This window comes from Schistocerca nitens, chromosome 2 (assembly GCF_023898315.1).
Source record: "Schistocerca nitens isolate TAMUIC-IGC-003100 chromosome 2, iqSchNite1.1, whole genome shotgun sequence".
NCBI classification, from domain to species: Eukaryota; Metazoa; Arthropoda; class Insecta; order Orthoptera; family Acrididae; genus Schistocerca; species Schistocerca nitens.
This window is the reverse complement of record NC_064615.1, coordinates 127810713-128387428: the sequence shown is the minus strand read 5'-3', so window position 1 is coordinate 128387428 and position 576716 is coordinate 127810713. Positions and strand designations below refer to the sequence as shown.

At 42.6% G+C, this 576716-nt stretch overlaps 1 protein-coding gene, 1 non-coding gene and 1 pseudogene across 3 annotated transcripts; 2 read left to right on the top strand and 1 right to left on the bottom strand.

Annotated features, from left to right (window-relative positions):
* Positions 1-66139: 66139 nt before the first annotated feature.
* On the top strand, positions 66140-66257 carry LOC126238521 (5S ribosomal RNA; annotated as a pseudogene).
* Positions 66258-69549: 3292 nt separating this feature from the next.
* On the top strand, positions 69550-69666 carry LOC126238295 (5S ribosomal RNA). The gene has a single exon (XR_007545312.1). It is a non-coding gene; the product is annotated as a 5S ribosomal RNA (ribosomal RNA).
* Positions 69667-186180: 116514 nt separating this feature from the next.
* LOC126235821 (anoctamin-10) lies at positions 186181-496999 on the bottom strand. Of its 2 annotated transcripts, XM_049944670.1 has the most exons (15): positions 496841-496999; positions 443465-443504; positions 417388-417474; positions 370190-370440; positions 342071-342347; positions 341837-341953; positions 320991-321166; positions 299991-300149; positions 261346-261568; positions 255863-255993; positions 255662-255751; positions 250854-251033; positions 235808-235999; positions 212485-212733; positions 186181-186471 (listed from the first exon to the last, which is right to left on the bottom strand). In XM_049944670.1, exons 3-15 carry the CDS (start codon positions 417446-417448, stop codon positions 186394-186396), a joined length of 2184 nt encoding a protein of 727 aa, XP_049800627.1. In that variant the 5' UTR covers positions 417449-417474; positions 443465-443504; positions 496841-496999; the 3' UTR covers positions 186181-186393. The 2 variants fall into 2 exon arrangements, with proteins under 2 accessions (XP_049800627.1, XP_049800628.1); XM_049944671.1 differs by lacking the exon at positions 443465-443504.
* Positions 497000-576716: the final 79717 nt, after the last annotated feature.

Below are 576716 nucleotides of genomic sequence, written 5' to 3'. Positions count from 1 at the left end.
GAGGAACTTGTTTGTACACAGGTTCAAATGGCTCGAAGCACTATGGGACTTAACATTTGAGGTCATCAGTCCCCTAGACTTAGAACTACTTAAACCTAACTAACCTAAGGACAACACACACATCCATGCCTAAGGCAGGATTTGAAACTGTGACCGTAGCAGCAGCGCAGTTCCAGATTGAAGCACCTAGAACCGCTGGGCCACAGCGGCTGGCTTGTACACAGGTACATGATACAAACGGATAGAACAGAAAACTATCACTGAAGTGTAGGAAGGCCAGACACACTACCACAACTCATGGAGAATGCTTCACTACTCTAATTACACATCAAAATTGTCATGAAAGAAAACACCAGTCATGAACAATGGGTCATAATGCAACACATGCACTTGGAAGTGAGAAAAATCATTGTAAAAACACAGCTGCCACAAAAACTGATCCCAAAAGATCTCACCAGGAGAGAGTGGTGGCAGCTGCATGTGAGTTCACCTTGATGTGTGGATACATACTAACCAGCGTAGAAGCAGTTCTCCTCCTACTTCCCATCCTCCCTCCCCCCCCCCCCCCCCCCCGTCTTCCTCCTGTAGGTAGGGATACTGGTTTTCCAGTCAAGCCTATCGCTGACTGTACACAAAGAAATACATCTGCTGGCAGTGATATACTGTTTCTGCTCTGCAGAAATCAGTCTCAGATGGATAAAGGACTCTAGAACAGGACGCTTCCTGCAAGCTGTAAACTGTATTTCGCAGCAAGACTGACACTCCTAGAACAATAGCAAAGTACCTGACAATGCATCACGGATGAAGAACTGAATGGTCAACAGTGGTGTGCTTTCAAACATTATGTATGTACCAGCAATATGTGAAAGTCGGGCTCATGTAAGTAAAATCAGGCTCATGTAGGAAAAACATTGAAATAATATGTCCCACATAAATGAGATACATACAGCTCTATATACTAGTCGACTCACTGTGCACTGATCTGCACCAACAGGTAGAGAGCATTGCCTGCTGTAGGTAGCTTCTGCCACTGCACGCAGTTATAACCTTTCATTGCTCGTGTTTATCCTACTTCTTCAGATAAGCTGTCCAAAGCCTGTACAGTAGGGGTTTCAGATGCTACACTGTACCAAGTAACAGCACTGTATGTGTGTGTGTGTGTGTGTGTGTGTGTGTGTGTGTTCTCGTATACTGTGTAAGATGGGATTCATGCTGTACAGACAGTGGAGGAATTGATTGTGCAGGAGTTTTACGTAGCTCACTTGCTTCTCAGTGAGTAACACATTGCATGTCAGCCTATTGTGTTGGCATTACAGTATTCATTTTAAAAGTATAAGATTACACTCTTTATACAAGGTGAGGTGAGGTCTGTCAATACAATATTCGTAGTAACAGGCATAGGAATCACACCTGGAGAGGAAGTTTATGTTTATTTACCTGGAGATTTCATTGATTTTTGGTACAAAACTCCACTATTTGCACTATCACAGTATTCGTTTTTAAAAGTGTCAGACTACACCCATTACACAAATGAGGTGAGGTCTGTTGGTACAGTACTTCATGCATAAAATGGGTGTTCATGTTTATTCAGTGACTTTTTTAAATAAATGATCTGACATTGCTGCAGTTGAGCTGCTAGGAATAGCAACACTTTACAACAACACACAGTATGTTACTCCACAAGGAGCATGTGAGCTGTGTAAAATTCCTCCACCATTTATTCCCCCGCCGTCTTACAGCATGAATCTCATCCTTCCACAGCATACAAAACACACACAAACACAAACCTGTTATTTGGTACAGTGGAGCATCTGAAACCTTAGGGCAGAAGTGGTATGTGCGGTGTGATGGAGTATGGAGGCAGCTGTAGGACAATCCAGTTGTATGATAACACGCACAAAAATAAATAAAGTAAATAAATAAAGACACTGCCAACAGCCCTGCCACAGAGGTAACACCAGTTCCCATCAGATCACTGAAGTTAAGTGCTGTTGGGCTGGGTGACCATCCAGTCTGCCGAGCACTGTTGGCAAGTGGGGTGCACAAAGCCCTTGTGAAGCAAACTCAGGAGCTACTTGATTGAGAAGTAGCGGCTCCAGTCTCGTAAACAGACATACCGGCAGGAGAGCTGTGTGCTGAACACATGCCGCTTCATATCTGCATCCAGTGACGCCTGTGGGGCAAGGATGACACAGCAGTTGGTCGGTGCCGTTGGGCCTTCGTGGACTGTTTGGACAGAGTTTTAGTTTTCAAATAAAGACATTACAATATGTCCTTCCTCTTCATCAGGTCAGCACAGACTGAGTGTTTTCCTGCCAATTTTCAAACGGGGGAGGGGAGGGGGAAGTGGAAGAGGGGAGGCGAGGGCTGGAGAATTTCCCAGAAGGGGGAAAAGAGGTCTCAGAACTGAAATGGGGAGGGGTGACAAAAAGAAAGTATACATTTTTTCCAGAGGGGTGGCGGAGGACAAGGGGGTGGAGGAGGAAGCAGAGTGGTGAGGAGTTTCTCAGAAGGACAATTACCCCATGGAGTCATAAATCAATCCCTTGGGATCATAAATCAATTAATATAACAATTGGTTAAGGGAAAGAGGAGGGGGATAATTTTCTCCCAGAATGTACACTTACCCCTGAATGTATGCAACCTGCACAAACATAATTCACCAGGATCAGTTTATTCCACTACTACCATTCAACATCCAACTAAAGTATGGACCACATCACTAACATGTTTTCTGAAAACAGATTTGCCAGTAGAGGCCTACGGCTCCCAAGGTCCCTGGACTTGACATTGTACAATTTTTATTTATGGGCACACTGAAAAACAGAGTGTATGCTGACAGTTGATTGTTACTTGAATCTTGGGCGTGAAGCATACAGGTTTCCTGCATTACATAGTACTGAAAACATGCTTAACCAAAATAAATGATTTTAAGTTTTTAATAGGTACAGAAGAATATTATCGAAAAACTAACTCCAGGAGTTAATGCAGCTTTGTTTCATTAACATACAGTATTGTTTACAGCAAGAAAATCGGGGAACTCATTTTTCTCTTGTAGCAGTTATTTGCTGCCACTTCGCGTTACATCACTCGTCTACTCGACCGGTCGCATGCTGCGTTTGCATCAGACAGCTCGCGTGGATGAGGAGTTACTGTACATTTAAATTCCAGTCATTGCCCAGGTTGGATTCGCTTTACAGGGCAGTGACGGAAGTAAAATGGAGACAGGAAAAGTGTCCCTCTGTCACGCGAATTATCTGTAGAACGTGAATCTGCAAATGCGTATAAAAATAGGCAGGGCATAATATATCTCTGAAGTCTAAACCATGTGGGCTAAAAATGAATATTATTTCTAGGCCGATGATTTTTAGGAGCTGCACACCCAGTTTTTTGCTGTTTTGAATAGTTGTAAATCACTTAACATCAGAAAAAATTGTGAAATAAACACTTCTAACTAGGATTCGGTAACAACTTGCCACACTTTATTTTTGGCACCTGGTTTCAGAGTCAGCGTCTTTTTCAACGTATTTTTCTCTTTTTACCCCTCTTAATTTTTCATTACAAATCTCGTTTGTCCTATTATTTAGACCGGATGCTACATGTTTGTGTGCTGAACTGAAAGAGTTTCTTCTGGAAGACATGCATTTAACAGTTTTCCCTGCATTTTGGGTTTTGAAAAAAGTAAGAGAGACCGAACCTGAATTGAACTGTTATCAGGAAAAGTAACTCCGAAATTTTGCGTTATCTGATCGAAAATAAATGTTTCTAGCCATTTCTAATAAACTGTAGATATCAAGGATATATCACTGACAGTCTTTCAAGATTACCTTACTCAATTTTGGTAAATATTTTAAAGCGCCCACAGTGACACAGTAAATTCAAGAGATTATCATATAATGTAATGTTTCTTACTCTTCTTTCTCAATTTATTAAACAGTTTACTTGTAGCGTTTCAGTGCACCTGCCATTGTTTTATGAAAGTAATAATCTATGCCACCTGTTGGTGGTTTATGAAACTATTTAAATTTTTGCATTGTCGCTGTCAAATTGCAATCTTTTATTGCTTTTCAGTGATACATTATAGATTATTTTGTTAATGTTTTAAAAGATCTGAAAATAGTAGAGCTTGTAGTGCAAAAGACAATATTCATTTATAAACGTTTTTGTTAAAATTTGATAGAGAGAACTTTGCGGCTGCAGTATGTACATCAAATATATCGTCTTTTTTTATTCAAAAATGACGAACAGTCAGTGATGGTTAGCTAGTGAATTGCAGTGGGCATGTACGTCAGAGTATGTCAACTGCGATGAACGGTTGTAACTCCGTTACGAGAAGAGCCAGTATTTATGGTGTCATGGATAACGTTACGAGAGACTTGTTTATCAGAACTCAAGCACAAATATCATGAACGACATCTACAATGCACTGAACTGCTCTACAGCTAAATAGCTAAAATTTTGTAAAGTCAATTCCGTCTCGAAAATTCATTTTGCCTAGAAATGAATAAATTACAACTATTGCCCCAAAATTCATTTTCAGTGAGGTACTGTTCCCATATTACCGCAGTGCTTTCTGGTACTACATTGATTGCAAAATTATCTTCTTTATTGTATTGTTTATGGACTTACCATTTTAATATCTTTCGTGCATGTTTTTAATGTGGTTTCGTAATACTGCCATGTTTTGCTACGCAGTATATTACGCAAATAATGTTTTGTGAGCCTTGTTTAAATCGTTGATAGCACCTCCGTCAACTTCGTATCGTATTCGCTAATTTGAAACATTACTTTCAAAACACGCGTTAAAATAGAGAGCTATGGCTACGTGTCATTACATTTATGGTATGTTGGTTGTAACAGGACAGTTCACGTTCCTAGTGGCACAGGTGATTCATATTATAATACTCGCTTATACCCCGAGTTGTTTTCCAGTTAAGCACCTTTCTCGTTAATTATACCCATAAAGTGATCTCATTCTTCAAGGTACTTGCAATAACTCCTCATGCCATTGAGATTAGAATCACTTCTTAGCATTGTACGGGACAGACCATGGATCTTTCGGCTCATTGGACATCCTTTTCGCCCTAGCAAGTCTAAAAGCTCACCTGCTGTCTCCTCATCGTCCTACTCCACTTCTGAGTTATGTTCGCTTCCGGGAAGAGAGCATAAATATTTGGGAATATTCTTAACTTTCAATTACAAATTTCCGTTGGAAAATTTACAGTTTATGAATTGTTGATCCAAAACAAGTAGAAACGTTAACGCAATATTTTATGCCGGAAGCTATAGACGTTTGGCTTACAGCGAAGAAAGAAACGTAGTCTGCTAATGTAAGGCATTGCTGTCACTTTACCATGATTAAAAAACCAGAATATAAAAATGTTATGCAAGATAAAATTGACATACACTGATAAAAATCAATTTATAGAAATGCAGCATGAAAGTATGCCATATTTGTCATTTACGAGAGTAAATTTATTGAAAGGTAGACTACTAGAGTATGTTTTACAAGAATGGTTACTGTTCTGACCATTTGGTCTGACCTGTCTACGAACAGAAGCAGTTTGGGGTTCAGTACATTATACACAATATCGAATGTAGCTCACACAGTAGCTTATACAACTTGCAGTGGTCTTCTGAATGTTTAAATTTTTCTCCCTTTTCTACATCCTCGGTGCTGAAATCCTGAATAAAGGCGGGCAGTATATATGACGTTGTTAACAGGGTACTAGTGGCGGTATTCGGGATGATGAATCTGTTGCAAGATGCAGCATTTGTAACGTCTCCATCGAAACTGATGGAAATCACCAGTGAAGTCGTTTTCAGCAACTCCTGGAAACCACAAATCACGCCTAGAATACGAGAGACGTTCTATAGGTAATACAACACTTTGCTTTTATTCAGAATTTCAATACACCATATTACGAGTATTCCCCACACTTTTGACTACAAAACCCTGTTTTTCAACATAATCTCTATGCAATGCGACGGCTTAAATGAAACAACCCCTTGTTTTACATTCCTTTTTCGATACTCTAATAAAATACTGTCCAAAGAGGCAATTTATTGAAAGTTTCATAATTTCAGTTGTATCTCGTATAAACTTAAACTAAACTGCGACCTAACAGGTCTTGGAAGGCCCAACGATACCGACCGGCCGCCGTGTCATCTCCAGCGTCACTGGATGCAGATATGGTGGGGCATGTGGTCAGCACATCGCTCTCCCGGCCGTACGAGGTGCATTCAAGTTCTAAGACCTCCGATTTTTTTTCTCCGGACTGGAAAGAGATAGAAACATGCGCATTGTTTTAAAATGAGGCCGCGTTCATTGTCAATACGTCCCAGAGATGGCAGCACCATACGGCAGATGAAATTTTACCGCCAGCGGTGAGAATGAGAACTGTTTTAAATACTTAAAATGGCGACGCTTTCCTTCCTTGAACAGCATGCAATCATTCGTTTTCTGAATTTGCTTGGTGTGAAACCAATTGAAATTCATCGACAGTTGAAGGAGACATGTGGTGATGGAGTTATGGATGGGTCGAAAGTGCGTTCGTGGGTGCGATAGTTTAATGAAGGCAGAACATCGTGTGACAACAAACCGAAACAACCTTAGGCTCGTACAAGCCGGTCTGACGACATGATCGAGAAAGTGGAGAGAATTGTTTTGGGGGATCACCTAATGACTGTTAAACAAATCGCCTCCAGAGTTGGCATTTCTGTGGGTTCTGTGCACACAATCCTGCATGACGACCTGAAAATGCGAAAAGTGTCATCCAGGTGGGTGCACGAATGCTGACGGACGACCACATGGCTGCCCGTGTGGCATGTTTCCGAGCAATGTTGATGCGCAACGACAGCATGAATGGGACTTCCTTTTCGTCGGTTGTGACAATGAATGAGACGGGGATGCCATTTTTCAGTCCAGAAACAAAGCCCCAGCCAGCTCAATGGAAGCACACAGATTCACCGCCACCAAAAACATTTCGGGTAACCGACAGTGCAGTGCTGAAAAAATGATGGTGTCCATGTTCTGGGACAGCGAGGGCGTAATCCTTACCCATTGCGTTCCAGAGAGCACTACGGTAACAGGTGCATCCTACGAAAATGTTTTGAAGAACAAATTCCTTCCTGCACTGCAACAGAAACGTCCGGGAAGGGCTGCGCGTGTGCTGTTTCACCAAGACAATGCACCCGCACATCGAGCTAACGTTACGCAACAGTTTCTCCGTGGTAACAACTTTGAAGTGATTCCTCATGCTCCCTACTCACCTGACCTGGCTCCTAGTGACTTCTGGCTTTTTCCAACAATGAAAGACACTCTCCGTGGCCGCACATTCACCAGCCGTGCTGCTATTGCCTCAGCGATTTTCCAGTGGTCAAAACAGACTCCTAAAGAAGCCTACGCCGCTGCCATGGAATCATGGCGTCACCGTTGTGAAAAATGTGTACGTCTGCAGGGCGATTACGTCGAGAAGTAACGCCAGTTTCATCGATGTCGGATGAGTAGTTAATTAGAAATAAAATCGGAGGCCTTAGAACTTGAATGCACCTCGTATTTCAGTTTATGAGAATGGGGCCGCTACTTCTCAATAAAGTAGCTCCTCACTTCGCTTCATAAGGCTAAGTGCACCCCGGTTGCCAACAGCACTCGGCAGACCATCCATGTGCTGGCCCATCCTGACGGCCCGTAACTTCGGCGATCTGACGGGAACCGGTGTTACCACTGTGGCAAGGCCGTTGGCAATTGTATCTAGTATACCTGCACAAAATAAGTGAGTTTGTATAATATATTAAATTTAATAAAATTTATTATTTCATTAGTTCAATTGTATGTCATGTTTATCCAATAAATGCTAGCATTATTCTGCATTCACTAATTAAGCCATAATTAAGAAAAATTTGGTTGTCATTGTTGTTTTTTACTATTTTGTATAATGTGATCTATATCTTATGCAAAAATATTTTATATTGTATTCACCAGATTGGGCATAAAATACGAAAGGTTTTGTGTATAGTAATTCATAATAACTTTGAACTTTTAATTGTTAATTTTTTAAATTTGCACCATAGTTTTGTTAACTTCAGTGTTAAGAACATATAGATAAAGGGGGGCAGAAGGCTCAGAGGAGGCTCAATTGGAGACAGTTCACAGACGCGACCACTGTGTAATAAAATAAAATGATAATTAAATGAACACCCTAGCTGCAAGCAGGCGTTGATACACTTCATTGGGAACATGTTGAAAATATGTGCCCCGACCGGGACTTGAACCCGGGATCTCCTGCTTACATCGCAGACGCTCTATCCCTCTGAGCCACCGCGGGCACAGAGGATAGTGCGTCTGCAGGGAGTTATCCCTTGCACGCTCCCCGTGAGATCCACATTCCCAACATGTCCACAACACTACATTCGTAGTGCGCCTAATAGATGTTTGCCCATCTACATCTACATTCATACTCCGCAAGCCACCCAACGGTGTGTGGCGGAGGGCACTTTACGTGCCACTGTCATTACCTCCCTCTCCTGTTCCAGTCGCGTATGGTTCGCGGGAAGAACGACTGTCTGAAAGCCTCCGTGCGCGCTCTAATCTCTCTAATTTTACATTCGTGATCTCCTCGGGAGGTATAAGTAGGGGGAAGCAATATACTCGATACCTCATCCAGAAACGCACCCTCTCGAAACCTGACGAGCAAGCTACACCGCGATGCAGAGCGCCTCTCTTGCAGAGTCTGCCACTTGAGTTTATTAAACATCTCCGTAACGCTATCACGCTTACCAAATAACCCTGTGACGAAACGCGCCGCTCTTCTTTGGATCTTCTCTATCTCCTCCGTCAACCCGATCTGGTACGGATCCCACACTGATGAGCAATACTCAAGTATAGGTCGAACGAGTGTTTTGTAAGCCACCTCCTTTGTTGCTGGACTACATTTTCTAAGCACTCTCCCAATGAATCTCAACCTGGTACTCGCCTTACCAACAATTAATTTTATATGATCATTCCACTTCAAATCGTTCCGCACGCATACTCCCAGATATTTTACAGAAGTAACTGCTACCAGTGTTTGTTCCGCTATCATATAATCATACAATAAAGGATCCTTCTTTCTATGTATTCGCAATACATTACATTTGTCTATGTTAAGGGACAGTTGCCACTCCCTGCACCAAGTGCCTATCCGCTGCAGATCTTCCTGCATTTCGCTACAATTTTCTAATGCTGCAACTTCTCTGTATACTACAGCATCATCCGCGAAAAGCCGCATGGAACTTCCGACACTATCTACTAGGTCATTTATATATATTGTGAAAAGCAATGGTCCCATAACACTCCCCTGTGGCACGCCAGAGGTTACTTTAACGTCTGTAGACGTCTCTCCATTGATAACAACATGCTGTGTTCTGTTTGCTAAAAAATCTTCAATCCAGCCACACAGCTGGTCTGATATTCCGTAGGCTCTTACTTTGTTTATCAGGCGACAGTGCGGAACTGTATCGAACGCCTTCCGGAAGTCAAGAAAAATAGCATCTACCTGGGAGCCTGTATCTAATATTTTCTGGGTCTCATGAACAAATAACGCGAGTTGGGTCTCACACGATCGCTGTTTCCGGAATCCATGTTGATTCCTACATAGTAGATTCTGGGTTTCCAAAAACGACATGATACTCGAGCAAAAAACATGTTCTAAAATTCTACAACAGATCGACGTCAGAGATATAGGTCTAGTTTTGCGCATCTGCTCGACGACCCTTCTTGAAGACTGGGACTACCTGTGCTCTTTTCCAATCATTTGGAACCCTCCGTTCCTCTAGAGACTTGCGGTACACGGCTGTTAGAAGGGGGGCAAGTTCTTTCGCGTACTCTGTGTAGAATCGAATTGGTATCCCGTCAGGTCCAGTGGACTTTCCTCTGTTGAGTGATTCCAGTTGCTTTTCTATTCCTTGGACACTTATTTCGATGTCAGCCATTTTTTCGTTTGTGCGAGGATTTAGAGAAGGAACTGCAGTGCGGTCTTCCTCTGTGAAACAGCTTTGGAAAAAGGTGTTTAGTATTTCAGCTTTACGCGTGTCATCCTCTGTTTCAATGCCATACTCATTACTCGTGGCAGATTAATCTACCAAGTCCCGTACGAGTTCGGGCATAGCGTGTGCGTTCGCACAAGAAGGTCAAAGGCCGGGAACCCATATTTTTAACTATATATGACGGTAGTATCTGTTCCCGAAAGAACAGTTACCGTGGATGACCATGCAGCTTTGCTAGAAATGAAATGATATTTAAATGAACACCCTAGCTGCAAGCAGGCGTTGATACACTTCATTGGTCATCCACGGTAACTGTTCTTTCGGGAACAGATACTACCGTCATATATAGTTAAAAATATGGGTTCCCGGCCTTTGACCTTCTTGTGCGAACGCACACGCTATGCCCGAACTCGTGCGGGACTTGGTACATTAATCTGCCACGAGCAATGAGTATGATGGGCAAACATCTATTAGGCGCACTACGAATGTAGTGTTGTGGACATGTTGGGAATGTGGATCTCACGGGGAGCGTGCAAGGGATAAGTCCTTGCAGACGCACTATCCTTTGTGCCCGCCGTGGCTCAGATGGATAGAGCGTCTGCCATGTAAGCAGGAAATCCCGGGTTCGAGTCCCGGTCGGGGCACACATTTTCAACATGTCCCCAATGAAGTGTATCAACGCCTGCTTTCAGCTAGGGTGTTCATTTAATTATCATTTCATTTCTAGCAAAGCTGCATGGTCGTCCACGGTAACTGTTCTTTCGGGAACAGATACTACCGTCATATATAGTTGTAATAAAATAACTGTTGTACTACAATGGTTTTGTGACTAGGTAGCCTGTTATGTGGAGTGGGCTCCCATCAAGAAGACATTGTGCAGATTGTCATTAATAAACCTCTACAAAACGACTTGGTACCGGGATTATTTCATGGAATCCAAGTTACTAGCTCCACTTTGCAGATGAAATGGATCGGGGCGACGACTTCAGCAGCAGGAAGCAGATTACTCTGAGTTACACCGAAGTAAGATATGTGTAAGCAACGAAATAAGCTTTATATGTCACTGGAGAACTAATTATTCAAATTTAATCTTCGGAGCTATTTTAGCAGTAAACATATGTATTTGTCTCAAAGATACCTTTGAGTAGTGGAGGCCATAGTGATCAGTAACAAAGACACCCCCAAGACCACACGTTCTTGATGCCATTGGAACAGAAACACAACAACAAACTTTTCAAATTCTCTGTTTAATCAAATAATCGTTCAATGATTGTTTTTGTTGTATTTTCGCCACAATGCCAGTCTGCCCCGCCAATTCGTTACACAGCCTTATACCGCTTTACTGAGAGAGCCTATATGCCCACATAGTACCATTCTAATGGTCGATGTCAGACCCAACGTCTTGCAGCATCAATAATCTCCCCATCGTTCACGTACTGGTTCCCAAGGAGTATATCCTTCACTGAGCCAAACAGATGGAGCTGTAGGGTGGATGACGAAGAATAGTCCAATGAGGTTTTGTGGGCTCCTCGCAGGTGTGGAGATTTGTGTAGAATTTTGCGTTGTGCAGCGAGGTATTTGATTATAATTCGTCGATCACCTCGAATGAGAGTGTCTGTATGTTCAAACACTGCAAGAGCCAGAGCTGTGTGCAGCCGGTCAGCACGCAGGAGATCGGACAGGTCTGCGCGACCTTCTCGCGTTGTTGACAGAAGTCCCACCCAACGATTCACTGTGCTTTTGCTCACTGCCAGGTCTCCGTACACATTCTGCAAGCGCCTATGAAAATCTGCGATGCCCTGGTTTTGTGCCAAAGAAAACTCAATGACAACTATCTACTTGAAATGCACCTCCATTATAGACGCCATTTTGAAGGGTACGTATAGCGCCGCCACCTATCCGAACTTCATGAAATTATGAGGGCTGAAACGGGTATACTCCATGATGTCCCACAACGAATTTCTCATTTTTTCAGTCGAAAGGGGCACAGAAAAAATAGTGTGAAACGGGTATACTCCATGATGTCCCACAACGAATTTCTCATTTTTTCAGTCGAAAGGGGCACAGAAAAAATAGTGTTGAATTTGTATTGAATGCAACTAGTTTTTTTGGAACAAAACACACACACACACACACACATATATATATATATATATATATATATATATATATATATATATATATATATATATATATATATATATATATATACTGCACACTGATGTACAAAACAAAACATCGGGATGAAAGTAACATCTCCATGATGTATCATTGCCAAGTAACACAGCTCGATGAAACTTGATCCATACATAGAAAAAACTGCTACAGTGTAGTACACAAGATGACTGAATGAAATATGGAGTGAGACAAACAGAAATGTCATTTTCAATCAAAGCAATAATTATTACACTGAAGTCGCCACAATGCATGATGGTCCCCTGGACGCACATGGGGAAGGAGTACAGTGTCACAACAACTGTGACCATGAGTGTGATATGTTCAAAGAATTGGAGTTCAGTACACCCATGCAGCATTATGCCTCCACACACCATAACAGCTGGACCACCAAAACGATCATGTTTGGCGGTGCTGGATGTACCCTTATGTGGCAAAAGGTCTGAACACGTAATACATGCAGGGACATTGTGGAACATAATCGTTTTGGTCGTCGAGGTTGTATGGTGTGGGGAGGCATAACGTCACATGGATGTAGTGACCTCCACTCTTTGAACCCGGTACACTCACTGGTCAACGTTATTGTGACATGGTACTCGTTACTCATGTACGTCTTTTCAGTGGAGCATTTGGTACTTACCTCACTTCTATGGATGACAATGTGCAACTACCTCGAACAGTACAGATGGAGACACTTTTGGAACGAGAGGAGATTCGGCGAATGGCCTACCCTACCAGGTCCCTCGAATTAGATCCCATCTAATATGTGTGGTAAGCGATGGGAGATGTATTGCAGCAAGTTCAGATGTGTCAACGACTATCTAACAGTTGTCAAAATGCTGGTGGTGGAATGGAACGGTCTGCAATAGGATCTCTTCATCAACCTTGTGACCAGCATGGGAGCATGTTGCAGAGTATGCTGTGACATCTGTTGTGATCACACACCCTATTAAGAACAATGTCCCACAATTTGTAACGTTCAGGGGACCAACATGAATTGCATTGGCTTCATTGTAACTATTGTCTTTTAATAAAAGTGCCATTTCTGTTTGTCTCATTGCGCATTTGTTTCAGTTACCTTATGTACTCACTGTAGCAGTACTTTCTAGGTATGATCCACATTCCAGCGAGCTCCGTTGCTTGGCAGTGACACACATGCACAATTTACATTCGTCCTTAAGTTTTGCACACCTTATATATATATATTTGTGGTATGATAGGTATGAGTGCAGATATTTTTGTATGTGGTACCTTAATGTGTGTGTGGAACTATACTCCATAAACACATTGCAAACTTTATGACCTAATGTTTTCTTCACAGTTGTAACTGCAGCACTACATGGACAATGCCTGTTAGCACAGGCCAATCATTCTGCATCCACACTTCAGCACCTGTCCTGCTGGCCAGGGTAAAATAATCATTAATGACTTGCTCTTGCTATATGTACTTTGAGATACTATCCAACCTAAAAACATATGACTTGTAATACCTATAGTTATTAGCTTCACAGGATGTAAATACTGATGTAATGTTGTTCAGTAAACCGTCCTCAGTCACCAATAAAATATCTACACTTATGTCCTTAACACCCAGTGCATACATTTAGTTTAACAACACTATTAAACACCCACCCACATCAGAAGCCTCACAACCACAGCGTAAACTTAAAAATTATGTGTAGAGTCTGGCTGTGAAGGTGCTTATGCAGATGTGTCTTTAATAGTGGTGTCGAAGTTAGTGACGTATGTCTCTCTTAATGGTTGTATTAAAATGGACGTTTATTTTATGATCTAACAAAGAAATTACTTAGGTAATATATAATAACGTCTGTGAACAATGGAAACAAACAGACGCAGAATTCCGCTGACGTGGTGTACAAACTGCTGGTGTATGGATGGACTCATTGGGTTTTGTGTTTCGGACTGGACAATGGCTTATTTAGAAATGTTAATGGAACACACAAATAATTTATTAAATGATTACTTGTGTTGACAGATGACAGTAGGTTGTGCGCGCATGTGTGTGTGTGTGTGTGTGTGTGTGTGTGTTTGACAATTTAGTTTTCTGTTAGAAACAGAGCAGATACTATTGTAAATATTGTCACTTTTGGCTGTTTTCGTTGTTATTTTTGTATTTATTATCTTTCAGGGCTGTCTGTTTATAGAATGTCAATGCTTTCGTTATTAACAAGGTGTTTCATTCAATGCAGATGAGAGGCTACTGTTGAGGTGCGGTTTTTTTTTTTTTTTTTTTTTTTGTCTCTTAGTCCAAAAGAACTGAGACAGGGTCATCATCAGTTTAATAAAACAAAATGTCAAAAACATCAGCCTGCCATAAAATTAACAAACTTATAGATGAGGGTATAGTCAAACGTTTCCTTGCCCACTGAGAAACTTTAGACTACTTCCAGTCAACAAAACAATAGTGATTCCAAAAGGAGTTGACATATATTTCGGATAACATGAACTTCCTATTCAACATTCAAGAAACTAGAAACATTATTGCAGTTAGGCCACAAGCAGCCTCCCTCATATCATAACCAAAAATTGACTAAAATAGAATACCTGTAGGAGATATAGTTAGTTGTAGCACCTGCTGAGCACTCAAACTAAACAAATTCAGAAGCAAGCAGAGTGTATACATTCCAGATGCAAGAATATTTGCCTCATTTGTCATTCAGGAACTATACTTTTTTGTATCAACAGATATCACACTGCAGATTGTAAATGACAGTCTACGTAAACACAAAAAAGATATCGTCACTACACATTACAGAATTGATCTACCTGCTAGATGTCACAGTCTATATATATAGTGATAAAATAAGATAAATATGAGCCCATACGGGAAGATGTTAGAGAGTGAAACATTAAAGAAATAGTCTGAAGATGGTGTGAAGTGTGAATTGTAGAGTAGTCACGAAAATGTAGACGTAGATTATCTTGATATGACAGGAAAAGCAGCCTGTGGCCACTGAAAGGTATTTCTCTTTATAGTACTGTTTAGTTAAGCGATCAAAACATCAACATAACTTTGAGTTATGTACTAAAACAGTTTCTTTGTCTTCTGCTTTGGGACAGTGTCACACATTACCCAGAAGACATATGCCAATTTAATTGACATTTATGCGGCTGATGAGGCGCTATAAATGCTGTTCAGTGGTGTGTCTCACTAGATTATTCAGTGTTGGTGTGAACTCTTTTGGAAGTTTTGTGATTTAATTCCATGTATGCATTCCATAATAAATTTTTCTACTTGAAATCGCCAATTTTTTAACCACGTTTTTTCGCCTACGAACTCGAAATTTCCCTGCACTTTTTTCGTAACATTTTCAGTACAAAATCCCAGGGCTACTTACGTCTTTCGCCTACAGTTCGTTGGTAACTGAATCAGCGTTAATTATGGTTAGTTACTGTCGTAATTTTCGTCCATGTAACATAGCCGCTTTTGTTAGGAATATTTATGTTTTATATTAGAAGTTTATTTTGACTGATACTGATGGATCATAATTCAGCTAATTGTGTATAGTTCGAAAAATTCAACAAAATCGTCGGATTAGGATTCTGTTGTTAAAGGCCCTGAAAATGAACCTTATTATCTTGCATTCCGTGTAAAATTCATCAGCGATCTTTGCTAAACGTTCTTTGCCGTTTATGAGTAAGCTGCCTGTATTTCAGCTGATCTACAAAAACTTGCTGCCGTCTCCCGACGTTTTCCGCAAATATTTCTAAATAGCAGTCCACTGGAAGCCGGCAGGGGATTTCCCGGTAGGCTACGAACTCACTGCCCTCGTTGCTTTTTACTTGCGGTTGCCATTCTCGACAAACAGCGGTCACAGACAACAAGAGATGACAACAAGAGCACGATATTTCACACCTGCGGCTGTGTACTTTTCCCATTCGGCTCCTAGTTAAACGCCGTCTCTTTCATAGAAAGGAATTCGCCCGACGACTAAGCTTCAGTTCTGGGAATATCCTACAAGAAATGCTTTGAGTATTGACATCATACGGATATAGCAAGCGGCAAGGAAACCGCAAACGAGTATTCTTTTTTTGTGCTTGGAGGTTTGATTTAAATTATATTAAGCAATCTTGGTAAGTACTCATGTCATGACACAAGGTCATTCAGGAAGGAAGATTAGGTTTTATCGTCCCGTCGAAAGAGAATTAGTTCGGGTTTTGGAAGGACGTTGGGGGTGGGAGAATGGGGATGGAAATCGACCTTGCTCTTTTCAATTAAACCATCCCACGTTTTAGATATGCGGCTTAGGTAAATCAGAGACCCCCAACGCTGTACATGGCGGACTTCGACGTATGCGCGACCTCTATCATTATCATTTACGGTCGATTAAACACTTTCGTGAAAGAGATCAAGGTAGACGATTGAAAGCACGGCGTCGGCTAGTTGCGAAACGCCGAAAAATTCCATCAGCTAATACTGTTTCCTGATAAAGCCACTTTCATTAGTGATGGTATCAGTAACATTCGCAACTCCCATCGGTGGTCCGACGAAAACCCACACGCTATTGATGAGTCGCTTTTATTAGAACGCTTCACGCTAAATGTCTGGTGACAATTATTTGACTGATCCTGTTGTGATACCACATCGTCTTACAGGGGGCTGGTATCTAGATTTTTTTTTAAACAAAGTTGTAGCATTATGGGAAGAGGTTTCTTTGACTACAAGGATGGGTATGTTCTTCTAGTCTCAAGGGGGGTACCTGCACATTCTGGTCGTCAGCGGACACATCATCAAAATCTAACATTCCCTGGAAGATGGAATTGTTTTCCCACAAGACAAATGAGCTACACGTGATGTTATGGAGATAACTCGAAAATACACTGAAGTGGGCGTGTGAATGTCAACTCTGAACTCAGTCATTTGCCTTTGCTTAACACCATCCGGAAGTATTTGTTTGTGTTACTTCTTACCAAGTTTACCTCTGTAACCAAAACATATTGGTCATGTACTATAGAAATGTTTTATTCGAATATTAATCTATGCTATCACCTGCTGAATCATTTAGTATTCCTCCTGAGACGCCTTGTATTTCTCTGTATGTAAGACGCTTCAACAAGCGCACGAACCTCGCAACATAGTCTGCAGACAAAGCAAAATACGCCATGATGTTCCAGTATTGCACATTGTTTCTCGATGTCACTACACCCACTGATTATCTAGTACTGTACGATCACCCAGTAATACCATGCTGACCCGCAGTGCACTTTCAGTTCCCTCTGTGCTGTCATTTGACGGGCTTACTTATCCCTCTCGTTTTGTACTTTTCATGTCCATTATTGATTAACAGACTCAATATGAACATTAAAATGTGTTACATCAATGTACTCCTCTTCTCATAAGGTATCAAATGTAGTTAAAAACACGTTGTATGTTTAAAAAATCATTGTTCTGAAATTCTGGTACGTAAAAATGAGAAACACCGTACATCAAAACGTCACCTTTGGGAGTCTTTACTGACCGGTAGCTTGTATCTGTTCTTGAACTGCTTATGAAATGTCAGAGTCTCTGTATTACGTGTAGCACCCTGTGCAGAAAAGTGAAGCGACGAAAAGTCTACGATGACGTAACAGACCTTCCCGTTAGGGCTGTCTGTTCTTGCTGAGATGAGCAGTGACATTTTAGCTTCTTGTCCCGACCGTCACACAGGAATCAGTTTCCTCTTGTACATGCAAGCCTCTCGCTTAATCACTGTGACTGCGATCAGGCTACTAACAGAAGTTACGAAATGTAGGGAGATTACAGACCTTTATAAATATCAGTCGCAAACAGTTTCAAATAAACAGGTATATTAAATAAGGTCCACATAAACGGATACAAGAAGTTCACTTAACTAATTTATATCAATGAGATGGTTGGCAAAAGTGTTTCAACTTTTCAACATTTACAAGTTATTTGATAGACAGTCACTGTTCGACCAACAGGAGAAAATCACACACAATAATAATTCCAATATTTAAGAAAATCAAGGTGAGTGAGTGGGAGATTCTGTCAAATGATGCCACGATGGCAGAAGAATCTTTAGCACTACCTGAATGGCAGCGTGGGTAACTCCAAGGTTCAACTGCAGTCGCACTTTCGAACTGTCACCCTAATATTTACTAGCCAAACGGTCATAACGAGCCAATAACAGCAAGCTTATTTGGTTTGGACATCGAAAACCAGTAGCCTTTCCAGAACATCCCAGGCTTCAGAACTCTGGAAAACTAGTACAAAAATTGCGCCTAAGCTGTAGGTCTGTGTTATTTGGAGACTATATTAATCGCAGGACGCTTGTTGACTTCTTCCTGTCAGTCCAAAAAAATAAGAGCCACTGCCATGGATGCTGTTTAATACCTTGGCTCCCAAAGGAGACAGTCGACAGACGAAAGTGGCATTACTTTTTCTGGCATTTAACTGCATATTTTGCAGCTCTTCTAGTGGGACCACTCTGGGAAATTAAGCTGCCAGGCGCTGCCATCTTCCTCTATCCAATCTATCTTGAAAGTGGTGTGCCTGCAAGTGAACGTTTTCAATTTCACACAGAGACCTGGTTTGAGTGGAAATTGTCATTTTGGCGACACTTAGTAACTTTATATTCGAACTGGGTAAGAACACACAAAAATCAGGAAAAAATACCTCTATACCTTCGACTCATCATTATCATCATTTCTTGCCCATCCTTGCATGGCACATAAAACTTATATGCAGATTTGGGCTCATTAGGTACCAAAACTTCTTAATTAGTTTTTAGCCTTATATGCACCATATTCTAAAATCTAAGCAATGATGTAGTTCCCTTTCCATTACTTGAAGGCTTGTCACCACAATATGATTCGCCTGTCGAGTTACTTTTATTTGTAACGCCTCCTCCACACTGAATGACTACCTGGTCATACCAGTAAAGTCGATAAGATCGATAACAGGCTAATCTGTGGTCTAGAACATTATGAAGACGTCATTATGCCCTTCCATTAACTAAGTCGATTCCAACAATGCAGTATGGATCTGGAAGAAAAATTTCAGCCACGAAATACAGAAGAATTATTCACAGACAAGCAACAGTTTTCATGTTATAATAAAAATAAAATGTTGCAGGAAAAGTCTGGGTGAATAACCTTCCTATTCATAACACTGAAATTAGGAAACTGTACATGTTCTGGAACGCAACACAGGTTTTCTCCTGTTCTATGAAGCCATATAGTGTTCATTTTATCAGGTAAAGCGTTTTTGAAAGAAGAACTTCCGAGTATCTCGTCGCATGAAAGTGTCCAAGTGACACCGGTTTCTTTTATCTTATCTTTGCCGTCATTACGCGGCTGTAGGATCGTTCTGATGTCTATGTTCGTCAATAGTTACATGCATATGTGTGGTGTCCGTTCTTTCAGAGATCTCCGAAAGAACAGATAACATTCTTGATCCCATTGCTGTATATATAGATGCTGGAATGAAATAAATTCAGACATCGACCGCAATTGGACATTGAAATGAATTCAGTGCCGACAAGTGAAAATTTAATCTTTGTTGACCCATTATGGACTTTGGGACAACGGCTGGCATGTATTTCTTGATGCAGTAATTTACCAACAGCCGTATGTATTGTAGAAATTTGTTTTATGAACTTCTTATGTGCTACCAGTTTCGGCATTACATTGATGCCATCTTCAGGCCCCACACGTCATAGTTGTAAAATCGCTATACACGGAAGGAGCCATATAACGGATCCGTGAATCAAATGGCTATGCAACAGCTCTTGCATACCATAGCGATTTGATTCACAGATCCAGTTATGTCGCTCCTTCCGTGTATAGCGATTTTACGACTATGACGTGTGGGGCCTGAAGATGGCATCAATGTAATGCCGAAACTGGTAGCACATAAGAAGGCCATAAAATAAATTTCTACAATACATACGGCTGTTGTAAATTATTGCACCACGAAAAGTGAAAATTTGTGCCAGACTGGGACTCGAACCCGGATTTCCCACTTTACGCGAGGGCTCGCCTTAGCGGCTTCGGCTATCTCAGCACTTTCCGGCAAACACAAATGCACATCTAGTTGCACACTGCTTACGCAGCGCCCCTATCCACCTTACTCTTCGCGCGCTGCACCACGCTGGATTTCTGCAAGAGTTCAGCAGAGAGAGAGTGGATCCGCACTGAAATGATGTTATGCCAGTCATGCCGCAAATACACCGACGGAAAAAGAATTACAACACCAAGGAGGCGTTACGCGACATAAAGGAAAGTTGACAGGCGTGTTTCTACAACTGAAAGAAGACGTCTTTTCAAATTTCGCGCCAGTCGCATAAGAGTGGCGCCAGTAGTGCGTCTATGAGGATGCAAATCCGATTTCCTTTAAATACGTAGCAACGGTCGTGAGTTTTAATTACTTTTGACATAATTTCGTTCATCATATTTTGGAAAAGCCTGCAAGTGCGTCATTCATTATTTAAATAATGAAAACTGCACGAATTACTTATTTTTTTCTGCTTAGCACAACATATTCATGTAAACAAATGCACAAATGCACTTGAAAATGAGAATAAATTCTCGAAACACATCACCAAACATATTCCCGTAAACGAATGCACTTGAAAATGAAAATAAATTCTCTAAACGCGTTGCGCTAAGCGGCAAAAAATAAGTAACTGGTGCAGTTTTCATTATTTAAATCGTAAATTACCTTTGAGATTGGACATGGTGAGTTGGTGTTTATCAAGAATGCGTTTAAGGCACTATTAACACCTCACTGAGTTGGAACGAGGTCGTGTAATAAGGCTATGAGAAGCTGGAAGTTCCTTCTCCTTATATTGCAGAAAGACTTGACAGGAATGTAGCCACTGTAAATGATTGTGGCAGCTGTGGTCACGAGGACGCATGGTCACAAAAAGACCGGACTCTGTACAGCCACGTGGTACTACCGAGAAGGAAGACTACTGTGTGCGGTGTATGGTTGTATCGCATCGTACTGCATCTTCACCAGCAATTTAAGCAGCAGCTGGCACTACAGTGACGCAATGAACTGTTACAAATCGGTTACTTGAAGGACAGCTCCGACCCAGACGCCCTGTAGTGAGCATTCCACCGACCCCGAACCACCGCCATTTGCGGCTTCAGTTGTTCCAAGCGAGAGTTAATAATTGGATGGCAAGGTGGAGGTATATTGTGTTTTCTGATGAAAACTGGGTCTGCCACAGTGCCAGGGATGGCAGTGTTTTGCTTAAGAGGAGGCCAGTTGATGGCGTGCAGCCAAAATGTTTCCGTGCTAGATACACTGGATCTACATCTGTAATTATGATCTGGGGTCCAATTTCGTATGAGAGAAAGAGGACTGTCGTGGTTACCCCACGCACCCTCACTCCAACTTTGTACGAGGTGTGGCTAGAAAAAAACCGGACTAGTACTGGTGAAACAATAAAACGAATGCAATAAGGCTGAAAGTCGCGTGGCCTGTCACGTGACTCTCGCTCCGCCTACTGCTCGAGTTTCATCTGCCTCCTGCACTCAGTCTGCCCGTGGCGTCTGTTTTAAGTAGTTGACGTTTTGTCTGTGCGTCGGAAAATGTTGAGTGTACAGAAAGAACAGCGTGTTAACATCAAATTTTGTTTCAAACTAGGAAAATCTGCAAGTGAAACGTTTGTAATGTTACAACAAGTGTACGGCGATGATTGTTTATCGCGAACACAAGTGTTTGAGTGGTTTAAACGATATAAAGATGGCCGCGAAGACACCAGTGATGACACTCGCACTGGCAGACCATTGTCAGCAAAAACTGATGCAAACATTGAAAAAATCGGTAAACTTGTTCGACAAGATCGCCGTTTAACAATCAGAGCAGTGTCTGAGTTAACAGGAGTTGACAAGGAAAGTGTTAGGCAGATTCTTCATGAAAGTTTCAACATGAACAAAGTGTGTTCAAAAATGGTTCCAAAGTGTCTCACAATAGAACAGAAGGAACGCCGAAGAATGATTTGTTCTGACATCCTGGAAAATATTGAAAGTGATCCCACCTTCTTACAAAATGTTATTACTTGCGATGAATCGTGGTTTTTTACTTACGATCCCGAAACTAAACTCCAATCGATGCATTGGAAAACTCCTGGTTCTCCAAGACAAAAAAAAGCACGAATGTCAAAATCGAAATTCAAGGCAATGATGATTGTTTTTTTTGACATCAAAGGGATTGTGCACATTGTTTGGGTACCAGAGGGACAAAGAGTGAATCAGCATTAATTACTACATTAGCGTCCTGGCTACCCTACGTGAGCGAGTACGGAGAAAACGGAACGATTTGTGGAGAAAAAAGTCATGGATCCTTCACCAAGACAATGCCCCAGCTCACAGTGCGTTGTCAGTGAAGACGTTTTTGGCAAAACACAACATTCCCATCTTAGATCATCCACCCTACTCACCTGATTTGGCCCCCTGTGACTTTTTTCTTTTCCCTAAAGTCAAGTCAGCTTTGAAAGGAACTAGATTTGAGACTGTTGAAGCAGTAAAAGAAAAAGCGACGGAAGTAATGTATGGACTTACCGAAAATGATCTGCAGCATTGCTATGAACAGTGGAAAATTCGTATGGAGCGGTGTAGAGACCGAGGAGGAGAGTACATTGAAGGAGATAACATGAAATTGTAAATAATTGTAAATAAATGTTTTTTCCAGCATCAGTCCGGTTTTTTTCTAGCCGCACCTCGTACATCAGTCTGGTGAATCGACCTGTTGTGCTGCCATTCAAGAGCAACATTCCAGAGGATATGTTCCAACAGGTTAACGCTCGACCACATAGCGCTGTTGGAACCCAACATTCTCTACAGAGTATCGACATGTTGTCTTGGCCTGCTCAATTATCAGATGTGTCTCCAATTGAGCAGATGTGAGATGTCATTGGACGAAAACTCTAGCATCATCCACAAACAGCATTAACCATTCCTCTATTGAAAGACCAAGTGCAACAGGCATGGTAATCCATCCCACAAACTGACATCTGGCACTTGTATAATACAATGCATGCACGTTTGCATGCTTGCAAAAAATTGCTCTGAGCACTATGGGTCTTAACATCTGTGGTCATCAGTCCCCTAAAACTTACAACTACTTAAACCTAACTAACCTAAGGACATCACACACATCCATGTCCAAGGCAGGATTCGAACCTGCGACCGTAGCGGTCACGCGGTTCCAGACTGAAGCGCCTAGAACAGCACGGCCACACCGGCCGACCAGCATGGTTGCATTCAACCTTTTTGGTGGCTACCCCGGCTATTAATGTACCAGAATTTCACATTTGCAATGGCTTATCTCACGCTTACATTTGATCTTGCAATGTTAATCACTTAAACATTTTACCCAGACAAATGTAATCCTGACATTTAATTACTCTACATTAATTACTTTTCTCTATTGCAATTTTTTACCGTTATTCTGTAGATAGCATAATGGCCACAAGATCATTTCAATATGGGTGCACTCTCTCTCTCTCCCTCTCTCTCTCTCTCCCCCTCTCTCTCTCTCTCTCTCTCTCTCTCTCTCTCTCTATGTCTATCTCTCCTGAACTCTTGTGGAAATCCAGTGTGATGTGGCGAGCAAGGAGCTTGGTGAACAGGGTGGGTACGTGAGTAGTGTGCGACAGGATGGGAATTTGGGGGGGACGGAACGCGTGTTCAGGTAGCCGAACTTGTTAAGGTGACCGCTTGCGTAAAGCGGAAAATCTGGGTTCAAGTGCCGATCCGATAAAAACTGTCACTTTTCGCCACTGAATTCATTTCAGTGTCCTGATGCGTCCTATGTCGGTAGTGCTTCGTAAAAACAACGCTTTCTATCCTCTAGGGATACGCATTTGAGCTCATGGAGCATTTCCGTAACACGTTCTGATCGAACCTACAAATTTAGCCAAGTTGGTGTACCCTTTCTTCAACCGGGGGTTCTCTTTGAATTGCCTCACGGCTAGTCCGTATGATAGGCATTGTGGGAGTCAAACGTGTGAGTATGTTGAGTTTGGGACCGGAGTGTGGGCGTGAAGCACTCGGTAGCGTTAAGAGACATGAAAGCGGATATAACACAGTTCATAAACAGGGAGAGACGAAATGGTATCGTGAGTTATTTTCACAGAAGTTATCGTACGTTGACTGTTACAGATAAGAGGAAGAATTAACACTGGTAATCAGAATTTAAAACAGCTTTGGAGGACTTACGGTCAAATAAGGCAGAAGGGATAGATAACATTCCATCAGAATTTCTAAAATCATAGGGGGAAGTGGCAACAAAACGACTATTCACGTTGGTGTGTAGAATATATGAGTCTGCCGATATACCATCTGACTTTCGGAAAAGCATCATCCACACAATTCCGAAGACGGCAAGAGATGACAAGTGCGAGAATTATCGCACAATCAGCTTAATAGCTCATGCATCGAAGCTGCTTACAAGAATAATGTACAGAAGAATGGAAAAGAAAATTGAGAATGCGCTAGGTGACGATCAGTTTGGCTTTAGGAAAAGTAAAGGGACGAGAGAGGCAATTCTGACGTTACGTCGATTAATGGAAGCACGGCTAAAGAAAAATCAAGACACTTTCATAGCATTTGTCGACCTGGAAAAAGCGTTCGACAATTTAAAACGGTGCAAGCTGTTCGAGATTCTGAAAAAAGTAGGGGTAAGCTATAGGGAGAGACGAGTCATATACAATATGTACAACAACCAAGAGGGAATAATAAGAGTGGACGATCAAGAACGAAGTGCCCGTATTAAGAAGGGTGTAAGACAAGGCTGTAGCCTTTCGCCCCTACTCTTCAATCTGTACATCGAGGAAGCAATGATTGAAATAAAAGAAAGGTTCAGGAGTGGAATTAAAATACAAGGTGAAAGGATATCAATGATACGATTCGCTGATGACATTGCTATCCTGAGCGAAAATGAAGAAGAATTAAATGATCTGCTGAACGGAATGAACAGTCTAATGAGTACACAGTATGGTTTGAGAGTAAATCGGAGAAAGACGAAGGTAATGAGAAGTAGTAGAAATCAGAACAGCGAGAAACTTAACATCAGGATTGATGGTCACGAAGTCAATGAAGTTAAGGAATTCTGCTACCTAGGCAGTAAAATAACCAATGACGGACGGAGCAAGGAGGACATCAAAAGCAGACTCGCTATGGCAAAAAAGGCATTTCTGGCCAAGAGAAGTCTACTAATATCAAATACCGGCCTTAATTTGAGGAAGAAATTTCTGAGGATGTACGTCTGGAGTACAGCATTGTATGGTAGTGAAACATGGACTGTGGGAAAACCGGAACAGAAGAGAATCGAAGCATTTGAGATGTGGTGCTATAGACGAATGTTGAAAATTAGGTGGACTGATAAGGTAAGGAATGAGGAGGTTCTACGCAGAATCGGAGAGCAAAGGAATATGTGGAAAACACTGATAAGGAGAAGGGACAGGATGATAGGACATCTGCTAAGACATGAGGGAATGACTTCCATGGTACTGTAGAGGGAGCTGTAGAGGGCAAAAACTGTAGAGGAAGACAGAGATTGGAATACGTCAAGCAAATAATTGAGGACGTAGGTTGCAACAAGTGCTACTCTTAGATGAAGAGGTACGCGTAAGAGCTAGAAATTATAGCTACTGTTATGAAACTTGACTTGAACTGTTACTGTTATTACTTTAACCGTGGTTGTATTGGTGAAGGGCACAAAGTCATTGTCAGAAGCGAGTACAACCAACGGACTTGAGTTCCGCTACTAACTATACAGTCCGATTACCGAAAATTAATTAGATTGTAGCATAAATTAACTATTGGAGAGCTTACAACTCCCGATATATTTTGTGGTGTCACTGCCAGACACCACACTTGCTAGGTGGTAGCTTAAATCGGCCGCGGTCCATTAGTACATGTCGGACCCGCGTGTCGCCACTGTGTGATCGCAGACCGAGCGCCACCACACGGCAGGTCTCGAGAGACGTACGAGAACTCGCCCAGTTGTACGACGACGTTGCTAGCGACTACACTGACGAAGCCTTTGCTCTCATTTGCCGAGAGACAGTTAGAATAGCCTTCAGCTAAGTTAATGGCTACGACTTAGCAAGGCGCCAATTGTATCAGTGCATGTATCTTATGAGTCTCATTTGTATAGTCAAGAGAGATGTACCAAAGGAAGCATTAAAAGTTAAGTATATTCCAAAGATACGTATTTTCTTTATAGTATTCAATACGTATCCTGTTCCAGACTTGACGCCAGTCGGCGTGTGTGTACACGTGCCTTTCGGCTTCCTCCTCAGTGTGGCGTGACTAGCTTGTTACGCCACAACAGATTGGCGACGAGGATTACAGGATCGTGTTCTTTCTACTTGCTTTGCTCTGATTTATTTGTGTCATGGCTTCGCCACATTCTCCAGATGTACTGTCCGAATTTTATCGCTTGCAGAATCAGCAGACGCAGGCGTTATTGGATGCCCTTGGACAGCTCGTCCAGGGTCAACGTGCGCTGCAACACGATGCGGCCGCCGCCGCTTCATCGCTACCGCAGCCACAACACGCCGTTGCACCATCCTTCCGTAATTTTGATTCAACGCAAGAAACGTGGCCAGAATGGTCACGCCAGTTTGGCTTCCATCTGGCCGCCTACAGAATTCAAGGTAATGAGCGGCAGCCGTTTTTGCTTTCTTGTGTCGGTGTGTCCACCTACCATGTGATAGTGAAATTGTTTCCCCGACGCGACATAGCAACTCTGTCCTACGAAGAAATTTTGTCTGCTTTAGATGCCTATTTCAAAGAAACAGTCAATGTCGTTGCAAAAAGGTATACGTTCTTTCGTACCAAACGTACGGCCGGTCAGACTAATAGGGAGTGGGTTGCAACATTGCAAGGACTTACTAGGGATTGTGATTTTGCATGTGAATGTGGACTTCCGTATTCAGATACTATGGTGCGTGATGCAATTGCACAGAACGTTTCTGATGTTCGCATACGGGAACAGATTTTGAAACTAGTAAATCCCTCCCTTCAACAAGTGATAGACATTTTAGATAGGCAAGACACACTTGACTTTGCTCAGGAATCATTTGAAACTTCGCCAGCAGTGTGTCGCATTGACCGGCCCGCCGGGCGCGCAGCACGGGACGCTAAACGGCCCTCGCGCACGTTCGCGCAGCTGCAGCCTAGCTCGCAAACACGTGTGCCGCGTAAGCATGCCAATGCAGTTCTCAAATCATGCCCGCGGTGTGCTACTAGACATTCGCGTGACAATTGCCCGTCACGCCAAGCTATTTGCTTTTACTGTCATAAGAAAGGACATGTTCAAAGTGTTTGCCAGAAAAAGCTAAGATCAGACAATCAAAACCATTCCAGGCCCTTTGCTTCGCGCCGGAATCGAACCAGGGACAATCAGGCTCGTGGACCTTCGCCCATGGACATTCATGTCGTTAATTCCACCCCGTCCAGTGCCGCTTTATCTAACAGTGACTGTGTTAGTCCCACAAAAAGAGTGCGTCGACGTCGCCGGAAATCCCGTAAAGTCGCACGTGCTTCTGTACCTGTATCAGTTCAAATTGCACGTGAAAGTCGCTCTTGTCGTCAGCAGGACAATAAACTTTTTGTAGACTTAGACTTTGGAGGCAAAGTGATACCATTCCAGCTCGATACCGGAGCTGCAGTTTCATTGCTCAATTAAGTAACGTACAAACAACTGGGCAAACCTCCGTTGCATGCCGCAAATGTTCAGCTCAATAGTTATTTAGGACAGCAGATACCTGTGATAGGACAGTGCAGCCTTCTTGCCACATACAAGGGACAAACAAAACTTGTGTCATTTTACGTTCTTCGTTGTCCTTCTGCAGTGAACTTGTTTGGTTTAGATTTATTTCAGTTGTTTCACTTGTCAATCGTAAATCAGGTCCTATTGATGAACCAGACTGTGCCTTCCGCCAGTGTTTCTAGTCTTTGTGAAGAATTTGCAGACATTTTTGCACCGGGCCTTGGTTGCGCTAAGAACTATGAAGCACATTTGGACCTGAAAGTGAACGCGCAACCGAAATTTTTCAGAGCGCGCAATGTTCCCCACGCATTGCGTGATGAGGTCGCACGAACGTTACACGATTTAGAATCTCAAGGTGTAATTGAACGTGTGCAGGCTTCTCTCTGGGCCTCACCCTTAGTAATTTTGCCAAAACCTTCCGGAAAATTGAGACTTTGTGTGGACTTCAAGGCAACTGTGAATCCACAACTTGTGACTGCTACTTTTCCTTTGCCCCGCCCGGAAGATCTTTTTGATAAACTGTGCCTGGGTAAATACTTTTCGAAATTGGACCTAGCAGATGCGTACTTGCAAATACCAGTGGACGAAGAATCGCAGCGCGTCTTGGTGGTTAACACGCATCTTGGATTGTACCGATTCAAAAGACTGCCATTCGGGTGTGCATCCGCCCCTGCATTGTTTCAGCAATATTTACAAACTGTTTGTGCGTCGGTCCCCACTGCTGCGAACTATCTGGACGATATTGTGATCTCCGGAAAGACGGAAGACGAACATTTAGCCAACCTACGAACGTTATTTCAGGTCTTGCGACAACATGGTCTTCGCTTGCGGAAGGACAAATGTGTGTTTTTTGCTCGTGACTTACCATATCTGGGCCATGTCATAAATGCACAAGGCATACATCCGAGTCCAGAGCACCTCCGTGCCATACAGGAGTTGCCTTCACCACAGAACTTGAAACAGCTACAGAGTGTGTTGGGAAAAATTAATTACTACCATAAATATGTTCCCCATGCCTCTTCCATTTCAGCTCCGCTTCATCGCTTACGCCGTAAAGGTGTTCCGTTCGTCTGGACGACGGAATGCGAACGCGCCTTTCGCCAGTTGAAATCGGCGTTGCTTTCCAATACTTGCCTTACGCCATTCGATCCCCAGAAACCCCTTTTGTTGATGGTCGATGCATTGGATTTCGGGATCGGTGCTGTGCTTGCACACAAAGATGGATCGCATGATCGTCCTATTGCCTTTGCTTCAAAATTGCTCTCGTCTGCGCAACGCAATTATTCCCAGATAGAGAAAGAAGCTTTAGCTCTCGTGTTTGGTGTTACTAAGTTCCATGATTTCTTGTATGGTCGTCACTTTACCATCATCACAGACCACAAACCTTTGACATCGCTTTTTCATCCGAACAAGCCTGTACCTCCACGTACAGTGCAGAAATTCATTCGCTGGTCTCTTTTCCTCTCGCAGTACCGCTACGATATCTTGTATCGGACCACTGCTAAGCACGGAAACGCTGATGCGTTGTCCCGTTTGCCTGTTGCTGAGGATAAAGCATTCGATTCTTCCGAACTTGCTTGCATGTTCATTGATTCGGAAACCGATGACGTGGTCGAATCGTTTCCGATTGATTTTCGTCGTGTCGCTACAGCCACAGCTGCTGACCCTGTCCTTGCTATTGTTTTGCGTTTTGTTGCTACGCAATGGCCCTTGTCAAAGTCATGGATCGAGGATCCGTTGGTTCGCCGATTTTTTGCTCACAAGGAGAGACTTTTTGTGCGACGTGGTGTTTTGTTGTTGCGTTCAGATAATGATCAATCCAGAGTCGTGGTCCCACGTTCGTTACAGTCCTCTGTCTTACGGCTTCTTCACCAAGGACATTGGGGTATAGTGCGTACGAAACAACTTGCTCGTCAGCACTGTACTTGGTTCGGAATCGATGCTGCGATTGCGAATATGTGCTCTTCTTGCGTGGCGTGTGCCGAACAACAATCCGCCCCGCCGCGGAAATTCTTTGCATGGCCGACAGCCGCTTCCCCTTGGCAACGCTTGTACATCGATTTTGCTGGTCCATTCTGGAATGCTCGATGGTTGGTTGTGGTGGATTCCTTCAGTAATTTTCCTTTTGTTGTCCGGATGTCTTCCACGACGTCATCTGCCACCATCCAAGCGTTGTCCGCTATTTTTTGCATTGAAGGTCTTCCCCAGACTATTGTTTCCGACAATGGCCCACAATTCGTGTCCGCAGAATTTCAGTCATTCTGCAAGGCCAATGGTATTCAACATTTGACATCCGCGCCGTTTTCGCCTCAGTCGAACGGTGCCGCTGAACAGTTGGTCCGGACTTTCAAGTCACAGATGTTGAAGTTGAAAGAGTCTCAGCCCCGCGATGGTCGATCGCCGGCTGAGTTGCTCCATGGTCGTCCTCATCGAACCTTGATGTCTTTGCTGCATCCGCCGCATCAGGTTCCAGTGCAGCGGCAGACTACTGCTTTTGCTCCTGGCGACGTTGCTTTTCTATCGCAACTATCGCGGTTCACGGCGTTGGCTCGCAGAGCGCATTCTTCGCTGCCTCGGCCGCGCTATGTATTTGGTTTTGGGGGCCTCTGGTGAGGTGCGTCGGCATCTCAATCAGCTGCGCCTCTGTCGTCGCCTGGGTTCTGCCGCTCCCCGTCTGCTTTCAGCGACGGTGCCGTCCAGTCAGCGCCCTGGGGACCCATCTACTGGCTCGCCTCATCCCCAGGTGTTACTGACGCTGCCTTCCATTTTGCCTCATGGCGACGCGCCGCCGCCGCCGCCTCTTCTCCCGCCGGCGCCGCCCGCGGTGGACGCGTCGCTGCAACCGCCTGGCGCCTCCCTGGGTCACGCGCCGCAGCTCGCTTCCCGTGACCGGCTGTCCTCCACCATGGAACTCTTGCCCGCTCCGGACCAGATGTCGTCTTCGCCCGTCGGGTGCCCCGACCACATGGAGGTCGACCCTTCGGCCCCTCCTGTCTCTCTACGGGCGCATACACCGCATGTTGACGTGCACCCTGGACTAGGTTTCCAGGCGTTTCCTAGCTCCCCTCGGACCGAATGGCCGGGTGCGGGTGGCACAGCCTCGCCTGTTGTTAGGCTCCCCACCTCATCGCATACGTCAACATGGGGTCCTCCCCACGGCGGGCGGAAGCCTTATAACACGACCGTTCGCCGATTTGCGGGGGAGGAATGTGGTGTCACTGCCAGACACCACACTTGCTAGGTGGTAGCTTAAATCGGCCGCGGTCCATTAGTACATGTCGGACCCGCGTGTCGCCACTGTGTGATCGCAGACCGAGCGCCACCACACGGCAGGTCTCGAGAGACGTACGAGAACTCGCCCAGTTGTACGACGACGTTGCTAGCGACTACACTGACGAAGCCTTTGCTCTCATTTGCCGAGAGACAGTTAGAATAGCCTTCAGCTAAGTTAATGGCTACGACTTAGCAAGGCGCCAATTGTATCAGTGCATGTATCTTACGAGTCTCATTTGTATAGTCAAGAGAGATGTACCAAAGGAAGCATTAAAAGTTAAGTATATTCCAAAGATACGTATTTTCTTTATAGTATTCAATACGTATCCTGTTCCAGACTTGACGCCAGTCGGCGTGTGTGTACGCGTGCCTTTCGGCTTCCTCCTCAGTGTGGCGTGACTAGCTTGTTACGCCACAACATATTTTCTTTCTCCACTCGAGGAGCTCGAAGAGGAAAGAAGTTCTGTTCAGTGTGCCAGCAATCCCTCGTGGGTGTACAGTCTGGAAACGCGCGATCGCTACGGTTGCAGGTTCGAATCCTGCCTCGGGCATAGATGTGTGTGATGTCCTTAAGTTAGTTAGGGTTATGTAGTTCTAAGCTCTAGGGGCTGATGACCTGAGAAGTTAAGTCCCATAGTGCTCAGAGCCATTTGAACCACTTGAACCTCGTGGGTGTTTCATTCGAGCCCCACGCTCTCGTGGATATCTTGGACAATGTAGTATCAAAAATGGCTCTGAGCACTATGGGACTTAACTGCTGTGATCATCAGTCCCCTAGAACTTAGAACTATTTAAATCTAACTAACCTAAGGACATCACACACATCCATCCCCGAGGCAGGATTCGAACCAGCGACCGTAGCGGTCGCGCGGTTCCAGACTGTAGCGCCAAGAACCACTCGGCCATCCTGGCCGGCCCGTATAGTATCCCACTCATAAATCTTTTTCCCAAGAGGAAAGGACGACGAATATTTAATGCCCCACCAAAGATGAAATGAAATGATCGTATGGTATAATTGAGCAGGAGATCCCGTTTGCGGTTATTTGACCGCATAGCGCAAGTCTTTCTATCTTATGCCACTTGGGTGGCTCGCACATCTTAATAATGGAGAAGAAATGACAGGAATCGAACCCAGGACTACGCTATCAAGAAGCAGCTACGCTAAACACTAGACCATGAGCTGTGAACTCAGCCAAACATAAGATCGTTAGAGACTTCATGATCCAATAGCTGTAGAGTCCCATTGTGGAGAATAAGACAGAACTATACGGCAGCTATACGGCAGCTATACGACGTTACCTTCAACAAAGGATGGCTCCATTGGCATACCTAGCCTAACACCTGAATACATACCACAGATTTCAACTAACTGGCGACGGAGAAACTGGTCACGAACGACGAACATTCTATTTACCAGCTCACAGTTTCCGAACTTATGCGGACAACGACTCGATGAGCACGCTAACTTTCACGCCACTGGGCACCGAAATTAGCGTATGCTTAGCATCACCGTCATTTGGCGATGGAACGATTGATTAAAAATGCATAGACTGATAATTCGCGTTGGTATAAGCCAATGTCAGTGCATGAATACATCTAAAACGGCATGATGCATCATGTTTACCAACATGACACTGTTGAGACACAGGTTAAGGTATTCTCGTGTGGATGCTACTTACACGGGATGAAATTGCACCATGGAACGTCTAGCGTCGTATCTCACTGGTTAAGGACACAGAAAGCTACTGTCTGATCGCGTGGCTCTATCGTTCGGCTACAGCAGGTCCCTGGTTACTTCTCCAAATGAAAACAATGCGCCATCCGTTCGACACGTAATTATCTCAGAATGATTTAGAAACTGCCCGTAGACATTTGGATGCTTGTGTGTCGTCTCCATCTACCCTTCCTCCAAGGCACCGACCTCATTTCTACTGAGCACATCTGAGATGTCTCTGAGCGAGGTGAGATGTGATCGTCTTAGACTCCTCTACGAAAAATCTCTGTCAGTACGGGCGGCAGTTTATCTATCACGGATCAGAACAGCTCGCCAACTATTACAGTGTCTCGTGTCGTGACGCACACCATCATCAACAATGTGAAAGGGCCTGCCTCACACTTCGAAGTAGGTGTTTTATTCAATCGATCATGTCGAAACAACAAGTATACTATGCAAAGAATGTAACAGATACATGAAAATCAATGAAATAACATGGATAACAGTTAGCAATGATGGCAGTGATGTTTAAGCCTGTACACCAATGAAAATACTTCGGTTCATAACTTCAAAAATACATTTATATGTGATTCGGGGCCATCAGTCTTTTGACTGATTTGATGCGGCCACCACAAATTCCTCTGCTTTTCGTCTCAGAGTGGTTAGAAACCAATGTCCTTGATACCTTCCTCAGCCCTTACGCACCATGTATGCTACAATCAATTTCTATTTTGTCTAGCTCAGGGAATCAACTAAACTTGCTATGCCTACTTGTAGTTATACTTTACCCCGAGTTCTTTCTGTGCACCACATATTTTCATTTCTACAAGCTTCCAGTAGGTGGCAACAGCTACTTTAGGAACGTTGTTTATAGGATGGCTTCGGGAAATAGAGGTATGTACTGTTTTTTCATAATTTTGAACCACAATGTTTTTATAATATGCTTTAATGTGCTAATAACCCTACCCTACCGAAGAAGTGATTATTTAATCACAAAAATATGACAATACATTTTTTCTGTTGTACCACCGTGTCTCCTTTCGGCAACGAGCTATAGTTTCAATTCATAAGAAGGAATACAAGAGGAAGAAGAGAGTGAACAAGAAGAGGAGAAATGTGACAACAAAGATGATATAGCTCCCATGAGGAAGCGCCCAAGAACATCAAACGTACGCCATCGCTAACAGAAAGGAAGTTGCATCCCTTGCATGTACCTGAGATGACGAACAAAACTCAGAAAAATCGTTCCAGACGAAGGTTACATGTATGTAAGAGTTTTACATTTGCGAGGTGCGCTACGCGCAAAATAAATATGTGTTTCACAGAAAAGAGCACCGTTTTTGGCACTTCCATGTAAACAACAGAATTATAAAAAATTTGCTGATTGTTTATTTTCATGAAATAATAAAACAATATTTTATGGTGCTTGCAGAAATATATTAGCCAGTTTCTAAATAAAATCCAAGAAAGCAGTCCTGAAAACATTTTATTACTAGGATAGCAAGTGTCCTATATGCCTTAATATTTTGATGATTCACACCAACTTCTTTAAATTTAGTATTTTAGTTGTACATTGTTCCACAACAACGTGTTGACTATCAACATAGATTTTTCATAAAATCTAAGCTCGGGACCGAATACATCATTTGATGTATATACCGCCCGTGTGTTCCCCTAAACTTTGTTCCTGTACGGCTCCCTCTAGTACCATGGAATTTATTCCCTGATGTCTTAACACATGTTATGTCATCCCGTATCTTCGCATAGTCCCTATTTTCCTGTGGAGAACCTCCTTACTTATCTCTCTTCTACTTAATTGTCAGCTTCGATGATTTTCTTTTCCGGTTTTCCCACAGTCCATGACTCGCTTCCATACAATACTCTGCTCGAGTCCTGCTGTATCTTATCAGAAAATCCTTTCATAATTCGAGCACTACATTTGACAGTAACACACTTATTTAGCGATAAATACTGTCCTTGGCTGGGCCTGTCCGCTTTGTTCGCCATACATTATTTGGCTTCCTACGTTGCGGAAGTCCTTCACTTTTTCTGTTCATGTCAGTTTTGATGGTTATCACATTTGCGCAACTCTTCAATACTTCCGTTTTTCTTATTCCATATTCTGAGTTCTCTAGATTGTCCATTCTATTCAACAGACCCTGTAATACTTCACCGGCTTCAGACTTGACGATCTGTCTGTTTTTTATTCGCATCTACAGACTCACTTTACAAATTTCATTCGCGTTATTAAGAGACAATTTTCCGTAACATATGTAGCAACCTAAAACGTAGGTTACCATGTAACATAGTTCCCGGTTATATCGTTTACTTCAACGGCAGTTTAACCTGTCTGTTAAACCGCTCAAATTACACCGTTTCTTAAATAACCGTTTTTCGTTTGTTTTTTTTTATTCTCATTATTTGCTGTGATAAACGCAGAAATTTAACACAGACGGAAACATTTTGACTCCATCATTTTCGAGATACATAGAATCAGAATATTAGATTACATAGACAAATAAAAGAAAACTTAGTCCGTCCACCGTTCCCTGCTTTTCGTGAAAAATGGTAAGTGGCTGAATACTACAAAAAATCAGTATTCTCCTATGTCGTAATCGAGGATTATTGGGCTTTACGAATATTCAGTGCTACAGGATTAAAACTGAGGCTTGAAAACTCTGTTTTTAATGTTAATTTCCCGTTTTCAAGGGCTACAAACCGATAAACGGATGTTATTGTAGACAAGGGACACAGATCAGCTACTTTCTATTCTTATCGTAAAGTATGAATGAACATAAAACTTTAAGGGGCTCCGGAAAGGCTCAAAATCATGAAAAGTTCAATTGTTACTTTTTTGCGTTTTCTGAATCTGCAGACTATTACCTTTTAATAGATACATAATTTATTCAATTCCGAAGACTACAACTATTTTTAAGTTTTTTTTGAAATGTGTTCTACATGGGCGTGACCCACTGTGGCGCTGTTAAACTGCTGTCAAATGGTGTTATTATTAACGTCCGCGTTCAACAGGTACATTTTAGTGATGTGAGATAAAGTATGTGTTGTGGCTAACCTGTGATGGTTCAATATATATCTCTGGTGTGATTGTCGATTGTTTCATGTTTATTTACTCTGTCGTTATCTCGAAAATATTCGTAATTAATTCTGTTTCTTGAGTCTCTGTTTTGTTGAAGTGTAATAATGAGTAAAAGTAAAGTTATTAGAAATCCTCTGAAGGCTTTTAAGAAAAGGAGAAATGTTGGAAACCCAAAGGTATGTATTATTACTGTAAACAATAAAGACGATGAAAATCCCCAACATAGCTTGTGTCCCAAAGAAGAAGACAGTTGGTGTAAATACAACAAAGGATTGCTAACTGGTGAAGTGTACACTCATAAGCATAGTCTGCCTCATGCAATAATGGAGGTGATAAAACCTATTTTCAGAGACTTAGCAGCACCTGAACTGTTGAAAAAGTGTATTCACGGAAAAACTCAAAACCCCAATGAAAGTGTAAATAGTGTTATATGGTCGAGAATCCCCAAGCCTGTATTTGTTGGAATAGAAACACTTCACTTTGGTGTGTATGATGTTGTTGTGACTTTCAATGATGGCAACATTGTAAGGTGCAAGGTATTTAGAAATATGGGAATGAAGATAGGTTCTAACATGGTACGAGCGATGCTTGCTTTAGACAAGGAACGCCTTCGGGCTGCAGACAGTCTAGAAATACAAGCAAGAGTAAACAGGAGGAGGAACAAGAGGAAGCTGGAGGAGGAGTTTGCAGAGGATGAAGATAATCCATCCTATGGACCTGGAATGCACTAAAAAGTTAATCCAATCTTTGTCGCTCGATTCCCAAAACTTTTGTTTTCTCATACTAATTACATGTTTTCTAAGGATCTTCCAAACATATTTGTTTCAAACTTTCAGTAAATGTTACACAGTACCTTCTGCATAATTTAACACAGCCTTTTTCCAAAAAACTGTATATTTTTGAATATATAAATAAAAAATTGCAAAAAAAGTTGTGAATTTTCATTACAATTGAAAAAAATCATCTTTAATAACTGAACTAAAATTTTGTAAAATCCCTGTGTTAAGTTGTAGCCCATATTCCAATAAATACTCTGTAAAAAGTTCAACTTCCTACCTCAAATACTTTGTGAGGAAAGATGTAATTTATAAGCGTTATTTTAACATTGCAAGCATAGGGCGTTCCGGAGCCCCTTAAAGTTTCCTCCTCAAATGACGTCTCAGATTTGTTGTGACTCCTCCCGTTTTCAGTCTTTTAAAGCAAATGGTGTACTGTGCTTCTCTGATACGGCACTTTGTAAAATACACTATGTGATCAAAAGTATCCGGACACCTGGCTAAAATGACAAGTTCGTGGCGCTTTTCCCATTTTCTATTACGCTGAAGCCCAAAAAAACTGGTATAGGCATGCGTATTCAAACAGAGAGATATGTAAACAAGCAGAATATGGCGCTGCGCTAGGGAACGCCTATATAACACAACTAGTGTGTGGCGCAGTTATTAAATCGGTTACTGCTGCTACAATGGCAGGTTATGAAGATTTAAGTGAGTCTGAACGTGGTGTTACAGTCGGCGCACGAGAGATGGGACACAGCATCTCCGAGGTAGCGATGGAGTGGGGATTTTCCCGTACGACCATTCCACGAGTGTACCGTGAATATCAGGAATCCGGTGAAACATCAAATCTCCGACATCTCTGCGGTCGGAGAAAGATCCTGGAAGAACGGAACCAACGACGACTGAAGAGAAATGTTCAGCGTGACAGAAGTGCAATCCGTCCGCAAACTGCTGCAGATTTCAACGCTGGGCCATCAGCAAGTGTCAGCCTGCGAAACATTCAACGGAACATCATCGACATGGGCTTTCGGAGCCGAATGCCCACTCGCGTACCCTTGATGACTGCACGGCGCAAAGCTGGGCCCTTCAATACCGACATTGGACTGTTGTTGACTGGAAAAATGTTGCCTGGTGGGACGTGTCTCAAAAATGGCTCTGAACACTTAATTTCTGACGTCATCAGTCCCCTAGAACTTAGAACTACTTAAACCTAACTAACCTAAGGACATCACACACTTCCATGCCCGAAGCAGGATTCGAACCTGCGACCGCAGCGGTCCGCGGTTCCAGACTGTAGCGCCTAGAACCGCTAGCAGATGGACGTGTACAGGTGTGGAGACAACCCCATAAATCCATAGACCCTGCATGTCAGCAGGGAACTGATCAAGCTGGTGGAGCCTATATCATGGTGAGGGGCGTGTGCAGCTGGAGTGATATGAGACCCGTGACACGTCTAGATACGACTCTGACAGGTCACACATACGTAAGCATCCCTTTCATCATCTGCATCCATTCATGTCCATTGTGCATTCCGACGGAATTGGGCAAATTCCAGCAGGACAATGCGACACCCTACACGTCCAGAATTGCTTACTGGCTCCGGGAACACTCTTCTGAGTTTAAACACTTCCGCTGGCCACCAAACGTCCTAGGCATGAACATTATTGATAATATTTGAGCCGGCCGCGGTGGTCTAGCGGTTCTGGCGCTGCAGTCCGGAACCGCGGGACTGCTACGGTCGCAGGTTCGAATCCTGCCTCGGGCATGGGTGTGTGTGATGTCCTTAGGTTAGTTAGGTTTAAGTAGTTCTAAGTTCTAGGGGACTTCTGACCTAAGATGTTGAGTCCCATAGTGCTCAGAGCCATTTGAACCATTTGATAATATTTGAGACAGCTTGCAACGTGCTGTTCAGAAGATATCTGCACCCCCTCGTACTCTTACGGACTGATGGAGAGCCCTGCAGGATTCATAATGTCATTTCCTTCCAACACTATTTCAGACTTTAGGGGAGTCCATTCCACGTCGTTTGCGGCACTTCTGCGAGCTGCGGGGGCCCTACCCGATATTACGTAGGTGTACCAGTTTCTTTGTCCCTTCAGTGTATGTAGACACGGGAAACAGATCAGCTACGTTCTATTTTTATCGTAAAGTATGAATGAATTGTCAAGTTTTAAGTTTTTTCCTCATACTATGTCTCAAATCTGTAATGGCTCCTTCCATTTTTAATCTTTTAAAGCAAATGGAGCGCTGTACTTCACTGATGCCGCACTTTGTAAAATACCTACAGACTATAGATGGTGCCATTCTGTAGTGCAACAGCCGGCCGAAGTGGCCGTGCGGTTAAAGGCGCTGCAGTCTGGAACCGCAAGACCGCTACGGTCGCAGGTTCGAATCCTGCCTCGGGCATGGATGTTTGTGATGTCCTTAGGTTAGTTAGGTTTAACTAGTTCTAAGTTCTAGGGGACTAATGACCTCAGCAGTTGAGTCCCATAGTGCTCAGAGCCATTTGAACCATTTTTTGTAGTGCAACTGATTTCCTACGGCGACAGTGAGAAACTACCACATAGACCAGATGGGGTATGTCTAGCACAGTGTATGTACACGTGTACCATCTAGTAGGCCATGCCACATAGTAACAGGTACATTATTTATCTAAGCAATGTTGTACTATTTCTTATACCATGAGTTTGTTGTTCGTTTCTGTCGGCATTGCCGTTAAAATAACACTGATCGATTTTCCCATTTTCTATTATAACGCAATATTTGAAAGTTTCACGAATAAAAATTACTCGTTTTTTATTTTTAAAAAAAGGTTTATTTAAAGAGCAAAAATTTTAGCACTGCTGCTGTGGCTAATTGATATTTCGTTTTTATATCCGATTACTCGTAAAACATAAAAAAACACTTATTATAACAGAGGCAAGCAAACACCAAAAAATACCGGTTATTCATTAGTAAAATGCTGGTATCGGTTTAAAATGGTGGTTTTTCCCATCGTCAGACGAAGCTACTGTTCGAACTTCGACACAATTATACCCCATACGTGGTCCCAGAAGTGTGTTTCTCATTTTTAAGTCTATATTGGAATACTATAATGTCATTATAGTGAAATCTAGACCTTTAGCTGCTTACATACGTTGATAAATAACAACGGGGACACCCAATACAGGGTCTCAGGAGTGTGTTTCTCTTTTTTAGCGCCATATTGTAATTTTATAATGTCATTATAATGAAATCTAGACTTTTAACTGCTTACAGGCGTTGATAAATATCAACGGGGACAGTTGAAAAAATGTGTCCCTGTTGAGCCGGCCGCTGTGGCTGAGCGGTTCTAGGCGCTTCAGTCTGGAACCGCGCGACCACTACGGTCGCAGATTCGAATCCTGCCTCGGGCATGGATGTGTGTGATGTCCTTAGGTTAGTTAGGTTTAAGTAGTTCTAAGTCTAGGGGACTGATGACTTCAGATGTTAAGTCTCATAGTGCTCAGAGCCATTTGAACCATTTTGTCCCTGTTGATATTTATCAACGTCTGTAAGCGGTTGAAAAATGAGTCCCTGTTGCTATTTATCCTCGCCCGTAAGCAGCTAAAGGTCTATATTTCATTATAATTTCATTCTTCAAGAGATGCAAGATCACCAGTGATATTTGTACAGATAGCAGCTTCAATATGTCTGTCAGTGCAGCTCAAAATAATGCCAAAACACAGGCACCGCATGTACAGCTGACCGTTGTGCAATCTTCCCGTGAGACACCGTGAAGAGCACTGCAACTGAGCGCAGAACACCGACGCCAAATCTGTTGAGCGGAAGAGAACACGAGCCACGCCTCCTTTTTTGGTCAGATGTTGGTGCTGACCTCTCTCATTTCCGGGACTGGACGGTGTTACTTGGCGGTCTCCGCCCACAGGCGGATATGTTCTAACATACGGTAATCCGATTTCGCGAAACTTCGTCTCGCAGAAGAGCGCGGAAGAGCGCCTGGAGGTGTGTGCCGCCCACGCAACCGCAACGCGGGCGCTGAGTCAGCCCGGGTCTCCGCATCGCGCCGGAACCGGAAGGCAGCGTCTGCGGCTGGCGGCGGCGGCGGCGGCGGTGGAGCGCGCGTGACCCGCCTACACGACGGCCGCCGGCGTGCCACCGAGGTGTTCGTAGCACACAGCTGGCCCGACTAGGTGAGCCGTGGGAGCAGGTTCTCACCGCACGACAAATGCCCACCCCAGCATACCAAAAAGCGGCATTCGTACAACGTGATATTACACTACTGGCCATTAAAATTGCTACACCACGAAGATGACGGGCTACAGACGCGAAATTTAACCGACAGGAAGAAGATGCTGTGATAAGCAAATGATTAGCTTTTCAGAGCATTCACACAAGGTTGGTGCCGGTGGCGACACCTACAACTTGCTGACATGATGAAAGTTTCCAACCGGTTTCTCATACACAAACAGCAGTTGACCGGCGTTGCCTGGTGAAACGTTGTTGAGATGCCTCGTGTAAGGAGGAGAAATGCGTACCATCACGTTTCCGCTTTTGATAAAGGTCGGATTATAGCCTATCGCGATTGCGGTTTATCGTATCGCGACGTTGCTGCTCGCGTTGGTCGAGATCCAATGACTGTTAGCAGAATATGGAATCGATGGGTTCAGGAGGGTAATACGGAACGCCGTGCTGGATCCCAACGGCCTCGTGTCACTAGCAGTCGAGATGACTGACAGGCATCTTATACGCATGTCTGTAACAGATCGTGCAGCCACGTCTCGATCCCTGAGTCAACAGATGCGGACGTTCACAAGACAACCACCATCTGCACGAACAGTTCGACGACGTTTGCAGCAGCATGGACTATGAGCTCGGAGGCCATGGCTGCGGTTACCTCTGACGCTGCATCACAGACAGCAGCGCCTGCGATGGTGTACTCAACGACGAACCTGGGTGCACGAATGGCAAAACGTCATTTTTTCGGATGAATCCAGGTTCTGTTTATAGCTTCATGATGGTCGCATCCGTGTTTGGTGACATCGCAGTGAACGCACATTGGAAGCGTGTATTCCTCATCGCCATACTGGTGTACCACCCGGCGTGATGGTACGGGGTGCCATTGGTTACACGTCTCGGGCACCTCTTGTTCGCATTGATGGCACTTTGAACACTGGACGTAACATTTCAGATGTGTTACGACCCGTGGCTCTACCCTTCATTCGATCGCTGCGAAACCCTACACTTCAGCAGGATAATGCACGACCGCGTGTTGCAGGTCCTGTACGGGCTTTTCTGAATACAGAAAATGTTCGACTGCTGCCCTGGCCAGCACATTCTCCAGATCTCGCACCAACTGAAAACGTCTGGTCAATGGTGGCCGAGCAACTGGCTCGTCACAATACGCCAGTCACTACTCTTGATGAACTGTGGTATCGTGTTGAAGCTGCATGAGCAGCTGTACCTGTACACACCATCCTAGCTCTGTTTGACTCAATGCCCAGGCGTATCAAGGCCGTTATTACGGCCAGAGGTGGTTGTTCTGGATACTGATTTCTCAGGATCTATGCACCCAAATTGTGTGGAAAAGTAATCACATGTCAATTGTAGTATAATATATTTGTCCAATGAATACCCGTTTATCATCTGCATTTCTTCTTGGTGTAGCAATTTTAATGGCCAGCAGTGTACATTTACATTCGTGATATACAGTCAGGTGGCAAAAGCCATGGGATATGCACAAATACAGATGGTGGTAGTATCGCGTACACAACAGGACAGTGCATTGGAGAAGCAGTCATTTGTACTCTGGTGATTCATGAGAAAAGGCGGAACGATAGGAATTCACAGGTTTTGAACGCAGAATGGTAGTTGGAGCTAGACCTGTGGGGCATTTCATTTCGTAAATCGTTAGGGAATTCAGCATTCCGAGATCCACGGTGTCAAGAGTGTGCCGAGGATACCAAATTTCAGGTATTATCTCCCACCACGGACAACGCAGTGGCCGATGGCCTTCGCTTTACTACCGAGAGCACCGGCGTTGTCAGTGCTAACTGAAAAGCAACAATGTGTCAAATAACTGGAGAAATCAATGTTGGATGTACGACGAACCTAACCGTTAGGACAGTGGGGCGGAATTTGGCGTTAATGGGCTACGGCAGCAGACGACCGACGCGAGTGTCTTTGCTAATAGCATAACATGGCCTGAAACGCCTCACCTGGGCTCTAGACCATACTGGTTGGACACTTGACGACTCGAAAATTTTGGCCTGGACAGATGAGTCCCGATTTCCGTTGATAAGAGCTGTTGGTATGGTTCGCGGAGCAGACCCCACGAAGCCATGGGCAAACGTTGTAAAAAAGTTACTATGAAAGCTGATGGTGGCTCCATAATGGTGTGTGCTGTGTTTACATAGAACGGACTAGGGCCTCTGGTCGAAATGAACCGATCGTTGATTGGAAATGGTTATGTTCGGTTACTTGGAGACCTTTTGCAGCCATTCGTGGCTGCAGCCGTTCACGGTTCCCAAACAGCTATGGAATTTTTATGGATGACAATGCCCCATGTCACCACGCCGCAGTTGTTCGCGGTTGGCTTAAAGGACATTCTGGACAACTGGAGCGAATGAGTTAGCCACCGAGATCGCCCGACATGAATCCCGTAGAATAGTTGTGGGACATAATCGAGTGGTCAGTTTGCGCATAAAATCCTGCACGGGCAACAGTTTCGCAATTAGGGAAGGCTATAGAGGCATCATGTCTCGATATTTACACAGGGGGCATCCAACGGTTTGTTGAGCCCGTGCCACGTCGAACTGATGCACTACTTCGTCCAAAAGGAGATCCGACACGATATTAGGAGGTGTCCCACGACTTTTCACACTTCGGTGCACACTGCCTGGCAAAAAAAGAAAAAAAAGTTAAGTACTCACAAGGGAACCTCCCCATCGCATTCCCCTCAGATTTAGTTATAAGTTGGCACAGTGGATAGGCCTTGAAAAACTGAACACAGTTCAATGGAGAAAGCAGGACAAAGTTGTGTGGAACTATGAAAAAAAGTAGTAAAATATACAAACTGAGTAGTCCATGCGAAGATATGCAACATCAGGGACACTCGGAGTCGAGGAGCGCCGTGGTCCCGTGGTTAGCGAGAGCAGCTACGGAACGAGAGGTCCTAGGTTCAAGTCTTCCCTCGAGTGGAAACTTTAATCTTTTATTTTCCGTTTATGTGACAAACTTCTATGTTTTCATCACTTTTTTGGGAGTGATTATCACAACCACAAGAAAACCTAAATTGGGCAAGGTATAAGAATCTTTTTACCCATTCGCTAAGTGTACAAGTTAGGTGGGTCGACAACATATTCCTGTCATGTGACGCACATGCCATCACCAGTGTAGTATAGAATATACCAGACGTGTTTTCCCGTGGAGGAATCGGTTGACCTATGACCTTGCGATCAAATGTTTTCGGTTCCCATTGGAGAGGCACGCCCTACTAATCGCACGGTTTTGCGGTGCGGTCGCAAAACACAGACACTAAACTTATTGCAGTGAACAGAGACGTCAGTCAACGAACGGACAGATCATAACTTTGGGAAAATAAACAAAGTAAAATTTTCAGTGGAGGGAAGACTTGAACCAAGGACCTGTCGTTCTGCAGCTACTAACGCTAACCACGGGACCACTGCGCTCCTTTTTTTTCAACTTTCTGTTTTTTTTATTATTTTTTTGCATTTTTTTTAGGAGGTGGGGGAGGGCGGGGAGGGCAGAGCGATCAGGGGTCGTAACCCGAGGCCTGGTCGCAGTGTCCCCCTCGTCCGTCAAGGAATCAGGGATGGGAAGGGGAAATCTTTTGTGGGAATGATTATTTATTTATTTATTTTTATTTACTGTTTTAATACATTCTTAATGTGGTTTTACTTTATACCACAACAAAAATAAATGTATCTAACACCGCATCGTGCTCTGAGAAAAAGAAAACAATATCTCGGCACGTTCCTACCCGAGATAATGTATATGGGGAAAACGAAAAAAAAAAAGTGCTTCATACAGGATGCAGAAGGGTGTGTCGCTACTCTCCTTACGCTTCATCATCCAGGTACGTCTTCACGTATATCATGTTGTTCCACCGAGAATCGAACTTAGTCATGTCAGCTCACTCAATGGGTATCTTCTCATACCTGGTGATGATCCAGCTGCGTGGAGGGTCGCGTAGGGCACTCCCTAAGTAATTAGAAAAATACTGTCTGTATTTTGGGTTCCGTACGATCTTGCAATGACGTTCTTGTAGGTAGTTCCAAAAGTCTAATACATCTTTAGGTCCATCGTGAAATAAGTAGTGTACCGCATGCGCACGGATCCACGTGACAGCGTTGGTCTTGGCGCGCGGGAAATATGCTCCTGAGCTCTAACTCTCCTCCATGTTGCCTATCTTACGCATGGACTACTCAGTTTTTATATTTTACTAATTTTTTTTCACGGTTCCACACAACTTCTTCCTATTTTCTAGATTGATCTGTGTTCAGTTTTTCAAGGCCTATCCACTGTGCCAACTTATAACTAAATCTGAGGGGGGTGCGATGGGGAGGTTCCCTTGTCAGAAACGGAGGAGGAAATGAAATGAAACTTCACTGGTTGAGTGCATATGAGATATTATTTGAGTAACTACAAAATAAACTCAAATTTACAGAGAACTTGACAGTGTGAGCGTAGTAATCAGTATAACGTTGCATCCCCTCAGGCTTGGATGTATGCACTGATTCTGATAGGTGTCATGTATAATTTTGGTATGTGAGGTTTTGGTATCTGAATCGATTGCAAGCGAGCAGCGATGTGGTAAGCTGTATTGCACAAGTTAATCTAACATCTGTTTAGCTCTGGTAGCGAGTGGAGTCGAAGTACAACTGTGTTAGAGTTAAGATAGTAATTTTAAGCGGTGTTAGTGAGGAATCTATGGAAATATTATGATTCAAATTAAAATTTCGTTCAATCGACACGATTACGAAACTGGTTTGTGAATGAAGAAATCTAACGGAATGTGAGGTAAATACAATAATGCTGTAAATTTTTTTCACTGTTGTTGCGCCATCGAAGGAAGTTAGTTTTCGTACTGAAATTTGTTAGATTTGAGACGTAGGAAAATGTATTGTTTGGATGTTGAGAAGCTCATTAAATTTAAAATCTGCCTTGAGCACTTTTCCTCAACATACATTTAAAAAAGGCAGAGTGTTGTCATTTATGCGTATATTTCATTTTCTCACCAATCTTTCTCTTACAATTCTTTTTAATGGATGATCCATCCAAGTATGTTTGATTTGCAACTAACAGAGAACTGAAACTTCCTGGCAGATTAAAACTGTGTGCCGGACCGAGACTCGAACTCGGGATCTTTGCCTTTCGCGGGCTCTTGGTAGAGCACTTGCCCGCGAAAGGCAAAGGTCCCGAGTTCGAGTCTCGGTCCGGTACACAGTATTAATCTGCCAGGAAGTTTCATATCAGCGCACACTCCGCTGCAGAGTGAAAATTTAATTCTAGTAACAGAGAACTCGTTGCACCTCTCGAGCGTCTGTGCAGATACAGTAATTTGCAGCTGTAGCATAGCGGCGCGCAAGACAGAGCAGTACTGCAGCGTGTTATCCAGATGGGAGCAGATTTGAGTGTTTTATTTATGCAATCAGGACCAACTTATGTTATTCAGAGACAGTTTTTTGTGATCAAGTTTTGAAAAGCCAATGAATCTAGGTTTCACGTCCAAGTTAATTATTCAAGCAGTTTATACTGTTCAGATTGCTAACTTCCACAACACGAAACACTTTTCGTTTAGTTATGACAATTAGTTATTATTACAGTGCAGCTTGTCTTTCACATTACGACAGTTCATTTATTATCAAAGCACTGGCTTACAATCATAAACAAAGTACTTTCACTATATTCTTATTATTTAAAGATGACTTTCAATTCCATTGGGAAGAATGTCATAAAGTCGTTGTATCTTCTTCTGAGGCAAGCTGGTCCACACTCTTGCAACTGGTACCTGATATCCTGGATACTGTCATTAGAACGAAGCTGAAGTACGAGCTGGTCCAACATGTTTTCTTGCGGACAGATCCTGGGATGTTTCTGGCGGCCAGGAGTACTTCAACATCACACAGATTTCATAGACACGTAGTTTTCTGGGCGAGCACTGTACTGTTGAAAAAACGGCAGCACAATACTGTTGCTTGAACGGTGACACATGACAGCGCAGGATGTCCGTGGTACCCTGTTGTGTCATCAGAGCTCCCTCAGTCACCACCATACCTGAAGCCTGCCTAGGTCGTCATCATGCTCGCCGACAATAGTTACTCGGAATAGTGCTGGACAAATGGCTCAAATGGCTCTGAGCACTATGGGACTCAACTGCTGTGGTTATCAGTCCCCTAGAACTTAGAACTACTTAAACCTAACATCACACACATCCATGCCCGAGGCAGGATTCGAACCTGCGACCGTAGCAGTCGCACGGTTCCGGACTGCGCGCCTAGAACCGCGAGACCACCGCGGCCGGCCGTCAACTAGAGCTGAGCAGCCGGCCGCCTGGAAGTGAGTGCTGAACACAATGCGCCGCCATTCATCATGCTTCCCGGTCATGGCACGATTCCAAATGCAGCCGTTTGTGTTGTAGTATTAACGGCAGCCTACGTCTAGGACGTTAATTCCATAGTCCAGGGGTTGATGCTCTTCGATCAGTGGTGCACGATGACACAGAATGTTGCGGGCAGTGCATTACCTGTTCTAGGATGGAAGGCGCAGATGTGAAGGCGTTAAAGTGTGCTTGGCGCACAGTACTGCGATCCTCCCTTAGGTTTGCAAGACATGATGACCAGCAATCTTGACGACGATTATTACTGCCCTCACGTTCTCCTGCAATCCAAACTTGGCTCACTGTCACACTCGAATGACCCACAAATCTGGATATTACACGTTTCGACTGGTTGGCCAAATGGCGACCCACAATGTAACCGCTTTCAAATTGTGTCAGGTACTAATAATGCTGTCTCAGACGAGAGCATGGCATTTCCGTCTCCTTAACATTGATCAGTCAACATCCGACGCTGTGTACACCGCTCCTATACCCTACACGGCCTCGTAACAGCACTAAACATGAACAATACTAATGCACTCTGGTAGCCGTTATATCTGTCACTGAGGATTGCAACTCAAATGTTTGATATGCCTGCCGATGGTGTGCATGAAGTTACATTGACATCCAACAATGTATTCCGGCTGCTCACGTTTTTTTGTCAGACTGTTTACATAAATGCTGTAAATGACGCGCGCAACACAATAACGTCTGTAACTCTCTCAGGCTCTTTTTGGGCAACACTATTTTGCACCGGGAGATCATGTTCTTAGAACATTGTTACGAAATACAGGATAACTTGCAGGTGATGCGCTTATGTAGTGAACACCGGCAGTTTTATATCTACGTCCGTGCCGGCCGCGGTGGTCTCGTGGTTCTAGGCGCGCAGTCCGGAACCGTGCGACTGCTACGGTCGCAGGTTCGAATCCTGCCTCGGGCATGGATGTGTGTGATGTCCTTAGGTTAGTTAGGTTTAAGTAGTTCTAAGTTCTAGGGGACTTATGACCACAGCAGTTGAGTCCCATAGTGCTCAGAGCCATATCTACGTCCAGATAGAATATCTGAAAACCACTGTGAAGTGTATGATATAGAGTGCTTAGCATCGTACCACATGTTAGTATTTCCTCCCGTTCCAGTCGCATATGGATCGCGGGAAGAATGACTGTTGAAATCCCCCAATGCACTCGTTATTCAGCCTCATCGTATCACTGCGGACGCTTCGAGAGCGATAAGAAAGGAAGCTGCAGCAAATTTCGAGATTCCTCACTTAATACTGGTTCTTGAAACTTAACACTTGCGGTCGTGCCTGTTACATATCCGCAAGTCTTAGACCGAGTGCTCCTCGGCCATTGTCAGTCTTCACTGTCTACCCTAAGGCTAGAGCGGACTGGTCGAGGAATGACTTACTGAAGAGCCAGTGACCTTCCAGCCGAATAGCAGCTGAGCTGTAGTGGAGCAGAGGAGTCCAATTCTGGTATTTGTCGTACAGCCAAGTGGCACCTCCTGAAAACGATTTTTTGTTTCATTTGTCCCAGACAAAAAGATGAAGTTTAATGAATGTGAATGTGAGTTTTTTAGTGTGTATTCAAATTTAGTGACTGTGAATGTGAGTTTTTTAGTGTGTATTCAGAATAAACTCGGTGACTTGCGCAACATGCGCAGTGTTAGTAGCACGTCATCTACAGTGTTCCGTAGTGTGATTGCTGCCACAGCTGCTGCTGTTGCTGCTGCTGCCACCTATATATGGCCGCGCTACCGCCGACGACGTCGCTGGTGCCCAGTGCAGCGTCATATAAGGTAATGTTTTCGTTGCGCCTCCACCTCACTCGCTTCAACTTTCCGATGCACGGATCCGCAGCTGTGCATAGTTGCAAACGCCGTCTTTACAGGGGTTGTTATCAAAAATTAATATCTCGATAACTTCTTTCGTAACAGTATCCCAGATACCGCATTTCCGTTCAATAATAGATGTATCATCGAATGCATTTCGATGTCCGTTTTCCACAGTATTTTCCGCTACCGCTGATTTCTCGGGATACTGTAGACGCAAACACTTCTCGTGTTCAGTACAGTGCTATTCTATAGTGCGCACAGACTGTCCGACACGAAACTGTCAATACCCACACGATATTCTGTATATCCCAGGTGTCCACATCATCATCATCATCATCATCTTACAAAGGCCCTCTGAGTTTTAGAAGTTTTCCTGGAGACAAGGAGAGTGTATGAATTGTGTGTCCCTTTAGGAGCCGGCTAATCACTTATGTCGCTGAGTCACAGAACGCCAAAAACGCAAGCTTCCTCATGTCCTCATTGAGAACCTTCTGCTCACATGCCTTCGGTGGAAAGGTTTGCAAATTTTGCAGTTGTTGTAGCTGTTTTCCTTAAAAGCTTTTCGAAAGTGACTCTGCTTTTGGGATGGGTATTCAATGTGTAAAACAGTTTCCACTCTTCAGAACAGAACATTTCTGTGCTGGGTGGTGGTAGCTGGTAGGATGCCAGCGGCCTCCATCTCACAACTTTATTTGGTCATGGATGTTGTTCATGTGGTTCAAGAATTCTCTCAGTTCTTTATGTACTTGAGACCAGACAACAAATCTATCGTCGACATATTGATAAAGGCAACTATGTAGGAGCTTTGTAGGAGCCATGTCAAGAATGATGATCACAAATATTCCAAAAATAGTTTGGCTGTAACTGGAACCAAAGGGGTTTTCATCGCGACTTAACCACTCAGTTAATTTTATTCATTTCTGGCCTTTTGTCTTTTTCTTTTTTTTTACATTTCTGTTGCTTAGTTTCCAGTCCACTCGAAGAGCAAAAAAAGTGAGAAGAGCTAATAGGACGGTGTAATGGTAATTTGATTATAAAATAGAAATCTTAGAGATAAAACTGCCACTTTTAGCGCACAAAACGAAAAGTAGTGACTGGTACCATACAAAGTTGTCGTGTCTGGTAAAAAATTTGACCTGATTGACTGTACAGTATGGTTTAAACTTATATTTAGGATGCTCACAATAGTAAATTGCACATTGTTCCACACAATATAATGCACAAAAAAATTTTTGTAGTAGGCAAATATCGAATCTACGACCTTTCCATTAGTAACCAATAACATTACCAGGAGACTATTATTACTGTTGCAACGTGGCCGCTATTGTACATTGTATTAATATGAATACAGCCTACTTTTGATCGTAGGCCTAGATTTATTCGAACACACTTTAAAAATATTGTATTCTCTTGTACTTTCGTATTCATTCTGATAATGTCATAGAACAATTTGCACACAAAATTTTATGGAAAAGATTTGACAAAAATGTAAAGCATGCGTAATCACATAGGCACGTTTATCAAATCTATATACTAAGGTACCGCGCATATAATTTAAATCCAATGCTTTATTTCGTATAACAAAAGAGACATTGCGGGAATTTTAGTAGTATCGATATACAGCTTGAAATTAACGATGGATTTTTCCTTGCACTTACGAACTACACATATCAAAAGTAGTTTTTGCGGTTCCCAGAACTCCTGAAGATAGACTTCGAGTGTGGGTATTGTACAACAAACACAGTCCCTTTGACTGTTCAGAGATGTCACTAAACCCGCCCAAGGATGTAAACAACCATGCATGAGCAGCGCCTATTAGACGGAAGGGGTCCGACAGCCGATCAGTTCTAGTCATTCCACCAGGAAGGAAGTACACGGCTCGTGTTGCCTGTAGTTCAACCTTGCCTAGACGGTCAATATCAAGTTTCGATCGCGTTCGCATTGTTACTTTGTACCAGGAAGGGCTCTCAATAAGGAAAGTGTCCAAGCGTCTCGGAATGAACCAAAGCGACATTGTTCCGACATGGAGGTGGTACAGAGAGACAGGAGCTGTCGATTACATACCTCGCCCAGGCCGCCCAAGGGCTACTACTGCAATGGATGACTGCTACATACGGATCATGGCTCGGAGCAACCCTGACAGCAACGCTACCATGTTTAATAATGATTTTCGTGCAGCCACAGGACGTCGGGTTACGACTCAAACTGTGCACAATAGGCTGCACGATGCACATCTTCACTCCCGACGTCCATGGCGAGGTCCATCTTTGCAACCACGGCATCATGCAGCGCGGTACAGATGCCCCCAACAACATGCCAAATGGACCGCTCAGGATTGGCACCACGTTCTCTTCAGCGATGAGTGTCGCATATGCCTTCAACCAGACAATCGTCGGAGACGTGTTTGGAAGTAACCCGGTCAGGCTGAACGCCTTAGACACACTGTCAAGTGAGTGCAGCAAGGTGGAGGTTTCCTGCTGTTTTGGGTGGCATTATGTGGGGCCGACGTACGCCACTTGTAGTCATGGAAAGCGCTGTAACGGCTGTACTATACGTGAATGCCATCCTCCGACTGACAGTGCAACCATATCGGCAGCACATTGGCAAGGCACTCGTCTTCATGAACGACAATTCGCACCCCATCGTGCATATCTTATGAATGACTTCCTTCAGGATAACGACATCGCTCGACTAGAGTGACCAGCACGTTCTCCAGACATGAACTCTATCGCAGATGCCTGGGATAGATTGAATAGGGCTGTTTATGGACGACGTGACCCACCAACCGCTCTAAGGGATCTACGCCGAATCGTCGTTGAGGAATGGGACATTCTGGACCAACAGTTCCTTGATGAACTTGTCACTCAGTTTTAACCCGTCAGAAGCGCTTCTTCCATTAGTTATTTTGCTTGTAACACTAAAAGAAAATACATAAAACAGAGGAGCAACCTCGGGATGAAATACACAACTGTAAATGTGGTATTCATCCTGTTGCTATACGTTATTCCCTGTGCTGGTAGTACTGTCTAGTACCTGCGTAGAATGACCGGAAATGAGTGCAAGGAGAGCAACGAGAGAAGCAGTCAATGACTTTGAAAGTAAAACTTTGTCAAGCGATTACAGTGAAAACCCTAAGAGGTTTTGGTCTTAGGTAAAACCAGTAAGCGGTACGAAATCATCTATTCATTCACACAGAGACCGCACTGGTGCCGAAACGGAAGGTAACAGAGAAAAGGCCGAAATATTGAATTCGGTCTTCCGAAATTCTTTCACCGCAGAAGATCCTAACAAACGTCGACATGGCAGATATTGAAATAATCGATCGCGGGATAGAGAAGCAACTACCAATCGCTTAGTAGTGAAAAGGCATCAGGACAAGATGAGATTCCTATAAGATTTTACTAAAATTATGCGAAAGAACTTGGTTCCCTTCTAGCGGTAGTTTATCGTAGATCGTTGGAGCAACGAAGTGTACCCAGTGACTGGAAAAAAGAGTAGGCCATTCCCGTTTTCAAAAAAGGCCTTACGACAGATGCACACAATTATAGACCTACACTCAGGTGATAGAAATCACGGGATAGCTCCTAATATCTTGTCATACCCGGTTTTTCCCGATGTAGAGCAGTAGCTCAACGTGGAATGGACTCAACAAGTCGTTGGAAGTCTCCTGAAAAAATATTGAGCCATGCTGCCAATATAAGTGTCCATAGTCACGAAAGTGTTGCCCATACAGGATTTTGTCTCTCGGTTATGTCCCATAAATGTTCGATGGGATTCATGTCGCCAATCCGGGCGGTCAAATAATTCGCTCAAATTGTCCAATATGTTCTTCAAACCAATCGCGAACAACTGTGACCCGGTGACATGACGCATTGTCATCCATAAAAATTCCGTCGTTGTTTGGGTACGTGAAGCCCACGAATGGCAGCAAATGGTCTCCAAGTAGACGAACATAACCATTTCCAGTCAACGATCGATTTAGTTGGACGAGAGGACCCAGTTCTTTCCATGTAAACATAGCCCATACCATTAGGGATCCACCATCACCTTGCACATTGCCTTGTTGACAACTTGGATTCATTGTTTCGTGGGGTCTGCGCTACACTCGAACCCTACCATCAGCTCTTACCAACCGAAGTCGGGGCTCATCTATCTAGGCCACGGTTTTCCAATTGCCTATGGTTCAACCGATATGGTCACGTGCCCAAGAGAGGCGATGCAGGCATTCGAGACCGTAGTCTACTGTCATAGGCCATTAACGCCAAATTTCCCGGCACTGTCCTGACAATACGTCCATCGCTCGTCCCACATTGATTGTGGCAGTGTTGCTTATCTTTTAGCACTGATAACTCTACGCATACGCCGGGGTTCTCGGGCGTTAAGTGAAAGCCGTCGGCCACTACAGCGTTGTCCATGGTGAGAGGTAATGCGTGAAATTTGGTATTCTCTGCACACTCTTGACACCGTGGATCTCGGAATAAGAAATTCTCTAATGATTTACGAAATGGAATGTCCTAAGCGTCTAGCTCCAACTACCAATCAGCGTTCAAAGTCTGTAGATTGCCGTCGTGCGGCCGTAATCACCACGGAAACCTTTTGACATGAGTCAGCTGATTACAAATCACAGCTCCGCCAAATTACTGCTGTTTTATACCTTATGTATGCGATACTACTGCCATCTGTATATGGGTACATCGCTACCCGAGACTTTTGTCAGTGTATATAGTTGACGTCAGCTTGTTGTACAGTTATGGAACATATTTTATGCTCAATAATTATGACTTTTTGGAGAAAGAAAATCTCCTCTATAAAAGTTAACATCTTGCAAAACTCAGGTCGCTCTGTTCCTCCATGAAATCCAGTGCTGTAGACAATGGCGATTAGGTTGATACCGTGTTCTTTCACCTCAGACAGGCATTTGAACACGTCCCGCACTACCGTTTAGTGAAAAAAGAAATAGGAGCTTACCGAGAATCGGACCAGATTTGTGACTTGCTTCAGAACGTTCTTGTAGACGGAACTCAACACGTCGCTCTTAACGGAACACAATCGACAGATATTTTAGGTAATTTCCGGAGTACCTCAAGGAAGTGTGATACGAACGTTGTTGTTTTACAGTGTATATAAATGATCTAATAGAAAGTGTCCGATTTCTTTAAAACTGTTCGTAGATGGTGCGGTGGCGTATAACGAAGTAACAATGTCAGAAGACAGCATCGGTTTGCAGAATGGCCTGTAGAGGATTGATGAATGGTGCAGGCTGTGGCAGCTGACCCCGAACGTAAATAAATGTAACATATTTCACATAAACAGGAAAAAGAAAGCCACTACTGTACAACGACACTACTGATGAGAAACTGCTGGAAACAGTCTCTACCGTAAAACATCTAGGAGTAATCATCCAGAACGACCGTAATTAGAATGAAACAAATAACAAGATGAGCAGATGACAGAGTCAGATTCATAGGAAGAATCACAAGGAAATGGGACACATCCACGATGGAAGTGGCTTATAAGGCTCTTGTGCTACCTATTCTTGAATATTGTTCACCAACATGGGATTCTTGCCAGATAGGACTGATGGAAGAGATAGAGAAGATCCAACGAAGAGCGGCACGTTTCGCTACGGGATCATTTAGTCGCCACGAGAGCGTTACAGAGCCGCTCAACAAACTCCCCTGCAGACGTTGCAGAGAGGCGTTGTGTATCACGGAGCGGTTTACTATTGAAATTTCGGGAGAGTACTTTCCGGAAAGAGTCGGACAACATATTAATTCCTCCCACATACATCTCTCATAATGAGTACGACGAGAAAATTCCAGAAATCAGAGCCACTACAGAGGCTTACTAACAATCCCCCGCGCCGTTCGCGAGTTCAAATGGTTCAAATGGCTCTAAGCAGTATGGGACTTAACACCTGAGGTCATCAGTCCCCTAGACCTAGAACTACGTAAACCTAACTAATCTAATGACATCACACACATCCATGCCCGAGGCAGGATTCGAACCTGCGACCGTAGCAGCAGGATGGTTCCGGACTGAAGGGCCTAGAACAGCTCGGCCACAGCGGCCGGCGTTCGCGAGTGGAACACTGTTGCAGTGAGCACTGAGCAGTATCAGACGTACCCTCCGCCACACACCATGATGTAGTTTGCGGAGTATGATGTGGCCATGTGGCCAAATATGAAGAATTCTCAGATACATTGCGAAAATTATACCGACGAGGTCTTAAAGAAAAATTCCCCGCTGTGCTGTAGAGTCTCTTTTGTTCTGCGCCGTTGTTAGACATATTTTACTCTTTCGTAGCGTGCAGTTTTCGTGGCACTTCTTGCAAGCTCTGGAGCTATAAGAACCGGTCAGAGAGCCTCTGTTCTGGAAATACCCACCGCAGATACGATCAACCAGAAGAGGCCCGAGGCGGCCATCAAACTATTTACGTGCAAACACTAGCTGCAAAGAGCACACATACCAAAACGGACGAGAGCTGTTAGAGCTCTATATTGCTTCGCTTATCGTGATATCGCCTTCGTAAAAAGACCAGTTCGAACTTCAGTTCCTTTTTTCTTATTTTTCACTGCGTACAGTGGACCCAGACGCATAAGAGTTTCTTAAGTATCATCGTTAACAGGACGTGCATAGCACTTTTTCCTTGCTTCGGTACCTTCGGTAACGAGTGAGCCGGCGTACTAATACAATGCCAAACTTACACTTTCGTAGTCAGTTGCTGTTAACTAACGAAAAAACTCTGAGATGCAATGTAAAATTACAGCTATGTACTTGATCGAATCGGTCGCTGAAATTAGGTTATTAGAGAAACAATAAATTGTTGCAAAATTTCTGACACAATAATCCGAACTAATTGTGTTAATGCACACGAAAGATGCATGCGGAATCGAGTTACTGCTATAGCTGGCAACCAACGACTCACTTTTTCCTCTACATCGGTGCGTCATCATACATGAGGCGTTCCAGGTTAAATATGTATTCGTTAACCGTTGAGTATGTCGATCATTCTTAAATGAGAGCATCACGCGAGAATAGAAAATCGAAAGGCACGTAAGTAGCTCGTCAGTTTACATCTGCATGAATCCCTTCCGCAGGACGTCCTGCTGAATAACACAGAAATAAATTTCAGTTCTTCAGAGATCTTGGTCGAATCCTGAATGAGCACTTACATTGGGCCGTACCGGGAATGTATATACGCGTCAGTGCATATTTCACAGAAACACAAAAAACTTTTTTCCACAGACATCAAAATGAAAATGGCTTGGGTTATAGTTCGGCCATATTCTATGACAATGTCCTACAAGAAAAAATGGTTCAAATGGCTCTAAGCACTGGGGGACTTAACATCCCAGGTCATCAGTCCCCTAGACTTAGAACTACGTAAACTTAACTAGCCTAAGGACATCTCACATATCCATGCCCGAGGCAGGACTCGAACCTGCGACCGTAGCAGCCGCGTGGTTTCAGACTGAATCGCCTAGAACCGCTCGGCCATAGCGGCCGGCTGTCCTGCAAGAAGTTCCTCAATATTCCCTCGCCACAGAAACGTCTCCGCTCTCCACGAAACCGTATGCCATTTGAGGAGCACTTATGTATTTTGTAAGTCTCACCTAAGATGGTTGTAATCATACACAGTCCAGTCATAGTAATGTAACCACAGCCTATGTTCGACGTCAGTGTGCAATAACCACTCGCAGGCGGCAGGTGCAGTACTAGCAGTAGAGTGTATACAGGGCGTTTAAAAAAAAGCGTCCGATCTTTGAAGAGTGGCAGTACTCATGGAAAGAAGAAAACTAAGTGCAATAGACATGGATCGGGACACGCATACTTACCGAGATCAACACGTGTTTATAAGAAGGGTTGTGCGACGCTTGGTTGTTTATATTAGTGCAATCGTTACACTGGAACTCCGTCAAATGTGTCGGCAGGGTATTATGATGTCTTACTCACAATACTCTACCTACCATTAGGTGGTCTGCAGTCAGTTGTGTGGTTCGAGTCGTGTTGAAGGCTACGTTAGTTTTCGTCGTGTTTGTGTATCTTATTGTACAGTACAGCCAACCCTGGGTTCGTACCATGGCGTTTTACCTTCTTCCAAACGCGGATTCGCTTGTGTGTTTACTGTTACTGCTCTGTTTGTGGGCGCAGCCCCGAATCCTCCCGCGGTCAGGAAAATGGTACCCAATCCTCCCAAGACCGCAAGGATCTGCAAAGCGATGGGACTGAATCCTCCCGTTTGAAGCAGGTAGCATTTCTAAACGTTATGAATACTCCAAGCAGGCAAAGGAAAGCATATGAAGTTACAGGAGAATATGTAAAAAATTTTCGCGTGTATTGTATGTTTAAAAGTTTTATCTCTAATCTTATTGAGATAAAGTCCAGCCTGCACAGGGCCAGCGACTAAGTCCCGTTCAAGGTCACGCGCAAAGCGTGCGTAAGGGAATCAATATTTTTTGTTTAAAACATGGGAGGGGTAGGGGATGGAGATAAGGAACATGGCAGAGACAATTATATTATTGTCTATAACAGAACATACAGTGTGTCAGTTTGGGAGGATTCGGTCCTGTTACCTGCTAACATACCTGGTTTCAAGACAATTCGGGGCTGCGCCCCTGTTTGTACGTACAGATGGTGTAGTACATTTACATTTTCCCTCTTCCACCAGTTGTCAGCAATGGAAGCCTATTACTCGACAAGTGAATGGGGGGCGCACATGATATTCTGCTATGGTTTAGCACAGGGCTTAACAACTGGCCGGTTTTGAGCGCGAGTACTCACGTCTGCTCAGGCACGTGCTCGCGAGCAGGTGCAAGGTCGCGGAGTAGGGAGGGAGGGGAAGGAGGGGAAATGCGCGCGCACGTTTGAATAGGGCCGCAGCTTGCCTATTGAAATAGCGCTGACTGTGTAACGTTTAAAGTACTACGATCAGCTCTAACAGTCACTTCGCTGGTTAAGAATCATGTCAAGTCGCCGTTGTGTAACCCCAACCATGCTTTCGCTGTTGGGAGGAATTGTATCTGTTTACAGAAAAAGATGGTGTTGCAAAATGTTTAGTATGTCACAAAACGCTGAATTCTTTTAGGAAATTTAATTTGCAGCGACATTATATGTCGTACCACGCGAAAGACTACGGAAGTGGAAAATGTGATGGACCAGATCGGGCACAGGAAGTTATTAAACTTAAAAGAAAGCTATCTGAAGAAGATCTGGACGACGAAGGAAAATCAACTGAGGCAGCTCTAAGAGTGAGTTACAAAATTGCTTTGCTTTTAGCAAAATCCCTGCGCCCCTTCACTGATGGCGATTTAATAAAAGAATGTTTGGTAGTTGCAGTGGAACATTTGTGTCCATCTCAAGTTGAACAGTTTCGGATTGTGCCATTATCTAACATGACCATTATGCGTCGCATACAGGACATGGCAGACGACGTCCAGAGCCAGCTTGCAAATATCTGTATAGATTTTATGGCTTGATTCGTCCTGAGCTGCAACTAGAAATTCTTGACCTGCAGTGTGACAGAGAATACAGAGACAAATTTCAGAACAAGAAAAACATTTTGGAATTCTACAGACACTTCCCTCAGGATAGATTTCCCCGTTTGCACAAACTGGCGGCTACAATAATATAAATGTTCGTTTCCAGGTATCTTTGTGAACAACTGTTCTCTGCAATGAAATGTAAGAAGACGCGCCTGAGAAACGCATTGTCTGACCGAAATTTAAACTGTACGCTGCGCCTACGATGCACAAGAACAATTACTCCGAACATAGACGCAATTGTAAAGGGCAAAAAGTACAAGATAATCGAGAATCCCACACTTCAGTGACACCTTTTATTGTGTAATAGTTCACAAATTAATACGAATGTAGAGGCATACACTAAGCTAATAAAATTATGTGGCACGTGTACATTCTCCTTTATTTGTTTCATTTGTCGCAGTAATAATTCGTGAGTGATATCCCCGCAGGTGGCCGCGGATTTACATTGACTGGCGGCAGCTGTTGTGTGCCCCACGTGACTCTCCCCACTCTCCGCTCTGGTCCGGTAGTGGGGGTAGCGTGCTCGCGCTGCTCCGTGCTCGCGCCTTGCGGCTCACAGCTTGCTCCGCGAGCACGTATGTTGTGAAGCCCTGGTTTAGCAGATGGACGTAGCCTGCGAGCCCGTGCCCTCTACGCTGATAAATATCCACAGCACAGAGTGCCCTCTGGTAGGCTGTTCGGCAGACTTTTCCAGCGTCTGAGGGACACAGTTACCCTTGCACCTCGGAAGAATGACAGTGGAGGCCCGCGTAGTCTGCAAGCCTGACATGGAGGAACGTGTGCTACTTTCAGTGGAAGAAAACCCCTGGGACCAGTCAGAGACGATTAGCAGCAGCATAGCAGAAGGCGTGTCTCAGTCTCTTATCTGGCGGAGGGGGGGGGGGGGGGGCGAGGGAGGGAGGGGTACGTCTTGAACAACTGCTGTACCCACATCACCTACTCCGCTTCAGGCCCTAAGGCCACAGGATCATCATGCTAGACGGCGGTTCTGTCAACGGTTGTTGCTGAAATATGCCGCAGATCCATTGTTGACATCTAAGATTTTACTATCGATGAGGCGGCATTCACAACAGATGTTGTGAATTTCTATAACCAGCATGTGTGGGTAGATGTAAATCCCCAAGCAGTTCAGGAAACAGGGCGTCAACACCGTTTGCCGATCCTTGTGGACGAGCGGTTCTAGGCGCTTCAGTCTGGAACCGCGCGACTGCTACGGTCGCAGGTTCGAATCCTGCCTCGGGCATGGATGTGTGTGCTGTCCTTACTCCTTAGGTTAGTTTGGTTTAAGTAGTTCTAAGTTCTAGGGAACTGATGACCTCAGATGTTAAGTCCCATAGTGCTCTGAGCCATTTGAACCAACACCGTTTCTCAGTCAACGTATGGGCAGGCGCACTTGGCGATACATTAATAATACCATACGTGCTATCACAAAGATTAACTGGGGCGCATTATCTGGACTTCCTCATTAATGTATTGTTTACCGTGCTGGAGGTTGCGCCATTGCAGCAAAAGATCTGTGTGAATTACTGAAGGACCAAACCGCTAAGGTCATCGGTCCCTAGACTTACACACTACTTAAACTAACTTACGCTAAGAACAACACACACACACATACATCCATGCCCGAGGGAGGGCTCGAACCCCCGACGGGAGAGGACGCACAATCCATGACATGGCGCCTCAAACCGCGTGGCCACACCGCCCGGCCATTGCAGCAACGAATACAAATGTGTTTCATGTATGATGGCGCACCAATGCACTTTAGTCACAATGTACGCAAACATCTGACACAGACATTTCAGGATCGCTGGATTGGTTGGGGGGGGGGGGGAGGAAGGACCCCACACCTTGGCCTGCTTGTTTGTTCCACAGACCTCGATCCTCTAGGCTTTTGGTTATGAGAACACTTGAAAGAATTGGTCTACACCACGCCAATCAACGATGTGCGGACACTACAGGGCCGCATCATCAATGCGTATCAGCACCAACCGGGCATACTTCAGCGTGTGTGTGTGTGTGTGTGTGTGTGTGTGTGTGTGTGTGTGTGTGTGTGTGTGTGTGTGTGTATGTGTGTGAATTCCTAAGGGACCAAACTGCTTAGATCATCGGTCCCTAGACTTACACACTACTTAAACTAACTTATACTAAGAACAACACAGAACCCATGCCCGATGTTGGGGGTTGGGGTTGTTTGGTGGAAGAGACCAAACTGCGAGGTCATCGGTCTCATCGGATTAGGGAAGGACGGGGAAGGAAGTCGGCCGTGCCCTTTCAAAGGAACCATCCCGGCATTTGCCTGGAGCGATTTAGAGAAATCACGGAAAATCTAAATCAGGATGGCCGGAAGCGGGATTGAACCGTCGTCCTCCCGAATGCTATTCCAGGACGCAATCCGTGACCCATGCCCGAGGGAACACTCGAATCTCAATAGGGAAGGGCGACGCAATCCGTGACATGAGGGCACACTTCAAAGGGTGCGTCATTCCTTACGCCGGATGGCAGAGGGGTGCATTGTCATGAATGGACGACACGTGGAACGCCTCCTGTGAACACGTGTTTATCGCAGAAAGTATGTATTTCCGGAACCATGTTTATTGGACTTATCTTTCTTGTTTCGATGAGTACTACCACGTCTCAAAGTATTGGAGACTTTTCTCAACACCCTGTGTGAAGCGTATTGGAGGAACGTGGTAAATAGTGCAGTCGTTTTCGTAATTCGGAAACGGATCGATTTATCTGACGTCCAAAAGAGCATGAACACGAGCTTTTAGGCCAAGGGTGGAAGAATTTCCGAAACGACTAAGTTTGTAAAGTTTTCGCGTACCGCCGTGGGTAAAGTATACCGTGCATGGGAAAATAGCGCTATCCAAAACCGGCGCAGGTAGCCATTTCAGATGAATGACGTTTCATGCTCCATCGGACTCATGGTCGTTGGCATGTACTACGTGTAACGCCACAAAGCAAACACCGTGCAACAGTTATGTTCTGGGAAATGTTTGCCTGGCGTTCCCTGGGTGATATAGTGACACTAGAAGGCACAGTGGATCAACACAAGGATGTATCTATCCTTGGGGACCATATTCACCCCTACATGCTGTTTGATTTGCCTCGGCACGATGACATCTGCCAACACGTCAATGTAACGTGTCACACAGCTCGCAGTGTACGTGGGTGGTTCGAAGAGCAACAGGATGATTTTTGATTTTGCCGCACTCCCCTGGCCGCCAAGCGCCCCCCCCCCCCCCCCCCCCCAGCTTTTCGCACCATGGGTCCTTAACCGAGTGACCTAGCGCAGCTGGCCATGGCAGTGGATTTGGCACGGCTCCACATTCCTTTCAAAATGGCTCTAAGCACTATGTGACTCAACATCTGAGTTCATCAGTCCCCTAGACTTAGAACTACTTAAACCTAACTAACCTAAGGATATCACACACACCCATGCCCGAGGCAGGATTCGAACCTGCGACCGTCGCAGCAGTGTCGTTCCGGACTGAGGCACCTAGAACAGCTCGGTCGCAGTGGACGGCCTCATTCCTTTCCGTGCTTCCTACAACCTCACTGAGTCTCTTCCTGCACGACTCGTAGCGGTCGTCTCAGCTAAAGGTGGCTATTCAGCCTTTTGATAGGTAGTCACACTGTTAGTAGGCTGTTTGGGTTTTCTTATTGGTAACGCCACGTAGCGCTCTGTATGAAAATCACTGGCTGTGCTGTGTGCAGTCTGTGGCTGGGTGGCATTGTTGGAATATTCGCTATTGTAGTGTTGGGAAGCTGGATGTGAACAGCGCGTAGCGTTGCGCAGTTGGAGGTGAGCCGCCAGCAGTGGTGGATGTAGGGAGAGAGATGGCAGAGTTGTGAGAGCGGATGATCTGGACAGTGACAGTAACTTTGTAAGACTGGATGTCATGAACTGATATATATATAATATGACTTTTGAACAATATTAAGGTAAATACATTGTTTTTTCTCTATCAAAATCTTTCATTTGCTAACTATGCCTATCAGTAGTTAGTGCCTTCAGTAGTTTGAATCTTTTATTTAGCTGGCAGTAGTGGCGCTCGCTGTATTGCAGTAGCTTGAGTAACGAAGATGTTTGTGAGGTAAGTGATTTGTGAAAGGTATAGGTTAATGTTAGTCAGGGTCATTCTTTTGTAGGGATTATTGAAAGTCAGATTGCGTTGGGCTAAAAATATTGTGTGTCAGTTTAAGCACAGTCATGTATAGTTGTTCAAAGGGGACGTTTCATCACTAATGTGACAGGACAGTGTATAACAGAGCAAACGTGATGAACTAATTCTGAATATCAATCAAGAAGTGAAAAAAACAATGCAGTTGGCCAACATGTACAATTTATTTAGAAATGGGACCACTTAGGAATAATATTCAACGAGTATGTGGGTAGACTAGCCACAAACACATATAATTTCGAACTGTCGCGAACTGAAACCAACAATATGTCTAAGAAACGAGCCTTTCAAAAATGGGTAAGCAGTTGTTCTCAGTCTGTAATTAAACAGCCAATGTTACACAAATGCCTTGGTTTACGAAGTTTAAATGATACAACATACAAATAACGTCACTAATAAGGACAATATTCACGCATGGTTCATGTTCTACTCATTGTAATCTAATCGAGGCTATTGAGTCCCCGTGTTATGAGTGTGATGCAACTCCAGTTGGAGACTTCCACCACATTTTTTTTTTTGTTTATTTAATTTTACTCACAATTCGACATTCACCAACAAAAGATTTACTGGATCTTTCAGCAAAGCACAGCCATCTGAACACACTGCTATCGACTATCTACTGTCTAAGAACGATGTCAGAATGTGTAAAATGTTAGCTAATTTTTGCATTTCTAATATATTTATTTAAGCAAAACTGTAGTACAGGCAGGAAAAGCAAATATTGTAACATATTTGTGTTAATAAGTCAGTAATACGTTGATGGCTGTATGGTCAATATGACTAAATGTCAACGTAAATAAGCAAATACAACAACGTATCAATGATGACAATTCCAATCGTAAGTGAAATAAAGCTAAACTGCTCTGGAACACGCAGGGAGCTAACCTGGTTATGACAGTCCGACGATGCGATTACCACATGATTTGTTTTTTATACCAGCTCCTTCACAATCACAACCGAAAATATATCCTAAAAAATAGCATTCCAGCAGCTACAATATACACCCGGAGACAGATCCTATTTTTCTACATTGCTTTCTGTCCCTCCCCACGCGTGTTTACGCCAAGTCATTTTGTGATGCATGTACTCGAGTAACGAACAGCCTATCCAACAACATCAGAAAAATTACGGACTTTCTCGTTTCAAAATTAAACTAATGAATTATCTTCTGAAGTTTTATTTCTCCCTGAGTTCATAACACCATAATGTGAAAGTTCATTATTTTTACTCATCTTTTAGGCACTTGATTCCTTTCCTCCTTTTTCTCTATCAAATTTTATTCTGTTCTCTTTTATTTTCTCACTTCGTAAGTTTTGATTGTGTAAGACACTCAAAGACAAAAAAAAAAATGCGAACCATTAAAGAATTTTCCGAATGGGACGGAAGTCGAGAAATGTGAGATACGTGTACAGACAAACAAATGATTTCAATTTCAGAAAAATTGGATGATTTATTCATGCGGACGAGCTTCACAAATTGAGGAAGTCAATAATGCGTTGGACCACCGCTGGCCCTTATGCAAGCAATTATTCGGCTTGGCGTCGATTGGTAAGAGTTGTTGGAAGTCCTCCGGAGAGATCGTCAGAATCCAGCGCCGGTTGAATGGCCCTGCCCATACTGGTACAAACGTTCTCAATTGGGGAGAGATCTGGAGATCTTGCTGACCAAGGTAGGGTTTGTCAAGCGCGAGGACAAGTAGCAGAAACTCTTGCCGTCTGCGGACGGGCATTATCTTGCTCAAATGTAAGCTCAGGACGGTTTGCCTTGAAGCGCAACAGAAAGGGGCGCAGAATATCATCCACGTGCCGCTGTGCTGCAGGGGTTCTGCGGATGTCAACCAGTCATCTGGGCTCAGTTCAAAGCAGGACTCACATGACTGAAGACAGTTATACTCTAGTCAGTGAGATTCGAGACCACGACGATCAGGTAAGAGGTGTCTAAAGACGCCCCGGAATGCAGTGGGATATCAACCTGAGTGTCCCCCGCCATACGTCGCGACAACCAGGAGCAATGGTCTGGGTTGTCATTTCATTTCATAACACGACCCCTTTGGTTTGTCATCCGCGGCACTCTTAAAGAAAAGCGGTATGTCGACGATATTCTATAACCCGTTTTGTTGCTCTTCATCCGAGCCACCCTGGGCTTAGATTTCAGCAAGATAATGCCTGCTCGCACACGGCAAGAGATTCTACTGCTTGTCTTCGTGTTCACCGAACCCCAATTTGGCCAGCAGAGTAGCCGGATTTTTCCCTAACTGACAACGTTTGGAGCATTATGGGCACTGCCCTCCAACCATCTCGGGATTCTAACAATCTAATGGTCCAATTGGATAGAATTTTGCCGGCCGCGGTGGTCTCGCGGTTCTAGGCGCGCAGTCCGGAACCGTGGGACTGCTACGGTCGCAGGTTCGAATCCTGCCTCGGGCATGGATGTGTGTGATGTCCTTAGGTTAGTTAGGTTTAAGTAGTTCTAAGTTCTCGGGGACTGATAACCACAGCAGTTGAGTCCCATAGTGCTCAGAGCCATTTGAACCTCTTTTTTTTTTTTTTTTTTTTTTATAGAATTTTGCATGATATCCCTCAGCGGGACATGCTACAACTCTGTCAGTCAATGCGAAGCCGAATAAGTGCTTGCGTAAGTGCCAGAGGTGGACAACACGTTATTACCTTGCTCAGTTTGTGAAGCTCTTTCTCTTGAATAAATCATCCAATTTTTTCTGAAATTTTAATCGTTTGTTTGTCTGTACGTGGTCATTACATGTTAAAACGTTTGATTATTTTTTGCCCTAAAACTTTATTCTCATAATCGATAACGTAGTTATAAAAGGAACTATGATTTTGATGTCTGTTCAAAGGCAGTATTTAACGTAACGAGATTTCCAAAATTGTAAAAGTGAATTTAATGCCACTGACTAAAAAAGGAAAGAGTGATGTTCTTTTATCTTCTTGGTGTACTATTACTTCTTTGTCATTGGACCTCGAGCTGGGCAGATGTAAGTGTATAACTTATTTGCGTGATAAAGGTAATTCATATTTTTTTGAAGGTTCGTTCCTAATCAGTTATTGAACAATAGTGAATTGCTGAATCTCTTGCCTCAGAATGTAAATTGGTTCTGGTCCGATTGGTGCCAGGAACATTTTAACAAAATAATACAAACATTATTCCAACGGCCTTGCCGCAGTGGTAACACCGGTTCCCGTCAGATCACCGAAGTTAAGCGCTGTCGGGTTGGGCTAGTACTTGGATGGGTGACCATCCGGTCTGTCGAGCGCTGTTGGCAAGCGGGGTACTCACAGCCCTTGTGAGCCGGCCTTACGTGGCCGAGCGGTTCTAGGCACTTCAGTCTGGAACCGCGCGACCGCTACAGTCGTAGGTTCGAATCCTGCCTCGGGCATGAATGTGTGTGATGTCCTTAGGATAGTTAGGTTTAAGCAGTTCTAAGTTCTAGGGGACTGATGACCTCAGAAGTTAAGTCTCATAGTGCTCAGAGCCATTTGAACCATTTTTTTCAGCCCTTGTGAGGCAAACTGAGGAGCAACTTGATTGAGAAGTAGCGGCTCCGGTCTCGGAAACTGAGATACGGCCGGGAGAGCGGCGTGCTAACCACATGCCCCTCCATATCCACATCCAGTGACGCCTGTGGTCTGAGGATGACACGGCGGCTGGTCGGTACCGTTGGGCCTTCGTTGCCTGTTCGGGAGGAGTTTTTACAAACTTTAGTCACCTCAAAAATTTTATACCATCCTAACATGCAAAAGGACTTCTGCCTAGCCTCTGGAGCCTCTTCCTCCAGATTGGGAGCATGTCTACTACAGGTAATAGCCAAGCATGCCAAACCTGATACAAGAGTAATCAGCTAGCCGAGTTAGTTCTCACTGAATGCGAAAGATCGTATTCTCCAACTGAATTACAGGCCTTGGCCGTGGTTTGGTCGTTTAAGAAATTCAATTTCTATATACTTGGTAAACACATCAAAGTTTATTCGGAGCATCAAGAAAGGCGATTCCTTCTCACATGTAAACTGCTCCACCCGAGACTGCTCCATGGTCACTCTTCTTACAGGAATATGATTATGAAATTGTTCATATCTAAGGTAAAGACAACATAATCGCGCATGCTCTGTGAAGACTTCCGTAAGGATTACCTGAGCATTCCGATCTGATTGGACAAATGTCTGATTTTGAAGTTCCGGGTGTATCAAAAAGTATCATCTGATTTGACACGTCTATATTTCTGAAATTAACAAATACATACAATGAATTTTGTTTTTTGATGAACGGGAAACGCAAAAAGTTTTTTTTTTTCATTCCTTTTCATAGGTGTTCAATATGCCACCCTTCAGATGCACAGCGTATATCAATACGGTATTTAAATTGTTCTCACACTGCAGAGAGCATGTCTTGAGTTACAGCGTCCACAGCTGCTGTTATGCGATGTCCCAGTTCATTCATTGTTGTTGGTAACGGAGGCACATAAAAAGAGTCTTTTACAAACCCCCACAAGAAATAATCGCATCCAGTCAGGTTCGGTGACCCTGGAGGCCAGTAATGTAAGGCTGAATCATTTGGCCCAGAGCGACCAATCCATCGCTCAGTAATCCTTTGATTTCAAAATCCCGCACTTCCAGATGACAGTGTGGCAGTGTCCTATCCTGTTGGTAAATGAAGTTTTTCGAATCAGTCTCCAACTGTGGGAAAAGAAAGTTCTCAAGCATATCGAGATATGTAACAGTGTTCTCGGCAAAGAAAAGTGAACCTTACACCTTTTCCCCTGAAACTGCACAAAACTCATTAAATTTTGGAGAGTCCCTCTCACGTTGTAAAACCTCATGTGGTTGTGCTGTACCCCATTTTCTCACATTATGACGGTTCACCTTTCCATTTAAATGGAATGTTGTCTTGTCACTAAACGCTAACCGTGGAAGAAAATTGTCATCCTCCGTCTTGCCAAGAACGAAATTACAGAATCCACATGTTGTCGTTTGTCACCTTCACGAAGAGCTTGCAGCAGCTGAATTTTGTATGATTTCATGTGTAAACGTCGACGTAACGCAATCCAGACGGACATCGGGGACGTGTTAAGCTGTCGAGCTGCACGGCTTAAGGATTTCTGCGGACTCCTTGTGAAGCTACGGCAGATGGGTTCGACGTCTGTGTCAAACACTCGGGGACGGCCCGGCGATTTGCCTTTATACAAACAACCTGTTTCTCGGAATTGTCCATGCCATCGTATAATGCTCTGTGCTGTAGGAGGATCCACACCATACCTAGTACGAAAGTCACGCTGAACAGTTATTACTAACCCGCACTGCGCAAAACGTGGAACACAAAATGCTTTCTGTTGTGCCGACACCATTGTTACTAGAACTGAAGTGGACGCACACTGCTACTACCTAGCGGGAACGATGTAAAATTCGACACTTTGCTCTTTCCAACAGTACGTTGTTCACGCACATATCTCAAAGAACATAATAGCTAAGATTTTTTTAAAAATCGGATGATTCTTTTTGATACACCCTGTATTATTAATGAAAGATCCATTACATCGACAGTGTTCATTAGGGACGTGCTGGGATACGGAAGTTTCACAAGACGCTAATCCCCATTGGAGCTAAATTAAACAATTAATAGCCCAAAACCCACGACACAGAGTCACCCAATATTACAAGATACATGACAATGTTCTATTCCATAGACAAAAATCCAATTCAAACACCTGGTGTGTATGTATTCCTTTTGCGTACCACGACCATCTTACAGGTATACACTTTCGGCATGATATAAAAGGAAGATCGCTCTGCATTGTTACATTCCCAATCTGCATCATCGGGTACACCTGCTCTTATGCACTTGAGGTGTCTGTCAGAAGAAAAAGCCATGAACACATCCAGTAAGATACCATTGCATCCTATTTTGACTTCTAAACCTGGGGAAATTGTGTCCCTTGACATCACTGGACCATTACCTCTGGCTTGTGGGTATGCGAAATACCTTGTAGCCATATATGATTTGGTTTCTAAATACCTTAGACTCTATGTCACAAAACTACTACTGCAGCCCCAATTGTGAAAAGAGGAGGCAAGACTACATCCTGCGGTCTGGCAATGGAAATGCTTTCTTCAAGAGCAACAGATTAGGCAAATTTTAATTTCGAAACTTTCTTCTGAATCCAGTTCCACTAAAGAGTTTTTCAGGAGGTCAGCCGATTCATTAGGACACACATTCCCCACCAACAGACCAGATGGGTCGAGTCCGTAACCCCTTTTGGGCAAATAGTGAATAACTTGCCCTTGCATCCACATTCCACACACCGGCTGAAGTCAAGTTAGAAGGTACAGAGAAGAATGAATGGGTAAAACATTTCCCACACATGCCAGGGTGTGGCATTTCGAGAGAAGGAAAATTAAACCATGCCCTCATTTCCTTGACAGCCTCTACACGTGTTAGGAAGTCCAAATATGATTTAAAAAATCAGGAAAAATTCAGAAGTTTAGAGTTGTTGAGAAAATACTGTTGAGAACTCACCCCAAGCTCTCACTCCTAGAAAAGTAAGACAAGAAATGGCAGTTGCTCGCCAACGGCCATACCATGTTGAATACACCGGTTCTCGTCCGATCACCGAAGTTAAGCAACATCGGGCCCGGTTAGTACTTGGATGGGTGACCGCCTGGGAACACCGGGTGCTTGGCTGGCTGCCCGCCTGGCAACACGTGTACCGCTCGCTATTGAGCGTCCCAGGTAGCCGAGGATTACCGGCCGCCGAGCCGTCGCCGCCCGACATTCTACCGCGCCGCGCCCGCCGCCTGCCGGCCCCCGCGCCGCGCCAGCCGTAGCTGTTTCGTCGCCTTAACGTGAGCTTCAACGATTTGGTGAGTCAAAATGACTACTTACAACCGATCTAATACGACGCTGCAGTTGCAATTTGACCGGGAATTCGTTAGGCCAACGTCCTTTGAAATTGAGGCTTGGATGTTTAGTGAACTGAGGATAGAGGAGGATGAACTTGAGGGACTGATGCTGGACTTCACAGTATACAGTCTTTTCATTAAATTAAAAACGCTCGTACGATGTGAAACCTTGGTGACCACCCACGGTGGTATACGGAAATTCACGCACAGGGACGGTGCCGTGAGTGACGTAAAGATCTCGTACGCTGGCTACGGTGTGAGGCACTTGAAGGTCTACAATCTGCCTTTCGAAGCGCCGGACGAGGAAGTTGCACGATGTATCAGGCTGTACGGAGAATTTCTGTCGGTGAACCGCGAGTTCTGGGGAACGGGACACAGATACAAGGTCGACTCGGGCGTCAGGGCTGTGATGATGGTATTAAAGAAACACGTGCCATCTTTCGTGATGATTGGAGGGCACAGGGGAGTGGTGCAGTACAATGGCCAGCCCCAGACGTGCTCCATATGCAATTCCACAGAGCATATGCGCGCAAACTGTCCAAGAAACAAACGACCGGCGCAACTGCCACGGCAACCGAATACGAATGCCGAGCAACAGAACATTACCGGCAGCTACGCCGGAGCTGTAGCTGGAGAAGCGCCACGTTTAAACGAAGAGCCGGTGGTAGCCGTAGCAGCCACAGAAGCGACAGCGGAAGCGGCAGCCCCGTTAGCCGCCGCCACGGAAAGCCCAGTGGCTCCCCCACCCCCTGCCGCCGCCCCGGCCCCGGGCAGCGCAGGTAGCGCGGGAGAGAAACGCCAGCTCAGCTCCGACTCGGAGGGCGAAGGCACAATGGAGTGCGAGGTGGCCGCAGCCCCCGTCCGGCGGCAGAAGGTAGCGGAGGTCGACGCCCCCGTCCAGGAAGCAGCTGTGGCCAGCCAGACGGCCGGACCCAGCAGCAACACGCCACAAACGTTTAGTGAGATGCGCGAGGCCAGCATCAAGAAATCTGTTAACAAAATTGCGCGCATACTCAAAGAGTAAAATGTGGCAATGGCAAGGAAATCGTTTCTGAAGAAGAGAAATTTGTTAACATCGAGTATAGATTTACGTGTCAGGAAGTCGTTTCTGAAAGTATTTGTATGGAGTGTAGCCATGTATGGAAGTGAAACATGGACGATAACCAGTTTGGACAAGAAGAGAATAGAAGCTTTCGAAATGTGGTGCTACAGAAGAATGCTGAAGATAAGGTGGGTAGATCACGTAACTAATGAGGAGGTATTGAATAGGATTGGGGAGAAGAGAAGTTTGTGGCACAACTTGACTAGAAGAAGGGATCGGTTGGTAGGACATGTTTTGAGGCATCAAGGGATCACAAATTTAGCATTGGAGGGCAGCGGAGGGTAAAAATCGTAGAGGGAGACCAAGAGATCAATACACTAAGCAGATTCAGAAGGATGTAGGTTGCAGTAGGTACTGGGAGATGAAGAAGCTTGCACAGGATAGAGTAGCATGGAGAGCTGCATCAAACCAGTCTCAGGACTGAAGACCACAACAACAACAACTCAAAGAGTCGGACGACGAGAGGAAGGACACCAACACAGAACGGCAAAAGCCGACAAAACCGAAAAGGAAAGGCGCCAGGCGGAGCCACGATAACGCAGAACGGATGGAGACATCTGATGGAGAATCATCAGACGCACCACCCGCAAAAACCGTAACGCACACCAGCGAACCCGAGGACGTCGTCCTACGGCCTGACCGGCCACAGCACACACCCGACCCGCCCCAGCAAAGCGCCCGACGACCCTCGTTCTAAATGCACAGTAAAACAACGCACACGATCATCTCATGCAATGTCAATAGAATGAGCTCTTCAGTTAAATTAGACGCCCTATCAGAATTCTTGCAGCATAGAACCGCAGACGTAGTTCTCCTGCAGGAGGTGGTAACGACACAAATAGAAGAGGTACCCGGATGCAAAGTTATCAGTAACATAGACCCCGAAACCCGACGAGGGACAGCGATTATGATAAGAGAAGAAATAGAGACAGGGGAGCCAAACCTGATGGCAGATGGAAGCGGGATCGCAGTAGAAATATCAGGAACGGTGTTTATAAACATATACGCACCGTCGGGCTCAGAAAAGAAGAGGGCGAGAGGACAATATTTCAACGAACGCATTTGCGAACTCCTCCCGCACAATGACACCAACATTGTGCTAGGAGGAGATTTTAACTGCGTAGCTGCACCAGAAGATCAGATCCCGGTACCGAATCTATGCATGGAGCTGCAAGAGCTCATAAGGCGTCTAAAACTTGACGACTCGTGGCGTCTGCTCAACAAAGAGAACACAGAGTTCACTTTTCATTACAACAGGGGAAAAGCAGATTAGACAGGGTGTACGTGAGCAGAGAGTTGGCCGCCTCTGTATCGCACGTAGAGGTCTGCCCAGTGATTTTCTCTGATCACTGCGCATACGAAACCAAAATCCACCTGCCGAGAAGAAAGACCGCTGGACAAAAGGCGAGATGGAAACTAAACGTCAAGCACCTCAAAGACGAGAAACTACGGTCGGAAATCTCCGACACAGTAGGGAAATGCTCAGGAAGACGTCACGCATACAACTCCACTATAGAGTGGTGGACAGAACTTGCCAAGCCAGCGATCAGAAGAGCACTGATCAGATACAGCGCGGAAAAAGCATACTGGAAGAAAAGCACAGCAGACTTCTACGCACTCTGTCTTAAGGACGCACTTAACGCCCCTGCTGACGACCCACAGTACCTGACGCGCGTGAGAAGATTAAAAGCACGTCTGCTCAACATGAAACGGCAGCGAATGGAAGGCGTCATCGCTCGCAGTCAAACGCACGGCGTCATCGAGGATGAGCCTGCCACACTGCACGACTTAGTCAGGGAAAGGCAAAGGGCAAACAGCAAGGTTATCTCCGAACTCCTCGATAAGGACGGAAACAAGCTGTCCACAAAGCGGGAAATTGTGGACCACGTGGAAAACCACTTCGAAAAGCTCTTCAGAAGCGAAGAGACGGACGATGCCGAAACGGCAGACATCCTGCTGGAGACACGTCGGCTCTTGACCAATCAAGATCAGGCGCTACTGACCGAAAACGTGACGGAGGATGAGGTGAGAGCCATCCTCAAAGACAGCGCAAACGGCAGAGCACCAGGAGCCGACGGCATCTCCAAGGAATTCTACAGCCAGCTGTGGGACCAAGTAGGAAGACATCTGGCAGAAATGGTGAACGAAATCCTAAATGGGACAGCAGTACCGGCCTCCTTTCTGGAAGGGACGGTAATCCTTCTCCCAAAAACACAGGCAGCGAAACACATCGAAGAGTTCAGGCCCATAACTTTGCCGAATGCAGATTACAAGATTGCCGCGAAATGCCTCGCAAATAACATCAAGACTGCGTTAATGAAGGCGATCATCCCGTGGCAAACGTGTGCAGTGCTCGGCAGGAGCATATTCGACGCCGCCTGCGCATACAGAGACGTGATTGTGCACGTCGCCACCAGCAGAACGACCGCAGCAATAATTTCTGTTGACTTCCACAAGGCTTTCGACAGGATCAGCCACCGATATCTCCTGCAAACGTTAACCAAACTCGGATTCGGACAAAAATTCACCGACATTATAAGAAACTTTCTAAAGAACGCCACATCGATAATAACTGTAAATGGATGGACAACAAAACGGTTAAAACTAGGCAAGTCAGTAAGGCAAGGCTGCCCGTTGTCCAAGGCCCTCTTCGCGGCAGCGCTTGATCCACTGCTACGTAAACTGGCTGCAAGCCTGCACGGTTACCAAATCGGGCAGCAGAAGGTCACATGCATGGCCTACGCCGACGATGTGGGAATCTTTGTCAACAACGAGCAGGAGATAGACGAAATAGAACCGATAATCAAAACATTTCAAAACTCATCGGGAGCAAGGGTCAATCCCAGAAAAACCGTGCTGCTCCCAATTGGCAACGGAAGTCTGACCATCAACAGGGAGTGGTATCGAGTAACCGAGACCCACAAAACACTAGGGATACTCATCCAAAAATGCCCACTAAAGATGGCGACACAGAACTGGCGAACAACCCTACATACAATACGAGGGCTCGCCAGGACTCACTCGAGTAGACATCTAACATTAGGACAAAAAGCAGAATTGATCAACACAACGATCCTGTCGAAAGCCTGGTACGTGGCACAGGTATTGAGTGCACCAACAGAAATCGCTCGAGCGATACAAGGAGCCGTCTACTACCTGCTGTGGAGGCGGGAAATATTCAAAGTATCGCAGGCGACGTGCTCACTGAAGAAGGAGGAAGGAGGGCTGGGGCTGGTGGACGTCAGGACAAAGTGTGCTGCGCTGCTGCTCCACAGAGCAATCCAAATGGAGGGCAAAAACAAAGACAGCATCACGGCCTGCCTAATAAACATCTACAGGCCACGATCAGAAGAAGCGCCGGTAGACACCAGTCACATACCGTTTAAGATGCGACACATCAGGCAACTGATCCTCGATAAAAGTTACGCACTGCCCACCGTAACAAACCCGCAGCTAAGGACGGCGAAAAACATCTACGGCGCACTAAGAGGGCAAACACACAGAACAAGAATCGAGACAAAATCTCCAGACCACGGCCGGCCGAGGTGGCCGTGCGGTTAAAGGCGCTGCAGTCTGGAACCGCAAGACCGCTACGGTCGCAGGTTCGAATCCTGCCTCGGGCATGGATGTTTGTGATGTCCTTAGGTTAGTTAGGTTTAACTAGTTCTAAGTTCTAGGGGACTAATGACCTCAGCAGTTGAGTCCCATAGTGCTCAGAGCCAACTCTCCAGACCACGACTGGCCAGTCGTCTGGAGAAATATCTCAGAAAAAGCAATACCGGAGCACGCCAGATCTACGTGGTACAAAGTAGTGCACAACACCGTACCGACCAACGAGAGACTGGCGCGAATCCGGATACAAGAATCGCCCAATTGTGAAACGTGCAACGAAAAGGACACTGTAGAGCACCGTTTCCTATGCAGGGCAACCAGCAACATATGGGAGACAAGCAAGAAGATAATAGCCCACATGAACAGAAGCGACCCAAGAAACATCCAAGTCATGGCTCTCACCGTCCCTGACGCGAAACCGTTCCCTAGGCCAAAACGAACGGCCACGATGTGGATACTCGCCATGACTGCACACGCAGTCATTGCCAAAAAGCAGTCAGACATCGCGCAGTTCCTCACGGACTTGTGGGAAGAGCACAAGAGGGCAAAACAACGCGCTACATATCGTCAGACTTTCCACAACTTCCTGGAGATCCCGCTGACCGCCGCCTTCAGGGACGCCCTGTCTGCCGCCACGTGACGTGTCCGCCACCGCCACCGCCGTTGCCGTTGCCGTCGCCGCCGCCGCCGCCGCTGCCGCTGCCATCGCCGCTGCCCACCGCCACAAACCCCCCCACGCCCTTGTCGCAGTCGCAGATGTCCTCCCACATCCCAAAAACACCAACAGTGATACGTGTGTTAAAGTGCTAAAGTGTTTCTTTTTTTTTTTTAATGTGACAGTGAAAAGTGATTGAACACGTAAAAGTTTCCAATAGTCAATATAACCATAGCTCCGAGTGACCCTTTGTCTTTTGTGTCTTTGTGTTTGTTTTTTTTTCTACCTTCCATCGTGTGCAATCGAGAGGTGTGCGTAACTGTGAGTACCACAAAACTATTACAGGTCTATCAGTACAACAAACTAGTGACTCACATGCCTATAGATGTCTGTCTTTCCACCACGAATAGTTTCCACCTTTCAGTCTTCCTTACTCTCACGCATCACCTATAATAAACGAGCTCTAAAATTGCACTATATAATGCTTCCTAGTGTATTGCTCTTTGCTCAATCGAAAACAATAGGTTTAATAATTCGCTAAAATAGTAATGTCCTTTTTCTTTTGTCATGGATTGTTTAATATGTTAAGATAGTTTTTCATGAGTGTTTCCCCCTTGGGATACCACTTAACTCATCAAACAAGAGCTGACAACTGATACACTCGTTAATATTTCTATCAAACTGACTTCATGCCTAGTGCATGTCCCACTAAGGTCTCGTTTTTCAAGACCCAACGTAAAATGCCTGCCCCTTGTTTTCTAACACAAGATTTAATAAGAAGATAGTAATTACTCAACATTATTTTAAAATGAATAGAGCACATCCACAACTCAAAATATCTACAAAATAATACCATAACTAGTAATAAGTAAAATTCCATAGAATAACTTTTCTTTTTTTTTCTTATATACTAATTATTCTCTGTAAATAACTAGATCGTACAATTAATGCCTACTCCAAATTCACTCTGCCATACGTACAAATGTAGCGTACAAAGACTCATAAAAGCTAAATTGCTAAACTACAACAATAAACGGTGCAAGAAACAACTAAAAAACTCTGACAGACTCTCGAAAAAAAATATTAAAAAAAACACCAAATGAAATAATTACCTGGACAGTACAGTAACAGAAAAATAAAAGCAAGGAATGGATTGTCTCGTCTTTACAAGTAAAATTTAAACTGTATTTGTAAAACGAAATTGTTATTTTGTAAATAAAAGTCTTTGGTGTGACGTCATAAGCGCGTGACTGCGTGTGAGATCGCTCTCTAAGTTTTCATCTATTTTTAGGTTTCAGATATATATTTTAACTGTTTTTGTGATAATATTTACTATATAAGTGACTTATTAGTGGTTTCTTCATTCACCTCTGCATTTCGTGTGTTGTGGCCTGATATTTGTGAGTGTTTCGTATCGAGCAACTTAACCTCTTACCCGTGTTTACATTCCGCGCTGACCAGTTGCAGCTGTAGCGGCGCATCGAAAGCTAAGTACTAATTAATTGTTTGTGTATAGTAGTTTATTTAGGAACTTTAGTAGTTTTCAACCGGTGTTCTTGGTGTTTTCCGGTGAAATAACTTCAGAAGAAATTTTTGCGAACTGCTTTCAGTTTCGTTACTGTCATTAGACGTTTGATTTTCTTTCTGTGTTAGTATTTTGTTATATTCTCATTTGTTGTTGATTAATACTGTCAATAATAGTAGTTACTTCCCTTGTAGAGCAAGTTTGTGATTATTGTAGTCAGTTTTTAACATCTTCTTATTGTAGTAGCGGAACTTAGATAAAGTTGTTTTCTTGTTTCAATAATTGTAAAATTTTACCATGAGTGAGAAGTGTGGGCTTTGCCGTAGGTTCGTGAGTAGTGGATTGCGGTGTGAGACTTGTTCGAAGTATTTTCACTGGGGGGAATGCAGTGGGGAAGCCAGTGGGCATTCTGGTGAGATCCTCTCCTGGAACTGCAGGTTATGTAGCAAGAGTAAGTTGATAGAGGAGCAGGAGCGTAAGATCTGTGCCCTTCAGGTGCAGTTGAAAAACGCACAGGAGGAGCTAGATAGGATGAGGAGGGAGAAGGGGGTTGGGGAATGGGAGCTGGCTGTTGGCAAGAGATCTGCTAGGAGAAGGAGATTTTCAGATAGTTTTACTATTGGTGTTTGTAATAGATATGACCAACTGTCAGAGTCTAGTGGAGAGGAATCTCTAGTAGCTGTAGATGTAGGAAGTATGCAGCAGACCTCAGCAGTTACGGTGGCTAGGACAGTTGCAAAGTCTAAGAGAAAGAAGAAGGTTCTGCTGTTAGGTAGTTCTCATGGTAGAGGTGTAGGCCAGCAGTTGCAGGAAGTTTTGGGGAGTGAGTACCAGGTCACCAGCATTGTGAAGCCTAATGCAGGATTGGCTCAGGTGACTTTTAACATAGGGGGGTTATGTAGGGATTTTACTAAAGAGGATCAGGCAGTGATTGTGGGTGGGGCTGGTAATAGTATTGATAGGGATGGGGAGTATGACATAGATGGTGACCTGGAAAAGATAGCCACTCAGACTGGCAACACGAATGTGCATTTCGTGGAACTGTTTCAGCGTCACGATCGGCCTCATCTTAATACAGCCGTCAGGCGTAATAACACGAGACTTGGGGGTGCGCTGATGACAGAAGGCATGAGTCACATTTCAGTGGTGTCGGTGGAGTCTATCAGCAGGACGGGTTTCACTAGACATGGCCTGCACCTCAACAGGTATGGGAAGGGGAGGTTGGCAAAACTTATAGGTGACAGCATAGGTGGGGGTGGTGGGATCACTCATGGGAAAATTCCGGTAGTTGTGGGTGTTAGAGCTGTATCTTTTTTAGATGGAAGTCAGCTGATAGGTATTCCTGCTTAAGGGAAGTCTCTCTAACAAAGAAACCACTTTCTACAAAGTTTGGGTATCCGATTAATGAGGGAATTAGTATATTTCATCAAAATATACAAGGTATTAGAGATAAAGTTAGTGAACTGCTTATAGATGTTGACTCTGAAATTATTGGTATATCTGAACACTTCTTAAATAAGGAGATAATTCAGAGGCTTCCTTTACCAGGATACAGGTTGGCTGGCAGCTTTTCTAGGAGCTCTTTGCGGTGTGGGGGAGTAGCCATGTATGTGAAAAACGGTATCCCATTTGAGTCAGTTGATGTTTCAAAGTACTGCACTGAAAAGGTGTTTGAATGTTGTGCAGGTGTGGTTAAATTTAGTGGAGCTAAGCTTCTTACTGTTGTTATTTATAGATCCCCAGACTCCGATTTCGCTACATTTTTGCTAAAGCTAGAGGAGGTTCCTGGTTCACTTTATAGGAAATACAAAAAGTTAGTTATATGTGGTGACTTCAATATTAATTGTATAAGTGATTGTGCAAGGAAAAGGATGCTGGTAGACCTCCTTAATTCATATAATCTTATGCAAACCGTATTCTTTCCAACGAGAGTGCAAGGGAACAGTAGAACAACCATAGACAATATTTTTGTTCATTCGTCATTACTAGAAGGGCATTCTGTTAGCAAAAAGGTGAATGGCCTTTCAGATCATGATGCACAAATTATAAGTCTAAAAGATTTTTGTGCTGCAACACATGTTAAATATAGTTACCAACTTTTTAGGAAAGCTGATCCAGTTGCTGTACAGACTTTTGTAAACCTTATCAAGGAACAAGAGTGGCAAGATGTTTATATTGCTGATACAGTAGACGATAAATATAATGCTTTCCTCAAGACTTTTCTCGTGCTCTTTGAAAGTTGCTTTCCGTTAGAACGTTCAAAACAGGGTACTAGCACAAACAGGCAGCCTGGGTGGCTGACTAAAGGGATAAGAATATCTTGTAGAACAAAGTGGCAATTATATCAAAACGTTAGAAACGGTCAAAATCTAAATGCAGCAGCCCATTACAAACAGTATTGTAAGGTGCTTAAAAAAGTTATTAGGAAGGCAAAAAGTATGTGGTATGCAGATAGAATAGCTAAGTCTCAGGATAAAATTAAAACCATATGGTCAGTTGTAAAGGAAGTGGCTGGTCTGCAGAGACAGGTCGAGAATATAGAATCAGTGCGTAGTGGGGATGTCCGTGTTACTGATAAGTCGCTTATATGTACAGTACTTAATAATCACTTTCTGAATATAGCAGGTGAACTAAATAGAAACCTAGTCCCAACAGGGAATCATATAGCGCTCTTAGAAAAAAGTGTTCCGAGACTGTTACCTGAAATGCTCCTCCATGATACTGACAAGAGAGAGATTGAGTTAATAATTAAATCACTAAAGACCAAGAACTCTCATGGATATGACGGGGTATCTAGCAGAATACTGAAGTATTGTTCCACGTATGTTAGCTCAGTACTTAGCTTTATCTGTAACTTTTCCTTTAGGAGTGGTCGGTTTCCTGACCGATTAAAGTACTCGGTAGTGAAGCCACTTTATAAAAAGGGAGACAGGGATAATGTTGACAATTATAGACCTATTTCTATGCCATCGGTGTTTGCCAAAGTTATCGAGAGGGTTGTATATACAAGGTTACTGCAGCATTTAAATTCACATAATTTGCTGTCAAATGTACAGTTTGGTTTTAGAAATGGCTTAACAACTGAAAATGCTATACTCTCTTTTCTCTGTGAGGTTTTGGACGGATTAAATAAAAGGTTGCGAACGTTAGGTGTTTTCTTTGATTTAACGAAGGCTTTTGACTGTGTTGACCACAAAATATTACTGCAGAAGTTGGAACATTATGGAGTAAGGGGAGTAGCTTACAATTGGTTCGCCTCCTACTTTAAGAGCAGAAAGCAGAAGGTAATCCTCCGCAATATTGAGAGTGGTAATGACGTTCAGTCCCAATGGGGCACTGTTAAATGGGGCGTTCCCCAAGGTTCGGTGCTGGGGCCACTGCTGTTTCTTATTTATATAAATGATATGCCTTCTAGTATTACAGGTGATTCAAAAATATTTCTGTTTGCTGATGACACCACCTTGGTAGTGAAGGATCTTGTGTGTAATATTGAAACATTATCAAATAATGTAGTTCATGATATAAGTTCGTGGCTTGTGGAAAATAATTTGATGCTAAATCACAGTAAGACTCAGTTTTTACAGTTTCTAACTCACAATTCAACAAGAACTGACATTTTAATCAGACAGAATGGGCATGTTATAAGCGAGACGGAACAGTTCAAGTTCCTAGGCGTACGGATAGATAGTAAGCTGTTGTGGAAAGCCCATGTTCAGGATCTTGTTCAGAAACTGAATGCCACTTTATTTACCATTAGAACAGTATCTGAAATAAGTGACCTTTCAACACGAAAAGTAGTATACTTCGCATATTTTCATACGCTTATGTCGTATGGTATTATTTTTTGGGGTAATTCTTCTGATTCAAAAAGGGTATTTTTGGCTCAAAAACGGGCTGTTCGAGCTATGTATGGTGTAAGTTCGAAAACCTCTTGTCGACCCCTATTCAATAGTCTGGGAATTTTGACATTGCCCTCACAGTATGTATTTTCTTTAATGTCGTTTGTTGTTAGCAATATTAGCTTATTCCCAAGAGTTAGCAGCTTTCACTCAGTTAATACTAGGCAGAAATCAAATCTGCATGTGGAATGCACTTCCTTGACTCTTGTGCAGAAAGGAGTGCAGTATTCTGCTGCATCCATTTTCAATAAGCTACCACAAGAACTCAAAAATCTTAGCAGTAGCCCAAACACTTTTAAGTCTAAACTGAAGAGTTTCCTCATGGCTCACTCCTTCTATTCTGTCGAGGAGCTCCTGGAAGAGCTAAAAAATTAAGCTAATTCCAGTGTTACATTCTTTATTTTCTTTATTTAAACTAACGACTTGTCGCCTGAATATGTTTCTTATATTTCATTTTATCTGTTTCTACAATCGTGTTATAATTTCATGTATTGACTCGTTCCATGACCATGGAGACTTCTCCTAAATGTGGTCCCACGGAACAATAAATAAATAAATAAATAAATATACGTTAAAAAAAAGGTGCTGTTGGCTCCCTCTCATTTTGCCGGCACTGTAGCTCAGCGTGCTCGGTCAGAGGGTTAGCAGCCCTCTGTAATAAAAAAAAAAAAACTGAGTTAATCTATCAACAACGAACTTAGACGGATGTCTTACGACGTCCGCCCCGAGCAGATGCAACGAACAAAAGCGAACAAAAAGAGATTAAAAAAAAACGGACCAGATGGGTCGAGTCCGTAACCCCTTTTGGGCAAATAGTGAATAACTTGCCCTTGCATCCACATTCCACACACCGGCTGAAGTCATGTTAGAAGGTACAGAGATGAATGAATGGGTAAAACATTTCCCACACATGCCAGGGTGTGGCATATCGAGAGAAGGAAAAATAAACCATGCCCTCATTTCCTTGACAGCCTCTACACGTGTTAGGAAGTCCAAATACGATTTAAAAAATCAGGAAAAATTCAGAAGTTTAGAGTTGTTGAGAAAATACTGTTGAGAACTCACCCCAAGCCCTCACTCTTAGAAAAGTAAGACAAGAAATGGCAGTTGCTATATGCTGAACCTTGTAAGATTATAAGAATACCACATGAAGGAGCATATCTCTAAGCCTATAAGGATTCCAACAATATTCAAGAATTACATCACCAGAGAGATTTAAGAAAATATGTGCAAATGAGATTTTGTACATAGTACATAGTGTCTATTTGTAAATATTTTGCTTGTGTTTATTTATTGTATTTAGATATCTTATACTCTGTGTGTATTTCGTACTATAAGTCGTTGAATACTGTTGATCATGACAAATACGGCTCACTGCAAATGAGTAAACAACGGTTGGTCACGGTATTCCTCCTTAGCGCACATACTAGTCAGTATTACTAGGAGATTTGGAATCACTTATGACTGACTAGCCAAAATCCTAATGGATTTTGTACCTTCAAAGTTATGGACATTTGCTTAAAGGATGGGCAGTCTGTTCAACTGGAAAGCTTATTTGTAAATGCTTATATAAGTGCTAAATGAGAAGAGACATTTATTTCTAAGGTCTTGTAGAAAACTGTTTTCGTGCGAGAGTGACGTAAGGGACACCTGGAAATGCCAATATGGTATTCTGTGGTGTTGTGGTTAGAAACGAATACGTTAGAGGAAAGACACTGTCCTAGTGGCACCCCATGAGGTTATACATAGATGTATATACACTACAGGTTATGTATTTTCTATACATGTTTGAAAGTGGGACTAAAACAATACATAAAAATCTACTGGTCCATACACCGTGTAATATAGGAGAAATGAGAAATGAAAACAATAGTTTTCGGCCTAGTTGTTGTATTTATAAGGAATAGTTTAACGCATTGTTAAGTATGCAGTAACGTATACCATATAACCTTTTACTTAGAGGATAAGAGAATCAAATTAATACCACTTGTATAACTAAGTTTTCAGTTTCATGGTATATTGGTAGCACAATGTCATAGTACTCAATGTAATGCGAGTACAAATTGCTGAATGAATGTTTCAGCCTAATTTCTAGTTCTTGAACTCTTTCACGATCGCAGATCCTTTCTTTGGTTTTGTCTGTTTGTCATTCCCATCTGCGCTCGCGTAAGTGACGATTTATGGAGTGTGAGCATAAAACAGTGGTATCCCAAGTGTTGCGATCAATACCTGTATTTCTCCACGTACAAAAGTAAAGACAAAACTGGAACTGCTTATATCAGGGCACTGAGTTCCACAAGGGAATTACGGCCGACGCTGCATTCTGTGTCGTTTTTCCCATGCGCAGTTTCAGAGTAGAACGGTAAAGAAATAACTTGAAGGTGGTTCGATGAACCCTATCCCAGGCACTTAATTGGATGAACTGCAGGTAAATCATGTAGATGGAGATGTAGATGTACATGTATGTAGGTGACGTTTGTCTTGAAGTGTCTGTCATTCAGGTTTTTCAGTATATCCTCGACGCTTTCCCGCTGATCACAAACCTATTTGTGCTGCTATCCTTTCTATAGTTTCAATATTCCCTGTTGGTCCTTTTTAGTATGGCTCCCACACACATGACCAATATCGTAGAATGAGTCACGCAAATGTTCTGTAAGCAATCTTCTTCGTGGACTAATTCAGTTTTCCCAGTAACCCACAAGCGAACAGAAGTCATTTGCTTTACTTACGACCGAGTCTATGTGATCATTCCATCTCATATCCCTACAAATTATGATACTGAAGTAGTTGTATGAGTTGACTAATTTTATTTGTGTGTCATTCATATTGCAGTCATAGAATACTGAGTTCTTTCGTTTCTGTAAAGTGCACAATTTTTCATTTATGAACATTTAAAGCAATCTGCCGATCTTTGCACCACTTTAAAATACCATCATGATCTGAATATTTGTGCTGTCTTTTTTTAGACACGACGTGATTATAGATAAATTATAACGTTATGTGTCAGGTCATTATTACAAAACATGAACACAAGTATCCTGGCACATTTCTATAGAGCATTAGTTTTGGCGGAGTTGTTTAAAATCCAAAGTCTATTGGCAGGAAGTTCAAGCACGGTAAGTAATACAGACTATGAGTTTAAAACATCATGTACGGTTTAAGTTGCAAACCAACCCCTTGCGCTCATAAACTCTGGGAGTCACGCTGGCAGTTATACATAAACATAAGAGATGTACATTGTGAATAGCCACGCAGAATGGTTTTGTAAAATATGAAGATATGATAACAAACTATGCAAATCACATAGTATGAAAATGTAAGCAATACGGATTAGTCCACAAATTTATAAACATATGACAACACGTTGGTTTTAGCTTAAGCACTTGAAAATGGTATACCGCCGAAATAAATAGATAGTGTGGAAATAAGTGACTGTGAGGGTAACAAGACCAAGTTGGAAAATGGAATTGTCTTTTACTACACTGCTCTGTAAACTTACGGACGAGACATGTAAAGCAAAATAACATTAATTAATCGATGGAAAAGAATGAAAGTGTAGGAGCATGTTGGCAGAAGTCTCTCAGTCGTGCGCTGCAAGTTGGACGTCACATAGCGTGGTGTCAGTGTGACGATAGCCCCAAATGGTTCTAGCCCGCCACACGGCGGTTGAAGGAACGGGGAAACAGAGTACGTCAATCAGCGGCCAGTTACGGTACATTGTGGTGATGTTCTTCATTACAGCATATCCCTCATCAGGAAACTGACCGAATGGCGAAGTGCGATGAGTGTATCCGAGGATTGGTATTGCCCATAGCGTTGTATCATGTGCACTTGGAGTGTTCCGTGCCACAGGCACTGCTGCCCGAGGCAGATGACCGCTACACTGTGTAACAGACAAGAAGAGACCCACACAAAACAGTGGATGCAATTGCAACCACACTTAAGGGGACACTGTATGTCCTATGCCGCCAATGTTAAACTATCGAATTTTGTGACCCATTATCTTGGAAACATTTTAAGACACCAACTTACAATGTTCCATAATTATTGAATGCACCTTTCTAGATACACTCGGCTAGAACTATCACTAAAATTGTTTTGCGGGGCATGTTATCATTTTTTTTTCAAACACTCAATTTTTTGATAGAATTTTGTAAGTAAATGAATATAAAGCCAAAACAACTCAGGATATTTTAATTATTGTAGTTGTAATGTTGTTGCTTAATTTGTTCTGCTAGCGGTGCTGCTATTCAAGACCATAAAAGTGGGTTAAAAGCTGTGAGCTGTCTGGGGAAGTTAACCTTGCATTACTGCGCAACTGTTTCACCGGGTATCCAGTCTAGCTTACCAAATTCCCAACCAGACTAACATTAATTATAATCTTTTAATAGTCATACGACAAACGGTGATATATATAAATAAAAATAAATAAATCAGTTTATATTTGGAAATTTATTTTAACATTGATCATTGAAAATTCAGCATATTAAACTTGATTCATAACTAAACTGGTGCCTTATTTAGGACTGTGAAAATGTGAGTTTGTGATCTTACGGAACACATCAAATATGGAGCCAGGATTGGGAGACTGCATACAACACTGCATTCATAAAATAACGCACAAAGAACGTTGAAACATATGCAAGAGGAAATTAACCACAACCAACCGATTCAATTTTCACCCAAAGAAGTTACGTTTGTATTGCAAGCCTGTCCGTCATGAAATTACCACACACTGTTATACTAAATTCATACTAACTCTCTGTGAAATCTTCCCGAAAAGAATAGCTGAGGGCTACTTTGATGATTACACCACATGCTTCACGTGGTCAACTTGGTTTACACAAAGAGTGTAACTCCACTTTATTTTTGATAATTAAAATAAATTAGATCGAAAAGTAATTTACAAAAGAAAAACCTCGAACTGGTTACTATCGTCTTACTATTAACCTGATGGGTCAAACAATTGTATAAGAACGTGGTACTGGTCTCACAAAGTACACCCCACGTGGGTTGAACATAAAGAAAAGTTGCTATATTGAAAATTATTGTCAAGACGAGACGTTATAATCTCACGCACATTCGCATTGAAGATTGATGATGCTATTTAGAGTTACTGATCAACACGTGGTTCCACTTTACTCACAAAGTAGTGACAAAGCAACTACCGGAATATATTCTGAACTTCACACTCGAATTACACTGCGTTGCAATTTAAGATAACATTAGATATTTTAGAGCTAAACCTGAAATAAAGGTGATTAAATTTTCAGTTAGACTGAACTTAAGAAATCCATTGTCCTATGGACTTAGCAGACACGCGCTTAGCCGGAGATCTTACCACTTCAGACGCTCGCCACGGACAGACTGCCGTGGTCCCTTCCTGAGGGTGGCTCACAAATACAAACGGAAGTGGCCAGAGGGGCAGCTTCCTATACCAACATGACAAGGGACGAACAGGACCATACTAAGAATAAAAGCCTCTCTGCTTTTAGAAAGCGTAGCTACCTGTTCCGACGTTGATCCTACTGTTCTCTAGCAGACAGGCTTGTCTGCTACCCTCAAGCATGCAACTAGAAATACATTTGCTCATTCATCCTCTCACACAGAAGGGAAGGGAGATGACAGTATCTTATCATATACAGTATATAAAAGAAAGCGGATGTAGGTTCCGTATGAGACTGTGTGACATGAATTACATATAAACTGTGTTTTAAAGTGTAGTAGTGTGACAAATCGTTCTTGTTTCTGTGTAAAAGTAACACGTTCCACTACTCAGTCTCCTCCCAGATAGTCAGAAACGCCACAGTAAATTTAGAAGAGGAATTTATGCCGTAAATGACAACAGATTTAAGAAATTAACATGAAAGGAATCCAACAGAGACCTTTCATAGTTCCATGTATGTTGAATCTCACACTTGGCATGCTGTGAAAATTTCATGTCTCTACCATCAGTACTTTTTTAGAAAACAGGTCGTTTATTGCAAAAAACTGTAGTTCAGAGATATTGAGGTTTAAAACTTTTTTATTGGAAATTCTTATACAGACTTACATTTTTGAGTCTTTTATGCACTACAATTTCCCTGACCCATAGTCTGTGTCTTCTTCAGTGTTGCCGGCCTCTGTGACCGAGCGGTTCTATGCGCTTCAGTTTGGAACCGCGTGACCGCTATGGTCGCAGGTTTGAATCCTGCCTCGGGAATGGATGTGTGTGATGTCCTTAGGTTAGTTAGGTTTAAGTAGCTCTGAGTTCTAGGGGACTGATGACCTCCGATGTTAAGTCCCATAGTGCTCAGAGACATTTCTTCACTGTTACAACAGCCCAGTGCTTGCCTGCTCCTTTTCTTTGTTGCTTCTTTCGTCGTTTGCTGAGCAGCTAACTCTGCTTCACGTACACGAAGCTCATCCAGTTCCTGCAGCCCTTTAGTTGTCTTCTGTCCAAATCTTGCCCCTGACTTTTCCAAAACCTTACGTCTTTCATAGTTCCCACCATTAAAAATTATTACAGCATCAGACACTGCCAACTAGAGTCATAAGGCCAACAAATACATTTTTAGGCACACGAAACCACACAACATTATTGAAGGACTAATTCACATTCTGGGTCTTCCCACATAAACAGTTCTTTGGTAGCTCAGGATTTGCCAGGTCTCTGTTAATAGGTTTGATTTCCTCCATTACTGCCAAAGGAAGAGAATTTATGTGTAAATTCATAAGGGGTGCCAGAAAATTCAGCTTGCATATATTTACACCAAGTATTTGGTGGAGGTGAAACAAAGCATGACATGGCTTTTCATCGGTTGATATTCGATGAAAGAAAGTACCTCAGAAGAAAATCCAGGTCTCACATGTCTGTTACTCGCAAATTTGCGTCTCTTGAAGTTACTTTTAAGCTTAGTCATTTTATTTACGTATAAAAAGCAATAGAAATTAGATTACTACAAAAATAGCCAATAATCACACTACTTTCAACGAAAACTAGTATCAGAAACAAAGGACTGATCTGTTTATTCGTAATGCCAACTTGTGAGACGTAGCAGTAGGCACCAAACAAAGCAATTCACAGCCTTCTAGACTGTGTAGTTCCCACGATATGACTGCTCAACTGTGGCAGTATATGCGTAGCCGCGAAATTTGACAGTCACACGTCAATTTTCAAAATAGTGTTTGAAGGTCTCACAATTGTCTGATTTTAATGTACTGTATACCAAAATGTTCAGGAAAGTCCAAAGTGCATTATGGAGTAGAAAACAGAAAATGTCAAATTTCAACGAATTTCACGTACAATGTCCCCTTAACAGGCCCACAGCAACGAGGCGACGGCATACGGTTGGTCTCTTTGTCCGACGACCTGTACGTTGTTTCTGTTGACACCCACACGTCGGCAGCACCGTTTGCGATAGTGCCAAGAGCGTAGAGACTGGACCAACTGAGAGGGGGGTCGCATGTTCTTCTCCAATGAGAGCAGATCCAATCTGAGTAGTGATTCTGCAGGTACCTTCCTATGATGAGATCCGTTGACCTTGATTCGGACTTAGAAATTTTCTCCGTCTGGTATTATTACTTATCCTGTGTTGCTGGAAAACTCACTTCCGGCAATGTTATTCTTATGGAGATTAGACTGCTGATACGCAATAATTACAGAAAACTCATTTCCGGTGTTTAATGAGCGTTGATAAGGACTTCCGCCTCTCTGACGGTGCAACGCAATACGGGGCCTAGTATTACTAGGCCCGTGTTTGCTTGAAAATTCTCCTCTTCCTTATTCTTAGGTTAAGAATTTATTTCCTCAATAGAATAATTTAATTTATTACTAAAGAAGACTACACATTGATCTTGTCAAAACCCGAGAAGCGATTCTTCTTAGTGTTTTAGCTCTCTGGGGCACTCTGGGATGCTCTCTGGGTTCCCCAGTGTGTTCTCTGTGAGTTAAAGGTGTGCTTGTAGATAGTTTATTATGTGGTGGAGGCTGTCCTGTAATGGGGTTGGTGGGTGGGGTCTTATTCATCCGTTGACCTTGATTCGGACATAGAAATTTTCTCCGTCTGGTATTATTACTTATCCTGGGTTGCTGGAAAACTCACTTCCGGCAATGTTATTCTTATGGAGATTAGACTGCTGATACGCAATAATCACAGAAAACTCATTTCCGGTGTTTAATGAGTGTTGATAAGGACTTCCGCCTCTCTGACGGTGCAACCTAGGAACACTGTCGAACATGGTGGTTTTCGTGGTCCATGTGTTACAATTGTAAGACGTGTATATTTCTATTGTCTATTGTCAAACCACAATTTATGAATAGGATTAAGTTGGAATAATTAATATTTGTCATGCTGGAAATAATTGTGGTAGCAGGGAATGTCTGCACCAAAGTATTGTTGGCAAGAGAGACCGCACATTGATATAATTTTAAAAAGGGCGGGAGAGACAGCGTATGGATACATTTTAAGAAAGAGCGGGAAAGACCGCGCGCTGATACATTTTGTAATGGTAGCAGGGATTGTCTGCACCAGAAAGCATTGTTGGCCGGAGAGACCACACTTTAGCTTTCGTAGGAAGTCAGTAACAAGCGAGATGTGGAGCTAGTCGGTAGCAGGTCTGAAGCGAGAGGTTGAGAGGAGCGGTGTGCCTGCCAGCCACTAGCTATGATTTACAAGAGATTATAAACGGATGTACAGAGACATCAGCTAACTATTATCATAAGAGGAACTAATATTATTGAATTAATTTTTTGAGAAACTCAAAACTACTGAAGGTATGTTTGCGCATTGCTAGTTGTAACATCATTGTAAAAAGTAAGTCCCATTTGAACGTTTGTAAAATCATTTCATTCAGAACATAATTAATTTTTGCCAGCAATATTGCATTACTGATTATAATCCATCTCAAAAACCATCAACGTAAAACTTTGCAAAATTTTATTGTTGTCAAGAAAAAGTTTAACTGTGAATTACGTAACATCAGTCAAATTAATTAAAGAATAACGTCCGCTTTGCTATTAAAGAATAACAAAGAATAACGTCAGCTTTGGTAATAAATACAGCCACTTATTATGAAAGCCCACGAGCAGCTAATAGAGTATAGTAAAACAGAGTAAGTATATTCATGTCGCAGTTCGATGTAGCAGTCAGATGGCGATCCAGTAACAATAAAAAAGGTAAGGAACAGTTTTGGGTTATTGCAGGTAACGACTGAGGGCCACAACGATGACACATTCTATGTTCCGTCGAAATAATCAGAAAATAACTTTTAATAAGCAGCATTTAAATTTGTATGCGAAGATTGAGAAAGTTAATTAATTTCAAAAGGAAGATTTCATTTGTTATTACTAAGCAAGAGGTAGAAATCCTAAGGGAAGTTTTCATAGGTTATTGTAAAAGGGAAGGTTGCGTAACAAAGGAGATATAGAGGAGACGGAAAGGTTTCACAGTGTGGAGAGGCATTACGTTGCATCAGCGCACAGACCTCCAGATTTTTGAACATGTTACACTCACCAGCCAGCGTTATTGTGACACTGTACTCCTCCCCTAAGTGCGTCTTTCCAGTGATGTGACTCCATTTTTATGGATGACAACACGCGACCGCATCGAGACTTACAGCCACACGTCTACATGCACCAACAACCATGCAGGAGTTGTCAACCGCACTTGTGGAGGAATGGAATGCCCCGCAACAAGAGCTACTTACCAATCCTGCGGCCACCATGGAACCAGACCATGCATTGCTGTCTGTGGTTACCATACATCATATTAAGTACCATGCCCCTCCTTTTGTTACCTCCAGGGGACCATCCTAAAACGCGGTGACTTCAGTCCTTAAGTTCTGAACTACTGTATAAATTTGTGGCTGTGCCACCTGATACGAAAAAAAAGAAAAACAAATCTTATGATTCGAATTAGCCACAGGATGACCAATGCAGGTTTTCGTGCCCCACCGAAATAGGTCACATACTGGAGTTGTTGAGCATAGTGTGCATTGCTTCCAGAGGGATTTTTCCTTCGCGTTCCTTATTAGCAGCAGCAGTAACAGATCTACCAACTGCGTCAGATACTTGTTGTCTCGTATAGGCGTTGCCGAGCTCAGCGCCGTATTCTGCCTGTTTACCTATCTCTGTATTTGAATATGCATGCCTATACCAGTTTCTTTCGCGCTTCATTGTATTTGGGCCTCTTATTGTGCTGTTCAAACAAATTTCGACCTTGTAGCCAGTCGTCGTTCAATACTTCGCACGATATTTCAACTGGGCACCTGTGAGTCATCTTCAGGTGAGCCGTCGCAGACTGGCGAAAACGTCCTCCGTTCCGAAATACACTGCTGGCCACCGTAAATGCAACACCCTGAAGGAAGCATCCGAATCATGTGAAAATTACGCCATGAGTTTGCAGCGATGAGATATGCAACTGATTAGAATTTCAGCACAGACGCACATCACGCGCGCCTGTGGCGCCACCTCATAGTGCCATTTAAGGCCTGGCGATTTCGACGAGTGTACGTTCGACACGTGTGTTTACCTTGTGGTTGTTTCACAAGACGATCAGTTATGCCTCGTAGACAACAGCGAACATCTTTTGATCAAGTATCCGAGTTTGACAGAGGAAGGATAGTGGCTTACCGAGATTGTGGATTATCATACAGAGAAATCGCTAGTCGTGTTGGACGAAACCAAACAACTGTAATGCGGATATGTGACAGTTGGATGCAGGAGGGTACGACGGACCGACGTGGTCGATCGCATTCACCTCGGTGCACCACTGCACGTGCTGATAGGCAAATTGTGGGCATGGCAGTGACGGATCGCTCAGTGACATCCCGAACTATAGCACAGCACATTGCATCTGTAACACATCATTCAGTGTCTGCGCGTACCATTCGACGCCGTTAACAGCAGAGTGGTCTGTCCGCAAGACGTCCATTGCTTCGTCTACCATTGACGCAGATCCACAGACGTCTCCGTCGCCAATGGTGTGATGACAGACGGATGTGGACGGCGAATGGAATGACATTGTCTTTACTGACGAGGCACGCTTCTGTCTGCAGCACCACGATGGTCGGATTCGAATGTGGAGACACCGTGGAGAGAGGATGCTGGACAGCTGCATTATGCACCGCCATACTGGTCTTGCACCGGGTATTATGGTATGGGACGGTATTGGATATTACTCTCGCACGCCTCTAGTACGCATTGCCGGTACTTTAAATAGCCGGCGCTACATATCCGAGGTGCTGGAGCCAGTTGTCCTTCTTTACCTTCAGGGCTCGGCCACAGCCATATTTCAACAGGATAATGCGCGACCACATGTGGCACGCATTGTCCAAAGGTTCTTCGTCAATAACCAGATTGAATTGCTTCCCTGGCCGGCTCGCTCTCCGGATCTTTTGCCGTTAGAAAACATGTGGTCCATGGTTGCTCAACGAGTGACCCAGATTACATCCCCAGCTGCCACACCAGATGATCTTTGGCAACGTGTGGAAGCTGCTTGGGCTGCTGTACCCCAGGAACACATCCAACGTCTCTTTGACTCAATGCCGAGACGTGTGGCAGCGGTGATCTCCAACAATGGCGGCTACTCTGGCTACTGATTCTGGCAGGAACCACATGTCACAGACGTCTGTAAGCGTAATCATTTGATACTTGGTCAACATGTTATCTACAAAATAAATTTTGTTGTGCTACCTCTTGTCTTTCTTGGTGTTGCATTTACGGTGGCCAGCAGTGTACATAGCGTACTGTAACTATTCTGCGCATCCGTCGAAAACTTGATAGATGAATCACACTGCCCGCCGGCAGCGCCCTCGCTGGTGGAATAGCGGTACTCAGTCGCCCTCGACGTTGCTGTTTGCCACGGCCGTCGACGCACTCTGTCGTCTTCGATTTGAGCAAATCGTGGAGATGATGGGATTCCATGCACTGTCCAGCTGGTAGCCGCTGTCACGGTTTAACAGATTTTCCGCCAGTCGTATTTTTACGGATTCTTTAATAATGGAGTCCCAGAAAGACGTTGCTGTGGACAAAATCGATGTTTTCTCATACTCCATTGAAAGTCCAATAGATATACAACGTTCAGCAATAGCGGACTTACTTAGCTGCAAATTGGCGGGTGTAACGTTCATGTTCAGTGCAGCGTTCTTTCACGGTGCGTGTGGTTTGACTTATGTAAGCCATACCACATTGGCACAGTATCTTGTAAATTCCGGCCTTTCGTAGTAACAGATTGTCCTTAACTGATCCCACAAGGTCCGCAATCTTCGATGGTGGGCGGAAAACCACTTTTACCTGAAATTTTCGGGGGATTCTTGCTACTTTAAACGAAGTGTTGCCAACGAAAGGAAGAAAGATTGTTCCGGCATGTTCTCCTCTTTATTCACTTCCTGCTTCTTATTGTGCTGCTTCACCCGAGACAACGCTATTATTGAATATTTGGCGCTCTGAATTTGAGGCAGTCCTAAATAACATTTTTAAAAGTTTAGTCCTCATTTTGAGAAAGGTAGCTGCCACAAGTTAATGTTCCACATAGAGAAAAGCTGCGCAGTGGATAGACTGGACGCAAAAGCGAATCTAATAAGTCCTATAACTATCCTACAATCCCCTTTGCTCTCGCTGAAAAGGGTTTTTTTGCCAAAAGAGGGACCAAATATCAGCTTTCCTCGCAGAAACCGAACAGCGAGCGTTTCTATGGTTGTGCAGCAACTGCAACCGCAGAGCGGGCAGTTCTGAGAAGGTGGTGGGACGTGACCGGACTGCCCGGCGCCCACACCTCGCCACCCCACACCGCCTCTCGCCTTCTAAGGCTTCGCTGTGCCGGCGCCGCGGTAAGTGCTGCTCCTGCGGAACCGACAAAAGCTCTTCCCCCGTCGTACAGTGCAGTGTGCTGTCAGACCCGTCCAAAGCCTTCGTGGTATTGTACCTGAGGCACCGCTCAAGACTGCTCGAAGGGCACTGAAGTGTAACCGCCGCTAGGATTCCGTTCACTATTATTGCGCTTGTTATCACGAGCAATTCACTGATAACGTGTACGTGAAATCTATTTGTGTCCATAACGAAACATGTGGTTACAAGGACTTCGGCTCTTTAATATGAAATAAAAATTAAAACACCTGCAGCCTTCTCTTGTATTGAATTTATTTACGGAGCCAGTTTCGGTGTGCCATTACACCATCTTGAGGCCTCTGTATAGAAAACAACAACGATAAAATACTCAGGTGAACAAACTGACTAGTAACTGTATGGTATAAAAATTGAGGGATCAATAACATCCAAGTGAATTTACAGTAAATATTTGCCAACAGACAGAATGTACAAGACGTTGCATCAATGTTTGTGAAGTATTCAAAACAAAAAGGAGAACAGTCACTAAATTTTATGAATTTCATCTACATATCGCAGGCTCATCCGTAACGGTTTTATGTTTATTACATGATATATCGATACATTCACGTTTTCATTTTGGCTAACATATCTGGATATTGTCTTTTGGCGTATTATTTATGTACAGGGTGTTACAAAAAGGTACGGCCAAACGTTCAGGAAACCTTCCTCAGCCGGCCGAAGTGGCCGTGCGGTTAAAGGCGCTGCAGTCTGGAACCGCGAGACCGCTACGGTCGCAGGTTCGAATCCTGCCTCGGGCATGGATGTTTGTGATGTCCTTAGGTTAGTTAGGTTTAACTAGTTCTAAGTTCTAGGGGACTAATGACCTCAGCAGTTGAGTCCCATAGTGCTCAGAGCCATTTGAACCATTTTTGAACCTTCCTCACACACAAAGAAAGAAAATATGTTATGTGGACATGTGTCCGGAAACGCTTACTTTCCATGTTAGAGCTCATTTTATTACTTCTCTTCAAATCACATTAATCATGGAATGGAAACACACAGCAACAGACCGAGCGAGGTGGCGCAGTGGTAGCACACTGGACTCGCATTCGGGAGGACGACGGTTCAATCCCGTCTCCAGCCTTCCTGATTTAGGTTTTCCGTGATTTCCCTAAATCGTTTCAGGCAAATGCCGGGATGGTTCCTTTGAAAGGGCACGGCCGATTTCCTTCCCAATCGTTCCCTAACCCGAGCTTGCGCTCCGTCTCTAATGACCTCGTTGTCGACGGGACGTTAAACACTAACCTAACCTAACCTAACACAGCAACAGAACGTACCAGCATGACTTCAAACACTTTGTTACAGGAAATGTTCAAAATGTCCTCCGTTAGCGAGGATACATGCATCCACCCTCCATCGCATGGAATCCCTGATGCGCTGATGCAGCCCTAGAGAATGGCGTATTGTATCACAGCCGTCCACAATACGAGCACGAAGAGTCTCTTCTCTACATTTGGAACCGGGGTTGCGTAGACAAGAGCTTTCAAATGCCCCCATAAATGAAAGTCAAGAGGGTTGAGGTCAGGAGAGCGTGGAGGCCATGGAATTGGTCAGCCTCTACCAATCCATCGCTCACCGAATTTGTTGTTGAGAAGGGTACGAACACTTCGACTGAAATGTGCAGGAGCTCCATCGTGCATGAGCCACATGTTGTGTCGTACTTGAAAAGGCACATGTTCTAGCAGCACAGGTAGAGTATCCCGTATGAAATCATGATAACGTGCTCCATTGAGCGTAGATGGAAGAACATGCTGCCAAATCAAGACATCACCAACAATGTATGCCTAAACGTTCACATAAAATATGTATTGATGACGTGATTGCACAATTGCGTGCGGATTCTCGTCAGCCCACACATGTTGATTGTGAAAACTTACAATCCGATCACGTTGGAATGAAACCTTATCCGTAAAGAGAACATTTGCACTGAAATGAGGATTGACACATTGTTGGATGAACCATTAGCAGAAGTGTACCCGTGGAGGCCAATCAGCTGCTGATAGTGCCTGCACACGCTGTACATGGTACGGAAACAACTGGTTCTCCCGTAGCACTCTCCATACAGTGACGTGGTCAACGTTACCTTGTAGAGCAGCAACTTCTCTGACGCTATCGTCAACTGCACGAAGAATTGCCTCGTCCATTGCAGGTGTCCTCGTCGTTCTAGGTCTTCCCCAGTCGCGAGTCATAGGCTGGAATGTTCCGTGCTCCCTAAGACGCCGATCAATTCCTTCGAACGCCTTCCTGTCGGGACACCTTCGTTCTGGAAAATTTGTCTCGATACAAACGTACCGCGCCACGGCTATTGCCCCGTGCTAATCCCTACATCAAATGGGCATATGCCAACTCCGCATTTGTAAACATTGCACTGACTGCAAAACCACGTTCGTGATGAACACTAACCTGTTGATGCTACGTACTGATGTGCTTGATGCTAGTACTGTAGAGCAATGAGTCGCATGTCAACACAAGCACCGAAGTCAAAATTACCTTCCTTCAATTGGGGCAACTGGCGGTGAATCGAGGAAGTACGGTACATACTGACGAAACTAAAATGAGCTCTAACATGGAAATTAAGCGTTTCCGGACACATGTCCACATAACATCTTTTCTTTATTTGTGTGTGAGGAATGTTTCCTGAAAGTTTGGCCATACCTTTTTGTAACACCCTGTATAAGGGGCCTTCAAAAAGAAATGAGGCCGAGCGGTCTAAGGCGATGCAGTCATGGCCTGTGCGGGTGGTCCCGACGGAGGTTCGAGTCCTCCTTTGGGCATGGGTGTGTGTGTTTGTCCTTAGGATAATTTAGGTTAAGCAGTGTGTCAGCATAGGGACTGATGGCCTTAGCAGTTAAGTCCCATAAGATTTCACACACATTAAAGAACTGAGACGGAGGCATAATTACAGAAACGAGTACATCTACATCTACATCCACCTGACGGTGTGTGGCGGAGGGTACCTTGAGTACCTCTATCGGTTCTCCCTTCTATTCCAGTCTCGTATTGTTCGTGGAAAGAAGGATTGTCGGTATGCCTCTGTGTGGGCTCTAATCTCTCTGATTTTATCCTCATGGTCTCTTCGCGAGATATACGTAGGAGGGAGCAATATACTGCTTGACTCCTCGGTGAAGGTATGTTCTCGAAACTTCAAAAAAAGCCCGTACCGAGCTGCTGAGCGTCTCTCGTGCAGAGTCTTCCACTGGAGTTTATCTATCATCTCCGTACCGCTTTCGCGATTACTAAATCATCCTGCAACGAAGCGCGTTGCTCTCCGTTGGATCTTCTCTATCTCTTCTATCAACCCTATATGGTACGGATCCCACACTGGTGAGCAGTATTCAGGCAGTAGGCGAACAAGCGTACTGCAACCTACTTCCTTTGTTTTCGGATTGCATTTCCTTAGGATTCTTCCAATGAATCTCAGTCTGGCATCTGCTTTACCGACGATCAACTTTATATGATCATTCCATTTTAAATCACTCCTAATGCCTACTCCCTGATAATTTATGGAATTAATTGCTTCCAGTTGCTGACCTGCTATACTGTAGCTAAATGATAAGGGATCTTTCTTTCTATGTATTTGCAGCACATTACACTTGTCTACATTGAAATTCAATTGCCATTCCCTGCACCATGCGTCAATTCGCTGCAGATCCTCCTGTATTTCAGTACAATTTTCCATTGTTAGAACCTCTCGATATACCACAGCATCATCCGCCAAAAGCCTCAGTGAACTTCCGATGTCATCCACAAGGTCATTTATGTATATTGTGAATAGCAACGGTCCTACGACACGCCCCTGCGGCACACCTGAAATCACTCTTATTTCGGAAGACTTCTCTCCATTGAGAATGACATGCTGCGTTCTGTTATCTACGAACTCTTCAATCCAATCACACAATTGGTCTGATAGTCCATATGCTCTTACTTTGTTCATTAAGCAACTGTGGGGAACTGTATCGAACGCCTTGCGGAAGTCAAGAAACACGGCATCTACCTGGGAACCCGTGTCTGTGGCCCTCTGAGTCTCGTGGACGAATAGCGCGAGCTGGGTTTCACACGATCGTCTTTTTAGAAACCCATGCTGATTCCTACAGAGTAGATTTCTAGTCTTCAGAAAAGTCATTACACTCGAACATAATACACGTTCCAAAATTTTACAACTGATCGACGTTAGACATATAGGTCTATAGTTCTGCACATCTGTTCGACGTCCCTTCTTGAAAACGGGGATGACCTGTGCCCTTTTCCAATCCTTTGGAACGCTACGCTCTTCTAGAGACCTACGGTACACCACTGCAAGAAGGGGGGCATGTTCCTTCACGTACTCTGTGTAAAATCGAACTGGTATCCCATCAGGTCCAGCGGCCTTTCCTCTTTTGAGCGATTTTAATTGTTTCTCTATCCCTCCGTCGTCTATTTCGATATTTGCCATTTTCTCATCTGTGTGGCAATCTAGAGAAGGAACTACAGTGCAGTCTTCCTCAGTGAAATAGCTTTGGAAAAAGACGGTTAATATTTCGGCCTTTAGTCTGTCATCCTGTTTCAGTGCCATTTTGGTCACAAAGTGTCTGGACATGTATGTTATAAGTATTGACCCTGTCTGTTGAGACACTTATCCCACTGTGACTCAAGGCAATGAATGGCTGTCTCATAAAATTCCCGGGGCTGCGATGTTAGCCAGTTCCGCACGAATAGCTGGGCGTCACCGTCCACGCGAGTGCAGGAAAGGTTATGCTGACGTTCTTCTTTAACCAAGATGGTCCCCTTCTGATTCCCTTCCTGCAGCACGGGACAACAGTGAATGCCCAGCGTTACTTGCAAATCTTGACACCCTTCGCCAAGCGATCAAATCAAAACGACCAGGAAATCTCACCCGTGGGGTCATTCTGCTCCACGACAATGCAAAGCATCATACGGCCAACACAGTCGCGGCACTCCTGCAGAAATGCAAATGGGAGGTTCTCGGCCATCCTCCATAAAGTCCGGACCTCTCTCCCTATGATTACGCGATTTTTGGTCCCCTTCAAAAGGCTCTGAGGGGCAAACGATTCACCTCGGACGACGACGTACAGGTGCACATGCGGAACTGGTTAACATTGCAGCCCTGGGAATTTTATGAGACAGACACAGTGGGAAAAGCGTCTCAACAGCCAGGGTCAATACTTCTAAAATACAGGTACTGGTTTGTGTAATTATGACGGACTTAGCTATATATATTTACTTGTCCCTTGTTTCACAAAAATCAAACTTACGCAACTTCCGGCAGTGTTATTCTTATGGAGATAAGAGCTCTGATAAGGAAGTCGGTCAGAAAATCAAAGAAAATCAAACTTGTCTTCTGGTTTGTCTACTGGTTTGTGTAATTTTGATAGCCCTTTATATTCCTGGATACAATACGACATACGTACCACATAGCCTTTTGCTGTCCGTACAGTCTTGATGTTTCCTACATCAACATTTGAATTTAGTATGCGGCATACATATTTACATTTTCGGTTACACCACATTGCCTATATCGGATTCTTTGATGACAGTTGACACGATCCTATGATGTGTCCCTCCCAAGTACTAATTGTCATATACTTACAAATTTCTCTGGTTTTCTTGCTTTCTGATTTCATTCAATACAGCTTTTCAAATAGCTACCATACTCTACAAATATTCCCGTACACTTTTGTAGGTTTACTGCAGGAAGCTGCAGTCTATTGTGGTATCTATTTACCCACCCAGTTACCCCACATTATCCACTTATTCGTCTTATTTTGGTTGTACCTGTCTCTCATATCATGTTATAATACTGTCTGCATGGTGGTAATTCGTTACGGTCTGTCATACAATGAGAGAAAAAATCGTAAAACCAAAAAAAGTCAATATAGAGTAATGAAATTTCGGGAATCATTTCTCTAAGTAACATATTTAAGTGATCAACATTTCAAGATCACAGGTTAATGTACGTGTGAGATTAGCCACTGTAAATATGAAACGCTGGTACCTTTACAACCGGCATAATCACCAGACTGTTGAATGAAAGCATGCAAACGTGCTTTCGTTGCGTTGTACGTGTGCCGAATGCCACTTTGTGGGATGCAGTTCCATACCTACTGCACTTGTTTTGTCAATATAAGCACGTTTCATGCTGTTTGTGGATGACATTGGAGTTGTCGTTCGACTATGTCACGTGTGTACTCGACTGCAGACAGCTCTGGTGATCGAGCAGGCCAAGACAACATGTTGACTCACTGTAAAGCACGTTGAGTGCTAATAGCGTCACTATCAGGATGTGAATATGGTTTCCTTCAAATACAAGTGTAACGGTCGTGAGCTTCAGTTACCTTTGAGATTGGACGTGGTGAGTTTATGTTAGTCAAGAATGGCATTAAGGCGACAAAGACACAATTATCAACACCTTTGTGTTTTACTGATGCGTTTTATTGATTTGATGAACCACTTCGTACAATGATGGTTCAAAAAATGGTTCAAATGGCTCTGAGTACTACGGGACTCAACTGCTGTGGTCATCAGTCCCCTAGAACTGAGAACTACCTAAACCTAACTAACCTAAGGACATCACACACATCCATGCCCGAGGCAGGATTCGAATCTGCGACCGTAGCAGTCGCACGGTTCCGGACTGCGCGCCTAGAACCGCGAGACCACCGCGGCCGGCCGAACAATGATGAACGCCACTTGCAATAGTGATCAAAACGCTGGTTCCTTTTATTACAAAAGGACAGAAATTACATTCCAGATGAAGTTTAGGAAAACAAGAAAGAGAAGTGTTCTGTAAACCTTTGCTTAAACAGTTATGGAAAAGGATACATAACTGTTGCATGTAAAATTCAGCCTTATCCACCTCACAATCAGTCCTGTTCTTAGATAATCTTATATAGTTTACATTGGTATTCAGTGCATTGCTCTGAAACAAAATAAGGCTAATATAGTAAATTTAAGAAACTGGAGTGATTCACCAACATTTTAAGACATGAAACTTCCTGGCAGATTAAAACTGTGTGCCCGACCGAGACTCGAACTCGGGACCTTTGCCTTTCGCGGGCAAGTGCTCCACCAACTCAGCTACCGAAGCACGACTCACGCCCGGTACTCACAGCTTTACTTCTGCCAGTACCTCGTCTCCTACCTTCCAAACTTTACAGAAGCTCTCCTGCGAACCATGCAGAACTAGCACTCCTGAAAGAAAGGATATTGCGGGGACATGGCTTAGCCACAGCCTGGGGGATGATTCCAGAATGAGATTTTCACTCAGCAGCGGAGTGTGCGCTGATATGAAACTTCCTGACAGATTAAAACTGTGTGCCCGACCGAGACTCGAACTCGGGACCTTTGCCTTTCGCGGGCAAGTGCTCCACCAACTGAGCTACCGAAGCACGACTCACGCCCGGTACTCACAGCTTTACTTCTGCCAGTACCTCGTCTCCTACCTTCCAAACATTACAGAAGCTCTCCTGCGAACCATGCAGAACTAGCACTCCTGAAAGAAAGGATATTGCGGAGACATGGCTTAGCCACAGCCTGGGGGATGATTCCAGAATGAGATTTTCACTCTGCAGCGGAGTGTGCGCTGATATGAAACTTCCTGACAGATTAAAACTGTGTGCCCGACCGAGACTCGAACTCGGGACCTTTGCCTTTCGCGGGCAAGTGCTCCACCAACTGAGCTACCGAAGCACGACTCACGCCCGGTACTCACAGCTTTACTTCTGCCAGTACCTCGTCTCCTACCTTCCAAACTTTACAGAAGCTCTTCTGCGAACCATGCAGAACGAGCACTCCTGAAAGAAAGGATATTGCGGAGACATGGCTTAGCCACAGCCTGGGGGATGATTCCAGAATGAGATTTTCACTCTGCAGCGGAGTGTGCGCTGATATGAAACTTCCTGGCAGATTAAAACTGTGTGCCTGACCGAGACTCGAACTCGGGACCTTTGCCTTTCGCGGGCAAGTGCTCCACCAACTGAGCTACCGAAGCACGACTCACGCTCGGTACTCACAGCTTTACTTCTGCCAGTACCTCGTCTCCTACCTTCCAAACTTTACAGAAGCTCTTCTGCGAACCATGCAGAACTAGCACTCCTGAAAGAAAGGATACTGCGGAGACACGGCTTAGCCACAGACTGGGGGATGTTTCCAGAATGAGATTTTCACTCTGCAGCGGAGTGTGCGCTGATATGAAACTTCCTGGCAGATTAAAACTGTGTGCCCGACCGAGACTCGAACTCGGGACCTTTGCCTTTCGCGGGCAAGTGCTCCACCAGCTGAGCTACCGAAGCACGACTCACGCTCGGTACTCACAGCTTTACTTCTGCCAGTACCTCGTCTCCTACCTTCCAAACATTACAGAAGCTCTCCTGCGAACCATGCAGAACTAGCACTCCTGAAAGAAAGGATATTGCGGAGACATGGCTTAGCCACAGCCTAGGGGATGTTTCCAGAATGAGATTTTCACTCTGCAGCGGAGTGTGCGCTGATATGAAACTTCCTCCGCAATATCCGTTGGGAAGGGAGTGAGACAGGTTTGTAGCCTCTCCCCGATGTTATTCAATCTGTATATTGAGCAAGCAGTGAAGGAAACAAAAGAAAAATTTGGAGTAGGTTTTAAAATACATGGAGAAGAAATAAAATCTTTGAGGTTTGCCGATGACATTGTAATTCTGTCAGAGACAGCAAAGGACTTGGAAGAACAGTTGAATGGAATGGATACCGTCTTGAAAGGAGGATATAAGATGAACATCAACAAAAGCAAAACGAGGATAATGGAATGTAGTCGAATTAAGTCGGGTGATGCTGAGGAAATTAGATTAGGAAATGAGACACTTAAAGTAGTAAAAGATTTTTGCTATTTGTGGAGCAAAATAACTGATGATGGTCGAAGTAGAGAGGATATAAAATGTAGACTGGCAATGGCAAGGAAATCGTTTCTGAAGAAGAGAAATTTGTTAACATCGAGTATAGATTTAAGTGTCAGGAAGTCGTTTCTGAAAGTATTTGTATGGAGTGTAGCCATGTATGGAAGTGAAACATGGACGATAAATAGATTGGACAAGAAGAGAATAGAAGCTTTCGAAATATGGTGCTACAGAAGAATGCTGAAGATTAAATGGGTAGATCACATAACTAATGAGGAGGTATTGAATAGGATTGGGGAGAAGAGAAATTTGTGGCATAACTTGACTAGAAGAAGGGGTCGGTTGGTAGGACATGTTCTGAGACATCAAGGGATCACCAATTTAGTATTGGAGGGCAGCGTGGAGGGTAAAAATCGTAGAGGGAGACCAAGAGATGAATACACCAAGCAGATTCAGAAGGATGTAGGTTGCAGTAGGTACTGGGAGATGAAGAAGCTTGCACAGGATAGAGTAGCATGGAGAGCTGCATCAAACCAGTCTCAGGACTGAAGACCACAACAACAACAACAACTTTGTCGAAACATACTGAAGAGGATAGACGGAAAAAAGGAAGTAGGGAAGCTTAGCATTTAACGTTCCCTCGACAACGAAGTGATTAGTGACAGAGCACAACCTCCTTTATTTTTCAATCCCGTCTCCGGCCATCCTGATTTAGGTTTTCCGTGATTTCCCTAAATCGTTTCAGGCAAATGCCGGGATGGTTCCTTTGAAAGGGCACGGCCGATTTCCTTCCCAATTCTTCCTTAACCCGAGCTTACGCTCCGTCTCTAATGACCTCGTTGTCGACGGGACGTTAAACACTAACCACCACCATCCTTTATTTTTATTTTTTATTTTTTAGGATGGGGATAAAATCAGCCTTGCCTTTTGCAAGAAGCCATCCCGGCACTTTCCTGGAGCGATGTACGAGAAACATGGAAAATCTACTTCTGGATGGCCAAATGTGAGTCCATTTTGCCAGCCACTACGCCAACTCACTCGGTAAGACAGATGCAGTGCAGCGTTACGCCGATGTTCTGGTATAAGTTCCAGATTACTGTGCAGTCGATCATAGAATGAGCGCTAAAAACACTGTTGATGATGACCTACCATCGAATGGGATTGTTGAGATTGGCGTCCCTCTTCGAACCATTCCGAAAATAGACGTCTGTTAACTACCAGAAACTGCCTGCAAATAAACAAATTAATACACACACTCATACATACAAACATCTGAGGGTAATTTCTTAGGAACTGTAGGTTGGTGAATATTGTATTAGTCCGGGTTTGAATTCTTTGCCGCAATAGCTGAATACGAAACCTAAAAGCCAGTAGTACTAACAATGCTGACAATGGTCACTGGTAGGAATTATCAGGCACTTAGACGGACTATCCATGTTAGTCAGACTTAACGCTGTTAATTTTGACTTTCCCTCAGATAATACAGTCGGAGGACGGAAACAGTTGTTGACGTTCAGGCTTGAATTGTTAGCTACAGGCAAGATAACAGTTACTTCAGTACTGTTTCGTAAGACTACAAATAATTCGTCAGGAACATGTTTTGTGAAGCCGGCCGAAGTGGCCGTGCGGTTAAAGGCGCTGCAGTCTGGAACCGCAAGACCGCTGCGGTCGCAGGTTCGAATCCTGCCTCGGGCATGGATGTTTGTGATGTCCTTAGGTTAGTTAGGTTTAACTAGTTCTAAGTTCTAGGGGACTAATGACCTCAGCAGTTGAGTCCCATAATGCTCAGAGCCATTTGAACCATGTTTTGTGAAAATGCTTAACACAATGTTAACAAGACTGATATTACATTAATATCGTGTCGTCCTTACTATAACTGCTTTCGTTAGTAATACAACGACACTGAGGACATGGAGTAGCAATATACACATACACAGACGGCCGGTTTTCGCCTACGCAACGTATAAAAGGGCAATGCACTGGGGGAGCTGTCATTTGTACTGAGGTGATATGTCTTAAAAGGTTTCCGACGTGATTATTGCCGTGCGACGTTATTTAACAGACTTTGAACATGGAATGGTAGTTGGAGTTATAAGCGTACGATATTCCATTTCAGAAATCGTCGGGGAATTCAATATTTTTAGATCCACAGTGTCAAGAGTGCGCCAAGAATATCGAAATTAAGGCATTATTTCTCACCACGAACAACGCAGTAGCCGACGGTCTGCACTTAACGACTGAGAACAGCTGCATTCGTGCAGAATTGTCAGTGGTAACAGACAAGCAACACTGCGTTAAATAACAGAAGAAATAAATGTGGGACGCACGACAAACGTATCCGTTAGGACAGTACGGTGATATCTGACGTTAATGGGCTATGGCAGCAGACGACCGACGCGAGTGCCTTTGCTAACAGCACGACGTGGCCTGCAGCGCCTCTCCTGGGTTCGTGATCGTATCGGTTACACCGTAGACGACTGGACAACCGTCGCCTGCTCACAAGGGAACCTCCCCATCGCACCCCCCGCAGATTTAGTTATAAGTTGGCACAGTGTATAGGCCTTGAAAAATCAATCGAGAAAACAGGAAGAAGTTGTGTGGAACTATGAAAAAATAAGTAAAATATACAAATTAAGTAGTCCATACGCAAGATAAGCAACATCAAGGATGGTGCGACCTCCGGAGGGCCGTGGTCCCGTGGTTAGCGTGAGCAACTGCGGAACGGGAGGTCCTTGGTTCAAGTCCTTCCTCCAGCGAAAAGTTTAATTTTTTATTTTCAGTTTATGTGACAAACTCTTATGTTTCCATCACTTTTTTGGGAGTAATTATCACATCCACAAGAAAACCTAAATCGTGCAAGGTAGAAGAATCTTTTTACCCATTCGCCAAGTGTACAAGTTAGGTGGGTCGACAACGTATTCCTGTCATGTGACGCACATGCCGTCACCAGTGTCGTATAAAATATATCAGACGTGTTTTCCTGTGGAGGAATCGGTTGACCTATGACCTTGCGATCAAATGTTTTCGGTTCCCATTGGAGAGGCACGTCCTTTCGTCTACTAATCGCACGGTTTTGCGGTGCGGTCGAAAAACACAGACACTAAACTTATTACAGTGAACAGAGACGTCAATGAACGAACGGACAGATCATAACTTTGCGAAAATAAGAAACTAAACTTTTAACTCGAGGGCAGACTTGAACCAAGGACCTCCCGTTCCGCAGTTGCTCACGCTAACCACAGGACCACGACGCTCTTAGCCTCACACCATCCTTGATGTTGCCTATCTTTCGCATGGACTACACAGTTTGTATATTTTGCTTATTTTTTCATAGTTCCACATAACTTCTTCCTGTTTTCTCGATTGATCTGTGTTCAGTTTTTCAAGGCCTATCTACTGTGCCAACCTATAACTAAATCTGAGGGGGGTGCGATGGGGAGGTTGCCTTGTCAGATGAACCGCGCTTTCAGTTGGTAAGAGCTGATGTTAGGGATCGAGTGTGGCGCAGATTCCACGAAGCCGTGGTCCCAAGTTGTCAACAAGGCACTGTGCAAGCTGGTGGTGGCTCCACAATGCTGTGTTCACATGGAATGGACTGGCTCCTCTGGTTCAACTGAACATATCATTGACTGTAAACTGTTATGTTCGGCTGCTTGGAGACCATTTGCAGCCATTCATGGACAAATTTTTTCTAAACAACGATGGAGTTTTTATCTATTACAATGCCCCGTGTCATCGCGCCACGGTTGTTCGCGCTTGATTCTGGACGTTTCGAGCGAATGATTTGGACATCCAGATCGCCCAACATGAATCCCATGGAACATTTATGGTCGGTTCGTGCAAAACATCCTGCTCTGTGTAAAAATTCCTTCTGTGTGTCTTGCGTTTACTAACGGGGATCGAAAAATTGTTGACTCATTAGTGAGAGAAAGATGATAATAGTTTTTAAAATCAGATACGCTCTCAATTTGAGGATAATTCTTGCTGGAATTGTTCGTCGCAGCCCAAAAATGGGATTTACACTAGCGAGAGTGGTATGATGGTTTATTTTCTAGTGTCATATTTCATTATTATGGTTAGTTTAACGATCTAGAAAAAAACACCTGTTCCGTTTTAGATCGGTATGCAGTAGGCAGGGCTTCCCTTATGAGGTGACCTGGAAAAAACTATTGTTTGTTTTATGTTTTGACCGTGAAATCGGAAAGTTAAAGACTGTAAGTTCTTGAAAAGGGTGAGAACTGTAATGACTTTATTTTTACGTTCCCCGCAAGCGGCCATTTTGAGACAGTCCGAGCCAGACAGGAATTAATCCGTTTTCACTTACATCCTTTTACAGCCTCGAAGAACAGCTAAACTCCTTCGTTCTTCTCTACAGTAAAGGGTGCCACAAGACAATATTAGTTATGCACAGAGATTTCTTCACTTGAATGGTTATTATTAATTAATGAACGGACATACGCCCATTTGCCCAGGCTTTGTTCAACGCTAAAAGGTTAAGTTACCAGAATGCGACAAAACAGGATCGACCTTAACATATCTACTGTTTTTTTACGGAGATAACAATATATCATCTGGCACCGAAATCATTCGTTATAACTCTTCATTGCCGCCCCCTTGCTCGCAGTCTGTGCAGTTCACACTCACGCAGCTGAGCCCAATGACTCACTTCACAAATTGTTTGTTACATACTGTCTTTCCCTTGTACCATAGTGTTCTCAGGAATTTTGAAATTTTAGTATTCATTAATGTCCCTGTTGTTTGGGATTCCGTGACCTCGTACGTGGTACTTGCACATATCAGTTCTTGTAGTAATATGAAGTGGTCTTTCTCTCCACTCTTTCACCTATAGTAACACAGGCAGTATTGTCTTTACACATAGAAAAATCATTCTAACTTATCTAATTACATCGCATAACTTAGCTCTTATCACATTAGCTTCATAGTAGGTGATTTCTCTCTTTGTACAATGGCTCAAATGGCTCTGAGCACCATGGGACTTAATTTCTGAGGTCATCAGTTCCCTAGAACTTAGAACTACTTAAACCTAACTAACCTAAAGACATCACACGCATCCATGCCCGAGGCAGGATTCGAACCTGCGACCGTAGCGGTCGCGCGGTTCCATACTTTAACGCCTAGAACCGCTCGGCCACTCCGGCCGGCCTCTCTTTGTACATATTTTGTACATTCATATTTAAATAATACAACAAAACAAGTATTTTTCAGTAAAGTAGCCAGTTCCTCGCACATGAAACAGAAATAAGGAAAAAGTGCAAGATTCATAAGTAGGTAAATGTTCTCTTCAGGTGACTTATTGGATGTTAAATTTGTAGGATGAATCAGGAATCGGTTGGGTAATTGAACTGCCCTTTATCAAATTTGTAGGATGAATCGGGAATCGGTTGGGTAATTGAACTGCCCTTTATTCCATCCGTAAAAAGGCCTTCAGAAATTAGATAACATCTTATACTACACACATATACACAGATACATTAAAATACTACATATACCTTTATTACATCATCATTCCAGTCTCGATAATCTTAGGTCTAGGGTGTCTCGAGATTTCTCCTTTTGTCTTAACTCGTGAGCATTTAGTGAGGATACATTTATTCCTCTCTCTACAAATTCCCTCAGTACGCACTTTAACACCCGAGCGGGGGCGCCTGTGTATAAAGTGCGTCGACCACAGACAGCATTGTCGTGCATAGTTCCATTGTTGTTTTACAATCGCAAGCCCCTACCTATTCCCGCATTATTATTTCAGCTATCACAGTGAGAAGTTCTGTTTTCATAGGATCACGTGATCTACAGTGTGTCATCTTAGTGTACAAAGTAAGCAACGAGCCCAGCCATGTAAGTAATTTTCCCTTTACTTTTATTTCGTTCCTTTTTAATCAACGAGGATCCAGAATTCAATTCTATACCAGACAACGTAAACGATGGTGACTCTGAAGAAGAAGAGGAATTCATTGCACGAAGTGACCATGATTCAGATTCTGATCAAGTCCACGATCCAAATGATGATTGTGAAGAGCCACTCTCCACTGGTGGTATTTTTATTGGGAGAGACAAAACGTGTAAATGGAATAAAATATGTCCTAATGTGACTTCGAAAACAAAAGACAGAATATTGTGAAAAAATTCCCCAGGCCTACACGTGTTGCCAAAGGCAGTACTTAGCTTGGGAATGATTGCTGAATTGTAAAATACACGTACATATACTTCAAATCTAAGAAAAAAAGTGTACAGTATTCCAGAGAAAGGGCGCCAAGGAAATTACAAGGTGTGAAATAATGGTATTGTTCGGATTGGGACTAAGAAAACAAACCAGATGAATGTCATTGAACAGTGAACAGCAGATGGTACTGGTATGAAGATTACGAGAGCTGCGATGAGCTACAGAAGATTTCTGTTCCTTTTACGAAATATACGTTTTGACAACAAGAGGACAAGGCAAGAAAGGCAAATATTGGATGCCTTTGTGGTGAACTGGTAGAACGTTTATAGTGTAGGACAATTCGTGACAGCAGACGAAAAGTTGCAAGCTTTCCGGGATCGCTGTTCTTTTGTTCAGTATATCCCGAGTGTACAGGATAAAAATTTTTGAGATTTCTGTTTTAGCAGATGCTAAAACATTATTCACTAGTAATACTGAAGTTTATTGTGGAAAACAACCTAAAGGACCATACGATGTTTCTATTTCTCCCTGTGATATTGTAGGAAGGCTAGTTACTCACACTGAAAGCTCAGCACGAAACTTTACAACGGATAATTGGTACATTAGATACTCCTTAGCCAACTCCCTTTTGAAAAAGCGACTAACATGCATCGGCACGTTGATAAAAAACAAACGCGAGATCCCACAAGAATTTTTACCTGGTAATTGTAAGGCTATCCACTCCCCTAAATTTGGCTTTCAAAATTGTATGATGCTAATTTGGTACGTGCCGAAACAAAACAAGGCAGTTATTTTACTGTAAACTATGCACGCTTTTGGAACTGCTCACGATGTTACAGGTAAACCAGCGATAGTGTTGGATTACAATATAAGAAAGGAAGGAGTAAACACAGTCGATCAACTGGTAGGTACGTATTCCGTCGCACAGGTGACACGAAGATGGCCACTGGTTGTATTCCATGCTCTAATGGATATAGCAGGAATTAATGCTCAAAGAATTTTTCATGCAAATGACGAAAATCCAAAAAAGAAGAGAATAATATTCTTGAAAGATTTAGCGCTGTCTCTTATGAAGCCTAAACTAATGAAAAGAGCTAATATTCCTTAACTTCCTGCCAACATTGCAACTTTCCTCATGAAATACAAAGATCAACGTGTTGAAAGAACTAAGAAGCCTACCACCAAGAAAAGAGTTCGGTGTGTGACATGAGTAGGATGATTTGGTATGTTCTGGCTCACTAGCTCAATTTTGTGAAAAATAAAAAATTACTCATTAACACTCGCTTTTTTTATTTTTCACAAAATTAATCTAATTATCCAGAACATACAAAATCATCCTACTATCCCCTTTACCTAATAATAGTATAATATAATAATAGCTATAATAAAAAATCATTTATTGTACATACATTTCCCATAAGTGAATGTAATAAATATGTAATAAATTAAATATAAAAAATTATATACTTTCTGCTTTAGCAGCTATTAGATAATTATGAGTTGTTTTTAAATGTTTTTGAAGGACGATTTATTTACAGTCCTACCACATTTACAAGTAACTTTAGTTTTACTACATTCCTTACAGCATTCTTTATGTACATATTTATGTCCACCTGTTCAATATTTATCTTTATAAAAAACCTCAATACTTTTTTTTAATCATACATTCACAACACTGTCTTAATTGTGGCTTAGTGTTGTCCATTTAAATAAAATAAAGTTAATGAGAAAAATAATTTTACATTGTGAACGTAAGCAAATGTACTAACATCATTGTGCTTTTTGATTAGAGTCTCCGTTTGTATAGAAAAATTTTTATTAGTTTCATATATAATAATTTTTTATTAGTATTTCAGTAATGAGTAATGACCACATGGTAATGTATCTATTTTATTTTCCAATACATATCTAATATTATCATGACTTAGTGCTTTTATGTTTACTCAAATTGTACATATTTCATGTTTTTCACTTTTAATTAAATTAAATTTTCTATATTGTTCTATAGTGTTAAACAAACAATCTTTATAATCTTCTCCACTTATTTTGTTTTTAACAACACACTTTTTAATTCCTTTCGATTTCTTTTCTATTTTGGTGCCAACTTTATAAGCATACATCTTTGCTCTTAAACCACAAAATTCTTCCATCATTTTTCCATTACATTAATCTTTCAATTTACCAACAACTTTTTTGTTTACTTGTTGAATACTGTATGTATTATCTGTTGGGTAATCACTTTTATCAGAGAGGTATGAAAAACAATTCAGTTTACTTTCAACAACCAAGTATAAAAAACTTTTTCAAAACAATTAAATTTTATATCTTTTGTTAACATTTTTACGTTTTAACTTCTAACTACTTTTTTGCAACACTAATGTTTTTTTATATCTCTAAATAGAAGTTGAAATTAAAATGTCTACTACAAACAAAAATAAATATTCTGTAATGGAATTTTTGGGAAATAAAGTAAAACCAACTAACAAAAGATTTGGTTTATGGTTACTTAAAGAAAATTTTAATAATAATAATCTTGTTACAAATATTGGAGATACAATATACACAAATGAAGAACAAAAATTAGAACAATTTGAACCAATTACAGAACCATTTTGCGATAATATAATGGTAATTAAAATAACAGATTTTATAGATTGTAAAAAAGCCAGCATGAGATAATTTTAATAGTTTTTAAGATCTAGATTTTCTACATTTAATTTAGCAAGACATGGAGCTACAGCAAAAATTCCATATTTATTAAATTCCAATACACAAATAATTAAAGGTACTGAACAAATTATTAATAAAGATATAAAATTATAGAACAAAAGCATAAAAATCCGGTTGTTATTCCTTACAAAGTAGAATTAGCAGATGTTAAACTTAATACACTTTTAAGAGAATTACCAGAAATTTTAGAAGAAGTTAAAAAGGGACATTACTATTTATTAGATGTAGAGATAACACAGGATTTTGCAGGAATTTTTAATAAAGAAGAAATGTGTAAATATGTAACAAATAATTTTAATTTTAGAATGCAAGGAGAACATAAAGAAAATTATAATGTAATAGTTAACAACAATCATTCTGTTTGGAAAAACTGTTTAACATAGATTAATTCTAATTCTAGAGTTAAAATCTACAGTAAATTTATTTGCCAATTAACAGATATTGGAGTTAATAAACAACTTGGTAACCATCTTATAGATTTTTTAAATTGTCCAGATAAACGATTAAAGGAAGGATTTGGTTCTACATTAGCTAAAGAAAATGGAATTACAAGATTAGAAACAACAATTTATAATTACATTAATCTAGATTTCCAAAAAGAACAAGAAAGTGAACCATTAACAGATTGTTTGCAACTAATAACAGCAAATATTTCGAAAAAGCTCCATTTTATTCAGTTCCACTAGCTAAAATGTGATTAAAATTAACAGATTCGTTAAAAAATAGTTGTTGTATTATTTTTAATGATCTTTTACAATATGTATATTGGGGTAACAGAAATACTAACAAATTAACAGGAATACAAATAAAAATTAAAACAGAAAATAAATAAGAAAGAGAAAAATTAGTTACATTTGTTTTATCTGCATTTAGTTATAACTTGTTGCCTATTAACTGCATACAAATTTTCGAAGAGACAGAGAATGTAATTTCTGTAAAACTAACATGCTTTATAAAATCTGAAGAAACATATTTTTCGAAATCTAATACTCTGTTTTCTACCACATGCTGGCTTTTCTACAAGAAATTTTCCATTTATCATTTCTCCTGCACAATCCCCAAAATCTGTTATTTTAATTATCATTATACTATCGTAAAATGGTTCTGTAATTGGTTTAAATTCTTCTAATTTTTGTTCTTCATTTGTGTATATTATATCTCTAATATCTGTAACAAGACTGTTATTATTTAAATTTTCTGTGAGTAACCATAAACCAAATCTTTAGTTAGTTGGTTTAACTTTATTTCTGAAAAGATCCATTACAGAATATTTATTTTTGTTTGTAGTAGATATTTTAATTTCAACTTCCATTTAGAGATATAAAAAAACATTAGACTTGCAAAAAAGTAGTCAGAAGTAAAGATGTAAAATTGTTAATAAAAGATATAAAACTTAATGTTTTTGAAACAGTAGTTGAAACTTGGTTGTTGAAAGTAAACTAAATTGTTTTTCGTACCTATCTGATACAAGTGATTATCCAACAGGTAACATATATGGTATTCCACAAGTAAACAAAAAAGTTGTTGGTAAAATGAAAGATGAATGTAATGGAAAAATAATGGAAGAATTTAATTGTTTAAGATCAAAGATGTATGCTTATAAACATGGCAACAAAATAGAAAAGAAATCTAAGGGAATTAAAAAATGTGTTGTTAAAAACAAAATAAGTTTAGAAGTTTATAAAGATTGTTTGTTTAACACTATAGAACAATATAGAAAATTTAATTTAATTTAAAGTGAAAAACATGAAATATGTACAATTTGAGTAAACATAAAAGCACTAAGTCATGATAATATTAGATATGTATTGGAAAATAAAATAGATACATTACCATGTGGTCATTACTCATTATTGAAAAACTAATAAAAAAATACTTATATATAAAACTAATAAAAATTTTTCTATATAAATGGAGACTCTAAACAAAAAGTGTCTCGAAAGTGATTAAAAACATAATTGAACTAGAGATAAATATTTTATATAATGTTACTGACTGTGAATATTTAAATACTAGATATGGAGAAAAATTTGTATGGAGCTTAATAATGATTTTAAAGTTATTTTACCAAATAGATATTACAAATTAATTGATCCTTGGGAACTTGAAATAATTAAAAAAGGAGAAATGAAACTTAAATATAAAGGAATGAAGAAAGTTATAAATACAAATAATGAATTTCATGATATAGAGTTTACAATGTAAAAAATTTACTTCTGTTAACTAATACATTTACTTACGTTCACAATCTTAAATTATGTTTCTCATTAATTTTATTTTATTTAAATGGACAACACTAAGCCACAATTAAGACAGTGTTGTGAATGTATGATTAAAAAAAAGTATTGAGGAATTTTATAAAGATAAATATCGAACAGGTGGACATAAATATGTATGTAAAGAATGCTGTAAGGAATGTAATAAAATTAAAGTTACTTTTAAATGTGGTAAGACTGTAAATAAATCTTCCTTCAAAAAAACTTTTACAAACAACAACTCATAATAATATAATAGCTGCTAAAGCAGAAAGTAAATAATTTTTTATATTTAATTTATTATATATTTATTACATTTGCCTATGGGAAATGTATGTAAAATAAATGATCGTTTATTATCTCTATTATTATATTATATTATATTATTATTAGGTAAAAGGGATAGTAGGATGATTTTGTATGTTCTGGATAATTAGATAAATTTTGTGAAAAACAAATAATGTGAGTGTTCATGAGCAATTTTTTATTTTTCACAAAATTGAGCTAGTGAGCCAGAACATACAAAATCATCCTACTGACATGTGGACGAGCAAGAAACACATCTGCTACCATAAGGTGTAAATCATGCCACAGCTTTGAGTGCAAAGGACTTGTAAGAACAATGCGTACATATGAGAAGTTTAAAACATTTCCCGAAATTGCACAAGACAATTAACTGTGTAGCTGGAAGGAACATTATGATAACTCATAGTTCTTCAATATAGAAAGCTTTTGTCCTTTTATACTGCAGTGAAAGAGTGTTTTTGTTCAGTATATGCTTAAAAAAAGTGTTGGAATAGGTTGTTATGTCAGTTGCGGCAATAGAATGATATGAAAGATTCTTATTTGTTTAATCAAATAGTAAATTAGCGATGTAATATATGTTTCTTGTATTGTTTAAATAAACTAAAATTAAACTGTGACAGCTCATACATGTTTCCCTTGGTAGCATAAGGACAGCTTCTGACTACATGTGAACAAAGTGCGCCGCGCGTCCGCTCGTGGTACGAAAATCGCCGAGCCTGCTCGAGGATTAATAATTGTCTTTGTGAAGTTCGCCTCCTATTTTTAAATTCAAATTGTCCCTATGTCCGATGGGCGGCAAGAATGCTGGCGCGTCATGAGTGAACACGCAACAATGAGTACGGTACCACAGCGCGGCAAGTGGTCTTCTTATCCACCACTGTTGAGCGGTGTGGCGTCCTCAATAACGGCACGTGTATTAAGAGCGTGGGTTGCCGAGTGCTTTCTTTCATCGTGGTTTTATGTGCACGGGGCTCCACAGCACCTGGAGAAGAGTAGCAAGGTTCTTGAAGAAGTCGTGAGTCCTTTCTTTGCTACTTGATCCCGGTAAGTAACACAGCTCAATGTTTATTTGCATGCTCTGTGCTGCCTTTAGTTTAGTGTCCGCCGTTCCGGTCCGGAACAACGTTTCCTCTACATCAGGAACATAACTTCCTTGAACCACTTTTCATTCAGTATTTTTTTTAATTTAACTTTATAAAAATCTTCCTTCATACCCCCTCACTCATGAACACAGTCCTTATTTGTTCGAGAACATCAGCAGTCTGCATACGCATTTATTTCCAATTTATTATTTACAAGATAATTATTTGAAGTATTACTCCCTCACACGATTATTCAGGGTGTAAGCAAAGACGAATTACATGAGACTGCCTTGTGCTTCCAGCATAGCGAAACGCGAATTGTGTGTATAACGCATGTCGTCTGGAAAGAACGCCATGTATAGTTTCGGCACTAATTTGCTCATCGTAAATGCGATTTGCTGAATTGTTTGGTAACTTTCGCACCTAAATCTCGCAGCATCGTCAAGTGCTCGGAACCGTCTCAGATTTGAAATACGAATTACTAGTCTTACCACAAGTTTACAGGGGAGCGCGCGTGGGGTGGGGGGGTGCAGGGGGAGGGGTGAGTATTTAGACAACAGACAAATCGAGAACAGAGAAGATTACTTAACCAGAGCGCAACTTCGTGGTAACTAGCAATTGATAGTTTCATCTCTTAATACAAACAACAACAACGATAATAATAATAAATATATGCAACAGACAAATCTAGAATAGAGAAGATTATTTAACTATTATTTCCTTATTTCATTTTAGTTAGCGATATCTTCCGTGTCTAAGTGTGTACCGTTCGTTTTCTCGTACTAGGTTCACTGTATCCACTGATCTGGTTGTGTCAGTTATGTTTATGCCTTATGTTCATTTCATTGTGTCTTTTACGTACCTTTATGATGACTCCCTTTCCGCGGCTTGCTGCGTAGATAATAACTACTAAACAAAAGTAGTGTGTGCTAAGCTCTTGTCGTGCTGCAACATATATTTATGTCTCTTCATTCGTTTCTATGCTTCTGTCAGAGCACCAGTGTATGCTAAAAACTTAAAAAGTATGGATCCTACCCCTCACTATAAAACGAATTTCTTTGTTGATTCTTCTCAAATGGTTAGAAGTGGTTTTTTCCTTCCAGTTCCAAAATTTAACCTGACCACTCAAGTAACTGTCTTAAAAAATAAAGGTAATATTTAAACTACTGTGCTTAATGGTATTCATACTTTTCTATATGTTCCGAACAGTTAGTCCTTATTGGCGTCAAGAGTAATACTGGCACTGAAAGTCGCATGGATTACGTATATTTATGCAGAGACAAAGAAAAATCTACTTGCATTCCTTTCTCTATTCCATTCTTTTAAGGTGGTCAATTTTTGTCCCATCCTTTGCCTACTCATCTTGATCAACCTGTAGTACAATACTCTGCGAGGTCTGTGCGCACAGATTCGGGTTCCTCTATTGCTTAACCTAATCTACAGTGTTCAATATGTTATCTTGCCTGAACATTACATTTCCTCGCTTCACATTTGCTAGTCACAAATGCATCCTAGCCCACTTTTCTTTTCATAATGCAGCGTCATTTGCCACATAGTGCACTATTTTTTTATTTTTATTTTTTGTGTTTTACGCAGGTGCAGTGTAAAAGATAGAAAAGAACCAGTATGTTTGTGAAGTTGTGGTTGTGATTGTGTTCTTTATTCTTGTGCTCTAATCTATAGCCTTCCTTTATTCTTACTATTTTTTGGTCTTTGTGTTACGTATACAGCCATTGTCCCTGCTGTCAGTTTTCTACTGGAAGTACTTCTTCAGGTCGCGATGTGCGTACAAATCTTTTTCTTCCTGCCCCATGGGAATTCGAGTAAATAGCTTCTATCGCGCGGTATTCAAGGAGAGGAGAGGTATTCATCAGTTGCCATTTCTTATTTTTCATTTGTAACAATGATGGTTTACAGTGGGTCTTTAGCATTACCCTTTCCCTGACAGAGTTCATTAAGCGTACGCAGCTGTTTGTTATAACGAGTCTTTCGCACCTTGGCACTTTCTATTAAAGATATTAATGCTTGCATTACCTTTTCTTGAAGGGATACTTCCCCCCTAAGGCAAACGCAGAATCGATGTCACACACTCATTGTTTTCCTTGTTTATTGTGTATTACATTTGGAAATGTACATGATGTATTATACACTGGAGAGCCAAAGAAACTTGTATAGACATACGTATTCGAAGACAGATATATGTAAACAGGCAGAATACGTCGCTGAGGTCAGCAACGCCTTTATAATACAACAGGTGTCTGGCGCAGTTGTTAGATCGGTAAAAGCTGCTACAATGCCAGGTTATCAAGATTTAAGTGAGTCTGAACGTGGTGTGATAGTCAGCACACGAGCGATGGGTCACAGCATTTCCGAAGTAGCGATGAAGCAGGGTTTTTCCGGTACGACCATTTCACGAGTGTACCGTGAATATCAGGAATCCGACAAAACATTAAGTCTCCGACACCGCTGCGCCCAGAAAAAGATCCTGGAAGAACGGGACCAACGACGACTAAAGAGAATCGATCAACGTGTCAGAAGTGCAACCCTTCCGCTAATTTCTGCAGATTTCAATGATGGATCATCAATAAGTGTCAGCATGCGAACCGTTCAACGAAACATCATTGATATGGGCTTTCGCAGTCGATGTACCACTCGCGTATTGTTGATAACAGCACGACACAAAGCTTTATGCCGCGCCTGGGCCCGTCAACACCAATATTGGACTGTTGATGACTGGAAACATGTTGCCTGGTCGGACGAGTCTCGTTTCGAATTGTTTCGAGCGGATGGATGCGTACAGGTATAGAGACAACCTCGTCAATCCATAGAACATGCATGTCAGCAGGGGACTGTTCAAGCTGGTGGAGGATCTGTAATGGTGTGGGGCGTGTACAATTGGAGTTATATGGGACGCCTGGTACGTCTAGATACGACTCTGGCGGGTGACACGTACTTAAGCATCCTGTCTGATCAACTGCATCCATTCATGTCCATTGTGCATTCCTACGGACTTGAGCAATTCCAGCAGGACAATACGACACCTCACACGCCCAGATTTGCTGACGAGTGGCTCTTCTGAGGTTAAACACTTCCGCTGGCCACCAAACTTCTCAGGCATGAACATTATTGAGCATATCTGAGATGTCTTGCAAAGCGCTGTTCAGTAGACATCTTCATCCCATCGAACTCTTACGGATCTATGGACAGCCCTGCAGGATTCATAGTGTCAGTTTCTTCCAGCACTACTTCAGACAGTAGTCGAGTCCATGAAACGTTGTGTGTGGCACTTCTGCATGCACATGGGGGCCCTACACGATATTAGGCAGGTGTACCAGTTTCTTTGACTCTTCAGTGTAAAATGGAATGTTGTTAACAGTTAGCTCAAATACGCCAAGAAACTCTATCCACTTAGCCTCTTTAGTGGCTGCGTACTAGTGATGCAACAGACCTCTGCTTTCGCTTCCACTAATGAGTAAGTTCCGCATTTTTATATCGGAAGTTTATTGGAACTTTCAACAATGGCGACATTGCCGATGCGGGCGCATATTGGCTCCATACTCGGACACGTGCCCGTAGCGATTGTTGCGTTTATTGGCTTATTACACCGTGATCTCTGTCCATCGCTGCGATGGTATAGCGTTTTCTCGTTCGTCAGTCTACTTAGTGTTACTGTATAATATTACTACTGTTCATTGTTTTTAGTCAACAGTTTTGTGGTGTAGCGACAGTTAAGAGTGCAATAATAAAATCAAAAGCAAGTCTTCTTTGGAACTATTTCGTTGAGATGAATGATTTGAGTGCCAAATGCAAAATCTGTGACAAAGTATATTTGGGAAAAGAGCGCACGACCACTGCACTGAAGAGTCATCCTAAATAATGACATGTCGAGAAATTTGTAGAGTTTGTGAAGTTAGATGGAACTATCAAGCGTTCAGTGGAAGTGAAGAAACAAAATGTTTGTCAGTATTTATTTAATAATGTTGTCGCTACCAACAATATAGTTTGATTATTATAGGGTGAGCTCTGCCCACTGCTTATGCAAAGCTGTATTATCCGAATGATACACAATTCCAGAACATTTTAAAGCGCTCACCCCACCCTTAGTTCTGGTCAGGTCGTGTTGGTACAACCACCCTTAGTTCTGGTCAGGTCGTGTTGGTACAACCACCCTTAGTTCTGGTCAGGTCGTGTTGGTACAACCACCCTTAGTTCTGGTCAGATCGTGTTGGTACAAATCAATAGATAATGTGCCTTTCTCGTTGCTGCTAACACTTAACCACTTAACGATATAAGCATATAACAGCCTATGGCACAGAATAAATACATCATTGTAGTATGTGAGCTGCACAAGAGTGTATGTTGGCAGCATTGCACGAAATTTAAACTGGTTTTCCGTCCCTGCCCCTCATCCAGTCTGAAATGAGCACTTTAAAAAGTTATTGCACTTTAAATAAAATCGTTTCTGAGGATTTTATCTTCCACTTATCTATAGAAGAGTGATGGTACTGTTTATAATTTGAACCAGTACCAATCACATTGCATTTACTCAGTAGAATTTTATTCTCCATATTTAAAATAAAGTTACCGGAACCTAGCATGCGATATGAAGAATAAAATCCAATATTTGTAAGTTGATACCCTACTGAGAAGCTGCAACATGATTTATAAACTGGTTCAGAAACGTTTCTTTTACCATTGTCGCTGTAGCTGGGCACGCTGCGAATTATTGATGTGCTCTACTTAACAACTGTGTATTTTATTTTTGTATTACTTTTTACATATTTAATTTCTTGTAATATTTTACTATTTTTATTGTGTCGTTTTATAGGTTCCTTCTACTCCAGCCAAAGATACTAAATAACAAATTACATTGCAACAAAGTTTGCAAGATTATTGGGATTCCTAACACCTAAAATCTCGACAAATGATCTTGTGATTGATGAAATGATTGCCCCAGAACTCATTGTTTAATTTGATCGGGAGTACCAGCATTCACAGATTAATGAATGCTGCTCTTACAAAGTATAAGTTGAAAGGTTGTGACTTTTTTACTTCCTATTTGTTCGGTAACTTGCAGAGGCGAAGATGGTAGTATAGGCTACCACTTTATTTTTAAAGCATATATTCTAAAATTTTTACTGAAACCTCAAAAATAATCTTTATGATGTTATAAAAAAGCCAACCACATATTTTTTAGTTTAACTCAATATGCAACTTTAATATGAAAACATATTTACAAAATTACCATAATGTGAAAAAATGAAAACGTGGTAGTAACATGGGCTACCCTATAAAAACAAAAAAAGTCAATATTATTTCTGTAAATTTTTATACAATAATTACAAAATAGCAAACCTTGTATATTAGGGCATGTTTAACATAAGCTGTTCATTTAGGGTCGGCAGAAATTACAAACATAATGTTCTGTTTCACAGCCAGCATACTCGTTGTGCGCCCACATCTCGCACATTAGTCACTGGGTCCGTAGCTCTCCTTTAGTGTGTTTGGAATGTAACACCTCACAAAAAAGGCAGGTAGCATCTTCATCTCCAGGCTTTTCAACACCAGTACATGGTTCTAGAACTGACTCCTCAGAGTCTGTCGATCCCTCCTCTGAGCTCTCGGATGATGATTGTAGATCGATGACCAATTTTCGCCTCACTGATGACGTTTTGCTTTTTATTCCTTGTTTCTTTCTTTTGTCAACATCTGGCTCACATTTCATGTTCTTCCTAGCGTCAGTTTCGATCTTCCTTTTTCTGTCCAGTTCTTTTTCCTCCTTTATTTTCATTTTCCTTTTTTTATGAGCTTCCTTCTCTTCGTGCTTTTTTGAGCATCTTCCAAATGTATTTTGTAGGGTAATGCTGTAATCACAGCTGACTTTCTTGGCTTAGGCCCTTTGTTTGTTGTTTTTTTCTTAATTTTTGGAACAGGCAAAATGTCCTTGGGAGATAACTTAATGTTTCCTACTGGAAAGTGGGATTCAATGCTAGCGCCAGCTTGTGCTAGGTCTGTGGTCTGTGGTCGCTGGTGTGAGCCTTGTGAGGACCAGTAGGGACCTGGCATGTGTTCTGGGGCGAGCCTTCTGTGTTATCAGGCTGGTTTTCTTGAGGCAGCAAGGTTGGTTTTGCTTTAGAATTCTTCCTTCCTTTACGTGTCCCACCAGCACTCATGCAACAGACAATTGTAACCAGGGATCCCCTTTAGACAGCACTCAAAGCACCAACCTGCCACTTACCTTTGAGACCCACGACTTTAGACATTTTACTCTGGACTATGAATAGATCTGTCTCATCCACGTTGAAAATGTAGTCAGGAGCATACTTCTCTTTTTGGTATTCAACTACAAGAATATCAAAAAATTCGTCTACTACATCTTTATTGAAACACTTAGCTCTGGAGTATGATGTAGCTGTGGGGTTTAGAACTGACAACAAATCTTTATGATAATTTGTAAAATGATCAAACCATGCTCTCTCAGTGACTGCACCACCAGTGAAAGGATGATCTACTCCATTTATGTCGCACAATTGATAAGCCAAACCTCTAACATCGCTTTCTTGTCAGGCCATAAAACTTTTGTTCCATTATCAGCAAATAGTGTACAAGTTCAGTTTCCATTTCGCTAGACATAATTGGTTTTCTCCCCAACTTCCTAGACACAGCTTCTTCAGCTGTTGTGCCAAGATGAACTAGCCCTTGTAAAGCCATTTGTGGTACAGAAAACTGTTTTGGAGCTTTCAGAAACGCCATTCTCTTTTCTGAAACTGCTTTAATCGCAGGTAGCATGTCATTCCGATCCCAGCGTTTATTTTCCTTTCGCGGATTCTGCACTTTGCGAGGCATCTAAAACAGAAAACCACACAGTATTTGTAGGCGTTCAATATGGGCTAGTTCAGTTGGTAACCCATATAACCACTACAGCGATTGCCCATATTACCAGCCTCGCCATCTTGAAAGTGAAGCATGACAAACCATTATAAATAACCTTTAATTTACCAACTTCAAGAGCATTAGAGAGCTAAATACTTATGTAATAGGTAGTTAATAAGTTAACAGCTAACTGTACATCTAATATAACTGTAAATTCTTACCTTTCAAAGTTTGGAAATGAGAAAAATCACAAAGCTGCTCACCACTAAAGTTCAACATAAGTGACTGCGGCAGTGCAGTCTGTGGCGCTTGCCCGAACTAGCTACTAATATTTATCGAGGTTGCAGCTAGAATGCGCGGGCTTGTTAGATATTAAGGCACTCATATTGCAACCACTAGCCCACAATACCATCTTACCTCTACAATAAGCTGGCAGAAAAAAAAATTACGTGAAGACTTTGAAAAAATATCTTTCACAACTGACATATGATCTGCTCTGCACTCTGTAACTTCATCACTTAGTTTGAATTTTCATGGTATTTCATAGGATTTTCAAAAGATATCTATAATTTTGAAACGTGAAGTCATGGCTGGGTGTCATACAGGTAACGTAATCTCGACAAAATTTGAAACGATACTTCAAGAATGGTGCATAAATCACCAAGCAGTCGATTATATTATTCGTGATCGTGAATCTAACACGTTTAAAGCATTGCAAAATGGCTCTGAGCACTATGGGACTCAACATCTTAGGTCGTAAGTCCCCTAGAACTTAGAACTAATTAAACCTAACTAACCTAAGGACATCACACACACCCATGCCCGAGGCAGGATTCGAACCTGCGACCGTAGCAGTCCCGCGGTTCCGGACTGCAGCGCCAGAACCGCTAGACCACCGCGGCCGGCAAAGCATTGCAGTTGGCTGAGTTTGATGATATGAAATTTTCGATGCATCAGATACTTTGTATTCGAGCTGCTGTGGAGTTGCCCCTACAACAGCTAAACTGAAAAAAATTACTACCGATTTCAGTCGCACAAACCGAGCTGGCAAAAATTCAAAGGGAATGCGTTTATCAACCTGCCTTTATCTGTCATTCATGATTGCCCAAAACGGTAAATATTGCTAAATATATAGAAATGAATTTTAATTTTATGGTATATCTTTAGTGTAAGTATTGTGCGTTTTGTTTTTATGAAAATCCTATCTGTTAATTTAATTTCTTCCATACCCAGCTGGAATACCACGTTGTATATGATGGAATGATTTTCAGAACTCAAGGATTCGCTAATTTTGTACTTAAGTTCCGATCCAATCACGATGATCTCCACTGAAGACTGGATAAATGTTCAAAAATCTGTAGAAGTACATAAATGATTTGAATAAATTACTAGAAACTTAAGTAGTTCTTAGGCGAGCATTTCATCAGTCATGCCGCTAAGTCGAGTTCATGTGACCACTTTACACCAGAAGAAACAAAAACTGATACTTCAGAACAATTTCAAAATTTTACAAGAAAATTACCAGATGAATTTAATTCAAGCACGAGATTTGGAAAACTGACAAAAAACGGTAAGTACACAATTGCAGCGTATGTAGATCCACGATACGACTCAAAATTATTGAATGGCATCGTCGTAGAGCAAGTTGAGCCCCAAAGACTTAATTTGATGACGATGAAAGACCGAGATCCAAACTCATCTCAAGATCACTGCATACCTACTAGCTCTAAAAGATGCCTATTTGCAGCCGAAAATCAGCCTTCAACAAATTGTGACTTAATCACAGATTCGCCATTAGGAACGTCGTTGCAAAAGTTACAGTTTATGTTAAATATGAACGAAGATCAGCAAGACCCGACCATGACAAACGAAAACGACAATCTGCTTGTGATGCTATAATCAAACCTGCTGGGGTACAAAAAGCGAAAAAGACTTCCTCTAAGAGATGACCTGCTAATGTAATGGAAATGGCTCTGAGCACTATGGGACTCAACTGCTGTGGTTATCAGTCCCCTAGAACTTAGAACTACTTAAACCTACCTAACCTAAGAACATCACACACATCCATGCCCGAGGCAGGATTCGAACCTGCGACCGTAGCAGTCGCACGGTTCCGGACTGCGCGCCTAGAACCGCGAGACCACCGCGACCGGCTAATGTAATGGAAATCAAATAAACACAAGTACCATAATCTATTTCCAGTAGCTCGCAATTATTTGTCAGGTCTTTCTAGTAGCGTAGCCAGTGAACAATTATTCAGTGGACCTGGCCCCATATCGAAGAATATCGAAATAGATTGCAGGGTGAAAAAGCGACAAAATTACTTTTTGCTAAATATAATCTACCATTGATAAATTTCGAGTATTAACATAATAAAAAATAGTGTTTGATAAAGAACCGTTACTTCTTTCTTAATATATGCACTTCCATTTCCGCTAAAATTGGCTTTGACATCTATTTATGCCTCTGCTTCTGTTATCACACTTCCGTCGTTTCACAACTGCGTACATTCTCATGAATCGTTTGTTAACTCTTCTCCAATATCGACGTCATACATTAACAGGTTACTTTTCACATGTGGAGGGCCCCTACTCCCTTCCATGGTCAGCATCGGAGGGCGTAATGTGAGCAGTTCTAGTTTGACGTACTCGTACCCACCGAATGTGTATTATCGTAACCTCTATTATATTCACCGTTGGATTTGGATTTCCCCATTGCGATTCCCGATTCGGATTCGAGGCGGGATTCGCTTGCTGGTAAATGTTTCTCCCTTGATTAAATTGTGGCTGGTCCAACCGGTGGTACTGTCACTGTGGATTCTGAAAATTCCTATTCGTACCGTTCTGTGGGTGACCATTTAGCGGTTGTCCTCACTGACATCTATTGTTCTGATCACTCTTGTTGCCGTCACTGTGAATCGAGTAACCAGGGTGTTACTTGTCATTATTCCTACAAAGAACGAAACAAACATCTATCCGGTGGCTTTTGCATTTTTACCGAACAAAAGAAGCAATGTTGTGGATAATGTACCATAATGGAAACCCAATAATGTCACCGTTGAATTCGATTCAGCTGCGAATTCTGCGCTAAAAGTTGTGATCCTGTCTGTTCAAGTGCATGGCTGCCATTTCCGTATGAAGAAATCTCTCTGGAAGAAAGTGCGAGACTTGAGATTTACTTGCGAATACAGAGAAAACGAAGAAGTAAGGCTGCAAATTCGCATGTGTGCTGCTCTGGCGTTCCTTCGACCTGAAGATGTCTGCGATGGCTGGCTCGTGATACATTCACAAGCATCGGTTACAGCCAAGCTTTCTCAGTTTTTCGACTATTTTGTAGATAGGTGGTTGGAAAGTGACGAAACCGCGATCAGCCTTTGGAACTGCTACAGACGGCGCCATCGTACCACCATCGCTGTAGAAGGTTAGCACAACAAAATTAATAATCTTCTCGGAAAACCGAATTCTAAAATTAAAAAATGGCTCTGAGCACTATGGGACTCAACTGCTGAGGTCATAAGTCCCCTAGAACTTAGAACTACTTAAACCTAACTAACCTAAGGACAACACACACATCCATGGCCGAGACAGGATTCTAACCTGCGACCGTAGCGGTCGCGCGGTTCCAGACTGTAGCGCCAGAACCGCTCGGCCACCAGCGGCCGGCTCTAAAATTAAGATCGAGTGTATGAAGACAAAAGCAGACAACTCGGCATGTGCATTAAAGAGGTCAGAATTAAGTATGGAAGGAAAACGAAAGAAAACAACTTATACGAAACTTGATGAAAGGCTAGAAAAAATAGTAGAAAAGTATGAAGATGATGGTTACATCAAGGCTTGTTTGAAAGCAATCTCTTTATGTCCAAAAATTTGAAAGAAGTGTTGGAATAAATATACGAAAAGGATGTACAAAATGTAAATACTCATAGTAACTTACAAATTTAAAAATAAAATAAAAAATTTAAAAAATTAAATACAAAAAATAAAAAATGGCAAAAAACTGATTTTAAACACGCCTAAATTACAGTTTTCTCTTGCCATACAGCCAGTCCAAAGCCTGGATAAAGTGTGATGGGAGTCTGTTTAATACGAAAAATCAATGGACACACCATTATCACTTCCTATAAGAAGCGACGTTTCATGTATGGAGTACCATGATTGACTGTTTGATATTTTTTTTATTTTCTCTCTGACGCAATCACAAAATTTTCACATATATCACATGCATCGGCCAACGCCGTCCATCTCCAGAAACAATGTAAAACATATATATAAAAATTAAAAACATATAATTTAAAAATCGTGTTTCTTCTACTTGTCAAAAGCATACTTTAAAATAAACATAAAAACTTTAAAATAAACGTAAAATTAAGTATGCCTCATAACTACGGATGATATGTATATGTAATGAGTAGTACATAATATGCGTTGTAGCATAATGTGCGAAGATGAAGGCGCCCTGTATGTAGCGCTAGGTGTGGCGTGAAAAGCCGTGTACAGCTAATTTCACCTATATTCGTGCCTAACCCTGGACTTTTAGTTAGTATGACAACGCACCTTAGATACATTACATGTACCATATGTTGATCCACGGCTTGTACCATATTTTACTTTATGCTTAAAGTATTCTTTGTGAAGTAGAAGTGGTTATATCTTTAAATTCTGTGCTTGTAAATTGTTTTTTCTGTTTCAGACTGTACTCTCTGAAGATATAGCACTAAGTAAAAATCATCTAACAGAAAAAATTATCACTTCTCATAATAAGTAATCTGGCATTACGAATCTTACTCGATCATCACTGGTCCCCTTCACCTGTAAACCACGTAAAAGTACTATATACGGACTGTAAAAATTGGCTATTGCTGACAGTATAGGCCGGCAGTGTTGTCTAGCAGTATCACGGCCACACGAATTACAGCCAAATGTACGGCAATATTGCCGATCACTGTTGGCCGGTAATGACTGCGACAAAACATTTCCGGACCAAATGTGTTTACATGAGCCGCGCTATAGCCACGTAATGAACAAAAGCAAGATAGTTGATGTGAGTGGAGCACTCCTACATTTGCATTCTACAAGGAAAAAAATTAGCACGAACAAAAGAAATAGGGCATCATGGATACGTTCTTTTTCAAAGCAGGTGAACTGCTTCCGAAACTTTATCTTGTTAACTGATACTGAGAACATACCTTTTCCAGAATGCTGAAATCCTATTTCGAATATATCGTTTAAAAGTGATAATATCACTATTATCTACCATATACGAGATGCTGCCGTTCAGTTTTCGGCTAGTGGGGGTTGATACAGAGGTCTGATATTACTCTTTCAAGAGCTGAAAAAAAACATATTTTTAAAAGTTTACACCAGAGTTGCTAGTTATTTAGTGTTGGCTGTCAAGTTTCGGGCTTTGCCTGTTTTCAGATGCCACTTGTTCCGGAGAATAAAATTTTAATGAGTCGATGCGTCGAATGTGGATAATAAATGTAGTCTATCAGTAATAGTATGGTTCTGTGGTAACTACTTACGTATTTTGTATTTAGGATGCGTTTGGTGTGGACAGTTCTATTTATGTCATAACACTTACATATATCTCAGATCTGCGTTAAGATGTGACAATTGTAGTTATATCTTACTGCATTGTGTTAACAATCTGCATAATATATTCTTTCCTTAATTTGTGTGCCTTCATTACCCAGCATGATGTAATTCGCATGACAACGATATTTTATATACAATGGAGAAGTTCCTCACTAAACTACACCGTGCGTCACTCTGGCTTATTTATCGTAAATAATATCACCATCTTGACAGATTTTGATGCAACGAATTTTAATATGTCTTATATAATCTTTGATGTATTCCATGTACTTCGCGATTGTATCAAGATCAATGACTATATCCAGTGTAAGATAGTGTTCCATCACGTCCCAGTTGTACAATAAATATTTCATTTCTCTTCAGAATATTTGAAGGATACATATTGTTTAATTTGTATTCCAATGAAATCTACATACAATAGTATTCTGCTGTTATAAATCTCAATGTATAGATTGCGATTCATATGCTGATTAAGGTACTCTTGAAGGTTTCTAGGAATTGTTTGTAGTCGCGTATTTATTGATTAATGCATGGTGGAGTGCCTTTCATTTGCTGATTAATGTGCTGTGGAAATTTTTTATGATTTTTCTGCTGCGCGATTCTGTTTGTTGATTCAATATTTGTTCTGGGAGCTTAGTCATGTGAATGTAGATTTGCATAGGTATTTCTGTTTGCATGTTCATCAATTGGCCTGTGAAGACATCTGTAAAGTAGTGGAATTCCTCTCGTTATTTTCAATGGAGTGTGTATTTTTCTCTGAGGTGCGTGCTGAAAATTGAAAGGTTATTTTCGCTTCTGTTTATGTATCCTGTATACTCGTTTTAAGGGGACCTGGAGTTCAACGGGCTGCATATCTACGCCTTGCTTTCATCGCGTGTTACTCTTGATATAGAATGCGAAGAAAGTTGTGGTTTTGTACCAACACTGAATGACATTCACTAAATCTGTCCAAGTGAAGCTATTTAATTGTCTGTTATACGAGGGCGGTTCAGAAAGTAACCTCCGATTGGTCACAGTGCGGGTTGTGGGGGGAGTAGCGACGCCATCTATGCGTTCACGCACTCAACAGGTCAGTCGGCATCAAGCCGTGGTCGAGTTAACGTCCTACCTGCGCTAGTTTAGTTTTTGTGGCAGTTTGAAATGTGTGCTGCAATAGAAAACCCCACCAAATGTGAAGTGCGTGCTGTCATAAGGTTTTTTACAGCCAAAGGATATTCTGCAGCAGCTATTCATCGTGAGCTTTGTGCCGTGTACGGACCAAGAGTTATGAGTGAAGGAGTTGTCCGTGAATGGGTACGTTTATTTAAAAGTGGACGAGAAAACATTCATGATGAAGAGAGGAGTGGTAGATCATCATTGGTGACTGACGAACTCGTTCAGACAGTTGATGCAAAAGTTCGTGAAAATCGACGTTTCTCAATGTCAAAGTTGTCTACTGGTTTTCCATAGATTTCTAAGACTCTCTTGTACGAGATAGTGACAGCAAGATGCGGTCACAGGCTGGCTCCAGGCACAAGCGGGTGATTTTTATGCAGAAGGAATTTCAAAGCTTGTGAAGAGATACGATAAGTGCCTCAATCGCTATGGAGACTATGTAGAAAAATAGTGCAAAGATGTAGTTGTAAGATGTATATATTAAAATATTTTTATTTAACTTGGTGTATTTTTTTAAATCAACCAGAGGTTACTTTCTGAACAGCCCTCGTAGTTTAAGAAATACGACATTCTGTATAATAGACGGTTCACTTTGGAGAAATTTTGTGAACATAGCTCAAATCACTGAAGAATATATGTAACTGATGTCCTGAAAATGTAGTTTCGAGAAAATGATAAAAGATTGTTCTCTGTGTTTTTTTATTCAGAACATTCCAGCAGCATTATTCTTCCTGGTCAGCTGCTTCTTCATCCTTTGTTGACTTTTTCAGGAATCTTTTCCTTATTCTGGACCGTTAGTGCTGACTTGCGCAACTTTTTCGTCTTCAACTTCTTGTTGACAATCTTTGGCATTCAACACAGCTATCATATTATTTCCTGACTGGATGCCTAATTTGTCCATTAGTTTTGTCTTGCTAATTACACCATCACTGAAACAGATGACAGCATCTTACTCTTTACCACACCCTGCTGTTGAAACTCTCATTAGGGTTTGGTGTATGGCCATGTAGACATCTGCTAAGTAATTTCATATCCGCAGGGTCCCTGTATATTGGCTTTATTGTTTTCATGACTGTGACAGGCAAGAAATATTCATGGTGATATTCCTTGCCTGTCCCAGGAGCGTGTCTGGTTCGCAGATATTTGTTCAAAGAGCGTCTGAGACCAAATAAACAATTGAAAAGTAGATACAAAAACACATTTTTTTTTAAACGGGAGAAATTTGTCTTTCAGATGGTGACAAAAATATGTTTTGAAAATTTCAGTCATTTAGCGTCCAGATCACCTTTACGTCCGTCTGTCCAACGCAGGTTTTATTACATTCGTTTCATTCGTTTCATTCGTTTTTCTAACTGCCACAATAGTTATATCGTCATGTTTTGGCTACTTCGTAAATGATGTTGATGTCGAGTGTGTTACTGTCGAAACTGCGATAATGTCTGCAATTAATAAACCAGCGTAATCCAATGAGAACAAATTCTCCACTGTATATAAAATATCGTTGTCACGTGGATCACATTATGCTAGGTAATGAAGGTACAACAATCAAACATATATATATTGCACATCAATGAACATAATACGATACAGTAAAGTGTAAACACAATTGTGACATCTTCGAACGTAGAGCTGAGATACTCTATGTGATCAGAAGTATCCAGACTTCCAAAAACATACGTTTTCATATTAGGTGCACTGTGCTGCCACCTATCGCCAGGTAATCCATATCAGCGACCACAGTAGTCATTAGGCGTCGTGAGAGAGCAGAATGGGGCGCTCCGCGGAACTCATGAACTTCGAACGTAGTCAGGTGATTGGGTGTCACTTGTGTCATGCGTCTGTAAGTGAAATTTCCACACTCCTGAACATCCCTAGGTCCACTGTTTCCGATGTGATAGTGAAGTGGAAACGCGAAAGGACACGTACAGCACAAAAGCGTACAGGCTGACCTAGTCTGTTGACCGACAGAGACCGCCTACAATTGAAGAGGGTCGTAATGTGTAATAGGCAGACACCTATCCAGACCATCCACAGGAATTCCAAAGTGCATCAGGATCCACTGCAAGCACTATGACAGTTAGGTGGGAGGTGAGCAAAACTTGGATTTCATGGTCGAGCGGCTGGTCATATACCACAGATCAAGCTGGTAAATGCCAAACGACGCCTTGATTGGTGTAAAGAGCGTAACCATTGGACGATTGAACAGTGGAAAAACGTTGTGTGGAGTGACGAATCGTGGTACACAATGTGGCGATCCGATGGCAGGGTGTGGGTATGGCGAATGTCCGGTGAACACGCTATCTGCCAACGTGTGTAGTGCCAACAGTAAAATTCGGAGGCGGTGTTGTTATAGTGTGGTCGTGGTTTTCATGGAGGGGCTTGCACCCCTTGTTGTTTTGCGTGGCACTATCACAGCACAGGCCTACATTGATGTTTTAAGCACCTTCTTGCTTCCCACTGTTGAAGAGCAATTCGGGGATGGCGATTGCATCTTTCAACACGATCGAGCACCTGTTCATAATGCACGGTCTGTGGCGGATTGGTTACACGACAATAACATCCCTGTAACAGACTGGCCTGCACACAGTCTTGACCTGAATCCTAAAGAACACCTTTGGGATGTTTTGGAGCGCCAGGCCTCACCGACCGACATCGATACCTCTCAACAGTGCAGCACTCCGTGAAGAATGGGCTACCATTCCCCAAGAAACCTTCCAGCACCTGACTGAACGTATGCCTACGAGAGTGGAAGCTGTCATCACGGTTAAGGGTGGGCCAACACCATACTGAATTCCTGCATTACCGATGGAGGGCGCCACGAACTTTAAGTCATTTTCAGCCAAATGTCCGAATACTTTTGCTCACATAGTGTACATTAAAGTGTGGTGACATAAATAGAACTGTCCATGCCAAACACATTCTATATTGTAACCTCCCCACAGAAATTTTAAAGTCAATGATTATAAAAGTGTGTGCCAAATGTTGTCTTCCCACAAAAGTGAATAATAAAAATGAGCCAAGCGTAACCTCCTTGCAAAATTAAAGAATAATAATTTATCATTAAACCCAAAATAATGTTAATTAAATAATCATCTAGGAACTGAATGTAACATCTCAACAGCAATGATTAAACCTGATAAATTTTATAAGGGCAGCAACGCTGACCTTCGGCCCTGTGAAATAATTAAACCTGATAAATTCTTACCTCAGTAAAACTGCATCTATATCTACTCTTATTTTACGGCACAGCTCCGTGCAATGTTGGCCTACATTTAATTTTAATTCTTGGAGGGAACGCATAGGAAATATTCTTTAAATTGAAATGAATCTTATTCTTCAAAGGAGTGGAAAAATTCTTTAAATTGAAATGGTTACTTTTCTTTAAAAGATTTACTTTATAAAAATTATTATTGGGGCATTTCTTGAACAAATTAATTACAATTACCATACATTATTAGCTGAGCGCATTGCTGCTTCATTACCTTCTACAATAATATACATATCGTCCACCACATTCCTGACCAGACTCGTGGGCAGAGCACACCGCGGACGCATGCCGACTCGCCACACACAACTATCCGACTTCTACTACAGAGTGCAACTCGCAACTGAACTCTCGCGCGATCAAGCGCAGACTAGCAACGATAAATAACTCTCTGGTCAGAGATTCTGTCATGCCTCGCCATCGCTGGTAACGAATACATATGAAACGTACGCGTTTCAATATACAAAAATACGTAAATAGTTATCATATTGCATGGGGGCTTAATTAAATGTAATTAAAATAATTTTATTTTTTTTTGCTTTAGTAGCTGTCTGTTCGATTACGAAGTCTCGTAAACGGTTGGCCCTGACTAGTATTATTACGCAATCTGACTGCATAGAACAACAACAAAAAATGCAATGGAAATTTTCATTAACACAATTAATTAATTAAGTCCCCAGCAACTATAAAACCTACGAAACCAAAGCACAAGTGTAACTGTTCTGTGTGTGGGAGTATGACTCAACGTACGCATCTGGCACGGTTCTTCTTCAACAACACAAGAATTTTTAAATATCATTTATACTGAATTTATTAAAGAAAATAAAAATACCATAATTACTCAAGAAAACCAGAATTATACTCTAATCCCAGAACACAAGCCAGATGCTTTGTTGACTGAACCTATAATGAAGCATTATTTACGACATTAAATAATGAAAAATAAATCAAGTTTCGTTACCTTCATATATTGACCAAAATCACTCTAATCATTACAACATATCTCCACACCGACTCGCTATTACCACATCTCAACAAGAACTTTTCAGTATCACATCTCAGCAAGCACTCCCTACTAGCACATCTCAACAAACACTCTCTGCTACGAGTTCTTAACAAGCACTGACTACTAAGAGCTCTCCCCAAGCACTGCCCACTACGACATCTCAATAATCACTGCCAGTGGAGGCGGCGGAACAATGCTCTCTAGCGCGATCTCTGGCGCTGTGGCTCAGTGTAGCCACCTTTCATATGCCCATCCTCCACGGCTAGAATTTGATGGTATTTTTGCCAGCATTGGTGGTGAAAATACCACCAAATTCGTCAAAAAAATACAGACAAAAATAAAAGATAATATTAATACGTAAATATCATATAACTAGATAAAATTTTGGCTTTGCACTGACCTTTCAATAACCTAATATATAAAATACAGTAAGCAATACAAATTCTTTCATACATGTGACTTTACATAACAGTTTACACAAGTATTATGTGGTTAAACAGTTCAATCAATAGCGTCAGCAATGACGAATATGTGCAGGTAAGAGTCTCATATCTTTTCACAAACAGTAATACACAAAAAATCAGTTTATACAAATATTCACATAAACGCTTTCCATAGCCCAAGAAACAAGTAGTTGACAGTTCCAGCAGTAGCACCCAGCAATGGTCAACAGGTGCAAATACCAACAAGTGACATTTTTTCAGTAGAAACAGTCCATCAGTGGCATCCAGTAATGTTGAGTAGGTGCAGACACCAACAAGTAACACCATTTCAGTATAAGCAGTTCCATTAGTGGCACCAGCAATGTTGAGCAGGTGCACACAGCAACAAGTGACATCATTTCGGTAGAAGCAGTCCATCAGTGGCACCCAGCAATGTTGAGCAGGTGCAGACACCAACAGGTGACATCTTTTCAGTAGAAGCAGTCCATCAGTGGCACCCAGCAATGTTGAGCAGGTGCAGACACCAACAAGTAACACCATTTCAGTAGAAGCAGTCCATCAGTGGCACCCAGCAATGTTGAGCAGGTGCAGACATCAACAGGTGACATCTTTTCAGTAGAAGCAGTCCATCAGTGGCACCCAGCAATGTTGAGCAGGTGCAGACATCAACAAGTAACACCATTTCAGTATAAGCAGTTCCATTAGTGACACCAGCAATGTTGAGCAGGTGCACACAGCAACAAGTGACATCATTTCAGTAGAAGCAGTCCATCAGTGGCACCCAGCAACGTTGAGCAGGTGCAGACAGCAGTCCATAATATTCACTTTCACTAATCACACTGTTCATCAGCAGAAATTAAACATGACTAAATGTCACACATCATGTTGAAAAGTGCAGCACCATCACTAATCAGACAGTTCAGGCATGAACAATAGTTTGAATACACATACAATGCTTTTACACAAAACATACAAATCATAATAAACACACAAATGATATCAGATAATTGTCATATTAAATATTACAAATACACAAATATCAGTAAACCTATAATTTTTATGGGTGTCAGTGCAAGCCACAACAACAAGTAAAATAATATTTAGGAGATAGGTTGGTACCAATTTGGGATAGGGAAAGGAAAACACACAAAAAACACTCACTCATCTCTTCATCCACATTAGTGCTACTGTGTAATTGAATAGTGTTAACCGTGTAAATGCAATTCTGTCAAAATTTTATGTTCATCATGTGTATCAAGTAGTAGTGGCAGCAATGTATAACAGTCAATAATAGTTAGTCAGCGTCATAGTCATCATGTCAAGACCAATGTTTGCCAAGCCAGATCAAATTGTACGGTTGCTGAACAACTGTCAGTGAGCCAAGATATGCAATTACTTCCTCTCTCCAAAAAAAAGTATATACTGCTTAGTGATTTGACAAAGTGTGTGTGTAGACAATCTTCCTGCTACTTTAGTGTTCTAGTCTGCCATCTTTATCCTCCTTGTTCCATATAGACCAACGAAAAAAAAAAAAATGCTGCTCACTTACTTCACCTCTTATCCACCAAAACTCCAATAATCATCAGCATCACATAATCTCAATACTTCAATCATACCTCTTCAATACGTCGATATATATAAACCTCAGCACCAATATCATTTCACTTCCATAACAACTCTTTCCTCTAGTCAGTCTCCTCGAACAAGTACAGACAAAATCCTAGTGCAAACTTCAATTCATCATCTCATACAATCCGAAGACACAATGTCAACACACAACCTCTCGTGTAATCCATCTGATCCAAATCTGCTACTCATTATAAATTATAAGATACATTTTGGTTCCTTGTCCATCATTAAATAAAAGAAATGCATACATGACCTCTAACAGACTTAGTTCGAATAACTCTCAGTAATTAAGTACGATTACGAAGTGTTAATGATCGTGATATTTCAGTGTGTACACCACTTCAAAAATTATGGCAAACAGAAGCAAACATGTGGAGTATTTCTTGTGTCAAGTGTCACTTCCTATTTCAATTGCTAACGAAAAATGCAGTGTAATAACTGTCAATGGTCTAAACCTAGTGTTGGTATGTCACGTCGTTAGCTTCCTTCCTATTAGCATAAATTTATACAGCTTCCATAAAACCTCCAGCTCATGTGACTTCTATGCAGTTTCTTGTACCAATGTCGTTCGTAGAATTATAGCAGTTCATTTTCTTACCTTAAAAATATAAGGCACTAAGCGTAAGCAATACATGCAATATCGCGACAATATACCAGTAGCGAACAGAATGTCAACAAGTGGATGCAGCACAATCCCTACAACGAGGCTCTGCCAAGCAAACAATCTATAATTAATACCATAGTGTGACCTAAACTCTATGTTCATACACAGTATATCAGCATTTCTATATACCAAATTAAAGAGTAGTTATGACAACAAAAGGAAATGTGTTAATATACAATCCATACGCAAAGCAGCAAATATGTATCTTACATAATAAACAGGCCATTATCATCATATCAGCATAAGCAAATAAATGTTCATACGTAATCTTAATAAGTAAACATGAAGGCGCAAGCAGATAAATCACAAAGTATAACTTACATACGTAACCATATCAGCACAATTAATCAGGTGACAATTAAAATGTAAATAAATAAGCACAGCAGGCACATAATAAAAAAATATGACATCAGTGAAAAAGCATAGCAGCCAAGCGATGCATAATATACATAAGTAATAACACTGTTCATTAATCAATAATTGTCAAAATCAGCAAATGTACACAAGCACGCCGCTTCACAAGTAAATTCATAGAACATGAAATTTAGCACAAAGTATGAATCACGTAATAGCGAGCAGCAAATTACATCTAAAATACGTACCTAAGTGGAATTATGTTACCAAAAAATAAACTCAATTAATAGTTACCCTTTTTAGTTTATTACTTTTTTCTTCGAAATTACATTCTTCCTGAAATTTTCTCCATAGTAAGTCGTTTTAACGTCGGACATACACAGAATTTACCTGAAGGTCTTAAATATTTTATACAACCGTATCCTGAAAAATACTGAACGTTAATAACATAATTTATAAAGTCACCATAGCTTTATACTGAATTTAGTCGGAGAAATTAGACTGTGTATTCGTTTACGTCTGTCAGTGCATTCGCACTGAGCGCTCGATCAGCTGTAGACGCGTGACGTAGAAGGTGATTGTTTGCGGTAAACGACTGCCTTGTGCGGCGCGCAGACTTCACTGTTGCTTTGAGTATCTGCCGCCGCCGGAACACGGCGCGGTATCCTTGTATTCTCTGCATGTTTACATGTAGCTGTTAGTTTCTCAAAAGTATGTCATTCCACAAAAATTTTAACGTTAGATATGTGATGTATTCCCTTAGAGCGCCGAGATTTAAGAGTTTCTACTTCAACAGTGTTATCATGAATAATTTTGCGAATTCTATATGGACCGTTATAAAGCAGAAAAAATTTGCGGCATAAGCCTTTTCCTTTATGAGACAAACGGTGAGACTTAATTAACACCTTTTGACCAACTGACAAAATTTTTAAACGACCAGGACGTTTAGCTGATTTCTCTCTTCTAGCAGCCGCAGACGCAATATTTCGTAGAGCCAGGTTGACAACTTCAGAATGCCGCAGTTTCCGTGAAGGCGGAAAAGGAACTATTTCAGAAATGCGATTTAACGGTGCTTTGTTTTTTAATATCAATAGAGGCGGTAAAGAAGTTGAGTCATTAGGAAGTTCATTCAGAATGTTTTGAAAAATATGAAGATACTGATCCCACGTTCTGTGATTCTGATGACAATAAAGACGACACAATTTATTGATTTCCTTCATCCATCTTTCTGAAGCGTTAGATTGAGGGTGAAAAAGTGAAATGAAGATTGGTTTAATTTTACGACGCCGTAGAGTACGAAGCCAAATTTTAGAGCGAAACTGTGATCCATTATCTGATATAACCTTATCAACATGACCAACTTCTTTAAGAAAATGTTTGATGAAAGCATTAGATACTGAACGAGCTGTTGCTTTGCGTAAAGGTGTAAAACACACATATTTTGATGTCAATTCCACTGCTACGAAAATGTACGCAAAACCATTAGTAGAACGAACCACTGGACCGAACAAATCGACTGCAGCCATCTCCTTTAATTTCGCTGGAATGATAGGAAACAACGGTGCTCTGTGAGAAACAGTTGGCGGCTTAGCCTTTTGACATAATTTGCATTTGGCAAGAACAGATCGAATACGTTTTTCCATATTACTGAAGTAGCAATTTTCTCGTAATTTATGAAAACATTTTCTGGGACCAAAGTATGCATAACTGAAATGTGTAAATGAGGTGTGGCCAAATCTAACAAAGCGTCTAAGAAAATTACAGACACCAAGGAAACTACAAACATCACGTTTTGTGGTAGGAACAGCATAATTACGAATAGCGTCTAGTTTCTCTGGATCAGGAAGAATACCTTCTGTAGAAATAATATGACCGAGAAATTTCACCTGAGAACGACCAAATTCAGATTTTTTCAAGTTCACTGTAATGCCAACTCTTGCAAAAATACGTAATAATGAATCCAAAATTTTGTTGTGCTCACTCCAAGAACGTTTAGCAATAAGAATATCGTCAACATATGAAGTAATATTGTCACGAAAATAAACAGGTAAAATTTCATTTAAATTACGAATGAATGCTGCAGAAAATATAGTAAGTCCAAATGGTAATTTCCGAAGTCACTTTCTGGTAAAACAGTCAAATTCGGTTATTGTTTACCTACTGTCTAGATAGATTGATAGTAGAAGAGTTGTTTTTTATTTTTTTTTTAGATGCAAAGTATAGTGAAAGAGTAGGCAGCGGTGCAGAAAACTAAAAGGGAAATAGCACCACTACAGCTCGGGGCCCTGTGAACGCTACGGCACATATTCACTTAGTATAGTGAATCCCCTGAGGACATTAATAGCTGCACATAATTTCCAGTTTGTGACTTTGTGCCCAATTCGGTGGAAGTGCGTACATAAATTGATCTAACCATGAACATGGATGTATGTCATTCTTAGAATTGCGAAAGATCTTAAATTTCCGAACAGTCAAAAAGTGTTTATAGTCAAAGTTTCCGCCTCGTAGCGACAAAGACCTATCGCGTCTGTCCCAGTCCCAATGTCGATTATTGTCAAGTTCGCGCGTCTGGCGCTCTCTTGTTGCATCTCGTAAATGAAACAAATTACTTTCTTCAAACCCCTCTGCTATCTGTGATTCTAAATTTCTTCTACTGTCCTTTCCTACAATTTCGCCTTCGATTTGTTTGACTTGCTTTCGTAATGCCTCAAATTCCCTTTTCACGCGTTCATTAAATTTTCCCGGATTTTCAACATGCTTATTTATGTTCTGGTACTCTTCGGTTTCTGAAAATGGCAATAGAGATATATCATCTGAATCTCTGTCCCCATTTAAACTAAGACTTGTCAGTTTATTTGAAATCTCCTCAACTCTTTCCGATGAGTCACCTAATTGTTCTTTCTGATTATTTACGTCTTCCGTAAGTGTCGCGACTCGGGTTTCCGTATTGTCACATTTAGTAGTTAACTGTTCATATTGTTGTGTTAGGTTATTTAATCTGTCATTTGGTACGGATTCCTCAATTCTCTCAAATATTTCCTCCTTATCGTGTGCACGTTGTAAATTTAACTCTGAAAATTTTTGTACTATCACGCGATCTTTTTCTTCCTGTTCCCTGTCCTGTTCCTCTTGTCTAATTTCTGTTGAAATTAAGCTATTATTGTGAGCCTTCAAAATCGGTTGTACTTCTTCTCTAATTTCTTTCTTTGATTCGTCTTTCATGTTTTTGAAACATGTCCCTATTTGTGAGCCTAACTGTATTGTCAAAGTTTCTATCTTCATGTTAATTCTTCCTATTCCTGTTTTAATTTCAGATCGCAAAGTTAATATTGCACTCATCAACTGCTCCATCTCTTCTGTCGTTAATTTCGTATTCCGAAAATTTTTCGATTGTGAAAAATTTTGAACTGGTTCCGGACTATTTTCCCGACTTATTAAATTGTTTTCCACTTCATTATTCATATCACTGTTCTTCTGTGTTGGCGAGTTCGCCATGTTAACAATTTCGTTATCCTGACTATACATCATTTTTACCTTTTTCATCGATCGTGTAATCATTTACAAATACAAAACTCGTCACTGTACGAATTACACACAATGACTCCTCATCTCCAACAATACCATTCACACGAAATGTTTCCCTCAAACACGATTAACGAACAATTGAAATAATTGCACTAAATTGTCAAACCCGTAGACAAGACAACAAAAAAAAATAAATTTTGCAAAATACCATTAGAAGAATGTCAATTACCAAATCTACACATGCAATATAGACTACAATTACTAAACTACAAATTACTACAACAATCCTACTGTCTACTATTTCTACAATCAGAAGAATTCCAAGGGACGATCCGAAGCAGCGGTCGCCACGTGCATGGGGGCTTAATTAAATGTAATTAAAATAATTTTATTTTTTTGCTTTAGTAGCTGTCTGTTCGATTACGAAGTCCCGTAAATGGTTGGCCCTGACTATTATTACGCAATCTGACTGCATAGAACAACAACAAAAAATGCAATGGAAATTTTCATTAACACAATTAATTAATTAAGTCCCCAGCAACTATAAAACCTACGAAACCAAAGCACAAGTGTAACTGTTCTGTGTTTGGGAGTATGACTCAACGTACGCATCTGGCACGGTTCTTCTTCAACAACACAAGAATTTTTAAATATCATTTATACTGAATTTATTAAAGAAAATAAAAATACCATAATTACTCAAGAAAACCAGAATTATACTCTAATCCCAGAACACAAGCCAGATGCTTTGTTGACTGAACCTATAATGAAGCATTATTTACGACATTAAATAATGAAAAATAAATCAAGTTTCGTTACCTTCATATATTGACCAAAATCACTCTAATCATTACAACATATCTCCACACCGACTCGCTATTACCACATCTCAACAAGAACTTTTCAGTATCACATCTCAGCAAGCACTCCCTACTAGCACATCTCAACAAACACTCTCTGCTACGAGTTCTTAACAAGCACTGACTACTACGAGCTCTCCCCAAGCACTGCCCACTACGACATCTCAATAATCACTGCCAGTGGAGGCGGCGGAACAATGCTCTCTAGCGCGATCTCTGGCGCTGTGGCTCAGTGTAGCCACCTTTCAATATGAACCATATTATTATCTACAATTAACGCATCCACTCGTAACCGATTTTGTTCTCTGTAAGAAGTGGCTTTTGAAAATTGGCAAAGTTCAAAACTAGTCAACCAACAATAAATAATTAATTAGGAACTTCGTTGTAAATGATTAAAAATGTCTTTTCTTCCACATTTTTGGGCTGTCAAACGCGTCGCACTGAAAAATTTTGTATCTTTAATGTTCATTTCTCATCCATATGCTTCTTGGTACAAGGTATTTGCAGTGCTTTGATGGAAGGGCTCAAAGAACTTATTAAAGTAGTAGACCAGAGTTATAGGGCGTGCAAAATAATGTATACAACCATCGCAATAAAATAATACCAGTACGCAAATTGATGCCCATTTATAACGCGTGATGAAGCTTCAAAAACGTTCAGGCGTCTTAGTAACCGATATAGAATAAAATTTCTGTTCAGTCCTGCAGATCTTCTAAAACGACAGCAGTGAGAACGTACTTTTTCAAAATTCGCTTCTTGTATACATTACTTTCTATTTCTTTCGCTAGAGTTGTAAATGTATTTTCATGTTCATGGATTTCTCGTTGGTTGTTTCGTTTGCCCAATTTTACATACCTGTAACTGCTTCTGTTATCTTGGAGTAGTGGTTCGTGAGATTCATTAGACGAACCTAATCTCCAAGAGCGAAATAATGCTCCTTCACGTGACTTGACACAGCAGCACTGTCGGCTGAGGAAGAAGATCGAGGCTGAGAGTGAAAGGTAAACACATACAGACAAGAACTGAGACGCATATGGTCTGGGCATTGACGCGTTGCAGCAATGTTACTGGCAACACTATTGCGGCCATACACTGCCGTAAAATAAGGCCCTCGGGTCTCCTACCTATTCTATCTGCCGGGCGGAGATCGGTTGGAGAGATTAGAGGACCTTGCCTCGACCTTTCGTGGGTGCGAATTTCATGACACCGCCGCTGCGTATCACTTCAACGACGTGATTCGCAAGATCTGTTTTCAAAGTGTTCTGCATTTAAGATTACGAAAATCTTTACTCAAAGCCTCTAACTTTACTGAAGTGTTGTCCTGCCTTTGACTGTTTTCGTCAAATCATATTTCTGATGGAGTATAGCTTCTATTATACGATATAATTGTACAAAAGGTTCAGATTAGGGTCTGCTACTTCGTAACTAGTATTGCTTTCCGGCTGCGACGTTGCGTGACTTGGTGGCGCGACAACATCTCTGCCGTTACCCTGAACATTTTCAACATTACTGTCGGCTATAGTAACCTTTTTCCTATTCATCTTACGCTGGTGACCAAAATTAAAGCAACAAACGGAAATATTGCAAGGTTGCGTTTATTTTGCCACGGTATAAACACGTAATAGTAAAGTAAGAGGGCAGTTCAATAAGTAATGAAACACATTTTTTTTTCTGAAACAGGGGTTGTTTTATTCAGTATTAAAATACACCAGGTTATTCCCCAATCTTTTAGCTACACAACACTATTTTTCAACGTAATCTCCATTCAATGCTACGGCCTTACGCCACCTTGAAATGAGGGCCTGTATGCCTGCACGGTACCATTCCACTGGTCGATGTCGGAGCCAACGTCGTACTGCATCAATAACTTCATCATCCGCGTAGTGCGTCCCACGGATTGCGTCCTTCATTGGGCCAAACATATGGAAATCCGACGGTGCGAGATCGGGGCTGTAGGGTGCATGAGGAAGAACAGTCCACTGATGTTTTGTGAGCTCCTCTCGGGTGCGAAGACTTGTGTGAGGTCTTGCGTTGTCATGAAGAAGGAGAAGTTCGTTCTGATTTTTGTGCCTACGAACACGCTGAAGTCGTTTCTTCAATTTCTGATGAGTAGCACAATACACTTCAGAGTTTATCGTTTGACCATGGGGAAGGACATCGAACAGAATAACCCCTTCAGCGTCCCAGAAGACTGTAACCATGACTTTACTGGCTGAGGGTATGGCTTTAAACTTTTTCTTGGTAGGGGAGTGGGTGTGGCGCCACTCCATTGATCGCCGTTTTGTTTCAGGTTCGAAGTGATGAACCCATGTTTCATCGCCTGTAACAATCTTTGACAAGAAATTGTCACCCTCAGCCACATGACGAGCAAGCAATTCCGCACAGATGGTTCTCCTTTGCTCTTTATGGTGTTCGGTTAGACAACGAGGGACCCAGCGGGAACAAACCTTTGAATATCCCAACTGGTGAACAATTGTGACAGCACTACCAACAGAGATGTCAAGTTGAGCACTGAGTTGTTTGATGGTGATCCGTCGATCATCTCGAACGAGTGTGTTCGCACGCTCCGCCATTGCAGGAGTCACAGCTGTGCACGGCCGGCCCGCACGCGGGAGATCAGACAGTCTTGCTTGACCTTGCGGCGATGATGACACACGCTTTGCCCAACGACTCACCGTGCTTTTGTCCACTGCCAGATCACCGTAGACATTCTGCAAGCGCCTATGAATATCTGAGATGCCCTGGTTTTCCGCCAAAAGAAACTCGATCACTGCCCGTTGTTTGCAACGCACATCCGTTACAGACGCCATTTTAACAGCTCCGTACATCGCTGCCACCTGTCGGAAATCAATGAAACTATACGAGACGAAGCGGGAATGTTTGAAAATATTCCACAAGAAATTTCCGGTTTTTTCAACCAAAATTGGCCGAGAAAAAAAATGTGTTGCATTACTTATTGAACTGCCCTCGTAGAAACAACGAAAAGACTACATAACATAAACCAGTGCAACATGCATAATGGAAGACAAAAATGTTCTTCGTTTTTTTCCAACTTAACGGATTTGTACACACATTCTGACAACTGGTTAAAGTGCCCAGTAGGGGTTTGACCTCTTCTGGCACCAATATATGCCTGACAAAGACGGGACGACCTCTGAATGATGTCATCAATCTCATGTTGAGACAATAACGCCCATTCTTCCTGCAGAGTTGCTCACAATTCTTGGAGAGTGGTTGATGGATGCTGACGTGATGCATGCCGTCTCCCTAGCGCATCCCAGAAATGCTCTATGGGATTCAAATGGGGAGAGCGAGCATTCCGCGGCAAGCGTGCAATATCTTCCGTTTCCAAAAAACTATCAGCCACCCTTGCTTTATGATGTGGAGCATTATCGTCCATCAATACGATGTCTGGGCCCCCAGCACCTCGCAACAACCGCGCATGAGATCCCAAGACCTCCTCATGGTACCTGATAGCAGTTAAATCTTCCTGATTCACCCGTACAATTTCATGAAGAGGTGTAGGTGGTCAACATAATCCCTGTCCGCACCATTAGGAATCCTCCTCGATATCGGTCTCTTTCCAATGTTTGGGTCCCGAAATCGTGTTCCACGTGCCCTCCAGATGCGAAACCGTCGAGAATCACTCTCCAGACCAAATCGAGACTCATTTGTGAAATATATACTTATATGGATATGGTGTCTGTACTTTCGGACATGTCCGAAAGATCAGACACCATCCTCTGTGCTCTCGGTGGCTCAGATGGATAGAGCGTCTGCCATGTAAGCAGGAGATCCCGGGTTCGAGTCCCAGTCGGGGCACACATTTTTACCTGTTCCCGTTGATATATATCAACGCCCGTCAGCAGCTGAAGGTGTTAATATATAATTCTAATTTCATCTGTGAAAATAACATTGGCCCACCATTTGACTGTCCAGGTGGCATGTTGGCGGCTCCACTGTAGAAGTTGCCTTCTGTGAAGACACTCCAGAGGTAAACAGACAGCAGGTATCCAACAATAAAGGTCACTTTGCTGAAGCCTTCTGTACACCCTTTGCCCCGATACAACACGTCCAGGGGATGCTGCGAGGTCAGATGCCAGGTGCAGTGCATTACTAAGGCGGTACCGTCTTGCCCTTACAGCCAAATAACGGTCCACTCTTTCTGATGTCACACGCGGCGGTCCTGTCCTGGTTTCCTGAGTACAGTTTCGGTTTCTATAAACTGACGCCTCGTCCCAGAAACAACAGAACAATTCACATTAGGCCATCGGGCTACATCAGTTTGCGACTCTCCTGCTTCCATTCTCCCTATGGCCCTCCACAGCAGAAAGTCTGCAGGCGTTTTCTCTGTGCCATACTGCACCCACCGTCTCTGACAGTGTACATACCGACTGTGGATGAGGGACTACCCGGCAAACACTACCCCCCTTGATTGGGTGCCCTGACGTCATCGTTGACGTGCTTGTCCGTTGATCGGAATGCTCTTTTCCGTGCAGAGCACGATTGTACGGACATCTGTTGACAGTTTGTATGACTACATGGTTAATTAGATACAGGACGGCGAAAGAGCAGTTTGTTGCTTTAATTTTGGACACCAGCGTATGTTCAATACGCAAATAGTCCACAGATGACGCTTAACTGTAACTTACCTCTGCTACTGAAAAATATTTTTTTTGCAGAACTATTGCGTCATGCTAAGCGTGTTTGCTCTCTGTCGCAAGTATTTTGCCGCCATCTTGTAAAGCGCTCAGGTAATGAAAATTACTACAAAAATAATACATTTTTAAACTTCTAGAAAAGAAATCAAATTCTATACGTAACACACAGTGGGTCTCGCAAAAAAAAAAATTTAACTTTAACAAGCGTTACGAATGAATACAGGTGTTGTTTACCTGAAGTGAAGTTTTGCTGCCCCCGGGAAAATATTTCAGAATAGGCTTTTTTTTTACAGATTTTTCTGTTCAGGTTTTACTGTCTCATAATTTTTGAAAGTGTTTCCGTATTACTGTAACTTGCTCGACGTCATGCACTCAGTTGCATATAGCACGAAACAAACAATAGTATTGCTACTTTGAACATACGCATATAATAAACATTATAAATATGTACATTATAAATATGTATCTCCTTCTGTGTGGCTGTTTCGTGAGAGGAAAATGATTTAATACTTTTGAACATCAGATACGCCCGCAATTTGAGGATGATTCTCGATGGAATCGTTAGTCGCAGCACACACAAGGGATTTACATTAGCGAGAGAGGTATGAACGGGTTATTTCCTAGTCCCATATTTCATTATTGTGGTTAGTTTTACGATCTAGAAAAAAAATATATACACTCCTGGAAATGGAAAAAAGAACACATTGACACCGGTGTGTCAGACCCACCATACTTGCTCCGGGCACTGCGAGAGGGCTGTACAAGCAATGATCACACGCACGGCACAGCGGACACACCAGGAACCGCGGTGTTGGCCGTCGAATGGCGCTAGCTGCGCAGCATTTGTGCACCGCCGCCGTCAGTGTCAGCCAGTTTGCCGTGGCATACGGAGCTCCATCGCAGTCTTCAACACTGGTAGCATGCCGCGACAGCGTGGACGTGAACCGTATGTGCAGTTGACGGACTTTGAGCGAGGGCGTATAGTGGGCATGCGGGAGGCCGGGTGGACGTACCGCCGAATTGCTCAACACGTGGGGCGTGAGGTCTCCACAGTACATCGATGTTGTCGCCAGTGGTCGGCGGAAGGTGCACGTGCCCGTCGACCTGGGACCGGACCGCAGCGACGCACGGATGCACGCCAAGACCGTAGGATCCTACGCAGTGCCGTAGGGGACCGCACCGCCACTTCCCAGCAAATTAGGGACACTGTTGCTCCTGGGGTATCGGCGAGGACCATTCGCAACCGTCTCCATGAAGCTGGGCTACGGTCCCGCACACCGTTAGGCCGTCTTCCGCTCACGCCCCAACATCGTGCAGCCCGCCTCCAGTGGTGTCGCGACAGGCGTGAATGGAGGGACGAATGGAGACGTGTCGTCTTCAGCGATGAGAGTCGCTTCTGCCTTGGTGCCAATGATGGTCGTATGCGTGTTTGGCGCCGTGCAGGTGAGCGCCACAATCAGGACTGCATACGACCGAGGCACACAGGGCCAACACCCGGCATCATGGTGTGGGGAGCGATCTCCTACACTGGCCGTACACCACTGGTGATCGTCGAGGGGACACTGAATAGTGCACGGTACATCCAAACCGTCATCGAACCCATCGTTCTACCATTCCTAGACCGGCAAGGGAACTTGCTGTTCCAACAGGACAATGCACGTCCGCATGTATCCCGTGCCACCCAACGTGCTCTAGAAGGTGTAAGTCAACTACCCTGGCCAGCAAGATCTCCGGATCTGTCCCCCATTGAGCATGTTTGGGACTGGATGCAGCGTCGTCTCACGCGGTCTGCACGTCCAGCACGAACGCTGGTCCAACTGAGGCGCCAGGTGGAAATGGCATGGCAAGCCGTTCCACAGGACTACATCCAGCATCTCTACGATCGTCTCCATGGGAGAATAGCAGCCTGCATTGCTGCGAAAGGTGGATATACACTGTACTAGTGCCGACATTGTGCATGCTCTGTTGCCTGTGTCTATGTGCCTGTGGTTCTGTCAGTGTGATCATGTGATGTATCTGACCCCAGGAATGTGTCAATAAAGTTTCCCCTTCCTGGGACAATGAATTCACGGTGTTCTTATTTCAATTTCCAGGAGTGTATATATATACCTGTCTCGCTTTAGATCGGTATCCAGGAGGCAGAGCCTCTCTTATGAACTGATCTGGAGAAAACCATTGTTTCCTTTATGTTTTGACCGTGAAGTAGGAGAGTTAAAGACTGCAAGCTCTTGAGAAGGGTGAGAATTATACTCGCTTAATTTTTACGTACCGAACAAATGGCCATTTTGACACAGTCAGAGTCAGTCAGTAATTAATCCGTTTTCACTTACCTCCTTTTATAGCCTCCTCTACAGTAAAAGGTGCCACAGAACAATAATAATTGTGTACACCAATTTCTTCACTTGCATGGTTATTATTAATTAATGAACGGACATACTCCCATCTGCCCGAGCTGTCTTCAGCGCTAAAAAGGTAAAGTCACCAGAATGTGACAAAACAAGATCAACCTAAACATATCTACTGTTTTCCTAAAGAGATCATAATATTTATTTATTTATTTATTTAAGTCTTCAACCGGCAACACTTTTGCAAACATGGTTGGCTGTAGAGGCAGCATAGCTCAGTAGTTCTGCAGGGGACTTTCAACGACTCACTGAGTCCATCCCACTTCCAATTGCTTCATTGTTGTTGTTGTTGTTGCTGTTGTTGTTGTTGTTGTCTTCAGTCCAGAGACTGGTTTGATGCAGCTCTCCATGCTACTCTATCCTGTGCAAGCTTCTTCATCTCCCAGTACCTACTGCAACCTACATCGTTCTGAATCTGCTTAGTGTGTTCATCTCTTGGGCTCCCTCTACATTTTTTACCCTCCATGCTGCCCTCCAATGCTAAATTTGTGATCCCTTGATGCCTGAGAACATGTCCTACCAACTGATCCCTTCTTCTAGTCAAGTTGTGCCACAAATTCCTCCTCTCTCCAATTCTATTTAGTACCTCCTCATTAGTTACATGATCTATCCAACTAATCTTCAGCATTCTTCTGTAGCACCACATTTCGAAAGCTTCTATTCTCTTCTTGTCCAAACTAGTAATCGTCCATGTTTCACTTCCATACATGGCTACAATCCATACAAATGCTTTCAGAAATGACTTTCTGACACTTAAATCTATACTCAATGTTAACAAATTTCTCTTCTTCAGAAACGCTTTCCTTGCCCTTGCTAATCTACATTTTACGTCCTCTCTACTTCGACCATCAGTGATTTTGCTCTCCAAATAGCCGAACTCATCTACTACCTTAAGTGTCTCATTTCCTAATCTAATTCCCTTAGCATCACCCGACTTAATTCGACTACATTCCATTATCCTCGTTTTGCTTTTGTTGATGTTCATCTTATATCCCCCTTTCAAGACACTGTCAATTCCGTTCAACTGCACTTCCAGGTTCTTGCTGTATCTGACAGAATTACTATGTCATCGGGAAACCGCAAAGTTTTTATTTCTTCTCCCTGGATTTTAATTCCTACTCCAAATTTTTCTTTTGTTTCCTTTACTGCTTGCGCAATATACAGATTGCAAAGGGAGGTCCGACCCTATATTAGGAGGTATCCCATGATTTTTGTCACGCCTGTGTATAAGTAATTATGACTACTGGGATGGCTTGTGGTCGAAATTCGACCAACTGCGTCAGTGGACCTGATCTGTGATAGCAAATGTCATTTATCTTAAAATGTCTGAAATTTTAGCCACTGAACTGATCTGTGGCAACTGTTCCATTGCAACTACGTGTATTCTTGAAATAATTCTTTGATTTCTCTTTAATTGTTCGGTCATTTGAGGGGAGACTTTAATACACGGCGTTGAAAAATAAATTTTGTGTTAATGGCGGGAAATTAACTTTACCCTTATGACTACACAATGTGAATGGCGTTATGTCACGTAAAGTCACCTCAGACGTGAAATGATTTTCATTACAAAATCTGCACTGTAAATTCATCAAAACGCAATTACAGTTCACAAAATTATTTGGAATTGTGTTCAGTGCACATTTAAATGTACTTTGTAAAACGACAGTAGATTTATCGTTATCAACATCTGCATTTTCCTATTATCCTCTCTATGCAAAAATTGTGTCCCTCTAGTTCGTCGTCTTTCAGCCCGATCCGTTACTGTTCTTCTTAGAGGCATAGCGTAAAACAAATTTAGTTTCCTTATAATACTAGACTTCGTAGCTACTCAAAATGAAGATACTGAAAATTATGAACACACTAAATTTTGTGGTGACGGCGGCAAACGAACACAGAGTTAGTTCCGTTTACTCTTAGACCAAAGTAAGTGAAAAAAGTATGCTAATAAACAACGTTTGTTGTCCCCGACGACTTCGTCACTAACTTTCGTTTTCCACTGTTAAAAACATCAACGTCGTAGCGGTAACGGCATTGTAGCTGTCCGGTAAGTGTGTGTTACTGCAAATGAACTACCTGCAACATTTAAACATGAACGTCCCTAGAATTCAACTTCACGAAACGCTGTTACTTTGTGTCGTTTCTTCCATAGCACCTGACCGTTACACGTGGTAGAAGTTGGTAGCAATGTCAAAGACAAAGGAAAACTTTTCGTATGTGTGTTCAAAATGGTTCAAATGGCTCTGAGCACTATGGGACTCAACTTTTGAGGTCATTAGTCCCCTAGAACTTAGAATTAGTTAAACCTAACTAACCTAAGGACATCACAAACATCCATGCCCGAGGCAGGATTCGAACCTGCGACCGTAGCGGTTTTGCGGTTCCAGACTGCAGCGCCTTTAACCGCACGGTCACTTCGGCCGGCTCATATGTGTGTGGCTGCTTTCTTTTACCTCTCGTAATGGCCATGTACACACATGATTTTTTTTTCTTTTCTGCACATCTACGGCAAAGTTCCTTTCGAATTATATGAGTTTCATTGGTCTCCTTGTATGATTAATTTTAAAAATCGGTACTTCACTTTCCGATGCTGACGTATTAATATTATGGTCGTTAAATAAAACAGATGCACTATGATTATGAATGTCCACGTTGCTATTACTATCTCTATGCAAAAACTGTGTCTGTCTCGGCCTCTTTCACTCTGACCCATTAGCATTCTGCTTCTAGGCATACCCTAAAACAAATACAGCTTCTGCATAAAACGGGTAGTCGGAAGTCGTAGTTATTCAAAATGAAGAAATTAAAAATTAGGAACTTACTTCAAATTTTCTGGTAGTGGCAGCACATGACCACGAAGTTACGTTTACAGAAAAGTAAGCGAAACAACGACGCCAATATACAACTTTATTTACAGACTTCGTTACTACGGTATGTTGATTTTCACTGCTGACATCATTGACCTAGCAGTTGTCGCATTGTAGCTGCCTGGTATGCATGATTTACAGCAAATGAACCATGTAAACATGAAAGCCCCTAGAGTGCGATACCACATAATGTTGTTACTTTCGTGTGTCATTTGTACCACAGCACTTGATCGGTGCGCAGGCAGAGACTGGTAGCTCTTCGATTTTCGATGCTCAGGTATTCGAGATTTTAACGCGTGATAAAGAATGAAACCTCATGGTTACGATGTGAAAGCTTCTACTTCATCTTACCGCTCTTACCAGCAACACACGTTATTTTTTCTTTCTGCACATCTATGGCAAAGTATCTTTCGAATAATATAAAAATCACTGGCCTCCTTGAGCAATTAATATTAAAATCATTACTTCAATTTTCGTATTCACGTTTTACTATCATAACGCACACGATACCTTTCAAGTACAGTTGTAGTTAATAGGGTTGCCCAGAAAGTAATGCACCGCATTTTGTTTTCTCCGCCTAAAACAATGCTACGAATGCGAAACGTTACATATGTTTTATTTTAAGTCTCCTGAGCGAGCGCACCAATTTTCCGTCACAGGTAGTGTAGCTGCAGGACAGTTTCAAAATGGCGTCTGTAGGTGATGTAGTTAAAAGCAGCGTGCCGTCATTGAATGTCTCACTCCAGAGAAAGAAACTGTGGGGAACATTCACAAACTCTTATGCAAAGTCTATGGAGCATCTGCCGTCGACAGAAGTACAGTTAGTCGCTAGGCACGGAGGGTGGGGTCATCAGAAGGCGGTTCGGCGTGGCTTCACAATTTGCAGCGGTCGGGGAGACCAGCCATGGCTGCCACACCTGACCTAGCCCTCTCGGACTCCCACTTGTGTGGACCAATAAAGGATGCCACTCGTGGAAGACATTTTGAGGACGATGAGGTAGTGATTCACACCGTGAAGCACTGGTTCCGTCACCGGGACAAGGGTTGGTACAGGACATTCACCCCTTTGTTCCGCGCTGGAGGAAGGCCATAGAAATGGATGAAGATTGCGTGGAAAAAAATGGTGTGTAGATAAAGCAACATTCTTTCGTGTGTGTAATTCTCATTGTGTTCAATAAAGAATTGTGCAACCCTCGTATAATCATAGTTCCATTTTGTGAGAGCATAAATAATTCCACTGGGTCATTTTGTTATCTGGGAAAAAGTAACACAATGTTAATAATATTGCAATTACTATAATACCATATAACTACTATTCTACATCTACATCCAAACTCCGCAAGCCACCTGACGGTGTGTGGCGGAGGGTACCTTGAGTACCTATATCGGTTCTCACTTCTATTCCAGTCTCGTATTGTTCGTGGAAAGAAGGATTGTCGGTATGCCTCGGTGTGGGCTCCAATCTCTCTGATTTCATCCTCATGGTCTCTTCGCGAGATATACGTAGGAGGGAACAATACACTGTTTCCCTCCTCGGTGAAGGTATGCTCTCGAAACTTTAACAAAGGCCCGTACCGAGCTACTGAGCGTCTCTCCTGCAGAGTCTTCCACTGGAGTTTATCTATCATCTCCGTAACGTTTTCACGATTACTATTGTTATAATAATAAGTATGGACAGCTCACGTACTGTACAAATTGCAGTGTTAATCACGTAAGGATGTAAACTTACATGAAAGAGAGAGGACTAAATGCTCTAATCTTGTCAGGGGAGATATATGCATAAATAAACAAGTAAATAAATATATGAGATGGTAGTATGTCCTAACCCAGGTCTCAGAGATGTTCAAGGAAACAAATCACTGACTGTATCAGTCACACATTGTGTGAAATGGGCAGCAAAGTATCTACATCTACATCTAAATCTGAATCTACATTTATACTGAGCAGACTATCTTGAGGTGCATGGCAGAGTGTACGTCCCATTGTACCAGTTATTAGGGTTTCTTCCTGTTCCGTTCACGTATGGAGCGCTGGAAGAACGATTGTCAGAGTGGCTCTCTGCGTGCAATAATTATTCTAATCTTAGCCTCACAATGCCTGTGTTAGCGATACGTAGGGGGTTTGTAGTACATCCGTAGAATAGTCATTTAAAGCCGGTTCTTGGGTCTTTGTTAATAGACTTTCTCGGGACAGTTTACGTATGTCTTTAAGAGTCTGCCAGTTCGGTTCCTTCAGTCTCTCTGTGACACTCTGCCACGGGTTAAACAAATATCTGTGACCATTCGTGGTGCGCTTGTCTGCATACGTTCAATATCGCCTGTTAGTCCTATCTGGTACGGGTCCGACACACTTGAGCAATATTCTAGGATGGATCGCACTAACGATTTGGAACCAATCTCTATTGTGGACTGATGGCACTTCCCCAGTAATCTACCCATAAAGCGAAGTCTACCACCTGCTTTACCCACGACTGAACCTATGCGACCATTCCATTTCATATCCCTACAAAGTGTCACCACACAGTTATTTGTATGAGATGGCCGATTCCAACAGTGACTCACTGACATTAAGGTCATAGGATACTACATTTTTTCGTTTTGTGACATGCAAAAGTTTACATTTCTGAACATTTAGAGCAAGCTGGAAATCTGAATCACGCTGAAATCTTATCAAGATCTTACAACGGAAAACTTGTGCAGCTTCTCTTTGATAGTGCTTCATTATACGTAGAAAACTGCATCATGTGCAAAAAGCCTTATTTTACTATTAGTAGTGTCTGCAAGGTCATTAATATACAACGTGAACTGCAACGGTTTCAAAACACTTCCCAGGCGCACACTCGAAGTTACTTCGACATCTGACGATGATTCTCCATCGAAGACAACATGCCGTGTCCTCCCTACCAAAAAGTCCTCAATGCAGTCACAAATATCACTTGATACCCCATTTGATCGTACTTTTTTCAATAAGCGTAGGTGCAGTACTGAGTCAAATGCTTTCCGTAAATTAGGAAACACTGCATTTACCTGGTTGCCTTGATCCAAAGCTTTCAATATGTCGTGTGGGATGATCAATCTTTCGAAAGCCATGGTGGTTGGCATTGAGGAGGTCATTCTGTTCAATATACCTAATTACGTTTGAGCTCAGAATAAGTTCTAAGATTCTGAAACAGATCGATATGAGGGATACTGGACGGTAGTTTTGTGGATCACTTGTACTACCCTTCTTGTAGGCGGGTGTGACCTGTGCCTTTTACCAAGAACGAGCATCAAAACCGATTCAGGGGTTAGTGAACACAGGGTTGTCGTAGGGAGACTGAATATTGTAATCCCCAAATCCTCGAAAAATAAGCGAAAAATATACCTATTCAAAAAAGCAGATAAAAATTCACTTGACACCTTCCTGACAGACAATCTCCACTCATTCCAAATTAATAATATAAGTGTAGACCAGATGTGGCTTAAATTCAAAGTTATACTATCGGTTGCAATTGAGAAATTTATACCAAATAAATCAACAAACGACGGAGCTGATACTTCTTGGCACTACGATAGATTATAGCTAGAAGACGGGCTAACTCAGCCGCAAATTCAAAAATCTGACACTGAACCAATCGGGTTCAGGAGCTTTGTTCTATTATAATGACTTCAGCGGATTCTCAACACCACTGACACTAATACTTATTTTTTTCATATTTTCGCAATACGAGGATGACATTGGAGCAACTCTCCTGGTTTTACTTTGTAACGGAATGTCTGAAAACGAAGCATTTCAGCTTTTGCTTTGCTACCCTTAGTTTCAGTTCCTGTCTCATTCGCTAGGGACTGGACACTAACAGCTGTACGTACGACCAGAATTTCTTTGTAGTTTGCAAAATGTCATTTGACAGTATTCTGCTACGGTAGTCATTGAAGGCACCACGCATTGCTCTGTTGATAGCCAAACGCGTTTCATTCAGCATCTGTCTATTTACAGCGCTACGCTTCGTTTTACACCTATTATGGAATAATCTCCATTTCTTTAGAAGTTTCTTACAGTGGTAGTATATACTGAGTTAGTAGTGGCTCAGGAGATCCCAGTTAACTTAAAAGAAAGGAGCAACATCTTCCACCATGGCACAATTTTTGAAGTTGCTGTCCGCTATCCTCGGCCTGTTTAAAGCAGGAGAAATACGCGGCATTGGTTTTCCATCGTGCCGGCCATAGCGGGGAAAACTTGGTAATACTCTTTGTACCGGCAGCTGGCGAGGGCCGGCCGGTTCCCACCGGATCTCGCGCAGCCCGAGGCGGGCTACCGGCTCCAAGATAAACGGCTTCGAAAACTCCGCTCGCAAACTCACATTACAGTGCAATGCAGCACGCACTTGTTTTCTTACTGACTTGGTAGTAACAGTATCATTACTGAAATAATAATCAACTACTCGAACTTAGGTATTTATGTTTCTATTAATTCCATTCCCTTTTTATTCAGAGTCGCTGCAGAAAAATGCGACATTAACAAAAATTTTTTTTGAGATCTGGAAAATAGGAACAGTTACAAACGAATTAAAAATAAAGTTAATCGACCTACGGTATGAAAAAAAAAAGAGATTGACGAAATGTCAACAACTGAACTGGCGTTCCGCTTTTGCCAATGGAATGCAAAATTTTATCAGGTACTCTTAAGGTAGACCAATACGGTATTAAGAAGTTGTTCATAATCTTTTGGCTGATCGGTGCAAGTAAGAGGGATGATTTACAAATTAGTCTAGATGGGATTATTTGCAGTATCTGCAGTTATATGTGGTGAGTAAGGAAACCGTGTCTGAGCATTCGGCACCACATTTGGGCAAATAACCGTCAGTTTATTAATTTCCATTAGAAGATGGTTCATATTCCTCTTTTTGGATGTCGTGTAGGACATCACTTTGCACTTTACAACTGTTGTCTTCAGTCAGAAGGTGGTGTGCAAAGGTACAGTCTCCTTTGGCGAACGTCCAACTTCTATGATGTTACAATGAATTGAATACCCTTAGCTGCATACAGGCGTTAATATTAGTCAACGGGGACAGTGAAAATGTGTGCCCCGACCGGGACTCGAACCCGGTATCTCCTGCTTACATGGCAGACGCTCTATCCATCTGAGGACACAGAGGATAGTGCGACTGCAGGGAATTGTCCCTGGCACGCCTCCCTTGAGACCCACATTCGCAGCATATTGTCTCGCACTATATTTGTAGTGCCCCCGCCCATCATACTCTTCAGACGCGGCTTTACTGCCGATTCCCGTAAGAGTTCGGGCACTGTTTGTGGTTCAAATGGCTCTGAGCACTATGGGACTTGACATCTGAGGTCATCAGTCCTCTAGAACTTAAAACTACTTAAACCTAACTAACCTAAGGACATCACACACATCCATGCCCGAGGCAGGATTCGAACCTGCGAACGTAGCGGTCGCGCGGTTCCAGACACAAGCGCCTAAAACCGCTCCGCCACACCGGCCGGCCACTGTTTGTGCATCTGCACAGAAGAAGATGGCCAAATGGCCGGTGAACCTTAAGTACGTATATACAGGGTGGTCCATTGATCGTGACAGGGCCAAATATCTCACGAAATAAGTGTCAAACGAAAAAACTACAAAGAACGAAACTTGTCTAGCTTGAAGGGGGAAACCAGATGGCGCTATGGTTGGCCCGCTAGATGGCGCTGCCATTGGTCAAACGGATATCAACTGCGTTTTTTTCAAATAGGAACCCCCATTTTTTATTACATATTCGTGTAGTACTTAAAGAAATATGAACTTTTTAGTTGGACCACTTTTATCGCTTTGTGATAGATGGCGCTGTAATAGTCACAAACATATGGTTCACAATTTTAAACGAACAGTTGGTAACAGGTAGGATTTTTAAATTAAAATACAGAACGTAGGTACGTTGGAACATTTTACTTCGGTTGTTCCAATGTGATACATGTACCTTTGTGAACTTACGATTTCTGAGAACGCATGCTGTTATAGCGTGATTACCTGTAAATACCACATTAATGTAATAGATGCTCAAAATGATGTCCGTCAACCTGAATGCGTTTGGCAATACGTGTAACGACATTCCTCTCAACAGAGTAGTTCACCTTCCGTAATGTTCGCACATGCATGTTGTCAGGCGTTGTCGGTGGATCACGATAGCAAATATCCTTCAACTTTCCCCACAGAAAGAAATCCGGTGACGTCGGATCCGGCGAACGTGCGGGCCATGGTATGGTGCTTCGACGACCAACCCATCTGTCATGAAATATGCTATTCAATACCGCTTCAACCGCACGCGAGCTATGTGCCGGACATCCATCACGTTGGAAGTGCATCGCCATTCTTTCATACAGTGAAACATCTTGTAGTAACATCGGTAGAACATTAAGTAGGAAATCAGCATACATTGCACCATTTAGATTGTCATCGATAAAATGGGGGCCAATTATCTTTCCTCCCATAATGGCGCACCATACATTAACCCGCCAAGGTCGCTGATGTTCCACTTGCCGCAGCCATTGTGGATTTTCCGTTGCCCAATAGTGCATATTATGCCGGTTTACGTTACCGCTGTTGGTGAACGACGCTTCGTCGCTAAATAGAACGCGTGCAAAAAATCTGTCATCGTCCCGTAATTTCTCTTGTGCCCAGTGGAAGAACTGTACACGACATTCGAAGTCGTCGCCATGCAATTCCTGGTGCATAGATATATGGTACGGGTGCAATCGATGTTGAGCATGTTTTTGAGATTACCGATTCTCGTGCAATTTGTCTGCTACTGATGTGCAGATCAGCTGCGACAGCAGTTAAAACACCTACTTGGGCAGGTCGTGGTTGACGTTTCGCAGCCGCGCGGGATTAGCCGAGCGGTCTAGGGCGCTGCAGTCAATGGAACACCCTGTATATATGAAGAGGGTATCTGGTTCAAAATGGTTCAAATGGCTCTGAGCACTATGGGACTTAACTGCTGTGGTCATCAGTCCCCTAGAACTTAGAACTAGTTAAACCTAACTAACCTAAGGACATCACACACATCCATGCCCGAGGCAGGATTCGAACCTGCGACCGTAGCGGTCACGCGGTTCCAGACTGTAGCGCCTGTAACCGCACGGCCACTCCGGCCGGCGAGGGTATCTGTTCCTTAGGACATGTCCGAAAGAACAGATACCATCTTCATGCATTTTTTATTATTCATCCAAGCGTATAGACGTTGGCCTGCCAGACTGGCCACAGTTACAAGTTAATGTGTGTATTCCCCTCTTTTCAAACCTGATGCTGCATGCTTACCATTGGGCAAAATGTGTCCAATAGTGCTGTAGACGTACAATAAAGGTCCCCGATTTAGAAACTGTTTTGTCTTTTAGTTCATTGACTCAACTATTTTATCTCAAATAAATAGTTAACACTTCATATTTTTTACGAAGTAATAATTCTCGCTTTAGTCTTATATCGAACGATAGTAATTGACGCCTTTGAGAGTCCATTCAGAGACTCTTTGGAGCACTGTGTTCAAGATCTTTGATCCCTCAAAGTTTGCAGCAAAAATATTTTGTATATGGTGATTATCTAACAGATGAAAACCGGTTAGTTAACTAATCAATATTGTAGAATGTTACACGAATATTGTGTGTTTTACATTCATAATGCATAAAATATTCTCCCACGAACTAACAGGACAGTCAATCAAAGCAAGATTCTAACATCCCTAAGGTACACTCATATCTGTTATCCAAATCCATGTCTAGAGAACGGTCGTAAATCAGCTTTATTCTCAGTGTTTCCGATGTTTTCTGGAGTATCAACAGCGACGAGCTGTTGTTTCCATCGAAGTGGAAGGACGTGCTACAAGCAGCTGCTCAGGTGTGAAACACTGAATTGCTTGCAAGTGTAAACTCACGAGCATCTTTTTGAAACATACAAGTAGAAGCGTGTAACACTCCACTTCGCCGTGAAGATGGGGGCTAGGCGGCGTGGCATGGGCTACATTAGACACCGAAGGCGTTGGGGAGTCGTCCTGATCAATGACCACACAGCGGCCGTCAGCAAGTCAAAATGATTGACCTTAACTGGTTCCAAGGACCCAAACTCTCGCTCGATGAGGCCCACTACGAGCACATGTTGACTGTGGTCATCTGATGTGGGGGTCACACATGCACGTTGTTATGTGGCTGAAGGTTAGATCGACAGATTATGTAAGTAATACAGTGGTATTGTATCGAATTAGGGACAAAACTAATTTATGTTATAACTTTACTAAAGGAAGTGTAGTGACTAAAAATTATAGAGGGATGCAAAGTATTAACTACAAAGACAGTTTCAATTGTATGTAGGTTGTAGTAGTTACCCACAAATGGATAAAGCTTGCACAGAATAGACTTGCGTGGAGGACTGCATTAGGCCAGTATTCATTTGTATCTACTTCTATATTCCGCAATCCACCGTACGGGTGTGCTGGAGGGTACATCGTGTACCACTGTGAGTTCCCACTTCTCCTGTTTGAGGCTCGTACAGCTCGTAGAAAGTTGTTGGTAAGTCTCCGTGTGGGCTCGAATCTCTCTGACTTTATCTTCATGCTCTTTTCGCGAGATATACCAAGGAGGAAGCAATATGTTGGTTGGCTCTTCTAGGAACGTACACTCACAGAAATTTAAAATAAACCACAACATGGTGCAGAACGCCTCTCTTGCAGTGTCTGCCATTGGAGTTGGTTGAGCATCTCAGTGAAGCTTTCGCGCTAGCTATATGAATCTGTAACAAAACGTACTGCCCTTCGTTGGATCTTCTCGATTTTCTCTGTAAGTCCTATCTGGTATGGATCTCATACTGACGAGCAGTATTAAAGTATTAGTCGAACGAGTGTTCTGTAAGCTACTTGCTTTGTTGATGGACTACATATCCTGAAGATTCTTCCAATGAATCTCAGTCTGGCATCTCCCATACTCGCGCTTAGTTTTATGTGATCGTTCCACTTCAGATGGCTCCGTAGGCATACTCCTAGATATTTTATGGAAGTAACTGCTTCCAATGATTCTTCTGTAATGTTTTAGTCATACAATGAAGGGTCTTTTGTCTATGAATTCGCAATACGCTACATTTGTTTACATTGACAATACGTTATATTTGTTTATGTTGAGGGTCAACTTCCACTCCATACGCCAAACGTCGACCCTCTGCAGTCTTTCTGCACTTCGCTACAATTTTTTACCGCCGTGACTGCTCCGTATGCAACAGCATCATCCGCGAAAGCCGGCCGGAGTGGCCGTGCTGTTCTAGGCTCTACAGTCTGGAGCCGAGCGACCGCTACGGTCGCAGGTTCGAATCCTCCCTCGGGCATGGATGTGTGTGATGTCCTTAGGTTAGTTAGGTTTAATTAGTTTTAAGTTCTAGGCGACTGATGACCCCAGAAGTTAAGTCGCATAGTGCTCAGAGCCATTTGAGCCATCCGCGAAAATCCTCGTGGAACTTCGGACGTTATCTGTTACATCACTCGGGCAGGAGACCACAAGAATTGATAAATTCTGCATTTTCTTACGATTTTTCAAAGACGATACTTTTTACGAAACTGTTGAGGTTTTTGTGGTCACTTGTCGACGTGTTATCTGTTAGCTTTTGTCTCAGGATCTTCGGCCGCCGTTTATTTAATCGTTTTCTGGCGTCTTGCCATTGTCGAAAATTCACGCTGGTGCAAATTGAGGCTAAATCTTTGACAAAGCCAGCCGCTCGTGCTGGCGAGACGTGAGATAATCATTAGGCGAACGTCGGCCGAAGATCCCGGGACAAAACCTAACAGACCATACATCGACGGTTTGTGTCCACAGCAGCATCATCAGATAATGATCTGACAGTGCTGCTAATACTGACACTTCCTCTACATATACCGGGTGATAAAAAAGTCAGTATAAATTTGAAAACTGAATAAATCACGGAATAATGTAGACAGAGAGGTACAAATTGACACACGTGCTTGGAATGACATGGGGTTTTATTAGAACCAAAAAAATTCAAATGTTCAAAAAATGTCCGACAGATGGCGCTTAATCTGATCAGAACAGCAATAATTAGCATAACAAAGTAAGACAAAGCAAAGATGATGTTCTTTACAGGAAATGCTCAATATGTCCACCATCATTCCTCAACAATAGCTGCAGTCGAGGAATAATGTTGTGAACAGCACTGTAAACCATGTCCCGACTTATGGTGAGGCATTGGCGTCGGATGTCTTTCAGCATCCTTAGAGATGTCGGTCGATCACGATACACTTGCGACTTCAGGTAACCCCAAAGCCAATAATCGCACGGACTGAGGTCTGGGGACCTGGGAGGCCAAGCATGACGAAAGTGGCGGCTGAGCACACGATCATTACCAAACGACGCGCGCAAGAGATCTTTCACGCGTCTAGCAATATGGAGTGGAGCGCTATCCTGCATAAACATCGTACGTTCCAGCAGGTGTTTATCAGCCAGGCTGCGGATGATGCGATTCTGTAAAATATCGGCGTACCTCTCACCCGTCACGGTAGCAGTTACAAAACCAGAATGACGCATTTTATCGAAGAAAAAAGGCCCGATAACGGTAGATGTGGTAAATCCAACCCATACCGTGACTTCCTCGTCGTGCAATGGAGTTTCCACGACAGTTCTAGGATTTTTGGTAACCTAAATTCTGCAGTTGTGGGCGTTGACAGACCGTCGGAGCGTGAAATGAGCTTCGTCGGTCCACAATACGTTACTCAACCAATCGTCATCTTCCGCCATCTTTTGAAACGCCCACACCGCAAATGCCCTCCGCTTCACTAAATCGCCAGGTAACAGTTCATGATGCCGATGGATTTTGTACGGATAGCATCGGAGGGTGCGCCTCAGTGCCAACCAAACAGTAGTGTATGAAATGCCGGTGCGACTACACGAGCGCTGACTTCCCCGTGCATAGACGAACCCGCTACAGTCTCCATTTCTTCCTGAACTGTCTCAGCAGCATTACGCCTTGTGCTCGGTCGGCCACTACGGGGTCTATCGTCTAGATAGCCCGTGGCTTCGAACTTCGAAATCATTCTCGTCACAGCTGTATTTGTCAACGGACCTTTACCCGTTCGAATCCCCTTCCTATAGCGATAGGATCGTATCGCTGAACTAATACATTCCCCATTCTGATAATACAGCTACACTAAAAGCGCCTTTTCAAGTAACGTTAACATCCTGCTACTGCTGGCGCATCTGATTCTCTCTCTCATTACAGCTCCTTTTATACACGATTGTCATGCGCAGTCACTGACGTTTTGCTGTCCAGCGCCATCTGTCGGACATTTTGTTAACTTTGTCTTTTTGTTCTAATAAAACCCCATGTCATTCCAAGCATGTGTGTCAATTTTTACCTCTCTATCTACATTATTCCGTGGTTTATTAAGTTTTCAAATTTATACTGACTTTTTGATCACCTGGTACATTAGAGGATCTATAAGGCTGCCTTACCGCACGCCGGATGATGCTTCTCGTTTCTGTAAAGCATTAGCTGTCCAGTGTGACGCCCTGCGTTTAATTAGTGAAACATTGACACAGCTATTACGTATCTGCGAATAGCACGAACGGATCTTCTTCAGCAGTGGACGATGAAGTAAAGTGTCCAACGCAAGGCTTCCCTACCTTTTCAGCTGACGGACGCCTTCTTCAGTAGAAAATCCATAGCGGACCCCTAGTCAGTCAAGAGCACAGTAATTTTAAGTTTCAGAGAGAAACCCATGGGAACTGAAATCTTCTTAATGCAAATGCCATGTTCGCAATGACCCCCCTCCCCCCTCCCCCGAAGTATGAATAGTCATTGGTTTAGAGATGAATGAAAACAACTTGAAGGTCAAAAATCGACTTATGAAATAGTTAGTCCACTGACAAAGCAAGTTTAACATTTAGTGATGCCTGGGTCCGCATACCTGCCAGCGAGCGCTGCGATTGGTCGACAAAGCTCGCTCCGCTCACGCGTAAAATGTTTCAGCGCATGTAGCGCCGTGACCCGGCGCACAAACGACCCCCCGTATTGTTGCGAAACAGTCGGTCAGAGAAGCCGCATTCTCCGGCACTAAACCGTGTATGCGTTCTCACTTAGGAACCGCAAAGGCTGCTTGAGGATACGACCTGAAGTAAAAAAAAGTACACATGTTTTTCACACGAAAAAGTGATGAATTTGATTTTCACATTTTTATTTAATAATTTTACTCATTATTCTACACGATTTGGTGAAACGTGGCCGCAGACCCCTAGAAAGAGCCGGCGGATCCCTAAGGGGTCCGAGGATCACACGTTGGGAAGCCCTGGTCTAACTCATTTCGAAAATCTTGGCGAACGTCATTAACCAGTTCACTTGCGCGTGCTGTTTGCAGGCTGTCGTGTACAAATAAAATGAACCAGTCTCGCGAACGCCGAAATACGAGGTGCATTCAAGTTGTAAGGCCTCCGATATTTTTTCTCCGGACTGGAAAGAGATAGAAACATGCGCATTATTTTAAAACGAGGCTGCGTTCATTGTCAATACGTCCCAGAGAGATGGCAGCACCGTACGGCAGATGCAATTTTACCGCCAGCGGCGAGAATGACAACTGTTTTAAATATTTAAATGGCGACGTTTTCCTTACTTGAACAGCGTGCAATCATTCATTTTCTGAATTTGCGTGGTGTGAAACCAATTGAAATTCATCGACAGTTGAAGGAGACATGTGGTGATGGAGTTATGGATGTGTCGAAAGTGCGTTCGTGGGTGCGACAGTTTAATGAAGGCAGAACATCGTGTGACAACAAACCGAAACAACCTCGGGCTCGCACAAGCCGGTCTGACGACATGATCGAGAAAGTGGAGAGAATTGTTTTGGGGGATCGCCGAATGACTGTTGAACAGATCGCCTCCAAAGTTGGCATTTCTGTGGGTTCTATGCACACAATCCTGCATGACGACCTGAAAATGCGAAAAGTGTCATCCAGGTGGGTGCCACGAATGCTGACGGACGACCACAGGGCTGCCCGTGTGGCATGTTGCCAAGCAATGTTGACGCGCAACGACAGCATGAATGGGACTTTCTTTTCGTCGGTTGTGACAATGGACGAGACGTGGATGCTATTTTTCAATCCAGAAACAAAGCGCCAGTCAGCTCAATGGAAGCACACAGATTCACCGCCACCAAATAATTTCGGATAACCGCCAGTGCTGAAAAAATGATGGTGTCCATGTTCTGGGACAGCGAGGGCGTAATCATTACCCATTGCGTTCCAAAGGGCACTACGGTAACAGGTGCATCCTACGAAAATGTTTTGAACAACAAATTCCTTCCTGCACTGCAACAGAAACGTCCGGGAAGGGCTGCACGTGTGCTGTTTCACCAAGACAACACACCCGCACATCGAGCTAACGTTACGCAACAGTTTCTTAGTGATAACAACTTTGAAGTGATTCCTCATGCTCCCTACTCACCTGACCTGGCTCCTAGTGACTTTTTCCAACAATGAAAGACACTCTCCGTGGCCGCACATTCACCAGCCGTGTTGCTATTGCCTCAGCGATTTTCCAGTGGTCAAAACAGACTCCTAAAGAAGCCATCGCCGGTGCCATGGAATCATGGCGTCAGCGTTGTGAAAAATGTGTACGTCTGCAGGGCGATTACGTCGAGAAGTAACGCCAGTTTCATCGATTTCGGGTGAGTAGTTAATTAGAAAAAAAATCGGAGGCCTTAGAACTTGAATGCACCTCGTATTAGATTTGTTGTGGGGGCATTAGTACTGTATATCCGACAAAGCAGCTTCCTCCAATCCGGTAGCTAATTGGTGTATATTGATGACCTGTCTTGTGGCGGTACCTCGCCGTACGCCGGGCTCTACCTTTGTTTGTCCGACCCATGTTTGCAGGACTGGTCCACGTGTGGCCAGCAGCAGGGCGCGAGATACGGTACGTACAGGCGGCGTCTGGCAGCGTCCGCCCGGCCATTATGTCTGCAGTGGGGGGGCGGCGAGCCATTTACGCGTGACGTGGCGGTAATTGGCGTTAATTGCGACCAGCGCGCTCCCGCAGGATGTTTACACGCGGGCAGCCGTCAGCGGCACTGGCAGCCGTCATGATGGCCCCCTCCCCTTCCCCCTCCCTTCTCCCCCCTCCACCACCGCCATGCACCACTCACAACGGCGACACGGTACGGCTTTGCGGTGCTACGGCTGACGTTCCCTTTGGGGGCGACACGTGCCGAGCAGTTGTGCAGCATGTGAATAGTTTCAGCTTCTACTGGGTACGGAGCACAGCCTCGGAAGCGAAACGGATTCACAGGATAACTGATTGTGCGCTCCGTTCAAACAATTGCCAGACCTCTCTACGAAAAAATTCTAGAACTGTCGTAGTGATGTAGGGGCTGGTAAGCATCTAATATATCCTGTAATACAATATACAGGGCGCTTATAAATGAATATCGGGGTTTTAACGCTTTATAATATTTATTATATTAAACTTAGAGTTATAAATGATATGTCAAATGAAAGAGCATCTCAGACAGTTGTACCAAGAACCTTATAAATGTTCAATGCGAGCACCGTTTGTCACACGGCACACATCAAGTCTATAGCGGAGTTCTTCCCAAACGTTAATGTGTGACTCTTCAATGATTGTAGCAACAGCTGCTTCAATCCGGTTTCTTAATTCAGGACGGTCTGCTGGTACATCTACATATACATTTATACTCCGCAAGCCATCCAACGGTGTGTGGCGGAGGGCACTTTACGTGCCACTGTCATTACCTCCCTTTCCTGTTCCAGTCGCGTATGGTTCGCGGGAAGAACGACTGCCGGAAAGCCTCCGTGCGCGCTCGAATCTCTCTAATTTTACATTCGTGATCTCTTCGGGTGGTATAAATAGGGGGAAGCAATATATTCGATACCCCATCCAGAAACGCACCCTCTCGAAACCTGGACAGCAAGCTACACCGCGATGCAGAGCGCCTCTCTTGCAGAGTCTGCCACTTGAGTTTATTAAACATCTCCGTAACGCTATCACGGTTACCAAATAACCCTGTGATGAAACGCGCCGCTCTTCTTTGGATCTTCTCTATCTCCTCCGTCAACCCGATCTGGTACGGATCGCACACTGATGAGCAATACTCAAGTATAGGTCGAACGAGTGTTTTGTAAGCCACCTCCTGTGTTGATGGACTACATTTTCTAAGCACTCTCCCAATGAATCTCAACCTGGTACCCGCCTTACCAACAATTAATTTTATATGATCATTCCACTTCAAATCGTTCCGCACGCATACTCCCAGATATTTTACAAAAGTAACTGCTACCAGTGTTTGTTCCGCTATCATATAATCATACAATAAAGGATCCTTCTTTCTATGCATTCGCAATACATTACATTTGTCTATGTTAAGGGTCAGTTGCCACTCCCTGCACCAAGTGCCTATCCGCTGCAGATCTTTCTGCATTTCGCTACAATTTTCTAATGCTGCAACTTCTCTGTATACTACAGCATCATCCGCGAAAAGCCGCATGGAACTTCCGACACTATCTACTAGGTCATTTATACATATTGTGAAAAGCAATGGTTCCATAACACTCCCCTGTGGCACGCCAGAGGTTACTTTAACGTGTGTAGACGTCTCTCCATTGAGAACAACATACAGTGTTCTGTTTGCTAAAAACTCTTCAATCCAGCCACACAGCTGGTCTGATATTCCGTAGGCTCTTACTTTATCAGGCGATAGTGCGGAACTGTATCGGACGCCTTCCGGAGGCACGTACACACGATCCTTGATGAAGCTCCAAAGGAAAAAATTGCATGGCGTTAGGTAGGCTGAACGTGGAGGCCACGCAAAGCAAGCCCTGTCATTGGGCTCCTTGAGGCCTATCCAGCGCTTGGGTACAGCGAAGTTCAACGAATCGCGTGCTTCGCTATGCCAGTGAGTTTGCGCGCCGTCCTGTTGGAAAATGAAGTTCTCTGGCTCATATTCTTCCAACTGAGGGAAGAGCCACTGCTCTAGTGTATCAAGGTAAGAAGTGCCAGTTACAGTAGGTTCATCAAAAAAGAAAGGCCCATAAACTTTCCGCCGGGATACGGCACAAAAATAGTCTCTTTAGGGGAATCTCGTTGCATTTGTACAGCCTCGTGAGGATTTTCTGAGCTCCAGATGCGCACATTGTGAGTTTTAACATGTCCACTAAGGCGAAAGGTCGATTAATCACTGAAGACAACATGATCCAGAAAATCTTCGTCGTCATGAAACAACATTTCGTTTGCGAAATTGGCACGAAATCCATGGTCTGCCGGCTTTAGAGCCCGTAAAACTGGTGCCAAACACAACTGTTTGAGTTTCTCTTTCATTTGACATACCATTTATAACTGTACGTTTAATGTAATAAATAGTATAAAGCGTTAAAACCCCGATATTCATTTATAAACACACTCTACTTCTGTGTAGCACAATACCAAGTTCTTCAAAATGATTTACCGAAGTTTAGAAGACTATATCTTTTATATGAGTCCATAGTTGTTATAAAAATGTATGTATGTACCTGACCACCTCAAACAACTGGATCGATTTCAGGAGAACTTACTATAGACGTTACATACTGCCTCGAAAAGAGCGCTATGCAGTTAAGAACCTCCTGCATATCAAAGGGATGGGTGTGAAAAGAATGTAGCCCTCGATGTATAATTACCCAGACTTTATTTATCATTTGAGAATAAGAGCACTTAAAGTCTCGCAACAAACTTTATACCTTATTTCAAAACTTGTCCACCGCGATAGCTGAGTGGTCAGCGTGACAGATTGCCGTCCTGCTGGCCCGGGTTACATTACCGGCTGGGTCAGGGATTCTCTCCGCTCAGGGACTGGGTGCTGTGTTGTCTACATCATCATTTCATCCCCATCCGGCGCTCAGGTCGCCCAATGTGGCGTCGAATGTAATAAGACCTGCACCAAGGCGGCCGGACCTGCCCCGCAAGGGGCCTCCCGGCCAATGACGCCAAACGCTCATTTCCATTTCAAAACTTTCGAAACTTTTTCTTCCTGACACTTGCCGAAAATGATGCAGGGAAAAAGTTTACCGGTTACTAAGTTTCCACTGTTCATGCACTAAAACTGCCACATCGGGCATGAGGTTTTAACTAATAACTTCCTTACTACTAACTCTATGCGCAATAGATGTCGCAGACAGTATCCACATATACCGTTGAATGTACCTTCAAAATCATATCGCTGTACGATTCATAGTTCTGTATATAAGGTGTTATAAATACTGATGATGTGTGAAACATGTTAAATAGGTAAGAAATATATTGACATGTGTGTACACGGGTGAAGACGCAGGTAAAACGTTCCTCCCAAAACCACGGAATTTAACTAAACTTGGTAATATACTACGTAATATCCGGAAATAACTATTGTGGGGGTAAGAATCACCGATCTCATATTGGGGTGGGGTTGAGGACAGAGAAAGGTGGGGGATGTAATATTTTAGGATTTCAGCTACTTTGCATGTGAGATATTTGTCATCAAAGAAAAGGACAGCCAATGAGCTGTAGTTCGTAAAAATGCTAAGCATCACAGGGCGAGAGTAAAGAGACGAAATATTTTTTTAAATGTAGGCCTATACCAAGATGCGCGTCCAGCATTTAAATACTCTAAATAAACACTTTGACGCGCTGGGCGCAGATATTTAAAATCGTTGCCGCAGCGGTTGATAGCAAGAAGCTGCGAAACAGAAGAAAGAACAACCTATCTTTTGTTAAAAAATATTCTAGAGACTTCATTATCCCTTGTACTTTTGGTCGCCGACATGTTAAGGGGAGCCGGAGGTTGTCAAATCCAAAAAATTACGATTTTTTTTTTTTTTTTTTGCTACCGAAGATTAATTGGAACATTCCTCTTTAATGTAAACTTTGAATTATTGTTCTACTCGCCCTGGAAGTGGAGTTATTACCATTTTCCCCCACGCCTGCAGAGGAAATGGGCGGCCGCTGAATGCATCTAACACCCTCTCGTGACTTCCTGGCGAACTGCTTGAGATTTTCTCGGCCTGTTACGCATACAGCGCCTTATGTTACGCATACAGCGAGTGTGCAAGGGTTGGCTACATTGTTTTCTGTGACAAATATTACCCGTATTTCCTTACAGCTTGCCCCTATTTTCCTCAGAATTTCGAACATCTTGCTCCATTTAATATTGTCGTACACTTTTGTTCTGGTTACGATGCCACGTTTTAGTAACCGTGTATGTAAGAAGAGGAAGAACGTAGGGAAAAGAAAATTAACACTAATACCAAGTTGCGATACTACAATGAATAAAAGCGCGGAACATCGTCTCTTCGCCCCCCCCCCCCCCGCCCCTTCTGAGACCCTGCACCCCATACTTGCCTCTCTCCTTCCCACATCCCTCCCTACCTGGCCCTCTTCCGCGCGCCCCCCGCTCACCTCCCCCATCTCTTCCCCTCCCTCCCTTCTTCAGGTCTCCCTCATCTCCTGGCGCCTGGCAGATCCTCTGTATTGCTCTTCATCAGTGTGCCACATCAGTGTTGTTTAGTGCTGTTTCTCGTGTGCGTCAAGAGGTGTGCTTTTAATTGTGTCCTGCCTTGAGGTTCGCCGTCAGTGTTACGTTATGTGCTATGCCATCCGTCGCTACCTTTATGCTCCAGTCATACTGTGCCTTGTGTTCTTTTAACCGTCGCAGAGTGTGGCCTTTTGTGTGTGCTACTTTTAAACAGTTTTTTTATCTCCTTTTTACAGTCAATCCGTTTTTTGTCTATTGCCTTCCATGATGTTCCCCTTTTTTATATCTATGTTCACCTTATTCTCTCCTTTGCTGTTTTTAAATGTCTTCTATTGTTTTGTTCTATGTCTTTCGGCTGTGGAGCAGCGCCTATGCTGCTGCCAGCCCGCCCCGATGGGGAATTGAAATACAATAAAGGAAAAAAAAATCTCTCTGCTGTTTACCGTTTCGAATTAGTTCAGTGTTGCGCCTGTTGTTGGTAGTATTATACTTCTTGTGTAAAGCGGGTAATATGTAGTATGCACAAGAATCAGGAGGGAACAATAAAACCAATTTTTCATGACTTAGCACAGCCAGAACTGTTACACAAATGTCTACATGGAAAGACGCAGAATCCTAATGAGAGCGTAAACAATTTTATTTGAAAAGTGATTCCTAAAAGGGTGTTTGTAAGCATATAAACACTGCACTTTGGCATTTATGATGCTATAGCAACCTACAACCAAGGGAACAGTGTGAAGTGTCAAGTTCTGAAGGCGTTAGGATTTACAGCTGGGGTGAACACTGTACGAGCACTAAGAAATATTGACAGAGAAAGGCTAAGAGGAGCACAAAGAAGAGAAAGGCATATGAAGTATGATGGAACAACAGGCCAGAAAAGAAGACAGAAGAGGAAGCTTTTGGAGGATGAAGAAGAAGGCCCTGATAATCCATCCTATAGTGCAGGAATATTGAGAAACTTTGATAGCCATTTCCCATAAATTAGAATTTTTCGAATATAAGGAACATTTTCTCAAAATCCATTCAAGCTAGAGAGATAAAATTTTTATACAGCACTCCTAGTGGTCAAACTTACATTGTAACACAGCCATTTGGCAATATGTTCAGTAGTTTCACTTCAGTTTAATTATAAAGCAATTATTTGTAAAAAAAATTGGGTCATTAACAAAAAAAATAATTGGAAGGAAACTAGAAAAGATACTCCAAAATCCCTCTGTCATAACTGCAATACTAAACCACTCTATATGTAAAAAAAATCAAATTTTTCTATTTGGTAGTTTATTCATAAATGTTCCTCAAACTTAGTGATTTTAACATGGGCAGCATAGGCACCTCCGGCTCCCCTTAAGACGTACTACATAGCATTGATACAAGTTGTATTTTTATTTTGCATAAAAACTATGTGAAACGACGATCAAACATTTCGGTAACTCGGGTGTGGATACAATGTACTTACGCACACGCAACGACATTTAATTTTAAGAAGGAACGGACTGACAAAGCAGCGATTATTGGACTGCGCCATTTACAAAAGAAATATCACATGTAAGTCATGCATTTATTGTGTATTTGTCAATGTGTAGAAGTTTAAAGCCAATTTGTTCAAAATATATTAATATTTTACGATGCAATAATTTTCTTCTTATTCTTTTCTTTCACTAACCAAAAATGATGTTGAAATTGTATGTGAGTTTTGTTACAGGTTCGCTCTTTACCGCGGTGTCTCGATTGTATTTGGGAGACCACTAATGTGTTCAACTTCCGATTTGTTAATCTTTCTCTTACGAAATTCCACTACTTTGCTTTCATTTCCATTTTTATATTCAAATAGGTCCCTTAGGTATTTTCAATTATGACCACAATCTATTGGTTATGACCTGTAGATTAAAAATGAAGAAACTGCAAAAAGGTGGGAATTTAAGGAGATGGGACCTGGATAAACTGAAAGAACCAGAGGTTGTACAGAGTTTCAGGGAGAGCATAAGGGAACAATTGACAGGAATGAGGGAAAGAAATACAGTAGAAGAAGAATGGGTAGCTTTGAGGGATGAAGTAGTGAAGGCAGCAGAGGATCAAGTAGGTAAAAAGACGAGGGCTAGTAGAAATCCTTGGGTAAATACTGAATTTAATTGATGAAAGGAGAAAATATAAAAATGCAGCAAATGAAGCAGGCAAAAAGGAATACAAACGTCTCAAAAATGAGATCGACAGGAAGTGCAAAATGGCTAAGCAGGCATGGCTAGAGGACAAATGTAAGGATGTAGAGGCTTATCTCACTAGGGGTAAGATAGATACAGCCTACAGGAAAATTAAAGAGACCTTTGGAGAAAAGACAACCACTTGTATGAATATACAAAAGCTCAGATGGAAACCCAGTTCTAAGCAAAGAAGGGAAAGCAGAAAGGTGGAAGGAGTATATAGAGGGTCTATACAAGGGCGATGTACTTGAGGACAATATTATGGAAATGGAAGAGGATTTAGATGAAGATGAAATGGGAGATATAATACTGCGTGAAGAGTTTGACAGAGCACTGAAAGACCTGAGTCGAAACAAGGCCCCGAGAGTAGACAACATTCCATTAGAACTACTGATGGCCTTGGGAGAGCGGCTCCTGACAAAACTCTACCATCTGGTGAGCAAGATGTATTAGACAGGCGAAATACCCTCAGACTTCAAGAAGAATATAATAATTCCAATCCCAAAGAAAGCAGGTGTTGACAAATGTGAAAATTACCGAACTATCAGTTTAATAAGTCACGGCTGCAAAATACTAACGCGGATTCTTTACAGACGAGTGGAAAAACTAGTAGAAGCCGACCTCGGGGAAGATCAGTTTGGATTCCGTAGAAATGTTGGAACACGTGAGGCAATACTGACCCTACGACTTATCTTAGAAGCTAGATTAAGAAAAGGCAAACATACCTTTCTAGCATTTGTAGACTTGGAGAAAGCTTTTGACAATGTCGACTGGAATACTCTCTCTCAAATTCTGAAGGGGCAGGGGTAAAATACAGGGAGCGAAAGGCTATTTACAATTTGTACTGAAATCAGATGGCAGTTATAAGAATCGAGGGGCATGAAAGGGAAGCAGTGGTTGGGAAGGGAGTGAGACAGGGTTGTAGTCTCTCACCGATGTTATTCAATCTGTATATTGAGCAAGCAGTAAAGGAAACATTGGAAAAATTCGGAGTAGGTATTAAAATCCATGGAGAAGAAATAAAAACTTTGAGGTTCGCCGATGACAATGTAATTCTGTCAGAGACAGCAAAGGACTTGGAAGAGCAGTTAAATGGAATGGACAGTGTCATGAAAGGAGGATATAAGATGAACATCAACAAACGCAAAACGAGGGTAATGGAATGTAGTCGAATTAAGTCGGGTGATGCTGAGGGAATTAGATTAGGAAATGAGACACTTAAAGTAATAAAGGAGTTTTGTTATTTGAGGAGCAAAATAACTGATGATGGTCGAAGTAGAGAGGATATAAAATGTAGACTGGCAATGGCAAGGAAAGCATTTCTGAAGAAGAGAAATTTGTTAACATCGAGTATAGATTTAAGCGTCAGGAAGTCGTTTCTGAAAGTATTTGTATGGAGTGTAGGCATGTATGGAAGTGAAACGTGGACGATAAATAGTTTAGACAAGAAGAGAATAGAAGCTTTCGAAATGTGGTGCTACAGAAGAATGCTGAAGATTAGATGGGTAGATCACATAACTAATGAGGAGGAATGAATAGAATTGGGAGAAGAGGAGTTTGTGGCACAACTTGACTAGAGGAAGGGATCGGTTGGTAGGGCATATTCTGAGGCATCATGGGATCACCAATTTAGTAAAAAATGTTCAAATGTATGTGAAATCTTATGGGACTTAACTACTAAGGTCATCAGTCCCTAAGCTTACATACTACTTAACCTAAATTATCCTAAGGACAAACACACACACCCATGCCCGAGGGAGGACTCGAACCTCCGCCGGGAACAGCCGCACAGTCCATGACTGCAGCGCCTGAGACTGCTCGGCTAATCCCGCGCGGCCCAATTTAGTATTGGAGGGCAGCGTGGAGGGTAAAAATCGTAGAGGGAGACCAAGAGATGAATACTCTAAACAGATTCAGAAGGATGTCGGTTGCAGTAGGTACTGCGAGATGATGGATCTTGCACAGGATAGAGCAGCATGGAGAGCTGCATCAAACCAGTCTCTGGACTGAAGACGGCAACAACAACAACAACCACTACAACTTATCCCCCCCATCAGTTTCTTTCCTGTGCTCAGCGTTTCATATGGGAGCAGCACTTGCACTCAGCGTCTTCAGTTATCTGTCGTGCATATTCCAGTCTCCGTATTCCCCGACAGTTTTTACGCTCTACAGCTCACTGACGTACCATAGAAGTTATCCCATGATGTTGTAACATATGTTCTGTCACACTTTCCCTTCTTCATATCAATGTTTTCCACATGCTCCTCTCCTCGCCTGTTCAGTGCAGAATCTCTCTTCTTATCAGTATGTTTGATGATAGTAGATTTCTTTTGGCCTGTCATAGTCTGATTTTTTTGTCCTTGCTTCGCCCATCATATGTTACTTTGCTTCCAATGTAGCAGAATTCATTTTATCTGCTTCTTGATCTTAAATTTTGATGCTAAACATATATTATATAATCAACCAGGACAGTGACGACAACCTGTAATTTTAACACAGACATGACATTCATATAGATGGCTTTTTATCAGTTGAAGCCTGAGAACTTTGCCTGGTCACGCCAACAGTTAGTCTGCGGCATTCTGTAACTACTCCTAATACCATATGTTGTAGCATTTATGTACACCAAAAGATGCAACCTAAAAGTTGCGAAACAAGTTGTGTGGGTCTATAACTGACTTGAATAAATACATCTACAGCGGACTACTGCACTTTTCATCCTGTTTTATATTTAATAATTTAATACCTGCATTAAAAAATTGTTTACTGTAGGAATTGTCAAGCAATAATGTATTTAATGCTATGTTTATCAATAACCTCGTTTCTGCTTCTCGTCATTAGTTTCATCTTTCCTCGGCTTTCTCTCGAACCATATTCTGTGCTCATTCCAGTCAACAGATCCTGCAGTTCCTCCTCACTTTCCTGAGGACGGCAGTGGTTGGCACGTGACCCACGAGAATTCCGGGCCGAGAAACGAACTTGTGACGTCACACTAGTCGCCTTGACTGACAAACATCGTGAACCCTCGTCTCTGTGTAGGGCCCATGGGCTATGCAAATATCAGTAAAAAGGTACGCACTAAAGAGGTCTTCACTTTGTCGTGTTGTATCGAGCTTCCATATACAAAACCCATTCAGGACGAAATACAACATATTCTACACTCCTGGAAATGAAAAAAAGAACACAATGACACCGGTGTGTCAGACCCACCATACTTGCTCCCGACACTGCGAGAGGGCTGTACAAGCAATGATCACACGCACGGCACAGCGGACACACCAGGAACCGCGGTGTTGGCCGTCGAATGGCGCTAGCTGCGCAGCATTTGTGCACCGCCGCCGTCAGTGTCAGCCAGTTTGCCGTGGCATACGGAGCTCCATCGCAGTCTTTAACACTGGTAGCATGCCGCGACAGCGTGGACGTGAACCGTATGTGCAGTTGACGGACTTTGAGCGAGGGCGTATAGTGGGCATGCGGGAGGCCGGGTGGACGTACCGCCGAATTGCTCAACACGTGGGGCGTGAGGTCTCCACAGTACATCGATGTTGTCGCCAGTGGTCGGCGGAAGGTGCACGTGCCCGTCGACCTGGGACCGGACCGCAGCGACGCACGGATGCACGCCAAGACCGTAGGATCCTACGCAGTGCCGTAGGGGACCGCACCGCCACGTCCCAGCAAATTAGGGACACTGTTGCTCCTGGGGTATCGGCGAGGACCATTCGCAACCGTCTCCATGAAGCTGGGCTACGGTCCCGCACACCGTTAGGCCGTCTTCCGCTCACGCCCCAACATCGTGCAGCCCGCCTCGAGTGGTGTCGCGACAGGCGTGAATGGAGGGACGAATGGAGACGTGTCGTCTTCAGCGATGAGAGTCGCTTCTGCCTTGGTGCCAATGATGGTCGTATGCGTGTTTGGCGCCGTGCAGGTGAGCGCCACAATCAGGACTGCATACGACCGAGGCACACAGGGCCAACACCCGGCATCATGGTGTGGGGAGCGATCTCCTACACTGGCCGTACACCACTGGTGATCGTCGAGGGGACACTGAATAGTGCACGGTACATCCAAACCGTCATCGAACCCATCGTTCTACCATTCATAGACCGGCAAGGGAACTTGCTGTTCCAACAGGACAATGCACGTCTGCATGTATCCCGTGCCACCCAACGTGCTCTAGAAGGTGTAAGTCAACTACCCTGGCCAGCAAGATCTCCGGATCTGTCCCCCATTGAGCATGTTTGGGACTGGATGAAGCGTCGTCTCACGCGGTCTGCACGTCCAGCACGAACGCTGGTCCAACTGAGGCGCCAGGTGGAAATGGCATGGCAAGCCGTTCCACAGGACTACATCCAGCATCTCTACGATCGTCTCCATGGGAGAATAGCAGCCTGCATTGCTGCGAAAGGTGGATATACACTGTACTAGTGCCGACATTGTGCATGCTCTGTTGCCTGTGTCTATGTGCCTGTGGTTCTGTCAGTGTGATCATGTGATGTATCTGACCCCAGGAATGTGTCAATAAAGTTTCCCCTTCCTGGGACAATGAATTCACGGTGTTCTTATTTCAATTTCCAGGAGTGTATTTCTCGGCCACTTTAGTATCGAAAAATGCGGGTTTTGATGTGGAACATCGAGGAATGTTTCCATGTCAGCCTCTATAAAGTCATGAAATTCAGATGAGTGGCGGCGCTATATGTAGCCTTCAAAATGGCAGCTGTAGTGGAGATGTGTTCCAAGCAGAGAGTTATAAATGACTTTCTTTTGGCGGAAAATTAGAGCATCGCACATATTCATAGGCGCTTGCAGAATGTCTACAGAGACCTGGGAACTACCAAAAGCACAGTCAGACGTTTTGGGAGGTGTCTGTCATTACCATAACAAGATCATGTGAACCTGTTCCATCTTCTGAGCGCCCACTGGCCGTGCACAGCTGCGAGTCCTGCAATATTGGAATGTGTGTACTTAACATATGAGGTGATTGATGGATCACAATCGAACACCTCACTGCACGACATCTATTTTGCTAGTGCTGACACATACATCCACCAGGGGGTACTGAAAGTTGTGTGCCTGCAAGGATCCTCACCGCCTAATAGAAGACCATAAAGAGCAACAAAGAACCATCTGTGTGGAATTTTTTGTGGGTTACGAGGCTGATAGTGACAATTTTTTGTCGAACTTCATCACAAATGCTGAAACATGGGTTCATCACTGCAAACAGAAACAAAATAGAAATTCGTGGAGTTGGGCGATACCATCTCTCCTTCGAAGACAAAGTTCAAAGACGAAACCTCTGCCTGTACACTCATGTCGGCTGTCTTCTGAGACTTTGAACGGGTTATTCTGTTCGATGTCCTCCCTTATGGTGCAATGATCAATTCTGAAGTGTGTTGTGCTATCCCCAGGAAGTGGAAGAAAATACTTCAGTGTGTTTGTCATCACAAAAAGGCAAACGAACTTCTCCTTCTCCTTGACAATGCAGGGCCTCAGACAAGTCTGCGTAACTGTGGTTAGCTCACAAAACTTCATTGGACTCATCTAACTCATCCACCCTACAATCTGGATCTCGCACCACCCAAGATCCATCTGTTTAGCCCAATGAAGGATGCATTCCGCATGAAGCAGTACGTGGATGATTGGGAGGTTATTGAAGCAGAAAGACGTTGGCTCTGACATCGACCTGTAGTGTGGTACCATATGAGCATACAGACTCTCAAAGTTAAGTGGAGTAAGGGCGTCGCTTTGAATGGAGAGTATGTTGAAAATAGGGTTTTGCAGCCAAAATAGTGGGGGAAATAACATGCGCCCCTCGTACTGAAACGTGCAGTCAAGAGTTATTAAACTCGTCTGAAATAATAATTCGCTCCCCATCGTAGACAGTCGCTGCCACTCTTAAGATCTGCAGTGTCACGTGCTGTGATGTCTGCCGCAGGTACTATATACCTCATTGGCCCCAGGGTGGCAGTTGGAACAATGGACCCAAATCAGTGATATCATCTGGAGGATGGCGCCACTGTTTAAGCGACTGACAATTCTGGGGTCCATTGCCTGGAGGGGGGGGGGAGGAGGGGTGTTGAATTACTGAAGTCGTTTGCAATTGGTGTTCTGGCCTAGGATGAGGATGAGCCAGATCAGGTGGGGAGCAGATGCGCCCAGATCTAGTCGAGCCAGTGACAGAGGCCCCTGTGGGCAGTGAAGAAAATGCCCCGAATTCAGCGCCGGGCAAGGATAGCGCATCAGCCATTCTTGATTTGGTTATCGGCGTTCCTGGTCAAGGGTTGGTCGCGATTACCCACTGTGTGTGCTGCAGTTCAGGGCAGTGCATTGATGGCCACCAATGAAAGCAGAGCCTGGGGAAGTGGAGTGCCACTGAGATGAGATCAGCATGGGGCAGCAGCAGTAGACTGCAATGGTCAGCATAGGTTGTGGCCAGCTGTAACACGAGCGTCATCGAACTATGATAGCAGATGCTGTCTTTCTTCCCCCATCCAGAAGAAGACAGCAACCCATAGACAGGGAGGAAGGGCGCTGGGGAGTTCTAATTACAGCGATACAGACCAGAGTTTGAAGTGATATATGCTCTTTGTGGGCCGTAATTTCAATTGGCGGGCACTGAAAGTGTATGCCGGGATTGGTGAAGTAGACCTGGTTTCTTTATGCATTTTCCTTACATATTCTGTAGTAGGTTGTATGTCTGTGTAGACTCTGTTGCCCACTCTTATCTGTCTGGTATATGGTGGAGATGTTGGTAGTAGTGACAGTGGATCGTTCCAGTGAGCCATTCCGCTTGCTGCTATTTCATTTTAGTGTCCTCTTGTACAGTAATTTGCCTGCAGAAACAATACTATTTTCTTTTTATAAAACAATAAGAATAGAACAAGCTTTTACTGCACGTTGGTGATCAGATTTTTTGCTACTGTGGGGCTAATCTGCTGTATTGTAAATTATTGTTCAGTAAAAAGTCCACACTTGCAGAACCGCCAGTCAAACCCTACACCATCTCCCACTTCTTCCCACACAGAAACGTCCGTAGGACTCTCTTACATTGCAGTCTACCCATGATCATTATGAATCCTGATCTGAAAGTATCTTCTCTTGAAAACAACGGAATCTCTGTCTGATCCAGATGGAATGTTCTTGTGGCTCCATGATATTTCCACCTCCTCTTGTATTTCGGAACTGTGTATTCCCTATTAATGCCTGAAACTTGTTGAAGTATGAAGCACTCAATTAGTCCTTCTCCTTTCTCAATCCTAGTAATGTGCCCTATTTTCTGGTAACACTGTCTCCTTTCACCTACTACAGCGTTCCAGGCTCCCATGATTATTACATTTTCATCCTCCTTGATACGCTAAATTACCTTTTCATCTTCTGCTTGTGACGTTGGTATGTATATATGAACTATTGTTACTGGCGTTGGTTTTGTTGCGGAACTCTGTGTGTGTGTGTGTGTGTGTGTGTGTGTGTGTGTGTGTGTGTGTGTGTCAGTGAATTTAACTGAATCAGAGCTAATTGAGATACAGACGCACCCTTGAGACCCCCAAGTCTGTAATAAATATACGCAACGGTTTAATAACTCTATGAAAGATTGTAGCCCTATCAGTAAAGTCTGAAGGTGGGTAATTTGCATGTTATCATTGGAAAATATTATATGTGACAATGAAGACAAGATTTAAATAAACTCTTTGATTTATAGCAAAAAGCATTAGAATGGGCAAGCATCTAAGTCAATAATGAAATGACTAAAGTTATGAACATAGAATTAACGAAGAGAATTAGAAAATGGAACTATCGGTTGGCAATGTTATTCAGTGGGTTTGGAATCCATACACATTACGAAAGTATATGTATGTACGATTGTGTCTACGTATCTACCATATCTCCTAAACCACAGCACCATACTGTGAGGCGACAATCGCTGTGTGTCTACGTATCTACCATATCTCTTAAACCACAGCACCATACTGTGAGGCGACAATCGCTGTTTAGGTAAGAACCACCTAGTTATCGTAATTCAGAACATTTAATGCCATAAACAATGAGATGCGTGGAAAACTCCGAATCATGCATGAAGTTTTAATACATTTATTCTTTATTACTACAGACGAGTCAACTTAAGGAAATCCCTGACACCTGGCAGCACTTTTGATAGCTTACAACTGCGAAGCGCAAACAGCTGTAGCCAAAGACAATAGCCATCTGTAGAGCTATGAAGAGGCTTTGGCAAAGAGACGTTTACAAAATCGCGTTGCACACACGCGAATCAGCTGTACGTCTACATTTGTACAACATGCATAATTCTTTGTAAACTGCTTCATAATTTCAAAGATGTTTTCACTAATACACTGAAATTAATGTTTTTCATATTGCGCCACAAACAAAATTCGTTTCTGTCCGTTTCTGACAGAGAATTGGCAAAATGAACACCCGGGCAATGCCGGGTTTGTTAGGTGTCGCTTGATACTCAAGCATCTGTCTTTGTGAAATTTATCTCAACCTGCATTACACATCAATTTCAGGGACTGAGTAGAGAACGAAAGAAGCCCATGTATCTGAGAATGCGCACACAAACGTGGGACAGCGAATCCTATCATGAACCTGAATTCGCGGTTGTCCTAACACACAGGAACTGTTAGCTATGCTCACCATAATCTTCAGTGCGATACAAACACAGTTGTGACACTGTTCTTGGTTGCCATGAAGTACGACGTGGGAGTCGCTCTGCAGAGGACTCAACACTGGACGCCAGTCGGCTGTTCCAGTTGAGAACGTGTAACGCCGGAAATGCATATCCTCCTATTTCCATCTATTGTACCATAATTTTTTCCTTATTTTGTTACTTGAAGATATAACATTTCTGTGTCTTTATATATTGTAATTGTTTTAAAATATATATATGTCGATGTATAATTGGTTTGTTTTGTAAATATTATTTGTATTTTACGCTGGGTCTTGCCTAGGGAAAACTATGCTATCGAACGAATACATCGATAGGTCGTGTGAAGAACGAAAGTGTGTAGGATCTTTGGTTGTGTTAACTCTGCCGCGTGGAGCGCGGGCAGCGAGAGGGAGTCTGGCGGGGGTAGTGCAGTGAAGCAGGTGTGTTGTGTGAAGCTCCCGCGAGTTGCCGCGCTTTCGGGGTTTGGCAGCATGTAATTGCGCTCGGCTTGCTATGATAGTTTCTGACATGGTGTCGCGGACGGGAAGCATTAGCTGGCACACATCAAGAGCCCGTTTCGCCTGACGACCGTGTCGAGAAGAAGGCGCGCCAGCATCCAGCTTCTGCAACAGCGACGGCCGACAATGAGTGACTGTCGCCACCTCCTCGATCGACGGCTTCAAACCTTCAATCAACCAACAAGGAAGACTAAAAGCACGTAAAGTTTCAGAACTGTATGGCAGACCTCAGCTTTTAAAATTGTTGCAACACTAAATTACAGCAACGTAGCATGAACGTTTGTTGCTCATTGTCCCAATTGCATTACCAAGCAGGGTCCCTTCCTTTTCCGGAATGAACCCGAGTGTCGTTGAAATTCATACGCCAGCATTAAATTAATATTCCATTTCACTGCTTTAAGTTCAAAGTTCAGTTAAAGTATTCATAGCTGGCTACAATATTTAGATTACACGAGCACAAATTAGGAGTGCGAGTTTTGTTAGCATGTTTTAGCTTACCTGTGACTGCAGCTCAGCTTGGTACGTACTAAATTTTACTATTGTTAATTGTTCAGAATCATTTAATTCAAGTTCGAAGTCAAATCTCTTACTTCTAAATTGCGTAGATTCAAGTAGCTTTTTAAATGATTGTTGAGGTAGCCCAAGACTAACTGTATTTTACTGAATTTCGATATGCTTCAGAAACAAAGTTCACTATTAATCTCAGTCACTAAATTGACTTTCAATTTTCCGGTTTTATTAATTCTTTTGCTAAATTAAGTCAGAGTGTAGCGAAATTTATTACTTCTGACAAACTTTCAGTTTTTCACACTACACGTGTCAACCTTCAGTTGCCACGCTTCTAGTGCTAATTATATGTGTAATAACCTTTCTTTTTCAGTTACTATATTAATTGTCCTTAGGACTGGCGACCGTAATTTCCCCCAAATCTCAAATATCTAATTACCGCTAGTTAATTGTTAACGTAACGGCCGCACATTTACTTTCTTTATTAACTTTACCCCTTTTCAAAATTAATTTCCACCAGTTTCATTTGCATTTTTCCTTTCATTTAGATGTAACCCTTTCCTCCCTCTTTACCGACAGATTAACTTCGGTGACGATTGCTTTCCCAAATTTCCATTAGGTACACGCGGTTTAATTTTTCACTGTCATTAAGGTCGATAAGTGTGGGGGAGGTTACAAACGCAGCCAGCGGAGTACCGATGTCATCAGCGCCAAGACGGACCCTAAGTTCCTCTTTCCAGTCAGTAAAGAACTGACCACTCCGTTCTCTCACATCCCAAGGGCAACTGGGTGACCCGAACCTCTGCCCACTGCTCCGTGCTTACTGATAAGACCAATGGCAGATCGAGGGCGACTCCGTAGGTCGGCGGCACACTACTGCAGTCAGTCACGGCCACAGCCAGAGCTGAGGCTGGCCACACAACAAAATAACGTTGTGTGCATTCTTCTATTCAAAAGATAGATATACGTTGCATAAATATTATTTAATTTACGTGACATATCTATTGTAATAGATGTAGTCACGTATTTCTTATTCCGTAGAAATGTTGGAACATGTGAGGCATTACTGACCCTACGACTTGTATTAGAAAATAGATTAAGGAAAGCCAAACCTACGTTTCTAGCATTTGTAGACTTAGAGAAAGCTTTTGACAATATTGACTGGAATACTCTCAAATTCTGAAGGTGGCAGGGGTAAAATACAGGGAGCGAAAGGCTATTTACAATTTGTGCAGAAACCAGATGGCAGTTATAAGAGTCGAGGGACATGAAAGGGAAGCAGTGGTTGGGAAGGGAGTAAGACAGGGCTGTAGCCTCTCCCCGATGTTATTCAATCTGTATATTGAGCAAGCAGTAAAGGAAACAAAAGAAAAATTCGGAGGAGGAATTAAAATCCACGGAGAAGAAATAAAAACTTTGAGGTTTGCCGACGACATTGTAATTCTGTCAGAGACAGCAAAGGACCTGGAGGAGCAGCTGAACGGAATGGAGATGGTCTTGAGAGGAGGATATAAGATGAACAACAACAAAAGCAAAACGAGAATAATGGAATGTAGTCGAATTAAATCGGGAGATGCTGCGGGAATTAGATTAGGAAATCAGATGCTTAAAGTAATAAATGGGTATTGCTATTTGGGGAGCAAAGTAACTGATGATGGTCGAGGTAGAGAGGATATAAAATGTAGACTGGCAATGGCAAGGAAAGCGTTGCTGAAGAAGAGAAATTTGTTAACATCGAATAGAGATTTAAGTGTCAGGAAGTCGTTTCTGAAAGTATTTGTATGGAGTGTAGCCATGTATGGAAGTGAAACATGGACGATAAATAGTTTAGACAAGAAGAGAATAGAAGCTTTCGAAATGTGGTGCTACAGAAGAATGCTGAAGATTAGATGGGTAGAACATATAACTAATGAGGAGGTATTAAATAGAATTGGAGAGAAGAGAAATTTGTGGCACAACTTGACTAGAAGAAGGGATCGGTTGGTAGGGCATACTGTGAGGCATCAAGGGATCACCAATTTAGTACTGGAGGGCAGCGTGGAGGGTAAAAATCGCAGAGGGAGACCAAGAGATGAATACACTAAACAGATTCAGAAGAATGTAGGTTGCAGTAGGTACTGGGAGATGAAGAACCTTGCACAGGATGGAGTAGCATGGAGAGCTGCATCAAACTAGTCTCTGGACTGAAGACCACCACCACCACCACCACCACCACCACCACCACCACCACCACCACCACAACAACAACAACAACAACAACAGGTATTTCTTATTTTGTTTCTTTTATGACGTGTGTGGAAGAGTTGTTTTTCCAAAATGTGTGTATCATGCTTGTTGTTGTTGCTTTTGTTGCTCATTACTAAATTTTTCTGTTGCACTAATTACACTGTACTTTGTTTTTCGATACTGTGAAGATACCACTGGGTAATGGCATTGAGATCAGAAACCGGAAGCGCTTTTTAAAATTAAAAGTGCGTATTCAAATATTATGAAAATATGCAACATCATCTCGTTTGGTCTGACGAGGATCGGTGTCCCACATTCTTACCCTTCCCACAGGATAATAAAAACCTCTGAGATGGCGACCATGGATTCCATCACTTTGTGAATCAGCAGCTAGCAATGCCAACCACTATACTACAAAAGAAACTAAGAAAAGTAGTAAGCCAAGAACAATTCTCCACATTGGACGTGAAAGTACGAGGACTGATGCTGAGAATTAATTCTTGTGGTAACTTACTGTAAATGGATGTAGCAGGATACTGCACGCCTTTCTGCACGAAAGACAAGGAGAACGATCTAAATGCAGCTTGTATTTCTGCCTCCTATTATTCAGTGAAAGCTGGTTATTCTTGGGAATAAGCTCGTAGTGTTCACAACAAACGACGTTAATGAAAAGGTACATACTGAGAGATCAGTGTCAGAATTTCCAGACTCATAAACAGTGGTCGACAAGAGATTCGCGAACTTACGCGACACACTGCTTGAACTACCCGTTTCTGAGGAAAAAAAAAATGCCCATTTTGAGTCAAAAGAGTTACCCAGAATTTAATGCGCACATCTTAAGTGAACGAAAATGAGTAAAGTAGATTAATTTTCGTATTGGTCTATAACCTATTACAGTTATTGTTCTAAGAGTACACGAGTACTAAAAGAAATCCGCTAAATTTCGATTACGCGATAAGTCACGCAGATCTGAAGGCTGTAAATTCAACTAAATACACTCCTGGAAATGGAAAAAAGAACACATTGACACCGGTGTGTCAGACCCACCATACTTGCTCCGGACACTGCGAGAGGGCTGTACAAGCAATGATCACACGCACGGCACAGCGGACACACCAGGAACCGCGGTGTTGGCCGTCGAATGGCGCTAGCTGCGCAGCATTTGTGCACCGCCGCCGTCAGTGTCAGCCAGTTTGCCGTGGCATACGGAGCTCCATCGCAGTCTTTAACACTGGTAGCATGCCGCGACAGCGTGGACGTGAACCGTATGTGCAGTTGACGGACTTTGAGCGAGGGCGTATAGTGGGCATGCGGGAGGCCGGGTGGACGTACCGCCGAATTGCTCAACACGTGGGGCGTGAGGTCTCCACAGTACATCGATATTGTCGCCAGTGGTCGGCGGAAGGTGCACGTGCCCGTCGACCTGGGACCGGACCGCAGCGACGCACGGATGCACGCCAAGACCGTATGATCCTACGCAGTGCCGTAGGGGACCGCACCGCCACTTCCCAGCAAATTAGGGACACTGTTGCTCCTGGGGTATCGGCGAGGACCATTCGCAACCGTCTCCATGAAGCTGAGCTACGGTCCCGCACACCGTTAGGCCGTCTTCCGCTCACGCCCCAACATCGTGCAGCCCGCCTCCAGTGGTGTCGCGACAGGCGTGAATGGAGGGACGAATGGAGACGTGTCGTCTTCAGCGACAAGAGTCGCTTCTGCCTTGGTGCCAATGATGGTCGTATGCGTGTTTGGCGCCGTGCAGGTGAGCGCCACAATCAGGACTGCATACGACCGAGGCACACAGGGCCAACACCCGGCATCATGGTGTGGGGAGCGATCTCCTACGCTGGCCGTACACCACTGGTGATCGTCGAGGGGACACTGAATAGTGCACGGTACATCCAAACCGTCATCCGTGGTCTCGAAAGTGCTACTGTGTGAGAAAGGCAGATGTGGTCGTGCAGTGAGACGATGAATGACCTGGAAATTACTGCTAAATGCAAAAAGGCATGCAGACGTCAATTGGTGAGGGACTGGCGGTCGATCTCCATGTACATATATTTAAGGTGTTACTAATTAATATGCTGAAGACCCATAATTATTAGGTTACACGACTGGAGATCAATCAGAGCAAATAGCCACAATCATAGAAAGAACTGTGTCTGGAGTGCCCTGAAGTCGAACAACCACACAACACCAGTTGCAGAAAATGTAGGGCCAGAGTATGATGCAGCGGAACACTCATGAAGTACTTAACGAAACCTTTGTTTGGCCTATTCTTGTTTCCATCATTGATGGTTACAATGTGTTTATACAGTGTGTGTGTGTGTGTGTGTGTGTGTGTGTGTGTGTGTGTGTGTGTGTGTGTTTCTTCACATTAGAATGTCCTTCAGACGTACATACATGTCTGAAGAATTGAACATTGTTACGACGTGGTAAATATTACGAAATCGGTTCGCAGTTTGTGAATCTGAATTGACGTTAGCTATTTGTGACAGATGAAAATCTGTGCCGGACCTGCTTCGAGTCCTAGTCTAGCACAGATTTTCATCTGTTACAAGCAAATGACGCCAGTTCGGATTAGGGTGATACTGTTCTTGTTTATTGTTTGTCAGTCTGTCACTCTCACCAAATAGGTTTAAAAAGAGGATGTACACAAGGTGTTGTGCCTCACGAAGAGGTAAATTGCGAAAATTCTGATAACGTACATTCCAAGAAGATTGGGGCTTCATATTACTTTCTCACACATACATCACTAGAAGTGCCCAAGCCTGGAAATTACAAAATTTGAGCTCATGCGGAGATTTGTGGACAGTCGTCATTCGTGCGCACCATTCTGATTGGAACACGAAAGGGAGTAGTGACAGTTGTACCAGAAGTACCCTCCTTCACACAGAAAGATGAATTGTGGAATATGAATTTAGATCAAGGTTTCGGAAGACTTCTATCAGGAGATAGACAATCCCTTTGAAATGGTCAACTGTCACATAATCGTGCTCTTGGCACGGATGGGGCCATGTACAGGTATGTAAATTTTGACTCAGCTGGAAATCCGAACTCGATTTAACGAAGTGTCACACATTTTTGCCACCGTCATTAGCCGAAGTTCAACTTAATATCAACTGCTCAAGGTAACGTTAATGATCGTGCACTAGTTCGCTACATCAACTGAGCAATGAGAATGCCTAATCATACATTCAGGCATTTTCCACAGCTGGTTCAAGAACAACGCCGTAAGTCGCAACATTGTTCACGAGATCAAGCTGACGACTAGGAAGGATGGGTAGCAGTAGAAATGAGTACAAACATAAATATTTATTTTTCAACCAGAGAAGAACAATATCATCAAACGTGTTCATATAAATTAAGTAACAATTTAAAAATGTCAACAAGAGTACAAAAATGAGCACGACTAAGGCATGACAGGTGGCGACTGCGGTGACGTCTGAGAGAACGCGGTCGCGGCTGGCGCCTGCAGAATGTAGACTGCTGTAGATTGTAGATCCAGGCTCGCTACTGGTTGCGGTTGTGCGGACCGTGGATGGTGCGGTACTTCCTTGTGAGCGCGTGCCGCCGCGTCTTCAGCATCCGCTGCAACACACGCAGACATGCCGAGTTAGTGCTGTCAACACTGGCTTATGTACTGTAACAGATGCTGCTGCTGCTTACTTCTCTAGCTGCTTGTAAATTCATACATCTACACCTCTACATCTACATACAAGATCCGCCATTAAAATTGCTACATCAAGAAGAAATGCAGATGATAAACGGGTATTCATTGGACAAATATATTATACCAGAACTGGCATGTGATTACATTTTCACGCAATTTGGGTGCATAGATCCTGAGAAATCAGAACCCAGAACAACCACCTCTGGCCGTAGTAACAACGGCCTTGATACGCCTGGACATTGAGTCAAACAGAGCTTGGATGGCTGTACAGGTACAGCTGCCCATGCAGCTTCAACACGATACCACTGTTCATCAAGAGTAGTGACGAGCCAGTTGCTCGGACACCATTGACCAGACGTTTTCAATTGGTGAGAGATCTGGAGAATGTGCTGGCCAGGGCAGCAGTCGAACATTTTCTGTATCCAGAAAGGCCCGTACAGGACCTGCAACATGCAGTCGTGCATTATGCCGCTGAAATGTATGGTTTCCCAGGTATCGAATGAAGGGTAGAGCCACGGGTCGTAACGCATCTGAAATGTAACGTCCACTGTTCAAAGTGCCGTCAATGCGAACAAGAGGTGACCGAGACATGTAACCAATGGCACCCCATACCATCACGCCGGGTGATACGCCAGTATGGCGACGATGAATACACGCTTCCAATGTGCGTTCAACGCGATGTCACCAAACACGGATGCGACCATCATGATGCTGTAAACAGAACCTGGATTCATCCGAAAAGATTACGTTTTGCCATTCGTGCACCCAGGTTCGTCGTTGAGTACACCATCGCAGGCACTCCTGCCTGTGATGCAGCGTCAAGGGTAACCGCAGCCGTGGCCTCCGAGCTGATACTCCATGCTGCTGCAAACGTCGTCGAACTGTTCGTGCAGATGGTTGATGTCTTGCGAACGTCCCCATCTGTTGACTCAGGGATCGAGACGTGGCTGCACGATCTGTTACAGCCATGCGGATAAGATGCCTGTCAGTCATCTCGACTGCTAGTGACACGAGGCCGTTGGGATCCAGCACGGCGTTCCGTATTACCCTCCTGAATCCACCTATTCCATATTCTGCTAACAGTCATTGGATCTCGACCAACGCGAGCAGCAACGTCGCGATACGATAAACCGCAATCGCGATGGGCTACAATCCGACCTTTATCAAAAGCGGAAACGTGATGCTACGCATTTCTCCTCATTACACGAGGCATCACAACAACGTTTCACCAGGCAACGCCGGTCAACTGCTGTTTGTGTATGAGAAACCGGTTGGAAACTTTCATCATGTAAGCAAGTTGTAGGTGTCGCCACCGGCGCCAGCCTTATGTGAATGCTCTGAAAAGCTAATCATTTGCGTATACAGCATCTTCTTCCTGTCGGTTAAATTTCGCGTCTGTAGCACGTCATCTTCGTGGTGTAGCAATTTTAATGGCCACTAGTGTATTATACAGTACATGGTGGCGGCTACCCTGTACCACTAGCAGTCATTCCCTTTACTGGTCCACTCGCAAATGGAGCGAACGAAAACTGCTGTCTGACTTCGCGGTCCTAATGAGTAACGTATGTTTGCGGCAGTAGAATCGTTCAGAATCCAGCCGCAAAAGTCATTTCCCTAAATTATCTCAATACTACTTCGCAGAAACGTCGTTTTCCCACCCCCTTCAGGGATTCCCATTTGAGTTCACGAAGTATCTCGGTAATAGTTGGACCTGCTGTAACAAATCTAACAGCATGCCTCTGAACTCCTTCAATGCCTTCCTGTAATCCAACCCAGCGCGGGTTCTAAACACTCTAGCACTAATCAAGAATGGGTCGCGGTCTCCCTTTGTAGGAGTTACCCTTTCCTGGAAGTCTTCCAATAAACTGAAGTCTACCATTTGCCTTCCCTCCTACCGATCTTAACCCTGGGTTCGGTTTGGGGCGGCGGTGGGGTGAGTGGACTGCTGTAGCCTGTTGTGGAGTTTTCTATCACTGAGGGCTACGGCGGGGACGAAGCCTCTCAGTCGTTTCTACGTCCCCAGTTCCATACAATAAAATACTCGTCCGTAATTTTGCGGGTCTGTTGTTTCATCCTTCTTATATAGAAGAGTCACCTGCGTTTCTTTCTTGGGATTTCGCGATGGGAGAGACGTTCACGCTCAATGCAAGCTGAGAGAGGCCAATTTCTAAGAGTAGTCTCTGTAAAACCGAACCGGTATTCTATACGGACCTATTCGAGTTATTTATTTCCAACCCCTTCAATTGCTTCTCACCGCAAACGGTGCCTATTTTATGTCCTCAGTGCAGACTTCTGTGCGAGTCAAACGACAGTATCTTTGTACGATCCACCTGCGTGAATTATTTTTTAAAACGCGAAATTTAAATTTTCAGCTTTCTTTTGATATCTTATATTGCTATATAGCTGAATGGTCAGAGTAGAAGGCTGCCATGCAGACGCCCCGGATTCGATTCCTGATACAGCCGAGGATTTTTTCTTGGTGCGATAACTGGTACAGGGTGCAGCTTCGTGATGCCAAATGAGGAGCTACATGACCGAGTAGTAGCTGCTCCACAGTCTGGAAAGCCTGCAAACGGCCGGGAGAGCCGCGCTAACCGCATGCCCCGCAGTACCTCATCTGCCTATCGCCTTAAAGTGGAGGATGACATGGCGGTCGGCAGACATCACTTGTGCCTCGAAGGCCTGGACGGAAGCTTGTCAACTGCCACACCAGGCTGGTCGGTGTGTCACTGGAGTCGCTTAGTGATTTTAGTAGGACTGGAATTTTCTCGGGTTCTCGGCAAGATTTCTCTTCAAGGTATGACGGGCGTAGTAGTTGAATACACGTTTAGATCTGTTTATCGACGCATAAATTTCGTCTGAAGTGTAGAAATCTCGCGTATAGACGTACGCCATGTAATCAAAAGTATCCGGACACCCCAAAAACATACGTTTTTCATATTAGGTGCATTGTGCTGCCACCTACTGCCAGGTACTCCATATCAGCGACCTCAGTAGTTATTAGACAACGTGAAAGAGCAGAGTAGGGCTCTCCGCGGAACTCAAGGACTTCGAATGTGGTCTGGTGGCTGGATGTCACTTGGGTCATACGTCTGTACGCGAGATTTTCACACTCCTAAACATCAGTAGGCCCACTGTTTCCGTTGTGGAAGTGAAGTGGAAACGTGAGGGTCACTTACAGCACAAAAGTACACAGGCCGACCTCGTCTGTTAACTGACAGACCGCCGACAGCTGAAGAGGGTCGTAATGTGTAATAGGCAGACATCTATCCAGACCACCAAGCAGGAATTCCAAACTGCATCGGGATCCTCTGCAAGTACTGTGACTGTTAGGCGGGAAGTGAGAGGACTTCGATTTCATGGCCGAGCGGCTGCTCATAAGCCACATATCACGCCGCTCAGTGCCAAACGACGCCTCGCTTGGTGTAAGAAGCGTAAACATTGCACTACTGAACTGTAGAAAAACGTTGTGTGGAGTGACTAATCACGGTACACAATGTGGCGATCCGATGGCAGGATGTGGATATGGCGAATGGCCTGTGAACGTCATCTGCCAACGTGTGTAGTGCCAGCAGTAAAATTCGGAGGCGGTGGTGTTATGGTGTGGTCGTGTTTTTCATGGAAAGGGCTTGCACCACCCCTGTTTTGCGTGGCTCTATCACAGCCCAGGCCTACATTAATGTTTTAAGCACATTCTTACTTCTCACCGTTGAAGAGCAATTCGGGAATGGCAATTGCATCTTCCAACACGATCGAGCACCTGTTCATAATGCACGGCCTGTGGCGGATTGGTTACACGACAGTAACATCCCTGTAATGGACTGGCCTGGCCTGCACAGAGTCCTGACCCGAATCCTAAATAACACCTTTGGGATGTTTTGGAACGCCAAATTCGTGCCAGGCCTCACCGACCGACATCGGTACCTCTCCTCAGTATAGCACTCTGTGAAAAATGGGCTGCCATTCCCCAAGAAACGTTCCAGCACCTGACTGAACTTATGCCTGCGAGAGTGGAAGCTGTCATCAAGGCTAAGGGTGGGTCAACACCATACTGAATTCCATCACTACCGATGGAGGGCGCCACTAACTTAACTCATTTTCAGCCAGGTGTCCGGATACTTTTGATCACATAGTGTAGGAATGCCGTCATTACTTCCTCAACAACGGGGGAATTTATAAGCAAGTTACACAAAAATGTTGTGACTGATGCGGTGAAACCGTGCGTGCAGGACAACAAATTTTTCGCGTTAAGTGACTCCTGGAAAGACAAATCTACAAATACACGGCGACAATTTTCAAGGTCAAAAAGGACTGCCATCGTGCAACATTACAGTGTCTCTCTCTCTCTCTCTCTCTCTCTCTCTCTCTCTCTCTCCCGTCTCCGAAAAATGTTAATGCAGACCTATGATGTCCGCTTTTAACATCAGGTAAAGAATTTGGATAGAAACTGCAGAACTACTCTTGTCTCTGAGAGACGAAAAAAATCACTTCCCGAGAAGACAGCATGAAAATATATTCCAGTTATCCTCGCCGGTGTTTGGCAGCATGTTGCGTTACACGTGAGAGAACCTTTCTGAATGTAAGCCAATTAAGTTTTTCAACACAAACTTTAAAACAAACGTGCAATTGTAAAAATTAGGCGTATACAAGTTGCCGGGAAAATTTTTGCTTCCTCTATTTGTACGATAAATATCACCCCCAGTACACGTAAATCATTACCTCTAAAATAATGAAAATATCTAATTTTATACATGAAATTCTCGCTTATGGCTTACAATCCCTTCCTAGAAAATTATTTGCAATCCCCAATTCTGCTTTATCTCTCGATTTCATGCCTTCCACGCCTTTTACGAAAATATTAATATAAGTACAAATATATTTAACATTATTTCGGTTTATTTTTGGGTAAGTAACGTAAAAACTGAAAATAAAAGATAAAACATTTTCCGCATACTTCGGATTGCCGTTCTGCACTTTTTCCGCTGCTCCAACAGGCCCTACTTACTAAATTCCAAAAAATATGGTTCCTGTAGAATGTATGAGAATTCTTGGTTGTAAATTCAACTAAATACCTAGGAACTACAATTACGAACTACTTAAACTGGAAAGAACACATAGAAAATGTTGTGGGGAAGGCTAACAAAATACTGCGTTTTATTGGCAGGACACTTAGAAAATGTAACAGACTTACTAAGGAGACTGCTTACACTACGCTTGTCCATCCTCTTTAAGACTACTGCTGCGCGGTGTGGGATCCTTACCATAGGACTGACAGAGTACATCGAAAAAGTTCAAAGTAAGGCAGCACGTTTTGTATTATCGTCAAATATGGGAGAGAGTGTCACAGAAATGATACAGGATTTGGGCTGGAAATCATTAAAAGAAAGGCATTTTTCGTTGTGACGGAATCTTCTCACCAAATTCCAATCACCAGCTTTCTCCTCCGAATGCGAAAATGTTTTGTTGACGCTGACCTACACAGGGAGAAACGATCAGCATGATAAAATAAGGGAAATCAGAGCTCGTACGGAAAATATAGGTGTTCATTCTTTCCGCGCGCTATACGAGATTGGAATAGTAGAGAATTGTGAAGATGGTTCGATGAACCCTCTGCCAGGCAATAGAATGTGATTTGCAGAGTATCCATGTAGATGTAGATGCAGAAGATCACTAGCAGCTAGCTGATTTGGGGAGGGGACCAAAAAGCGAGGTGGTCGTTCCCAACGTGTTAAGGAATAATGAGGATGGATGTCGGCCGTGCCCTTTCAAAGTAAGCGTCCCGGAAATTGCCTGAAGCGATTTAGGGAAATCAAGGAAAACCTAAAACAGGATGGCCGGATTCTATCGTCGTCCTCCCGAATGCGAGTCCAGTGTGCTAACCACTCGCTCGGTCACCAGCAGCACAGAGGTGTGTAAGCACTCTGTCCATTCGGTAATGGAGCGGTCAGAATCTTTAACAGACGGTATAGAACCTAGTTTTCTGCTTCGCCACCCACACTACTATAACAATTTGTAGCCCTACTGACAGTAATTCCACTGTAGCTCTTTGTTACAACTGTAATGCCTACATTGAGTTTCACGTACAAAGCAAGCGCATGCCCGCATACTTGCTTGCTGGGAAACTGCTGCCTAGTGGCCCGGCGCAAAAACTAAAAAGGATACAGCACCTAATTGTCTTCACATATTTCGCCCAAATTTAAGGTATAAGCAGGGCTTGGCCAGAAGTGTTTAATTTATAAACAGGTTTAATAGGAACCGCTATCAGTCACCTTGCACTAGTTGTAGGTATTAGCAGGAACTGTGACCGAATAAACAATTGAGAAGAATTCCTTATAGTTACGTGATTTATTTTGGTCCGCGAGTGAGTCAGTTTGGAGTCACTGCAGTTAGCTGCTGTTTTATCGAGAAAGGTACGTGTATAGAAATGTTTTCGTAACAACTTCGTAGGAACCGATGTTTAACGCTTGAATATTTTACTAAGCCATTAATTCAGATTGCTGTTGCCTGTTGTGTGTGTGTGCGGACTCCTGCTGAAGTACAAGGGAAGACACAACAGACCTGAAGTCTTTGTACTTCCACGGTAAGTGTCTATTATTTGAATAAAGCCCTCTTGTGTTATCGGGCGCGTCATTTTTGTAGCACCAGAAACAACAGTAAAAGAAAATCGACATTCCATCCTACTTTGTACCGGGTCCCGTTAGGAGGATAATAAATAATAATGGCGTGTGACGAGAGCCTCCCGTCGGGTAGACCCCTCGCCTGGTGCAAGTCTTTCGATTTGACGCCACTTCGGCGACTTGCGCGTCGATGGGGATGAAATGATGATTAGGACAACACAACACCCAGTCCCTGAGCGGAGAAAATCTCCGACCCAGCCGGGAATCGAACCCGGGCCCTTAAGCCGTCGGCACACGGACCGTGCTGTCCAACGGCAACGTCGAGCGAGCCAAGTTCAACGTGTTGCTGAACGCTCAGGAACGATGCTACTCGTGCACACGGTACGTGGGCCCCAACGTGGTATACGCGATAGCAACGCACTCCAGCGGCAGTTGAGGAATGTTTCTAGTTCGTAAATCACACTGTTTACTCAACGGGTAAGCGTAAAATTCCCACGTTAGCTCTATTAAAACGCACATTTCCTCCATCGTCCACGAAAAGGAAAATACCATGTCCAGTCAATAAGGACACAGGCTTATAAAAGTGCCATTAGAAATAGTGCGGTACAAATTTGGAATACTTCTCCGCATAAGATACACATTATTTCGTCATTCGTACATTTTAGTAAAACGCCAAGGGCAGTCTTACTTGATCACTGTTCCTACCCAGTAACAGAATCTTTGCAACATCTGAATTACGAAGCGTAAAAGAAAAAGGAGCAAAATATCTTTATGGAAGTAGCGCAAGCTGTCCTGTAGATTAAGCCAACCGAACAAAGTCACCCCTCAAAAAAAGGCTAACTTATATTTACATAACATCAAACATCATAGTATATACTTACATTAAACTAATAATAAAGTATCAGAACCTAATAAAAACGCTAATGTTAATAAATAAAACACAACAGTGTTAAGACCCGAACCACCGCCCCAATTATCAACAAAATACGAGACAGTTACGCTACTCATTACGCTAATCTAACAACACACGGACACATCTCGCAATTAATCCAAGTATCTTACCCGTTGCAGGAAACCTTATCGTAGATACGTTACTAATTGAAATTTAATTATGACAAATTGTACAAGAACAATGCATTTTGGGTGGATCATCCTGGTGTCACTGCCTTCAAATAGCCTACTCTCATAATACGCAAGTTACAATAATTCTTTTGCCATGAATATGATGTTTCTCGTTATTTTACTGGAACGAATCACACAGTTAACAACGGGTTTTCCAATGATTCTGAATTTGCTGATGCTCAGAAACGGCATATATACAATTAAGCTTAAAATGAATGCCAATATGGCGCCTCACAACTCTGTACTGAAGGGAGACGGCGTGCTTGAGACGTAGGTGGCGTTGTGCCATCTCATTGGTCAACGCTCAGACGCACGCTCAGAATATCTGACATGCCAGATATTGCTCTGCACGTTCGGAACGACTCCCGAACGTGCCATTCCACGCTATGACGTCAGAAACTCGGCACGCTCAACGTTTCGGATGCACGGTCCGTGTGCCGACGGCTTTAGGATTGACAGTCTGTAGCGCTGACCACTTTTTTTTTTAATCTCATTTTCTTCGTTTTCATTCGTTGTATCTGCTCGGGGCGGATGTCGCAAGATATCCGTTTCAGTCCGTTGTTGATCGATTAACTCAGTTTTTTTATTACAGAGGGCAACTAACCCTGTGACCGAACACGCTGAGTTACCGTGCCGGCACTACGCAGCTACCGGGGGCGGACTGTTAGGAGGATAAAACTGTAGGATTCGGGTAATGGGCTTTCCTATTCACCGAATATATGGGGGGGGGGGTAAATCCTCTTCAGTTCTCAGAAATCCCATGTACAGAGTTTATCATAATTAACAGCGAAAGCGGACGCGGGTGAAATTACGCGTTGATACAAACAGAAACGTACGAGTTAACGTGGCTCCGTTCGCAGCTCGTGGTCGTGCGGTGTCGTTCTCGCTTCCCGCGCCCGGGTTCCCGGGTTCGATTCCCGGCGGGGTCAGGGATTTTCTCTGCCTCGTGATGACTGGGTGTTGTGTGATGTCCTTAGGTTAGTTAGGTTTAGGTAGATCTAAGTTCTAGGGGACTGATGACCACAGATGTTGAGTCCCATAGTGCTCAGAACCATTTGAACCAATATGCTACGTGGATCTTTTCCTCCCAAGGAACAAGCCCGGTGCGAAAACAGGGACATCTGTTTGTGTTTTCACTTTGTGATAATAAATTTCCTTTGTAAACAACGCCGTTATCCAGCTTTGAATTATAATTTGCAGTGGATATCATTCTCCTGCATAATCGGACCAGTTCGAAACCTGGGTCGTAATTTTGTGTTTTTCTTTTTCTAAGAAACAAACTTATCTTTTACCATTTTTCTGTTGTGAATATTGCACTAATGTTAACCTGGCACTGTTTTAACTATTGCTAGCTTTCCGGATTTCGTCTTTTAGTGTTTTTATTTTACATTAAGAACTTCTGTTTGTATATCGTTTATATATTGTTCTACTGCGGACATCGCAGTTATGTTAATATGCCACTTCTGTAACTACTGGAGCCCAAAGCTAAAAAATTACCTTTTGCGTGCAATACCGAACTCGTCTACGCAGTGACGCAAGAATTACGAATATATCAGACAGTCGCGGATCATCCGGTAAAGCTTGACAAGACACACACTGCAATTCCAGTTCAAACGTATCAACGATAGCGATAGTCTTTTGAGATAATTCCAGAAATAAAAACCCAGAGCAGCCGATGTACAGTCTCATATCAGCAGCAAACTGTGCCGGTGCTACCTCATGCATCTATCACAGTCCTCATCCACGGGCCATGGGTGAAATGGTTCAAATGGCTCTGAGCACTATGCGACTCAACTTCTGAGGTCATTAGTCGCCTAGAACTTAGAACTAATTAAACCTAACTAACCTAAGGACATCACACACATCCATGCCCGAGGCAGGATTCGAACCTGCGACGTAGCGGTCGCTCGGTTCCAGACTGTAGCGCCCAGAACGGCACGGCCACTCCGGCCGGCGGCCATGGGTGACATTTGAGCCCAATTAGGTGAGGACTTGATGGGAAAGTTTACCTTACGCACATTCGTCCATTGCGCTAACTAGGAGAACTTGCGTAATGAAGTCACTGCCGACTTTTAACGACATATTCACAGTTATCTCGCAACCGTCTCATTTGCGGAGCCGTGTTTACTGGAACGTTTTTATGCTCGTATCACATACTTTCAGTTGACGCTGTTAATTATGATATACCCGCCACTAGTGGCCTGAAGATGGAGTGCAGCTTCTTCTTCTTCTTCTTCTTCTTCTTCTACACCATATACCAGCGGAAAAATGCTCCTATCGGGGCACAAAAAATGCGAGGATGTTCGTGTCTGTTGAAAATACAGACTGAAAAGTGGGATGCCAGCTGCCTCATTTTACCTACCTCTGAACCTTCAAAAATGTTCCCAAAAATTTTGACACGCGAATATATTCGCGCTTTTTTTTAAAACAAGCAATTCAGCTCAAACTCCCATAAGGTCCCCTAACTGTAACTCACTCACGCCCCATAATTGTAAGTCGCTCATACCCTTCCACTTCCAGTTTCCCTTTCTCACCACTCATTCAACTCAACTCACTGTCATGATGGCTTTGTGTCTGTCATTGTCTCCGATGTCGCATCCACAGTCCCCTTGCAAATGCCAATGTCGTGTGACTAGGGCCTCCCGTCGGGTAGACCGTTCGCCGGGTGCAAGTCTTTTGATTCGACGCCACTTCGGCGACTTGCGCGTCGATGGCGATGAAATAATGATGATTAGGACAACACGACACCCAGTCCCTGAGCGGGGAAAATCTCCGACCCAGTCGGGAATCGAACCCGGGCCCTTAGAATTGACATTCTGTCACGCTGACCACTCAGCTACCGGGGGCGGATACAGTTCCCTTCATTCTGTCCTACTACTACAGTCTCCCGTCACTATCACTGCCTACCTCTTGCTCCCTCTTACTACGACTATCTCATTCCTTTCATACTATTTCAGCTCTCTGTTCTCATGTTCTCACTGTCTCTTCCTCGTTGTCATTATCATAGATTGTCTCTCTCCCAGTTCTACTTTCTCTTTTTATTTATTCCCCCCCCCCCCCCCTTGACAATGTCTCATTCGCTATTTTCCTAGCACTGTTCTGTCACTGCCAACGATGTTCGTTTGAGACTGTGTCCCTGTCTTTCACATTGCCATTGTGTCATTCCCTCTATGACCTAACCACTGACTACTATCTTCCAGTAATTATTACTTTTCAGTCTCTTTGCCACGGCCACTGTCTTCTCTCCTAGCATGAAAAAGCTGAAATACGTTCACATGCCAAAATTTTTGGAAAAATTTTAAAGATGTTGGAGAAAGTAGAATGAGGCAGTTGGTACCCCACATTTCAGTCAGTCTTTCAGTCAGCATTCTCTTTTTTGTGCTCTAATAGCAGCATTTTTCCGCTGGTTCCGTTCTTTCACTGCTACAGCAGGGCATGTAACTCACATGAAAAGAAATGTATTGGTGAGAAAATTTAGGTAGTTTACTTACGTGAAACCGAAATAACGCGAAACTAATTTTACAACTCAGACCAGATTTTACGTGCAAAAAAATTTCGCATTTGCTTCCGTACAACATGGTGTTTCCAGATGATAAAGGGGGTACTTAACAGCGTATTTCTCCGTGCTACGTCACTTTGCAAACTATGTTTTCGCCTCACATTGTATGTTACGTGCGTATTCTACGTGTACAAGTGGGGTGCCTTTGAACCTCTGTACCTCGGTAACGGGTAAAGATATGAAGAAAATTTTCGAGCTTGTTCGAGATCTTAGGAAAACATCGTAAAAATTAGAGCCATTCCTTGTGCACAAACATACTAGGTATGCATGCTGTCGAATGCGTATTGATAGGGGACGTGATCAGAACGCTTCAGTTTTGTCGTGTTGAGGAAGACTATTAGAAAAGTCGGTCGGAACTTCGATTTTGCTTGAAAACTGTTTTGGTGGCGCAGAACGACACAGCCTAATACTCAAAAGAATTTTTTTCCAACATCAGACGTTGTACAAGAAAATTTGCCTCCAGCTCTGATCTTTGTGGGCCCTGACTTGTTTTGCACTGTATGCTGCCTTCGTCAAGAGAGAATTCAGAAGCATTGTTTCAACAGACAAACGTAATCTCAAAGCATTCTCCGTCTTCAAAATTTTACTTTACAGAAAAAAGGCATCGACTCCAGCGCGCGGCAGTCCAGGTCTGGTGCTGCCAGCGAACCATCCCGCCATCTCTCGGCGGACACAGGAACCACTTGCTGCGGCATGTGGCTGCGCTGCTGGCAGCGCCCACTGGACGCGGTGTCAGCACTCTACATACTATGCGAGGCAGGATCGCCGTGTTGCGTCACAAGACACGTACGGGCATGACGTCAGCTCTCTACTGCCCACACCACCTCGATCCTACTCTGCCGTCATAAACGCTACGTGCCGATTCGTGGCTGATGTAAACGGCTATCATTTAGCATTTCTGGTCGTACTGAATGTACTTCGACAGCAGGATTTGTTAAGCGTGTTAAGCGTAATAAACTTCAGGCACAAGAAATACATTGATAGCTTCACAAATCTGTCCAAGTCGTAATTTTAGCGCGCCGAAAGTAGCCATATTTTCCGAGTACAAAACACGCAGAAATTACGTTACTTATGATACCAAGCAGAAATTAATCCAGAATGGGGGAGGGAAGACACTAAAACTGCCGTTTTTAATGTAAAAAAAGTACGTCAATTTCGAGGATTCTCATTCCAAAAGGACTAAATTTTACAGGCGACACAAAAATGTATTACGTCCACTCAATATTTGTTATAGGTAGATTTGTAAATGATAACTTTATACTCCAGATTTCGGTTGGTAGGGGGGGGGGGGGGGGTTCGTTAAGTGCCCCCTCTCCCTCTTGCGGATGCCTGTGCCGTTCATTATTTACCAACTACTGTACAGGTATTGCGAAAGGTAAACTAAAAAGAGAACTGAAGAGACCAAAATTTCGCAAATTGTGAAGTAATGGTTAACCCTTAGCTATTTGGATAACATATTGGTATGACGACGAATACTTTCATCATTCAGTATAATTTTATTATCTCAGTCTTGTGACAGAATTCGCGGCCCCGCCTGCAGCGCTAATGGAAATAAAATCACTTGCTTTGGTTCCTCATGCGCTACTAGGCATATCCTTGCGATCAAATACGTCACTGCAAAAGTAAACTAATTGAAATCATCGCATAGCGTAAACTCTGCACGACTTCAGCCAAATGTATGACTTCTGCAGAAATGAAATCTCTACGAGATCAACGAATATACAGTACGTATTATAACTGCTGTCCAGTTTACCAAATTTTTCATTAGAAAACTGTTTTTCCACAGTATTTACAACTTTTATAGTTTCGCACATTCATCACGGCACAGTTTTGTTTTCGATGTCCATGATGGTAAGCTCCCGGCAGTCCTTGTTTTTTATGGAGCTTTAATCTATGCGTTTTCATTATTCTTCCGTAAACATAAGTTTTAAAATTTGTTTTGCGACGTCCTTTTCTCTGTTGCTCAAAGAAGGTAACTGTATTTACGATATATTTGTACTCCTTTATCCTTTATTTCATGAAATTATAGTATAATGTTCCAATATCGCAACCAACAGCTTCGGACTAAGTAAATTTCAAACTTCGTAGTTTATTAATTTTCTTTATATACTCGACACTTGGTAACCGTAAAGACTTTTTGGAGCTACTAATAGCGTTTCACCTTGAATGCTAAATTCCAATATTTTTTTTAATGAGATTGCACCCGATTGTGCTGGTAATTTTCAAATTTTCTACAGGCGGTTCATTAGCAAGTAACACATTATATGGTCACCGCACTTCGTGGGTTGGCAAAAGCAATTTTTCAGTGTCTGTAGTAATTAAGCATCAAGTAACGAAGTAATGTAACACGAATTTGTATTGGACGTTCTACTAGACAGCTGACTGTTGGCTGACTCTGATGGATCACAGAAATTAAAACTGCTAACCGATTTGAGTCTCCGATTATGATCTTTGCCTTTTCCGGGCAACGAAATTCATAACTAGATATTGGGTTTTTAATTTTAGCACCTTAAGCTATTTAATGGTTCTGAATAACTAATCAAACACAGAAGATTGTTAAGGCCTTCGTGGCCACTTGTTAACGAATTGCCTGACAGCTTCTGTGCCGAGTTCTTTGGCCGACGTTTGGTGAATTTGCCGATCTGAGATATTCTTTGATCGCAGATATTTGTCTCAGATCGGCAAAGGAGAAAAAGGATCTATTTGCAATGTCGGGAATATTCCGTATACCGCATACATGTGGAAACGTCTACGCTGAAGTGACTAGACGATCAAGCTACACCAGGATCACGAAACATTAGCGGTATTCAGAATGAGATTTTCACTCTGCAGCGGAGTGTGCGCTGATATAAAACTTTCTGGCAGATTAAAACTGTGTGCCGGACCGAGACTCGAACTCGGGATCTTTGCCTTTCGCGGGCAAGGTCCCGAGTTCGAGTCTCGGTTCGGCACACAGTTTTAATGTGCCAGAAAGTTCCATATCAGAGCACACTCCGCTGCAGAGTGAAAATCTCATTCTGGAAACATCCCCCAGGCCGTTGGCTAAGCCATGTCTCCGCAGCATCTTTTCTTTCAGGTGTGCTAGTTCTGCAAGGTTCGCAGGAGAGCTTCTGTAAAGTTTGGAAGGTAGGAGACGAGCTACTGGCGGAAGTAAAGCTGTGAGGACGGGGCGTGAGTCGTGCTTGGGTAGCTCAGTTGGTAGAGCACTTGCCCGCGAAAGCAAAGGTCCCGAGTTCGAGTCGCGGTTCGGCACACAGTTTTAATCTGCCAGAAAGTTTCATAAACGGTATTGCAGGTTGGAGCAGGTGGAGAAATCGGCCGTGGCGGAGCACGCGCTGTAAGAGACCGACCACGTAGTAAGATTCGCCGATATGGCTGCAGAGAAGAGCCGTTACACCTACTTGTTCAGAGTAGCTATATAAATACACAAACATGACAACAGTTTCAACAAGAAAGAAGAAGCCTCAGGGTGAACGGATCGTGGATTCCCCTGCTGCAGCGAACGACCATTGTAAGTAGCAAGGGGAGAGCCGCAATGTGTATGACCACGGAAAAGCCCTTAGACGTTGGCGCGTCAGGTGCACACAATCTGCGGTCGCGAGCTCGACTTCAGTCCACCACCATCAATGGAGGGTGAAGCTTTGACAGTGCCAACCACTCGCGCTGGCTAAGCGTCAGAGAAATTATCAAACTAACGTCGGCCCACGAACCCGAGGCAGAAGTCAACGGGCAAGTTATCAAAGAAAAAAGAAATAAACACTCCCAAATGTGACTTTGTTTCAATCTTTTTACGTTTTTTTTTCAGCGCCAACCCCTTTTGTAGAATTTTCTCTTCGTTTGCACTTTTAACTCTTTCAGGACAGATTTATCTTAATATATTTTTCAAACTCGCTGCTGAATATTTGGGTAATTGCTACATGGGCTTTTTCGTGGAACACATGTATTCAAATGCTGACTCAGAATTTCGGTTTTGTGAGAAATATCAAGAGTCTTATGTCACACTGGACACGAAGTAAGCTGTTCTGAGAAATATTTATTCTGAAAATTTGCCTCATTTAAAGGAAAAGAAATTTTTAATTATCGCTGATGAACTGTAACATCAACGAGACATCTGATAGACTATCATGCTTCGTTTGCGCTTCATTTAGTAGAATACTGAAAAGTGCCTACTTATGGCCCAAGTCGTTTCGCAGTTTAGTATCGCTGGCCGGTGTGGCCGAGCGGTTCTAGGCACTCCAGTCTGGAACCGCGCGACCACTACGGTCGCAGGTTCGAATCCTGCCTCGGGCATGGATGTGTGTCATGTCCTTAGGTTACTTAGGTTTAAGTAGTTCTAAGTTCTAGGGGTCTGATGTCCTCAGATATTAAGTTCCATAGTGCTCAGAGCCATTTGAACCATTTTTAAGTTGAGTATCTGTCTTCTCGAACACAATCTCAAACTGACATCATGGTTCCAGACACACTGAATAACTTGTCTAACCGTTGATGTTGGGCCTATGTTGTACCTTCTTCGTGTCAAACGCTCATACACCCCTGTCAAGGGTGTGCAGCCTCATTATATGGTTCAAATGGCTCTGAGCGCTGTGGGACTTAGCATCTGAGGTCATCCGTCTCCTATAACTTAGAACTACTTAAACCTAACTAACCTAAGGACATCACACACATCCAAGCCCGAGGCAGGATTGGAACCTGCGACCGTCGAGGTCGCGCGGTTCAAGACTGTAGCGCCTAGAAACGCTCGGCCACACTGGCCGGCCCTCATTATATCCCCTGTTTGGCAATTATAAGCGTTAACACATTCATCTGATGTCTCCTTGTCACTCTCCTTCTCCTCCTCTTCAAACTGGTATTCACCGACAGATAAAGAGGAAAAATATTCTGGTATATTCTTACAAGCAGTTTGTTTTTGTCTGTTTATCCAACGAAGGGAAAACTATTTTGGCACTTCGGGCATAACGAAGAGATAAACGTAATTTGGCAATGCAAGTCTCCGTTGTAACATCGCTGTGAATCGGAAATCAAAAATGAAGTCAGATATTCAAGAAAAAAAAATTATATGCTAATAAAATCCATTAAAAAGTCAGTTTTTACTAGCATTTCATGAATTTTATCTTGCATACCTTGTTTCTTATTCATTTTGCTTTCATAAGGACGTTGATTCATGAGCTATAAGAAACGATAGCAATTGTAAGATGAAATTTATACTGAACACTGATGCCTCTTCCTGAAAACAGCCCCTCGAAATCTGTAGGAGAACTTGTTTGAGAAGATGCACAGAGGATCATTATGACAACCGACAAGCATGAGCTCGAGCAAAGATTTGCCAAAATCCCTGATGTACATAACGTGGCGACAAAAAGGTCACTGATTACCATTTAAAAACAAAATACAGTTTTCTTTTTAATTTATTGGCTTTCGGAACTTCCCCATTTAGCCAGATAATCACAGGAAACGTCATATTACAATTCATTTTGATAATTCACGGGATAGACCTTATTTAAGTCGTCGTCCTGGTACGGTATAACAAAAATACACAGTTCTCGTCCCTGTTTATGTAAAATGTTTGTTTTCTATTTACAAAACTTTGGCTGAAACATCGCAGATGTGCATTCTCACTAAAAATAAATAAATATCGAAGTTTCCTAAATGAGTGACTCGAGTGCGTCATTTTTCAGTCGAATTTGCCGTAGGCACCTATTTTACCATCTTTTTCGCCTAAAATGCAGTACGATCATGACACTTTTGAACTTGACAAGTCTTATAGCTTTCAAGGGGCTGTTTTCAGGAAGGGGCGTCAGTGTTCGGTATAAACTTCATCTCACAATTGCTATCCTTTCTTACAGCTCGCGAATCAAAGTCGTTATGGAAGAAAAATGAAAAAGAAACAAGTTATGCAAGGAAAAAAATCATGAAAGACTAGTAAAAACTGGTTTTTTTTATTGGTTTATTCTGTCCTTATCAGCATATCCTAATTTTTTCCTTGAATATGTTACTTTCTATTTGATGCATAACCATGTTACAATAGACCGAGGTTGTACATTGTAGTATCCCTTATAACTTCGTTCTGATAGTTCTCCGTGTATGCCTCCAACAAATCGTTTACAGACGGCTCTTACCAGTAACTTCAGTCAGATATCTGACATACGGAACATTGTGTCGCAGCAACTGACAAGCAGTTTAACTGTCATGGATATGGTTGGTGTTGAGACGGCTAACTGACCTCTCGGACTCAAAGTGTATTGCAATTCGCTGCAAACCCGAAATGAGACAGTAAAAAGAACAACCAAATACGGGAAATTATACGAAAGCTTTAAATGGTAAGTGGAGATACGTGTATATATACGCGACAGCTGTTTATAATTCTCCTGTTTTTGTTGCAGTACTTTGTACCATTTATCTTTATAATGATTACAGGCTTCGTTCAAATTTAGAGCATCTTTAGAGACACTGTGGGTATTGAACAACCAGTCAGTTTTATATGCTGCGCGCAGCCTCCTTAAGTCACTAATATGTTTCCTGAGGAAGAGTGAGCAGAGAATTAGCGCACTGTAATCTGCCATTAAGGTAAATAACATGCTGCGATCCAACCAGGGATCTGAAATACCCCTTTGTTTCGAAACTTTCAGGCGAGCAGTAAGCTGATGGTAATGAGTGCGTACCAACTATGGTTTAAATTCTCCCCACGTCGGACGAGCATAAATAGTAACGATTTCTGCAAAGGTGTTGATACTTCCTGGCTAATCAGCGTGCCAGATCGAGATTAACTTGGGACATTTGCCTTCCGCGGGCAATTGCTTTGTCAGTTGAGCTATCCAAGCACGACCCATGACACGTCCTCACAGCTTTACTTCGGCCAATGACATCTCCTAGCTCCAAACTTCACATAAGTTCTCCCGCGAAACTTGTGGGATTAGCACTCCTGGAAGACAGGATACTATGTAGATGACAGATAGCCATATCTCCACAATATCCTTTCTTCTGGGAGTGCTAGTCCCACACGTTTCGCGAGAGAACCTGTGAAGTTTGGAAAGTAGGAGATGAGGTACTGGCGATATTAAGGGTGTGGAAAACCGGCCGGTTAAAACAGATACCGGTATTTCGCTCTGAATAACCGGTATTTTTCAGTATTTGTTTGGTCTCGGTCATAAGAGGTGCCCTTATTTTTCACCAGTAACGGGGTAAAAAATCGAAATATCAGTTACCCATAGCAATAGTGCTAAAATTTTTCGTTTTTAAATAAACCTTTTTTTTAAAAACGAGTAATTTTTACTATCAAACTTTGCATTCTTTTGAAATATTGCATTGTTACAGAAAATGGGAAAAGCTATCAGTGCTATTTTAATAAGAAGGCCGACTGAAACGACCATCAGACACAGGGCGTAAGAACTGGTACAGCATTGCTGAGACAATAATGTTCCTTTTACCAAGTGGCGTGGCCTTCACGCAGTGTTCAAAACTCGCCCCCATCTCGTCTGTAAGGTAGCTTCTCACTGTCATCGTCGAACTTAAGATGTATTACAGAATGGCATTATCGCTAGTGTGGTAGTATGTTCGAAGTGCGGTACCAATGGAGTAAGATACACCATTTGCTTTAAAAGATTAAAAGTGGGGCGAGCCACAACAACTTGTGGCATAATACAACGAGAAAATGTGAAACCGTTCATTCATAGTTTACAGTAAAACTAGAAAGCAGCTGATCTGCTACTGTGTGTACAGAACAGGCCTTTATCTCCTTATAGCCCTTGAAAACGGACAAGTTAGAAAAAAATAGTTTTTTTTAACTATGTTTTCATCCTTTAGCACTGAATATTCGTATTGTCCAAGTAGTGGTATGATTCCTGATTACTGCGTGATTTTTGAGCAGAGTTTCAAAAACTTAGAGTCAACAGGGGAATACTGGTGGTTGATTGTAGTACTCAACGACTTATCACTTTTCGAGAAAAGCAGCGGATGGATTAAGTTTTCTTTTATTTGCCTATTTAATTTAATATTTTGAGTCTATGTATCTTGATACTGAGGGAGTCCAAATTTTTCATCCTTTGTTCTATTTCTGCTTTTATAATGGGACTTTCACCTTCAGCCTGAAATTCTTCTTTAACACACTGCTGGTTGAACACCTCATTTGGTCGTCGTGCGTCCGACACCTCACATCGTTTTAGAAAAGAGAAGACGCAGTTCGTTGGACCACACTAAACGCCTCCAGTGAATTCCCGTCTAGTTTCTATGGTGTTTTGCCTGCCGTCGTGCTGAACCTTTATGTATCACTATGAACAACCATCTGGTGAGCAAGATGTATGAGGCAGGCGAAATACCCTCAGACTTCAAGAAGAATATAATAATTCCAATCCCAAAGAAAGCAGGTGCTGATAACGCGAATTCTTTACAGACGAATGGAAAAAAAACTGGTAGATGCCGACCTCGGGGAAGATCAGTTTGGATTCCGTAGAAATATTGGAACACGTGAGGCAATACTGACCCTACGACTAATCTTAGAAGCTAGATTAAGAAAAGGCAAACATACGTTTCTAGCATTTGTAGACTTAAAGAAAGCTTTTGACGATGTTGATTGTAATACTCTCTTTCAAATTCTGAAGGTGGAAGGGGTAAAATACAAGGAGAGAAAGGCTATTTACAATTTGTGCAGAAACCAGATGGCAGTTATAAGAGTCGAGGGACATGAAAGGGAAGCAGTGGTTGGGAACGGAGTGAGACAGGATTCTAGCCTATCCCCGATGTTATTCAATCTGTATAGTGAGCAAGCAATGAAGGAAACAAAAGAAAAGTACGGGGTAGGTATTAAAATCCATGGAGAAGAAGTAAAAACTTTGAGTTTCGCCGATGACATTGTAATTCTGTCAGAGACAGCAAAGGACTTGGAAGAGCAGTTGAACGGAATGGATAGTGTCTTGAAAGGAGGATGTAAGATGAACATCAACAAAAGCAAAACGAGGATAATGGAATGTAGTCGAATTAAATCGGGTGATGCTGAGAGAATTATTTTAGGAAATGAGACACTTAAAGTAGTAAAGGAGTTTTGTTATTTGAGGAGCAAAATAACTGATGTTGGTCGAAGTAGAGAGGATATAAAATGTAGACTGGCAATGGCAAGGAAAGCGTTGCTGAAGAAGAGAAATTTGTTAACATCGAGTACAGATTTAAGTGTCAGGAAGTCGTTTCTGAAAGTATTTGTATGGAGTGTAGCCATGTATGGAAGTGAAACATGGACGATAACTAGTTTGGACAAGAAGAGAATAGAAGCTTTCGAACTGTGGTGCGACAGAAGAATGCTGAAGATTAGATGGGTATATCACATAACTAATGAGGAGGTATTGAATAGAATTGGGGAGAAGAGAAGTTTGTGGCACAACTTGACTAGAAGAAGGGATCGGTTGGTAGGACATGTTCTGAGGCATCAAGGGATCACCAATTTAGTACTGGAGGGCAGTGTGGAGGGTAAAAATCGTAGAGGGAGACCAAGAGATGAATACACTAAACAGATTCAGAAGGATGTAGGTTGCAGTAGGTACTGGGAGATGAAGCTTGCACAGGATAGAGTAGCATGGAGAGCTGCATCAAACCAGTCTCAGGACTGAAGACCACAACAACAATGAACAACGTCCTTTTGCGACGTACACGATCCTAATGTCGACTGCAATCAGTTCTCATGGTAATAAATTTCTTGTAACACTATAGCAAAAAAATGGCTCTGAGCACCATGGGACTTAACATCTGAGGTCATCAGTCCCCTAGAGCTTAGAACTAATTAAACCTAACTAACCTAAGGACATCACACACATCCACGCCCGAGGCAGGATTCGAACCTGCGACCATAGTGGTCGCGCGGTTTCAGACGGAAGCGCCTAGAACCGCTCGGCCACTCCGGCCGGCTAACACTTTAGCAGCAGCTGCATATAAATTGCTGTAGCTCATAAGAAAAACGCCTTTACATGCTGCACATTAATTTTTTTTTTATTTAACTTGTGCACTCAGACACGTTTCGCTTTAGTTATGAGGCATCTTCAGTGTGTCCTTTAATATTGTATACCGTTTGCACATACAGGTTATCGTATACACAGGCAGGTCATAGATTTAAAACAATTCACTGAAATTTTACAACAAAATCGAAAAGTACTTTCAGATCAATGTCTAATTCATTACAAGTTAGCCAACAGCTTTCTCTCTTGGGACAAACCGGCTGAACTTTTGCAGTTTTCCTTGAGATCACAGTGTTCAAAATGTAGCACTGTAATTGCCGTTTTCTGTGTCTCAAGTGTCATTCGTTTCTGTAAGCGTTGCCAGCTTTCTTAGGTTTTGCTTCCAGTTGTTTCTTCTTTGACTGTGTGTGCTAATTTAACTCCTGTGCGCGCGCGCGTGCGCGTACGTGCGCGCGCGTACGCGTACGTGCGCGTTTGTGTTTGTGTACCTCGTTCTTTTTCACATTACTTATATATATTTTACTGTTATTTTCTCTTTTTCACTTATATACCTGGGAGAGAAATGATAGTAGTGAACATCTATTGGCATTATATGATCAGTGGAAACAGTAAGTGGTTGTTCATATCCATTATGTCATTTACTGTAACTTCTTTTCAGCCTTTCTTTTGTATAAATGGTAATTTTTTTGTAAGGTTTGGAGGTGTCTCATTATTTAATCTCTCTCTCTCTCTCTCTCTCTCTCTCACACACACACACACACACACACACACACACACACACACACACACACACACACACACACACACACACACACCTTACATCAGAACACCTAACTGAACACCCAGTCATCACGAGGCAGAGAAAATCCCTGACCCCGCCGGGAATCGAACCCGGGAACCCGGGCGCGGGAAGCAAGAACGCTACCGCGCAACCACGAGCTGCGGACTACACCTAATTGTAGCCGAAGGAAAAACAATTGAAAGGAAAACCTGGGAAAGTTGGCCACAGGTACTGAAAATGGTAGCTGAAGTGCTGTATTTCGAAGACTGACCACAAGGCAAACTGCAAACGTTCAACCAGTTTGTCACATGAAAGTTGTCTGGCTTACATATAATGAATTATGTACTGATAAGTACTTTACAGTTTTATTACAAAAACTTCAATTAACTGTTTTATTTCTCTGCCTCGTGATGACTGGGTGTTGTGTGATGTCCTTAGGTTAGTTAGGTTTAACTAGTTCTAAGTTCTAGGGGACTGATGACCATAGATGTTAAGTCGCATAGTGCTCAGAGCCATTTGAACCATTTTTTTTACTGTTTGAAATCTTTAACTTGTTTGTGTGAACGATAACTTTAATGTGCAAACGAAAAAATCGTGTAATATTTCAGACACTCAGTGATAATGCCTTGTAACTAAGGCGACACGCGTCTGGGTGCACAAGTTAAATAAAAAACGAAAACTTAATGTCCAGCACGCAAGAGGTGTGTTTCTTTTGCACTAGTGCAATGTACTTCTATACTAATGCTCGCTCACAAACTGTTTGAGTTGGGGCTATATTTACCGACAGCAGCGTTTCCTGTCTGGTTTGAAGCCGATGGCCACCGACAAGCATGACACTCCTTTCCAGTCCCTGTCAATCAGGATCTTTTTACGACCGCTGCTCAAAATGCCACGTTACACGAGTGTGAGTGGCACACCATTGCTTGTAGACATGTGGTCAGTCCGCACCATACCAACAAAGGTCTAAAGGTGTAGTCAAGGCCACATGGAAACACGTAAACTCGTCTCTGGTATTGTTTCACGTCTCCCAGGTGACCCATGTGACTGCGGTGATTCCATACAGTCGACTGACACACGCACCAATTCACCGCCATGACATGCGTCAGCTGTGGAGGTTCACGTGACCGTCCGCTAGGAGTTCCACACCATCTACAGCGCTCCTGCGGAATCACTGTGCTCTTTAACTGCGTGACGAACATTTTGTACAGTGAGCTAATTTGTGCTAAGCTGTATCCAAGGTGAATATGGTAAAGATTTGCATATTTTATTCGTTGATTTTAAGAAGGCCTACGATTGCACACATCGCAAGAGCCTGCTCAACTGTTTAAGGGAGTTTGGCATAGCAGAGAAACTCATCAATCTGATAAACTGTCTGAACGAAACACGTGCAAAGGTGAAGATGGTAAAATCGCGTAACTGAGGAGTTTGAAATTGTGACAGGAGTCAGGCAAGGAGATGAGTTGTCCCCTATCCTGTTCAACTTTGCCCTCGAGAAGATCGTACGCGAGACCTTCCAAGAGAATGAAGGGATTGAAATCGAAGGAAAGAGACTGGCATACTTAACCTATGCAGACAACATCTGTTTACTCTCTAGGTCGGAAGAGGAGTTGGAGCAAATGACCAAAACACTAAAGGAGGCTGCCAGCAAATTTGGGCTAAACATAAATGAAGCCAAGACAGAGTACCTCGTTATGACTGGTGGTCATTGTCAGACTGCTGATCATCTACAATCACTGCAGGTTGGGGACCATTCCTACAAGAGAGTGCAAGAATTCAAATACCTAGGGGCACTTTTCACTGAGAACTCGTCATGTGAAGCAGAGATTAATGCCAGAATGCAAGCAGGAAACCTATCTTACCACAACCTTGCACAACTGCTTCGGTCCAAATATCTCTCCAGACAGTTCAAGATTCGACTGTACAAAACCTGATCCAGCCTGTTGTTCTATATGGCTGTGAGACATGGAGTATCCGGAAACAGGACCTCCATACGCTCCTTGTTTTTGAGAGAAAAGTGCTTCGGAAGATCTTCGGTCCGGTTCTGGATGCAGATACAGGGGAATGGAGGATCAGATACAACCAAGAGCTTGAGGAATTATACCAGCAGCCCAACATAGCAGGAACTGTCAAAGCCAAACGAATGCAGTGGGCCGGCCATGTGGCCCGGATGGAGGATCACAGATGGCCTCGGAAGCTCCTGGATTTCACACCTACAGGAAAAGAGACCGCCAGGGAGACCCAAGAAGCGTTGGGGGGATGGACTCCATGAAGATTTAAACCGAGTGTCAATAGATGTGGACGGATGGCGGATAGCAGCAATGGACAGAATACAGTGGAGGAGGCTGGACTCCCGAGAACCTTGGATACACTACTACTACTACTACTACTACTTCTACGTGATCAGGCCTAGGTATTTAATTGATTGGACAATTTTTTAATTACTGTAAGTCCATCTTAACACAGGATGGTTGTTAGACCTTGGCTGTTCAGTATAAGATGTCAAATCAAAAACACCTTCAGCCGTCTACATTTCCAGTTTTATTTTATTTTTGCTACCAGTTTCAGCGTCAAATTACGCCATCTTGAAACCCCATTACTGACATATAGGGAGAATCCCACCACTTTTACAGTTGAAATAGGGGCCAGCACACAGTCACTGGTAACCCCCCACCCCCCCCCCCTAGATCTCGTTCTAAGAATCCCTCTGATCATTACTTTTATTTTTTAACATGTGTGGCTCATGTATGTGATCTCACACTGTTTAACGTTCAGGGTCAGTTGTCGCTTTTGGCCGGTCGAGTGGCCGAGCGGTTCTAGGCGCTTCAGTCTGGAACCGCGCGACCGCTACGGTCGCAGGTTCGAATCCTGCCTCGGGCATGGATGTGTGTGATATCCTTAGGTTATTTAGGTTTAAGTAGTTCTAAGTTCTAGGGGACTGATGACCTAGGATGTTAAGTCCCATAGTGCTCAGAGCCATTTGAACCATTTGTCGCTTTTCCACCATGAAGATATCATGTGTAAATCATCTGGAGTGCCCCATGGAAGTGTGGTAGGTCCGCTGTTGTTTTCTGTCTACATGATCTTTTGGATAGGGTGGATAGCAATGTGCGGCTGTTTGCTGATGACACTGTGGTGTACGGGAAGGTGTCGTCGTTGAGTGACTGTAGGAGGATACAAGATGACTTGTACAGGATTTGTGATTGGTGTAAAGAATGGCAGGTAACTCTAAATAAATATAAATGTAAATTAATGCAGATGAATAGGAAAAAGAATCCCGTAATGTTTGAATACTCCATTAGTAGTGTAGCGCTTGACACAGTCACGTCGATTAAATGTTTGGGCGTAACATTGCAGAGCGATATGAAGTGGGACAAGCATGTAATGGCAGTTGTGGGGAAGGCGGATAGTCGTCTTCGGTTCATTGGTAGTATTTTGGGAAGATGTGGTTCATCTGTAAAGGAGACCGCTTATAAAACACTGACACGACCTATTCTTGAGTACTGCTCGAGCGTTTGGGATCCCTATCAGGTCGGATTGAGGGAGGACATAGAAGCAATTCAGAGGCGGGCTGCTAGATTTGTTACTGGTAGGTTTGATCATCATGCGAGTGTTACGGAAATGCTTCAGGAACTCGGGTGGGAGTCTCTGGAAGAAAGGAGGTGTTCTTTTCGTGAATCGCTACTGAGGAAGTTCCACGATATTTCGGCGAATAACCGTTCCGCCACCATCAGGTGGTGCTGATGATGGCGGAACGGTTATACGCCGAAATATCGTGGAACTTCGACGATCACGTCCGGCTGGACACCCGAGAACCTTGGATACAGCACATTCGCCGGGAAAGCCTCGGATCACATATTGTGCTAAGCTGTTGGCAGTGCGGCTGATCAAAATGAAGTGTAATGAGAGGGGGCACGTACCTCGTGCTTGAGCGCCTGCTTGGACAGGTAGTTGAGGCGTGCGAGCGCGACGCGCACCGACATGGGCCGCTCCGGGATGACCTGGTGCAGCACGTAGCGCACGGCGAGCAGGCCGTGCTCCAGCATCACGAACAGCAGCAGCCACTCCACAGACGACAGCTCGGGCGCCAGGCCGCGCAGCTGCGGCGACAGCGACAGCAGGCCGCAGTTCGTCATCACCGACATCGCGCCCACCGCCTCAAACGCGCGCTGCAGCACCGGCCGACAACACGGCGGGTCACCTCAGTCATCCAGCACAGTTCACCATGTTAGAGTCTAAGGCTGTGTTATTAATGTACACACAAGAAACAAAAATGGTCCAAGAATACTTCCTTGTCGTACTTCACAGTTGATTACATTGTTCGTAGATTTTACAAAAAAATGGCTCTGAGCACTATGGGACTCAACTGCTGTGGTCATAAGTCCCCTAGAACTTAGAACTACTTAAACCTAACCAACCTAAGGACAGCACACAACACCCAGCCATCACGAGGCAGAGAAAATCCCTGACCCCGCCGGGAATCGAACCCGGGAACCCGGGCGTGGGAAGCGAGAACGCTACCGCACGACCACGAGATGCGGGCGTAGATTTTACAATTAGGGTATCTCCCATGAATATCCAAACTTAGTTTAACGCACTGTCTTAGGAGGTAATAACGTAAAGATATCTAATGCCACACCTCTCACATCTCTAGTTTCTAATTTGAATATATCTATTGACAAATATCGACGTTCCTGATCTGAAAACCCTCGTCAGTTGTGCCAAGAGTCTCTGCGTGATGTGGAAACAGAAGTGTGGTGTGCAGCCATAACGTCTGATAGGTTGGTGAACAATGCACGCTTTTTTCGGAGCATTAACAAGTAACGAAGGAGTCTATGGTTATATGGGCGAGACAATACAAGACCATGGCAGTATTACGTGGTGAATGTTTCATCCATAAAAAGAGTGCTACTGTTGATACGTAGAAACAAAACAATTTTCAATACGAGTCATTTACTTTGTCACTACGCGTTTCGATGGTTCACACTATCACCTCGTAATTTACAATTTCATTGCATAGAAATTTATTTAACCAATCCCATTCATTACATAGTAACTTCAGCCTACAATATACACGAATGATCTGTTGTAATCTTTCTTATATATAAGAATTTAATATAACGTCTGAATTGAGGACATGTCCATACCACGTTGCAGCCCATTCTTATTTTTTAAAACACAAGAAAAATATACGTCGTTATATAGCCATTCAATACAATAATTCAAGTATGATGTAAACTAATGAATAACCAAGCTCAAACTATTACATTTTTCAGTTACCTTTGTATACAATGTAAGGAAGCACATATGTAATATAATATTAATATAACTTCTTTGAAGTAACTGCAAACATAATATTCAGTGGATAGGACATAAACCAAGTAGCAGTATGCAGACCTTTTACGACTCTAGTGCCCCTGTAGGTACAATTTATAAATTCACGTATTTTTAACTTTAAAAATTTCATTTCTTAAATCAATTTTTATCGTCATTAAAAGACGCAACGTAACCCACACTGTCCTTGGACTGCTTCTGTAGACAGGCGTCCGTGCTGTTCACTAACACCGAACTACGTAATAAACAATTCTCCACCTGAAGCTGGCCGGTGTGGCCGAACGGTTCTAGGCGCTTCATTCTGGCACCACGCAACCGCCACGGTCGCAGGTTCGAATCCTGCCTCGGGCATGGATGTGTGTGATGTCCTTAGGTTAGTTAGGTTTAACTAGTTCTAACTTCTAGGGGACTGATGACCTGAGATGTTAAGTCCCATAGTGCTCAGAGCCATTTGAACCATTTCAGACTCTTCTGGACACTGATGGACGCCCTATTGAGCCCCTTTTGTAATAGTAATGGTACCAGTCTGTAATGGTGCGACATACCGTAGCAGCACATCGAAAGTGTTTCAACTGAAATGAGTCTGCATTATTTCTCTTCCCCAAAGTCCTTAACACTAATGTTACCAAGTTTGGTAGTCGTACGGTAGTTAGTTTCCGTATTACAACGTGGCACATAGGGAAAATTTACTTTTAACTACCCGGTATTATATATATGTATCTCCGGGAATCGGAAATCCCCTCAAGGGATTCCCTGCTGGAATTCCTTCTGCCCCACTCCGAACCCATTGGGATATTTCAGTGAAAAGGGAGATTTGCTACAAGAGTCCGTCCGGCAGTCACGAGTTGGGAACGTAGGGATGTTTTTTTTTTTTTAATTTTTGTCTGGGACATTGCACAGGTGAACATGGTAGAGACTTGTGAGACGACATTTCAAATAAGCAGAATAGTACTTTCCAGAATAGACAGAGCAAGTAATGAGATAAGGTGAGATAAATAGTGAAAGAGCAGCCCATTCGAGAGGTAGTGTAGTCATGCTAAAGGAATGAGAGTTGGCAGGATAAGGAGATGGACCTATGAAACTACAATAGGAGGTAACATTCTTACATAAAAACCAAGAGATAGATGGATTGTTGAAGTGAAAGAGTGAAGGAGAGAGAGGACAAGACTGGGACAGAGTGGAGAGTGCAATGTGGTGGAAGGACAGGGAAATATGGAGAGCCTGTTGTCCTAAGCAGACCCAGCCAGGGGCTGGGAACTGAAGAAGAAGATGATGATGACAGTGAACAGTACTGTCCCAGAAATATACCTATTAAAAATTGTTTTAGTCCCCCAGCTCCGATAAAAGTTTTCGGAGATTTTCTCTCGGTCATCAGGCGAATTTTGCGACGTGAAATCCCTTCCCAAATATTTCCAGTTGGGGCAACCTCTGCCCCATTCACACCCACCTGAGATATATGGCCTTAAATAACAATCTCGTTTCATACAAATTCCCTCATAACCCTAAAGAGCTGGGAATGAGAGCTGTATTGAATAAAAGTTCCCACGCAGCACTAAAGACACCACTCGCATCGTATGTGGAACACGCTGTATTAATGTCGGTAGCAGCAAGGGAAGAGGAAATACTGACTTTGGATGAGTCAGGTGGAAGGCCTTGGAACGGTTTTGCATATCTGTGAACGTGAGTCCATGCACTTACGTCATTTCTACCGAGACGCGGGCTCCGCAACGAACTTGTGACGTCACACTAGATATCACGTGCGCCCTACCTCGCGAACGTTTGGTCCCGTGCACGGCCCGCGGGAAATCAATATGTTAGTGAAAAGGCACCCATTAAAAGTCTTAATTTTTTAGTGTGCAGGTTCCTTCTTCTCAGCTATTGCATTTAAAAGCGCAATTAAGAATTATCAAACCCGTCTGAAATAATCAAAATATCCACGGGTGTACTGCCGGTCTACAGTGTCCAACGGGCACAATATTTCGGCGATCATACATGTCGCCATCATCAGGTGTACTGACGGACTGAGCTCCTTTGAACGTGCCGGCACGGAGATCCGTACGCTATGGCTGCTCATAGGGAACTGGGTTCGGTCGCGGCGGCGGCCGATTTAAATACCCTCCGCCCGCGGCGCGCTCCCTCCGCTGTCCGCGCCCCGCGCCACGTTCGCGCGGTGGAACAGATTGCGACGGGGTCTGAGATGACGTCGGAGTGATGGCTCTGTCCGCCGTGGTCGTCACAACTATACGTTTGCTCGATGTACTCTTGCTTAACCCAATCGCTGGTTATAGCCACAGTCACGGTTTATGAGGTCGTCGTTGATGCGAATTTCGATGGACACTCTAACAACGCTGTCCCAGTATCTCGACGTCTGTACCAAAATCCTCGTGCGTTCATACTCCATAGCGTGATTTTCCGACAAACAATGTTCAGTGACCGCCGACTTGCTCGGATACATCAGTCGAGTGTGCCTCTGGTGTTCACGGCATCGATCCTCGACGGTACGCATCGTCTGACAAATATACGACTTGTCACATTGACACGGAATCTGGTACACGCCGGCCTTCCTCAAACCGAGGTCGTCTTTGGCGCTCCCCACCAGTGTACGAGTTTTATTTGGAGAACAAAACACAGTTCCGATCCGGTGTTTCTTCAAAATGCGGGCGATTTTCCCCGAGAGTGCGCCTGTATATGGAATAAACGCAGTGCCTACCTCCTCCCTCGTGATTTCATCCATCTCCACCGGTTGTGCTGTAGTGGTTGGGCGGAGAGCACGTTGAATATGCCATTCTGAGTACCCATTTTTTCGAAATACAGTTCTCAGATGTTCCAATTCCTGGGGTAGACTCTCTGCGTCAGAGATAGTGCGCGCCCTATGTACTAGAGTTTTAAGTACCCCATTCCTCTGTGAAGGGTGGTGGCAGCTGTCTGCGTGAAAATACAGATCAGTGTGCGTTGTCTTCCGATACACCCCATGACTTAGGTTGCCGTCAGCCCTTCTCTTGACCAAGACGTCAAGGAAAGGTAATTTACCCTCCGTTTCAGTCTCCATAGTGAATTTGATGTTGGGGTGTATGGAGTTTAGAAGTGTAAGGAAGTCAAGGAATGTATCCATACCATGTGGCCAGATGACGAACGTGTCGTCCACGTAACGGAAAAAGCAAGTAGGTTTCCATTCGGATGACGACAGGGCTTCCTCCTCGAAGTTCTCCACGTACAAATTCGCTACCACTGGTGAGAGTGCGCTACCCATGGCGACTCCCTCCGTTTGTTCGTGGTTGCTCCATTAAAAAGAAAATACGTGGAAGTCAAGACATGCCTAAAAAGTTCAGTGGTCTCGTCAAACTTCTGACTAATCAATTCTAGTGACTCTCGCAGGGGTACCCTCGTAAACAAGGAAACTACGTCAAAGCTCACCATGATATCCGATTCATCCAACCTGAAGCTATCAAGGCGTTTAACAAAATCCTCGGAATTACGGATGTGATGAGGGCATTTACCCACATAAGGACTTAATATTCCCGTCAGGTATTTGGCCAACAAATATATAGGTGCCCTGATGTTGCTGACAATGGGGCGTAATGGTACCCCCTCTTTGTGAACCTTCGGGAGTCCATATAGTCTAGGCGGTACTGGACCTTGGGGTAACAATTTCTTAGAGTCACCCTCCGGTAAATCTGCGTGCTTGAGAAATAGTTACTCGCTCCCCGCCAGATACGGCTGTTGGGACTCGTAAAGAGCTGCAGTGTCACGTGCTCACGTGCTGTGACGTACGCACCGCTGCCCGTCTTTCTCTTGGGCCTCGTGTCGAGCCGAAGCTGGCAGTGGGCGCGTGCGGTTCCAAGCACGTGATGTGGCAGCGGCAGGCGGCGGCGCGTGACTCGTCGGGTGCGTACCAGCTGAGTAATGCGGCCGAACAATGCGAGGCCGGGCGTTGTTGGTGGGGCACCTCTTGCGCAACTCGCCTACACACAACACAGCGTGTGATCGAGCGCCGCTGTGCCAGATGGACAAATAGGCAACAGCAGCTGACGGGCCTTATCTCCTTGTAGGACCGTGGTGCGCACTCTGAAAGAGCAGTTGGTCACGTGTCAGGCGCCGGTTCGCATACGATTCCTTGTCCCGCACAGAACACATTCCGGACGATTCCTCATGGGGCACACACAGCTACCTCATCCGGGAACAAGGCGACGCTCGCCCTTGCTTGTTATCGTTTCCGTTGTTGTGATCGTCAGTCCAATGACTGGTTTGACGCAGCTCTCCATTTTTGTCTATCTGAGGCGTAGCGCCATATAACGATCCTGCCTTGGAGGCGCTTAAGTGGGAGATGTGTCTCACAAGGGAACCTCCCCATCGCACCCCCCTCAGATTTAGTTATAAGTTGGCACAGGCCATGAAAAACTGAACACAGATCAATCGAGAAAACAGGAAGAAGTTGTATGGAACTATGAAAAAAAATAAGCAAAATATGCAAACAGTAGTCCGTGTGCATGATAAGCCACATCAAGGTACGTGTACACTGAGGAGCACCGTGGTCCCGTGGTTACCGTAAGCAGCTACGGAACTGAAGGTCCCTGGTTCAATCCTCCTTCGAGTGGAAAGTTTTAATTTTTTATTTTCACACAATTATCAAAGTTCATGCACTCAGACATGATCAACTTCGCTCTCCAAAATTCCAGGACATGTTCAGATTTGCTTGGACACATGCAGGATTTGACGGTCTACACACGGAAAAACTTGAAAACGTTAAAAACGTATGTTTTGACAGAGCACAGGAAAAACTGTGCGACTGTGAAACTGTTGCATTCATTTGTTGCCGTTTATGTGACAAAATCTTATGTTTTCATCACTTTTTTGGGAGTGATTATCACATCCACAAGAAAACCTAAATCGGGCGAGGTAGAAGAATCTTTTTACCCATTCGCCAAGTGCGCAAGTTAGGTGGGTCGACAACATATTCCTGTAATGTGACGCACATGCCGTCACCAGTGTCGTATAGAATATTTCAGACGTGTTTTCCTGTGGAGGAATCGGTTGACCTATGAATTTGCGATCAAATGTTTTCGGTTCCTATTGGAGAGGCACGTCATTTCGTCTACTAATCGCACGGTTTTGCGGTGCGGTCGCAAAACACAGACACTAAACTTATTACAGTGAACAGAGACGTCAATGAATGAACGGTCAGATCGTAACTTTGCGAAAACAAAAGTAAAATTTTTACTCGAGGGAGGACTCGAACCAAGGACCTCTCGTTCCGCAGTTACTTTTTTTTTCTTTTTCTTTTTTCTTTTTTTTTTTTTCGTTATTGATCGTTGTGATTGGTCGTTGCGGACGTCGTAAAACATCCGTTGAAGTTCGTTGTTGATCGATTAGCTCAGTTTTATTACAGAGGGCTGTTAACCCTCTGACCGATCACGCTGAGCTACCGTGCCGGCTTTTACTCACTCTAACCACATGACCACGGCGATCCTCAACTTATATATATCTTGATGTTGCATATCTTACACTTGGACTATTCAGTTTGTATATTTTGCTTATTTTTTTTTATAGTTCCACACAACTTCTTCCTGTTTTCTCGATTGATCTGTGTTCAGTTTTTCAAGGCCTATCCACTGTGTCAATTTATAACTAAATCTGAGGGGGGTGCGATGGGGAGGTTCCCTTGTCAGAGCTGGATAGTGACAGATGGTGACGCGAGACTGGACGCGCACGTAGTTTATGTATCAGCCGATAGAGGACAATATTGGATACGGGGACTGATTTTAGTTTCGATTGTGCCCACTAGAGTGCACTAAAGTAATAGAATGTTTTTCATAAACTGTTCTAGTATTTTCATAAAGCGTTAGTATGTCTTTTTGCGTAGGTAAAATATTGTAAATGTGTTTTAGCAGTATGAATGATGCGTGAGAGTGGTTTAAAGTTAATACGAAGATAATTGTTAAACGAGTTATGTAGTAGGATTTAGTGTGGGAACATTTCGAAGAAGTATGGATATGGATAAAGGGGATTTTTTGTAGAATAAATCTGTAAAGTAAGTTTATGGTAAAGGGAAAGTTAATTCAGGTATAAATAACAATAGCAAATAACATTATGCATAAGCAAAACTTCAGCATATTAGATAATTATCGGTAAAAAGTGCAGTCGTTAGGTTTACTATTTTGCGATTGGTTATTGATGAAAAGCGCGGATTGACGCGGGAGAAGGTTGTTTCGCTATTGGCTGTTGAGTAAACTGACCAATGGTAAAGTAATATTCTTCGGGCGCCCTTCTCTGCTGGTAGAGAAGACAGAGTATTCTAGAGAAGAGTGGGAGCCTAGCCATGAAACAGTTCGGACGTGTGTAGTAGTAGTTCAAATGGAAACGATAAGTTGCCCGATCTAGCAGTGTTTTATACATCAAAACTCTTGGAAAGTGACGGCATAATTATTCCGATGTGTGTGTAGAAATTTCGGAATTTTTAAGTGAATTTTGTGACGAGAAAGACATATTCCGTGTGGCGTACTGAGCAGGTCGGTGGCTAAAAACTGTGACTGCATTTGGTACCGACAGACTTAATATTTGGCGAGCATTCTCAATAAAAAACAATCAGTATTTTTGTAGCTATTACGCTTTCGGGAAACGCAACACCATAAACATGCTAACGTGAGTGAAAGGGATGGTGAGTGACTGTGTTAAGACTAGCACGGGCTTGGCAGTGATACTTGTTCACCTAAGTTTCAGAATATATTAATTGAGGACAAAATTTCCAACCTTTCATTTCTTGTGAAAACTTTCTCCGGAAACGTAGATTAGTGACTTTAATTGCAGCCTGGTTCACGTCGAAGTACAGTAGGTTTTGCTCGGCTTCCCTACTGATGAAATGCTGAGACAATGTTCACAGGTAGGTGCAGGTTCGTCGTAAAGGGCCGGAAAGAACTGCGCCGCCTCATATCCTGTGCAGGTTCCTTCATCTCAGCTACTGCAGCCTAAATTCTCTGGAAACTTTACTATAGTGAAACCTCTGTCTCCCCTACAGTTCTTATCTCCCACGGTTCCATTAGTCAGCAAATTCTTATTTGATTACTTGATGCTACACGGTGTATCCTATCAACACATCCCTTCCTTTAGTCGGGTTCTGCAAATATTGCTTTTATTACCAATTCATTTCAGTACCTCGTCATTAGTTATCCGATCTACCCATCTAATCTTCAGCATTTTTTTGTAGAACATTTCGAAAGCTTCTACTCTGTGGTGACTGAACTCTATTGTACACGTGTGATTTCTGTAGAAGGCTACACTCTATGTAAATGCTTAGTAAAAGACTTCAACGTTTAAATTTACGCAACTTTTTTACTTAATAAAACCGTTGCCGGACCAAAACTCGAACCTGGGACCTCTGAATTTCGCAGCCAAGTGCTCTACCGAAGGTTTCGTTTCCCCCTCCATCGACACCACCTAGCCCGTCCTTGCGCCTGCTCTTTTTGGCTTTACTGGCCTGGTTTCTTCGCCATTCATAATATTCTGTTCAGAAAAAATATATGACCGAATATGTTCTGCACATCTGTTGTAGTTTCCTTGTCAATAGGAAAACTGATGTTCGTCTGCCGCAGAAAAAATCAAATATAAATCTTTTTTAAACTGGGTGCTGGCCAGGGACACGGTAGATCACCGTGTTCGGTCAGGTGTGTGTGCAACCTCTGTAACAAAAATAAATAAATAAAAACTGAGAAATGTTCAACACTGTAATTCGCTAGATGTTATGCGACATCCACATCGAAGTGCTGAAGAAAAACAACGGAGAAACAGATTAAAAGAAAGAAGAACAAGAAAGAAGGAGGCAGCGAAACTGCCCGCGAAAGGCGGAGTTTCTAGGTTCGAATGCCGGCAGGAGACAGTTTTAATCTATCAGGAAGTTTCAAATCAGCTCACACTCCCCTGAAGAGTGAAAATTTCAATTCAGAGTAACATCTGTATTCGATATTAACATATTTCAACTTCTTGAATTAATTTTCTTGATTGTCTGCCTTTTTAGTCCCATTTGCTTTAGCCATCGTCGCTTAGTTTGCTGCCCAAATAAATATTCCTCTACTACTTTTATTGTTTCATTTCCTAATTTAACTTCCTCTGCACTGCCTCGCATAATTCGACTACACTGTATTACTCTTGCTTTACTTTCGTCGGTGTTCATCTTATAACCTCTTTCCAAGACGCTTGCTATCCCGGTCAACTAATATATCTGCTAGTTTGTCGTCTTTGCCGTTTCCTTTACTACTTCCTTCCCGCACTCGCTAAATAATACGGGAGACAGCGCTTTAGCCTGTCTCACTCCCTATCATTTAGTGGCTCCCTCTTATGTTCAAGTCCTAGAAGTGTAGTCGGGATTCTGTACCAATTTTAGATAACCTTTCACTCCAAAAATTTCATCCTTTCTATTCATATAGCTCGAGAAAAAACTGTCTGCCTCTGCGACACACACCACTCCAACAACTCGGGCAGTTACGAAGAGAAGGCTGATGCATAACGAGTGTAGCAGTCGTTTCGCAGTCTGGGAACACGCGGTCGTTTTACCGAGATAGCGCTAAAAAACAGAAAAATAAACGGAACAGCTACTTTCACGTTTAGAGGTATGTATGTTTTTTGCCTCTTTAGACATCACCTAAGTTTATAACGACAATTCTTCTTCCATGCAGGGCTATCGCAAAATGCCTATTCTTGCATCTCGCGATATTCCGCTAATTAGTCGCACCGCCATTTCCACAGGTGTCCATTAGCTCTCTTCCCAGCAAGTTGGTATCATAGCATTTTTTGGGGGCTCTCAGATCCTTCATTTTGTCAATGGGACGTTTGCAGTTCTATCTTTTGTGGGCTTCTCATTGATGGAAATAAAACTAATTCCCACCGGATGTCTTCGCTTCCGACATGATCCAGTCTCGAAATAACTGAACTATTTCTCATGAATTTAATCTCGCATCATTAGATCTTTAATTTACCTATTGCCACAGAGTGTACGTGAAGTGAGAACCGGAGTTTAGCGTACGGCCTATCGCTGCGGTGTAAAATGTAGATCTGGCTTTTCGGGTGTTATGTTTTTTTCCAAATTTCAATGGATTAAGCCAGGTATTTGCTTTGACTGATAAAGTTTGTGATTCAGTTTATGACTTAAGTCCTCTTCGTGTTGGTAGCTGATCGCACATCCAAAATATTTGAACTGTAATTCTTATTCGAGAAACTGGCCATTTACTACAGCTTGACATCTGATAGGTTCTTGTATCACAAAAAGTCATCACTTTTTTGGTCGATACGGTATGACTGTATTTCTTACATAAATCGTTTAAAATAAAGACTGACTTCTGCAGTTTATTTTCATCATTCTGCATGGCCATCATGCTTACAGCAAAGAGCAAACAGTTAATGCGACATCATCAGTTCAGAGTGATCCCTGGAGGATCATAGTTTTTCTGTCCTCATGATTAATTTCGATAGTAATAATAATAATAATAATAATAAAGGCCGACTAAAGAGTTCCCGTTCGAAGTGCGTACAGTCCAGAATCGATATGCCAATCAGGCAGAATCGCCGTGAGCAGTGCGGCACTCACCCCACCGACACAACACGTTGAAAATACCGTTTTGGTAAAATAATGGTGTTCTGCTGCGTGGGTGAAGTCCGATACTGCCTGCTGCACATCCCCGTCCGACAGAAATCCTCGACCACACAAGGCCTTTTCTGAGGGACCGGGTGAGTGATAATCACATGGGCAGAGATCAGAACTATAGTGAGAGTGCTCTAGAGTCTCCAGATTGAGTTGACCTAACTTCTACTTTACGACATTTACGATTTGGGGACGTTCGTTATGAAGCAGCAGCACGGAACTTGGCGCTGTTTTCCCGGACGTTTCGCCTTAATTGCTTGCCGTAATCCCTCCAGCGTTGCACTGTGCCGTTCCCCAGCGATGTAGACAATAGGTTCCTTTAAATCAATAAGGAATGGGCAACGGGCTCCGGTAATCAAAGAACAGGGCGAGCATCACCTCTCCAGTAGCTGGCTGGCTCCGTAACTTCTTGGGAAGAGGGACGATGGATGACACCACTGCATCCTCGATGTTTTCGAGTCCGGTTCCCAGTGGTGGCAGCAGCTTTCGTCGCCTGCAAGAATGTGCTCTAGGAACGTGTTGCCTTTAGCACTGAAGCGCTGTAAGGTGTCCACATTTTCGGGCCTCGCATAAGCTGCATAACGACGATACCAAATAAAATCCCCAGCAAATAACGATATTATTGACAACAGGAAATAATTAGAGCCACCTCATGTACGGAATAACAAACGATTTACCCTTTTAACGACAGGGGCACGAGTAATATAACAAAGTGAACGCAGCTTGGAGACGGACAGGGCAAGTGGCTAATGACGCTGGAACGACTCAATTAGCTTTAATAAGAGAAAGCCCAGGTGCACTGCAAAAAGAAATAAGGGAAAATCAATATAATACCTATCAGAATAAACACGGCCGAGACGCAGGTAAGTGGCCAGAGTACATTAACGAGTGGTGACCCGGACAAGAAAAATAAGAATTTACCTTCAACGTGGGAGCGGTCGGCTGAAGCCAGACGTGTGACGTAGTAGAATCAAGGTGGGGATGATAACGTCATATAAAACCACTTTGAGAACTCAATGAAGACACAGAGAGAAAGGGCGCTCACGTCTAGCGGCGGTAAAGGTGCGCCTCTGACTAATTTACGTTTGCGAAGTGAGGGCCAATACGCTTCACGTATCGTGGCGACAAACGTAAAGCGATAGTTAAATATTCCTGCGGCAATCTTTTCTGGCTGAATTTTGCGCAAGTCGCTTCAACCCACAGCGACTGTACAATTGCCATTAATTTCGACTAGGGAAATTTGTACGTTCCGCTCAACGCATACCGTTTGCGACTGATTACTTTCAGTCAAGACCAGAGTAGGGAATTAGCGATTTCAGATCCAGCACAGAGACAATGCCGCCGCAGCACTTTGTCCAATTTTGCGAGAGTTGCATACTCCAACACGCGTACGCTTTGAATAGAGAAATTCAAGAGCTAATCACTAACCTACCGCAGCTCGTGGTCGTGCGGTAGCGTTCTCGCTTCCCGCGCCCGGGTTCCCGGGTTCGATTCCCGGCGGGGTCAGGGATTTTCTCTGCCTCGTGATGACTGGGTATTGTGTGATGTCCTTAGGTTAGTTAGGTTGAAGTAGTTCTAAGTTCTATGGGACTGATGAACATAGATGTTAAGTCCCGTAGTGCTCAGAGCCATTTGAACCATTTGAACTAACCTACCCTCTAATGAGAACATGAGAATAGATTCGATAAAGTCATCCTCCCCCCACTTTGTTCATTGTACAGCTATGACGTAGGTGTAATTTTCATTGCTAAAGATTTACTTGTTCCAATTGATAACATTTTCACATATAGAGATATAGTTTGATTAATTACATGTTCAGTGTTTAAATATTAATTGATTTATTGAGAGAAGAAGTAATTAAACTTGCTTATTGATTATAATTTGATTCTTGAGAGCTTTGGTAAATTAAATGTAATATGGAAAAGGGAGAGATTGTGTTATCATTTTAGGTTAAATCCCAAACTTGTCATTAATATCAATTTATGTATTCTTGGAATGTCAGTAGCACTATTGATTACTTTGAGATAGGGCCAGTATTAATAGCTATGTGGAATGCCTGTTTACCACCGTGGGCTCGAGAAGACAGTCAGAACATTGTCGTTTTCCCGCATTCAAAATTAACAAATCCAGCGACACATTACAACGCATCAGATGCTTCAGGCAAACAGCTGCCCGGTTTGCTTCTTGTTCAGCATTCAGTGCTCGGGGTATCCACTGGCTGCAGACCTTATGGCAGCCAAACTCTTGTCGGATAATATGTTGCAGGCTACGGAAGCTGATGCTGAGATCCTTTGCTAGCGCATGAATTGTTACGGGCCGGTCCTCCCTAATCGCATCAACCGCCTACTTGCTACCGTCCGTAATGAATGAGGCTGGTCTCCCAGATCGAGTGGCACCCTGTCCCGAACTGCGACCAGCACCGACCTTGGCGTACCATTTGGCAACGGTGATTTTCGACAGACATGCTGCTCAATACACATTTTTCATTTTCCGATGGACGTCTACCAGTGTTTGACCTTTGGCACCTAAGAAAAGAACTACAGCATATGGAGCCTGTTTGAACGCGTTTGGTAATAACGTCACCAGAGTTAATTTTTTGTCATTTAACACATGCACGTAGGAAAGACACGAACGCCACATTACACCCTTGGCTACATATCGATGCTTATGTGCCCGCTTCCCAGTCGCGCTACGTTGCATACACGCTGAAGCAACGCCATGAAACGGAAACTTTTTAATCTCCCCTTGTAACAATCATAATTTGGAAAATCACATTGAATGGCGGGAATACCGTCAAAGTAGTCCATATCTATGTCATCTCCATCGTCATATACAATTCAGGCATCGTAAACTGGACATAAGTAGAGCTGGATAATCGGGACAGTAAAACAAGAAAACTCACGGCAATTCACCATTCATTTCACCTCCGCAGTAACGTCGACAATGCTGTATTCGCCCAGAAAACCAACCGGTAGAAGACTCTTACAGTGTAGGCAGTGGAAGAAAAGGAACACACATTGGCACACTATGGTAAAGACTGCGAAGAATTGGCTCTGATTGAAGTCAACAACGGAGAGCTTCCCATAATACATCAAAACCAAGAATCAAATTTCGTGGCAGCTCGCGTAGTTTTTGGAGGATAGCAAAGGGTAAATAGGAAAACAAAAAGAAAGGCCTGGTCTTGGTTGACCAACGGAACCCTAAAGAAGGAAACAGAAGGACTCTTCCTTGCTGCGAAGGGATAAGCCACGAGAACCAAACGTCTTCTAAGCCAAAATCGAGAAATCAGCAGTAGAACCGAAGTGCATTCTCTGCAAAGGAACTGAGGAGAGAGTCGATCACATTTGAGCTGTTGCAAAAGGATCCCTCTGACTGTTTACAACCACAGGCTCGATGCTGTGGCACAGACGATCCTCTGGAACTTACGCCAAAATTTGCGTTTCCGGTAACAAATAACTGTTAGGACCACGAACCAGAAACAGCTGTCGGAAACGAACACGCCAAAGTGATGGGGGGATTTTTACACACGAAATCGCAATTGCGGAGAAAATTGAAGTTTGGAACATTGACACTACCGTTCTAGGTGATATTAAAATAGACGAAAAACAGCAGGAAAAACTTACTAGATACCAAGACTTGAATATCGAACTACAGCGGCTCCGTCGCAATCCAGTGAAAGTGGTCTCATTAGTTCTAGGTACACTGGAAGCAGTGCCAAAAGATATTAGTGGGTACTTTAAGGGGCTCCGGAACGCCCTATACTTGCAATGTTAAAATAACGCTTATAAATTACATCTTTCCTCACAAAGTATTTGAGGTAGGAAGTTGAACTTTTTACAGATTATTTATTGGAATATGGGCAACAACTTAACACAGGGATTTTACAGAATTTTAGTTCAGTTATTAAAGATGATTTTTTTTTAAATTGTAATGAAAATTCACAACATTTTTTGCAATTTTTTATTTATATATTCAAAAATATACAGTTTTTTGGAAAAAGGCTGTGTTAAATTATGCAGAAGGTACTGTGTAACATTTACTGAAAGTTTGAAACAAATATGTTTGGAAGATCCTTAGAAAACATGTAATTAGTATGAGAAAATAAAAGTTTTGGGAATCGAGCGACAAAGATTGGATTAACTTTTTAGTGCATTCCAGGTCTATAGGATGGATTATCTTCATCCTCTGCAAACTCCTCCTCCAGCTTCCTCTTGTTCCTCCTCCTGTTTACTCTTGCTTGTATTTCTAGACTCTTTCCAGCCCTGTCTGCAGCCCGAAGGCGTTCCTTGTCTAAAGCAAGCATCGCTCGTACCATGTTAGAACCTATCTTCATTCCCATATTTCTAAATACCTTGCACCTTACAATGTTGCCATCATTGAAAGTCGCAACAGCATCATACACACCAAAGTGAAGTGTTTCTATTCTAACAAATACAGTCTTGGAGATTCTCGACCATATAACACTATTTACACTTTCATTGGGGTTTTGAGTTTTTCCGTGAATACACTTTTTCAACAGTTCAGGTGCTGCTAAGTCTCTGAAAATAGGTTTTATCACCTCCATTATTGCATGAGGCAGACTATGCTTATGAATGTACACTTCACCAGTTAGCAATCCTTTGTTATATTTACACCAACTGTCTTCTTCTTTGGGACACAAGCTATGTTGGGGATTTTCATCGGTTGAAGAAGTATGAAAAAAAAAAAGAGCCCAAACTGACTTCTACATTTTGTCGACACTTTGTGTATTTTGCCTAATAGCCATTCCATAATAGTTCTATATTTTGTCAATTACACTGTCAGTTAACCTTCCCTTCCCATCCAACCCTTTACCATCACTGAGTTTTTGTTTTTTGTACGAAGCTTTCAGTCGCCGAAGTCTTGTTCCCATTCGCTTCTGTACGTGTCCAATACACTCAAATTTCTGCACTACAACATCATCACCATAGGGCTTCAGTCCTTGAACATGTTTGAAACTTTTATAATCACCGTCACCAAGGTAATTAACATATCGCACTTTATCACACGCCTCAGAACGCTGGAATATACTGGCAACACCAGCCACTTCCATTCCTCCACTACTGCCACTATAGTTAGCTTTGCAATTATTTTCATGTGTACCTTTATATTTTTGTGGACATCTACAATACTTTGATATTACTGCTACATCTAAAACTTTCCCTGTATACATACTGGTGGCAGATACTACACCATGAAGAGATGTGTGTCCCCGTTTATGCCAGGTACCATCGAACGCTGCAGTCAAATCTCTGTTACCATTATTTTCCATTACTGCCTCTTCCACAGCGTTCTTCATAGATTCTATACAGACATCTTCTACTTTAGACCCTATTAATTTATTATAGGTCGTAAACTTGGTTGGGGGATTTGGAAGATTCATGATGCCACAGAAAATTGCACCTGCAGTAGCACCCTTACCAACTGAACGCAAGGAATAAACAAATCTAATGTTGTGTTCGTAGATTTTGCTACCATTTTCTTCAGTTGCAGTTACTGCAACACTGTTCCAAAAGGTGGTCATGTATGAACACTTATCACATTTCAGTTCTATTTCACTAGCAAGTCCTACGTGCTTTATTATGGAGAGTTCCAGACCAACTTCACTACAATGAATACATCTTACACAGTTTGAAAAAATTCCTTTGAGAACCGACATATCACATATTTCATTCACATCCGATTCGCCCATAAAATATTCATAGTTTTCACTCATTGATCCAAGCTTCTTCTGTGAAGTATTTTCTTTCCCACTTTGACTGCTATGGGCAGGTGTACTTGAGAGGTTAAGTTCACTCACTTGGTTATCGTCGTTATTGTTTACAGTAATAACACATACCTTTGGCTTTCCAACATTTCTCCTTTTCTTAAAAGCCTTCAGAGGATTTCTAATAACTTTACTTTTACTCATTATTATACTTCAACAAAACAGAGACTCAAGAAACAGAAGTAATTACGAATATTTTCGAGATAACGACAGAGTAAATAAACATGAAACAATCGACAATCACACCAGCGATATATATTGAACCATCACAGGTTAGCCACAACACATACTTATCTCACATCACTAAAATGTACCTGATGAACACGGACGTTAATAATAACACCATTTGACAGCAGTTTAACAGCGCCACAGTGGGTCACGCCCATGTAGAACACATTTCAAAAAAAATTTAAAAATAGTTGTCTTCGGAATTGAATAAATTATATATCTATTAAAAGGTAATAGTCTGCAGATTCAGAAAACGCAAAAAAGTAAAAATTGAACTTTTCATGATTTTGAGCCTTTCCAGAGCCCCCTTAAAACCGTTGGCACTGATAAAATATCCATCTGACAATCACAAAAAAGGTCACTTTGCTGGGAGCGGTACGAATTATTCGCTGATACATAACACAGTACTTGACAATTGGGAAGTGTCCGACTAGTGATAAAATGCGAAATCTCATATGCTGAATTTAGTTTTATAATAATAATAAATATAATTATTTTTTCCTTTCTCAGACGTTATGTCTGGTTAAACATGGAAAGTGACGCGGACCTTGAGCAAGCGTGACTTCCTTTAAACTGTACAGTATATGTTAAATTGCATTTAGGAACTTTCGGGTAATTGAACATGTATCAATAATTACAGATTTCTGTAGTTGTATGTTTGGATGTAGCTGTATTGCGTTGATGTACTGGTGGATATTGTGTCGTATGACTCCTGTAGTTGATAGTATCATTGGTATAATGTCAACTTTATCCTGATGCCACATGTCGTTGACTTCCTCAGCCAGTTGGATGTATTTTTCAACTTTTTATCGTGTTTTCTTCTGTATATTTGTTGTATTGGGTATGGATATTTCGATTAGTTCTCTTAATTTCTTCTTTTTATTGGTGAGTATGATGTCAGGTTTGTTATGTGGTGGTGTTTTATCTGTTATAATGGTTCTGTTTCAGTATAATTTGTATTCATCATTCTCCAGTACATTTTGTGGTGCATACTTTTATGTGGGAACGTGTTGTTTTATTAGTTTATATTGTATGGCAAGTTGTTGATGTATTATTTTTGCTACATTGTTATGTCTTCTGGGGTATTCTGTATTTGCTAGTATTGTACATCCGCTTGTGATGTGATCTACTGTTTCTATTTTTTGTTTGAAAAGTCTGAATTTATCTGTTGTGGTATTGGGATCTTTAATAATATGCTTGCTGTAATATCTGGTGTTTATTGTTTGATCCTGTATTGCAATCATGAATCATTCCGTCTCACTGTATATATTGCCTTTTCTTAGCCATGTGTTGGATGCATGTTGATCGATGTGTGGCTGTGTTATATGATACGGATGCTTGCCATGTACTGTTTTCTTTTTCCAATTTACTTTCTTCGTATCTGTTGATGTTATGTGATCTAAAGGGTTGTAGAGGTGGTTATGAAATTATAGTGGTGTAGCCGATGTATTTATATGAGTGATTGCTTTGTGTATTTTGCTAGTTTCTGCTCGTTCTATAAAGAATTTTCTTAAATTGTCTACCTGTCCATAATGTAGGTTTTTTATATCGATAAATCCCCTTCCTCCTTCCTTTCTGCTTAATGTGAATCTTTCTGTTGCTGAATGTATGTGATGTATTCTATATTTGTGGCATTGTGATCGTGTAAGTGTATTGAGTGCTTCTAGGTCTGTGTTACTCCATTTCACTACTCCAAATGAGTAGGTCAATATTGGTATAGCATAAGTATTTATAGCTTTCGTCTTGTTTCTTGCTATCAATTCTGTTTTCAGTATTTTTGTTAGTCTTTGTCTATATTTTTCTTTTAGTTCTTCTTTAATATATGTATTATCTATTCCTATTTTTTGTCTGTATCCTAGATATTTATAGGCATCTGTTTTTTCCATCGCTTGTATGCAGTCGCTGTGGTTATCCAATACGTAATTGTCTTATTTAGTGTGTTTTCCCTTGACTATGCTATTTTTCTTACATTTGTCTGTTCCAAAAGCCATATTTATATCATTGCTGAATACTTCTGTTATCTTTAGTAATTGGTTGAGTTGTTGATTTGTTGCTGCCAGTAGTTTTAGATCATCCATGTATAGCGAATGTGTGATTTTGTGTTGGTATGTTCCAGTAATATTGTATCCATAATTTGTATTATTTAGCGTGTTGGATAGTGGGTTCAGAGCAAGGCAGAACCAGAAAGGACTTAATGAGTCTCCTTGGTATATTCCACACTCAATTTTTATTGGCTGTGATGTGATATTATTTGAATTTGTTTGTATATTAAGTGTGGTTTTCCAATTTTTCATTACTATGTTTAGGAACTGTATCAATCTAGGATCTACTTCGTATATTTCCAATATTTGTAGTAACCATGAGTGGGGTACACTATCAAAAGCTTTTTGGTAATCAATGTATGCGTAGTGTAGCGACCTTTGTTTAGTTTTAGCTTGATATGTCACTTCTGCATCTCTTATCAGTTGCTCTTTACATGCTCGTGCTCCTTTGCAACAGGCTTTTTGTTCTTCATTTATAATTTTGTTCTGTGTTGTATTTGTCATTAATTTTTGTGTAATGACTAAAGTTAATATTTTGTATTTTTGCTGTGTGTGCTTGATCTTTAGGTTTCAGGTAAGTTATACCATGTGTAAGTGTATCAGGAAATGTGTATGGGTCAGCAATGGAACTGTTAAATAATTTAGTTAGATGTGAATGTGTTGAGGTGAACTTCTTTAGCCAGAAATTTGAGTTTTATCTTTTCCAGGGGCTTTCCAATTGTGAGTAGAATTAATTGCTTGGGTGACTTCATGTTGCAAAATTATCACTTCAGGCATTTGTGGTATGATCTTGTATGTGTCTGTTTCTGCTTGTATCCACCATGCATGCCTGTTGTGTTGTACCAGGTTGGACCATATGTTGCTCCAGAAGTGTTCCATGTCTGTTATGTTTGGTGGATTGTCTATTTTAATGTGTGTGTGATCTATTGTCTGGTAAAATTTCTTTTGGTTTGTTTTGAATGTTTGGTTTTGTTTCCTTCTATTTTCACTTTTTTTTGTATCTTCTAAGTCGTTTGGCCAATGCTTGTAACTTCTGCTTCTTTTCATCTAATTGGTCTATCGCTTCTTGTTGTGAAATTTTACCTAACCTTTTCCGTTTTTGTCTGATATTTCATTTCTTATAAATTGTGTTAGCTGTCCGATGTCTTTTCTCAGTTTTTCTATCCTGATCTGTAGCCTGTGTTGCCATGCTGGTTTTGTGGGTTTCTTCTATGTGTTGGTTGGTTCTGATCTCTGCCTAGTGTGTATATTTAGTGTAGTGAGTGCTCCTATATAAACTAGTAGTTGTAACTCTTCCATAGTTGTACTTTCATTTATTTTGTTGTGTATGATTGTGTTGATAGTAGTAGTTGTTGTTTCGACTTGTGGGTTATTTGGTGGTGTATGCAAGAATGGTCTAATGTCTGTATTTGTGTCTTTGTATTCTATATGTGTAAGCTGAAATTTTTCTTCTATATGTAACATGTGTGTCACTTCGTGTTCTATTTGTGCTTGTTCTGGTGGCTGTCTTAAGATTTCGTTTTCCTCTGATTGTTTAATTGATGCGTGTTGTTCTTTGTTTGATCTGGGATATTTAAGTCCATTACTGTATTTTCTTCTTCTTCTGTTTGCACATTATTTTGTTCCAGTATTTGTTGTACTTGTTGTTTGATGTTTTCTAATTCTGACTGGGGTATCCTGTTATTTTTTATTATTACACGGATCTGATCAGCTAGTCGTTCTATTAAAAATTTTAATTCTGGGTATCTGTTAATAAATGTTGTGTGTACTTGTGATCTGTATCCAGTTGTGTTGGTTCCTAAGTTTGTTGCTTGGTAATAACAGAACATGAGGTGTCGGTTAACTTCATCTGACCATCTCATCCTCTGTCTTTGTTTTCCTTCTAGAGTGGTTGCAGGAAGCATATCCTGCAAAACACCTCTATTTGGATTTAAATCATTTTCCGTGTGGCTAGCAGTGTCGTTACCGTTGTGTACGGGCATAGGGTTCAAGCGTTGTCCCCGACCATGACAGCGCTTGTACGAGGCTTCGTTAGTTCTGTCCTGGACCAATTAATCACACTAAAAGGGGTGTTAGCCCTATTAGTGGTTTGTTCTTTTCGTCGCCTTTTACGACTGGCAGAACATACCGGAGGCCTATTCGTTTCCCGGGCCTCCATGGGTTTTATTATTATTATATTATCATCATCATCACCATCACCATCACCATCACCATCACCATCACCATCACCATCACCATCACCATCACCATCACCATCACCATCACCATTATTATTATTGTAACTACTTCGGTACATTTACATCTGAAGTAAAAGAATAATACGTAATTGAAGCTCACACTGTGATCAACGCGGCACTGCACGGACGTTTGATTCTGCCACTGGCTGACTACAGCATATTGCATCAAGTTGGGTAATGAATGAAGGGCGGTGTTTGACTCTGGCAACCGGTCGCAGAGCCTTAAAATCCAATAACCGAGCGATACATCAATAAAGGTGCAGTAATAAATAAACCTCAAGTAATACACGGAAGAAGCGCGGCTCCCGTGCTCTTCCCGGTTACTCTGCTCTAGCTTTCAGTAGTTTCCTTTAGTTACTTCAAGCGAATGTAATGAATTTTCCTTACACGCTTTATACGATAGCTTTCTCTATCCTTCTCCCATTTGTACTCCGTTTCTAAGTACGGGGTGTTCAAAAAGTCTCCGAGTGCCGATGATTGTTCGCCTGCCTGGGTTGCCTCCCTTCAAGTGGGCTCTCCCAACATTCCACTGTTCCGTGTATCTGAGCCAGCGTCAGTAGTATCGGTGTGTGTCGTTACGTGTTGACGTGAACGTTTAAGTTTAGTTCCTTTGTTCGTTTGTTTCGTTTTTGTCACTGTTAAAATGCTAACCATTGAAGAACGTGTGGTTTTAGTCGAACGAATGTTCAAAGCTGGCGGTAAATACAGTTTCAGTTCGTCAAACATTTAATTCAGTTTTCCCGGCGACAACACTCCCACATCGCGATACTGTGCGAGATTTGATTAACAAATTTCGAAGTACGGGTTCAGTTACAGATGCACCGAGAAGTGGTCGTCCTAGCGTTTTGTCTGAGGGTAAACTACTCGATATTTCCAATAAAATGTCAGTGAGTCCGAACAAGTCAGTAAGAAAACTCGCCCAGGAAATCGATGTTAGTGTCGGAAAGGCCCACACAGCTGTAAGGAAAAAATTAGAACTTTTCCCATACAAAGTGACAGTCGTGCAAGAACTGAAAAATACTGATCATGGCAAGAGAATGCATTATTGTCAATGTTTCAAACATTTCGTTCAACAAAATGGAAGGGATATTCTTAATCAAACGTTTTTCACTGATGAGGCGTGGTTTCATTTATCCAGGTACATGAACTCGCGAAGTTCTCGTATGTGGAGTAGTGCAAATCCATTGTCTATTCATGAGGAACCACTTCATTCTGTGAAAATAGGAGTTTGGATTGCAATTTCTAGACGTCGGATTGTGGGTCCCATATTTATCAACGAAACAATAAACGCACAACGATACTGCAATGATATTCTGTACCCATTCATAGGAGAACTTGTATAAAGTGAAATTCTGAACTTATTTTCAACAAGATGGTGTAACCGCGCAAACCTCGCGTTTCAATGTCGCTGCTTGCTGATGTTTTAGGTGATCGCATAATTTCACAGGGGCTTTGGCCTCACGATCGCCTGACCTAACACCACCTGACTTTTTCTCCTGGGGAGCACCGAAACCAACTGTCTGTAAAAAAACGTCCAAAATCCATCGATGAATTGGGAAGTGCAATATCCACTTTCACTGCTTCTGTTACAGAAGAAATGTTACATTTAATGTGAAAATTTGTAAGTAAATTTTGAATATTCAATAAATTAATAACTTTTATTTCACTGAGTTTCATTTCGGTATATTCACTGCGGCATACGGCAGGCGCAGCTAACAATCATAAGGCACTGCGGAGAGACTTTTTTGAACACCCCATATATCACTGTCTACTGGACGTTAAAATTCTAAGCTTCCCTTTCGTCTGATCTAACGCCTCACACTTCGTTCCTCAATTTTCTCTCACTAAATGTTCTCTAGGACCGTAGTTACCTGAACTACTCCTCACACTTTCCAACCACCCACAACTTGTTTGAAAATCTCTTCCACTGTTATCGCATTCTGGAACCATCCGTGTGGATGACGCGCTGTGCGGGATTGTTGACTGTACCTGCCAGGCGCCGATGTCCTTGACTCTGCGGGCCATCGGCCTCTGGTAGACGCGACACAGCTTGAAGGCGTCGGCGCGGATCTCGATGACGTTGTTGAAGACGGCCCAGAAGGCGGCGATGGGGTACGCCGACGAAAACAGGAACACGTAGCCGAACTGCACGAACATCTCCAGGTAGTCGTCGTACGTGCCCTGCACACAGGGCAAGAGTGTTTCACGTAAATATCCTCAATACATGTGTCAACGATAAATCTGAACAGCGTAATCCCATAAGTGTGTTTTCGCGCTTTCCCAGCGATGCAACTAATCGATGAATAGCTGGGAATTCAATTGGATCTGAATTTGGCTATCAGCTGCTATAGTGGTGCTGTAAAAGACGAAAATAGGAAGATCCAGGTCATCATAAGGTCTTACAGTATTGTCCGTTAGCGGTAATTTCAAATGTTAGTAACAATTACGCAAAAATGTCCTAGATTTTTTAGTTTTAGTCAAACATGATGCAGTACTTTCCAAAAGAAACTTACTACCTACTGTTACGAAAAAAATAAAAACTGACGTTACAGGAAATTTTCAGGAAAATACACTGACGGGAAAAAAACCGGAACACCAAGGAGGAGTTGTACGATATATACTAAAGTTGGTAGGCGTGTTTCTACATCTGAAAGATGATGTCTATTCAAATTTAGGGTCAGTCGAATAATAGTAACCGTTGTAACGGTCGTGTCGCTTTGGATCGGAGCAGATTCTGTCTGGTTTCGGGCGGCTAGCGGAAATGGTAAGGACTCCCAGTCTTTCTTCCGAGATTAAGGCGGAGCTCACCATCTGCAGCATCGTCGATAGAACCGACTGCAGTCCTTTGGTGCAGAGCCGAGTGGAGGGTTTGAATCAGAGGCTCTGGCGGTTCTGTGACCGTGTAGGCTGCAGATTCCTTGATTTGTGCCATCGGGTGGTGGGTTTCCGGGTTCCGCTTAACAGGTCAGGAGTCCACTACACACAAGAGGCGGCTACACGGGTAGCGGGGGCTGTGTGGAAGGGACTGGACGGTTTTTTAAGTTAGAGGGCCTCAGGGAACCACAGAAGAAACGTCCGTCTAAAAGTGGGCAGGTAAAACACAGTAAGGTAGTTGTAGAAACGATTGGTATTGTAGTTGTAAATTGTCGTAGCTGTGCTGGGAAAGAACCAGAGCTCCAAGCCCTAATAGAAAGCACTGAAGCTCAAATAGTTGAAGGTAAAGAGAGCTGGCTAAAGCCGGAAATAAGTTCAGCCGAAATTTTTTCGAACGATCTAACAGTGTTCAGAAACGATAGATTAAATACAGTTGGTGGTGTAGTGTTTATTGCTGTCAGAAGTAGTCTGCCTTGTAGCGAAATTGAAGTAGATAGTTCGTGTGAAATAGGACGGGTAGAGGTTATACCTGACAATCGGACTAAACTACTCATTGGATCGTTTTACCGAACCCCAGACTCAGAAGATATAGTTGCTGAACAGTTCAAAGAAAACTTGAGTCTCATTTCAAATAAGTACCCCGCTCATACAATTATAGTCTGTGGTGACATATCCTCGATATGCTGGAAAAATTATACGTTTAAAGCCCGCGGCAGGCATAAAAAATCATCCGAATTTGTACTGAATGCTTCCTCAGAAAATTATTTTGAACAATTAGTTCATGAGCTCACTCGAAGCGTAAATGTTTGCGAAAGCATACTTGACCCTTTAGCAACAAATAATCCTGGACAAATAGTGAGTATTGTGACGAATACAGGGATTAGCGACCACAAGGCAGTTGCTGCTAGGCTGAATACCGTAACACCTACAACCATCAAAAAGAAACGCGAAGTATATATTTAAAAAATCTGATAAAAATTGCTCTTAACGCCTTTTTAAGAGACAGTCTTCATTCCTTCCGATCTGATCATGTAAGTGTAGAAAAGTTGTGGAATGTTTTCAAAGAGATAGTATCGACAGCAATTGAGAGATATATACCACATAAATTAATAAGTGATGGTACTGATCCCCTCATGGTACACAAAACGGGTCAGATCGCTGTTGCAGAAGCAGCGAGAAAAGTATGCCAAATTTAAAAGAACACAAAATCCCAAGACTGGCAAACTTTTACAGAAGTTCGAAATATGGCGCGTACTTCAATGCGAGATGCTTTTAATAATTTCCACAACGAAATGCTGTCTCGAAATCTGGCAGAAAACCCAAAGAGATTCTGGTCATACATAAAGCACACCAGTGGCAAGACGCAATCAATACCTTCACTGCCCGATAACAACGGTGAAGTCACAGATGACAGTGCCCCTAAAGCAGAGTTATTAAACACGGTTATCCGAAACTCCTTCACCAAAGAAGACGAAGTAAATATTCCTGAATTCCAATCAAAAACAACTGCCAAGATGGGAAACATAGAAGTAGATATCCTCGGAGTAACGAAGTAGCTTAAATCACTTAATAAAGGAAAGGCCTCTGGTCCAGATTGTATACCAGTCAGGTTCCTCTCAGAGTATGCTTGTAAAATAGCTCCATATTTAGCAGTTATATACGATCACACGCTCACAGAAAGATTCGTACCTAAAGACTGGAAAATTGCTCAAGTCACACCAATACCCAAAAAGAGAAGTAGGAGTAATCCGCTGAATTACAAAATGGCTCTGAGCACTATGGGACTCAACATCTTAGGTCATAAGTCCCCTAGAACTTAGAACTACTTAAACCTAACTAACCTAAGGACATCACACACACCCATGCCCGAGGCAGGATTCGAACCTGCGACCGTAGCAGTCCCGCGGTTCCGGACTGCAGCGCCAGAACCGCACGGCCACCGCGGCCGCCCGCTGAATTACAGGCCTATATCACTGACGTCGATTTTCAGTAGGGTTTTGGCACATATACTGTATTCGAACTTTATGAAGTACCTCGAACAAAACGATTTATTGACACACACTCAGAACGGATTCAGAAAATGTCGTTCTTGTGAAACAACAATCTCTAAACACTCAGGAAGTAATAAGTGCTATCGACAGGGGATGTCAAATTGATTCCATATTTTTAGATTTCCAGAAGGCTTTCGACACCGTTCCTCACAAGCGTCTTCTAACCAAACTGCGTGCCTACGGAGTATCGCGTCAGGTGTGCGACTGAATTCGTGATTTCCTGTCAGAAAGGTCGCAGTTCGTACTAATAGAAGGAAAGTCATCGAGTAAAACAGAATTAATATCCGGCGTTGCGCAAGGAAATGTTATAGGCCCTCTATTTCTCCTGATCTATATTAAGGACATAGGAGACAATCTGAGTAGCCGTCTTAGATTGTTTGCAGATGATGCTGTCATTCACAGTCTTGTGAAGTCATCAGATGATGAAAACGACTTGCAAAATGATTTAGATAAGATACCTGTGTGGTGCGAAAAGTGGCAATTGACCCTGAATAAGGAAAAGTGTGAAGTTATTCACGTGAGTACTAAAAGAAATCAGCTAAATTTCGATTACGCGATAAGTCACACAAATCTGAAGGCTGTAAATTCAACTAAATGCTTAGAGATTACAATTACAAATAACGTAAATTGGAATGATCACATAGTGTTGTGGGTAGAGCAAACCAAAGACTGCGATTCATTGGCAGAACACTTAGAAGGTGCAACAGGTCTACTAAAGAGACTGCTTACACCACGGTTGTACGCCCTATTCTGGAGTACTGTTGTGCGGCGTGGGATCCGCATCAGGTGGGACTGAAGGATGACATCGAAAATGTACAAAGAAGGGCAGCTCGATTTGCACTATCGCGAAATAGGGGAGATAGTGCCACAGACATGGTACATGAACTGGAGTGGCAATCATTAGAACAAAGGCATTTTTTGTTGCAACGGGATCTTCTCATGAAATTTCAATCACCAGTTTTCTCCTCCGATTGCGAAAACATTCTGTTCGTACCCACCTACATAGGGAGAAATTATCATCACGATAAAATAAGAGAAATCAGGGCTCGCAGAGAAAAATTTAAGTGCTCGTTTTTCCCGCGTGCCGTTCGAGAGTGGGACGGTAGAGAGACAGCTTGATGGTGGTTCATTGAACCCTCTGCCAGGCACTTTATTGTGAATAGCAGAGTAATCACGTAGATGTAGTCACTTCTGAGATTGGACGTGGGGAACTGATGTCACTCAAGGATGCCTTTGAGGCGACTATGACGCCACTGTCAACTCCTCGGTTTGAACGAGGTCATATAATAGGGCTAAGAGAAGGTGGATGTTCCTTTTGTAATAGTACGGAAAGACTTGGCAAGCATGTAGGCACTGTACACGATTGCTGGCGCGGTTGTCACGAGCCATAGGGTCGCAAGACGACCAGGCTCCGGACGGCCACGTGGCACTACCAAAGGGGAAGACCACTGAGCAGCTGTTGGCATCAGAGTGACACAACGGCCTGGTACAAATCGGTTACATCAAGAACAGATCCGAGCCACACGCCCTATAGCGTGCCTTCCAGTGACCCCAAACCACCTCCATTTGCGACTTCAGCGAGAGCCCATCGCAGGGCTGAGTGGAAGTTTGCTGTGTTTCCTGATGAAAGCTTGTTCTGCCTCGGTGCCGCTGACGGCCGTGTGTTTGTTGGAAGGATGGAGGCCAGTTGTCGAGCGACAAGTAATTTTAAATTTAATATTGAAATTTTCCTTTTATTGTTTTGGACACATCTGTGTGCATGTTTTACTTTTTTCATGCATTCGTTGGCGCTCCATAGATGCAGTAATATTGTAGAGGGCCTTGGAATCGACAGGCGGCGCGCATGCTACGGTAACTTGCGCATGCGCGCCTGCGGCACTTTTAAGTATAAATAGAGCGACTTGCACTAGCAATCTCCAGTGTCAAACACTCGCCTGAAGACAGCTGTAAGGTTGGCAGCCGAAATATCGTGGAAAGAAGTCGATGAGATCCGGCTGCAATCCCGAAATCTTATGGAATATTCGATACGCCGGGAAAATTTCAAGAGTCACAACATTCTGGCTGTTACATCGGTTATTAATGTACCAGCGTTTCACATTTGCACTGGCTTATCTCGCGCTTACTTATCTTCCAATGTTAATCACTAAACGATGTCAAAAAATGTTCAAATGTGTGTGAAATCTTATGGGACTTAACTGCTAATGTCATCAGTCCCTAAGCTTACACACTACTTAACCTAAAGTATCCTAAGGACGCTAAGGTCATCAGTCCCTAAGCTTACACACTACTTAACCAAATTATCCTAAGGACAAACACGAACACCCATGCCCGAGGGAGGACTCGAACCTCCGCCGGGACCAGCCGCACAGTCTATGACTGCAGCGCCCATAGACCGCTCGGCTGATCCCGCGCGGCAAACGATGTCACCTGAATAAATGTATTCCCGAAATTTGATTACTCGACGTTAATTATTTTTTGGCTTCGCGATTTTTTCCCGTCAGTGTATTTTTTTACTTCAGCTGTTGAAACAGCCAGGAAACTAACACATTTGGAGTGAAAAAATGTATGAAGATTGTTTAATCTTATAAATGCATGTGATAAACATTTCGTTATGAAAACAGAGTTACTTCGCACAAAAAAATAAAATAAAATACCGTAAGAAGTGTGTAATTATTTCATCTGCGCAGCGAAAAATGTCGTCGATGATGAATTTGCTTACTGTTGAACGTCGTCGAAACATCGTTACTGTTTCGTGGCGCCTATGAACGAAATTTACTCCAAGCGCGGCAGCGATCGAAAACTTGCACGGTACCACCAGGATTTCGTTCGAGAATATTTCCTATCGCCCTAACGGATTATGTCTGCAGCTCTTCAAAACGCTTCGTCACTACACCCAACATCTGAAACACCGATATTCGCTATAAAAATACTTCTGCAGACATTTTCGTGCCACCATTTTTCACGGGGCCGTGTAATACATACTTGTTCGAATGATTTTGCTAAACTCAAGTTTTTTCCAGGTGAATCACAGGACTATTGTCCTCCGTATGCAGTAAATGCATAGCCCGCAAAAATTTGACTCTGGAGGTGGACATAGCCTCTCATTCCAAAAGAAATTTGCGCCCTTGTGGATTATTAAAGAGTTCTGCCCTATGTGTATTTGTAGAATACAGCTGAGTGTAATGGATTCGCGTATAGTGCTGTGTAATGATTGTGTTGTATGATGTTGACGACGACGACGGCGACGGGAGAAGGGAGAAGGGAGAAAGCCTACTCCTCTCGAAGAGCACCACGAGAGCCGGCGAGCTTAAATTCCCCATTCGACGAATGGATGATCATCATCAACAAAACCACTCACACACTCACACACACACACACACACACACACACACACACACACACACACACACACACACACAAAAGCGCGCTCGCTTGTATTTGGTCAGAACGTCCCCATACATACAAATGAATATGTAATATAAATATAAAAAGACTCGTACCACATCATTACAACTAAAATCGAACAAATGATTTATGGCCTATGAAACTAAAAAACAAGTGCAGACATTCTTGCTTTATTAAATTTCGACCAAAAAGTATATATGCGATTCGCATGGGAAGTACCGTCTGGAAAATTCTAGAGGATAGTTATTTTCACTCGTCTCATATTATTCTTTATCAGACATTAAACGAGGGTTACTTCCAGACAATAATTACTTTTCGTAATGAACAAATTGACCTCATGACTGCCATATTGTGGACTGACGAAGCAACTTTCACATCTAATGTCACGGCAGATATGCACAGTGATCACTATTGGTCACAAGATAACCGACATTGATTACGTAAGTAAGACCATGAATACCAGGTGCGGACTCATCTATGATGAAATTATCAGGCGTTATAAATTTTGATAAACAATGCGGTATTCGAATTTCTGAAACATGGGCTGACAGAGTTGACAGATAATGTTCCACAAGCAAGACGGTTGTCCCGCATATGATTACTTGCTAGCCGGGAGTAACTTACAGCAAATTTTTCCTGGTGAACGGATTGGTAGAGACGAGCCAGTAACTTTGCCACCATTGTCACCACGTTTGAGTCCCTTGATTATATCTCTTGTGAGACACATCACGGATATTGTGTATCAGCAGTGACCTACAATGCACGATGACATAACTAATGAAGCAAGCTGTACTGCTGTACGCTCACACATGCATAGATTGTTCAGAGTATTCAAACTGCACAAAGACAGACAAGGCTAAGAGCAAGGTGCAATGCGTTCTTAACGCCTGTCACCACACAGAAAAACAATGATTTTCTAATAATTTGTTATGTTTAGAAATGGCAAATAAAGCTTTTTGGAGTTAAAAGCGTGAGACAAAGTTCTTCCATCATCGCGACGTTAAAAAGTACGGAAGTTATCATACAAAATTTCTTTTTCTTTCTTTCAGTGTTTTTCAGTCAGCTCTAGGAAGAGATTTTGTTATCGCCAAAATATCACAAAATGCAAAAATAACTTTTTAGACAAAAATGGTCTTTTTGAATTTTTTTTCAAAATGTACTAAGTTTTTCCATGTGCCCATTTGATATTCCAAAGCTGAACGATTTCAATTTCCAGCATATTCCAGACAACGTAATTCCTCCAATCACTTAACCCTTTTCGATTTGCCTGAAACCTTACGAGAAGAAATGTCTGAATGGTAGGTTTGAAACATCTTGTACAAAAATAATTAAAGGAAATAATGTGATAACTGACTTGGAAACAACAATTTGCACTTAATTACTTGTTACAATGACTGGAAGAATCTGTAATAGACGCACTGAGTTTTACATAAAGAATAGTGAAAGAAGAAGCATGTATTGTTGCTCCACGAATACTGTTGAGGCACTTGTTGACTACTACTGCCCTTGCATCCATTTAAGCCTAAGTGTCACTCCACACTACACTAAAATACTTCTGGCCCTAGAATTCAGCAGTTTTCAGCATGACGTTCCTAGATATTAAAGATGAGGATAAACATGAAGAGATTTGCGACGTGTCGACTATCGTTTACTTGCATAAATGGTCCTATAATTTTCCGATAGTGAGAATACATGTTACATATTACACCATACCACATACATATCATTCTGTCAGCAAAGATCCGATACACACAATGGCCTCACTGCTATACGCCGGAACGCCACATTACAAGCCATGTAACCAAGAAAAAGGCATTGTTACAATATTATTAACGATACCATTTTTTATGCTGACTAAGACGAACAGACAGTAACTGTAGGTTAGACCTGAAACTCGACTGAGGTGAGGGTGGAATTTTATTTTCTTAGCATTGCACTGTTCTGCAGCGCAAGATCTGAATACAAATTCACTCCGGAAGTGTGCAACTGTATACGGGGGCGCTGAAAAGTAATGACCAAGTACACATGCCAAGCAATTCATTATTTACACTAATAGATAAAGTAATCGAATAACGTTCGCAAAAAGTATTAATATAATAATACTGTCCAATGTAATAATAATACAACGCAACATCTTTACACTCACTCAGCCATGAATCCCGCCACAGAATATTAAAACGAAAAGTCAAAATAGCTCTCACCAAAGTTTTCAGCCACTCGATAACAGCTAGTACACCCCCCCCCATCCCTCCCCCCTATCTCACTCATACAAACAAACACACACACACACACACACACACACACACACACACACACACGGTATAAACATCATAAATATAAGATAGTATCGAACATATACTTCGTTAGGTTCGCAATATTTACGCTGTGAAAAGCAGTGTACGACGAAATAGTTGTATCGAGTGACAAAAGAACAATAGTCCTCCACAAGAAATAGTGAGAAACATGGTAAACAGTGCGTGGAAGGCGAGAACACAAGATGTGATTATATGGCAGTGATAAAAGTGGTAGTGCGACCTCCCAGACCAGATGTGAGGAAACACAGATCAGCAAATCGTAGGTAATTACTTTATTTACAAAAATCGCGTATGAACTGTTTGATAATCTATAACTAACTAATCTTTATAGATCCCACTGATGATGCCTTAGAACAGGAGAAGGCGAAACGCGTATGGGATAAATAAAGTAACCAGTAGCAGGAAAAGGCAGTTTTATTTAGAAAACAAATATTTATATGCTTGCTGCGGAGGATGGCCACACAAACAAACCTGTTCGTCTGAAGTTGTTTATGATATCTAAATGTAGACAAATCAAGACGATAGTACGAACACTACAACAGTTCTACACGTCCCCTCAGGGATTGAGAGGGGGGATGGGGGAGAGGGGAAGGGGGAGGGAGGAGGGGGGCAGAGAGAGAAGGGACGGGGGGGGGGGGGAGCACGGATGGAGACTATGACGTCGGTGTAATGTTGATGCACAAGCAGGAAGCAGCTGGGAAGATGTTGAAGGAGATGATGGTAGAAAGTGATCGGCTGCAGGTCACCGCTTGATGAGCGCGGTCTAAAGGGCCGGTCAGGTGAACACAGGTAAGCCAACGGCCGCCTATTTATAGCACAGCAGACAACGCCTCAATGGCAGGCGCTATGAAATTGATTATCAGCTGACCGAGTTACGCGCGCCGCACGTGTTATCCGCGAATAGCGTGGGGTAAACATCATCGGAAGGTGGCCACTCTCAAACGCACGGCGGCTGCTTGCCTTTTTCTGACTTTTGCCATAAAATAATTCAAGCCCGTGACAACTCTAACGTATTACCCTGTATAGGGTTTGTAGCAGTTTTAATATTCCACTTTCCAGAACCAAGCCCAGTTTTAAGTCACTAGTTATTTTCGTCAGTCATTGTCATTAATTCATCTCTAAACTTGGTACGTCTGTATAACTAAAGTGATTATTGCCCCGCGAAAGCAGACGGTGTCGGCAGTTTCATTCATAACACCGATTCAGCGAAACATGGTCATTTGAAACTAAAGGTTTAGTAAGTTGTCAGATGATGTTTTCGTAATTAGTAACAGTATGACACAGCGATAATGATAAACAACTACAAATCAAATGTTTTTTATTCCAGTCGTTAATCACAATATCAATTCTTTAGGCGATGACCGGTTTCAGTCCGTAATGACCATCCTCAGATCTACAATATACAAACATATACCCCTAGTGAGCAGTGTCTCTTAACATAATATAGCAATACGTATCACAATATGCTATCATGCATCCAGGGAAATGTACAGGTAAAATACGGTAAAAAATGGTTCAAATGGCTCTGAGCACTATGGGACTTAACTGCTGTGGTCATCAGTCCCCTAGAACTTAGAACTACTTAAACCTAACTAACCTAAGGACATCACACACATCCATGCCCGAGGCAGGATTCGAACCTGCGACCGTAGCGGTCACGCGGCTCCAGACTGTAGCGCCTAGAGCCGCACGGACACTCCGGCCGGCAAAATACGGTAAAAAGTACCTTTTTTACACCATGCCCTAAAGTGATAAGGCCATAATAGCATCGTCAAAACATATAAATATAATCAGCGCAGCATTGTCATATGGATCTAAAATAAGGTGTAGAATAGCCACATCGTCCACACAGTTGCAGCTGGTAACTGAAGTACAGTAGCTACCAGAAATCTGTTTGCCTACGTCCTCCTTAGATCACTGTGTGGGCGATGTGGCCTATTCTACACCTTATTTTAGATCCATATGACGATGCTGCGCTGATTATATGTTTTGACGATGCCATTATGGCCTTATCAGTTTAGGACACGGTGTAAAGAAGGTACGTTTTGCCGTATTTTATCTGTACATTTCCCTGGTTGTACGATAGTTTATTGTGATACGTATTGCTATATTATGTTGAAAGACACACTGCTCACTAGGAATATATATTTTTATATTGTAGATCTGAGGATGGTCATTACGGACTGAAACTGGTCATCGTCTACAGAACTGATATTCTGATCAGAGACTGGAATAAGAAACATTTGACAGTATTGGATCACTGTTTGTATACGCGACTATGTCGCACTTGGTGATAAACGAATACAATACATAAATATGATATAGTTACAATGCAGAACACGCCTAAGCATCTGTTGTCAATCCGTCTTCAAACTCTTGAGTGCATTCAAGCATGTGACATACACCATCTGATCAAAGGTATTTGAACAAATTACGAGTGGACATTAGTTTGGGATGTCTCCACCCTCCTCTTTCATGGCGGCTTGAACTCCGCTTGGGGACACTTTAAACACAATGTCTGATTATCTGTAGAGGAATGCCAGTCCTTTCTTCCTGGAGAGCCGAAACCAGCGAAGATGATGATGATGATGTTGGGAGCTGGCATCTGGAGCGAAGTCGACGCTCAACTCATTCCAAATTCGCTCCATTGGGATCAAGCAGGGACTGTGGGCTGGTCAATCTATTTCAGGAATGTTGTCCATAAACCATTGACTCACAGATGCTGCTGTATGACAGGATATGTACTGATGCTGATACAGTCAAAATGGTTCAAATGGCTCTGAGCACTATGGGATTCAACATATGAGGTCATCAGTCCCCTAGAACTTAGAACTACTTAAACCTAAGTAACCGAAGGACATCACACACATCCATTCCCGAGGAAGGATTCGAACCTGCGACCGTGGCGGTCGCGCGGTCCCAGACTGAAGCGCCTAGAACCGCTCGACCACACCAGCCGGCCTGATACAGTCATGGCCTACGAAATGTTCCTCTAGTGTACACAGTACACAATGCTCTAAAATGTGTTCACGATCTTTCTGGATGTAGCGTTTTCTTAAACACAATAAGGTGCCCACATCCTAACCACGAAAAACACTTCCATACTGTAATACTACGTCTTCCGTTCGTCGCTATTGGCAATACACACAATGGCAGGTAGCGTTCTCCAGGCAGTCGTCAAATCCAAACTTTGCCATCGGATTGGCAAACGGTACAGCGTGATTCATCACTCCAAATAGCTCGTCGTTTCCAGCAGTCCACCATTCGGTGCCGTCGCTCTTTACACCACCTCGAGCGTCGCTTCGCATTCACTACAGAAATGTGTGGGAAATGAGGAGCTGCCCGACCGGGACACCCTACTCATTTTAATACCCTTCACACAGTCTTAGGTGGACTGCAGGTAGCACTTAGGAAATCATGTGTGATTTCTTCCGCTGATTTAGTCTATTTGTTATAACTATTCTCTTCAATGCGTGACGATCCCCGTCCGTCAGCACACGAGGTCTGCGTGGTCTTGGTTCAACTGTGGTAGTTCGTTCGCGTTTCCCCTTCCCAGTCAAATCGCGAACAGTCGGCTTGGGCAGCGATAGAAGAATTTAAATGTATGTGACAGATTTGCTACACAGGTGACATACAATGAGTACACATTTGAAGTCACTGAACTCTTGGCTGTATAATTTTACTGATAACTCTTGTCTATTGATAACCCAATACTCCCCACCCGCTTTTATACAGGGGCTTATAATGAAACTTTCCCTATTTAACACGTTATGACGGGGAAACTAAATACCGTACGAGTAGCAAACTTGGTAGCATCAATGTCAAGGACATGGGGAAGAAAAATAATGCAGAATCAATTCAGCTGAAACACTTTTAATGTGCTGCTACGGTACATCATACCATTACCTATCGGTACCATTACTGCTATAAAATGGGCTCAATATGGCGCCCATCAGCGTTCAGAAGACTCTGGAAAGCGGCATTTTGCACAGCAGAACGAAGCATGTCCGTAGTTACCACGCCATAGAGTGACACGTTCACCATACAGAGGAACTTCATGCGCAGTGACTGGAGGTGAAGATCCCCACACTCGGCAGTTCTGTGTGCTCACCACAGCCGTCAGCGGAAAATGAGCTTCGCCTGTCCATAGGATGGTCCAGGGCCAACCCTCGTGAACTTCAGTCCTTGCCAGAAAGTGGAGAGCGAAGTCAACATGTAATTGTGCGTCCTGTGGTGCACGCTGCTGTACGATATGGATCTTGTACGGATACCATTTGGTTCTAACAAGGGAACCTCCCCATCGCACCCCCCTCAGATTTAGTTATAAGTTGGCACAGTGGATAGGCCTTGAAAAACTGAACACAGATCAATCGAGAAAACAGGAAGAAGTTGTGTGGAACTACGAAAAAAACATGGGGAGGTTCCCTTGTAAGCACCTTCCGTACAGTGGACCACGGGATGTTCAACTATCGTGACACAGCACGCGCACTGCCTGACCATCGGGAACTGCACGCAGACTTATCTGCCGTACCAACAGCGATTTCATCAACCACCTGTGGTGCAACCAGTCATCGGCCTCTTCTCGGAGTTGATTCGCTACTACATCATGCTCCGCACAGCAGGTGGAGAAATAGGACCCTTCCTTAATCCTTTCGGCCGGCGATATCCTCTAAGTGCAGCTGCAAAAACTGAAAAGAGTAGTAGCTACCTAGGCATGGAAGGTTCAAATGGCTCTTATCACTATGGGACTTAACATCTGAGGTCATCAGTCCCCTAGAACTTAGAACTACTTAAACGTAAGTAACCTAAGGACATCACACACATCCATGCCAGAGGCAGGATTCGAACCTGCGACCGTAGCAGCAGCGTGGTTCCGGACTGAAGCGCCTGAAACGGCTCGGCCATAGCGCCTTCTACGTATGATCCGAGTTTCTTCGAGATGTATTACTTGGCAATGACACACAATGCGAAAGGTACTTTCGTTTAATGCGAAAGGTACTATCGTTCTTACGTTTCGCACACCAATGTATTCGTCAATGTGCATGGTCAATATCGAAACTTACCTGACGTCAACTAAAACTTTACGATCTTCTGTGCCTAATGATGTTTCAAATAGGCATTAAAGCAACAAAAAACAATAATAATAATAAAATAATAAAATTACAGTGAATTGTAGAGAGCGGAAGAAATAAGAAACGGGAAACAACAAGGAAAAAAGAAGGCAACGTAGAGAGAAGATGAAACGGTAGTGGAAAAATAAACATTGAAGAAGGATAAGGAACTGAAGCTGTTACGTGATATGAGGTGGTCAGTGCGAAGATGAAGAGAGTCACAATAATGTGAAAACAGAGAGCGGTTTGTGAAGCAATCCGCAAGGCAACGGAGTACAGAGCCCCGAAGGGAACTATTCTCTGTAGAAAAGGTTGGGTAGTGGAAGAAATGCTAAGGCAATGGACGAAAAAATCACGTGGCGGAGGTAAAAAATGTATCGAATATTGAAGGGTGCTGGATATAACATTGCTGTTGTTGTGGTCTTCAGTCCTGAGACTGGTTTCATCCAGCTCTCCATGCTACTCTATCCTGTGAAAGCTTCTTCATCTCCCAGTACCTACTGCAACCTACATCCTTCTGAATCTGCTTAGTGTATTCATCTCTTGGTTTCTCTCTACGATTTTTACCCTCCACGCTGCCCTCCAATACTAAATTGGTGATCCCTTGATGCCTAAGAACATGTCCTAGTAACCAATCCCTTCTTCTAGTCAAGTTGTGCCACAAACTCCTCTTCTCCCCAATTCTATTCAATACCTCCTCATTAGTTATGTGATCTACCCATCTAATCTTCAGCATTCTTCTGTAGCAACACATTTCGAAAGCTTCTATTCTCTCCTTGTCCAAACTATTTGTCGTCCGTGTTTCACTTTCATACATGGCTACACTCCATACAAATACTTTCAGAAACGACTTCCTGACACTTAAATCTATACTCGATGTTAACAAATTTCTCTTCTTCAGAAACGCTATCCTTGCCACTGCCAGTCTACATTTGATATCCTCTCTACTTCGACCATCAACAGTTATTTTGCTCCTCAAATAACAAAACTCCTTTACTACTTTACGTGTCTCATTTCCTAATCTAATTCCCTCACCATCACCCGACTTAATTCGAATACATTCCATTATCCTCGTTTTGCTTTTGTTGATGTTCATCTTATATCCTCCTTTCAAGACACTGTCCATTCCATATAACATATGGGAACGAATATATTCGGTTACCGCCACATGAATGACGGAAACGGCGTGATATCAGTGGAAAGACGGGCGGCAGTAAAAACAAGAGCAAGTTTCTTGTGCAGAGCCTCGGCAAGGCAGCCAGAGCTGGGAGAGGCGCACCTCGTAGGGCTCCATGAGGCCCTCCTCTCGTGCCTGCTGGACTCGCGGGTCGTCGGGGTCCAGCTCTGGCACGTCGTGCAGCATCTCACACACCGCCGCGAACTCCGACGTCGTCGCCGGCGCCACCTTCTTCATCGACTCCTTGGTCGCCAGCTCGTCGCCGTACAGCAAGCTCGATATCTGTAGAACAGCAACAGCCAGCTTCAGTGTCAGATGCAATGTGACAGTCACAGTGAAGGACACGGCGACGCGCCGTTTAAAACTTGTAGAACAGAACTGCGTTTTATAGAGGTATAAAATTAAAAGGCACATTATATTCTACAAGTTTTACTGTTACACCCGTCTTGTGCCACTAGAACTTTTGTAAGTAGGCTGTTTAGGTTTTTATGTTGGTAACGCCATGTAGCGCTCTATATGAAAATCACTGACTGTGCTGTGTGCAGTCTGTGGCCGGATTGCATTGTTGGAATTTGCTATTGTAGTGTTCGGCAGTTGGCTGTTAACAGCGCATAGCGTTGCGCAGTTGGAGGTGAGCCGCCAGCAGTGGTGGATGTGGGGAGAGAGATGGCGGAGTTTTGAGAGCGGATGATCTGGACGTGTGTCCATCAGAGACAGTAAATTTGTAAGACTGCATGTCATGAACTGAGATTATATAATGACTTTTGAACACTATTAAGGTAAATACATTGTTTGTTCTCTATCAAAATCTTTCATTTGCTAACTATGCCTATCAGTAGTTAGTGCCTTCAGTAGTTAGAATCTTTTATTTAGCTGGCAGTAGGAGCGTTCGCTGTATTGTAGTAGTTCGAGTAACGAAGATTTTTGTGAGGTAAGTGATTCATGAAAGGTATAGGTTATTGGTAATCAGAGCCACTCTCTTGTAGGGATTTTTGAAAGATTGCGTTGCGCTAAAAAATATTGTGTGTCAGTGTAGTGTTGACCAGAATAAGTAAAGACCGAAATGTCTGAGTACGTTCAGTTCTGCTCAGCTGTTTGAAGATCAAATAACGTAAGGGGTTTACCAGCACAGTAATCCAATAATTTTTCTAAGGGGACGTTTCACATTGTCAACTACTTCTAGATGTCGTTAGGGACATTTTCTCTGAGGTTTCGACATATATCTGCAACTTCCTTTCAGCAACGTGTAGCTGGAGTGACTACAAATAGATACCGCTCATCACGTCTTCCACACAAGGCAGACAGAAAGCGCCAGTTTGTTTCCCTGAACACACAAAATTAGTTTTGAAGAGGAATTTTACGTGCCCATTACAAAGAGGGGTCTTAAATTATCTTACTGCGACATTTGTTTTATAGATACGAGGGTCACTCCAAAAGAAATGCACACTTTTTTTAAAACCCATCTTTTATTCTACATGTTTGAACAGTGTGTAGATACATCCTTTAGGGACAATATTTTCATTTCTCCACATAATTTCCATCCCTCTCTACTCCCTTTGGCAGCGTGCACAAGGGAGTCATCATCTTCAAACGTTGTTCCACGACGAGAGTCTTTGAGTTTCGCAAAGACATAATAGTCACATGGAGCCAGGTCAGGCCTGTAAGGCGAGTGTTTCAGTGTTGTCCATCCGAGTTTTGTGATCGCTTCCATGGTTTTTTGACTGACATGTGGCCGTGCATTGTCGTGCAACAGCAAAACATCCTGCTTTTGCCGATGTGGTCGAACACGACTCAGTCGAGCTTGAAGTTTCTTCAGTGTCGTCACATATGCATCAGAATTTATGGTGGTTCCACTTGGTACGATGTCGACAGGCAAGAGTCCTTCAGAATCGAAAAACACCGTAGCCATAACTTTTCCAGCAAAAGGTGTGGTTTTGAATTTTTTTTTAGGTGAATTTTCATGATGTCATTCCACTGATTGCCTCTTCGTCTCTGGTGAAAAATGATGGAGCCATGTTTCATCACCTGTTATTATTGTTCCAAGAAATTCATATCCACCATTCTCGTACTGTTCCAAAGGTTTCTTTGTGAGCCACTCTTAGCATCCTGGGAACCCACCTGGCACAAACCTTTTTTTACGCCAACACTTTCAGTATTCTGCGAACACTTCCTTCCCCTATCCCAACGTAGGGTGACAATTCGTTCCCTGTGATGCGTCTGTCAGCAGTCACCAATTCGTTAACTCTCTGCACATTGTCTGGAGTGTGTGCAGTACGAGGCCTGCCGCTGCGAGGACAATTCTCAATATTGTCGTGCCCGCTTTCGTCACGTAACCTGCTTGCCCACCGACCAACTGTACTGCGATCGACAGCAACATCTCCATACACCTTTTTCAAGATCTTGTGGATGTTTCCCACTGTCTCGTTTTCACAGCATAGGAATTCTATGACAAGTGTAGCAGCCATCTTGAAGACATGCAGTGACGGCGCCACTCACGGGAACAGGTTGAACTAAGTTTGAAAACACGTGGGAAGGATGCACCTACACACTGTAAAACTTTCACACATCCAGAATGAAAACTGTATTTTTATAAAAATAGTGTGCATTTCTTTTGGAGTGACCCTCGTGTGTATTAACAGGAAAAGAAAAAAGACGAATAGTGTGTACTTTAGCAGCGAGTGAGCAGCGCTTCTGCATGGCGGTAGGAGTCCGTGCGGGTCTGGTCGGTGCTATGGCTGGAGGAGTACTGATTACTCCTCGTGCTTTCCTGCCCATCTTGATACATACAGATAAAACCAATATCGCACTAGACTAATTCCGGATCTCTCTACCAAATGTGCATGTGAAATGCCGCTTTGAAAATAATTTTGCTTGTAACGGATAACAAACCGACGCTTTCCGTTGACACTGGGCACCACATCCAAGGGTCGATGAGCAGTGTATATTTGGATTGCCTCTAGCTACACATTTCAGAAAGGTAATTGCAAATATCTGCCGAAAAACCAGAGAAAATGTCCCTGACGACTTTTGGGAGGGACGCCCTGCATATTCTGCACCATAATTATCTACATGTTAGAGGTACGTTCACTAGGCAATATATTAGTCTCCCCCCTCCCCCCCTTCCCGCTTTGGAGAGCTGTAAATGAAGTACTACGAGGTTATGAGACCATCCAGCTGCTGACATAAAGGGGCTGGAAAAAAAAAAAAACGTGAACAACGCGGGAAACGTATGCTTGAACACAAATACAGATTCTAGCATTGCCTGCAGGTTGCACTGTTTTTGACCACAAAAAGCATCTGCAGCACAAAAAACAACATATTAGCATGCCTAATGCTGTCCAGGAAAACCTACGGTATTCAAATAGCTTCCAGGTTCTGTTTACACGCCGTACTGGCGTATCACCCGGCGTGATGGTATGGGGTGCCGTTGGTTACACGTCTCGGTCAGCTCTTGTTCGCATTGACGGCACATTGAACAGTGTACGTTACATTTCATATGTGTTACGACGCGTGGCTCCACCCTTCACTCGATCCCCGCGAAACCCTACATTTCAGCAGGATAATGCACGACCTCATGTTGCAGGTCCTGTACGGGCATTTCTGGATACAGAAAATGTTCGACTGCTGCCCTGGCCAGCACATTCTCCAGATCTCTCACCAACTGAAAACGTCTGGTCAATGGTGGCCGAGCAACTGGCTCGTCACAGTAAGCCAGTCACTACTCTTGATGAACTGTGGTATTGTGTTGAAGTTGCATAGGCAGCTGTACCTGTACACGCCATCCAAGCTCTGTTTGACTCAATGCCCAGGCGTATCAAGGCTGTTATTACGGCCAGAGGTGGTTGTTCTGGGTACCGATTTCTCAGGATCTATGCACCCAAATTGCGTGAAAATGTAATCACATGTCAGTTCTAGTATAATATATCTGTCCAATGAATACCCGTTCATCATCTGCATTTCCACTTGGTGTAGCAATTTTAATGGCCAGTAGTGTATTTTAAGAAAAACTTGTCTAATGTTTGCTAATTTAAATTATTTTTTGTGTCCCTATATCGATTTTCCGCAAATTGCATCTGGCAAGACTAGCGTGTAGTGTGACCCAACAAGTCCAGATTCTGGATGCTTTCAATTATGCTTCGCATCAACAACCTAATTTAATTTTTAATTTTTAATTTGAGTGTGTGTATATGAGACTCGAAAAGGTCTCTGAAACCATATAATTTCGTTTGATTGAAGAACCTGCACCTTGTTTCAGACAGGATCCCCCATTCCGCCCGATGCTGAGGTGCTATTCCGTACAGTTGGAGAGCCTCTGCAATGCTGTTAAGAGTTTAGGCGGAATACCAAGTAGTCTGAGACGTGGATGGGGATTTGGATTGAGGAGGGAGGCATGCCGCTTTATCAGGACCTCTGTTTGAGCATTCTCCGTGACCAAATGTTTCTCTTTCTTTCACATCTTCGTACTGAGTACACTGCCTTCCACGATAACAACAGTCACACGTTTCTGATTTGATGAACGCTACCACAGTTCGAATGACCTGCTAAATAAGTGTGTTTTAAGCCTATAGAAAATGTCTGGGACCATCTGGAACAGTGGGTGAAACTTAACAATCAATATCCTCGCAATTGGCAAGTGTACGGGATCTAATCATCAACGAGCGATTTCAGCTCGTCGAAGTGAGGCGACTGACGGTGCTGTCTTCTGGCGCGATTGACTTTTGCCCTGTGTGCTTATGAATACACTAACAGTCCACATTCTAGGCAGTTTTGAATATCTGAAGTAGGTCCGAGATATTACTGAATGTGTTACAACCCCTCCGTATCTTAAACATGTTTATGTCCAGCAGTAGGAGGGATACGTGAAAATCTCTTACTGGGCAAATTATAATTCTGAAACATAGGCACCTTACCTTGCTACCCCCGTACTTCATGATAAGCGGCAGGAAACACTCCTGGAAGTGGTTTATTGTCTGCAGGATGATCAACATCACAGCGACTTGCTGCAAGAGACAGGAAAGTTCGTCAACTGTCGCGTTGTTTAGTAAGAAGATTATTCAATATTTTAGTAGTGAACCGAAGTATGTGGACGCGTACCACAATTCGTTACTTACGTATTTGAGTAAATCCATATCTTGAATGTAGTAGGCGATATAGAAGAGAGACATGAAGTTGTTAACAAACTCGAAAAGCACTAATTTAGTAACTCGATGCCTCTCAAATTGGGACTGCGTGCGGTGGTTTTCTGAAAGAAAGGAAAAAAATACAAGACGTGAGCATCTGATTAGTGCCATCAAATTAAAGTTTCGTGTTGAATAATTACGTATTTTAGAACGATTAGCATTTCTGTAGAGGCAGCGCTGCTAGTAGTGTCACTCCGACACAGAGTATCGGTAAAAGAAGACAACGCATTTAATACAGTAACTGTCAATTTTTTGTATTTATGTGGCTTTCGACCGTTTTTTTTTGGATGTTATGACCAAATTACTAAAATATACACCAGTTGCGAGCCTGCGAGCTCGCAACAGAAATAGGATACGGTAACTTATTTGCTACCTGCTTCTAAGGAGAAAGACAACAAATTAACCCATAACCACTTTCTCGCCCACGTCAATACTAATCTCGTTCTCATTAAATGCAAGCAGGTATTGTCAACCATAGAAACATAGAAAACACTTTCCCTACTGTAGTACTTGGTATATACCAAGTATAATTTACGCCCTGACAAAACAGAAGACCACGCGGGGTAGCCGTGCGATCTAAGGGCGCCTTGCCACGGTTCTCGCGGCTCTCCCCCCGTCGGAGGTTCGAGTCCTCCCTCGGGCATGTGTGTGTGTGTGTGTGTGTGTGTGTGTGTGTGTTATTCTTGTGTTGGAGAAGCTATTTTCTGCTTAGTGTTCTACAATTTGTCGTGACCACAGCGCAGCACAACACACACACACACACACACACACACACACACACACACACCTTTCCAGCATAATGTGCTTGTTTCTGGAAATAAACACATATGGAAAAATGAAAATTCCTTTTTTCACTTACATACAGTTGTTCAGCGCGTAGTACACGTACATTGGTGGTGTTATACTCTTGGAAGTAGGTACTACTTACATATTAAATATCTTATAACTAAGTCACGGTAAATGAAATTTTAAAATATTTTGATATATCAACAGCCATAAATGTTTTTTTTTTTTTAGTCACGCTTTAGCTAAATAATTGATTTTAAAAATCGTGTACAGCTGCAGTCGATGTACTGTTGTGCTCTGACTGTCGCACTGTTAATACGCAGTGCGGAAACAGTGGACGTTGCTTCCTGCTCAGTAGTGAAACACATGCGTGGATCACCGTTAAAAAGCGACAGAAACTAATTGTTTTTAATGTTTCTCATAAGTTTACAGAAATAATCGGCTTTTAAGTTTTCCGCGGAACTGCATTTACTACAGTTAAATTTCAAAGTAGTGCAAAGACCGAAAACTTATTTTTAAATGTTCTAATATGTAAAACTGAGCATTTCACAAAACACAGAAAGGTAGATACTTTATAACTTCTATTAGTCAGATTAGTCGATTCTCTGTAGTATCTGGGATTTGGAAGGGAATGATCACAAAGGCTGAGCCGTACGTAAAGTAGGTGGCTGATTTCCGCTCAGAGAGGAAAAAACTGTGTAAAGAAAAGAGAATTTTTTTCAAATTACTTGGGTGACCCATTCTAGAATACCGATGAAATGTGTGGCGCCGATACCAAACACCATGCAACGACAGCGGTACTCAGCGGAAAAAAAGATGGACAGGACGAATAGTCACTACGACTGAGTTACAGAAAAGATGAAAACCCGGAACCAGCAGGTGCTTGAGGAAGTCAACTAAATCGCGAAAACCTACTTACATCGCGTCAAGATCCAATATTAACTGAAGAATCCAATAACATTGTCCCGCCGGCCGCAGTGGCCGAGCGGTTCTAGGCGCTGCACTCTGGAACCGCGCAACCGCTACGGTCGCAGGTTTGAATCCTGCCTCGGGCATGGATGTGTGTGTTGTCCTTAGGTTAGTTAGGTTTAAGTAGTTCTAAGTTCTAGGGGACTGATGAAATCAGAAGTTAAGTCCCATAGCGCTCAGAGCCATTTGAACCATTTTTGAACATTGTCACGTCGAAACAATTAATCCCAAATCCTAAGACAGGGTCGGCAATGAAGAACAACACTTAGCACTGAAAGTAATGTTATGACTGACAACGTACGGACAGTACAGAACTGAACTCCTGAGCGGAGAGCGCTGTCATTCAAACAAATGTCGAATACTCCAGAATATATGAACATACAGGGTGACCATCAATAACACCGACAAACTGCAGCGACTGATTCCTGACTGGAAATGGACGAAAGAAAGGTTCTGTGAACATGTGGAGGAAAATGCATCTTTGCCACGGTAGACGGCGCTGACGAACGGAGGGTCACCTGACCACGTGATCTGTGTTCCTTGTGTGTTGCAGGCTGTGTGATTGACGCAGCGTACTGTAAACAGCAGAACGGTTCGTTATTCATGTCGGCAAAAAGCCGAGATGGTGTGATGTAAACGGTCGAGAGGTAGCACGGCTGTACCAGAAGTACCCTCACAGACACCAACAACATTACACAACATTTCAAGCCCTTTTTGGGCATTTGAGTGATCACAGGTCCTCTCAGGCTGACGAACGCACAGTGTGGCGGCGGATTGTACCTACATCAGATTTGGAGGACCGGGTTCTGTAGGATACCGAGACGAACTCCAGCACAAGTTCCAGCCAAGTGGCCCGCCAACAAAGTGTAAGCCAATGTACTATTATGTGTATCCTGCATGAGAACCGCTACTATCCCATCATCTGATTTCCTCTAGAGGCCGCTTACATCATCTGTTGTGTCGTGGATGTGATGCAGCTTTTTACTGTGTCCTGGTACGGTTTTTTGTTGTTGCGCATACACGATTCATTTCCAGTCATGTTAATTGGACTTTTTTCCTCCATTTTTTGTCAGAAATCCGTTCCTCCAGTCAGTTGGTTTCATTAATGTTCGCCCTGTATATGTAGCACCACAACTTGCAGGAATATACGATTGCAGCAGCTTCCTATGTGGCATACTGGTAGGAAACAGTAATGCAAGACTAGATTAATTACAGTGCGCACAGATACAAGGAAGTCATTGTTCCCGCTCTATACATGTGGATGGAACGAAAAGAAGCCCTAATTTGTAATATACTGGTGAGTGCACTCTGCCGAGTATTTCACAGGGATTTCCAGGTGTGGATGTAGTTTGCTGACAACTGGTTGAGCGAAAAAGAAGTAAGATCAAGAATTACAATAGCAAACCAAGCTTTTCAGAAAAAGAAAAGCCAATTACGAAGCAAATTGGGTTTGGAGTTACGAAAGGTAAGTACAGTGTTTCGTGTGGAGTGTTTCTATGTACAACTGTCAAAACTGGACACCGAATGAGACAGTAAGAGACAAAATTAAAGCATTGGAGATGTAAGTTTGGAGAAGAACGAGAAAATAAAATGGGTGCATAAATTGTAGAACTGTGTACAATAGAAAGAGTAGAAACACACAGAAATCTCGTAAATCTGTTAAGAAACGGAAAGCAGGCTGGGCGGAACACATACTGTGAGTAAAACGAATTGTGACAACAGCTATCAAAGGTATTGTGGGGCGGCGAGTTTGGAGAAAATTATGATTGCTGTATAAATGTTTGAATGTTGAATCAGTTTCTGGCTTTTAGAATGTTGTTAAGGCTGTCTTTCGCCGTTCTCAACACTGGCTCTCTATTTACTTTTTAGCACCCAGAAAGTGATTTAACAAAACGTGAAGCCTGTAATTAGAGTTCCTAGTGCCCACTTCATCTGAGAATGCAATTATAGCTGCAGCTTATAGCTCTGAGGAATTAGGAGATTGTCCGGGATTTCTAATCAAAAACGATTTTTCAAAATAGTTGAGTATATTCTCAAAGTCACAGATAAAAAAAAAAAAAACACAAGTATCTCTACAACCTATCAGGGCAGTTCAGAGTCCAATGCGCTGATGCAACTATAAATGTCCGAATTAAATGTTGAAATGAATGCTCGCCATAATTTGATGATTAGTTCCATCAAACGCCACGCTAAATAATTGGTAGAATGTCTGTCCCGCGACGGCACGTGAAAATACGACAATACGCAAACTGAAGCTAGATAATGAAAGTCAACCCAGAATTAACACTTCACTCGAAATGATTTCATGGTTATGCGTATCTCTATTAACTTAATACGGCATCCGAGGCTGTTTGTAGCAGTGATACCGGCGCGACGCGACTCCCGACACAGATGGCGTGTTATTCAGCGTCTGGAGAGAACTGGGGCCTTGTTTCCTCGCGCAGCGTTCTTATATATAAAGCCGCGGTGCGGACGGCTAAGGGAACGCCTTATCAAATCGGCTCTCCCGACTAGCTGCTGGGCTAGTAACGCACCACTTCAAGTTACATAATAAATTATAGCTTCTTTTGCTGATGGCCGATGAAGCTCTTAATTTAAATGTGCATTCAGCATGCAGGTAAGTATTGATAATAAATTTTTGACGTGGCTAAGTTAAATATTTTGGGCGAGAGAATTAATTAAATTACACTGCACGCAGTAGATGAGCTCTGAACTGGCCCTTTTGAGATCCGCTATCGCTATAATTTTATAGGTGTTCAAAAGAAACTTTTCACATGTTCATAGTCATAGCGGACCTCCAACCTATTTAAATCTAAACATCCTAGCCTTATTTATTAGCCTACTTAATCTATCTTGCTTCCTTCAGTTTTGAGACGAAAACCACAAAATCATGAATTTCCACTAAAATCTTAATTTGTGAAATCCAAAGTACTGTTTTTATTAAATCATTATGAAAGATGAATCTAAATATAAATTTTGAAGTCTCTAGCTCTTTTCTGTTGCGCCAATGATTTTTACAGAAAAACGTCCAAATTTCGAAAATGGCTGAAGACATCGAACTGATACTTAACACATATTAATTTAGTATTACTTCTGACATGCTAGAAAAGTTTTACGTTATTTGCATGATTTTTAAAATATTGCTCAACATTCATGACGTCAGAGCTAGTTACAGCAGACTGGCTGGCACACAATGGAAAGACTGATGTGAATTTATTACGGCGTGAGTAGGCTGCTTCCCTACAGTATACAGAGGAAGGACAGAATAAAAAAGCAAGGAGAAGAATAAAAATGCTGGATGAAGTGAAACTGCGACGCTGTTGACCTGGAGCAGGATCAGAGGGAAACAGGAATGGTATCAGGAACTTGCCAACAGGCAGAAATGATGATAAATAATGACAACGAACACAATGACAATGTTGGCAAGAGTGACGGCGACAAAGGAGATACCTCTGACGACGGTATCAGTGATGATGTGTAGCTCTAAATTTCAGTTGAGTTTTCCCACTAAAAGAAATTGGATAATAGTGGAGGTATAAAATATCACAGAGGTTCAATGAAATGTACTCGTAAAATCATTTGTTAAGCTCGAAGATGAAAATAAGCTGTAAAAAGCAGCGACAGAGGTCAGTTTTGAGAACGAGGACTGAATGACTGACCCCACTCGGTGAGGTAGGTGGCGAGTCGTCGGTAGTAGGCGTTCATGACGAAGACGAGCGCCGTGTAGACGACGGACGGCAGTAGGATGAAGATCTCGGCGTGCGGCAGACCTCTCTCGCGGTGCAGGTTCATCACCCAGTCTTCTGCCCAGAAGGAGCACAACATCACCACGAATGCGCCCGCCATGCACAGCGCCACGATGGGTAGTGACACGCAGTACATCTGCAACACGGAGGAAAACACGTGACGTCACTATCTGCCTGATCGAGGCCTAAGAGGAAGACAGGCCGCGGCGCGTACGTCGTGAAGCCTGCGCTCGCTCATATCAGCAGACAAACTACGTTTCTACACCTGTTAACTCGTAACCACGCGTATCTGTACAAAGGAAAACTGAATCTTCTACTGGAATCCGCTATTATGGAATCTTAATGTTATTAGTCCTATAATGATGGGAAGTCCGTGGGCCTACTTATAATTTGTTACGGCTGTACTGGCGTACAATAAAATAAAATCATGCTAAAATTATTATCAATTGCATAAGGCAACACTTTCAGAATGTAATGAGTACTGTTAAGCAGAAGAGACTAAATGCTACAAACAAGTCGTTATACAATTTATATCGAGTATTGATCTTAAATTAAATTTTGCTGTAGTACTGTTAATCAGTAACACTTCATAATAGCAGATTCCATTGGAACATGCAATTCTCATTAGTACTTACACGCCCAGCTGCGAGTTAACAGGTTTAGAAATGCATTTTGTGTGCTGAGCTGAGGAAGCGAGTGAGTTCAGGACTACCTTCGTGAAGTACGCGCCGCGGCCTGTCTTTCTCGTGGGCCTCGCTGCCTGATGGTGTAGGAAACAGTGGTGACAGGCTGTGGCTATTACAGAGTTATTCGTAAGTATCTCCGAGGTTTCCGAAGACAGTTCTGTGAAAATTACAAGATGTACAGAAAATTATTATTTTCATTGAAGTCCTCGTTGCTGCTGCCCGGGAAGGCGGAACGGCAGCAGAGCACTTTGGAAATCTGCTCACTGGGTTGCCTACCTGTAGGCTCAAACTAATTCATGCGGATGCTTTGTCCACACGCTCTGACACGCCTGCCCCCTCGTGATACGCTCTGCAACTACACCACGGCGCGTATTACGAAATGGTTCAAATGGCTCTGAGCACTATGGGACTTAACATCTTAAGTCATCAGTCCCCTAGAAGTTACAACTACTTAAACCTAACTAACCTAAGGACATCACAACATCCATACCCGAGGCAGGATTCGAACCTGCGACCGTAGCGGTCGCGCGGTTCCAGACTGAAGTGGCGCGTATTACGAATAAGCTCTATTCATTGATTTGCGACGTTGTTCTCTGTGTGTTTTAGTTTTCACACTATTGTCTTCTGAAACTCTGGACGTACTTACAAACAACATTGTACTGCTCCACTTAACTGTGGCACGTCATACGCCTAAGTTTTCTGTAACAACAAAAACCTCTTTAGAAAATGAATACATTCAATCATTTGGTGAATGAATGGGCCTTGCCTTGTTTACAAGACAATCTTTCCAACATATCCCAAGCTGCTTTCAAATATTAGTCCTTATCTTCAACAGTAATTGGAAGCAAACCTCCAGAAATTATTAACTGAATTATCTTCCAGAGACGTGGTGTTCGGAACTATTCGGTGTCCTTCAGAGTATTATGGAATATCAGATTTACTATTTTCCATAGATTACTATGCCAGATAACATCACGAGAAAATACAAAAAATGGAAAAACTGTGTACCTGCCAGGAAAAGACTGCCTCTCCGCTGTTAATGTTAACATAGATGCATTTTAAATCAATTATACATAATAGCTTCAGCTCAGAATTACGAACAAAGATCTAGCTTGATGGCTGGAGAAAGTAATAATCCAGTTTCTCTGTGTTATGCGCGTTTATTGTTCACGTTTGTCACATGGTATGAAATTACCTTTTGGTTTTTTATTTAATCTGAGTATACTAGTCGATTTAGTACAACACAATCAGAAATTACAGTGTCACCTTCGAATGAACTGCAGAGAAAGTTTTGATGCATATTGTATACAGGATGTTCGGAAATTCTCATTACAAACTTTCAGGACTTGTAGAGGGTAGTGAGTACATAATATTTTGAATAAGGACTCGTGTCCGCAAACGTATCGTTGCCCTTCAACGGCTGTTTCAATTCAGATGTTTAACTCATCCACTTCGGCTTGAGGAATTTAATTAGGCGTGACGCAGTGCAGTTATTACGTAACAATTCGAAGGAGGCATAACGAAACATCCATTTACCACTTAAGCACATTTGTTTGTCTTAACACACAAATTTACTTGTTGTCGTTCTTGTGGGCTTCCGTCTAGAGACTGGTTTGATGCAGCTCTCCATGCTACTCTAGCCTGTGCAAGCTTCTTCATCTCCCAGTACCTACTGCAACCTACATCTTTTCGAATCTGCTTCGTGTATCCATCTCTTGGTCTCATTTACGATTTTTACCCTCCACGCTGCCCTCAAATACTATTTTTGCTGATCTCTTGATGCCTCAGAACACGTCCTACCAACCGATCCCTTCTTCTAGTCAAGTTGCACTACAAAATTCTCCTCAGTTATATTCAGTACCTCAAGAGTTATGTGATCTACCCATCTAATTTACTTCATTTACATTAATCCAAAATAAAAAAGAACCCATTATACTGTACGTACAGAACAGTATCAATGAACTACAATAGCGGCTTGATGTAGTGACCGCCAACGTTATTACAGACATTGTACCTACGAAACATGTTCTGGTTCACACTCTCCATCCCACCTGGTCTCTCTTCAGTTTCTGGTGCAGCGGCCTGAACTCGTGCCAGCAGATCTTCCCCATTTCTACAGGAGTTTCGTAAATTAAAGTTTGCATAGGACCCCACAAGAGGTAGTCCATAGGAGTTTAATCCGGCGATCGCGGCGGCCATGCGGTTGGACCACCTCTGCGTATCCATCTTTCACCATAACGTCCGTTGAGATGTCTCCGAATTGCAAGTGGGGAGAGAGGTGGTGGACCATCATGCTGAAACCACATTTCCTGACGGCCATTCTCTGGCACAGATTCCAAGAACGATTCCAATACGTTTTGTTGAAGTATCAGGTATGCAGTAAGATCAGTTAGCTTGACTGGACGGAAGTGTGATCCAATCATATCACCGTCCAGAATACCTGTCGACACGTTTATACCAAACTGGTAGTGACATGCCTGCACTTGCGTGGCACGAGGTTTTTCGTCTACCCAGACATGGGGCTCTTTCGCGAATTCAGAACGAAGTACCAAGTGAACTTTCTTGATCTGAACAGAACTCTACAGCAGCGGTTCAGGAACCACGTGCAGTAGGCAACACGTTGTGGAAAATCGGCTGGACCCACAGCGTGTGCCCTTTGTAAGTGGCACGGATTTAATTGTTACTCAAGCAGATCGTCCCAGGCGGTACTGTACGTAACGGCCGTTGCACGCGCTGTTGCACTCGTTGACGGGTTCTCTTCAACGCGATGCAGTACATCATCTCAAATTCGGGCGTGCGCTGTTGCCGTGGAGCACCACGGTCCTGCCTCCTCACGGTGGAAGTACCTGTTTCTCGGAGCCGCTGCACAACTTGGGCAAGAAGTTTGTGCGATGGCGTGCTGGAGAATGTTCGCGATACAGCCGTTACCTTGAGCTTCGCCATACACAAGGAACATGACTATGTATTCCGAAAACGTGTACCGAACCATCGGTGACGCACAGGCGTTGAACAGGTCAGGTCCCGTTACAAGGAAGACGTTAAGCGACATCAGGTGACCGTCCGACGTAGTACACGACATCCTGTCTATCCAACTGCATACCAGGACAAGCAGCTCAGGGACTTTTCTCTTTCCCTCAGCGGACATGGACGTGTCACACGTATAAAGAGAAACTACGGTAGAACGGAAACTGCACATTTTCAGACGTGGGCTCGTGTTCAAAACATTATGTACCCACTCCCCACTAGAAGTTTGTAACGGGAATTTCCGAACACCATGAATGTTACTGCACATTTAATACTGATTTTGTTTATTGATTTTGATTGAAGAACATGCGTTGACGATTATGTAAACACGAAAAAGAGAATAGAAATGAAAAATAAAAATAAAAGCAGAATGAAAAATCTAGCTCTTTTAGTATAAAACTGCGATCTTGAATTGATGAGAAAAACTGATTAAAATCAATATTACATAACAGTTTTTGGCAGTAATTTAACATAATCTCATCTGTAGCTCTTCCTTTACTCCCTCATAAATTCCTAGCGAGCTATACCTAACATTCTTTTACAAGAGAGAACATTTTCTTTACACAACAATCTCTCTTCTAATAAAGGTTCCTACGAAAGGTGTGTGTATGGCGTGCGGTTAGTGTGGGAAAAAGTATTCCAAAGCACAGTTACTTCGGCGACTGCAAAGCATATATGAAAGGATACGCATTGCCGCTCTATAATCTCACTTTATTCCCCGTTCTTCTACTTCATCCTTTGCATTTTAACACACTATAACGCACTCCAACGTTCCACAATGTGAACTAGCCACATTTTTACCCTTTTATAGTCAGTCTGTCATGGTGATGTCTCCTGGTGTAGTAATAACTATTTCCTTCCCTTTTCAGGCGGCCCACAGTTATTCTAATCGGTGTGGCTTTACTTTCGTCAGCCCCTTATTTTGGCTGCAGTTATGCCTCGTGGTTGTAACAATGGTCTCACATCTTGCCCATAGCCACACCCTGATAATGAAAATACTTCGTATTACACTTTAATTTTTCTGGATATTACACTTTAATTTTTCTGGACATAATTTCACTATCTCCTTCCTCCGCTACTGTACTATCTGGAGTCTACAAAGGCCACATTCAATGCGCCTCAGTCCCAATTGCACTATTCAGAACACAACGATTGTCTGTAGTGTTATCTTGAATTCTGTTGAAATTTCTTCAGAAGCTACCTCAATTCGCCAGCTGGAATCAGAGTGCTTGTACGATTATCTAGTAATAAACGCTCTAAACTCGGTCACTACTGACTTCAACTCCATTTGTATTTGGGATGCAGTTTACATTCTTTCTAAATGCAAATGCTATATCAATGCACGACGTTCGTCTTAACTCATTTAAATGAAATATCAGTTCATTTACACTTAAGCTGACTGACATCAAACAACTGCAGACTGCATCTCCGCGACAGGTTTATTCGAGTCAAAGTAACCATCCTGCTTGTCAACAGTCATGCCACTTAAAATAATTCACTGTTTCCTATAGGTTTCATATACTCCAACTTTCGTTTGAACGACACGTGTAGAAACGAAGCGGGTACTCATTCTACTGGAAGAAGACAAGTGAATATCTTTAGGCCACAATTTGAGGCACCATCGTGGCGGAAAGTCTAACAGCCCGCATTTGATTTTTCCCAGGTTATGTAACGCCGGGAGAACAAGATTTACTGCAGTTTGTTCTCGTTTGCTTTTGTTAAATAACCTATTATCGCAGATAAAGTAATTTCGATAATGGGTTTATTTTCATTATACTCTTAAATACTTTCTCACGTGACCTACTTCGTACATATGAAGATTTTTCAAAAATGAAAGAATACTGGCGCTATCAGAATTCGTATTTCAGAAATAGAATAAAAATTAGACGAACGTGATGATACGTATCTGTCACGTACCATATACCTATAAAACCTGTTCAAATTTATTCAGCAATAACATGCTCTCTACAGAGGGATGTAAGTATCTGTCTGGCAACATTCGATTCTATTAGCAACGAAGGTATTTCTTCGAAATGTTATATTGTGCCAATATGTTACAAATGCTATAACTTGTAACAGTGCAATTCTTGCATGTAATGAACTTACAATAACTACATATGATGTGAGAAACACATTCATAGGTTCTAAAAGCACTGCTCCCTGTCTAGTTTGTTAGTATTTGATCACACAAAATACTAACTACGGTACGTCAACTTACTATTCTGTTTGATCAAAACACACACATCGTACATGGTGAATATTTTTCCAGTCCCAGTGGTAATCACCTTAGGTATTTACGAACATAACACTTAGACTACGTGAAAAACTTGACATTAAGGGATCTAATTTGTCTTTGAGCTATGACACTATTAAATAAGTTACTTGTTAATTTCGAAATGAACATATACTTCTTGATAGATGGAAAATCTGGATTAGTAAGACAGAAATACTGAAAAACTATAACGTTTGGGTCTAGGTGAATCAACAGACCTCCATTCCTTAGAAAAATTTGTCTCATCAATTCCCCTTTTCCGGCATAAACCTCTTCAATGGAGATTCGAGCAAAGGGGATTGAAAAATGAATATTACGAAGAACAGAACTACTGAACTACTTAAAGTCACTAGTTCACAATGTAATTTCAAAGTATTTCCTCTTTTAAAAGATCAGACCTTTACCTTACTGACGTAGCACTTTCTTTGTGGTAGCGAATAACATAACGTCAACAACTTCACTGCAGTACTCGGTGACCAAGACTGATGAGAGGAAGTATAGTGAACACGAGAAATTTACATTAATTTATTCGAAGCCATGTAGCACAGGCTTCGGAGTTTATAATAATTGTTGGAATTGCGATTATTAACATGTTTCCTACACGCTCCTTTTTACCCGCTAAGTAACTGAACATGTTTCTCTACTTTCTCGCTGTTACCATATGGTTGGACCTGAATTACGGAACACTCATTTTGGACATCAATAAGCAAACAAATTAGTTAGGGACAGTTTCTAAACCAGTTACTGAGTAACTGTTCTAAACTAAACAGATGCTAAATGGACCTTCAACATGAAAACATGCATTGCACGAACCGTCCAATGAAAACACCACAAACCTATGTCTCGCAACACCCACAATTATAGTATCGTAATTTACTTAACTTTAAAATAGTCAAGTAGCCAGTCTGACCGAAATTGGACGTGTAAGAGAAGCACATCATGACAGTACAGACTGTCCAGCTGTAACGAAGAAAAACATTCTGCTTAAATACATCATAATTTTCAATGAAAATTTCGAAAAAGAATTGCATTAGACAACCTCAGTACAGGTAACTCAAACACAAATCCAAGTGAATGGCAGCGGCGCCATACCTCCTGCAAAATAAGACTCCCAGGAGGTACCGCTACACGTGCAGAGGAATGAACGCAATGTTATAGAAGCGGTCAGGTCTAGTGTGGCGCATGTGTTGACGGGGTATGGCTACTGTCACCAATACAATGCACAAAAATAATTGCTTACTGCCGCAAGGTTCGATTAAGGACGCCTTCCACCCCGTTTGACCAGTCAATAGCTTTTCACAGCGTCTGAAATTATCTCTAAGTACATTACTGGAAACAATTAGGAAATCGGACGAGATATTACACATTAGATAAAATATGGATAAAATTTCCTATACGACATAATATACATAATACGCCCTAAAGAAGAAGTTGGTAGGATTAACGTGAAAATGTGTAATCTGTTTGTTCATTCACTTATGTAGCGATGATATCGGAGTTGTCGTCATAATATAATGAAAGATAGATCTCTCTCTCTCTCTCTCTCTCTCTCTCTCTCTCTCTCTCTCTCTCTCTCTCTCTCTCTCATTTAGGATAAGTGCAGAAAACCTAAATAAGGATGACCAGATACAGTAATCTCCAGCCTCCCGTACATGATGTGGGGCGGCGGGTGGAATTATGTTAATTTTATATATGTTTGTAGAATGTAGAAACACTGCATTCCTTGCCGTTTTAACATATGTGCGGCGGCGGGTGGAATTAATGTTGTTAAAAATGTTCCTATTATTTAGAATGTTATTTATGCTGTCTTTCGCCGTTCTCAACACTGGCTCTCTAACTACAATATTGGCAACCAGAAAGTGATTAGCAAAACGTGAAGGCTGTAATTAGAATCCCTAGTGCCCACTTCATTTGAGAATACACTTATAGTTACAGCTTATAGCTCTGAGGAATTAGGAGATTGTCCGGGATTTATAATCAAAAACGGTCGTGAAAAAAAAAAAAAAAAAAAAAACGTTCTGTATTCTGAAAGTCACAGATGAAAACAAAATAATCCACACAATCTAACAGAGCAGTTCAGAGTCTAATGCGCTGATGCCACTATAACTGTCCAAGTTAAATATTTAAATGAATGCTCGCCATAATTTGATGATAAGGTTCATCAAACGCCACGCTAAATAATGGTAGAATGTTTGTCCCGCGGCGGCACGTGAAAATACGACAATACGCAAACTGAAGATCGATAATTAAAGTCAACCCAGAATATTAACACTTCACTCGAAAATGATTTCATGGTTACGCGTATTCCGAGTAACTTAATACGGCATCCGAGGCTGTTTGTAGCAATGATACCGACGCGACGCGACTCCCGACACAGATGACGCGCTATTCAACGTCTGGAGAGAACTGGGGCCTTTCTTCCTCCCGCAGCGTTCTTATATATAAAGCCGCGGTGAGGACGCCTAAGGGAACGCCTGATCAGATCGGCTCTCCCGACTAGCCGCTGGACTAGTAATGCACCACTTTAAGTTACCGAATAAATCATAGCTTCTTTTGCTGATGGCCGATGAAGCTCTTAATTTAAATGTGCATACAACACACAGGTAAGTAATCATAATAAAAGTTTGATGTGGCGAAGTTAAATATTTTGGGCGAGAGAATTAATTTAATTACACTGCACGCAGTAGACGAGCTCTGAACTGGCCTTTTGGAGATACGCTATCGCTATAGTTTTATAGGTATTCAAATGAAACTTCTCACATCCTTATGGTGATAGCGGATCTCCATTCTACTTAAATATAAACATCCTAGCCTTATTTATTAGCCTACTTAATCTATCTTGCTTCCTTAATTTTAAAGACGAAAACCAGAAAATCATGAATTTCCACTAAAATTTTAATTTGTGAAATCCAAAGTACTGTTTTTATTAAATAATTATGAAAAATGAATCTAATTATAAATTTTGAACACTCTAGCTCTTTTCTGTTGCGCCAGTGATTTTTACAGAAAAACGTCCAAATTTCGAAAATGGCTAAAGTTATCGAACTGATATTCAACACACATTAATTTAGTATTACTCCTGAAATGCTAGAAATGTTTTAGGTTATTTGTTTGATTTTTAAAGTATTGCGCAACATTTGTGACGTCAGAGCTAGTTACAGCAGACTGGCTGGCACACAATGGAAAGACTGATGTGAATTTACTACAGCGTGAGTAGGCTGCTTCCCTACAATGAGGTCAGTCCATTCACAACTGCACTGCCTCATTCTGTTGGTTCTTGTTCTAAATGGTCCTCTTCCTTATACGCAATTTGCGAGAGATAACTGACCATATGAAAAACGGTTTTGCACCGCATCACTGCACACACTAAGAACATCCGCTGGTTACTTCAGGTCCATAAATTTGCTAGTACATTCCACGCACGTCTCCATGTCCTCTCTTCACTCTGTCTCGAAAACTGAATCAGTGTGATGGAGAGATCTTGAATTCAGGAGAATGACAACGTTTCCAGGGAAACTTCGTAGGTAAATGCGTCTGTTTTCTGACTTGGCACTGCTCAATGGCAACCAGAGAATAATTCACAAGTCCAAAGAATATTTCCCGTCTCAATGTTCGTCCGACCTATCACCCCAGGGGCAGCACGGTGTTGCATCGTTAATAGTGTACACATCCCTTTGATGCACAGAGGCCACAACCACAGAAATGACGCAAAAGGTTGATACCGCCGCTTACTTTAAACTGCCCGTATTGTTTGATTTCTTGCGGCGAATCAGTCCTCACATATCTTCCTTTCTTTGCAGTAACGCAGGAGAGACCTAGGGCATCCACAATGGAAACATAACAGCGTGATGACCTCCATTTTCCAAATGTCTATATTTTTGCACGGGATTCGAGATGGCGAGGGAACAGGCTGTATCTGTGTCGCCGAGAAACATGCTGTCCGACGACTGCAGCATTCCGTTCCTCAGAGCTGGTTCGTCTTCTAGAAAACGGTGTCAAAGATCGACGAACTTTCTCTTGAATTAGTGGTAATGCTGCCTCGTCCTGGTTGGGTTCGTAACATATCGCTGTTAATTCCGACCGCCTGGGTTCGGCTTCAACTGTCATAAGCTCTTGCATCTCTTGTCTTACCGTTCGCCATATTAGCGATGCGATGGTGGTTCTTCACGGTTGTCATCGACTCAACATTGACGTCTGTCGTACGTCTTTCAGGGTTCTCGTTTCTGGTGGACTGCCCATATGTACTAGAGCGCCATTTGATAATCTCTGGTCTGCTGACAGACTTCAAAAGACGTGCTTGATATCATCTGCCACGCATTTCATTTCCTGAAAAACTTTACGGCCTTCAATCATGTTCCGGTTCACTGTTGATACAGCGTCAAAATATAAAACTGTGTCTTCGCCCTCCTGGCGTTGGGCCCCGTTCTTCAGTTCTTCAGCTATGCGGACTCCCTGGTGACTATTACTAAATATCCTGGTAATTTTCACCAGAAACTTTTCCCTCTCATGAGTGCTGAGTTGTATTGTTCAGTTAGTAGTAGACGTTGACAAGGCATGTCACATCATGTCATGTCATACTACCTGTTATATTCAGCGACATAGCTGAATCCCTTTAGCCATTTACCAGATCCTAGTCGTCACGATCTGGAAACACGTGCATCCTACTTACCGGTGCCTTTGTATCCACTGGTACTTCGACAGTTCAAACCACACGAAAAATTTTGATGTTGTCTGCATTCAGGTTACTGTCCGTGAAGGCGACGGCTTTCGCGTAACCTTATTGGAGCCATTTCAGTGTCTGTGTTCACTATATCCTGCGTCTTTGGCATATCTCAGAACCCCGAATCAATACGACAGCAAGGCAGTAAACAGAACTAACACTTCACATAGAAAGTGCGTTTAATGAGCACTAACGACACTCCAGACAGAGCTGAACATCCTGCCTCAGCGAAGTGTTCTCTTATCTATACATTGATGTATACGTACATAGTATTCCATAAATAAGCCAAGTCCCAGAACGTTTCAGTAATTACAAATTTTAAATAAGGGCAGGTGGTGGGATTCGAATCGGCGACCCAAGCGTCACCACCCAGTGACTGTAACCGCAATACCATGGCGGGTAACAAAGCAAGTCGCAGTATTCTACTTACTGTTGCTGTATTCAGAGCTCGCTGCGATTGTGTTTCAATAGATTTACTATTAGGATGGTCACAAACAAGTGGTTAACGGTTGTCGCATGCTGTAATTAACAGTGCATAAGCTTTTTTTAACTTTCTTCGCATATCTGATAGCGTCTAAACGTATCTTCAGAACCCAAAATGCACTTTGCAGCACTGCAGTGGTCTATTGTGCTTCAAGAAAATAAACTAGTGGCTACGACATGATTCACAATAGGAATTCCCATCCGATAATCAAATTTAAAGTTGTCTGGTTTCTTAAAATGGCTTCAGATCAGTATAGCGATTGGTATTATTGAACTGGACATGATCGAATTCCTCCCTCGTCTGAATGAGCAAGCTGTCTTACGCCGCTTAGTGCCGACGGGACGTTAAGCTGTAATTTTCCAGCCACCACTCCATCACACTAATGGCTCAAACTGCTGCAGGTTCCAATATATCAAACTGTTGACACATCCATCTCAGACAGGATATTAGTACAAATCGGAAACTACTGCACTTCTGATACTTCAACTACCCCTTCTACTATTTGCGTGCCTAATTCAAATATTTATGTGCTAGCCTTATACCTGTGGCATCGACCGCATTCACGTGCATTACATGCACTGCACACATCTCCCCTTCCCTCCTCTCTGTCCCTCTCATCTGCTCCTCCCCCCTCTCCTTGTCCATCTCCTCTCCTCCTCCCCCTTCACTCTGTACATTTCATCTCCTTCTCGACCCCCTCGGCTCAGTCGTGCCCATCCACACATATACCCCACTGGAATGCATTCCATATTACCCACACAACATACTAGTCATGCAGGGCAGCCTAGAAGTCAGGCATTACAAGCCCTCATTTCACACCCAGATTATAGCAGCTAGTTAATACACTCCTGGAAATTGAAATAAGAACACCGTGAATTCATTGTCCCAGGAAGGAGAAACTTTATTGACACATTCCTGGGGTCAGATACATCACATGATCACACTGACAGAACCACAGGCACATAGACACAGGCTACAGAGCATGCACAATGTCGGCACTAGTACAGTGTATATCCACCTTTCGCAGCAATGCAGGCTGCTATTCTCCCATGGAGACGATCGTAGAGATGCTGGATGTAGTCCTGTGGAACGGCTTGCCATGCCATTTCCACCTGGCGCCTCAGTTGGACCAGCGTTCGTGCTGGACGTGCAGACCGCGTGAGACGACGCTTCATCCAGTCCCAAACATGCTCAATGGGGGACAGATCCGGAGATCTTGCTGGCCAGGGTAGTTGACTTACACCTTCTAGAGCACGTTCGGTGGCACGGGATACATGCGGACGTGCATTGTCCTGTTGGAACAGCAAGTTCCCTTGCCGGTCTAGGAATGGTAGAACGATGGGTTCGATGACGGTTTGGATGTACCGTGCACTATTCAGTGTCCCCTCGACGATCACCAGTGGTGTACGGCCAGTGTAGGAGATCGCTCCCCACACCATGATGCCGGGTGTTGGCCCTGTGTGCCTCGGTCGTATGCAGTCCTGATTGTGGCGCTCACCTGCACGGCGCCAAACACGCATACGACCATCATTGGCACCAAGGCAGAAGCGACTCTCATCGCTGAAGACGACACGTCTCCATTCGTCCCTCCATTCACGCCTGTCGCGACACCACTGGTGGCGGGCTGCACGATGTTGGGGCGTGAGCGGAAGACGGCCTAACGGTGTGCGGGACCGTAGCCCAGCTTCATGGAGACGGTTGCGAATGGTCCTCGCCGATACCCCAGGAGCAACAGTGTCCCTAATTTGCTGGGAAGTGGCGGTGCGGTCCCCTACGGCACTGCGTAGGATCCTACGGTCTTGGCGTGCATCCGTGCGTCGCTGCGGTCCGGTCCCAAGTCGACGGGCACGTGCACCTTCCGCCGACCACTGGCGGCAACATCGATGTACTGTGGAGACCTCACGCCCCACGTGTTGAGCAATTCGGCGGTACGTCCACCCGGCCTCCCGCATGCCCACTATACGCCCTCGCTCAAAGTCCGTCAACTGCACATACGATTCACGTCCACGCTGTCGCGGCATGCTACCAGTGTTAAAGACTGCGATGGAGCTCCGTATGCCACGGCAAACTGGCTGACACTGACGGCGGCGGTGCACAAATGCTGCGCAGCTAGCGCCATTCGACGGCCAACACCGCGGTTCCTGGTGTGTCCGCTGTGCCGTGCGTGTGATCATTGCTTGTACAGCCCTCTCGCAGTGTCCGGAGCAAGTATGGTGGGTCTGACACACCGGTGTCAATGTGTTCTTTTTTCCATTTCCAGGAGTGTACTTACTCCGTAGTATCTCCTTGAAACAATAGTTTGTGTATAACATATGTTGTTGAAATCGATCAAGTTGTTTATGAGGAAATGTGGAAATATGTATGCACGATGTGGGGTGGGATATGTCTGGGTTCATTGGAATTTATGAATGATTGTACAACGAAACGTTACAGTTCATCTGTCCCACTTGCCTATAACTCTGAACCAATAAACAGGAAAGTTATTTCCAACAAGACTGGAAGTTTTCTCTGTATCTTATTGTACCTCAAAACAGTTTGGGAATCAGTTAAATTGTCCTGTGGGGTAGAATGGGTCTTGATTCCATTGGTACACTATGTGATCAAAACCATCCGGACACCTGGCTGAAAATGACTTACAAGTCCGTAGTGCCCTCCATCGGTAATGCTGGAATTCAATATGGTGTTGGTCACCCTTAGCCTTGATGACAGCTTCCACTCTCGCAGGCATACGTTCATTCAGGTGCTGGAAGGTTTCTTGGGGAATGGCAGCCCATTCTTCACGGAGTGCTGCACTGAGGAGAGGTATCGATGTTGGTCGGTGAGGTCTGACACGAAGTCGGCGTTCCAAAACATCTCAAAGGTGTTCTATAGGATTCAGATCTGGACTCTGTACAGGGATGTTATTGTAGAGTAACCACTCCGCCACAGGCCGTGCATTATCAACAGGTGTTCGATCGTGTTGAAAGATGCAATTGCCATCCCTGAATTGATCGTCAACAATGGGAAGCAAGAAGGTGCTTAAAACATCAGTGTAAGCCAGTGCTGTTGTAGTGCCACGCAAAACAACAAGGGATGCAAGGCCCCTCCATGAAAAAACACGACCACACCATAACACCACCGCCTCCGAGTTTTATTGTTGGCACTACACACGCTGGCAGATTATGTGTTTACCGGGCATTCGCCATACCCACATTCTGCCATCGGATCGCCACATTGTGTACCGTGATTTGTCACCCCACACAACGTTTTTCCACTGGTCAATCGTCCAATGTTGGGTTTGGCATTTACCAGCGTGATGTGAGGCTTATAAGCAGCCACTCGGCCATGGAATCCAAGTTTTCTCACCTTCTGCCTGTCATAGTACTTGCAGTGGATTTTGATGCAGTTTGAAATTCCTGTGTGATGGTTTGGACAGATGTCTGCCTATTACACATTACGCGCCCCTTAAACTGTCGGCTGACTGTCAGTCAACAGACGAGGTCGGCCTGTACGCTTTTGTGCTGTACGTGTCCCTTCACGTTTCCACTTCACTATCACATTGGAAATAATGGATCTAGGGATGTTTAGCGGTGTGGAAATCTCGCATACAGACGTATGACAAGTGACACCCAGTCATCTGATCACGTTCGGAGTCCGTGAGTTCCGCGTAACGCCCCATTCTGCTATCTCACGATGTCTAATGACTACTGAGGTCGCTGATATGGAGTACGTGGCAGCACAAGGCACCTAACATGAAAAACGTATGTTTTTGGGGGCGTCCGGATACTTTTGATCACATAGTGTATATATTCCAGCTACACATCCTGCCCCACATTTTGAATGATTCTGAAACTGTTTCGAGGTATAATGAGATATAGCGGGAACTTCCAGTCTTTACCATCATTTACTTTACTTCGGTTTATGGGAAGAGTTCAAATGGCTCTGAGCACTATGGGACTTAACTTCTGAGGTCATCAGTCCCCTAGAACTTAAAACTACTTAAACATAACTAACCTAAGGACATCACACACATCCATGCCCGAGGCAGGATTCGAACCTACGACCGTAGCGGTCGCGCGGTTCCAGACTGTAGCGGCTAGAACCGCTCTGCCACCTCGGCCGGCTGTATAGGAAGAGTAAAAAAGCTGAACGCATTAGTTATCATCTTCCTGAATAAAACGATGTTATGCGTGTGTTGAGACAAGGCCGAAACTGAAAACTGGGTGAGATCCACAGCCCAGCTCTCACTAAGATTTCAAAGCGGAATGCTGAGATTAGGATACACATCTTATGAACGGGTCGGCAACAGCACCGTATGAGCTGCCGCATCGCAACCTGGAATTTTATGAAGAGAATGAACGTACAACTTTGTGGTCAGGAATTGCGCAACTCGCATCTGTTCTTCCGCCTACATGGAGATAAATATTTTCTGGAACGCCCACATTCAAAACAGCTACCTCCGCGCTAGGGGGTGTAGGCGACTTCTCCTGTTCAAGAGCCGATTTGCATATGGTAATAAGATGTGCCACAAATGCGACGTGGCCCGATAGTGACAACCGCTTGCACATCGATTGGATGCAGATGAGCTTCCAGATTATACAATGAAAGCCCTCTTTAATCGCAAGACAATTATGAAGTCGTTTCGGTAGCATACCGTCGATTTAAGCTACCGTTCCTTTTTAAACTGTAGTGAAGCAATGAATGCTGTAACAAGTTGGATACAAGATGTAATTGATGATTTACGTGGCGTATGAAGGTCAACAAAAATTAAATTTTAGAATGGGACTATATGAAGATGACCGAGACAAGAACAACACTGCAGAAACACATTCCTCATATTATTCTTTCTACCATGCTAGTGGCACATACAGTTTTCTGCTACTCGTCGTAGGTAAAATTAACCTTTCCTTCAGCTGTGTTTATTGATGTAAAATAAATTAAAGTAAACATTATTTTTGCCTAACATTCACTAAATTTCTCAGTCTGAAGTTCAGCGCCTGCGACCGTATTGGTAAAGGCCAGGGTTTAACCATGAAAGTGATGAGAAGCACCTTGAAGTTTTTTGAACCTAATTGTGATTTAACTGGCGCTTCACTGACAGCTGAGTAAAAAGAATTAGAAGATATAATATCGCCCAGCCGCATTTCCTTTCTCACATATACTTGTCTACAGAGAAGACACCTTAGAAAAAGGTCTTAACAACGACGGCTACGTTTTATTACAGTACAGCCCTGTCGACAATGCTGGTTTCTTCATCTTTCGTCTCCCAATTGTGAAAGACAAAAGCACTTAAGACCTGCGAAGTCTTTATATTAGCTGAGAAAGCCTGTCGTAATGAATGTGATTGTCTTGACTAGTAAAAGCTGCTCACGGTTAGCCATTAACGTACAAAGCTTCTCTATGCAACATAGCATCTCACGTCCTAATACACGAGGATCGCAGCAGATGTACCTTTTAATATGCCATCACTGGAAGAAAGACTGTGCGAAATTGTGATATATCGTAGTTGTCTCCGAAACGCCAAAATCAGCGTTAGTGTCGAAAGATACCGCAAAACGACCTCAAGCAGGGAAATAAATAAAATGTTATTGCTGCGGCTTAGCAACACATGATTTGTTCATGCGGACGCGCCTCTGTCGGCACATGCTAAGCCGTTAAGATGTGTTTCGACTGCCTTGGCGTGCAACAATGTTCAAGGCTGGACGTCCGTTCTTTCATGTCATTACATATTAACTTCCTGTTATGTGTGCTACAATTCATAGTGATTATCTTAAAATGGGTAGCTTTCTGTTGTACAGCTATAAACAACATATTTATTATTTGTTTTACCGTCCAAGAGAAAGCCCGTGAGACCCTGTCTTACATTTAGTCAGGCTTCCTTTACAAACAGCGTTAAAATGAAATGTGATTATCGATATAGTTTCGCAAAATTGTTAAACGTAACAAGGAGACGTAAGTTTCCTTTGCATCATAGTGTACAATAGTGTGAAACTCGGTAACAAGAACTACTATACGGCTGATCGGAATCTTAACTGGTACCCTTGATAATTTTGTTAAACACTGAGCGACGAAAGCAAGATTGGCGACCAACTAAAAACTTCAGTGTACCCAATTCGTGCATGGATAGCCCAGTCGCGTCGGTACGAACATTGTCCGCGAAAGGCAAAGTTGTAAGACCGAGATCGAGTTCAACATAATTTTGACTTTTGTATCCCGCCTGGATAGGCGGCGCGTGGATCTGCACCTGTGAACTGCTCCTGCAAAATAGGCCGAGAATGAAGGACGCTAGTAGGAGCAGGAAAAAGGTGAAGAACTTCGGTACTGCGTATAGGTTAAAGCTCTTTTACTGCTGTATGAACATATACAAATAATAGTATTACTTAACTTTGCGTACAGATGAGCGCGTAGGAATGAAGCCGTTCGTCTATCAAAGCTAACCGTTACTAGTAGTTGTACAAACTATCATTGAAATAATAAAGGCGAAGTCTGTTATGGCCAGCCCCCTATGAAGTAAAAGCTAAGTTGCTTGGTCGTCTGCTCTTGACCAACTGGGCGGAACCTAGAGCGGCGCTCGTAGACCTAGGAACTAAGAAGAACCTAAGAACTTGTACCTACACTGTGGCATCGTAGCTATCGATACCACATTCACGACACAGGTTAATTATTACAATGAAGTATAAAAAAACAGCAACCATCCTTTGTTATAATGCCACTTATTAGCAATAAATAGCATCGTTCCCGGTTTGGAACCAACAGGTTCGGTTCCATATGGCTGTCAAACGTTTGTGCGACTTCACCAAGGCTTGTGAGAGACAGGCTCATTTGAGAAGATACACTGCTGGTCATTAAAACTGCTACACCACGAAGATGACGTGCGACGGACGCGAAATTTAACCGACAGGAAGAAGATGATGTGATACGCAAATGATTAGCTTTTCAGAGCATTCACACAAGGTTGGCACCGGTGGCGACACCTACAACGTGCTGACATGAGGAAAGTTTCCAACCGATTTCTCATACACAAACAGCACTTGACCGGCGTTGCCTGGTGAAACGTCGTTGTGATGCCTCGTGTAAGGAGGAGAAATGCGTACCATCACGTTTCCGACTTTGATAAAGGTCGGATTCTAGCCTATCGCGACTGCGGTTATCGTATCGCGACATTGCTGCTCGCGTTGGTCGAGATCCAATGACTGTTAGCAGAATATGGAATCGGTGGGTTCATGAGGGTAATAGGGAACGCCGTGCTGGATCCCAACGGCCTCGTATCACTAGCAGTCGAGATGACAGACATCCGCATGGCTGTAACGGATCGGGCAGCCACGTCTCGACCCCTGAGGCAACAGATGGGGACGTTTGCAAGACAACGACCATCTGCACGAACAGTTCGACGACGTTTGCAGCAGCAGCAGCAGCATGGACTATCAGCTCGGAGACCATGGCTGCGGTTACCCTTGACGCTGCATCACAGACAGGAGTGCCTGCGATGGTGTCCTCAACGACGAACCTGGGTGCACGAATGGCAAAACGTCACTTTTTCGGATGAATCCAGGTTCTGTTTACAGCATCATGATGGTCGCATCCGTGTTTGGCGACATCGCGGTGAACGCACATTGGAAGCGCGTATTCGTCATCCCCATACTGGGGTATCACCCGGCGTGATGGTATGGGGTACCATGCCATTGGTTACACGTTTCTGTCACCTTTTGTTCGCATTGACGACACTCTGAACAGTGGACGTTACATTTCAGATGTGTTACGACCCGTGGCTCTACCCTTCATTCGATCCCTGCGAAACCCTGCATTTCTGCAGGTTAATGCACAACCGCATGTTGCAGGTCCTGTACGGGCCTTTCTGGATACAGAAAATGTTCGGCTGCTGCCCTGTCCAGCACATTCTCCAGATCTCTCACCAATTGAAAACGTCTGGTCAATGGTGGCCGAGCAACTGCCTCGTCACAATACACCAGTCACTACTCTTGATGAACTGTGGTATCGTATTGAAGCTGATGGGCAGCTGTACCTGTGCACGCCATCCAAGCTCTGTTTGAATCAACGCCCAATCGTATCAAGGCCGTTATTACGGTCAGAGGTGGTTGTTTTGGGAACTGATTTCTCAGGATCTATGCACCCAAACTGCGTGAAACTGTAATCACATGTCAGTTCTAGTATAACATATTTGTCCAATTAATACCCGTTAATCATGTGCATTTCTTCTTGGTGTAGGAATTTTAATGTCTAGTAGTGTAGTTGCAGGTAGGAGACCATATAATGTACTAACTGCCGAGCTTGAGCGCGTACTGCGGATGAAACTTCACTAACTAGTTCAAAGAAATTTGCGAGAATGGAAGAAGTTAATCACATACCGATCTCAAACATTCGACATGAAAATCTTCTTTACCAATATAACCTTCAATGGGTGCCACGATTAAATGACTCAGACTTTCAGCCAAGGATTACTGTCTGTCAATGTATACTAGGGCAGTGTGTTGTGTTTCTTCAGATCCTATCATGGACATTATTCACTGACTAGCTGATAAATCCAGCGTTGTCCGGGTATTTATTTATAGCTGTTTCCAGGACTTCGCAAGAGTCGAAATTATTTTTTACTTGTAAAGCTTCTCTGTGTACAACGATTTAAGTAGTGTTATTGGGAACATCAACGACTAGCTTCTTTACTTAACGAACACGGGAGAGCGCCATGCAGAGCTAGCCACACTCAAAGCAAGTGGCACTAAGGTCAACGCCCGCAACGCGCAGCGTCTGACCTTGTGCTGTGTTTATAGTCCTGGCGTAACATTAGCTCACCGGGAATTGTACACTTTTAAAGCGGAATGGTAAGCTATTACGAGTAAGCAGACTTCAAGGTATAAAAACTCGCTCGCCTGCACCACTTCCCGTCAAAATTTCTGCTTTTATGATGCTACAGTGGAGAGAAGTTTGTTTTGCGTTATTTACAACATGCCCTGTTATATTTTTTGTAATACTACACGTATGTAGTGTGTGTGTGTGTGTGTGTGTGTGTGTGTGTGTGTGTGTGTGTGTTAGTAGTAGTAGTAGTAGTAGTAGTAGTGTAATGTTTGTGTTGTTGGATGATGATGATCATGACGACGACCAAACGGAAAGGGTGAAACCCTGTGCCGGCACACAGTCTACTGCTCGCGAGTAGCACCAAAGAGGCACCAAGATTAACGTCCCCATCTGAAGGACAGATGACCATCAGCAGTGTCCCACACCCTCACTTCATCAAACATTATAGAGAGATCTGGTATTTAACTTAGGCCATTCTACATCTATATCGGTACTCTGCAAATCACATTCAAGTGCCTGGCAGAGGGTTCATCGAACCACCTTCACAAGCCTCTATTATTCCAATCTCGTATAGCGCGCGGAAAGAACGAACACCATAATCTTTCCGTACGAGCTCTGATTTCCCTTATTTTATCGTGGTGATCGTTTCTCTCTATGTAGGTCGGTGTCAACAAAATATTTTCGCATTCGGAGGAGAAATTTGGTGATTGGAATTTCTTGAGAAGATTCCGTCGCAACTAAAAACGCCTTTCTTTTAATTATGTCCAGTCCAAACCCTGTATCATTTCTGTGACACACTCCCCCATATTTCGCGATAATACAAAATGTGCTCCATTTCTTTGGACTTTTTCGATGTACTCTGTCAGTCCAATCTGCTAACGATCCCACACCGCGCAGCAGTATTCTAGAAGAGGACGGACGAGCGTAGTGTAGGCAGTCTCCTTAGTAGGTCTGTTACATTTTCTAAGTGTCCTGCCAATAAAACGCAGTCTTTAGTTAGCCTTCCTTACATTTTCTATGTGTTCCTTCCAATTTAAGTTGTTCGTAATTGTAATTCCTAGGTATTTAGTTGAATTTGGGAACTTTATATGACTGATTTATCGTGTTACACAAGTTTAATATATTCCTTTCAGCACCCATGTGCATGACCTCACACTTTTCGTTAGTTAGGGTCAACTGTCAATTTTCTCGCCATTCAGATATCTTTTCTAGATCGTGTTGCAGTTTGTTTTTATCTTCTGACGACTTTATTAGTAGATAAACGACAGCGTCATCTGCAAACAACCGAGACGGCTGCTCAGATTGTCTCCAAAATCGTTTATATAGATAAGGAACAGCAAAGGGCTTATAACACTACCTTGGGGAACGCCAGAAATCACTTCTGTTTTACTCGATGACTTTCCGTCAATTACTGCGAACTGTGACCCTCTGATAGGAAGTCACAAATCCAGTCACATAACTGAGACGATATTCCATAGGCACGCAATTTCACTACGAGCCGCTTGTGTGGTGTAGTGTCAAAAGCCTTCCGGAAATTCAGAAATACGGAATCGATCTGAAATCCCTGGTCAGTAGCACCGAACACTTCATGCGAATAAAGAGCTAGTTGTGTTTCACAAGAACGATGTTTTCTAAACCAATGTTGACTGTGTGTCAATAGACCGTTTTCTTCGAGGTAATTCATAATGTTCGAACACAATATACACTCCTGGAAATTGAAATAAGAACACCGTGAATTCATTGTCCCAGGAAGGAGAAACTTTATTGACACATTCCTGGGCTCAGATACATCACATGATCACACTGACAGAACCACAGGCACATAGACACAGGCAACAGAGCATGCTCAATGTCGGCACTAGTACAGTGTATATCCACCTTTCGCAGCAATGCAGGCTCCTATTCTCCCATGGAGACGATCGTAGAGATGCTGGATGTAGTCCTGTGGAACGGCTTGCCATGCCATTTCCACCTGGCGCCTCAGTTGGACCAGCGTTCGTGCTGGACGTGCAGACCGCGTGAGACGACGCTTCATCCAGTCCAAAACATGCTCAATGGGGGACAGATCCGGAGATCTTGCTGGCCAGAGTAGTTGACGTACACCTTCTAGAGCACGTTGGGTGGCACGGGATACATGCGGACGTGCATTGTCCTGTTGAAACAGCAAGTTCCCTTGCCGGTCTAGGAATGATAGAACGATGGGTTCGATGACGGTTTGGATGTACCGTGCACTATTCAGTGTCCCCTCGACGATCACCAGTGGTGTACGGCCAGTGTAGGAGATCGCTCCACACACCATGATGCCGGGTGTTGGCCCTGTGTGCCTCGGTCGTATGCAGTCCTGATTGTGGCGCTCACCTGCACGGCGCCAAACACGCATACGACCATCATTAGCACCAAGGCAGAAGCGACTCTCATCGCTGAAGACGACACGTCTCCATTCGTCCCTCCATTCACGCCTGTCGCGACACCACTGGAGGCGGGCTGCACGATGTTGGGGCGTGAGCGGAAGACGGCCAAACAGTGTGCGGGACCGTAGCCCAGCTTCATGGAGACGGTTGCGAATGGTCCTCGCCGATACCCCAGGAGCAACAGTGTCCCTAATTTGCTGGGAAGTGGCGGTGCGGTCCCCTACGGCACTGCGTAGGATCCTACGGTCTTGGCGTGCATCCGTGCGTCGCTGCGGTCCGGTCCCAGGTCGACGGGCACGTGCACCTTCCGCCGACCACTGGCGACAACATCGATGTACTGTGGAGACCTCACGCCCCACGTGTTGAGCAATTCGGCGGTACGTCCACCCGGCCTCCCGCATGCCCACTATACGCCCTCGCTCAAAGTCCGTCAACTGCACATACGGTTCACGTCCACGCTGTCGCGGCATGCTACCAGTGTTAAAGACTGCGATGGAGCTCCGTATGCCACGGCAAACTGGCTGACACTGACGGCGGCGGTGCACAAATGCTGCGCAGCTAGCGCCATTCGACGGCCAACACCGCGGTTCCTGGTGCGTCCGCTGTGCCGTGCGTGTGATCATTGCTTGTACAGCCCTCTCGCAGTGTCCGGAGCAAGTATGGTGGGTCTGACACACCGGTGTCAATGTGTTCTTTTTTCCATTTCCAGGAGTGTATATTCCAGAATCCTGCTGCTTATCGATGTTAATCATATGGGCCTGTAATTAAGCGGATTACTCCTACTACCTTGCTTGAATTTTGGTGTGACCTGTGTGACTTTCCAGTCTTTGGGTACGGATCTTTCGTCGAGCGGAAGTCTGGTGATCAGGAACTTCAGGCCACCACCTCTTCTCCCCTCGTTGGCCTAATACTGGCAGTGAAAATTTTTCACACCAAGACTCGAACCAGATTACTCCTGACTCGAGCCCCACGGTACAAGTACGGGTCAGTGACCTCGGCCCTAGAGGCGGTTAAGTTGGGAAGAAGTAACTTTCAGCCTCTGTGGGTGAAAGGTTCCGAGGAGCGAGATAATGCATGACACACTCATAGTTCTGTTGCATCTCGCTTTCTGAAGGTGTTTCCGAAGAGCGACTTAAGCCTGATGTTCTTGTGCTACAGCAAGTCTCGCCTAACGATAATCTAGGACTCTTGAAACCGTATAGCTCTCAGTCTTTCAGATGCTCTGGAGTATTCAGGAAGACTTTACCATTTTCTAGGCACTTTTATTGATAAGCAAAACGAAATCAAAATGTAATGAGTACATACCCAAATTACAAATCAAACTCGATAAATTCGTTTTTCCTAGCAAGGAATATTAATAGAAAGAGTCGTAAGTTCGTGTATAGGTGAGATTGCGGCACTTTTTCAGTGATGTGAACTTCCAAAAATACATCTGTCAGTTGGGGAAAAAAACACTAACGACGATTTAATACCCCAAATCCTAAGCTGAACTGCTGATTTTAGTTAAAACTTTACATTACGATATCTTTTTTTCGTGATTAGATTTTGATGAAATAAAGCCTATACTCTGCCACAAGTTACGCTCAATGTACCTGCGAAAATCCCATGAAAATTCGTCCAGCAGTTTTGGAGATTAACATGTTCGAACAGGTAGTTTTCTTGTTAGTATACATGAGGGGGCTTTTCACATCATGTAATCTTCAGTTACTATAAAAAGCACGACATGTCTTATGAAAACCCTCCTGAGCTGCGACAAGACACAGAAGCTGAAGTTCATCATCACCACCATCCTCCTTACTGACCCCTTCTCCCTTCTCATTCGCCTTACAAGGCAACTATATCTACAATCTCTCTAACACGTGCTGCTTTACTGACCCAATGATATACCTTTACATTTCATCCAGTGAATGTGGTTTTTTTGCACAATGGTGCTCTATCTCACTTCACACTGTTAGTTCGCCATTATCTCGATAAACAGTTTCCGAATAGATGGATTGGTTGATGGGGATAAACTGTGCAGTTTGCCCAATCGCCTGATTTGAAACCAATGAATTTATTCCTTTGAAGCCATATAAAATTATTTGTTTCTTCAAATTGTGCACGCAGTGTAGGTACTTTGAAAGAGCGTATCCAAAATGGATTTGGCCAAATATGGAATATACCAGGAGTTTCCCACAACATATAGCAAAATATGGAACACATTGTCAGAAAATGTATGGAGGCAGGCAGCGGTTACTTTGAGCTATTTTTGTAATTTGTAAATGTGTTTGGTAAATTTATCATTTTTGTGCCATGAATGAAATAGAATACTGAAATAGCACCTCAGCATTGAACAGGACGGGAGATGCTGCCTGAAACCCAGGCATACGTGCTTTAATCAAATGAAACTATATTTCTCCAGATACCTTTCCAAGTCTCAAACATATACGATATACATATTCAGACTAAAGCAGCGAATGAAAATTTGTACCAAGGCCAGGATTCGCACCCGGGACTCCTGCTCACTAGACAGAAGCACTAACCACTGCTCCTCGAGTTTATGGGAAATACCAAGTGGGCTGAGAAGTGAATGGGAATTTGGAAGGAGGAGGGAGGCGTACTAGAGGAGATCGTGTAGTTGTGCGAACTTACTGTTTCCGGGTGACAGTGGTTAGCGCATCGGCCCACTACCCAGCAGGAGCCCCGGGTGCGACCGAATCCTGTCCGTTTTACAAATTTTCATTCATTGCTTCAGTCTGTATATGTACATCATGTAAGATTGAGACCTGAAAAGGTCTATGGAACGATATAGTTTTACTAGCCATGAATGATGCATCTTTTCACACCTCCCTGAAGGAAGATTTTCAGACTTACGTTCACATCAGTTATTTCTAATATTTTAATATCAAGAATAAATCCTTATACACTACTGGTCATTAAAATTGCTACACCAAGAAGAAATGCAGGTGATAAACGGGTATTCATTGGGTAAATATACTAGAAATGGCAGGTGATTACATTTTCACGCAATTTGGGTGCATAGATCCTGAGAAATCGGTACCCAGAACAACCACCTCTGGCCGTAATAAAGGCCTTGATACGCCTGGGTATTGAGTCAAACAAAGCTTGGATGGCGTGTACAGGTACAGCTGCCCATGCAGCTTCGACACGATACCACAGTTCATCAAGAGTAGTGACTGGCGTATTGTGACGAGCCAGTTGCTCGGCCATTATTGACCAGATGTTATCAGTTCGTGACAGATCTGGAGAAAGTGCTGGCTAGGGCAGCAGTCGAACATTTTCTGTATGCAGAAAGGCCCGTACAGGACCTGCAACATGCGGTCGTGCATTATCCTGCTGCAATGTAGGGTTTCGCAGGGATCGAATGAAGGGTAGAGCCACGCGTCGTAACACATTTGAAATGTAACGTCCACTGTTCAAAGTGCCGTCAATGCGAACAAGAGGTGACCGAGACGTGTAACCAATGGTACCCCATACCATCACGCCGGGCGATACGCCAGTATGGCGATGACGAATACACGCTTCCGATGTGCGTTCACCGCGATGTCGCCAAACACGGATGCGACCGTCAGGACGCTGTAAACAGAAGCTGGATTCATCCGAAAAAATTACGTTTTGCCATTCGTGCACCCAGGTTCGTCGTTGAGTACACCGTCGCAGGCGCTCCTGGCTGTGATTCAGCGTCAAGGGTAACCGCAGCCACGGTCTCCGAGCTGATAGTCCATGTAGCTGCAAACGTCGTCGAAATGTTCGTGCAGATGGTCGTTGTCTTGCAAACGTCCCCATCTGTTGACTCAGGAATCGAGACGTGGCTGCACGATCCGTTACAGCCATGCGGATGTCTGTCATCTCGACTGCTAGTGATACGAGGCCGTTGGGATCCAGCACGGCGTTCCGTATTACCCTCCTGAACCCACTGATTCCATATTCTGCTAACAGTCATTGGATCTCGACCAACGCGAGCAGCAGTGTCGCGATACGATAAACCGCAATCGCGATAGGCTACAATCCGACCTTAATCAAGTCGGAAACGTGATGGTACTCATTTGTCCTCCTTGCACGAGGCATCACAACAACGTTTCACCAGGCAACGCCGGTCAAGTGCTGTTTGTGTATGAGAAATCGGTTGGAAACTTTCCTCACGTCAACACGTTGTAGGTGTTGCCACCGGCGCCAACTTTGTGTGAATGCTCTGAAAACCCAATCATTTGCATATAACAGTATCTTCTTCCTGTCGGTTAAATTTCGCGTCTGTAGCACGTCATCTTCGTGGTGTTGCAATTTTAATGGCCACTAGTGTAGGTTCTGACATGTTTTTATATTCCCCGTATTTGCTTGTTCTTGTTGTATTTATTGCAATGTGCCTTAGCTTGTCCTACATATTACAGCTCTTTATCATCGTCTAGGAAAGTTAGTTAATATTGGTTAAGTACGGAAATAAAATTATCTCTAGCTACACTGCGATCCACGTTATGCAATGAAAACTTAACAGCAATGAGGGCAACGATAGTAACAACGCCTCGGCCCTCACCGAAGGCTTTGGAGGCAGCTGTGGTATTAAACGAGACTCGGCCCATGTGCACCCCGCCAGACCCAGAGGCTTGCAGTAACATTAGCGTCAGCGCCGCGCGCTGCCAGAACAATGTGCGATGCGCCAGCTGCAGCGAGGCTGGCTGTCTGTCGCGTCCCACTGCGCAGGCAGGCAGGCAGGCAGGCAGGCGGCGCTCGGCTCACCCCATTGTACAGGGGACGGGACTTGGCCGCGCCGCGCCGGAACGCGACGCCCGCCAGCGACAATTAGCGCCGCCCCGTCAGCCCGCTGATGGCCCGGCTCCCTAATTGGCAACGGCCCTCCCTCGCCCGAACGGCAACGTGACGCTAATTCGAATCCGCCCTGAGAGAGCCATACAAACTGCCACTTCCCGACGATCTGATTACGTAATAACAAAAAAAAAAGAAGACGACTTTCTTTTTACGCCATTACTCTGCAGGACTTGTCGATACCAATTACCCTTCCGCGCGGATAATCTATTTAAATGGCTTCTCTCTCAGAATATAATTCGACTTTCAGAATTGATATTTCCCATCCAGCGAAAGTAGCGCAGCACATGAGTGCTATTCCCGAAATGACACAGTAAGGTTAAGTTGATGCGGACGCAGGGGGCCCGGGTTCGATCCCCGGCAGGGGAGTGGGTGTTGTATGTCTTATCAGTAACTGCCGGCACGGTATCTCAGCGTGTTCGGACAGAGGGTTAGCTGCCCTCTGCAATAAAAAAAAAACTGAGTTAATGGATCAGCGACGAACCGAAAAGGGTGTTTTGCGATGTCCGCTCCGAGCAGATACAACGAACGAAAACAAACAAAATGAGATTACACAAAAAAGGGGTCAGCGAGAGAGAATGGCAATCTTAAGCGCCCGGGTTCGATTCCTGGCTGGGTCGCAGATTTTCTCCGCTCAGGGAGTGAGTGTTGTGTTGTCCTAATCATCTTCATTTCATCCCCATCGACGCGCAAGGCGCCGAAGTGGCGTCAAATCGAAAGATTTGCACCCGGCGAACGATCAACCCGACGGGCGGCCCTAGCCACACGACATTTTTAGATGATGCGGATGTATCATTTGACTTCGTGCTGTGTGTCACGCTGTATTTGATACTTTCACTGCTTTCCTCATGGCGTCGCCCTGTTATCGACCGACGCTCGTGGTATTTATGACTGTATTTTTACGTACGTTTTGCAACTGCTGGGAACTATTTTATCGAAAACTGGCATTTTGAGGCACTGGACATGAACAAACTACAGCTTCATGCTTGCAAAGAAGGAAAAAGCAACCAGACATTATTGATCTGTTCATTTGTACAAATAACGCCCTTACCGGTTTCGAACTGATAGGTTCATCTTCAGGCGGCTGTTCAAGTCTAGATGTACATTTATTGATGCTTTACGTTCGTTTTCTGCGCTCTATTCCCTCTTGTGGTGAAAGGTACTTGTGTTGGTGATGCCATACAGTAAATAACGATGTTAGAAACAAGGTATTTAAAGGTGACTCCCCAACAGCGATTAAGCACAATGTAAACAAATCTTTCAAGTTGGGCTGTTTTAGTTATAGTTACATAACTATTTTAGGGTTAGTTAAGCTTAAATAAGCAGTGTTTACATCTCTTTTACTGTAGGGCATAACCACCCCAAAGATCTTTCACCCCAAGAGGGAACAGAGAGAAGAAAAATAATGTAAAACGTCAATAAATGTGCGTCTAGACGTGAATAGCTGTCTGAAGATGAACCTGTCGCTTCGAAACCCTTAACGGCTTTAACTGTGTAAATACATAGCATTATCAATAGGCTAGTTGCTGTTTTCTTCTTTGTTAGAATCAATCTGTAAATTGCTGGGACGATGTAATCTTTCACAGAGTGTTCATGAATTGAGAACGAAAATTAATTGTATGGTATAGCTGCATGGAATAATTTAGAGTGTTGTTAGAATAAATGGAACAGCAGCTGAAATCCGTGAAAAACTTTCGAAGAAGTGTGACTTGCGACAAGCCTTTTCGGTTTACTTGAGAGAGGTACAGAAATAAACTCTCAACAAAATACTTTCGGGTGTCAGGCCACTTCGCTATGAAACACTAAAACAAAGATTAAGCAGAGATTTCGGCCGTCTTTGCAGTGGTCCTCTTCAGGGGGACGAAACTGCTGGGTTCCGCGTCTGGCCTTCACTAACACAGCGTTATTTCGGTTATCTGGCGCCAGCATACGCCACATTTCGGTTTGTCACTAGACAGTATGAAGCGAAGATGCCTATTGAGAGGTACCTGTGTGGTAGCCTACTGCTCGTGCTTCTCTAACAGCTGATTGGCAGACAGTAGCGAATCGGCTGATTGCACCCAGGGGCAACGTTTCCCTGCAGTAACACGACGATGATCGATGCACCACGGCAGTTCTCTTGTTTATGTTGGTCAACCCGAGTTTTTTTTGGAGTTTCTGGCTGACGAACACACGCGGCCTGTTAGAATGGGATCTCTAGTAGCCAGCCCACAGGCAACATGTAGCCATCGTGCCTGCTGGGACGTTTAGTTAAGACAACAGGCGCCCTCACTCAACTGCTGCATTTGTAAATGTCCAGCAAGCACCGGATTTCCTAAAAACTTGTACATATCGGTCGAATTCCATGTCGTTCGGTCTACCAATCATTCCATTAGCGATATCGAAAGACGCATAACGTGCAACTGCACAGGAACCAAGAGAGAACAATAAGAACAGAAGACCAAGAGATATTTGCCCGCCCGGTTGGCCGTGCGGTCTAACGCACGGCTTTCCGGGCGGGGAGAAGCGCCTGGTCAACGGCACGAATCCGCCCGGCGGATTTGTGTCGATGTCCAGTGAACCGGCCAGTCTGTGTATGGTTTTTAGGCGGCGTTCCATCTGCCTCGGCGAATGCGGGCTGGTTCCCCTTATTCCGCCTCAGTTACACTGTGTCGGCGATTGCTGCGCAAACAAGTTCTCCATGTACGCGTACACCACCATTACTCTACCACGCAAACATAGGGGTTACTCTCGTCTGGTGTGAGACGTTTCCTGGGGAGTCCAGCGGGGGCCGAACCGCACAATAACCCTGGGTTCGGTGTGGGGCGGCGGAGGGGTGAAGTGGACTGCGGTAGTCGTCGTGGGGTCGTGGACCACTGCGGCTGCGGCGGGGACGGAGCCTCTCCGTCGCTTCTACGTCCCCAGTTAACATACTGTACAATACATACAAAGAGATATTTGCCCGTATTCTAAAGGGCGTGCGGCGGGGATGCAATCTTTCTGCTTTATTTTTTGACCTGTAAATCAAAGAATCAATGACAGAAATAAACGAAAGGTTTAGCTGTGAAAGGATATCAATGATACGATTTGATGGCATTGCTATCCCCCTTGAAAACAAGGAAAAATCACGGGATCTGCTCAATGAAATGACTAATAACTACTAGATATGACATGAGAGTAAACAAAAGCGAGAGGAAAATAATGGTATCACAGGCAAAGATGCTAAAAGGAGTTTATTAGTATCGAACATTGGCCTCAAAGGGATTTCTGAGAATGTACGTCTGCAGAACACCATTGTATGAAAGTGAATCATGGAGTGTGGGGAAAACCGGAAAAGAAGAGACGAACGATGAGGCAAAACGGAAGAAATGGCGAAACCCGTTTCACTGCTTACTTTAAGCGTCTCTAACAACAGGGAAGGGGACGCCAAGCTTACCGTTGTTTGTTGTTGTTGTGGTCTTCAGTCCTGAGACTGGTTTGATGCAGCTCTCCATGCTACTCCATCCTGTGCAAGCTTCTTCATCTCCCAGTACCTACTGCAACCTACATCCTTCTGAATCTGCTTAGTGTATTCATCTCTTGGTCTCCCTCTACGATTTTTACCCTCCACGCTGCCCTCCAATACTAAACTGGTGATCCCTTGATGCCTCAGAATATGTCCTACCACCCGATCCCTTCTTCTAGTCAAGTTGTGCCACAAACTTCTCTCTTCCCCAATCCTATTCAGTATCTCCTCATTAGTTATGTGATCTACCCATCTAACCTTCAGCATTCTTCTGTAGCACCACATTTCGAAAGCTTCTATTCTCTTCTTGTCCACACTAGTTATCGTCCATGTTTCACTTCCATACATGGCTACACTCCATACAAATACTTTCAGAAACGACTTGCTGACACTTAAATCTATACTCGATATTAACAAATTTCTCTTCCTCAGAAACGATTTCCTTGCCATTGCCAGTCTACATTTTATATTCTCTCTACTTCGACCATCATCAGTTATTTTGCTCCCCAAATAGCAAAACTCCTTTACTACTTTAAGTGTCTCATTTCCTAATCTAATACCCTCAACATCACCCGACTTAATTCGACTACATTCTATTATCCTCGTTTTGCTTTTGTTGATGTTTATCTTATACCCTCCTTTCAAGACACTGTCCAGTCCATTCAACTGCTCCTCCAAGTCCTTTGCTGTCTCTGACAGAATTACAATGTCATCGGCGAACCTCAAAGTTTTATTTCTTCTCCATGGATTTTAATACCTACTCCGAACTTTTCTTTTGTTTCCTTTATTGCTTGCTCAATATACAGATTGAATAACATCCGGGATAGGCTACAACCCTGTCTCACTCCCTTCCCAACCACTGCTTCCCTTTCATACCCCTCGACTTTTGTAACTGCCATCTGGTTTCTGTACAAACTGTAAACAGCTTTTCGCTCCCTGTATTTTACCCCTGCCACCTTCAGAATTTGAAAGAGTATTCCATTGAACATTGTCAAAAGCTTTCTCTAAGTCTACAAATGCTAGGTACTGTCCATTAGCGACATCGAAAGGAGGATAATGTGCTAAGCTTAGCGTTATTACTCGAGAAATAGGTCACTACCAGCCGCGTCAGACGCTGCCACTGCCTGATACCAAGGTGCAGCTTAGTATTACATCCAAAGCATTGATGCACAGCCTGGTGACTGGTTCCTGTGTGCCGCATCACCATTTATCGCAAGAAGTGCTGAACATATCTTTCCCCACAGGCATCTGTATGTCCGACTTTTCCCTTCCCCCCTTCCTCCCCACTCTTCCCCACACGTGTGTGTTGTTATGGTGGAAATACAGGGAGACTAGTATACACCGGAACAGCGTTCACCTGCTCCTGAGAAGAATAGTAAGAATGTTGCCGGGCGTAATGTCCGAATCTGATGAACAAATAACCGTAAACAATTTCTCGCGACCTTCTCACAGAGAGGCTGCGGCGAGGTTTGGGGGTTTACACTCCGGACATTGGCACGCAGTCTATTGATCAGAAGATTTAAGACACCACTTCTCCATTTTCCGGTCGAATAGCAAGGATAATTTTTTTTCTCCACTAGGGTGCGTTAGCAAATTAGTCTACAGAGGCATTAATGACACTGAGCTGAGAATTGCCGATGACACTAATTCCGTCGGGGGCGGAAAAAGGACATCAATTGAACGGATTCGATAGTCTTGAAAAGAGGATTACCTTGCCGTTGGTGGGGAGGCTTGCGTGCCTCAGCGATACAGATAGCCGTACCGTAGGTACAACCACAACGGAGGGGTATCTGTTGAGAGCCAAGACAAACGTGTGGTTCCTGAAGAGGGGCAGCAGCCTTTTCAGTAGTTGCAAGGGCAACAGTCTGGATGATTGACTGATGTGGCCTTGTAACAATAACCAAAACGGCCTTGCTGTGCTAGTACTGCGAACGGCTGAAAGCAAGGGGAAACTACGGCCGTAATTTTTCCCGAGGGCATGCAGCTTTACTGTATGATTAAATGATGATGGCGTTCTCTTGGGTAAAATATTCCGGAGGTAAAATAGTCCCCCATTCGGATCTCCGGGCGGGGACTACTCAAGAGGATGTCGTTATCAGGAGAAAGAAAACTGGCGTTCTACGGATCGGAGCGTGGAATGTCAGGTCCCTTAATCGGGCAGGTAGGTTAGAAAATTTGAAAAGGGAAATGGATAGGTTAAAGTTAGATATAGTGGGAATTAGTGAAGTTCGGTGGCAGGAGGAACAAGACTTCTGGTCAGGTGACTACAGGGTTATAAACACAAAGTCAAATAGGGGTAATGCAGGAGTAGGTTTAATAATGAATAGGAAAATAGGAACGCGGGTAAGCTACTACAAACAGCTTAGTGAACGCATTATTGTGGCCAAGATAGATACGAAGCCCACACCTACTACAGTAGTACAAGTTTATATGCCAACTAGCTCTGCAGATGACGAAGAAATTGAAGAAATGTATGATGAAATAAAAGAAATTATTCAGATTGTGAAGGGAGAGGAAAATTTAATAGTTATGGGTGACTGGAATTCGAGTGTAGGAAAAGGGAGAGAAGGAAACGTAGTAGGTGAATATGGATTGGGGCTAAGAAATGAAAGAGGAAGCCGCCTGGTAGAATTTTGCACAGAGCACAATTTAATCATAGCTAACACTTGGTTTAAGAATCATGATAGAAGGTTGTATACATGGAAGAACCCTGGAGATACTAAAAGGTATCAGATTGATTATATAATGGTAAGACAGAGATTTAGGAACCAGGTTTTAAATTGTAAGACATTTCCAGGGGCAGATGTGGATTCTGACCACAATCTATTGGTTATGAACTGCAGATTGAAACTGAAGAAACTGCAAAAAGGTGGGAATTTAAGGAGATGGGACCTGGATAAACTGAAAGAACCAGAGGTTGTACCGAGTTTCAGGGAGAGCATAAGGGAACAATTGACAGGAATGGGGGAAAGAAATACAGTAGAAGAAGAATGGGTAGCTTTGAGGGATGAAGTAGTGAATGCAGCAGAGGATCAAGTAGGTAAAAAGATGAGGGCTAGTAGAAATCCTTGGGTAACAGAAGAAATATTGAATTTAATTGATGAAAGGAGAAAATATAAAAATGCAGTAAATGAAGCAGGCAAAAAGGAATACAAACGTCTCAAAAATGAGACCGACAGGAAGTGCAAAATGGCTAAGCAGGGATGGCTAGAGGACAAATGTAAGGATGTAGAGGCTTATCTTACTAGGGGTAAGATAGATACTGCCTACAGGAAAATTAAAGAGACCTTTGGAGATAAGAGAACCACTTGTATGAACATCAAGAGCTCAGATGGAAACCCAGTTCTAAGCAAAGAAGAGAAAGCAGAAAGGTGGAAGGAGTATATAGAGGGTCTATACAAGGGCGATGTACTTGAGGACAATATTATGGAAATGGAAGAGGATGTAGATGAAGATGAAATGGGAGATACGATACTGCGTGAAGAGTTTGACAGAGCACTGAAAGACCTGAGTCGAAACAAGGCCCCCGGAGTAGACAACATTCCATCGGAACTACTGACGGCCTTGGGAGAGCCACTCCTGAAAAAACTCTACTATCTGGTGAGCAAGATGTATGAAACAGGCGAAATACCCTCAGACTTCAAGAAGAATATAATAATTCCAATCCCAAAGAAAGCAGGTGTTGACAGATGTGAGAATTACCGAACAATCAGTTTAATAAGTCACAGCTGCAAAATACTAACACGAATTCTTTAAAGACGAATGGAAAAACTAGTAGAAGCCGACCTCGGGGAAGATCAGTTAGGATTCCGTAGAAATGTTGGAACACGTGAGGCAATACTAACCTTACGACTTATCTTAGAAGAAAGATTAAGAAAAGGCAAACCTACGTTTCTAGCATTTGTAGACTTAGAGAAAGCTTTTTACAACGTTAACTGGAATACTCTCTTTCAAATTCTGAAGGTGATAGGGGTAAAATACAGGGAGCGAAAGGCTATTTACAATTTGTACAGAAACCAGATGGCAGTTATAAGAGTCGAGGGGCATGAAAGGGAAGCAGTGGTTGGGAAAGGAGTGAGACAGGATTGTAGCCTCTCCCCGATGTTATTCAATCTGTATATTGAGCAAGCAGTAAAGGAAACAAAAGAAAAATTCGGAGTAGGTATTAAAATCCATGGAGAAGAAATAAAAACTTTGAGGTTCGCCGATGACATTGTAATTCTGTCAGAGACAGCAAAGGACTTGGAAGAGCAGTTGAATGGAATGGATGGTGTCTTGAAGGGAGGATATAAGATGAACATCAACAAAAGCAAAACGAGGATAATGGAATGTAGTCGAATTAAGTCGGGTGATGCTGAGGGAATTAGATTAGGAAATGAGACACTTAAAGTAGTAAAGGAGTTTTGCTATTTGGGGAGCAAAATAACTGATGATGGTCGAAGTAGAGAGGATATAAAATGTAGACTGGCAATGGCAAGGAAAGCGTTTCTGAAGAAGAGAAATTTGTTAACATCGAGTATAGATTTAAGTGTCAGGAATTCTTTTCTGAAAGTATTTGTATGGAGTGTAGCCATGTATGGAAGTGAAACATGGACGATAAATAGTTTGGACAAGAAGAGAATAGAAGCTTTCGAAATGTGGTGCTACAGAAGAATGCTGAAGATTAGATGGGTAGATCACATAACTAATGAGGAGGTATTGAACAGGATTGGGGAGAAGAGGAGTTCGTGGCACAACTTGACCAGAAGAAGGGATCGGTTGGTAGGACATGTTCTGAGGCATCAAGGGATCACCAATTTAGTATTGGAGGGCAGCGTGGAGGGTAAAAATCGTAGGGGGAGACCAAGAGATGCATACACTAAGCAGATTCAGAAGGATGTAGGTTGCAGTAGGTACTGGGAGATGAAGCTTGCACAGGATAGAGTAGCATGGAGAGCTGCATCAAACCAGTCTCAGGACTGAAGACCACAACAACAACACGAAAAGAGGATATAAGATAAATAATGAATGTAAAGCAGGGTAATGGAATCCAGGTGGATTCAGTCAGGTGATGTTAAGGAAATTATTTTCGGAAACTAAACACAAAGTAGTAGATGAGTATCTCGCAAGCAAAATAAACGTGCGATATCCGTAGTAAAGAGAATATAAAATGTAGACTGGACATAACAAAAATGGTTCAAATGGCTGTGAGCACTATGGGACTTCACAGATGTGGTCATCAGTCCCCTAGAACTTAGAACTACTTACACCTAACTAACCTAAGCACATCACACACATCCATGCCCGAGGCAGGATTCGAACCTGCGACCGGAGCGGTCGCGCGGTTCCAGACTATAGTGCTTAGAACCGCTCGGCCACACCGGCCGGCCTGGACATAACAAGAAACGCCGTGAACTATATAAATTTAAACGTTAGGAAATGTTTTCTGATGGTATTTGACGAAAGTAAAACCCGGCCACTGTTTCTGACGGGTTCTAGGCGCGTCAGTCCAGAACGGCGCTGGTTCGAATCCAGCCTCGGGCATGGATGTGTCTGATGTGCTTAGGTTAGTTAGGTTTAAGTAGTTCTAAGTCTAGGGGACTGATGACCATAGATGTTAAGTCCCATAGTGCCCAGAGCCATTTGAACCATTTTTGAACCCGTCACTCCATTTGTGACTGTAACAGGACGGAAAATGAGAAGCAATTCCGCCATGTACAGTAACGTCGCTGGCGGAATAGATACCTACAACGACTTGCTAAAAAGTAATGCCCCGAATTTTTTTATGTGAAAACACTTAAAAGATTTTTTTAAATAAAGCAAACTTTATTAACATTCTACATCTTTATTCTTCATACGTAGATTTATTTTCATTTCTGAACATCGTGACCCTGGCAACCGCCACATTTCTCCCAAGGAGAAACCAGTTTGTTGACACCATCACTGTAAAAAGTTTGACATTGTTGACGGATTCATGCACCGTTTCATAACTATCATATCAAAGTGAAGTTTTCGAAGGTGTTCTTTAAGTTCTGGAAATACTCCAAGCTCCGACGAACACGTTGAGTTTACCACCACCGTTCCCTTCATTACAAGCACGAACATTTCTTATGTCGATCCAATTATCGCAGAACAAAGCTTCCATTCGTCTACGGAGGCACGATTTACACGGTTAGAAATTCAGTTACAGTACGCGGTTCCTCACGTACCGACATAGTTATGTTCCACGCCGCCATGTTACACCCTGCAATTCGGAGCCCTCTAGCGGCAGATGGTTCCAGCTTGCGTTAGTGAAGCGGGAAATTCAACCAAGTAATATACATTACTGACCATTAAAATTGCTACACCAGGAAGATGACGTGCTACAGACGCGCAATTTAACCAACAGGAAGAAGATGCTGTGATATGCAAATGATTAGCTTTTCAGAACATTCGCACAAGGTTGGCGCCGGTGGCGACACCTGCAACGTGCTGACATGACGAAAGTTTCCACCCGATTTCTCATACACAAACAGCAGTTGACCGGCGTTGCCTGGTGAAACGTCGCTGTGATGCCTCGTGGAAGGAGGACAAATGCGTACCATCACGTTTCCGACTTTGATAAAGGTCGGATTCTAGCCTATCGCGATTGCGGTTTATCGTATCGCGACATTGCTGGTCGCGTAGGTCGAGATCCAATGACTGTTAGCAGAATATGGAATCGGTGGGTTCAGGAGAGTAATACGGAACGCCGTGGTGGATCCCAACGGCCTCGTGTCACTAGCAATCGAAATAACAGGCATCTTATCCGCATGGCTGTAACGGATCGTGCAGCGACGTCTCGATCCCTGAGTCAACAGATGGGGACGTTTGCAAGACAACAACCATCTGCACGAACAACTAGACGACGTTTGCAGCAGCATGGACTATCAGCTCGGAGACCATGGCTGCGGTTACCCTAGACGCTGCATCACAGACAGGAGCGCCTGCTATGGTGTACTCAACGACGAACCTGGGTGCACAAATGGCAAAACGTCCTTTTTTTTCGGATTAATCCTGGTTCTGTTTAGAGCATCATGATGGCCGCATCCGTGTTTGGAGACATCACGGTAAACGCACATTGGAAGCGTGTATTCGTCATCGCCATGCTGGCGTATCACCCGGCGTGATGGTATGGGGTGCCACTGCTTACACGTCTCGGTCACCACTTGATCGCATTGATGGCACTTTGAACAGTGGACGTTACATTTAAGATGTGTTACGACCCGTGGCTCTATCCTTCATTCGATCGCTGTGAAACCCTACATTTCAGCAGGATAATGCACGACGGCATGTTGCAGGCCCTCTCTGGATACAGAAAATGTTCGACTGCTGCCCTGGCCAGCATTCTCCAGATCTCTCACCAATTGAAAACGTCTGGTCAATAGTGGCCGAGCAACTGGCTCGTCACAATACGCTAGTCACTACTCTTGATGAACTGTGGTATCGTGTTGAAGCTGCATGGGCAGCTGTACCTGTACACGCCATCCAAGCTCTGTTTGACTCAATGCCGAGGCGTATCAAGGCCGTTATTACGGCCAGAGGTGGTTGTTCTGGGTACTGATTTCTCAGGACCTATGCATCCAAAAGGCGTGAACATGTAATCACATGTCAGTTCTAGTATAATATATTTGTCCAATGAATACCCGTTTATCATCTGCATTTCTTCTTGGTGTAGCAATTTCAATGGCCAGTAGTGTACATGACATGTAATAATACACCAACCGATACTGAGAACAGAATAAAAAACTGGGACGAATTACTTTACAGTATGCCCTCGTAGATGCAGATATACATCACTGACTATAAAAGTAGTTATTTTAAGTGTATCATTAGCGCATAGAGCAAGCCAGGTTGGGGCGCACTCACCCTGAGGTTGGTCTGCCAGCGGGGGAACTGTGGCTGCATGCGGCCCGTGATGGGGTCGAGCGCCATCTGGCCGCGGAAGTTGGCGCGCGGCTCGTCCAGGCTAGTCATGTCGATGGTCCCCCAGGAGAAGGCCAGCTCGCTGCACCGCCGCTTCCACATCTGCCGACAAACACCACCCGTCACTCTCCCCTCATCCCCTCTGTCCAGCTTCGGGAAAACTCTCAGCATCTGCGAGAACATCCTTCTGGAACGAAGGGTTATTGGGTTTAACGTCCTGTCAAGATCGAGGTCATTGGAGACTGAGCACAGTCTGGGATTGTGTCAATGATGGGGAAGGAAATCGGCCTTGGGCTTTCAAAGGAACCATCGAGGCACTTGCCTGGAGCGATAAGGGAAATCACGGAAAACATAAATCAGGATGGCCTGACGCGGGTATGAACTGTTGTCCTCCCGAATGCGTGTCCAGTATGCTAACCACTGCGCGACGTCGATCAGTAACATACTTCAGGGCTAAGAGAGTCTTTGATGATACTATTATAGAAGAAGAGTAGCAGGTCTCAGTATTCAGTATCTGTACTGACATTCGCAACGTCAAAAGAAAGTACAATTTATTTATGTGTATTTGATGGATTTGTGATTACCAAATGTGTTGCTTTAAGAGAGTATCTATTTCATGTAACGCCATTACGACTAATCAGGATTTCAGTCATGTGGTATCATACAAGGATCGTGTTGTCACTTCAGAGTTGGAAATACGTGTCGATACCACAGACATCAGCAAGGGTTCACTGCAATCCGCAGCAGTGTACGGCAGGCGCTCCTGAAGACCAGCTCTACAGCGCCCTGAAGTTGAGGTCAATTTAATGTCTAGCATGCCGGAGCTAGCCCCAGTACGAGACCTCAGTTACGGCAGTCAGCATTATAGCATAGGACCAACAAGTTGCCAAGATTTCAGATGAACTTTTACTGTCCTTGAAGTTAAACATTGTACCTCAAGTGAAGAGATTGTTAATTAGTGCATCAAATGATGGTCTGCTAGTCTATAACAGTTTTAAATTACCCAATACTCCTGTGGTAAAGAAGAGTGTCCAAGTATATATTTTTTCTGTTATGTAATAAAATGAACTAAAATTTCCTGTGTTCTAGCTCTATGAACCTTCTCCCAGAGCAATCTAAGAACCCACAGTTCTGGCCGGATGGCAGTAGTTTCGCCTGGTCCCAACAAGCCACCTAAACGCGTTGAAGTAAATCAGTGGTAGAGGTTGAAAATTCTTCTGTCGGATTTCTAGATGATGAGTCGCCATCGAATTGGGGGGGGGGGGGGTGGTAAGGGGGCGGGGCGAAGGAGTAGAGACTCCTGTTATTCATTCCACATCCAGAAAAAGCAAGAGATTCTCCAGTCTCAACAACGAAAGGAAGTGATTCGAATGTTGTTCCTTTGGCGTAATGTAGGTGCACCATGCGGTGCTCTTCTTCCCTCTCTTCTTCCCATTGCTTTTCTTGGTTGACCTATATGTCAAGGCTCTGTCGGCACACATGGCAGATATGTCGTCGTCGTCGTCGTCGTCGTCGTCTCCAGTCCAGAGATTGGTTTGATGCAACTCTCCATGCTACTCTACCCTGTCCAAACTGCTTCATATCCAATAAACTACTGCACACTACATCCTTCTGAATCTGCTTAGTGTACTCGTCTCTTGGGCTGCCTCTACGATTTTTACCCTCCACGCTGCCCTCCAATACTAAAATGGTGATCCCTTGATGCCTCGGAACATGTCCTACCAACCGATCCCTTCTTCTAGTAAAGCCTTGCCACAAATTCCTGTTCACGCTAATTTTATTCAGTACATCCTCATCAGTTACATGATCTACCCATCTAATCTACAGCATTCTTCTGAAGCACAACACTTCGAAAGCTTCTATTCTCTTCTTTTTACTCTATTTATCGTCCATGTTTCACACCCGTACATGGCTACACTCCATACAAATACTTTCAGAAACGACTTCCTGACGCTTAAATCTATACTCGATGTTAACAAATTTCTCTTCTTCAGAAATGCTTTCCATGCCATTGCCAGATTACATTTTATACCCTCTCTACTTCGACCATCATCAGTTATTTTGCTCCCCAAATAGCAAAACTCCTTTACTACTTTAAGTGTCTCATTTCCTAATCTAATGCCCTCAGCAACACCCGACTTAATTCGACTACATTCCATTATCCTCGTTTTGCTTTTGTTGATGTTCATCTTATACCCTCCTTTAAAGAGACTGTCCACTCCGTTCAACTGCTCTTCCAAGTCCTTTGCTGTCTCTGACAGAATTACAATGTCATCGGCGAACCTCAAAGTTTTTATTTCTTCTCGATGTCTTTTAATACCTACTCCGAATTTTTCTTTTGTTTCCTTTACTGCTTGCTCAACATACAGCATCGGGGAGAGGTTACAACCCTGTCGCACTCCCTTCCCAACCACTGCTTCCCTTTCATGCCCCTCAATTCTTATAACTGCCATTTGGTTTCCATACAGATTGTAAATAGCCTTTCGCTCCCTGTATTTTACCCCTGCCACCTTCAGAATTTGAAAGAGAGTATTCCAGTCAACATTGTCGAAAGCTTTCTCTAAGTCTACAAATGCTAGAAACGTAGGTTTGCCTTTCCTTAATCTTTCTTCTAAGATAAATCGTAGGGTCAGTATTGCCTCACGTGTTCCAACATTTCTACGGAATCCAAACTGATCTTGACCGAGGCCAGCTTCTACCAGTTTTTCCATTCGTCTGTAAAGCATTCGTGTTAGTATTTTGCAGCTACGACTTATTAAACTGATAGTTCGGTAATTTTCACATCTGTCAACACCTGCTTTCTTTGGGATTGGAATTACTGCATTCTTCTTGAAGTCTGAGGGAATTCCGCCTGTCTCATACATCTTACTCACCAGATGGTAGAGTTTTGTTAGGCCTGGCTCTCCCAAGGCTGTCAGTAGTTCTAATGGAATGTTGTCTACTTCCGGGGCATTGTTTCGACTTAGGTCTTTCAGTGCTCTGTCAAACTCTTCATGCAGTATCGTATCTCCCATTTCATCTTCATCTACCTCCTCTTCCATTTCCATAATATTGTCCTCAAGAACATCGCCCCTGTATAGACCCTCTATATACTCCTTCCACCTTTCTGCTTTTCCTTCTTTGCTTAGAACTGGGTTTCCATCTGAATTCTTGATATTCATGCAAGTGGTTCTCTTTTCCCCAAAGGTCTCTTTAATTTTCCTGTAAGCAGTATCTATCTTACCCATCATGAGATAAGCCTCTACATCCTTACATTTGTCCTCTAGCCATCCCCGCTTAGCCGTTTCGCACTTCCTGTCGATCTCATTTTTGAGATGTTTGTATTCCTTTTTGCCTGCTTCACTTGCTGCATTTTTGTATTTTCTCCTTTCATCAGTTAAATTCAGTATCTCTTCTGTTACCGAAGGATTTCTACTAGCCCTCGTCTTTTTACCTACTTGATCCTCTGCTGCCTTCACTACTTCATCCCTCAAAGCTATCCATTCTCCTTCTACTGTATTTCTTTCCCCAATTCCTTTCAATTGTTCCCTTATGCTCTCCCTGAAACTCTGTACAACCTCTCGTTCTTTCAGTTTATCCAGGTCCCATCTCCTTAAATTCCCACCTTTTTGCTGTTTCTTCAGTTTTAATCTACAGTTCATAACCAATAGATTGTGGTCAGAGTCCACATCTGCCCCTGGAAATGTCTTACAATTTAAAATCTGGTTCCTAAATCTCTGTCTTATCATTATATAATCTATCTGAAACCTCCTAGTATCTCCAGGGTTCTTCCATATATACAACCTTATTTCATGATTCTTGAACCAAGTGTTAGCTATGAATAAGTTATGCTCTGTGCAAAATTCTAGCAGGCGGCTTCCTCTTTCATTTCTTGGCCCCAATGCATATTCACCTACTACGTCTCTATCTCTTCCTTTTCCTACCATCCAATTCCAGTCACCCATGAGCATTAAATTTTCGTCTCCCTTCACTACCTGAATAATTTCTTTTATCTCACCATACATTTCATCAATTTCTTCGTCATCTGCAGAGCTAGTTGGCATATAAACTTGTACTACTGTAGTAGGTGTGGGCTTCGTATCTATCTTGGCCACAATTATGCGTTCACTAAGCTGTTTGTAGTAGCTTACCCGCGTTCCTATTTTCCTATTCATTATTAAACCTACTCCTGCATTACCCCTATTTGACTTTGTGTTTATAACCCTGTATTCACCTGACCAGAAGTCTTGTTCCTCCTGCCACCGAACTTCACTAATTCCCACTATATCTAACTTTCACCTATCCATTTCCCTTTTCAAATTTTCTAACCTACCTGCCCGATTAAGAGACCTGACATTCCACGCTCCGATCCGTAGAACGCCAGTTTTCTTTCTCCTGATAACGACGTCCTCTTGAGTAGTACCCGCCCGGAGATCCGAATGGGGGACTATTTTACCTCCGGAATATTTTACCCAAGAGGACGCCATCAGCATTTAATCATACAGTAACGCTGCATGCCCTCGGGAAAAATTACGCCTGTAGTTTCCCCTTGCTTTCAGCCGTTCGCAGTACCACAACAGCAAGGCCGTTTTGGTTAGTGTTACAAGGCCAGATCAGTCAATCATCCAGACTGTTGCCCCTGCAACTACTGAAAAGGCTGCTGCCCCTCTTCAGGAACCACATGTTTGTCTGGCCTCTGAACGGATACCCCTCCGTTGTGGTTGCACCTACGATACGGCTATCTGTATCGTTGAGGCACGCAAGCCTCCCCACCAACAGCAAGGTCCATGGTTCATGGGGGGGACTAACTGGCTACACGACAAAATATAATAAAATTTCTTACATCATTTGTAAAGGGGATTGTATTATGACTAAATACCGACAAGGTCGAATATTTTAATACTCTACAACTAAAATTGGACGTAAAATTTCCTAGATGTGTTGTATTTAGAATCATTTCCAGGAACAGTGTTTTTCTCCATGAGAATAATACTGTCACTGAAACGCGTAAAGCCTCTTTGTTTTCCTTACTTTCACTCTATAACCTGTGATATCACATTATGGGTTAGTTCTATACATTCTCAAAGGATATTTTCAAGCTGAAATAAAGTCGCTCATCAGCATTTTCCGAACTTCGTGCAAGTCGCTGTTCTAGCGTTTAGAAAATCTTTCATCGCCATCTCAGTACCTGCACTCCCCCATTACAGCAGTCTCTCAGGACAAAACTCGAGTCATAGGCACACAATTTGCACTTTGTAAACACTTTCTTATATACCGTTCACTAATGTGAGTGCTGTTCCTACGTTCTGTTTTCAATGCCTTGCAATTGAAATGAAGAATTGAGGGCAATAAACCACAGAGATGATGCTGAAAGACTCTTCTGTGACACACATATACACTCCTGGAAATTGAAATAAGAACACCGTGAATTCATTGTCCCAGGAAGGGGAAACTTTATTGACACATTCCTGGGGTCAGATACATCACATGATCACACTGACAGAACCACAGGCACATAGACACAGGCAACAGAGCATGCTCAATGTCGGCACTAGTACAGTGTATATCCACCTTTCGCAGCAATGCAGGCTCCTATTCTCCCATGGAGACGATCGTAGAGATGCTGGATGTAGTCCTGTGGAACGGCTTGCCATGCCATTTCCACCTGGCGCCTCAGTTGGACCAGCATTCGTGCTGGACGTGCAGACCGCGTGAGACGACGCTTCATCCAGTCCCAAACATTCTCAATGGGGGACAGATCCGGAGATCTTGCTGGCCAGGGTAGTTGACTTACACCTTCTAGAGCACGTTGGGTGGCACGGGATACATGCGGACGTGCATTGTCCTGTTGGAACAGCAAGTTCCCTTGCCGGTCTAGGAATGGTAGAACGATGGGTTCGATGACGGTTTGGATGTACCGTGCACTATTCAGTGTCCCCTCGACGATCACCAGTGGTGTACGGCCAGTGTAGGAGATCGCTCCCCACACCATGATGCCGGGTGTTGGCCCTGTGTGCCTCGGTCGTATGCAGTCCTGATTGTGGCGCTCACCTGTATGGTGCCAAACACGCATACGACCATCATTGGCACCAAGGCAGAAGCGACTCTCATCGCTGAAGACGACACGTCTCCATTCGTCCCTCCATTCACGCCTGTCGCGACACCACTGGAGGCGGGCTGCACGATGTTGGGGCGTGAGCGGAAGACGGCCTAACGGTGTGCGGGACCGTAGCCCAGCTTCATGGAGACGGTTGCGAATGGTCCTCGCCGATACCCCAGGAGCAACAGTGTCCCTAATTTGCTGGGAAGTGGCGGTGCGGTCCCCTACGGCACTGCGTAGGATCCTACGGTCTTGGCGTGCATCCGTGCGTCGCTGCGGTCCGGTCCCAGGTCGACGGGCACGTGCACCTTCCGCCGACCACTGGCGACAACATCGATGTACTGTGGAGACCTCACGCGCCACGTGTTGATCATCTCGGCGGTACGTCCACCCGGCCTCCCGCATGCCCACTATACGCCCTCGCTCAAAGTCCGTCAACTGCACATACGGTTCACGTCCACGCTGTCGCGGCATGCTACCAGTGTTAAAGACTGCGATGGAGCTCCGTATGCCACGGCAAACTGGCTGACACTGACGGCGGCGGTGCACAAATGCTGCGCAGCTAGCGCCATTCGACGGCCAACACCGCGGTTCCTGGTGTGTCCGCTGTGCCATGCGTGTGATCATTGCTTGTACAGCCCTCTCGCAGTGTCCGGAGCAAGTATGGTGGGTCTGACACACCGGTGTCAATGTGTTCTTTTTTCCATTTCCAGGAGTGTATTTGTGTTCAAGATTGCCTTCCAGTAGTTTATAGAGACGCTCTATTATGTAGCTCTCCTGTATATGCACTTTCGCAAACAGGTTTCTCGTTTTTTAGTCATCACATAAAGCATATATGTATACTCGACCCGTGATGCTTAACTTGGCTTATGTGAGTTACGGAGCCTGAGAAAATATGTAAATAAAAGTGATGTGAAATGGAGAGAGAAAGTTACTCGCTGTGCCTTTTGACATGGTAACTATTGTATCCTAACGGCTTAGCGGTAAGTAACGAACTTCATATTCAAACATCTCTAGTTCGAATGTAATTCGCTTCTATACTTTTTCTATCGCTTATCTCTCATTTATTAATGCTAAAAATGTCAAAACTGGGCCGTCTTTCGGATTCCTCAAACTGGATATCCTACAACTGGCTGGGAAAGTCTGTTCAGAGGCAAGGACACACCACTTACCACAACTATTCGGACCAACTTTAGAATTGAGAACAGACACACAATTTTATTCACGATTTTGGAGACGCTGATTTTACATTAGCGCGAAAACATTTGAAATGGAGAGTTTATAGCACGTAAGAAAAAATCCGTACCATTAAATTCGGTGTTTTGCTCCTTCTTTTCAGTCTCGGAACTATGTCGCGCGAAACCATGTAGAAATTTTATTGCCTGTATCTAGAACTATTATGGGAGTTAAAAGGCTGACGCAGTGGACGTAAGGTAATAAGTTATAACAGCAACGATAAGTGGGCGCGGTGGGGAATGGCATATTTGCTTCAGCTATCTGTTATATTTTATGCAACACTGTAATAACTTCGTCCTTAAGCGTCCTGATGTGTAAGTATTTCGCTTTTTACATTTCTCATTTGTTTCCGTTGTCGCTTCAATTTGTCTTTGGTCTGCCTCTTGATCTTATACCAATATGACGCTAATTCGTCATTACTTCCGGTATTCTACCGCCTGCATTCTTGTGGCATGCTATGTGGAACAGTTTCCTTAAGCTGCCCTTTATTTTCTGATTCCTGTGTTCCTTTACGCCACTCGATATTTTGCAGAGAACATTCCTCAATTGGGATTCACATTTATTTATTTCACTTGCTGCCCCGATGTCACTGATTAATATCTTAGATTTTATTTCCAGTTTTTTAGAATTTTTTCCCCCGCAAAGCTATTGAGAGGTTCGTAGATACACAGTAGCCTTATGTTTTTGTTTTATCTGATCTCTTTTTCTTTATTGTTAGACAAGCGTTTTCTTAAAACTATCCGATTACTCTCTAAACCTGATTTTGGCATACTAATATAATCCACATCGCAAAGCGGAGATCTAGGATTTTTTGTAAATGCAGAGTGCGAGCGTTATGTCTTATCCCAGCATGGCAAGTGTATTCTGTGAATGTGTGTTGAGACATTAACTGCCATCCCATTTTCAAACCTGTTCACATTAACAACTTGCTATGCATAGAACAATCGTTGACAGGAATCTCTAAGAATACTAATCCCACTGATTCTTTATTTCTAATCAAAGCAGTGATCATGATAACCTACCTACGAAAATACTCGAGAATTCACTTATGTACGGGTTCAGCCCTTCACTCCTTACCGAATCCAGGTTTTTGGCAGTGTTTTAGCTGTCGATTTCAAGGGACTTGACTACATATACAATGTATTTGTGTGTATTTTATTTTTTACAAACAGTGTTGGAGTGAAAGAGAGACGATGGCCTGTAACAATCTCTGTGGAAACCAGCAAAGAGGGCGGAAAATCAAGTATTTCAAGTTAAACGGATTTCCGAAAAGAAAACGCTGGTAATTGTTGTTGTTGTGGTCTTCAGTCCTGAGACTGGTTTGATGCAGCTCTCCATGCTACTCTATCCTGTGCAAGCTTCTTCATCTCCCAGTACCTACTGCAACCTACATCCTTCTGAATCTGCTTAGTGTATGCATCTCTTGGTCTCCCCCTACGATTTTTACCCTCCACGCTGCCCTCCAATACTAAATTGGTGATCCCTTGATGCCTCAGAACATGTCCTACCAACCGATCCCTTCTTCTGGTCAAGTTGTGCCACAAACTCCTCTTCTCCCCAATCCTGTTCAGTACCTCCTCATTAGTTATGTGATCTACCCATCTAATCTTCAGCATTCTTCTGTAGCACCACATTTCGAAAGCTTCTATTCTCTTCTTGTCCAAACTATTTATCGTCCATGTTTCACTTCCATACATGGCTACACTCCATACAAATACTTTCAGAAAAGACTTCCTGACACTTAAATCTATACTCGATGTTAACAAATTTCTCTTCTTCAGAAACGCTTTCCTTGCCATTGCCAGTCTACATTTTATATCCTCTCTACTTCGACCATCATCAGTTATTTTGCTCCCCAAATAGCAAAACTCCTTTACTACTTTAAGTGTCTCATTTCCTAATCTAATACCCTCAACATCACCCGACTTAATTCGACTACATTCCATTATCCTCGTTTTGCTTTTGTTGATGTCCATCTTATATCCTCCCTTCAAGACACCATCCATTCCATTCAACTGCTCTTCCAAGTCCTTTGCTGTCTCTGACAGAATTACAATGTCATCGGCGAACCTCAAAGTTTTTATTTCTTCTCCATGGATTTTAATACCTACTCCGAATTTTTCTTTTGTTTCCTTTACTGCTTGCTCAATATACAGATTGAATAACATCGGGGAGAGGCTACAACCCTGTCTTACTCCCTTCCCAACCACTGCTTCCCTTTCATGTCCCTCGACTCTTATAACTGCCATCTGGTTTCTGTACAAATTGTAAATAGCCTTTCGCTCCCTGTATTTTACCCCTGCCACCTTTAGAATTTGAAAGAGAGCATTCCAGTCAACATTGTCAAAAGCTTTCTCTAAGTCTACAAATGCTAGAAACGTAGGTTTGCCTTTCCTTAATCTTTCTTCTAAGATAAGTCGTAAGGTCAGTATTGCCTCACGTGTCCCAGTATTTCTACGGAATCCAAACTGATCTTCCCCGAGGTCAGCTTCTACTAGTTTTTCCATTCGTCTGTAAAGAATTCGTGTTAGTATTTTGCAGCTGTGGCTTATTAAACTGATTGTTCGGTAATTTTCACATCTGTCAACACCTGCTTTCTTTGGGATTGGAATTATTATATTCTTCTTGAAGTCTGAGGGTATTTCGCCTGTTTCATACATCTTGCTCACCAGATGGTAGAGTTTTGTCAGGACTGGCTCTCCCAAGGCCGTCAGTAGTTCCAATGGAATGTTGTCTACTCCGGGGGCCTTGTTTCGACTCAGGTCTTTCAGTGCTCTGTCAAACTCTTCACGCAGTATCGTATCTCCCATTTCATCTTCATCTACATCCTCTTCCATTTCCATAATATTGTCCTCAAGTACATCGCCCTTGTATAGACCCTCTATATACTCCTTCCACCTTTCTGCTTTCCCTTCTTTGCTTAGAACTGGGTTTCCATCTGAGCTCTCGATGTTCATACAAGTGGTTCTCTTATCTCCAAAGGTCTCTTTAATTTTCCTGTAGGCAGTATCTATCTTACCCCTAGTAAGATAAGCCTCTACATCCTTACATTTGTCCTCTAGCCATCCCTGCTTAGCCATTTTGCACTTCCTGTCGATCTCATTTTTGAGACGTTTGTATTCCTTTTTGCCTGCTTCATTTACTGCATTTTTATATTTTCTCCTTTCATCAATTAAATTCAATATTTCTTCTGTTACCCAAGGATTTCTACTAGCCCTCGTCTTTTTACCTACTTGATACTCTGCTGCCTTCACTACTTCATCCCTCAAAGCTACCCATTCTTCTTCTACTGTATTTCTTTCCCCCATTCCTGTCAATTGTTCCCTTATGCTCTCCCTGAAACTCTGTACAACCTCTGGTTCTTTCAGTTTATCCAGGTCCCATCTCCTTAAATTCCCACCTTTTTGCAGTTTCTTCAGTTTTAATCTGCAGTTCATAACCAATAGATTGTGGTCAGAGTCCACATCTGCCCCTGGAAATGTCTTACAATTTAAAACCTGGTTCCTAAATCTCTGTCTTACCATTATATAATCAATCTGATACCTTTTAGTATCTCCAGGGTTCTTCCATGTATACAGCCTTCTATCATGATTCTTAAACCAAGTGTTAGCTATGATTAAATTGTGCTCTGTGCAAAATTCTACCAGGCGGCTTCCTCTTTCATTTCTTAGCCCCAATCCATATTCACCTACTATGTTTCCTTCTCTCCCTTTTCCTACACTGGAATTCCAGTCACCCATAACTATTAAATTTTCGTCTCCCTTCACAATCTGAATAATTTCTTTTATTTCATCATACATTTCTTCAATTTCTTCGTCATCTGCAGAGCTAGTTGGCATATAAACTTGTACTACTGTAGTAGGTGTGGGCTTCGTATCTATCTTGGCCACAATAATGCGTTCACTAAGCTGTTTGTAGTAGCTTACCCGCGTTCCTATTTTCCTATTCATTATTAAACCTACTGCTGCATTACCCCTATTTGACTTTGTGTTTATAACCCTGTAGTCACCTGACCAGAAGTCTTGTTCCTCCTGCCACCGAACTTCACTAATTCCCACTATATCTAACTTTAACCTATCCATTTCCCTTTTCAAATTTTCTAACCTACCTGCCCGATTAAGGGACCTGACATTCCACGCTCCGATCCGTAGAACGCCAGTTTTCTTTCTCCTGATAACGACATCCTCTTGAGTAGTCCCCGCCCGGAGATCCGAATGGGGGACTATTTTACCTCCGGAATATTTTACCCAAGAGGACGCCATCATCATTTAATCATACAGTAAAGCTGCATGCCCTCGGGAAAAATTACGGCCGTAGTTTCCCCTTGCTTTCAGCCGTTCGCAGTACCAGCACAGCAAGGCCATTTTGGTTATTGTTACAAGGCCAGATCAGTCAATCATCCAGACTGTTGCCCTTGCAGCTACTGAAAAGGCTGCTGCCCCTCTTCAGGAACCACACGTTTGTCTGGCCTCTCAACAGATACCCCTCCGTTGTGGTTGTACCTACGGTACGGCTATCTGTATCGATGAGGCACGCAAGCCTCCCCACCAACGGCAAGGTCCATGGTTCATGGGGGGGGAACGCTGGTAATACGCTGGTAATATCAGAGTTAAAATACAACGTCAGTCACTTTTCACAATGAGAAAAGACTAAAATCGACGCTTTTCAAAGGAGGAAGCCTTAACCGTCAGAATTATTCTACAATACTAATGAATGTGACAAAGATAAAAATGTAAGTAAAAGTATTAAAAACTCATTACCACCTCCTTAAGTAATCGGGTCTTCCTAAAATTCTGTAGATATTCAGCTAGTGAAGAGATTAGAACTCCCGTACATCTCTGCAGGACTGTGCATTATCTTTGATTTCTTGATTATGCACACTAAGTGCCGAGTCGCGCTACGTATGTGTTTCTATCTGGGTGTGTCTTCCCTGGTGGTATAAGTACTAGCTATTGCAGTGACACTGCATACGCAGGTTCATTTTAGTTTATTTTATCGACAGGTCGTAATTTTAGGAAGACACGGTTACAACGGAAGTGAACAAGGGATTCTTAATGTTTTTGTTGATGCTTATATTTTTATCTTGATATTGCTTTTATAACATTCTTGTTGGATAATTCTGATAAGGAAGGCTTGCTCCTTAGAAAAACGTCAGTTTTAGCTTTTGTATTATGAACCTACATTTTATCTCTGACCTTAACAACCACGGTTTCGTAAACGTGAATAAAATCAAACTGGTAAACTAAATGCAGTAACTGGTTTTGCATGTTAATGAAAGAATCCTAACCACGAAATATGTGTAAACTATATTCTAGAGAATTAAGGAAAAGGTTGTAGTACACCTACTCAAACCGGAACAGCAATACAACTTGAATGTGTATCTGATACGGGATTTAAGGGTACGGAAACAAGTGGAAGTTGTAATAGTGGTTAACAGATTAGGTTGTTAATATGGTCTCTGCATCGCATATTGGGATTTAGTCCACGTGCAGCTGGCTCCCATTTTTTCCATATTTAATGTTATTAGTAATTATCACTGATTTGATAAATACGACTAAAATACGTTATGTGAACGACGCCAAATAAATGCATATTCAGATCGCACACGCAAAATAAATTTCAGCAAATTAAATTACACGGTAGGCTGCGATCACAAATTGAAGTTTCCACTCCCCTGAATGATTGAGCTAATCAGACATGTTCCAGTTCGAAAATTCTGGAACAAAATGCTTTGACGAGCACACTGACGCACAGTGATATGATGTTCGAAAAATTTCAGTGTGAAAATACACTGTTACGTGGTGAAATCTCGAAGAAGAGTAAATTTATTGCAACAACTCGTTGGAGGATTATGCCAACTTCATCGAATCTCTTATTTCATGGTTGAATAGTTTATTTATTCTATCTGGTCACGAGATGTCTCCGTGCTTTACCCCTGTACGCTTTATACTTGGAAGTTAAGTTGCAAACTTTTCATGCAACACTTCGTGTAATGTTTGAAGTCTATCCTCCACATAACTCAATTTTAACGAAGTGTGACCAACCCAAGTTCCGGCTGTAGCTCAAGTATGTTAGTTTGACAGGGTACACCAAACAACTGAAAATGTGCAGTAGTGAAAACGACAAAATAAAACTATATTCTAACCCAAGTTAGAACAGCTAGTGCGGCTATTGTTATTGAATACACCAGGCTGATTGAGCGTGAACTTTCACGTCCATCCGCTTTTGCTCTCTTGGGACGCGCAATCAGTATATTATTCCCGAACTCCTTAGGTTTGAATAAAGGTCGATAATTCAACATGCAAAGCTTACGATATGAGTCTGAGCACGGGCCAGAGTACGCTTAGCATCTGTCGGGCTCCTTGCTTCTGTACTCCAATTCACTACGATTCAGTTAATTAATCGTTTCCACCATCATCGTCTGTTGTAATTTAAGGAGATAGAAACGAATACGACTGCTTCAAACTATCCGAGTTTCCAAATAACTATTTTCATATCAATTTTGCCTTATTTTATCTAATTTTACGCTTCTGTGTTACCTCCGTCACAACTTCTTTTCAGTCAATCTATTAGTCCCTAAGACGACTCACATTTAATAGGAAGCTATCTACAGTATTTTCTAATGGCTAAATGTGAATAAAAGTATCTTTTTGAGAGTAATTTTATGTCTACCTTAGTGAGACACTACTATCAATGCCTTGATACTGTTACTGGCAATTAACTCTGGACAAGGAGCCCTCAGGAAGAAAAAAATTCTCTTGTGAGAACGAAACTGAGATGAGAGATAGGATACTGCGAGAAGAATTTGACAGAGCACTGAGAGACCTAAGTCGAAACAATGCCCCTGGAATAGACGGCATTCCCTCGGAATCATTCAGATTTTTGGGAGAGCTAGCCACGACAAAATGATTCCACGTAGTGTGAAACATATGGCACAGTCGAACACCCGCAAACTTCAACACAGACATAGTAATTCCTATTCCAAAAAGGCGAGCGCTGACAAGTGAGAACGTTAATGTACTATCACTTTACTTTTAATAAGTCATGGTTACGAAATACTGACATGAATTACAGATGAATGCAAAAACTGGTAGAAGCCGATCTCTGGCTAGATCATTTTGGGTTTCGGAGAAATGTAGCAATACGCGAGGCAGTACTAACCGCACGGCACATCTTAGAAGACAAGTCAAAGAAAGGCAGACCTATGTCTATAGCATCTGTAGATCAGAGGAAACCTTTCACATTTCTGACTGCAATATACTGTTTGAAATGCTGAGGAGCTGAAGTACGGGGAACGAAACGTTATTTAAAAACTTGTACAGAAACCAGGCTGCTGTAATAAAAATCGAACAACATGAAAGGGACGCAGTGGTTGAGAAGCGAATGCGACCTCTCAATATTATTCAATCTGTAGAATACGCAAGAAGAAAGTGAAAAGAAGGAGAAATTTGGCGAGGGAACTGAAGTGCATCAGACGGCAATGTACTTCGAACATCTGAAAATATGGGTAGCGTTTTGAAAATAATTTCAAGATTACCATCAACAGAAGTAAAACAAGGTTAATCGTATGAAGTCGAATTAAATCTGAAGATGCTCGGGCATTTGTGTTAGGAAATGAAACACTAAATACAGTGGATAAGTTTGCTATGGACGCAGCAAAACAGCTGATGATGGCCGACGTAGAACGTATTTGTCTTGAGTGTAGGCTTGTACTGAAGTGAAACGCAGACAGTCATATTTCAGACAAGAACAGAATAAAAGCTTTTAGAATATGGTGCTACAAATACAGGAGGGTTACTATTAAACTTTCACTACTTTAAAGGGCCCTCTTGTAAAATGAGTAACCGTACGGCAAAGAAACTTTGGGGAAACATGTTTAAGGATATGCGAAAGAGAAGTAACGAATAAAACATTAAAAACCTTGTAATTTCTCCATGAGAGCATTCAAATCTGGTGATCTTGGTGGTCACGCACTTTAGAACGATCCGCCAGTGATTCTATTTGTTCCTGGGAGAGGTCAATTGCGCCACAAATTGGTGAAGAAGTTCCTGTTGCCAGGCCCGAGAATGTTCGACGCAGCGATCTTCATGCGGTGCACGAGTAGTGTCAGGACACCTGAGCATTCCATAATACATTGTTCGAAAAGTGTTGTGAAAAAGTATGAAATGGTATTCATACAAACTTCACATTACTCTCGAATTTTTGCTACGTGACGTAGACATTCGAGTGTACTTCTCTCTCATGTTTTTTGCAAGGTCTGAAACTGACGACGTATGGCCTTTTAACATTTTGTAGAGTGACAGAGCACACTTTGCGCTCATTGAGGAAGTGGACATTGACAGTTGTAGCATTTGGGGATCGTATCGCCAACGAACGTTCATGAAGTTCCCCTGCATAGTGAAAGCGGCACCGTGTGGTGTGGCTTCGTGGCACAGCTTATGACTAATCCATTTTTCTTTGAGGAAATGGGACCCCAAGTATCAAGGATATGCAGCGTGAACACGCACGTTACTGTGATTTTCTTCGCCAACATGCGATCCCTACTCCCCGGGAGAGAGGTGCTTTGTAGTAATTTATTTGGTCCACGATGGAGTTCCACCTCACACTGATCGTAAGGTAACTCTATTACTTCGTAACACTTTTGGAGAAAACCGAAACATTTACCGATCGTTCCAATCTGACTGACCACCAAGATCACCAGATTTGAACCCTCTCATGTGGAAATTATTATGTTTTTCTTTAAATGGTTTATAGTTTCATTGCCCTGCAGTCACTCGTTTTTCATGGGGGCCCTCTCAAGCAGAGAACGTTTAACTGTAACCATCCCGTAGTGCTGAAAGTTAGATGCATAAATCTAACTAACGAGGAGGTACTGAAACAAACTGGGGAAAAAGAAATTTATCCCGATGAATCGAGAAATTGTCGGTTTGGTGATGGAAGGAAGTGTTGGGGGGGGGGGGGGGGGGAGGCGGGATGGAAATCTTAGAGGAAGAGCAAGGCTTGAGTAGCGTAAGCAGGCGCAAATGGTTGAAGGTTACGGTAGTTACGTAGAGATGAAGATGCTTTTATAGGATAGACTCGCATGGAGAGTTGCACCAAACACGTCCTCGGATTGAAGGCCACAACAACTACAGGATAATGTTATACGAAGACTGGAGTAGGCCAAATGTACTGATTGGACAACAAATAATAAACCAGGGTGAACTTCGAATTCGTATGAGCTGTAAGCAGGAATATTAATCAGAGCTTCACGTGAATTTATTCCCCGGTGAAAACTGTTGTGAAGATTATGCTTACACTTGACGACAGTAATAAAATTAACAACTGCAATAGGTGAAAACAAAATGAACCGCAATTCCCACTAATGACTCATTTTCATCTATAAAGCAGTGAAGCTACAATGATCATAAGAAATTGTGTGTGACAACCAGCAATCTCTCGTGACGTTTCCACACATGTAAGCCGCCGTGTTGTCTCAAAGTCCTGACTTTCCCTGGTCTCAGCAATGCAGGCTGACTTGTGAGGAGAGCGTTCTCGCTCTTTAAATTATCAGGCTCTTCGACACCATACAATGTTCCAATATATTCCCGCATTATCTCTCTATGTGAAAGGAAATGTTCTAACTGGCTGACCCACCATCACCACCATCCAGTCCAAGCCGCTAACAGTAAAAACTTTAACTTCGAAGATTTTTCGATATTCGACCCCTCAGGGCCTGAAATGGAGACGAGAGGTTTTTTGAAAATATGCCGATTTTAAGGTAATTTCGCAGCTATAACTACGAAAATCGGTATTTGGCTTCTCAGTCAGAAATAAAAAAATACTTGCTTCAGCATTTTTGAGAATTATACGACTAACGGGTGTAATAATGGCTGAAACTTTTTCTTAAATAAATCATTACTGAAGTGCTAATGAAACATTTTTAAAGCAATATCTATTTGACTTCTCGGTGGGACGTAAAAAATTATTTCAGAGTTTTTGAAAATTCAACCCCTAAGGAGATAAAATAGGGGATGAAAGAACTGGATTGTATTAAAACATTTTTAAAGTGAAATCTATGAAAATTAGTGATTGACATCTAAAGAAATATGTGTTAGGGAATTAAAGTTTCTATGGAAATATCAGAAGTAGTACTCGAAAGATGGGATTAACAAACACCTCCAGCTACCAGAATCGCTTTTTGATTAGAAGTAAATTCGGAAAAGACCATATTTCTATGGCCTTATTAGCATGAAAAGTTTAGAATATGGTGAAATTGTGAACAACATAAAATGCTATTAAAGAAAAACAGAAATCTGTGCAGACCATATAGACTACACTAGCAGTGGTGGTCTTGCCTAGCTCATGATCCTCTCACTCCATTTTTCTTCCAAAGTTACCACTACCTCTAATATTTTTGGCTCTGTAATATCTTCCTTGTTCCCTCGACACAAGAATCCGAATTCAACCGAGCACACGTTTCAGCTGTAGTGAGACTGATCCCCATCAAGATGTTCAGCACTCCATTTAAGTCTGACCCAGCATTAAGGGGAGCCTTTGAAAAGGACCGTATGAGCAGCCTAGAAAATAATAAGGCATTGTACAGTCGTCATGAAATCGATCTGGGGAGAACTGGAATACCAATTTGGATGGGAATAATAGCAGACCAGTCCCCTATTTATTATTGTGCTCCACTTTTACAGATGCCAGGAGCTTCATGAAGCACAGTCACAGCCTTTTTCTGGTAACAGCAGCTTTCTTGGGACGTGAAGTAATATCCATTGTCACTCTCACAGCAGTGGACTACTAACGGCGACGATTCAGTGACCTATATCATGTCGATCAACCGCTTTTCTGCGAGCGTAACAACTGAGTGGACGTCATTGTGGAACACAAGTACTCACTGTATGCACCACCACCACAGTAAAATGTATGATTATGAAAACACACAAAATCTGTTAATTTAATGACTGCAATGCCCCAAACTTTGCAGTTATTCTTACGATATTAGCAGATAGACAAAACATTTTGCAGCTCCTGTGTATGATTTTTCCAGTTGAAACTTTCAAAAAAGTATGTCCAGAAACTTAAGCCTTTCTGTCTTCTTCAGTACAGTTTCGTTTTGTTGATACTGTTCTTAGGCTGACAAGTGGTTTCATGCAATTCTCTTTGCTAGTCTGTTTGCACAGGTGTCTTCACTTCTACATAGCTAGTGCAGGTTACATTCCACTATCTTGCTTAGTACAGTCATTTTTGGCTTCAACTCTACAATTTATTACCTCTTAAACTTCCTACCATTACAAATGTAGTAGTTCCTGATGCCTCAGGATGTGCCATATCAACCATTCTGTTCTAGTTATGTTTGCCACAAATGATGTGTCCTCTCCCTTCCCCAATCCCCCGGTGATTCTATTCAGTAGCTCCTCACTGGTAATGATAGGTAATCACTTAGTACTCAGCACTGTTCTCTAACACTGCATTTAAAAACTTCTACACTCTTGTCTGCCGTGTTTATCGTCCATGTTTCTCCTTGTCGTAAGCCGAAACACTAGATAATTACTTTCAGAGAAGAATTTATACTTTATCGAAGCTTAACGCTTGTGGTGTCAGCAACGAACATCACAGCAGAGCTCTGAAGTTGCGTAACACATAGGGGACGATTTTCTGGAAGACAGACGGCGATGACCCGACCGTCAACCGTGAGGCAATTCTAGCACCACTAGAGGCGCAGGCCGCATAAATCTACTCTCTCCTGCAAGACACGTGATCGAAAATAGGCCGGCTGTATCCTAGCGCCAAATAATATTTAGGGCAGCGCTCGGACCAGACCAGTTCGCTAGGAGTAGGTTTGCTGCGTCAGACGCCGATTCCGGAAGGATTCCATCAATCAGGATTCTCACTCAAGAGCCGCCTCCACATCATCGTTGCTATTCACATCCGACTTCATGACCCCCCGAGCTACCAGCTGTGGACTAAGAGTGTTCGAGGCCGCCTCACTGAAGAAGACAGGGTGACTTGACATGGCAGACTTGTGAACTTCGGAATTTTTGTCCTGTTTAACTTTCAAATGGGTAGACACTGGACTTAGACAACTTTGCTCCCTATGGGACATAGGCTTTGTTCATTTAGTTTGTACATTAATTCTGAGCGTCCTATTGGACTGAGTTTTATGAAGTGTTTGATTAATGAACTTAAGACTCAAGTGACAGTCTCACTGGCCTTCGGCTGCCTGAAATGTTGTTGCTCTATTTCGAGGAGTGACTTATGTTTTGTTTGAATCCACATTTGAGTAGATGTGCTATTAAAAACCCGTCCGAACAGGCCATGAAGGCCAATCGGGACCGGTCGGCCTCCGTGTCATCCTCAGCCCAAAGGCGTCACTGGATGCGGATATGGAGGGCCACGTGGTCAGCACTCCGCTCTCCCGGTGGTACGTCAGTTTACGAGACCGGAGCCGCTACTTCTCGCTCAAGTAGCTCCTCAGTCAAGTTGCTGCTCCTTGCCAACAGCGCTCGGTAGACCGGATCGTCACCCATCCAAGTGCTGGCCCAGCCCGACAGCGGCAATCTGACGGGAACCGGTGTTACCACTGCGGCAAAGCCGTTGGCAGATGTGCTATTCATCTTTCATAAATAAACTTGTTCAATCATAGCTACCTGGATATTTTTGTGCTGTTGTCAGTGGACGTATCACAAATGCTTCAGCTCGTATTCGATGTCAACATATTTGTTTTTCAGAAAAATATTTCCTTACAGGAACATCGCACTTCTGGAGCCGTTTTATTTTTTGAAAAAAACTGGATAAGGCGTAGCTTCCAAAAATCCAGCCGAAGACAGTTTGTAAAAATACCAGTTTATAGCTGTGAGGACGGGGCGTGAGTCGTGCTTGGGTAGCTCAGATGGTAGAGCACTTGCCCGCGAAAGGCAAAGGTCCCGAGTTGGAGTCTCGGTCCGGCACACAGTTTTAATCTGCCAGGAAGTTTCATTTCAGCGCGCATTCCGCTGCAGAGTGAAAATCTCATTCAGGGAACTCACTGGTAATCAGTCTCTTACCACACTCATTGCAACAAATCGGGCGTAGCTTGTGCAATGGCAGCGCAGATTCGATTTTTCCGGTCGGCTAAATTGTTTCGTAGGGAAGGAACTTACACAGGATCTTTAATGAAAGCAAAAAAAGAAAAAAAAATTACGGTGGTGTCAAGTGCTCGGAGCGAGATGGCAATGCGACTTGCCCTTGTAACCCCCCCCCCCTCTCCCCCTAGATAAATAATATTTATAATAACCTCCCAACAGTAAAAAATATAATTATAACATTGACATTTAGCATATATATATATATATATATATATATATATATATATATATATATAGTGTGTGTGTGTGTTACATAAACCTTTTCGTATCTCTTGTACAATAGTATAATTATACCTTTCGCGTCAAATAAAATTATAAGTTATTCACATAAGGCGGAAGTAATGGTGAGGTCATTGCGGTGAGAACTTTATTATTTCTTCTTATTAGCATGAAGTATAGATCTACAGGAAGTTATCTGACCTACACAGTATATTACTTTCTTAAAGAAGGAACTAAACAAGTCACAAACCGGGGTGAGCAGCACATAAAGCTAGCTGCGGCAGGCAGAGTGCTGACCTCTAGGAAGACGGTGACCCAGATGACGTTGAAGAGGCAGAAGAAGGCGAGCGTCTCGTAGGACAGGAAGAGCTGCAGGAAGCCCAGCGCCATGGGCGCCAGCAGCGCCGTCGTGTAGAAGCTCACGAAGTTGAAGTAGAGCGCCACCGAGTCGCCGAAGTACAGCCGGATGTCCTCTGCACAACACGAGAGCGCCGAGCGCAGCGTTAGTGCTCGATTGGTTTAAAACAGGGAGGAAAGGGACCAAACTACGAGGTCATCAGTCCCTTGTTCCTAATAAAACAATGCCATAGGTGTGAGAATGAAACAGACGAGACACATAACACAAAACGGACAGAAAGGAAAAACCAGAACAACGAAGGAAAGGCAACGAACACTTACAGAACAAAAAGAGGACAATAAAATAACAGAGATGCAAGAAACAGAAGAGAATAAAACAAGGAAGCAGATTACAGTGGCTGGCCGACCACGAAAATAAAAAGGAAATGCCAGCCACCCTGAAACACATTAAAACCTCCACCGTAAAAGCACTAGGATGGAGGACACAGACGGGCAAAGGACATGCGCTAAAACTCAGATCGAATGATAAAACCCACCCTCGCGGATGAAACGTAAAACCAAATCGGCCGATGAGGCGTTGTCTGCTAAAATCAATGATGACGAGTCCAGCAACCAGAGATGAAGTCGCAGGGCAGCCAAAGAAGGACAGAGCAGAAGAATATGGGCCACTGTCAACCGGGCGCCGCACCGACACGTAGGTGGGTCTTCACGGCGCAGGAGGTAGCCGTTGGTCGCCCAGGCATGGCCAATGCGGAGCCGGCAGAGAACCACGGAGTCCCTGCGAGAGGCCCTCATCGAGGGCTTCCACACATTCGTGGTCCCCCTAGTGGCTAGCAGTTTGTTGTGCGTACTGAGAGTTTGCCATTCCGTCTCCCAAAGCTGAAAAACCTTGCGGCGTAATAAGGAACACAGGTCAGTTGCAGGGATGCCCATCTCCAGAAGTGGTTTCCGCGTAGCCTGTTTGGCCAGCCTGTCAGCAAGTTCATTTCCGGGAATTCCGACGTGACCAGGGATCCAGACGAACACCACTGAACGACTGGACCGTTCCAGGGCATAGATGGACTCCTGGATGGACGCTACCAAAGGATGACGAGGATAGCACTCGTCGTCGATAGTTTTCAGGCTGCTCAAGGTGTCAGTACATAAAAGGAAAGACTCTCAGGGCATGAACAGAGATATTGAAGTGCACGAGAAATGGCCACCAGCTCTGCAGTGAATACAATGCAGCCATCGGGTAAGGAATGCTGTTCAATGTGGTCGCCGTGGACGTAGGCAAAGCCAACTCGACCGTCAGCCATAGAGCCGTCGGTGTAAACCACTTCAGAGCCCCGGAACACGTCAAGAAAAAAATGTTCAAATGTGTGTGAAATCTTATGGGACGTAACTACTAATGTCATCAGTCCCTAAGCTTACACACAACTTAACCTAAATTATCCTATGGCTCTGAGCACTATGGGACTTAACATCTATGGTCATCAGTCCCCTAGAACTTAGAACTACTTAAACCTAACTAACCTAAGGACATCACACAACACCCAGTCATCACGAGGCAGAGAAAATCCCTGACCCCGCCGGGAATCGAACCCGGGAACCCGGGCGTGGGAAGCGAGAACGCTACCGCACGACCACGAGCTGCGGACCTTAAATTATCCTAAGAACAAACACACACACACACACACACACACACACACACACACACACACACACACACGCACATGCACGAGGGAGGTCTCGAACCTCCGCCGGGACCAGCCGCACAGTCCATGACTGCAGCGCCCCAGACCGCTCGGCTAATCCCGCGCGGCACACGTCAAGAATCTAGAGAAAGTGACAGCGGAGAGCCGCAGGGTTAACGGAGTCCTTAGGGCCACGTGAAATGTCCAGACGAAGCTGCGGCCGAGGCGTACACCATGGAGGCGAAAGTGAACGGACCTCAAGTAGAGGTGGTAAAGGGAAGGACTCCAGTTCAGAGAGAAGGGACCGCACGCCAACCGCAGTCGTTAGCCCCGACTTGGGGGCGGGAGATGGACAGCGTTAATGGACAAGGATGGAGATGAGAGCGAAAAAAAAAAAGAAAAAAATCCTCCATTTCCTTTATCTCAACATAGAGGTCAGGGATTCCGATGACATGTCAGTACTAAGCAAATAAGGGAATAATTACAACAGCTATATAAGAGAAATGAATTTGGAAACAAAATTATAGGAAGTGGAAGAAGTAGATGATGATGAGATGGGGGATAGAATATAGCGAGAAGAATTTGACAGAGCCCTGGGAAACCTAATTCGAAACAACGCCCCAGGACTAGACGTCGTTCCCTCATATTTACTTTGACCATTGGGAGCGCTAGCCATGATAAAACTATTGCACCTAATATGTAAGGTATACAAGAGGTTCTCAATACCCTCACACGTCAAGATCGGTTAAAGAAAGGCGAATGTGCGTTTAGATTTAGAGAAAGCTTTAGGCAATGTTGACTTTAATGCATTCGCTACCAGAACTGTTACCATATTTTCATCTCCAGCACTGACAATGTTGACCATCAAACGAAAAAGTTCACGAGTATTGTGCAATAGCCTTTAGACAAGTGCGTGCCAAGCAAAGTTACGTGGGATGAGTAAGTCCCGCCGTGGTGCGACAGTTTCGAAAGCGAAGAGAGCTTCACTGTCAATGAATTTGAAAGTAAAATTGTATCCACCGACTTCACAGAACACTGTAAGAAGTTTTGGTCGTACCTTAAATCAGTAAACGGATCGAAGCCGTTTGTCCAGACACTGTGACTATAATGGCATCGAAACGTTGACACACCGAAGGCCGAAGTACGAAATGTCTTTTTCCAAAACGGTTTCAGAGAGCAAGATAATACTGTAGTTCCTCCTCTAAGTGGTCGCACTAACATCAAAATAACGTACCAAACAAATGACCATGGGATAGAAAAACAAGTGAAACCGCTCTACAGAGGTAAGGCCGCTGGACCTGACGAAATACTTATACGATTCCACAGAATACGCGAAAGAATTTGCCTCTCTTCTAGCAGATGCGTACAGTATGTCGTTGGAGGAGCGAAGCGTTTCTAATGATTGAGAAACAGCGCACATCATTCCCGTTCTCAATAAGAGTCGTAGAACAGACGCATAAAACTACAGTCCTATATCTCTGACGTCGGTGTGTTGTAGAATATGTGGAACATGTTTTATACTCGCATATTACGACATTTCTCAGAATCTCCCTTGACGAAATCATCAAGGGTTCCGAAAACAACGATCTTGTGAAATCCAACGCGCTCTGTTCGTCTACGAAACCCAGAGAGTAGCAAATACCGCCGCCCAAGTTGATGCGTTTATTCGTGACGTCTGGAGGCCGCAGAGGTCTTCGCATGTAAAAATAACTTCGGGCATACCCTAAAGGAGTGTTTCAGGACCATTACTTTTCACAATATGCATATAAATGACGTAACGGATAATGTAGGAAGCACCATGAGGTTTTCTGCTGATGATGCTGTTGTGTACAGGGAATTCGTGACGCCATAAAATTGTAGCGAAATGCAGGAAGGCCTGCAGGAATTCCCAAATGACCTTCAATATAACAAATGTAGTGCATCGCTCATACGTAGACAGAAAGACCCATTATTGTACGGTACAAGATTGCAAAACTGTCACTGGAGGCAGTCGCATGCATATAATATCTATGAATATGCGTACGGAGCGATTTGAAGTGGAACGTCCACGTAGAACTAATCGCAGGCAAGGCAGATGCCGTCAGAGATTCATTGGAAGAACCCTCAGCAAATTTAGTCCATCAACAAAGGAAGTAGCTTGCAAAATACTCGTTCGACCAATACTTTAGTATTGCTCGGCAGTATGGGATCTGTATCAGACAGGATTTACAGAGATGATCCAAAGAAGAGCAGCGCCTTTTGTTACAGGTTCATTTAGTAAGCGCGAAAGCGTCGCGGAGATGATCAACAAACTCCAGTGACAGATGTTGCCTTCGATATCTCTGTGTGGTTTACTGTTAGAATTTCGAGAACGTACGTGTTTAGAAGAGTCGCCCATTATAATACTTCCTCCTACGCATATCTCCCGAAAAGACCATGAAGGAAAAATTAGCGAGATTCGGGCCACACACCGTAAAGGTGGGTTGCGGAGTATAGATCTATATGGAGTTTAAAATGCTGAAGGTGGCAGGGATAAAGTACAGAGAGCGAAAGCTTATTTACAACTTATACCGAAAGCGGATTGAAATTACAATAGTCTAAAGGCATGAAAGGAAAGCAGTGATTGAGAAGGGAGTGAGACACGGCTGCAGCCTATCCCCGCTGTTAATCAGTCTGTACACGGAGAAAACAGTAAAGGAAACGAGGGAAATCTGGAGAGACAATTAACCGTCAAGGAAAAGAAATAAAAACTGAGATTTGTCGACAATATTTTAATTCTGTCACGCACTATAGGACTTTGAAGAGCAGTTGAATAGAATGGATAGTGCCTTGCAAAGAAGTTATAAGATGAACATAAAGACAATTAAAACAAGACTATAGGAATGGAGTCTAATTAAATTAGATGATAGGGAAATTAGATTAATTTTGCTATTTCGACTGCTAAACAGCTCATAATGGCTGAAGTAGAGAGGATGTAAAACGCATGCTGGCTATAGGAAGAGGAAATTGTTAACGTGAAACATAAATTTAAGTATTAGAAAGTCGTTTCTGGAGGTATTTGCTTGGAGTGTAGCCTAAGGAATAGAAGGTTGTAATGGAATGAACTGTGTGTGTGTGTGTGTGTGTGTGTGTGTGTGTGTGTGTGTGTGTGTGTGTGAAATCGTGAAGAGAGAGAGAGAGGAAGGCTTGAATATAGGAAGCAGGATGAACTATGTAGAGGTTAAGAGGCTTACTGAGGAGGATCGAATCGACTAGCATCTGCATCAAACAAGACTTCGGACTGAAGCCAAGCGATTTTCCTTCTTTTCTGATGACACAAGGCACCGAGCAAACCGACGGCTCGAATAAGCCGTGTGTGGAGGGTTTAGTTCAGACCACAGGTATTTTCTGAGTGTTTTGCGGATCTTTCTCGTACCATGAATTTGACACATCCATTCAGGTTACTGTCAGCGTGAACCAGAATGTATATTTCAACATCCTTTATGACCAAAGTGTGCCGGCCGGAGTGGCCGTGCGGTTCTAGGCGCTACAGTCTGGAACCGAGCGACCGCTACGGTCGCAGATTCGAATCCTGCCTCTGGCATGGATGTGTGTGATGTCCTTGGGTTAGTTAGGTTTAATTAGTTCTAAGTTCTAGGCGACTGATGACCTCAGAAGTTAAGTCGCATAGTGCTCAGAGCCATTTCAACCATTTTTGATGACCAAAGTGTTACCCTTTTTCTACATCTTCATGAAGGATGTGTACGGTCAGTCTTGTTCCCAGGATGCCGACCTCTGCGTTTGCAACGCTGCATGGATTCGTAGCTGGGTTGTCAAACACTTTGAACATTATTGCGATAAGGCCCGCCTTATTTCCTATTTTATTCTTGTAGAAAATGTCAGCAGGTGCTACTCAGAACAGTGGGTGAAATGAGGCAGTCAAAATTTACATAGTTTGGTAGGTATACTGAATCTAATAATCATTGAGTAGTTTTATGGCATGTCTGAAAAACTTTTGGAGTCTCTTCCTTGCAGAACTGAGACATCATTACGTATAGTAACGTTATTTCGCCAGAGTTGACAATTTTGTCCAGAATGGTTATACACTGGACTCGCATTCGGGAGGACGACGGTTCAGTCCCGCGTCCGGCCATCCTGATTTAGGTTTTCCGTGATTTCCCTCAATCACTCCACGCAAATGCCGGGATGGTTCCTCTGAAAGGGCATGTCAGAATTCCTTCCCCATCCTTCCCTAATCCGAAGAGACCGATGACCTTGCTCTCTGGTCTCCTTCCCCGAACAACCCAATCCAGTATGGTTACGTTTATGGGTTCAGTGTGGTGGAGTGCTGGCACACTGTACATGAGACGTTAGAAAGCAGTTCTCCGCCCCTTCCTCTATCCATCTCAATCTGTCCCCAGCCCTGCTGTTCATCGCATTTAGTCCCTGCAAAGCAGATAAATAAAGCAGACCGATACTACTTATCATGCATGGCAGGCCTACAAATCAGGCATCCACAAATCCCTTCATACCCCTGACATGCAGGCAATCCTGAAAAGCTGATTGATTTGCAGGCAAATACACATAAAATGCTTGTCATGCAAGGCAGATTACCTCCCAGGGGCTGGAAAAACGTTATTTGACATTATCACTGCTTCCAACATTTGCCTGATTACTCCATATTTCTCCTCCTTCCTGAAAAAATTGAATGCCACAAGTTTTGGTAGTAGGTCGTCATCCTTTCCTTCAAACTGACTTTTGAATTTTTGTACTGCATTGCTGCAGTTTATTGGTTGAACATATGCAGGCGAATCACCTAGAGCTTGCACTGCATAAACTGTGGAAATGGAAAGTACTATTGATGTGCAGTTTTCACGAAATGGATTGGTAGTCAGGGACTCGTATTGTCAGCTAATAAAGAGATCGTAAGAACAGTTACAATGTGTATTTTTTGTACAAATGTACACTTTTTAAATGGAATAATGCCTGTTTACATTAACAAACCAAAAGTAGTGTGAAATTGGAACATCAGTGGCGTCTGTTGCAGGATTCTAGTGCAAGTCGTTTATGAAGTATCCTATTTTGAAAATTTCCCACACCCACACTTTTAGAACACCGGTGGTAGCACACACTACAACAGAACAAGTGTGTACACAAGTTATGTGGATTCTGACCAGTAATGAGACAACTGTCGATCATAGGTTGTGTTCAAAATGGCCACTGGCAGTGGCAATACACGCTTCCAGTCTGGTATTACGGAACGACTGATGCATACATGCTAAAATTTCAGCATAGATGTCCGAGCAGGCTCCAGTAATATGTCATTGCATATCAAAGGGTATGGTTGGTATGTCTTTGTAGACAGCACCTTTCAGTTTTCTCCACAGAAAAAATTCTACATGCCAAATCTGGGGAAAGGGTCTGCCAAGGTACAGGTCTTCTGCTTCCAATCCAACGATTTGGAAACAATTTCGGAAGACATGTTGTTGTACTTCATGCACTATGGGCTGGACAGCCATCATGTTGGTACCACAAGTTCCTCACAGTCTGCAGAGGAACGTCTTCAAGCATTCGTGAAAGATAGTCTGTTAGGAGGTTGTGATGCTTGTGTGTTCCATCTATGAAAAATTGCCCTATGAGCTGATATTCTTTATCCCTAACCATATGTTGACACCCCATGGCCGCTGACATTCCACCTGACAAAACGAATGGGGATTGTCAGCAGACTAATAGTGAATGTTTCAGTGGTTTACATGGCCATGATTAGTAAATGTGGCTTCATCACTAAACAAGATACATGACCCATCTGGAGTATTCTCTCTTAATGTCCATGTATAGAAGTTAACAGGATTGTCATAATCGTTTCCATGCAGCTCTTGACGGGGAGAGATGTAGTAGGGATGGAACCTGTATAGATAGAAAATGCATAGAACACTTGGCTGATTCATGCCACCTGGTCATGCGATTGTGTGGAAGCTAACATGCAGATCAACTGCAACAGCAACAAGATACGAGCAATTAATTTGTCCCTCTTCTCTCGTCACGTGTTTCCTTTTGTTACGCTGTCTAGGTGAAACACTACCACTTTCGCGTAACTGGTTGAAGAGACCGATAAATAAATGCCGAGGTGGTTGACGTTTGCTGGGATATCTTGTCACATACACCATATGAGAATGAACTGCACTCTTCCTACACTTTACACACACCATGAGCATCTCGAGTTTTTCTACATTAGCAAATCCCATCGTCCAGTCACGATCTACTGCTTGGACTGTTACACACCAGTTGACAAGCTAGGCGCGATGCACACAAGGAACGCACAAGCACACTGTAAGCAAACGTAACGACATCGTGCCTAGCAACTATGCCGGTCGAATGGGGGCAAAGAAGTGTCGGTGTCGAAACTTTTCAAAATAATATCTCGTAAACGGTTCACACTACAATCCTACAACAAACACCACTGACGTGTGTCTACTTTTACTTTGTTAATGTCAATAGAAACTGGTCCCTTTAAGAAAGCATATTTGAACAAAACACACACTTTCTAACAATTATTACAATCTGTTCACTAGTTAAAAATACGAGGCCCTGGCTTCCAATCCATTCCGTGAAAACTGCACATCAGTAGCACTTTCCACTGCCGCAATACTTGCAGAGCCAGTTTTAGATGACACAACCGATATTTCCAGTTCTCTTGGTATGCCTGTATTCCTGCATCGGTCGTTTGCAGTTTTCAACTTCCATCAAGAGCTTCATTTCATCTGCCTGGTTATATGATACCTCCTAATGGAAAAGAGCGCATTATATGCAGCTGTACAGTATCTTGTGTCACCGCAATCTTATTGATTCTGTAGAATTTAAATTTCGTAGAAGTATCGAAGAATAGAAATTTATAGCTACCACGATACGGCACAGTGGCACCGACAACAGGGTATTCTGCCGACGACCGGCTTCGGCCGGAGATGGCCAATCTCTTCAAATCATTGCGCCACTACGTGTAAGGTCTCAGTGCAACCGATCTAAAAGCCCGAATTTACAGACGTCCGACGACGGTCGGCCGAATTCATATCATTTTCTTTTTTCTTCAGTTGAATGTGGTGAAGTTCGGACTCTAAGAATGTAAACTGTGAGAAACTTTTAAGTTTAGTGGAAGAAAGGAGTTTATGGCATCCTGAGGATGAGAAATTTCGTAACAGGGATACATATGTCTCTGAATCTATGGTCTGAAATCTCTGCTTTATCGCCAACTTCCAAGTTTCGAACAACTTTCAGTTCCAGAAAGAAATTTTCAGTCAGCAGTGAAGTGTGTGCCGCTTTGACACTTCCTGTCAAATTAAAATTGCGTGCCGCGCCGAGCCTCGAACTCTGGTCCTTTGCCTTTCATGGCCAAGTACTCAAGTTGAGCACTTGCAGCCAAAGGCGAAGGTCCCAAGTTAAAGTCTCCGCTCAGCACACAGTTTTTATCTGCCAGGAATTTTCAATTCCCACATTTAATACTTTATTTGTGGCGGTCTAGCTATTTCAGCCTCATATATATTCTTAATGCAGAAAATGATCTGCAACTCGAGCAAAACCTGTGTCAGAAATTTTAGGCCTATATTATAACCTCAAAAAATTATACGTTCAAGTGAGAAAGATACGAATGCCAATTCTGATGCTTGAAGTGAACGTAGTGGATCTTTTATTGGGTTGTAGTACATGGGCATATCTATCTGCAAATTGTTTCTTGCTGCTTACTGTTATTTTTATGCCATTATTGTGATGATCCTGTTGTATGACAGTTTACAAATGTGGTGTATGTGTTTCCACTTTTTAGTGTTTTCGGTGTTGAGGATATCTTACGCGAAAATTTGTTTGTCACGTAAGTTGACTGTCAGTCGATGGACGTTATCTGACATGTGTGTGTTTAACTGAATTTATTTGAAGCTATACACAGTGTTTTTACATTGCTTTACAATGTCACCACGAATCATCTCCAGTATGTAATAGAACACCTATTTTCCTCTCATTCATAAAATATGTCTGGTTATTCCAAACCTGAGGAAGGCGTGTATGATATTCTCCATGTTGTTCTCGAGGCATATATAGTTCATCCATAGGCGTTCGGTGTTGTTTTAGTAGCAAAAGTAGCACTCTACCACTCGTCTCTAATCACAGAAGCGTCGTGGCGTCCATCCCACCAAAAACCGATGGAAATTGGAATCACTGTGACCATGCAGTCGACCTATGTTGTCGGGCGAACCCTGTGGAAGGCGTCTGCGAACTGCCGTTGTCAGTGCCACTACGAACGCAGCCTATGAATTGACCACGCCTCGCAAGAGAAGCCAGAGCGCATCCAACATGATAGAGGAGCTGCCTCTTCAGGCGCATTGGTGCAAGCGTCCCTAGGGTAATAAATCCCAGACAAGAAATCCTGCTGACTCAAAGGCAGCAAGCTGGGACCCGGCCACCGTGGTTACCCAGCACAGCGCCCGTAACGCAGCCAGAGGACATTTCAGTCACTGACAGTCTTCACACGAAATAGACGCATTATAAGCTGTAAACACGAGGATGGTTTTGTAAGTGAAGCAAAAGGAGCTCTCACTGAAGTACAAATACCCCAAAGGAATTCTATTCCACGTTTAGAGAAAGCTTTCAAAAGCAGCCGGAGCTGTAGTTTCAAGATTGAATGATATGGAAACAGATGACAGAGGGATAGAAAAACAATTAAAATCGCTCAAGAGAGGAAAGACCGCTGGACCTGAAGGGATACCAGTTCGATTTTACACAGAGTACGCGAAGAAACTTGCCCCCCTTCTTGCAGCGATGTACGGTAGGTCTCTATAAGAGCATAGCGTGCCGAAAGATTGGAAAAGGGCACAGGTCATCCCCGTTTTCAAGAACGGACGTCTAACAGATGTGCAGAACTATAGACCTATATCCCTAACGTCGATCAGTTGTAGAATTTTGGAACACGTATTATGTTCGGGTATAATGACTTTTCTGGAGACTAGAAATCTACTCTGTAGGAATCAGCATGGGTTTCGAAAAAGACGATCGTGTGAAACCCATTTCGCGCTTTAACAGAGGCCTATAGACACGGGTTCCCAGGTAGATGCCGTGTTTCTTGACTTCCGCAAGGCGTGCGATACATTTCCCCACAGTCGTTTAATGAACAAAGTAAGAGAATATGGACTATCACACCAATTGTGTGATTGGATTGAAGAGTTCCTAGATAACAGAACGCAGCATGTCATTCTCAATGGAGAGAAGTCTTCCGAAGTAAGAGCGATTTCAGGTGTGCCGCAGAGGAGTGTCGTAGGACCGTTGCTATTCACAATATATATACGTGATCTTGTGGATAACATCGGAAGTTCACTGAGAACGGAAAATCGTAGTGAAACGCAGGAGGATCTGCAACGAATTGACGCATGGTACCGGGAATGGCAATCTCAATGTAAACAAGTGTAATGTGCTGCGAATACACAGAAAGAAAGATCCAGTATCATTTAGCTACAATATAGCAGGTCAGCAACTGGAAGCAGTTAACTCCATGCATGATCTGGGAATAGGCATTAGGAGTAAATTAAAATGGAATGATCATATAAAGTTGATCGTCGGTAAAGCAGATGCCGAACTGAGATTCATTGGAAGAATTCTAAGGAAATGCAGTCCGAAAACAAAGCAAGTAGGTTACAGTACACTTGTTCGCCCACTGCTTGAATACTGCTCACCAGTGTGGGATCCGTACCAGATAGGGTTGATAGAAGAGAGAGAGAGAATATTCAACGGAGAGCAGCGCGCTTCGTTACAGGATCATTTAGTAATCGCGAAAGCGTTACGGAGATGATAGATAAACTCCAGTGGAAGACTCTGCAAGAGAGACTCTCGGTAGCTCGGTACAGGCTTTTGTTGAAGTTTCGAGAACATACCTTCACCGAGGAGTGAAGCAGTATATTGGTCCCTCCTACGTATATCTCGCGAAGAGACCATGAGGATAAAATCAGAGAGATTAGAGCCCACACTGAGGCATACCGACAATCTTCCTTTCCACGAACAATACGAGACTGGAATAGAAGAGAGAACCGATAGAGGTACTCAAGGTACCCTCCGCCACACACCGTCAAGTGGCTTGCGGAGTATGGATGTAGATGTATATATAGACTAACTAACCTAAGGACATCACACACATCCATGCCCGAGGCAGGATTCGAACCTGCGACCGTAGCAGCTGCGCGGTTCCGGACTGCGCGCCTAGAACCGCTAGACCACCGCGGCCTGCTACGATTCTGGGTCAAGATTATTTTTTTATTTGCCAATTTCATTCTGCCACATAATACTGTAGCATATAACGTTTCTTAATCCGACACTTACATAGTACATTTTTGGAAATAATTTGCAAAAGACGTTTCTAGCCCCACTGGTGACGTAACGCCACAACGAAATGTAATGGACCTGAACGTGGCAAGAATAATAATTGGTACTAATCGATGGGTCTATTGGGGGAGGGTAGACAGGAAAGAGGTTTGGAATTTAGTACATGCTACGGTGAGAAACAATTCACGTCCACGACGTGGAGAAGGCTTCTTTAAATGCTGACCAGTGAAGATGATTGTACTTCCATTTCTGTGTTTGTAGTATATAAACGACCCACTGTAACCGCTGTATGACTAGTAAGACATCAGGTACCGTATCACGCGGATTACATTTAGCAAATTAAAACAAATACGCCTCGCCCCAGAGTCGAATCCTTGACCTCCTGCATGCTAACCAAAACGCTATCCACTTCACAGTACTACTACAGTCTGTTGACAGAGGTAGTAACTGTACATGTCATTACAGTGTTGCCAGATTGCCAGTCTTTAACGTTCATTTACTGTCGGAAATATTCGCAGGACGAAATGTTGTGACAGACATTTTTGTATTGCTGGTATGTGAGGAATCATACTGCGAAAACCGAATGTGTGAATTTTTCTTCCTCCTGTGTAGTACTACACATTGAAGCAGCGTGAATGCGTATCTGGTTACAGAAACAAGCAGATGTTGATGAAATAGTACGTGAGAGACGTTGTAATGGTCAGCACGTCCCATGACAAAATATTACAAGAAGTATACACGAAGAATGGCATCGTGTGAAAGCCGAGTGTTGTTACGGATTACAAGAATATGCATAGGAGCGATTCACAGTTGCAAAGTGTTGTGTACATAGTTCCGCGTAGTCAGCGCGTACACAACTTTCCCACTAGAGCGCGCCCCGCTAAGCACAACAGCGCAGGCGCAGCGCTCGTCCGTCTCCGCACTACGAGATGGCGCTGCCATAGAGACGGAACAAATTCTGCTTCCGCCGATCCGCGTATTAATATGTAACGCAGCAATGAGATTGCTGCTAACGTAGAACCATTTCTCCTCGCGGATCACACTCGCGCAGTGATACCTGAACGCGCGAGGTATTATAACGAGTGTACAGACCTCCGATTAGTCAGTCTGCATTAGTCTGTAGCCAAGTTTCAGTCTGCGCCTAATAAGATTATCATATTCCTGTACATAGCCATGAAGATAAACGAATAGACACTTTGTCAAGTATCAGAGATATGTGAGAACAAGATTAACGTACCAAGACCAAAGGAACTTCAGATTATTAATTGTAAACAGCATCCAGAATCAAGTTACATAATATATATGCTTTTTATTATTTTAATAAATGTGTGTGAAAGTTAATCAAGTTCTGTTTACAGTTCGTCACCGTCAATCTGCTACTCTAAGCGTGCAAGTGGCATTTCTATCGTCTGACCTAACGGCAGAAGATAAACACGCCACGATAAGACCACGAGACATATTGCTGACACTCGCCTACTTCGTTAGAGCGACAAGTCAAATAATCTGATGGTGTGTGTACCGGGGGTCTTACAGTACGCACACCACACGAAGCTACCAAACAGAAAATCTTTCGCGTTTCATAGCATGTTCTGTGTTTCAATGCACATTCTATGTAAATAATACAGCGACGAAAAAAGCAGACTTGAGTTGATGATTAGTCTCGGGGAAGAGGCGACCGTACCCTCTCCGCACCAACGATCATCAACTGGAGGACAACCTCTAACACCAATTTCGACTCGTCTTGAAGGCAGACATTTTCCAGTACTTTTGCGAAGCACAACGAAGAAATGCCCTCTCGGCGTATATCTGACTTGTAAAATTCTCAGGTATCCACCTGGGTAACTTGCTAAGATGCCCATGATATTTCGGCAAACTTACTCGTTGCCATCTTCAGGTGGCTTCTCATGACCGCTGTTCTGCTCGGCTCGGTTCTGCGTCCTACTTACATTGGCCGTTACCTCATCTGTCACACCGCTCGTGTAACTGTCCACGCAGGCGGTGGCGGGCACTGCGAGTCCCGTACAGTACAATGACGCACCCGGCGGCGATAGCGGGGAGACTGGCAGTCGCCACCCCTACAACCTACCGCGGCGGCTGCACAGGATCTGAGTGAGAGGGTAGCGGGCAACGTGTACAGGGCGCCGACCTGAGTACGTCAGTAGCCATCACGAACTACTTGAAGATGGCAACGAGTCTGTCAGCCGAAATATCGAAGAGAACTTAGGATGTGACGCGGCCGGACGCCAGCAAATTCTGGGTAATTGGACGCGTCAGACACGCTGGACTGCAGAAGCTACTCGGCTACACGCTACGCTCTCTCGGTGCCAGCTTTCGGCGGGATATAGTGCCGCTAATATTACCGGCGGAATCTGGTAGACTGCCAGGACAGTTGTCTGGGTAGTGGCAGTGACACGGAGAAGCTGGAGCGCGTCGCTGCCGCTGGATGCGTCCTCACGATTTGCGACAGAGGCGAACAACGTCTCTGCCTCACCGCTCATTAGCATGAACAAACACTGCGCTTATGGAAGGTGTTGTGTCTAGCTCCTACAGTCTAGACACAATGAGGTAGCTAGGTGCACGCTAAACTAACGCAGACGGGCTTGAAGTTCTGGAACATGAGACTTATTAATGAATAAGAAGAAAAGTACGTAGATATAGGTTACTTAACTTTTATTCTCTTGTTGGAATACATCTCTCTTGAATATTAGGAAGCTATAAGCACTGATACAAATGGCGCCTTGCTAGGTAGTAGCTAGGGACTAAGCTGAAGGCTATTCGATCTGTCTCTCGGCAATTGAGAGGAAAGCTTCGTACGTCTGGTCGCAAGCTATGTCGTCCGTACAACTGGGGCGAGGTCATGTCCGTGTCTTGTGACCTGCCATGTGGTGGCGCTAGGATTGCGATTACACAGTGGCGACACGCGGGTCCGACATGTACTACAGGACCGCGGCCGATTTAAGTTACCACCTAGCAAGTGTGGTGTCTGGCGGTGACACCACAGAAGGCGCAACATCTACGAGAATTGTTCAGAACTGAAGTTTTCCGATTTTTTAAAGTAAATGTGTTTAGCCGGAAATATAGCGCCTGCGCGGCATAGCTGTGACGTAATGATCGTGTGGCGGCCGGACAAGTTTCTAGCGTTCCCAGTAGCGCTGCAACAGGGGGCAGAAATTGGCGGCTCTTACTCCTTCTCCCGTCGACTGCGATATTCGTTCTGTGATAAAGTTTCATAATGCATAAAATGTCCAAGATGCTACTCCAGGCTGGTGTAAAATGAATGCACGCAACGGAAAATAATAAACGCTAAAATGATGATTTGACGCTGTCTTACTACCCCCTGAAGCAGATCTTAGGATCTCTTAATTCTATAAATTACAATCTAAACATAAAAGAATAATAAAGGGAACTAATCCTACTAAATGATAAACGTTGTTCCTGCTTATATAGTTATTGTAGATTAAAAAAATTAGATTACAAAGTTTACATTTACTAACAAGGGAACCTCCCCATCGCACCCCCCTCAGATTTAGTTATAAGTTGGCACAGGGATAGGCCATGAAAAACTGAACACAGATCAATCGAGAAAACAGGAAGAAGTTGTATGGAACTATGAAAAAAATAAGCAAAATATACAAACTGAGTAGTCCGTGTCCAAGATAAGCCACATCAAGGTACGTGTACACTGATGAGCACCGTGGTCCCGTGGTTATCGCGAGCAGCTACGGAACGGAAGGTCCCTGGTTCAATCCTCCCTCGAGTGAAAAGTTTTAATTTTTTATTTTCAGACAATTATCAAAGTTAATGCACTCAGACATGATCAACTTCGCTCTCCAAAATTCCAGGACATGTTCAGATTTGCTTGGACACATGCAGGATTTGACGGTCTACACACGGAAAAACTTGAAAACGTTAAAAACATATGTTTTGACAGAGCACAGGGAAAACTGTGCGACTGTGAAACTTGCATTCATTTGTTGCCGTTTATGTGACAAACTTATGTTTTCATCACTTTTTTGGGAGTGATTATCACATCCACAAGAAAACCTAAATCGGGCAAGGTAGAAGAAACTTTTTACCCATTCGCCAAGTGTGCAAGTTAGGTGGGTCGACAACATTTTCCTGTAATGTGAAGCACATGCCGTCACCAGTGTCTTATAGAATATTTCGGACCTGTTTTCCTGTGGAGGAAACGGTTGACCTATGAATTTGCGATCAAATGTTTTCGGTTCCTATTGGAGAGGCACGTCCTTTCGTCTACTAATCGCACGGTTTTGCGGTGCGGTCGCAAAACACAGACACTAAACTTATTACAGTGAACAGAGACGTCAATGAATGAACGGTCAGATCGTAACTTTGCGAAAATAAAGTAAGTAAAATTTTTACTCGAGGGAGGAATCGAACCAAGGACCTCTCGTTCCGCAGTTACTCACTCTAACCACGGGACCACGGCGCTCATCAGCTTACACAGTCCTTGATGTTGCATATCTTACACTTGGACTACTCACAGTTTGTATAATTTGCTTATTTTTTCATAGTTCCACACAACTTCTCCCTGTTTTCTCGATTGATCTGTGTTCAGTTTTTCAAGGCCTATCCACTGTGTCAATTTATAACTAAATCTGAGGGGGGTGCGATGGGGAGGTTCCCTTGTAAGTAAAATTACTAATCAATTGCTCAACTCTGTCGTTTATTATGACTGTACGGTCTAATATCAATAACGCGATATCATTGACATCTACATACCAAACACTACGAGACACTACTTTCAAAGATGATCTACGGTGGTGTGGAACCTCAGTGGAAATAAACTAACGTGATCTCACTGTTTTATCTTCTATAGCCCTAATAAGCCGAAGCAATTTGCGATATCACCGTATGTACTGCGTCCGGTGCGTCGAAGTGATGGTTCTCGTCCTCGTCTGCGACGATGGAAGAACATCTCTGTAGATGGAGAAACTCCAGCCACAAATAAACTCTTTCAAACACTAGGACGGCAGAAGGCGGTCCTCTGACTAATATACTCTAATACTGTCGTCTCCTCTCTGTGTTCTACAGACGAGAAACGCGAACTCTCAGCAACAAGGACAGAGTTCAGGTAACGTCTCAGCGTAAGTATAGGCAGAGGACGTGCTCTCAATTACTGAACGCTGCGTGCTCAACGACGACTTCCAACCCGGAGGTGAAGTCCAGAATCGTATAGCTTCGCAACAGTACAATGCCTAACCGTTCTAACTATAAACTCTCCTAATAGCAACGACAGCAAGTCCGTCCCTAGCAACAAAGCTGATATCGAGCAACCGCAACACACAGGTGCTCAAAACGGAAGACCACGTCTCTCTACCGCTGGCTTCCTAGCAAGGCTCAGCTCCCCACCATCGTAATCCCGAAAACGAATCATATTCCCGAAACCACGGAAAAGTCTCCCTATCTACAGATTCTTCCGAACGCCGACCAACCATATTTTAGTCTTTTGTCGTCCAGCGCAGAAAGTTTGCGAGGAAAAACCTACACTCTTACAATGGTACGCTTCGGAGTAAAAATCCTTGGAATTAACCCAGCCCACGTGGTTTCTGAGGTGCCGCTTCTTTGTTCCTCTCACCTGCGTCCAAGGTTTGCAAAGTTCGGAAATATTATCCGGTTATCCTTCCAGTCGTGCTATAATAGCGGCTGGCCGTCGCTATTGTGCTCCAGAGTTCAGGTGCCACGACGTCCGTCTAGCTACTTCCTGTGTTTAAGCAGGACCAACACACCTGTGCGGGCCTTCCAGCCAGAGCTTGAGTTCTGCCTGCCGTTTCATCTCCACCAGCGTTCCAACCTCTACTAGCGTAGGTAATCAATCATTACGCCGTTTTTATAATAAAGATACTCCGTCACCTTTCATGCAATAAGCGTTGACGGTTATTCACAAGGCGTATGTGAGAATGTCAGTCTCCTTTATATATTCACATATACGATGTACAACCTATCAGATGATATCTAATTGTGTTTGTAGATCACGGCAAAGTATGTGGATGGGTGCTTGTAAGGTGCGAAATTATAGCCACCTTACAAACGTAGCACCGACCGAAGTTCGTCAGCTGCGTCAGGTGCACGGCCCGAAAGTCATGAGCAAACATAAGGTGCGTCGCTGGTGTAGAGCATTTTCCCAAGGCCGTCCAAGTGTCCATATTGAAGTAGGCCAAGAACGACCACCCGTCATCGATAAAGACTTCGTGAAACTGTGGTGCAGCACCGCATTATGGATCTCATCAGATATTACGAACTATGTTGCATGAAATATCACTGAGCGCCTGCTGTCGAAGAAAGTGTATGCCAGATGGGTGCCGAAAAATCTGACAACCGAACTCAAACTGAATAGCTTAGAAGCAATATCGACACTTCTACAGCAGTAACATTATGACTGCAACGAGTTCTTCGGCTGTATTGTCAAAGGCGATGAATGGAGGGTTCTTCACGGTAACCAAGCCTCAGTCGATGCACTGGCGTCGCAGCGTATATACACATAGGACCAAACTCATACAGATACTATCGGCTAAGAAAGTGATGTGCACAGCTTTGGGACACGAAAAGAATTTTGCTCATTGGCCTCCTGTCCAGGGGTGAAACAGTGAACGCCGGCTGTTACTGCGAAACACTACAGAAATTACATAGGACCTTTGAAAAGAAGAGGCGTCAAAATCTCAATGCAGGTATTGTGCTGGTCTATGACAATGCCAGCCCATGTATGGCTCGGGGCATACGGCTGTTCTGAAGCACTTCGAATGTACAGTCCTGATCTTCCTCCCAGTAATATCCAACTTTCCTTACGCTTTGAAATTCGTATCTTCCAGTCAGCATTTTCATAATGTCGAAGAGCTGAAGACGACTATCACACGCTCGTTTAATTCCCCGGCGGTAGACTTCCATATAGGAACATAAAACTTGATCCCTCATATGATGATTACGCTAGTGGTATTATGTCGGAATGTAACAATGTTGATCTGCTGCCAGTAAAGATTTTCACGTAACTATTTTTTTTAAATAGAAACAGGGTAAACATTGCTGGACGACACTGATACATATATTCCCCGCAATCCCCTTATGGAGTGTGGCGGAGGATACTTTCTCTACCGCTATCACTTTCCCCATTTCCTGTTCCTGCCCCGAATGGTGCGCGGTGATGACTGTTGCTAAGCCTCTAATATCGATAATTGTACCTTGGGAGCCCTTCTGAGAGATATACGCAGGAGGAAGTTGTATACTGACTGACACTTCTGGGAACCCACACTCTCGGAATCTGAACAGTAAATCACACCGTGGTTCGCATCGGCTTTCTCATAGTGTCTGCTACCACCTCTGCCATGCATTCGTGCTTAATAAATGAACGTGTCACAAAACCCACTGTTGTTCTGGTATGCTAGTCACCACGAGTGTGGCCTTTATGCAGATTTACACGTTCGTTCAGGTAAATGCTTGGCTGGCTCTCAATCTCCTCCTCAGCAAACGCGACTGCAAACGGTTAGAATACGATTACACACAGAACTACGAGGGTGAGTCAAATGAAAACCTTAAATATTTTTTAAATAATATTTATTGTGCAGAAGTGGTACAAAGCTGTATCACTTTTCAACATAATCTCCCCCACGCTCAACGCAAGTCCTCCAGCGCTTACAACGTGCATAAATTCCTTCAGAAAAAAATTATTTTGGCAGTCCGCGCAACCACTCATGCACCGCGTGGCGTACCTCTTCATCAGAACGAAACTTCTTTCCCCCATTGCGGCTTTGAGTGGCCCAAACATGTGAAAATCACTTTTTGATTAGGAATGACGCCATTCCTTGCTCGCTCTCTTCGTTTCCGGTTCGTGTAAGTGAACCCAGGTTTCGTCCCCAGTAACGACTCTTGCAAGGAAGCCATCACCTTCTCGTTCAAAGCGCCGAAGTAGTTCTTCACAAGCATGAACAAGTCGTTCTCTCATTTCAGGAGTCAGCTCCCGTGGCACCCATCTTGCAGACACTTTGTGAAACTGGAGCACATCATGCACAGTGTAGTGTGCTGACCCATGACTAATCTGTAAACATGCTGCAATGTCATTCAGTGTCACTCGGCCGTTTTCCTTCACTATGGCTTCAACTGCTGCAATGTTCTGTGGAGTAACAACTCGTTGTGCCTGACCTGGACGAGGAGCACCTTCCACTGAAGTCACACCATTTGCGAACTTCCTACTCCATTCGCAGACTTGCTGCTGTGACAAACATGCATCACCGTACTGAACCTTCATTCTTCGATGAATTTCAATAGGTTTCACACCTTCACTACGCAAAAACCGAGCAACAGAACGCTGTTCTTCCCTGGTGCAAGTCGCAAGAGGGGCGGCCATCTTTATACTGATACTGCGACGGTATGTGTGCATCTGCACTATGCTGCCACCTACAGGCCATTCTCCACGCTGTTTGTAGCAGGCTTACCAACATACAGGATAACGGCGCGAAATTTCGATTTGGTATTACGAATTGAAGGTTTTCATTTGACTCACCCTCTTAAGTTTGTACTATCCACAGACAAAAGGAGCATGTGACTTCTATCCCTTGGACTGAATACCGTTCCTATCACTAGAGTCGTCAGTTAACGCAAGTTAAAATATAAATAAATTTGCTGAATCATGAAAAACAGAGGATCCCATCGGACTTAGGACAGGAGAAACCCGTGAGAAAGTGAGAGAGAATGAATTTATTTTCAAATGCAACTGAACGCTTCTGCTTGAAGTATACTGCCTTTTCAAAGGATCTGAACATTAGGTAGGTGGCGAGCACTCACCAAACGGCTGTTGTTGGAAGATGGAGCGGTACCACTGCTTGCCCAGCCTGTCCAGCTCCTCGTGGTCGTGCAGTGGGTATAGCCTCTCCAGGATCCCCCAGTGCAGGCACACCTGGACTGAACGCAGAGCACACGGCCGTCACTCACGTGGCAAGCACCAGGATGTTGGCCAACAGACAAGGAATCGCCACGCCCTTGACAGTGGTTTCCGGAATATGGATGTGATGTACTAACCTATGGACTGCCCCTCGTAGAGGCGATGCTGCGGGTAGCCGGGCACACAGGAGTCGCCGGGCAGGGCGCGGATGTTCTCGAGTTCGTGGCGCACGATGGCCTGCCGGTCGGCCGTGGTGAGCAGGTCGTCGACGTGCATGCCGTCCACCAGGAAGTCCTCCAGCTGGCTCACCAGGAACTCGCGCATCAGGCCCGCCGAGTCGCGCTTCCGCAGCTCCAGCTCCTCCGCCACTTCCAGGAACTTGATCTTGGATGCTGAGATGTGCAGCGTCACGCCCTGGAGGCAATTGTCCAACCCATAACATCCCGTCAGGTTCACTTGGCAATACGTCCGCCAACCAACTCCATCCACTCTTTAACATGATGTCTGTTCTACACTGCTGGCCATTAAAGTTGCTATAACACGAACGAAAGCAAACAGCGAAACTTAACTTACTGCGTGTGTACAATATAGTTGTCCAAATTTACGATTTTGAGATACACTGGGTGCAAAATGAGCTTCCACATCCAGCAGGAAAATGCTTCTAATGCAGCTTGGCATCGATTCGAACTGATCTTGGATGATAGATACGGTTATGTCATTCCATGTTGCTTATACTCAGTGCCAGAGTTCATCAGCTGTAGTGGTAGGTGAATAGTGTCATGCCAGTCTTTCGGTGACGCATGACTAGATGTCAGTGATCGAGAGCTCGAGAACATGCTGACCAAGCCAACAGTCGAGTATCGAGATATACCAGAACAGCATGGACAACATACTGTCGTGCCACGCTTGACGGAACGGAAAATCAAAACATTCCACACTACATTTCAAATCTCGGCATTCACACAGGCCGCCAACGGCACACAACGGAATGGAACGGGATTTCACCAGTCTTAACACATACAGTCACGACACTCCTACTAGTTTATGTTATACTTTGTGACAGCAGTGCTTGAAGCGGCCAGTAAGCTATACTTCCGAACACGATATCGGATGCGTGCCAATAGTATTATTTATAATGATTTGTGTCAGTTTTTACGATGAGGAGCGTTTGTAGTGCCGTAATTCGACAATAACCAAAAGGTGACACCACATTTGTCTTTCTTTAATTTCCTAAGGACCCTGGGAGGTATTAAACGGTACATTACAGAACAGAACTTGTAAGCTACAGATATTTAATGAAGAATGTCGCTTTCTCTTAAGAATAAAAAAAATGTCTGGAAACAACTAAGCACCTGACCTATTGCAGAAAGAAGTAGTATGTACCTACTCGACATAGTGAAGTGAATTATCAAAATCTGAACTGTGAAGTCATCCAAAATTCTAGTTGGAAAACCACACTCTTTGTTATAATTCTCAAATGGTCACGATCCCACTTTGTTTATGAACTGAAACTCTAATATTCACGAAAAACTGCTCTGAAATTAACCTGAACCGACAAAATTGTGTGTATACTCTCTGAAACTTCAAAGACATCTAAGACAATATCTGAAAGGAATTAGAAAGTGACAAAATTTCGCGAATCACACACAATACTGTTAACAATGGCATGAACACTGGGGGCTTTCACCATACATCTTCCCACTTTTGAGTATAACCAGTGTCTCTTAATACTACGACTCGTAGCAATACAATATCAAAAACTTTTATTACTGGGTAAACAGTCCCTACGTGATTTGACAGCGGATATTTATAATTCCCGCTCACGTCAGGAATTGCACCAATACGGTAACAGCAGCTTTTACGTTATTGGTCAGAACACAAGCAATTATGGCGGTCGCCGTAATTTTTGCGCGAAGCCATATTTCGCGACAAAATACTCTTATTAGTCACTGTCATACATCCAGTCTCATAACAATACATAAAACTACATAAAATAACTACAATAATTTTGACATGCAAGGAGAATTAGGCCTAATGAGAGGAAGAAGTTTATATTTACTGGTGTTTCAACAATGACTACCAGGCAACTTTTAATTCACTGATTGTAATTTTATTTTCGTTAGCAGAAAGCAAACAAACTATACAAAGAATTTAATTAAACAGTCTGTAATTCTTATACTTTTAATAGAGAAAGAAAGTTTCTAGGTCAGGGGATAGCGTTCAGCGAAGTCCCTTAACTTTTTGTTGCATACGAAGCGTTGCGTTGGGCAGCACGATGTCGGCGGGTTACGATGATGAGAGCAGGATACAGGCAGTTCCGCTAGTTAATCTTCTCCGGCGAAACGCAAATAAAGTTCCGGCACAGCTGTATCATTAACCCCGTGGTGATTAACAAACCACAAGACGCCAGTATACGAACGTTGTTGACATGTCCTCTCTTTCAAAGTACATGACGTAGACATCGCTCGTTTTTACACTTTATGGCCTGTCCGTGACGCTATCGTCCATAATTACACGGTTCGTCACATTCATGTAGTCTTGGCCACAAATACACAGTTCATAGAATTGTTCTTGTGTGTGAAGCACACCGTAAACAATGTCCACTCTGTTCTCCCATTTCAAACTTCGACAACGTCACTGAAAGCCATTTATATTGCACAGTTAATTAAAGTCTTCACTTTCACGGCTTGATAGAATGTGATAGACAACAGTTCCACCACCCAAAACCAATACCAGCCAAGTTCATTCGCATGAAAGCACTGTTCGTGTCGGGCACAACAAAGTAATGTTAGCGGCACTTTCACAGTCCGGTTAATTTGCTCTTGAAGTTCGCTGGCGATGGCATTACATACAGCAGTGGTAAAGAGAATTAACAATCTGATAGTTCGGTATCACTGTCCATACAATTATGTATGCTTTTCATAAAACGCAGTACTATTTTTCCCGCGCATGCTTCACAGACACACCATCCACCATCCCCTCTACTACACAACAACCTTCCAACTCTCGATATCACTATCGCTGTCCCCTGTCTATAGATGTTATATCGTTATCGTAAATTACATAAACCTTTATAAATGTTATTGACTGCATTTTTCACAGTTAATATTCCAAAAGAGAACTTTACAAACTTTACCACAGGTACAAAGCAAGAAACATATTTATCCATTGGTAAACGAAATAAGCACAATTACATCTTTACATTTAAAAACCACAGTAGAATGTTACATAATCACAATTAGAAATCCCCATACGAAGAAAAAGAATAGAAATCTAAAGAAAATCACGAAAAAATTTTATATGCGCAATTAGCAATGCCTTCACATGCTGTTTATTATATTTCCAAACAAATCAGTGAATGTGCAACGTAGGAAACTTGGATGGAATGCAGAACCAGCATTATTAAAAATACCGAAGAAGCTACCATAAATGTAGCTGCAGGGAAAACTACACAGACATGATAAACCATCAAAAGCAAGCAAACTGATCCCACATAGAAGAACCAATTCCAGTATCTTTGATAAGTCAGTGTCGAAAACGGCAATAATCCTCAACTCATTTGATTTTGAAATAAAAGTAATTAAAAAAAATATTCGTGTACTGCAAAGTCGAGAGAAATGTAAGGAAGTGCGAATCATTAAGACTCCACACAAAACTGTTGCGTATCGATGGAAGCGCCTACCACAATAGGAACAGAAAACAACAGAAGTACATGCTTTTCAAGGATGAAAAATGTGATTCTATTCTGTTGATTTCAGTGGTTTAAGCTGCAATTCTAAACATATTCGAAAGTATTTCTTCACGAATAAGTTGCAGCTTATCGCAATGAGTCAGGAGGTTTCGGCTGTTTTTAGATGTATTTCACGATCACTCGTGTCACTCAATAATTTACAAACGCTTGGGGCGCAAAAAAATATGGTAAATATTTCTGTAATTAATTAGAGAAACAACTGAAAACAGGCGGTAATGTTACAGCTGCTTTCTAGAGCTAGGGGCGCTAATGTCGTTCCATCTGTCAGATGGTAACAATTTTCACAGCAGTGTGTGTCGCGCCTGTTGATATGAGTTTGTGACTTTACCACCGTTCTCGGGGAGAACGTTGTGACGTTGACGGAAGTGGGGAACTATGTCGTGGTCTCGTACCACTGAAAGTTGGCGTTTTTCGCTGTGTTCACTCTTGGTCTAATAGTGGATTTCGTGCTTCTGCGTCTTCTAAGCCATTATTTTGTTTTGCTTTGTTTTCGTGTAACATCGCTAATGCTCCATGACTCCTTGGATTTTATTTTACACAGCGTGCACTTCCACAAGAAAGTCCAGATATCTGAAAGCGAAATATAACTTATTTACAACTGAACAGTGCTGACACCTACACTGTGTATAAGTAAGAACATTCTTATTTTCTTTAAATAACCTTTTATTAAGTGAAAAAGTAACCTCTGCTGAAGGAGGAAAGTACAATTGTTTATAACATTTGCAACGCAGGGCCGGCCGGAGCGGCCTTGCGGCTCTAGGCGCTACAGTCTGGAGCCGAGAGACCGCTACGGTCGCAGTTTCGAATCTTGCCTCGGGCATGGATGTTTGTGATGTCCTTAGGTTAGTTAGGTTTAATTAGTTCTAAGTTCTAGGCGACTGGTGACCTCAGAAGTTAAGTCGCATAGTGCTCAGAGCCATTTGAACCATTTTTTGCTACGCAGGGAAAGAAACAATGGATAAGGTAAACAGGCGCTTTGTATTCCCCTATAAACATCGATTGCTGTGTTTGTATATCTATAATTACTTTCGTTAGCAAATAAACGCCAACGTTTTTAAATATTGTTTCAGTTCTTAGCAACTCATCATACATAACTGATCAAGAACATCCGTTACGAAGTTTGGACTGGCCATTAACTAACATTGATATTGTTAGTTCCTTAATTCCGGCTGTATACCTCAACTTTTTGTATCACGGACGGTGTCACAGAACTTCACATTCACCGTTCGATACTGGGCTAAGCCAACTGACGTCGTGTCGACTTTCCGTCGGGCGTGAAGCCTGTACCATTTGACAGTGACGCACTAAATAAGCAGTTTAAGTTGTCTTAATTATTTAGTGGATGGCGCTTTTATAAAATCATGTTTAGGAATTTTCATCTAGTTTAACGCGAGACAGGTAACTGATTGGTTGGTTGATTGGGGTTGAAGGGACCAAACAGCAAGGTCATCAGTCCCTTGCTTTAAAAATGGCCATTCGGACGGATTTACATGTCACAAGAGTCATAACAATAAAAGGTAAAAGGCTAAAAAACGTAAAAGTGCAGTCGTGTTGTCAATGGTGAAAACAAAAGGAGGGAAGTGAGCAGGTCGACAGGTAACGTTAACAAAGCTCCCATCTAACGAAAAGACTCGGGAGCAGTCCAAGCTTAGTCACGTGCCACTGTTTGTTTGCGGAAGCAGTAAGGCTCTAGCACAAAACAGCATTAATGCTCATTCTCTTTCAATCTGCACTACGTCGTGTGGCACCTAAAGAACACTTGCGTCAGACTGAGAAACTCAGCTCTCGCGCTTATCTTACTGTAAATACGGTATGTCATCGCAATCCTTGCTAATGTTCTTGTGTACTGCGTCTACTCTGCAACACAATAGTGGACTCAGGAGAGGAGTAACTGGTGACAGAGCGCTGTCAGAGTGTAACAGCGGAACGAGATACGTTTGGATCGAATGCGTTTGCTGAGTTTGAGTTTTCACTGTCCGGTCTGTGTAAGATATTAGAATGTTTTCCACAATCACTTAAGTAACTACCGATCTAGTTACCAGATTCCGTTCACTTGATCAACATAAGACAAGAACATCCAGAGAAGAAACATGATTCACGACCGTAATTTCTCCCCTCAACACAAGTTCACGAAGGGAGGCTATAGTTCATCTCTGATCGACGGCGAGTACCGAAGTCACAAGGAAAAAGTGCCATCTCACATGTACAAGAAGATATGGGGCTTTCTTGAGACAAGAATCTCTAATTTAGTCTGTGCAGTTTAGGTAAAGATATTGAAATGCCACGTAACTGGAAGACAATCTCCTGGTGATAGGAAGATCATCCATGTACCTATTCCATTTATACATTATGTATAATCGCATACAAATTATTATTATTATTATTATTATTATTATTATTATTATTATTATTATTATTATTATTATTATTATTTCTTTACTTTCTCAGACGTTAAGTCTGGTTAAGAATGGAAAGTGACGCGGACCTTGATCAAGCGTCACTTCCTATTAACCGTACGGTATGTGTTATATTGCATTTAGGAACTTTCGGGTAATTGAACATGTATCAATAATTACGGATTTCTGTAGTTGTGTATATATATGTTTGGATGTAGCTGTATTGCATTGATGTACTGGTGGATATTGTGTGGTCTGACTCCTGTAGTTGATAGTATAATTGGTATGATGTCAACTTTATCCTGATGCCACATGTCTTTGACTTCCTCAGCCAGTTCGATGTATTTTTCAATCTTTTCTCCTGTTTTCTTTTGTATATTTGTTGTATTGGGTATGGATATTTCGATTAGTTGTGTTAATTTCTTCTTTTTATTGGTGAGGATGATGTCAGGTTTGTTATGTGGCGTTATTTTATCTGTTATAATGATTCTGTTCCAGTATAATTTGTATTCATCATTCTCCAGTACATTTTGTGGTGCATACTTGTATGTAGCAACTTGTTGTTTCAAAAGTTTATGTTGTAAGGCAAGCTGTTGATGTATTATTTTTGCGACATTGTCATGTCTTCTGGGGTATTCTGTATTTGCTAGTATTGTACATCCGCTTGTGATGTGATCTACTGTTTCTATTTGTTGTTTACAAAGTCTGCATTTATCTGTTGTGGTATTGGGATCTTTAATAATATGCTTGCTGTAATACCTGGTGTTTATTGTTTGATCCTGTATTGCAATCATGAATCCTTTGTCTCACTGTATATATTGCCTTTTCTTAGCCATGTGTTGGATGCATCTTGATCGATGTGTGGCTGTGTTAGATGATACGGGTGCTTGCCATGAAGTGTTTTCTTTTTCCAATTTACTTTCTTCGTATCTGTTGATGTTATGTGATCTAAAGGGTTGTAGAAGTGGTTATGAAATTGCAGTGGTGTAGCCGATGTGTTTATATGAGTGATTGCCTTGTGTATTTTGCTAGTTTCTGCTCGTTCTATAAAGAATTTTCTTAAATTGTCTACCTGTCCATAATGTAGGTTTTTTATGTCGATAAATACCCTTCCTCCTTCCTTTCTGCTTAATGTGAATCTTTCTCTTGCTGAATGTATGTGATGTATTCTATATTTGTGGCATTGTGAACGTGTAAGTGTATTTAGTGCTTCTTGGTCTGTGTTACTCCATTTCACTACTCCAAATGAGTAGGTCAATATTGGTATAGCATAAGTATTTATAGCTTTTGTCTTGTTTCTTGCTGTCAATTCTGTTTTCAGTATTTTTGTTAGTCTTTGTCTATATTTTTCTTTTAGTTCTTCTTTAATATTTGTATTATCTATTCCTATTTTTTGTCTGTATCCTAGGTATTTATAGGCATCTGTTTTTTCCATCGCTTCTATGCAGTCACTGTGGTTATTCAATATGTAATCTTTTTGTTTAGTGTGTTTTCCCTTGACTATGCTATTTTTCTTACATTTGTCTGTTCCAAAAGCCATATTTATATCATTGCTGAATACTTCTGTTATCTTTAGTAATTGGTTGAGTTGTTGATTGGTTGCTGCCAGTAGTTTTAGATCATCCATGTAAAGCTAATGTGTGATTTTGTGTGGGTATGTTCCAGTAATATTATATCCATAATTTGTATTATTTAGCATGTTGGATAGTGGGTTCAGAGCAAGACAGAGCCAGAAAGGACTTAATGAGTCTCCTTGGTATATTCCACACTTAATCTGTATTGGCTGTGATGTGATATTATCTGAATTTGTTTGGATATTAAGCGTGGTTTTCCTGTTTTTCATTACTATGTTTAGAAACTGTATCAATTTAGGATCTACTTTGTATATTTCCAATATCTGTAGTAACGACGAGTGGGGTACACTATCAAAAGCTTTTTGGTAATCAATGTATGCGTAGTGTAGCGACCTTTGTTTAGTTTTAGCTTGGTATGTCACCTCTGCATCTATTATCAGTTGCTCTTTACATCCTCGTGCTCCTTTGCAGCAGCCTTTATGTTCTTCATTTATAATTTTGTTCTGTGTTGTATGTGTCATTAATTTCTGTGTAATGACTGAAGTTAATATTTTGTAGATTATTGGTAGGCATGTTATGGGGCGATATTTAACTGGGTTTGCTGTGTCTGCTTGATCTTTAGGTTTCAGATAAGTTATTCCATGTGTAAGTGTATCAGGGAATATGTATGGGTCTGCAATGTAACTGTTAAATAATTTAGTTTGATGTGAATGTGTTGAGGTGAACTTCTTTAGCCAGAAATTTGCTATTTTATCATTTCCAGGGGCTTTCCAATTGTGCGTAGAATTAATTGCTCGGGTGACTTCATGTTGCAAAATTATCACTTCAGGCATTTGTGGTATCATCTTGTATGAGTGTTTCTGCTTGTATCCACCGTGCATGCCTGTTATGTTGTACCGGGTTTGACCATATGTTGCTCCAGAAGTGTTCCATGTCTGTTATGTTTGGTGGATTGTCTATTTTAATGTGTGTGTTATCTATTGTTTGGTAAAATTTTTTTTGGTTTGTGTTGAATGTTTGGTTTTGTTACCTTCTATTTTCACTTTTTTTGTATCTTCTAAGTCATTTGGACAATGCTTGTAATTTCTGCTTCTTTTCATCTAATTGCTCTATTGCTTCTTCTTGTGAGAATTTACCTAACCTTTTTCGTTTTTTGCCTGATATTTCATTTCTTATAAATTGTGTTAGCTGTCCGATGTCTTTTCTCAGTTTTTCTATTCTGATCTGTAGCCTGTGTTGCCATGCTGGTTTTGTGGGTTTCTTCTGTGTGTTGGTTGGTTCTGATCTCTGCCTAGTGTGTATATTTAGTGTAGTTAGTGCTCCTACATAAACCAGTAGTTGTAACTCTTCCATAGTTGTGTATTCATTTATTTTGTTGTGTATGATTGTGTTGATAGTTTTTATTGTTGCTTCGACTTGTGGGCTATTTGGTGGTCTATGCACGAATGGTCTAATGTCTGTATTTGTGTCTTTGTATTCTATATATGTCAACTGAAATTTTTCTTCTATATCTAACATGAGTGTCACTTCATGTTCTATTTGTGCTTGTGCTGGTGGCTGTCTTAAGATTTCGTTTTCCTCTGATTGTTTAATTGATGCGTGTTGTTCTTTGTTTGTTTGCTCTGGGATGTTTGAGTCCATTACTGTATTTTCCTCTTATCATCACCATCACCATCACCATCACCATCACCATCATTATCACCATCATTATCACCATCATTATCACCATCATTATCACCATCATTATCACCATCATTATCACCATCATTATCACCATCATTATCACCATCATTATCACCATCATTATCACCATCATTATCACCATCATTATCACCATCATTATCACCATCATTATCACCATCATTATCACCATCATTATCATCATCATTATCATCATCATTATCATCATTATCATTACTATTACTATTACCAATAAGGATATAAAGGCGCATAATTTACAGGTATCAGAAGCAAACAGAACGAACACATGAAAGGGAAGTAAGACGCACACAGAGTTCCACGTCCGTAACAAAAGGAATTTTAAAGCTGCAATTTTCCGTTTAGTATCAATAAAACAATGACAAAAAACTAAAGAATTTAAGGAACTATTGCCAGATAATGTTACTTAGGTAGTAATTCTATTTCATTATCAAGAAAAAATTGCGAAGGAAGATTGAAAAGTATAAGCAGCTCATAATTAAGGATTCTCTATTTTTTTGTATTGTACTTTCACATAGGTTACTAATTATAATATCTTAATTTCATTGCAACCAATCTGGAAGACTCAGGTTATGGAATCCACACGTATGGTTTCACGAAACGTGTTCCAGGTTGTTGCAGTTTCCGTGTATGACAGACACACAGATACGAGTGTCACTCCAAAAGAAATTTATTCTATATGTTTGAAAGTTGTTACAGTGTGTAGATACATCCTTCAGGAACAATATTTTCATTTCTCCACATAATTTCCACCCCTCTTAACTGCCTTACGCCATCTTGGAACCAGCGCCTGTATACTCGCACGGTAAAACCTGTTGGAGCCACTGTTTGGCAGCGTGCACAAGGGAGTGATCATCTTCAGACCTTGTTCCACGAAGAGAGTCTTTCAGTTTCCCAAAGAGATGAAAGTCACATGGAGCCAGGTCAGGACTGTAAGGCGGGTGTTTCAGTGTTGTCCATCCGAGTTTTGTGATCGCTTCCATGGTTTTTTGACTGACATGTGAACGTGCATTGTCGTGCAACAGCACGTCATCCTGCATTTGCCGATGTGGTGGAACACGACTCAGTCGAACTTGAAGTTTCTTCAGTGTCGTCACATATGCATCAGAATTTATGGTGGTTCCACTTGGCACGATGTCCACAACCAAGAGTCATTCGGAATCGAAAAACACCGTAGCCATAACGTTTGCAGCACAAGGTGTGGTTTTGAATTTGTTTTTTCTTGAGTGAATCTGCATGATGCCATCCCATTGATTGCCTCTTCGTCTCTGGTGAAAAATGATGGAGCCATGTTTCATCACCTGTTATTATTGTTCCAAGAAATTTATCTCCACCATTCTCGTACTGTTCCAAATGTTTCTTTGTGAGCCACTGTTAGCATCCTGGGAACCCACCTGGCACAAACCTTTTTTAACGCCAACACTTACAGTATTCTGCAAACACTTCCCTCCCGTATCCCGACGTAGCGTGACAATTCGTTCACTGTGATGCGTCTGTCAGCAGTCACCAATTCGTCAACTCTCTGCACATTGTCTGTAGTGTGTGCAGTACGAGGCCTGCCGCTGCGAGGACAATCCTCAATATTGCCGTGCCCGCTTTCATCACGCAACCTGCTTGCCCACTGACTAACTGTACTGCGATCGACAGCAGCATCTCCATACACCTTTTTCAACCCCTTGTGGATATTTCCCACCGTCTCGTTTTCACAGCACAGGAATTCTATGACGGCAGGTTGCTTCTAACGAACGCCAAGTGTAGCAGCCGTCTTGAAGACATGCTGTGACGGCGCCACTCACGGGAACAGGTTGAACTAAGTTTGAAAACAAGCGGGAAGGATGTATCTACACTGTAGAACTTTTACACATGCAGAATGAAAACTGTATTTTTTACAAAAATAGTGTGCATTTCTTTTGGAGTGACCCTCGTATGTCCCAAAGTTTTGTCAATGATGTGCGTACTACTGGAAAACATGGATACACACGAGAGACAATTCACGTCCAAGTGTTTTTAGTAATTCGCTATGGTTGTTGTGACCGTAAATTCAACTAAGGACTGTGGCGCTGGCTTGGCGTGATAAGGGCGCCACAGTGTTGACACTCGCAACACCACCCCCCCCCCCTCCCGCCGAGGCACGGACTGTTTCTTGAAAGTCCCATTGTCAGGGAGAGAGAGACAGTAATTTATGCACGCGGTGCCAAGAACAATAAACAGTGTAAATCAGCTCGCTGACAGGCGCGCACGCCGGCTGAGACCCGCTGATGCACTGTCTGAGCAGCACACTCCGCTAGAGATCTGCCGAGGGGTCCCCATCGCTCTTTACCTTCGTTTAAGCCGGGTTCACACAAGCAACAAGCGTCGCCACAGCTAGTAGCATACTTCAGTTGCATGTGTGAAATCCCAGTTTTTAGTGTGAGTACTTAAGAGACGCAACTATTGTTAAGCAACAAAAAGTTCAGTTTCTGTCGGATTTATCGTGGACTAATTGCTGTTGTGCTCCATTAGACTTCAGTGTGCTTTCATTTTATTACTGAAAAAATTGTAAACAGCGGTCAACAGGGGTACAGTTTCGTAGCTTATGGAACTAAAGAACAACAACTGATGTCTGGTTTTCAGCAGCAACGCGCACAAACTTAATATACGTAAACAAAACTGTTAGGTGAATAACTTCGTGATTTGAAAGACCATTCTATTATATCTATCTATCTATCGCTTGCGCCTCTGTCCCGCATTGTGCGGGGGGTTGACGTGGTGAAATCGGATTTGGCATGTTAATTTGAAGGGGTGGCCGGATGCCCTTCCTACCGCCACCCCGTACCCCCCAGGACGGAATCAGAGTGTACCCCATCTGTCTGCGTCTAGCGGAAATCATGGAAAAGTGTGGATGTGTTTCAACTGTCTGTGAATCGTGAAACTGAGGCGGGACGTGGGGACCAGCCCGGTATTCACCAAGAGGGATGTGGAAAACCGCCTAAAAACCGCATTCAGGCTGGCCGGCACACCGGCCCTCGTCGTTAATCCGGCGGGCGGATTCGATCCGGGGCCGGCGCGCCTACCAGAGTCAAGGAAGCAGCGCATTAGCGCTCTCGGCTAATCTGGCGGGTGTGATTTGAAAGACCATGCATTGTATAAATTGTGGATTGTATGCAGAAAATAGGTCCCAAGTGTGATGCCTATCTCGACGAACACAATAAGATCCTAAAATCTTCGAAGAATGGCTTGATGATATTTACATACCAGTTATTGGTTAGTTTGCCACTGCAGATGGCATTTTCGTCTTCGAGTATTATTTCTTTCATAAATATGTTCGTGGCCCCTGATTTACCCCTGTGCGAAATTTTTTCGGATCAAATATTTGGTATTGTATTTAATTTTGTCACAGTGCTATTGCCATAACCTGCGCCATCTAATTCACACCCGGCCATTTGATTTCAACTGACGCCATATTGATAGGTGTGAAACAATGTAGAATTTGTGGCTTCGTGTGTAAATGGTAGTTCCCGATGCCATTTCTGGAATCCACAAGCTGTGGGGCCTCAGTAGTTGCGTGTGTGAACCCGACTTTACGCATACAAATGCTCAGCGGAATGGCGCCATCGTAAAACATTTTGTAAGAACTTTCGTGTGTGAAGCGACAGTGGCCGCTGGGGATCGGGTGAGTTGTATCTAAATTACAATTAAAACAACACGGTTACAGTACCGTACATATTAAGTAAATTATAGGTTCCACGACAGACACAAAAATTTTAGTGGGGTATGATTCACCAACAGAGAAGCGCGTTTTCTTCACTCACTCCGCTTTTGGATAGCAATGACAAAACTATCCGGTTTTATTGCTCTGCTCTTCTTCTTAGTGTTAAAATTTCAGTGAGCAATATAAATAAAATTTTAAACGTTCGTTCAAAATCGTGTATCTTCGAATTTTCTTCACCGATTGCTTTGAAATTTTGGCACCACGAAGCATTAGAATATGCGCTTGTTTTTATATACCACTTTTTTTAAAGAAAAATATGGATAATATATAAAGAAATAATTTATAAAGGTGAAAGGTATTACCAGAAATCTTTCAAAGTTTATGACCGAGTAACTCAAATTTTTACACAATACTCTAATGAACAATCGTACGGACATAAGATAATAGAAGGCGAGTCGCGTAAGACTTAACACCCCTTTCGTTTCGTGAACGGTTGCACATATCGAAACGCACTTTTCAGCAGATGTTAGTGTCGAGGGCACGTGTCTTTTTGTTAACGTTTTTAGCGCTGGAATCAACTGAGATACTGAAGTAAGTTTTTTTGAATTGAACCGTATACGTTTTATAACTGCATTCGATAGCTCTTGAAAAGACAATTACAGTGATATACCGTTTGTCAATACTGACGTTAAAACCTGTCTTTAAAAAATCTAGGAATGTCCTAGAATGTCAGAACACAGTGGTTGGGGACGGCATTTGCGGGTCAAACACTGCCAAGCAGGCGTCACCGACCAGGCTGCGTTGTTGTATGCTGTAAGGTAAGCCTGCGCCTTATTTCCCCTTGAACCAACTTACGACGTAGATGCAGGTTCACCTACGGATGTTGTATACTGAAATACAACATAGGTTAGAATCTGGCCTATCTTAAAGGGCTTAGGGAAACTATTTCACATTTGTGTATCCTCCCAGATTTACGTGAGATAGACAGAGAAACCAACTGTTCATTCTTCAAAAATAAAGAGACCTTCTATTTTGCAAAAAGCAACTACTGTATTAAATATCTAAATGTCAGAAGGAAGATTTGACCTTTTTTTTTCCTGTATGTGGCTATGTGCTTCTGAGAGGCAAAATACGTGATGTCTGACAACTATCTCTACCTACACTGCTCAAAATCGTAACACATCGGATACATTCGTTGAACTAAACATTTTAATAAAAATACTTCGGTGACCATCTGTGCATCGCGAAACAAATATTCTTGTTAACGGAACGTCGTTTCATGCTGAACGTGAGCACGTAATGGCAGTGTTACCAGCTATGTGTAACACATACTGTCGACTTATTTGACTCCGCGGTGAAATTTCGCACACACGTAAATGAAATAAAAAAATTACTAACAATGATGTAGTAACAATCCAAATCACATAATATGAATTTTGTCTTCCAAAAAATTAACTTTATCCTATATTTAAGCATATGTTCGAACTGTTGACCATGGACTTCAAGGCGCGTTTGCAATCCCCGTTCGTAGGAAGATGACCAGATGTAATTACAGTGGATGACATAGTAGAGCATACACTGGCCATTCCACGACACATATCGTCCGGCATAGTTTGAGCTTCGTCATAGACTGCATCTTTGAGTAATCCCCGAAGAAAGAAAGAAATGCAGAGTCAAATAGGAGGGCCTCTGAGGCCATTTGACAACAAATTTCGTCCTATTCAACGTTCAGATAAGTTTTCATTTAGTATTTGCGTTGCAACACGGGACGAGGCAGCTGTCCAACAGTCGTTTTGCAGGTACATTCACTGTCGAATGTCCAGTGGCACCACCTCTAGAGGAAACAGCAGAATTTTCGCCAGGAAGTGTCCGTATGAATGTCCATTTAGAACGCCTGAGATGAAGTAAGGTCTCACAGGTAATTTCCTATGCCCCACACCATACATGTACGCTCCATGGCCGTTGAAATTGCACCTACCAGGCGTAAAAGTAAGAAACCTTAATTTCCCTGTAAATGGTGCTAGCAGTCAGTGTGAGGCCCGTGAGATCGCGTCTGCAGTGTCATCTGCTTTTTGTAACGGCTAATCACGAATGTCAACACACAGTAACCCAAGTTCCATACATCGATATCTGTTTGAAACCATTAAAGATGTCGAGTTTTGTGCCTACGAACTACGATTTGCGGACCGCATTGGTTTTCTGTTAGTTGAAGGAAACTGCTGCAGAATCGCATCGAATGCTTGTCGAAGCTTTCGGCGAATATGCTCTACGCAAAACACAATGTTTGAGTGGTTCAAAAAATTCGAAGGTGGTGATTTTGGCATGAGAAACGACGAGTGCGGGAAACCACCGAATTGCAGACCTTACTGGATGAAGATGATACTCAAACTCAACGGGAACTCGCGGAACCATTGAATATGGTGCAGAAAGCCGTTTCTCTTCTGCTGAAAGCAATGGGAAAGGTGCAGAAAGTGGGAAAATGGGTTCCGCATGAACTGAATGAAACACAGCAAGCAAATCTAAAGGCTCACCAGATACGAAAGAAAGTCGTTTCTCCATCGAATAGTGACAGGTGATGAAAAATGGATATATCTTGAGAGTCCTAAGCGTCGTAAATCATGGGTGAATCCAAGCAAACCACCGATATCCACTAAAAGACCAAATAGCATTGGAAAGAAGACAATGCTCTTTGTTTGGTGGGATCTACACTCCTGGAAATGGAAAAAAGAACACATTGACACCGGTGTGTCAGACCCACCATACTTGCTCCGGACACTGCGAGAGGGCTGTACAAGCAATGATCACACGCACGGCACAGCGGACACACCAGGAACCGCGGTGTTGGCCGTCGAATGGCGCTAGCTGCGCAGCATTTGTGCACCGCCGCCGTCAGTGTCAGCCAGTTTGCCGTGGCATACGGAGCTCCATCGCAGTCTTTAACACTGGTAGCATGCCGCGACAGAGTGGACGTGAACCGTATGTGCAGTTGACGGACTTTGAGCGAGGGCGTATAGTGGGCATGCGGGAGGCCGGGTGGACGTACCGCCGAATTGCTCAACACGTGGGGCGTGAGGTCTCCACAGTACATCGATGTTGTCGCCAGTGGTCGGCGGAAGGTGCACGTGCCCGTCGACCTGGGACCGGACCGCAGCGACGCACGGATGCACGCCAAGACCGTAGGATCCTACGCAGTGCCGTAGGGGACCGCACCGCCACTTCCCAGCAAATTAGGGACACTGTTGCTCCTGGGGTATCGGCGAGGACCATTCGCAACCGTCTCCATGAAGCTGGGCTACGGTCCCGCACACCGTTAGGCCGTCTTCCGCTCACGCCCCAACATCGTGCAGCCCGCCTCCAGTGGTGTCGCGACAGGCGTGAATGGAGGGACGAATGGAGACGTGTCGTCTTCAGCGATGAGAGTCGCTTCTGCCTTGGTGCCAATGATGGTCGTATGCGTGTTTGGCGCCGTGCAGGTGAGCGCCACAATCAGGACTGCATACGACCGAGGCACACAGGGCCAACACCCGGCATCATGGTGTGGGGAGCGATCTCCTACACTGGCCGTACACCACTGGTGATCGTCGAGGGGACACTGAATGGTGCACGGTACATCCAAACCGTCATCGAACCCATCGTTCTACCATTCCTAACCGGCAAGGGAACTTGCTGTTCCAACAGGACAATGCACGTCCGCATGTATCTCGTGCCACCCAACGTGCTCTAGAAGGTGTAAGTCAACTACCCTGGCCAGCAAGATCTCCGGATATGTCCCCCATTGAGCATGTTTGGGACTGGATGAAGCGTCGTCTCACGCGGTCTGCACGTCCAGCACGAACGCTGGTCCAACTGAGGCGCCAGGTGGAAATGGCATGGCAAGCCGTTCCACAGGACTACATCCAGCATCTCTACGATCGTCTCCATGGGAGAATAGCAGCCTGCATTGCTGCGAAAGGTGGATATACACTGTACTAGTGCCGACATTGTGCATGCTCTGTTGCCTGTGTCTATGTGCCTGTGGTTCTGTCAGTGTGATCATGTGATGTATCTGACCCCAGGAATGTGTCAATAAAGTTTCCCCTTCCTGGGACAATGAATTCACGGTGTTCTTATTTCAATTTCCAGGAGTGTATTTTCCTCAAGAACATCGCCCCTCTATAGACCCTCTATATACTCCTTCCACCTTTCTGCTTTCTCTTCTTTGCATAGAACTAGGTTTCCATCTGAGCTCTTGATATTCATGCAAGTGGTTCTCTTTTCTCCAAAGGTCTCTTTAATATTCCTGTAGGCAGTATCTATCTTACCCCTAGCCTCTACATCCTTACATTTGTCCTCCAGCCATCCCTGCTTAGCCATTTTGCATTGCCTGTCGATCTCATTTTTGACACGTTTGTATTCCTTTTTGCCTGCTTCATTTACTTCATTTTTGTATTTTCTCCTTTCATCAGTTAAATTCAGTATCTCTTCTGTTACCCAAAGATTTCTACTAGCCCTCTTCTTTTTACCTACTTGATCCTCTGCTGCCTTCACTACTTCATTCCTCAAAGCTACCCATTCTTCTTCTACTGTATTTCTTTCCCCCATTCCTGTCAATTTTTCCCTTATGCTCTCCCTGAAACTCTCTACAACCTCTGGTTTAGTCATTTTATCCAGGTCCCATCTCCTTGAATTCCCACCTTTTTGCAGTTTCTTCAGTTTTAATCTACAGTTCATAACCAATAGAGTGTGGTCAGAGTCCACATCCGCCCCTGGAAATGTCTTACAATTTAAATCCTGGTTCCTAAATCTCTGTCTTACCATTATATAATCTATCTGAAACCTTTTAGTATCTCCAGGGTTCTTCCAGGTATACAACCTTCTTTCATGATTCTTGAACAAAGTGTTAGCTATGATTAAGTTGTGCTCTGTGCAAAATTCTACCAGGCGGCTTCCTCTTTCATTTCTTAGTACTAATCCATATTCACCTACTACATTTCATTCTCTTCCTTTTTCTACTGTTGAATTCCAGTCACCCATGACTATTAAATTTTCGTCTCCCTTCACTACCTGAATAATTTCTTTTATTTCACCATACATTTCATCAATTTCTTCATCATCTGCAGAGCTAGTTGGCATATAAACTTGTACTACTGTAGTAGGCATGGGCTTCGTGTCAATCTTGGCCACAATAATGCGTTCACTATGCTGTTTGTAATAGCTTAACCGCACTCCTATTTTTTTTATTCATTATTAAACCTACTCCTGCATTTCCCCTATTTGATTTTGTATTTATAACCCTGTATTCACCTGACCAAAAGTCTTGTTCCTCCTGCCACCGAACTTCAGTAATTCCCACTATATCTAACCTTAACCTGTCCATTTCCCTTTTTAAATTTTCTAACCTACCTGCCCGATTAAGGGCTCTGACATTCCACGCTCCGATCCGTACAACGCCAGTTTTCGTTCTCCTGATAACGACGTCCTCTTGAGTAGTCCCCGCCTGGAGATCCGAATGGGGGACTATTTTACCTCCGGAATATTTTACTGAAGAGGACGCCATCATCATTTAATCATACAGTAAAGCTGCATGCCCTCGGGAAAAATTACGGCCGTAGTTTCCCCTTGCTTTCAGCCGTTCGCAGTACCACAACAGCAAGGCCGTTTTGGTTAGCGTTACAAGGCCAGATCAGTCAATCATCCAGACTGTTGCCCCTGCAACTACTGAAAAGGCTGCTGCCCCTATTCAGGAACCACACGTTTGTCTGGCCTCTCAACAGATACCCCTCAGTTGTGGTTGCACCTACGGTACGGTTATCTGTATCGTTGAGGCACGCAAGCCTCCCCACCAACGGCAAGGTCCATGATTCATGGTTATACACTAAGCTAATACCGTATAATATCGTCTTTATCCTTGATAATGGACTCAATTCTACCAGGAGGCCAGCCCACAAGCTACCTCAGGTATGTCAAATCCAGCTTAAGCTGCTCTTATGATCAGATTACCACATTTTGGTAATGTTAATTTATGCACTCCTCCCGCGGTTATAAATCATCCCTAACATTTCCATTATGGTTAAGCTCGGATGATATAGAGGGCCAGTTGAGGTACTTTAGGGTGATTAAGGGCTCGTCAAGGCAGAAACGTATGCATGTAACCCTGTGAACACAGCTGTTGTCTGAAGATGGAAGTACACAACATACTCATCCTCAAGATGAGACGTATTGGTCAGCAAGAATGTTGGAGTAAAAATCCTGGTTTACCTTCGCAGTATCTGAATGGTTGTTCCCGACATCTTACTACAAAATGTATCTTCAGAAATATCACAGAACCACGTACGGCCTGAAATGCACCCGCCCAATTGTGCGTAAAGCACCTCATTCCGTAAACAATGCACTAGTCGTCTTGGATCACGTGGAAAGAGTAAAATCGGCACACTGAAGGCGCGTAGTCGTATTGTAGATTGTGGGCAATGGCCTTTTGCTAGTCACCGAATCTAGAGGTCCATTGCATGCAGTTCTTTTCTCAACGTTTGCTCGGAAACTATTCGAGTTGGGTTCCTTGAGGTTTTAAAACTGCCATGGAGGAGGTGTGACAATCTCCTCATTTCCCCGCCAGTTGCGATACTTTTACTATTACTGTTTCTACGTCCGCCCCTGGTAGCTGAGTGGTCAGCGCGACGGAATGTCAAACCTAGCGGCCCGGGTTCGATTCCCGGCTGGGTCGGAGATTTTCTCCGCTTGAAGTGGCGTCAGCTCGAAAGACCTGCACCAGGCGAACGGTCTACCTGATGGGAGGCCCTAGCCACACGGCATTTCCATTACCGTTTCTACACCACTGCGAGTGGTACATGATTCCTTGGAGACACATTGGGGAATTTACGTAGATTCAGCAACAAATCAGACAATTACATTCATTGTGTTGCCATACGAACGTTCAGATAGTGTAGCTCCATCTTGCCACTGTGTCCGATCTCCATGTACACCCCTCTTATTGCGTTGATTCCAAATATCCGCCTGGAACATGCACCCCACTTCACTTCAATGCCAGGATTTATGTGAGAGCTGTGAGTTCAGCATGACTGCATACTACACTGCGCGACAGAATTAAGGGATCACTTTTTCGAAACCCCTTAGTTGGCTCTCATTGAAAAACTAAAGTTTGCAATTTGGCTCTGAGGTGGTTACAACCTTCTTCTGTAGTAGTGCAAAGGCGTGGCGCCCTGCGTTGCTACTATCCGGCTCGACGACTCTTCAAAATAGCAAGGTGTCGACTCATGTGGAAAAAGAGGTCGGAGGTCATAGGTTCATGTGACGTGTGAAATGGGTTAATGATATCCCATTGGCAATAAAATTTCACCCTATTCTGCCTAACGCCACGGTAAACGTGTCACATGCCTGAAAAGTCGACATACAGTACATTCTCTTACCCACATTTCATCCCTTCTTTTGACGCCTCTACGATGGAGGTTAGAACCACGACGCCCAGCGTTGAAATAACGCCGTTTGTTATGAGTCACCGTAGAAAACATTTCTGATAGACTTCCGCTCACAATCGACATGGAATGGCGTCAGGAGGTGTCAAAGGGCGTCAATTAACCCACCCCTTTCATCGGAACGTTGATTCCCACACATTTCCCGGTCGAAAGGAACAGGTTGCAATGCGATGAGCAACGTAAAGACGTTCTTGACACATCTCCTGGTCAAACACAACAGGTTGCAATGTGATGATCAACAGAAAGACAGTCTTGGCAATTTTTGATACTGCTGAGAGCTGCCTGGCGCTTGAACCCTTCTCTAAGGACATCGTGAAACGGCAACCCCCCATTGGATATGATCTCGCCCTTTGGAGTGCAGTGTGACCGCAATTTTCACTCTGATGTAAAGGGTGGAATCACTAGCCTCAGAGAACCCTTTACATTTTTTTTCACGGATCTGTCAATATCGCACCCCACCATCAACACGCCACAGGAGGCCGTGAAACAGGATCACTGAAAAAGTGATAGACCCTGTGCTGTTTCGGATCACGTTCGAATTTCGTCCAATTGTTTTGAACACACTATAGGAATCCTGTATACCAGAGCAAAAATTGCGGTCGCACTGCACTCCAAAGCGGCGAGATCACATCCAGTGGGGTTGCCGTCTCACTATGTCCTTAGAGAAGGGTGAGCCGTGCGCGGCTTGTGTTAATGCCGTTTCTTACTCGACAGCTTGTCTTTACGGAACTGTCGCCTCGTTTCTTATTCGAATTACTGGCGTCACTAAGTTGCTGACTTCCCTGCCAGTGAGTGGCAGCAGCAGCGCTTATCGATACGTGCACTGTCTTACTCTCTCTAGAGCGACCGTTAGTATTTCCGGGTCGTCGTCTGTCGGGAGTTCAGTCGAGGACGGAGCGCCCGTTAGGTCCGGACAACCAGTACTCGCCGACCACTGGCGACACACATGCACTGTCCGACGGAAGGAGACTGGAACGGGAACGACCGTTGGCTGGTCGTTCGGTCGGTCGTTTTATCGGGCGACGTGTATTTGGTCTTCAAATGGTTCCAATGGCTCTGAGCACTATAGGACTTAACTTCTAACGTCATCAGTACCCTACAACTTAAACCTAACTAACCTAAGGACATCCCACACACCCATGCCCGAGGCAGGATTCGAACCTGCGACCGTAGCGCTCGCGCGGTTCCAGACTGTAGCGCCTAGAACCGGTTGTCTGTATTTGGTCTTTTGACCGTTTCTGGGCCTCGTCAGTTGGTCATCTTGCCGGACGTGGGTCGGTTCCTTCCTTGTGCAGAGATGTCGGGTGGCGAGTGGCCAAGTGATCCCTCTGCATGGTTGGGTCCGAGCCAGTGTGCCCGGGTCGTCGTGTCTCCGAGTTCCGAACGGACATCGAGTTGAGTCGGGTTGGAGCTGCAATGAGCTCCGGACAGCCAAGACTTGCCCGACCGTTGCCGACACACATAACTTGAGTGAGAACGACGTTAGTTGGTCGTACGGTCGGTCGTCTCATCAGATGATGTGTATTTGGTCACCGATCGCTTATGGAAACTGTGTATGTCGACTTGTGGTTTCTCCTTGTTGTTCCACAGTGACTGGTTTTAGTATTGTCGCAGTTCTTGGTGCAAGTGTTTACGTGGAACTGTGTGTAGCTTGTGTGATTTCCACTGAGCAGTTATCAGTGATGTCTGCGTACTGGAGTATGCAGTCGGTCGGTTGGGACAGAGCAGTGAGTGTATGTTTCCTCGCCATGTTGATGCTGTCCGGCACGGCGTGCCGTTCGACAGCCCTTTGTGTTTGTTCATATTTTTGAGTGGTTATTGTGCCTTGGCTGTATTTAGACGCCAACATTTGAAGACATAGCGTTGCTGCGATCTTCGTCGTCGCTGATATTTTCGGCTGTCGTGCCGTTGAAAGGGTTAAAGGGAACTGATTAGGTTGTTCGTTGGTTCATCAGCCGTCCGATTATTTAGTGTTACACGTGGCTGCCTGTCTCACCTGAACTGTTGTTAGGGTTTCCTCCCCAGGCTGACCCTTGGAAAATTTCTGAGCACCACTGTTCTGTTGTTTGGGATTGTGATTTTCTTTAGTACTGTGCGAGGCCTTCATCCGTGTATTAATTTAGTTTGTTTTAGTGTTCAGTATGTGGCCTTCAGCTGAACCTTATGTGAAATATTTTAAGATACGACCTTCAGCCGTCTGAAGTTAAGAAAAAAATCATTTGAAAATTTTCTCTTCTATCTTAATTTTGCTACCCAGGCCTTAAGCCTTGAGTTGTTCTATGTTCAGTGTGTGGCCTCCAGCCGAATTTATGTGAAATGTTCTTAGATAAGGCATTGAGCCTACTTAAATTAAAATTTGAAAGGCCTTTATTTGAAATATTTTTAAAAATATTCTTACTGGAGTTCCTGTTATCCAGGCCTTAAGCCCTCAGTTCTCTTATCTTGTAACTAAGGCCTTCCGCCGTGTGTATTTCTTAACGCAATTTTAATAACTTGTGTTCTGGCTTTCAACCGTATTGTTTCTGAATTACTTTAATGGCATGTGTGATTAAGTGTTTTTAGCAAATAAAGTTTTTATGTTTGTGCAACTAGCAGCAACTGATTTGGGCCTCTTTGCACAACCTGATCCGGCCTGTCCTGTGAATCCAGATTTCAAAGGGTTTGAGCGTCAGGGAGCTGTCAGCAGTATTAAAGATTTTGAAGAACGTCTTTCTGCTGCTCATCGCATTGCAACCTGTTGTTTTTGATGGGGAAATGTGTTCCGAACTAAGGGGTGGGTTCATTAATGCCCTTTATGCACCCCCTCCGGGGCTCATAAGAAACGGCGTCGCGATTCCAACCTCCATCGCATAGGCGTCACAAGAAGAGGTGAAATATGGATAAAAGGGGGTGTGACGACCTTCTGGTCTGCGACACGTTTGCGGTGGCTTTAAGTAGAACTGTAGTGAAATTTGGTGCCAGTGGGACATCATTGACCCACTTCTTCCATCCTTTCTACCTTAGGTCCCCGGATATCTTATCCTTCCACCTCATCTTCGGCCTTCCTCTCCTTCTCGCTCCTTCAATCTTCATATCTTCAACTTTGTTTCCGATATACTCTTCCCCTTTTCTCTGTAAGTGTCCATACCACCTTAGTCTGCTCTCTTTTATCTTTTTCCCCATGGGTCCCACTTTCACAGCTCCTCTAACAGATTTATTTGTAATTCTGTCCTTCCTTGTTACCCCACACATCCACCTCAGCATCCTCATTTCCGCCACTTCCATCTTCCTTTCCCGGGCCCCGTATATCATAGCAGGCCTTACCACCGACTTGTACACTTTCCCTTTCAACCCAATGCTGACCTTCTTGTCACACAACACTGCACTCATTTTCCTCCAGTTGTTCCAACCGCAATTTATTCGATGTTGTATCACTGACCCACTTTATATGCCACATGAACTTCTGACCTGCGGCCTTTTTTTTGCATGCGTCGACACCTTGCTGTTTAAAGCGTCGTCGAGCAGAGGGTAGCATGGTAGCATGAGAGACTTCGCGTCATTACAGACGAAGGTTATAGGCGTCTTGGAGCCAAATTTCAAACTTTTACGTTTCGGTGGGAGACAACTACGGGGTCTCGATAAAGTTATCCTTTAATTATGTTGCGCAGCGTATTTCTACTCTAGAGCTCTCATAAGCAAGCAGTGCTCTCTTTTAAGAGACGTGGTGAATATTTAACTCAAAACTTACATGTTAAGTACGGTATAGCCACCATTGTTGTGCCCCTCTCATCTCTTCCTTTCTCCTCTCCATCATAGCTTCGAATTTTACCATTCTATTTCTATTCCTCTAACCTAGCTACCTATTCTAGATCTCTTTCACCCCATTCTGTCGTCTTATGTATCTGCTCGATGAGAATAACTCACAAGCTGCAAGAACATAACGAGAAAATTCCCAACTAGCAATAGGACTGACATTCACAAACGAAAAATATGTTTACTTTCATATACATAGTCATGACTACTACTACTACTACTACTACTACTACTACTATTGTTATTATTTCTTTCCTTTCTCAGACGTTAAGTCTGGTTAAAAATGGAAAGTGACGCGGACCTTGATCAAGTGTCACTTCCTTTTAACTGTACGGTATGTGTTATATTGCATTTAGGAACTTTCGGGTAATTGAACATGTATCAATAATTACAGATTTCTGTAGTTGTATATATAAGTTTGGATGTAGCTGTTTTGCATTGATGTACTGGTGGATATTGTGTGGTATGATTCCTGTAGTTGATAGTATAATTGGTATAATGTCAACTTTATCCTGATGCCACATGTCCTTGACTTCCTCAGCCAGTTGGATGTATTTTTCAATTTTTTCTCCTGTTTTCTTTTGTATATTCGTTGTGTTCGGTATGGATATTTCGATTAGTTGTGTTAATTTCTTCTTTTTATTGGTGAGTATGATGTCAGGTTTGTTATGTGGTGTTGTTTTATCTGTTATAATTGTTCTGTTCCATTATAATTTGTATTCATCATTCTCCAGTACATTTTGTGGTGCATACTTGTATGTGGGAACGTGTTGTTTTATAAGTTTATGTTGTAAGGCAAGCTGTTGATGTATTATTTTTGCTACATTGTCATGTCTTCTGGGGTATTCTGTATTTGCGAGTATTGTACATCCGCTTGTGATGTGATCTACTGTTTCTATTTATTGTTTGCAAAGTCTGCATTTATCTGTTGTGGTATTGGGATATTTAATAATATGCTTGCTGTAATATCTGGTGTTTATTGTTTGATCCTGTATTGCAATCATGAATCCTTCCGTCTCACTGTATATATTGCCTTTTCTTAGCCATGTGTTGGATGCGTCTTGATCGATGTGTGGCTGTGTTAGATGATACGGGTGCTTGCCATGTAGTGTTTTCTTTTTCCAATTTACTTTCTTCGTATCTGTGATGTATTCTATATTTGTGGCATTGTGATCGTGTAAGTGTATTGAGTGCTTCTAGGTCTGTGTTACTCCATTTCACTACTCCAAATGAGTAGGTCAATATTGGTATAGCATAGGTATTTATAGCTTTTGTCTTGTTTCTTGCTGTCAATTCTGTTTTCAGTATTTTTGTTAGTCTTTGTCTATATTTTTCTTTTAGTTCTTCTTTAATATTTGTATTATCTATTCCTATTTTTTGTCTGTATCCTAGATATTTATAGACATTCGTTTTTTCCATCGCTTCTATGCAGTCGCTGTGGTTATCCAATATGTAATCTTCTTGTTTAGTGTGTTTTCCCTTGACTATGCTATTTTTCTTACATTTGTCCGTTCCAAAAGTCATATTTATATCACTGCTGAATACCTCTGTTATCTTTAGTAATTGGTTGAGTTGTTGATTTGTTGCTGCCAGTAGTTTCAGATCATCCATGTATAGCAAATGTGTGATTTTGTGTGGGTATGTTCCAGTAATATTGTATCCATAATTTGTATTATTTAGCATGTTGGGTAGTGGGTTCAGAGCAAGGCAGAACTTGAAAGGACTTTTAATGAGTCTCCTTGGTATATTCCACGCTTAATCTGTATTGGCTGTGATGTGATATTATTTGAATTTGTTTGGATATTAAGTGTGGTTTTCCAATTTTTCATTACTATTTTTAGGAACTGTATCAATTTAGGATCTACTTGGTATATTTCCAATATTTGTAGTAACCATGAGTGGGGTACGCTATCAAAAGCTTTTTGGTAATCAATGTATGCGTAGTGTAGCGACCTTTGTTTAGTTTTAGCTTGATATGTCACTTCTGCATCTATTATCAGTTGCTCTTTACATGCTCGTGCTCCTTTGCAACAGGCTTTTTGTTCTTCATTTATAATTTTGTTCTGTGTTGTATGTGTCATTAATTTCTGTGTAATGACTGAAGTTAATATTTTGTAGATTGTTGGTAGGCATGTTATGGGGCGATATTTAGCTGGGTTTGCTGTGTCTGCTTGATCTTTAGGTTTCAGATAAGTTATTCAATGTGTAAGTGTATCAGGGAATATGTATGGGTCTGCAATGTAACTCTTAAATAATTTAGTTGGATGTGAATGTGTTGAGGTGAACTTCTTTAGCCAAAAATTTGCTATTTTATCTTTTCCAGGGGCTTTCCAATTGTGAGTAGAATTAATTGCTTGGGTGACTTCATGTTGCAAAATTATCACTTCAGGCATTTGTGGTATCATCTTGTATGTGTCTGTTTCTGCTTGTATCCACCGTGCATGCCTGTTATGTTGTACTGGGTTGGACCATATGTTGCTCCAGAAGTGTTCCATGTCTGATATGTTTGGTGGATTGTCTATTTTAATGTGTCTTTTCTCAGTTTTTCTATTCTGATCTGTAGCCTGTGTTGCCATGCTGGTTTTGTGGGTTTCTTCTGTGTGTTGGTTGGTTCTGATCTCTGCCTAGTGTGTATATTTAGTGTAGTGAGTGCTCCTATATAAACCAGTAGTTGTAACTCTTCCATAGTTGTGTTATCATTTATTTTGTTGTGTATGATTGTGTTGATAGTTTTTATTGTTGTTTCGACTTGTGGGTTATTTGGCGGTCTATGCAAGAATGGTCTAATGTCTGTATTTGTGTCTTTGTATTCTATATATGTCAGCTGAAATTTTTCTTCTATATCTAACATGTGTCACTTCGTGTTCTATTTGTGCTTGTTCTGGGGGCTGTCTTAAGATTTCGTTTTCCTCTGATTGTTTAATTGATGCGTGTTGTTCTTTGTTTGTTTGCTCTGGGATGTTTGAGTCCATTACTGTATTTTCTTCTTCTTCTGATTGCACATTATTTTGTTCCAGTATTTGTTGTACTTGTTGTTTGATGTTTTCTAATTCTGACTGGGGTATCCTGTTATTTTATATTATTACACGGAACTGATCAGCTAGTCGTTGTTCTGTTAAAAATTTTAATTCTGGGTATCTGGTAATAAATTTTGTGTATACTTGTGATTTGTATCCAGTTGTCTTGGTTCCTAGGTTTGTTGCTTGGTAATAACAGAACATGAGGTGTCGATTAACTTCATCTGACCATCTCATCCTCTGTCTTTGTTTTCCTTCTAGGGTGGTTGCAGGAAGCATATCCTGCAAAACACCTCTATTTGGGTTTAAATCATTTTCCAGTTGACTAGCAGTGTCGTTACGATTGTGGGCGGGCATAGGGTTCAAGCGTCGTCCCCGACCATGACGGCGCTTGTCCGAGGCTTCTTTAGTTCTGTCCTGAACCAACTAATCACACTAAAATGGGGGTTAGCCCTATTAGTGGTTTGTTCTTTTCGTCGCCTTTTACGACTTGCAGAACATACCGGAGGCCTATTCTTATTCTTATTATTATTATTATTTTTGATTGTTATAATTATAGTTGTACTATTGTTATAATCTCTATTTTTTTCTTTAACATTAATACTGTATAACACGTGATATGTCCATAATGTTCTGTACAAATCGAAATTTGTTCAATTTGAGTATGCCTGGTTAGGTGTGAGAGAGGGCCTGAAGGCCCTAATCTTGCCAGGTAAAATAAATGCATAAATAAATATAAATAAATAAATAAATAAATATTTCGTCTGGTGAGAAATATCTGGCTGTACACCAGCAAGTTGCACAGACAGGAATGAGGAAGAAGTGGCCGAAGCGAAGCAGCTGTTACCTCTCCGTGCCTGAGCGGCTGTCTGCGCACGAACAGCTCGGCGCCGCCGTCCCGCCGCTTGCCGCGGATCTTGTCGACGAGCCAGCGCAGCGCCTCTGGCCGGACGTGTCGCGCGAACGACAGCACCAGGTAGGTGGGCGGGAAGACGACCCCCTCTCCGGGGTCACCCGTCGAGCCGGTTCCCACACTGCTCGAGCTGTTGTCGCTGTCCAGGTCCGCCAGCACGTCCGAGCCGCCCGTCGACCTACGAGCTGCCGGCATAAACGCACCCACGTAATCATACAATAACCCTGACGCTGATGCCGAGGTTATAGATTCTCAGCTACAAGGGCTAAAAAATTGAAGTTCGTACTTCCTAGCTAATTAAAGACATTAGCTGTAAACAATGGTAAGGGACACAATGAGGTGCAATAAGATACAGATAAAACTTCTATTCTTGTTGGAAATAACCTTCTTGTTTATTGGTTCAGAGTTACAGGCAAGTGGAAGAGAACTGTAAAATTTCGTTTTATGACAATTCATCAATTCCAATGAACCCAGACATACAGGGTGTTCCAAAAGGTACTGCCAAACTTTCAGGAAACATTCCTCACACACAAAGAAAGAAAATATGTTATGTGGACATGTGTCCGGAAACGCTTTCTTTTCATGTTAGAGCTCATTTTATTACTTCTCTTCAAATCACATAAATCGTGGAATGGAAACACACAGCAACAGGACGTACCAGCGTGACTTCAAACACTTTGTTACGGGAAGTGTTCAAAATGTCCTCCGTTAGCGAAAATACATGCAGCCACCCTCCATCGCATGGAATCCCTGATGCGCTGATGCAGCTCTGGAGAATGGCGTATTGTATCACAGCCGTCCACAATACGAGCACGAAGAGTCTCTACATTTGGTACCGGGGTTACGTAGACAAGAGCTTTCAAATGGCCCCATAAATGAAAGTCGAGAGGGTTGAGGTCAGGAGAGCGTGGAGGCCATGGAATTGGTCCGCCTCTACCAATCCATCGGTCACCGAATCTGTTGTTGAGAAGCGTACGAACACTTCGACTGAAATGTGCAGGAGCTCCATCGTGCATGAACCACATGTTGTGTCGTACTTGTAAAGGCACATGTTCTAGCAGCACAGGTAGAGCATCCCGTATGAAATCATGATAACGTGCGCCATTGAGCGTAGGTGGAAGAACATGGGGCCCAATCAAGACATCAACAATGCCTGCCCAAACGTTCACAGAAAATCTGTGTTGATGACGTGATTGCACAATTGCGTGCGGATTCTCGTCAGCCCACACATGGGGCGGTGAATCGAGGAAGTACAGTACATACTGACGAAACTAAAATGAGCTCTAATATGGAAATTAAGCGTTTCCGGACACATGACCACATAACATCTTTTCTTTATTTGTGTGTGCGGAATGTTTCCTCAAAGTTTGGCCGTACCTTTTTGTAACACCCTGCATATTCTTACATAACTAGTGGAATGGTTGGGTACGGGAGTATTGCTAGTTAGTGTAAGAAAAACATTAAATGAACGAAAAATATTATTTATTACAAAAAAAATTCTGAGAGATCACGTGAGACTTTTCTTATAAAATGATAATAAATTTCTGGGTTCTTTTCTGAACAGTAGATTGCCTCTTATTTATAGGAATGCTATTATTCTACAAACTATGGGAAGGTTATGTTCTCCCTTTTCTTTCAGAATGTTATTTACTCGGCAGCATGATAGCCGTGCCTACGCAACTTTGATAACTTTTCTAGGAACGGTCAAGGCTGTCGCGTGAGAAATGTAGTGGAGTGTACTGTTAGGGAGGACAGGTGGGGCTCGCATACGCTGTAGCGCACAATACCGTGAGCTGCGATGGCTGTTGCCTGTGTCGCTCGCTGCTGACAAATAAAACAATTCTTTCTTTCTATCTGGATTGACCTTCGCCAATCAAACTCTCCCTACGCCTTGATGAACTCAAGGACTCCCATCCGCGCCGGCCGCTGGTGGCCGAGCGGTTCTGGCGCTACAGTCTGGAACCGCGCGACCGCTACGGTCGCAGGTTCGAATCCTGCCTCGGGCATGGATGTGTGTGTTGTCCTTAGGTTAGTTAGGTTTAAGTAGTTCTAAGTTCTAGGGGACTTATGACCTCAGCAGTTGAGTCCCATAGTGCTCAGAGCCATTTGAACCATTTTGTTTTACTCCCATCCGCCCCTAGTCTAACTACTGGCGTGGTACACCGGTCAAATAACCAGTCCACCGCGATGCCAGTGAATACTCGTTCGCAGGCGTTTAACTAGTACTCTGTGTTCACATTGCACAATAAGTGTGGCGGCCAACACAGTGAACAACGCTCGACTCAATATAGAGTGTCACTCCAATTCGCTAACGACAGAGGTACTCTCCCAGTGAAATACTGAAGAGCGACTTCGTTCCTCGCTCTTTTCCGCACACGTACGAGCGCACTCGCTCTCGTTACGTGTTCCTGCTCCAAGAGCGACAACGGAACGGTCCCTTTTTTCTGGAAAAGTTGCAAGGGTATATCATTCACTGCCTTCCCTCACTCCTCTGACTCTTTGCGTCAGAAATATTCCGCCAATCAGCGTTGCTCTTTTAAACGGGAGAATGACGTTTCGTTTAAGTCGACCAATGCGGAAATCTGTAGCATCTCCGTTAGGCATATACTGTCCTCCGGTGAGAACTCCATAACTACGCAGTCGGTGCGTGAAAAAATGAGTCTTCTGGGCACTCCCACACAATGTTGCAGAATCTGCTTTTAAGTCAAACACAGGGGCCGTTATCCCTTCGCTCTGGCAAAAGCTGTCTTCTCTCTGGGCGGTCGCTTCGGCCGAAGTAGGTATGTTGTTAATTTAGCCCTCTGAAGGGACGGTCTTCCCAGCGGGCTGATTTCCTCTTTAGAACGAAAATTCCTGTGGCCGTCATGTTGTGTACAACAGCCTTGACTCTTTCAACCCCAGTGCCCACTTGTGATTTACCTATTAGATTTGCATATCGCTTACATGAATTCATACAAAACTGACTCTACCTTATCGAGCTTGGGTTCGATTGAAGCGTCTTGGTGTGCAGAATACGATTGTGAGGATGGAATATGTAAGAAAAGAAGGTCAGGAGACCATGCCACCTTACAGTCTAATTTCAGATTCTCGCTAATGAAGCTACGCTGCTGTCCTAAATTAAAGCAACAAACGGAAATTCTGCAAGGTTGCATTTATTTTGCCACAAATCAGTATTAAGAGGTGATAATAAAGTAGAAACATTGTAAAGAAAACAATGCAGTCAACTGCAACATGCAGAACGGTTGACAAAAATGATGTTCGTCTTTTTTTTTTCAACTTAACGGATTTGCACACACAATCTGACAACTGGTTAATGTGATCAGTATGGGGTGTGACTATCTCTGGCACCAATACAGGCCTGACAATGACAGGACATGATGTGAATTATGTCATCAATCTCATGTTGAGGCAACAACGACCATTCTTCTTGCAGAGCTGCCCACAGTCTTGGAGAGTGGTTGGTGGACGCTGACATGATGCAACCCGTCTCCCTAGTGCATCCCAGACATGCTCTATTGGATTCAAATCGGGAGAGCCAGCAGGCAATGCCTTCCGCTTCCAAAAAAACACCAGCCATCCGTGCTCTATGAGGTCGAGAATTATCGTCCGTCAATATGTAGTCTGGGCCCACAGCACCTCGCAACAACCGCGCACGAGATCCCAAGACATCCTCACGGAACCTGACAGCAACTAAATCTTGCTGATTCACCTGCACAGTTTCATGAAGAGGTGTTCGAGTGGTAAACATAATCCCTGCCCACACCATTAGGGATCCTCCTCGATATCCGTCTCTTTCCACAGTATTTGGGTCCCGAAATCGTGTTTCACGTGCCCTCCAGATGCGAATCCGTCGAGAATCACTCTTCAGACCAAATCAGGACTCATCTGTGATAAGAAAATTAGCCCATTGTTCGACCGTCCAGGTGGAACGTTGACGGCTCTACTCTAGACGTTCCCTTCTGTGAAGACACGGCAAAGGTAGACAGCAGGTCTCCAACAATAAAGACCACTCTGCTGAAGCCTTCTGTACACCATTTGCCTCGATACAACACGTCCAGGGGATGCTGCGTGGTCAGTTGCCAGTTGCAGTGCAGTAACTAAGGCGGTACAGTCGTGCTCTTACAGCCAAATAACGCTCCACTATTTCTGTTGTCTGGTCTCCTGGATACGGTTTCGGTCTCTATAAACTGTCGCCTCATCCGAGAAACAACAGAATAATTCACATTATGCCATCGGGCCACATCAGTTTGGGACTCTCCTGCTTCCATTCGTCCTATGGCCCTCCACAGCAGAGGGTCTGTAGAAGTCTTCTTGTGCCATACTGCACCGTCTGTGACTCTGTACACAGCGATTGTGCAAGCACTACCCCGCTTGATCGATGCCCTGACCTCATTGCTGGCGTGGTTGTCCGTTGATCGGAATGCCATCTTCCGTGCAGAACACGATCGCAACGACATCTGTTGACAGTCTGTATGATTATATCGTGAATTTCACAGAATTTGTTACTTTAATTCTGGGCACCTCTGTACCTCAGGAAATATACACGTAAACAATGCATGCGTGGTGTTCCTGCCTGGAAAATGCTTTTCACGGACAATATCTACAAATCCAAGGATGGTGTAAATGCAAGTCACTTGTCAGATAAAGATCCTGAATGCAGTTGCGACTCTGAAGTTGTTAGTAATGAGAAAAATGTCAATAATTATTTAAACAAGTAACAATATCAAGTTTTGTTCCGTACCATTATTTACTTCTATTTATGTGCTAGTGTGACGGCAGAAATGTTAAGAGACATCCTTAACGTTATGTACATGCTGCAGTAACCCGACAATAAAATCAATTTCATATTGTGCTGAATCACTGATTAATTTTTGAGGCTGTTATACTTTACATTTCAAAAAATAGTAATGTGAATTACTAGAAACTTAAATACGCTGTCTTAATGTTCCACAGTAAGATTAAAAGTTAGTTATGAACCACCTTTCGGCTTCTTAGACCATCGTCAGATAACTTAATACGTAGACACCCTTCCGGGCGCTCGAAGCATTCTCTGCCTGCAGTGTCAAGTTGGACTGTACCTATAGTACACACAGAAATTTCTCACTTACAGACATGTAGCTGGCTTCAATTCTACGGCACACGACCTATTCTAGGGAGCTCTTACAATACACTACATCAGTGTCAATGTAAAACTGATACAGGAATACAATACAATGGATGTCGTGCTGATGTTTCCGCCACGTGAATGGGAGCCCCTCCACAGGTCGACTGCTACAAAGCTAGTAGGTCAGAGTTTTCAGCACCCTATTCATCGCTAAATGGTACGATTAGTCACGCGTTCCTCGTAAAGGAGGAGATCAGCGGAAAGATGTAGAATGGAAACGAGTCGTTTTAAATGAGAATTATGCTCGGTCCTTGTCTCCTTGCGTGCTACATGAAGTAAAGAGGCCAAGGCAGCACTGTTTCACGCGAACTCGGATCTAAATCTGTGTCACGCATACGAGGAGCTTATCTTTCCACAATTTTAGCTGATGTACTAAAATACCCGCGTATTACTGCAGTTCCACGTACGACTGTTAGATTTTACCGCTAGATATAGTGTTTTTATTCAGAAAATACTAGATATTGACACCGTATAGGAAACACCTTATTGTCAATAATTATTTCATACAAATTTGCGCCACTTCCCTTCTGAGCACAGTGTCCAGGCTCAAACCTAGACAAACAATCACGAGACTTTCACGGACTTTCTCTGTTGCCTCACAAAAATCACGTAAATAAAGGCTCGCAACCACTCGCTGGATCGAATACAGCAATCAGAGTGCCGCATCACGGATAGCGATTCGTCACTTCATAAGATTTCCAGTTGCTTCAAAGACCAAGGCCGTCTTTTATGTTCCACATTATGTAACGTTACGCCGTCATCGTCGCCTTCGGGATAGCAATATAAATATACCAGGGGAAACTGGGCTTTGTCGGTTTTGCCCACCATCAAGCCCCGTTGTAAATCTATTGTGTTCGCTAACTCGTTCTGCTATAAAAGATGTTAATTTAATGCTTCTGCATTTTTTCCCCAGGATGCACTGCTTACGGTCATACATCGCGCAAGGGCTAGTCTCCACATAATGCATTGAATAGTCTCACGTCATCTACCTCTTTTCCCTCCGTATTCATAACGCTCCGAATCAAAATCAGAATCGCATCACACTTTCTGACGTGCGTTAGGAATACAGGGCTGTACAGTTCGGGATGATTAACTTTCGCAACACATGCAAAGCATGTATGTGCCCACTGATAGCAAAGCAGCCCCACAGTCCCATGAAGGTCATTATCACATGTCTAATTTCGTACAATACAATCATTGCGGACATATCGTCACTACTGTTTATCAGGGTCTATCGGCTTTGCATGTGTTAGATCTACATGTGACCTAGCCTGACGATCTAACGTCAAAGAATAAATGCGTAAATGTTTGTGTTGGGTCACACACACATTCGGGAGTGTATCAGCATGGTTCAAATGGCTCTAAGCACAATGGAACTTAACATCTGAGGTCATCAGTCCTCTAGACTTAGAACTGCTTAAACCTAACTAACCTAAAGACATCATCACACACATCCATGCCCGAGGAAGGATTCGAACCTGCGACCATAGCAGCAGCGCGGTTCCGGACAGAAGCGCCTAGAACAGCTCTGTCACAACGCCCGCCTGTATCAGCTTGATTTACATATAACCGAACTAGCCACCCGGCCTGATTTCGCACGAGTAGCATGAAGACCGAATATCTAAGACCAAACAACCCGCCTGGCGTAGTATATTTCATGTGTAAATTGAAGGTTGAGGGGGGGAGGGGGGAGAAAGGAAAGGGATTGGTGATGTCAATTGCGTTGGGACACTACACGGAATCGGCGGCGACGAGTGAAAATAGTCTGCATGACTGAGATCTCGTGCTTACTAGACAATTGCGTTAATCACCTGCGCCACCCATGGCACAGTGTTTATTCCACCGACCGTTGTGGCCAGGCGGTTCTAGGCGCGTCAGTCCGGAACCGTGCTGCTGTTACAGTCGCAGGTTCGAATCCTGCTTCGCGCATGGATGTGTGTGTGCTGTCCTTAAGTTTGTTAGGTTTAAGTAGTTCTAAGTCTAGGATATGGATGACCTCAGACGTGACGTCCCATAGTGCTCAGAGCCATTTGAACCATTTTGATACGTTGCCTATCTATGCGAATCAATTATATTAATGCGTGATGTCTGTTCTTTCGGACATATCCGAAAGAACAGATGTTGTTGTTGTTGTTGTTGTTGTTGTTGTCTTCAGTCCTGAGACTGGTTTGATGCAGCTCTCCATGCTACTCTATCCTGTGCAAGCCTCTTCATCTCCCAGTACCTAATGCAGCCTACATCCTTCTGAATCTGCTTAGTGTATTCATCTCTTTGTCTCCCTCTACGATTTTTACCCTCCACGCTGCCCTCCAGTACTAAATTGGTGATCCCTTGAGGCCTCAGAACATGTCCTACCAACCGATCCCTTCTTCTAGTCAAGTTGTGCCACAAACTCCTCTTCTCCCCAATTCTATTCAATACCTCCTCATTAGTTATGTGATCTACCCATCTAATCTTCAGCATTCTTCTGTAGCACCACATTTCGAAAGCTTCTATTCTCTCCTTGTCCCAACTATTTATCGTCCGTGTTTCACTTCCATACATGGCTACACTCCATACAAATACTTTCAGAAACGACTTTCTGACACTTAAATCTATACTCGATGTTAACAAATTTCTCTTCTTCAGAAACGCTATCCTTGCCACTGCCAGTCTACATTTTATATCCTCTCTACTTCGACCATCATCAGTTATTTTGCTCCCCAAATAGCAAAACTCCTTTACTACTTTAAGTGTCTCATTTCCTAATCTAATTCCCTCAGCATCACCCGACTTAATTCGACTACATTCCATTATCCTCGTTTTGCTTTTGTTGATGTTCATCTTATATCCTTCTTTCAAGACAGTGTCCATTCCGTTCAACTGCTCTTCCAGGTCCTTTGCTGTATCTGACAGAATTACAATGTCATCGGCGAACCTCAAAATTATACTTCTCCATGGATTTTAATACCCACTCCAAATTTTTCTTTTGTTTCCTTTACTGCTTGCTCAATATACAGACTGAATAACATCGGGGATAAGCTACAACCGTGTCTCACTCCCTTCCCAAGCACTGCTTCCCTTTCATACCGCTGCCATCTGCTTTCTGTACAAATTGTAAATAGCCTTTCGCTCCCTGTATTTTACCCCTGCCACCTTCAGAATTTGAAAGAGAGTATTCAAGACAACACTGACAAAAGCTTTCTCTAAGTCTACAAATGCTAGAAACGCAGGTTTGCCTTTCCTTAATGTTTCTTCTAAGATAAGTCGTAGGGTCAGTATTGCCTCAAGTGTTCCAACATTCTACGGAATCCAAACTGATCTTCCCCGAGGTCGGCTTCTACCAGTTTTTCCATTCGTCTGTAAAGAATTCGCGTTACTATTTTGCAGCTGTTACTTATTAAACTGGCAGTTCGGTAATTTTCACATTTGTCAACACCTGCTTTCTTTGAGATTGGAATTATTATATTCTTCTTGAAGTCTGAGGTATTTCGCCGGTTTCATACATCTTGCTCACCAGATGGTAGAGTTTCGTCAGGAATGGCTCTCCCAAGGCTGTCAGTAGTTCTAATGGAATGTTGCCTATTCCCGGGGCCTTGTTTCGACTCAGGTCTTTCAGTGCTCTGTCAAACTCTTCACGCAGTATCGTATCTCTCATTTCATCTTCATCTACATCTTCTTCGATTTCCATAATATTGTCCTCAAGAATATCGCCGCTGTATAGACCCTCTATATACTCCTTCCACCTTTCTCCTTTCCCTTCTTTGCTTAGAACTGGGTTTCCATCTGAGCTCTTATATTCATGCAAGTGGTTCTCTTTTCTCCAAAGGTCTCTTTAATTTTCCTGTAGGCAGTATCTATCTTACCCCTTATGAAATAAGCCTCTACATCCTTACATTTGTCCTCTAGCCATCCCTGCTTAGCCATTTTGCACTTCCTGTCGATCTCATTTTTGAGACGTTTGTATTCCTTTTCGCCTGCTTCACTTGCTGCATTTTTGTATTTTTTCCTTTCACAAATTAAATTCAGTATCTCTTCTGTTACCCAAGGATTTCTACTAGCCCTCGTCTTTGTACCTACTTGATCCTCTGCTGCCTTCAGTATTTCATTCCTCAAAGCTACCCATTCTTCTTCTACTGTATTTCTTTATCCCATTCCTGTCAATTGTTCCCTTATGCTCTCCCTGAAACTCTGTACAACCTCTGGTTCTTTCAGTTTATTCAAGTCCCATCTCCTTAAATTCCCATCTTTTTGCAGTTTCTTCAGTTTTAATCCACAGTTCATAACCAATAGATTGTGGTCAGAGTCCACATCTGCCCCTGGAAATGTCTTACAATTTAAAATCTGGTTCCTAAATCTCTGTCGTACTATTATATAATCTATCTGAAACCTTTTAGTATCTCCAGGGTACTTTCATGTATACAACCTTATTTCATGATTCTTGAACCAAGTGTTAGCTATGATTAATACCACGTATTAATATACTAGTGTATTTTTCTTTGGGGCCACGAATAAAACTCAGGGAACAACGTTAAGTAAGTTTACATCATAACTTCTACGAACTTACGCGATGTAAGTAGCCAACGTCAGGAAAGTTGTCTGGAGGCATGAATGTTACCTGTTTCATATATAATTGGCTTTTGGCGAGACATTCCATGGCACTGATAGGACCACATCGTGATGCGAGTGATGTATGTACAACCAATGTAAATATTGTATGCGAGTCTTATATCAGACCTTGATGAAGAGGTGGTGAGCATTTCGTTATTGGTCCTAGTTATTATCATACTTCAAAACCGAGTAACTCACTCCGCGTTCTTCGAAGAATTTGCAATGGGCTAAGAGTGGAAATTGAGACTGGTAATCTGAGCGAAGCAGAAATTAGCAGACAAATTGTGGTCATATTTCAAAATGCGTCCCCGAACTACCTGTAGAAGTATTTCGAAAATCTTGTATATTCATCCGCAAGGAATTTCTGAAACCCAGTCATGAAGATCATTCTCGAGTCTTCAAGATCTTTACAATGCCTGTATCTCTTTCTCGCCTCTGGACGTGCGTTTACCAGTCTTTCTTATAATTTGAAAGTGTCCAAAGAAATTAAACATTTCGTCCGACCACGCAGAGAATGGTATTCGCATGTGTGTTTTACTCAAGAAACCTGAAGCTAAGTCACTTGCCGCGCTGTTGCAAAACTAAGTTTATGCAGAGGAAGAAAAAGCTGCACCCCATGCTGCAACATCCAAGCATTGGTAGCGGTATTCGACATGCGATACAAACTACGCGACGTAACCTCGAAAGAGGTCATTTCATCCCATCGACGCCCAAGTCGCCGAAGTGGCGTCAAATCGAAATATTTGCACCCGGCGAACGGCCTACGCGACCGGAGGCCCGATTCACACGACATTTACATTCACAAGAAGTGTTGACTGCTATCGAGAAGGATTTCAGATTGATTCCGCATTTCTAGATTTTCAGATTGCTTTTGACACCGTACCTCACAAGCGGCTTGTAATCAAATTGCTTGCTTAGGGAATATCGTCTTAGTTATGCGACTGGATTCATGTTTTCCTGTCGGAGACGTCATACTTAATAGTAATTAATAGAAAGTCTTCAAGTAAAACATAAGTGATTTCTGGTGTTCCCCAAAGTAGTGTTATCGGCCCTCTGCTGTTCCTTATCTATACAGAGTGTTTGGGGATGAAATGTCAATATTTTAAACAGTGATAGTATAATAATTCTGAACAAAAATGTTGTATCAACATAGGTCCGTAAATGCTTCGTTAGGCAGGTACGGGTATTGAAAAGAACTTTAATTCTGCAAAATTGATGCGCACAACGTGAACGTATAGGCTATACGAATGGACCGTAACGTGATTTTCTAGTAAACAATGATAAAGAGAAGTACGGTTATGTTACACATTTTTACGTAATGTTTATTTACTTTGCATTTAGTACATAATACATTACAACATGCATATTACATGTATTCAGTTGAAAAAGACGTACCACGTCTTTTACAAATGGCTTTAACACTTATCGTACAGATGTTGTACAGTTCACAGAACAGGTCTGAATATCCCACCATGAACGTCAATGCACTTATGCGCTCTAGCGATAACATGTGTTGCTTGTTCAATTGCCTATGGTTGGTTCCTAATCAATTCAGCAGCGTCCACGATGCGACGAAGCAGTTCGTCTCGTGTATTTACCTTCACTTTGTGCACCTCTGATTTCATCCAACCCCATAAACAGAAATCTAAAGGTGTAAGGTCAGGTGATCTTGGAGACCAGTTAATAGCATGAGTTTTCCAAAAATGCCGGTACCTCTCTCTCGTCAATCGCTGATTGACAGTAAATGGACCTATCAAAAGGTTACCGATATGCCACACCAGACATTTATGGCAAAACGAATTTGGAAATTGCTATCTGCTGAAGGGTATGTATTTTCTCGTGACCATCTATGATTATTGCGTGTGTTGTTTATTCCAAGTCGTGAAACCTGGGCTTCGTCTGTGAATAGTATGCATGGAAGCAAATGACTATTCTCAGTTACCCAGTGACAGAATTGAAGTCGTTGGGCATTGTTGCCAACGCGGAGATTTTGGGCACGCTATATGTGAAATGGATACAGGATTTCCGCATGTAGTATTCCCCATACACGTGTCTGTGGGACATTCGTACCCAGGGACATTCTTCGTATGCTCGTACTGGGATTTCGCTCAACACTTGCGATAATTTCTTGCTGTTCTTGCAAAGTGTGTTGATGTGCACGCTCGGAAGAGGAATGTCTACTTGGAAGAGAGCCTGTTGCATGCAAAGTTATAAACACTTTGGTAAGCACCCTGCTATAAGGTAATTGTAGAGTCGGAAAGCGCCTATGGTATTGCCTCTTGCAGCGGTAGCACTACCATCGCAGAAGCCATAAACATAAACCATATCTGCGTATTCCTCATTACTGTAGACGTGATGCATTGTTAGCAGCGCTAGTACGAACATAGTTAACACCATACGCTACACAGCTAACCGATCCGCCGCCGGTACATTACACAATGCGGCTTACACGGCACAACTATGCAAACGACGGGTGATTGTACTACTTACGTCACATGACCATAATACGTGGTAGGTTGCATAGCGTAAACATGGCATGTACCCCTGCATTGTTTGCAAGAAAGTCACGTTACGGTCCACGATCACGTTGTGCTCATCAATTCTGCACAACTAAAATTTCTCGTTGCGGTGGGATCTTCTCACGAAATTTGAATCACCAACTTCCTCCTCCGAAAATGTTTTGTTGACTCCATTGTACGTAGGTAGAAATGACCATCGTAATGAAAAGGAGAAATCCGAGCTCGCACGGAAAGATATAGGTGTTCATTTTTTCCGCGTGCTGTCCGAAAAAAATGGTTCAAATGGCTCTGAGCACTATGGGACTTAACATCTGAGGTTATCAGTCCCCTAGAACTTAGAACTACTTAAACCTAACAAACCCAAGGACATCACACACATCCATGCCCGAGGCAGGATTCGAACCAGCGACCGTAGCGGTCGCGCGGTTCCAGACTGCAGCGCCTAGAACCGCTCGGCCACTCCGGGCGGCACGTGCTGTCCGAGATCGGAATATTAGAGAATTATAATTAAGGCGGTTCAATGAACCCTCTGCCAGGCACTTAAGTGTGATTTGCAGAGTAACCATGTGGATGTAGATTTACTACTCCACAGATTTACTCAAACTTCATTGGCGGTCCTGGATTACTCCTATGCAGTATCAGACCAGTCTAGAACACGACTGTCAGCTTCGGTTTGACCCACTACGAGGGTTGCCCAGAAAGTAATGCACTGCATTTTTTTCTCAGCCGAAAACGATCCCATAAATGCGAAGCGTTACGTATGTATTATTTGAAGTCTCCTGATTGAGCGCACCAAGTTTCCGTCACTTCCGACTGATAGCGTAGCTGCAGGACAGTTTCAAAAATGGTGTCTGCAGGTGATATACGTTACAAGCAACGTGCCGTCACTGAATTTCTCACTGTAGAGAAAGAAACTGTGGGGAATGTTCAAAAACGCTTGTGCAAAGTCTATGGAGCATCTGCTGCCCACAGAAGTACAGTTAGTCGCCGGGCACGGAGGGTGAGGTCATCATTAGGCGGTTCGAAGGAGCTCCACGATTTGTAGCGTTCGGAGAGACCATCCACGGCTGACATCTGGCCTAGCCCCCTCGGACTTTCACTTGTTTGGACCATTAAAGGATGCTAATCGTGGCAGACATTTTGAGGACGATGAGGTGGTGATTCACACAGCAAACCACTGGCTCCGCCACCAGGACAAGAATTGCTACTAACAGGGCATACACGCACTTATTTCGCGCTGGAGGAAGACCGTAGAACGGGATGGAGATTACGGGGAAAAATCGTGCGTGTAGATAAAACATCATTCTTTCGTGTGTGTAATTCTCGTTATGTTCAGTAAGGAATTGTTGAAGAAGAAAAAATGCGGTGCATTACCTTCTGGGCAACCCTCTTACTATACGCTAAAATAACGCTGCAGCTGTTCAGTACTTTCAAAAAGACATTTAAATATAACCACTAGATGGGAAAACGTACACCACGGTCACTAACGGCCACAATTGGCTTCTAGCGACTCTCGCCAATAGTTTCCCCCATAAATCAAACAGGATAACAGTTCAGTGTCAAAAATGAAAAAGATGTACACAGAAATGCCGCACAAAGTATCCACTGGAACAAACGGAATTTGTCTTGTATTATATCTCGCCAAGTGCGCCTCGTCCATTGATCATCATTTCCAGTTAGCTGATGGCGACTCTCTCCATTATGCGGACAACGTGTAAAGAGTTTACTGATAGCTGGACACATACTCTTTCGTTCAGTGCCTTTCGTGTGAGATTCCTGTAAACCTATAAAGACAAGTTTCGCCTCACCCCTATGTGTCATGCAGGTCCTGTACATTTACCATGAGCGCTACCTACAGGTAGAACGCCGCATTCAAATGGATTGCAGCATTTCAGTTGAAAGTAAATCACCTATAGGGATCCATGAAAGACATCTAAGGAACAGCAGAGTGAACTTCCATCACGCCACCGAGGATAGTCGCGACCAATGATGGGGTCCGCATCATAACATTACGTGCAGAGGGTTTGTCAACCATGTAAGTTGCTCGACGTATGCACCCGAGTCAAACTGATGTGGTGTGGACATGGAATCAGTTCTAATCGACAGGTGACATCAAATGGGGCCACAGTACACTTCCCGTCGTTGTTGAGGACAGACTCATTGCTCTGCTGTACAGCGACGAGATTCTGCAACCATATCGCTAACATTTTGGTGATGATTTCATCTTGACAGATGATAAATCGCGTGTTCATCGAGCTTTTTTTGTGAACTCGTTCCTTGAAGATGCTAGAGTCACCAGAATGGAGTGGCCTGCAATTATCCGAACGTGAACCTGACCGAACACGTGTGGATAGATTGAAACGATATGTTTTTGGACGTCGAAAAGACTAGCACTCTGCATGACTTACACAGAATCACCACTGAAGAGTGGCACAATTTGGACCAGGGACAATTGATAATCATATCAGCGGTATGCCACGACGGACCCAAGCCTGCATCCGAAGAAAGGGACGTTCCACCACGTATCGATGTTTCTCAGGAGTGCTGTTGAACACTCTAAACGGGAAACAGACGGTTTTATTGTTACACAAATGTTTGTGCTTTTGATTTTGATTGATTCTGAAACACTGCAATTGCCTACAATGTAAACATGACTCAGAGCCAGTTTTTGTTTTCTCTACTATGAGTTTTGCAGTAAAGCGGTGATGCAAAACTTTTGTTGGTGTGTGTATTTTACAGCAAAAGAAAATGCCCCGCTCCCTCGCGCTGTCCTGCACATGGGAACTATTCGGTCAGTATGACAACGCCTGTATTCTTAAGAGGTATGATGGTCGACCAGTTCGAACTTACAGTCGTAGGCCCTCTTGTGCAGCCGCACGACCGCAGGCATGGCGGCAACGTTGAGGCGACGTCTGCGTGGAAGCCGAAGAGGTGGTGCCCGGGCGGCGGTCGCTCGTAGAGTGTAGGTGAAGGGAAGGAGACAGGACCGCAGCAGCCAGAGATTTGTCGAGTGCAAATGCGGACACGTAAGGCGCGCTGTATATCACCCGAGCACACAATGGCTCGTGCCCCGTCAGACCGGCGCGAGGCCTACCTCCGAAACGCGTGCCGCATCTCCGCTTGGGGGCCACGTACAGAGACCGCGACGCAAACTGCCGCCTCATTCATTAGCATCGTGCACGCTGTAACGAGCCCTGCCACGCGGCCAGCACACTAGTAGGGTGACACCCGACTACAGCTGTTAGCGTAGCTATTAGCGATGCTCCGACTTCCCGTCTTCTACTTGCGGCAGGAATGTATGTCTGGACTGGTTCTCATGTAACCTGCTGAAGTTATTCTACGACCCGCTGCAGTACAGCAGCAGCAGAACTCCAACGAAACTGCTATTAAACTTACTGTAAAGAATATTCACAAATATACACATCTGTTTGGAAAACGTGAAACACCAGGACCGTGATATGCGATCACAATGAAATACTCCTCCTGTCCTTTCTGGCCTACTAGTTTTATAGCTGGTGGCTTTTCCCCTAGAGGCGAGAGTTTGATGATTTGTTGCACAGCTGGATGGAGGGATGGTGATCTACGTTGGCACTGGGCGATTTCACAACCTTAGGGCTCAATTGGAGGTCGCATATCTGTGTGGTCATGTCCTTCATGAAGCGAGGGGTAACAAGAACAGAACTATAGGTGCCAGACGGGAGAACACAGGGTTTGAGACTATCCAATAACTTGCGAGTGACTGGATAAGGCACTTTTTCTTTTACTCAGATCTCTTTGACAGCCTGCTCATCAAGATAGATGAGAATCTCGAGCGCAAGCATTGCAGTTGATACAGCAGGGAGAAGGACGTGGACAATCGCGCTCATGTGCATCCCTACCACAGGTTTGCACATGTGGTTGGGTGTCGACAAGATGTTCTAGTGTGGTTGAAACGATGACACTGGTAGCAGCGCATCGGGTTCAGAATGTACAACCGGACCGTGACGATTTCATAGCCTGCTTTGATCTTGGACAGAAGCACCACTCTATCAAAGGTGAGAAAGAGAGTTCGAATGGGCACTACGAAGGAATCTACGTTTTTCACTACCCGATGGATGGTAATGACACCCTGATCAGAGAGGTAAGACTGGATTTCGGCCTCATACCGTCGAGCAGCCTAGTGTAAATGACACCATGGGACGAATTCAAAGTTCTATGGGCCTCGACACGAACAGGATAGCCGTGGGGAAGTGAGGCAGCAAGCAATTGTGCTTGAGAATCAGAAGCAGTCTCCTAAAGCAAAGTGCCATTCCATAAACGAGAGCAGGATTTCACAGGGCCAACAATTGCATCAACACCTTTCTAAATAATAAATGGATTTACTGTGGCGCGAAGGACTGACCATCTTCAGTACATGAGACCACAAGGAACAGTGGTGCTGCACGAATTGTCTTTGAACCACTAGCCTCATTACGTTAACGTTTCGTAGACGTTGGTTGTGAAGATAATTGACTCATTGCGAGAAAATCCCCCATGATTGCCAGTGTCTCCAATGGTGCACTCCTTCCAACTGGGGGCCCCCTTCACAAGGGTAGCACACCCGCCTTAGGTGATTGTTCACACCTCCCGAACACCTAACAGAGGGACCAATCGGCAATTTAGAAAGGTTGCAGCTCAGGCAATCACCACTCCCTGGGCGTGGCCTGTACCAGGCGGTACATACGAACCCTACCTGTCGAACCGGGGCTGGGAATTACGCATTACCCAGTCACCTGTTACGCGTCAGACGCATGGGCCAGCCTTCAGGAGCGCACACGGAAGAAGAAAAAGTGGAAGCTCAAACGCCCAAGCAGAGGAACGAGAAAAGGGAAACAAAGGAAGGAAAAGGGAGTGAAAAATAATGGTGAGACTGTTCTTACGTCAAAGACAAACAATGCAGGACATTCCCAATAACACACCAGACGTGTTCCTCAAGGAAGGGGAAAAAGAATAGCAAGAGGATAGACGCAGCACGGAAGAAAAAATATTGCAAAGGAGGCGGGGTAGTGGGGTGGGCGGTGGGGGGGAGGGGGTGGGGGGGCTGGAGGCCAAGCACGAACCCGCCAAAGAGTTGTGAGTACCCTGTGGGGCAGAAGTGGGGTGTCTCCGCCGCAAGCTGGGCCTGGGAGCCCTCTACCCTCCGCTGACAGCCCTGGTCATCCAGCTTTAATCTTAGTTTTTAATTTCTTGTAGTCGTGGCTAGCCCTTTTCTGTTGCACATTCTTTTATTTGCTTATGAGGGTCCCTTCACACAGCAATCCGATGAAGACGAGACGTTAACGATTACATATTTCTTATACCAGCTGATGAGGAAAGAGCAGTTGAACTCTTATGGGAGAATGGGTTGTATTCCACACTCTAACATTTCGCCCTATAAAGGATCGGGGTGGGTCGGCCGTGTAAGAGAGGCTCTCCGACTCATGCCCCCAGAGGTCACACCTGCACCTGCCGATCTGATTATTCCGCTCACCTCATTTTACTATTGTCGGTCCTACTGATGTTAGTTATCTTTACGTACTGAAATTATTTGCAGGTCCTAACCAATTCGCAATAACTTGTCCATTTTCACAGGAACGTTTTTTTTTTTTTTTTGCATTAACGTACATTCTCATCAGTGTCAGTTTATTGCTCTTGTTGGCATCGTAAGCAATGATCAAGGATCATGAAGTTAGTGAAAATTTTCAAGTTGTTCTATTACAACCGTCTCGAGCATATCCGCATATCTTTCATACGAAACCGTCGTTGCATTACTCCTGTCATGCTCAAAGAAATAAACGGCCCATCGCATCTCACAATAATGTGATTCCGCATTGGTGGTTTGCTCTCAACGTTTCGGCGATGATCCTCTGGGTCTACGTGCGTATTTCTGATGTAAGAGAAATTCGGATATATGTCGCAATCTGGCATTGAAATAAATCGAAGGGCGGCAAGCGAAAACTTGTGCCATACCTGACCTCGAAACTAGGTTTCCTACTTTAAGAGAGTGGTGGCCTTAACTGCTGCAGCTTTCCGAGTACGCTTTCCGTACAGCCAAAAATCTCAACCTGTGGCACACTAGACATAAAGGGTCCACTGCAGACTATCCTCATAGCTCACAGCTTCTCCTGATTACCGGAAGAGTTCGGACATAGCGTGCGCCGACGCCTCAAGGGATGAGTGCACCCCGCTTGCCAACGGCACTCGGCAGACCCGGACGGTGACCCACCCAAATGCTAACCAAGCCCGACAGGGTTAACTTCTGTCATCTGTGAACCGGTACCGTCACTGCAGCAAGGCGGCAGTTGGCAAGGCGTATTATACATCATTTTTGTTGTCCAGAGTCACTAATATTTTGTGGTAAATGCACTGCTGAGTGTGACATTACATCTGAATTTTATAAACGGTGATATTATTGTTCGCTAGTTGTAGAGGCAGTCTGAAGCTCTATTGCAATATGTTTCCTTTAGTGAATCGGCACCTGCTGTTGTGTATTGCCTCTTACGGTGTGTAGCATGATTGATAGTCATTGGCGAACGGGGTACGAACGCACTGTTTCCCCTATGCTGGACGTGAGCCGCGAGGCTGCGATTACTCGCCGGTAAAGCCAGGTTTTGCTGGGAGCAGAAATTTTGCGCCACGCAACACGTAAAACTGCGTCCGTTGTACTGTGTCGGCTACTCAATAGTGACAAAAGAACGAAGGTGTTTACTGACAGAGCGCAACGAGCAGTGCGCCAACGCTTTAAGTTACGCCTAACAGGTCTACTGCTTCTGTTACGGTGTAATGCACTGTACACTATGCTCTAGTGAATGAATCCCAGAGTCGGTGGAAGACTATCCGTGATCACTACAGCTGCAGAAAAGTGAAGTAACCTCTACTGGGACAGGCTGAGATTTCTAGAATGTATGGAAGACTAAGGGTACGCTTTTTCAAATAAATATGGAAAATTTCCCTGAAGTCTCGGCGCAACCCAATAATAATGGCCTCTGCAGCAACGCTAAGGATGACTGTCCAGAAACAACTGAGTGTGAACAATTTCTCCCGAATCTCAGCGATCAGGGTAACCTCCCTTATTAGCCACATTCCAACGTCCTCCGACCAAAAAGAGGAAGGAAAGTGACGTCCTTCTCAATTATTAAATGAAAACAAAGACAGACAGACAGACTACACTTTGAAAACTGTCTGGAAGACCCACCACCACCACCACCACCACCACCACCACCACCACCACCACCACCACACGATGATATTGGTACATGCTTCAAAACTTGGAAGTGACGGTGAAAAAATTTCGTCCAGATCCCTTTAGACACACCAATATTGGTGTTTACCGAATCGTCACAGAGATTGAAGTATTACACGAATTGAAACTTCCTGGCAGATTAAAACTGTGTGCCCGACCGAGGTTCGAGTCTCGGTCGGGCACACAGTTTTAATCTGCCAGGAAGTTTCATATCAGCGCACACTCCGCTGCAGAGTGAAAATCTCATTCTGGATTACACGAATTGTGTCAATGCGCTTAGAGTTCATCAACTGTGGATTACAATGAAAGTCATTCGTCCTCGCAATACTCGTCACCACTGATTCCCAGGTCCGACACTGATATTTCTACACCTCTTCGTAAAATTACTCTAGAAGAGACATTACCACACAGGCATTCGGTTTTTCACTGAGGGACCTTACCGATGAGCCGTAGAAGAAATAATACAGAACATGACTACGTTTTGTATAAGGTTCGATACTGTATTATATGAAACTTACCGGAATCTATGAAAATATCTTGTGGTTGTATGTAGCTGACGTTTTCGTTGTGTGTTACAGACTTTTAAAAGCCGGCCGCGGTGGCCGAGCAGTTCTAGGCGCTTCAGTCCGGAACCGCGCTGCTGTTACGGTCGCAGGTTCGAATCCTGCCTCGGGCATGGATGTGCTGATGTCCTTAGGTTGGTTAGGTTTAAGTAGTTATAAGTCTAGGGGACTGATGACCTCAGATAAGTCCCATAGTGCTTAGAGCCATTTGTGCAATTTTTTTTTACTTTTTAAACTTATTTTTTATTGAATTTATTGCAAATAATTATAACTTGTTCATAACATCTTTAAGAAAACTGGTTTCACACAATATACTTGACAGAAAACACGTGTGGACTTAACAATTAATGCGCTTGCAGTTTCATTTTCTGGGGAAAAAAAGCGCTACTTATTTAATCTTTACGTGCGCACCGTGGCAAAACGACCTGCCCTGTTTGCGAAGTGCAAAATTCCTACTCCTAAGAAAGCCCTGCTTAGCCCCCCTTCGCGTCTCGTGTAGTTAGTGCGGCCTTTTGGGCTGTGGTGGCTGGCAGCCAGGTGGTGCAAGCCTAAGTATTCATGTTAGGGTGTTGTAATATTTAAACTGCCTCTCCTATCTTGCGTTCCGCTATCCCTGATGCTTGGCAAGTACGCCAGGTTTTGTTGAATTTTATTTTCTTGCCGCAGTCTTTCCGGTGTTCTACCACTGCAGAATTGTTTTGTTGTCGAAGTCTCACATATCGCTCGAGCTCCAGTATGCGCTTTGTTACTGTCCTGCTGGTTTCGCCGATGTAGATTTCTCCACTCTCACAGTCCATCCTGCACATGTTTAAGGTTTGTAGAACGTCTACCTCGACCTTATTGGAGTCTGGCACATCCTAGATCTGATGGGTGCTGTAGAAGACGGACAGGACACCAAGTCGGCGGAGGTTTTTGCCAGTTCGGTCAGTGACATCCTTCACATAAGGTAAGAGCGCTGCTGGCTGCAGGTCGTCGGAGCTCTACCTATCTTACTTTCAGTAGTAACACTAGCGTTTTCGGGCATAACCGGCTGTGGCCTTTTCAAAAGGACCAAGTCGCATTCGCTGAAATAGATTTCACTTGGTTCCAGAAAAAGCAGCTGTGGATGGCTGAATGGAGATGTGAATCGTTGGAAAGAGAACTATCGAAAAGACGAAGATAAACCTGAGGAAGGACACAGATCAAGAACCCATTTTTACGTCTGTCTATTGTACGTTGAGAGTTCACGATTAACCACGGAAAAAGCTAATTCACAGAATAAACCTGTGCACTGGGATTCTAATCAGGATATCCACGTTCCGCGTACAACGCTCGCCAGTGCACGCATTACTACATGTGTCAATACAATACTCGGCACGTTTTAAGGAAGTAATACCTTACCTCAGTGGAAATTGGATTTTTACATACGAATAACGAAAAAAATGTAAGGAGTGATAAAAATTGGTATTCTCTTCCTTTTGAGAGGCATTACTGTCACCGGGTAACACGAAATAAAAAAAAAGGGGGCAATAACGAAAGTGTGACAGCTGTGACTGCAGTTATCTCAATGCATCTGCTTCGAATATTATTCAGCACGAGCCTCACCTTGAGAGAGTGCCAACGTGACTTAACAAGATGCTAATTACCTCCCACAAGAGGATGTGGGAAGGGAAGCAAAGAGCTGCCTGACTGCTTTGAGCAGGATGAACTTGTTTTAGTATGTTTGTCACAGCAGATAAGGCAGCCCCCGCTTTTATGAGGTGAAGACCAAGAAAATGGGGAACCAGAGAAAACTGTACCTTGCCTACGTACTTAAATGGGCAAGAACGCAAATACACGGCATTTATTGTCCTATCAGCGCATACCAGATAGGAAACTTAAGTGAAAACGCGAGCAATGCTCTCAGAATTTGCTGTACGCTTTCTTGTTACTACTCATATACATATATTAACATCAGTAGAACGAAAAACTAGTCTAAGTTGCAAATTTTTACTTTTTATTCATTCGATGACTAGTTTCGAGGCGAGACTCATTTTCAAATCATCATAATATTGTCGCAAAATTCCCAAGATGTCAAAAATTTGCAATGAATGAATACAATGCAACAGAAGTTCGTAAATATTTTAACTTGTTGATTTAAGTTACGTTGCGTTTCTCTGAAGATGTGCATGTAGCGCGACCCAAAACTGCATAGTAAATTTTAAATAAATTTTACTACGGAGCCGACTCATCAGTTTCGTCAACATAAGGCTCCCGAGATTTTTATCATTACCAGAAACGAAACTTTTCAGTGCGATATTCAGTTTCGAAAGTGTTACAAAAGAAATACTAAAAATCATACGCCGGTTACGTCTGTTTCTTTTTCGTTTTCCCAGACAGGCATAATCCGGCCGATGCCACTCAGTAGAAACGAAAGTAACATTACGGTTTAACGTCTCGTCAATTATGAGGTCATTACAAACAGCAGACAACCTCGGATTTGGGAAGGACTGAGAAGGAAATGCTGCCATACCCTTTTAAAGCAACCATCTCAGAATTTGTCTTTAGTGATTTAGGAAAATCACTGGGAACTTAAATATTGATGGCCAGACGGAGATCTGAACTGCTGTTCCCCCAAATGAGAGTGCCTTACCATTGCACAACCTTGCTCGGCACCACTCAATTAATTGGAGTTGTCATTCATGATATATAAATGTGTGTTATCTGATAAAACCACATAATTAAGTAAGGAAAAATATCATCTTACATTGATTCATGGCTATAATATTTTTCCGTCACTTACACACACACACACACACACACACAATGTCAGTGGCCTGATTCCTCTCTCCAATAACGTAGGTTGAGTCATGCTTAGATATCCACTGAACAGTAAAACTTTAATTCTATGACTCGATACATCACCAAACATCAATGTCTCATTGGATTCGAATTTTTTTTATTTCCTAATTTTTTTCAGCGATGACTTCCATTAGTGCATAATACTCAAATGACTGACCTAGTGCGTCTTCCTTAGGCGTTCTGATAAGCCTGTTGTGACATCATCAGGTAGCGAGTACACCTAAGAATACAGTCTCGGGCAATCAGTCATGCCGAAAAATCCCAACATACCACATTGCCTCGTTTCATTAAGTATTATCAAGCGGGGCGATGCCATAGCAAATAAACTGGACTTGCTTCCATCAATACTGGGCTAAAAAATCCCATCTGGCCATCCTGATTTAGGTTTCCAGGTTTCGCTACAATGATTGCACAGGTAATTTCTCTAGAAAGTACGCGGTTGACAGTCTTTATGATACTTGTCCGGTCCAAATTCGTATTCAGTTTCTAAAAACTGAATCACTGCTAATATGTTTAACTCTAAATTGCCTTCATTATTCACATACTTAAAGCAACAAATGTCTATGAGTAGCGTAAGTGTTCCAAGGGGGTGATTATTGGATTAAATTGCTTTACCAGAGCCATACTAGAAATTGATTTCAAAGTTCTTCAGTTCACTAGTATGAACTCTAACCTCTAGTAAGTGGAACAACTGAAATATTCTTTTATTGTATACTAGCTGTTACCTGCGGCTGCACTCATATCAGTAATTATAATGAGTGATTTAGAGTACGGAAGCTACTGTATTGATTATTTACTTTTGCGTAGGACCTCCAGTTTCAATAAATCTGAAGAACGACATTTTTGATTTGTCTCGCTACCAGTTTTTGGCATTGCCCATTCTCAAGTGTTTCTCCAGTAGGACACACCTCAAAAAAACCTTTGCATCACCCCGGTTCCCAGAACTCCTGAAGACAGACGTTGACTGTGGACAATGTATCACAGACACAGCCCCTTTGGCTATTCAGAGATGTCACTAAACATGCCCAAATATGTAAACAACAGTGGATGAGCAGCGCCTATTACGCTGAGGGAGTCCGACAGCCGATCAGTTCCACTCATTCCACCAGGAAGGAGTTACACTGTTCGTGTTATCTGCAGTTCAGCCATGTCTAGTCGGTAAATACCGCGGTTCGATCGCGTCCGCATTGTTACTTTATGCCAGGAAGAGCTCAACAAGGGAAGTGTCCAGGCGTCTCGGAATGAATCACAGCGATGTTGTTCGGACATGGAGGAGAGACAGGAACTGTCGACGACATGCCTCGCTCAGGCCACCCAAGGGCTACTACTGCAGTGGATGACCGCTGCGTACGGAGTATGGCTCGGAGGAACCCTAACAGCAACGCCAACATGTTGAATAATGCTTTTCGTGCAGCCACAGTACGTCGTGTTACGACTCAAACTGTGCGCAGTAGGCTCCCGACGTCCATGGCGAGGTCCATGTTTGCAACCAAGACACAGCGCAGCGCGGTACAGATGAGCCCAACAACATGCCGAATGGACCGCTCAGAGATTGGCATCACGTTCTCTTTACCGATGAGTATCACATATGCTTTCAACCAGACAATCATCAGAGACGTGTTTGGAGGCAACCCGGTCAGGCTGAACGCCTTAGACGCACTGTCCAGCGAGTGCGGCAAGGTGGAATGCGGGGCCGACGTACGCCGTTGGTGATCATGGAAGGCGCCGTAACGGCTGTACGATACGTGAATGCCAACCTCCGACCGACAGTGCAACCATATCGGCAGCATATTGGCGAGGCACCCATCTTCATGGACGACAATTCGCGTCCCCATCGTTCACATCTTTTTAATGACTTCCTTCAGGATAACGACATCTGTCGACTGGAGTGACCAGCATGTTCTCCAAATATGAACCCTATCGATCATACCTGGGATAGACTGAAAATGGCTGTTTATGGACGACGTGACCCACCAACCACTCTGAGGGACCTACGCGGAATCGCCGTTGAGGAGTGGGACAATCTGGACCAACAGTGCCTTGATGAACTTGTGGATAGTATGCCACGACGAATACAGGCATGCATCAATGCAAGAAGACGTGTTATTGGGTATTAGAGGTACCCGTGTGTACAGCAAGCTGTACCACCACCTCTGAAGGTCTCGCTGTATGGTTGTACAACATGCAACGTGTTTTCATGAGCAATAAGAAGGGCAGAAATGACGTTTATTTTGATCTCTATTCCAATTTTCTGTACAGATTCCGGAACTCTCGGAACCGAAGTGATGCAAAATTTTTTGATGTGTGTATGTGGCCACAGTGTCATCATTAATTTATAAGATCTTCAGATTAAGCTACTGTACGAGCAATAACGTTAGCTGCCCTTATGTGCGTCTGCCTGTTTGGGTGAGCATAGCTCCTGGTGCGCTCCATCTCCTCCTCCTCCCCCTTTGCCAATCAGCTGCCCCAACGCACGAAACAACAGTATGTGTAGCGCCACTGCCGAGCACCGTCGGAGAGGGGTGTGGACAGGAACATGCAGCTACTGATCATGGTACTGAAGCAGTTATACAATGTGTACGTTATGCAACAAATTTAGTAATTTTTAAGATGGTTTATGTTCACCGACATAAAAAATATGTTGTATTTCTTACTTCGCCCTCTTAGGGACAGATTTTTACTTTTACTTTCGAAAGCCTAGTTCTTTCTCAGGATTCGAGCTACCTCCATATCAAATTTGGTTGAAATCGGTTCAGGGTTTTAGTCGTGAAAATTTAATGGACAGATTTTGCATAGTGTGAAGTTCATTATTCGCCATGGTCTCATCTCTCCCGTGTGCCTTTATGGCATGCCTTTTGTTAACGTGCATATTAAACATGTTGAAGGTTGTATAAGCATAGTATTCTTTACGTTTAATTGTATTACGTAGAATGTACAGGGTGTCCAGAAAAGGACTCCCTGATTTCAAAATGAAATATCTCTAAAACAAAGATCGATAGAGGAATGCAGTAAACGGTATGTTTATTGTGAAAGCTGTAAGAAGTTTATACAGCAGTTTGAAATAATAGTTACAAAAGCTGCTAACAGATGGCGCTGTGATCGCCATACGTAATGCCTAGTATAAATAGTGATCCGAAGCCCAGAGCGATCAGTTCCACTATTGAAACGTGAAAGGAGGTTAGCGTACCGAAGGAAGAGATTAAAACCATGTTCTCCATTGAACAACGCCTTTTTCTGGTGCTAGAGTACCACAGGTTAGAAGAGAGTCCTACGGCAACAAGGCGAAGTTTTCAAGCACGATTTAATGTTCCAAAAGGACCCGATGCGAAAACCATTCGTACGCTCTTCGCAAAATTTCAACCAACAGGCAGCGTAACTGATGATCTAATGGGGCATGTTGGCCGCAAGCAAACCGCAGTTACGCCTGAAAATATCGCCACAGTTTCTGGAATTATTCAGCGAAATCCAATGTCATCCGTCCGTAGAATTGCATCTGAGACTGCTTTGAAGCGTTCCAGCACGCAGAAAATACTGAGAAAGAGCCTATACATGTTTCCATTAAAAATTCAAACGCACCAGGCCATACCCGTACGAGCTGTGCAACAAAGGGTTGCCTTTGCTAATCAGATGCTAACAATGATTGATAGTGAAGGATTTGATGTTGGCTGCATCTTGTTTACAGATGAAGCACACTTCCACCTGAATGGATACGTGAATAAGCAGAACTGGCGATTTTGGGGTTCCGAAAAGCCATACTGGTGTGAAGCGAAACCCCTGTATTCTGCTAAAGTTACTGTGTGGGCTGCAGTGTGCAGCAGAGGCATTATTGGCCCTTTTTTCATTCGAGAAACTGTCACTGGTGCACGTTACGTTGCAATTTTGGAACAATTTGTCGCCACACAGCAAGCGTTAGAGGATCGACCAGGTACTGAATGGTTTATGCAAGATGGAGCCCGACCACATCGGACCCAACAAGCGTTACGCTTTCTTGAGGAATACTTCGGGAATCGAGTCATTGCTTTGGAATATCCCAAATTTACTGGTGCAGGAAAGAATTGGCCTACATATTTGCCGGATTTGACTCCCTGTGACTTTTTTTGTGGGGCACAGTGAAAGACATGGTCTACCCGAAGCATCCCGCCATGCTGGACGAGCTTGAATCGGCGATCTCTGTGGCATGTGAATCCATTTCGGTTGAGACACTACGAAATGTGATGGCGAATTTCATTCTTCGTTTGCGCCACCTCTGTAGTGCCAATGGTGAACATTTTGAAAACATTGTGATGTGATTGTTTGCAAAGATTGTTTTCATACGATTATTTCACTTATTTATGCTGATATGAGCTGTACAGCGTACGCGCCATCTGTTAGCAGATTTCAAACTGCTGTATAAACTTCTTACAGCTTTCACAATAAACGTACCCTTTGACTGCATTCCTCTATCGATCTTTGTTTTCGAGATATTTAATTTTGAAATCAGGGAGCCCTTTTCTGGACACCCTGTATCAGTCAGTTAAAGCTTTTCCACAAATATAGTTGAAGTTCAGAGGGTAACACTCCTTTCACACTACTTTCTGCAAACGTCACGTCATTTTTACGTCACGCGCAATATAGACGAACCATGACTGGCTATCGACTTTCGTAAGCGTTCGATACGTGCCTCTCCAAACTTCATGCACGCGTGTCGGTGGTTTATAAAAACACGTCTTTCTTGGAATGAGCTGTTACAATAACTGCTACATGGACAGTTAATGCCATCATAAAAGAGTGCTCTCTCAGGAGCCTGTTATCGTCAGTAATTTTTAAATTAACCATGAAACATGTTTGCATTATAATTTTCAGTATTCCGTTTCATTGAAAATTTATCACAAACACTTTGTCGTTAAATGACTAAGTGGTGGTCTGGAGTTTAAAGAAGTGGGTTCGCATCTCGCCGTATGCATTTTTTCCATATTAGCGTTTGTTACCACATTCTGGAACTTTCTTACGAATGTAATACCAGTATTTTCTCCAGCATTTGATGTTTTTTACATTCCATCTGATTTGAGAACGAAGAAAAAAAATTTACCATTCCCGAGTGTGTGCTTAGGCAGAAACCTAAGACGACAGCTTGAATAGCTCCGACTAGAACGAGCAGCAATAACATTCATATTATTCCCTGTCACAAGTACTTCGCTGTTTGTTTATGAATGTGTGGAAATTTCCGAGTGTGTCGTTAGGCAGGAACCAAAGATGATAGCTTAAATTCCTGCCAGTGAATCGAGGAGCAATACAATTCATATTCTTCCTCGTCACGAAGTCGGTAGCCGATTATGCGGTCGTCGATATTGCGAATGACGTCAAAATGACGCCACGTTTGCAGCAAGTGTGAAACGAGTGTTACCCAAGTTCTGAAGTCTAAGAGTAAATGGCTTTTTCAGAGGGTAAATATATTCCATAATTTGTCGATTTTTCTTCAAAATCGATAAATATCTTCTACTACACACTTTCGAAAGTAGCCTGTGTTCTCCCTGAGAGTTCAGGCTATCTCCCTATCAAATTTCATCGACACCGGTTGAGCGGTTTGGTCATGAAAATTTTGAAGCTTTACTTTGACGTTTGTAATACTGGTATTGATTTTCAACCTCCGGTCACACAAATGGTATCATAGCTGGCTTCGACTTCTTAGGAAGTTATCAGTTGATCTGCTTAAGAAGCAAGAAAACAGGCGAATAGTAAAAAAATTAAGCGAATATATTAAACCAACCCTCCACAAACGACTATCGGTATCTGAAAACTTTGCATAGCAAATCGTCGAAGGACAGATGAACACTCCGGCAGAGGCTCCTACATCGCAAAGATATTAGCGCTCTCATTTGTGGAACTGAAGGCTACCGTCAACTGAATCATAGTGCACAGATTGTAAGTGTGAAGCTGCTAATGTGAGTCCGAAAACTTACTGAAATATGAAAGAGGCTGCGACGTACTTTCTGAAACCAAAAATTAGTAAGAATTACGTAACGGTAAGCTACACCTTCGCTAGAAGCGGACTGGAGGACGCCTGCCTATAGAGCCGAACTGCGAGTAGTTAACTGGTCGCCGGCAGTGAGAAGTGACCGCCCAAAAGCTAGTATCAACATGCTAACTACTACTACTACTACTACTACTACTACTACTACTACTACTACACCACTACATTATTATTCTGCAATTCACGCTTTCGTGCCTGGCAGAGGTTTCTTCAAACCACCTTCAGACTATTTCTCTACCGCTCCACTATCTAACGGCGCGCAGGAAAAATTAACTCGTAAATCTTTCTGTACGAGAGAATGTTGATCATTTATCCCTATGTAACTTCCTGGCAGATTAAAACTGTGTGCCGGACCGAGACTCGAACTCGGGACCTTTGCCTTTCGCGGGCAAGTGCTCTACCAACTGAGCTCCCAACCACGACTCACGCCCCGTCCTCACAGCTTTACTTCTGCCAGTAACTCGTCTCCTACCTTCCAAACTTAACAGAAGCTCTCCTTTCTTTCAGGAGTGCTAGTTCTGCAAGGTTCGCAGGAGAGCTTCTGTTAAGTTTGGAAGGTAGGAGACGAGGTACTGGCAGAAGTAAAGCTGTGAGGACGGGGCGTGAGTCGTGCTTGGGTAGCTCAGCTGGTTGCCGGCACGGTAACTCGGCGTGTTCGGTCAGACAGTTAGATGGCCCTCTGCAATAAAAAAAAACTGAGTTAATGGATCAACGACGAACTGAAACGGATGTCTTGCGACGTCCGCACCGAGCAGATGCAACGAACGAAAACGAACAAAATGAGATTAAAAAAAAGTTGGTAGAGCACTTGCCCGCGAAAGGCAAGGTCCCGAGTTCGAGTCTCGGTCCGCCACACAGTTTTAATCTGCCAGGAAGTTTCATATCAGCGCACACTCCGCTGCAGAGTGAAAATCTCATTCTCCCTACGTATGTTGACGGCAGTAAAATATTTTCATACTCAAAAGAATGTTGGTGATTCAAATTGCGTGGGAAAATCTCGTCGCGTCGAAAAACGCCTTCGTTTTGATGACTTTCGTCACAGCTCGCTTATCATATCCGTAACACTCTCTCCTCTACTTCGCGGTAATACAAAACAAGCTGCCCTTCTTCGAACTTATTCGATTTCTACTACTATAAACTGTGCACCGGAAGAGAAAGGAAGCCCAACAAATAAAAAGAAGGTAAATGACGTTTAAGACTTACTACTGTATGTAACTTTTTCAAGTACACATACAACAACTAGTTTGTGTTCATAAGAGTTGGCTCCAGAAACAGAGATAAATCGGGCGGGGGGGGGGGGGGGGGGAGGAAGGCATGACTGTAAAATGTCACCAATACTGTTTTCATCGACGACGTTATCAGGGAATGGATGAAGAACTGAATACCTCAAAATACAAGAACTGGGACATAAGTTTCTAAATACGATGCTTGTTGCCGAAGACCAGGTAACGACACAAGACAGGAAGACAAATTACAAATAGCGATACATAGATTAAGCATTGTATGTCTAAATTATAAACTGAAGATATCAACAATAAACACAACGACCTATTTAGCAAAATGGGAAATAAATCATCATCTGTAAGATAATAATAGACCAAGTGTACTATTTCCAGCATCTAAGATGTGAGAAAACGTTTGAAGAAGAGAGAGAAAAATACGAAAATAACACTTCTCAACATGCATGTGACACGATAAGAAGAACATTAAACGGTAAAACGAGGGGAGAAACCTAATTTTATAACGTCATGGCACTACCCACAGTACTAAAGGAAGAAAATAGTTGGACAATAAGATAAAAAGACCTAAGACAACTCTAAACATCAAAAATGAAGTGCCTTAGATCTGTGAAAGGTTGCAGAAGATAAGCAAAAACAAAAAAGGAATCCAATGAAAGCTGGGTCGGAAGGAGTATGTATTGCATGTGTCACCTCAGAGAACCCATCGACCAGCGATGAAACACAGTTATATTGGAAGGAATGTAGGTAGGCCAGACCAGGCCGTGAGTCCTGATCTTGGATTGCCACAAGACGAAGTATCTCTACATTCCCCGTCCTTCTGACTTTTCAGACAGATCTGATGGTGACCAGAAATATAAACTGGTTGCGATGCTATTTGTGTGATCCACATCTGAAGAAATACAGTCAATTTTTTACATGAGACATTCGTGTTTTTAAGCTATATGCATAGTCTGCTTTAATTTAAATATTATTTCATTATTACTTCAAAGGACGTATTGAAAAGAACATACTAACAAAAACGAGCCTTTGCCAGTTGCCAATGAATCTATCTGTAGACAAATATGGACGTAGCTAAGAATAGCAGCTTTATTCACCACTTAGTCTGAATGAAAGGGTCTTTTTAGCCCTCGGTAAGGCAATTTATAAACGCCGACCACTGTCCACAGTCAAGATGCGGAGGAGCATCGGAACACTGAGTGTAAACACAGTGTCCGAAGGAAATTAGATTACAGTTTAACATGTTATCGACGAGATCGTGAACTATGGTCAAATCTACCCCTTCTTAAGCTCATAACTGGCCGATTTCCCTTGGAAACCGTGGCATTCGTCGAGGAGTAGTCTTTAATTTTGAGAATTTAAATCCAGCTATTATGGAAACAACTATTTTAATACCCAAATACGTTCCGGCACTTTTGCGCCATCATCAGTGGGTACTTTTATTCGGGTTTCATTCACTAGAATGTTAAGATCTGTAGCATCTTCCTTACATTATCACGTAACTTATATTGACACACTTTTTTCGTGTTATCTGTCCTCATTTGTATGCTCATCTGTCCTAGTAAGAAATATAGGAACACGGTTATTGATTTTACTGGATCACATTGACCCAAGTTAAAATTTCGAATTTCAACGAACACAATGTTTTTGTTGTCGCTTCTGAGCCAGTCGATGCTGATTGGTACTCATGTTGGTGAAATTACACTCATTACGTGTGATTAGTCACCAGAGAGCACAATTGCGGGTTACGTTACAGTACAGTATTGTTATCAGCGTATGGTCGTCATCCCATGGGTGGGGCTGGGTAGTCTACAGACAACTTCAAGGGTGAACGCCCTGTAAGTCGGCTAAGGTGCTGCTTCGTGGTCCAGAGATATCAAAATGTACTGTAACAGGAAGAATTAATCAGAAACAGATGTGTCTGACGGTACGCTTCTAAATCTCTGGAGAGCACTGTTGCTTTACGTTGCTCCAACTGAGGGTAATAATGACTTATCACTATCGGCATACCATTGTTAATTTACGCTATAAACCACAACTGAGTTTCAGGGCGCAAGACTTATTCTAACATTACATGCAAGGTGCAGACGCTTCATGACCGAAAGTATTCGCCTGTAGACACGGTGGAAGTGGAGTTATTCAGACTTACACATGCTAGGCTAGCTGCCTCAGGGAGACGAAGTCTCCATCCTGTAAACAAACTGTATGTTATATATTTCAGGCTTAGGTCACAAATTATATTCCACTCCCTAGCAAGTCGTCGTAAAATGATGGGTGGAAAAAGAAGTAATATAAATTACAAAATCAAACTTCTATACGTAACTATAAGTACTTTAATACTTAACACAGTAACTCTTTGAAGTACAACTGAACAGGCCAGGAGGGGTGCTGACAATGAAGCGCAACATATCTGCTCTCCGACTATTGAAACTGAAGGTTACTGTTAACAACGCAAAAGCATAAGGTTGGCAATTCTTGAAACGCCGTTATAAAACTGACCTATTGACAAAGCGAAATTATTGTGACATATACCGTTCTCGATGTGAAAATTTAAGAACTATTAAAAACTAAGTGTCGGCGTAGGTAAGTGGAGGCACAATGGAATCACATTGTCTCCCGCCCCATGGACGTGATACGCGGGTGGCAAATGCGTCATCGGCACCCGCAATTTTACACTAAAAAGCCAGTGTCACAGAAATATTAAATCAGGATGCTATTAGCCATGTACGAGACGGCAGAAAAAGCAGCACCAACATCTTAAAAAGGACGGAAAACAGGATTAACAGGCATCATAAAAAGCCACAACAAATGTCCAAAAAGGGATTATGTATATTGCTTTGTTCATTTAACAAATAGTGTATCTTTTAAAAACATAAAAAGTTTAAGTTCTTTAAATGTATTCAAATGAAAACTTTTAGGAATATAATGACACATCATCAAAATGTTGAACCAATGTGTCTTACTTCATGTCCTAATTTTTTTTTATATGGAGGGACTTCAAAAAGTAAGTTACACATTATTATGGCAGGCCAAGTTACTTTTATTGACCGCTGCACTGCACGTCGAAATGACACAAATACGTGACACTATTTCTCAATACAGTCACCCGGTCTCTGTAACAGGTGGTCGGAACGTTCTATCAATCGAATTCCACGACAGAAATCCGCTTCTTCGTCACGTAGCCAGTCAAGAACCGCTGTGTGAACGTCCTCATCGTTGGAAAATCTGTTTTCCACCGACGCTCTTTCAGTTTGCTACAACGATAGAAATCGTGTAGGACAAGATCTCGACCGTATGGCGGATGCTTCCAAACTTCCCATCTAAAATGCTGAAGCAAACCTTGTGTTGTGCATGCCGTTTGGGGTCAAGCAGAAGAACAACGTCTTTGTTCATGTTCCTATCGTTTTGCTCACAAGAATCTTACTGCCCCGCGTACTTCAACTTCGGAGTAAGTTCCCAGCTGCCGTGCTGTTTCACCGGCGCCCTGTGATGCACCTGTTGAGGGTGGCGCAGCTAACCCAGAGCACGTACTCTCTTCTGACAATGAGCTGCTCTTATTGCGCTGTGGTCTTAGCGTGGGAAGACGTGTGTAACTTAGCTTCTGAAGTCCCTAATTAGAAAGAGCAATAACATTCTCTCACGCGGACGTCGAAAAATCTGTCCGTCTGGTCTTCGCAAAATTTCGGATAGGTGCCACATTTTATCTTACGTTCTGTAGGGTCGCAAGTTGTTCCGAGCGAGCGTTTGTTTTTTGATGGCTTGCTGCATGTAACTATGGGGGCTGACATCTAGCGGCCTAAACGAGAAACACACGAGCATCTGTCACTGCCTGGACGCGTACATTCACCACCTATTAAGAACTTTTTGAATCAAATCCACACTCGAATGGTGATCTTTTTTCCCGGTCATTGATTAATTTTTTTGATAATGACCTAAATAAATGATATTTAATATTATTGAATCATTTTCCAAATCGGTACACAACCTTTTGTTATTCAGAAGAAGATTGTCTAAAATCTTCAACATCGTAACTATCAGTTATGGAGATAAAAAAAATTGCTAAAAACGTAAAAAACGGACACTTAGGGAACTAAATTCAGTTACGAAATATAATAGTTTATCTTTTGGTATAACTGAAAAACAAACAGAACTCTCAGATATTGAAACTTTATTTTTCGTTTTCGTAATATAAAAATTAGACAAAATTATTATTTGTGTCTAATATTGTCGTGGGAATACATGTGAGTGTGTACGTGGGACATTCGTCAGATTTAAATGTTGCATGATATACCGTCTTAAGTAATCTGCAAGAGTTACAAAAGCCTGTCGCGAGAAAATGATCCTAGGGGATTTACCCACTTTGCAGGTGACGTATGTCTAGGTGTGATTGCTATTGTAACAGAGCAGCCAGAAAGTCAGGTGGAGTAAAATCTGTATCTAAAGAATAATTTCGGAATTATTGCCTTTTCGTTTTCGTTTATTAAACATTACCTTAATATTTGCATGTCAGATTGACGCAAATGCGTCTGTGTGTAACGATTGGTGCAGGCCAGTTTTGGCGCGAGTATGATCAGCCAATCAGAACTGAGACGGTTCCCGCTCGTTACCTGATAGTTATACTGGCAGTGAGGCTGCAAGAAGGGAGTCGCTCGCCAGTTTCGGTTGCGGAAGGACATGTTAAATGTGATGTTTCTCATTATGTATCAAATGAAGGAATGTTGAGTTCCTCGCATTTGATACGTGTCGTGACTAACGCTGATGTAGTTACGGACAGTTCTGTGAAGTGTGGAAGTTTTGGAATTGTTTTGTTGGAATTACATTCGGTGTGAAAATTTGGCCTCCATAGTATCTGCATGGCATGTTTCAGTATTCAACCACTGAGCATTTTTGGCGAGTAGTTTCCTTTTTTAGAAATCCACAAGAAGGACCGAATATAAGAACTCATGTTAGTGGTGGAATTAATGACTGTGAAAACGTGATTTAAATCGGGTCGGGTTTGGACAGATTTATGGCTGCTGTGCATGTGAAGTGTGTGTATGAATCACGAACCGGAAAGTAAAAGCCAATAGTTTAAATTAAGACTGAATAGTACCGTTTCTTTGGTTACAAGGACAAAAACATTTTTGTGTGGAAATTTCGGAAATTATTTTCCAGAAGCCAATCCATTTTCTTCCTGTCCGGTAAAATTTTAATGACAGTTTTCTACAGAACTTTATTTCAAATGGTTCAAATGGTTCAAATGGCTCTGAGCACTATGGGACTCAACTGCTGAGGTCATTAGTCCCCTAGAACTTAGAACTAGTTAAACCTAACTAACCTAAGGACATCACAAACATCCATGCCCGAGGCAGGATTCGAACCTGCGACCGTAGCGGTCTTGCGGTTCCAGACTGCAGCGCCTTTAACCGCACGGCCACTTCGGCCGGCTCTTTATTTCATTACTAGAGCTGCACGGCTTCAGTAACTGCAGATATTAGATGGTGGTTTTTATCAATGCTTGTTTTAGATCATCTTGTAAGTATCTACGTTGCCCAGTGAAGAGACATCGAGCGGACGCAGTTCTGAGCTAAGTGAATTTTAATTTGCAGCCTGCACAAACAAACCCTGCCCCACAGCAGTACACCTGAAAGAGCATTTATGGTCAACTATTTGTTGTCAGTCTTCTGACTGGTTACCGAGCGAGGTGGCGCAGTGGTTAGCACACTGGACTCGCATTCGGGAGGACGACGGTTCAATCCCGTCTCCAGCCATCATGATTTAGGTTTTCCGTGGTTTCCCTAAATCGCTTCAGGCAAATGCCGGGATGGTTCCTTTGAAAGGGCACGGCCGATTTCCTTCCCCATCCTTCCCTCACCCGAGCTTGCGCTCCATCTCTAATGACCTCGTTGTCGACGGGACGTTAAACACAAATATCCTCCTCTATCTTTTTCTGACTGGTCTGATACAGTGTGCCACTTACTTCTCTCTTGTGCCAGCCTGTTCGTCTCAGGGTAGTAATTACGTGTAACAAGTGACTGTAGACGTTGGCTGTACAACAGTTTTCATCCTCTACAGCTCCCTCAAGTGCAATGGCAGTACTCGGACGTCTTAACGCACGCCCTATCATCCAGTCCTTGGTCCTACCAATGTTTTCCACACGTTGCAATACTCCCCAATTCTGTAGTGGAACTCATTTCTTATCTTACCAGTCCACTACTTTGCAAAATCCTTCTATATCATCTCATCTCAACTCCTTGTGCAGCTTAATGACGTCCATTACTTTACAACAGTTATTCACAGCTAATTTTTTAATACATCAAGTTCCTGATTCTAATTATCCTGCTTTAGAGGCAAACTGCGCAATCCGTGTATCATAATCTGGTAATACTTCCAGTTATACTGCGGTCCATGTATTGGCTTTAGCCAGTGATAGCTTCTGAACAGGTCGAGTTCTACAACTACATATACGTCGAACTCCGTAAGCCACTACACGATGCATAGCGGAGGATACCTTGTACCACCAGGCTTTCCTGTTCCATTTGCCAATGCAGTGAGGGAAGTAACTACTGTTTATATGCTTCCTTCAAGCCTTAATTTTCTTATCTTCGAGTTCCCTAAGCGACATATACAGGTATGTTGGTGGATGTAGGATCGTTTTGCAGGCTCTCGCAAATACCGGTTCTTTAATTTTTTTTCAGTTGAATTTCTCCGTAGGATGATTTCTTCTTTCTAGGGTTTCTCATTTGAGTTCACGGAGAATTTTCATCATATCTGCGAACTGACAGAAACAACCGGTAGCAAATCTAGCATCAAGCCTCTGAATTCCTTGATTTATTCCTTTAATTCGACCTGGTGGGTGTCCCAAACACCCGAGCACTACTCGAGACTGGGTCGCACAAGTGTCTTCAACGCGATCTCCTTTATGGACGAGCAATGATTTTCCTAGAATTCTCCTAATAAACCGAAGTCGAGTTTTCGCCTTCCATACGACCGATCTTAGGTGTTCGTTCCACCTCTATACTGTAACTATGCAAGGCTACGCCCAAACAGCACGTCAATAATATTGCATTCGAGCATTACAGGATTTGTTTGTCCTACTCATCTCCATGAACTATAATTTTTCTATATTTACAGCCAGATGCCACTGATCACACCAAGCAGAAATTCTGTGCAAATCATTCTGCATCTTCCTATAGTCACACATCGATGACACTTTCTCGTAGCCTACGACCTCATCAGCAAACAGTTGCTGATTGCTGCTCATCCTATCAGTTACATCATTTATGTACAGGGCTATTACAAATGATTGAAGCGATTTCATAAATTCACTGTAGCTCCATTCATTGACATATGGTCACGACACACTACAGATACGTAGAAAAACTCATAAAGTTTTGTTCGGCTGAAGCCGCACTTCAGGTTTATGCCGCCAGAGCGCTCAAGAGTGCAGTGAGACAAAATGGCGACAGGAGCCGAGAAAACGTATGTCGTGCTTGAAATGCACTCACATCAGGCAGTCATAACAGTGCAACGACACTTCAGGACGAAGTTCAACAAAGATCCACCAATTGCTAACTCCATTCGGCGATGGTATGCGCAGTTTAAAGCTTCTGGATGCCTCTGTAAGGGGAAATCAACGGGTCGGCCTGCAATGAGCGAAGAAACGGTTGAACGCGTGCGGGCAAGTTTCACGCGTAGACCGCGGAAGTCGACGAATAAAGCAAGCAGGGAGCTAAACGTACCACAGCCAACGGTTTGGAAAATCTTACGGAAAAGGCTAAAGCAGAAGCCTTACCGTTTACAATTGCTACAAGCCCTGACACCCGAAAACCGATGGATCGGTCGTGGTGGAGATCATGATCAGCAATTCATGTCCTGGCCTCCACGCTCTCCCGACTTAACCCCATGCGATTTCTTTCTGTGGGGTTATGTGAAAGATTCAGTATTTAAACCTCCTCTACCAAGAAACGTGCCAGAACTGCGAGCTCGCATCAACGATGCTTTCCAACTCATTGATGGAGACATGCTGCGCCGACTGTGGGAGGAACTTGATTATCGGCTTGATGTCTGCCGAATCACTAAAGGGGCACATATCGAACATTTGTGAATGCCTAAAAAAACTGAGTTTTTGTATGTGTGTGCAAAGCATTGTGAAAATATCTCAAATAATAACGTTATTGTAGAGCTGTGAAATCGCTTCAATCATTTGTAATAACCCTGTACGTAGATAACAAGAGCGGTCCTATCACACTTCCAAGGGGCAGTGCTAACGATACCCTTGTCTCTGACAAACACTCTTCGTCCAGGACGACGGAAGAAGTATTCGAGCCACTCACGTATCTGGAAACTTATTCCGTAATCTTTGAACTGCTTTAACATTCCGCGGTGAGGCATTGTGTTCAAAGCTCTCCGAAAATCTAGGAATACGGAATCTGCCTGCTGCCCTCCATCCGTGGTTCGCAGCATATCGCTTGAGCAAAGGGCAAATTTAGTCTCGCATGACCGTTACTTTCTAAAACTATGCATATTCGTTGGTAGAGGTTTTTCAGTCCCACGGAAATTTATTATATTCGAAATCTGAGTAGGTTCAAAGTTCTGCAGCATAACGATGTTAAGGACATTTGTGCAGGCGTACGGCTTCTTCGCCGGCACACCGGTCGGCACTAGGAAACGTTGTATAGCAGTCTCTGAACTAGGCGCGCCTATGACAAAAGAAGACCAAGACACGCCCCCAGGCTACTCGCCGAAAACGCCCCCTGGGCAGCGTGCATATAGGCAACCGCCGCCGACCGAGCTGTCCCAACCGTTCAGTCTCTCAAGCTCAGTACCTCAGTACGGCGCATCGGAACTCAGTTCGCATTGTAACTCCATACGTCACAGTGTGCTCCAGTCTCCCACAGTGATAGCCGCCGCCTCGCATCTTAGCTAACTGTGAGGGAACGTTAGTCATTGTATATAGTTGCGATATGGACACGAACATCATTGAAGTTAAGTACCCAATTGGTTCCTGTAATAGAGTGTATTTAACCATGTGTGCATTTTGAGTTGTAATGAGAGGAAACCGACCACCCACCGATCATATCACCCTCCCCTCATCCAGCCAGGAATCACAGAACATTACAGAAACGCAGACCCACAACAACATTAACCCTTTAATTTTGCGTCTCTATTCTTTTGCTTTTCGTACATACAGGAGTCCCATGCGCTCTTTTTTAGTCGCTTGGAACTTCAGGCTGGATGAAAGACCGGACGACTGATTAAACCTCCATTAACGAACGTAAGGGTAAAAGTTCAACCTTTAGAGTACTTATGTGCTGAATTACATCAAAGAAAGTACGTAGCTTACGTATGACAGTTGCGAATGGCCTTGATATCGATTCTCCAACACTCTCTAGTTTGGGATTTATCGAATATAAAATGCAAATGCTAAACAGTCGAATGACATAGTAGAACAGAAGTAATACCCGGCGTTCCCCAAGGAAGTGTTATAGGCCCTCTACTGTTCCTGATCTATAATAACGACATAGGAAACAAGCTCAGTAGCCGTCTTAGATTGTTTGCAGATGATGGTGTCATTTACCGTCTTGTAAAGTCATCAGATGATCCAAACGAATTGCAAAATGATTTAGATATCTGTATGGTGCGAAAAGCGGCAATTGACCCTGAATAAGGAAAAGTGTGAAGTTATTTATATGAGTACATGAGTACTAAAAGAAATCAGCGAAATTTCGATTACGCGATAAGTCACACAAATCTGAAGGTTGTAAAATCAACTAAATACTTAGGATTGACAATTACAAATATCCTAAATTGGAACGATCACATAGACTGCGATTCATTGGCAGAACACTTAGAAGGTGCAACTGGTCTACTAAAGAGACTGCTTACACCACGCTTGTCCGCGCTATTCTGGAGTATTGCTGTGTGTTGTGGATTCCGCTTCAGGTGGGACTGGTGGATGACATCGAAAAAGTACAAGGAAGGGTATCTCGTTTCGTATTATCGGGAAATAGGGGAGATTGTGTCACACACATGATACATGAATTGGAGTGGCAATCATTAAAACAAAGGCGTTTTTCGTTGCGATGGGATGTTCTCATGAAATTTCAATCACCAGTTTTCTCCTCCGATTGCGAAAACATTCTGTTGGCTTCCACCTACGTAGGGAGAAATGATCATCACGATAGAATAAGTGAAATCAGGGCTCGTGCATAAAAATTTAAGTGCTCGTTTTTCCCACGTGCCGTTCGAGAGGGAACCATAGACAGCCAGGTTGGAGGTGGTTCATTGAACCCTCTGCCAGGCACCTTATTATGAATAGCAGAATAATCACGTAGATGTAGTACCGATAAGGTTCTGTGCATTTGATCTCACAAGATCTGACATCTCATTCTAGAAATGATTAGGTAAAAAGTCAATTTTTTTAATAATATAGAACTGGATATCGAAAGCCTTATGTAATCATTTAATGGAATAAATCCGATCACAGAAAAACCGGCAACGTATAGTCTGGGAGACGAGTCTTTGGCATTGAAAGCTCGGTAGCGTCTTTCCGTTGCCTAGCGACCGCAGGCAGGCAGCCAATGACGGCCTGACTTTGAGCGGGTAGCAAGGGCCACGTTGCCGCTCTGAAACCCGGTCGCGCGCGCTTATGAAACTTACCAGTGTCTCGCGTGCAGGCGGTGCGGTCGTTCGTCGTTTGCCTGAAGTTGAATTCGCAGTTTATTTCGTTTTTGTTGTTTTTAGTGTTTCTTTGTTTATGTTTCGTTGTAAACAATGTCTAGTGCGGCGGGTAGTACCAGCCCAACACAAGAAGTGAAACGGAGGAAGAAAAGTGTGCTACACACCCAGGCCCGTGAATTCGTGTGCTCTGTGAGGGATTACTTTGAGAAAGAAAAGGGCAAAGGTGGGCCCTTAATTCCTGTTGTTCAGGTTGTGAAGAGAACTGCAGCAGCATTGAAAATAAGTAAGAACACTGTTGTAAAGATAGGGAAAGAACAGTATAGTGTAGATTGTGACGAGAGTGGCACAACAAAGCTGCACACACCAGGAAAGAAGCGACCGAGAAATAAGCAGGTGACAGCTTTGGACGATTTTCAGAAAGACACTATTCGTCGTCATATATACAGCTATTATAAGAGAAGGGAACATCCCACTATCTAAATTACTGGTGTCGCTTCAGAAAGACGATCTTTTTAAAGGGAGCAAATTTTCATTGCGTACAGTGTTGAAAGACATAGGCTTCAGCTATTCACTGTTTAACGGACGCAAAATATTAATGGAAAGGACAGATGTAGTTGCATGGCGGTGCAGATTTCTGCGCAGGAGCATGGGTGTGGAATTCGAAAGTATAGTGTGGTTAGATGAAACTTGGGTCAATGCCAGCCATTCTTTACGTAGAGGCTGGAATGATGGAACGCCCGAGAGGACAATGGCAGTGCCTGTTGGCAAAGGAGGGCGTATTATTGTCTTACATGCAGGAACATCGAAAGGTTTTATGCCAAACTGCTTGAAAATGTTTCGGTCAAAAAAGACGGGAGATTACCATGAAGAAATGAACAGTGTAGTATTTCAAGAATGGTTCGAGACATCGCTTATGACGAATCTGACAAGTCCATCAGTGATTGTTATGGACAATGCGCCTTATCATTCCGTTGTTCACGATAAGGCACCAGCCTTGGCAACAAAAAAAGACGATATCATTCAGTGGTTGAAACGGCGAAAAGTAGATTTCAGAGAAGATTTAAGGAAGGCGGAACTGCTCGAAATTGTGGCACAAAAGAAACCCCAATTTCCAACATATGTAATTGACGAGATTGCTAAAAGGCACGGGCATGAAATCGTTCGGCTTCCTCCATACCATTTGAAGGAGTGTGGGCGCAGATAAAAAATTACATTGCTGCAAACAATAAAAAATTCACGATCTCTGAAGTGGAAACTCTCCTTCCGGCAGCTATCAATAAAGTGACAAGCGGGACGTGGGCTAAAATTGTAAACAGCACTGCAAGTGCCATCAGAGAGGCGGCCAAAACCGAAGGGGTTGTGGAAGAATGCATCGAAAATTTAATTATACATCTGGGAGAGAGCAGTGATAGTTCGAGTAGTGCTGAGGAAGACAATGTCAAATCAGATTCTGACAGTGATGTGAGTGGTGTTTTTCCATTACAGTAACCACAACGTATTCAGGAATGTAAGAAGGGAGTTTGCTATCGATCTACAACCAGATCATCAAATTGTGAGTACTTTCTTCAGATTATAACTCTTAATACACTGACCAATTATTCTGTAGCTTGTAGTAGAACAAATTAATAATGCTAATACTTAACAATGGAAACCAAAACTGCTAATGTTCAACAACTTGCGAAAATAGTTTTCATTTCAGTTGTGAAGTTTAACAAATAACTTTATTATGTTTCAGCATCTTAGATACTTGTACTAAATAGCTCTTATCAGTTTTCGAAATAATATATTTCAAGCATCAATTTTAAATAAATTCACGCGTACCAATACGACTTGTATTTTGTCTCGCTTTTATTTCTGCTGCTAGAGAATGCGTGTAGCAGACAGGGCACCGCGTGCTGTGAGCCACGTTCGGCAACAGCGCCGTCTGCCCGCCGGAACTGTCAGTACCAATCACTCGTCTCACGGACTATAGGTCTACGCATATGTAGTTTCCTTCTAAACTTTGTAAGTAGGCTGTTTAGGTTTTTATGTGGCTCTGTATGAAAATCCTTTATGAAAATCACTGACTCTGCTGTGTGCACTCTTTGGCTGGTTGGACTCATTGTTGGAATATTTGCTATTGTAGGGTTCGGCAGTTGGATGTGAACAGCACGTAGCGTTGTGCAGTTGGATGTAAGCCGCCAGCAGTGGTGGATGTGGAGAGAGATGTGCCAGAGTTTTGAGAGGTTATTATGAGCGAACGATCTGGACGTGTGTCGGTCAGAAGAAGGAAATTTGTAAGACTGGATATCATGAACTGATTATATATATATAATGACATTTGAACACTATTAAGGTAAATACATAGTTTGTTCTCTATCAACATCTTTCATTTGCTAAGTATGCCTATCAGTAGTTAGTGCCTTCAGTAGTTAGAATCTTTTATTTTGGCAGTATTGGGCTGTATAGCAGTAGTTCGAGTAACGAAGATTTTTGTGAGGTGATTCATGAAAGGTATAGGTTATTGTTAGTCAGGGCCATTCTTTTGTTGGGATTGTTGAAAGTCAGACTGCGTTGCGCTAAAAATATTGTGTCAGTTTTGTGATGATCAGAATAACTAAAGAGAGAAATGCCTGAGTAAGTTCAGTTTTGCTCAGCTGTTTGAAAATCAAATGACGTAAGAGGCTTACTAGCACAATCATTCATAACTTTTTTAAGGGGATGTTTCAACTTTCATTGGAAAGATGTGCCGAGTATGATGAGTGGATGTTGCGCCGGATCCGGCGTTTGGCCTAGGTTCATGCGTATGCACCACAGCAAAGCAGTGTGTTGCTTACAGGCGTATAGTGAAAATGGCACATCACCAGGTAAGGCTTCGAACGTCCGATGATAATCGGGGGCAATGCGCTTGGACCATAGCATATCTGAGATTACACAAAAATTCGAGTTTCTGAGGTCAACATGAAAGGTGTGCGTAGATTTTCGTAGGAATTTTTCTTGCTTTGGACGTCTGAAATCGCACTCTTAAGGTTTTAACCGCTTTGACACGCGCGTGCAGCCTCGACAGAGAAGCTGCGCTGTGCGGAGATGAATTAGAGTTAATCTTTGCTCTGCGAAGATGCGCCCCAGATGGATCTGTTGATAGGGAGGAAACAGGAAGACACGGACAGTTGAGCTTTGGTGTTAGCAGTGAACAGTCGAATTTTGGTTTAGCAGCAGAAAGCAAAAAACAATAGCAATTTTTAGGAATTATATTATGGATTATTGGAAGATTTATTATGGTGAGAAAAATAACTGTTTTTACATTGGTAAGACTATACTTCTTGGGAAGAATGGATTACACGTAATGATTAAGTCTGTTTTATTTGCGGCACTGGTTTGATAACGCAGCATTCTTGGTTCGTAAGACATACAGATCAGGAATCTTTTAGCTTTTCTTTGGAATTTTGTTTAAAGAAAGATTATACATGCGCAGTTTAATTTTTATAATTATTGGATTATAGTTATGTGATTTCAGAGCAAGCTCGCCTCTTATTGAAGTTCCGGTAAATGTTATCAAATCAAATGAGATCATATGAGATTGCTATTTTTTCATTTAACCCACAGTCATTGCCCACACCCCTAGAGCCAATGTCCATTTTATTTACAACCATTTTCAAAAATTATGAAGCAAGAATGACAGCAATGCCTTCAGAGAACGCATTGCACCTTTGCGTATCTCAGTAGTGAGATTTTCTAGCTCCTTTATCAAGACGCGCTGTAGCTGCGACAGAAGTTTGCACGGCGTTATCCAGTGCGCCGTAGGTGGAGGAGGGAGGGAGGGAGGAGATTAGTGTTTAACGTCCCGTCGACAACGAGGTCATTAGAGACGGAGCGCAAGCTCGGGTGAGGGAAGGATGGGGAAGGAAACCGGCCGTGCCCTTTCAAAGGAACCATCCCGGCATTTGCCTGAAGCGATTTAGGGAAATCACGGAAAACCTAAATCAGGATGGCCGGAGACGGGATTGAACCGTCGTCCTCCCGAATGCGAGTCCAGTGTGATAACCACTGCGCCACCTCGCTCGGTTGCGACGTAGGTAAGCCAAATCGTGTAGGAAAGAGATTCTTTCTATAATTAAATTTCACATGGACCAACTAGTTTCAAAGTAATCAGTTTTTCATCAAAATTCAAAGTCACATTGTACGGGGTGTTCAAAAAGTCTCTCCGCAGTGCCGTATGATTGTTCGCCTGCCTGGGTTACTTCCCTACATTCCACTGTTTCGTTTACCTCAGCCAGCGTCAGTAGTATCGTTGGTGTGTGTCGTTACGTGTTGACGTGAACGCTTAAGTTTTTAGTTCCTTTGTTTCATGTTCGTCACTGTTAAAATGCTAACCATTGAAGAACGTGTGTTTTTAGTCGAACAAGTGTTCAAAGCTGGCGGTAAATACACAGTTTCAGTTCGTCAAGCATTTAATTCATTTTTCCCGGAGATAACACTTCCACATCGCGATACTGTGAGAGATTTGACTAACAAATTTCGAAGTGCGGTTTCAGTGTCAGATGAACCGAGAAGTGGTCGTCCTAGGGTTTTGTCTGAGAATAAACTAGTCGATATCTCCGATAAAATGTCCACAAGAGTCCGAACAAGTCAGTAAGAAAACTCGCCCAGGAAATCGATGTTAGTGTCGGAACGGCTCATACAGCTGTAAGGAAAAATTTAGAACTTTTCCCACACAAAGTGACAGTCGTGCAAGAACTGAAAAATACTGATCATGGCAAGAGACTGTATTATTGTCAATGGTTCAAAAATTTCGTTCAACAAAATGGAAGGTATTTTCTTAATGAAACGTTTTTCACTGATGAGGCATGGTTTCATTAATCCGGGTACATGAACTCTCAAAATTCTCGTATGTGGAGTACTGCAAATCTATTGTGTATTCATGAGGAACCACTTCATTCTGTGAAAATAGAAGTCTGGATTGCAATTTCTAGACGTCGGACTGGATGTCCCATATTTTTCAACGAAACAATAAACGCACAACGATACTGCAGTGATATTCTGTACCCATTCATAGGAGACCTTGTGTTAATTGAAATGCTGAACGGTTATTTTCAGTAAGATGGTGCAACCGCGCATACAGCTCGCGTTTCAATGTTACTGCTTGCTGATGTTTCTGAAGTGATCGCATAATTCCACAGGGACTTTGGCCTCCACGATCGCCTGATCTAACACCACATGACTTTTTCTTCTGGGGCGCAGCGAAAGCAACTGTCTATAAAAACCATCCAAAATCCATCGATGAATTGAAAACTGCAATATCCACTTTCATTGCTTCTGTTATAGAATAAATGTTACAGCTTGTGTTTGGAAATATGATTAGACGAATTGAACTGTGTATTCAACAACAGGGGTGGGGGGGGGGGGGGCACTTTCAACATTTAATGTGAAAATTTGTAAGTAAAAATGAATATTCAATTAATTAATAACTTGTATTTCACTGAGTTTCATTTCGGTATATTCGCTGCGGCATACAGCATGCGCGGATAACAATCATACACCACTGCGGAGATACTTTTTTAACACCCCGTATAATAACAGTTTCGGACAGGACATGATTTTCCTAGAATTCTCGCAGATAGATTTCTCTAAGCAATCTCGCAGTTGAATATTGTCTCCAACAGTCAACGTCAGCAAGCTATTAGCTTTGAGGTCTGGTATGTACATCATTCAAAACAGGAAGCCCAAAGTTTATCATGCAATAGATAATTTAACAATAAAAACACTCAACATTAGAGATCCACTTTCAAATGGTTCAAATGGGTCTGAGCACTATGGGACTTAACATCGGAGGTCATCAGTCCCCTAGAACTACCTAAACCTAACTAACCTAAGGGCATCACACACATCCATGCCGGAGGCTGGATTCGAACTGCGACCGTAGCAGCAGCGCGATTCCAGATTGAAGCGACTAGAACCTGTCGGCCACACAGGCCGGCAGATCCACTTTCAATAAAATAAATTTAAACTGATAACTTTTCGAACAGTGTTTAGGGTTTACTGGCTATTCAGTATCTCTGAGTCAACGTAACCTCATCCGTAACCGTCACACAAGAGGGCCCAAAGTGTTTCAAGAACGGACGAGATGTTGGCTTCGCAGAGTCAGAGCGCCATCGACGATATACTTCAAGTCAAATCACTACCGATTTTGATATATGACGTGAGGAGCCCATTTCTAGGAGGACAGTACGGAAACAAAAGCACTGCGTAGGCCTCAGCAACCAACGATCGAACGTAACATCCGGCGCGTCCGAAAAACGTCTGGCTAGTCGGCTTATATCTAAATAGGTAAAGCATCTAGGACTGACCTTCCTCGTAGATGGTGTTGGGCCGGTTGAAGCGACTGTACGGCTTGGTGGAGTCGTCCATGGTGCTGCCGCTGCGACGTATGGGCCCTGCAAGAGAAACACCAGCCCGCTCTTTAAGTCGCTTCGCTGTGGAGTCCGAAGCCGCCAGCTGGTCGCGCGCGCGTCTTGCGAGGCACTGGCTGCGTTGCGGGCGCAGTCCGACTCATCGCCGCTGGTACGTGGCCAGCGAACGGTTTCCCATTCCGCAACAGAGGAGCGAGCAGCCAAACGTGCACCGGGTATCTCTCCTATGCGTCGTCAGGCGCATTTTCTCTGGCGTTTCGGCAAATATTTGCCATTTCGCTTTTGTAAGGTGTAGCTGTAGTCAGTTTAAACAATTCATGCTCATCAGTTATCACATACGACGCCCAGCGCCGCCGGAAAGCGGCGGTTTATTTCCCATGACATAAAAAATTATTTTTAAAACTTAGTTTTACGTCCCCATTCGATAGAGCCGTTCCAAATGAGACTAGTGCGTTGGTCGTTTTGTCCTTATGTATTAACAGGATCAGAAAAACATGGAGCGTAATCAGTACTCCAGCACTGATTGATGGCGGTAGCAGTCACCGCGGGCCTGTAGCTGCTGGAATGCTGGTTATTCTTACTGTTCCGCTGTTCCTGTTAACACACATCGATAAAACGAACACTGCACTATTCTAATTTGGGACTGCTCTGTCGAAAGGACGTATCAAATTCCACTTTAAAAATCATTTTGTTTGTAACGGGGAATAAACCGACGCTTTCCATCTACGCTGGGCGTCGCATGAAAGATGTGAGTAGTATTTGTTAGCGTTGACTGCAGCTACACGTTGCAAAACCGAAACTGCAGATATCTACCGAAACACCAGAGAAAATGGGCCTGACAACTCTTAGAGTGTGTGTGTGTGTGTGTGTGTGTGTGTGTGTGTGTGAGAGAGAGAGAGAGAGAGAGAGAGAGAGAGAGAGAGAGAGAGAACAGCTGCCAACATGAGTAACGTAGAAGTAAATATCCTCGGAGTAGTGAAGCAACTTAAATCACTTAATAAAAGCAAGTCTTCTGGTCCAGACCGTATACCAATTAGGTTCCTTTCGGAGTATGCTGATGCATTAGCTCCATACTTAACAATCATATACAACCGTTCGCTCGACGAAAGATCCATACCCAAAGACTGGAAAGTTGCAGAGGTCACACCAATATTCAACAAAGGTAGTAGGAGTAATCCACTAAATTAGAGGCCCATGTCGTTAACGTCGATATGCAGCAGGATTTTAGAACATATATTGTGTTCGAACATTATGAATTACCTCTAAGAAAACGGTTTATTGACACACAGCCAACATGGGTTTAGAAAACATCGTTCTTGTGAAACACAACTAGCTCTTTATTCACATGAACTGCTGAGTGCTATTCACAAGGGATTTCAGATCGATTCCATATTTCTGTATTTCCGGAAGTCTTTTGACACTTTGCCACACAAGCGGCTCGTAGTGAAATTGCGTGCTTATGGAATATCGTCTCAGCTATGTGACTAGATCTCTGATTTCCTGTCAGAGAGGTCACAGTTCGTCGTAATTGACGGAAAGTCATCGAGCAAAGCAGAAGTGATTTCTGGCGTTCCCCAAGGTAGTGTTATAGGCCCTTCGCTGTTCCTTATCTATATAAACGATTTGGGAGACAATCTGAGCAGCCGTCTTCGGTTGTTTTCAGATGACGCTGTCGTTTATCGACTAATAAAGTCATCAGAAGACCAAAACAAAGTGCAAAACGATTTGGAAAAGGTATCTGAATGGTGCGAAAAGTGGCAGTTGACCCTAAATAACGAAAAGTGTGAAGTCATCCACATGAGTGCTCGTTAAACTTCGGTTACACGATAAATCGGTCTAATCTAAAAGCAGTAAATTCAACTAAATACCTAGGTATTACAATAACGAACAACTTAAATTGGAAGTAACACATAGAAAATGTTGTGGGAAAGGCTAACCAAAGACTGCGTTTTATTGGCAGGACAGTAACAAAATGTAATAGACCGACTAAGGAAACTGCCTACATTAGGCTTGTCCGTCCTCTTTTAGAATACTGCTGCGCGGTGTGGGATCCTTACCGGGTAGGACCGACGGAGTACATCGAGAAAGTTCAAAGAAAGACAACACGTTTTGTATTAGCGCGAAATATGGGAGAGAGTGTCACAGAAATGATACAGGATTTGGGATGGACATCATTAAAAGAAAGGCGTTTTTCGTTGCGACGGAATCTTCTCACGAAATTCTAATCACCAGCTTTCTCCACCGAATGCCAAAATATTTTGCTGACACCGACTTACATAGGGAGGAACGATCACCAAGATAAAATAAGGGAAATTAGAGCTCGTACGGAAAGAGATTGGAATAATAGAGAATTGTGAGGGTGGTTCGATGAACCCTCTGCCAGGCAGCCGGCCGGTGTGGCCGTGCGGTTAAAGGCGCTTCAGTCTGGAACCGCGTGACCGCTACGGTCGCAGGTTCGAATCCTGCCTCGGGCATGGGTGTGTGTGATGTCCTTAGGTTAGTTAGGTTTAATTAGTTCTAAGTTCTAGGCGACTGATGACCTCAGAAGTTAAGTCGCATAGTGCTCAGAGCCATTTGAACCATTTGAACCTCTGCCAGGCACTTAAATGTGATTTGCACAGTATCCATGTAGATGTATTTTCCGCTGCGTGTTAGGCTCTTATGCGGCTCCATTTTCACCTAGCCCTTCCTTAATATGGTAATGAAATATAGGTCGGATTATCAGTCATGATGTACTATTGATAATTACCGATTCCGCCATTGTGGAACTTGTTCAGATTTTCATAAATGAGAAATATACAGAAAGAGCATGGCCGTCTCACTATATAATAACGAAGCTGTCCTGGAAAATAGTGCCTCCAGATTTATGTGAAAAACTCAAAGGTTTTTAAATAAAATATATGTTATTAACATTCAATGTACTTATTCTTCAGGTCTACTACATACGAGGTGCATTCAAGTTCTAAGGCCTCCGATTTTTTTTCTAATTAACTACTCACCCGAAATCGATGAAACTGGCGTTACTTCTCGACGTAATCGCCCTGCAGACGTACACATTTTTCACAACGCTGACGCCATGATTCCATGGCAGCGTCGAAGGCTTCTTTAGGAGTCTGTTTTGACCACTGGAAAATCGCTGAGGCAATAGCAGCACTGCTGGTGAATGTGCAGCCACGGAGAGTGTCTTTCATTGTTGGAAAAAGCCAGAAGTCACTAGGAGCCAGGTCAGGTGAGTAGGGAGCATGAGGAATCACTTCAAAGTTGTTATCACGAGGAAACTGATGCGTAACGTTAGCTCGATGTGCGGGTGCGTTGTCTTGGTGAAACAGCACACGCGCAGCCCTTCCCGGACGTTTTTGTTGCAGTGCAGGAAGGAATTTGTTCTTCAAAACATTTTCGTAGGATGCACCTGTTACTGTAGTGGCCTTTGGAACGCAATGGGTAAGGATTACGCTCTCGCTGTCCCAGAACATGGACACCATCATTTTTTCAGCACTGCACTGCCGGTTACCCGAAATGTTTTTGGTGGCGGTGAATCTGTGTGCTTCCATTGAGCTGGCTGGGGCTTTGTTTCTGGATTGAAAAATGGCATCCCCGTCTCATTCATTGTCACAACCGACGAAAAGGAAGTCCCATTCATGCTGTCGTTGCGCGTCAACATTGCTCGGAAACATGCCACACGGGCAGCCATGTGGTCGTCCGTCAGCATTCGTGGCACCCACCTGGATGACACTTTTCGCATTTTCAGGTCGTCATGCAGGATTGTGTGCACAGAACCCACAGAAATGCCAACTCTGGAGGCAATTTGTTTAACAGTCATTAGGTGATCCCCAAAACAATTCTCTCCACTTTCTCGATCATGTCGTCAGACCGGCTTGTGCGAGCCCGAGGTTGTTTCGGTTTGTTGTCACACGATGTTCTGCCTTCATTAAACTATCGCACCCACGAACGCACTTTCGACCCATCCATAACTCCATCACCACATGTCTCCTTCAACTGTCGAATTTCAATTGGTTTCACACCAAGCAAATTCAGAAAACGAATGATTGCATGCTGTTCAAGGAAGGAAAGCGTCGCCATTTTAAGTATTTAAAACAGTTCTCATTCTCGCTGCTGGCGGTAAAATTTCATCTGCCGTATGGTGCTGCCATCTCTGGGACGTATTGACAATGAACGCGGCCTCATTTTAAAACAATGCGCATGTTTCTATCTCTTTCCAGTCCGGAGAAAAAAAATCGGAGGCCTTAGAACTTGAATGCACCTCGTATTTGCAGTCCTTTGCCTCTACAGGGCTACGAAAGTGTATAACACTGGTGGGGGGGGGGGGAGGGAGGGGGTGACGTAACTATGCCGGTGCTTGAGAAACAGCGTACTGTAATCGAATTCGTCGGCACATGGAGCACTCTCTCCTTTTGTATGACAATGCCAGACCACACACGAGCGCTGTGACATCTGCAACAATCCGACGCCTTCAGTTCATTGCGTCGATCGTCCTCCATAAAGTCCCAACTTGGTCCTATTCGATTTTCATCTGTTTCCGGATTAACGTGCCACAGCAATGCCTGGGCGACGTGGTTACCGTCGTCGCTGGCGGCGCAGCGTTCCTGTTTATCGTTCTTTGAAGACATTGATCTTGCTGGACAGTTTAATAAACAACTAATTGGAGGTCCAAATGTATTTCGAGGACTTGGCGTGGATAGTGATGAGACGGTGCAAGCAGAGGTGAGGTTGTGGCTCCGTCAACTAAGTCAAACATTCTACAGTGACGCTATCAATAAAATGGTCTCTCGTTGGGAGAAATGTGTTCGCCGCCAGGATGACTGTTGAGAAATAAACAAGTAGACATATAGACTAAAGATGTAGCATGTTAGTAAGGTTTGAGTTATTTAGAAAGCCTTAAGAGTTTTCTCACACACACACACACACACACACACACACACACACACACACACAGACAGAGAGAGAGAGAGAGAGAGAGAGAATGGAGCACGAGGAGGAGGTGGTGTAAAAAGTAACCCCTTCTCCAGTATATGTTACGGGTCGGCATGTTTTTAAATATAATGTCTAGTTTAACAATAAACATACATATTCAAAACTTGTGAGTCATAAAACAATTCGTATTTTAAAAAAATTAGAAACTATTATAAAGTCAGCACCATAAACAACGTTCAGAATGAAGTGAAACCTAATAAACTTATAAAATTATTTTCATGAATCTTTTGAAAATAGTGAAGTAGTCGCATAGTCTTATAGAAAAATACCTACTTGATAATTAAAAACCACTGACATTAACATAAAATCTTGGGACATGAAATAATTTAAAGTAGGTTTCATAGCATTTTTTACAGAGAAATGAGAGTGTGCGGTTTACAGGCCGTTGCATCGCTGCTGAAGTGTTTCAGCAGCTTTCTTCAGTTGTCGTGGAGCCAATGAGCATGGAGATCATGTCTATCCTTTAAAAACAGTATCCTCCCATAGTGCTGATAATTCGATTATTGTTCTGTTTTAAAGTCTACAGCTACAAATAAAAAAGGGAAATTAAATTATTTTTAACAGTCCGCAAATATGTTCCTCTTTTTTACAGGCAAAAAAGTTGCATAGTTTCTTTTTTAATGTATATTGGGTGTACCTCTTGAGAATCATCAAGTACTTTCTATCTGGTTTTTCTCTGCATATTTTAAACTTTTTCCTACCCCCATGAACCATGGACCTTGCCGTTGGTGGGGAGGCTTGCGTGCCTCAGCGATACAGATAGCCGTACCGTAGGTACAACCACAACGGAGGGGTATCTGTTGAGAGGCCAGACAAACGTGTGGTTCCTGAAGAGGGGCAGCAGCCTTTTCAGTAGTTGCAAGGGCAACAGTCTGGATGATTGACTGATCTGGCCTTGTAACAATAACCAAAACGGCCTTGCTGTGCTGGTACTGCGAACGGCTGAAAGCAAGGGGAAACTACGGCCGTAATTTTTCCCGAGGGCATGCAGCTTTACTGTATGATTAAATGATGATGGCGTCCTCTTGGGTAAAATATTCCGGAGGTAAAATAGTCCCCCATTCGGATCTCCGGGCGGGGACTACTCAAGAGGATGTCGTTATCAGGAGAAAGAAAACTGGCGTTCTACGGATCGGAGCGTGGAATGTCAGATCCCTTAATCGGGCAGGTAGGTTAGAAAATTTAAAAAGGGAAATGGATAGGTTAAAGTTAGATATAGTGGGAATTAGTGAAGTTAGGTGGCAGGAGGAACAAGACTTCTGGTCAGGTGACTACAGGGTTATCAACACAAAGTCAAATAGGGGTAATGCAGGAGTAGGTTTAATAATGAATAGGAAAATAGGAATGCGGGTAAGCTACTACAAACAGCATAGTGAACGCATTATTGTGGCCAAGATAGATACGAAGCCCACACCTACTACAGTAGTACAAGTTTATATGCCAACTAGCTCTGCAGATGACGAAGAAATTGAAGAAATGTACGATGAAATAAAAGAAATTATTCAGATAGTGAAGGGAGACGAAAATTTAATAGTCATGGGTGACTGGAATTCGAGTGTAGGAAAAGGGAGAGAAGGAAACGTAGTAGGTGAATATGGATTGGGGCTAAGAAATGAAAGAGGAAGCCGCCTGGTAGAATTTTGCACAGAGCACAACTTAATCATAGCTAACACTTGGTTTAAGAATCATGATAGAAGGTTGTATACATGGAAGAACCCTGGAGATACTAAAAGGTATCAGATAGATTATATAATGGTAAGACAGAGATTTAGGAACCAGGTTTTAAATTGTAAGACATTTCCAGGGGCAGATGTGGACCTGGACCTGGATAAACTGAAAGAACCAGAGGTTGTAGAGAGTTTCAGGGAGAGCATAAGGGAACAATTGACAGGAATGGGGGAAAGATATACAGTAGAAGAGGAATGGGTAGCTTTGAGGGATGAAGTAGTGAAAGCAGCAGAGGATCAAATAGGTAAAAAGACGAGGGCTAGTAGAAATCCTTGGGTAACAGAAGAAATATTGAATTTAATTGATGAAAGGAGAAAATATAAAAATGCAGTAAATGAAGCAGGCAAAAAGGAATACAAACGTCTCAAAAATGAGATCGACACGAAGTGCAAAATGGCTAAGCAGGGATGGCTAGAGGACAAATGTAAGGATGTAGAGGCTTGTCTCCCTAGGGGTAAGATAGATACTGCCTACAGGAAAATTAAAGAGACCTTTGGAGAGAAGAGAACCACTTGTATGAATATCAAGAGCTCAGATGGCAACCCAGTTCTAAGCAAAGAAGGGAAGGCAGAAAGGTGGAAGGAGTATATAGAGGGTCTATACAAGGGCGATGTACTTGAGGACAATATTATGGAAATGGAAGAGGATGTAGATGAAGATGAAATGGGAGATACGATACTGCGTGAAGAGTTCGACAGAGCACTGAAAGACCTGAGTCGAAACAAGGCCCCCGGAGTAGACAACATTCCATTGGAACTACTGACGGCCTTGGGAGAGCCAGTCCTGACAAAACTCTACCATCTGGTGAGCAAGATGTATGAAACAGGTGAAATACCCTCAGACTTCAAGAAGAATATAATAATTCCAATCCCAAAGAAAGCAGGTGTTGACAGATGTGAAAATTACCGGACAATCAGTTTAATAAGCCACAGATGCAAAATACTAACACGAATTCTTTACAGACGAATGGAAAAACTAGTAGAAGCCGGCCTCGGGGAAGATCAGTTTGGATTCCGTAGAAATACTGGAACACGTGAGGCAATACTGACCTTACGACTTATCTTAGAAGAAAGATTAAGGAAAGGCAAACCTACGTTTCTAGCATTTGTAGACTTAGAGAAAGCTTTTGACAATGTTGACTGGAATACTCTCTTTCAAATTCTAAAGGTGGCAGGGGTAAAATACAGGGAGCGAAAGGCTATTTACAATTTGTACAGAAACCAGATGGCCCGCATCTCGTGGTCGTGCGGTAGCGTTCTCGCTTCCCACGCCCGGGTTCCCGGGTTCGATTCCCGGCGGGGTCAGGGATTTTCTCTGCCTCGTGATGGCTGGGTGTTGTGTGCTGTCCTTAGGTTAGTTAGGTTTAAGTAGTTCTAAGTTCTAGGGGACTTATGACCACAGCAGTTGAGTCCCATAGTGCTCAGAGCCATTTGCAGAAACCAGATGGCAGTTATAAGAGTTGAGGGACATGAAAGGGAAGCAGCGGTTGGGAAGGGAGTAAGACAGGGTTGTAGCCTCTCCCCGATGTTATTCAATATTTATATTGAGCAAGCAGTAAAGGAAACAAAAGAAAAATTTGGAGTAGGTATTAAAATCCATGGAGAAGAAATAAAAACTTTGAGGTTCGCCGATGACATTGTAATTCTGTCAGAGACAGCAAAGGACTTGGAAGAGCAGTTGAACGGAATGGATGGTGTCTTGAAGGGAGGATATAAGATGAACATCAACAAAAGCAAAACGAGGATAATGGAATGTAGTCGAATTAAGTCGGGTGATGTTGAGGGTATTAGATTAGGAAATGAGACACTTAAAGTAGTAAAGGAGTTTTGCTATTTGGGGAGCAAAATAACTGATGATGGTCGAAGTAGAGAGGATATAAAATGTAGACTGGCAATGGCAAGGAAAGCGTTTCTGAAGAAGAGAAATTTGTTAACATCGAGTATAGATTTAAGTGTCAGGAAGTCATTTCTGAAACTATTTGTATGGAGTGTAGCCATGTATGGAAGTGAAACATGGACGGTAAATAGTTTGGACAAGAAGAGAATAGAAGCTTTCGAAATGTGGTGCTACAGAGGAATGCTGAAGATTAGATGGGTAGATCACATAACTAAGGTATTGAAGAGGATTGTGGAGAAGAAACGTTTGTGGCACAACTTGACTAGAAGAAGAGATCGGGTGGTAGGACATGTTCTAAGGCATTAAGGGATCACCAATTTAGTACTGGAGGGCAGCGTGGAGGGTAAAAATCGTAGAGGGAGACCAAGAGATGAATACACTAAGCAGATTCAGAAGGATGTAGGTTGCAGTAGGTACTGGGAGATGAAGAAACTTGCACAGGATAGAGTAGCATGGAGAGCTGCATCAAACCAGTCTCAGGACTGAAGACCACAACAACAACATTTTAAACTTCACTTTATGATGTGTAGATGGCGTCAGTTCGCTGTTTCATGCGACATTTATTATCAGAAAGCTATTTTGTGATCTTCATTACAAACAAAATGTTGTCTAAATAGCGTTTTGTGCACTGACCTATCAATTGCTGTTTATAATAAGGGATATCCAATACTAAAGCTAGTTGAACAACCTTCCAAAGAAGAACTTTTCTGTGCATTGTGTGTGTGTGTGTGTGTGTGTGTGTGTGTGTGTGTGTGTGTGTTTGTATTCGACGACGCTGTGACCTACAGTGAAGTGCACTGAATGATGTTAAGGAAGTGCAGAACGACCGACACGGTATTTTTGCTGGGTGCACTCAACGGCAGCTCCCTTTAATTCTGTAAAGTAACACCCACAGCAAAAAGAGAGAACATTATGGTACGCGATTAAAGGACCAACAGGTTACCTTCTAAGTCAGCCTAATAGTCTAATTATCTAGTAGTGGGCGGTGAATGGAACACTTAGATTTGGTGAAATTATTCATTCATTGGTTTGTGGTGATCTATGAGTATGTGTGTCAAGAGAGTTATAAGATGCGGAGAGTTCTGAGAAAATGCGATGCATATGTGAAGGAAAACGTATAGAAGACGCAAGTGCGACCCTTTCTGAAGTCTTGCTTTAGAGTTTGTGGTAATCAGCAAATAGACATGACAGCCGATATCGGTCGAATTCAGAGACTTCCTGTTAGGGTTTTAATAAGCATCAAATGAAACAAATGCACTGAAGTAAAATTAATGGATAAATGGGTCTGAAATAAATGAAAATACAGTTTCAGAAACTGATACCAATGCTAACTGCTCAGACACGCTGAATCTGCATTGCAACAAACTTACACTGACTAATGAAAGTGTGTGCCACACCGAGACTGGAAACTGGGCTGGCGCAGGTTTTCATTTATCACTATTGATTTATATACAATGAAGAGCCAAAGAAACTGGTGCACCTGCCTAATATCGTGTAGGGCCCCCGCGAGCAAGCAGAAGTGCCGCAACACGACGTGGCATGGACTCGACTAATGTCTGAATTAGTACTGGAAGGAACTGACACCATCAATCCTGAAAATAAATCCGTAAGAGTGTCCAGCCGAGCATCTATAGGACATCATCGGACTACAACTCCAGCGTCAGACACAAACAGCACTACCGTCCCTGTACTGACTGAGCGACCAGTCCATTCAACGAACTGACACCAGACACCTGTACAACACAATGCATGCACGTTTTCATGCTTGCATTCGACATTTCGACAGGTACACCGGTTACTAATGTACCAGCATTTCACAGTTAGCAATGTCTTACCTCGCACTTTAATTAACCTGTGACCCTGCTGTGTTAATTATTTAAAAATTTTACGTAGACAAATGTATTCCCGAAATGTCAGTACTCTACACCAACTGATTTTGGTTGGCAACATTTTTTTCCGTCAGTGTATATGAAGTATCCAGTAAGTGACGCTCACCCGATGTACACATGGTATCATTGGTATTCATGAAAAGTGAGGGAATGACAATGACTCCGATAGTTTACGAGGCGTTGGCCATATTATTAGAACACAGGGTGTACATAAAGTCCGGGAACACTTTCAATTATTTATTGCACAAGAACTAAACATTATACAGATATCATACATATGTCATTTTGAAGAGAAACCATGAAAGCTTTTTTTTCATGTATACCGCCATAGCGTAGTTCGGTAATTTGCTGATTGTCAGCGCTAGTCGCAAACATGGCTAGTTCAGGTGCGGAGCGAGCTTGCTTTGAGTTGGGAGTTCGACAAAAACAAGTGTGCTACAGCTGTTCAACGGATGTTTAAAACCAAGTACGGTAAGAAGCCACCAACAAGGAAGGCCATTTACCACTGGCACAACAAATTCGTTATGACGGGTTGCTTGTGTCTGGCAAAGAGAAGCGGACGTCCCAGTGTGAATGAAGTGAATGTTGAGCGCGTACGAGAGACATTCATAAGAAGTCAAAAAAAATCGGTGCGTCATGCATCCCGTTAACCCGAAATGGCTCCAATGACAGCGTGGAAAGTCCTGTGACAGAAGCTGGCTGTGAACCCATTCAAATTGGAACTAGTGCAGAATCTCAGTACGACGACAACGACAAGCGTTTTGAGTTTCGTGCGCAGTTTGCAACAGTTGATTGAGGATGGGGATGGCATTGTTGATAGCTTAATTTTTAGTGACGAAGCCACTTTTCACAGGCATAATTGCCGAATCTGGGGAACAAAGCATCCACGCGTATGCATTGAATTTGAGCGTGATTCCCCAGAGGTAAATTATTTTGTGCCTTGTCACGTCGAAAAGTGTACATACCATTCTTCTTCGCCGAGAGCACTGACACTGGATATTCCTACTTAGACACGTTGCAGCAATGGCTGATGCTTCAAATGCAATCGAACTCTCCGTTCATCTTTCAACAGGATGGGGCTCCACCCCATTTTCATCGTGAAGTTAAGTGGGTACCTGGAGCTGCCGCATCGATGGATCGGCCGTGCTACGGAAGGAGACAGCTGTTTCGTGAAATGGCCTCCCCGATCACCAGATCTCACTCCGTGTGACTTTTTTCTGTGGGGACACATTACAGATCTGGTGTATGTACCGCCTCTACCACGTGATGTAGCACTCCGGAAGAGAATACGGGAAGCGACTGCCACAGTCGACGATGCCATGTTGGGACGGGTATGGCAAGAATTCGGTTACCGTATTGACATCTGCTGGGTCACTCATGGTTCGCATATCGAATGTTTGTAAAAAAGAACAACAACTTTCAGAGTTTCTCTTCAAAATGTAATATGTATAACATCTGTACAATGTTTAGTTCTTGTGCAACAAATAACTGGAAGTGTTCGCGGACTTTATGCACACCCTCTATATTACGGACGTGAGAGCGCTCGTTGTCTGATGAAAAACCGACGCAGATCTATGGTGCACCTTACAGCGCAGTAGAACTCTAGGAAAGGCATAAACGTTTAGGAATGAACAACTCGTCGTTCTCTGTTGCAACTGTGGTCGCGCAGCAGACATATCGTAGGTCCTTTTTGAGCCGACAGTACAGGCCATCATAGCAGCAGAGTGCAAGAACATTGCTACGAGCAAGCGCACTGCGGAGCTTGTACAATGTGCTGATAACATTACCTAGTGGAGGGCAATCTACAGGGTTTCCTCGGAGCTATTAACCCCTAGTGTGGGTTAAAGTCGTATCGACTACTAGGTCGTTACAGACAGTGTAAGCTCGACTTTGATAAAGATGGGGAGGGAAATCGAGCATAACTTTCGGAAAGGGGCCATCTAAGTATGTATGTTCCTTAGTCGATTTAGAGAAAACCGCAGAAAACCGAATTGTGGACGGCACGACTGTCATTATAGAGCCGTGCTTCTCCCGAATGTGAGTCAAATGTTACAACCACTGCCCCGTCCGTTATCTCAGAACGTCACTGTTACCGAAGTTGTATACTGCGTCAATATCGTTGCTGTACTCTATCATTTCGTGGCTGACCTCTTCGACAAACATGACTCATACCAGACAGATAGCTGTCCAGGTAGGAAACCAAGATCGTGCTACATTTGTGTGGAGCGTGATGAGTCTGTTCTTAACCAACACCGCAAACATGCTGCATTTCAAGCCTATCGGATACATATGAGAAGTCATCCAACGATTTCTAAAAACCCATAACCTAAAAATTCGTGCCGGCCGCGGTGGTCTAGCGGTTCTAGGCGCTCAGTCCGGAGCCGCGCGACTGCTACGGTCGCAGATTCGAATCCTGCCTCGGGCATGGATGTGTGTGATGTTCTTAGGTTAGTTAGGTTTAAGTAATTCTAAGTTCTAGGGGACTGATGACCATAGATGTTAAGTCCCATAGTGCTCAGAGACATTTGAACCATTTTAAGCCATAAGAATACGTGATCTAGATGGATGCGTAGCTATGTGGACAGTGTTGTGGCTATGTGCTAATGACATGCTCAATTTATGGCAGAGAAACTTAGGTATGTCATGCATGCCAAAAGGTATATCTATACGGAATTCGCGGCGTGGTAATTTGGTCCAGGCATATCCCTTGTTTTAGTTCTGGAGCAGATAATAAATACCCTGTTTCACGGCTCGAAGTGAGTCTGGGATCCCTTATAAGAAGTACATGACGGTAGTACTTCAAGCAGGCTGATTTGGATCCGCCAAAAAAATATTTTCTTGCCCGACCATGGGCGATTAGATCGAAAAGAGCACGTTGAATTACAACAGCTGCATGCGGGCAAGAGTTATCGTGTTGAAAGAAAAAAAAACCCTGGAATTATGTTCAACACAACAGGTCGATTCACCGTACTGATGTAAAGATATGCCGTCAGGGTGCATCGGATAATCACGAGAGTGCTCCTTTTGGACACGAAATCGGACCCCAGACTGTAACTCCATGTGTAGGTCCAATGCGTGTACCACGCAGACAGTTGGTTGCAGCCCTCAATTGGCCTCCTCCTAAGCAACACAAGCCCATCGCTGGCACCGAGGCAGAAGCAGCTTTCATCAGAAAACACGACACACCTCCACCCTGCTCTCATTTGACACCACTGAAGCCGCAGATGGCGGTGGTTTGGAATCAGTGGAATGGACGCTACAGGGCGTCAAGCTTCGAGCTGTCGAAGTAACTGTTTTCGAACAGTTCGTGGTGTCACTGTGATGCCAACTGCTGCTCAGATTGCTGCTGCAGATGAAGTAAAATGCATCTGAGCCATACGCCGAACACGATGGTCGTCCCTTTTGGTACTGTCACGTGGTCGTCTGGAGCCGGTATTCTCGCAGTCGTACATTCCCGTCACCACAATCAAGTACAGTGGCAACAAAGCTGCCAAGTCTTTCTGCAGTGTCGTAGAAGGAATATCCAGCTTCTCAGAGCCGCATTACACGACCTCGTTCAAACTGACCGAGGTGTTGATAATTGTGTCTTTGTCGCTTTAAAGGCATTCTTGACTAACCTCAACTTACCACTTCAAATCTCAAACGTAATTAACGCTCACGACCGTTACAGCCTGTACTTAAAGAAAACCTGATTTGTATCCTCATATTGCCCCTACCAGCACCACTCTTAAGAGACTGACTTGAAATCTGAACAGACATCATCTTTCAGATGTTGAAACACGCCCACCAACTTTCGTTTATGTCCTACAACTCCTCCTTGGTGATGCGATTTTTTCCGTCAGTGTATTTTTAATTTTTAGAGTTCCGTATCTCAACTGGTAGAAATGGAACCGTTACAGGTTCAGTTTGTTGTCCGCCCGCACAGACCTCTTTCTCAGGAATGGATAGACGTTTCGAGTTGGAAACTGTGCCACGTACCAAGGTCCACAGTCTCTTGCGGTGTAAGACATTTAAGCTTCTAAGTCACTCAATAAAAAGATACGGCCATTAATGTCACATATTTTGATAACTGCGAACTCACTCAGCATCAAAACCTATGAAGAACTTCCCGTTGGGCCGGCCGAAGTGGCCGTGCGGTTAAAGGCGCTGCAGTCTGGAACCGCAAGACCGCTACGGTCGCAGATTCGAATCCTGCCTCGGGCATGGATTTGTGTGATGTCCTTAGGTTAGTTAGGTTTAACTAGTTCTAAGTTCTAGGGGCCTAATGACCTCAGCAGTTGAGTCCCACAGTGCTCAGAGCCATTTGAACCATTTTGAACTTCCCGTTGACCTTGCATCACAATATTTGGCAATAAACAAGGTTTCGCAGTACAGGTAAGGGAAAAATCCGAAAAGTGTTAATCTGTAAGCACGTAAAATACATTTTGCCATTACGAGCTTGCATTGTATTCGTAATCTGTCAATAATTTAAGGAACTACTGTAGAGATTTTGATCTGATTTTCAGTACTGGGTATAGAGATTCACTAACAAGGTTTGTATAAATACATTACAAATATGTCGTGCTAAAAGGCTGATCTACGACGAAATGAAGTTTCTTGCCGCTGTGAAAATCATGCCATTGCCACCTAGCAGGCGTACGCACATGACCGCGAGGCTACCGCGCTGACGATATGCGAACGACACGTACAGCTCCTGTAATGTTTGGAAGCTAGATAATGCTCGTAGTTGATTGAGGACTGCACTTCCATTGCTTGGGATGAGTTTCCGACCTTCCATAAAACATGCACTGAAGCTTTCCACAGAACCATTCGATATTTGCGTAGCAGCTGTAACCCTATGGGAGGCTGCACTGTTTTCTTCTGTGGAAAATTCCGTCAAATCTTACCACTAAACCCAACAGGGACAACACCAGACGAATTCAACGCATCTGAAATCGCCAGTCAGCATAGCACGTTAATGTGACTCCAAAATTACTAAAATAAATGAAAAAATACAGCAGGAAATGCGAAATTAGACAAAATGTAGACGTAAAACGTTCTTGAAATTCTTGGAGTTCGCGAGACCTATATCTAACCAGCATCGATAGAAAGCAAAAATCGTTGAGATTCTCGATTCCAGGGATGGATGAACTACCTATCTACATAATTATGCTTGTACGGAACCCTTGCTGCGTGAATCGTCCTCGCACTTACCCGGGCTTTCTTTTCTTGGGTGGGGGTGGGGGGGAATTTAATCTAGAAGTGGGTGCCAGTGGTCTATTAGTCTAAATCCCAAACGACATCCCAGCGTGTAACCAAATCCGATCCGACCATACATCACAACCTTTTTCTTTATCTCAGTCCCTTACATCAGCCTCTTGTCGTATTGGCAGTCGACAGGAAGATTTTATGTCCACTGCCCTTCTGACACACATTTTGTATCACGTCACGTACCCTCCAGGCACGAGGCCCACTCTCACGACAGCCTAAAAATGGTTCAAATGGCTCTGAGCACTATGGGACTTAACATCTATGGTCATCAGTCCCCTAGAACTTAGAACTACTTAAACCTAACTAACCTAAGGACATCGCACAACACCCAGTCATCACGAGGCAGAGAAAATCCCTGACCCCGCCGGGAATCGAACCCGGGAACCCGGGCGTGGGAAGCGAGAACGCTACCGCACGACCACGAGCTGCGGACCACGACAGCCTACATGTACACATACGTTCAGTGCATTGCGACGAAGAACATGGCGGAAGCTACTTGGTATTGTTAACTGAAGGCCAAAATTCCCGGGAAGGGTCGTCCCATTTGTAGATGTGCCGTGTATGGCGCATGTTGTGGCTACGTGTTGCGTTTGGCGCGAAACATGGGTTAGATACATGAGCAGTCTGTTCCAGACAAATTTACAGTGAGGATGGTGGCACGATTTTGAACATGGGATGAAAATCAATGCAAGATGCACAGATCCCAGTACAGACTGCACAAGAGTTCGAATTTCCGAGGTCCACAGTGTGTATATGTTGCTTCTCCCTTATCGTAGAGAGAATATTTCCACTAGTGTAAACCGTCACACGGCTCTCAGGACGGTCATAAGTGTTTGACGAACGGACGTCACGTCGACATCTCAGCCCGACTGGACGACTGACAGTCTATTTTGAGTCAATTGTTTAGTTCATACATCTGTGTGGTTTGCAGATTTGAGGGCTCTCAGATGATCTACATGGTATCGATAGTATATCCTGAAGAGAAATTTGTTAACATCGAGTATAGATTTTTGTCAGGAAGTCGTTTCTGAAAGTATTTGTACGGAGTGTAGCCATATATGGAAGTGTAACATGGGCGATAAATAGTTTGGACAAGAAGAGAATAGAAGCTTTCGAAATGTGGTGCTACAGAAGAATGCTGAAGATTAGATGGATAGATCACATAATTAATGAGGAGGTATTGAACAGAATTGGGGAGAAAAGAAATTTGCGGCACAATTTGACTAGAAGAAGGGATCTGTTGGCAGGACATGTTCTGAGGCATCAAGGAATCACCAATTTAGTATTGGAGGGCAGCGTGGAGGGTAAAAATCGTAGAGGGAGACGAAGAGATGAATACACTATGCAGATTCAGAAGGATGTAGGTTGCAGTTCCCATGGCTTGATCACTTAGTGTATATTGCGGTTTCTTGCCTTACGTTCCGGAAGAAAATCAATATTCGCACACCCCTGTGCGTTCTGCAATTAATCGAAATGTATTTTCACGGTCTCTAGGAGGGCAATAAATAGAGTGTTGCGGTATATTAGCAGTTCGCGCCATGTGAAACATTTCTTCCAATTTTCTTATTAGATTAGCGAAACGTTGGATTTTGTTCTCCAAGGGTCTGTTAACTGCGATCATTCTGCGTTTTGATTTCTCTCCCGGAAGTTCAATAAGCCGGCATTAGCATGCTATGTATGGATCCCACGAACTTCTTCAGCGCCGACCTACGGACGGTATGTGTGTTTTGCATGCACAATAATTTGTAGATGAAATGCAGTTTCCACAAAACCGGGGGACGCTCCGTTATTACGGGGACCTATGATAAATGGTTGCCAAAGGAGTAGTCAGGTATTTCTTTTAATCTTTACAGGGTGTCTGAAAATTCCTGTTACATGGTTCTACGAGTTGTAGAGGTGACTTACAGCCAAACCTCCTGATGTCAGACACTCAGATCGGCACCAAACGATGTGTGTCGATAGAGTATCAACCAAAACACCGATTTAATTCGTGCTGTGTACTGTCGTCTAGCAGAACATGCGTAAACGGTTATTAAAAGTAACACCAGAATTACAGATTACAGTAAAAGCGAATCTTTATCACTTTACTACGAAAATCTGTGGTAGGTGAGTTGGTAGAGCGTCAGATAGTCGTATTGAAGGTCCCAAGTTCTAAATTCACTGATAGGGCTCTAACAGTTTTCGCGTGAAGTATTTATATGGGAGAATTTTTTTTCTGACATGTTAAAGGACGTTTCGGAGTTTGTAGCATTTTCTTTTTTCTTTTTTTTTTGGCAGTCTGCTTTCGCTTCGTCAGCTGAAAAGTAGAAATCTATAGAGTACATTTTTTATAGAAAGGTATGGTGTTATCTATGCAAATGTGCGCTATAGGTTTGCTACTTTCAACTAATGAAGCATAAGCAAGCTACCAAGAGAACATTGCTAGTAACTCCGAAACGTCCTTTTACATGTCAGAAAAATGTTTTCCAATATAACAATTTCATGCGTAAACTGCTGAAAAAAATCGCTATCAGTGGCTTCCGAACTCGAGACCTTTTGTACGATGAGCTCACACGCTACCAACTCACGTTCGTAGTTCTGGTGTTACTTTTAATTAACGTTTACGCATGTTCTGCTGGACGACAGCACACAGCACGAACTAAATCGGTGTTTTGGTTGGTACTCTATTGACACACAACGTTTGGTACAGATCTGATTGTCTGACATCTGGAGGTTTGGGTGTTAGTAGATAAAGTTTTGACAGGAAACCAGTTACCAGAAATATACCGTTTGGATATGAAGTAGGTTTGAAGATCGCTTCACTTAGAACTTAGGGCGCTGTCATCAGTCTGTGTTTTAATTACGACGACTAAAACGACGGTTGTGAGAAACTGGTATGTTCGCAACTAGGAGGGTCGGCTGTGCTTCTTCACAAACGCGCCGCACTCTCGGCTTCGAAGAGGACGTCCGTTGTCTCTCAGCAGAGAACCCGACGACGAATAATCGAAATATTGTCCGTGCGATGAGCTGTTGTAAGGCAAACGGGGCAGAACTCTGTCTTCGCTGTGTGCTTACCACGAAGCGGGAGATTTGAAAGTGATCCCACCTTCAAACTTATTTTACATCCAAACGGTACATTTCCGGACATTAGTTATGTATCAAAACTTTGTACTTGAGGTTCCCTCTATAATCCTTAGCAGCTTGTAATAGGAATTGTGAAATACCCTGCGTAGAACCTAACGGCTACCCGATTAGGTCCAGCTGTCTTACCTTCATGGAGCTTCTTCAGATGTTTTTCAATTGCATGCGCACTTATTTACACGTCTATCTCCCAATCTTTGTATGCCCATCTTCGCAGAAGATGACGACTGGGACGTCGGCTGTTCAGTCTGAAATAAAAGATAGTATATCTACAGCCGCAAATTTTGAACTCTTTATTAAGCTACACGTTTCGATATTACATCACAAGTAGACCGTATGAAATGAAATTGTGTGTAGTCATTGTTGGAGTCATAAGAAGATAACGGGTGTCCGCAGATCCCTGCTATAAACGTCGTGATCACTTCGTCCATCATCACCGATGTCGGTAGATGCACGAACTGACCACGTCGTTTCTATCCGATATCTGCGGACGCCGGTTGTCTTTTACAGCTCCTACAATGACTACATGCAATCAGATCGTATCCGATCTACCTTTGTCAAGAGGCCTGATGATGTAATGTAACATAGAAACCGGTAGCTTAACAAAGAGTTAAAAATTTATAGCTGAAGATATGTCTGCCATGTAATTTGTGTGTTTACTATTGCCCACCCCCACTAGCCGTTTAAAGCGACTCTGAGTGTGACCTCTTACAAGCGAATAACTATACTCGTATATTGAGCAAATCGTTCATTTGAAACTTAATGCCTCGATTGTTTACAATAGGGTCAAGCGTAACGAATGCTAACTTCCTCATAGTCGTCACTTTGGTGAAGTCACGTGGAGTCCGAATTGTGACGCGATTTTCAGTCCAGTTGACAACGACGCATGGCGTTCGAACTTGCACACTTTTATGCAGTCAAGCTGAATGGAATTATACTCAAAAATGACAACTGTTGTTGTTGTGGTCTTCAGTCCTGATACTGGTTTGATGCAGCTCTCCATGCTACTCTATCCTGTGCAAGCTTCTTCATCTCCCAGTACCTACTGCAACCTACATCCTTCTGAATCTGCTTAGTGTATTCATCTCTTGGTCTCCCTCTACGATTTTTACCCTCCACGCTGCCCTCCAATGCTAAATTTGTGATCCCTTGATGCCTCAAAACATGTCCTACCAACCGATCCCTTCTTCTAGTCAAGTTGTGCCACAAACTTCTCTTCTCCCCAATCCTATTCAATACCTCCTTATTAGTTACGTGATCTACCCACCTTATCTTCAGCATTCTTCTGTAGCACCACATTTCGAAAGCTTCTATTCTCTTCTTGTCCAAACTAGTTATCGTCCATGTTTCACGTCCATACATGGCTACACTCCATACAAATACTTTCAGAAACGACTTCCTGACACTAAAATCTATACTCGACGTTAACAAATTTCTCTTCTTCAGAAACGATTTCCTTGCCATTGCCAGTCTACATTTTATATCCTCTCTACTTCGACCATCATCATTTATTTTACTCCCTAAATAGCAAAACTCCTTTACTACTTTAAGTGTCATTTTCTAATCTAATTCCTCAGCATCACCCGATTTAATTTGACTACATTCCATTATCCTCGTTTTGCTTTTGTTGATTTTCATCTTATATCCTCCTTTCAAGACACTGTCCATTCCGTTCAACTGCTCTTCCAGGTCCTTTGCTGTCTCTGACAGAATTACAATGTCATCGACGAACCTCAAAGTTTTTACTTCTTCTCCATGAATTTTAATACCTACCCCGAATTTTTCTTTTGCTTCCTTTACTGCTTGCTCAATATACAGATTGAATAACATCGGGGAGAGGCTACAACCCTGTCTCACTACTTTCCCAACCACTGCTTCCCTTTCATGCCCCTCGACTCTTATAACTGCCATCTGGTTTCTGTACAAATTGTAAATAGCCTTTCGCTCCCTGTATTTTACCCCTACCACCTTCAGAATTTGAAAGAGAGTATTCCAGTTAACATTGTCAAAAGCTTTCTCTAAGTCTACAAATGCTAGAAACGTAGGTTTGCCTTTTCTTAATCTTTCTTCTAAGATAAGTCGTAAGGTTAGTATTGCCTCACGTGTTCCAACATTTCTACGGAATCCAAACTGATCTTCCCCGAGGTCCGCTTCTACCAGTTTTTCCATTCGTCTGTAATGAATTCGCGTTAGTATTGTGCAGCTGTGACTTATTAAACTGATAGTTTGGTAATTTTCACATCTGTCAACACCTGCTTTCTTTGGGATTGGAATTATTATATTCTTCTTGAAGTCTGAGGGTATTTCGCCTGTCTCATACACCTTGCTCACCAGATGGTAGAGTTTTGTCATGACTGGCTCTCCCAAGGCCATCAGTAGTTCTAATGGAATGTTGTCTACTCCCGGGGCCTTGTTTCGACTCAGGTCTTTCAGTGCTCTGTCAAACTCTTCACGCAGTATCTTATCTCCCATTTCGTCTTCATCTACATCCTCTTCCATTTCCATAATATTGTCCTCAAGCACATCGCCCTTGTATAAACCCTCTATATACTCCTTCCACCTTTCTGCCTTCCCTTCTTTGCTTAGAACTGGGTTGCCATCTGAGCTCTTGATATTCATACAAGTGGTTCTCTTCTCTCCAAAGGTCTCTTTAATTTTCCTGTAGGCAGTATCTATCTTACCCCTAGTGAGACAAGCCTCTACATCCTTACATTTGTCCTCTAGCCATCCCTGCTTAGCCATTTTGCACTTCCTGTCGATCTCATTTTTGAGACGTTTGTATTCCTTTTTGCCTGCTTCATTTACTGCATTTTTATATTTTCTCCTTTCATCAATTAAATTCAATATTTCTTCTGTTACCCAAGGATTTCTATTAGTCCTCGTCTTTTTACCTACTTGATCGTCTGCTGCCTTCACTACTTCATCCCTCAGAGCTACCCATTCTTCTTCTACTGTATTTCTTTCCCCCATTCCTGTCAATTGTTCCCTTATGCTCTCCCTGAAACCCTCTACAACCTCTGGTTCTTTCGTTTTATCCCGGTCCTATCTCCTTAAATTCCCACCTTTTTGCAGTTTCTTCAGTTTCAATTTGCAGTTCATAACCAATAGATTGTGGTCAGAGTCCACATCTGCCCCTGGAAATGTTTTACAATTTAAAGCCTGGTTCCTAAATCTCTGTCTTACCATTATATAATCTGATACCTTTTAGTATCTCCAGAATTCTTCCAGGTTATACAACCTTCTTTTATGATTCTTGAACCAAGTGTTAGCTATGATTAAGTCATGCTCTGTGCAAAATTCTACAAGGCGGCTTCCTCTTTCATTTCTTCCCCCCAATCCATATTCTCCTACTATGTTTCCTTCTCTCCCTTTTCCTACTGACGAATTCCAGTCACCCATGACTATTAAATTTTCGTCTCCCTTCACTACCTGAATAATTTCTTTTATCTCGTCATACATTTCATCTATTTCTTCATCATCTGCAGAGTTAGTTGGCATATAAACTTGTACTACTGTAGTAGGCATGGGCTTTGTGTCTATCTTGGCCATAATAATGCGTTCACTATGCTGTTTGTAGTAGCTAACCCGCACTCCTATTTTTTTATTCATTATTAAACCTACTCCTGCATTACCCCTATTTGATTTTGTATTTATAACCCTGTATTCACCTGACCAAAAGCCTTGTTCCTCCTGCCACCAAACTTCACTAATTCCCACTATAACTTTAACCTATCCATTTCCCTTTTTAAATTTTCTAACCTACCTGCCCGATTAAGGGATCTGACATTCCACAGCTTCTAAACCAGTTGTGCAAATGAAATTAAAACATAATAAGCAACTGAAGCATCAGATACCAATAAACAAGCCAACAATTGTAAAAGAACACCCGCGCTTCAAGTAGTGGTCGTGGCAACACAACCGCTACCCAGTGAACAAGACACTCCGAAACACATGTAAGTTTGTTCCTTCTTCGCTGTCGGCAACTGTATCAACAATGTACAGGTTCTTTGCAACAGCTTGCTAAGAAACTGTGCTACATCTGAGTGGTTGTACCTTGAAATTTCCCTGAAAAATCACACACACACACACACACACACACACACACACACACACACAGACAGACAGAGAGAGAGAGAGAGAGAGAGAGAGAGAAGAGGAAATTTGGTGGATTTAATGTCGAAACAACTTTCAATGCACTGATCACCAGTATTAATTTTCAGTAAGTTTTTTATCATCACCTAAGCTTCGTGGAATGTTGAACACTTTGCTTAAATAAACACGTCCAAATCTGAATAGAATAATTTATAGAAGTAACAGTGCATAATTCTTCATTCCCAAAATGAGTCAGATACGGTTGCGGTACACTTACGATTTCAGTGCAGACTACGTACTAAAAGAAAGAACTTCGAAATGGAAAGATGGTTAACGCCACATGGAACTACCCTTTTCTGTGGATTGCATATGATAAACTAAGGGAAATATAGATGCATCTTTATTTGTACACCGCTGGTTACCCATAGGTGAATATTATCTTGCACTACTTCGTTTCCTAAGCCTGGGTACGCATTGAAAAGCCAACTAGAGGGACATATTGCATCTAAATCCAAACGGCTATTTGCATTCTTTTAATGTGTGTTTACAAAAATATTTGAATAATCGTGTTTAGACTCTTCGTAAGAGAAAAGATTAGGGTTGGCTCTGAGCACTATGGGACTCAACTGCTGAGGTCATTAGTCCCCTAGAACTTAGAACTAGTTAAACCTAACTAACCTAAGGACATCACAAACATCCATGCCCGAGGCAGGATTCGAACCTGCGACCGTAGTGGTCTTGCGGTTCCAGACTGCAGCGCCTTTAACCGCACGGCCACTTCGGCCGGCTAAAAGATTAGGGTTGGACAATAATAATAGATTTTTTTTGGACAAGTCAAGTAAAGCATTTATAGTCTGACCACATCCCATGACAAAGAAGAAAATTAGTTGACGAAGCAGCTTTCAAAATGTGACGCTTTAGAGACATAACGAAGAGCTCCGATATTCCGTGACATATAATAAAATGACAGAATGAGTCAGATAAGGTTGCGGTACACTTACGATTTCAGTGCACACTACGTACTTAAAGAAAGAACTTTGAAATGGAAAGATGGTTAATGCAAGATGGCATGAACAAATAGTATAGGGATAAAAGAAATTTGGGTCAACAGAAAGGTCCGATCTTACTCGTCGGCTTTGACCCGTGACGTAAGCGTGTTGTGGTGTGTGACGTCATTACGGCACGGAAAACCTAATACATGGTTTGATGTACTCTTGTTTAAAGAACATGTATACGTAATATGAAGCAATTTGATGAACATATTGATCTGTAGCGTAGCCCACTTGAGGTTAGGTTGGGAGTTTTTTTTTTTTTTTTTTTTGGAATGCGGCCGCGGCAGCGGCCGCCTATGATTCGAAAATATTGATTTGACACTAATGAAGCCTGTGGGGGGGATGGGGGGGCACTGCAGACTCCCCCCACCGCATAACGACATATTTAGTTTCTCCCCACCCAAAAACCCCCAATTTCCCACGCTTGTCCCGTTACACTCATTAGGCTTTTTGTGAAACTTGTGTATTTCAGTGTTTACAATACGTATTCGATGTTTTTATATCCGCCATATTGGAATTGTTGTTTATGCTCGTTTCCGCGGTATTTGTGACGTCATGGGTCAAAGCCGACGGGTAAGATCGGACGCTTCTGTATTTCCAGAAATTTAACCACATCGTATTGTTTCTACTCACTGCTTGTAAAAAATGGCATGATTCCGAAGCATAAAGATGACCGCGAGGCCTAAACAAAACATAGCGCCTGCAAACACAAAATCAGCGTCCTTTGGCTATGTTTCGAACGTTACAGAAGTAGTTATAATTCCTGACTGGGAGGTTCTGCTGCATCTGAAAATTAACATTATTCTGTTATTGCGCTGCAGTTTCTTAATGTTTTCTGGTAGCACAAAGATTATACACTACCACATGCTGAACTTGAGCAATATCTTTGAATAAGGCATGACGTCACGAACTTAACAAACGACCGTTCACTGGCAACCGCTGGGCGCAAGATTGATTGGGGATAAGTTTCTGGAAACTACACGTGAACAACTCTGATAATAATTTATCGGTGGAGCTACGGAATGAGGTAAGTTTGACTTGAAACGGCCCTCACCCACTTTACAACGTACAAGACCTAGCCGAATTTAAGTAGATATTTGACATTTCAAGAATATAATTTCTCGGCGTCACCTGACTTAAGAGTACATATGCTTGGTAATTTCCTCATAACTGTTCAGTTTGTTGTTCTAAAGTGTTACGAAGTGCGACATCGTTCTACGGCAAGCTACCGATGGGTAACGATACTATGACACTGTGATGAAATATTAGCTATAACAACGATTTGCTAACAGTGTGTGATTTTGGACGCACCAGTTACACCTTCGTTTCAAATTTTCTTTTGTATTGACACCCAAAGCAATCTTTGTATTAAACTGATTCGAATACCAGTCCAGTACGAAATGTTGAATCATCTTCTAAAGGTAGTGTCTTAGATTTCAACTAAAAAAACGATAGTCACTATTGTCTGCACAACAATAATTTGTAATTGACTGTTACACAAAGCACAGTAAGCGCCAAAAACAGAATTGTGATTCTGTAGCATGCAGTTGTAAAGTCTGACTACTGAACGTCATTCTCTTAGGCTTCTTGCTGCGCAGTAAAAGAATTTTTCATACAAACTTTATTTTTACTGTTTAGGAAAGCTACTGCCTATGAAAGCGTTTTTATTTCTATTTCACAGACAAAGGCTTTGTTTAAAGAAAACGAGTCAATGTTCTGCATTTTCCGTGGAAATATTTAGACGGCATCTAAATCGGTTTTGTCTACAGCGAAAAAGATGCATAATATTCGTACTCAATTCAAGTTGGGAAACTTTTGTGATTTGTTAGTCTTCACACAGTCTATATTAGACATGGGCCGTGCTCTTACTACTAATTGCTAGTATGGCTTATATCTAATACGAACTGTGTGAAGATCGACACACCACAAACATTTCTTTTAGATGCTAGAGCTTTCTACATTCGCTGTGCATAAATTAAAAATGGTGTAACTTACCAGTCACAAGAGCATGACCGTGTATCCACTGCTACGAAACCTAGAACAGAAAACCAGGCCGCGAATCACAAACGGAGGTATTATTTAAATCAGTCTACTATTATCACGTACGTTAATTCTAAAAACATTACTTGGTAAAAATTATTTTGTTACTTGTTATCATTCATTTCAGTTTAAAAAATTGCCTATGTTTTACTTGAAGCCGTCGCATGCGTTTAAGTTACTATTGTTAAAATATATACTGTATTTTAAAAGCAAACCGACGTAAGTTCTGATATTTGAATGAAGGAGTGTTACACACTAAAATCAAAAAGAGTACAGGGACGACACCAACTCTGACAAAATTTCGGAGGACGTTCCCAGGCATTTTCTTGGTATTTTGGTACAACGGACCCGTCACTATCCAGTGGCTCGTTAGTCATTGCATTTGTTACCGTCCTTGCATCTGAATTGCACGGAAAATAGCAAATTTGTTCCGTTTACTAGTGGTTTCGTTAAGTGGAGGGTTGGCCGACATGCACCTCGTGTATGGTAACACTGTATACAATGGAAGAACGGCATAACGACGCTAGCGCTTTTTAGCTTGTAAGACAGTAGCTGTTCTCTCTGCTATCGTCATGATGGTCGACATTTTAAACAATTCCTTAAGGGAAGAGCGTTGTATTAGGCAGTGACACAGCAGGCTGAATAGGGTGTCTGAAGATTTTTGTACTGCCGCAGATTTTGTGTTGCACGATTTGCTGATTGTGTATAGCTTGCATTTTCACTTTTGTGAATTTATATCCAAACAATGAAGGTAACTGGGGCAAAAAACCGAATAAATCATAAATACATTATTACTATGCAGTTAGGGCCCTTATACCAAGTACTTAGAAAATATTCGTCAACAACCTCAGACATTTTGCTGGAGGAGCTCAATACATCCTGTATACGAGTGGTTATCGGGGTAAATTTGAAATAGTTCCCTTCGTTGAAATTAAATTTATTTTAAAAATTGTTGTTGTGGTGATTGTTTCATTCACGTCTGCATATACAATATCGACCATCCCGACTACTGCAGGAAAATGAGCCAATGGCATTGGTGATGTCTGAACTGTACTAGTAAAACTAATCTCCCATTAGACCAATGAATAAGTTCACATTTTCGTTTTGTTATTTTATTCACTTCGAACTTTAAATTGCGTCTTCCTCCTTTTCAATTTTTCTACACGTATAGCTTACAATTGCAACCCATAAAATATGTATTTTACAATTATTTTATTTTACAACAGTATACAACATCAAAAATTTTCAGCAGAGTGTTTTAAACAGAAGGTTTCTCAATACAACAGTATAGAACAATTTACTACTGTTATACACATCGGTTAGGAGTACCATGTTTTATAAGCAGGAAATATTTCCTTAGCACCCTTTGCTAGGCATAGTGACAAAATTTGTTAAATTTGCGACACCTACACTCCTTACTTCTTGTCATCTTTGACAGTGTATCAACACAGCATAGGAGTGCATCAAGATATTTTCGTTTTATTAACTCGAAATAAAACTACAAGTAACATTTTCTAGATCCCAGTGTGATAAAGAGTGGTTAGAACCACGTCAGAAACAATATCTACAGAAACTGGAGAGGAGTTGTAAAGTGGATATTAATTCAGCAATGAATATCAAAAAGGGGAAAAATACTGTACTCTTTCTGGCATAAAATAACGGAACTTTTCTTCTGGCCTTGTTCCTCATCTTTGTCCTATTCCACTTTCTAGAGACATCAGATTATCGGTGGCCTTTACGGCAGTTTCCAAGAATGTACCTGCTTCGTAGCCAAGCTATTAACGTAACTGTCATTCTTCTAATATTCCCATCGTTACAGAATACGTAACCACTTGGAATCCATCAGTTTAGTTTGTCAGTGTATCTGCGAGGAGTGCTAAGTGGGAGGAATGTCTCATGAATCGTGCCATAGCCTTAGCGTATTAACTACCCAGTATATTTCAGTTGATGTTTGAACGGTTACTGGTGTTTCTTATTATATGTATATAGGTTATCTGTCGCTATTTGAAATATTATCCTCGCAGCTGCAACAGAAAGTACACGTCGCCTTGTTACTGCACTGTTAAAGTGAAATGTTAACATTTCACTTTAACGCGCTTTTTCGAGTATGAACTAGTATGTAAGCCGAATACTGACGATAAAATTCGAAACTTTCTTTTTGGTGCTGTTCGCCTAATGGAATAAATGTGGGGCCTTGTAATACAACGCAAAAATATAAGCAACGTGACAGATTCGTTTACTCCTGTACAAGATAATCCATTCGAGGAAAGTTGTGTGTGAGGTACAGAGAACTGCTAGAGTGCTTCAGGTACCGAGAGGGTGTTAATTTTTTAGTGGGGCAGTGGCTAATTACATTTCTCGAAGTATTCAGTTTGTTGTGAATCTCTAACGTATGGCGTTACTGGACGCAAAATTCCAGTGGATGATTAGTTGTGTCAACCTCGTAAGAGTACCAGATTTAAATGCCTCAGATGTCATTACTATACCTGTTTACTCTTCTTTGGTTATTCAGACTGTGAAATTCTGAACTGATAGTGTTTATGTGGGGAATACGAATTTGTAGTAAGCTTTCAAAAATTTCTCAATAATAAAATTTCCTGTTCTAAGGAATACTACACCTGTCGATTGCATGTTTTGCCTTTGTTGTAACTTAAATATGACGATAGCGTACACATTGTCAAAAATATGCTCCCTTTGCAGTATACTTCATCTGTGAATTTAATATCATAACAGTTAACTGGCCAGTTCACGAATGAGACAGATGACTACTCAAACTGAAGGGCTAAGTTTTGCATATAACAAAACATCAACATGATAATGAGTGCACGTGGCAGAAAGTTTTTTCAGTGTTACCTAACATAATAGAAAATGAACACACTTGAGCTCTTTGAAAACAGAGAAGCACATGTCATTCAAATATTTTCATGTAGTGTGCGCAAGTACTAGTAGGCCCTAAAGTAAGTAAGTAAGTAAGTAAGTAAATCTACACTTATATTTAAATACCGCTGACAAGTATCTAATTTGATTGTTATTGTGAACACGTGTATTCATTCCAAATATGCCTCCATGAAATGCTTAATTTGCCACACATGTGTCTGAAGTGTAAATAATCCACTGTACAATTTGAAATTGATGTGTGTAATACGTTGTAGAAAATTTTTCCAAGTCAGCGGCCAAAGACTAATTAAATGAAAAACCCCTTGGTACTGGACGTGTACAAATTCAGAAGACTCTCTCACTTAATAATGCCACTAAGCTAAGTATCAGGTTTTTTGTACTCATAATTTGATAAGAAAAACTTTAACGAGATTTCCAGAATGAGATTTTCACTCTGCAGCGGAGTGTGCGCTGATATGAAACTTCCTGGCAGATTAAAACTGTGTGCCCGACCGAGACTCGAACTCGGGACCTTTGCCTTTCGCGGGCAAGTGCTCTACCATCTGAGCTACCGAAGCACGACTCACGCCCGGTCCTCACAGCTTTACTTCTGCCAGTATCTCGTCTCCTACCTTCCAAACTTTACAGAAGCTCTCCTGCGAACCTTGCAGGACTAGCACTGCTGAAAGAAAGGATATTGCGGAGACATGGCTTAGCCACAGCCTGGGGGATGTTTCCAGAATGAGATTTTCACTCTGCAGCGGAGTGTGCGCTGATACGAAACTTCCTGGCAGATTAAAACTGTGTGCCCGGTAGAGCACTTGCCCGGGAAAGGCAAAGGTCCCGAGTCCGAGTCTCGGTCGGGCACACAGTTTTAATCTGCCAGGAAGTTTAACGAGATTGATCTGCGATACAGCAGTGGCGTTTTTTCCATCGTAATGACGCTTCTAAGCATTAGGGATATGGTATACTTTGAGTAGATAGTCATCTGTATTTCATTTCAGATCACCTACAATACTCAAATACTTAATGAAGTGTAAAATCTATAAAAAAACTTAACATGTTTTATACTCTGTACCATACTTTACAGCTTTCCGTACAATGTACGAGATGAAACACATCGAGTTTTCCCTCACGGTAATGCCATAAAATAATAAGCACATTCTTTGAGAAGGTTGGAGATCTGCTACCTTTTGTATTACTGCTGACACGAGTTTCCTATACTGCCCAAAATTAACACACGATATTCTTACAAAATTGTACACAGCTGTGTGATTTCTGGCCAGCGGTTATTTCCGTAGCAGTACGAAAATACTTGTTCAATTCAGTAACTACCCTCTCTGGAAGTATCACCGGCTTCTACGACCTTTAACTGGAGTCCGCAACACAGTTACCAACTTCTAGGTTACTCCTAGTGGTAGCGCTATAACTCCCAGGGAACAATAACTGTGAGCGAATACGATACTGGCACAGAAAAATACCGACGTCTGACTGCTATTTTCACAGTCGCGCCGACTGCTTACAGTCACTTCAGCTTTGTTTGTGCCGACAGCGGTGACAGCGCACGAAAGCGTTGTACACACTTATATAAACAGACGACGCGCAGTCTCACAGTTGTTTCCATGAGCGACAGAACACCTAAATAGTTCGTCCCTCTCCTTTCTGACCAGATTTCAGATGACGCGTAGTACGATCTTCGGTCAACATGCGGTTATTAAAATAACTGATGGTATCAGATGAGCGGTTATTACAGTAACTGCTACTTCTCATTTAGCAGCTATTTCTATCAGTTACGTTATTTTTTGCCACCTGGGCAATTTCTCTTTGGAGATACTTGTGAAATATCGGACCAACAACTATGTGGATTTTCAGTTTTAGACATTTCGTGGGAAAATATTGTTCACATAGCACGTAGCATTTTTCTCGTATTTATATTTCTATACGATGATTTTACTGAATCTATTTTCACCAGGGTAGCGAGCAATGAAGGAATTGTCAATAACTTCTCGCAGAACGAAGAACTCACAACAGTTTAAACTGCATTTAGAGTAAACATGCCAATAAAATATTTTGAAAGATGATTCAGTAGATCGTGTGCAATTTTTCGAACATTTTCCCCCCTTCCTGACGATTTTCGGCAAGTCTCGCATAGGAATGCCGTTCGTCAGCGTAGCAAACATTATATTCGAAGTGCTGCTTCGGTGTTACTTATCAGATTCTTGTCTTGTTGTTCATTTAGTCTTCCAAAGGTTTTTAAATGCACATCCGGACTACAGTCTAGTATAAATACTGCGGTCACCGTAGAATTGGCCGGTGTCTATATAGGCTCTCATCTGCTGTCTAGCTTAAGAATGAGCTACTCTTTCCGACATATGGTAAGCCGTACACTGCTTTATTTGCACTATAAAATGATCAGTGATGACAAATATATTTACAAAATTATTTTTTGGTTATACACATGGACAGAAGTCTGGTATAGGATATGCATCGTATGAGCGTTGGCGCTGGAAGTTTAGAAACCGGCGCAGAAAGATAGCAGCGAATACAAATAGCATCTGAGGAAATCATTGGACTTTTCTGCCGTTATTCGGTTGATGCAATATAGGTAGTAAGTAGAGTCCTACATCCATACCAGACCACTGCATAAATGCAACGGTATTGCTGTCATTGGCATGGATAAATAGTGAACGGGCACCAATAATATTCGTTTTAAGTACAAGGAAGAAAATTTTGGCCATGTCTAATTAACACCATCAGGTAAAACCAAGACAATCATACCGACTTGTAGCACAACAATGGTTTCTTCCACTCCTTTCAGTAAAGAGAAATTTAGTAAAGACTTCTTTCAGTTTTAATGTAATGTTAACAGGATTTGTACGAATTCATTTTTCCATTCTCGTCTGACATCATCACACATTGTCCATAACCGAGGTACTCTCGTGCGATAGCGTTTTATTCGGGGGCAACCGGTTCGAATCATGGTGGTTGCCAAACTTTTCTTCGGCGGTAATGGGAGAGGTTGTTACAACATCTGCCGCCACCGCAATGACCCATGTAGTTAGGGCATACTACATAGTTGATGACGCCTCCATCGGATGGGGACGTTAAACTTTGTATACCGATCAAATTAGTCGATCAGAGGTCAGTAATATAACAGCAGAACTAGTCTTTTTCCTTTTTTTTTCCAAGTCATCAGTCTTCTGCTGGTTCGTTGCGGCCCGCCACGAATTCTTCTATTGTCCTAAGCTTTTCATCTCAGAGTAGCAATTGCACCCTACGTCCTCCATTATTCGTCGGATATACTCAGATCTCTCTTCTCCTATAATTTTTAATCTCTACAGCCCCTTCTAGTGCCTTGGAAGTTATACCTTCATGTCTTAAAAACACATTTCCTATCATCCTGTCCATTCTTTTTATCAGTGTTTTCCGTATGTTCCTTTCTTTACAGATTCTGCGGAGAACTTCCTCATTCCTTATCTTGACAGTCCTTTTTAACGTCTTTCTATAAAACCACATTTCAAACGCTTCGCTTATTATCTTTTTCTGGTTTACCAACAGTCCATTTGCACAACCGTACAATGCTGTGCCCCGAACGCACATTCTCAGAACTACTTCCTCAGTTTTAACACCAATGTAGACTTCTCTTGACCATGAATGCCCTCTTCTGCATTTTATATCCTTGCTTCGTCCGTCATTTGTTGTTTTTGCTTGCAGGGTAGCAGAATTCCTCAACTACGTCTGTTTTACGGTACCAATTTTGTATGTTAAGTTTATCGCTAATTCATTTCTGCCACTCATTAGTTTCGATTTTCTTTAGTTTATTCTCAGTCCATATTCTGTGTCCTTAGATATTTCATTCCATTCAGGATGTTCTGTAATTCTTATTCACTTTCACCGACGATAATTTCATCAGCGAATCTTATCAATGACATACTTTCATCCTATTCAAATCTTTCTTTTACTGCCGTCATTGCTTCTGATATGTACAGATTGAACAATAGGTGCGAAATACTACATTCGTCTCTCAATTTTTTTTTAATTCCAATACTCCGTTTGTGATCTTCCATTCTTTATTGTTCCGTCTTGATTCTTGTACATATTGTGTATTACCCGTCTTTCCCTATAGCTTTCCCCATTTTCTCAGTTTCTTGCACCATTTTACGTTGTCGTACGCTTTTACCAGGCCGACAGCTCCTATTAATGTGTCTTTATTTTTTCTTAAGCGTTGCTTCCATTACGAATAGCAACATCCGAACTGCCTCCCTAGTGCCACGCTTACATTTCCAAGAGAAACTGGTCATCATCCAACAGATCCTCAGTTTCCTTTTTCATTTTCTTCCGTTATATACTTTGATCCGTGGCACACCGATTTTGTTGTCAAAAATGCTTACCACTTCGTGTGTGCATAAACAAACAACTAAAATGTACCAAACATTAAATCAGTAATGCAATAATACACAAACGAAAAGCAGTTGTCAGTTTCAGTAGCTACTCAAACGTTTGAGCACCTAAGTCAGACGGACTGCACAGAGGCGAATCGTGAATCCTCTCTGCACTTCTACTGTCATTGCAGCAATTTGACCAATACCTTTAGTGGCTAATAGCAGGTCAGGTAATTACGTGTTCCTCGCTAACTGAATTCCATTACAGTATCCTCCTGTGAAATGGAAGGAAGGAATGATGGGGTTTAAGATCCGATGGATGAAGATGCCGTTACATACTATGCATGTGCTCCGATTGGAGCAGAATGGAGAAGGAACCATCACGGGTTTTCCCTAAGCGATTTAGGGAAACCTGCTACACCTTAATTGCGAGGGAGGACGTAATTTGGAGTACGGTCGTCCCAAATAGCCCTGTATTTGCAACACCTCACTCTGAATGGTATTGGAGGAGTTGGCAACGAAAAATGAGTAATTTGTAATATCTACCGCTGTCTGCGAGTGGTCGTACTTCGGTGGACCGTCAATTGCCGTCTGCCAGACAAAGTTCTTCAGATGCAGTTATTTGCAGAAGCAGATGGATGGAGTCATATCGAGACCGAGTTGCCCATAGAACCTAAAAACTGAGACTAATTTGTCACTCGTCAAACAGTACATCAAGGTATTCTTGCCCCGTTTACGTTAATATCCTGCGTCTACAAATGGTCTAGAACAAATCTTTCAGAAAGTGTCCGACGACGTGTTGGAGAACGTTTAGTAGGCACTTTTTAGGGTGTCAGGAAGGATATCTTCATTAGGATGAGAGATCTAGGTAATTGATATTTTCGTTAACTTTTGGAATTTTCCGCCCTTGAATGAGAATTTACAGTTTCCATACGTCGAATCCATATAAAGAACAGTTCAATTTAAGCTAAAAATAGAGATCAATATGATCTTGATCGACCTTTACTGGCTAATTTTATGCTATTTCCGCCACTACTTTGTGACAATTCTATTTAATACTGCTCTTTTCACAAATCCAACGTCGATGGCTGTCACTATCAATCACTGCTCCACTCTAATTTTAACACTTTTTTTACGAAAAGATTTTCAAGCAGTTGATGTATGAGTCGAATCATGAGGTCAAACTACGTCGATTCTAATAGAATTTTACTTAAATGACGATGTTTTAGCAACTATTAATTTAATTAAAACACTTGCAAAGAAAATCGGCAACACACTTAAAACTCTGCGTTGACAAAAACCCTTTTCAGATTCGTAATCCTCAGATAAAACTAAAACCTTTGATTAATTACGATAACACTGATTTTTATCTTAAAATTTTGCAAAGACTTTTCGTATAGTTTTTGCGTTTCCATTGCCCCCTTTCAACATGCTTCATTCAGTGGTCTATATTATAAACACGCATTTTGTGAGGGACTCTGAATGTCTTTTGTATGCACTGTATCAGTACAAGAGGTGTGTGTGCGTGCGTGTTTCCCACATCTCCTAAACCACCGGACCGATTTCAACCATAATTGGTACACATATCCCTTACTGTCCGCTAGGGTTGGTCGGTTTAACAGAGGGTTCAAATGGCTCTGAGCACTATGGGACTCAACTTCTGAGGTCATCAGTCCCCTAGAACTTAGAACTACTTAAACCTAACTAACCTAACTAACCATGCCCGAGGCAGGATTCGAACTTGCGACCGTAGCGGTCTCGCGGTTCCAGACTGAAGCGCCTAGAACCGCACGGCCACTCCGGCCGGCTTAACAGAGGGGAAAATGGACCAAATTACGAGGTCATCAGTCCCTTGTTCCGAAGAAAAACAGTGCCACAAGTATGAGAATAAAATAAACGAGACTCACAACTCAAAACGGAATGCAAGTATTTTATAAAAGATGTTGATGTTAACTCAATTTTGCTGCACGATGAACCGCTGTTAACAGCGGTTTGTACTGCCCTTTCTGTCCAGCGCGCGAATCGGCGAATAAACAGACATAGCCGTGACAAGAGGGCGTAGTGCCAGTTAGCGCAAAGTCTACGGCCCACACAAGTCAATTTAAGCACAAACCATAATGAAAATCTCAAATCAATTTTTTAAAATAATTTGTTCATATGGATAGCGGAATTGTTATAGAGATGTAATCCTTCCGCAAGTGACCAGCAGCAGAGGAAAGAAAATCAAGACAGTGTATGATGTTACATTACAAACGCCTTCCTTCAATGGGGACTTTAATTTCGTGTTATTAAAGAATTTATAACAATTCCTGTAGCACAGTTCTTATAATGATTTTTGATATTCTGTATTTTGCTAACAATGAAACAGCTCCTTTTTAATTCCGTGCAATCATCACAAAAATGCAGAGTGTCTGTTGGATGACGAAAACAAACTTTTTCCTCCACCAGACACACCTGATAAAAGAAAAATTAATGCATTCAGGCACTTCATAGTTATTACTAGGGCCTTATTTAGAGTTTTAGACAGTGCTGGAATGCAGTAAGAAATGGTCGTGGCTGTTGGTATACGTATTTTGTTGCATACCGTACATACTTTATCAAATCTGTCTAGCGTCAGGAAATTATACAGGAAAGACAACCCCGAAATCGCGAGGTTTACCTCAAGTAAAAGTGTAGAGATGTCATTACTATGGTGTCACCGCCAGACACCACACTTGCTACGTGGTAGCCTATGAATCGGCCGCGGTCCGTTAGTATACGTCGGACCCGCGTGTCGCCACTATCAGTGATTGCAGACCGAGCGCCGCCACACGGCAGGTCTAGAGAGACTTCCTAGCACTCGCCCCAGTTGTACGGCCGACTTGCTAGCGATGGTTCACTGACAAATTACGCTCTCATTTGCCGAGACGATAGTTAGCATAGCCTTCAGCTACGTCATTTGCAAAGACCTTGTAAATAATAGCTAGACTCACTGATGGCGCTGCAGTCGCGGGATAATTTGAACCTTCGGCTGGACGCCATTACAGTGGTTGTAGTCTGATGTGTTGTGTGGTATTTTTGTTTATGAAGCCCCTGATTCAACGTTGTATATTTGTTGGGCGTACATACAGTATTTGTTACTCGTAATTCTACTGTCTGTACGTTCCAATCAAAAGAAGTACAATGGTGAAGAGTTGTGCAGCGATTAATTGTACAAATAAATTCGAGAAAGGAACGAATATTACATTTCACAGGTATGTGAATGTTTTAATTTGTTTTGTATGTCAGTGCACTTGCTCAATAAATGTTTTTGTAACACGGTATAGGCATAATGTCTGTGCATCTATTTGCAGGTTTCCTTTCTCAAACCCGCACCTGTTACAAAAATGGTTACACGCTGTCAGGAGGCAAGATTTCCGACCTACAGAATTCCATTTGTAAGTAGGCTGTTTAGGTTTTTTTTATTGGTAACGCCACCTCTGTATGAAAATCACTGGATGTGTTGTGTGCAGTCTGTGGCTGCTTTGCATTGTTGTAATACTCGCCACTGTAGTGTTGGGCAGCTGGGCTGTTAACAGCGCGTAGCGTTGCAGTTGGAGGTGAGCCGCCAGCAGTGGTGGATGTGGGGAGAGAGATGGCGGAGTTTTGAAATTTGTCATGAAGTGCTATATATATTATGACTATTGAGGTAAATACATTGGTTGTTCTCTATCAAAATCTTTCATTTGCTAACCATGCCTATCAGTAGTTAGTGCCTTCAGTACTTTGAATCTTTTATTTAGCTGGCAGTAGTGGCGCTCGCTGTATTGCAGTAGCTTGAGTAGCGAAGATTTTTGTGAGGTAAGTGATTTGTGAAAGGTATAGTTTAATGTTAGTCAGGGCCCATTCTTTTGTAGGGATTTTTGAAAGTCAGACTGAGTTGCGCCAACAAAATATTGTGTGTCAGTTTAAGCACAGTCATGTATAATTGTTCTAAAGGGGACGTTTCATATGTCGACCCTTAGCCTAGGATACCTCACTGGAATCTTCTGATTTTTTTTCTTGTAGTTTGTGTAATTAGTGTAGCTATTGTTTATTGCTAGCGCGTAATCATAGAGAGAATTTCCTTTGTAGTTGTTTTTCATTGTTGTACAGTAAAACAGTTGTGGCATGCATGTAGATTTGCACCAAGTATGTCGCAGCTGCAATTAACTAGATATTATTTTCAGTGTTATGTTAATGTGTTCTCTTATTTTTGCTCTTCAAATTGTGTTTTTCTGTGTTGTCGTGTGAAATACTGTGACAATAATGGCATGTGAAAAACGTAATACTAGGCTCCAAAGTAAACTGAGAAATGACAGTGAAAACGAAAGCAGTGTGTTAGCGCCACCGAGTAATGAATTAACTGATGTTCAAAGTAGTAATTTGGTAATTGTGCATAGGGAAATGGAGCGGGCGGCAAACAATGGCGTGGACAGTGAAACAATGAGTGAAGAGGGAAGCATTATCGATCGATCGGCAACAGCTCGCCTCAGGAATCGGGAATGACAGGACACAATTTTGCAAATATTGTAGACTCAGGTTTTGGGTCCTCACCGTTTTCTCAAATGAGTCAAAACTCATTTTCCACTTGTCAAAATGTGAATGTTGCCGGTGCAAATTCACTGCCGGAAAGCACTGAGGAACATGTTTCAGACACCAGTGCATTGTTATTACAATTAATACAACAAATGGGATAAACACAACAAAAGCTTCAAAAGTTAGACACAATGGAACAAAATCTTCAAAAGTTAGACACAATGGAACAAAATCAGAGACAAACACAGCAACAGCTTCAAAAGTTAGATTCATTGGAGCAAACTCTTGAACAAACACGTGAGGATTTAACTACTGAGTTACATCACATTGAATCGAAATGTCAAAAAGTCTGTAACGACGTAAAAACCCAAATTTGTGAGCAATTTCAACCTATTTTTTCGCGTCATGAAAATGCACTACAGAATCACGAAGCAGCCATAAAAGAACTGCAAACTACTGTTCATGAAAATCATGAGACCTTGCAAGCTAAATTTGACTCAGTTGCATCTACCGATTCGGTTACACAACTTGCAAAAACTCAGGAAAATTTAAAGGACACAGTAAATACTCTGAAAATTGGTTCAGAAGAACACACACAGGAAATAAGTACACTATCGGAGAAAGTAGCCGAACTTTCGGATCAGTTCACTAACTTATCTACGAAGGTAGATGATAATCTGAACGACACAAAACCGGTAGTCTTTAATGACACAGAAGAGAGCGAACAAATTAGGAAACTGAAACAAAATATGAATCAAATTAATACGCAACACCAAAGAGAAATGCGGGAAGTACAAGATCAGCTGACACAGGTAATACAAGAATTACGTATTTCAGAGGACACTCGCGCTCCAACACGGGAAGAGGGACTTAGAAATACGGAAAAGCCTCAAAATAATAACACAGGGCATTTCGGAAGTTATGAAAGAAATTGGCAATGTGCACCGAATTTTGAGATGGAACGGCCGACACGACCTAACAATGACCGATATGCGACTCGCCGACATGATGATTTTGTCTATAAGCTGTTCATTACTACACGTAAATTCAAAACGTTTAAGAATTCTGCCAACGACATTCATGCACAAGCGTGGCTCCATCAATTCTCTCATTGTTTTCCCCCCAACTGGTCATTGGAGCACAGGTTAGAATTTATGTGTGGCTACTTGGAGAATGAGCCAGCTGTAAGAATGCGATCGGTCATTCACGATTGTCACGGTGAAGGAGAATTTTATCATGCCTTCCTCTCAGCGTATTGGTCTCAAGCTACACAAGACCGAGTAAAACATAGCATCATAATGATGAAACGTTTCGAACAATCTGAATTTTCCAGTCTTATGAAATATTTTGAAGACATGTTGCATAAGAATCAGTATCTTTCAAACCCATACAGCCCCTCAGAACTCATCCGCATTTGCTTAATCAAATTACCTCAACATGTACGGCATATTATTTTAGCAGGACGTTGCAAAGACGACACTGAAGCTTTTCAGGGACTGTTACAAGAACTGGAAATTGACACTGACAATCGCGGAACGCGAGAACAGGAGCACAACAATTACAGGTCACATCTGTCACAATTCCGCGATGACAGAAATAATACACGACAAGGCTATTTTTATAACGTAAATCGTGACCAAAACAGACACCACCCGTATGACAACCGTTGGCAGAGTAGTAATAATTACAGGGAAAGATCACCTCTCCGCGGTAATGACTATTACAGAGACAATCAGAGAAACAGACAATATGGGAACCAAAATAATTATTATTACGGGAGACAGAATAACTTTAGACGCAACAGTTCAGCGCGCAGTTACGATTCAGGGAGAAATTCTCCACCACTTAACCGACAAGAAAGAAACTACAGGAACTACCAACATGACGACAGACGATGTGATCGTAACGACAGACCTGAATTGCATCAGAACTGGCGGTATTTAAACAGGGCAGGGCCTTCTCGTCAGAGTGAATTTGTAGAAGTTAGGTCTCCTAATCCCAATAACGTGCAGCCGCGTGCGCCCGCTGGCTCCGAGAAAAATAACATAAGACGCTAGCCTTGAGAAAAATTTTAGCATTCTTTACCGATGTATACAACATGATAATTGCTTTGAAGTTGAAACTCTGCGTACTAGGAAGAGCGAAGGTTTACACCACATTTCACACGTAAAACCGTTTGAGAGATAATGTGCTTTTTTAACTTGAGATTTTAATGCAACATTTTGGTTTACTTGAAAATACATTCTGGATTTAAAGGGCTTTCCGTGAGATACCAGATGACACAGTGGTTAGTTTATGTGACAGCTACACGGTTTTATCACGACGCTACTAATGAGTGACAATTTACAATGTTGCTTTTGCGGTGTTTCTGTTTTATATCTGCACAGTTTTTCTGCATTATTCTGGAAAGTAAAACATGTTTTAGTAGTAACTTTTGTGGTATAGCTACAATGAGACAGCTTTTTTCGTAGCACACCAATACGTTACATTATAGTGCTTTCTTGATCACGGTAAGGTACGTAATAACTACGATATCTATACACAAAGCATTTCACTTTTGTTTATCATGAGGTAAGTACATTGACTTCTGCAGAACTTAGCTTTCGGAGGACGATAAATACGAGACTTCCACAGAGATTATCTTACAACATGACGCACAGTTTAGCGCTACAGTACACGTATTTGAGTGATTAATTTCGCACTTAAAACATTTATTTTTTTTAAGATATTTGAAGTGCAATGATACAAGGGTTTTCCGTGATACATTTCATTCCATTGCTGTAATCTGTAACACCTGAGGGTATTATTCATTTATCCTCAGGGGGGTACACGTTTACTTTGTGTACCATGTGTTTGGCAAGCACAAGGAACCCTAGCTAATGTGGTATTTGCTTATACAACTTTACACATCGGTACCATATTTCTCTAACACAGAATTACACAGCTACATGATTATTTAACAGAGAAACAAACATTTTTTTTTACTACGTCAGTGACATATTTACGTAATTACACAGTTGGATAACTTCACACTTACGAAATTGTATTTTGTCTGTACTTTGTGAACTGTTCATATTTTTCAGAACCATTGTGATACTATGAGAGCTTTGAATGATGTATTTGGTATGGGATCATGATTTTTAAAGTACGTTTGAGGTAGATGACACTATTGAAATGAGCAGAGAATTTTTTTTTGGTTTCTTAATTATTGCAGAAAGCTACGACGTTTTTGAGATTTGACTGAGGTGTTATGATGTTATTTTTTACGACGACGATGTGTATTATGCTATTGAGGTATGTTTATGATCAATAAGCTGATGCTATATAAGGAATGTGATTACGTGTTTATATGTATATGAATAATGAATAGAAGTTAGGGACTATGGTTTGTGAAAAAGGTTGTTGGAAACCAAGAATCGTACTTTAAGAGTTATGAAATGTGTGTATATGCGTGAATGTATCATAATGCTGGCGAAAATTTTTTGGACGCTGTTATATTTATGGGATTTTGTTTCTACAGATTAGTAACCCAAATTCTTGACCTGTGAAATATATTTATATGAGACTGTCACTGTGTCATAAATATTTCGGTAAGAAAGTTCAGTGACCACCTGTACGTAATGCATCGTTGGCACCCAGCTGAGCGGCCAGGTGTGTCAGACGCCTGGAAAAAAAAAGCCATTATTGCGATCCCTTTTCAGCGGCACAGGTAGAAAAACAAAAAAGGGAGGCCATTATCCTCGCTATTGACGTTCCTTTGTAGAGAGCGTCGCAAAAACGACACGGTCGAACTTGAAAACATATGTTGACACTGTGGAGCTCTTAATTTATGATATTTACAGAAATGCCTAATGAAATGACGAGAAATATTTTTACATCTGCACACCTGATTATGACAAGTGTCTTTCTACGAGAGTTGAGAGAATGTCTACTAACTTATGAAATGTCATATGACTATTGAATGATATTTTTATGCTTTGGTTTGCATAATTGCTTATTTCATTTGTTATCTAGTTTCTAGCTGCACTGCAGCATTGGTTAAAATAAAATTTTATAGATGTACTAATATAAATATTTTCTGTCTACAGATCGAGTAAATAATAATTTTTTCAAAAAAAATGAGGGAGCACAAAAAGACATTTACCTTCACAGGAACTGCAATCATAGTTTTCTTTTCAAGTACTTGTTAATTTCTTTTGTAGAATAAATTGTGATGCATCACTCTAGTGTTAAGATATGACATAGGTATTAGACATGGCCATTTTTAGTGTAATATTTTTTCTGCTTGAGCTTTGTCATGCTTAGGTATACGTCATAGCATTTACTGCAGCTGTTTGCCAGGTATAGTGCTACTGAATTTTAATTTGTGTTACTCTGCTAAGCCAGATTTATTTTTCTTGTTTGCTGCACATTGCCTTATATTAGTCGTAATATTGCAATTGCTTCGCTAATTTCTAAAATGTTGCTTGCTTTGCAAATCTGCACTTTTTTGTCATTGCTGTTTGTGTTAATTGTTTTATGTGCTGCTGCATTGCCTCGTCCCTTAGTTTAGCATCTGAGCTCAGTAGATTTAAGTTAGCTTAAGAGGGGGTAGACTATATAAGAGACCAAGTTGTGATGAATTGGAAGAAATACATTGAAAATCTATAAGAAAATGGTTTGGCCAAAACAGTATTTTGAAAGAGGATATGAACCAAAAAAAAGTAGGGTTTAGGGACAACAGGTTTAGGTAGGATTTTCTTGGAAATAAATGAAGTAAGATAATGGACAATAAATAATGAGGTAAGAAATATGTGAATATATATATATATATATATATATATATATATATATATATATATAAAGCATGCTTGAATAGGATGTTTTGGTGGAAACAAATGTGGAAATAAGACGAAAGATCTATGGAATGAAGTTTTGGGTTGGACTGCAGTACCAATGTCACACTGAAAACGAACCCTGTCTTTCCTTTTATATTATTTTGCTATGTGTGTATGTACCATTCTGTATTTGTCTTTTTCCTGTCTTAATGTGTTTAGCTAGTAAGAGTTACGTTGTAGAATTTTACTGATAATATGTTATTTACTTAGTAAAGATGCTTAGACATTATTTATTCTGTTTTGTTTTAATGCTCATGTGTGAAGTCGATGTTTCAATAATTATTTTGATCTTTTATGTATTTACTCATGTCATAATTCCTGTAACACTGATGTATATGTTATTTCGATTCTTTTGTAAAGCCCATATTACTACAAATGTTATCTGTATTGTTATGTTCTTTAATGATGTATTTTATACCTTTGTAATTGTATTCTCATGTTATAATATTGTAATTGACACCAGTTCTTCAAATTAAGTATCATTTCACTGCACACGTTTCTGTTGGTCATAGTATATGGACAATATGTGAGAAGTAGGGACTGTTAGTGTTTGCACGTGTGTTAATAATTCAGCAAGGGACTGGATAACAGCATTGCTGGTTCTAAGGACAATTCCAAAAACTTTGTGAGTGCACAAGTGGTGGTTATGGACTTGCTATATTATCTGCAAGACTCTTCAATGGTGATTGTGCACCTGCACAGTCACAACAGATGGCTGCTGGCCATCTCTACAAGGACTACAGTGGGTCTGCATCTTTGATGATCCATCAATACCATTATTTCTACAAGGACTGCAGTGGGTCTGCACCTCTGGTGGCACACCAATACCGTAATCTCTACCAGGACTACAGTGGGTCTGCTCTGTGATGACCTACCCACCAATACTCTTCAAAACTTCGACTGACTCCGCTGTGGGTTTGCTCTGTTGTGGCCCATTACCTGTCAGCATGTCAAGAGTCAGCACTGTCTTTCCGTTGGAAGGACAACGCTACTTCTTCAAGACTGCATGGAAATCCACTACTTCCATGTGCATTTTCTTTTACTGCTCAGACTTTGAGAAAAACACTGCAATGTGATGAATGATTAGGACTGTCTTTATGGACTGTGAGAAATTTTTGGCTTTTGACCAACATTGTATCAATAAGTGTGTGCATTTGATTTCTTTGTTATTGTAATTATGAAAAAATTTTTCATATCTGTATTGGCCACTGCCCAAACCAATTTGTAAAGTTTTTTTGTGGGGAGCATGGGGGCTATGTAAGTAGGCTGTTTAGGTTTTTTTTATTGGTAACGCCACCTCTGTATGAAAATCACTGGATGTGTTGTGTGCAGTCTGTGGCTGCTTTGCATTGTTGTAATACTCGCCATTGTAGTGTTGGGCAGCTGGGCTGTTAACAGCGCGTAGCGTTGCAGTTGGAGGTGAGCCGCCAGCAGTGGTGGATGTGGGGAGAGAGATGGCGGAGTTTTGAAATTTGTCATGAAGTGCTATATATATTATGACTATTGAGGTAAATACATTGGTTGTTCTCTATCAAAATCTTTCATTTGCTAACCATGCCTATCAGTAGTTAGTGCCTTCAGTACTTTGAATCTTTTATTTAGCTGGCAGTAGTGGCGCTCGCTGTATTGCAGTAGCTTGAGTAGCGAAGATTTTTGTGAGGTAAGTGATTTGTGAAAGGTATAGTTTAATGTTAGTCAGGGCCCATTCTTTTGTAGGGATTTTTGAAAGTCAGATTGCGTTGCGCTAACAAAATATTGTGTGTCAGTTTAAGCACAGTCATGTATAATTGTTCTAAAGGGGACGTTTCACATTTTATATGTTATCATTTTGAAGAAAGTTGGCTGATCGGTAGTGTTTTCATGGTCTAGGTTAGGTTGAAACTTGATAATTTGGTCGTGAATTGCCAAATCACTATGCCATATATAACGCACTTCTCGTCATAAAATCTAAAGCAAGGTAGAGTCAGAAAATATCTATTAATATGGTGGGCAAATCTTCGAGTATTTTGATACATTTTGCGTACATCTATCGTAAATGAACTACGAAAAATGCTAGGTGTCCAGTACATAACTTTTAGCTACGCAGATTCCATGTAGTACGTAAGATAAATTCATAAACAGTGAATAGTTGCTGTTTGTTCATAAATTAAAAAGTATATTGTAGTAACGTATTTAAATGAGGCATAATGTTTGTGACCTAACTCAAGGGAAGGCATTTTATAACCAAAAGCGATGTATAAACATTCGAACTCGGCGCGTCAGTTTACCACTCTAATGGCCGCCGGCCAGCTATTCAATTTGTCCGCTCTTCACAGTTGACCACTCGTGCGGTTGTGGGGGCGTGGTCATTTGCTACGACCTAGCAAGGCGCCATTACCACTTACTATTGATGCTGTAAAACATGTACCGTCACGAGCGATGTTCACCAATTATGGATTAAATTTAAGTATTCCAACAGATACGTACTATTTTTGCTAGTCTCATATCCCTGACCTGGTCCAGACCTCACGCCAGCCTGCGTGAGCTTAAACGCGTGCCTTTCGGCTTCCTCATAATGGCTTGGCTGTCTTGCCAAGCCACAGCAATTAACAGGTGGAAAATTAGTTGTTTACGTGAAGACGAAGCTTCTTGTTATCCTTTGAAAGCTGCGTATAAAGCAAAACGCACTTATCATTTCGAATGAAAAATGGACAGTATGGCTTGTGCAGTCGATGAGTGCTGTGACACAGTCGTCTAAAACAGTGGCAGTGGTAAGTATGGGTGGATTACTGTTTCTGCAGCTTTAAATCCGATTCCAATAATATGAAGGCAAATTAGGTCTAAGAAGCGTGAAAATCAGTAATGTTCAGTTTACTTGCAATTTAGAGCTCCCAGTCTCCAAAATCTTCCTCGGTAACTGCACCGACTCTCACAAGAAGTTCTTAATCTTTCGAATAACTTTCCTTTCACACTTTTGGGAGTTTCATTTTGACCCATATTTCGATCTTTGTGTAAATCTTTCAACCATTGATAGAATTCATGTTCAGATTTTGCGAAACGCACACTGCTTAAATTTAAGAGATTTCTGCCCCCTTCGTTTAATCAAAACATTTACTGCCTTTTTTTCATTTAAAGTTATTAACGTGCATGTTTTCTTTGGGCCTCGAAGGTACTCCGTTGTTGTTCTGGACTATTATTAGCTCAACAATCATCGTTCCAACAATAATTCACGGAATCGTCCCAGTTACTTGGTGTTTCTTCTAATGTTTCCATACTTTCTAACGAAATGTTCAGTGATGATGTAGGTCACATACACAGGTCTTCAGGAGAAGTAGGTGATTTCGATAGCTTACCCGTACCACGTTCTTGATATTTTGCCCTTTCAAGGTTGAAAATAGTAACTGGATTCCACATTAATGTGAAACACTGGAAGCTGCCCATAAACACGCTATCAGCAAGTATACGACATTTAGCGATTCCGCAAAAGGCAGGTGCTAATTATTATGGATATTAATTCAGTTGCAAATTCGAGGAATTAGTAACTATCAACTGAGACAAACTCACTTTACAAATTACGATCGCTTTATGCCGTGTTATCTTTTTACCGATGGGCCGTCAACCAAGGATGTGGGCCGGCCGCTGGTGGCCGAGCGGTTCTGGCGCTACGGTCTGGAGCCGCGCGACCGCTACGGTCGCAGGTTCGAATCCTGCCTCGGGCATGGATGTGTGTGTTGTCCTTAGGTTAGTTAGGTTTAAGTAGTTCTAAGTTCTAGGGGACTTATGACCTCAGCAGTTGAGTCCCATAGGGCTCAGAGCCATTTTTGAACCAAGGATGTGGGTCCGCCGATTTGGGCGTGCACTGTTTGTTAGAACTACGGCAGATGTGTGCGTGTCTCCAGCCGCCTGACTAGCTACCAATTAGGCACATTTCAATATTTTTTTCAAAAATTGCAGTTTGCCTTAGCAGTTAAAAAGTTGACACTGTTTCTTTCGATGTATTCTTCCTGTATAAAAAAAATTTTGACAGGTTTCTACATGTCTGATTGGACAGTTCTGCATCATCATGAAGTTTAATGTATCAAATTCTTCACTGCTAAGACATTCTCGCTGTCGATTCAACTCCAAGAAACCCCTGACATCTGGCAGCACTTTTGACACAAAAAAATTAGTTCAAATGGCTCTGAGCACTATTGGACTTAACATCTGAGGCCCTCAGTCCCCTAGAACTTAGTACTACTTAAACCTAACCTAAGGACATCACACACGTCCATGCCCGAGGAAGGATTCGAACCTGCGACCGTATCGGTCGCACGGTTCCAGATCGAAGCGCCTAGAACCGCTCTGCCACCCCGGTCGGCGCGCTTTTGACAGCTTTCGACTGTGAAGGTAGGTAGGTTGGTTGATCGATTTGGGGGGAAGGGACCGAAGTGCGAGGTCATCGGTCCCACCGGATTGGGGGAAGACGGGAAAGGAAGTCAGCTGTGCTCTTTCAAAGGAACCATCCCTAAATTTGCCTGAAGCGATTTCGGGAAATCATGCAAAACCTAGGTCAGAATGGCCGGACGCGGGTTTGAACCGTCGCCCTCCCTAATACGAGTCCAGTGTGCAAACCACTGCGCCAACTCGCTGGGTCGACTGAAGAGCAAATGGCTGTGGGTGATGAAGATAGCCGTCTCTAGAGCTGTGAAGAGGCGTTGCCACAGAGACGTTTAGGAAATCGCGTTGTAGACACGCGAAGCAGCTGCGCCCAGAAGCTGTCTGGCATCACGTTTCTTAATTTAGATACTGTACTTATATATTTGTAAATTATGTATGTTTCTTTATATGGCTGATTCGTAATTTCAGAAGTGTTTTCACGAATACTTGGAAATGAAATTTTTTGGGTACTTCACCAGAAACAGTTCATTTTCGTTTTCGTTTCCAATTGAAAATTGGCAAAATTAATACGCGGGCAATACCTAGGCAGGATCGCGCTCTGCTTGTAAAGCTGTATTACAAAATGATGACTGTGCAGACGTCGCTCAGCAGAAGTTCCGGACACGGATTTTTTTTTAAAGAAAAAGGCGTTGCTCCGATGACTGCCGTGAGTCTGGAGCAAATGATTCAGAAATTCGAAAAGACGGGTTCTTTTGGTGTGCAACCTGGTACAGGGAGGAAACGAATTGATTCGACGTCAGTGGAAGCAGTGGCCACAGCAATGCCGGAGGAGTCGAGTGGTGGTGTGCAAACGTGTAGTGCACGGAGAATTGCCCGAACATTGGACATACCATTGAGCACGGTGCGTAAAATCCTACGAAACATCCATCTTTGCTATCCATTCATAATTACCCATGTGCACGAATTGCTTCCTGTTGACCTGCCAGCAAGAGAGAACTTTGCTGTAGAGTTTCTTGCTTGCACGGAGGTGGACAATGATTGGCCGTGGAAGATTTTGTGGACAGACGAAGCCGACTTCCATCTGATATGATATGTCAATAAACAGTTGTCGAATATGGGTAACGAAAAATCCACAAGCAAATAAGCCGTACCACTTCATCCAGAAAATGTCACTGTGTTGTGCGGCCACATTTTTTCTAAGAGCCAGGTGCCTCCGGTCCTGTTAGCTGCACCGTCACTGGTAAGCGCAACCACGTCATTCCAGCTCTCCAACAGCGTGGATGGGATTATTTTTATGCGAGATGGCGCACCTCCGCACATTGCAGATCCAGTTAATCACCTGCTAAGCGCCATTTCGGAAATGCTAGATTTATCAGCCGCTATCTCCCTACAACTTGGCCGTCCCTCATCTTAACCCGTGTAACTTCTGCCTGTGGGGCTGTCTTAAAGATGTTGCGTTCAATGTTCCGATTGCAAACTTAGCTGCATTGAAGGCACGCATTGCGCAACACATTCTGAACGTGACCCCGGAAACACTTCCAACAGTTTGGAACATGCAGTTTATTGTTGCAGAAAACGGTGGACAGCATATGTAACATGTTTTGCGCCAGTCACAAGGAAATTAATAATCCGATTTGACTGATTGGTGCTATTTATGCGGTTTTTAGCCTCAGGACAAAAACCTATTTTTCCCATCCGATGTGATGACACTGTCGCGGTGGATGGGCTTACGGAACTAACAGTATCACACCTGTACACCCATGCACCCTGGCTCAAATGGCTCTGAGCACTATGGGATTTAACATCTGAGGCCATCAGTCCCCTAAAACTTAGAACTACTTAAACCTCACTAACCTAAGGACATCACACACATCCACGCCCGAGGCAGGATTCGAACCTGCGACCGTAGCAGTCGCGCGTTTCCGGACTGAAGCGCCTAGAACCGCTCGGCCACAGCGGCCGGCCATGCACCCTGAGTAGTACAATTTGTTTAACGTCAAACTTACACCTTAGGCATTGTTGTAGGATCCAACTGTCATTTGTAGTCGACCACTTAAGTTATGATGCTTACAGCGCCATCTATTGCCACATTTTGTAATTATTTTTCTTCTGCCGTATGTTTTCCCCCTTCTCCGATAATATTGCGTTGCAGTTTGACGTCTATCTGACCAGTGGTGTTATTTCTAAAGCGATTTCAAAGTATAACTTTAATTATAATCATCCTCTACTTAACTTTTGTAACTAGAAAGATGTGTCGCAAGCAAAGGGCGACGTACGAAATAAGCAATCTTCTTCGCTATAAAGTCACACGTCTGTGCTACAAAGGCAGTGTAATCCAAGAAACGAGCGTTGACGCTTCTATCCAAGTCGCTAGTCTTGAAGCTGCTACTCAAATCGGTCGTCACCAGTTGGTCGCGGCGCTTATGTCCTTTCACATAGGGGCCACTGCTGTCGCGTTGTCCTGGAGAGCGGTCAGTCAGCGTGCGTCTTCTCAGGCCATCTCTTCTTTATCGTTCCCGACTGGCGTGTCGGCTCTTGACTTTACGCCGTAACACCGGGTTTGTTAGCTGTCAGCTTATCTACATAACCGGCTGTCAGCATAGCTTAAAATTATACGAAACCTGATTTCAGCCATAGGACACGTCGTAATTCTGACGTAAGGCCTGTTTCACGCCACAGTATTGATGTCACGAGCCACAGCTTAACCCACCAGCCTTAAGCACAGTTAACACGATGACATTGGGTTGCGCCACTCTTTGCGTGGAATGAGTTGCACGCAAATGAATTCATATACACTACTGGCTATTAAAATTGCTACACCACGAAGATGACGTGCTACAGACGCGAAATTTAACTGACAGGAGGAGGATGCTGTGATATGCAAATGATTAGCTTTTCAGAGCATTCACACAAGCTTGGCGCCGGTGGCGACACCTACGACGTGCTGACATGAGGAAAGTTTTCAACCGATTTCTCATACGCAAACAGCAGTTGACCGGCGTTGCCTGGTGAAACGTTGTTGTGATGCCTCGTGTAAGGAGGAGAAATGCGTACCATCACGTTTCCGACTTTGATAAAGGTCGGATTGTAGCCTATCGCGATTGCGGTTTATCGTATCGCGACACTGCTGCTCGCGTTGGTCGAGATCCAATGACTGTTAGCAGAATATGGAATCAGTGGGTTCAGGAGGGTAATACGGAACGCCGTGCTGGATCGTGCAGCCACGTCTCGATCCCTGAGTCAACAGATGAGGACGTTTGCAAGACAACAACCATCTGCACGAACAGTTCGACGACGTTTGCAGCAGCATGGACTATCAGCTCGGAGACCATGGCTGCGGTTACCCTTGACGCTGCAGCACAGACAGGAGCGCCTGCGATCGTGTACTCAACGACGAAACTGCGAGCACGAATGACAGAACGTCATTTTTTCGGATGACTCCAGGTTCTGTTTACATCATCATGATGGTCGCATCCGTGTTTGGCGACATCGCGGTGAACGCACATTGGAAGCGTGTATTGGTCGTCGCCATACTGGCGTATCACCCGGCGTGATGGTATGGGGTGCCTTTGGTTACACGCCTCTGTCACTTCTTGTTCGCATTGCCGGCACTTTGAACAGTGGACGTTACATTTCAGATGTGTTACGACCCGTGGCTCTACCCTTCATTCGATCCCTGCGGAACCCTACATTTCAGCAGGATAATGCACGACCGCATGTTGCAGGTCCTGTACGGGCCTTTCTGGATACAGAAAATGTTCGACTGCTGCCCTGTCCAGCACATTCTCCAGATGTCTCACCAATTGAAAACGTCTGGTCAATGGTGGCCGAGCAACTGGCTCGTCACAATACGGCAGTCACTACTCTTGATGAACTGTAGTATAGTGTTGAAGCTGCAAGGGTAGCTGTACCTGTACACGCCATCCAAGCTCTGTCCGACTCAATGCCCAGGCGTATCAAGGCCTTTATTACGGCCAGAGGTGGTTGTTCTGGGTACTGATTTCTCAGGATCTATGCACCCAAATTGCGTGAAAATGTAATCACATGTCAGTTCTAGTATAATATATTTGTCCAATGAATACCCGTTTATCATCTGCATTTCTTCTTGGTGTAGCAATTTTAATGGCCAGTAGTGTATGACTGTAGACACGGCGAGATCAGTATACACTTCAGTTTCATTGTTTTGTGGGTCCCTGAGTCGTGTCTGGAATGAAAGTTTTGGCAGCTGCACGTCGCACGAGTTGTGATGGAGTTAAAGCTTGTTGAGTGGAATCGGTGCATAAAAAAAAAGAAGCTTGTTTCGATTGGTGACTGGATGAAGAAAAGACGTCAGCTCGGTTGCTCAGCATCCTTGCTGAAATAATTTATAACGGAAGATCTAAGAAGTTCCTTTAATTATCTTATGTCACCAGAACTGTTCAAAGTTCTTCTACATTGTGTTAATTATACGATAAGGAATAAAGGTACTGTAATGCATTAAGCACTGTCGCCAGAGCTGAAATTACGTATCATACTGCGTGCATTACAATCAAGAACACTCGGCATGCTTTAAGACGCGGTTTAAGTTAGTGATGACGCTTTTTCATTAACACCAATAATTATTAACATTAACAGCAATAATTATTCGAAGCAGGCCGCATTAAGAAGAGAATGGTTTGCAAACAACTCTCTTGAAGACAGATCTGAACAGTGGCAATATTTCACAATTCTAACATATGTGAATGGGGAGCGCTGCAGCGACGTTTTAAATAGATGAATATTGAATAAAGAATGCAGCTTCTTGAATTTGTATAGCCTTCCCTCCTGTCAACAATATTGCTTGAAAAAGAGTTGGGCAAATCGAACGAGGGGATTTCAATCTTCTAGACGAGAGCATTGCCACAGCTAGAATTACACTTGCTTGTATTTTTCTTAATTCTGTTGTATATGCGTTCCTAACTCAATAAATTTTGCCGTGCAGCTCAGATATTGTCAAACTGTCTATGTTATGATCGCACATGACTGTCTCAGCGGCAGCAATAAGTTGTTTGTTTTTGTAATCAGCATCACTGAAATCCAACAACACCTATGCGAAGTATAGATATCCACAAAGCGAACATTATTATCCGTTCCCCACTTCGTATTTCAGTTTGTCTACACTCTAGGAACACACACAACCTCAAAACTGATGCAACTAGTGTCGCCAAAGTTGGAACATGCCGAAAGTGTTTCGTTTCACCTCAGAGCTGCGCAAACGCGCGGCGCGCATGCGCAGTGGCCCGTAGTGCAGTTGCCTGCAACCTAGTGTCGTTTAAACTAGGCTTTACCTACAGGTGGGTCGCCGCGTGGACAGTTTGTGAACGTGTAGAGTTAGGTAATGCCAGTGATTGTGATACTGCGATTTTATTAGATAATACGCTGGCAACAGTTACTACACCAGGTGCATGTAATATGTTCTTGTACTGAACAATAATAAACAAAAATTAATCGAAGCCTATGTTTGTTATTTACAATGTCATTTCAAATTAAGATTTGTAGATCTCAGGCTATACCTTGGAATGTCACTTGCCTTTTTGCTAAGGCCGGTATTACGCTATCAAATATCTTTGTCAAATAAATTTGATGGTGTTATAGGGAATTTTGTCAAATGTCATCAAATATTTGATCAAATCTAGGGCCTTGCTGTAGATTTGATCAAAGAAGTCGCTTGTCTTCTGTTCACTGCAATATATGTTACCACGTGGAGCGCTAGCATCAATGCAGCGTTCTGTCGTCTGTAGTGTTTTTATCAACATTGCCAGTAAATACAATTGGTGTGTACCGACAACTACAAAATTAATAGAGATGCATGAAGCTGATGAGGCGCTTTACAACGTGAGGCACCCCGAGTACAAAAATAGATTAAGAAGATTGGAGACCTGACGTAACCCTCTCCTGTAGCAAGGACTCTTGAGTGTTACAGTGAGCCTGTCTTCTGCACATATAGCAACTCTTAAATGAGTATTGTGCTCTGTGATATGAGGATACACTTCACTGAGCACATACAGAAATGTATGCTCATGCATTCCTAAGTAATTGATGTACGACTTTACGTCATCCATTATAAGCTCACGTAACAAGTTTTGTTGAATGCTTTTATCGTGTCGGCGTAAAACCCACGGCTTCACCCAGGTACGTTTCTTTTTTTTTTCCCACTTCTCTTCCGCAAGTGCACACGGTGCAGTTGTGGTACATGCAACTGCTGCGGTTAATAACAAGTTGTTGTTGTCAGCCATCTTGAACTTTGACGAAAATATGACAGAGTAATACCCCTTTTTAGCGCCACGTCAGAGATATTTGTCAAATATATTTGACGAATATTTGATCACGTCTTTGATCAAATCTTCGACAAAGAAATTTGATAGTGTAATACCAGCCTAAGAGAAGTTAGATGCTAGAGCTGTCACGTTGTTACTCGCTCCTGAACTTGCTTGCTGTCATGCTGGAAGGAAGGGTTCGCTTAGCCAGAAGTCGCCGCAATGCGGCTCGCAGCGCAACGGTTGCGACGTTTTAGGAACGGAAGGCAGGCGCCTGCGCGCCTTTCTTTACTGGAGCACCTGGGCTGGGCGCGCACTAAGGCGCAAGTCGTTAGGCGCGCTAACGATGTTTCATACAGAGGACGGCTACAGCGGCCCGCTACTGGCGGCGCTGCAGAGGTGCGGCCACAGCCACTGCCGCTACGTCACGTCGCGCTCAGCTGCGCGCCGATACAGGTGAAGGCCGGCCGACTGACTCTCACTGATGCGAGTTCTCGCGTTCGCTTTCCTTCAGATATCCGACTTCTACGTGGTTTTGGCAGTAAGGCTGCGGTCACAGTGGCTCCGATATCGGTGTATTCCGCCGACGTCCGACATCGGCCGAAGACGGCCGGCCTTTTCAGATCAGTACACCACTACGTCACGGCCGATCGTACCTCCCGAAAGTACAAACTTCGGACGACAACCAGTGAAATTCAGATTACTTTGTTTTCTTCGTCCAATTCGACCACTGTTCTCGCACACGAAATACGGAGCGTGTGACACATAGGTTTAGCCCTACAAAGAATGAGTTTGTCGTATCCTGGGGATAAGAATATCGCAATCGGGTTATTGGTTCAAAAATGGTTCAAATGGCTCTGAGCACTATGGGACTTAACAGCTGTGGTCATCAGTCCCCTAGAACTTAGAACTACTTAAACCTAACTAACCTAAGGACATCACACACATCCATGCCCAAGGCAGGATTCGAACCTGCGACCGTAGCGGTCGCGCGGTTCCAGACTGAAGCGCCTAGAACCGCACGGCCACACCGGCCGGCCGCTTGTCTTTCAGTCGTGTGCTAAATGACTGTCATTGAAGGTTAATCGACGTACGTCTGCACAACTTTAAATTACAAGAGTGAAACAGAGTGTTTATAACTTGCTCTTCAAGGTCACCACGAATTGTACGTAACAACGTTTCTCCCGTCATCTCATATATTCGTGAAAATTGTCTGGTTATTCCGATAACTGAGGACAGAGTGTCTAGTACTCGCCTCGTTCTTCACAGGACAGGAAAGCTCATTCACATGAATTCGGCATCTCTTGAATAGCAAAAACCGCTACGCAGCACTCGTATCCAGTCAGAGAGGCGTCGTCGTTTCCACCCCACCCAAAGAGGTTAGAATCTAACCTACTTCATACAGAGAATAGATTCTAACCTCACCGAACGGAATCTCCTTGACACTGCCAAAACTGACGAAGGAGATCGGATGCCCTATGACCACGCTGTCGGCCGATGTTATCGGGCGATGTTGTCTGACGACCGTTGTCGGTGCCACTGTGAACGCAACGTAAGCCGTAAGACCGATTCCCACTATAGCGCGGCACGCGTCGGCGGCAACGGCAAGGTATTTGCGCCGCGTCAAACAGTCACGCGAAATTGGCGTTCGCATCAGAAACAGCAGCCACTGACAGATCCCAACAGAGGCATGAGTGGGGAAGCAATGATACGCGATTGACAGCTGACAAATCGGACAGAGGTAAACGCACCAGTATGACCCGGAAAGGAGAGTTAGTTTTAAAGGCACCCATGACATTCGAAGATTGTACCTCTAATAATCTTTCAAATGTGTCACTATGTTTGGCCGATAAGAAATTCTGTTAACTCTTCTTGATGTAAGAGGGTATTTGGCACGTCTCAAGCATCCAAGAAATATGAGGGGTGTTCAAAAGAAAAGGTTCGAAACAACACTGGATATAATTTTTGTTCAGAGTAGTCACCAGAGGTCTGAGCACAACTGTCCTACTGTTTCACGAGCCAGTGGAGTCACTGCTCCCAAAATACTTGTGGCCGTGACAGGTGCCAGTGCTCCAGTGTCCAATTCGTCGTCCGAGTTTAAGCGCTTCCCTCTGAGTTTTTAAGACGTCCAAACTCTTGGAAGTCGCAGGGTGAAAAGTCCGGACTGTGGGTCAGATGCTCAAGCTACTGCCACTTGAACTTTTCCATCGTACTTTGTGTGACGTTGGAGATGTGTGGACATGCGTTATTATGTAGCAGAATCACTATATCCGTGAGCAGCCCAGTCCGTTTGCTCTTGATGGACTTGCGAAGGCTACAGAGTGTAAGTACGCGTCACTTAATGCTTTTTCTGTGTGCGAGGAATTCGATGAGTGTCGAAACTCTGACTTCGAAAAAGACGGTGAGTATCACATTGCCTGCTGAGAGTACAGCTCTGAATTTTTTTTAAACATATCGCACATTACATTCTCGTTCCTAGATGTCTCACTACGTTATTCCAAAGCGGCATATTAAAAATTTAAACCAGTTTTGTCGCTATAACATTCTGTACCTTTTCGTTTGAACGCTCCTTGTACAGCACATATCACGCATAAGATGAACGCAATAATCCCAGTTCCAAAGAAGGCAGACGCTGACACGTGGGAATACATCTAACTCACCACTTTAGTAAGTCATGGATGCAAATAAAAATAACTCTCGACAATTATTTGCAATAGAATGGGAAGATCGGTTTGTGCTCCAAAGAAATTTAGATTCGAGGCAATACTAGTCCTTCGACGTATCTCAAAATATAGCTCCAGAAAAGAAAACTTACAGTTACAGCATTTGTTGGATGTAAAAAAAAAAAAAAACCTTGACGATTTTAGATGGAATACACTGTTTGTAAATCTGAGGGTAGCAGAGATAAAATACAGGGAGTGACAGGTTATCAACAGCTTGTAGGGTAACCAGACTGCAAAGGGCGTGGAAGAGGACCAGAAGTTGAAAAGAGAATGAGACAGGGTTGTAGTCCATTCCCCCATTTGATTAAATCTGTAGACCGTGCTAGCAGTAAAGGAAACATAGCAGAATTTGAAACATGAATTAAAGTTAATGGAGAAGAAATTAAAATTTTGAGCTTTGCCAGTGACGACGTATTTCTATCAGAGGCGGAAAATGACATGGAAGACCATTGAATGGAATGGACAGCGTCTTTAAAAACAAGATGAACATCAATATAAGTAAAATAAGGTTATTAGAATGTAATCCAATTAAATCCGGTGATACTGAGAAAATTAGGTTAAGAAACGGCCCACTAGTAGTTGTCTGCTATTAGTGCAGCAAAATAAGTGACGATGGCCGAAGTAGAGACAAATGCTGACTGGCAATAGCTACAAATGCATTTCTGAGAAGGAAATTGGCTATCACTGAATATAAATTTAAGTCTTAAAAAATATGTTCTGTAGGTACGAGCTCAGACAATCCTTTAACTGTCATCTGAAGAGAAAAAAAAAAATCAAACTGCAACCATCAAACTTAACGATGGTACTGATCTCTCTCTTCATATTCATTTTTCAGTGAAAGATTTTTTCTCATGATGCATGAAATGGCGCAGACCGAGGCTGTAGAGGCCTACATGTTAGCTGTTCAGGAAAACAACTATCACAAAAATCACCTCACGGACGTTATGGAAACGCCTGCCACGCAATGGTTAATGCAACGTCAGGAGAATGGCAGGGGTGAGGCTAAATTTGATAGCCAAAGGAAAAAGCATGTATTACTGTGTCCTCCGCAGAATGACGATAGGCTCGCCCCCAAGGGAAGGAGTGGTTTTACTGACGCCACCCATAAAAAAAAAAAAACCTCGTGGCACCAAAACTCGCTGTCGAAGTTCTGAGCTCCATCGCAGAGACGCCAAAAGAAGGGGTGAAATGTGGGTAATAAGTGCTATGACGACATTTTCATCGTGTGACATGTCCACGATGGGATTGGTCAGAATTGCGGTGACATTTGGTGCCTATGTGACATCATTAACCCATCTTACAGCTCCACTGAACTTGTGAACTGTGGCCTTTCTTTCGCATGTGTCGACACCTTACTGTTGGTAGTTTCGCCGAGCCCGAGGGCGACTTCGCTGGGCGCGAAGCTTTCACACCGTCGCAGAGGAAGGTCGTAGACACATCTGAGTCAGATTTGAAAGTTATGCATCGCAATGACAGGATTACGGGATTTCGAAAAAGTGATCAAAAAAATGGTTCAAATGGCTCTGAGCACTATGGGACTCAACTGCTGTGGTCATAAGTCCCCTAGAACTTAGAACTACTTAAACCTAACTAACCTAAGGACATCACACACATCCATGCCCGAGGCAGGATTCGAACCTGCGACTGTAGCGGTCGCGCGGTTCCAGACTGTAGCGCTTTTAACCGCTCGGCCACTCCGGCCGGCAAAAAAAAAGTGATCCTTTGATTCTGTTGCGCATTGTAGTACACTTCATGCCAATCTGTACTTTGTTCCGCGCTGCGTTTGCGGTGCTGCAATTTCAATGGCCAGCACTGTAAAAAATTGGCTATCTTCTTAGTTTACACAAGTGTCATTTCATTCAGTTAATCACACTCATGAGACTATAATTTAAATATATTGCTGTTGTGACCAGACAAAACTACTTTCGTGCAGCCATAGCTGCAGGTCCTTTGATTGCTCTTTGAGCTCATCGAACTACAACACATGAAATATTGGTTCCCTTTATTACATAATAGAGTAATAAGATTACTTAGCTTGAGACAGTTCTTTGCCTCGGGAGAGCGTAGAATATTTACAATTGTCGTTGACTATGAATGACAAACTGTCCTCTTGAAGTACAACGTTCAACATTGACACAGGTACATGTCCTACTGAATCTTCGACTAACTCTGTCCTACTGGAAAATGCCGACTTCTTCACAGCTCACATCACGAGCTGGGCAGAGATTTTGTATGCTCGACGCTATATTGACCTGCTGTGCTGGGATGGGAGGCATAGTCTACAGGAGTGCCCATCATTTGTCGTTGCAGATTGCAACGAGACCTCACTATCTGTGGTATCGACATGTATTGCTACCTTTAGCGTGGCACCGCGGTCCAGGACAATACGAGACTTACAACATGGTACTACTGGAAATTCAAAACCACTTCCTCTAACTACTACATCGAATATAAATTAAAGTATTATGAAGTACTTCCTTAAAGTATTTGAAATGTATCAAATGTTCAAATGTGTCCTGAGGGACCAAACTGCTGAGGGCCTGGGGGCCGAATGGCACAAAAACCCTGGGTTCGGTGTGGGACGGCGGTGGGATGAGTGAACTCCTGTAGCCTATTGTGAGGTTATCTACCATTGAGGGCTACGGCGGGGACGAAGCCCCTCCGTCCTTTCTAAGTCCCCAGTTCCATACAATACAATAAAGGACCAGAGAGTCCATAAGCCATACTTATATTATCTGTACCAAATGAATGCGCGGTCTTCAGTTTTTATTCGAAGGCAGCTAGGAGATGCCTGGCTGTTCGCTTTTGTCTTTTATCCCTGTAACCTTGTCATATAAGCATCGTTGTCTGTATCTCTGAGTAATTTCTAATATACTGAGTTAACTTTCATTAACTGTGTGTTTGAATACTCTATTACAATACCAGTCCACGTTTATGTTAATAATCATTGTGCAGCTAGTTCCACTTTCAGCTTTTTAGTAGGAGAGAAGCAACACTTCGACATGGCACCATTCCGCCACCTGCGTGACTTTGTTACAAGTTTTCAGTATCTTCTTTTATTTTACGACCTGAACATGCAGTCACTCGAAGAAGTAATCCGAAAATTTTAACTTATCACACAGCATTTAACTGTTAGCAGGCCATGATATCCAATTCGCATTTACACAAATTCCTTCGGTCCTCATCCACAGTTGTGTTGGTCGCAGAACTCGGGTGATCAAAAAGTCAGTATAAATTTGAAAACTGAATAAATCACGGAATAATGTAGATAGAGAGGTACAAATTGACACACATGCTTGGAATGACATGGGGTTTTATTAGAACCAAAAAGATACAAACGTTCAAAAAATGTCCCACAGATGGCTCTTCATCTGATCAGAATAGCAATAATTAGCATAACAAAGTAAGACAAAGAAAGAAAAGTGTTCTTTACAGCAAATGCTCAATATGTCCACCATCATTCCTCAACAATATCTGTAGTCGAGGAATAATGTTGTGAACAGCACTGTAAAGCGTGGTGAGGCATTGGCGTCGGATATTGTCTTTCAGCATCCCTAGATATGTCGGTCGATCACGATACACTTGCGACTTCAGGTAACCCCAAAGTCAATAATCGCACGGAATGAGGTCTGGGGACCTGGGAGGCCAAGCATGACTAAAGTGGCGGCTGAGCACACGAACATCATCACTAAACGACGCGCGCAAGGGATCTTTCACGCGTCTAGCAATATGTTTTTTTTTTTAGTTCTAATAAAACACCATGTCATTCCAAGCATGTGTGTCAATTTTTACCTCTCTATCTACATTATTCCGTGGTTTATTAAGTTTTCAAATTTATACTGCCTTTTTGATTACCCGGTACTTCCACAGACTTCACATGAAAAAGTGGAGAGCAGTTAAATCTGGCGGCCATGGCGCCACGAAGGAGTTTGTTCACCTCGATCTATCGACCTTTCACACCATCTTTGTATGAGATTTTCGCGGACACCATGCGCAAAATGCGCGGGTGCATCATGTTGGAACCACTATTTGCTGACGAAGTGACAGTGGAAATCTTCCCATGGCTCTGACAGTACATCTTCCAGTACTGTCAAGTATCTGGGATCAGATAGGCGGTACGGAAGAAAGTACGCCCCAGTAAGACGACCATCAATGATACCAGCCCATATATTGGTACAGAATTGTTGCTGAAATCCACGCGAATGTGTGGCATAACGATTTGTGCCATCCCAAATGTGGCTATTTCGAAAGTTCAAAACAGCCTCCCAGGTGAAGTGAGCATCCGTAAAAAGATTGCGGCGTGAAAACTCAGGCATGTCGACAGTATGATGTAGAAATGGCGTACAGAAACTGATGCATAGCGGAAAATCTATCGGAATCAATGCAGGCACGCTCTTTCGGTGGTAAGGGTAGAGTTTATCATGCGGAACACGGCAGACGCTCGCGTGGGGCACGCCCATGGTATGTCGTCATCATCGGTTTCTCTTCTACGTGACGAAAGACATCCTGTCCAAGGTAGAGAGCGTGGTATGTCCGTGGAGCACCACAGTCAACCCTCTAAGCTGCGAACGTAGCGGTGCCTCGTAGCCATTGTTAGAGTTGGAGGGGTATGTGATGACCTGAGGCGATTCGGGAAACGTTCTCGATACAAGCGTCGCTGCTCCACCATTAGGTCCATCTTCACAGTAAGTTATCAACATCTGAGTACCCTTCAAAGGTGTGTTCCGCCATATTGTGTTATCTCGGTCTGCTCAGTGACGGACTGACAAGTGAGCAGAACGCAGAAGCGGCGATGACTAAACGGAGAGCACATTACTTCCAGGGGACTGATGAGGGCGCCCTTTTCTCAATTTGGTCTGTGCCATGAAGCGGGAGATTCCAAAGTTATCCGAACGTCAAATTTATTTTACATCCAAAGCGATATATTTCAGCCCATGGGTTCCTTATCAAAACTTTGTCGACTATATGCCCTCTACAATTCCTAGAACCCTGTGATAGTAATTGTAAAACATCCTGACTCATTATTTGTATGTTAAAACAGTGGGAGTAAATACCCCCACTACATCTAGGGGTCTGTAGCAGAAGTAAGGCATTACGTAGTACTAAAATTTCTAATAATATTTCACGAGCAATATGAGCACATTTTTTGCTTAAGCATTATTGGTAAGTTGAAGTAGGTGTTGCTTTTAAAACTCTTACAATTTTTGCATACTTCTTACCCAGGCAGAATTACAAGTTTCTTCAAGATAGAGATGAAAGTGCAGGACGAAATTCACTACACATACAGATGAGAGCCTTGAGAGAGCTAGCCACAACAAAACTCTTCCATCTGGCGTGCAGGATGTAGACAGGCGAAATACCTGCAGACTTCAAAAAGAATTTTATAATTCCAATCCCAAAGAAAGCAGCTGCTGGCAGGTGTTAATATTATTGAACTTTCGGTTTAATAAGTCATGGTTGCAAAATACGTACATGACTTCTTTGAAGAAGAATGGAAAAACTGGTAGAAGCTAACCTCGGGGAAGATCAATTTGGATTCGGAGAAATGTAGTAATACGCGAGGCAATAGTGACCGTACGGGTCCACAGCTCGTGGTCGTTGGGTAGCATTCTCGCTTCCCACGCCCGGGTTCCCGGGTTCGATTCCCGGCGGGGTCAGGGATTTTCTCTGCCTCGTGATGACTGGGTGTTGTGTGATGACCTTAGGTTAGTTAGGTTGAAGTAGTTCTAAGTTCTAGGGGACTCATGACCATAGATGTTAAGCCCCATAGTGCTCAGAGCCGTTTGAAACATTTTTTGACCGTACGACTTACCTTGGAAAATAGGCTACGGAAAGGCAAACCTACGATCATAGCATTTGTAGACTTCGAGAAATCTTTTGACAATGTTGCCTGGAGTAACCTCTTTGAAATTCTGGAGGCAGCAAGGAAAAATACAGAGAACGATAGACTATTTACAACTTGTACAGAAACCAGACGGCAGTTATAATAGTCGAGGGGCATGAAAGTGAACCAGTGGTTGAGAAGGGAGTGACACAGGGTTGTAGACTAACACCGATGTTATCTAGTCAGTACAATGATCACGTAGTAAAGGAAACAAACTAAAAAAAATTGGAGTAGGAATTAAAGTTAGGGAGAAGAAATAAGAACTTTGAGGTTTGCCGATGACAGTAATTCTGTCAGAGAATACCAAGGACTTTGAAGAGGAGTGGAACAGACTGGGCAGTGTTTTGAGAGGAGGATGTAAGGTGAACAGGAACGAAATCAAAACAGGGATAATGGAATGTAGTCGAATTAAATCAGGTGAGGAGGGAATGAGGCCGGCCGTAGTGGCCGACGGTTCTAGGCGCTACAGTCTGGAACCGCGTGACCGCTACAGTCGCAGGTTCGAATCCTGCCTCGGGCATGGATGTGTGTGATGTCCTTAGGTTAGTTAGGTTTAAGTAGTTCTAAGTTCTAGCGGACTGAACACCTCAGCAGTTAAGTCCCATAGTGCTCAGAGCCATTTGAACCATTTTTGAGGGAATTAGATTAGGAAACTGGACTCTTACGTTGGTGCATGGGTTTAGTTATTTGGGAAAGATAACATGTCCGAAGTAGAGGGGACATAAAATGTAGACTGGCGATGATGATGATTGGTTTGTGGGGCGCTCAACTGCGCGGTTATCAGCGCCCGTACAAATTCCCAACCTCAGCTCAGTCTAATCTCGCCATTTACTTGAATGACGATGAAATGATGAGAACAACACAAACACCCAGTCATCTTGAGGCAGGTGAAAATACCTAACCCTGCCAGGAATCGAACCCGGGACCCCGTGTTCTGGAAGCGAGAACGCGACCACGAGCCCACGAGCTGCGGACTAGGCTGGCAATGACGAGAGAAACGTTTCTATAGAATATAGATTTAAGTGTCAGGAAGTCTTTTCTGAAAGTATTTATAAGGAGTGTAGCCATGTATGGAACGGAAATACGGACGATAAACAGCTTCGACAAGAGGAGAATAGAAGATTTTGAAATATGGTGCTACAGAAGACTAACTCATTGCTTGTTGAGCGGGAAGGCGTGCCGGTCCCCGGCACGAATCCGCCCGGCGGATTGGTGTCGAGGTCCGGTGTGCCGGCCAGCCTGTGGATGGTTTCTAAGGCGGTTTTCCATCTGCCTCGGCGAATGCGGGCTGTTTCCCCTTATTCCGCCTCAGTTACACTATGTCGGCGATGGCCGCGCAAACACTGTCTCCACGTACGCGTACACCATAATTACTCTACCACGCAAACACTGGGGTTACAATACTCGTCTGGAATGAGTCGTTTCCGGAGGGGTCCACTGGGGGCCGAACCGCACAATAACCCTGGGTTCGGTGTGGGGCGGCGTTGGGGTGAGTGGACTGCTGTCTCGTATTGTGGAGTTGAATACCACTGAGGGCTACGACGGGGACGAAGCCTCTCCGTTTCTAGGTCCCCAGTTCAGTATACACATACATACATGCTGAAGATACATGGATAGATCAGGTAACTAATGAGGTACTAAATAGAACTGGGCAGAAAAGAATTGTGGTGCACGTCAAACCAGTTTTCTGACTGACGATCACAACAATAAAAGATGAAATGTGTATGAAAATGTGAGATTATGTGTATAATATTAATCTTCCACGGTCTTCACCAACCTCTGCCACTGAGGCTGACTACTGCAGCTCTAACCGTTCTTGGGAACTGCCCCGCCGGTTTGCGAGGAGTTCTTGCAGACTGGCCTCGGCGGCCAGTGTTGGCTGTCGCAGTGCGTTCCTCTACAATCGATCGCCAGCCACAGTCTCCTTGTTACTTACGAGAGCAGGAGCGGAGCCGCCGACTGTCTGGCGTGTCGCCCACACCTCGGCTGGCATACACCTAGCCAAAGTCTCCCAGTAATCTTAAGCGCGCATTCCGTCCCCATCCAAAGTTACTGTTCTTTCTGAATCTCGCACATATCCTACAACTCTTTGCGTTGGCTCGTTTCCTCGGCTGCAATACAGTGAGCAGACAAAAGTCATGCGATACCTCCTAATATCGTATCGTACCTCGTTTTACCATGCGTAGTGCAACAACTCTACCTGGCATGGCCTCAAGTCTTTGGAAGTCCCCTGCAGAAATACTGAGCCTCTTTAGCCTTCCATAATTGCGGAAGTGTTACCAGGGCAGGATTTTGTGCACGAACTGACTTCCCGATAAATAAATGCCGTGTGGCTAGGGCCTCCCGTCGGGTAGACAGGTCGCCTGGTACAAGTCTTTCGAGTTGACGCCACTTCGGTGACTTGCGTGTCGAACTTCCGATTATGTCCCAGAATGTTGGATGGGATTCATGTCAGAGGATCTGGGTGGCCAAATCATTCGTTCGAATTGGCCAGAATGTTCTTTAAACCAGTCGCGAACAGCTGTGGATCGGTGACATGGCAAATTGTCATCCATAAAAATTCCATCGTTGTTTGACAACGAAGTCCATGGATGGTTGCATATGGTCTGCCAGTTACCAAAAATTATCACTTACGGTTGATCGGTTCAAAAATGGCTCTGAGGTCATCAGTCCCCTAGAACTTAGAACTACTTAAACCTAACTAACCTAAGGACATCACACACATCCATGCCCGAGGCAGGATTCGAACCTGCGACCGTAGCGGTCGCGCGGTCCCAGACTAGCGACTAGAACCGCTCGGCCACTCCGGCCGGCAATGATCGGTTCAGTTGGGCCAGAGGACCCAGTCCATTCCACGTAAACACACTCAACACTATTATGGAGCCACACGAGCTTTCATAGGGTGTTGTTGACAACCGGAATCGATGGCTTTGTGGTATCTGCGGCACACTCGAATCCTACCATCAGCTCTTACCAACTGAATCGGGATTCCTCTGACCAGGCCACGGTTTTGCATTCGTCTAGGGTCCAACCGATACGGTCACGAAGCCAAGAGAGGCGCGGCAGGTGATGTCGTGATGTTACCAATGGCATTGGCATCGGTCGTTTGCTGCCATAGTCCATTAACGCCAGATTTCGCCTCATTGTCCTAACGGATACGGTCATCGTACACCCCATACTGCTTTCTGCAGTTATTTCCCGCATTGTTGCATGTCTGTTAGCAATGGCGACTGTATGCAAACGCTGCTGGTGTCGGCGTTAAGTGAAGACTTTCGGCCACTGTGTTGCCCGTGGTGAGAGGTAGTGCCTGGAATTTGGTATTCTCGGCACAATTTTGGCACTGTGGATCTCGGAATACTGAATTCCCTAACGATTTCCGACATGGAATGTCCCATCCGTCTATCTCAAACTATCATTCCGCATTCAAAGTCTGCTAATTCCCGTCGAGCGGCAATGATAACGCCGGAAGCCGTTCCACATGAGTACAAATGACACTTCGCCTATAAACTGCCGTTTTATACGAGGCGTGTCTTTTAAGTAAGTACTGTTTTGAAATTAAAGAAAACATACTAAGATATCTCTATTTTATTTTTACATGAAATTTTGTACCTTAATCTACGCACTGACGCCATTACAGTCTGATTCTTCCTTGTTTACGTTGTGTACTGAGTGTTTAAGATGCCTCCGATAATCGTGAGTCCCGCCGACTGAAGTACGGGGTATTATAAGATTTCTTACTGCTAAAGGCCTAAAAGCGATTGATATTCATCGTGAGATCTGTGTAGCTTACGGAGAAAATATTGTGAGTGATGGAATGGTAAGAAAGTGGGTGAGAGCATTTAAAGATGGCCGCACAAATGTGCATAACGAACAACGGAGTGGCCTTCCATCGGTCGTTAATGAAAGTTTGGTGCAGGAAGTGGACAATAAGGTGAGAGAAAGCAGACGCTTTACGATTTCTTCCTTGCGGGATGACTTTCCTAATGTTTCTCGTATTGTTTTGTATGGCATTGTGACCGAGCACTTTAATTACCGAAAATTAAGCGCACGTTCGGTACCGAAAATGTTGACGGATGTGCACAAAACCAAACGTTTAGAAAGTTCATTGACTTTCCTTGAGCGGTACCACACCGACAGTGATGATTTCTTACGGGCAATGAAACATGGGTGGCCTACGTCACACCAGAATCAAAGCAGCAGTCCATGGAAGCTGAGCAAGGGCATCGTTTTGACGCAAGACAATACCCGTCCGCATGTGGCGAATCAGACTAAAGATCTCATCACATATTTTCGATGGGAAACTCTAGATCATCCTCCGTACAGTCGCAATCTTGCGTCCAGTGACTATCACCTGTTCCTGTACTTTAAGAAACACCTGGGCGGTCAGCGTCTTCAAGACGATGACGAAGTCAAAACAGTGGTGATGCAGTGGTCAAGAAGTCAGGCGGCAGACATCTATGAGGAGGGTACTCAAAAACTGGTACAACGTTATGACAAGTGCCTCAGTATTGACGGAAATTATGTAGAAGACTAGATTAAGGTACAGGCTTTCAGGTAAAAATGAAATTTATATATCTTAGCACGTCTCTTTTTTTTTAATTTCAAAACGGTACTTACTTAAAAAACACGCCTCGTACCTCGTGCACCCGACACCACCGCAATCTCTAAATGTGCATATGGCTATCCCATGACTTGTCACCTCAGTGTGTTCAAATGGCTCTGAGCACTATGGGACTTAACATCGATGGTCATCAGTCCCCTAGAACTTAGAACTACTTAAACCTAACTAACCTAAGGACAGCACACAACACCCAGCCATCACGAGGCAGAGAAAATCCCTGACCCCGCCGGGAATCGAACCCGGGAACCCGGGCGTGGGAAGCGAGAACGCTACCGCACGACCACGAGATGCGGGCCCTCAGTGTGTTCAGTACTGCGCAGGCTGGTAGCACGCGTACTGTACAACAGTGGAGCTCCTGAAACGCTGGTGTGTCAACACTATCGCTGTGCCTAACATGCAACTCACACCAGCATTGATTCTGAAACTGCAGAATACTTTCGCACGCAGAATGGATCCCAAAGAAGTAGGAAAAGAGAACGAAAATATCTAATAAGGTAAAGAACCGTTTCTGGCATCCAAAATCTCCTGCGAATCGGTATTTAAAAATACTTAACGATACTCAAGCCGATTTTATTCCATTCCTCGCAAAAATACATTTCCAGTTCCTTAAGAGATCAGTGTCAATGTGGTCGTCTGTCTGACGGTTGGATTGTTGCAGCTATCCATGTGAATCTGCCTTGTTCACGTGTCTGCATCTCCGCATGACTGACTCACAGCCAGTGAGCTCCCTGTCGCCGCTGGATCGGTAGCAGCCAGAAGCAAGTCTTACTCTTAGCTCACTTATTTGTTTCATAGTTTAATACTTCTATGCGTGATTTTGGGTACTTGCATAGTTTAATTCACGAATTTCTGGCGTATTATAGTATTTGAGAGTTGTAGCATCGCGTTTTAGTACCCGTATAGTGTAAATACCAGTCATCAGTGTTTGTTTTGAACGGCTTGTGAGATAAAAGAGGAAAGAAAAATTGTTAGGGATGGATAGGGACTGCGCCTGTTGTGTACGAATTCAGGGGGAATTGGCCACCATCCGTAAACAGCTGGAAGCTGTGTTGGCCGTGGTCGACAGGCTCCAGGCTGTTGCCCCAGGCTGTTGCCCTGGGTCGCGGTGACGTTGGGACACCCGAGGCGAGCGCTCTGGCGCCTCTGGAACCTGTAGCACCGCCTGGGATCTCTGATGCCACTGCGCCCTCTGATTCGGACGTCCCTGCCGGTCGACACTTGCCTGACAATGATTGGCGAACCGTGGTGGGGTCGCGAATCCCTGGGCGGAAGACGGAAGTTGGTGCTGGCCGCAAGGCTGCATCCTTATGCCTCCGTAACAGGTTTGAGGTACTGCCCACTGCTGAAAGTACTTCTGAGCCAGCAAGGGCAGCTTCGCCTGTTGTGGCAGTGGCCGGTCTTCCTGAGAGGTCCGGACAAGCGCAATGGGTGGGATTGCTTGTCACTGGGAGCTCCAATGTTAGGCGGGTGATGGAGCCCTTTATGGATATGGCAGCTAAGGACGGGAAGAAAGCCAATGTGCACTCCAAGATGTGGAAAGAATCCTTTCGGATGCCATGAAGAGTACAGCGTGCAGCCAACTGCAGGTGGTGGCTCATGTCGGCACTAATGACGTGTGTCGCTATGGATCGGAAGAGATTCTCTCTACTTTCCGGCGGCTATCTGAGTTGGTGAAGACTGCCAGTCTTGCTAGCGAGAAGAAGGCAGAGCTCACCATCTGCAACATCGTCGACAGGACCGATTGCGGACCTTTGGTACAGAGCCGAGTGGAGGGTCTGAATCAGAGGCTCAGACGGTTCTGCGACCGTGTAGGCTACAGATTCCTCGACTTGCGCCATAGGGTGGTGTGGTTTCGAGTTCCGCTAAATAGGTCAGGTGTCCGCTACACACAGGAGGCGGCTACACGGGTAGCAGGGGCTGTGTGGCGTGGACTGGGCGGTTATTTTAGGTTAGACAGTCTCGGAAAAGATCAAAAAGGGCTCCAGTCTCAAAGGGTACAGGGCAAAGAAACGATAAGAATCGACCAAGCAACAGGCGGTATTGTAGTTGTAAATTGTCGTAGCTGTGTTGGAAAAGTACCACAGCTTCAAGCGCTGATAGAAAGACTGAAACCGCTATAGGAACAGAAAGCTGGCTAAAGCCAGAGAGAAATTCTGCCGGAATTTTTTTCCAGAGGCGCAAACCGTGTTCAGAAAGGACAGATTAAATAAAGTAGGTGGTGGTGTGTTTGTGTCTGTTGGTAGTAGTTTATCTTGTAGTGAAGTTGAAATAGATAGTTCTGCGAATAACTGTGGGTAGAAGTTATACTCAACAGCCGTACCAAAATAATAATTGGTTCCTTCTACTGACCCCCACCCCCACCCCGACTCAGATGATATAATAGCTGAACGGTTCAAAGAAAACTTTAATCTCATTAAAAATAAGTACCCCACTCGTACAGTTATAATTGGTGGAGACTTCAATCTACCCTCGATTTGTTGGCGAAAATACATGTTCAAAGCCAGTGGTAGACAGAAAACATCTTCCGTTATTGCCTGCCGAAATGGCCGAGCGGTTCTAGGCGCTTCAGTTTGGAAACGAGCGACTGCTACGGTCGCAGGTTCGAATCCTGTATCGGGCATGGATGTTCGCGATGTCCTTAGGTTAGTTAGGTTTAAGTAGTTCTGAGTTTTAGGGGACTGATGACCACAGATGTTAAGTCCCATAGTGCTCAGAGCCATTTTTTCTTCCGAAAATGTACTAAGTGCTTTCTCTGAGAATTACTTTGAACAATTAGTAAATGGTTACGAAAACACACTTGACCTCCTAGCCACAAATAATCCTGATCTAATAGAGAGCATCATGGTGGGTACAGGGATTAGTGAACACGAGGTCAGTGTAGCGAGGCTCAAAACCATATCAAACAAAACCACTAAAAATAAACGCAAAATATATCTATTTAAAACAGCAGATAAAAATTCGCTTGATACCTTCCTAAGAGAGAGTCAATTCCTTCCAAGCTTATTATGTAACTGTAGACCAGATATGGCTCAAATTCAAAGATACAATATCGACAGCAACAGATAGATTCATACCGCGTAAGTTAATGAGAGGCGGGACTGATCCACCATGGTACACGAAACACGTCAGAACACTGTTGCAGAAGCAACGAAAAAGGCATGCCAAATTCAGGAGAACGCAAAATTCCTAAGGCTGGCTAGGTTTCACGGAAGCTCGAAATTTAATGCGGACCGAGATGCTTTTAATAGTTTCCACAATGAAATATTGTCTCAAAATATGGTAGAAAACCCAAAGAGATTCTGGTCGTATGTAAAGTACACCAGTGGAGAGAAAAAAAAAAAAAAATACCGTCACTGCGCGATAGCGATGGAAATGTTACCGATGATGGTGCCACTAAAGCGGAGTTACTAAATACAGTTTTCCGTAATTCTTTGACGAAAGAAGAGAAAGTAAATATTCCAGAATTCGAAACCAGAACAACTGTTAGCATGAGTGGCATAAAAGAAGATATCTTAGGTGTTGCGAAACAACTCAAATCACTTAAAGGCAAGTCTTCCGGTCCAGATGGTATACCAATCAGGTTCCTTTCAGAGTATAGCGCCTTTCTTAGCAATCATATACAACCACTCACTTGATGAAAGGTCTGTTCCTAAAGAATGGAAAGTAGTACAGGTCACACCAATATTCGAGAAAGGAAATAGGAGTAACCCATTGAATTACAGACCCATATCACTGACCTCAATTTGCAATAGGATTTTGGAGCATATACTGTACTCTAACATTATGAATCACCTTGAAGAAAATGACTTATTGATACATAACAATAGTTTGTTAACATCGAGTATAGATTTAAGTGTCAGGAAGTCGTTTCTGAAAGTATTTGTATAGAGTGTAGCCATGTATGGACGTGAAACATGGACGATAACTAGTTTGGACAAGAAGAGAATAGAAGCTTTCGAAATGTGGTGCTACAGAAGAATGCTGAAGATTGGATGGGTAGATCACATAACTAATGAGGAGGTATTGAATAGAATTGTAGACAAGAAAAATTTGTGGCACAACTTGACTAGAAGAAGGGATCGGTTGGTAGGGCATATTCTGAGGCATCAAGGGATCACCAATTTAGTATTGGCGGGCAGCGTGGAGGGTAAAAATCGTAGAGGGAGACCAAGAGATCAATACACTAAGCAGATTCAGAAGGATGTAGGCTGCAGTAGGTACTGGGAGATGATGAAGCTTACACTGGATAGAGTAGCACGGAGAGCTGCATCAAACCAGTCTCTGGACTGAAGACCACAACAACAACATGATTAAAGATAGGTAGTCAGGATTTTCGAAAGCTGTTCGTCAATGTGTCAAATTGTCGGCAAGTAAACAACCTGATGTATGAAGTTGTTTCACAAACAGGATTGCCTTGCACATTTTTTGACCAACAGGAAACGCTACTGGACGAGCAATGTTCAACACAAATGAAAATAACATGCGTGTACTCGAACGAAACTTAATGGACTCTATAATGTCCTGTAACGATCCTCTTCCCCCTCCCCCCTTCCACGACGGAATTTGTGGAGTCCAACTGTCCCCATCCATGTGAAAGTGTGCGAACGGTTTCTGTAACTGAGGCGGAACGTGGCTACCAGTCCGGCATCCACCTTGCGGGATGTGGGAAAAGCGCCTGAAAGACACAACCAGGTTGATTCAATCTGTGGCCGGTGCGCCTGTCCCATTTCGGAAGCAGCGTGCTAACACGCAAGGCTATCCGGGCGGGAAGCAAAGTATCTTTTGATGATAGTACGGAAATGCAGCACTACCTTCTTCCACCTGGTGTACTGAACCCTAGTCCTCTTTAAGTGTGGATGAATGCAAGAGAATTCGCATAACAAAGATAAAGAGCGTGGCAGTGTCCGACATTAACAATAGTGGGGCCCGTCAGGTCATTTAAATGTCTGTCAATACTTCGCTAAGCGATATGAAATAGAACGGACACTTGAAATCAGTAGTAGGGAAAGACTGTTTTGGGGTGGGGCGGGGAGTTGGGGAAAGTGCAGTGAATTCCCAGGTCAGTACAGTCCATATTCATGTGTTATAGGGATGATCAAGGAACTTCAATTGGACACTGTAGAAGGAAGATGTGCTTACAGTTATCTAGGGGATTATTGTTGTAGTCTTCAATCCGAAAGCTGGTTTGATGCAGCTCTCCATGCTACTGCATCCTGTGGGAGCAACTTCATCTCCGGATAACTACTGTAACCTGCATCATCCTGAATCTGCTTACTGTATTCATCTCTTTGTCTCCATCCTTGATTTTTACCCCCGAAACTCCCCCCCCCCCCCCCCCATAACTAAATTTGTGATCCATTAATGTCTCAGAATGAATCCTATCAACCGATCTCTTCTTCTAGTCAGGTTGTGCCACAAATTTGTTTTCCCAGTTCTGTTCAGTACCTTCTCATTAATGACATGATCTACTCATCTAATCTTCAACATTCTTCTGTAGCACCACATTTCGAAAGATTCTATTCTCTTCCTGTCTGAACTAGCTATCGTCCATAATTCACTACGTGCACGACTACACTCCAGACAAATACCTTCAGAAAATACTTCGTAAAACTTAAATCTACATTAGATGTTAACAAATTAGTCTTCTTCAGAAACGCTTTTCTTGCCATTGCCATCTATATTTATATCCTCTGTACTTCGGCCATTATCAGTTATTTTGCTACCCAAATAGCAAAACTCATCTACTCTACGTATCTAGTTTCCTAGTCTAAATCCCTTAGCATCTTATTTAATTCACCTACATTCCATATGCTTGTTTTGCTTTTGTAGTTCTTCATTTTATTTGCTCCTTTCAGGACACTGTCCATTCCGTTCAACTGCTCTTCCAAACCTTTGTTGCCTGTCAGAATTACAATATTATCGGCAAACATCAAAGTTTTTATTTCTTCTCCCTGGATTTTAATTCCTTCCCTGAATGTTTCTCAGTTTTCCTTTACTGCTTGCTCAATGTACAGATTGAATTACATCGGGGATAGGCTACAACTCTGTCTCACTCCTCCTCAACCATTGCGTCCCTTTCCTGCCCCTCGACTATTTTACACCTGCTACCTTCAGAATTTCGAAGAAAGTATTTCGAGTCAACATTATCAAAAGCTTTCTCTAAGCCTACAAATGCTGTAAACGTATATTTGCCTTTCCTTAGCCTATCTTCTAAGAAGTCGTACTGTCAGTATTGCCTCGCGTGTTCCTACATTTCTCCGGAATCCAAACTGCTCCCACTCGAGGTCAGTTTCTACCAATTTTTTTCATTCTTGCGTAAAGAATTCGTGTTAGTATTTTCCAGCCATGACTTATTAAACTAACAGTTCGGTAATGTTCACACTGTCAGCACCTGCTTTCTTTGGAATTAGAATTATTACATTCTTCTTTAAATCTGAGGGTATTTCGCCTGTCTCCTAGATCTTGCAAACAAGACGGAAGGATTTTGTCATGGCTGGCTCTCCCACAGCAGTCAGTAATTCTGACGGAATATCGTAGAATCTCGGGACCTTGCTTCGACTTAGGTCTTCCTGTGCTCTGTCAAGTTATTCTCGCAGTATCATGTCTCCCATATCATCATCATCATCATCATCATCATCATCACCACCATCACCACCATCACCACCATCACCACCATCACCACCATCACCACCATCACCACCATCACCACCATCACCACCATCACCACCATCACCACCATCACCATCATCATCACCACCACCATCATCCATTTCTATATTATTGCCTTCAAGTTCGCCTCCCTTGTATACACCCTCTATTTACTCCCTCCAATTTTCAGCTTTCCCTTCTTTGTTTAGGACTGGTTTTCTACCCGAGTTCTTGATCTTCATACAACTGGTTCTCTTTTCCCCAAAGGCCTCTTAATTTTCTCTTGGCGGTATCGATCTTCTCCAAGTGAAATAAGCTTCTAAGTCCTTACATTTCTCCTCTAGCCATTCCTTCTTAGCCGTTTTGCACTTCCTGTCAGCATTTTTATTTCCTTCCGCCTGCTTCATTTGCTGCATTTTCATATTTTCTCCTTCAATAGGCCTTGTGTTATCCAAGGATTTCTATTAGGCCTTGCTTTTATACCTATTAGATCCTCTGCTGCCTTCACTGTTTAGTCTCTTAAAGCTATCCAATCATCTTCTACTGTATTCCTTTCCCCTGTTCAACTCAACTGTTGCCTAATGCTCCCTCTGAAATGCTCAGCAACCTCTGGTTCTTCGAAATTATCCAGGTCCCAGGTCCCATGTCCCTATGGGATGGACTTAGAGAAAGAGTATTCGAGCCAGACGATGCAACATTATTGCCTCCATCATACCTTGTGCAGCGATCATAAGAGGTTAGGGCGCGTAGTCATTTTTTCCTCGCTCGACACGCAAATTTAACAGAGCTGTGGTTCCTAACCTTTTCGAGACTATAACCGCTGAACGCAATCCGATATTAGCCACAACCCCCCCCTCCCACACACCATCCTCAGCATTAGCGTCTAACTAAACTTTGGAATCAAAAAATTTTCTTTGAACATTTTCATTTTTAAGATTACAAAAGCTAAATAATATTGGTTCTGTAAGTGTTTTATTAAGCAGCGAAGTAATAAGTTAATGAGATGAATCGTACAGCTTATTTCCAACAGCCTTTTTTTTTAGAATGATGAAGCAATTCTCGGTGCGTCATGAGTGCCACCTCCAGTTTCTTCTCAGGGAAGAATGCTAACTATCCACACTGAGGATAGATACTTGTTATAGCAGATGCTTCCTCACCAACAGTCCTCTGCCTACCGACCCTTTCTTCACCCATACTCTGCATTCCCATTAAAAACTGACCAAATTAAAAGTGTGCACAACATTTAGGCCCACTGTTTGTAAATCCCTTGGTTCCTCAACTCCTTACTTCTGAACTGGCAGAAGCTTTTCAATGGCAGGCTGTCAGTGATGTGTGTCTAACCACTGCCAATAACAATAATTAGTGTGGACCCTACTGCTAGTGTTAATAGCCATTACATAGCTACAACTGAGTTGTGCTGTCAATGTCTATTAGTTCATTTATTGCTATGAAATGAACATTTAAGCCATTTCGGACCTGAATTTTCATGATTGCAAGCATTGTGATATATATGTCTATGTATGTAGCAGGTGAACTGTGTGGGGAAGATAATGTTCACACACTCGTTTCACAGTGTGTAGCTTCCACCACAATGTACCATGCATTAAGTATAGTATTTGAAAAGAAGAACGTAATATCGGTAATTTATGTAATCTGTATTACAGTATTAGCTTAGTGGCTTATAAACAGTTTTTCATACATTTAAAAAGTTACAAAATAAGTTGTAACCGCTATTCTTATTTTCGATAAGGAACCGTGTAGAAAACAGACTTGTTGGAACAAACTGAATTATGAGATTCATTTGCGCGCAATACTTCGACTACTGCATTTGCTGTCCTTTACGGGTGCGCGCTGTATGGGACACAACCGAACTGTGAGCCACAAACGGTAGCAAAACCTAAAGCGAGTGACTAAGGCAGTTGCCAAAATATTGTGCCGAATAATACGCTGTTTACTGTAAATCTTTAGACCTAGCCATGAGAAAACTAATTCACAGGCAAAATATCTTCAGACTTCCAGAAAGAATGTAAAAATTATACGGAAGAAGAGCGGTGTTTATAGACGTGAATATTACCGAACAATCTATTTAAAAAGTCATGGCGGCAAAATACCGACACGAATTATTTACAGAAAAATTGAAAAACTGGTAGAAGCCGACTTCGGGGAAGATTGGTTTGGGTTCCGAAGAAATATAGGAAGACCCGAGGCGAGTCGCACCCCACGACTTAACGTGGAAGACAAGTTAAAGAAAGCCAAGCTGACGTTTATAACATTTGTTGTTTAGAGAAAGCTTTTGACAATGTTGAGTGGAATATAGTATTTGAAATTCTGAGGTAGCAGAAATTAAATACAGTGAGAGAAATGTTATCTACAACTTATACAGAAACCTCATTACAGTCCTAAGAGTCGAGGAAGATGAAAGGGAGGTGGTGGTTGAGAAATGAATGCGACAGAGGGATTTACCCTAACCCTATGGTATTCCCTCTGTAAATCGAGCAAGCTATAAAAGAAACCACGGAGAAATTTGGAAAGATAATTACAGTTCAGGGAGAGGAAATAAAAACTGATGTTTGTTACGACATCGTAATTCTCGCAGAAACGGCAACGGACTTGTAAAAGCACTTTAACGGAATGGTTAATGTTTTGAAAACGTTAAAAAATGAAAACCAACAAAAATAAAACAAGTATAATAGAATTTAGTCTAATTAAATCTGGCAATGCTCAGATAAGTAGATTACAAAATGGGACACACGTAGTAGAGCGGTTTTGTTGTATGCACTGCAAAATAATTGACGACCGAAGAAGGAAAAGCGTTTCTGACAATGAGGAATCTTAACACAAATATAAATTCAGATGTCAGGGAGTTTCCTTCAGAATGTATTTGTCTGGAGTGCATAGCCTAGTTCGGAAAAGAAACTTGGTAAGTAGCTCAGCCAAGGAGAGAAGCTTTCGAAGTGTGCTGTTACAGAAGAATGCTGAAGATTAAATTGGTAGATCGAGTAAGTATGAGGAGATGCTTAATCGAAAGAAATTTACGGCCCAACTTAATCAAAAGAAGGTATCGACTGATAGGACACATCTGAAGCATGAAGTAGCAGTCAGTTCTGTAATGGACGAAGTGAGTGAATTTGAGTGTGTGTGTGTGTGTGTGTGTGTGTGTGTGTGTGTGTGTGTGTGTGTGTGTGTGTGAGGGGGGGGGGCGGCAAAAATGTTATAGGGAGACCAAACCTAAGCAGGCTCAAATGGATGTAGACTGTGGTAGTACGTGGAGATGAAGAGACTTGCACGGGATAGACTAGCGCAGAGAGTTGCATCGAACAAGTATTCGGACTGGATAGGACGAAAACATCCTAACTCTAAACGACTGGAAACCATGTTTGAAAGATCACACCGAAAGTGTGAAATTCTAGGTTAAAGTGCGTTTAGGCTTCCGCGAATGCCGAGTGATTTCGAATACGTCCTGTGTTAGAAAAGTGTATAGCCTTCGAGGCAGAGCAAAATACAGAGCAAGAAGTCCCTGGCTTACAAGATAACCCTGTCAGGCCAAGGGACGCGAGCAAACCGTTGTATGTCTGTACTGCACGGTAAATAATGCCAAAGGAAACACAAACACTACAGACATATCCGTAGGAATTTCGTGTCTGCATTTTCCACAACGTCGATTACGAAGCTTCGAAACTTTTTGTTTGTAGTCTTCGTTAAAGTTGCAACGTCTGAGAGATCTTGCATGGACCAGTTTACGGCGTTAAAGAAAAACATTCTGGTAACATCTTTTGATGTGTCAAGGACTTCTGAGAAAATCCTTTCACCGAACCTGCTGCGTTAAATATGACTACAAAAAACACTTAAAACTTACGAAATTACAAACTAAAAACATTATTTCGACGTGGATGATGAAACATTCAGATCGCCAAAGTATGCTTGCTATTTAAAAGCCTAGGTGCTAACTGTGTTACGAATAGTAGAAGCTATCCGATTGGCCGTGGTGTAATTCGGCTTAATTTATTGAAGAAATAATAGAAATCTTCATACATAACTTTTGAACAGCTTGAACTTTTATAGTTACCGAAGTTTCCGGCTAAACATCGATGACGTTTTCGACTACGAAATAGGAGAAAGACTTGCCACTGTTGAAATGCTACCACGTTCACTTGGTGTTACTACACTGGTTTCATCCCGCGGCATGCGGCTAAAAATCAACTGTTTTAAGTAGACTAACTCATAGGAAGAATTCTGAAAATGCTTCTGGTACCCACATATGCTGCGAATAGTACTTTTAGTCCTGCCATTTTTAATATAAATTATCAGCGACATTTACCACATACGACTGAAGACTTTTAGAATATCTAAGTGCTTAATATATCACGGATTTGTTTAGTAAATACGTCAACATTACTGGAGCAGTCTAAAATTCCCGTATGTATACAGCGGGTGGGGGATGAGGTGTACTGAATTCTATCTGCGCCCTGGGGGCAATGGACACACCACCCGTGAACATATTGTGAAGAGCCAGATACAAAATTATGGCTACAAGTGCGCGCGGGAAATATTTTTTCACCTTCCAAGAGAATGTACTATTAGTTATTCTCCGTAAACAGTACTGCGGCTAGTGTTACGCAAATACAGACGTTGACAATACACAGTAACATTAACTGAAACGCATACCCTCACAGCTCTGGTTTAGGAACAAATTTCGCGGCACGAGAAGGTTACTACTAAGAATTTTTTCCTCCCTTACAATAACGTTTACTAAATTTGGTACTTGACATGCGCTTCATGTAAAAGCTGAAAATGTTAAAAATACCTAACTTAATACTTCAAATAACTCGCTTGTCGCATGGGCAGTACTACAGTAAAATGACTGGCAGAAATTAACTTTTGTTAACAATGTCAGACAAAAAGTATGTAGAAATTCAGATAAATCCCGAAAAAATAATAAAGCTAATAAGATGCAATTCTTTATTGATACTGTAGTTCCCATGGCCAAATTTAAAGCTTAAGCTATAGTGTGTCACGAAGTCCCCCTTCTGGAAAAAGAAATTCTCATTTTTTCCCGTTCGATTGATGTTCAAAGACAAGCTGAGAGTCACTAGCATTTACAGAGGCCTGCGTTGGAGTGGTATATCTTACAGTCGATCAGTTTATATTCTAGTGTTATACTTGGCCGATATGGCGTTTACTATAGGTGGTAATATTGTCTTTACTACCTCCAATTAGATTCTTTTGACGTGGGGTCAATAACGAAACAAATCGTCCGAAAAATATCTGACATTCAGTTCTGCTAAACCCGACAGCTCGATGGATAACAAATCAGTTCTTACATTACATGTACATGACAGATCGCCCACGCAAATGCGTTTGACGACAACCAGATTATGGATAGAATACTTATTAATTCAAACCTAAATTACGTTGGATGAACCTATCAAATGCTCAGTAAAAAGAAAAAGTTACGTTCTAGGAATCAGTAACGTGTATTCGAAGCTCTTGACAGCTCCTAATGGTTGTTCGGGCTACACCGATGCGTTTTCAATGACGTGCGCCAGTGTAGCATAAATATAGGAACTGCAGAGTTACATTCTCCACTCTAAACAGCTACAACATTCATATAAAACCTATGTATATCTATCGCAATTAATAGCCTTTTTAAATTCATTTTCATCATTAGCGATAGCATGCTACACTTGGTACAGGAAATAATTTTTTCCTCCGCACACATTTGTGCTATACCGATAAATTCACTGATAATTCATATTTTGTTAATAGGGTAAAAACTCTCTAAAGTGTTTCAGATTTCGCATATTTTTCTGCCAGTGCAACTCACAATTTAGTCTTGTTAATATTCTCTACGTCTACCTAAGTTGTTGTGACTTAATATTACATACGTTCCGTAGAACGCACGCTAAATTACTTCACAGTTCCGTTTAGGACATAATACATTTTACACAATAGTACAATATTCACACTATTTTACTTTCACTACAGTATGGATAACGTTCCGCTTTCCACGTACACGCTTGTGAACTCAGCTGCCTGTGTGGCTATGACTAGTTCGCGTAGAAGTGCCGACACAGGATTGTTGTCACACTGACTCATCTCCCGTATTTGTGTTGTTCCACTAAACTATGATATGCCAGTACTCGCGGACTTACCTCTGGATTCTGGTTGGTATCTGCTAAGTAAATACACATCCGTCCTCTTCGGCGTTTAATGATCACTGTTTGCGCGGCCGCAACATTGGAAATGTTACACGAACCTTGGATCGTAGCCACGACGTGTATAGTAACCAAGGATTTCAACCGCACTGTACATCGATGTCAATCGAGTTCTCGACTGACTTCAGAGATGGCAGCACGGGTAGCGTTGTATATATAGACGGTTTAAGGTGATGCGAGATGACGCTCAGCTGTTGGGCTTAATGTTGTGTTTACGAAGCGGCATATTTGTGATACCTTTGCATGGCGTGTTACAATTATAGTTGCACAAGCAACAAGACGGAGTGAATGTTTATCGCATTAATACACTGAATTGGCACTATGAACGGTTTCTTTCAGAAGATGAAAGAAATTATAAAGAGAGATTTCGAGTATTTATCCTCTTTATCATTTTTGTAGTAGGTACAAACCGCTGTGCAAAAATGGTGAAGAGGATCAGTAAAACAGCACAGGACAGTACAACACAGTATTTGAAATACGTCAGCATAACTCCGTCCATCTTCTAATAACAACTCATTAAAGAGTGCCAATTCAACGTGTTAACGCTATGTAGCTACGTTCACTTTGATTTGTTGCATAAACAATGCCGTGCAAAAGTATTACAAATGCACCTTATCAGACACAGGACATTAACGCCAACAGCTGATGACTACTGTAGCACCGGCGTTAAGAACCAGTTATGAACATAAAAGTACCGTACATCCCATTTTCTTAGAACAGTATGTAATGTGTATAATACATATACGTAGCATGTAATAATACTTGCTGAGAAAATAACACAGGGAATAATTTTGTATGTACGGTCCTTAACGAAATGGACAAGATTAACTGGACATAACACCCAATTGTACAAATAGGAACTAGCATTATAAAACAAATTTTAATACATTTAACGGTGCAAAGCATTTGTAGCGTTACGTCATACCAACAGCCAACCAGATACGACCGGAACAGCTACAGAAAAGTCCACAGCTAGAAATGTGTAGACGCAGGAAAAGTCTTCGGGTTCAGGCGATTGGTTACTGATTACCCTACAACGATCAGCAACTTAACAGCGTCAAGTACATTGAGTTGTACTCAAATCAGATGTTAGCATGTTTGGTTTTGGACAGCTACCAAAAGTATATCAGGTGTTCAGTAATTTCTGGAATTTTTTGAAAAGATACTAGCTAATAATTAAGTACTCTCATAGAGCTCCCCATCCACGTTAAATTATACTTCATCGAGAAGACCTGAACTGTCATCATTATCACTCATCTGAAGACTATCAGATCCTTCATGAGTTTATCTCTGGCTGAAGTTGCTTTCTGGCATTTTTAGAAATGGGCTTATTGGTTGTTTGATTTTGAGTGTCTGGTCAATTTCTGTCCTCTTACTTTTACATTCTAGAAGCTCCTGCTTCTCTGGGGTATCAGTAATAATTCCTGTCCTTGGTTTTTTTTTTTTTTTGGCCATGCTGAATTGTCGTACAGGTGGTCGTTTTTAAGGACACATTTCCTTTGGCGATGCAAGTGACTTAAACTGTTTAAACAGTTACTAGTTGCAAGCAGACTTACAACTGGAGTAGTGATTGTGTTGTTCGGCGTCTGTTGTATCTGCCCTGTTAGTATCATTACGTCACACTTCCAACTACTGCACCTTTTGCACCATCATGTTGCTAAGATAACTAACCTTTGAAGGGTCTGTCCAGGTATGATGTATTGTTTTGCTGTTGCCAGAACTTTCATGCCATCTTGAATTGCAGTATTCACAGCTTTCTTCATTTCTTCAGCAGATGTTAGACTGAAAGTAATTTTTCTCTCTCTGTAGTGAACCATTTTTGTTTTCTACATGTATGCTCACTGCGCTCTAGAAAAAAACAGCTCTCTATGCCTCGTACCTAATCAACACAGTTAAACACATTTAGTCAGTCACAAACAGATGTTATAATTCTGTGTTTCATGTGGTATGAAGAGACAGTACCCATGATAACTTATTACCTTTTCAGTATTTGGTTTCTGCCAAACTAAGAGTACAAATCCATACTACAGACATGGCAAAATTTGTAGAGAAAGATAATAAACCGTAAGAGTCACAATTTCAATACTCTAGCATCATTCAGGCATCTAGTTTTTAACAGTCTTCTAAATGTTCAGAATTTGTAGGCTGCATATGCAAATCTATGATGCCATCCTGACAGTCATATATTTTATATAATCAATTAATCACTGTGCCCCGGTATCCTCAAAGCATTTAGGCCAATAAAATTCGTAGAGCCCTAGATTGCCAAACGGCTTTTCTGTGTAAAAAGATATGCCCTCAAAGCAGCCTGCAATATTGCTCGTTGGATCAGGGTGTTGGGCTAACACACATTCACGTGAATCTTGAACATATATAAGATCATTTTGGACTTTGTTTATTGTGTAAAGCAGTTCTTGGAAGTTGCATTAATAATTATCAGAGACCAAATTTTATAAATTATTTATGCTTCCTGAGCAAGATAGGTTTGAAACTTCCTGGCAGATTAAAACTGTGTGCCGGACCAAGACTCAAACTCAGGTCCCGAGTTTGAGTCTCGGTCCGGCACGCAGTTTTAATCTGCGAGGAAGTTTCATATCAGCGCACACTCCGTTCGAGAGTGAAAATCTCATTCTAGAAACATAGGTTTGATTCCGTAGATACATTAAATAGCTGTAGTTTCCCCGTATATTGCTAGCTTAATGTCTACCTGAGAACACTGATATTTAGCATAGAAATATACAGATAGTCATCTGTGTGCCGGGAGAATATAGGACTGTTTACAAAGATCATTTTTATTCAAACTTCAGTGCTCAAATCTAAACAATTTGTAGAAGTGACTAACCAGGTAATTTTTGATCTACTATTGAAATTATGTCATTGAGATTCACAATCTTGTGTTTTATATCAGCGGGAAACTTGTTGAAGACCTTTCAAAAAAGAATAGAGAACTCCATTGTGAATCCTAAATCAAGCAGCGAAGACTTGATGAAAATTATTTTACTGCCTTTTATTGTGGTTTGTGAATCACAGTTGCACTGAAACTGATTTTTGCTATGGGAAACAAATGAAGTTAAGGAATAGATGTACAGGGAAGAGAGCATAAAAATACCAAGACATTTAAAGAAGCCTTACAAGAAAAGTAATTTATAAAGTGCTGTTACTGGTGACACTTGCTGAATAAGTACTTTATTTACATTAACTCACTAGTTTTCCAAATCAGCACAGTGAGAGAGATATCTAAGTGTGAAACATGTGAACTGAGGCTACTGACCAGTTTATCTGAGTTATGCCCTCACTTTATCTTGTTTGCATCTGCATCCCTAATTATATATAAATGTATATAATTTTATTAATGTTATCTGTGCTGATGCTGATTTGGTTTGGGCTCCTGATCACTATGTGTATGTGTCAGGAAATGTTACAGTGTTTGAAAAAACGTTCAGACTCATTGTAAGATCGTTTTTGTAAGTGAAGAACATTAGCAGAGCCGGTATCTAACACTGTGAAACTTCACATTTTATGAATCTTTTTATTTCTTGTGATACAGTTTTTCCATGTGACCTTCAGCTTTTGGTTTTGTAGATCCCCTATCCATTCAAGAGGAATACCAGTATTGACATAACATTTTACTTTTTAAATCAGAATTTTGTGTTCCATACATTCAAAGGACTTGGCTAAATCACAGAACATTGTTAGACAAGAAATTAAAATCAATATTGAATGTTGTTAGAAGGGAGACAGGAAAAGTAACCACTGGGGTAGGTAGTATTACTATTAAAGAGAACGAGATCATCCTAACCAACAATACACAAGTAGCTAATGTATTTAACAACTGTTTCTTAAGTGTAGGAGAAAAAATTGGCGAGAGCAGTTCAAAAGAAAAAGCCAGGCAGTACATGGAAGAGTATGTTTTGAAAAAAATTAGTCAGATTAAGTTTCACCTAACAACCTTTTGTGAAATAAGTAAAATTATTAAATCTTTGAAAAATAAATGTTCTGTTCGAGTAGATGACATCTCTAATGAGATATTAAAATAATGTGGAGCAATTACAGCTGATGTTCTGTGTCACATATGTAATGCATCACTGGGTCAGTGTATTTTCCCAGACAGGTGAAAATACGCCATTGTCATGCCTCTCTACAAAAAGGGGGACACCACAGATGTCAATAATTATCAGACAGTATCCCTGCTTATAGCATTTTCAAAAATCTTCGAGAAAGTAATGTACTCAAGAGTGGTTAGCCATCTCAACAGTAATGGGATACTTAGTAAATCACAGTTCGGATTTCAGAAATACTATTCCACTGAGACAGCAATATACAATTTCACTGTCCACATAATAGAGTCCTTAAATAGTAAAATGTCACCAATAGGAATTTTCTGTGACTTGTCCAAAGCATTTGACTGTGTGGACCATGACATTATGTTACAGAAATTACAGTTCTATGGTATAAATGGAATAGCATATGAGTGGTTTAAGTCATACCTACAGAACACGAAGCAAAAAGTTTCCTTATAAGGGATCAAGTGATTAGAATAAGTTTGCCACTTCATCTAACTGGGGTGAAATTACATTAGGTGTTCCACAGGGTTCAATCATGGGTCCCCTTCTGTTCTTGAAGTATGTGAACGACCTCTCTTCCTATCTGAAACAGGAAGCTGAACTGACACTGTTTGCTGATGATACAAGCATCATTATTAATCCAGTAAAAGAAACTCCAATTGAAATGATACAAATAATGTCTTTGGAAAAGTCATTAATTGGTTTTCTGCAAATGGGCTTGCTCTAAACTTGGAAAAAACACAGTACATCCAATTTTCTGCTGCAAAAAGTACAGTTCCTTCAATAAATGTAACACATCAACAGAAGTCAGTAGACAGGGTAGAGCATACTAAGTTTTCGGGAGTACACATAGATGAGAATCTTAATTGGTAAATTCGTATGTTGGATCTTCTAAAGCAACTAGGTTCAGCAACTTTTGCAATCAGAATAATTGTCAATTTCGAGAATATAGAAATTAATAAGCTAACATACTTTCCATACTTTCACTCTCTGATGTCATATGGAATAATATTTCGAGGTAACTCGTCATTTAGACAAGAAGTATTCACTGCTCAAAAGAAAGTGGTTAGAATAATGTGTGGGGTTCATAGTCGCACACCTTGTAGGCATCTTTTTAAAAGATTGGGAGTTCTTACAACAGCCTCACAGTACATTTACTCACTAATAAAATTTGTTCTTAACAATATGGACCAGTTTAAAAACAACAGTGACATTCGTGATTGTAATACCAGAAAAAAGACAGACGTACACTATCCTTTACTCAACCTATCTTTGGCACAGAAAGGGGTAAAGTATGCTGCTATAAAATTTTTCGACAAATTATCAGTTGAAATAAAATGTCTGACAGACAGCAGTAATAGCTTCAAAAATAAACTGAAGTAGTATCTCCTTGACAACTCCTTCTATACCATAGATGAATTCCTGAATAGGAATAAATAAATCTTTTACCACATCATAATGGCTACCGTACCATGTGATTGGTCAATGGAACACGCAGCCAACTAACTAACTAACTATATCGATATGAATATAATAGAGGGAAATATTCCACATGGGAAAAATATATCTAACAACAAAGATGATGAGACTTACCAAACAAAAGTGCTGGCAGGTCGATAGACACACAAACAAACACAAACATACACACAAAATTCAAGCTTTCGCAACAAACGGTTGCTTCATCAGGAAAGAGGGAAGGAGAGGGAAAGACGAAAGGATGTGGGTTTTAAGGGAGAGGGTAAGGAGTCATTCCAATCCCGGGAGCGGAAAGACTTACCTTAGGGGGAAAAAAGGACAGGTATACACTCGCGCACACACACACATATCCATCCGCACATACACAGACACAAGCAGACATTGGTAAAGGCAAAGAGTTTGGGCAGAGATGTCAGTCGAGGCGGAAGTAAAGAAGCAAAGATGTTGTTGAAAGACAGGTGAGGTATGAGTGGCGGCAACTTGAAATTAGCGGAGGTTGAGGCCTGGCGGATAACGAGAAGAGTGGATATACTGAAGGGCAAGTTCCCGTCTCCGTAGTTCTGACAGGTTGGTGTTAGTGGGAAGTATCCAGATAACCCGGACGGTGTAACACTGTGCCAAGATGTGCTGGCCATGCACCAAGGCATGTTTAGCCACAGGGTGATCCTCATTACCAACAAACACTGTCTGCCTGTGTCCATTCATGCGAATGGACAGTTTGTTGCTGGTCATTCCCACATAGAAAGCTTCACAGTGTAGGCAGGTTAGTTGGTAAATCACATGGGTGCTTTCACACGTGGCTCTGCCTTTGATCGTGTACATCCTCCGGGTTACAGGACTGGAGTAGGTGGTGGTGGGAGGGTGCATGGGACAGGTTTTACACTGGGGGCAGTTACAAGGGTAGGAGCCAGAGGGTAGGGAAAGTGGTTTGGGGATTTCATAGGGATGAACTAAGAGGTTACGAAGGTTAGGTGGATGGCGGAAAGACACTCTTGGTGGAGTGGGGAGGATTTCATGAAGGATGGATCTCATTTCAGGGCAGGATTTGAGGAAGTCGTATCCCTGCTGGAGAGCCACATTCGGAGTCTGATCCAGTCCCGGAAAGTATCCTGTCACAAGTGGGGCACTTTTGGGGTTCTTCTGTGGGAGGTTCTTGATTTGAAGGGATGCGGAAGTGGCTCTGGTTATTTGCTTCTGTACCAGGTCGGGAGGGTAGTTGCGGGATGCGAAAGCTGTTTTCAGGTTGTTGGTGTAATGGTTCAGGGATTCCGGACTGGAGCAGATTCGTTTGCCACGAAGACCTAGGCTGTAGGGAAGGGACCGTTTGATGTGGAATGGGTGGCAGCTGTCATAATGGAGGTACTGTTGCTTGTTGGTGGGTTTGATGTGGACGGACGTGTGAAGCTGGCCATTGGACAGATGGAGGTCAACGTCAAGGAAAGTGGCATGGGATTTAGAGTAGGACCAGGTGAATCTGATGGAACCAAAGGAGTTGAGGTTGGAGAGGAAATTCTAGAGTTCTTCTTCATCACTGTGAGTCCAGATCATGATCCCATCTCCGGAGTTCTTTCCGCCGTCCACCTAACCTTTGTAACCTCTTAGTTCATCCCTATGAAATCCCCAAACCACCTTCCCTACCCTCTGGCTCCTACTCCTGTAACCGCCCCCGGTGTAAAACCTGTCCCATGCACCCTCCCACCACCACCTACTCCAGTCCTGTAACCCGGAAGGTGTACACGATCAAAGGCAGAGCCACGTGTGAAAGCACTCACGTGATTTACCAACTAACCTGCCTACACTGTGAAGCTTTCTATGTGGGAATGACCAGCAACAAACTGTCCATTCACATGAATGGACACAGGCAGACAGTGTTTGTTGGTAATGAGGATCACCCTGTGGCTAAACATGCCTTGGTGCATGGCAAGCACATCTTGGCACAGTGTTACACCGTCCGGGTTATCTGGATACTTCCCACTAACACCAACCTGTCAGAACTCCGGAGATGGGAACTTGCCCTTCAGTATATCCTCTCTTCTCGTTATCCGCCAGGCCTCAACCTCCGCTAATTTCAAGTTGCCGCCACTCATACCTCACCTGTCTTTCAACAACATCTTTGCCTCTTTACTTCCGCCTCGACTGACATCTCTGCCCAAACTCTTTGCCTTTACCAATGTCTGCTTGTGTCTGCGTATGTGCAGATGGATATGTGTGTGTGTGCGAGTGTATACCTGTCCTTTTTTCCCCCTAAGGTAAGTCTTTCCGCTCCCGGGATTGGAATGACTCCTTACCCTCTCCCTTAAAACCCACATCCTTTCGTCTTTCCCTCTCCTTCCCTCTTTCCTGATGAAGCAAGCGTTTGTTGCGAAAGCTTGAATTTTGTGTGTATGTTTGTGTTTGTTTGTGTGTCTATCGACCTGCCAGCACTTTTGTTTGGTAAATCTCATCATCTTTGTTTTTAGATAACTAACTATATCTATATACATACTCTACAAGGCATCATATGCTGCATGGTGGAGCATACCTTGTGCAGCTGCTAGTCTTTCCCTTTCCTGGTCCATTTGCAAATAGAGTGAGGGCTGAACAACTGTCTGTCTACTCTCATAGAAGCTCTGATTTCTTTTACATGGTCTTTGTGGTTCTTAAACAAGCTGTATATTGGTGGCAATGGGATTGTCCTGCTGTCTATCACAAATGGCAGTTCCCTAAACTTTCTCAGTAATGTTCCTTGAAAAGACTGTCATCTTCCATCTAGGTATTCCCCTATGGGCTTTGTACACTCATGTGTTAATAAATCTGCTGGTGACAAATCATAGCAGCAAGCCTTTTAATTGCTTCATTGTCTTCTTTCAATCTGACCTGGTGGAGAAACCACACATTTGAGCTGTACTCAAGAATGTATCACACAATTGTTCTATACATGGTGTAACATACCTCTTACTATGATGTTCAGATTATTTTGATATATCTTCACTTATAATTATTGTGTCACTTCGCCGCATAATGTAAAGGTGACATGTACACTTTAGTTATTTCCTAATCTAATACTTATTGTGTTATTAATGGCTTCATTGTCTTTTTTGAAGATTATTAATCTTGCTTCATGTTTTGACTTAAAAAAAGCCATAATTATCTTTATAAACCAAAGTGGATCATGCTGGTGGCATCAGTTATTACATATTTAGCACAGATTTCTTTTTAGTTCTCTTCTTTGATTTGTTTTCAAAATAATGTTCTAAACAACAATACATTTCATCTTCACAACAGTTACATTAGAGCAGTATAGAAAATAATCACCCAGATGCCTCCTACCAACCCCTAAAACTAACTACTGCGAACTGCTTCTACACCGAGCAATGCTTTCTTGTACAATTGTTACAGTAGAATTTATTGTAAAATTTATCAGTATAAACAAGGTAGACAGTAATAAGATTCACACAATTAGTAAGTTAATTACTGGATTAATCTTTCTGTAGATAGTATGCAAAAATTATAAAAGTTAAAGAAAATTTTATTACTAGTTGTAATTTAAGTTTTATATAAATTTCATTTTCAAATTATTACTTAGCAAAATTGCCTAGTCTATAACAAATGAATGCAGAAGCTCAAATTTACATTACTCATACTTGAAAACTAATTACAAATTTTTATTTTTCTGTTATACTAGATTTAAGTGCCAGGAAGTCTTTTCTGAAAGTGTTTATATGGAGTGTAACCATGTATGGAAGTCAAACATGGACAATAAACAGTTCAGACAAGAAGAGAATAGAAGCTTCTGGAATGTGATGCTACAGAAGAATGCTACAGATTAGATGGGTAGGTCATGTAACTAATGAGGAGGTGCTGATTAGAATTGGGGAGCAAAGAAATTTGTGGCACAATCCTAGAAGAAAGGATTGAGTGGTAGGAAACATTCTGAGGCATCAGGGATTCACCAATTTACTGCTGGAGTGAAGTGTAGGGTGTAAATATCATAGAGGAAGATCAAGATATGAACACAGTAAATAGATTCAGAAGGATGTAAGTTGCAGCAGTTACTCGGAGAGGAAGAGGCTTGCTCGGGATAGAGTAGGAAGGAGAGCTGCATCAAATGAGTCTTCAGACTGAAGACCACAACAACAACAACCTGTCGATATCCAAAGGTACATATAAGGTGTTGGGCTCAATTATATCACAACGGTCACCTGTATACATGAGCTACACATTTCAAGAATTCTCCCCACAAACCAAAGTCAACCATTTGCCTTCCCTACAATGAACCTATTGTGCCCATTTCATTTCATGTCCTTTGCTACGTTATGCCTACATATTTAACCATCAAGATTGTTTCAACCAGCAAAACATGCGGTATTTGAACATTACAGGAATATTTTTCTTTCTCATCTTCATTAACTTACATTTTTCCACTGCTTTTTAACTCTTTCAGGATTTCATCTGAATGATCATTTTTGATTTTCTCTGTAGGGAACTATTGACAGAAGCCAAATTGAGAGACCATTTGCAAGATAATCAGCATATTCAGTTGACATCCACTAATGGATGAAGACTACTGTAGAATTTTCCTGTGCATTATAGTCTTCAATGATGTATAACCACATGCCTTCCTACATATTTTATAATGCCATTTACCAGACTTTTATTAGTTTAATGTCTCAGCCCTTTCTTATTTCTTGGAATCTTCAAAGAACCTCCTTGGTCCATCTTACATCTATTCACCTGGCTGTTTGGTCTTCCTTATAAAATATTCTTACTGTTAACTTCTGTTTCATACTTCATTTAATTTTGCCCTCTGGTCTTAAAGTCAACACTATGAGAAAGAATTTAATCTCATTTGTTAGTTCCCTCTCTCCTAGAATTTCCATAATGTATTTCTCCACTGCTCGCTGAGCACTGCAATGCGTTAAAAAGTCCATGTATCATTACCACAAGTCAAAACTGCTAATACACACCCAGTGTAAACTTTCAGTTTTAGAAATGTTGGAAATTTAGTTTTGGAAACTCTTTTCAGCTTAGCAAAATCACTCCAGCCCATTTTTTATATTATATTTATTTTTTTGCTGTCCAGCCAGTCATTATTGTCAACTACAATTTTCTTTTTGGTCTGGTAATTACACATTACGTTAGCATAGTTATAATTGACTTTCAGGCCTTCTTTCAAGCTTCCTGTATTGTGTTAACCCTTTCATTGTTGAAGTTAATTTGTGCTAGTGGCAAACAGAGCCATATCGTAAGGCGTTTGAGGTATGTTCCTATTACCACCTAGTCTGGCTTTAGTTATTTAGTGCACAGATATCAGAAAACTTCTTCTGGGCTTGTTAATAGCTGTGGTGCCACAGAATCACCCTGAATGACTTCTCTCTCATGTCGGGATTTTCCATTATTCCAGTTAATATATGTGTGTGGTGTCTGTTCTTTCAGACATGTCCGAAAGACTAGACACCACATATATCTTTTAATTGTGCCTGTCTGCAATTTAACATGCTTTTTTACAATAAGTAGCAATCCGTCTCTCCCTACATTGTTGAGACACCAATTCCTCATATATAGTTCAAAATTTCTCAGTGGGGATCTGTATATAGTTCCAATTAAAAGTGAACTATTTTCAGCATTAATCCATAAGTATGCATTTCTGTGTGCTGATCACAAGAAAATCTACTTGTCTCAGTGTCTTTGAACTTGTATTCTGTGTTAATGTATGTAAAAACTCTTCCTTTTTCTATGTTATTTCTGCATGAGTAAGCTGCAATAGTGTAATCTTTTATATGTAACTTATCCAACCCTGTGGTTATGTGGTCCTCAAGACAGGCACATGATGTCTATCTTTTCAGTGCTCTCTAAATTTTCCAAACAGACAAGAAGTTCTTCTACCTTACTACTCAATCATCTAATATTTTCAGAATGAAATTTTCACTCTGCAGTGAAGTGTGTGCTGATGTGAAACTTCCTGGCAGATCAAAACTGTGTGCCAGACCGAAACTTGAACTCAGGAACTTCACTTTTCACAGGCAAGTACTCTACTGATTGAGCTACCCAAGCACGACTCATGACGTGCCCTTACAGGTTTACTTCTGCCAGTACCTCACCTTCTATGAGGGCTATTCAGAAAGTAGGGTAAGTTTCCATCTGATGCCGCTAGGTGCACGTTGATCGCATATATTTTGGTATGTGCATGCTCGGCAGCTCAGTCGGCATCCATCCGTGACAGTGGGAACGTCTCTGTGCATCTGGTTTTTTCGATATTTGAATTTGAAATGTGTGCTGCTATCAAAAATCCTGCCAGTTGTGAGGTGCAGTCTGTGATATGGTTTTTGTTGGCAAAAATCCTAAAACCTATAGAAATTTATCATGAACTGTGCGAAGTGTACAGAAACAATGTAATGAGTGCATGTTCTGTCCAGAAATGGTGCATTTGGTTTAAAAATGGGTGAACCAACATTCATGATGAAGAGAAGAGTGGACGCCCGAGCATTGTGACTGACGTTCTTGTCGCAAAAGATGATGAAACGATTCGTGAAAAATGTCGCTACACAATAACGGAGCTTTCACTTTCTTTTCCACAAGTTTCATGGACTTTGTTGTTTGAAATTGTCACTCAAAAGCTAGGCTACCACAAATTTTATGCACAGTGGGTGTCCAAAATGCTTACAAAGCACCATAAAGAACAGTGAATGGGGACAAGGTTGACATTTCTGGAGGCCTACCACAAACATGGTGATTCGCTACTGGATTGAATCATAACTGGTGATGAGACTTGGGTGAAACATGTCAATTGCAAGACAAAATTACAGTCCATGGAGTGGGGGTACACAAGGTCCCCCCAAAAACTAAGAAAATGTTTGCAAACCTTGTCAGCAAGGAAGTTGATGGCGACGGTGTTTTGGGATAGGCTAGGTGTGCTTCTTATTGATTTTCTTGAATGTGGAGCAACCATAAATTCTGCCCAGTACTGTCAAACTTTGCACAGCCCTAGAAGAGCAGTTCAAAACAAACACTGAGGAACACTGATGTCCAAAATTTTGTTTTCGCACAACATTGCCCGACCTCACGTGGCAAACTGTACTAAAAAACTCCTTAATTCATTCAAATGGGAAATTTTCCCTCATCTGCCCTACAGCCCCAGTTTTGCACCAAGCAACTTCCACTTGTTTCCCAAGGTGAAGAAATGGCTTGCAACACAGCACTTTGATGATGACACGGAACTCCAGGCAGGCGTGACTCACTGGCTGAAGTCTCAGGTGGCAGAATATTATGGCGAAGGTCTTTCAAATCTTGTCCACCGCTATGATAAGTGCCTCAATGTGTTTGGTGACTATATGGAAATGTAGCATGTCAGTTTCTCTTTCAGATGTATATAATAAAATGTATTTCTTGTACTTAGTGTTTTTTAATTCCAAAATGTTCTGTACTTTCTGAATAGCCCTCATACCCTGCAAACTTCACAGAAGTTCTTCTGTGAAACTTGGAAGACTACACTCTTGGAAGAAAGGATATTGTGAAGACATGTCATAGTCACAACAGGGGGATGTTCCCAGAATGAATTTTTTAATTCTGCACCAATATCTGTTCTTTTGGAACTGCTAGTCCTGCAAGAGGTACATGAGATCTTATGTGAAGTATGGAAGGCAGAAGATGAGGTACAGGCAGAAATAAAGTTGTGACGACAGGTCATGAGTTGGACTTGGGTAGCTCAGTTAGAAAAGCACTTGCTGGCAAAAGGAAAAGGCCCTGAATTAGAGTATGGGTCTGGCATACAGTTTTACCCTGTCAGGAAGTTTCATACCAGTGCACACTCTGCTGCAAGATGATAATTTCATCCTGTCTTTAAATATTTATTTATATGTTTATTAACATTACAGAGTGATCCACTGCCTTAGTAACTATGGTGGGTTGTTTGCTACTAAAAATTAGTAACAAACTGTGGGGACAGACTCTTCACATTCTCTCAGTGCTGTTATTTTTCTTGTCCTTTACATAATTACATTGCTTATTTATATATTTGTGTCAGAAGCATTTACAATGTATAACATAATGTACAATATTTACATGTCATGTGTATATATATATTTACAAGACAATTATTTACACTTTTGCCACCCAGAAGTTAGCAACCTCTATTGCGTTGCATGTAGCAGGTCTTCTGTTGTGCATGTTGCTGGACATTGGGTACACTGGAGCAGGTGGAAGGTCGTCTGCATTGCTCCACACTCACAGAGTGGCGGCTCCTTTAGGAAACCCCATTTGCTCTTACATTTCATGACACCCGAGCGTAGTCTGTTGAGGGATTTCCATGTATTCCAATTCTCTGTGTAGCCGGGTGGTAGTCTTTCACTTGGTGTAATCCATCCCACAGTACTGGTAAGCCTTGCACGCCATAGTTCGATTCGGCATTGCTGTGGTGCCCCAACTAGAGCCTCGGTAGATCTGAGGAAGCTCTTTCTGGATTTTAGTCATGGGTTTGCTGGTTGATAGCCATATAGCGGGTGAGATTCAGAAGTTTCTGATTTTTTTCTTCTCACTTTTTGCTGCTACCTTTTGGCAGATGTCGGGGGCTGCAATTCCCAAGAGGCTGTACAGTTTATCCAGAGGAGTAGTCGTGAGGCACCCGGTGATGATATGACAAGTATCATTAAGAGCGACATCTACTGTTTTGGCATGGCAAGAATTGAACCACACTGGGCTTGCGTATTCTCCGGCAGAGTAACACAATGCAAGGGAAGAGGTTCTCACAGTGTTGGCGTGTGCTCCCCAGGCTGCGCCTGTTAGCTTTCTGATGATATTGTTCCTGGCTGCCACTTTTTGCTTGGTATTTAGGCAGTACCTCTTATATGTTAATGCATGGTCAAGGGTGACCCCTAGGTATTAGGGACACGTACAGTGTTCTAGTGATGTTTCTTCCCAGATGATTTTGAGGGCTGTGGCTGCCTGCTGGTTTTAAAAAAAATGTGATACATAAAGGACATTTTTGGAAAGGAAAAAATGTTTACTGTATCCTTAAGAAGAAATATTAGAAGAAAAGAAAGATTTAGATAGTAAAAGAGGTCCCTTTACCTGGCTATTTCAAGTGGGAGGGCTTCAGTAAACACTACGGGCCTATCTCACCTGAGTTAGGTATTCTACTTTGGTTACTACTGTATGTATGTATCTTGTGAGATTAACTCTACATGGTTTGTGTAAGAGGTTTAACAGTACTATTTTTTACTACAATTACTTCCTCCATTTGCCCATGCTGTAAGTAGGAGAGGAGCCTTGGAAATGTGACCTGGAGACTCATCTCCCCAAAAGGCACTTATTATCTATGTTGTGTGATTGGGTATGAGTAGCTAATCTTATGATACTACTTATATATTTTTATGTACAATATTATAGAATTCATATGTTTTACAGTTTGCATGTTATACAGCATACATTTTTGAAAATAATGAGCCAAAAACTAAAGATTTGTTGTTTTACTTTGTACAGGAAAATTCGTTGTTTTATTTCTTATTGGTAACTTACTTCTAAGGAAGTGTACCGTACCATGACTTGGGTCAATATATGTGAGTGCAGGCTTTCTCGGCGAATTTCATATATGAAGTCTTCACGGGTTGTCGGCCGAGTAGCGTCATCGTCTCGTAGAAACATTCTAATGGAATGCATCTCCATCATGCAATGTGTCTCCATCATCTTCACCTGAAGCTGATGGAGACGCATTCCATTGAAACATTGCTATGACACGACGATGTTACTCAGCTGACAACCCGTGAAGACTTCATATTTGGGTCAATATGTCTGAGCCTCAAACATTTCCAGATGTTTGGGAAGAAGAAGACCCAATGACCCTTGTCAGATGTTTCCCATTCTTTTTACCATGTCTCAGCCTTCCAGAGATGTAATTGGCATTCTTCTGTAATACGTTCCTCTGTTATCTCATGTGTCTTGTCCAGCCTTCACTGTTCAAGCCAGTATGCCTCTGTTCTGTGTCTAATGGTTATATCAGTGAGGTATGTTGCAAGTACAATTCATAGGATTTCCATGGGCATGGGCCAAATGCCCTTGACATCTTTGTTCATGCCTCACAGTGGTTTTGTGGACCATGATTGACAGCCATTTTGCCCAGGTACTTGCTGCACAACACATACTAGACTCAAAGAGGGCTGTGTGATACATTCTTACTGTCTCCAATGGTAGTCTTTAGTGGGCTGAGTTTAGCATGGCAAGTTTGTGCATTAGTCTTGTCACTTCCTCAATTTTAAGTCTTATGTGCTCGTTGAATGTTAAATGTTTGTCAAGATGTATGCCTAAGTATCTTATTGCTATTTTTCTCTGTATGCTAGTGTTGTTCAGTCTAATAGTGGGGTTTCCCTGAAGTGATCAATAAATATACTGCCTTGTTTGCTGAAATCATGATCTTGTTGTGGCTGCACCTGTTACTTACATTTAAAGGAGTTGTGTAGCCTTGCTGTCAGGTTGCCCTCTCGAGTTTGCAGTTACACTACTAGCAAGTCACCAGTGTAGGCGACTATATCCTTAACCCAGTCATCTTCATCCAGATTGCTTAGGAGTGGTTGTATGCCAATATTGCAGAAAGCTGGCCCGCATATTGAGTCTTGTGGGCATCCTTTAGTTATTTTCTTGCCTATCTTTGCAGTAGTCGAGTAAGCTCATGTATAGAACTGTTGGTATCTGCATTTCTTGTAGCCATGTGAAAAAGGCAAGCCACCAATGACTGTTGAAGGCATGAGCTATGTCTACTGCTTTTGCTGCTGTGTATTTTTCTCGTGTGCCCTGTATTATTTCCAGCAGGGGGTTAATTACATGGTCTATGGAGCTTTCAGGTCTAAAGCTGTACTGACATGTACTAAGGCCAAAGAGCCTCCTGTGAGACTGTAACCTCTTCTATACCTTAATCATAGTTTTCAACAGGCAGATGGCCCTACAAGTCTTTGGGTCTGTTTGGTCCTGAGCCTCGGGTTTTTGATGATTACTGCATTTGCAGTTTTCCACATGGTAGGGACCCTGCCCTGCAGCAATGCTTCATTCAGTAACTCTGTTAGAAAAAAGATGATCTGTGCAACTGTATTTTTCGTTGTTTCTGAGTGTATACCATCTGGACTGGTGGTATTCTTATTGTGTAATTGTTTAATTGCTAACACTACCTCATCTTGGGCAAATGGGACAGCAATGAGGCCATCTCTGTAGATGTCATCCATTTGTCTTCGTAAGTCTGTGTGGTGTTGTTGATTATTCATCTTTTTGTCATCATGGAGAAGCTTGTTCACTAAGTACTCGGCTGAACATTCTGCCCCTTGTAGTAGTACCATCTGTGCGCATAAGCGATGACAGTACTGTTAGCATCTTTACCTTGCCTGTTTGAAATTTGAATGATTCACTCCCCATATTGTTTTGTAGCTGAGTTTTGATGAAATTGTTCCAGTGATCCTGCCTTGTCTTTTATAGTTCATTTTTATAGTTTTGCTTTGCATAGCAGTATAGTTCTAGTCTTACTTCTCTCTTTTGTGGTGTTTTTGCTTTTTGGTAATGTTTCCTTTCTACTGTAGCATCTTTCCTTAGTTTTGTTAACTTAGTGGACCAGGTGAGTTTCTGTTGCAGTGCATGGTTGCTCATTGGGATAGCTAATTGTGCTTTTTGAAGCAGGTGTCTCAGAAAGTATGCTTTATAGTCTGTGCTACCAGTGACTGAATGGAGAGAAAATTCTTCAACCATGTCCCTTAAGTTATGCCAGTCACTCTTGTTTAGAAGAAGTCACTGTTTTTGTTGATAAGAAGTTCATATGTTCACGTTTGCATAAGTGTCTGTGTGGATGGCTATGGTATTATAGTCACTTTGTGTGTCATTTTCTAGTACTTCCCATTTGTTGACAAGTATCATGGACTTTGCATTTGCTAGTGAGATGCCACTATTGCTGGTTCCTCCTGCATTTTTGCAATACGTAGATGTTTGTCCTGCTTTGTTTGGAACAAAGAGGCTGCATTTTTATTGTGTCAACTACAATTTGTCCCGAACTATCAGTTTAAAGTCATAGCTGCAAAATACTAACGTGAATTCTTTATGGACGAATGGAAAAACTGGTAGAAGCCGACCTTGGGGAAGATCAGTTTGGATTCCGCAGAAATGTTGGAACACGTGAGGCAATACTAACCTTACGACTTATCTTAGAAGAAAGATTAAGAAAAGGCAAACCTACGTTTCTAGCATTTGTAGACTTAGAGAAAGCTTTCGACAATGTTGACTGGAATACTCTCTTTCATATTCTAAAGATGGCAGGGGCAAAATACAGGGAGCGAAAGGCTATTTACAATTTGTACAGAAACCAGATGGCAGTTATGAGAGTCGAGGGGCATGAAAGGGAAGCAGCGGTTGGGAAGGGAGTGACACAGGGTTGTAGCCTGTCCCCGATGTTATTCAATCCGTATATTGAGCAAGCAGTAAAGGAAACAAAAGAAAAAATCGGAGTAGGTATTAAAATCCATGGAGAAGAAATAAAAATGTTGAGGTTCGCTGATGACGTTGTAATTCTGTCAGAGACAGCAAAGGACTTGGAAGAGCAGTTGAACGGAATGGACAGTGTCTTGAAAGGAAGATGAACATCAACAAAAGCAAAACGAGGATAATGGAATGTAGTCGAATTAAGTCGGGTGATGCTAAGGGAATTAGATTAGGAAATGAGACACTTAAAGTACTAAAGGAATTTTGCTATTTGGGGAGCAAAATAACTGATGATGGTCGAAGTAGAGAGGATATAAAATGTAGACTGGCAATGGCAAGGAAAGCGTTTCTGAAGAAGAGAAATTTGTTAACATCGAGTATAGATTTAAGTGTCAGGAAGTCGTTTCTGAAAGTATTTGTATGGAGTGTAGCCATGTATGGAAGTGAAACATTGGACAATAAATAGTTTGGACAAGAAGAGAATAGAAGCTTTTGAAATGTGGTGCTACAGAAGAATGCTGAAGATTAGATGGGTAGATCACGTAACTAATGAGGAGGTATTGAATAGAATTGGGGAGAAGAGGAGTTTGTGGCACAACTTGACAAGAAGAAGGGACAGGTTGGTAAGACATGTTCTGAGGTATCAAGGGATCACAAATTTAGCATTGGAGGGCAGCGTGGAGGGTAAAAATCGTAGAGGGAGGCCAAGAGATGAATACACTAAGCAGATTCAGAAGGATGTAGGTTGCAGTAAGTACTGGGAGATGAAGAAGCTTGCACAGGATAGAGTAGCATGGAGAGCTGCATCAAACCAGTCTCAGGACTGAAGACAACAACAAAAACAATTTGTCCACTATTGTCTGTTCTGTTCGCATGCCATAGTGTTGACTTTGCATTGATGTCACTAAGAATGGTAGTCTTTTGTCCTAGAAAAGTGTGCTTTTTCTCTTATTTGATCAGCAGAAGGCTCTATTTCATAGGAACACTGTGCATACATGAATGTGATAATCCAAGACTCTTGTCCATGAATAACTTCAGCTGTGGGTACATGTTCAGAACAGAGTTGTGTTATTTTTGTGATAGTGTAATTTAAATTCACTATTACAGTTGCAGACTTGGCATTTTGGATCCCAGTAATTGTTATGAGATGTTTGGGAAGGCCTGGAAGTTTCCTGCCATACATATTCAGCTCTTGGTGCAGATTATATCTGTCTGTACTTCATTCAGAAGTCTGCCCAGTTCTACTGCAAACCAAAATGCTCCTACAGCAGTTTAATTATGAGATCTTCCCAAGTTGGGGTATCTATTGAAGGCATAGCACTCAGATGTTGTCCCTTTAGAGTCATAATAAACACACCCATTCACCATCATGAAATCCTTATAAACTTTATGTATATTTAAACCCTCACCTCTGCATGTGCCTGCTTGCCCTAAGAGTCTGCAGAGCTAATGGTGGACAATTGGCAGGTTCTGTATCTTAAGTATCATTCTGTCTGCATGTTTCATTGCCGGAAAACATATTTTTTCCCCTTCCAGGTGACTGAGGCATATCATCTGACTTAAAGCAGTCTGAAAAATGTCCCTAGTTTCTAACCTACCTATGTGTAAATAAAAATGGTTCAAATGGCTCTGAGCACTATGGGACTTAACATCTATGGTCATCAGTCCCCTAGAACTTAGAACTACTTAAACCTAACTAACCTAAGGACAGCACACAACACCCAGTCATCACGAGGCAGAGAAAATCCCTGACACCACCGGGAATCGAACCCGGGAACCCGGGCGTGGGAAGCGAGAATGCTACCGCACGGCCACGAGCTGCGGACAATGTGTAAATAACTCTAAAAATCATTATAATCAGTTATGTTGTTCTTTTGTTGTTCGGGTTTCTGTCTGTGTCCTCTGATACATCCTGATGTGTGTCTTCCTCTTTGTTAGTGTATCCTGGGAATGTGTGTGGATAAAGTATTTATAACTGTATTGTTAGATAGCTAATTTGTATTTTGCATTAGGCTTCTGCTATATACATAATTGAAACACTGTTTGCCCTCCTCATTATTATTTAGCAATTGAGTGTTTCCTTTGTGGCTACTTCCTTGTATGCTTGTGCTGTGTGTGTTGCCACCATATAAATCATGCAGGCTTTATGTATGGTCTGCATTTGATAGAGTCATGTTCTGAATGCAATTTAAATGAGGGTGTTGTGACCTAGTGAACTGTTTACAGAGGTTGTATCTTTAAATGTTTACTGGTGTAGTGTCCTTTAATAGTCATGCCTCCCCCAGAATCACCAGTCTGTGCCTAGCTGGCAGGATGCTAACTTCTCCGTGTTGATTTAAGCTGATATACGAAAATCAGTGACAGGCCAGCACTCAGGTAATGTACCTATGTCAGTTAGAGGAACAGTCCTAGGCTAATTATCCAACACTTAACATCTCGTGTGAAAATCCATACCTTAACATCATCTGTGACATGTCCATGTATCACTAATATTTACTGGACATTGTGATTAATTTTGGTGTTCTTACTACAGTGCATATTTAATTTCACGGTTCTGCCACTGTACATTGTGCCACTGTGACTCTGAATAATGGTTGGATTGGTTCTCTTCCAGGCATGTTTATAAATTAAGAGATGCCTGTCCCTTTACCTGTATAAACTGTGATTTGTATACTGGAACTGGCCATAAATAATGCTATAATGTGAACAAAGTGAGAGGAGCTAAGTATAAATTTAACTATTGTGTGGTCTTCATCATTTGATACTACCCTTCATAGTATCATTTTCCAGATTATAATTTCAGTACATCAAGATCTGAGACTTCAAGATATATAAAACTGAATGCAACATCAATGGTAGGTAACATGCACATCACAACTGTTCATCAAAAACAACTCTAAAGATTACTAAATAATTATAATGTAGGACTGATTTCAAATTACGATGGCTGGCATGCATAAGAATTAAAGTTCAGTCAATTTGATTATTATTTTCAGACATATGTGCAATATGTGAAGAATTGTAGAACCAGTATGACTTAACGAGTCACTAAAGTTAAATTTTCAGCAAGTTCCCTTGAAGGAACCACAGTACTGACTAATTTTTATAAGTCCCAACAATTTTTTGAGAATAGAGCATAGCAATTCTCCGAGCACTCAGTTCCTTCAAAAGTAGTGTTGTGAGATGCTCATCATGCATCAAACACCAAGACCCTCTGGAAGTTCTAATCCTAAATCACTTCTCATGATGACACCAACATGCTTAAACTGTCACTGAAGCAGACACAAACATCTTGCACAAATGTATCCCATACAGTCTCCTCCCTCACATTTATGTCTAGGGATTTATACCCTTCACCCTCACAGTGGGTCTCCAGCCATCACTGTGCTAGTTCACTAGGCTTGAAACATTAATGTCTTTTGAACAACACATAATATTTACAAAATATTTGCACCATGAAATACATACTTACTTCCTGAGTAAACTGACACAAAACACTGTATTTTGAACTTAAATATTCTATGAGTTACTGTGATTTCTAGCACTTGCATGAAGTATAAATCTTTGAACAGCTAAAGTATTATGCTGATACACCAAGTGAGGCATCTTCTTTTTCAGAAAAATCCCCCTCTTTCTAATTATGGACTCAGAATTGATATACACTCCTGGAAATGGAAAAAAGAACACATTGACACCGGTGTGTCAGACCCACCATACTTGCTCCGGACACTGCGAGAGGGCTGTACAAGCAATGATCACACGCACGGCACAGCGGACACACCAGGAACCGCGGTGTTGGCCATCGAATGGCGCTAGCTGCACAGCATTTGTGCACCGCCGCCGTCAGTGTCAGCCAGTTTGCCATGGCATACGGAGCTCCATCGCAGTCTTTAACACTGGTAGCATGCCGCGACAGTGTGGACGTGAACCGTATGTGCAGTTGACGGACTTTGAGCGAGGGCGTATAGTGGGCATGCGGGAGGCCGGGTAGACGTACCGCCAAATTGCTCAACACGTGGGGCGTGAGGTCTCCACAGTACATCGATGTTGTCGCCAGTGGGACCGGACCGCAGCGACGCACGGTTGCACGCCAAGACCGTAGGATCCTACGCAGTGCCGTAGGGGACCGCACCGCCACTTCCCAGCAAATTAGGGACACTGTTGCTCCTGGGGTATCAGCGAGGACCATTCGCAACCGTCTCCATGAAGCTGGGCTACGGTCCCGCACACCGTTAGGCCGTCTTCCGCTCACGCCCCAACATCGTGCAGCCCGCCTCCAGTGGTGTCGCGACAGGCGTGAATGGAGGGACGAATGGAGACGTATCGTCTTCAGCGATGAGAGTCGCTTCTGCCTTGGTGCCAATGATGGTCGTATGCGTGTTTGGCGCCGTGCAGGTGAGCGCCACAATCAGGACTGCATACGACCGAGGCACACAGGGCCAACACCCGGCATCATGGTGTGGGGAGCGATCTCCTACACTGGCCGTACACCACTGGTGATCGTCGAGGGGACACTGAATAGTGCACGGTACATCCAAACCGTCATCGAACCCATCGTTCTACCATTCCTAGACCGGCAAGGGAACTTGCTGTTCCAACAGGACAATGCACGTCCGCATGTATCCCGTGCCACCCAACGTGCTCTAGAAGGTGTAAGTTAACTACCCTAGCCAGCAAGATCTCCGGACCTGTCCCCCATTGAGCATGTTTGGGACTGGATGAAGCGTCGTCTCACGCGGTCTGCACGTCCGGCACGAACGCTGGTCCAACTGAGGCGCCAGGTGGAAATGGCATGGCAAGCCGTTCCACAGGACTACATCCAGCATCTCTACGATCGTCTCCATGGGAGAATAGCAGCCTGCATTGCTGCGAAAGGTGGATATACACTGTACTAGTGCCGACATTGTGCATGCTCTGTTGCCTGTGTCTATGTGCCTGTGGTTCTGTCAGTGTGATCATGTGATGTATCTGACCCCAGGAATGTGTCAATAAAGTTTCCCCTTCCTGGGACAATGAATTCACGGTGTTCTTATTTCAATTTCCAGGAGTGTAGCACCTCTGGTTTTCACATAACTTAAGGTATTAATAATATGCATTTAGCATTTATTTGCTGGATTAAAGGAACAGCATTGTCTAATTTTGATCTTGTTTACATAAAAGCATAGATATTTACATTTCTTATTATACGCGGGTCTTAATGATGCTGCAAGCCACTGTATGTAACATTCTGTCAGTCACAATTTCTAAAAGTAAAAATCAGATAATGTAATTAATGGTAATTAGTGACAGTCTCCTGCCAACCAAATGAACTTGTGAATTATCTAAGTGACTCGCTCCGAGTTGGAAAGGGGTAGCCAGCAACTCAGAGGAATCAAGCAGGATAGGAATGCGGAAAGGGCAAGGGGGGGGGGGGCAGAGGGTGTACAGAAAGGAGTGTGGCATGTGGGCATCAGAGGTAGTGAGCTCAAGTGGGATACAGTGAAGATCACATGAAGATGTAGAGTGGGAGGGCATGACATGACAGAGGAAGGAGAGACTGTTGGATAGAGGATGTGGATGCAGTGGGTTAGTGGAGATTGAGCCTGGGAACATTACAGAAGCAAAGGCTGTGTACCATATCCTCACACACCCCCTAACTGTCCCACCATGCCCAAGAACCAATTGCAAAGAAATTCTTCCCTCATCACCCAGTACCATTCTAGACTGGAGTAAGTGAACCTATGTCCTATGCCAGTGCACTTTACTATCTAACATTGTGCTGAGAAATGAGGGACATGCTAACCATGGTCCTTCCCACACCTCCTAAAGTGGCATTCCTCCATCCACCCAACCTACACAATATCTTGGTGCATCCCTATGCCATTCTCACTACCAACTGCTTGCCACAAGGGTCATATCCCAGTGGAAGACACAGGTGCAAGACTGACCTGGTTTAAACGCCTGCAACACCCAACTCCAGTCCTGTCATAGGCTTATCCTCTCCTATTTGCAGTTGTGAAAGCAGCCCTGTCATATATCAGTTCTGCTAAAATTTCTGCACAGCATTTTATGTAGGCATGACCACCAGCTAGCGGTCCACCAGAACGAATGGCCACTGCCAGACTGTGGTGAATAACAAGGTTGACCTCTGTGGTGTAACATGTAGATTCTGTGGAATAACATGTTCCACTTCTAACCAATTCAGCTGATCAAAGATGTTTGTGGGAAGTGGAGACATTGTGTAAGTAGTTTCTAAGTTTGGAACATCCCACTGTGCATGCTCTGGTTTGCTGTATGTGCAGATTTGGTGTAAAAGACGTGAGCCCAGAACACCGACAAAGCGTGATGCCGAATGTGCACCTCCACCTTCTGTGAAGGCCTGCTTATGCTTTGGTGTGACAGCCTGGTGATGTCTTAGAAGCCAGAAAGCAAAGGGTGTGGGCAATAATGTCAAACCCAGAACAAGTGAAGATTATACCTAAGAACAGCCATTCTCTAATATCAAATCAGTACATCAGTACATTTTATGATGTTTGTGAGCTACAGGTTGAGAGAGATCTGTATCACCTGCAATTGTAAAGGAAATTGTATGGAGGAGACGTTGCAATTACAATGCAAGAAGATTATGTCGCATTAGTAGATTGAATAGATCGAAGCTCTCTTTCAGCACCCACCCATTGCAAAAGTTTAAGAAGTCTCATTACAGTATCGTGGCATTACATAGCTGGTCCACTACAACAAATAACTTCAAGAATGATGACCACAAGATATTTGTTAGGTAGAAGATGGCATAAATATCAGCAAGGTGATATATCATGCATGGAGTGGAACACACAATACCAAAACCCATGCATAATCTGTCACCCTGCTGATATGTTTGCCAACTTTTACCTTACAAATATCTGTGGTCATTGTTCCTGAATTTATTTGCTATGCAATGACATGAGAATTCTTCACCTTTTGCAATGGGTGTGCACTGAAAGAGAGTTCTGATCTATCCAAACTACTAAAGTAATGTAATCTGTTTTGCAGTAAATCCTTTGTATTGTACTCACATTGTTTCCTCTATAAAATTTTATTTACAATTGCAGGTGATAAAGATCTCAAAAAACTTGTAACTCATAAATAGGTCATATGCAATTGCTGATTTGACATTAGAGAATGACTGTTTTTATGTATAATCTTCACTTGTTCTGGCACTGCCACAATCACCCTCATCCTTTTGCTCCATAGTTTATAAGGAATTGCTAAACATTGATGCCAAAGCATAAGTGAGCCTCATAACAAAGCATGTGGATCCTTTCCAGCTGTTATGTTTTTCTTCCCCCAAAACTTAGTATTAATTTTTTTCCAAATTTTGTAATATCTTTGATATAGTCAGCTATACAGCATGAGCACAGCACATAAAAATGACAAATATTGACTCAGGGCTCACCCGACTTCTCTTTATTGTCTTGTACATTTCAGGAGTTGATGAGCTAACTAGTTTGCCTAAAACCAATGATATTACAACACATCAGTAACATCAGATTTTATCATCATTGTTCACATGTAAACTTGTAAGAGATTACTATCTTTTGAATAAAAGCAGATGAAAAAGGTAAGTAAGTAACTGTAGTATTTATGCAGCTAATGTTGAAAATATGTTAGAATCCTGGGCACTCATTTAGTTTCAACGTAATTAGCTTCCTTAGTAAAAGCATTATTATTGGAACAGAATCACATATTTAGCCAGTATAATTCAGTAGAGATTATCATTGTATCTAAAAGCCTCTTTTAAAACTATTTTCCCTCTACTATTTAGTGACTAAGAAATGAAAATATGTGATTGTAATTTATGAAAATCCAACAAACAACCATAGCAACCTTTAGTTTTAATTAACATAAATCTATATATGGAACAGGTTAGAAGCCTTTCAAGTCAATCTGCGATGTGAAATGAGGAAGATCTGTGTCCAAAAATATGAGGTAATGTACCACAGACGATTTAGTATAAATTATAAGATGTAAAATATATCACAATGGATCAAAATTTTGTGTGTGCATGATTCAGCGCCTCATTTTAATGGTTGATTGTGAACTTGTAACTATTTTCATTGACAATGTTAAACTTCAAAAGTAGGTAATGCAAACTGTGAAAACAGTATCATACTGTGAAACTCCCCAGTCCCAACTCCCACTTCCTGCCTTCTTTCTCCCTTTAGCCACCTCATCTGAGGCAACCCTTCACCCCAGTCCACATGCTGCACTGCAATCCTGGTTGTGTTGTGTTCAGCCAATACTCTCTCTCTCTCTCTCTCTCTCTCTCTCTCTGTGTGTGTGTGTGTGTGTGTGTGTGTGTGTGTGTGTGTGTGTGGTGCACATTTTTTTTCTCTAGCCTGTCAAAGAATTTTTAAGGATTTTTCTGGAACCTAACAAGTATTCATTATATTTTTGTAAGCCTGTCGATGACTGTATTGTTCCACTAGTCAGTGAGTGGTCTCTTTTACTCATAAATTATTTACTATTTTGATGTTTAACTATTTATAAATTAGAGTTTTGGATTTAATAATAAGTTTTGCATTTAACACATTTTGTAACTGTTGAAATACAAGAAACAACATTATTATATTTTTAATAATCATTAGATAGCTTTTGAATTACCTAATACTATGAACTTATAATACAAAGCCAAAAATTTCTAATATACTTTTCATGAAGACAAAGAATTCTTTTAGACCATAAAATCAATTTTTGTTAAACTTGTTTTAAGTTAGTCTTTTAATTTGGTAATGTGAATGGCAGTGAGATTTTTGGGAAGGGCATTGGCTACCTTCTGCCTGACATGGGGTGCATTATTTCATGTAATGCTGTTCTGTGGCTATTTACACAATATTTTAATTTTTATCGTATATTATATTGTCTAAGTCACAGATTAATTTTGCACTTGTGGTTTTTGTAATCAGTATTACTCTTAGCACATATAAACTTATAATGGTAAGCACACACAATTTTGGAAACAGGTTACAATATGATTCTCTGGATTTGTCATCACAAATACTTCTGGCAGTTTTTTTCTGCAATGTTAGTAATATCTCCAGGTTGATTTATGTTGTTGCACCCCATAATTCTAGCACATTAATCAAATGTGATGTGAGCAATGAATAATATACACTTTTTAGCTGATATGTGATGGTAAATGTGTTTCTGGATAGCTTAAGGGCTAAGGAACCTGTATTACCCACCTGAGGTTGGTCTGGCTTGTGAGCACCCAGAATCTTGCCCAATTTTCCTTTTTTACAGTGTCATTGCCCATGGACAATTTTGTACCAAACTCTATTTCATGATGTTAAATTCCATATTGCAATCTCTGTAGCAGCTACATTTGGATAACTCATCATTGACAGAATAGACTACTTCTTGATAACATTGTCATAGGCTTCATGTTTTTGCACAAATGTGGTGTATCATCTGCTTAAAATATTTTTTAGAGTTAGGGTAACAATCCTTTATATCATTAACATGGTTAAGAAGAGAGGGAGTCCCAATATAGAACGCTGAGGCACTCTATGTTTGATATTAGTAATTTACCAGTTTGCAAAGCATGTAAGTAATATGACAATATTAACAAAATCAAATGCTTTTTCAAGGTCAAGGAACACTCCAGTAACAACCTCTTTGCCCCCTATGGCAGTTATTATTTTGTCTATTAACTACTGCATCTACTTAAGTTGACTTGTTTTTCATAAAGCTCTTCTAATTCTCAAATATGAGAATGTGTTGACTCAGAAATGTCATTAGTCTAGTATAAATAAATTTCTCAGTTACCTTAGAAAATGCGGATAAAATTGAATGAGCATCTGGTGTACTGACCCAGTGACTTTGAAAGCTTGCCAGAGAACATGGAACTGGATCTCGGCAGCTAGGTAAAGCACTCACAGTGCCTTGCTGCATTGCCTTGCTGCATTGCCATATCCATTACGTCAGCCAATTACAGCTTGCGGACAGCCTGGAATTGCCACTGGGCATCTGCACAGCCCTTAATTGTGTAATCACTTTGCCTTTGTATTGTTGTTAAAACACACATTCTTTGTTTCAGATTTTGTTACAGCTTAGGTTGTCTCTCTGGATTATTTGTTGGACTTTATTTGCCTGTGATCCAACCTTCACTTGTCTGTTTGTCTTTGTCTTCACACTTGGTGATCCACTATTGACAACTCCTGACAGGCCCACCCACCCTCAACAGGTTTGTTTTGAATCACTCCCAACTTTTTGCCAAATTCAAGATGCAATAACTGGCAACAAAGTAAAAGGTTATCAGCATATGACAAATGCTAAACTTGGGAAACTCTTGGAGCAGCAACAGCATCTACTACTGCAGCAGCAAATGTATCAGCAGTTTCAGCAACAGCAGTGACACACCTAGTTGCTCCAACAGGAAATTCAGCTTCTGATGGGTCAGCTGTAGATGCAGGATACCCACCCAATACAGACAGTAGTTATCTCCCAGGCAGAGAACCGCACACCCACTTTTCTGCCATTTATTTATGCCAAAGAGGATTGGAACACACAATTACAATGACTGGCGCAGCATTTCACAGCCTTTCAAGTCACTGATGATAGCCTTCAAAGGGTTTTCCCAGAGACATTTTTCTTCCTTAAGTAGTTGGCTGCTCTCTCAAATCAAGTCACCCTCACGTTTAAGGAGATGTGCTTGTTTCAGATTGTTGTTCACAATGATTCCATGTGTCAAATCGCAATTCAGATTCCATGAATACCACACAAACAACTTGCCCAGTGATATCACTGCTGGATGACTGATTTACATGATATTAAGTCACCAATATGATTTCACTTAGATGAACCCAGCATGCAAATCCTCATAAGCCGGCTTTTTAATTCAAAACATGGTGATCCATTTGGCTCCAGATCCAGAAGTACACGTCAGCTCTCAGACTGGAAAATCCATTATTGTAAGGTATTTTAGACAACCATGCACTCCCTCGAAATAGCACAGGCAGCTAATGCGTGCCTCATTGGCTGACCATAATAGCGATGGTCCAGATGCCCCATTGCACTCCAGGTACCAAAAATGCCTGTAAACCACTTCCCTAAAGGTGTTGTCGTGATTCGTTGGCACTGGATGTATCAGTGGCCTCTTATCAACTGGTCGTGCTGCATCAGCATGGACAACATGGTCTTCCAATATGGCCAGGCCACTGTAGAGTACACACATGGTTGGAGAGTTCAGATTGCTGGGTGCAATATGCCATTGTGGTAAGGACTGACATCACTGAAAGGTCTGCTGCAAATGATCCAGATCTAAGTACTCATATGCATCATGGAACAGTGCATAAAACTCAGGCAATTGTCCCCTAAGTGATCCTTTCATCAAAAAGCTATTTATAAACCTCATAGTTGTGGCCAAAGATGTCTGTTTCCAAGTGGACAGGGGAGGTACCATCTCCTTGGTTAACCTCCAAACATATGCCAATTCCTTGGAATTAGCCTCCCCTCCTGCACATTGCTAGCATATGGTGACAGTTCATTTCCTCTCTGGGGTCAATTCACAGTCACCACAGCCTCCAAGAGGGTCACATGGGTGATAACACTTCTTGCTATCAATACTCACGCAGATGAAAACAGTTTTGGTTTGGATGCATTCTCATTGCTTGGATTCTCCATCAGCGACAAGTTTCACATCATTTCTGACATGATTTCTTGCCAGGAACTTGATGACTTTTGTGCTGAATTCACATCTACATCTGCTTCTGGTGTGGTATGCATCACAGATTTTCATGTTCATATTCCCTTGCATCCAGATGCAGTGCCCCGTTTCTGCTGAATGTGCCCCATTCAAGCCTCCTCACATCAACAATCAGTGCCCAGACACATGTTGAGACAGACCCTATACCAGACACATGTTGAGACATACCCTATACCACCTCCAAATCAGCTCGTGAAATAGCTCATCGGAGGGAAAAATTTTTCTGAGACCTACCTTGCCAAAGCGTATTTCCCCCTGCGGCTGGATGAGGAGTTGCAAAACATCTTGGTTATCAACACTCTCTTCTGCATAAACAATTACAAGTGACTAATGGCTTTTTAGGAATTCTTTCCCTCCCACAATCCTTCAGAGATACCTGGAAGAGTTAATCACATCCATCCATACATACATCTACAGTCTGCAATCTACCTGACGATGTGTGGTGGAGGGTACTTCTGGTGCTATTAACTGACTCTTGCTTCCCTATTCCATTCAGGAATGGTGCATGGGAAGAATGTTTGTCAGTAAACCTCTGTACTCAGAAAGATTTTTTACTCTGCAATGGAGTGGGTGCCAATTTGAAATTTCCTTGCAGATTGCAACGTGTGCTGTACTGAGACCCAAAACTGGTACCTTTGCCTGTTGTGGTTGAGTGCTCTACTGACTAAAATATCCAAGCATGACTCATGACCCACCCTCATGGCTTTACTTCTGCCACTGTCTCATCTCCTAACTTCCAAACTTCACAGAAGTTCTGTTGCTTACCTTGCAGGACTAGCTGTCCTGGAATAAAGGATATTGTGGACATACAAGGTGCGACAATAAAGTAATGAGACTGTTTTTCTTTGCAAGATGTGGCAACCCTGCAGGCTTGCATAGGCACAATATCTTTGACCTTGGTCTATAAGCTGGTTCTAGTCCAAGCAGCACATTGATGTAACTACTCAGAAGTGAGTTGTGCTGTAATAAGTTAACATGTGTTTGTGTCTCTCGTCACGGAAATGGAACCGCATAATATTGCACAATGGTATGCCATTTCTTTCTGCGTTAAATTGGGTGAAACACGATGACAGCTTACGGCTTTTGGAGAGGAGGTTATGTCAAGAGCTCAAGTTTTTCATTGGCATAAAATGTTTAGTGAAGGCAGAATGAATGTTGAAGATGAAGCCCGCAGTGGATGACCGTCAATCTCACAGACGGATGTCAACTTGGCGAGGGTGCATGAACTTGTACGATCTGATTGAAGATTATCTGTGAAAATGATTGCAGGAGAACTGAACATCAGTTGAGAAATGGTTCATCTAATAATAATTGAAGATCTTGATATGAGAAAGATTTGTGCAAAAATGGTCACAAAAAATCTCACACCACAACAGCGAGAAACATGGAAAAATGTGGCAGCCGATCTGTTAGAGCAAATGGAAATCAATCCAGAATTGTTGAGCCCTGTTATCACTGGTGATGAAAGTTGGTTTTTTCAGTACGATCCAGAGACAAACTGCCAAAGTTCGCTATGGTGCTCAAAGGGATCACCCAGACCAAAAAAAGCTCGCATGTCAAAGTCAAAAGTGAAATGCATGCTTGTGTGCTGCTTTGATTCCAAGGGAATTGTTCATAAAGAGGGGGTGCCTCCTGGACAAACAGTTAACCAATATTACTACCAAGAAATTTTAGAAAGACTTCGTAAAAGAGTTCTTTGTGTCCGTGCCAGCATTGCTGATAATTGGATTCTGCATCACGATAATGCGCCATCCCATACTGCTCTGTCAGTATGGCAATTTTTAACCTCAAAACAAATTTCAGTACTACCACAGCCACCTTATTCACCAGATATTGCTCTGTGCGACTTTTTTTCTATTTCCAAGAGTCAAAAGGCGGCCAAGGGACACCATTTTCAAACAACACAAGATGTCCAAAAAGCTGTTATGAGTGTCTTGGAGGATATTACAGAAGATGAGTTCCACAAATGTTACCATCAATGGCAGAAGTGCTGGAAAAAGTGTGTACAATCAGAAGTGAACTACTTTGTTGGAGACAACACTAAACTTGACTAAAACAGTTAGCAACATTTTTTTTTTCCACACCAGTCTCATTACTTTATTGTCACACCTCGTATGGCTTAGCCACATCCTGGGGCATTGTTTCCAGAGATGAGGTACTGGCAGAAGTAAAGTTGTAAGGGTGGATTATGAGTTGTGCTTTGACAGCATAGCTGGTAGAGGACTTGCCTGTGAAAGGCAAAGGTCTTGAGTTCAAGTCTCTGTCTGACTCACAGTTTTAAACTGCCGGGATGTTTCATATTGGCACACATTCCACTGCAGAGTGAAATTTCATTCTGGAAACAATCCATCATGATACTGCTAAGCCATGTCTCCACAATATCCTTTCTTCCTGGAGTGCTAGTACCACAACATACGCATGATAACTTCTGTGTAGTTTGGAAGGTACGAGATGAGTTACTGGTGGAAGTAAAGCTATGAGGACAACTCATGCATTATGCTTGCATAGCTCAGTAGCTAAAACACTTTCCCATTTAAGACAAAAATCCCAGGTTCCAGTCCCAGACTGACACACAGTTTTAATCAGATGGGAAGTTTCAACCCCTGTATTAGTTCTAATTTCTTGATTTTTTTTTCATCGTGGTCATTTTGCTAGATGTATGTGGGAGGAAGTAGTATGTTGTCTGACTCTTTCTGGAATGTACTCTTTCAGAATTTCAACAGTAAACCTCCCCGTGATGCACATTTCCCCTGTAACATTCACCAATGGAGCATCTCCGTAATACTCTCATACCAAATACGCAATACCATAATGAAACACACTGCTCTTCATTGAATCTTGTTTACCTCTTCTGTTAATCCAAACTGGTGAGGCGCCCTTACACTAACTATCTCAATGGTTTAACTGTCGTAAGTGCTATGTGTCAGGAGCCCCCGTGAAAACTTAGCAAATTATTTACTACATTGTGTAACACAGGGCTAAAGTGCCACTTTGACAAATGCAGGTTTTCCCCAGAGCAAGTGGAATAACTTGGGCATTTGCTAAATAAAGAAGGGATTTTGCCCACCTGATAGCAGTATCACAGCTATGAACTCTTTGCATCACCCCCAACATTTACAGGAGCTGCAAGCCTTTATGGAAAAAGTAAATAATATGAAAGACAAGTGGCCCATATCATGCACCCATTAAACCAGATGTGGAAGTAAGGCATTCAGTACAGATGGAAATGAAATGAGAGTATGGCATCGTTGGCCGGGAGGCGACATCCAGGGAAGTTCGGCCGCCAAATGCAAGTCTTATTTCAGTCTATGCCACACTGGGTGACTTGTGCACTGGTGATGAGGATGAAATGATGATGAGGACAACACAACACCCAGTCCCAAAGTGGAGAAAATCTCCAACCCAGCTGGGAATCAAACCTAGGCCCGCTTGCATGGAGGCAAGCACATTGGCACCCAGCTAAGCAGGCAGGCTCAGTACAGATAGACGGCTGTCAGTGTGTGCCTTCACTCAGTTATGGCTTATGCTGTGCCCGACACCCAGCCTTGTACCATTTTTCCAATTGCATTTGCTGGTTCTGGTTGCAGCTGACTCCTGCTTTCCACCGCAGATGTGGCATCCATGGGAGGCGAGGTTGTAAGGAAGAGACTTTGTGATGTGGCACAGGAGACAACTGTCATGGAGCTATCTAAGAAGTGGTGATTGACACTTAGGAAGGTGGCTTATTGAACTGAGAAGGAGCCGGTGTTGCGATTTGGGAATAGGTGTTGAGGCTATGGAGGAAAGGTAAAAGGATATCCTTGCCATGAGCCCTGATCATGAAAATGTTGACAGTGAATATGAATCAGACAAGAGATTTTAGGTGTTGACTGGAGAGGAAGGGTTCCTCCTAGTGACCCATAAATAAATGTGCATAGGATGGTGCCATGTGGGTACCCATGGCAGTACCAAAGATTTTTTATAGATTTCACATTTGAATGTAAAATAATTGTGGATTAGGATATGGGTGGCTAGGACGATAACCAGTTTGGACAAGAAGAGAATAGAAGCTTTCGAAATGTGGTGCTACAGAAGAATGCTGAGGATAAGGTGGGTAGATCACGTAACTAATGAGGAGGTATTGAATAGGATTGGGGAGAAGAGAAGTTTGTGGCACAACTTGACTAGAAGAAGGGATCGGTTGGTAGGACATGTTTTGAGGCATCAAGGGATCACAAATTTAGCATTGGAGGGCAGCGTGGAGGGTAAAAATCGTAGAGGGAGACCAAGAGATCAATACACTAAGCAGATTCAGAAGGATGTAGGTTGCAGTAGGTACTGGGAGATGAAGAAGCTTGCACAGGATAGAGTAGCATGGAGAGCTGAATCAAACCAGTCTCAGGACTGAAGACCACAACAACAACAACAGGAGGATTATGAAAGAGGAGGTTGCTGGGAAAGGTAGTGGTCATGGTTGCAAGGCCAATAGGGAATAGGGAGACCTGTGGGGTTGTGGAGTAGGTAAAATGTCCGAGTGCAACAGGTGTGAGGAGGGAGATGTATTCAGGTGTCTGATTTTGGGATGGGCCTAAGGTCTTGAGGACTTCTGGGATGGAATCATGGTCATAAGTTTTGTAAGCAGAGATGTTAGAAAGTTGGCGCAGACCCTCAGTCATCTAGTTACTATGATTCAAGACCACTGTGAGACGGATAATAAGGTTTTCAGTTTATGAATAGGTGCACATTCCATACGGATTTAGGTAAGGAAGGTGAGGCCAGGCTAGAAGTGAGAAGTTCCTGAAAGATTACAAGTGGATAACTGGGTGGAATGGGAGGAGGATCACAGTTGAACAGATGTTGAAACACTTTTATGCAAGATTCTAAGTGAGGTTTTGGTTGGCTGTTGTCAGTGGAATGCATGGCAGAGAAATATTTCCACTGCATAGAACAAGTAAGGCAAAGAAGGTCCTTTACAACACAGTGTGGGTGAGCTTAGGTTTTGGGCTACCGAGATTTCTGTAGGGGTCAGAGTTTTGGCAGAACAGTTGACAATGGTCTTATGGCACGTGTGTTCAGGAGCAGTGTGTTTCATGGAGGATGGAGGACATTTTTTGGCATGTGGAAGGTGGAATAAGTCAGCATGGCATGGTCAGGGTTATTGGATGAGAGTGGTAGGCTGTTCCTTGTCTGTAGGTAATCCCATACAAGCATAAGTCAGGAGCAGCTGGCACAGTTCCCTCAGATGGTGCGAGAAGTTCTATTCCTGTTGCTGAAGGGCAAGTGTTCCTATTGAAATGGTGGCATTAAGGAAGTTGTGGTCACAGATTGTAAGGAATTTTTGAAAGGAGTAGAGGCTATCAAGTATAGTGTGAGCTTGGATTGTATAATCATGAAGGACTAGACTGTTGAGGGTGAGGAGCTTACAGAACTGGAAAAGGTGAAGGTTATTGCAGTAGGATGGTTGACAGCCTGAGATGCTATTTTTAATGTTAAGCCTACTAGTTGGGCTACCATATGCTAGACATGGTTTCAGAAAAACCATATGTGACTGGAGTTTTGCTAGAGCAAAGGAGAATTTTTGGAATTGGTGAAGGCAGAAAGAGAAAGAAAACATGGCTGGATGGTCTGGAGACAAAAGGAGTGACTGAGAGAATTGTTGAAAAAGGTTGAAAATAATAAGGTGAAAATGTATGGTTGAAGTGTTATAATAGAAATAAATGGTAGATACTATATATAGAGCAGTGCAGGAAGTTGAAAATTAGATCAGAAATACTGTAAATAAACTGGATGTAGTTGGCATGCTCACAAATAAATATGTTCAATCACAAATTGACACATGCTGTGGTAAGAAACTTGTGTGATCATAAATAAACACAAGTGATTGGCTGCATCTGGTGGGGCAGCATGAGTTGGTAGTGGAGAATATATTAAGAACAGCACTGGAATTAAATGTTCTACAAGGGGCTGCTTCTTGTATTGTTATGAACTGCTGAGATTATCCAAAATCTACTCTTGTTAAAAAATCCCTACGCCATTGAAGAGATTTCTACTAGTTGTTGGTTGTCAACTTTATACAGTATTCTTATTATTTGCCTCTTGGAATAAGTAATTTTACTTTTTTCATCTAAACTGCATTTCTCCAGAAGATTATGCTGTGAGACAAAATGGAGTGAAGGTATACACAGTATATCCTAGTCATGCCAACTGAAAGTCAACATTGCAAGAGTCATTTCTGAGAGCAAAGCAAGCATAACTGAACTTTTGGTCAAATTATCCACATGCTAGTGCCACCTTGGTTTATTATCCATCTGGATGCTCTGACCATACCTGCCCTCTTATTGCCCAATGTTAATTTGTTGATGTAAGTTAGTATTTTGGGTGGGTGGTCACATTTTCATAGCACTTGCCATGCTCAGATAGTGACACACTGCAGCAAGTGATAGTGACAGTTGAATTAAAATAACCAGTTTTATAAAAAATACTCATCTTTTTAGTCACTCTTCTTTGTTGGGAATTGAAGGCTGGATGTCTATTTCTGTTCTTTGGTTTAACTTTTTATGATTGTCTAGAGGATGACTGTGTTACTACTTCAAGAATTGTGTGAAAACTGGTGATCTTTCTGCAGAATTACATATATATGTTCAGTAATTTCACTTCACAATACAATCCAATAAAACACATCCTTGCACTTCAAACTCATACAACCAACCAAACTAAAAACAAAGATCTATTTCTAATAACATGCAGCAAAGAAATTACTAACATATATCAATCTATGTAAAATAATCATTGTAATATACATGTCATAAATAAAATACAAATAATTGGTTATCTTTTTTGAGAAGACCATAATCATTGTTGTAATTACATTAAGAACTTATGAACGTTGGCATTTAAACATATTCGCGTAGCTATGTGGTACTGGATTTTCGGCTTTTATGTTGTCATGGTATCATTCATTTCATATGATCCAAGATTGGTTAGTACATTTATCTCGCCATAATCAGTTTTATTACAATGCCTTGGAACCTCAAACCTCCTGTGTATATACATTTGGTCTGTACTGCAAGGACCTGTGTGTCAATTTTATTTGTTTTTGATTGTATAATGTGAGTATTAGTAAGATTAATATTAATCTTTTGGCTATGAACCAGCTGTAAGCCTGTTCCATTGTTTTACTGGCTGTGTTTGGTATGAATGTGTTTGAGCCTTTTATAAGTATACTTGTGTCATCCATAAACATTACAGTTTTTGAAGAATTCTCCAATATCCTGAATAAACCGTTTACGTAGACCAAGAAAATGCACATGCCTAGCATCAAACCCCGGAACTCACAGGAACACTATATTTAATGTTTCCCCTGTCTGAATTTAACCTTATTCCTTTATATCATTTGATAAGATGACTCTTTGTTTTTTATTGTAACGGAATTTTATGATCTACACAGTTAATGGCCTTGGCAACTTTTTGTTTAATTCTACTAGAACAGATTTCATGAGGTCATAAATTGTCTTCTCAGTAGAGAATCCTATACAGAAGCCAAACTGAGCTGCTGTTGCAATGTCATTTTCAGAAAGATAATTCAGTATACCATTGTAAGCTACCTCCATTGAAATTTCTGAGAACACATGAAACAGAGAGATCGATTTATAATCAGAATTCAGTTACTTGTCTCCACTTCAGGTGTTACTACTGCTTACTTCAGCCTTTCCAGAAATGCACCTTGTCTCATTGACTGACTGCAAAGGTAGTGCTGCCAAGTCAGCAGAAGATTTCAGTACTTTGGTTTCAATACCATCATTAGCAGAAGAGTAATTACTTTTTTATGATGTGATGATTTTTGTGATCTCTCTCATAAACAAATTTGCAAAAATGATGTTCAGTGGTGGAGTATGCATTTTTTGTCCCCTTGTTTTCAGCTACTATTAGGAACAATTCATTGAATTTAGGAGCAAATGATTTGAATTTACAGGGTGTTTCAAAAATGACCGGTATATTTGAAACGGCAATAAAAACTAAACGAGCAGCGATAGAAATACACCGTTTGTTGCAATATGCTTGGGACACCAGTACATTTTCAGGCGGACAAACTTTCGAAATTACAGTAGTTACAATTTTCAACAACAGATGGCGCTGCAAGTGATGTGAAAGATATAGAAGACAACGCAGTCTGTGGGTGCGCCATTCTGTACGTCGTCTTTCTGCTGTAAGCATGTGCTGTCCACAACGTGCAAGTGTGCTGTGGACAACATGGTTTATTCCTTAGAACAGAGGATTTTTCTGGTGTTGGAATTCCACCGCCTAGAACACAGTGTTGTTGCAACAAGACGAAGTTTTCAACGGAGGTTTAATGTAACCAAAGGACCGAAAAGCGATACAATAAAGGATCTGTTTGAGAAATTTCAACGGACTGGCAACGTGACGGATGAACATGCTGGAAAGGTAGGGCGACCGCGTACGGCAACCACAGAGGGCAACGCGCAGCAGGTGATCCAACAGCGGCCTCGGGTTTCCGTTCGCCGTGTTGCAGCTGCGGTCCAAATGACGCCAATGTCCACGTATCGTCTCATGCGCCAGAGTTTACACCTCTATCCATACAAAATTCAAACGCCGCAACCCCTCAGCGCCGCTACCATTGCTGCGTGAGAGACATTCGCTAACGATATAGTGCACATGATTGATGACGGCGATATGCATGTGGGCAGCATTTGGTTTACTGACGAAGCTTATTTTTACCTGGACGGCTTCATCAATAAACAGAACTGGCGCATATAGGGAACCGAAAAGCCCCATGTTGCAGTCCCATCGTCCCTGCATCCTCAAAAAGTACTGGTCTGGGCCGCCATTTCTTCCAAAGGAATCATTGGCCCATTTTTCAGATCCGAAACGATTACTGCATCACGCTATCTGGACATTCTTCATGAATTTGTGGCGGTACAAACTGCCTTAGACGACACTGCGAACACCTCGTGGTTTATGCAAGATGGTGCCCGGCCACATCGCACGGCCGACGTCTTTAATTTCCTGAATGAATATTTCGATGATTGTGTGATTGCTTTGGGCTATCCGAAACATACAGGAGGCGGCGTGGATTGGCCTCCCTATTCGCCAGACATGAACCCCTGTGACTTCTTTCTGTGGGGACACTTGAAAGACCAGGTGTACCGCCAGAATCCAGAAACAATTGAACAGCTGAAGCAGTACATCTCATCTGCATGTGAAGCCATTCCGCCAGACACGTTGTCAAAGGTTTCGGGTAATTTCATTCAGAGACTACGCCATATTATTGCTACGCATGGTGGATATGTGGAAAATATCGTACTATAGAGTTTCCCAGACCGCAGCGCCATCTGTTGTTGACAATTGTAACTACTGTAATTTCGAAAGTTTGTCTGCCTGAAAATGTACTGTTGTCCCAAGCATATTGCAACAAACAGTGTATTTCTATCGCTGCTCGTTTAGTTTTTATTGCCGTTTCAAATATACCGGTCATTTTTGAAACACCCTGTAGTACCATCTGCTTCACTGCAAATCTATCTGAGAGTTCAGTATCATTTTCATTGCTGAGTTCATTGATTCATATCTACTAATGCTCCAAATTGTTGCCTTATTCTTGGAATTTTGTTTCTTTTATACTTACTACAAGGGCTTTTCTTTTGATGACAAGCTGAAGAATTTTGCAGCACTGTTTGTTATGCATTTTTAATTCTTATGTAGAGATAGTCCTTTGAATTAAATAAATCTCTCTCTTTACAATACAAGATATTTTGATCCCTGCTGTTAGCCAGTGCAATACAACACTGTACAGTTGTTCTAACCACACAGCATATCAAACAGTTGTAACATACTAGAGTGGATTTACAGTAACAAAATTGTACAGTTAAATTAATTAACAAAGAAAACTGATTTGTTGCTATTCACCCACAGGAATGCAAACATGTAATTGTTTAAATGACCATACTATAGTCTGTGGGTCCGTTTATCACTGCTGCATTGTGCCCTAATGAAATCTATTTGAATCATAAATCCCAGCCTCTGGAACATCAATGAATAAACTGCACAACACTAATAAATGCAAATAGTAAATAAAATGATATATGTAGTAGGAGCAGCCTCTTTGGACAATGATGTACCAAGACAGTAGTGTGGTATTCAGTCTTTACCCCAAGAAAACATGTTATTTTGAATGTTGCCTTATAAGAGCTAATATTTTTCTCAGATGCACAAATAAAATTTAAAATAGCAGTGTAGACAGATCAAACAAAGCATAAATAGGCACTGTTTAATATGTACCAATGGTATTGTGCAGTACATCCACACATTAACATGAACAGATTCCCCACATTTAATAGTACACTGAAATCTACCTGAAAATTAGCTCATCTAACAATATTCAGAACTAAAAGTGTATATTAATTTGCAATAAATATACCTTATCAAACTGTAAACTGATGGACTGAAATAAAGATGCCCGTCCAGCCACACCCCGCACTAACACTGTATCATGCATGCAGTTCATAGGCTGTACAAGATCTTACCAGTTAACCTGACCAAGAACAGTAAGCAAAAGGCCCAATCACAGCTCTGCAGGCTCCCTTCTCATTTGTCATGTGACTTAACTTCTTTAGTCAAAAGACTTACTATGTGCCTGACCACAATTGCAAATATGGGCTCTACACAGATATTTAAAATATTCTGATTGTGTCAGCATACATGTTTGTATTGAATATTAAACAATGCAAAATCCAGGATGGAATAACAGCAATAATATGAAAAGGATAGTTTGCTGTTCACCATGAAAAGGACATTTTGAGTCACAGAAAGGTGCAATGAAAAGACTGCTACATGCTTAAGCTTTTGGCCAAAAGGCCTTCTTCCAAAATAGAGAACACATGCACATTGACAACTCATACACACATGACCACTGTCTGCAGCAGCTGTGGCAGAACTAGAACTGTAGACTGTGACTGCATCTAATGGGAGCAGCAGTCTGGCATGATTGTAGTGGGCAGTAAGGAGCAAGCATAGAATAGGGAGGGGGAGGAATAGCAGGTTAGGAGTGAGTGAAGATGTAATGCTGCTTGTCGATGCATGCCAGGGATGTGATGGGGATAGGATAGAGCTGCTCAGTGGTGTTGGGAGGGTTGAAAGGGGGGGGGGTGCAGCAGGAAAGGAGAAAAAGACTGGTAGATGCATTGTCAGTATAGAAGGCTATATTGTGCTGGAGTGTGAGTAAGGAAGAGGAGAAGAGGATATTTTGATGGAGGACAGGGACTAGCAAAGGTTGAGGTCAGGGGAGTTAGGGGAATGTAGAATATGTTGCAGGGAGGGTTCCTACGTGTGCAGTTCATAAAAGCTGATGTTGGTAGAAAGGATCAAAATGTGAAGCAGTCACCAAAGTGAAGCACATCATGTTGGGCAGCATTTTCAGCAACTGGGTGGTCCAATTGTCTCTTGGCCACAGTTCATCAGTGGCCGTTCATGCATACAGACAGCTTGTTCGCTGTCATGCCCATGTAAAAAGCAGCGCAGTGGTTGCAGCATAGTTTGTAGACAATATGACTGCTTTCCTATGTCACCCTGCCATTAATACTGGAGTAGATGGTGGTGGGAGGATGTATTGGACAGGTCATACAACTAGGTCTGTTGCAGAGATAGGAACCATGAGGCAAAGGGTTGGAAGCAGGGTTGGAGCAGGGATGGGCAGAGATATTGTGTAGGATTGGTGGGCGGCAGAAACCACTGGGTAAGGGGTGGGAAGTATAGTCGGTAGGATGTTCCTCATTTCAAGGCATGACAAGAGGTAGTGAAAACTCTGGTGGAGAATGTGATTCACTTGCTCCAGTACTGGGTGGTACTGAGTCACAAGAGAAGTGCTTTTTTTGTGGCCAGACAATGAGCATGTGGTAGATGGTAGGTGACTGGAGAGAAAAGGCATGGGAGATCTGTTTGTGTACAGGTTTGGGAGGGTAATTTTGACTGTGAAGGCCTCGGTGAGATCCTTGGTATATTTGGAGAGGGACTGCTCATCACTACAGAGGTGATGACTGTGGGTGACTTCGCTGTATAGGCAAGTATGATATAGAATGGGCAGCAGCTGTTGAAACAGAGGTATTGCTGATGATTGGTTGTTTGATGTGGATGGAGTTACTGATGTAGCCATCCTTGAGCTCGAGGTCAACATTGAAGAAAATGACTTTTTGGGCTGAGGAGGAAGAGGTGAAAACCAGGTGAATGAATGGGGGAGAAGGTGTTGAGATTTTGGAGGACTATGGGATGGCTCTTCTCACCCTTGGTCCAGGTCAGAGGCAATTCTAGAAGTCGGTCAAGGAAGGGGTTTGGGGGAATGGAATATCGCTTAACAAAAGGAGAGTTTGGGTCCTGTACTGACAAACTGGTAAAAGTTAGTGTTGCTTAAAGTAGTTTCTGGTAACTGTTTTGGAGTTCAGGGTTAGAAATATGTTTTAATAAATAATAAGACGCCTATTTTAAGTTAAATGATATCTATTGGTTTAGATAGAAAGCTACTTTCCACTCTTATTCTTTTGTTAAAATGTGTTTGAAATACATTGTAACCTATATTGCTACATAATTATTAAAAAAAAATGATTGAATCTGTTGGAGTAATATATTCACTGATTTCTGAAGTCATTTTATCCAGTCTAATATGATAGTCCATAGGGGGGGGGGTGGGGTGGGGGTGGCTGTAACCTGCATAACCCCCCCCCCCCCTCCTCTTGACATTGCCCCTGGTCCAGGTCACAAATATGTTATCAGTGAATCTGCACCATGTTACAGGTTTGGGTTTCCGAGTGGTTAGGAGGGATTCCTCTAAATGGTCTATGAAATTGTTGACATGGGAGTTATTTGTAGATGAAAAGTAATGGTGGGTGGGGATATATCTACATCTACATTTATACTCCACAAGCCACCCAATGGTGTGTGGCAGAGGGCACTTTACATGCCACTGTCATTACCTTTCTTTCCTGTTCCAGTCGCGTCTGGTTCGCGGGAAGAACGACTGCCGGAAAGCCTCCGTGCGCACTCAAATCTCTCTAATTTTACATTTGTGATCTCCTCAGGAGGTATAAGTAGGGGGAAGCAATATATTCGATACCTCATCCAGAAACGCACACTCTTGAAACCTGGACAGCAAGCTACACTGCGATGCAGAGTGCCTCTCTTGCAGAGTCTGCCACTTGAGTTTGCTAAACATCTCCGTAATGCTATCACGCTTACCAAATAACCCTGTGATGAAACGCGCCACTCTTCTTTGGATCTTCTCTATCCCCTCTGTCAACCCGACCTGGTATGGATCCCACACTGATGAGCAATAATCAAGTATAGGCTGAATGAGTGTTTTGTAAGCCACCTCCTTTGTTGATGGACTACATTTTCTAAGGACTCTCCCAATGAATCTCAACCTGGTACCCGTCTTACCAACAATTAATTTTATATGATCATTCCACTTCAAATCATTCTGCATGCATATCCCAGATGTTTTACAGAAGTAACTGCTACCAGTGTTTGTTCCGCTATCATATAATCATACAATAAAGGATCCTTCTTTCTATGTATTTGCAATATAGTACATTTGTCTATGTTAAGGGTCAGTTACCACTCCCTGCACCAAGTTCCTATCTGCTGCAGATCTTCCTGCATTTCGCTTCAATTTTCTAATGCTGCAACTTCTCTGTATACTACAGCATCATCCACGAAAAGCCACATGGAACTTCTGACACTATCTACTAGGTCATTTATATATATTGTGAAAAGCAATGGTCCCCTAACACTCCCCTGTGGCACGCCAGAGGTTACTTTAATGTCAGTAGACGTCTCTCCATTGAGAACAACATGCTGTGTTCTGTTTGCTAAAAACTCTTCAATCCAGCCACACAGCTGGTCTGATATTCCGTAGGCTCTTACTTTGTTTATCAGGCGACAGTGCGGAACTGTACCAAACGCCTTCCGGAAGTCAAGGAAAATGGCATCTACCTGGGAGCCTGTATCTAAATTTTTCTGGGTCTCATGAACAAATAAAGCGAGTTGGGTCTCACACGATCACTGTTTTCAGAATCCATGTTGATTCCTACGCAGTAGATTCTGGGTTTCCAGAAATGACATGATACGCGAGCAAAAAACATGTTCTAAAACTCTACAACAGATCGATGTCAGCGATATAGGTCTATAGTTTTGCACATCTGCTCGATGACCCTTCTTGAAGACTGGGACTACCTGTGCTATTTTCCAATCATTTGGAACCTTCCATTGCTCTAGAGACTTGCGGTACATGGCTGTTAGAAAGGGGGCAAGTTCTTTCATGTACTCTGTGTCGAATCGAATTGGTATCCCATCAGGTCCAGTGGACTTTCCTCTGTTGAGTGATTTCAGTTGCTTTTCTATTCCTTGGAAATTTATTTCATTGTCAACCATTTTTTCGTACATGCGAGGATTTAGAGAAGGAACTGCAGTGCGGTCTTCCTCTGTGAAACAGCTTTGGAAAAAGGTGTTTAGTATTTCAGCCGTATGCGTGTCATCCTCTGTTTCAATGCCATCATCATCCCAGAGTGTCTGGATATGCTGTTTCAAGCCACTCAATAATTTAACGTAAGACCAGAACTTCCTAGGATTTTCTGTCAAGTCGGTACATAGAATTTTACTTTTGAACTCATATGGGGATATAGTTGGTCATGGTGACCACAATTGTAGGTTTGGAGTCATTTGGCCATTGGGAAAGGTGGTGTCAGTAGCAGCAAGGCCGTGGGCATAGGGGATGTTAGCATAGAGGGAGGTAACATCAACAAAAACAGAGTGACATATGGTAAAGGAACAGGGACTGGGGAGAGGCGATGGGCAAAATGGTTCGTGCTTTTTATATTGAACAATAGGTTACAGGTAATAGGCTGAAGGTGCTGGTCCATGAGAGTGGACATTCTCTCTTTGGAGGTACAGTGACTGGCCACAATGTTGTGTCCTGGGTGGTTGTGTTTATGGACTCAATTGTAATTGAACCCCACTGCCTCTAAATCACTCCCTGTTAACGTTCCAGAATATCTTAACCTCACCAGAATATCTTAACCTTAGCTCACCAACATTCCCCAGGCGCTCAACATGGAAACCATCCTTACAACTGCAGAAAGAACTTCAATTCACCACCCAAAAATTGGTCCTGACTGTGTAATCCTACCTGTCTACAAAGGCTCCACCACTGCAGTTTTTAACAGCAGGGGTTATCTGCTGGAGGGACTTAGCCAGCTGTCAGATTCATCCACCTACAAACACTGCCACAGTGACCCCATTCCACATTCCAGATATCCAATAGGATCTCCAGTCCCTCCTCAAATCCTTTGGCCCATTTCAGAAACTAAGCCCTGAGTCTCTGTCTCTCACTCTCTTGTTCTTTCTCCTCATGTCTACCACTCCATGCACTCATACTTTCTACATGCTACTTAAAGTCCATGAACCCAACCATCCAGAATAACTCATTGTGGCCAGTTAGTGTGCCCTCACAGAATGAATCTCTGCTCATGTGGACCAACACCCTCAGCCTATTACTCATAACCTATCCTCCTATATAATAGTCACCAACTGTTTCCTCCATTGGCTCTCCACAATTGCTGTTCCTTTACTACACAGCACACTGCTCTTCACTGCTGATGCCACCCCCCTCTACTCTAAGATCACCAATGCCTGTGGCCTTGCTGCTATTGAGCTCTACCTTTCTGACCACCTGACTCCATCCAAACCTCCAATGTCCTTCCTGGTCACCATGACCAACTATATCCTTCCCCACAATTGCTTCTCCATTGAAGGTTCTGTAAATCCATGTTACAGCAATGGGCATCCACATGGCATCATCCTATGCTGAACTTTTCATGATCATCTAGAGGAATTCTTCCTAACTACCCAGAATCCTACCCCTTCACCAGGTTCAGATTCACTGAGATATTTTTGTGAGCTGGACTGTGGGCGAAGACACCCTTTCCTAAATCCTCCAGACCCTCAACACCTTCTCCCCTATTCACTTCACCTGGTCCTCCTCTGTCCTACAAGCCACTTTCCTTGATGTTAACCTCCACCTCAAGGATGGCTACAACACTACCTCCATCCATATGCCACCTACTAATTAACAGTGATACTTCAATTTTGACAGCTGCCACCTGTTCCACACCAAGAAATCCCTACTAAACAGCCTGCCCATCTGTGATAATCACATCTATAGTATGAACAGTCTCTCTCTAAATATACCAACGCCTTCACAAACAGAAATTACCCTCCCTACCTTGTACAGAAACAGATCTCTGTATCCTGTCTCTCCAGTCATCTACCACCTCCACATACCCACTATCTGGCCACAAAGAAGCCCTTCTCTTGTGAATCAGTACTACCCAGGGCTGGAGCAATTAAATCTCATTCTCCACCAGGGTTTCAACTACCTTTTGCTGGTCTTTGAAACAAGAAGTATCATACCCACTATACTCCTCCTCCTCCCCCCCCCCCCCACCCTTGTGATATTCCATAGCCTACTGAACCTACACAATGTCCTTATCCATCCTTACTCTACTCCAGCTTCCAACTCCTTACCTCATGTCTCATATCCCTGAAATAGACCTAGAACAAAGATATGTCTCATACATCCTTCCACCACCATCTACTCCAGTCTGGCCAAAGGCTTCTCCTATTTTCTCAAAGGCAGAGTAGAGTTACACGTGAAAGTGACAATGTCATTTACCAACCACTGTTCTGCTTTCTACATGGGCATGGCAAACTGACAAGCTGGCTTCTGCACAAATGATCAATGACGAACTGAGGCCAAGAGTCAACTGGACCACCAAGTTGCTGAGTATGGTGCCCAACATGATGTGCTTTACCTCACTGACTGCTGCAGAGCCTGTGCCATCTTGATCTTACATACCAACACTAGCCACTCTGAATTGTGCAGGTAGGAACACTGTGCAATACACCCTATCTCCCCACAACTCCCTTGGCCTCAATCTTCACTAGTCCCTGTCCTCCACTCACCTATCCCATTCCATGCTCCCACTCCAGCACTACATAATATTCTATTCCACAGTGGACCCACTGTTCTCTTTCACCCACTCTATTTCTCTCCTTTTCTGGTCCACCTCTCAACACTCAAATAGCCATTTAATCCAGTATGCACTGAGTTTTATGGTCCTTCATTCCACCTTTGTTGTACACAGTCACTGCTGCGTTCCTCATACACTACATCTACATACATACTCCGCAAGCTACTGTACGGCGCATGGCAGAGAATAGATGGTACCACTACTGGTCATTTCCTTTCCTGTTCCACTCAAAAACAGAATGAGGGAAAAATTACTCTCTATATGCTTCATAAGAGCCCTATTTTCTCTTACCTTATTTTGTTGATCCTTACATGAAATGTACATTGGTGGTACTGTTACTTGAAGAAAATGTTGTCTTCCCTCCAGGTATTTACTTTTGAGTTCTTGAGGCATACTCATAATACTTTTGTGTTGCTTGAACCTATCAGTAACAAATCTAGCAGCCTGCCTCTGAATTGCTTCAATGCCTTCCTTTAATCTAAGGTTTTCAGAAAAGTCCAAACATATTACAATTTTTAACCTGTGTACTGTTGGAGTTACCATATTTTGTTTCTCAATTTGCACACATAGTAATCTACATTACTAATTGGCTAACCCTGTTCATGGTTCATGGTGCACGATCCAAGTTGCAAGGAGCGTATGAATTTGATTTTCTATGTTTTGTGTAATCATTTAATAAATTTAAAAATGTATGATGCTGGCACAGTCATCTTGTTAAGAAGTATGATCTAATGTTTAAGATTTAACGCAGTAGCACAAGTATTACAGTTGGAAACTGTGTTTATATCTTGAGGCAGGTTAACTCACCAAGTGCAAATTACCCAGACTGTATTCATCCAGTATTTGAGAATGAGAATACTTAGCAACTTCTGCCAAATGTCACATGTAATTTCAAATCTTTTCTAAACTTTTCATCACTGACATGCCCCTACAAAATAATGAAAGAATAAAAGTTTATTGCTTACTACATTTTCGTTGTTCCTGTAATAATAAAACTGCCATATATTTTTTACTACTAATTGTATTTGCAAGACATGTTGCAGACAGTACCCACATGTAACATGAAATGCAGCCTGCAATATTATGTCACTGTATGACTTGTAGTTCAGGATATATGAAGTCATAGACATTGAGATTTGTGAAAATCTAGCTTTTGCTTAAAATGGAGTGCAAATTCACCAGACTGCACTCATCCAGTGTTTGATAAAGAGAAGACTTAGACCCTTCCCACCATCTCCAAATATAATTTTAAACCTTTTCTAAACTTCTTCTTGCTTACATGCTTAACCTCAAATATTTAACATGTTACCTCATTTCTAAAGTAACCAGAAGTCTGAAGTTGTTCTATACAAGGGAGTTTGATTCTTTACAGAATCATGAATTTACTGGTGTGATACTAACAAGTTCTGTTCCCTATCTGTGACATTCAGATGATGTTCTGTTATACATAGCACCTTTAGATTTTTCAGTGTCCTTCATTGTTACGAGAAACTCACTCTGTTATTGAACCAGCATCCTGTGTTTTGAGGAAAAGTCCAAATGTATTGTGAATGTTAACATGGGTACTGTCCAAATTGCCATTTTTGTTTCTCCATTTATTGTTCAAACTGTGTCTGCAGTCATTGAGCAGCTCTGTTATTCAGAAACATTTATCCTAAAAACACGCCTAGTGAAAATAGTGGAAATCACATGGACTGGTCAGTTAGTGTTCTGGTTACACTAAATGCTGCTGGAAATTAGTTGTGTAAGTAACACTTAACAGGAAACATGAAGATGTAGACCATGCCGTGGGTGGTGCAGTCATGTGAGGGGTGGCACACAGTCACACCCATGTGTGATTGCCCCAGTCTTTTGAAGGACTCCTGAATCTTTGCATTTAAAAGTTCAATGGAAACCTTTATCCAGTGCATGTCATAGCACTAAAACACCGATGCAGTGTGCAGATCAATGTGAGCGGTATTCCCTGCTCTGTGTCTGACATATTTAATTGTGTAGTTGACATTATGGTCCAAACTGTTCCCAACACACCTAATAACCACTACATGATCTTCCCCAGAGAATGTAACATAAATCATAGGTGATATCACTGGGCCATGCATTAAACTTAATAACAAATACTATTTACTTGGTATTCACTACCCAGGGAATATTGCTCTAGTTAACACGTTGCCCTCTGATGACTAATCCCTAGCAGAAGGTTCTTCTTGACCTTTTTAACCCTCTGACAGTTACTAACATTAACTTATAATTTTTTCCCTGTCTTGTCAGTGTATTCCTAAACTCCTTGGATTCTCCAACAGTTTTGTCTTTAGTCTCATGGGCAGTGAAGCTGTTAAGACATCTACATTGAAGCTAGCTGACTTGTAGAGTCTCTTAAATCTCCTGCCTGATGTTGTGAGTTTGACCACAGTCCAGTTATCTACCCTATTCTTATATTTACTTTTGCCAACTGCCACTTTCAAATGTTCTGATTCTGCATGTCCTACTGCCAGCTCAGCTTTGAATTTTAAGATCAGCTACCCTTTCTCCGTAATCATGGAACAGAGGCAATAGTACTGCAGAATCAGAGAACAGCCAAATCTTTATTCAATCTGGTTGCTTCACGGCACTCAGCCTGAAGTCAGTGTAAGCAGTCTTCACACTGTCAATGATTTACTCAGACATTTATTTGTCATTTGTGACAGTTAAAAAGGCAGAATCAAATTGCTGATTAGTCCTGATAGCAGCAAGCCATATAGATTGATATACAAGTCAAATACCAAACCTGGATCATCATCTTGTTGTTGTGGTCTTTGATCCAGAGGCTGGTTTGATGCAGTTCTTCAAATTAGTCTATTTTGTGCAAGCCTCTCTATCTCAGCATAGCTACTGCAAGCCACAAATATTAGCCTACTTACTGTAGTCACACATTAGTCTTTTTATCCCACACCACCTCTGTTCCAACCCACTTCTCTCCAATACCAATCTGACTGCTCCTTGATACCTCGGATCCTATCAACTGATCCCTTCTTTCAGTAAAAGTTTGCTATAAATTTCTTTTCTCTATGATTTGATTCAGAAGCTCCTCATTAGTTATCCAGAGTTTTGAAATATGGTGCCAAAAAAATGGTGAGCATTATAAGGGTAGATTGGATAACCCATGTAATACTCACCATTTTTCTTTAGCACCACATTTAAAAATTTCATCTTCTTTATTTAAATAATTTGATGCTGCCTGCAACTATCATATGTTGTTTATTTGTTGTACTGTTGTAGTCCATTGTAAGTGTCCTGATAAATGTAAGGAGCAGGAATTCAGTGCATTAGCAATCAGTTAAAAGTTAAACACACTGAACAACGTGAAAGCAAAATATAGTCAAAGATTTTGCTAAATATGGGGATTAACGATATTGGCCTAAAGTTTTCAATCTGTTTTTTAGATCCTTTCTTATATAATGGTTTTACTTCACTCATTTTTAATGTCTGGGTAGGTGTTTTCTCTAATACTGCAGTTAATGAGATGGGTAATAGGTTTAACTAATTCTTTGTGGCACTTTTTATTAGTTAGGGCACTAGATATCTCATCCCATCCTGCTGAGTGCTTGGTCTTTAATGTGCCAATTATTCGACTTATTTCATGTTCACTCACAGTTCTGAATTCAGAGTTTGTACATTGGGGGGTGAGCAAATGTTTATCTTGCTGTTTTGGTCAACAGGTTGAGTTGGAAGGCTACATGGAGTGATAAAATATTTATTAAAAATGTCGCAGATTGTTCTCAGATCTTCTATTAATTTTCCCTCATGCAATATGCATTTTTTTTATTTTTATTTTTATTTTTTTTTGTATTCACATTTGAAGGTGTTTTCCAGTATTGATTGATGAGCTTCCAAGATGCTTTACTCACATTGTTAGATTTAATGACTGTATCACTGTGCACCTTTTTCCTGAAATTCAAAAGCTCTTCCTTAAGCATTTTCTTGGCTTTACAATACTTTTCCATAAGGATGATATCCTCTTGTTCTACTGGATACCTGTCTATCCTGTGCATAGTCAGTCATCCTTTTAAACTTGAACCACAGTTCCTCTACATGCTCCTACCATGTACTGTAAGTTTCAAGTTTCTCACTGAGATATGATACTACTGATTTTTTAATTAGTGTAGTTATTATTTGTGCTTTGGTAATCATTACTGCCACAACTGTGTCATGGTCATTGATAGCAGTTTTGACACGGACACCCTCAAAGAGGTCAAGTCTGTTTGCTGCCATTAGATCCAATATATTTCCATCATGAGTGGGGTTCCAAACTATCTGTTCAAGGTAATTTACGGAGAAGACATTTAGTAATGTTTCATGGGATGTCTTTTCAAGCTCACCACTAATAAAACTGTAATATTACCAATTGCTTGTTCGGTGATTAAGGTCTTCAATAATGATTACAATGTGATTGGGGAACTTACAAGTGAACTGAGGTTTTCACTAAAGTTTTCAGTTACATCAGGAGATGACTTTGGTGGGCAATAGGATCCAATTATCATTATGTGCCCACCCCTGATACTGAGTCTTGCCCAAACAACCTCACATGCAGCTTCAATGTCTATCTTGGTGAATTTGAGTTTCATGTCTACTGCCACAAATACATCACCTCCATTTCCCATTAGCCCAACCTTTTGGTATACACTTAAATTTTCCCCAAAAATCTCACTGCTTTCAATTTCAGGTTTCAACCAGCTTTCTGTAGCCTAGTATCATGTGAACTTCACTGCTTTTCAGGAGCACTTCAAACACTGGCACTTTGTGTGAATGCTTTGACAGTTAACCATCAGGATTTTAATATTCTCACCTGTGGGAGGCAGGGAGGCATGTCTTTTGATCTTACACTGATACCTTTGGGTTCCCTACAGCTCTTACTGTCTGAGTCACCTAATCTAAGAAATCCTTGTGTGAACCCCTCAACATAGTCAGCTGCCTGAGTAGCAGTGTCTGATGTCCAGTGCACACCTCACCCATTTTTAGGGGGACCAGTCCTATGACACAAGCCCAGAAGCCCAGGGAGTTGCAGCCTAGCTTGTCACAGAACATTTGAAGTCTCTGTTTTAGTCCTTCCACCCGACTTGGAACCAAGGGGCCATGATAAGTTCTGCGGACAATGCTGCAACTTGTGAGCTTCATTGAAACTCCAAGCACAAGACTCATCTTCTCAACTTTCTCTTCCAGTCACTGGAATGACACAAGTATGACCTTGGAGTCCAGATGACAGGCATCAATTGTTCCAAGATGCACCACAATGCAGTTGGTTGCACCTTGCTCCCTCAATAGCTGCTGGAATAGCCTCTTCAACATGTTGAATGATGCACCCAGGCAGACACAAGGAGTGCACCTGGTGTCACGTCTCTTGCTGCCATTTCCCTAAGGGTTACCATCAATCACTGTCCTTCTCAACTGCCAGTGATTAACAGACCCTTACCCTGTTAAGAATAACAATTGCAAGAGGTCCTTATGAGCTACTATGTATGAGCCAGTTTGATTGAGTGTTTTGTGGAATTGTTACTCCTCATCTGAATATTGAAGATATAGGTGGGAAAAGTACTGTAAAAGATAAAACTGCAGCATGACAGTCATCAATGGAAAGAACTTACCATAGACCCAATGCAGGCACCAGCTGAGGACAACACACTGCCTCCTACTGCCACAAGACGAGAAGCTATCTTCTATTCTGTAATAGCTGTCTTCTACTGTGTAACATGCAGTCCAGTCACAGGAATGATCTGGAATACAACACATTGCTGCAGGACACTCAAAAAATATTCAGGGTTCCTTTAAAACAAGTAATAAGACTTAGCCATTGTTTATCAATTAAATTGATGTACTTGGATCTAAAGTTTTGTATTCTTAGAAAATGCTGAAGTTTTTTGAGCTTTTCAGAAACTGATTAAATTTTTATTGTCAATTTGTAATGTAGCATGGGACAACATCTAACAAAAAGTACAATATCAAACATACCGGATAATGTGATACAACCACACAGGGATGCAAGAGCTGGAATTCTAACATTTTGGGATTATTGTAATGACAAGAATAAGTTGACATAAGATGAATTGTAATCAGTTAAGATGAATTCTAATTGATTTATAGAGATATTGAACTACAAACTAGAAAACTGTAAACAAAAGCCCAAATTATAGTTTGTGGAACTTATTCAAAGGAGAGTGACAGTAATTATAATACAGCCAACTGCAGAGAATTAGGATTTATATTAGGAACAAAAGTCACACTATATTTATAAAGTAATTAACAGAAATTATTAAGACACTGTTATTGACAAATACTCCACATAACTTTATGTGAAATCTGTAACATCTTGATGCGCTAACTGTTTCAGAAATATTGTAATGATTTGTAAAGACAATTTCCATAGCAAATTTTGTGAAAGAATGGAAATTTTAATTGTAAATTCAGTTAATTTCAGTTCAAACATTACATAATGTAACTTTTTAATTACTGGAACCTATATAATCAGCAATGGCAGTAGCTGAGTTGAGTTAATATTTATTTATTTATTTTGATCCAACATCAACTGATTACAAAAATGTTTTTTTGTTCCAGTCTTCTGGATAAGTCAGAGCCTTACTTACTAGAGTTACATATTATTGCCTGGCTCTTTTATCTACACAACTATTTCTAAATTTAGTTGAGACAACAATGTTACATATATGGACTATACATAAAAACAATTTGTTATTGCAATACTTAGATTAAGGAATCTATAGTTTGTGACTCAGTAAGATCTGAGATTGAAATATTTACAGTTTGTGACACAGTCTAAGATCTGAGATTACATATATTTTTAGATAGATGGTCTTCCATCATACGAGTATACTAAATCTAGAAACTCATCTATTGAATATACAGGATCATTTAGGAGCCATAATTTTAATTTCGTTTTTAGTTTTGTAATGGGCAATTTGGAGATATTAGGATGGAAGCAATTCAATAGTTTTATGCCTACATAGTGAGGGCTTTTCTCATATAGTGTTGTTCTATGAGAGATGATGTGGAGTCTCTCTCTACCTCTAGTGTTGTGATCATGTATTTCTTTATTAAGTGTTTTGTTACTGTTTATTGCCATAATGATTATCTTCAGTACATACAGGTTATGAACAGTTAGTATTTTAAATTCTTTAAACAAATTTCTGCAGGACTCCCTGGCACATTTCTTTCCTATAATTCTAAGTGCCTTCTTTTGTAAGATAAGTACACTTTTCATATTACCTTTACTGCTGGATCCCCATACCTCTATCCCATAGCTTAGATGGGTTTCAAATAGTGCAAAATATATTTGCCTCAGAGTGGTGATGTTACACAACTGTGTCAGTTTTCTTAGGACATATATGGTATTACATAGCTTTTTGCAAATATTTTTCACCTGATCAGACCAGTTTAATACTGCATCGAGTGTCAGGCGAAGAAATTTGGTCGAGTATTGTTTTTTAATGTATTTGTCACCCATTAAAATTTGGTTTTCATGTGGTTTTTGCCCCCCAAGATCAAATTCAATATATACAGATTTATTTGTGTTTAATTTTAGTTTGTTTTCATTAAAATACTGCAGAATTAAGCCTGCTGCAGTATTGGATTCCACTTTGAGCTGCGAATAGCTTGGATTGTGGCATATTAACGTGGTATCATCTGCATATAAGATAGCTGTTGCATGGTTTGTTATGGACTGAATATCATTAACATAAATAATAAAAAGAAGTGGTCCTAATATTTACCCCTGTGGAATACCAAAATTTATGTCAGTGGTGTTCGATTTGTATGCTCCCTCTGTAGTGCTAATAGACACAAACTACTTCCTATTTGTCAAGTAGGACCTCATCAGATTATGAGCTGTGCCTCAAATGCCAAAATGCCACAGTTCCACAGTTTGTCTAGCAATATGATCATATCAACACAGTCAAATGCTTTTTGTAAGTCTAGAAAGATGCCACATACATGTTCTTTATTATCTATTGCTTGAGTGACACCTTTGATTAAGTTGGATGCTGCTGTAATGATGGATGACCCTTTGACAAACCCATACTGCCCCTTAGAAATCACTTTTTTTGCATACCAGGAAGTTCCAGATTCTTATGTATATTACTTTCTCAAAGATTTTGTATATTATTGGAAGAACAGAAATGGGTCAAAAGTTTTCTACTAGGTTTCTGTTTCCTTTTTTAAAAATAGGCACAACTCGAGCAATTTTCAACTCATCTGGAAATAGACCATCTTCCATATGAGAGTTGATAACTGTTGATAAAGGTGATGCAATTTTATGTATACATTTCTTAAGAGTGTCCAGACTGAGACCATCATATCATGCTGCATGGGAATTCTTTAAGCTACTCACTATTTGAATTATTTCTACTTTACTTGTTGGCATCAAAAATATACTTCCTGACAGTGGTGTTCCTCTGAATTTGTATTTATGATTAATGAGCTGATTGTTTATGCTGGAGCCAACAGAAACAAAGTAATTGTTAAATAGATCTGCTATCTTATTCTGATCAGTTTCTATTGTGCCGTTTATCAGCAAGTGATTTTCAGTTGTATGTTTCCCAGATTTACCTATTTCTCTATTTACTAATGACAATGATATTTTGCAGATATTATTTGAGGTCTGAATGACACTTTCAAAATGTTTCTGTTTTTCCAAAATTAGGAGGTCTACATAGTGTTTCTGATACTTTTTGAACTCTTCTTTTAATTTTTTATTGCTCAAGTCATTTAACATAGCATACTCATACCATCTTAGTTTTTCTCTAGCCTCAGTGACTGAACTTGATATCCAGTTTCGGGTTACAGCATGTGACTCAATTCTCTTTTTTGTTAATGGGCAGGCTTGGCTGAGAATGTAAAATAGTTCACTTGAGAATTTGGCATAACTATGATGTATCGTTAGAATACTGTTCCAATCCACATTCCTTAGCATATTATTCAAATGAGTTATATTTTGGTCTGTATTCATCCTAATATATCTATAGCAAATGTGTGTAGGAACCTTTTTTTATGTGCACTCTTAGTTCTACTGCATGGTGATCTGACAAAGCACTTATTATAACAGAAGATGTAAGATTGTAAAGATGAATACCAGTGATTATGTTATCTATTGCAGACTGGCATGTTTCAGTCTTCCTGGTTGTAGTGTTTATTAGGTATCTTACATTATATTCAAGCAGAGTATTCTTGAACAGTCTAGTGTGTAACTTATCTGCTAATACATTTATGTTGAAATCTCCTATAATTACTAACTTGTTCAGGTGTGATATAAAAACATTCTCTATCATGTCACAAAACTTTGTTAAGAAAACTTCGAAGTTTCCACCTGGTGGTCTATATAAACATATAACATAAATTTCATCATTTGGTACCTTTATACATGCTGCACATAATTCAGTTTTTCCTTCTAATGAATATTTACTTACACTTACAGAATTAAAATCAAATGTGCTTTTTACATACATTGACACACCCCCATCTCTGATAGAAGATCTGCAAAACTTATTATCTGGTACCATGTTTAGAGGTTTAAAATGTTCTAATTTGGCATCAGATAACCAGTGTTCACTAATACCAAGCACATCGGGCATAGTTTCATTTACAAACACGTCTAATTGTTCATATTTCTTGCTCAAGACCTGTACATTCTAGTGGATTATTTTAAAGTTGTAAATATCTTGTTGAAGATTTCTCTGCTTTATCAACTTAAATAAGGTCATATCTCTGTTTCTCTTGTGGGCTTCCTCCTCTTTCTGGTTTCCACTAAAAATTCATTTAGATGGGTTGGAGGCACTGGCTTCTGTCTGCTGTCTCAAGTTTTTTTAGTTGACAGTACTGGTTCTGCTAATGTTGGAGTTGATCCTGCTGCTATTTTGGATGGTTCTGCTGTTGCTAATGATGGTTCTGTTGCTTTTTCTGTTGATTTTCCTGCTGGTATTAGGGTTGGCTCTGCAGTTGATGGAGCTGTTCCTGCATTTGTTGTTGTTAGTGTAGCTGTTCTTGATGTTTTTACTACTTTTGGTGGAGCTGGTCCTGCTACCATTGATTCTGCTGCCACTGCTGGTATCAGAGGTGGCTCTGCTGTTGATGTAGCTGCTGTTGCTGCTTTTGTTTTGGAGGTCAGTCTTACATTATCTTTTAGACACAAAGCCTGGTGCAGTTTTATCTTTGTTGTAATGCAATGAACATATTTTAAAAGTATTTTGTATGTTTTGGCTACGTTATCTTCTGCTGTATCCAATATAAGTTGTCTGACTTCTGTAAAACTGGACCCAGATGTTATTTTTGGCAGAGGAATTGCAAGAGACGTGAAGTACACACCTTGATTCATCTTCTACAATCAGCAAGTTAAGTAATTGAAATGTAACTATGAAAGCTGGTTATGTGTGTGTATAGCTGGTGCCAATGACATCGCATGAAATGAAGAACAAAATTGCCTTGCAAGCCTGGAAAACTTCCTAGAAAAAAATAAATCACCAAACACCATTATTACAACGCTGCCTCACAGGTATGATCTCATGTACAATTCCTGTGTAAATAAGTTGATTCAGAAAACAAACATTAAAATGAAACAAATGTGTGCTCGTTTTGGCAAATGTAGAATATTAGATATAGGCAAACTGAACAGAAGCCTACATACCAGACATGGTATGCACTTAAATTTTGAAGGCAAAAAATTCTTGTCTAACAAAATATTGGAAATTATCAAAGAAAAAGATGAATTAAACAGAATTCTCAGTCACAAAGCAAACAATGATATTTTTTTTAGAGGAAGCATAATAAATTAACCCTTGCATATCAGAATGTCCAGTATGTAACTAATAAAACAGAGCAGCTGAGTGTTTACCTAAATGAAACTAAGCCACACCTCTTCCTAGCGAGGGAATTGGGATGCAAGGAAGAGGAAGCATATGGTAACAGGCTCAAAAATTGCAAATTTATGAACTTGTACTGCAGAAAGACACACAAAAGTGGTGGGGTAGGCATTTATAGTAGAAATGATGTAACATGTGAAAAAGTGAAATGGATAGATGATCTGAGTACTGAAATGTTATTTGAGGTTGCAGCAGTAAACCTAAAGTATGGAAACAACAGCCTTATTATAGCAGCACTGTATAGGTCACCAGGAAGTAACACAGAAGAGTTTCTAAATTGCCTAGAGGACTTGCTGGAGGGGACAGCAGTATATAAAAAACACTTGTTGCTTGTTGAGTGTTAGTTAATCGTACAAGGTAGCATGACCACCCATGCCGTGGCTGGTCCAAATGGAAGGCATGGATGAACCACTTATCATGGTGTCATGGAGGTCCATGCAGGGTGAACTAGAGAAGGTATAGTCTGCCATTCAGCAGAGAGGATGGACCAGTTGACCTGCATGTGAGAATGGGACTGGCATGGGAAATGGCTGTGTCGAAGGAGTGGTGAAGAGGGGATGCATATCTTGAGCATTCCATTAGTGGCAAGTGTCACTGTTATTCCAGCCAGATCCACCCCATGTGGAACTGGGATTGTATGCGGGATGGATACATGTGAAGTGGGTGTGGCCTTGTGTGAAGTGGCCCTCGCATGGAGGATGAAAAGTGATCCAGCTTGGAGCTTTAAGGGATCTGGTCATACGGGCACCAAGAAGTGTTGATAGAAAAGCAAATTTTGTCAATAGTAGTCACAGGGGGTGCTTTAGGAGATGGGTGGAGGATACTGTAGTTTGGGAGATACACTAGAAAACACTGGGGGAACAGCAGGTGACAACACTTGTGACAACGTAATGTCACATGCAGTGTGTGGTTGAAACTGGGGCAGCAGATCATCACACGCTGTGCCTGAGTAAGGTAAGGGATACGTATTATCACCTGCAGCTTCTGAGTGACTGATGGGCATAGGATCAATGCACACAAGATCTGGTTGAGGCTGGGAGGTGGTATGTGTGGGTTTGGGGCCATCGCGCGACAGTGGAGAACTCAACTCAAGAGGCTGCGGGACATATTTCATGATTGTCCAAGCTAATTTAACCCACTGAAGTGAAACTGCCGGATGCTAGCCATTGATGAGGATGTCCATAGTATTGACCATGCATGCCAATACCCAATGTAGGGCAGAGTAAGATGGCTGTAGTGCCAGGGTAACTGTGTCATCCTGTAACATAATAAACTTGCACGAGTCCACGGCCAAACGCAAGGAAATCCTGAGATAGGTATGCACTCATGGCTGAGGCATACAGATAGCAGCTATGTGTCACCACACATGTTTGACACTTGCAGCATTGTCAACGAACTAAACTGGGAGAACTTGTCTTGCCATACAGGACCTCAGCAACCAATGCCTGGAGGTCTGCCTTATAAGCTGTGTGGATTCCTAACATGACACAGGGAAGGGCATCAGACCATTCACCACTGTGGCACATCAGGGTTGCTTCCAGTGTCCTGTGCCAATGTTCAATGAGCCCATTGCCCTGGGGGTGCTTTCCTGTAGTGTAAAATTTATTCACACCCATGTAGGGTGCCCTAATATAGCTATCCAGGAAGATACAAATGCTCATGCTAGATAATCTGCCATAATGCCCACAAGATGGATCAGTCCACCCACTGTGTAACATGGTCGATAATGGACAAGGTATGTGATAAACTATCAGAGGTGGGTAACAGCTGAGACAAGGTCTAGATGCATTTGTTGGAAATGGCCTCTTGGGGTGTCAGATTTGCCTAGAGGGGGCTACCTACATCTGCTGACTTTGATTCACTGACATGGCACACAACAGTGAGCCCACACACGGCAGTCCTTTTTCATGCCTGGCCACACAAAGCACTCTGTTTTGAGACACGTAGTAGCCTTAGCATCAGGGAGTGAAACATTATGCAGAACAGCAAAAACTTGGCAACATAAAGCAGTTGAGGCAATAGGCAGAGCTATGCCCTTGGATGTATTGCCCCATAACGGCCTGACCAATCCTGGTAGATTGCAGGCAACTATCTGTAGGTAAGTGGAAGAGGGCTGAGGTAGATTCTGAAGTTCAATGTCATTGTCCTGTAAGCATACCAGTTTGTCAAAATTAATAGGAGATGAAATAGCATTGACATGTGACATACTCAGCAACCACATTTACTGAGCCTCGGATATATTGGGTGTCGATCGTGTATTGACAAATGAGATCCATCTGGCAAAACCTGCATGAAGGTAGGTCAATGACAGGATTGAAAATAGTGACCATGAAAGCTGTTATGTTCCTTCCTTTGATGACTGAGTGGAAGTATGTGACAGCCTCGTACACAGCAAGAAGTTCGCTGTTGAAAGCTGACCACTTACATTGAGCTGTAGGAAGTTTTATAGAAAGAAAAAAAATTGAGTGGCTGAGTTGTATCACCAACATGCTGTTGAAGATCTGCAGCTACTGCAAACATACTTTTGTCCATTGTAATAGAGATGTGAGAATCTGGGGAGGGGTAGGTTAAAGTCACGTCACATTCTAAATCTGTTTTGAGATCCTTGAAAGCTTTCGTCACATCATCCCACCACTATACTTATCAACTATCAGAAAATTGTTTGCAGGCACAAGCATCAGTAAGATGGGCTTCAGTAGCTGCCACCATTAGCAAATTGCATCAGTAAAAATTGATGGTCTCCATAAACAAGCGCAGTTTGCAAAAAGTGACTGGGAGTTGTAGACTGCAAACACAGTCGACCCGACCATGTGGAGTATGTCTACCTTCCAAGAGAGGGTGTACCAAACAAAGGTAACAAAGGTACATCAAAGTTGGGATTTATTGTTGTTAATCTTGACCCCAGTATGTTCTAGCAGGGCCTGTACCATGGACAGGTGTGGCTCACGTTCTTCATCAGAGGAGGAGAAAGTGAGAATGTCATGTAAGTTTGCATAGCTGTAAGAGCAGTTAAAGAGAAGAGAGTCTATGAAACATTGCCAATTTTGAGCCACATTTTTGAGGCCATAAGGCATGTAACAAAATTTGTAAAGGCCAAAGGGGGTGATCAAGTCTGTTTTTGGTATGTCACTATGTTCATTAGGTATTTGTAGATATGGTGCGTGTCAGTCCAAAACACTGAAAATGTGTGCTCCAATAAGTAGTTGGGCAAAATCTGGAGTATGTGGTATAGGATAATTGTCTATTACGGTACACGTATTGAGATGACGATAGTCACTACAGAGGCACACTGTACTGTCCTTCTTGTGGACTAAGTGTATGGGAGCAGACCAATGATCAAACAATGCCTGATGCAGACGTTCATCCACTGCAACCTTAGCAGGGCTTAGTTTGTGTGGAGGGAGGTGGCATACTTTGTGACACACTGTGGCATCATCTATCATGATAATTTTGTGTGTCATTCCATTCGTAATAGCATTAATTTGAAGTAATGAACACAAGAAGGGACACTTCGAGCAGAATTCAGTTGCACCCAAGAGTCACTAACGTGAGATGCCATTGTTGCAGGTGAAGGCAGGTGCACCAGAGTCATAAGAGGTGAGTTGATGGTGTCAAGATATGATGGCACAGACAGGCAGCATATGAGGTGTTGCACATAGGTGACCGCCTGTGTACCCATCAATGTGGGATGGTTCAGTTCTGCATTGTGAGCGTGAAGGTTGTCGACCACAGGGTACTTGGAATGGAACTGAGTGACAGAAGTGATGAGGCAGTTTGCTAGAGAAGAGCACTTGATGAGAACTGTGTCACTATCATTGGGGAACAACTGAATGTGCAATATGTGTACACAAAGCATGCTGAAATAAAGTAGATGACAGGAGGTCAGATGGCAGGCTGAAGTGAATCAGGATATCAGTTCCAAGTACTGAGTCTTTGATGTCAGCCACATGGAAGGACCACATGAATGGTTTGCCAGTGCTGAGTTTAAAAGGTAACACAACCATGTTGATGCAAAGTTCTAATTTCTTTGCAACTTTAAGAAAAAATTTGGTCAGTATCACATCCAACACAACGAATGAGAGTGGAACAACACTAAGTCGACAAGGAAATGATGACACAAGCATAAATCTAAGGCATACAGATGTCCTCATGGCATAGCGGATATAACAGAATGCAACATTTGTAGGGGCCCTCCGTCATCCTCATGAGCCGTGGTGCCTACTAGGGCCCACGTGGGGCATTTGGAAGCAAGCTGCAGGGTAGTTGGCATTTGTGAGTGACACCCCTGAAAGTTGTGTGGAATCATTGTAGAGGATATACTGGGTGGGGTGTTGTGCATGGATCAGCTGGAGCTGGAATCACCATGCTTCCCGCAGCAGCAGGAGAGAGGAGTGGAGGGAAGACACACACTAGCTCAGTAGTAGTCAGACAACTTTGACAAGAAGTGGATAATAGTTCCCATTGCTGGGTAACTGTGGTTCGTTGCATTGCCCAAAGTATGCCCATACCCAACATCTACCAGCTGATTGGGGAAGAAAAGCCGCTGGCATACCAACCTCAGTAGCAGATGCTGCACTACTCACGTAAAGTAGGCAGTAGTGCTGGATAATGGCGAATGCCTGGTCAGCCAACCGTAGTTTATCCTTGTGTGATGACGAGGTATGATGAAGCAGTTGTACTTCTACTTCCTGCTTAACTGACCACAGTGCCCAGAGTGCAAAGTTCAGTATGACCTCTGTTGTTACTTGAGCATGTAGGCATCACCACAGCTGGAAAGGGGTTGTGTCACCTAAACTTTCATCATAACTGATGCCATAGATTGCATCTGCTGGCATACAAGAAAGACACTTGATGGGGAGTGGACGAGCAAAAATGCATTCATTATGCTTGGGTGGGCTTAGCAGCAAGTCACTAATAAGATCTGGGTGGTCGTGCAGATGGTACACTAAACAAACAAGACGATACCATGCATGTCCAACAAGTTGTCTATGAAGGTAAACCGTGTCGCAAGGTTGTCCTTTGTATCAGCGGCAGCTTTGGAAAATGACCTGGAGGCAGAGCTTGCAGCAGAGTTGGTAGGGCATGGACAACACTAGGGTTTGGAGAAATAGCATCCACTGGTGTCAACTGGGAAACAGTGACAGGCGTGATGTTTTGGTGAAAGTGTGGCACTTGTGCTGGTGTGATATGATGCCCAGCACTCTCAGTTCATATGGAGAAGGGACCTGCATGGCCACACAATAAACACAGTGCAGCTGGCACTGAAGAATAGCGAAGCAAGATGGATGAAACAAAAGCAGCAATGCTGAGGTAGGGTGCCAGAGATCTGTTGTCCATGGTCCGGTGTAGGAGGGAGCAGCACATGACCACAAGTGAAACCTGATGTGGAAGCCACAGACAAGCAATGCGGATGGGTTTCTGATGGAAGGCATGAAATTGCAACTGATTACTAAGTGAACCAAGGCTGGTACATTGCTCGAAGTCTGCATGGTGCAGTAAGTCGGTAGATGCAAGTGTATCCCAGTGCGGTTGCCGTAAGTGGTCCATTGGTCAATGCAGAAGTGGGCACATTAAATGGCAGAGCATGATCGGTGAGGAAGTCAGCGTCAAAGGTGTGCAACGTGTGTAATGGTGGACCGCACTGGGAAGAGGGAAGCTGTGCATGTGGATCCAAAAGCTGTACAGCTGAGTGGTCCATAGTGGAGCGAGATAGAAACTCTGGAGAGATGAAACCAGAATCTCATGCTGAAGGAACTCCCTGGCGAACACAGAATTCAGTAGCAGAAATCAGTACAGGTGTGTGCTGCATCCGATATGGCATGACAAAGGAGGTTAGAGTCATCTGTTCCAGCAGAGTAAACACTGGAGAAAGAAGTATTCTCATTGTATTGGTAGCATTTGCATAAAAATATTACACTTTACTATCGAAAGTCAATTGCATCACATTAACGTCATGCACTGTTGGGGAAGTGGTAGGCTGAGTCACTGTTTGAGCTGGCACAGTATCGGTAATAAGTATTGTATGTATTGAAGCATATTCATGTGTGACAGTGTCACCAATTTCATGGAGAGAAACAACCAACCTTTTACAGTCAAACACACTTTATTAAAGTACGATCACATGGAACATAGAAGTATGATCACATGGTACGTAGAGGAGCATTATAAACAATAAGAATCATACCGGTTTCAAAGCTCACTGACTCTGAAGTTAGAAAAGGCCTCACTCCAGAGTCATCGGCAATCGATGATCACCACATATATTTTTGTAATGAAGTTTGTGTTAATTTGGTTAAAACAGAGAAATTTTGCAACACAGCTGCACTAAAGGTGCTTTAAATTGCGATTATTGAAAGATATGTTTACATTTATGCTTTTATAGTGAAGAAGATGCCTTGCAATTGTGAATTTTAGGGAAAACACACACACACACACACACACACACACACACACACACACACACACACACACACACACACACACACACACACGATATACTTTGGATTATTGTGCTCTTTGGTTTCATAGAAATTGCATAAACATAAATTTTGGAAATATTTGGGAAACTCTTGTGCTACATATGTAACTGAAAGGATAGGAGGTCAGGCATGTTGGTTTGGTTTACTATTTCCATTTTCAAGATCTATGATCAGCAATTGAATATGACTATTAGAGTGAAAGCATAGATAAAGATTTGTTGTAAGAAGAGAATACTAAGCTGAAAAATTTTGAACTTTAATAACAACTGTATATTATCTCAAGTACATTTCACTATGGAAGGTGGTTAAAGGAAATTATTTAATCTTCGAAAACTGTAACAGGTGAGAACTCTGTTTTATATGAGTGTCTTTATGTGTAAACTAGAATAATGTCTGAAATATGTTGAAAACAAGGTTTTTTTGGTGAAAGTATCAAACATGTGTTTGATGATTATGTTTTAAGAACTGATACACTATGGTCAGAATATTTTGTAATATGGAGACAGTAGATTTTGCTTTTATACTGAAATGTGAGAAGTTGACTCTGCTGAGAATGACATGGTGAGTTAGGTTTATATGTATTATGATGATGATTTATAGGGATTTTCTTCATGAGGTGATGAGATATTGATGAAGTATAGGATATATGACATTATTTTGTTGGTGATGATTGTAGTGAGGTAGCTTCATGTTATGGAACTTTATTCTTTTCCTGAAAATGTAATGAACTCGGAGATTATTACTGTCGAGAAACAAATACTGTAATGGATATTTGAAACTGCTGTGGGATTATACGTAATGATTTTGTGCCATAGTTAATAATAATGTAAATAAGTTATGATAATATTTTTGAAATTTGAGAAAGTAATTCAGTAAAGAACAATATTTACTGTTTGTCTTGTTATTGTAGTTATATTTTGTCATATGTGAGATGCATGAATACACTTTCTACAGCAGAATGAAGACCCAGAACTTATCCCTCTGAGGCAAAAGCTTGACAAGTAGAATTTTTCCTTCAACTCGCATGTGACAGTTCTATTATACTTACAAAGCCCTGCACATCTGAAGCAGATAGACTGTTATTGAACTATACTTTTGTGAAAGCAATAGTAACATAAGGCTATATACTCAATGGAACAGAATTGATTTATGCACTAATTTACATATGCCAACACACATGAGATGATTTGAATCATAAGTTTGTAATTACATATCAAGTAATAAGAGGAAATCATTATGAACCTGTACTAGCTGTGGCTGATGAATCTAATATAATGTTATCAAATAATTATTATACTGCACAACTATTCTTATATGATCTAAGGAATTTACAAACTAGATGAATTTGAAAGGGGCTTTTACATGTAATTTGAGTATTGTTTGGGGCACTATACAGCCTTTAGTTCATCAAAATCACATCTTGCAAAATACATATCATGATTTAAAAGACTTCTTGTCTGTCTGTCTGTTTGTCTTTCTGAACACAAATCTCCAAAACTATTAGACAGATATTTACAGGGTTTTCACTGGTAGCATCAACATAGCTAGGGACACTGGGGCCATATTTAAACAAAATAGGGTCACAGAAAAAAATATTCATATATATTATAAAAGTATATGTATGTATGTGGGTACATATGTGTCCACAAATTTAGGTATTTATGTTCACATCAACTCTGAAACAAATGGACCAATTTCAGACTTGGCACATATATTTCTTACTATCTGGAAAGAATTTCTGTGGGGGTAAGAACCACCTACTGATTAAAGGTGAGGGTGTGGAGGTGAAAAGGAAGTGTAGGCCATGACATCTGAATACCCAGATTTTATTAATGCATCATTTGAGAATGATGATAATACTTAGTGAATTTCAACAAATTTTACACGCAGCTTCAAATATTTATGAAAACTTCTTTTGCTGACACACTCCATCCCACAAAATTATGAAAGGAAAAATGTTTATTACTAACTAAATTTTTTACTGTTCATTTTCACATTATGCATGACATTTTAATTGATTACCTCTGTTCATGACACATTTTGCAGAGAGTGTTCACATATACTACTGAATGTACCTGTAAAATTGTGTCATTGTACAGCACATGGTTCAGGATATATGATATCATAAACAATGTGATCCATGAAAAACTGCCACATCATGCATAGTATTTAAATTTTGTATTACTGACCCACTGAATAAGTTTCAGTGAAATTTGATAAGGAGGTAGTTTGAACCTTAAGGAAGAACGTAGGATACTTATGAAAGTGTGAAGTACAAGATACTGATTTGGAGAATATTACATGAATTGTGGAAAAATATTTACTCTTCAAAAAAGCTGTTTGATCTGCGATGAAACTTCTTCTCGCTGACAGCTGCCACAAGAGTTTTGCTATTCCATTTTCACTTTTCAAACATGAAATTGTGATATATATATGTTTATTGCATCACTACTACTAACTCTCTTCACAACACATTTAACAAACAGTATCCACATATTCTGCTGAATATACCTGTGACAAATAGTTCAAGTGGTGTGAGGGAAGGAAGAGATAGACAGAGATGGAGGAGGAGATGGACAGAGAAAGAGAAGAGAAGGGGATGGGCTGGGAGAGAGGGTAAGAGGAGATGACCCTCACCCTTAGTCATCTTGTAGACATCTGTTTAAGGAGTTAGTATGTACAAGGGTGGTTTGAAAAGTTCTCGGAATCACCACGGAGGTGAGCACTAGCACATAGAGTTGTTCACGTAATATTCATTGGACTGTTACCTGTAAACACGTGCCACATCAGTGCTCTTGAAAGAGAGCTGTTGCGGTGGTGTGCCTCTGTTGTTGTTCCCACATAGTGATTTGCAAAGATGGAAAAAATCAAGATTCGAGCAGTGATTAAGTACTTTGTAAAGAAAGGTATGAAAGCAAAGGACATAAAAAACAGTGCTAAATACATTTATTGTACCTTCCCTCCATATTAAAGTCTGTCTCCTCTCAGTAAGAAACAGTCAATGAGCTTAACTTACAGAAGCTTTAGACACAATTATGGAATAAGAGCCAGAAATAAATAAACTTAGAATATACCAGATTATGTACTGGTAAATCATAAAATAGTTTCAAATATAGTGGCAGAAAGGTGTATAATAAACTACCCTTGCAGTGAGAGACCTACACAAACATACACACAAAATTCGAGCTTTTGCAACAAACGGTTGCTTCATCAGGAAAGAGGGAAGGAGAGGGAAAGACGAAAGGATGTGGGTTTTAAGGGAGACGGTAAGGAGTCATTCCAATCCTGGGAGCGGAAAGACTTACCTTAGGGGGAAAAAAGGACAGGTATACACTCGTACACACACACACACATATCCATCCGCACATACACAGGTACAAGCAGACATTTGTAAAGGCAAAGAGAAAACGTGTGGGCTGACGAGAATCCGCATGCAATTGTGCAATCACGTCATCACACACAGATTTTCTGTGAACGTTTGGGCAGGCATTGTTGGTGATGTCTTGATTGTGCCCCATCTTCTTCCACCTATGCTCAATGGAGCACATTATCATGATTTCATACGGCGTACTCTACCTGTGCTGCTAGAACATGTGCCTTTACAAGTACGACACAACATGTGGTTCATGCACGATGGAGCTCCTGCACATTTCAGTCGAAGTGTTTGTACGCTTCTCAACAACAGATTCGGTGACCAATGGATTGGTAGAGGCGGACCAATTCCATGGCCTCCACGTTCTCCTGACCTCAATCCTCTTAACTTTCATTTATGGGGGCATTTGAAAGCTCTTGTCTACACAACCCCGGTACCAAATGTAGAGACTCTTCGAGCTCGTATTGTGGACGGCTGTGATACAATATGCCATTCTCCAGCGCTGCATCAGCGCATCAGGGATTCCATGCGACGGAGGGTGGATGCATGTATCCTCGCTAATGGAGGACATTTTGAACATTTCCTGTAACAAAGTGTTTGAAGTCACGCTGGTACGTTCTGTTGCTGTGTGTTTCCATTCCATGATTAATGTGATTTGAAGATAAGTAATAAAATGAGCTCTAACATGGAAAGTAAGCATTTCCGGACACATGTCCACATAACATATTTTCTTTCTTTGTGTGTGAGGAATGTTTCCTGAAAGTTTGGCCGTACCTTTTTGTAACACCCTGTATACCTTATAGATCATGCTTTCTGTAGTAGCTTGATAGCTGAGTAACTATGAAAAAGCACAAAGAATAGCGTGTTTTTCTTAATATACCTTCCAGCTAGATGCATGGGACAAGAATCATCGCTCACTGATGTCTTTTGCGATAATGTTGTGGAGTAACTAGTCACTTAAGGAAAAAGTATTCATTGTTACAAAAGAAAGTAATTAAAATTTTGTGTGGGGTTCTCTCATATACATATCACAGGTATCTGTTCAAGCAGCTTCAAGATACATATACACTTGTCGGGTTTATTACCATCAATCCAAGTGAGTCTGAGGGTAATAGATATATTCACAATTACAACACTAGAAGGAAAAATGATCTGCATTACCGCCTATTGAATCTAACTTCTGCATCTACATCTACATTCATACTCCGCAAGCCTTCTGATGGTGTGTGGTGGAGGGTACCTTGAGTACCTCTATCAGTTCTCCCTTCTATTCCAGTCTCATTTTGTTCGTGGAAAGAAAGATTGTCAGTATGCCTCTGTGGGGGCTCTAATCTCTCTGATTTTATGCTCTTGGTCTCTTTGCAAGATATACGTAGGAGGGAGCAACATACTGCTTGTGTCCTCAGTGAAGGTATTTTCTCGAAACTTCAACTAAACCCCGTACCGAGCTACTGAACGTCTCTCACTGGAGTTTTGGCACAGAAAGAAGTGAAATATGCAGCTATAAAATTGTTTTACAATCTACTTATGGAAATACAATGTCTGCAGATAACAGAAGTGTTTTCAAATGTAGATTGAAGATGTTTCCTCCTTTTACACCACAGAGGAATTATTGAATTGAAATAATTAGTCCTTTTTACAGAAGAAACGTGTAAATGCCCAGCATATAGCCATATAAATATTATTGTTATTATTTGCTTTATAGATATGTAGGGTGAATCACTTAAAACTTCTGCTGCAGATATTGTGGAAATGGAAAATGCTACTGAAGTGTTGATTGGTAGTCAGGGGCTCGTATTGTTAGCCAGTCAGCAGATTATAATAACACTTGGAAAGTTTATTTTATGTGCAAACACACATTTTTTAAATGGAAGAATGCCTATTGATGTTAATAAAGTAAAGTAAGGTAAATTAGAATGCCAGTGGTGTTTGTTGCAGTATTCTAGTGCAAGTTGTTTATGAGATATCACATTTTGCAGAGTTTCTACGGGAGTGTGTGATGGTGGTGAATGACCCCTCAGTGCGAGGGGTGTTGCATTATTGCCTGATGACTCAGGCACAGTGGTTGGGAAAAGGTTTGGTGGTGGGGGCAGGGTGGCTGACGTCATTGGTGGCTCTGTCTGGTTGGTCAGTGGAGCGAACAACAAAGCTGCCTCTACCCTATGATCTCACGGGCCACCATTTGGATTAGCGGTGCTGAGTGAAGTGCTGTCACTTTTGCTTGGTGAAGAGAGTGTTAAACAGACTATTTCTTATTTGAAAGGAAAAAAAATCAACATAGATGACCCCATTCTTTTTGGTAGTGTCAAATTTCTTTGGAGTATATCTTCACAAGTGGAATGATGAAAACAAAGCACCATTGCAGTGTCGTGAGATGTGGGTGAGTTTTTTTTAAAGCTATGACCATCTTCAACACTGCTCTAAGATGGTAATATACTGAAGTGCCAAAGAAACTGGTATAGGTATGTGTATTCAAGTACAGTTGTATGTAAACAGTCAGAATATGACACTATGGTCGGCAATGCCTATATAAGACAACAGATGTCTAGTGCAGTTGTTAGATCAGTTACTGCTGCTGCAATGGTCGGTTATCAAGATTTAAGTGAGGTTGAACGTTGTGTTATAGTTGGTGCATGAGCAAAGGGACACAGCATCTCCAAGGTAGTGTTGAAGTGGGGATTTTTCCGTACGACCATTTCACAAGAGTATCGTGAATATCAAGAGCCCCGTAAAACATCATATCTCCAACATCGCTGCGGCTGGGAAAAGATCCTGCAAGAATGGGACCAACGACGACTGAAGAGTATTGTTCAATGTGACGAAAGCGACATCCTTCCGCAAATTTCTGCAGATTTCAATGCTGGGCCATCAACAAGTGCCAGCATGTGAACCATTCAATGAAACATCATCTTCATGGGCTTTCGGAGCCGAAGGCCCACTCGTATACCCATGATGACTGCATGACGCAAAGCTTTACGCCTCACCTGGACCCGTCAACACCGAGAGTGGACTGTAGATGTCTGGAAACATGTTGTCTGGTTGGACGTGTCTCATTTCAAATTCCATTGAGCAGATGGATGTGTACGGCTATGGAGACACCCTCACAAATCCATGGATTCTGCAAGTCAGCAGGGGACTGTTCAATCTGGTGGAGGCTCTGTAATGGTGTGAGGTGTGTGTAGTTGTAGTGATATGGCAGCCCTGATATGTCTAGACACGACTCTGACAGTTGACATGTACGTAAGCATGCTGTCTGCATCCACTCATGTCCATTGTGCATTCCTTAGGACTTCGGCGATTCCAGCAGGACAATGCATCACCACACACATTCAGAATTGCTCCAAGAACACTCTTGAGTTTAAACACTTCCGCTGGCCACCAAACTCCGCAGACATGAACATTATTGAGCATATCTGGGATGCCTTGCAGCGTGCTGTTCAGAAGAGATCTCTACACCCCTCGTACTCTTACGTATTTATCGACATTCCTGTAGGATTGATGACGTCAATTCCTTCCAGAACTACTTCAGACATTAGTCGAGTCCATGCTACGTCGTGTTGCCGTGGTTCTGCATTAGGAAGCGGAATCAGTTTCTTTTGTTGTTCAGTGTAATTGAAGGTATTTGTTTGCAATACTAGTCCATAACACCAATGTAGAAAGAATGTTTTGGTTTGTGAATATCCAGTAGACCGATGAAAGGAACAGAATGCAGGTGGACTCTCTTGAAGCGACCATACGGATCCTCTACAACCACAAAATCGACTGATAATACACTCCTGGAAATGGAAAAAAGAACACATTGACACCGGTGTGTCAGACCCACCATACTTGCTCCGGACACTGCGAGAGGGCTGTACAAGCAATGATCACACGCACGGCACAGCGGACACAGCAGTAACCGCGGTGTTGGCCGTCGAATGGCGCTAGCTGCGCAGCATTTGTGCACCGCCGCCGTCAGTGTCAGCCAGTTTGCCGTGGCATACGGAGCTCCATCGCAGTCTTTAACACTGGTAGCATGCCGCGACAGCGTGGACGTGAACCGTATGTGCAGTTGACGGACTTTGAGCGAGGGCGTATAGTGGGCATGCAGGAGGACGGGTGGACGTACCGCCGAATTGCTCAACACGTGGGGCGTGAGGTCTCCACAGTACATCGATGTTGTCGCCAGTGGTCGGCGGAAGATGCACGTGCCCGTCGACCTGGGGCCGGACCGCAGCGACGCACGGATGCACGCCAAGACCGTAGGATCCTACGCAGTGCCGTAGGGGACCGCACCGCCACTTCCCAGCAAATTAGGGACACTGTTGCTCCTGGGGTATCGGCGAGGACCATTCGCAACCGTCTCCATGAAGCTGGGCTACGGTCCCGCACACCGTTAGGCCGTCTTCCGCTCACGCCCCAACATCGTGCAGCCCGCCTCCAGTGGTGTCGCGACAGGCGTGAATGGAGGGACGAATGGAGACGTGTCGTCTTCAGCGATGAGAGTCGCTTCTGCCTTGGTGCCAATGATGGTCGTATGCGTGTTTGGCGCCGTGCAGGTGAGCGCCACAATCAGGACTGCATACGACCGAGGCACACAGGGCCAACACCCGGCATCATGGTGTGGGGAGCGATCTCCTACACTGGCCGTACACCACTGGTGATCGTCGAGGGGACACTGAATAGTGCACGGTACATCCAAACCGTCATCGAACCCATCATTCTACCATTCCTAGACCGGCAAGGGAACTTGCTGTTCCAACAGGACAATGCACGTCCGCATGTATCCCGTGCCACCCAACGTGCTCTAGAAGGTGTAAGTCAACTACCCTGGCCAGCAAGATCTCCGGATCTGTCCCCCATTGAGCATGTTTGGGACTGGATGAAGCGTCGTCTCACGCGGTCTGCACGTCCAGCACGAACGCTGGTCCAACTGAGGCGCCAGGTGGAAATGGCATGGCAAGCCGTTCCACAGGACTACATCCAGCATCTCTACGATCGTCTCCATGGGAGAATAGCAGCCTGCATTGCTGCGAAAGGTGGATATACACTGTACTAGTGCCGACATTGTGCATGCTCTGTTGCCTGTGTCTATGTGCCTGTGGTTCTGTCAGTGTGATCATGTGATGTATCTGACCCCAGGAATGTGTCAATAAAGTTTCCCCTTCCTGGGACAATGAATTCACGGTGTTCTTATTTCAATTTCCAGGAGTGTATTTGACCACTTTGTTTCCAAGAACAAAGAAATTATCAAAAGTCCTGGAAACTACTGAAAAGGCTGCTGCCCCTCTTCAGGAACCACATGTTTGTCTGGCCTCTCAACAGATACCTCTCCGTTGTGGTTGCACCTACGGTACGGCCATCTGTATCGCTGAGGCACGCAAGCCTCCCCACCAACGGCAAGGTCCATGGTTCATGGGGGGATCTCTTGTATTACCTGAAAAGAATTATTTTATTGAAAAATTGTGAAGAACAGCCATGGTATTATGGGTCTCACTTTTTTTGTGAGGGGGAGAGCACAAGTGTAAAATGGGAGGGGGGGAGGATAAGTATAATAAAAAATATTAAAAATGTTTCTTGATCGTAGACTCGACACTACAGGCCATACGAAATTTTATGTTTCGATTTTAAAATATTTTTGTGTAATAGATTTAAAATTCTTAAAAAACTTAAAAGTTTTAATGAAACTTAAATGAAGGGTGGGGGATATGGGGGTAGCTGACATGCAAACTAATTTCATTAAAAAAATGTTTAAACTTACCTCTTCGTAAACTTTGCCAAGGTAGTTTTTCCTTATGGTTGATTCATCATGAACTTTTCGATTGGTATATTTTTCGAGGAACCCTCGAAATTCTACATTATTTAATTTATTGAAAGGGATGTTGGCTGAAACGAAAGCTTTGCAGAGATCTTTCGAAAAGATTGTCTGGATGTTGGAGATATTTTTATTAGCAGCATTTCTATGAGCAGCTGTTTGTAAATGTTGTGTAATCTGGATTTTTTTTATCACAGGGCACCTATAACAATGGTATAGAAATAAAGTGAGTTTATTTTCAGTAAGTAAAAAACTAACTCGAAAATCACATTGATTTTTAACTCTGAGCAAGCAAAAATAGAACTTACGTGCATCTCACACACTTGGCACAATACTACAGTTCCATCTGTTGTTAGAGTAGGATTTCGATCAATCCACTGTCGAAGTAAATAAGCTTTACTGTTATTCTCCATCGGCATTGTGGTAATATGGTCTCCTCCTGCGCACACTTCAGAAATCACGAAGAGCAGCACACTAGTTACTTATTTATAGGTAGCTGACAATGGAACTTTTTCATTCTTGGAAATGTCATTGTTGCCGGCGGCGGCTTTGTTTGTTACACAATACAAACCGTACTGACTTTTGTGACGCGATGGCCGACCGAACTTTAAAGGTTTGCTGCATGATTGTTGATCGCTATTTAGTTTTTGCTAAGCTGTAGAGAGACATATTTTTATAGTACAGGAACTGCTCATCTCTGATTGCTATGTTCGCCTCATTTTTAGGCGCCCTTTTATGGTTTTTCAAATATGACAGAAGTAATTCTACGCAAACAGAGCAATAAAAGAGAAATTTGATCAGGTCTTACTCTTCTTCTTAAACTATTGTGGTGAAATACTTGTATTTCAAGAATAATTGCTGCAAAAGTAAACTATGTGCATAAATATGCAAAAGTTATTTATATATGCAGTAACCCCTTAGATATGTCTTTATATGCACTGTCATGCAAATATGCAAAAATCCTAGCTCTAATTATAACTAGATTGTCGATTGTCAGTCATGAACTGAGACCAAAACACAACAAAATTATTCTTGGCAAAACTTAGAGCTGATTTCCTTTCTAGAAGACATTTGGCGGAAATACTGTAGCTAGCTGGCGTTCAGTGGCGCAGAGGATATAGCATCTCATTTTGTTCGTTATTGTTCGTTCTATTTGTTCGAGGTGGACTTCCTATGACGCTTGTTCAAGTTCATCGTTGAGCCATTAACACAGTTTTTACAGAGGACGGCTAACCCTCTGACGCAACACCCTGAACTACCGTGTCGGAAACTGAGCTACAGAATAATTCGAGTGTAGTTGGGTAAAACGACAATTTTCACTAGCAGTTTAATTTCGTTGAATAGGACTATACATCGTTGTAACAGTGGTAGAGCATATCTCGGAGGTAAATTAATGTCAACTTCACAGTGGAACACATCTTTAATTAAGTTAGCGAACTTGTGCGTCGACGTGGTGGCAATTTACCGGTACCGTGCAGTCACATTTTAGGTATCTTCTTATTTTCTGGATCACTCAAAAACAACTTTTCAGGAGTTTTTGCAGATGTATTTGTACAGTATGGTACTACATATCATTTGTAACACGTTTTCCGAATAAACATAAATCCCGAAACAAGACATGGGAATTAACATTATGACAGTGGGAGCAGCGAGCTAGTCAGTGACGTCACAAGCATCACATGACTCGAATGGAGCGTTTTAGCGGGCTTTCAGATTATTTGAATTTCATTTCCGTTTTCATAAAAGAATATTATAATTTGAGAGGGAAAAAAGCATGTTAGGAGCATAGAATGACATAATTAATCATTTAAGACAATTTATAGAAAATAGTCTATGCTACCCAATTGGCGCATTATATTGTTAAAATCCCGAGATGGTTGGTGGGCCCGTAAATGGGGAGAGATCCAGCGACCTTTCTGGCCAAGGTTGTTGTTGTGGTCATCAGTCCAGAGACTGGTTTGATGCAGCTCTCCATGCTACTCTATCATGTGCAAGTTTCTTCATCTCCCAGTACCTACTGCAACCTACATCCTTCTGAATCTGTTTAGTGGATTCATCTCTTGGTATCCCTCTACGATTTTTACCCTCCACGCTGCCCTCCAATTGGTGATCCCTTGATGCCTCAGAACATGTCCTACCAACCGATCCCTTCTCCTAGTCAAGTTGTGCCACAAATTTCTCTTCTCTCCAATTCTATTCAGTACCTCCTCATTAGTTATGTGATCTACCCATCTAATCTTCAGCATTCTTCTGTAGCACCACATTTCGAAAGCTTCTATTCTCTTCTTGTCCAAACTATTTATCGTCCATGCTTCACTTCGATACATGGCTACACTCCATACAAATACTTTCAGGAACGACTTCCTGACACTGAAATCAATACTCGATGTTAACAAATTTCTCTTCTTCAGAAACGCTGTCATTACCATTGCCGGTCTACATTTCATATCCTCTCTACTTCGACCATCATCAGTTATTTTGCTCCCCAAATAGCAAAACCCCTTTATTACTTTGAGTGTCTCATTTCCTAATCTAATTCCGACAGAATCACTCGATTTAATTCGACTACATTTCATTATCCTCGTTTTGCTTTTGTTGATGTTCATCTTATATCCTCCTTTCAAGACACTGTCCATTCCGTTCAACTGCTCTTCCAAGTCCTTTGCTGTCTCTGACAGAATTACAATGTCGTCGGCGAACCTCAAAGTTTTTATTTCTTCTCCATGGATTTTAACACCTACTCCGAATTTTTCTTTTGTTTCCTTTATTGCTTGCTCAATATAGAGATTGAATAACATCGGGGAGAGACTACAACCCTGTCTCACTCCCTTCCCAACCACTGCTTCCCTTTCATGTCCCTCGACTCTTATAACTGCCATCTGGTTTCTGTACAAATTGTAAATAGCCTTTCGCTCCCTGTATTTTACCCCTGCCACCCTCAGAATTTGAAAAAGAGTATTCCAGTCAACATTGTCAAAAGCTTTCTCTAAGTCTACAAATGCTAGAAACGTAGGTTTGTCATTCCTTAATCTATTTTCTAAGATAAGTCGTAGGGTCAGTATTGCCTCACGTGTTCCAGTATTTCTACGGAATCCAAACTGATAAGCTTTGGCAAACACTAAAACAAGCACTAGGAACTCTCGCCGTGTGCGGACGGGCATTGTCTCGCTGAAATATACGCCCAGGTTGGCTTGCTATGAAGGGCAACAAAAGGGAGCGTAGAATATCGTTGACTTTCCGCTGTGCTGTAAGGGTGCCGCAGATGTCAACCAAAGGAGTTCAGCTGTGAAATGAAAGGGAACCCAGACCATGAATCTTGGTTGTCGGGCCCACATCTCGTGGTCGTGCGGTAGCGTTCTCGCTTCCCACGCCCGGGTTCGATTCCCGGGGGGGTCAGGGATTTTCTCTGCCTCGTGATGGCTGGGTGTTGTGTGAAGTCCTTAGGCTAGTTAGGTTTAAGTAGTTCTTAGTTCTAGGAGACTGATGACCATAGATGTTAAGTCCCGTAGTGCTCAGAGCCATTTGAACCATTTAGTTGTCGGGCCGTACAGCAGGTTACAGCCGGGTTCGTGTCCCACTGTTGTCTGGGGCGTCTCCAAAGACGTCATCGCTGGTTATCAGGACTCAGTTAGAAGTGGGACTCATAACTGAAGGCGATTCTACTCAGGTCAGTGAGATTCCCGACTGAATGTGCCTGGCACCACTGCAAAATTAGTTTGTTGTTGTACAGAGGTCAATGGTAATCGGCGCAAGGGGCGTTGTGAGCTCAGCCCCCTTTCTGGGAGCCGCCTGTTAATGGTCCTTGTGGTTACTGAAGCCCCAGTTGCATGTCGGGTGGATGATAATGATGAATCCGAGGCTGTGAGTTCGTCTCTGACGATTTCTTGGTCCTCATGTTCTGTCAATACTCCAGGTCGACCGCTTCCTTCTTGACGCTGTGTTCAGTTCTGGTTCATCCATTCGTGTCAACATCGTCGAATAGTGGGGTCGCTGCTATTCAAATGTCGAACGATTCGCCCATTACTCCAGCTGGCATCTTTGAGCCCAACTACACTTACTATATAAAAAGACAACATCTGCATATATTGTTCACGCGTCTGTCTGCGAGCATTTTTACTGACCAACTGAGTACACGGAATGAAATGCGCGAAGACTTTATGCCCTGGTATGGACATGTCCCTTGTTTATTGTTCTTGCTAACTGCTTGGTGAAATTGCGCTGCAGCGTCACATACTCATCCACAGGCTGCCAAATTTGCAGTTTTGCATTTTCCGTCGATTCGCGTATGAATATCAATTTGTGACAAATCTCCATAACTCCTTCATGGTGCGTCGTTTTTTCGTCTTTTTTTCTTTTTCTTTTTTGTCTTGGAGTGTATTTTCAGAAAAAAATAAGGCATCTTTCAAGAGAGTTTCTGTTTACACCCAAAGACAGTGTAATCTCATAGTGACCTTGATGTGGTAAGAGTAATTGAACGTTATAACAAATTTCAAATTTTATGACGATATAACGGCTGTGGCAGTATAGTAGCGTGCCGTATTTTTGTTGTGTTATCTGTGTCAATTGAGAAACAAATAACATAATGAGTGTGTTTTAACACGAATGTGTGTACAATGGACTTTAACGAATCGTTGTGGTTTCGATGTGTAAAGCCAGGTTTGCAAAAGCAGGCAAACTGTCGCCACTTGGTAGTCATTCTAGTGGCGCCTCTGAAGTTGCGTGTGGAAACAACCAAATTCCTGGGCACCACTCGAGTGACGTCACTTTCAGCCATGTCACGAAAGTTAAAATCGCCTTCACTTTGTGGTACCACTTTTGTTCGCCCCGCCACCGACTAGCGTCGTTCGACTGCCGTCTCGTGGCTGAGTTTTGTATATCATCATAATATTTTAATTTTTGTGTTAGTAATTTTATAGTTTGCGTGTTTCGCAGTATCATAAAATGTTTAATCGTTAACAACAACTTTGCAGTTTATTGAACTGTACAAGGAGCAAGTTGGTTTGTGGAAATGCAAGAACTAGTGCGTTAGGTTTAAGATATCAAGTGTTGCTTGAAATTGTTTGTACGTGAGAAAATGTCCCTAGTTGTGATTTATGTACTCCAAAAGCTAAAGCGAGTAACATTCACAATGCCCGCCCGGCTGGCCGTGCGGTCTAACGCACTTCTTTCGGGACGGGAAGGAGCGCCGGTCCCCGGCACGAATCCGCCCGGTGGATTTGTGTCGAGGTCCGGTGAACCCGCCAGTCTGTGGATGGTTTTTAGGCGGTTTTCCATCTGCCTCGGCGAATGTGGGCTGGTTCCCCTAATGTCGGCGATTGCTGCGCAAACAAGTTCTCCACGTACGCGTACACCACCATTACTCTACCAAGCAAACATAGGGGTTACACTCGTCTGGTGTGAGACGTTCCCTGTGGGGGTCCACCAGGGGCCGAATCGCACAATAACCCTGCCTTCGGTGTGGGGCGGCGGAGGGGTGAAGTGGACTGCGGTAGTCGTCGTGGGGTTGTGGACCACTGCGGCTGCGGCGGGGACGGAGCCTCTCCGTCGTTTCTAGGTCCCCGGTTCACATAACATAACATAACATAACATTCACAATGCTACCTCAATGAACGTAACAAGGTGTTAAAATGTTGAACAAGTGGTGAATCTGTAGGTCCCCTGGAGCCCAAAAAGACTGATTTCAGAAAATTATGTAGCAACTGCACAGTTGTAAATAAAATAATTTATAGCCTACTCAAAAACTTATTACTTTCTTTTATATGCCTTTAGACAACGCGTTTTCTGTAAAATACAAATGGGATAGTTGTGGAAGTTTCATAAAAATGATACTATATATTACTACTGTACACAAGCCAGTACAAAAAAAAAAAAAAAAAAAAAAAAAAAAAAAAATCATTTCATGCCGTACGGTAAGTGCACAGCTTTCATGACAACAAATTGTGAGATTCATGATTTCATTATGTATGGTGAGTTTCAAGCAACTCTGTCAGCCTGATGGTGGATCTTTTCATCCTAACTGTATGTGCCCTGATCTATGACAACTACTTCCATCCGACAGCATCAGGAGGTTGTGGGGCATGAAGTGGGAAAACTGAGCGGAAAACGTAGAGGAACAGGTAAGACAGGCGGGTGCATTGGCAGAGGGTGGCACACATGGAGGGTGTGAGATGAGAATGGGGAGGCGAGAGGACAGCGGGGGGGGGGGGGGGTGGAAACTGTTGAGCGGAGGGTGTGAGGGCAGTATGTTACCATAAGCTGAGGCTGGGATAATTAAGGGAGTGGAGAATGTGTAGTAAGGGTAACTCCCATCTGTGCAGGTCAGAAAAACTGGTGGTGGAGGGTAGGATCTAGATGGCTTGTGGAAGAAGCAGCAATTGAAATCAAGCATATAATGTTCAGCTATATGTTGTGCGACAGGGTGATGTGCCGTGCTCTTCGCCATAGTTTCGCAGTGGCCATTCAAATCTGGTGGACAGCTCGTTGGTTGTCAGACTAATATAAAAAGCTGTGCAATG

Excerpts from the sequence above, each read along its gene's own strand:
- LOC126235821 (XM_049944670.1), bottom strand. The coding sequence starts at position 417,448 with ATGGACGACTCCACCAAGCCGTACAGTCGCTTCAACCGGCCCAACACC. Across the intron at positions 341,954-342,070 it reads CTACGAGGGGCAGTCCATAG|TCCAGGTGTGCCTGCACTGG; the intron begins GTTAGTACATCA and ends CTCTGCGTTCAG. Across the intron at positions 321,167-341,836 it reads CTTCCAACAACAGCCGTTTG|AGGACATCCGGCTGTACTTC; the intron begins GTGAGTGCTCGC and ends CGTGTTGTGCAG.